Source organism: Pristiophorus japonicus, chromosome 13 (genome assembly GCF_044704955.1).
Source record: "Pristiophorus japonicus isolate sPriJap1 chromosome 13, sPriJap1.hap1, whole genome shotgun sequence".
Classification (NCBI taxonomy): Eukaryota; Metazoa; Chordata; class Chondrichthyes; family Pristiophoridae; genus Pristiophorus; species Pristiophorus japonicus.
Window position 1 is genome coordinate 86441462 of NC_091989.1, and position 576716 is coordinate 87018177.

At 52.6% G+C, this 576716-nt stretch overlaps 2 protein-coding genes and 1 non-coding gene across 3 annotated transcripts; 2 read left to right on the forward strand and 1 right to left on the reverse strand.

The window, feature by feature from the left end:
• The first annotated feature begins 2643 nt into the window (after positions 1 to 2643).
• LOC139278142 (putative sodium-coupled neutral amino acid transporter 8) lies at positions 2644 to 118645 on the forward strand. Its single transcript, XM_070896798.1, has 10 exons — positions 2644 to 2835; positions 25164 to 25362; positions 26026 to 26182; positions 34337 to 34438; positions 37354 to 37411; positions 39329 to 39443; positions 42547 to 42694; positions 105123 to 105322; positions 112356 to 112407; positions 118540 to 118645. Exons 1-10 carry the CDS (start codon positions 2644 to 2646, stop codon positions 118643 to 118645), a joined length of 1329 nt encoding a protein of 442 aa, XP_070752899.1.
• A 37927-nt stretch (positions 118646 to 156572) lies between these two features.
• necab2 (N-terminal EF-hand calcium binding protein 2) lies at positions 156573 to 415935 on the reverse strand. The gene is made up of 11 exons (XM_070896707.1): positions 415877 to 415935; positions 346586 to 346611; positions 341596 to 341693; positions 315166 to 315302; positions 310306 to 310424; positions 306978 to 307057; positions 292171 to 292227; positions 265845 to 265957; positions 160334 to 160411; positions 157904 to 157995; positions 156573 to 156800 (listed from the first exon to the last, which is right to left on the reverse strand). Exons 3-11 carry the CDS (start codon positions 341674 to 341676, stop codon positions 156772 to 156774), a joined length of 786 nt encoding a protein of 261 aa, XP_070752808.1. The 5' UTR covers positions 341677 to 341693; positions 346586 to 346611; positions 415877 to 415935; the 3' UTR covers positions 156573 to 156771.
• A 112007-nt stretch (positions 415936 to 527942) lies between these two features.
• On the forward strand, positions 527943 to 528124 carry LOC139279221 (U2 spliceosomal RNA). The gene has a single exon (XR_011596432.1). It is a non-coding gene; the product is annotated as a U2 spliceosomal RNA (small nuclear RNA).
• Positions 528125 to 576716: the final 48592 nt, after the last annotated feature.

Here is a 576716-nt window from a genome sequence, read left to right on the forward strand (position 1 = left end):
ATCTGATAACTTCACAATCACTTTGTCTGGTGCCAGCCCATCAATGAACAGATTTATTGAATTCCACTTCACAACGTGGCAGACTGCGATGATACGGTGCTGGGGTACAGGACTGTCGTGGTTACTGGGCTAGAAAACCAGGGTCCTGCATTAATAATCCACACAACCCACGTTCAAATCTCGCCATGGCACGTTGAGAATTTCAATTCAGTTTTAAAAAGTAATCTGGAAATCAAAATCTGGCCTCAGTAAAGGTGAGCATGAAGTTGTAAAAACCCGACTGCTTCACTGATGTCCTTCATGGAAGAGAACCTGCCGTCCTTACCCGACCTGGCCTATATGTGTCTTCAGTCCCACGTCAACGTGGTTGACATTAACTGCTCTGTGAGTGGTCTGGCAAGGCACTCATTTGTATCAAACTGCTAAAAATAAATGTATCGCCTTCTCTGGAACTCGCAAGTGACACCCACACCCCGAGAATGGTGTGACCCCCGCCCCCACAGTGGTAAAGTCCAAGCCCAGAGCAACTAAAACAGAATTGGTGCTGGTTTCCTGAGAATGGCCAGGGGTCCTCGCTGGTAGCCTGTACCCCAACATCATCCCCAGGGAATCAGACCCACCCAACTCTATCTCCAGCTCTCAGTGTTGTACAAGAAACTCATTGTGTCAAACCGGAGAAGGTCTAACATCACCTCATGGATGGACTCATGCTGGGCAATAAATGCTGGTCTTGGCAACAGCACTTACCTCCCAAGAACTAATTAAACAAAAGGGTTGCTATGGCTGAACAAATCAAAGGCTGGCAATTGCAGCATCGGAACTCCTCCACAAGCTGACTGTGGAGATTAACAAGTGCTTGCATTTATATAGTGCCTTTCACATGGTAAAACATTCCAAGCTGCTTCACAGGAGCGTAATCAGGCAAACTTTGACACCGGGCCAGATAAGGAGGTCCTAAAGACAGCTGGCTAAAAGCAAGCTCAAAGAGGCAGGTTTTAAAGAGCTTCATAAAGATGACGAGAGAGGTGGATCAGCGGAGCGGTTTAGGGAATTAGTCAGCTTCGGGTCCAAGCAGCTGAAGGCACGGCCGCAAATGATAGAGATTCAAATCTGGGAGCACAAGAGAGCAGAATTGGAGGAGTGCAAAGTTCTCAGAGGGTTGTAGGTCTGGAGGAGGTTACAGAGATAGCGAGGGGTGTAGGGCTGGAGGAGATTACAGAGATATGGAGAGGTGTAGGGCTGGAGGAGATTACAGAGATAGGGAGAGGTGTAGGGGCTGGAGGAGGTTAAAGAGATAGAGAGAGGTGTAGGGCTGGAGGAGGTTAAAGAGATAGAGAGAGGTGTAGGGGCTGGAGGAAGATACAGAGATAGGGAGGGGTGTAGGGCTGGAGGAAGATACAGAGATAGGGAGGGGTGTAGGGCAAGTGACATCATGGAGGTATTTGAAAAACCCGATGAGAATCTTAAAATAAATGCGTTGCTGGATCGGGAGCCAATGTATGTCAGCGAGCTGAGGGGTGAGCGGGACATGGAGAGAGATATGATACATGCAACAGAGTTTTGGATGAACTCAAGTCTGTATGGGGTGGAAGATGGGAGACCAGCCAGGAGAGCGTTGGAAATATTGAGTATAGAGCTCACAAAGGCATCAATGGGGGTTTCAGCAGCAGATGAGCTGAGGCAGTGGTGGAGACGGGCGATGTTATGCAGATGGGATTAAATCAATAAAGGTCCATTATAATCACACACTAATTTCAACGCAGTTTGAAACTTCCAGTGAACCAAATACACATTCTACTGAGCAAAAATTGGAGATTTATTGATTGTGATATTTCCATTCATTTCTTGGTTATCACGGCCCAACCTCATTCCCCTGTCTGTCCCCTCAAACGCTGATGGAACAATGGCTGAGTAATGCTTGCCAACAGGCTGTGAGAGCACTGGACATGGAAAGTGCTGAGATACCAGAGTGCCCCACGGAGATGTCCTGATGAAAGAGTGAGATTCCGATGCTCGCTCCTGGACCTATCAAATCCCATCAAAGCCCAGGTTCTCAATCCCTGGAATTTCACAGATCATTGCCCAATTCACTAAACCAGCTTCTCGCAGATACGTCTCGCCGCAGACTTAACTGGATGCCCAGCCCCTCAGGAAGGAGATTGGAAATCATTCTCATTCTTTAAAACTACGGCCCAAAACGTGAATTTAAAGTGACAGAATTGGGTGTCGGTAATACGAACTAATGATGTGATGTAAATCCTATTAAGTTTTCAGCCAATTTTAAGCTGAAGAAGTGAGTAACTTTCTCAAGGAAATGCACAGTGCTTTGGCGATTCCGGCTGGTAATACGACAGCTCCCATCTTGATCCTGCTTCAGTTGGGTCTCTGGTGATGTGAGACTTGACACAGTTAGCTACAAGACCATGGCAGCCTCCGCAACAAGCGCTGGCTGGTGAGAGAAAACGTCTGTTGGGCTAGAGGCCCAACAATCCCTGCATTCGTAGCCGAAGAGCTTTCTATTAGACAAGAGGCAGGTCAGATCCCAGCAAGAATTGGGCAGCAGGAAGAGGGACCATTGATGGCTGGACGTGTCCTCATGTGAGGAGGTTAGGGAGCTGCAGAATATTGCGGTGACTTGTGCCGATGGAGGAGCTTGCTCGAGAGAGTATTAATCTCCTGGCGAAGCCAAACTCCCTGGACATAGGGAGGTCCAGTCTGTCCTCCTCCGGAGCAGTATTCATCCTCTTAAAATCAGCCCTTGGTGCTGGCCTTCTCAACTTTCCCTGGGCTTTCAACAGAGCAGGAGGGATACACTCAGCCATCGCAGTGGAAATGGTAAGTTCCAGCTCCATTTACTGCCATTTTTCAATTAATGTCTCAACTGATTGCTTCTTCTGACCCTATTTGTATGAATTGCTGGTGCACATTGACAGAGCGATGTTGTTGCTAGGGAACGGAACCCTTCCAATTGCAATCACTCCAGCGTTAACATCAATCACTCCCAGGGCAGGTACAACACGGGTTAGATACAGAGTAAAGCTCCCTCTACACTGTCACATCAAACACTCCCAGGGCAGGTACAGCACGGGTTAGATACAGAGTAAAGTCAAGTTTGCTGATGATACAAAGATGGGTGGGAAAGCAAATTGTGAGGAGGACACACAAAATCTGCAAAAGGATATAGACAGGCTAAGTGAGTGGGCAAAAAATTGGCAGATGGAGTACAATATGGGAAAATGTGAGGTCATGCACTTTGGCAGAAATAATAGAAAAGCAAATTATAAAATAAGTGGAGAAAAGTGGCAAGGTGCTGCAGTACAGAGAGACCTGGGGGTCCTTGTGCATGAAACATAAATTGTGTATAATCACAGTTTGCACCAGGTTTCCAGGGGCACAGTGAGTCCTGCTGTGTTTATTCAACTTTGCTAATGGTTAGATGGCACAGAGACTGAGGGGCATTGTGGTACAGCGTAGGGCAGACTGTGCCTGGCAGTGGGTACCCAGACCGAGGGGCATTGTGGGACAATGCAGGGCAGACTGTGCCTGGCAGTGGGTACCCAGACCGAGGGGTATTGTGGGACAGCGCAGGGCAGACTGTGCCTGGCAGTGGGTACCCAGACTGAGGGGCACCTACCTGGCCATCAATGTGTGAAGCTGGTCACGCGGGCAGAGGGTCAGCGGGCAGCTGTGCCAGCTGCTGCATGGACACGTGCAGCTCACAGGCAGTGCGGGCCTGGCACTGCCAGCTGTGCCCTCAAGTCTTCTTCCTCTGCCTCCACCCAGCAATGCTGCAGCACCTCCATTTCCCCAGCCCGGGGTTGGAGTGCTGCCCCGCTCCACCTTGACCACAGACTGGATTTCCTGACTCCTCACCCAGTGTGGGAGCCATCGGGCTTTGCCTGACACCAGTGTTGGCCGAACAGCCTTGTAAAGGCTGCCGACGTTTTATCCCCATATGCGCCCGTTTACCTGCAATTGGTGCATCCCTTGAAATTTACCAATCATCCTTTAGAGGGATGCAGCTCACTGGCAGCATGGGACTGGCATGGCCAGCGATGGTAACCGCCAATGTGTGCCCTCAAGTCTCCCTCCACCTCCATCCAGGCTCACTGCAAAGATGCCTACTGGGGACACCCTCCAGTGGGGAGAGGACACCCTCCAGTGGGGACAACCTCCAGTGGGGAGAGGACACCCTCCAGTGGGGACACCCTCCAGTGGGCCCCCCTCCAGTGGGGGGAGGACAACCTCCAGTGGGGGGAGGACACCCTCCAGTGGGGAGAGGACACCCTCCAGTGGGGACACCATCCAGTGGGGGAGGACACCCTCCAGTGGGCCCCCCTCCAGTGGAGAGGACACCCTCCAGTGGGGACATGCTCCAGTGGGGAGCAATGCTATCGGCCTCACCACCACCTCAGTCTGCTCCAGCTCCACACTTCAGCTTCCAAACAGGAGTTGGAGTCTGGCTCCACTTCCTTTCCCCCTTCTGTATTTATTCTCAGCTCCGTTTCCTGCCGCAGTGCTTTATACCCAGACAACCTCGGCAGAGGCTGGAATATACATTTAATGTAACAGACAGCCTTTATAATGAGCCTGAAATTCCGACATCACCGGGCCCATACGAAGTTTCTACGGACCCGGGAAGGCATCGGAAAAGCCGGCTTTCAGCGCGCAATGCGCATGCGGTGAAAACCGGCTTTCCCGATGTGTCCAGTTGGAGCTTGACAGATCGTAGCCAGGTCGGGAGCGAGGACATTTGCTTGGGCAAGATTGCGATATTTACCCATATCTTGCCCAGCAAATGTCCTCAAAAATCTTGCGCCAGAAAAAGCAGGGGCACAACCTACTTTTACAGGCGCAAGTGTTTTAAAACACACAAAAACATATCACAATAAAGTTATGAAAACATATTTTATTGTTAAAAACCCTCCCCACTACGGTAACTTTATTTTAAAGCATAATTAACAAAACTTTTTTAAAAATCGGGAACATTTTTTTTTATAAGACATTAATAACTTTAATTTAAATGAATCTTAAATATGTAGTGTATATTTTCTATTTTTTATTAGTGTTTTGGGTGTTTGGGGGGGTTTCTCATTCATAGTAATCGGGGTTTGCGACTTACTAAACTCCTATTACTATGAATGAGAATATACTTTACCCGATTGGCTACCCAGAGCCATGTGACTCCAGCTCCAGGCCTGCGCACATCCCGACGTGCACGCGCTGCGATGTGCCGGGAGAGGAGGCCTGTGGATCGGGCGGGCACAGCAGCTTCAGGTAGGTGTGCATTTTTTCTCTAACATCTAGTCGAACGCCCGTGGGAAGGAGAAAACGGAATTTCTGGGCCATTAAATTACCAATATTGTTACCCCACCCGCCGCCCCCATGCGTGGCCACTTACCCTCTGAGCTGGCCACATCACTTCCGTGGCAAGCTCCCAACACCAGGCCCATTCTGAACCGTGAGCTCTGCCACTCTATCTCAGTCAAAGAGAAGTAAGATCCCGACTGATTGGGTAAAATCACACACTGCACCAACAGTGATCCCACCCAAAGTCCAGTCGTGCAGCAAAGCTCCCACAAGGGGCAAAGTTTCTCATCTTCGCCAGTATATGGGCAACACCATCAGGACTGTATTTATAGCCCGTCTCAAATGTCAATCACAGAGCGTAGGACAAGAGTGATCCGTCGCCCAGACGAAAGCAAGAACGTTCTTGCATTTATATCGCGTGAAGATGAGGAAAGACTTTTGTGGACCGGCTGGGATTTGACAGCGATCGGCGTGTTTGCCGATCAGCCAGGACCCTCCCTGCTGATGCCAGCCCAGTGACTCTTGCTGTGAAATGGTCCGGTATTGAGTGAGGACTGGCTCAGGCTCCTCTGTTTCTCTCTCCGCTGAGGCCGCCTGGCCCAACAAGGGTTCCCAGCATTCACGGTATTTTGCTTTAGTTCAGGCCCGTCTGTGACAGACTCCTTGACTGAACCGCCCTGTGGATTCAGTCTATAAACCTGGTCATCACAGCATCTATGTCCCATCCCGAGTTGCCTGACCGAGTGTCTTGCTGGCCAGACCGAGTTTGGACGACAGCTTTGTGTCTGTCAGGGACATCAGTGACCCAGATGGGTTTTAATGGCAATCTGACAGCTTCATGGTCACTTTTATTGAGACCAACTTTTTATTTCAACTGAATTGTAAACTAAATTGAAAGGGGAGTAAATTCGCTCGGGCCTGTGTTGCGGCGTTAATCCGGGCGGAGCGGCAATCTTCGCTCCTTGAAAATGTTGCAGCCTCCCACCCAGAAATTGGGCAGAAGAGCTGACAGGGGCGATCAATCAACCATTGCTAACACGAGCTGGGGACGGCAGGGGAGGGGGAGCGATAGCGGAAGTTTGGTCGGTACATTCGATGGATCGATTGCGCATGCGCGGAACTCGGAGTCAAATCCTGGGAAAAGCTGAGTCTTAAAGGCGCCCATCGCAGTTTTCAAACTCACTTGTTTCCCCCTGCACGGTTATATCTGTCTGCCGCTGCACACTCAGAGGCTCACGCACCGTGCTGTGTGTAAACCTTGCACTGACTGTGACTGAGACTCACGCACCGTGCTGTGTGTAAACCTTGCACTGACTGTGACTGAAACTCACGCACCGTGCTGTGTGTAAACCTTGTACTGAGTGTGACTGAGACTCACGCACCGTGCTGTGTGTAAACCTTGCACTGAGTGTGACTGAGACTCACGCACCGTGCTGTGTGTAAACCTTGCACTGACACCGACTGAGACTCACACACTGTGCTGTGTGTAAACCTTGCACTGAGTGTGACCTCCCGATCGAAGCGCTTCCTTATCCCTTTAAGCAGCCCCCAGTTACTGACTCTGCAAGCCTGGACCCACTGTTGTCCCAGACGGTGTTGTTGATCGGCGCTCAATGAGGCGAACGCACCGAATTTACCGACCCGGGGCGCAAGCATGGGTGTTTCACCAGGAATCCGTCAGGACCGGAGCGATCGTCAGCCGCCGGGCGCTAGCCATGTGCACACCTGGTGAACCTCCCGATCGGTAATCTCTTACGCTCCCATTCACACCCCCTCTGGCTCACTGAGGCATTCGACAACCAAAAATCCAGCCCATATTCTAGTACCGCCATCGTGGGGTTTGCGCTCAAGGTCTCTGGGTTATTCACACAGCAACATAACTCTACCCAAGGCCTGAAGGTAAGTGTTGATTCAACTCACACATGGAACATGGTCAGTGTGTCAGGGACTGGCGTGCGGCCCAAACACAACCCTGGCAAGGATTGGGATCGGGAAGGCCAAACGCAGGCACCAAAACCCTGTGTCTATCCACAGGGCCCAGCGAGAGCAGCTCACAGGCAGCTTTCCTCCCAGTCCCTGAATTTACCATCACCCCCTCTCCATCACCCCGCCCAAATAAACCCCCCGTAAACACACCCGCCCATCAGCCCCCTCCATAACGCCCCCCACAATAACCCCCCTGTAAACACACCACCCCATCAGCCCCCCTCCATCACCCCCCCAAATAACCACACCCTTCAAACACCCCCCCACACCCCCCCAAACACCCCCCCAAACACCCCCCCAAACACCCCCCCAAACACCCCCCCAAACACCCCCCCAAACACCCCCCAAACACCCCCCCAAACACACCACCACACACCACCACACACCACCACACACCACCACACACCACCACACACCACCACACACCACCACACACCACCACACACCCCCAAACATCCCCCAACACCCCCCCTCCAAACACATCCCCCAAACAACCCCCCCCTCCAAATATACCCCCCCAACACCCCCCCTCCAAACGCACACCAAACACCCCCCCAAACAACCCGTGCCAAACAACAACCCCTCCAAACAACCCTAACTCTAACCCTAATCCTCCATAACCCCCACCCAAACAAACCCCACCCACCCTCCCCAAATAACCCCCCCCTCCAAACACACGGCCACAACCCCCCCAAACATCCCCCCAACACCCTCCTCCAAACACCTCCCCAAACCCCCCCCCCACCCCCCCCCAAACAACCTCCCCTCCAACCACACATCCCCATCAACCCCCTCCATAACACGTCCCCAACCCCCCTCAAACAACCCCCCCATCACCACCCTCCATAACACACCCACGCCCAAACACCCCCCCCCAAACACCCCCCCTCCATAACACCCCCTCTCAAACAACACCCCCCCTCCAGAACACACCGCCCAACACCCCAACACCCACCCCCCAAACATCCACCCCCATCACCACCCCCCCACAACACCCTCCCCAAACAACACCCATAACACCCCCCCCAAACACCCCCCCATAACACCCCCCCCAAACACCCCCCCATAACACCTCCCCCAAACACCGCCCATAACACCCCCCCCAAACACCCCCCATAACACCCCCCCCAAACAACCCCCCATAACACACCCCAAACATCCCCCCCACACCCATCCCCCCCCCACACCCACACCCATAATCCCCCGCACTTTCCCCCCATACCCCTCCCCACACCCACGCTCCACACCCACACCCAACCTCCCCACCTTCCCCACCAACAACCACCCTCCTCACCCACCTCCCCCCCCATCCACCTCACCCACACCCACGCCCCTACTGGAAAGTGTGTGAGCGGGTATGTATCTGTCTGTGTGTGTGCCTGTGTAACTCTGTGTGTTTGTGTATGTCTCTGTGTGGGGTGTGGATATGTGTGGATATGTGTGTGTCTGTGTGTGGTGTGTGTGTCTGTGTGTATGTGTGCGTCTGTGTGTGACTGTAAGTGTGTGTGTGTGTGTCTGTGTGTGTGTGTGTTTCTGTGGGTCTGTATGTGTGTTCGTGTCTGTGTCTGTGTGCACGGACAAAGGACTCATCAAGGACAGAAAGGCAGTCAGTGCCCGCTGGAAGGAGCACTTCAAAGATCTCCTTAACCGTGACTCTGTGTTTGATGTGAGTGTCCTTGACTCCATTCCACAGCATGCTACCCGCCACCACCTCAGCACAACCCCAGCCCGACATGAGGTTGCAAAGGCCATCTGACAACTGAAGAACAACAAGGCCTCAGGAGCAGATGGAATCCCCACTGAAGCACGAAAGCATGGCAGGGAAGCACTATTGGTGTGAATCCATGAACTCATTCCTCTTATCTGGAAGGAGTAGAGCATGCCAGGGGATCTCAGAGATACCGTAATTGTGACCATCTTCAAGAAAGGCGACAAGTCCGACTGCGTTAATGTCAGAAGAATCTCCCTGCTGCCTGCCACAGGGAAAGTCATCGCAAGAATCCTCCTCAATCGCCTTCTCCCAGTGGCTAAAGAGCTCCTCCCAGAGTCGCAATGTGGATTCCGCCCACTAAGGGGCACAAAGGACATGGGGCTAGACTTTCCACGATGATTACTTTTGGGCGATATTTCCGGCTGCAGGATCGCTGGAATATCGCCCATTTTAAAAAATGCTAGTTTTGCCTTTTTAATTTGGGCGACAGCCTTAGCGATGTGAAATGGGCCTTAGCGATGTATTCAGTCGTGCAAGGCTGGTGTCCATAGCAACGGCCGTTCTGCGTATGCGCATTTATTTTCAGGCAAAGAACTTTCCCCTCGATTCAGGAGGTCAGGGGTCATTTGCGTATGCTCGAAAGCAAAGGGAGGGAGAGAGAGAAGGGAGGTTTGTGTGGAGTCATTTTTTGAAGGAATTGATGATGAGATAAGATGGAGATGGACCACGAGGAGTCGGGAGAGAGTGTGGGGGAGGGTGCAGGGAGAAGGAGAGCGGAGCCTTCTCCGACGAGGCGAACGAGGCCTTAGTCCACGAGGTGGAGACTCGGTGGGTCCAATTAACCTAAGGTGGATGTGGGAAACCTTCCCCCCGGGATATACTCGCGAATATGGCTGGATATCGCCGCTGTTGTCTCATCGGTGGCCCACGATAGACGTGTGGCAGACCAGTGCCACAAGCGCTGGAACAGTCTTGTTTCATCGGCAAGAGTAAGTATTAAATTATTCAATTTATAATTGTAATGATGCACTGCCTCATTAATTAGAATGTAAATGTGCCGGATTATAATTAAGCTGGGTAATCTTGGGTAGCTTCCCAGTTAAGATTTGGACTGGGGTCGGAACCTGTGCTCTTTAACTTAATTGACAGTATTCATTATTATTTAAAGGCTTTGATTGAAAATTGGGGTGAAAGGAATCACTGGAAACAGACAGACTGCAAACATTCGGCAATTCTACCACTTTAGTTTAGAAGGAGAATTAGTAAATTATATCGCTGCTTGTGTGCTGTGAGCAACTCTTTAACTTGGGCACTGTATCCTTTGGGTTACGTTGGTGGATGGGGGCACGACTGAGCGCCGAGGGCTCTGCTCAGCTTTACCCAGACTGTGTGAGACTCTCCGGCTGCTGTCACTCACACAGCTGCCCTGGCTCACTGTCTGCCCTGGGACACTTTGGGAGATTAGCTCCGGCCACACGGAGGTCTCCGAGCACAGCCCATGGACACGGTGCCACCTCCTATTACAGACCTGTCATTGCCGAGCTCATCAGTGGTCCTGATTCCCCCCCCCTCCCACCCCTGGGGGACCTACATCGATTCAAATAAACCGCCTACCTCCCCTCAGGTGCCGAATGGCACGGCCTGTGCATTGGGCCTTTCCTGGAGATTGTATGCTAGATGTTTGGTGTCAAGCATTAGTTCCTAAACACGATCTTATTAAATATTTTCTCTGAACGTAGATATTATAACCATGCATCCATTGGATACAAACCGCATTAGCATATAATGTTAATGTTAATGATGAATAGCATGTAGGGTGACTAATTGTGGATTATAATATCTGTAGTGTTTCCGTAATAGTACCTCGGCAATTAGCTTATGTCATGCTCCTGTCACGTTTGCAGAGGAAGATATCTAAGAATCAGACGGAGCGGAGGCAGACCAGAGGAGGGCCTGTTGAGCTGCACCCTCTCACTGATCTGTAGGAGCGAGCTGCAGCCTTAGTGGGCACCCGTAATCGCTCTGCCACGCGTGGTGGTGCCGATCCCGTTGTTGTGCCACGTGAGTAATTTGTCAACCAGTGGTAAATCCGTGGTAATTTAAAGTAATTTAATGCCATTTGATTATAATATATGAATGATGTAATATTATGCATGCAGCTTCTGTACTCTCAGGTTAATCAGACGTAACGTCTCTTGTTCACATTTACTGCGCTAGTGTTGCTCATTGTACATATACTTGCACAGCGCAAGCATTCTCATGTCTCCCCTTCTCTTCTGCCAACCTCAGTGATGTTTTCCAGCTCCCCAGGAGCAACAGGAGGCCCCTGGAACAACAGCCCACTCGCTGCGGGTCGTGCTGGCCACGGAGGAAGGACAAGAACAAGGTGAAAAAGAGGAGCAGGAGGATGGTGAGCCTGGAGGGACATCTGCGGCCACCTCATCCTCAACGGAGGAAGCAGCGGGGCCAAGCGGCTTGCAGCAGGCCACCCCGAGTCGTCCAGTGACCACGCCGACCCCGCGGAGGTTGGGTCGGCGAGGTAGGCACGTGCTGCGACGGGCAGGCGCTCGCTGACATCGGTCGAGAGCTTCTCCAGACGCTTGGTGGGTTGACGGGTAACATCGCCACACTGTCTGCCAGAATATCGGCGGGCATGGAGCAGATGGGGGCGGAACGACCGACTCTGTGCGGCAGGCGATGGTTTTGGGAGAGGGCACTGCACCCCAAGGTGCCGTACCAGCAACCAGCACGACAGGTGCGAGACAGGGGGGAGAACTTCCTTCCGACTTCATAAACGTCTTCTCCTCGGTCACTCAGCCAACGTCACCCCCCTCCCCGACCCCCACCAGCAGCAGCAGCCCTCGAGGTGCTCTGGTGCAAGACGTCTTGGTCCCATTACTCAGGGATAATGTGAGAAACTGGGAGTTACGAGGGGGGGGGGTGTCAAGTTAGAGGAGGGAAGCGTGGCCGCAGGTAGGGAGGGGGGCGCTCATATTATTGTTACATTATTACTTAAAAAAGAATTGTTGATTGTTGGGGATGGTGGGAGGATGCTCCCGTTATATTGTTGTTGAACATATTTTGTTGGGGGTTGGGGTGTTATAGTTTGTTAAAAAAATATTTAAATCAGTTGTTAAATTATTAAAATTTTTTTATTGAACTTTACAATTGTTGTGAAATGTCTTCTAATAATGTACGATAAAACATCCAATAAAGGGTTGCAAACCATGGCCAGGCCAGGCCAGGATGAACTGTAACTGTCACCAATGTAACTTCACGCAAAGCATTCATTTAGGAGCTGCTGATGCAAGAGTTTTGCAGCTGCGTAACTCCCACGGGGCTTTTCCAGTGGTGTGAGGGGCGTGTGAGCGTGGCTTCATCGCCCGGCTGATTGTCCTCCCCGACTTCCTCGCCCTGCTCTTCCGCCTCCCCTCTCTCCTGAGGTGGACCAGCCGTTCCATCTGGCAATTCTTGTCCTCTCCTGATGCAACATGCCGCACACCACAATAAACTCAGCGACCTGCTCAGGGTGGTATTGTAGGTTGTCTCCTGAATGGTCCAGGCATCTGCGGCGCTGCTTCAGCACTCCAATTGTCTTTTCGACGATATTGCGTGTAGCTATATGGCTTTCATTGTAACGCTTCTCAGCTTCCGTCTGGGGATTACGCAGGGGGGGAGTCATGAGCCAGTTGGCAAGGCCATATCCTTTATCCCCCAGCATCCAACCGTGACCTTGTGGCTGACTCTTAAACAGGTCAGGGACAGTGCTCTCACGCAAGATGGATGCTGCCTGGAGAATTTGTATTTACTGCCATGATTATTTGCTTATGGTCGACAATGAGCTGCACATTCAGGGAGTGGAATCCCTTTCGGTTCCGAAACAGCTCCGCATCCTGTAAAGGTGCTCGCATGGCGATGTGCGTACAGTCTATTGCTCCCTGCACCTTGGGGAAGTTTGCTATTCTTGAGAAACCCAAAGCCCTCCCGGTCTGTGCCTCCCTGGTCATAGAGAAGCTTATAAAGTCCATCCTGCGAGCTTCAGTCACTTGTCGAACGCAGCAATGTGTGGCGTGCTGAGTGATACCGCAAATGTCGCCAGCTGAGGCCTGAAAGGAGCCCGATGCATGGAAGGAAAGTGCCGCGGTTACCTTAACCTCAACGGGTAGTGCAGTACCTGATGGTGCTGGTAGGCTGCAGATCTCCCCTAATTAGCTGGCATATCTCAGTGATATGACCTCCTTTCGGAATCACAGCCTTCGAACGCACATGTTATTGGACATTGCTTATCCCTGTAAATGCATTGGGTGTAACATCTCCTCCACAGCAGTCTGTCACCTCTTTGATTAGGCACATAACGCTCTTCAATAAACCGTCTCCCATCTCTAGTCTGCAGCATCTGATTAGTGACCAACACCACCGGCCCCATCTCTATAAATCAATATAAATGCCCCAATCTGTCTCAAGAGTCAAAAATGCCCTTAAAGTCACTCACAAATTACTTCACCTCCCATCCACTTCAAGTAGACTTTTATTAAAGTTCCTCCAAGTTACAGAATGGTGTCCATAATGCCCAGTTAATGTCAGGTGATTGCAGCTTTGCTTCAGCGATCATTTGGGCAAATTATGGGCGAAATGCCGAAAGTAGCGCTCGGCGATAAACTGGGCGATAATCAGGCGCCAGTTTCCATTTATCACCAAATTTGGGTGATAGCCTGAATCTCAGCCCTTATGTGGCGATAAATGGCCGATAAATGGGCAACGAAAGTCGAGCCCGATCTTCACCACACGGCGAATCGAAGAGAAATTTAGGGAGCAGCATCAGCCCCTGTACATGGCTTTCTTTGACCTCACAAAGGCAGTCGACTCTGTCAACTGTGAGGGATTATGAAGTGTCCGCCTCAAATTCGGCTGCCCCCAAAAGTTTGTCACCATCCTCCACCTGCTCCACGATGACATGCAAGCCGTGATTCTGACCAAAGGATCCACCACAGACCCAATACACATCCGGACCAGGATCAAGCAGAGCTATGTCATCACACCAACGCTCTTCTCGATCTTCCTCGCTGCAATGCTCCATCTCATCCTCAACAAGCTCCCCGCTGGAGTGGAGCTAATCTACAGAACAAACAGGAAATTATTCAACCTCCGTCGCGTCCAGTCCAGATCCAAGGTCGTCCCATCCTCTGTTTTTTGAATTACTCAGGCCAACATCCCCAGCAACGAAGCACTGACCACACTCGATCAGCTCCGTTGGACGGGCCACATCGTCGACATGCCTGATACAAGACTCCCAAAGCAAGCGCTCGACTCGGAAGTTGCATTTCTTCAAGGAAGCTCTGAGGTGCCTGTGAAGCGTTTCCTCTGTGCACCTGGGGCTCGCTTGCAAGCTGGGCAGAGGAAAATCTTCACGGGCACCCTCAGAGCCTCCTTAAAGAAATGCAACATCCCCACCGACACCTGGGAATCCCCGGCCCAAGGCAGGCTCAAAGTGGAGGAGAAGCATCTGGGAAGGTGCCGAACACCTCGAGTCTCTTTGCCGGGAGCAAGCTGAAGCCAAGTACAAACAGCGGAAGGAGCGCACGGAAACCCAGGCACCCCACTCACCTGTCCCCCCAACCACCATCTGCCCCACCCGTGACAGGGACTGTAGGTCCCGCATTGGTCTCACCATTCACCTGAGAACTCATATTTAGTGTGGGAGCAAGTCATCCTCGACTCCGAGGGACTGCCGAAGAACAGAAGAGAAGAAGGTGCGTATGTCTGACTGTGTGTGTGTCCGTCTGTGTGTGTGTAGGGGTGTGTGTGCTTTGGTTGTGGTATGTGTGTGTGTGTATGTGTGTGTGTGTGGAGGGCAGGGTGGGGGTGTGGGTGTGGGTGAGGGACAGCGCGTGCTGCTGCAGGAGGGCGATGGCTGACTGCAGTGCGGGCAGGTACAGCAGGAGCGGAGAGGTCGGGGCGAAGGAGTGGGGAGAGATCGTGAAGTGACGAGATCGGGGCCAAGAGGAGGTGTGGGCCCAGGGGCAGCACGGGCCAGCCTACACTGCGATATGTGTCCGCGCTCGGTCCGTGCAGCAGAGCTGGTCTCCAGTCGTCCTGGTTAATCCTTGCCACTGGATCAAGACCTAGCTCTGTCAAGCCCGTGTGGCGGCTGGTGTGCAACGGTCACCCCACGTTAAAAATATCCACGCACAGGCATCTTCCACCCTTCAGGGTGTAGTTCGGGATCCAGAATATTAGGTCCTTCATTGAAACACCTGTGAACTCATCCCTTTCTGGCGTGGAAGCAAGTCATCCTCAATACGAGGGACCGCCTATGATGATGATGATGCTGATGATGTTTGTGCATGTGTGTGTGTGTGTGTGTGTGGTGTGTGTGGGTGTGTGGTGTGTGTGGGTGTGTGGTGTGTGTGGGTGTGGGGTGTGTGTGTGTGTGGTGTGTGTGTGTGGGTGTGTGTGTACGTGGGTGTGTGTATGTGTGTGTGTGGTGTGTGTGTCTGTGGGTGTGTGTGTGGGGTGTGTGGGTGTGTGTGGGGGGGTGTGTATGGGATGTGTGTGGTGGGTGTGTGTGTGTGGGGTGTGTGTGTCTGGCGTGTGTAAGTGGGGGATGTGTGTGAAGGGTGTGTGTGTGTGGGGTTGTCTGTGGGATGTGTGTGTGGGTGCGTGTGTGTGCGGGGGGGTGTGTGGGGGGTGTGGTGGGTGTGTGTGTATGTGTGTGTGGAGGTGTGTGTGTGGGGGGTGTGTATGGGTTGTATCTGTAGAGTGTGTGTGTGTAGGGTTTGTGTGTGTGGGGTGTGTGGGGTGTGAGTGGGGGGTGTGTGTGTGTGTGGTGTGTGTGCGTGGGGTGTGAGTATGGGGTGTGTGTGGGTGTATGTGATCTGTGTGTGGGTGTGTGTGTGTGGGATGTTAAATTGTGGTGTGTGTGTGTGCATTGTGTGTGTGGGGTGTGTGAGGTTTGTGTGTGTGGGGGTGTGTGTGTGTGTGTGTGGGGTGTGTGTGAGTGGGTGGGGGTGTGTGTGGGTTGTGTGTGGGGTTGTGTGTGAGGTTTGTGTGTGTGTGGGGTGTGTGTGTGGGATGAGTGTGTGGGTGTGTGTGTGCGTTGTGTGTGTGGGGTGTGTGTGGGTGTGTGTGAGGGGGGGGTTTGTGGGGGTGTGTGTGGTTGTATGTGAGGGATGTGTCTGGGCCTTTGTCCGTGGTGCTTGTGGGTTTGTGTGTGGGAGTGTGTGAGTTGGTGTGTGTGTGGGTGTGTGTGTGTGGGGTGTGTGTGTGGGGTGTGTGTGTGGGGTGTGTTTGTGGCGTGTGTGGGGTGTGTGTGTGTGTGGGGTGTGTGTGTGTGTGTGTGTGGTTGTGAGGTGTGTGTGTGTGGGGGAGTATGTGTGGGGTGTGTGTGTAGGGTGTGTGTGTGGGTGATGTGTGTGGGGTGTGTTTGTGGGTGTGTGTGTGTGTGGGAGTGTAAGGGGTGTGTGTGGGGGAGTGTCTGGCTGTGTGTGGCGGGGTGTGTGGGGTGTTTTTGTGTGTGTGTGTGTGTGGGGGATGTGTCTGGGTGTTTGTCCATGGTGTGTGTGGGTGTGTGTGTGAGGGAGGGGTGTGTGTGTGGTGTGTGTGGGGGTGTGTGTGTGGGATGTGTGTGTGAGAGGTGTGTGTGTGTGTGGGGTGTATGTGTGGAGTGTGTGTGTCTGTGGGGTGTATGTGTGTGGGGTGTGTGTGGGGTGGGTGTGGTGTGTGTGGGGTATGAGTGGGGGGAGTGTGTGGGGTGTGTTTGTGGGGTGTGTGTGGGTGTATGGGGAGTGTGTGTGGGTGTGTGTGTGGGGGTGAGTGAGTGGGGGTGTGTGTGTGGGGTGTGTGTGTGTGGGGTGTGGGTGGGGGGTGTGTTAGGGGTGTGTGTGAAGGTGTGTGAGGTTTGTGTGTGTGTGGGGTGTGTGTGAGTGTGTGTGTGGGGTGTGTGTGGGGGGTGTGTGGGGTCTGTGTCAGTGCGTGGGGTGTGTGTGTGGGGTGTGTGTGGGGTTGTGTGTGTGTGGGGTGTGTGTGTGATGTGTGTGGGGGGTGTGAGTGTGGGGTGTGTGTGGGGTGAGTGTGTTGGGTGTGTGTGTGTGCGTTGTGTGTGTGTGGGGTGTGTGGGGGGGGCATTTGTGGGGGTGTGTGGTTGTGTGTGGGGGATGTGTCTGAGCGTTTGTCTGTGGTGCTTGTGGGTTTGTGTGTGGGAGTGTGTGAGTTGGTGTGTGTGTGTACGGGTGTGTGTGTGGGTGTGTGTGTTTGGGGTGTGTGTGTGTGTGGGAGTGTGTGTGGGATGTGTGTGAGGGCTGTGAGTGTGTGGGGTGTGTTTGCGGGGTGCGTGTGTGTGGGGTGTGTGTTTGTGGGGTGCGTGTGTGTGGGGTGCGTGTGTGTGGGGTGCGTGTGTGTGGGGTGCGTGTGTGTGGGGTGCGTGTGTGTGGGGTGTGTGTGTGAGGGGTGTGTGGGGTGTGTGTGTGTGGGGTGTGTGTGTGTGGGGTGTGTGTGGGGGGGGGTGTGTGGGGTGTGTGTGTCTGTGGGGGCGGGGGGGGGAGTATGGGTTGAATGGGGACAACTGCAGCAATAATTTCAAAACAGGAAGGCTCCAGGAAGTGAAGGCCGACATGTGGCGGAGCTGGGTTGGAGATCGAGCCGACGGCCCGGTTCCGTCCCCTTTCAGTGACTGACATTTGCTGAGCTCCAGCGATAAGCCGAATGTTGCCGTAGACACTCGGCCCATTGATGGGCTGCGGCACTGCCCTGGACCAACACTGCCCCCTACTGCCCAACACGGCCCGGACACAGCCTCCCATTGGTCCTCGCTCACACCACAACATTCACCGCCATCAGCAACACTCCGCCATCATCACAATCGTTGAATGATACCCGGAGATGTGCCCCTTACACGGACACAATGTCCCCACCGTTACTGCCCAACCCCTCACCCCCGACCCCTCACCCCCGACCCCTCACTCCCGAGCCCTCATTCCCCAACCCCTCACCCCCGACCCCTCACCCCCAACCGCCCCCTCCCCCGACCCCTCACCCCCGACCGCTCACTCCCCAACCCCTCACCCCCGACCCCTCCCCTAACACCCCCAACTCATCCCCCTTGACCCCTCCTCCCAACTCCTCACCCCCGACCCCTCAACCCCCAACACGTCCCCAACCACTCACCCCAACCCATCACTCCCAACCCCTCATTCCCCAACCCCTCACCCCCAACCCCTCATTCCACCAACTCCTCACTCCCCAACCCCTCACTCACCACCTCCTCACTCCCCAACCCCTCACCCTCAACCCCTCATCCCCAACCCTTCCCACCAACTACTCACCTCCAATCCCTCCCCCCAAACCCTCACCTCGAACCGCTCCCCTCAACCCCTCACTCCCCCAACTCTTCCACCGCAACCCCTCCCCCAACCCCTCACTCCCCAACCGCTCCCCCTCAACCCTTCCCTCCCAATCCCTCACTCCCCAACCCCTCACGCCCAATCCCTCACCCCCAATCCCTCACTCCCCAACCCCTCACTGCCCAATCCCTCACTCCCCAGCCCCTCACTCCCCAATCCCTCACTCCCCAATCCCTCACTCCCCAATCCCTCACTCCCCAATCCCTTACTCCCCAATCCCTCACTCCCCAACCCCTCACTCCCCAACCCCTCACTCCCCAATCCCTCACTGCCCAACCCCTCACGCCCAACCCCTCACTCCTCACGCCCTCACTCCCCTACAAACACTCCCAGCACAGAAGGAGACTGTTTGGCCAGTTGATCCTGTGTCGGCTCCTTAAAGGAATGATCCCATTAGTCCCACTCCTTAGATTTTACCCATAACCTGCAGATTGGTCCCCTTCAGGAACATGTCTAGTGGCCTTTTGAAAGATGCAATTGATATGTTCCCCCCACCCTCAGGCAGTGTGTTTCACATCCCAACATCCCTCTGTGTGAAGACATTTCTCCCCATTTCCATCCAGTACATTTGTAGTCTGTGATCTCAAGTTGTCAGTCCAAATATTTTCTCCCTACTTATTCTATCAGACTCCCCATAGGTCCACCACTGGGGCTCCCCTTAACCTGTCATCTACAGAGAGCAATCACAGCTGCTCCAGCCTCTCCACATAAATTCACCCCCTCGTCCCTGGTATCATCGTGGTGACCCTGTGGTGACCTTGTGGTGCCCCTGTGGTGTCCCTGTGGTGACCCTCCTGTGATGACCCTGTGGTGACCCTGTGATAACCCTGTGGTGACCCTGTGATGACTCTGTGGTGACCCTCCTGTGGTGACCCTGTGATGACCCTGTGGTGACCCTCCTGTGGTGACCCTGTGGTGACCCTCCTGTGGTGACCCTGTAGTGACCCTCCTGTGGTGACCCTGTGGTGACCCTCATGTGGTGACCCTCCTGTGATGACGCTGTGGTGACCCTCCTGTGGTGACCCTGTGGTGACCCTGTGGTGACCCTCCTGTGGTGACCCTGTGGTGACCCTCCTGTGATGACTCTGTGGTGACCCTGTGGTGACCCTCCTGTGGTGACCCTCCTGTGGTGACCCTCCTGTGCACCCTCTCCAGGAACCTGACATCCTTCCTAAAGTGCAGTGCCCACCATTGTGCACCGTCTCCAGCTGAGGCCTTCTGTAAAGCTTTAGCATGACTCCTTGTTTTTTTATTGATAGAAAAATAGTATCATAATAACGTGCAGCACAGAAGGAGGCCATTTGGCCCATTGTGCCTGTGTTGGCTCTGTGACAGAGTTGTTGCATCTCCTGCACTTGCACGGGAAGGTGCCGTGGGAAGGGGAGAGGGTACTGGGGGTGACTGCGGAATGGACCAGGGTGTCGCAGAGGGAGCAGTCCCTTCGGAATGCTGAGAGGGGAGGGGAAGATGTGATTGGTGGTGGGATCATGCTGGAGGTGTCGGAAATGGCGGAGGATGATCTGTTGAATGTGGAGGCTGGTAGGGTGAAAGGTGAGGACAAGGGGAACCCTGTTGTGGTTCTGAGAGGTAGGGGAAGGGGTGAGAGCAGAGGTGCGGGAAGTAGAACAGACACGATTGAGGGCCATGTTAACCATGGCGGAGGGGAATCCTCGGTTGAGGAAAAAGGAAGACATGTCAGAGGTACGAATGTGAAAGGTGACGTCGTCAGAGCAGATGCAACAGAGGTGGAGAAACTGGGAGAATGGAATGGAGTCCTTACAGGATGTGGGGTGGGAGGAAGTGTAGTCCAGGTAGCTGTGGGAATCAGTGGGCTTGTAGTGGATACTGGTCGAAAGTCTATCCCCAGGGATGGAGACGGAGAAGTCGAGGAAGGGAAGGGCAGAGCTAGACTATGTGAAGGTTAGGGAGGGGTGGAAGCAAATGAAGGACATTTTCCAGTTCAGGGCGAGAGCAGGAAACAGTACCTCAGTTATGAGGAGCGTTTGGAAAAGTTAGGACTGTTCTCCTTGGAAAAGAAAGGTTTAGGGAGGGAGTTCCAGAGCTTGGGGCCCAGGCAACAGAAGGCACAGCCACCAATGGTTGAGCGATTATAATCAGGAATACTCAGGAGGGCAGAATTAGAGGAGCGCAGACATCTCGGGGGGTTGCGGCGCTGGAGGAGATTACAGAGATAGTGAGGGGCGATGCCATGGAGGGATCTGAAAACAAGGATGAGAATTTTGAAATTGAGGCGTTGCTTAACCGGAAGCCAATGTAGGTCAGCGAGCACAGGGGTTGGTGGGTGAGCGGGACTTGGTGTGAGTTAGGACACGGGGCAGCACAGGGGGTGAAGGGTGAGTGGGACTCGGTGTGAGTTAGGACACAGGGCAGCATAGGGGGTGAAGGGTGAGTGGGACACGATGTGAGTTAGGACACGGGGCAACCAAATTTTGGATCACCTCATGTTTACGTAGGGTAGAATGTGGGAGGCCGGCCAGGAGTGCGTTGGAGTAGTCAAGTCTAGAGGTAAGAAAGGTATGGATGAGGTATCATCTGCAAACTTCAAAATTGTACTCCCTCTCCTGAGATCCAGTTCATTTACATATAACAAGAAAAACAATGGTCCTAATACCAATCCCTGAAGGGCCCCACAGTGGACTTCTCCCCGTCAGAAAAACATCTGTTCACCACTACTCCCTGTCTTTTATCCCTTAAAGATTTGCATTAGCATTGTCATGGCGCCTTTCATGAGCTCAGGATGTCCCAAAGCGTTTTACAGCCAATGAAGTACTTTTGGAGTGTAGTCACTGTTGTAATGTGGGAATCGCGGCAGCCAATTTGCACACAGCAAGCTCCCACAAACAGCAATGTGATAATGACCAGATAATAGGTATTACACGAAGTGATAAATAACTCCCCTGCTCTTCTTCAACATAATGCCATGGGATCTTTTACATCCACCTGAGAGAGCAGACAGGGCCTCTGTTTAACGTCTTATCCAAAAGACGGCACCTCCGACAGTGCAGCACTCAAGTGGCAGTCTAGATTTTTATGCTTCAGTCCCTAGGGTGGATTTGAACCCCTAACCTTCTGACTCAGCGGCGAGAGTGCTGCCCACTGAGCCACAGCTTTCCTCAATGACTTAGTCACTTTTGTACACAAGTTACCACCATCCCTTTAATACTACGTGCTATTTTCTGAATAAGTCTGTTGTGAGACACTTTATCGAATGCCTTTTGAAAGTCTAAATATGCAACATCTGCCTTTATCAACCCTCTCTGCTACTCCAGCAAAGAATTCAATCAGGTTAGTCAGACATGATTTGCCTTTAAATCCCTGCTTACTGTCCTTTATTAATCTATGTTTCTCCAAGTGAGAATTAATTTTGTCCGTAAAGTTTCCCACCACGGACATTAGACTGACAGACCTGTAGTTGCTGGGATTACCCCTCTCCCCCTTTTTGAACAGGGGGGTAACATTTGCGATCCTCCAATCCTCTGCCACCACCCCCGTATCCAAGGAGGATTGAAAGATAGTGGTCAGAGCCTCTGCTATCTCCACCCTAGCTTCCCTCCACAACCCAGGATACACCCCTTCTGGACTGGTGACTTGTTGACTTTCAGTGATGCCAACATACTTAGCAACTCCCCCCTCTACTGTAACATAGACGTGGAATTCTGACATCCTGGCCCGTACGAAGTTTCTATGGACCCAGGGATGCAATGGAAAAGCCGGTTTTCAGCCCGCAATGGGCAGGCGCTGAAAACCGGCTTTTCCGATCTGTCAAGCTGGAGCTCAACAGATCTTCCGTATCTCAGGAGCGAGGACATTTGCACGGGCAAGTTTGCGGGATTTATGCTTATCGTGCCCGGCAAATGTCTTCAAAACTCTTGCGCCTGATAGAAGCAGGCGCATAGCCGACTGTTACAGGCGTTAGTGTTTTAAAACATATCAAAAACATGATTAAATTAAAATTTTAAAAACCATATTTATGTTAAAACCCCGCCCACTCAGGTAATGTTATTTTTAACCCTAACTTTTTTAAAAATCAGCAATTTTATTTTTTCTTTAAAAAACATTTCTAACTTTAATTTCTATTAGTGTATTATGTGAGGTGCTTTTGAAATGTTTCATATAGTGTTTGTGCGTTTTGGGGTTTTTCTCATTCATAGTAATAGGAGATTCGTAACTTACGAAACTCCTATTACTATGAATGAGAAAATACTTATCTGTGATTGGGTGTCCAGGACCACGTGACTCCTGCGGATGTCCCGACATGCACGCGCTGCGACACACAGTCACGAGAGGCCTCTGGACCGGGATGTCGAGCGGGCGCAGCAGCTTCAGGTAAGTGCGCATTTTATTTCTATTCTACAGTGCTTTGCCCGTGGGAAGTCCGCGAGAGGGATTTCTGAGCCATTAACTTCATCCTGTTCTTTTGTGCAGACAGATAAAGTCCTCATTCAATATCACGGTTATGCCCTCTGTCTCTGCCCCACCCTTCCTTCAACTATCTTTTTTACTTTTCATATATGTTTATAAAAGATTTTTGTGTTCTCTTTTACGTAATCATCTAACCTGCAGGTACAGCAGGCGGTGAAGAAGGCAAATGGTATATTGGCCTTCATAGCTAGGAGATTTGAGTATCGGAGCAGGGAGGTCTTACTGCAGTTGTACAGGGCCTTGGTGAGACCTCACCTGGAATATTGTGTTCCGTTTTGGTCTCCTAATCTGAGGAAGGACGTGCTTGTTATTGAGGGAGTGCAGCGAAGGTTCACCAGGCTGATTCCAGGGATGGCTGGACTGACATATGAAGAAAGACTGGATCGACTAGGCTATATTCACTGGAATTTAGACGAATGAGAGGGGATCTCATAGAAGCATATAAAATTCTGACGAGATTGGACAGGTTAGATGCAGGAAGAATGTTCCCAATGTTGGGGAAGTCCAGAACTAGGTTGTTGATGCCAGTTCATTCGATATATTCAAGAGGGAGTTAGATATGGCCCTTACGGTTAAGGGGATCAAGGAGTATGGAGAGAAAGCAGGAAAGGGGTCCTAAGGGAATGATCAGCCATGATCTTATTGAATGGTGGTGCAGGCTCGAAGGGCCGAATGGCCTACTCCTGCACCTCTTTTCTATGTTTCTATGTTTCTATGTTTCTATGTTTCTATGTTTCTATGTTTCTATCCTTTATTGTCCTTGAGAAGTGATGCTGGGATTTTCCCTGAACCGCTGCAGTCCGTGTGGTGAAGGTGCTCCCACAGTGTTTTTAGGGAGTGAGTTGCAGGATTTTGACCCAGCGACAATGAAAGAACGGCCGATATATTTCCAAGTCGGGTTGGTGTGAGATGCGGGTTTCGGAGATGCTGCCGAAGAAACCTTGGCAAGTTGCTGCAGTGCATCTTGTAGATGGTACACACTTTACCAAGATTTCAGAACTATAGAATCGTCACCTTCACTTGTTCCCAAAATCCACAGGATTTGAACTGAAAGTTTGGTGTGAGCTTGTCTTTATGCCTAATCTTTTGACCTTTGCCGGCGTACCACACTGAGCCCCTGGTGAGGGCCAAGGGATGGAGGTTGGACAGTCCCAATCCAATCACAATGGGCTTGGGACCACAGCCCCAAGCTGCCCCATAGGTCATAGCTCCCAGCTGGGGCTCAGTCACATTCTTCAGATTTGGGTCAGGAGGTTGTGGGTTCAAGTCCCAGTCCAGGGACTAGAACACATAATCTGGGCTACACTCCAGTGCTTTGCTGAGGGAGTGCTGCACTGTCGGAGGTGCCGTCTTTCAGATGAGATGCTATACCGAGGCCCCGTCTGCCCTCTCAGGTGGATGTAAAAGATCCCAGGGCACTGTTCAAAGAGCAGGGGAATTCTCCCAATATTTATCCCTCAACTAACATCTAAAACAGATGATCTGGTCATGTATCTCATTGCGGTTTGTGGGAGCTTTCCGTGCACTAATCACCTGACACGTTTCCTACATTACAACAGTGACTACACTTCATAAGTACTTCATTGGCTACAATGTGCCTTGGGGCATCCTGAGGTCATGAAAAGTGCTGAATAAATCTCGTTTCTTTCTGAATTTGGCTCTATTTGGCAACCTCAGTCATAGAGGATAAGGATGGTTCCTATTGGGAATGGGAAAACATGGAGTGATGAGAGAGGGAACTCTGGTCTGAGGTTGGGTCACTGGAGGATGCTTTGCCTTTACTGTGCTGTACCTGAGCAGGAACTGAAGCAGCATTGCTTTATTACCCAGCATTAACCACCGTACACAGCTCTACAACTATATTAAGTTGAACCTGTAAATCAAGTGCTCCTGATTAAAGGGGGCTCACTACAACTGACAAATTAAACTTTTGACGGTAACCTTAAATCAAATTAAAACATGGTTGCCGGGGATGATGCACTCCAGTCCCTCCGGTGCCCACCTCTCGTGGAAGGCCCCGTGCTCCACCTCCTGGGACACCCTGGCTCGGATGTAACCGCGGAAGAGAGGCAGGCAGTCGGGGTGAATGACCGCCCGCTGCCTGGACCGGCTGATGGCCGCCTTGGCCATGCCCAGGAGCAGTCCTACGCGGAGGCCTTCCGACCCGCCCGCTCCCCTCCGCAGAGGAGTGCGAGACTGAAGTGCAACCAGAATTTGAGGAGCAGCCCCTTCAAATATTGGAAGAGGGGCTGCAACCTCGCAGCTCCTCATAATACTGAGGCCTGGGCTAACAATGGCAGGCTTGTGTCTTTCAGGTTTCCCTCATCTTCCTCATCAGCGGGCTGGTGGTCCTGGGCTACTGTTCTTCAATCAGCAATCAGTCTACCTACCAGGGGGTGGTGAAGGAGCTGTGTGGCCCAGCTGTCGGGAGACTCTGCGAAATCTGCTTTGTCTTCAACGTCTTCATGATTTCGATCGCGTTTCTCGTTGTTGTGGAAGATCAGCTGAGCAAATGTGGGTGTGAGTCGGGCTTTGTTTGCGATTGCTCCCATTATTTAATCACCTCGAACTAATTGCTCAACTTATTCCTCAGCGGCAGCCGCCGTGCATGCGATAGTTTGGCCTCTCAGCCTTTCTCTTTCTGGCGGCACTTTGTAAAATGTCCATTTCATGCAGAGGACCAGGAGCAGGTCATTCAGCCCCTCGAGCTTGTTCCGCCAGTTAATGAGATCATGGCTGATCTGTACCTCAACGCCATTTTCCCAGCTTTGCTCCATATTCCTTAAAACACTCACCCAACAGAAACTTACCCATCGCAGTCTTGAAAGGTTCGATAGTCTCACGTCCACAGCCCTTTGGGAGCGAGTTGCAGATTACCAGCACCCTCTGTGTGAAACTGCCTCTTGATTCCCCTCCTGAATGGACTGGCTCTAAGATTGTGCCCCTTATTGTAGATTCCCCCACCAGAGAAAATTGTATTGCTGTCTCCACTCTATTAAATCCTGTAAACATTTTAAGCACCTCAATCGGATCAACCTTTGTTCTCCTTGGAGCAGAGAAGGTTGAGAGGAGATTTGATGGAGGGGCTGAACATGATGAGGGGTCTGGACAGACCGTGTGGCGTGGTAGCGACTGTCAGGGACGATCTCCCCACTGACACTCTGTGCTCTGTTCCAGTGTGTGACTCGATGGCGAACAACGGAACTACGTGGGAGGGTGTGGGAACGGCACGGTCCTGGTACACGGACCATCGGCTGGGCCTGTCTGCCATCTGCCTTCTGGTCATCCTGCCCCTATCGGTCCCCGAGGAGCTTGGCTTCCAGAAGTACATCAGGTACAGATACCCTATAGCGCGCCATCAATGTAATGCACTGTATTGGCTTGTACTTGGATTTACAATGGGGACTGGAAATTACGGCTATCAAAGGCGGTAAAAGCATCTCGGATGGGCAAGAGGAGATCGAGCACGGCCCCAAGGTCTGTGGGCGGATCTATATCTTAACTCCATCGACCCATCTTAGCTCCGTAACCCCTAACACCCTTGCCTAACAGAAACCTATCAAATCTCAGTTTTGAAATGTTCAAATGTCCCCCCGCCCCCCAGCCTCAACAGCTTTTTGGGGGAAGAGAGTTCCAGATTTCCACTGCCCTTTGTGGCACAACGGGTCTGATGATGTCAGCGATGATGCGTTTCCATATTTAAAGCAGCCTTGCATCAACTGATTTGAAGGTTGCTCGTGGAGGGTGCAAGGTGAATTGAGAGGACTCTGTGTTGTTCCAAACTTTATATAATGGATACTCAAAGGCTGCTCCCAGATTTAGTGATGCATCGCTGCATGGTCTGGTGGAGGCAGTGAGAGCAAGCAGCGAGGTCCAGTTCTCTGCAGATAGGCGCAAGAGACCTCCCAAAGACACCAAAAGGGCCTGGCTGGAGATATCAGAGGAGGTCAGTAGCAAGGATGTGGTCAGAAGGACCTGGATCCAGTGCAGGAAAAGATTCAATGATCTGATGACGTCAGGACAGGTGAGTGCAATGCCACACTCAGCTATATCCTGATGTGCCTGTTACCCCAATCCCATCACTCTGCCTCCCCAAGCCTAGGCCTGCACATCATACCTCACACCAACCTGTCTTCCAGGTCCATCCCTCACTCTCTATGTATATACTCACATCTCCATCTGACTAACCACTGACACGCACCTCATCCTAATGCAACCATAGCAAGTAACATCACAGGAGGAGGCCACTTGGCAATGCTACACCGCTCTCTCATAATCACCTTCTACAGATGCGGCCCATCCATTCTTGAGACGCATTCCATCACTCTCACTTGCAGGAGCAGAGAGCCCAGAACAATGTCAGAGGCAGAGAACCGGAGGTGGCCTTCCAATATTCACCCGACTGACACAGGCAGACGAGGGGGCCCTGAAGCTGCTGGTGATGGGAGACGGAGAGAGGGGACCTCCCAGCTACCTGGTGACAGAATTACATCTCAGACAGCCACATGGCATACAACAGTCACTCATATGGTGACTGATGTCAGCCAGTGAATGTTCATCATGTGCATCATGGTAACTTCACCCATTCTTATTATAACACTTGTAAATCATCTCTTTACTCTCCCACAGGCCTATGAGCTGCACCCACCCCCCCCCCCAGCCCTCGCCCACCCCCGCTGTCCAGCTGGAGGAGGACCACTCCTAGGGGAAGCTCCATTCTCTGAGGGAGCTCCGTCTGCAGACCCAAGCACCCAGCACTAGCGCAGATACACACAGCTCGGTGGGTGCTGTGCGGGAGAGGGGAGAGTTCTCACCTGGTGTCTCATGCTGTACAGGTGAGCAAGGGCGGAGGGTGGAGACGGGAACAGCAGTGGAGAGTGCTCACCACCGGAGGGCGCAGGACGCTCCCAGCTCTGCTCAGCTGCATGCAGACGCTGAGCATTGGGGGCCATCCAAAAAGAGGGCGATCCTGGCGGGGGGGGGAGCAGCAACAATTGCTGAGGCTCTGGCAATCTTTGCAGCCGCGATGTGTAAAAATGTGCAGAGAATGGAGGAGTCCATCTCCAACATGAGCAGCACCATGTCGCAGGCGATGGCGACGATGTGCTGGTCCATGGAACAATGCCCACCTGCACAGAGCAGCAAGCACCATCACACGAACACATGCTCGCTGCGGACACTCATAGCCCTCGTCTCCAGGAGGGATATAAATATAGACTTGGGCCCTCATGGCCCCACCGCTGTGCAGCAAGCTGCTCTCCAGCTCCTCGCTGGCAGGAGGTGTGGGTGGCCCAAGAGAGGGATGATGGAAGTGACGGCCCCCCACTCCTCCCCCTTGCCTCTCACCAGTCAGAGCCCCACATACTTCCTCGGATCTCGATGGCCGTGTTTGATCCTGTCGGGTATCACAGGCTCCAAAACCCAGAGGACATCCGCCAAAAGTGTCTAAGCAGGGAAGTGAGCATCCTGCCTCTATCGCTGCTCAAGCCACAGGGGTTGCACCTGGTAGAAACACGCAGAAAAGGGAAAAGGCACAAAAGTAGATGCACAAGGGTATGCACGTGGGTGTATGAACACATGTTTCAGTTATTTTTATGACATAGACGAATATATTTATTTGCACCATTTTCCGGTCTTGCCTGCTACCTGGGAAATGGCTTTGTCACTTAGAGTGAATGGTGAGACATTACGTAACCTCGAGCAATGGTGATTTGGGTGACGGGAATGGCTTAGTTAATTTAGGGATGCTTTACGTTGTTGCTGGGGTCGGGAGAGGGGCATAGTGCAGCATGTGGTTTAGTACAGCATGTGGCAGCCTTATGGATACATAGCAGCAATTTAAGTAAATCTGATCATGATGAGACCAACCCTGGCCTTGCGGACTGCAATGTACACTGCTGCTGGTGCATCTCCACCTCAGGTCCCTCCACCACCTCCTTCTCATCGTCCACCTTCTCTTCATCCTCTGCCTCCTTTGAAGATGCAGTGTGCTTTGCGCCTTGCTCCTCTTGCAGCTCCAATCCTCGCTGCTGTGCTATGTTGTGCAGTGCGCAGGAAACGATGATTCTGGAGACACTGGCTGGTGTTTACTGAAGGACTCCTCCAGACCTGTCAAGGCATCTGAAGCGTATCTTCGACATGCCGATTGTTTGTTCTATGATGGAGCTGGTGGACATATGCCTCTCATTATAATGCTCCTATGTCTCAGTACTTAGCCTCCTCAAGGGTGTCATGAGCTACGTCTTCAGTGGATAGCCCTTGTCTCCAAGCAGCCAGCCAGTACGTGTGTTTGAAGGTACAAAGGGCTGGTGGACACACGCAGCATGAAAGAGTCATGACAGCAGGCAGGGAATCTGGGGCACACACCATCATCATCGTAGGCAGTCCCTCGGAATTGAGGAAGACTTGCTTCCACTCTAAATATGAGTTCTTAGGTGGCGGAACGGTCCAATACGAGAGCCACAGTCCCTGTCACAGATGGGACATATAGTCGTTGAGGGTAAGGGTGGGCGGGACTGGTTTGCCACACGCTCCTTCCACTGTCTGCGCTTGGTTTCTGCATGCTCTCGGCGATGAGACTCGAGGTGCTCTTCCTCCACTTAGAGCGGTCTTTGGCCATGGACTCCCAGGTGTCGGTGGTGGTGTTGCACTTTATCATGGAGGCTTTAAGGGTGCCCTTGTAACGTTTCCTCTGCCCACCTTTGGCTCGTTTGCCGTGAAGGAGTTCCGAGTAGAGCACTTGCTTTGGGAGTCTCGTGTCTGGCATGCGGACAATGTGGCCTGCCCAGCAGAGCTGATCGAGTGTGGTCAGTGCTTCAATGCTGGGGATGTTGGCCTGGATGAGTACACTAACATTGGTGCGTCTGTCCTCCCAGGAGATTTGTAGGATCTTGCAGAAACATTGTTGGTGGTATTTCTCCAGCGATTTGAGGTGTCCATGTCTCTGAGCCATACAGGTGGGTGGGTATTACTACAGCCCTTTAGATCATGAGCTTGGTGGCAGTTTTGAGGGTCTGATCTTCAAACACTTTTTCCCTCAAGCAACCGAAGGCTGCACTGGTGCACTGGAGGTGGTGTTGAATCTCGTCATCAATGCCTGCTCTTGTTGATAAGGGGCTCCCGAGGTATGGGAAGTGGTCCACGTTGTCCAGGGCCGCGCTGTGGATCTTGATGACTGGGGGGCAGTACTGTGTGGTGAGGACAGGCTGGTGGAGGACCTTTGTCTTACTGATGTTTAGCGTAAGGTCCATGCTTTCGTACGCCTCAGTAAATACATCAACTATATCCTGGAGTTCAGCTTCTGTATGTGCACAGACGCAGGCGTCGTCCACGTACTGTAGCTCGACGACAGAGGTTGGGGTGGTCTTGGACCTGGCCTGGAGACGGCGCAGGTTAAACAGCTTCCCACTGGTTCTGTAGTTTAGTGCCACTCCAGCGGGGAGCTTGTTGACTGTGAGGTGGAGCATGGCAGAGAGGAAGATTGAGAAGAGGATTGGGGCGATGACACAGCCCTGTTTGACCCCGGTCCTCACGTGGATTGGGTCTGTAATGGATCCGTTGAATGTAATGGATGTAATGGCAGCAGCCAGGGAATGTGGGGCACACATGCATGATGCTGGTTTGATGGTTGCTGCTGAGCTGCACATTGAGGAAGCGGAAGCCCCTGCAGTTTACAAACACACCTGGGTGATGATGGGGTGTCTTCATGGCCACCTGTGTGCAGGTGATGATGCGTTGCGCGTGTGGGAAGCCAGCCAGAGCCACAAAGCTGAGCGCCCGCTCAGTAACACTGGCCTCATCAGTGGCAAAGTGGATATAATTGGCTGACTTTTCAAACATGGCGTTGGTCATCTGGGCGATGCGTCTGTGATTGGCCAACGGAGGTCCTGCAGTTGACTGCTGCACAACCCTGGAAGGAGCCGGAGGCGAAAAAGTTGAGTGCAGTTATGACTTTGACGGGCCCGGGTAAGGCCTATCCACCAGGTCCTTGGGGCAGCAGGTCTTGTTCCAGCAAGCTACATATGTTCACAATGACCTGGCATGATAGCATGAGCCTACTGAAGCACTGCTGCTCAGTCATCCTCTGCATGTATACCATGTGTTAGGGATATCGCCTCTGGCCTGGTGCAGTCCTGTGCTGACCCCCTCCTGTGCAGCATCGGGTCGTCGGTGTTGGGGCTCATCTTGGTCTGATTCTGAGGACCAAGGTGAGACAGTATAAGTGACACCCTTGATGACACCCAGGAGGATGCTCCTTGAATATCCCCATCCTCAATGATGGCAGAGCCCAGCACGTGAGTGCAAAAGACAAGGCTGAAGTGTTTACAACCAGCTTCAGCCTGAAATGCCGAGTGGATGATCCATATCGGCCTCCTCCTGAGGTCCCCACCATCACAGAAGCCAGTCTTCAGCCATTTCCACGTGATATCAAGAAACGGCTGAGCGCACTGAATACAGCAAAGGCTCTGGGCCCTGACAACATCCCTGCTGTTGTGCTGAAGACTTGTGCTCCAGAACTAGCTGCACCTCTAGCCAAGCTGTTCCAGTACAGCTACAACACTGGCATCTACCCGACAATGTGGAAAACTGCCCAGGTATGTCCTGTCCACAGAAAGCAGGACAAATCCTGTTATGTATTGAATAAAGCGATGTGACTGAGTACTGTAGACGTGAGTAAGTGTGACCTTAGTCTCTTTATTCCAACTCCAGAGTGCTGGTACAGCATGGGAGGCCTGCTTATATACAGTGCTCCCAAGGGATGCTGGGATCCCTTGAGACTCCAACTGATGCACCCTCTGGTGGCGGTAGAATGCTGGTTACATAGGGTTGCATACAAAACAAATCCAATCTGGCCAATTACCACCCCATTAGTCTACTCTCAATCATCAGCAAAGTGATGGAAGATGTCGTCAACAGTGCTATCAAGTGGCACTTACTCACCAATAACCTGCTCACCGATGCCCAGTTTGGGTTCTGCCAGGACCACTTGGCTCCAGACCTCATTACAGCCTTGGTCCAAACATGGACAAAAGATCTGAATTCCAGAGGTGAGGTGAGAGTGACTGCCCTTGACATCAAGGAAGCATTTGACCGACTGTGGCATCAATGAGCCCTAGTAAAACTGAAGTCAATGGGAATCAGGGGGGAAACTCTCCAATGGCTGGAGTCATACTCAGCACAAAAGAAGATGGTTGTGGTTGTTGGAGGTTAATCATCACAGTCCCAGGATATCGCTTCCTCAGGGCAGTGTCCTCGGCCCAACCATCTTCAGCTGCTTCATCAATGACCTTCCCTCCATCATAAGGTCAGAAGTGGGGAGGTTCGCTGATGACTGCACAGTGTTCAGTTCCATTCGCATCTCCTCAGATATTGAAGCAGTCCATGCCCGCATGCAGCAAGACCTGGACAACATTCAGGCTTGGACTGATAAGTGGCAAGTAACATTCTCACCACACAAGTGTCAGACAATGACTATCTCCAACAAGCGAGAGTTTAACCACTGCTCCTTGACATTCAACGGCATTACCATCAACATCCTGGGGGTCACCATTGACCATAAATTTAACTAAACCAGCCACATAAATACTGTGGCAACAAGAGCGGGTCAGAGGCTGGGTGATCTGCGGCGAGTGTCTCACCTCCTGACTCCCCATAACCTTTCCACCATCTACAAGGCACAAGTCAGGAGTGTGATGGAATACTCTCCACTTGCCTGGATGAGTGCAGCTCCAACAACACTCAAGTATCTCGACACCATCCAGAACAAAGCAGCCCGCTTGATTGGCACCCCATCCACCACCTTCAACATTCACTCCCTCCACCACCGGCGCACCGTGGCTGCAGTGTGTACCATCTACAAGATGCACTGCAGCAACTCGTCAAAGCTTCTTCGGCAGCACCTCCCAAACCCGTGACCTCTACCACCTAGAAGGACAAGGGCAGCAGGCGCATGGGAACACCACCACCTCCACGTTCCCCTCCCAGTCACACACCATCCTGACTTGGAAATATGTCGCCGTTCCTTCATCGCCGCTGGGTCTAGATCCTGGAATTCCCTCCCTAACAGCACTGTGGGAGCACTTTCACCACATGGACTGCAGCAGCTCACCACCACCTTCTCAAGGGGCAATTAGGAATGGGCAATAAATGCTGGGCCTTGCCAGTGACGCCCACATCCCGAGAACATAAAAAGAATGTAGTATATGGCAGGTAAAGTGGAGGGCAGAGAGCCAATCACTCAGTGTTGTGACAGTGAGCAGCAATTTGGTGAGAGAAGCTTTCGAGCTTTCAGACATGACCCGCAAACTGCTGACACCTAAATCTGTGGACAGGATGGAGTGAGCAGGAGCCTTCCCATTGGGAATGTAACGGAGTGTAATGTTGCAGTATTTATGAGCGTTTCCCAGCTCTCAGTGAATGGACTCTCCTCCACAGGCCAGCTTCCGGAGCTGCGTGTATCTCACGCTCCAGCAGTAAACCTCAAAACCTGCCATTGAACCCCTCCTCAGGGTCTCTCAACAAGCAGTGGATGATTTGATTGAGGCCGCTCGCTCCTGCCGATCACAGCCACCCGAGTTAAATGCGTGAGGCAGCGGCATGGCCACCGGTTCCTGATTCGCTGGGAATTCCAGGGGTTTTACTGCTGACCCGTCCCCAAACCCACCACTCGGCAATGGGGACATTCCGGCCTGTGTGTCTGTGTGTGTGTGTGTTGTCAGCGTGTCTGAGCAAGTGTCTGGGAGTCTGTGTGTGTCTCACAGTGTCTGAGCATGTGTCTGGGAGTCTGTGTGTGTGTCTCACTGTGTCTGAGCAAGTGTCTGGGAGTCTGTGTGTGTGTCTTACTGTGTCTGAGCATGTGTCTGGGAGCCTGTGTCTGTGTGTGTCTCACTGTGTCTGAACATGTGTCTGGGAGTCTGTGTGTGTGTCTGAGCAAGTGTCTGGGAGTCTGTGTGTGTGTCTTACTGTGTCTGAGCATGTGTCTGGGAGCCTGTGTCTGTGTGTGTCTCACTGTGTCTGAGCATGTGTCTGGGAGTCTGTGTGTGTGTCGCTGTATCTGACCATGGGCACTGTGTGAGGGTAGGATTGCGTCTGACTCTGGTTCCCAGATAATGTTGTCAGTCTCAGGAATGAATGTGGCCTCTCCTCAGCTTATCTCACTGTTCTCGGGGGCATAGTCTCAGAATAAGGGGCCGCCCATTTAAAGTGGAAATGGGGAGGAATTTGTTCTCCAAGAGGGTCATGAATTTTTGGAATTCTCTGCCCCAGAGAGCTGTGGAGGTTGGGTTATTGAATATATTTAAGGTGGAGATAGACAGATTTTTAAATGCTAAGAGAATCAAGGGTTATGAGGAGCAGGCGGGGAAGTGGAGCTGAGTCCATGATCAGATCAGCCATGATCTTATTGAATGGCAGAGCAGGCTCGAGGGGCCAAATGGTCGACTCCTGCTCCCATTTCTTATGTTTTTATATTCTCTTTTCCCTCCCTTAGTATCCTGGGGACTTTTGCAGCCACATATTTAACAATTATGGTCGTTGTGAAGTTCTACCTGATGAAGGATTCTGCATTGCTCCCAGAATATCACAGCTCCAGGTAAGACGCCAGGCTGTTCCGTCCAGTGAGATTAGTGGGGCAATCCACGAGACATGGGGATTATAACGGTCACATTTAGAGGGAATGTCCTGGTACCGGCGATGTCAGCTCATCACACCAGCTGCATGCCCAGAGAATCACATTGTAACGCAACAGAACATGCTCTAATCTTAATAGGCTCAAGTTTCCCCAGTGATTTGCGACGTTTTTTTGGAGCAGGTTGCTCTTTTTGGCCTAAGTTGAAAAACTACAGTTTCCCCGATCAATTTGCACCAGCGTAACTCAGTTAGTTATCATTTTTTTAGGTCAGTTTTTTTTCAGCCAAAATGGTCGTAACCAGCCACCTACGCCAATTCTGGCCATTTAGGGAAGTTTGGCCAGCTGAGAGCTACTCCAGTTGTGCTTAGGCCAGCCTATGTGACCGCTGCAGAAAAACCTTTTGGAGAGTTAAGGAAATCGGCGCAGCTGATGCCCGGACACACTAAAAGAATTGAAAAACACATAGCAGCAACTTACCTCCAACCACGCCCAACCATTCTCAGTCCCCGGTTCACACACAGACACAGAGAGCAAGTGTGAGAGAGCGAGAGAGAGAGAGAGAGAGAGAGAGTGGATCGGCAAGCTCTTCGGGTGGGGTTGGAGGTAAGTTGCTGCTATGTGTTTTTCAATTCCTTTAACATGTTGGGAGCTGGCTGTATGCTTCACTTTGCAGCCTCAGCTCGCATTGTGTCCCTGGTTACCATGGCAGCCTGATCTTTTTGGCGCAGATCAAGTCTCCACCCCCAAAACTAAAGGTCGGGTTATGCCAGGCCAAAATGAAGAAATCCAAGGGGGAAACTTCGAATAATTTTTTTCTGGTGTATTTAGGCCCCCAAAAAATCAGCCGTAACTCTTCAAGTACGCCAAAAAAATGCTTTGAGGAAAATTTGAGCCCATTATCTCTACACATTGTGAAGCTGTACAGATTCGTGTTGATGGCTGTTTTCAGTTCTGACACAGCATTAGAGCATGTGTTATCTTAATCATTATAGACTAATCCTGGGAGAGTCTGGTTTTATTTCCACTGATATTTGCCCCCACAAGGGATCTAAATGTAATGGCGTTGATCAAGTGGTCGATTGCCTCACAGAGTGGTGCAGTGCATAAGACATGAGCTGCCGAAAACCTGGGTTTAACATGACAACACAGGAACAGGAGCACACAATTCACCTCCTCGAGCCTGATCCTCCATTCAATTAGATCATGGCAGATCCAGATCTGAACTCTATCTACCCGCCTTGGTTTAATACCCTTGTCTGACAAAAATCTATCCAAAATCCACACCGACTGATGTTCTGTATCTGACACGCCACGTAGTACATTGGTCCATTCAGTACACACAATGCACCAGTCCCAGTCCAGCCTGGGGAACGATGGAGTGAAAGGAGAGAGTGGGTGGCAGGGAGAGGCCTGGGACTAGTTGCTTCTACATGTGATAATCGGGGCCAGTGGGGTCGATCCTGATTTTTAGCGTTTGCTGGTTTTCACGGTTGACCTGCATGGGGACAGCAGCAAAAGGAACGTCTGTATAACTAACAGGTCATAGGCCAAAGTGCAGGAGATGGGTCGAGACCAGGGTCACAGTCTGGATTGGGCTGGTGAAGATTGAATAGATTGCTGACCTGGAGTGGGGTCATTATAACCCAAGCTGACAGGACCAGGCAGACTGCCCAGTTTTACTCCCCAGTGAATTCCGGGGCTGTTCGCGTCTGTAATATATATAGCTTCACCCAGTGGGCTACTGTGTCATTGCAGCCATTGCTGCTTACAACAATAAAGAGGGAACAGGTCACCTGACTATCAGCCATCTTACAGCCTGTGTGTTTGTGAGGTCACACCGAAAACATAACAGCGTGTCATTGTGCAGCTTTGTGTCACCTGAATGCAGCTCTCAGTGAGTATAGGCACAGGATTGGCATTGCCTGGCATTGATCGGGAAAACTTCCGGCAGTGCTTTGGTGTGGGTTGTGGAAAATGTCAATGTGTTGCATTGTGGGATGGTCTTCGGAGGCAAGGCCTTGGGGGACCATGCTGGGACAGAGTAAGGGCATCCAACCATGCTGCATTTGGCCTATCAGTGCTTGAGGGGCCCAAAATGGAAAGAAAGACAGACTTGCAATTTATATAACTCCTTTCACAACCTTAGGATGCCCCAAAGCACGTTAGAGTCAATGAAGTACTTTTGAAGTATGGTCACTGTTCTAATGTGGGAAAGGCGGCAGGTAATTTGCACACAGCAAGCTCCCACAAACAGCAGTGTGATAATGACTAGATAATCTGTTTTAGTGACATTGATTGAGGGATAAATATTGGGCCCAGGACACCAGGGATAACTCCCCTGCTCTTTTTGGAAATAATACCATGGGATCTTTTACCTCCACCCAAGAGGCTAGACGAGACCTCAGTTTAACGTCGCATCTGAAAGACAGCACCTCCGACAGTGCAGGGCTCCTTCAGTACTGTACTGGGAGTGTCAGCTGAGATTTTGTGCTCAAGTCTTCTGGAGTGGGGCTTGAACCCACAACCTCTGGACTCAGATGGGAGAGTGCTGCCCACTGAGCCAAAGCTGACACCCAATGAAAAGGGCTCCATCTGCTGGCACCAATGTTCCTCAGCTTCGACAAGCCCAAAATCCTCACCAGAAGGTTTTCTGCAATAAATAGGAAAACTACCGAGTGAAGTGGATTCCCCGGTGAACCTAACTGTTGAGTGAGCCCATGAACAGTCGATGGGCCTCGGGGCCTCCTTGCTGGTGATAAACTGTAGCTTACACCCCATGAATTGTGCATCATGTAAAAAGGTAGGAGACGTATATCGCACTTCCCGTGTTCCTACCAGTCACTCACGTTAAGCACCATTTTGTTTCTGTCCATCAGTGTTTCTTCATGGGCGGCCATGTTCACAGTCGTTCCGACCATCTGCTTTGGATTCCAGGTAAGGGAGCAGCGGTTGATGGTGGCTGAGAGGTTCTGGTTCTGTTCCATCGATCGCCGATAACGTATGTTCCAGTGGGGTTTACTTCTGCCGATGATAGTTCTGAACTCCACATTCTCCATGCTTTCCACCATTAGCTCCTTGGGACGAGGGCCCAACTCATTTGCAGTGTGAGTGTCCCTCGCACCCAGAGCGGGCATGGTAAGGAACAGCTGTGTAGTGAATGGCATACCCTCTGCCCCCAGCCCCGAATTAGCCGCGAGCAATGTTTCCGTTAGGGTGCACAGGCCGTTCACCGCGTTGGGCATGGGAGAAGATTGGGAAAGGCCAGGCAGCCACTATAAGGGGGCCGCAAACCAACCCCCCTCCTCAAAAGCAAATCGGGAAAATTGTCCACTCGAGTTAAAGAATTCCATGTTGCAGTTACCCTCTCTGCAAAACAATACAAGAGAAGCAATCACCCTGTGATAATCCTCAGTCTGCACCAAACAACATGGGGCTGAATTTCCTCGGGCCGTGGGGACTTCCCAATCGGCAACTGTAACTGCGGCAACACCCCGGAGAAACGGCGGGAGACAGGGCTTCAATCGACTCCCCGCCAAAGATGGAGTGGCCAATCGGGAGAGCCCCGCCAGAAACCCGCCCGCGAAGTGTTTGTGAAACACTTCATGTAGTTGGATGTGTGTTGATACCCGCGTTGGCCAGTATTAAGCCCTGCCAATCCCGTTATCTCACCATTGCTGTGGTTACATGGAGCAGTGAGCATTCTCTGAGGAAGCAAATCATGGCCCCCTGCTCGGGATTGCAGCAGTCCCTGGGCTAGAAAGGACAGTGCTGGCTGCTGGGGATGTTGGAGCGGGACTGCAGTAATTCTAGAGATGGTTGCAACAGTCCATTGTAATTCAAAGCTTCAAATCCATCCATCCTAACATGATGCCCAGTGGTGTCTCCGTGGACAGTATGTGCTGGCTGGTGCAGGACCTGTGACCTGTGACCAGTCTATCAGCCATGGCTCAGTGGTATCACCCTCACCTCAGAGTCAGCACATCATGTGTTCAAGCCCAGCTCCAGAGACTTGAGCACATTATCTAAGCATTGTCTACTTCAGTGCTTTACTGAGCAAGTGCTGCACTGTCGGAGGTATCAATTGTCAGCTAACCATCTGCCATCTCCAATGGGCGCAACAGATCCCACAGCACTATTCCAGTCGGAAGTTCTCTGTGGTGTCCGGGCCAATAATTATCCCTCAACCAACATCACTAAAATCAAATTGGCTGGTCATTATCTCAATGCTGTTCGTGGGAGCTTGCTGTGTGCAAATTGGCGTTTCCTACATTGCAACAGTGACTATACTTCAAAAGTACCTCATTGGCATAAAAAGCGCTTCGGGGATGTCTTGAGGAAGTGAAAGGCGCTATATAAATGCAAGTTCTTTCTTTCTTACTCCTGGATATGAACCCCCCCGTAATGCAATGAGAGCCATTGGGTACCGAGGTACCCTGCGTTCCGCAGGAGGGTGGTTGGGAGACCTCACAGGGCATGTAACGGGATTGGCCGGTGGTTGGGAGACCTCACAGGGCGTGTAACGGGATTGGCCAGTGGTTGGGAAACCTCACAGGGCATGTAACGGGATTGGCCGGTGGTTGGGAGACCTCACAGGGCGTGTAACGGGATTGGCTGGTGGTTGGGAGACCTCACAGAGCGTGTAACATGATTGGCCGGTGGTTGGGAGACCTCACAAGGCATGTAACAGGATTGGCCGGTGGTTGGGAGACCTCACAGGGAGTGTAACAGGATTGGCCGGTGGTTGGGAGACCTCACAGGGCGTGTAACGGGATTGGCCGGTGGTTGGGAGACCTCACAGGCGTGTAACGGGATTGGCCGCCTGTTCTCAACGTGTCGATCTCTGTGTTGCAGTGTCACGAGGCCAGCGTTGCGATCTACAGCAGCATGCAGAACAGGAAGCTGTCGCACTGGATCCTCATCTCTGTCCTCTCCATGGTCACCTGTCTTCTCATTTACTCCATCACAGGTAAAGGGCTCAGCACAAAGGCACTTGAGCTCCATTCATTCCTGGCTCTGTGCACTGTCACTTGTTAACGTAAGCCCCAGGCTACCTCGATAGCTCAATGGGTAAATGCATCTGTCGAAGTGGTGGACAATCTCCCAGGGCAGAATGTGCGTCGCCCTATCCCTGGTCTTAACAGTGGGGCCTCGAATTACCTCACAGTCGCTTGGCCACAGAGGGGAAAGCACTCAGCCAGCAGCCCCGCCTGAGGTCGCGGTCTAGTGACTCCTGTTGGACAGCGGGCGTCAGGCAATGACAGGACCAGGCATGACAGTGAGGCTCTCCATGGCAGAGTAGGCAGCTGGCACACACTGTCGAGTCTCACACATGAGCAATGGTCACGATGCTGAGGTGTCAGAGAGCCTGTACCCATAGGTCACGTACCCAGAGTCCCCAGCCCAAACACCAATCTGTGTTCTGTGTATCAAAAGGTGCACGGCGACAATAAGGATAATGATGATTCATGTGGTAGCAGTGACAATGGGGGTTGGTGATAATCCTGGTGAAGGTCACAATGGTAATGGTGAGGGTGAGGGTGTGGGTGAGGGTGAGGGTGGGGGTGAGGATAGGGGTGGAGGTGAGGGTACATGTGAGGGTGAGGATGGGAGTGTGGGTGGGGGTGAGGGTGTGGATGGGGGTGAGGGTGAGGGTGAGGGTGGGGGTGGGGGTGTGGGTGGGGGGTGGGGGTAAGAGTGTGGGTGAGGATGGGAGTGGGGGTGAGGGTGGGGGTGGAGTGAGGGTTAGGATGAGTTTTGGGTGAGGTGGTGCCCGTGTACTATATTTCTTCATCTCCCTGGTTCTGCACAGCACACGAGCTGACTGGGAGGAGTGCTGGTTGACCCTGTGATGTGAATCTGCCCCCGCCCCTGGAGAGGGCCATCTCTCCCACTGTGGGGCTCCGTTCTCCAGTCCTGAACTGGGCCTCCCCCTCGCCAAGACTTTCACAACTTGACATGGGAGTCTGGCTTTTCCCTGTGGTGGGGCTTTGTCTCCTCCCACACTCGACCATCTCTCCCGTCCTGGCATAACAACCTGCCTCATGTTAACGTCTCCCTCCCTGTGGATATCCTCCTTCCCCAAGCTCATGCTGGTATTTGTATCCTCAGAAAGGACCTCATTCCTTCAGCTGTTTGGAATTGCTCTGTTGCCCGCGGCAGCCATCCTGTGATTTCTCTGAGCACTTTTGGCAACTTATTCTTCACCTCGAGGCAGCTTAGTGCTGTGGGCCCATCGCCACCAGCAGTTGGATTGTTATTGGGCCAACACACCACAGGTTGTGCTCCGACAGCCTGTAACAAGCATGGACTTTCACCCTTCAATGGGGACTCGCCTTAAAGTGCACTGTTATACTTTGGGGTTTACACTCCAGATATGCTCCGTGGCTCCAGTTATCACTGTCACTCCCTGAGGGGAACCTCCGGTCCTCTGTGAGCTGGAGTCCCTGACAAGGCCAGCTTTTATTGCTCATCCTTCGTTGCTCTTAAGCAGGTGATGATGGACTATCTTCTTCCTGAACCGCTGCAGTGGTGAAGGTTCTCCCACAGTGCTGTTAGGTAGGGAGTTCCAGGATTGTGACCCAGCGGCAATGAAGGAACAGCCGATATATTTCCAAGTCGGGATGGTGTGTGACTTGGAGGGGAGCTTGGAGGTGGTGGTTTTCCCATGCGCCTGCTGCCCTTGTCCTTCTGGGTGGTAGAGGTTGCGGGTTTGGGAGGTGCTGCCGAAGAAGCCTTGGTGAGTTGCTGCAGTGCATCTTGTAGATGGTACACACTGCAGCCACGGTGCGCCGGTGGTGGGAGAAATTTGAGTTCAATGGCGGGGCACCGATTAAACAAACGCAGCTCCAAGGCTGGTATGAGAAGGTTCCAGGAGTGCTCTTCCAAGCCCTACAAGGAATCCTTCAGCCTCCTCGGCCGCTGGCTTCCTTACTCATTCCCACAAGCACGATCAACGAACCTCTTCCCCATCACTAACCTTATACGGGTAACCGTTTCCATGGATCCCAGTGACGGCCACCTGCTGCTGCTCAATTTCCCGCTCCCACCCAGCAGCCTCCACTTTATTCCCGCTGAGTCTGGGCCTGGGCCTGGGCCCGTCAGTGAGGCCTGGGCCTGGGCCTGTCAGTGAGGCCTGGGGCTGCCTGAGGCCTGGGCCTGGGCCTGTCAGTGAGGCCTGGGGCTAGGCCTGTCAGTGAGGCCTGGGGCTGGGCCAGTCTGTGAGGCCTGGGGCTGGGCCAGTCTGTGAGGCCTGGGCCTGGGCCTGTCAGTGAGGCCTGGGCCTGTCAGTGAGGCCTGGGGCTGTCAGTGAGGCCTGAGGCTGTCTGAGGCCTGGGTCTGTCAGTGAGGCCTGGGGCTGTCAGTGAGGCCTGGGGCTGGGCCTGTCAGTGAGGCCTGGGCCTGGGCCTGTCAGTGAGGCCTGGGCCTGGGCCAGTCAGTGAGGCCTGGGCCTGGGCCAATCAGTGAGGCCAGGGTCTGGGCCAGTCAGTGAGGTTTGGGCCTGGGCCAGTCAGTGAGGTTTGGGCCTGGGCCAGTCAGTGAGGCCTGGGCCTGGGCCTATCAGTGAGGTCTGGGTCTGGGCCTGTCTGTGAGGCCTGGGAGTAACGATGCCTGGGCCTCAGGTCGATGAGTCAGAGGGAGCCTCCACCCCCGGACTGAATTCTCGCCCCCGGGGTTAAAATCTGGGTGTGTGCTTTGAGAACAGTAAGGAAGGCAGTAAGTAACCCACCACAGACACGATGCTTCAATACTATGGCAGGGCCTGGTGTGTGCACAGACTCCGAGTGACTCCGAGTGCCATACTGTGAACCCTCACGTAGCGTACCCTCACTATCCCGTCCACCTGTACATTAGGACATGTCAATGAGTGATAACAGCAGGAGGCTGAGCCCTCGGTTTCAGTGGCCACACTTTCTCGTTGTGCCTGGTGCTGTGGGTGAGTGGTCAGTCTCTGGCCTTTGACCTGTATGCCCCAGGTCACAGTCTGCAACATCCAGGACACAGCTTACAATCGTTTGTTACGAAAAGGCAAACCAGCCGGTAAACTGGATAAATCTTGTGCTATGTTTCAGGGATGTACGGATACCTAACGTTTGGCACGGATGTGGCAGCAGATATTCTCATGTCATATCCGGACAACGAGGTGCTCATTATCATCGGGAGGCTGCTCTTTGGGATCTCCATCATCACCATCTATCCCATAATACTCCATCTGGGCAGGTACGTTGAGTTTTTGAACCTCTGTCCGATCCCCTCTCTCACTGCGGGCAGCTGCGTGAGAATTGGCGAGCCCTCGGTCACGGGGCAGCGAGACCCTCGGTCACGGGGCAGCCCTCGGTCACGGGGCGGCGAGCCCTCAGTCACAGGGTGGTGAGCCCCTCGGTCACGGGGTGGCCCTCAGTCACGGGGCGGTGAGCCCCTCGGTCACGGGGCGGCCCTCAGTCACGGGGCGGTGAGCCCCTCGGTCACGGGGCGGCCCTCAGTCACAGGGCGGCGAGCCCCTCAGTCACGGGCCTACCCATTGGGTGTCGCACTCTCAGGGAACCCGCCTCACTCCAATCGGGCATTGAGGGAACATTGCCCTTGGCCTGGCGATTATCGGCCTCTGCCCATGGGCTCTGCGGCAACAGATCTCTGCTTTGGGGAAAGGGGGATGTTTAAAATCCGAAACTCAGGAATAGGAGGTCCTAAAGACAATTAAGAGCCTAGGCCCGATGACCGCAAACACCCACTCACCCTGCTCACTTCCCCTCGGGCGCACGGGATGGATTTTCACTTTCACACTCGGGCACAAAGCTGGTGCCGCAGATCAACCGCCCGATATAGACCCCACCCCCGGTGTAGAAACCCCTGGGGTGGGGTCTCTCCCGGTGAGTCTAAACCGGGGTTCTATACCGGGGGAGGGTCTATACCGGGGGGTCTATACCGGGGGGTCTATACCGGGGTGTCTATACCAGGGTCTATACCGGGGGAGGATCTATACCAGGGGGTCTATACCGGCGAGTCCAAACCGGGGTTCTATACCTGGGGTGGATTTATACCGGGTGATGGTCTATACCGGGGGGGTCTATACCGGGGTCTATACCGGGGGGGCGGTCTATACCGGGGTGTCTATACCAGGGTCTATACCGGGGGAGGGTCTATACCGGGGGGTCTATACCTGGGGGGTCTATATCAGGGGGTCCAGTGAAAAAGAAGGGCGGTAAGAGAAGGGATAACCAGTCGTGGATAACCAAGGAAATAAAGGAGAGTATCAACTTAAAAACCAATGCGTATAAGGTGGCCAAGGTTAGTGGGAAACTAGAAGATTGGGAAAATTTTAAACGACAGCAAAGAATGATTAAGAAAGCAATAAAGAAAGGAAAGATAGATTACGACGGTAAACTTGCGCAAAACATAAAAACGGATAGTAAAAACTTTTACAGATATATAAAATGGAAAAGAGTGACTAAAGTAAATGTTGGTCCCTTAGAAGATGAGAAGGGGGATTTAATAATGGGAAATGTGGAAATGGCTGAGACTTTAAACAATTATTTTGCTTCGGTCTTCACAGTGGAAGACACAAAAACCATGCCAAAAATTGATGGTCACAGGAATGTGGGAAGGGAGGACCTTGAGACAATCACTATCACTAGCGGGGTAGTGCTGGATAGGCTAATGGGACTCAAGGTAGACAAGTCCCCTGGTCCTGATGAAATGCATCCCAGGGTATTAAAAGAGATGGCGGAAGTTATAGCAGATGCATTTGTTATAATCTACCAAAATTCTCTGGCCTCTGGGGAGGTACCAGCGGATTAGAAAACAGCTAATGTAACGCCTCTGTTTAAAAAAGGGGGCAGACAAAAGGCAGGTAACTATAGGCTGGTTAGTTTAACATCTGTAGTGGGGAAAATGCTTGAAACTATCATTAAGGAAGAAATAGCGGGACATCTAGATAGGAATAGTGCAATCAAGCAGACGCAACATGGATTCATGAAGGGGAAATCATGTTTAACTAATTTACTGGAATTCTTTGAGGATATAACGAGCATGGTGGATAGAGGTGTACCGATGGATGTGGTGTATTTAGATTTCCAAAAGGCATTCGATAAGGTGCCACACAAAAGGTTACTGCAGAAGATAGAGGTACACGGAGTCAGAGGAAATGTATTAGCTTGGATAGAGAATTGGCTGGCGAACAGAAAGCAGAGAGTCGGGATAAATGGGTCCTTTTCGGGTTGGAAATCGGTGGTTAGCGGTGTGCCACAGGGATCGGTGCTGGGACCACTTCTGTTTACAATATACAGAGATGACCTGGAAGAGGGGACAGAGTGTAGTGTAACAAAATTTGCAGATGACACAAAGATTAGTGGGAAAGCGGGTTGTGTAGAGGACACAGAGAGGCTGCAAAGAGATTTAGATAGGTTAAGCGAATGGGCTAAGGTTTGGCAGATGGAATACAATGTCGGAAAGTGTGAGGTCATCCAGCTTGGGAAAAAAAACAGTAAAAGGGAATATTATTTGAATGGGGAGAAATTACAACATGCTGCGGTGCAGAGGGACCTGGGGGTCCTTGTGCATGAGTCCCCAAAAGTTAGTTTGCAGGTGCAGCAGGTAATCAGGAAGGCGAATGGAATGTTGGCCTTCATTGCGAGAGGGATGGAGTACAAAAGCAGGGAGGTTCTTCTGCAACTGTATAGGGTATTGGTGAGGCCACACCTGGAGTACTTAAGGAAGGATATACTAGCTTTGGAGGGGGTACAGAGACGATTCAAGAGGCTGATTCCAGAGATGAGGGGGTTACCTTATGATGATAGATTGAGTAGACTTGGTCTTTACTCGTTGGAGTTCAGAAGGAGGAGGGGTGAGCTTATAGAAACATTTAAAATAATGAAAGGGATAGACAAGATAGAGGCAGAGAGATTGTTTCCACTGGTCGGGGAGACTAGAACTAGGGGGCACAGCCTCAAAATACGGGGGAGCCAATTTAAAACTGAGTTGAGAAGGAATTTCTTCTCCCATAGGGTTGTGAATCTGTGGAATTCTCTGCCCAAGGAAGCAGTTGAGGCTAGCTCATTGAATGTATTCAAGTCACAGATAGATAGATTTTTCACCAATAATGGAATTAACGGTTACGGGGAGAGGGCAGGTAAGTGGCCAGATCAGCCATGATCTTGTTGAATGGCAGAGCAGGCTCGAGGGGCTAGATGGCCTACTCCTGTTCCTAATTCTTATGTTTCTTATGTTCTTATGTATGGAGGGTCTATACCGGGAGAGGGTCTATACCGGGAGGAGGGTCTATACCGGGCGATCTATACAGGGGGGGTCTATACCGGGGGGGGTCTATACCGAGGGGTCTATACCGGGGGGAGAGTCTATACCGGGGGGTCTATACCGGGGGGTCTATACCGGGAGCGTCTATAACAGGGGTCTATACCGGGGTAGGGTCTATACCGGGAGGATCTACACCGGGCGAGTCTATATCGGTGGTTTATACTGGGTGGGTCTAATCAGGGGGTCTATACCGTGGGAGGGTCTACAGGTGGTCTATACCGGGAGTCTATGCCAGCGGGTCTATACCAGAGGTCTATTCCGTGGAAAGGTCTACGGGAGGTCTATACCGGGGGGAGGGTCTGTACCGGGGGTCTATACCGGGGGAGGATCAATACCGGGGGTCTATACCGGGGGAGGGTCTGTACCGGGGGTCTATACCGGGAGATCTATACTGGGGGAGGGTCTATACCGGGGGTCTATACCGGGTAGTCTATACTGGGGGAGGGTCTATACCGGGTCTATATCGGGGGGTCTATACTGGGGGATGGTCTATACCGGGGGGTCTATACCGGGGGGTCTATACCGGGGTCTATACCGGGGGGGTCTATACCGGGGGAGGGTCTATACCGGGGGATCTATACCGGGGGAGGGTCTATACCGGGGGTCTATACTGGGGGAGGGTCTATACCGGGGGGAGGGTCTATACCGGGGGGTCTATACCGGGGGGTCTATACCGGGAGGGTCTATACCAGGGGTCTGTACTGGGGGGTCTATATCGGGGGAGGGTCTATACCGGGGGGTCGATTCCGGGGGAGGATCTATACCGGGGAGTCTATACCGGGGGGAGGGTCTATACCGGGGGGTCTATCCCGGGGGAGGGTCTATACCGGGAGGATTTATACCGGTGGGTCTATACTGGGGCACTATACCGGGGGGTCTATAACCGGGGAGGGTCTATACCGGGGCACTATACCGAGGGTCTATACCGGAAGCGTCTATACCGGGGGAGGGTCTATACCGGGAGTGTCTTTACCGGGGGCTCTATATTGGTGGTCTATACCGGGGGAAGGTCTATACCGGGAGTGTCTTTACCGGGGGCTCTATATTGGTGGCCTATACCGGGGGATCTATACCGGGAGAGTCTATACTGGGGGAGTCTATATCGGTGGTTTATACTGGGTGGGTCTAATCCGGGGGGTCTATACCAGGGGGTCTATACCGGGGGGGACTATACTGGGAGGGTCTACACAGGGGGGTCTATACCGGGAGGGTTGACACAGGGGGGTCTATACCGGGGGAGGATCTATACCGGGGGGTCTATACTGGGGGAGGGTCTATACCAGGGTCTATACCGGGGGGTCTATACCGAGGGGGTCTATACCGGGGGTCTATACCGGGAGGGTCTATACCAGGGGTCTGTACCGGGGGAGTCTATACCGTGGGAGGGTTTATACTGGGGAGAGTCTATACAGGGGGGAGGGTCTATACCGGGGAGGGCCTATACCGGGGAGTCTATACCGGTGGGAGGGTCTATACCGGGGGGTCTATACCGGGGTGTCTAGGTGGTCTATTCCGGGGGAGGGTCTATACTGGGGGTCTATACCGGGTAGTCTATACTGGGGGAGGGTCTATACCGGGTCTATACCGGGGGGTCTATACTGGGGGAGGGTCTATACCAGGGGGTCTATACCGGGGTCTGTACCGGGGGGTCTATACCATGGGGTCTATTCCGGGGTCTATACCGGGGGGGTCTATACCGGGGGAGGGTCTATACGGGGGGTCTATACCGGGGGATCTATCCCGGGGGAGGGTCTATACCAGGGGTCTATACCGGGGGTTCTATACTGGGGGAGGGTCTATACCGGGGGGTCTATACCGGCGTCTATACTGGGGGGGTCTATACCGGGGGTGTCTATACCAGGGGGTTCTATATCGGTGGTTTATACTGGGGGGTCTAATCCAGGGGGTCTATACCGGGGGAGGGTTTATACCGGGGTCCATACCGTGGTTTCTATACCGGGGGGGTCTATACCGTGCTGCTATACCGGTGTCTATACCGGGGGGCTATACCGGGGGGCTACACCGGGGGAGGGTCTATACCGGGGTCTATACCGGGGTCTATACCGGGGGGTCTATATCGGGGTGTCTAACAGGGAGGAGGGTCTATACCGGGGGGTCTGTACCGGGGCGTCTATACTGGGAGGGTCTATAACGGGGGGTCTGTACCGGAGGGTCTATACCGGGTGGTCTATATCGGGGGAGGGTCTATACCGGGGGGGTCTGTACCGGGGGGGGTTTATACCGGGAGGAGTGTCTATACCAGGAGGTCTATACCGGGGGGTCTATACCGGGAGAAGGGTCTATACCGGGAGGAGTGTCTATACCGGGGGGGTCTGTACCGGGGGGTCTATATTGGTGGTCTATACCGGGGGATCTATACCGGGGGAGTCTATACTGGGGGAGTCTATATCGGTGGTTTATACTGGGTGGGTCTAATCCCGGAGGTCTATACCGGGGGGTCTATACCGGGGGGGACTATACTGGGAGGGCCTACACAGGGGGTCTATACCGGGAGGGTTTACACAGGGGGGTCGATACCGGGGGAGGGTCTATGCCGGGGGGTCTATACTGGGGGAGGGTCTATACCGGGGTCTATACCAGGGTCTATAGCGGGAGGGTCTATACCAGGGGTCTGTACCAGGGGGGGTCTATACCGGGGGAGGGTTTATACTGGGGAGAGTCTATACAGGGGGGAGGGTCTATACTGGGGGAGGGCCTATACCGTGGAGTCTATACCGGGGGGAGGGTCTATACCGGGGGGTCTATACCGGTGGTCTATTCCGGAGGAGGGTCTATACCGGGGGTCTATATTGGGTAGTCTATACTGGGGGGGGGTCTATACTGGGGGAGGGTCTATACCGGGGGGTCTATACCGGGGTCTATACCGGGGTGTCTATACCGTGGGATCTATTCCGGGGTCTACACCGGGGGGATCTATACCGGGGGAGGGTCTATACCGGGGGTCTATACCGGGGGATCTATACCGGGGGAGGTCTATACCGGGGGTCTATACCGGGAGTTCTATACTGGGGGAGGGTCTATACCGGGGGGTCTATACCAGCGTCTATACCGGGGGGGTCTATACCGGGGGTGTCTATACCAGGGGGGCAATACCGGGGGAGGGTCTATACCGGGGGGTCTATATCAGGGGGGGACTATACTGAGGCGGGTCTATACCGGGGTCTGTAGCGGGTGTCTATACCGGGGGTGTCTATGCCGGGGGTCTAGATCGGTAGGATCTATACCGGCATCTATACCGGGGTCTATACCAGGGGAGGGTCTATACCGTGGGGTCTATACCGGGGGGTCTATACCATGGGGTCTATACCAGGGGCTCTATACAGGGGGGGTCTATACCGGCGTCTATACCGGGGTCTATACCGGGGTCTATACCGGGAGGAGGGTCTATACCGGGGGAGGGTCCATACCGGGGGTCTATACCGGGGGGTCTATACCGGGAGGAGTGTCTATACCGGGGGGTCTGTACCGGGGGGTCTATATTGGTGGTCTATACCGGGGGGATCTATACCGGGGGGTCTATACCGGGGTGGTCTATACCGGGTCTACACCGGGGGGTCTATACCGGGGGAGGGTCTACACCGGGGTGTCTATACTGGGGGAGGGTCTATACCAGGGTCTATACCAGGGTCTATACCGGGGTCTATACCGGGGTCTATACAGGGGGGTCTATACCGGGGGGTCTATACCGGGGGGTCTATACCGGGAGGGTCTATACCAGGAGTCTGTACCGGGGGGGTTTATACCGGGGGAGGGTTTATACCGGGGGAGAGTCTATACCGGGGCGAGGGTCTATACCGGGGAGGGCCTATACCGGGGAGTCTATACCGGGGGGAGGGTCTATACCGGGGGGTCTATACCGGGGTGTCTAGGTGGTCTATTGCGGGGGAGTGTCTATACTGGGGGTCTATACCGGGTAGTCTATACTGGGGGAGTCTATATCGGTGGTTTATACTGGGTGGGTCTAATCCGGGGGGTCTCTACCAGGGGGTCTATACCGGGGGGGACTATACTGGGAGGGTTTACACAGGGGGGTCTATACCGGGGGAGGATCTATACCGGGGGGTCTATACTGGGGGAGGGTCTATACCAGGGTCTATACCGGGTGGTCTATACCGAGGGGGTCTATACCGGGGGTCTATACTGGGAGGGTCTATACCAGGGGTCTGTACCGGGGGAGGTCTATACCGGGGGAGGGCTTATACCGGGGAGAGTCTATACAGGGGGGAGGGTCTATACCGGGGAGGGCCTATACTGGGGAGTCTATACCGGGGGGATGGTCTATACCGGGGGGTCTATACCGGGGTGCCTAGGTGGTCTATTCAGGGGGAGGGTCTATACCGGGTCTATACCGGGGGGTCTATACTGGGGGAGGGTCTATACCGGGGGGTCTATACCGGGGTCTATACCGGGGGGTCTATACCGTGGGGTCTATTCCGGGGTCTATACCGGGGGGGTCTATACCGGGGGAGGGTCTATACGGGGGTGTCTATACCGGGGGATCTATACCGGGGAGGGTCTATACCAGGGGTCTATACCGGGGGTTCTATACTGGGGGAGGGTCTATACCGGGGGGTCTATACCGGCGTCTATACCGGGGGGGGTCTATACCGGGGGTGTCTATACCAGGGGGTCTATACAGGGGTCTATACCGGGGGAGGGTCTATATCAGGGGGGGTCTATACTGAGGCGGGTCTATACCGGGGTCTATAGCGGGGGTCTATACTGGGGGTGTCTATGCCGGGGGTCTAGATCGGTAGGATCTATACCGGCATCTATACCGGGTTCTATACCTGGGGAGAGTCTATACCGTGGGGTCTATACCGGGGGGTCTATACCATGGGGTCTATACCAGGGGATCTATACAGGGGGGGTCTATACCGGGGTCTTTTCCGGGGTCTATACCGGGGTCTATAACTGGAGTCTATACCGGGAGGAGGATCTATACCGGGGGAGGGTTAATACCGGGGGTCTATACCGGGGGGTCTATACCGGGAGGAGTGTCTATACCGAGGGGTCTGTACCGGGGGGTCTATATTAGTGGTCTATACCGGGGGGATCTATACCGGGGGAGTCTATACCAGAGGAGTCTATATCGGTGGTTTATACTGGGTGGGTCTAATCCGAGGTGTCTATACCGGGGGGTCTATACCGGGGGGGTCTATACCGGGTCTACACCGGGGGGTCTATACCGGGGGAGGGTCTACACCGGGGGGTCTATACTGGGGGAGGGTCTATTCCGGGGGGTCTATACCGGGAGGATCTATACCAGGGATCTGTACTGGGGGAGTCTATATCGGGGGAGGGTTTATACCGAGGGAGAGTCTATACCGGGGGGAGGGTCTATACCGGGAGGATTTATACCAGTGGGTCTATACTGGGGCACTATACCGAGGGTCTATACCGGGGGGTCTATAACCGGGGAGGGTCTATACCGGGAGGATCTATTCCGGTGGGTCTATACCGGGGCACTATACCGAGGGTCTATACCGGAAGCATCTATAACAGGGGTCTATAACGGGGGAGGGTCTATACCGGGAGTGTCTATACCGGGGCTCTATATTGGTGGTCTATACCGGGGGGTCTATACCGGGGGGTCTATATTGGTAGTCTATACCGGGGGGTTCTATACCGGGGGGTTCTATATCGGTGGTTTATACTGGGGGGGTCTAATCCAGGGGTTCTATACCGGGGGAGGGTTTATACCGGGGTCCATACCGTGGTTTCTATACCGGGGTGTCTATACCGTGCTGCTATACCGGTGTCTATACCGGGGGGCTATACCGGGGGGGCTACACCGGGGGAGGGTCTATACCGGAGTCTATACCGGGGTCTATACCGGGGGGTCTATATCGGGGTGTCTAACAGGGAGGAGGGTCTATACCGGGGGGTCTGTACCGGGGCGTCTATACTGGGAGGGTCTATACTGGGGGGTCTGTACCGGGTGGTCTATATCGGGGGAGGGTCTATATCGGGGGGGTCTGTATCGGGGGGGGTTTATACCGGGAGAAGGGTCTATACCGGGAGGAGTGTCTATACCGGGGGGTCTGTACCGGGGGGTCTATATTGGTGGTCTATACCGGGGGATCTATACCGGGGGAGTCTATACTGGGGGAGTCTATATCGGTGGTTTATACTGGGTGGGTCTAATCCGGGAGGTCTATACCGGGGAGTCTATACCGGGGGGGAACTACACTGGGAGGGCCTACACAGGGGGTCTATAAAGGGAAGGTTTACACAGGGGGGTCTATACCGGGGGAGAGTCTATGCCGGGGGGTCTATACTGGGGGAGGGTCTATACCGGGGTCTATACCAGGGTCTATACCGGGGGGGTCTATACCGGGGGTCTATACCGGGAGGGTCTATACCAGGGGTCTGTACCAGGGGGGGTCTATACCGGGGGAGGGTTTATACTGGGGAGAGTCTATACAGGGGGGAGGGTCTATACTGGGGGAGGGCCTATACCGTGGAGTCTATACCGGGGGGAGGGTCTATACCGGGGGGTCTATACCGGTGGTCTATTCCGGAGGAGGGTCTATACCGGGGGTCTATATTGGGTAGTCTATACTGGGGGGGGTCTATACCGCGGTCTATACCGGGGTGTCTATACCGTGGGGTCTATTCCGGGGTCTACACCGGGGGGATCTATACCGGGCGGGGGTCTATACCGGGGGATCTATACCGGGGGAGGTCTATACCGGGGGTCTATACCGGGGGTTCTATACTGGGTGAGGGTCTATACCGGGGGGTCTATACCGGCGTCTATACCGGGGGGGTCTATACCGGGGGTGTCTATGCCGGGGGTCTAGATCGGTAGGATCTATACCGGCATCTATACCGGGGTCTATACCAGGGGAGGGTCTATACCGTGGGGTCTATACCGGGGGGTCTATACCATGGGGTCTATACCAGGGGTTCTATACAGGGTTGGTCTATACCGGCGTCTATACCGGGGTCTATACCGGGGTCTATACCGGGAGGTGGGTCTATACCGGGGGAGGGTCCATACCGGGGGTCTATACCGGGGGGTCTATACCGGGAGGAGTGTCTATACCGGGGGGTCTGTACCGGGGGGTCTATATTGGTGGTCTATACCGGGGGGATCTAAACAGGCGGAGTCAATACCGGGGGAGTCTATATCGGTGGTTTATACTGGGTGGGTCTAATCCGAGGTGTCTATACCGGGGGGTCTATACCGGGGGGGTCTATACCGGGTCTACACCGGGAGGTCTATACCGGGGGAGGGTCTACAACGGGGCGTCTATACTGGGGGAGGGTCTATACCAGGGTCTATACCGGGGTCTATACAGGGGGGTCTATACCGGGGGGGTCTATACCGGGGGGTCTATACCGGGAGGGTTTATACCAGGGGTCTGTACCGGGGGGGTTTATACCGGGGGAGGGTTTATACCGGGGGAGAGTCTATACCGGGGGGAGGGTCTATACCGGGGAGGGCCTATACCGGGGAGTCTATACCGGGGGGAGGGTCTATACCGGGGGGTCTATACCGGGGTGTCTAGGTGATCTATTCCGGGGGAGGGTCTATACTGGGGGTCTATACCGGGTAGTCTATATCGGTGGTTTATACTGGGTGGGTCTAATCCGGGGGGTCTCTACCAGGGGGTCTATACCGGGGGGGACTATACTGGGAGGGTCTACACAGGGGGGTCTATACCGGGAGGGTTTACACAGGGGAGTCTATACCGGGGGAGGATCTATACCGGGGGGTCTATACTGGGGGAGGGTCTATACCAGGGTCTATACCGGGGGGTCTATACCGAGGGGGTCTATACCGGGGGTCTATACCGGGAGGGTCTATACCAGGGGTCTGTTCCGGGGGGGTCTATACCGGGGGAGGGTTTATACCGGGGAGAGTCTATACAGGGGGGAGGGTCTATACCGGGGAGGGCCTATACCGGGGAGTCTATACCGGGGGGAGGGTCTATACCGGGGGGTCTATACCGGGGTGTCTAGGTGGTCTTTTCCGGGGGAGGGTCTATACTGGGGGTCTATACCGGGTAGTCTATACTGGGGGAGGGTCAATACCGGGTCTATACCGGGGGATCTATACTGGGGGAGGGTCTATACCAGGGGGTCTATACCGGGGGGTCTATACCGTGGGGTCTATTCCGGGGTCTATACCGGGGGGGTCTATACCGGGGGAGGGTCTATACGGTGGGTCTATACCGGGAGATCTATACCGGGGGAGGGTCTATACCAGGGGTTCTATACTGGGGGAGCGTCTATTCCGGGGGGTCTATACCGGGAGGGTTTACACAGGGGGGTCTATACCAGGGGAGGATCTATACCGGGGGGTCTATACTGGGGGAGGGTCTATACCAGGGTCTATACCGGGGGGTCTATACCGAGGGGGTCTATACCGGGGGTCTATACCGGGAGGGTCTATACCAGGGGTCTGTACCGGGGGGGGTCTATACCGGGGGAGGGTTTATACTGGGGAGAGTCTATACAGGGGGGAGGGTCTATACCGGGGAGGGCCTATACCGGGGAGTCTATACCGGGGGGAGGGTCTATACCGGGGGGTCTATACCGGGGTGTCTAGGTGGTCTATTCTGGGGGAGGGTCTATACTGGGGGTCTATACCGGGTAGTCTATACTGGGGGAGGGTCTATACCGGGGTCTATACCGGGGGGTCTATACTGGGGGAGGGTCTATACCAGGGGGTCTATACCGGGGTCTATACCGGGGGGTCTATACCGTGGGGTCTATTCCGGGGTCTATACCGGGGGGGTCTATACCGGGGGAGGGTCTATACGGGGGGTCTATACCGGGGGATCTATCCCGGGGGAGGGTCTATACCAGGGGTCTATACCGGGGGTTCTATACTGGGGGAGGGTCTATACCGGGGGGTCTATACCGGCGTCTATACTGGGGGGGTCTATACCGGGGGTGTCTATACCAGGGGGTCTATACCGGGGTCTATACCGGGGGAGGGTCTATATCAGGGGGGGTCTATACTGAGGCGGGTCTATCCCGGGGTCTATACCGGGGGTGTCTATGCCGGGGGTCTAGATCGGTAGGATCTATACCGGCATCTATACCGGGTTCTATACCAGGGGAGGGTCTATACCCTGGGGTCTATACCGGGGGGTCTATACCATGGGGTCTATACCAGGGGATCTATACAGGGGGGGTCTATACCGGGGTCTTTTCCGGGGTCTATACCGGGGTCTATAACTGGAGTCTCTACCGGGAGGAGGGTCTATACCGGGGGAGGGTTAATACCGGGGGTCTATACCGGGGGGTCTATACCGGGAGGAGTGTCTATACCGGGGGGTCTGTACCGGGGGGTCTATATTAGTGGTCTATTCCGGGGGGATCTATACCGGGGGAGTCTATACCAGAGGAGTCTATATCGGTGGTTTATACTGGGTGGGTCTAATCCGAGGTGTCTATACCGGGGGGTCTATATCGGGGGGGTCTATACCGGGTCTACACCGGGGGGTCTATACTGGGGGAGGGTCTATTCCGGGGGGTCTATACCGGGAGGGTCTATACCAGGGGTCTGTACTGGGGGGGTCTATATCGGGGGAGGGTTTATACCGAGGGAGAGTCTATACCGGGGGGAGGGTCTATACCGGGAGGATTTATACCAGTGGGTCTATACTGGGGCACTATACCGAGGGTTTATACCGGGGGGTCTATAACCGGGGAGGGTCTATACCAGGACGATCTATACCGGTGGGTCTATACCGGGGCACTATACCGAGGGTCTATACCGGAAGCATCTATAACAGGGGTCTATACCGGGAGTGTCTCTACCGGGGCTCTATTTGGTGGTCTTTACCGGGGGGCCTATACCGGGGGGTCTATATTGGTAGTCTATACCGGGGGGGTCTATACCGGGGGGTTCTATATCGGTGGTTTATACTGGGGGGGTCTAATCCAGGGGGTCTATACCGGGGGAGGGTTTATACCGGGGTCCATACCGTGGTTTCTATACCGGGGTGGTCTATACCGTGCTGCTATACCGGTGTCTATACCGGGGGGCTATACCGGGGGGCTACACCGGGGGAGGGTCTATACCGGGGGGTCTGTACCGGGGCGTCTATACTGGGAGGGTCTATACTGGGGGGTCTGTACCGGAGGGTCTATACCGGGTGGTCTATATCGGGGGAGGGTCAATACCGGGGGGGTCTGTACCGGGGGTGTTTATACCGGGAGGAGTGTCTATACCAGGAGGTCTATACCGGGGGGTCTATACCGGGAGAAGGGTCTATACCGGGAGGAGTGTCTATACCGGGGGGGTCTATACTGGGGGAGTCTATATCGGTGGTTTATACTGGGTGGGTCTAATCCGGGAGGTCTATACCGGGGGGTCTATACCGGGGGGGACTATACTTTGAGGGCCTACACAGGGGGTCTATACCGGGAGGGTTTACACAGGGGGGTCTATACCGGGGGAGGGTCTATGCCGGGGGGTCTATACTGGGGGAGGGTCTATACCGGGGTCTATACCAGGGTCTATACCGGGGGGGTCTATACCGGGGGTCTATACCGGGAGGGTCTATACCAGGGGTCTGTACCAGGGGGGGTCTATACCGGGGGAGGGTTTATACTGGGGAGAGTCTATACAGGGGGGAGGGTCTATACTGGGGGAGGGCCTATACCGTGGAGTCTATACCGGGGGGAGAGTCTATACCGAGGGGTCTATACCGGTGGTCTATTCCGGAGGAGGGTCTATACCGGGGGTCTATATTGGGTAGACTATACTGGGGGGGGTCTATACTGGGGGAGGGTCTATACCGGGGGATCTATACCGCGGGAGGGTCTATACCAGGGGTCTATACCGGGGGTTCTATACTGGGGGAGGGTCTATACCGGGGGGTCTATACCGGCGTCTATACCGGGGGGGTCTATACCGGGGGTGTCTATACCAGGGGGTCTATACCGGGGTCTATACCGGGGGAGGGTCTATATCAGGGGGGGTCTATACTGAGGCGGGTCTATACCGGGGTCTATAGCGGGGGTCTATACCGGGGGTGTGTATGCCGGGGGTCTAGATCGGTAGGATCTATACCGGCATCTATACCGGGTTCTATACCAGGGGAGGGTCTATACCGTGGGGTCTATACCGGGGGGTCTATACCATGGGGTCTATACCAGGGGATCTATACAGGGGGGGTCTATACCGGGGTCTTTTCCGGGGTCTATACCGGGGTCTATAACTGGAGTCTATACCGGGAGGAGGGTCTATACCGGGGGGTCTGTACCGGGGGGTCTATACCGGGAGGAGTGTCTATACCGGGGGGTCTGTGCCGGGGAGTCTATATTAGTGGTCTATACCGGGGGGATCTATACCGGGGGAGTCTATAGCAGAGGAGTCTATATCGGTTGTTTATACTGGGTGGGTCTAATCCGAGGTGTCTATACCGGGGGGTCTATACCGGGGGGGTCTATACCGGGTCTACACCGGGGGGTCTGCACCAGGGGGTCTATACTGGGGGAGGGTCTATTCCGGGGGGTCTATACCGGGAGGGTCTATACCAGGGGTCTGTACTGGGGGGGTCTATATCGGGGGAGGGTTTATACCGAGGGAGAGTCTATACCGGGGGGAGGGTCTCTACCGGGAGGATTTATACCGGTGGGTCTATACTGGGGCACTATACCGAGGGTCTATACCGGGGGGTCTATAACCGGGGAGGGTCTATACCGGGAGGATCTATACCGGTGGGTCTATACCGGGGCACTATACCGAGGGTCTATACCGGAAGCATCTATAACAGGGGTCTATACCGGGGGAGGGTCTATACCGGGAGTGTCTATACCGGGGCTCTATATTGGTGGTCTATACCGCGGGGTCTATACCGGGGGGTCTATATTGGTAGTCTATACCGCGGGGGGTCTATACCGGGGGGGTTCTATATCGGTGGTTTATACTGGGGGGGTCTAATCCAGGGGGTCTATACCGGGGGAGGGTTTATACCGGGGTCCATACCGTGGTTTCTATACCGGGGGGGTCTATACCGTGCTGCTATACCGGTGTCTATACCGGGGGGCTATACCGGGGGGGCTACACCGGGGGAGGGTCTATACCGGGGTCTATACCGGGGGGTCTATATCGGGGTGTCTAACAGGGAGGAGGGTCTATACCGGGGGGTCTGTACCGGGGCGTCTATACTGGGAGGGTCTATACTGGGGGGTCTGTACCGGTGGGTCTATACCGGGTGGTCTATATCGGGGGAGGGTCTATATCGGGGGGGTCTGTACCGGGGGGGGTTTATACCGGGAGAAGGGTCTATACCGGGAGGAGTGTCTATACCGGGGGGTCTGTACCGGGGGGTCTATATTGGTGGTCTATACCGGGGGATCTATACCGGGGGAGTCTATACTGGGGGAGTCTATATCGGTGGTTTATACTGGGTGGGTCTAATCCGGGAGGTCTATACCGGGGAGTCTATACCGGGGGGGAACTACACTGGGAGGGCCTACACAGGGGGTCTATAAAGGGAGGGTTTACACAGGGGGGTCTATACCGGGGGAGGGTCTATACCGGGGTCTATACCAGGGTCTATACCGGGGGGGTCTATACCGGGAGGGTCTATACCAGGGGTCTGTACCAGGGGGGGTCTATACCGGGGGAGGGTTTATACTGGGGAGAGTCTATACAGGGGGGAGGGTCTATACTGGGGGAGGGCCTATACCGTGGAGTCTATACCGGGGGGAGGGTCTATACCGGGGGGTCTATACCGGTGGTCTATTCCGGAGGAGGGTCTATACCGGGGGTCTATATTGGGTAGACTATACTGGGGGGGTCTATACTGGGGGAGGGTCTATACCGGGGGGTCTATACCGGGGTCTATACCGGGGTGTCTATACCGTGGGATCTATTCCGGGGTCTACACCGGGGGGATCTATACCGGGGGAGGGTCTATACCGGGGGTCTATTCCGGGGGATCTATACCGGGGGAGGTCTATACCGGGGGTCTATACCGGGGGTTCTATACTGGGGGAGGGTCTATACCGGGGGGTCTATACCGGCGTCTATACCGGGGGGGTCTATACCGGGGGTGTCTATACCAGGGGGTCTATACCGGGGGAGGGTCTATACCGGGGGGTCTATATCAGGGGGGGACTATACTGAGGCGGGTCTATACCGGGGTCTGTAGCGGGGGTCTATACCGGGGGTGTCTATGCCGGGGGTCTAGATCGGTAGGATCTATACCGGCATCTATACCGGGGTCTATACCGGGGTCTATACCGGGAGGAGGGTCTATACCGGGGGAGGGTCCATACCGGGGGTCTATACCGGGGGGTCTATACCGGGAGGAGTGTCTATACCGGGGGGGCTGTACCGGGGGGTCTATATTGGTGGTCTATACCGGGGGGATCTATACCGGCGGAGTCAATATCGGGGGAGTCTATATCGGTGGTTTATACTGGGTGGGTCTAATCCGAGGTGTCTATACCGGGGGGTCTATACCGGGGGGGTCTATACCGGGTCTACACTGGGGGGTCTATACCGGGGGAGGGTCTACTCCGGAGCGTCTATACTGGGGGAGGGTCTATACCAGGGTCTATACCAGGGTCTATACCAGGGTCTATACCGGGGTCTATACCGGGGGGGTCTATACCGGGGGGGTCTATACCGGGGGGTCTATACCGGGAGGGTCTATACCAGGGGTCTGTACCGGGGGGGTTTATACCGGGGGAGGGTTTATACCGGGGGAGAGTCTATACCGGGGGGAGGGTCTATACCGGGGAGGGCCTATACCGGGGAGTCTATACCGGGGGGAGGGTCTATACCGGGGGGTCTATACCGGGGTGTCTAGGTGGTCTATTCCGGGGGAGGGTCTATACTGGGGGTCTATACCGGGTAGTCTATACTGGGGGAGTCTATATCGGTGGTTTATACTGGGTGGGTCTAATCCGGGGCGTCTCTACCAGGGGGTCTATACCTGGGGGGACTATACTGGGAGGGTCTACACAGGGGGGTCTATACCGGGAGGGTTTACACAGGGGGGTCTATACCGGGGGAGGATCTATACCGGCGGGTCTATACCGGGAGGGTCTATACCAGGGGTCTGTACCGGGGGGGTTTATACCGGGGGAGGGTTTATACCGGGGAGAGTCTATACAGGGGTTAGGGTCTATACCGGGGAGGGCCTATACCGGGGAGTCTATACTGGGGGAGGGTCTATACCGGGAGGTCTATACCGGGGTCTATATCGGGGGGTCTATACCGTGGGGTCTATTCCGTGGTCTATACCGGGGGGGTCTATACCGGGGGAGGGTCTATACGGGTGGGTCTATACCGGGGGATCTATACCGGGGGAGGGTCTATACCAGGGGTCTATACCGGGGGTTCTATACTGGGGGAGGGTCTATACCGGGGGGTCTATACCGGCGTCTATACCGGGGCTTCTATACCGGGGGTGTCTATACCAGGGGGTCTATACCGGGGTCTATACCGGGGGAGGGTCTATATCAGGATGGGGTCTATACTGAGGCGGGTCTATACCGGGGTCTATAGCGGGAGTCTATACCGGGGGTGTATATGCCGGGGGTCTAGATCGGTAGGATCTATAACGGCATCTATACCGGGTTCTATACCAGGGGAGGGTCTATACCGTGGGGTCTATACCGGGGGGTCTATACCATGGGGTCTATACCAGGGGATCTATACAGGGGGGGTCTATACCGGGGTCTTTTCCGGGGTCTATACCGGGGTCTATAACTGGAGTCTATACCGGGAGGAGGGTCTATACCGGGGGAGGGTTAATACCGGGGGTCTATACCGGGGTGTCTATACCGGGAGGAGTGTCTATACCGGGGGGTCTGTACCGGGGGGTCTATATTAGTGGTCTATACCGGGGGGATCTATACCGGGGGAGTCTATACCAGAGGAGTCTATATCGGTGGTTTATACTGGGTGGGTCTAATCCGAGGTGTCTATACCGGGGGAGGATCTATACCGGGGGGGCTATACTGGAGGAGGGTCTATATCAGGGTCTATACCGGGGGGTCTATACCGAGGGGGTCTATACCGGGGGTCTATACCGGGAGGGTCTATACTAGGGGTCTGTACCGGGGGGGGTCTATACCGGGGGAGGGTTTATACCGGGGAGAGTCTATACAGGGGGGAGGGTCTATACCGGGGAGGGCCTATACCGGGGGGTCTATCCCGGGGGAGGGTCTATACCGGGAGGATTTATACCGGTGGGTCTATACTGGGGCACTATACCGAGGGTCTATACCGGGGGGTCTATAACCGGGGAGGGTCTATACCGGGGCACTATACCGAGGGTCTATACCAGAAGCGTCTATACCGGGGGAGGGTCTATACCGGGAGTGTCTTTACCGGGGGCTCTATATTGGTGGTCTATACCGGGGGAGGGTCTATACCGGGAGTGTCTTTACCGGGGGCTCCATATTGGTGGTCTATACCGGGGGATCTATACCGGGGGAGTCTATACTGGGGGAGTCTATATCGGTGGTTTATACTGGGTGGGTCTAATCCGGGGGGTCTATACCAGGGGGTCTATACCGGGGGGGACTATACTGGGAGGGTCTACACAGGGGGGTCTATACCGGGAGGGTTTACACAGGGGGGTCTATACTGGGTGAGGATCTATACCGGGGGGTCTATACTGGGGGAGGGTCTATACCAGGGTCTATACCGGGGGGTCTATACCGAGGGGGTCTATACCGGGGGTCTATACCGGGAGGGTCTATACCAGGGGTCTGTACCGGGGGGGGTCTATACCGGGGGAGGGTTTATAACGGGGAGAGTCTATACAGGGGGTAGGGTCTATACCGGGGAGGGCCTATACCGGGGTGTCTATACCGGGGGGAGGGTCTATACCAGGGGATCTATACCGGGGTGTCTAGGTGGTCTATTCCGGGGGAGGGTCTATACTGGGGGTCTATACCGGGTAGTCTATACTGGGGGAGGGTCTATACCGGGTCTATACCGGGGGGTCTATACTGGGGGAGGGTCTATACCAGGGGGTCTATACCGGGGTCTATACCGGGGGGTCTATACCGTGGGGTCTATTCCGGGGTCTATACCGGGGGGGTCTATACCGGGGGAGGGTCTATACGGGGGGGTCTATACCGGGGGATCTATACCGGGGGAGGGTCTATACCAGGGGTTCTATACTGGGGGAGGGTCTATACCGGGGGGTCTATACCGGCGTCTATACCGGGGGGGTCTATACCGGGGGTGTCTATACCAGGGGGTCTATACCGGGGTCTATACCGGGGGAGGGTCTATATCAGGGGGGGTCTATACTGAGGCGGGTGTATACCGGGGTCTTTTCCGGGGTCTATACCGGGGTCTATAACTGGAGTCTATACCGGGAGGAGGGTCTATACCGGGGGAGGGTTAATACCGGGGGTCTATACCGGGGGGTCTATACCGGGAGGAGTGTCTATACCGGGGGGTCTGTACCGGGGGGTCTATATTAGTGGTCTATACCGGGGGGATCTATACCGGGGGAGTCTATACCAGAGGAGTCTATATCGGTGGTTTATACTGGGTGGGTCTAATCCGAGGTGTCTATACCGGGGGGTCTATACCGGGGGGGTCTATACTGGGTCTACACCGGGGGGTCTATACCGGGGGTGGGTCTACACCGGGGGGTCTATACTGGTGGAGGGTCTATTCCGGGGGGTCTATACCGGGAGGGTCTATACCAGGGGTCTGTACTGGGGGGGTCTATATCGGGGGAGGGTTTATACCGAGGGAGAGTCTATACCGGGGGGAGGGTCTATACCGGGAGGATTTATACCAGTGGGTCTATACTGGGTCACTATACCGAGGGTCTATACCGGGGGGTCTATAACCGGGGAGGGTCTATACCGGGAGGATCTATACCGGTGGGTCTATACCGGGGCACTATACCGAGGGTCTATACCGGAAGCATCTATAACAGGGGTCTATACCGGGAGTGTCTCTACCAGGGCTCTATATTGGTGGTCTATACCGGGGGGTCTATACCGGCGGGTCTATATTGGTAGTCTATACCGGGGGGGTCTATACCGGGGGGTTCTATATCGGTGGTTTATACTGGGGGGTTCTAATCCAGGGGGTCTATACCGGGGGAGGGTTTATACCGGGGTCCATACCGTGGTTTCTATACCGAGGGGGTCTATACCGTGCTGCTATACCGGTGTCTATACCGGGGGGCTATACCGGGGGTGCTACACCGGGGGAGGGTCTATACCGGGGTCTATACCGGGGTCTATATCGGGGTGTCTAACAGGGAGGAGGGTCTATACCGGGGGGTCTGTACCGGGGCGTCTATACTGCGGGGGTCTATACCGGGGGGTCTGTACCGGAGGGTCTATACCGGGTGGTCTATATCGGGGGAGGGTCTATACCGGGGGGGTCTGTACCGGGGGGGGTTTATACCGGGAGGAGTGTCTATACCAGGAGGTCTATACCGGGGGGTCTATACCGGGAGAAGGGTATATAGGAGTGTCTATACCGGGGGGTCTGTACCGGGGGGTCTATATTGGTGGTCTATACCGGCGGATCTATACCAGGGGAGTCTATACTGGGGGAGTCTATATCGGTGGTTTATACTGGGTGGGTCTAATCCGGGAGGTCTATACCGGGGGGTCTATACCGGGGGGGACTATACTGGGAGGGCCTACACAAGGTGTCTATACCGGGAGGGTTTACACAGGGGGGTCTATACCGGGGGAGGGTCTATGCCGGGGGGTCTATACTGGGGGAGGGTCTATACCGGGGTCTATACCAGGGTCTATACCGGGGGGGTCTATACCGGGGGTCTATACCGGGAGGGTCTATACCAGGGGTCTGTATCAGGGGGGGTCTATACCGGGGGAGGGTTTATACTGGGGAGAGTCTATACAGGGGGAGGGTCTATACTGGGGGAGGGCCTATACCGTGGAGTCCATACCGGGGGGAGGGTCTATACCGGGGGGTCTATACCGGTGGTCTATTCCGGAGGAGGGTCTATACCGGGGGTCTATATTGGGTAGTCTGTACTGGGGGGGGTCTATACTGGGGGAGGGTCTATACCGGGGTCTATACCGGGGTGTCTATACCGTGGGGTCTATTCCGGGGTCTACACCGGGGGGATCTATACCGGGGGAGGGTCTATACCGGGGGTCTATACCGGGGGATCTATACCGGGGGAGGTCTATACCGGGGGTCTATACCAGGGGTTCTATACTGGGGGAGGGTCTATACCGGGGGTTCTATACCGGCGTCTATACCGGGGGGGTCTATACCGGGGGTGTCTATACCAGGGGGTCTATACCGGGGGAGGGTCTATACCGGGGGGTCTATATCAGGGGGGGACTATACTGAGGCGGGTCTATACCGGGGTCTGTAGCGGGGGTCTATACCGGGGGTGTCTATGCCGGGGGTCTAGATCGGTAGGATCTATACTGGCATCTATACCGGGGTCTATACCAGGGGAGGGTCTATACCGTGGGGTCTATACCGGGGGGTCTATACCATGGGGTCTATACCAGGGGTTCTATACAGGGGGGGTCTATACCGGCGTCTATACCTGGGTCTATACCGGGGTCTATACCGGGAGGAGGGTCTATACCGGGGGAGGGTCCATATCGGGGGTCTATACCGGGGGGTCTATACCGGGAGGAGTGTCTATACCGGGGGGTCTGTACCGGGGGGTCTATATTAGTGGTCTATACCGGGGGGATCTATACCGGGGGAGTCTATACCAGAGGAGTCTATATCGGTGGTATATACTGGGTGGGTCTAATCCGAGGTGTCTATACCGGGGGGTCTATACCGGGGGGGTCTATACCGGGTCTATACCGGGGGATCTATACCGGGGGAGGGTCTATACCAGGGGTCTATACCGGGGGTTCTATACTGGGGGAGGGTCTATACCGGTGGGTCTATACCGGCGTCTATACCGGGGCGGTCTATACCGGGGGTGTCTATACCAGGGGGTCTATTCCGGGGTCTATACCAGGGGAGGGTCTATATCAGGGGGGGTCTATACTGAGGCGGGTCTATACCGGGGTCTATAGCGGGGGTCTATACCGGGGGTGTCTATGCCGGGGGTCTAGATCGGTAGGATCTATACCGGCATCTATACCGGGTTCTATACCAGGGGAGGGTCTATACCGTGGGGTCTATACCGGGGGGTCTATACCATGGGGTCTATACCAGGGGATCTATACAGGGGGGGTCTATACCGGGGTCTTTTCCGGGGTCTATACCGGGGTCTATAACTGGAGTCTATACCGGGAGGAGGGTCTATACCGGGGGAGAGTTAATACCGGGGGTCTATACCGGGGGGTCTATACCGGGAGGAGTGTCTATACCGGGGGGTCTATACCGGGGGGATCTATACCGGGGGAGTCTATACCAGAGGAGTCTATATCGGTGGTTTATACTGGGTGGGTCTAATCCGAGGTGTCTATACCGGGGGGTCTATACCGGGGGGGCCTATACCGGGTCTACACCGGGGGGTCTATACCGGGGGAGGGTTTACACCGGGGCGTCTATACTGGGGGAGGGTCTATACCAGGGTCTATACCGGGGTCTATACCGGGGTCTATACAGGGGGGTCTATACCGGGGGGTCTAAACCGGGGGGTCTATACCGGGAGGGTCTATACCAGAGGTCTGTACCGGGGGGGTTTATACCGGGGGAGAGTCTATACCAGGGGGAGGGTCTATACCGGGGAGGGCCTATACCAGGGAGTCTATACCGGGGGGAGGGTCTATACCGGGGGGTCTATACCGGGGTGTCTAGGTGGTCTATTCCGGGGGAGTGTCTATACTGGGGGTCTATACCGGGTAGTCTATACTGGGGGAGTCTATATCGGTGGTTTATACTGGGTGGGTCTAATCCGGGGGGTCTCTACCAGGGGGTCTATACCGGGGGGGACTCTACTGGGAGGGTCTACACAGGGGCGTCTATACCGGGAGGGTTTACACAGGGGGGTCTATACCGGGGGAGGATCTATACCGGGGGGTCTATACTGGGGGAGGGTCTATACCAGGGTCTATACCGGGGGGTCTATACCGAGGGGGTCTATACCGGGGGTCTATACTGGGAGGGTCTCTACCAGGGGTCTGTACCGGGGGGGGTCTATACCGGGGGAGGGTCTACACCGGGGGGTCTATACTGGGGGAGGGTCTATTCCGGGGGGTCTATACCGGGAGGGTCTATACCAGGAGTCTGTACTGGGGGGGTCTATATCGGTGGAGGGTTTATACCGAGGGAGAGTCTATACCGGGGGGAGGGTCTATACCGGGAGGATTTATACCGGTGGGTCTATACTGGGGCACTATACCGAGGGTCTATACCGGGGGGTCTATAACCGGGGAGGGTCTATACCGGGAGGATCTATTCCGGTGGGTCTATACCGGGGCACTATACCGAGGGTCTATACCGGAAGCATCTATAACAGGGGTCTATACCGGGAGTGTCTCTACCGGGGCTCTATATTGGTGGTCTATACCGGGGGGTCTATACCGGGGGGTCTATATTGGTAGTCTATACCGGGGGGGTCTATACCGGGGGGTTCTATATCGGTGGTTTATACTGGGAGGGTCTAATCCAGGGGGTCTATACCGGGGGAGGGTTTATACCGGGGTCCATACCGTGGTTTCTATACCGGGGGGGTCTATACCGTGCTGCTATACCGGTGTCTATACCGGGGGGGCTATACCGGGGGGGCTACACCGGGGGAGGGTCTATACCGGGGTCTATACCGGGGTCTATACCGGGGGGTCTATATCGGGGTGTCTAACAGGGAGGAGGGTCTATACCGGGGGGTCTGTACCGGGGCGTCTATACTGGGAGGGTCTATACTGGGGGGTCTGTACCGGAGGGTCTATACCGGGTGGTCTATATCGGGGGAGGGTCTATACCTGGGGGGTCTGTACCGGGGGGGGGGTTTATACCGGGAGGAGTGTCTATACCAGGAGGTCTATACCGGGGGGTCTATACCGGGAGAAGGGTCTATACCGGGAGGAGTGTCTATACAGGGGGTGTCTGTACCGGGGGGTCTATATTGGTGGTCTTTACCGGGGGATCTATACCGAGGGAGTCTATACTGGGGGAGTCTATATCGGTGGTTTATACTGGGTGGGTCTAATCCGGGAGGTCTATACCGGGGGGTCTATACCGGGGGGGACTATACTGGGAGGGCCTACACAGGGGGTCTATACCGGGAGGGTTTACACAGGGGGGTCTATACCGGGGGAGGGTCTATGCCGGGGGGTCTATACTGGGGGAGGGTCTATACCGGGGTCTATACCAGGGTCTATACCGGGGGCGTCTATACCGGGGGTCTGTACCGGGAGGGTCTATACCAGGGGTCTGTACCAGGGGTGGTCTATACCGGGGGAGGGTTTATACTGGGGAGAGTCTATACAGGGGGGAGGGTCTATACTGGGGTAGGGCCTATACCGTGGAGTCTATACCGGGAGGAGTGTCTATACCGGGGGGTCTGTACCGTGGGGTCTATATTGGTGGTCTATACCGGGGGGATCTATACCGGCGGAGTCAATACCGGGGGAGTCTATATCGGTGGTTTATACTGGGTGGGTCTAATCCGAGGTGTCTATACCGGGGGGTCTATACCGGGGGGGTCTATACCGGGTCTACACCGGGGGGTCTATACCGGGGGAGGGTCTACACCGGGGCGTCTATACTGGGGGAGGGTCTATACCAGGGTCTATACCAGGGTCTATACCGGGGTCTATACCGGGGTCTATACCGGGGGGTCTATACCGGGGGGTCTATACCGGGAGGGTCTATACCAGGGGTCTGTACCGGGGGGGTTTATACCGGGGGAGAGTCTATACCGGGGAGAGGGTCTATACCGGGGAGGGCCTATACCGGGGAGTCTATACCGGGGGGAGGGTCTATACCGGGGGGTCTATACCGGGGTGTCTAGGTGGTCTATTCCGGGGGAGTGTCTATACTGGGGGTCTATACCGGGTAGTCTATACTGGGGGAGTCTATATCGGTGGTTTATACTGGGTGGGTCTAATCCGGGGGGTCTCTACCAGGGGGTCTATACCGGGGGGGACTCTACTGGGAGGGTCTACACAGGGGCGTCTATACCGGGAGGGTTTACACAGGGGGGTCTATACCGGGGGAGGATCTATACCGGGGGGTCTATACTGGGGGAGGGTCTATACCAGGGTCTATACCGGGGGGTCTATACCGAGGGGGTCTATACCGGGGGTCTATACTGGGAGGGTCTCTACCAGGGGTCTGTACCGGGGGGGGTCTATACCGGGGGAGGGTCTACACCGGGGGGTCTATACTGGGGGAGGGTCTATTCCGGGGTGTCTATACCGGGAGGGTCTATACCAGGAGTCTGTACTGGGGGGGTCTATATCGGGGGAGGGTTTATACCGAGGGAGAGTCTATACCGGGGGGAGGGTCTATACCGGGAGGATTTATACCGGTGGGTCTATACTGGGGCACTATACCGAGGGTCTATACCGGGGGGTCTATAACCGGGGAGGGTCTATACCGGGAGGATCTATTCCGGTGGGTCTATACCGGGGCACTATACCGAGGGTCTATACCGGAAGCATCTATAACAGGGGTCTATAACGGGGGAGGGTCTATACCGGGAGTGTCTATACCAGGGCTCTATATTGGTGGTCTATACCGGGGGGTCTATACCGGGGGGTCTATATTGGTAGTCTATACCGGGGGGGTCTAATCCAGGGGGTCTATACCGGGGGAGGGTTTATACCAGGGTCCATACCGTGGTTTCTATACCGGGGGGGTCTATACCGTGCTGCTATACCGGTGTCTATACCGGGGGGCTATACCGGGGGGGCTACACCGGGGGAGGGTCTATACCGGGGTCTATACCGGGGTCTATACCGGGGGGTCTATATCGGGGTGTCTAACAGGGAGGAGGGTCTATACCGGGGGGTCTGTACCGGGGCGTCCATACTGGGAGGGTCTATACTGGGGAGTCTGTACCGGAGGGTCTATACCGGGTGGTCTATATCGGGGGAGGGTCTTTACCGGGGAGGTCTGTACCAGGGGGGGTTTATACCGGGAGGAGTGTCTATACCAGGAGGTCTATACCGGGGGGTCTATACCGGGAGAAGGGTCTATACCGGGAGGAGTGTCTATACCGGGGGGTCTGTACCGGGGGGTCTATATTGGTGGTCTATACCGGGGGATCTATACCGGGGGATCTATACCGGGGGAGTCTATACTGGGGGAGTCTATATCGGTGGTTTATACTGGGTGGGTCTAATCCGGGAGGTCTATACCGGGGGGTCTATACCGGGGGGGACTACACTGGGAGGTCCTACACAGAGGGTCTATAAAGGGAGGGTTTACACAGGGGTTCTATACCGGGGGAGGGTCTATGCCGGGGGGGTCTATACTGGGGGAGGGTCTATACCGGGGTCTATACCAGGGTCTATACCGGGGGCGTCTATACCGGGGGTCTATACCGGGAGGGTCTATACCAGGGGTCTGTACCAGGGGGGGTCAATACCGGGGGAGGGTTTATGCTGGGGAGAGTCTATACAGGGGGGAGGGTCTATACTGGGGAGGGCCGATACTGTGGAGTCTATACCGGGGGGAGGGTCTATACCGGGGGGTCTATACCGGTGGTCTATTCCGGAGGAGGGTCTATACCGGGGGTCTATATTGGGTCGTCTATACTGGGGGGGTCTATCCTGGGGGAGGGTCTATACCGGGGGCTCTGTACAGGGGTCTATACCGGGGTGTCTATACCGTGGGGTCTATTCCGGGGTCTACACCGGGGGGATCTATACCGGGGGAGGGTCTATACCGGGGGTCTATACCGGGGGATCTATACCGGGGGAGGTCTATACCGGGGGTCTATACCAGGGGTTCTATACTGGGGGAGGGTCTATACCGGGGGGTCTATACCGGCGTCTATACCGGGGGGGTCTATACCGGGGGTGTCTATACCAGGGGTCTATACCGGGGGAGGGTCTATACCGGGGGGTCTATATCAGGGGGGGACTATACTGAGGCGGGTCTATACCGGGGTCTGTAGCGGGGGTCTATACCGGGGGTGTCTATGCCGGGAGTCTAGATCGGTAGGATCTATACCGGCATCTATACCGGGGTCTATACCAGGGGAGGGTCTATACCGTGTGGTCTATACCGGGGGGTCTATACCATGGGGTCTATACCAGGGGTTCTATACAGGGGGGGTCTATACCGGCGTCTATACCGGGGTCTATACCGGGGTCTATAACTGGAGTCTATACCGGGAGGAGGGTCTATACCGGGGGAGGGTCCATACCGGGGGTCCATACCGGGGGGTCTATACCGGGAGGAGTGTCTATACCGGGGGGTCTGTACTGGGGGGTCTATATTGGTGGTCTATACCGGGGGGATCTATACCGGCGGAGTCAATACCGGGGGAGTCTATATCGGTGGTTTATACTGGGTGGGTCTAATCCGATGTGTCTATACCGGGGGGTCTATACCGGGGGGGTCTATACCGGGTCTACACCGGGGGGTCTATACCGGGGGTGGGTCTACACCGGAGCGTCTATACTGGGGGAGGGTCTATACCAGGGTCTATACCAGGGTCTATACCGGGGTCTATACCGGGGTCTATACAGGGGGGTCTATACCGGGGGTCTATACCGGGGGGTCTATACCGGGAGGGTCTATACCAGGGGTCTGTACCGGGGGGGTTTATACCGGGGGAGGGTTTATACCGGGGGGGGAGTCTATACCGGGGGGAGGGTCTATACCGGGGGGTCTATACCGGGGGGTCTATACCGGGAGGAGTGTCTATACCGGGGGGTCTGTACCGGGCGGTCTATATTGGTGGTCTATACCGGGGGGATCTATACCGGGGGAGTCTATACCGGGGGAGTCTATACCGGTGGTTTATACTGGGTGGGTCTAATCCGAGGTGTCTATACCGGGGGGGGTCTATACCGGGGGGGTCTATACCGGGAGAGTCTACACCGGGGGGTCTATACCGGGGGAGGGTCTACACCGGGGGGTCTATACCGGGGGGTCTATACCGGGAGGGTCTATACCAGGGGTCTGTACCGGGCGGGTCTATACCGGGGGAGGGTTTATACCGGGGGAGAGTCTATTCCGGGGGGAGGGTCTATACCGGGGGGGTCTATACCGGGGGTCTATTCCGGGGGAGGATCTATACCGGGGGGTCTATACCGGGGGTCTATACTGGGGAGAGGGTCTATACCGGGGGGTCTATACCGGGGGGTCTATACCAGGGGTCTATTCCGGGGGAGGATCTATACCGGGGAGTCTATACCGGGTGGAGGGTCTATACTGGGGGGTCTATCCCGGGGGAGTGTCTATACCGGGAGGATTTATACCGGTGGGTCTATACCGGGGCACTATACCGAGGGTCTATACCGGGGGGTCTATAACCGGGGAGGGTCTATACTGGGAGGATCTATACCGGTGGGTCTATACCGGGGCACTATACCGAGGGTCTATACCGGAAGCGTCTATAACAGGGGTCTATACCGGGGGAGGGTCTATACCGGGAGTGTCTATACCGGGGGCTCTATATTGGTGGTCTATACCGGGGGGTCTATACCAGGGGTTCTATATTGGTGGTCTATATCGGGGGGGGTCTATACCGGGGGGGTCTATACCGGGGGGTTCTATATCGGTGGTTTATACTGGGGGGTCTAATCCAGGGGGTCTCTACCGGGGGAGGGTTTATACCGGGGTCCATACCGGGGTTTCTATACCGGGGTGGTCTATACCGTGCGGCTATACCGGGGGGCTATACCGGGGGGACTACACCGGGGGAGGGTCTATACCGGGGTCTATACCGGGGTCTATACCGGGGGGTCTATATCGGGGTGTCTATACAGGGAGGAGGGTCTGTACCGGAGGGTCTATACCGGGTGGTCTATATCGGGGGAGGGTCTATACCGGGGGGTCTGTACCGGGGGGGTTTATACCGGGAGGAGTGTCTATACCAGGAGGTCCATACCGGGGGGTCTATACCGGGAGAAGGGTCTATACCGGGAGGAGTGTCTATACCGGGGTGTCTGTACCGGGGGGTCTATATTGGTGGTCTATGCCGGGGGATCTATACTGGGGGAGTCTATACTGGGGGAATTTATATCGGTGGTTTATACTGGGTGGGTCTAATCCGGGGGGTCTATACTGGGGGGTCTATACCGGGGGGGACTATACTGGGAGGGCCTACACAGGGGGGTCTATACCGGGAGGGTTTACACAGGGGGGTCTATACCGGGGGAGGGTCTATGCCGGGGGGTCTATACTGTGGTAGAGTCTATACCGGGGGGTCTATACCGGGGGGGTCTATACCGGGGGTCTATACCGGGAGGGTCTATACCAGGGGTCTGTACCGGGGGGGTCTATACCGCGGGAGGGTTTATACCGGGGAGAGTCTATACAGGGGGGAGGGTCTATACCGGTGGAGGGCCTATATCGGGGAGTCTATACCCGGGGGAGGGTCCATACCGGGGGGTCTATACCGGGGGGTCTATACCGGTGGTCTATTCCAGGGGAGGGTCTATACCGGGGGTCTATACCGGGTAGTCTATACTGGGGATGGGTCTATACTGGGGGAGGGTCTATACCGGGGTCTATACCAGGGTCTATAACTGGAGTCTATACCGGGAGGAGGGTCTATACTGGGGGAGGGTCCATACCGGGGGTCTATACCGGGGGGTCTATACCGGGAGGAGTGTCTATACCGGGGGGTCTGTACCGGGGGGTCTATATTGGTGGTCTATACCGGGGGGATCTATACCGGCGGAGTCAATACCGGGGGAGTCTATATCGGTGGTTTATACTGGGTGGGTCTAATCCGAGGTGTCTATACCGGTGGCTCTATACCGGGGGAGTCTATACCGGGTCTACACCGGGGGGTCTATACCGGGGGAGGGTCTACACCGGGGCGTCTATACTGGGTGAGGGTCTATACCAGGGTCTATACCAGGGTCTATACCGGGGTCTATACCGGGGGGTCTATACCGTGGTCTATACCGGGGGTCTATACCGGGGGGTCTCTACCGGGAGGGTCTATACCAGGGGTCTGTACCGGGGGGGTTTATACCGGGGGAGGGTTTATACCGGGGGAGAGTCTATACCGGGGGAGGGTCTATACCGGGGGTTCTATACCGGGGGGTCTATACCGGGAGGAGTGTCTTTACCGGGGGGTCTGTACCGGGGGGGTCTATATTGGTGGTCTATACCGGGGGGATCTATACCGGGGGAGTCTATACCGGGGGAGTCTATACCGGTGGTTTATACTGGGTGGGTCTGATCCGAGGTGTCTATACCGGGGGGGGTCTATACCGGGGGGGTCTATACCGGGAGGGTCTACACCGGGGGGTCTATACCGGGGGAGGGTCTACACCGGGGGGTCTATACCGGGGGGTCTATACTGGGAGGGTCTATACCAGGGGTCTGTAGCGGGCGGGTCTATACCGGGGGAGGGTTTATACCGGGGGAGAGTCTATTCCGGGGGGAGGGTCTATACCGGGGGGGTCTATACCGGGGGTCTATTCCGGGGCAGGATCTATACCGGGGGGTCTATACCGGGGGTCTATACTGGGGAGAGGGTCTATACCGGGGGGTCTATACCGGGGGGTCTATACCAGGGGTCTATTCCGGGGGAGGATCTATACCGGGGAGTCTATACTGGGGGGAGTGTCTATACTGGGGGGTCTATCCCGGGGGAGTGTCTATACCGGGAGGATTTATACCGGTGGGTCTATACCGGGGCACTATACCGAGGGTTTATACCGGGGGGTCTATAACCGGGGAGGGTCTATACTGGGAGGATCTATACCGGTGGGTCTATACCGGGGCACTATACCGAGGGTCTATACCGGAAGCGTCTATAACAGGGGTCTATACCGGGGGAGGGTCTATACCGGGAGTGTCTATACCGGGGGCTCTATATTGGTGGTCTATACCGGGGGGTCTATACCGGGGGTTCTATATTGGTGGTCTATACCGGGGGGGTCTATACCGGGGGGGGTCTATACCGGGGGGTTCTATATCGGTGGTTGATACTGGGGGGTCTAATCCAGGGGGTCTCTACCGGGGGAGGGTTTATACCGGGGTCCATACCGGGGTTTCTATACCGGGGGGGTCTATACCGTGCGGCTATACCGGAGGGGCTATACCGGGGGGGCTACACCGGGGGAGGGTCTATACCGGGGTCTATACCGGGGTCTATACCGGGGGGTCTATATCGGGGTGTCTATACAGGGAGGAGGGTCTGTACCGGAGGGTCTATACCGGGTGGTCTATATCGGGGGAGGGTCTATACCGGGGGGGTCTGTACCGGGGGGGTTTATACCGGGAGGAGTGTCTATACCAGGAGGTCCATACCGGGGGGTCTATACCGGGAGAAGGGTCTATACCGGGAGGAGTGTCTATACCGGGGTGTCTGTACCGGGGGGTCTATATTGGTGGTCTATGCCGGGGGAGCTATACTGGGGGAGTCTATACTGGGGGAGTCTATATCGGTGGTTTATACTGGGTAGGTCTAATCCGGGGGGTCTATACTGGGGGGTCTATACCGGGGGGGGACTATACTGGGAGGGCCTACACAGGGGGGTCTATACCGGGAGGGTTTACACAGGGGGGTCTATACCGGGGGAGGGTCTATGCCGGGGGGTCTATACTGGGGTAGGGTCTATACCGGGGGTCTATACCGGGGGGGTCTATACCGGGGGTCTATACCGGGAGGGTCTATACCAGGGGTCTGTACCGGGGGGGGGTCTATACCGCGGGAGGGTTTATACCGGGGAGAGTCTATACAGGGGGGAGGGTCTATACCGGTGGAGGGCCTATACCGGGGAGTCTATACCCGGGGGAGGGTCCATACCGGGGGTCTATACCGGGGGGTCTATACCGGTGGTCTATTCCAGGGGAGGGTCTATACCGGGGGTCTATACCGGGTAGTCTATACTGGGGGTGGGTCTATACTGGGGGAGGGTCTATACCGGGGTCTATACCGGGGTCTATAACTGGAGTCTATACCGGGAGGAGGGTCTATACCGGGGTCTATAAAGGGGGGGTCTATACCGGAGGGGTCTATACCGGGGGAGGGTCTATACCGGGGGTTTATACCGGGGGATCTATACCGGGGGAGGGTCTATACCGGGGTTCTATACCGGGGGGTCTATACTGGGGGAGGGTCTATACCGGGGGGTCTATACCGGCGTCTATACCGGGGGGTCTATACCGGGGGTGTCTATACCAGGGGGTCTATACCGGGGTCTTTTCCGGGGTCTATACCGGGGTCTATAACTGGAGTCTATACCGGGAGGAGGGTCTATACCGGGGGAGGGTTAATACCGGGGGTCTATACCGGGGCGTCTATACCGGGAGGAGTGTCTATACCGGGGGGTCTATATTAGTGGTCTATACCGGGGGGATCTATACCGGGGGAGTCTATACCAGAGGAGTCTATATCGGTGGTTTATACTGGGTGGGTCTAATCCGAGGTGTCTATACCGGGGGGTCTATACCGGGGGGGTCTATACCGAATCTACACCGGGGGGTCTATACCGGGGGAGGGTCTACACCGGGGGGTCTATACTGGGGGAGGGTCTATTCCGGGGGGTCTATACCGGGAGGGTCTATACCAGGGGTCTGTATTGGGGGGGTCTATATCGGGGGAGGGTTTATACCGAGGGAGAGTCTATACCGGGGGGAAGGTCTATACCGGGAGGATTTATACCAGTGGGTCTATACTGGGGCACTATACCGAGGGTCTATACCGGGGGGTCTATAACCGGGGAGGGTCTATACCGGGAGGATCTATACCGGTGGGTCTATACCGGGGCACTATACCGAGGGTCTATACCGGAAGCATCTATAACAGGGGTCTATACCGGGAGTGTCTATACCGGGGCTCTATATTGGTGGTCTATACCGGGGGGTCTATACCGGGGGGTCTATATTGGTAGTCTATACCAGGGGGGTCTATACTGGTTGGTTCTATATCGGTGGTTTATACTGGGGGGGTCTAATCCAGGGGGTGTATACCGGGGGAGGGTTTATACCGGGGTCCATACCGTGGTTTCTATACTGGGGGGGTCTATACCGTGCTGCTATATCGGTGTCTATACCGGGGGGCTATACCGGGGGGGCTATACCGGGGGGGCTACACCGGGGGAGGGTCTATACCGGGGTCTATACCGGGGGGTCTATATCGGGGTGTCTAACAGGGAGGAAGGTCTATACCGGGGGGTCTGTACCGGGGCGTCTATACTGGGAGGGTCTATACTGGGGGTTCTGTACCGGAGGGTCTATACCGGGTGGTCTATACCGGGAGGAGTGTCTATACCGGGGGGGTCTGTACCGGGGGGTCTATATTGGTGGTCTATACCGGGGGATCTATACCGGGGGAGTCTATACTGGGGGAGTCGATATCGGTGGTTTATACTGGGTGGGTCTAATCCGGGAGGTCTATACCGGGGGGGTCTATACCGGGGGAGGGTCTATACAGGGGGGAGGGTCTATACCGAGGGAGGGCCTATACCGGGGGGTCCGTACCCGGGGGTCTATACCGGGGGAGCGTTTATAGCGGAGGTCTATACCGGGGGTCTATACCGGGGGAGGGTCTATACCGGGGGGTCTATACCGGGGGGTCTATACCGGGGACTATACCGGGGGGGTCTATTCCGGTGAGTCTGTACCGGGGGAAGGTCTATACCAAGGGGTCTATACCGGGAGGGTCTATAACGGTGGGGTCTATACCGGGGATCTATACCGGGGGGTCTATACCGGGGTCTATACCGGGAGTTCTATACCGGCGGGGTCTACACCGGGGGGGCTCTATACGCAGGGGTCTATTCCGGGGGAGGGTCTATACCGGGGGAAGAGTCTATACCGGCGGTGTCTATACCGGGGGGTCTATACCGGGGAATCTATACCGGGGGGGGAGGGTCTATACCGGGGGTCTATACCGGGTGGAGGGTCTATACTGGGAGGTTCTATACCGGTGGGTCTATTCCGGGGGGGTCTATACTGGGGGTTCTATACCGGTGGGTCTATTCTGGGGGGAGGGTCTATACCGGGCGAGGGTCTATACCGCGGGAGAGTCTATACCAGGGGTTCTATACAGGAGGAGGGTCTATACCGGGGGGTTTTTCCGGGGGGTCTCTACCAGGGTAGGGTCTATACCGGGGGGTCTATTCCGGTGAGTCTTTACTGGGGGAAGGTCTATACCAAGGGGTCTATACCGGAGGGTCTATACCGGTGGGGTCTATACCGGGGATCTATACCGGGGGGTCTATACCAGGGGAGGGTCTATACCGAGTGGTCTATACCAGGAGGGTCTATACCGGGGGGTCTATACCGGGGTCTATACAAGGGTCTATACCAGGAGTAGTGTCTAAACCGGGGGGGTCTATACCGGGGCACTATACCGGGAGGGTCTATACCGGGAGGGTCTATACCGGGGTGTCTTTATTGGTGGTCTATACCGGCGGGTTCTATACCGGGGGGTCTATACCGGGGGAGGGTTTATACCGGGGGAGAATCTATACAGGGGGGAGGGTCTATACCGGGGGAGGGCCTATACCGGGGGGTACGTACCCGGGGGTCTATACCGGGGGAGCGTTTATAGCGGAGGTCTATACCGGGGGGTCTATACCGGTGGGGTCTATACCGGGGGTCTATACCGGGGGGTCTATACCAGGGGAGGGTCTATACCGAGAGGTCTATACCAGGAGGGTCTATACCGGGGGGTCTATACCGGGGTCTATACCGGGAGTTCTATACCGGGGGGGGTCTACACCGGGGGGGCTCTATACGCAGGGGTCTATTCTGGGGGAGGGTCTATACCGGGGGGAGGGTCTATACCGGGGGGTCTATACCGGGGAAAGGGTCTATACTGGGGGTGTCTATACCGGGGGGTCTATACCAGGGATTCTATACCGGGGGGGGGAGTGTTTATACCGGGGATCTATTCTGGGGGGAGGGTCTATACCGGGGGAGGGTCTATACCGCAGGAGAGGCTATACCAGGAGGTCTATACAGGAGGAGGGTCTATACCGGGTGGTCTGTACCGGGGGGTCTATACCGGGGAATCTATACTGGGGGGGGTCTATACCGGGGGATCTATACCGAGGATCAGTACTGGATAGTCTTTCTTGGTGGTCTATACCGGTGGTGGGTCTATACCGGGAGTCTATATCGGGGCACTATACCGAGGGTCTATACCGGGAGTGTCTATACCAGGGGAGGGTCTATACCGACCGGGAGGGTCTATACCGGGGTGTCTTTATTGGTGGTCTATACCGGCGGGATCTATACCGGAGGTGTCTATACCGGGGGAGGGGTCTATACCGGTGGTTTATAATGTGGGGGTGTCTAATCCGGTGGTTCTATACCGTCGGAGGGTCTATGGGAGGTCTATACCGTGGGGAGGGTCTGTACCGGGGGTCTGTACCGGGGGGGGTCTATACCGGGGGGTCTATATCGGGGGTCTGTACCGGGTGTCTATACCGTCGGAATGGTCTATACTGGGGGGTCTATTCCGGGGGTCTATACCGGGTGGATCTATACCGGGGGAGGGTCTATACCGGGGGGTCTGTACCGGGAGGTCTATACCGGTGGAGGGTCTATACCGGGGGATGGTCTATACCGGGGGAAGGGTCATTACCAGGGGTCTATACCGGGTGGTCCTAACCGGGGGGGGGGGGGTCCATACCAGGGGTCTATACCGGGGGGTCTATACCGGGGGTTCTATACCGGTGGGTCTATACCGGGGGAAGGTTCTATACCAGGGGGTCTATACCGGGGGAATGGTCTATACCGGGGGAATGGTCTATACCGGGGGGTCTGTTCCGGGGGTCTATACCGGGTGGGTCTATACCGGGGGAATGGTCTATACCGGGGGTCTAAACCGGGTGGGTCTATACCGGGAGAGGGTCTATACCGGGGGTCTATACCGGGAGGAGGGTCTATACCGGGGGTCTATACCGGGAGGAGGGTCTATACCGGGGGTCTATACCGGGAGGAGTGCCTATACCGGGAGGAGTGGCTATACCGGGGGTCTATACCGGGGGTCTATACCGGGGGAGGGTTTATACCGGGGGAGAGTCTATACAGGGGGGAGGGTCTATACCGGGGGAGGGCCTATACCGGGGGGTCCGTACCCGGGGGTCTATACCGGGGGAGCGTTTATAGCGGAGGTCTATACCGGGGGTCTATACCGGGGGAGGGTCTATACCGGGGGGTCTATACCGGGGGGTCTATACCGGGGACTATACCGGGGATCTATACCGGGGGGTCTATTCCGGTGAGTCTGTACCGGGGTAAGGTCTATACCAAGGGGTCTATACTGGGAGGGTCTATAACGGTGGTGTCTATACCGGGGATCTATACCGGGGGGTCTATACCAGGGGAGGGTCTATACCGAGAGGTCTATACCAGTAGGGTCTATACCGGGGGATCTATACCGGGGTCTATACCAGGAGTTCTATACCGGGGGGGTCTACACCGGGGGGGCTCTATACGCAGGGGTCTATTCCGGGGGAGGGTCTATACCGGGGGGAGGGTCTATACCGGGGGGTCTATACCGGGGGAAGAGTCTATACCGGGGGTCTATACCGGGGGGTCTATTCCGGTGAGTCTTTACCGAGGGAAGGTCTATACCAAGGGGTCTATACCGGGAGGGTCTATAGCGGTGGGGTCTATACCGGGGATCTATACCGGGGGGGTCTATACCAGAGGAGGGTCTATACCGAGAGGTCTATACCAGGAGGGTCTATACCGGGGGGTCTATACCGGGCTCTATACCAGGGTCTATACCAGGAGTAGTGTCTAAACCGGAGGGGTCTATACCGGGGCACTATACCGGGAGGGTCTATACCGGGAGGGTCTATACCGGGGTGTATTTATTGGTGGTCTATACCGGCGGGATCTATACCGGGGGGTCTATACCGGGGGAGGGTTTATACCGGGGGAGAGTCTATACAGGGGGGAGGGTCTATACCGGGGGGAGGGCCTATACCGGGGGGTCCGTACCCGGGGGTCTATACCGGGGGAGCGTTTATAGCGGAGGTCTATACCGGAGGTCTATACCGGGGGAGGGTCTATACCGGGGGGTCTATACCGGGGGGTCTATACTGGGGACTATACCGGGGGTCTATACCGGGGGGTCTATTCCGGTGAGTCTTTACCGGGGGAAGGTCTATACCAAGGGGTCTATACCGGGAGGGTCTATACCGGTGGGGTCTAGACCGGGGATCTATACCGGGGGGTCTATACCAGAGGAGGGTCTATACCGAGAGGTCTATACCAGGAGGGTCTATACCGGGGGGTCTATACCGGGGTCTATACCAGGGTTTATACCAGGAGTAGTGTCTAAACCGGGGGAGGGTCTATACCGGGGCACTATACCGGGAGGGTCTATACCGGGAGGGTCTATACCGGGGTGTCTTTATTGGTGGTCTATACCGGGGTGTCTATACCGGGGAATCTATACCGGGGGGGGAGGGTCTATACCGGGGGTCTATACCGGGTGGAGGGTCTATACTGGGAGGTTCTATACCGGTGGGTCTATTCCGGGGGGGTCTATACTGGGGGTTCTATACCGGTGGGTCTATTCTGGGGGGAGGGTCTATACCGGGGGAGGGTCTATACCGCGGGAGAGTCTATACCAGGGGGTCTATACAGGAGGAGGGTCTATACCGGGGGGTCTATACCGGGGGGTCTCTACCAGGGGAGGGTCTATACCGGGGGGTCTATTCCGGTGAGTCTTTACCGGGGGAAGGTCTATACCAAGGGGTCTATACCGGGGGGTCTATACCGGTGGGGTCTATACCGGGGATCTATACCGGGGGGTCTATACCAGGGGAGGGTCTATACCGAGTGGTCTATACCAGGAGGGTCTATACCGGGGGGTCTATACCGGGGTCTATACCAGGGTCTATACCAGGAGTAGTGTCTAAACCGGGAGGGTCTATACCGGGGTGTCTTTATTGGTGGTCTATACCGGGAGAGGGTTTATACCGGGGGAGAGTCTATACAGGGGGGAGGGTCTATACCGGGGGAGGGCCTATACCGGGGGGTACGTACCCGGGGGTCTATACCGGGGGAGCGTTTATAGCGGAGGTCTATACCGGGGGAGGGTCTATACCGGGGGGTCTATACCGGGGGGTCTATACCGGTGGGGTCTATACCGGGGGTCTATATCGGGGGGTCTATACCAGGGGAGGGTCTATACCGAGAGGTCTATACCAGGAGGGTCTATACCGGGGGGTCTATACCGGGGTCTATATCGGGAGTTCTATACCGGGGGGGGTCTACACCGGGGGGGCTCTATACGCAGGGGTCTATTCCGGGGGAGGGTCTATACCGGGGGGAGGGTCTATACCGGGGGGTGTATACCGGGGGAAGGGGGTCTATACTGGGGGTGTCTATACCGGGGGGTCTATACCGGGGAATCTATACCGAGGGGGGGAGTGTCTATACCGGGGGTCTATACCGGGTGGAGGATCTATACTGGGAGGTTCTATACCGGTGGGTCTATTCCGGGGGGTCTATACTGGGGGTTCTATACCGGTGCGTCTATTCTGGGGGGTGGGGCTATACCGGGGGAGGGTCTATACCGCAGGAGAGTCTATACCAGGAGGTCTATACAGGAGGAAGGTCGATACCGGGGGGTCTATATCGGGGGGTCTCTACCAGGGGAGGGTCTATACCGGGGGTCTATACCGGGGGGTCTATTCCGGTGAGTCTTTACCGGGGGAAGGTCTATACCAAGGGGTCTATACCGGGAGGGTCTATACCGGTGGGGTATATACCGGGGATCTATACCGGGAGGTCTATACCATGGGAGGGTCTATACCGAGAGGTCTATACCAGGAGGGTCTATACCGGGGGGTCTATACCGGGGTCTATACCGGGAGTTCTATACCGGGGGGGGTCTACACTGGGGGGGGCTCTATACGCAGGGGTCTATTCCGGGGGAGGGTCTATACCGGGGGGAGGGTCTATACAGGGGTGTCTATACCGGGGGGTCTATACTAGGGGAGGGCCTATACCGGGGTCTATACCGTGGAGTCTACACCGGGGGGGGTATATACCGTGGGGTCTGTACTGGGCGGGTCTATACCGGGGGAGGGTCTATACCGGGGGGTCTATACCGGGGGGTCTATACTGGGGGGAGAGTCTATACCGGGGGGAGTCTATACCGGGGGGAGGGTCTATACCGGGGGGAGGGTCTATACCGGGTGTGTCTATACCGGGGGGTCTATACCGGGGGGAGAGTCTATACCGGGGGGGTCTATACCGGGGGGAGGGTCTATACCGGGGGGTCTATACCGTGGGGTGGGTCTATACCGGGGGGAGGGTCTATACCGGGGGGGTCTATACCAGGGGGAGGGACTATACCGGGGGTGTCTATACCGGGGGGGGTCTATACCGGGGGGAGGGTCTATACCGGGTGGGTCTATACCGGGGGGGTCTATACTGAGGGGTCTATATCGGGGGAATGGTCCATACCGGGGGAATGGACTATACCGGGGGGGTCTGTTCCGGGGGAATGGTCTATACCGGGGGGTCTAAACCGGGTGGGTCTATACCGAGAGAGGGTCTATACCGGCGGTCTATACCGGGAGGAGGGTCTATACCGGGAGGAGGGTCTATACCGAGGGTCTATACCGGGAGGAGTGCCTATCCCGGGAGTAGTGGCTATACCGGGTGGTCTGTACCGGGAGGAGGGTCTATACCAGGGGAGGGTCTATACCGGGAGGAGTGTCTATACCGGGGGGTCTATACCGGGGGGAGGGTCTATACCAGGTGTGTCTATACCGGGGGGGGTCTATACCGGGGGGAGGGTCTATACCGGGGGGAGGGTCTATACCGGGGGGTCTATACCGTGGGGAGGGTCTATACCGGGGGGAGGGTCTATACCGGGGGGGTCTATACCACGGGGAGGGACTATACCGGGGGTGTCTATACCGGGGGGGGTCTATACCGGGGGGAGGGTCTATACCGGGTGGGTCTATACCGGGGGGGTCTATACTGAGGGGTCTATATCGGGGGAATGGTCTATACCGGGGGAATGGACTATACCGGGGGGGTCTGTTCCGGGGGAATGGTCTATACCGGGGGGTCTAAACCGGGTGGGTCCAAACCGAGAGAGGGTCTATACCGGCGGTCTATACCGGGAGGAGGGTCTATACCGGGAGGAGGGTCTATACCGAGGGTCTATACCGGGAGGAGTGCCTATCCCGGGAGTAGTGGCTATACCGGGGGGTCTGTACCGGGAGGAGGGTCTATACCAGGGGAGGGTCTATACCGTGAGGAGTATCTATACCGGGGGGTCTATACCGGGGGGTCTGTACCGGGAGGTCTATACCGGTGGAGGGTCTATACCGGGGGAGGGTCTATACCGGGGGGAGGGTCTATACCAGGGGTCTATACCGGGGGTCTATACTGGGGGGGAGGGTCTATAGCGGGAGGGTTGATACCGGGAGGGTCTATACCGGGGGTGGGTCTATACTGGGGGGTCTATTCCCGGGTCTATACCGGGGTGTCTATACCGGGAGTGTCTATACCAGGGGCTCTATTCCCGGGTCTATACCGAGGGGGTTTATACCGGGAGGGTCTATACTGGGAGAGGGTCAATACCGGGGTCTATACCAGGGTCTATACCAGGAGGATTGTCTAAACCGGGGGGGTCTATACCGGGGCACTATACCGGGAGGGTCTATACCGGGAGGGTCTATACCGGGGTGTCTTTATTGGTGGTCTATACCGGTGGGATCTATACCGGGGGGTCTATACCGGGGGAGGTTTTATACCGGGGGAGAGTCTATACAGGGGGGGAGGGTCTATACCGGGGGAAGGCCTATACCGGGGGGTCCGTACCCGGTGGTCTATACCGGGGGAGCGTTTATAGCGGAGGTCTATACCGGCGGTCTATACCGGGGGGTCTATACCGGGGACTATACCGGGGTTCTATACCGGGGGGTCTATTCCGGTGAGTCTTTACCGGGGGAAGGTCTATACCAAGGGGTCTATACCGGGAGGGTCTATACCGGTGGGGTCTATACCGGGGATCTATACCGGGGGGTCTATACCAGGGGAGGATCTATACCGAGAGGTCTATACCAGGAGGGTCTATACCGGGGGGTCTATACCGATGTCTATACCGGGAGGTCTATACCGGGGGGGGTCTACACCGGGGGGCTCTATACGCAGGGGTCTATACCGGGGGAGGGTCTATACCGGGGGGTCTATACCGGGGAGGGTCTATACCGGGGTGTCTATACCAGGGGAGGGCCTATACCGGGGTCTATACCGTGGGGTCTACACCGGGTGGGGGTCTATACCGTGGGGTCTGTACTGGGGGGGTCTATACCGGGGGAGGGTCTATACCGGGGAGTCTATACCGGAGGAGGGTCTATACCGGGGGAGGGTCTATACCGGGGGAGGGTCTATCACGGACGGGTCTATACCAGGGGTTTCTATACCGGGGGGAGGGTCTATACTGGGTGTGTCTATACCGGGGGGTCTATACCGGGGGGAGGGTCTATACCGGGGGGGGTCTATACCGGGGGGAGGGTCTATACCGGGGGGAGGGTCTATACCTGGGGGTCGATATCGTGGGGAGGGTCTATACCGGGGGGAGGGTCTATACCGGGGGGGTCTATACCAGGGGGAGGGACTATACCGGGGGTGTCTATACCGGGGGCAGGGTCTATACCGGGTGGGTCCATACCGGGGGGGTCTATACTGGGGGGTCCATACCGGCGGGATCTATACCGGGGGGTCTATACCGGGGGAGGGTTTATACGGGGGGAGAGTCTATACAGGGGGGAGGGTCAATACCGGGGGAGGTCCTATACCGGGGTGTCCGTACCCGGGGGTCTATACCTGGGGAGCGTTTATAGCGGAGATCTATACCGGGGGAGGGTCTATACCGGGGGGTCTATACCGGGGGGTCTATACCGGGGACTATACCAGGGGTCTATACCGGGGGGTCTATTCCGGTGAGTCTTTACCGGGGGAAGGTCTATACCAAGGGGTCTATACCGGGAGGGTCTATAACGGTGGTGTCTATACCGGGGATCTATACCGGGGGGTCTATACCAGGGGAGGATCTATACCGAGAGGTCTATACCAGGAGGGTCTATACCGGGGGGTCTATACCGGGGTCTATACCGGGAGTTCTATACCGGGGGGGTCTACACCGGGGGGTCTCTATACGCAGGGGTCTATTCCGGGGGAGGGTCTATACCGAGGGGAGGGTCTATACCGGGGGGTCTATACCGGGGGAAGAGTCTATACCGGGGGGTGTCTATACCGGGGGGTCTATACCGGGGAATCTATACCGGAGGGGGGGAGGGTCTATACCGGGGGTCTATACCGGGTGGAGGGTCTATACTGGGAGGTTCTATACCGGTGGGTCTATTCCGGGGGGGTCTATACTGGGGGTTCTATACCGGTGGGTCTATTCTGGGGGGAGGGTCTATACCGGGGGAGGGTCTATACCGCGGGAGAGTCTATACCAGGGGGTCTATACAGGAGGAGGGTCTATACCGGGGGGTCTATACCGGGGGGTCTCTACCAGGGGAGGGTCTATACCGGGGGTCTATACCGGGGGGTCTATTCCGGTGAGTCTTTACCGGGGGAAGGTCTATACCAAGGGGTCTATACCGGGAGGGTCTATAGCGGTGGGGTCTATACCGGGGATCTATACCGGGGGGGTCTATACCAGGGGAGGGTCTATACCGAGAGGTCTATACCAGGAGGGTCTATACCGGGTGGTCTATACCGGGCTCTATACCAGAGTCGATAGCAGGAGTAGTGTCTAAACCGGAGGGGTCTATACCGGGGCACTATACCGGGAGGGTCTATACCGGGAGGGTCTATACCGGGGTGTATTTATTGGTGGTCTATACCGGCGGGATCTATACCGGGGGAGAGTCTATACAGGGGGGAGGGTCTATACCGGGGGAGGGCCTATACCGGGGGGTCCGTACCCGGGGGTCTATACCGGGGGAGCGTTTATAGCGGAGGTCTATACCGGAGGTCTATACCGGGGGAGGGTCTATACCGGGGGGTCTATACCGGGGGGTCTATACTGGGGACTATACCGGGGGTCTATACCGGGGGGTCTATTCCGGTGAGTCTTTACCGGGGGAAGGTCTATACCAAGGGGTCTATACCGGGAGGGTCTATACCGGTGGGGTCTATACCGGGGATCTATACCGGGGGGTCTATACCAGGGGAGGGTCTATACCGAGAGGTCTATACCAGGAGGGTCTATACCGGGGGGTCTATACCGGGGTCTATACCAGGGTCTATACCAGGAGTGGTGTCTAAACCGGGGGGGGGTCTATACCGGGGCACTATACCGGGAGGGTCTATACCGGGAGGGTCTATACCGGGGTGTCTTTATTGGTGGTCTATACCGGGGGGTCTATACCGGGGAATCTATACCGGGGGGGGAGGGTCTATACCGGGGGTCTATACCGGGTGGAGGGTCTATACTGGGAGGTTCTATACCGGTGGGTCTATTCCGGGGGGGTCTATACTGGGGGTTCTATACCGGTGGGTCTATTCTGGGCGGAGGGTCTATACCGGGGGAGGGTCTATACCGCGGGAGAGTCTATACCAGGGGGTCTATACAGGAGGAGGGTCTATACCGGGGGGTCTATACCGGGGGGTCTCTACCAGGGGAGGGTCTATACCGGGGGGTCTATTCCAGTGAGTCTTTACCGGGGGAAGGTCTATACCAAGGGGTCTATACCAGGAGGGTCTATACCGGGGGGTCTATACCGGGGTCTATACCAGGGTCTATACCAGGAGTAGTGTCTAAACCGGGAGGGTCTATACCGGGGTGTCTTTATTGGTGGTCTATACCGGGGGAGGGTTTATACCGGGGGAGAGTCTATACAGGGGGGAGGGTCTATACCGGGGAGGGCCTATACCGGGGGGTACGTACCCGGGGGTCTATACCGGGGGAGCGTTTATAGCGGAGGTCTATACCGGGGGAGGGTCTATACCGGGGGGTCTATACCGGGGGGTCTATACCGGTGGGGTCTATACCGGGGGTCTATACCTGGGGGTCTATACTAGGGGAGGGTCTATGCCGAGAGGTCTATACCAGGAGGGTCTATACCGGGGGGTCTATACCGGGGTCTATATCGGGAGTTCTATACCGGGGGGGGTCTACACCGGGGGGGTTCTATACGCAGGGGTCTATTCCGGGGGAGGGTCTATACCGGGGGGAGGGTCTATACCGGGGGGTCTATACCGGGGGAAGGGTCTATACTGGTGGTGTCTATACCGGGGGGTCTATACCGGGGAATCTATACCGGGGGGGGAGTGTCTATACCGGGGGTCTATACCGGGTGGAGGGTCTATACTGGGAGGTTCTATACCGGTGGGTCTATTCCGGGGGGTCTATACTGGGGGTTCTATACCGGTGGGTCTATTCTGGGGGGTGGGGCTATACCGGGGGAGGGTCTATACCGCAGGAGAGTCTATACCAGGAGGTCTATACAGGAGGAGGGTCTATACCGGGGGTCTATACCGGGGGGTCTATTCCGGTGAGTCTTTACCGGGGGAAGGTCTATACCAAGGGGTCTATACCGGGAGGGTCTATACCGGTGGGGTATATACCGGGGATCTATACCGGGAGGTCTATACCAGGGGAGGGTCTATACCGAGAGGTCTATACCAGGAGGGTCTATACCGGGGGGTCTATACCGGGGTCTATACCGGTAGTTCTATACCGGTGGGGGTCTACACTGGGGGGGGGCTCTATACGCAGGGGTCTATTCCGGGGGAGGGTCTATACCGGGGGGAGGGTCTATACCGGGGTGTCTATACCTGGGGGTCTATACTAGTGAAGGGCCTATACCGGGGTCTATACCGTGGGGTCTACACCGGGGGGGGTCTATACCGTGGGGTCTGTACTGGGCGGGTCTATACCGGGGGAGGGTCTATACCGGGGGGTCTATACTGGGGGGTCTATATCGGGGGAATGGTCTATACCGGGGGAATGGTCTATACCAGGGGGACTATACCGGGGGGAGGGTCTATACCAGGTGTGTCTATACCGGTGGGTCTATACCGGGGGGAGAGTCTATACCGGGGGGAGTCTATACCGGGGGGAGGGTCTATACCGGGGGGAGGGTCTATACCGGGTGTGTCTATACCGGGGGGTCTATACCGGGGGGAGAGTCTATACGGGGGGTGGTCTATACCGAGGGGAGGGTCTATACCGGGGGGAGGGTCTATACCGGGGGGTCTATACCGTGGGGAGGGTCTATACCGGGGGGAGGGTCTATACCGGGGGGGTCTATACCAGGGGGAGGGACTATACCGGGGGTGTCTATACCGGGGGGGGTCTATACCGGGGGGAGGGTCTATACCGGGTGGGTCTATACCGGGGGGGTCTATACTGGGGGGTCTATATCGGGGGAATGGTCTATACCGGGGGAATGGACTATACCGGGGGGGTCTGTTCCGGGGGAATGGTCTATACCGGGGGGTCTAAACCGGGTGGGTCTATACCGGGAGAGGGTCTATACCGGCGGTCTATACCGGGAGGAGGGTCTATACCGGGCGTCTATACCGGGAGGAGGGTCTATACCGAGGGTCTATACCGGGAGGAGTGCCTATCCCGGGAGTAGTGGCTATACCGGGGGGTCTGTACCGGGAGGAGGGTCTATACCAGGGGAGGGTCTATACCAGGAGGAGTGTCTATACCGGGGGGTCTATACCGGGGGGTCTGTACCGGGAGGTCTATACCGGTGGAGGGTCTATACCGAGGGAGGGTCTATGGGGGGAGGATCTATACCAGGGGTCTATACCGGGATGTCTATACTGGGGGGAGGGTCTATACCGGGGGGGTTGATAACGGGAGCGTCTATACCGGGGGTGGGTCTATACTGGGGGGTCTATTCCCGGGTCTATACCGGGGGGGTCTATACCAGGGGTCTATACCGGGGGGTCTATACCGGGGGTTCTATACCGGTGGATCTTTACCGGGGGAAGGTTCTATACCAGGGGGTCTATACCGGGGGAATGGTCTATACCGGGGGAATGGTCTATACCGGGGGGTCTGTTCCGGGGGTCTATTCCGGGTGGGTCTATACCGGGGGAATGGTCTATACCGGGGGGTCAAAACCGGGTGGGTCTATACCGGGAGAGGGTCTTTACCGGGGATCTATGCCGGGAGGAGGGTCTATACCGGGGGTCTATACCGGGAGGAGGGTCTATACCGGGGGTCTATACCTGGGGGGGGTGCCTATACCGGGAGGAATGGCTATACCGGGGGGGTCTGTACCGGGAGGAGGGTCTATACCAGGGGAGGGTCTATACCGTGAGGAGTATCTATACCGGGGGGTCTATACCGGGGGGTCTGTACCGGGAGGTCTATACCGGTGGAGGGTCTATACCGGGGGAGGGTCTATACCGGGGGGAGGGTCTATACCAGGGGTCTATACCGGGGGTCTATACTAGGGGGGAGGGTCTATAGCGGGAGGGTTGATACCGGGAGGGTCTATACCGGGGGTGGGTCTATACTGGGGGGTCTATTCCCGGGTCTATACCGGGGGGTCTATACCGGGAGTGTCTATACCGGGGGCTCTATTCCCGGGTCTATACCGAGGGGGTTTATACCGGGAGGGTCTATACCGGGGGGTCTATACCGGGGAGGGTCTATACCAGGGTCTATACCAGGAGGATTGTCTAAACCGGGGTGTCTATACCAGGGGAGGGCCTATACCGGGGTCTATACCGTGGGGTCTACACCGGGTGGGGGTCTATACCGTGGGGTCTGTACTGGGGGGGTCTATACCGGGGGAGGGTCTATACCGGGGGGGTCTATACCGGAGGAGGGTCTATACCGGGGGAGGGTCTATACCGGGGGAGGGTCTATCACGGACGGGTCTATACCAGGGGTTTCTATACCGGGGGGAGGGTCTATACTGGGTGTGTCTATACCGGGGGGTCTATACCGGGGGGAGGGTCTATACCGGGGGGGTCTATACCGGGGGGAGGGTCTATACCGGGGGGAGGGTCTATACCGGGGGGTCTATATCGTGGGGAGGGTCTATACCGGGGGGAGGGTCTATACCGGGGGGGTCTATACCAGGGGGAGGGACTATACCGGGGGTGTCTATACCGGGGGCAGGGTCTATACTGGGTGGGTCTATACCGGGGGGGTCTATACTGGGGGGTCTATACCGGCGGGATCTATACCGGGGGGTCTATACCGGGGGAGGGTTTATACCGGGGGAGAGTCTATACAGGGGGGAGGGTCAATACCGGGGGAGGTCCTATACCGGGGGGTCCGTACCCGGGGGTCTATACCTGGGGAGCGTTTATAGCGGAGATCTATACCGGCGGTCTATACCGGGGGAGGGTCTATACCGGGGGGTCTATACCGGGGGGGGTCTATACCGGAGACTATACCGGGGGTCTATACCGGGGGGTCTATTCCGGTGAGTCTTTACCGGGGGAAGGTCTATACCAAGGGGTCTATACCGGGAGGGTCTATACCGGTGGGGTCTATACCGGGGATCTATACCGGGGGGTCTATACCAGGGGAGGATCTATACCGAGAGGTCTATACCAGGAGGGTCTATACCGGGGGGTCTATACCGGGGTCTATATCGGGAGGTCTATACCGGGGGGGGTCTACACCGGGGGGCTCTATACGCAGGGGTCTATACCGGGGGAGGGTCTATACCGGGGGGTCTATAACGGGGGAGGGTCTATACCGGGGGGTCTATACCAGGGGAGGGCCTATACCGGGGTCTATACCGTGGGGTCTACACCGGGGGGAGGTCTATACCGTGGGGTCTGTACTGGGGGGGTCTATACCGGGGGAGGGTCTATACCGGGGGGTCTATACCGGAGGAGGGTCTTTACCGTGGGAGGGTCTATACCGGGGGAGGGTTTATCACGGACGGGTCTATACCGGGGGTTTCTATACCGAGGGGGGGGGGTCTATACCAGGTGTGTCTATACCGGGCGGTCTATACCAGGGGGAGGGACTATACCGGGGGTGTCTATACCGGGGGGGTCTATACCGGGGGGAGGATCTATACCAGGGGGGTCTATTCTGGGGGGTCTATACCGGGGGGAGGGTCTGTACCGGGGGGGAGGGGCTATACCGAGGGGGTCTATACCGGGGGGAGGGTCTATACCGGGGGGGTCTATACCGGGGGGAGGGACTATACCGGGGGTGTCTATACCGGGGGGATCTATACCTGGGGGAGGGTCTATACCGGGGGGTCTATACCGGGGGAAGAGTCTATACCGTGGGTGTCTATACCGGGGGGTCTATACCGGGGAATCTATACCGGGGGGGAGGGTCTATACCGGGGGGAGGGTCTATACCGGGTGGAGGGTCTATACTGGGAGGTTCTATACCGGTGGGTCTATACCGGGGGGGTCTATACCGGGGGGGTCTATACCGGGGGAGGGTCTATATCGGGGGGTCTATACCGGGGGGAGGGTCTATACCGGGGGGGTCTATACCGGGGGAGGGACTATACCGGGGGTGTCTATACCGGGGGGTCTATTCCGGTGAGTCTTTACCGGGGGAAGGTCTATACCAAGGGGTCTATACCGGGAGGGTCTATACCGGTGGGGTCTATACCAGGGATCTATACCGGGGGGTCTATACCAGTGGAGGGTCTATACCGGGAGGTCTATACCAGGAGGGTCTATACCGGGCGGTCTATACCGGGGTCTATACCGGGAGGTCTATACCGGGGGGGGGTCTACACCGGGGGGCTCTATACGCAGGGGTCTATACCGGGGGAGGGTCTATACCGGGGGGTCTATACCGGGGGAGGGTCTATACCGGGGGGTCTATACCAGGGGAGGGCCTATACCGGGGTCTATACCGTGGGGTCTACACCGGGGGGGGTCTATACCGTGGGGTCTGTACTGGGGGGGTCTATACCGGGGGAGGGTCTATACCTGGGGGTCTATACCGGGGGAGGGTCTATACCGGGGGGGTCTATACCGGGGGAGGGTCTATCCCAGACGGGTCTATATCGGGGGTTTCTATACCGGGGGAAGGGTCTATACCGGGTGTGTCTATACCGGGGGGAGGGTCTATACCGGGGGGAGGGTCTATACCGGGGGGTCTATACCGGGGGGAGGGTCTATACCGGGGGGAGGGTCTATACCAGGGGGGTCTATACCAGGGGGAGGGACTATACCGGGGGTGTCTATGTCGGGGGGAGGGTCTATACTGGGGGGGGGGGGGTCTATACCGGGGGGGTCTATACTGGGGGGTCTATACCGGGGGGAGGGGCTATACCGGGGGAAGGGTCTATACCGGGGAATCTATACCGGGGGGGGGTCTATACCGGGGGATCTATACCGAGGATCAATACTGGATGGTCTTTCTTGGTGGTCTATACCGGTGGTGGGTCTATACCGGGGGTCTATACCGGGGCACTATACCGAGGTTCTATACGGGAGTGTCTATACCAGGGGAGGGTCTATACCGACCGGGAGGGTCTATACCGGGGTGTCTTTATTGGTGGTCTATACCAGCGGGATCTATTCCGGAGGTGTCTATACCGGGGGAGGGGTCTATACCGGTGGTTTATAATGTGGGGTTGTCTAATCCGGTGGTTCTATACCGGGGGGAGGGTCTGTACCAGGGGGGGTCTATACCGGGGGGGGTCTATACCGGGGGTCTATACCGGGTGTCTATACCGGAGGAATGGTCTATACCGGGGGGTCTATTCCGGGGGTCTATACCGGATGGGTCTATACCGGGGGAGGGTCTATACCGTGGGGTCTGTACCGGGAAGTCTATACCAGTGGAGGGTCTATACCGGGGGATGGTCTATACCGGGGGGAGGGTCATTACCAGGGGTCTATACCGGGGGGTCCTTACTGGGCGAGGGGTCTATACCAGGGGTCTATACCGGGGGGTCTATACCGGGGGGAGGGTCTGTACCAGGGGGGGTCTATACCGGGGGGGTCTATACCGGGGGTCTATACCGGGTGTCTATACCGGAGGAATGGTCTATACCGGGGGGTCTATTCCGGGGGTCTATACCGGATGGGTCTATACCGGGGGAGGGTCTATACCGTGGGGTCTGTACCGGGAAGTCTATACCAGTGGAGGGTCTATACCGGGGGATGGTCTATTCCGGGGGGAGGGTCATTACCAGGGGTCTATACCGGGGGGTCCTTACCGGGCGAGGGGTCTATACCAGTGGTCTATACCGGGGGGTCTATACCGGGGGTTCTATACCGGTGGGTCTATACCGGGGGAAGGGTCTATACCAGGGGGTCTATACCGGGGGAATGGTCTATACCGGGGGAATGGTCTATACTGCGGGGTCTGTTCCGGGGGTCTATACCGGGTGGGTCTATACCGGGGGAATGGTCTATACCGGGGGGTCTATTCCGGGGGTCTAAACCGGGTGGGTCTATACCGGGAGAGGGTCTATACCGGGGGTCTATACCGGGAGGAGGGTCTATACCGGGGGTCTATACAGGGAGGAGGGTCTCTACCGGGGGTCTATACCGGGAGGAGTGCCTATACCGGGAGGAGTGGCTATACTGGGGGGTCTGTACCGGGAGGAGGGTCTATACCAGGGGAGTGTCTATACCTGGAGGAGTGTCTATACCGGGGGGTCTATACCGGGGGGTCTGTACCGGGAGGTCTGTACCGGTGGAGGGTCTATACCGGGGGAGGGTCTATACCGGGGGGAGGGTCTATACCGGGGGGTCTATACTGGGGGGGAGGGTCTATACCGGGGGGGTTGATACCGGGAGGGTCTATACCGGGGGTGGGTCTATACTGGGGGGTCTATTCCCGGGTCTATACCGGGGGGTCTATACCGGGAGTGTCTATACCGGGGGCTCTATTCCCGGGTCTATACCGAGGGGGTTTATACCGGTGGGGTCTATACTGGGGGAGTGTCAATACCGGGGTCTATACCAGGGTCTATACCAGGAGGAGTGTCTAAACCGGGGGGGCACTATACCGGGGCACTATACCGGGAGGGTCTATACCGGGAGGGTCTATACCGGGGTGTCTTTATTGGTGGTCTATACCGGCGGGATCTATACCGGGGGTGTCTATACCGGGGGGGGGGGGGTCTATACTGGTGGTTTATATCGGGGGTCTATACCGGGTGTCTATACCGGGGGAGGGTCTACACCGGGGGGGTCTATACCGGGAGGTCTATACCAGGGGGAGGGACTATACCGGGGGTGTCTATACCGGGGGGGTCTATACCGGGGGGAGGATCTATACCAGGGGGGTCTATACTGGGGGGTCTATACCGGGGGGAGGGTCTTTACCGGGGGGGAGGGGCTATACCGAGGGGGTCTATACCGGGGGGAGGGTCTATACCGGGGGGGTCTATACCGGGGGGAGGGACTATACCGGGGGTGTCTATACCGGGGGGATCTATACCTGGGGGAGGGTCTATACCGGGGGGGCGGGGGTCTATACTGGTGGTTTATATCGGGGGTCTATACCGGGTGTCTATACCGGGGGAGGGTCTATACCGGGGGGAGGGTCTATACCGGGTGGTCTATACCAGGGGGAGGGACTATACCGGGGGTGTCTATACTGGGGGGGTCTATACCGGGGGGAGGATCTATACCAGGGGGGTCTATACTGGGGGGTCTATACCGGGGGGAGGGTCTGTACCGGGGGGGAGGGGCTATACCGAGGGGGTCTATACCGGGGGGAGGGTCTATACCGGGGGGGTCTATACCGGGGGGAGGGACTATACCGGGGGTGTCTATACCGGGGGGATCTATACCTGGGGGAGGGTCTATACCGGGGGGTCTATACCGGGGGAAGAGTCTATACTGGGGATGTCTATACCGGGGGTTCTATACCGGGGAATCTATACCGGTGGGGAGGGTCTATACCGGGGGGAGGGTCTATACCGGGTGGAGGGTCTATACTGGGAGGTTCTATACCGGTGGGTCTATACCGGGGGGGTCTATACCGGGGGGGTCTATACCGGGGGAGGGTCTATATCGGGGGGTCTATACCGGGGGGTCTCTACCAGGGGAGGGTCTATACCAGGGGTGGGTCTATACCGTGTGGTCTATACTGGGGGGAGGGGCTATACCGGGGGAGGTCTATACCGGGGGGAGGGTCTATACCGGGGGGGTCTATACCGGGGGAGGGACTATACCGGGGGTGTCTATACCGGGGGGTCTATTCCGGTGAGTCTTTACCGGGGGAAGGTCTATACCAAGGGGTCTATACCGGGAGGGTCTATACCGGTGGGGTCTATACCAGGGATCTATACCGGGGGGTCTATACCAGTGGAGGGTCTATACCGGGAGGTCTATACCAGGAGGGTCTATACCGGGCGGTCTATACCGGGGTCTATACCGGGAGGTCTATACCGGGGGGGGTCTACACCGGGGGGCTCTATACGCAGGGGTCTATACCGGGGGAGGGTCTATACCGGGGGGTCTATACCGGGGGAGGGTCTATACCGGGGGGTCTATACCAGGGGAGGGCCTATACCGGGGTCTATACCGTGGGGTCTACACCGGGGGGGGTCTATACCGTGGGGTCTGTACTGGGGGGGTCTATACCGGGGGAGGGTCTATACCTGGGGGTCTATACCGGGGGAGGGTCTATACCGGGGGGGTCTATACCGGGGGAGGGTCTATCCCAGACGGGTCTATATCGGGGGTTTCTATACCGGGGGAAGGGTCTATACCGGGTGTGTCTATACCGGGGGGAGGGTCTATATCGGGGGGAGGGTCTATACCGGGGGGTCTATACCGGGGGGAGGGTCTATACCGGGGGGAGGGTCTATACCGGGGGGGGTCTATACCAGGGGGAGGGACTATACCGGGGGTGTCTATGTCGGGGGGAGGGTCTATACTGGGGGGGGGGGTCTATACCGGGGGGGTCTATACTGGGGGGTCTATACCAGGGGGAGGGGCTATACCGGGGGAAGGGTCTATACCGGGGAATCTATACCGGGGGGGGGGTCTATACCGGGGGATCTATACCGAGGATCAATACTGGATGGTCTTTCTTGGTGGTCTATACCGGTGGTGGGTCTATACCGGGGGTCTATACCGGGGCACTATACCGAGGTTCTATACGGGAGTGTCTATACCAGGGGAGGGTCTATACCGACCGGGAGGGTCTATACCGGGGTGTCTTTATTGGTGGTCTATACCAGCGGGATCTATTCCGGAGGTGTCTATACCGGGGGAGGGGTCTATACCGGTGGTTTATAATGTGGGGGTGTCTAATCCGGTGGTTCTATACCGGGGGGAGGGTCTGTACCAGGGGGGGTCTATACCGGGGGGGGGGTCTATACCGGGTGTCTATACCGGAGGAATGGTCTATACCGGGGGGTCTATTCCGGGGGTCTATACCGGATGGGTCTATACCGGGGGAGGGTCTATACCGTGGGGTCTGTACCGGGAAGTCTATACCAGTGGAGGGTCTATACCGGGGGATGGTCTATACCGGGGGGAGGGTCATTACCAGGGGTCTATACCGGGGGGTCCTTACCGGGCGAGGGGTCTATACCAGGGGTCTATACCGGGGGGTCTATACCGGGGGTTCTATACCGGTGGGTCTATACCGGGGGAAGGGTCTATACCAGGAGGTCTATACCGGGGGAATGGTCTATACCGAGGGAATGGTCTATACCGGCGGTCTATACCGGGGGGGTCTATACCGGGGGAAGGTCTATACTGCGGGGTCTGTTCCGGGGGTCTATACCGGGTGGGTCTATACCGGGGGAATGGTCTATACCGGGGGGTCTATTCCGGGGTTCTAAACCGGGTGGGTCTATACCGGGAGAGGGTCTATACCGGGGGTCTATACCGGGAGGAGGGTCTATACCGGGGGTCTATACAGGGAGGAGGGTCTATACCGGGGGTCTATACCGGGAGGAGTGCCTATACCGGGAGGAGTGGCTATACTGGGGGGTCTGTACCGGGAGGAGGGTCTATACCAGGGGAGTGTCTATACCGGGAGGAGTGTCTATACCGGGGGGTCTATACCGGGGGGTCTGTACCGGGAGGTCTGTACCGGTGGAGGGTCTATACCGGGGGAGGGTCTATACCGGGGGGAGGGTCTATACCGGGGGGTCTATACTGGGGGGGAGGGTCTATACCGGGGGGGTTGATACCGGGAGGGTCTATACTGGGGGGTCTATTCCCGGGTCTATACCGGGGGGTCTATACCGGGAGTGTCTATACCGGGGGCTCTATTCCCGGGTCTATACCGAGGGGGTTTATACCGGTGGGGTCTATACTGGGGGAGTGTCAATACCGGGGTCTATACCAGGGTCTATACCAGGAGGAGTGTCTAAACCGGGGGGGCACTATACCGGGGCACTATACCGGGAGGGTCTATACCGGGAGGGTCTATACCGGGGTGTCTTTATTGGTGGTCTTTACCGGCGTCATCTATACCTGGGGTGTCTATACCGGGGGGGGGGGGGTCTATACTGGTGGTTTATATCGGGGGTCTATACCGGGTGTCTATACCGGGGGAGGGTCTACACCGGGGGGGTCTATACCGGGAGGTCTATACCGGGGGAGGGTCTATACCGGGGGTCTATACCAGGGGGTCTATACCGGGGGGTCTATATCGGGTGTCTATACCAGGTGGGTCTATACCGGGGGCGGGTCTATACAGGGGGTCTATACCAGGAGAGGGTCTCTACCGGGGTGTCTATACCGGGGGGTCAATACCGGGGGGTCTATACCGGGGGAGGGTCTATAACGGGGCGTCTGTACTGGGGCGTCTATACCGGGAGGAGTGTCTATACCGGGGGGGCCTGTACCGGGGGCTCTATACCGGGCAGAGGGTCTATACCGGGGGAGGGTCTATACCAGGAGGGTCTATACCGGGAGGTCTATACCGGCAGGGTCTATACCGGGGGGGTCTATAACGGGGGAGGGACTATATAGGGGTCTATACCGGAGGGTCTATACCAGGGGTCTATACCGGCGGTCTATACCGGGGGGGTCTATACCGGGGGGGGTCTATACTGTGGGTCTATACTGGGTGTCTGTACCGGGGGTCTGTACCGGGGTGTCTAACCATCTGTCCATCTCGGTCCTGAAAGCTCCAACTGTCCTCCAACATTCACAGCCATTGGGGGATGAGGTTTCACTAATCCTGGTGTGAAAAGCTGTTTCTGATTTCACTCCTGGATGGCCAAGCTCTAATGTGCTCTCTTGTTCTTAATTCCTCCACCAGAGGAAATAGTTTCCCCAGAACTGCCGTATATAGAGTGTTCAAAACAGATCTCAAAAAGGGAATAATGGGGCAAAGTGAAAGTGTGCAAACAGATTAGCAGCTAATATAAATGGTCTTTCATGAACACATAAATAACAAAAGATTAGTGAAAAGAGGCGTGAGACCATTCACTAACCAAAAATGAGTTCTTCTTGTGCAGTCAGAGAGCATGGCTGGTGTACTAAATCTGGGTATTCTGCGGTGAGTGTCTCACCTCCTGACTCCCCAAAGCCTTTCCACCATCTACAATGCACAAGTCAGGAGTGTGATGGAATACTCTCCACTTGCCTGGATGAGTGCAGCTCCAACAACACACGAGAAGCTCAACGCCATCCAGGACAAAGCAACCGCTTGATTGGCATCCCATCCACCACCTTCAACATTCACTCCCTCCACCACCGGCGCACCGTGGCTGGTGTGTGTACCGTCTACCAGATGCACTGCAGCAACTCGCCAAGGCTTCTTCAGTAGCACCTCCCAAACCCACAGCAAGGAGAGCAGCCACATGGGAGCAACATCACCTGCAAGTTACCTCTGTGGTGTATTCTCTACAACATCACAACATACTCAGGGTACAAGGTGGCTCCATGCCTTTTATTCTTGTTGTAAACAGCAATGGCTGCATTACCACAGTAGTCCACTAGATGGAACTATATTAATGAAGAAATACTTATAACAAACAATCATCATACATAATTTGCATGGTTATACATAACAAAGGATATGGACTTATTTTGCTATATTTACAAATCAAGCTTAACCATTTGTTTTCTGTTTCCAAGAGGATACTTTGCTCTCGAACAGAACCTTCCAAACATGGTGTCGAACTTAGACTCATTCTAGGCTGATCCTGAGGAAAGTTTTCTTCCAAGGGATGGCCTTGATCTACATTTGAATCTCTACAACTTCAGACTGTTTGTCTGCCTGACTCGGACTCAGACTTAAATTCTGACTTTCTCTTGGACTTGTTTCCAGTATATTTGATGTAGGATTTGCTACTGGTACTCTACTTGTATAAAAACTATCTGATTAGTCAGAAATTAGTCGGCAGTCAGTCGAGGAGGCGGGAGCTCGGAGCAGCGTGAGTCCGGGGTCGGCGAGAGGCCTATAAAGGCCAGCGGGAGTCGGGCAGTTCGAGCAGTCAGTCGAGGAGGCGGGAGCTCGGAGCAGCGCGAGTCCGGGGTCGGCGAGAGGCCTATAAAGGCCAGCGGGAGTCGGGCAGTTCGAGCAGTCAGTCGAGGAGGCGGGAGCTCGGAGCAGCGCGAGTCCGGGGTCGGCGAGAGGCGTACCGGTGCAGCTGCAGGGCGAAGGCAAAAAAACAAAGGTGACGTCACAGCCTAGGGGGTAAGTGATTGGCTGGTGATTGGTGAGTAGTTTTTCTTTTTCTTATATTGGTCAGTAACTTTTAACATTGTTATTACCAGTTTAAGTGTATCTAAGGTTAAGACATGGCAGGAGAGCTCAGTCGGGTGTTATGCTCCTCCTGTACCATGTGGGAACTCAGGGACACTTCCGGTGTCCCTGACGACTACGTGTGCGGGAAGTGTATCCGCCTCCAGCTCCTGACGGTCCGCGTTACGGAATTGGAGCTGAGGGTGGATTCACTCTGGAGCATCCACGATGCTGAGAATGACGTGAGTATCACGTGTAGTGAGTTGGTCTTACCGCAGGGAAAGGGTCCACAGCCAGATAGGGAATGGAAGACCAGCAGGAAGAGTAGAGCAAGGAAGGTAGTGCAGGGGTCCCCTGCGGTCATCCCCCTGCAAAACAGATACACCGCTTTGGGTACTGTTGAGGGGAATGACTCATCAGGGGAGGGCAGCAGCAGCCAAGTTCATGGCACCGTGGCTGGCTCTGCTGCACAGGAGGGCAAGAAAAAGAGTGGGAGAGCGATAGTGATAGGGGATTCAATTGTGAGGGGAATAGATAGGCGTTTCTGCGGCCGCAACCGAGACTCCAGGATGGTATGTTGCCTCCCTGGTGCAAGGGTCAAGGATGTCTCGGAGCGGGTGCAGGACATTCTGAAATGGGAGGGAGAACAGCCAGTTGTCGTGGTGCACATTGGTACCAACGACATAGGCAAAAAAAGGGATGAGGTCCTACGAAACGAATTTAAGGAGCTAGGAGCTAAATTAAAAAGTAGGACCTCAAAAGTAGTAATCTCGGGATTGCTACCAGTGCCACGTGATAGTCAGAGTAGGAATCGCAGGATAGCGCAGATGAATACGTGGCTTGAGCAGTGGTGCAGCAGGGAGGGATTCAAATTCCTGGGGCATTGGGACCGGTTCTGGGGGAGGTGGGACCAGTACAAACCGGACGGTCTGCACCTGGGCAGGACTGGAACCAATGTCCTAGGGGGAGTGTTTGCTAGTGCTGTTGGGGAGGATTTAAACTAATATGGCAGGGGGATGGGAACCAATGCAGGGAGACAGAGGGAAACAAAAAGGAGCCAAAAGCAAAAGACAGAAAGGAGATGAGGAAAAGTGGAGGGCAGAGAAACCCAAGGCAAAGAACAAAAAGGGCCACTGTACAGCAAAATTCTAAAAGGACAAAGGGTGTTAATAAAACAAGCCTGAAGGCTTTGTGTCTTAATGCAAGGAGTATCCGCAATAAGGTGGATGAATTAATTGTGCAAATAGATGTTAACAAATATGATGTGATTGGGATGACGGAGACGTGGCTCCAGGATGATCAGGGCTGGGAACTCAACATTCAGGGGTATTCAACATTCAGGAAGGATAGAATAAAAGGAAAAGGAGGTGGGGTAGCATTGCTGGTTAAAGAGGAGATTAATGCAATAGTTAGGAAAGACATTAGCTTGGATGATGTGGAATCTATATGGGTAGAGCTGCAGAACACCAAAGGGCAAAAAACGTTAGTAGGAGTTGTGTACAGACCTCCAAACAGTAATAGGGATGTTGGGGAGGGCATCAAACAGGAAATTAGGGGTGCATGCAATAAAGGTGCAGCAGTTATAATGGGTGACTTTAATATGCACATAGATTGGGCTAGCCAAACTGGAAGCAATACGGTGGAGGAGGATTTCCTGGAGTGCATAAGGGATGGTTTTCTAGACCAATATGTTGAGGAACCAACTAGGGGGGAGGCCATCTTAGACTGGGTGTTGTGTAATGAGAGAGGATTAATTAGCAATCTCATTGTGCGAGGCCCCTTGGGGAAGAGTGACCATAATATGGTGGAATTCTGCATTAGGATGGAGAATGAAACAGTAATTTCAGAGACCATGGTCCAGAACTTAAAGAAGGGTAACTTTGAAGGTATGAGGCGTGAATTGGCTAGGATAGATTGGCGAATGATACTTAGGGGGTTGACTGTGGATGGGCAATGGCAGACATTTAGAGAACGCATGGATGAAGTACAACAATTGTACATTCCTGTCTGGCGTAAAAATAAAAAGGGGAAGGTGGCTCAACCGTGGCTATCTAGGGAAATCAGGGATAGTATTAAAGCCAAGGAAGTGGCATACAAATTGGCCAGAAATAGCAGCGAACCTGGGGACTGGGAGAAATTTAGAACTCAGCAGAGGAGGACAAAGGGTTTGATTAGGACAGGGAAAATGGAGTACGAGAAGAAGCTTGCAGGGAACATTAAGGCGGATTGCAAAAGTTTCTATAGGTATGTAAAGAGAAAAAGGTTGGTGAAGACAAACGTAGGTCCCCTGCAGTCAGAATCAGGGGAAGTCATAACGGGGAACAAAGAAATGGCGGATCAATTGAACAAGTACTTTGGTTCGGTATTCACTAAGGAGGATACAAACAACCTTCCGGATATAAAAGGGGTCAGAGGGTCTAGTAAGGAAGAGGAACTGAGGGAAATCTTTATTAGTCGGGAAATTGTGTTGGGGAAATTGATGGGATTGAAGGCCGATAAATCCCCAGGGCCTGATGGACTGCATCCTAGAGTACTTAAGGAGGTGGCCTTGGAAATAGCGGATGCATTGACAGTCATTTTCCAACATTCCATTGACTCTGGATCAGTTCCTATGGAGTGGAGGGTAGCCAATGTAACCCCACTTTTTAAAAAAGGAGGGAGAGAGAAAACAGGGAATTATAGACCGGTCAGCCTGACCTCAGTGGTGGGTAAAGTGATGGAATCAATTATTAAGGATGTCATAGCAGTGCATCTGGAAAATGGTGACATGATAGGTCCAAGTCAGCATGGATTTGTGAAAGGGAAATCATGCTTGACAAATCTTCTGGAATTTTTTGAGGATGTTTCCAGTAAAGTGGACAAGGGAGAACCAGTTGATGTGGTATATTTGGACTTTCAGAAGGCTTTCGACAAGGTCCCACACAAGAGATTAATGTGCAAAGTTAAAGCACATGGGATTGGGGGTAGTGTGCTGACGTGGATTGAGAACTGGTTGTCAGACAGGAAGCAAAGAGTAGGAGTAAACGGGTACTTTTCAGAATGGCAGGCAGTGACTAGTGGAGTGCCGCAAGGTTCTGTGCTGGGGCCCCAGCTGTTTACATTGTACATTAATGATTTAGACGAGGGGATTAAATGCAGTATCTCCAAATTTGCGGATGATACTAAGTTGGGTGGCAGTGTGAGCTGCGAGGAGGATGCTATTAGGCTGCAGAGTGACTTGGATAGGTTAGGTGAGTGGGCAAATGCATGGCAGATGAAGTATAATGTGGATAAATGTGAGGTTATCCACTTTGGTGGTAAAAACAGAGAGACAGACTATTATCTGAATGGTGACAGATTAGGAAAAGGGAAGGTGCAACGAGACCTGGGTGTCATGGTACATCAGTCATTGAAGGTTGGCATGCAGGTACAGCAGGCGGTTAAGAAAGCAAATGGCATGTTGGCCTTCATAGCGAGGGGATTTGAATACAGGGGCAGGGAGGTGTTGCTACAGTTGTACAGGGCCTTGGTGAGGCCACACCTGGAGTATTGTGTACAGTTTTGGTCTCCTAACTTGAGGAAGGACATTCTTGCTATTGAGGGAGTGCAGCGAAGGTTCACCAGACTGATTCCCGGGATGGCGGGACTGACCTATCAAGAAAGATTGGATCAATTGGGATTGTATTCACTGGAGTTCAGAAGAATGAGAGGGGACCTCATAGAAACGTTTAAAATTCTGACGGGTTTAGACAGGTTAGATGCAGAAAGAATGTTCCCAATGTTGGGGAAGTCCAGAACCAGGGGTCACAGTCTGAGGATAAGGGGTAAGCCATTTAGGACCGAGATGAGGAGAAACTTCTTCACCCAGAGAGTGGTGAACCTGTGGAATTCTCTACCACAGAAAGTAGTTGAGGCCAATTCACTAAATATATTCAAAAGGGAGTTAGATGAAGTCCTTACTACTCGGGGGATCAAGGGTTATGGCGAGAAAGCAGGAAGGGGGTACTGAAGTTTCATGTTCAGCCATGAACTCATTGAATGGCGGTGCAGGCTAGAAGGGCTGAATGGCCTGCTCCTGCACCTATTTTCTATGTTTCTATGTTTCTATGATCTTTCGAACCTTCAAGTCCTTCCACATCTGTAGGTAAAATATGATCAATGTGAATAACCTAACCTGTCCATGATCAAACATCTTGACCAAATATGTGTGAGGACCACATATCTTCACCACTCTTCCTGGTAACCCACTTTAACCATTTATGGTGATGGTTCTTCACTTGCACCTTCTGATTTACTTTCACACTTCTCTATCTTACTCTATCTCTGTCATGATTCTCTTTCTGTCTTAATTGTGTCTCTTCTACTGACTGTGCCAAGTTTGGCTTTAACAACGAGAACCTAGTTTGTGGCTGTCGTTTGAGAAACAACTATGCTAGTGTTCTACCAGTAGTTGTATGAGGAGTATTACAATACGTAATTAGAAAATTAACCAGTTTGTGGTTCAATGACAATTGTCGTTTCTTTGGATTTGGATCCAACATCTGTTTGATGAGGGTACGTTTAACAATTTGTACTGTGCGCTCTGCTGCACCATTTAAAGCAGGGTGGTACAGTGGAACCTTGGTATGTTTCACACTATTTTTGCTTGTGAACTGTGAAAATTCTTCTGAACAAAATTGCAGCCCATTATCAGACACCATTTCTTCTGGGAGGCCATATGAAGAAAATAATCTGCACAAAATGTCTAATGTTTTACTTGTTGTTATTTTCCACATTGGAAACGCTTTTACCCACTTCGAATGGCTGTCAATCACAATGGACAATTGCTGTCCTTCTAGCAATCGACATGTAACCTTTGCCACACCCTGGGAGGCCATTTCCATGGCTATAATGGTACTGATGGTGGTTGCTTGCTTACCGATTGACATGTTGTACACTGACTAACGATGTACTCTATATCTTTATCTAGACCTGACTACCATAAGTAACTGCGTGCAAAACTCTTGGTCAAGCATATTTCCAGGTGCTGGTCATGAAGATCTCCTAATAATGTGGACCTGAATTTATTAGGAATAAATACTCTTGCACCCCACATGATACAATCTTTATCCACTGATAATTCATTCCGATGAACAAAGTATAGATGAATATCTTTCTCTGATACCTGATAATCCCTAACAGCACTGTGGGAGTACCTTCACTACACGGACTGCACCGGTTCAAGAAAGCGGCTCACCATCACCTTCTCAAGGGGCAATTAGGGATGGGCAATAAATGCCGGCCTTGCCAGCGATGCCCACATTCCGTGAACAATGAAATAATGGAAGAACCTGCTATCTTTTTTTTATTCGTTCCAGGATGTGGGCGTCGCGGGCGTGACCGGCAGGTATCGCCCATCCATAACTGCCCTTGAGAAGGTGGTGGTGAGCCGCCTTCTTGAACCGCTGCAGTCCGTGTGGTGAAGGTGCTCCCACAGTGCTGTTAGGGAGGGAGTTCCAGGATTGTGACCCAGCGACAATGAAGGAACGGCCGATATATTTCCAGGTCAGGATGGTGTGTAAATGTTTAAGGGGGTGGGTGTGGTGCCAATCAAGCTGTCACACCAGTCCAACCCATTCTCGTGGATGCTTCGCCCCACACAGAAGGTTGTGCGAGGGGATCTCGGAGCAGGTTAGTGAGGAGGGAGAATCAGTTTGAATCCACTTCAATGCATGTCTCTCTCTCTTCCACAGGTCTGTGATTCAGGAGCTGTGTGTGAAGTGTCGGCCTCAGCACCTGGCGATCACAGCGGCTTACGAGCGGAGGCTGAGGGTGCTGCTGACCAGCTGTTGGGTCCTGGTCACCATGGGGGTGGCATTGTTCGTCCCCGACATCAGTGAGGTCATAAGCCTCATCGGGGGCATCAGTGCCTTCTTCATTTTCATTTTCCCAGGTATGGACAGTTCTTCAGTGTTCCTTGGGAGGGAGGATTATGACTCAGGACTTAGAACCATCCTTGTGTGAGAGGGATTCCATTCCCCGCCCTCGCTCACAACCCTGAGGGATAACAATGGCAAAATGCTGTGGTACAGAGGGACCTGGGGTCCTTGAGCATGAAATACAAAAAGTTACTATGCAGGTACAGCAAGTAATCAGGAAGGCAAATGGAATGTTTGCCTTTATTGCAAGGGAGATAGAGTATAAAAGCAGAGAAGTCCTGCTACAACTGTACATGGTATTGGTGAGGCCACACCTGGAGTACTGCATACAGTTTTGGTCTCCGTATTTAAGGAAGGATATCCTTGCATTGGAGGCTGTTCAGAGAAAGTTCACTAGGTTGATTCTGGGGATGAGGGGGTTGACGTATGAAGATAGGTTGAGCAGGTTGGGCCTGTACACATTGGAGTTCAGAAGAATGAGAGGTGATCTTATTGAAACTCATAAGATAATGAGGGGGCTCGAGAAGGTGGATGAAGAGAAGATATTTCCACTCATCGGGGAAACTAAAACTAGGGGACATAGTCTCACAATAAGGAGCCGCCCATTTAAAACTGAGATGAGGAGGAATTTCTTCTCTCAGAGGGTTGTAAATCTGTGGAATTCTCTGTCCCAGAGAACTGTGGAGGCTGGGTCATTGAATATATTTAAGGCGGAGATAGACAGATTTTTGAGCGATAAGGAAGTAAAGGGTTATGGGGAGCGGGCAGGGAAGTGGAGCTGAGCCTATGATCAGATCAGCCGTGATCTCATTTAATGGTGGAGCAGGCTCGAGGGGCCATGTGACCTACTCCTGCTCCTATTTCTTCTGTTCTTATGTAATTCCATGAACAGGATGTTTCCCGCCGCCCCCTGGCTCCGTGGTTCTCTTGAACATGCCGACTCTTGCTGGGGTACATGGGTGTCAGAAAATCCCCTCCCGCTACCTCAACCAATGGCCCCTTGTATTGGGAATGGTTAGTGCAGCTGCCTGTTCATGATCAAAGGTATTGCGGCGAAATCTTGGTCCTGGACTCACACAATATTCATTCACTGTCCAGCAGGTTTCCTTTGCTGCACCCCTGCGTCAGCAACATAGCCAAACAGCTCAGATACAGGGTCGACCTGTCGCAGCAACATAAGAACATAAGAAATAGGAGCAGGAGTCGGCCATACGGCCCCTCGAGCCTGCTCCACCATTTAATAAGTTCATGGCTGATCTGATCATGGACTCAGCTCCACTTCCCTGCCCGCTCCCCATAACCCTTCACTCCCTTATCGCTCAAAAATCTGTCTATCTCCACCTTAAATATATTCACTGACCCAGCCTCCACAGCTCTCTGGGGCAGAGAATTCCACAGATTTACATCCCTCTGAGAGAAGAAATTCCTCCTCATCTCAGTTTTAAATGGGCGGCCCCTTATTCTGAAACTACGTCCCCTAGTTTTAGTTTCCCCTATGAGTGGAAATATCCTCTCTGCATCCACCTTGTCAAGCTCCCTCATTATCTTATATGTCTCAATATGATCACCTCTCATTCTTCTGAACTCCAATGAGTAGCGGCCCAACCTACTCAACCTATCTTCATAAGTCAACCCCCTCATCTCTGGAATCAACCTAGTGAACCTTCTCTGAACAGCCTCCAATGCAAATATATCCTCCTTAAATATGGAGACCAAAACTGTATGCAGTACTTCCAATGTGGCCTCACCAACACCCTGTACAGTTGTAGCAGGACTTCTCTGCTTTTATACTCTATCCCCCTTGCAATAAAGGCCAACATTCCATTTGCCTTCCTGATCACCTGCTGTACCTGCACACTAACTTTTTGAGTTTCATACACAAGAACCCCCAGGTCCCTCTGTACTGCAGCGCTTTGCAATTTTTCTCCATTTAATAATAATTTTCTTTTTTATTTTTTCTGCCAAAGTGGATAACCTCACATTTTCCCACATTATACTCCATCTGACAAATTTTTGTCCCTCACTTAGCCTGTCTATATCCCTCTGCAGATTTTTTATGTCCTCCTCACAATTTGCTTTCCCACCCATCTTTGTATCATCAGCAAACTTGTCTACATTACACTCGGTCCCTTCATCCAAGTCATTAATATAGATTGTAAATCGTTGAGGACCCAGCACCAATCCCTGCGGCACCCCACTAGTTACTATTTGCCAACCGGAAAATGACTAATTTATCCCAACTCTCTATTTTCTATTAGTTAACCAATCCTCTATCCACGCTAATTTATTAACCCCAACCCCGTGAATTTTCATCATGTGCAGAAACCTTTTATGTGGCACCTTATCGAATGCCTTCTGGAAATCCAAATACATCACATCCACTGGTTCCCCCTTATCCACCATACTCTGTCCTACAATGTGGCTACTGGAGACCACTCCCACCAGTGACTTCCTCCCCTTATTATTTCTTGTCTCCACCCAAACTGATTCTACATCTTGATCTTCTGAGCCAATATCATTTCTCACTACTGCACTGATCTCATCCTTTATTAACAGAGCTACCCCACCTCCTTTTCCTTTCTGTCTATCCTTCCGAATTGTCAAATACCCCTAAATGTTCAGTTCCCAGACTTGGTCACCTTGCAACCATGTCCCTGTAATGGCTATCAGATCATACCCATTTATAGCTATTTGTGCCGTCAACTCATGTATTTTGTTATGAATGCTGCGTGCATTCAGATAAAGAGCTTTTAAATTTTCTTTTTTTACCATTTTTTCCTGCTTTGGCCCCACTTTCTGATACACTCATGTTTATACGTTCTGTCCCTTCCTGTCACGCTCTGGTTTTCATTTCCCCCAGTGCTACCCGGCTCTATTGCCCTCTCCTTATTCTCTGACTTTTTAAATTTCTGCTCACCTGAACCCACCCCCCACCCCCCCTCCGCTATTTAGTTTAAAACCCTCTCTACAGCCCTAGTTATTTGATTGGCCAGGACCCTAGTCCCAGCACGGTCTAAGTGGAGCCTGTCCCAATGGAACAGCTCCCTCTTATCCCAGAACTGGTGCCAGTGTCCCAGGAACCGAAACCCATTTCTCCCACACCAGTCTTTGAGCCACGTGTTTAACTCTCTGACCTTATTTACCCGATGTACATTTGCTCGTGGTTCAGGTAGGAATGCAGAGATTACAGGTGCAGTGTCGAGAATCCAGAGTTCCAGAATCCGTAAAATGTTCCGGAATCCGGACCCACCGACTGCGGGGCCTCCTCGCCAGCCCAACCGACAGCAGTCTCGGCGGGGCCGGACCACCGTACAGCTCTTGGGCGGGAATCCCCCGCCCCCCCCCCCACCCTTTCTGACATTGGGAAATCCGGAAATATCTGGGCTCAGGTGTAGCCGGATTTGTGACGTCAGAAAACAAATTGAAAGTCCGGAAAAGCCCGGAATATGGAATGGCCTCAGTCCCGAGGGTTCTGGATTTTAGGCGCTCTTCCTTTATTTCCTTTGTGGTTCTGCTTTTTAATTTGGCCCCTAGCTGCTCATACTCCCTCAGCAGCAACACATCCTTTGTCCTACCTATGTCGTTGGTTACCTACGTGGACCACGACAACTGGATCTTTCCCCTCCCACTCCACGTTCCTCACCAGCCCAGAGGAGATGTCCTTAACCCTGGCACCAGGCAGGTAGCACAGCCTTCGGGACTCATGCTCTCGGCTGCAGAGAACACTATCTATTGCCCTAACTCTGCTGTCCCCTACCAGAACAACGTTTCATTTTACTCCCCCCACTTGAATGGCCCCCTGTACCACGGTGCTGTGGTCAGTTTGCTTACCCTCCCTGCAGTCCCTGCCCTCGTCCACACAGGGAGCAAGAACCTCGACCCTGTTGGACAATAGCAAGGGCCGAGGCTCCTCCATCACTCCATCCTGGGTCCCCATACCTTCTTCACTCGTAGTCACACCCTCCTGTCTCTGACCATGGACCAAATTTGAATTATTTAACCTGAGGGGGTGTGACTGCCTCCTGGAACACAGCGACCAGATAACTCTCCCCCTCCCTGATGTGTCGCAGTGTCTGCAGCTCGGACTCCAGCTCATCAACTCAGAGCCGAAGCTCCTCGAGCTGCAGACACTTGCTGCAGATGTGGTCACCGTGGACCTCAATGGGGTCCACCAGCTCCCACATGTTGCAGCAGTAACAGATTCCCTTCCCCGCCATCTCTAATGTATTGAATTAATTAGATTCAGTTTTTAATCCCAGCCCTTAATTTATAGCAATGCCCAATCACTGCTTTCCTGTGAAGTCGAATATAGTCGCCTTGTTCGCCGTTGTCAATCTCTCTGAGCTGCTCGCGCTGCTCCGTGCTGGGGCTCTGTGCTGGGGCTGGCTCCGTGGCGCCGTGGCGCTGTGCAGGGGCTCCGTGCTGGGGCTGGTTCCCTGCTGGGGCTGCTGTTGCCTTTATTCCCCGCTATTCCTCTGGTGTTCCCCCCTAGGTCGGGGTGTCGGCGCTGAAATCGTACAAAACCCCAGAGTATCAGCAGGGTCTGACAGTGAGGAGGTTTATCGGAGTATTGAGGGGTCACTGCCTGGGAATTTCCAACTGTTGCAATTGACTTGTATTTTGATTTGATATGGGATAGGAACACAGAGACAGGAGGAGGCCAGTCCCACAAACCTCTCCCGCTGGCTGACCTGCACCTCGATTCCGTTTAGCCACCTTTGCTCCGTATCCCTTGATAACAAAAGTGGATGGAGCTCTGTCTTGCGAGCTCCAATTGTCCCAGCATCCGCAGCCTTTGGGGGGAGAGTTCCAGATTTCCTCGACCCTCCGTGTGAAGAAGTGTTGGCTGATATCACTCTGGAACAGCCTGGCTCTCAGGTTAAGGTTATGCCCCCTGTTGATTCCCCCACCAGAGGAGTCAGAGTCCCTGTGTCTACTCCATCAAACCCTGTATCATTTCACACCTCAATCAAATCACCTCTCAACCCTCTCGACTCCAGGGAATCCAAGCCAAGTCTATGTGTCCTGTCCTCATAATGTCAGCCGTTAAGCCCGGGGACCATTCGGTGGGATGTGGATGACTGGGCACGGCTGCATATGGTGGACCTGCTCCATGAGGCACTGCAGTCCTTGTGCCGATGGTGCAGGGACGGGACTCGAGGACATGGCTGAAGGAACGGTGAAGGATGGTGTGTGGCCTGCAGGGGAGCTTGGAGCTAGTCTGCAACAAGTCCGTGTCCATCTTTTCCTCTTCTCTCTGTAGCTTTGACAATTTCTGTCATTTGCCCAAATCAAAGTCACCAATTACATCTCTCGTGACGGTGACCGTGATTAACTCCCCCCCCCTCATCCTGCTCGACCTGTCTGCAGTCTTTGACACAGGCACCCACACTGCCCTCCTCCAACGCCTCTCCCTCGTTGTTCAGCTCAGTGGGACTGCCCGCATTCTCCAGTCACAGCCAGACAATCTCCTGCAATGGCTTCCCTTACCACCCCCGCATCGTGTAAGGGGTGGTTTTCAGGGGGTCAGCTTTCTCTTCTGACCTTATATGAGCGGTTCCGAATCGCTCCCACACCCTTGGTTCTCGACACTGGAATTATGAAGGGACTGTGACAGACTTGGACAGACAATCGGTTTCAAGGCAGGAAGCAGGCATGGCTTTATTGTGTTTAAAAAAATGAAGTAAAGGGCATACTTTTAATAACACACACAGAATAGTAATACCAATACACACTGAGGGGTACAACACATTGAATAAAATGTCAAAATACAGCCCGTGGGGAAAAGAATGCAGCTTAAACTCTAAATGGGGTAAAGAGGAGGGTGCAGATACAACACAAGTTATCCCAGCCTCCCCCACCTCGCAATTCCCTTAACTAACTAAGTTATAGCTCTGGGGTTTCAGGGGCCATGCTAACCAATCCCCTTTTGACAGTTCCAACTCTGGGGTTCGCCTTAGTTGACCACGTTCTGTAGTCTGTACCCTTTGGTAGCGTAGGACCAGCTTGTAGGGTGGAAAAAAATCTTCGGTTTTTCTTCGGTTTTGTCGCGTTGGTTCCGGTTGACTGTTTGGTTGGTCGCGATGGCCCGCAACTTTCCGATAGTCGCTTTTACAGCCTGTTTGCTGTCGTGGTGCTGTCCTTCTGGGTTTTAGAGATTCCTTTCGCCGATGTTTCGGGGTCCCACTTTTCGAGGCTGGTGTAGAACTTATGCAACGAGACTGCTAACTTAATAGTGTCTCTAGAAGCACACCTAACTGCCAGAACAGGCCTTCAATTATACTAAAACAGGCGTCCTTATCTTTGCGCCAAATCAGTTCTTGGACTTTGTTTAAACTGTTCTGTCCATTGATTTTCAAATGTCTCCTTTGTCAGTATTTTTGGTGGGCTAGTCAGCAGCAACTCGATTAGGGTGTGATAATGTGCTATCACTGGTTTTGCATTGTTTTAGGATTGTCCAGTTTCCTGACCATCTAGTTGGGCCCATGATTTCCATTGTGCTTTATTGGGTAATTTGATTATCTCTTAGGGAGTGAATTGATTATGCATAGTTCCCCCAGACAGTCTGGGATCCTTAATACACGAATTTGCTTCACAGAGGTTAGCCCCACCTCCTATATTCGATAACTCGTTTTTGCAGCCAAAATGTTGCAGAATCTTAAAATTGATATGCTCCTTCCCATAGATGTTTAGGGGATCTCAGGCTTCTGTATTTTAGGTCCATTTTGAATTCTCTTTTCAAAAAGTCCAAACACTGGGGGGGGGGGGGGGGGCGTCTCCATGAATGCATCCCCTTTTATCCCCTGCAGGCTTCATTGCCCCCTTTAAAACTCATTTTAAAAGTCCAGAAAGGGATTCTTCACCTCTGCAGGGGAAAGGTACCAGGAATCTTTGTGAAATATTGGTAAATTCTACAATCGTTACCTCTGCAGTCCACAAAGGATCTAGCATCGCCCGCTCTATGAAGGGCCTGGGGAGGTTTATTAAAGGCACTGTATAGACGCCATTGTTGTTGATATCCCACCCTCTCCCTTCTGTCCTCCGCAGGGCTGTGTCTAGTGTGTGCGATGAAAACTGAAGCAGTGTCTCCCAGAGCAAGGTAATCTCCGGCCTGTGACAATCAGCATCAATGTACATAAGAACATAAGAAATAGGAGCAGGAGTAGGCCATACGGCCCCTCGAGCCTGCTCCGCCATTAAATAAGACCATGGCTGATCTGATCGTGGACTCAGCTCCACTTCCCCGCCCGCTCCCCATAACCCTTCACTCCCTTATTGCTCAAAAATCTGTCTATCTTCACCTTAAATATATTCAATGACCCAGCCTCTTCAGCTCTCCGGGGCAGATTTACAACCCTCTGACAGAAGACATTTCTCCTCATCTCAGTTTTAAATGGGCGGTCCCTTATTCTGAAACTATGTCACCAGTTCTAGAGTCCCCCACGAGGGGAAATATCCTCTCTGCATCCACCTTGTCGAGCCCGCTCATTATCTTATACGTTTCAATAAGATCACCTCTCATTCTTCTGAACTACAATGAGTATAGGCCCAATATACTCAACCTATCCTCATAAGTCAACCCCCTCATCTCGAGAATCAACCTAGTGAACCTTCTCTGAACAGCCTCCAATGCAAGTATATCCTTCCTTAAATACGGAGACCAAAACTACACAGTACTCCAGGTGTGGCCTCACCAATACCCTGTACAGTTGTAGCAGGACTTCTCTGCTTTTATACCCTATCCCCCTTGCAATAAAGGCCAACATTCCATTTGCCTTTCTCATTACTTGCCGTACCTGTATACTAACTTTTTGTGTTTCATGTACAAGGATCCCCAGGTCCCTCTGTACTGCAGCACTTTGTAGTCTTTCTCCATTTAAATAATAATATTCCTTTTTATTTTTCCTACCAAAGTGGATGTACTGCTTACAAAATGGGAGCCAAGCAAACAGGAACTGAAAAGTGTGTGTGTACTGGTGGGATGGGCAGCAGTGAGCCCAATATCAGGATGGAAAACTCCCGGCCAAGGTCACTGCCACTCCCCACTTGGTTTGGGCCTTGAGATAAGCTTCCTGCCTGAGACAGAGGCGAGCCTCATTGCTACGTGTGAATTGAGGGGGTCCGACAATGTAACCTCGGACACCGGGCACTGCTCTGATAGCAAACGCTCGGCACCCGCACTGCACCAGGCCCACTCACTGCCCCCCCCCCGCTCACTGCCCCCCCCGCTCACTGCCCCCCGCTCACTGCCCCCCCTCGCTCACTGCCCCCCCCACTCACTGCCCCTTCCCCGCTCACTGCCCCCCCCCGCTCACTGCCCCCCCACTCACTGCCCCCACCCCCCCGCTCACTGCCCCCCCTCACTCACTGCCCCCTGCTCACTGCCCCCCCGCTCACTGCCCCCCCTGCTCACTGCCCCCCCGCTCACTGCCCCCCCGCTCACTGCCCCCCCTGCTCACTGCCCCCCCCCGCTCACTGCCCCCCGCTCACTGCCCCTTCCCCGCTCACTGCCCCTTCCCCACTCACTGCCCCCCCCCCGCTCACTGCCCCCCCTGCTCACTGCCCCCCCCCCGCTCACTGCCCCTTCCCCGCTCACTGCGCCCCCCGCTCACTGCCCCCCCACTCACTGGCCCACACCCCCCCGCTAACTGCCCCCCCCTCGCTCACTGCCCTCTGCTCACTGCCCCCCCGCTCACTGCTCCCTCTGCTCACTGCCCCCCGCTCACTGCCCCCCGCTCACTGCCCCCCCTGCTCACTGCCCCCCCTGCTCACTGCCCCCCCCCGCTCACTGCCCCCTCGCTCACTGCCCCCCCATTCACTGCCCCTTCCCCGCTCACTGATCCCCCCCCACTCACTGCCCCCCCGCTCACTGCCCCCCCCGCTCACTGCTCCCCCCGTTCACTGCCCCTTCCCCGCTCACTGACCCCCCCGTTCACTGAAACCCCCGTTCACTGTCCCCCCCGTTCACTGCCCCTTCCCCGTTCACTGCCCCTTCCCCGCTCACTGACCCCCCCGTTCACTGCTCCTTCCCCGCTCACTGCCCCCTCCCCCGCTCGCTTCCCCGCTCCCTGCCCCACTCCCTGCCCCCTCCCCCGCTCCCTGCACCCTCCCCCGCTCACTCCCCCGCTCCCTGCACCCTCCCCCGCTCCCTCCCCAGCTCCCTCCCCTGCTCACTGCCCCACCGCTCACTGCCGCCCCCCCCGCTCACTTCCCCCCTCGCTCACTGCCCCCCCCGACACTGCCCCACCTCCCGACACCCTCTGCCAGTGCAAACACTTTCTGTCGATCTACTTTCTCACAAACCTTTGTTAATTTGAACATCACTATTAAATCTCCCAATAACCTTTCCTGCTCTAAGGAGAACAATCCCAGCTTCTCCAGAATCTCCACATAACTGACGTCCCACACCCCTGGTCCCACACTGGCCAATCTCCTCCACACCCTCTCCAACACCGTGACATCCTTCTTAATGTGCAGGGCCCAGAAATGGCCAGAATACTGCAGCTGGGGCCCAACGAGTGATTTATAACAGTTTACATAACGTCCTTGCTTTTGTACTCTACACCCAGGTTCTTTTGGCATCGCTGTTGTGATAGCATGGATATCAGCAGGGAGAGAGGGGGGAACAGGGAGAGTGGGGCAGGGAGAGAGAGGGGGGCAGGGAGAGGGGGGCAGTGAGAGAGAGGGGGCGCAGGGAGAGAGGGGGGCAGGGAGAGAGGGGGGTAGGGAGAGAGGGGGGACAAGGACAGAGGGGGCAGGGAGAGAGGGGGGCAGGGAGAGAGGGGGGACAGGGAGAGAGGGGGCGCAGGGAGAGAGGGGGCAGAGAGAGAGGGGGAGGGAGAGAGGGAGAGCGGGGGAAGGGAGAGAGTGGGGGCAGGGAGAGGGGGGGGCAGGGAGAGAGGGGGGGCAGGGAGAGAGGGGGCAGGGAGAGAGGGGGCATAAAGAGAGGGGGCAGGGAGGGGGGGGCAGGGAGAGAGGGGGGACAGGGAGAGAGGGGGGACAGGGAGAGAGGGGGGCAGGGAGAGAGAGGGGCAGGGAGAGTGGGGGGACAGGGAGAGAGGGGAGGCAGGGAGAGAGAGGGGGCAGGGAGAGAGGGGGAGGGGGAGAGGGGGGCAGGGAGAGAGGGGGCAGGGAGAGAGGGGGAGGGAGAGAGGGGGGCAGAGAGAGAGGGGGCAGGGAGAGAGGCAGGGAGAGAGAGGGGCAGGGAGAGAGTGGGGCGGGGAAGAGAGAGGGGGCAGGGAGAGAGGGGCAGGGAGAGAGGGGGGCAGGGAGAGAGGCAGGGAGAGAGAGGGGCAGGGAGAGAGGGGCGCAGGGAGAAGGGGGGCAGGGATAGAGGGGGCAGGGAGAGAGGGGGCAGGGAGAGAGGGGGCAGGGAGAGAGGGGGTGGCAGGGAGAGAGGGGGAGCAGGAGGAGAGGGGTGGCAGGGAGAGAGGGGGCAGGGAGAGTGGGGGGCAGGGAGAGAGGGGGGACAGGGAGAGAGGGGGGACAGGGAGAGAGGGGGGCAGGGAGAGAGAGGGGCAGGGAGAGTGGGGGGACAGGGAGAGTGGGGGGACAGGGAGAGAGGGGAGGCAGGGAGAGAGAGGGGGCAGGGAGAGAGTGGGGCATAAAGAGAGGGGGCAGGGAGAGAGGCAGGGAGAGAGAGGGGCAGGGAGAGAGTGGGGCATAAAGAGAGGGGGCAGGGAGGGGGGGGCAGGGAGAGAGGGGGGACAGGGAGAGAGGGGGGACAGGGAGAGTGGGGGGACAGGGAGAGAGGGGAGGCAGGGAGAGAGAGGGGGCAGGGAGAGAGGGGGAGGGGGAGAGGGGGGCAGGGAGAGAGGGGGCAGGGAGAGAGGGGGAGGGAGAGAGGGGGGCAGAGAGAGAGGGGGCAGGGAGAGAGGCAGGGAGAGAGAGGGGCAGGGAGAGAGTGGGGCGGGGAAGAGAGAGGGGGCAGGGAGAGAGGGGCAGGGAGAGAGGCAGGGAGAGAGAGGGGCAGGGAGAGAGGGGCGCAGGGAGAAGGGGGGCAGGGAGAGAGGGGGCAGGGAGAGAGGGGGCAGGGAGAGAGGGGGCAGGGAGAGAGGGGGGTGGCAGGGAGAGAGGGGGAGCAGGAGGAGAGGGGTGGCAGGGAGAGAGGGGGCAGGGAGAGTGGGGGGCAGGGAGGGGGGGCAGGGAGAGAGGGTGGGCAGTGACAGAGGCAGGGAGAGAGAGGGGCAGGGAGAGAGGGGGGTGCAGGGAGAGAGGTGGGAGGGGGCAGTGAGAGAGGGGACAGGGAGAGAGGGGGCCAGGGAGAGAGGGGGCCAGGGAGAGAGGGGGGCAGGGAGAGAGGGGGAAGGGAGAGAGGGGGGCACGGAGAGATGGGGAGGGGAAGAGAGGGGCAGTGAGAGAGGGGGCAGGGAGAGAGGGGGGCAGGGAGAGAGAGGAGCAGCGAGAGAGGGGGCAGGGAAGAGTGGGCAGGGAGAGAGAGGGCAGAGAGAGAGTGGGGAAGGGAGAGAGGGGGCATGGAGAGAGGGGGGAGGGGGATGGGGCGGCAGGAAGAGAGGGGAGCAGCGAGAGAGGGGGCAGGGAGAGAGTGGGCAGAGAGAGGGGGAAGGGAGAGAGGGGGCAGGGAGAGAGGGGGGCAGGGAGAGAGGGGCAGGGAGAGAGGGTGGGCAGGGAGAGAGAGGGAAGGAGAGAAGGGGGCAGGGAGAGAGGGGGGCAGGGAGATAGGGGGAGGGAAAGAGGGGGGCAGGGAGAGAGGGGGAAGGGAGAGAGAGGGGGCAGGGAGAGAGGGGTAGGGAGAGAGGGTGGGCAGGGAGAGAGGCAGGGAGAGAGAGGGGGCAGGGACAGAGGGGAGGGAGAGAGGGGGAGGGAGAGAGGGGGGCAGGGAGAGAGGGGGGCAGGGAGAGAGAGGGGGCAGGGAGAGAGGGGGAGGGAGAGCGGGTGTGCAGGGAGAGAGGCAGGAAGAGAGAGGGGCAGGGAGAGAGGGGGGGGCAGGGAGAGAGGGGGGCAGGGAGAGAGGCGGAAGAGAGAGAGGGGGGCAGGGAGAGAGGGGGAAGGGAGAGAGGGGGAGGGGGAGAGAGGGGGCAGTGAGAGAGGGGGCAGGCAGGGAGAGAGGGGGGCAGGGTGAGAGGGGGAAGGGAGAGAGAGGGAGGGGGAGAAAGGGGGCAGTGAGAGAGGGGGCAGGGAGAGAGGGGAGCAGCGAGAGAGGGGGCAGGGAGAGAGTGGGCAGGGAGAGAGGGGGAGGGGGGCCAGGGAGAGAGCGGAGCAGCGAGAGAGGGGGCAGGGAGAGAGTGGGCAGGGAGAGAGAGGGCAGAGAGAGAGGGGGGAAGGTAGAGAGGGGGCAGGGAGGGGGGAGGGGGGAGGGAGAGAGGGGGGAAGGGAAAGAGGGGGGCAGGGAGAGAGGGGGGCAGGGAGATAGGGGGCAGGGAGAGAGGGGGGGGAAGTGAGTGAGGGGGGCATTGAGAGAGGGGGCAGGGAGAGAGGGGGAGGCAGGGAGAGAGCGGGAAGGGAGAGAGGGGGCAGGGAGAGAGGGGGCAGGGAGAGAGGGGACAGGGAGCGGGAGGGGAGTTGGAGCAAGCCAGCCCATTCAAGGACACCTGTTGCTATGAACGCAGGAGATCTTTATTGACCATGGCTCACTCTCGCCTCTGTCAGAAGATTGTAAGTTCAAGCCCCATCTCCAGAGATTTAAATACAGAACCTAGGCTGACACTGCAGTGCAGTGCTGAGGAAGTGCTGCAGTGTCAGAGGTGCCGTCTTCTGGATGAAACATTAAACTGGCCCCATCTCAGGTGGATGTAAAAGATCCCACGGCACTATTTGTAGAGGAGCAGGGGGGTTCTCCCCGGTGCTATGGACAATATTTATCCCTCAACCAGCATCACTGAAGCAGATTATCTGGTCGTTATCTCATTGCTGTTTGTGGGACCTTGTACACAAATGAGCTGCCACATTTCCTGTGTTACAACAGTGACTAGACTTCAAATGTACCTCATTGGCTGTTGATGCCATTGTTAACCCTTGCCACTGGACCAAGGCCTAACTCTGTCAAGCCCATGTGGTGGCTGGTGTGCAACAGTCCTCACACGTTAAAAAAATCCACGCACAGGCATCTTCCACCCTTCAACATGAAGTATTAGGTCCTTCATTGAAACACCTGTGAACTCATCCCTTTTTGGTGTGGAAGCAAGTCATCCTCGATACGAGGGACTGTCTAATACTATACTACGAATAGTATGATTGCAGCTATTTCATTGAGCGTGTTTTGTGCCCTCAGATGGTGTTTGCTGGTCTGGGGAACGGTCACGATCCTGTGTGGAGTGTTCATCTTTGGACAGAGTACAGCCAGTGCGGCCATTGAGCTGATTGAGAGACTGATCTAAACCCTGGGAGCATGCCATCCTGCAAGGCTCAGTGTGTGTACAGTACCGTCGAATACAGGGACTTAACTCTCATCGGTTTATTTGGTAAATGTGTTGGTCTGTGAGTGTGAGTGTTTCTGTGTGTGTTGGCACGTCTGACACCCCCTCAATCTCCCAAACTCAAGGCAATGCAGGCCAGGTCTACGCAACCTCTTCTCATATTGTGTTATACTCAAACTAAATGGTCAGATCGAGTACTGTGTGCAATGAGCAACTGTGAGCTTAGCTCCTTTATTGTAGTTCCAGAGTGCAGGTACCGTGTGGGTGGCCTGCTTATAGACTGTGCTCCCAAGGGATGCTGGGATCCCTTGGGACTCCAACAGGTAGGCCCCCTGGTGGTCAGGTGTGATGCAGGTTACAAGGGTTCAAGGGGTTAAATACATAACATCACTGCCCCCGTGAAGTCAACAATACACTTATTTACAAGGTGAGACGATCTGGGGCTCTGTGCTCCCTTGTCGATCATCCCGGTACAAATGTGGGTGGTGGGTGGGTTGGTCAGTTCTTCATTGGGCTGTTGGGCAGCCTGCCTTGCTGGGCTGCTGGGATGGTGAGTTCGGTTTTGTGGTCAACCATGATGTCAGTTGCCACTTGCGTGTGTGTTTGAGGGTGAAAGTTGGTGGTGTCCTCTTCGGGTTGTTCGTAGCTGTTGGTGAACCGCAGTTTAATTTGGTCCAAGTGTTTTCCGTACGTTTGTCCATTGGTCAGTTTGACCTGAAACACCCTACTCCCCTCTTTGGCTGTGACCGTGCCAGCAAGCCATTTGGGACCATGTCCATAACTGAGCACAAACACAGGATCATTGATCTCAATATCGCGTGACAAGTTTGCGCGGTCATGGTACGCACTCTGTTGATGCCACTTGTCCTCCACGTGATCATGTACATCAGGGTGGACCAGAGAGAGCCTTGTTTTAAGCGCGGGGAATCCCTGTGAGTGAGTGGGGTCTGGTGCAGTAGCTGAGCAGTACTTGGGACAACCGGGTCTGCAGGGAGCCTTCCGATACAGGTTTCAAGCTTTGCTTGATGGTCTGGACTGCCCGTTCTGCCTGGCAGTTGGATGCGGGCTTGAACGGCGCAGATGTGATATGTTTGATCCCGTTGCGGGTCAGGAATTCTTTGAATTCGGCACTGGTGAAACCCGGCCCATTGTCGCTGACTAGGACGTCGGGCAGGCCGTGCGTGGCAAACATAGCTCTTAGACATTCAATCCATTTTGAGTAAGCATCCACGACAACCAAAAACATTTTGCCTAGGAATGGCCCTGCATAGTCTACATGGAACCTTAACCACAGTTTGGATGGCCAGGACCATAAGCTTAGCGGTGCCTCTCTGGATGTATTGCTCAACTGAGAGCAAGTGTTGCACTGGCGTACACATGAATTTAAATCTGAGTCGATGCCTGGCCACCACACGTGGGATCTGGCTATAGCTTTCATCATCACGATGTCTGGGTGAGTGCTGTGTATTTCCCCAATCAATGTGTCTCTGCTTTTCTTGGGCAAGATAAACGATTGCCCCACAAGAGACAGTCCGTCTGCAAGGATAGCTCATCTTTGCATCTGTGGAATGGCTTAATCGCTTCCTGCATCTCCACTGGGACACTGGACCAGCTCCCATGGAGAACACAGTTTTTTTACCAGGGCCAGTAAAGGATCCTGGCTGGTCCAGGTCCTGATCTGGCGGGCCGTAACAGGGGACTCTTCATTCTCAAATGCCTCCATGACCATAAGCAAGTCCGCTGGCTGTGCCAATTCCACCCCGGTGGTGGGCAATGGCAGCTGACTGAGAGCATCAGCACAGTTCTCTGTGCCCGGTCTGTGGCGGATGACATAGTTGTATGCCGACAGCGTGAGTGACCATCTTTGGATGCGGGCAGAGGCATTGGTATTAATCCCTTTTTCTCTCCGAGAATAGCGTTATGAGTGGCTTGTGGTCTGTTTCAAGTTCGAACTTGAGGCCAAACAAGTACTGGTGCATTTTTTTAACCCCGTAAACACACTCCAGAGCCTCTTTATCAACCATGCTGTAGGCCCTTTCAGCCTTGGACAAACTCCTGGATGCATATGCAACCTGTTGCAAAATCCCCGAATCATTAGCCTGTTGTAATACACACCCGACCCCGTATGACAACGCATCGCAAGCTAACACTGATCATTTACATGGATTATACAGGACAAGCAGATTGTTAAAACACAATAAATTTCTGGCTTTCTTAAAGGCAGCCTCTTGTGAATTCCCCCATACCCAGTCGTCTCCCTTGCGCAGTAGCACATGTAGGGGCTCTAGTAGGATGCTTAACCCAGCAGGGAATTACCGAAGTAGTTAAGGAGTCTCAGAAACGACTGCAGCTCCATCATGTTCCATGTTCGCAGTGCGTTCTTATGGCCTCCGTCTTGGCGTCGGTGGGTCTGATGCCGTCTGCCGCGATTCTTCTCCCTAAGAACTCGACGTTCTGTGCCAGGAAAACATACTTCGAGCGTTTCAACCGAAACCCCACGCGATCCAACCGACTAAGAACCTCCTCCAGATTCTTCAAGAGCTCCATGGTGTCCCGACCTGTAACCAATATGTCATCCTGGAAGACCACTGTGCAAGGAACCGACTTTAGCAGGCTCTCCATGTTCCGCTGGAAGATCTCCGCGGCCGACCGTATCCCGAACGGGCACCGGTTGTAGATAAACAGACCTTTGTGCGTGTTGATGCAGGTGAGGCCTTTCGAAGACTCCTCCAGCTCCTGCATCATGTAGGCCAAAGTCAGGTCCAGCTTGGTGAACGTCTTCTCTCGAGCCAGGGTCGCAAATAGGTCGTCTGCCTTGGGTAGCGGGTACCTGCAGCGAAAAACGGTTAATTGTTACTTTATAGCCACCGCAAATTCTAACCGTACGATCCTCCTTGAGTACCGGGACAATCGGACTGGTCCAGTCGTTGAACTCCACTGGCGCGATGATGACTTCACGTTGCAGCCTGTCCAGCTCAATTTCCACTTTTTCAGGCATCATGTACGGTACCGCCCGAGCCTTGTGGTGGATGGGTCGCGTACCGGGAACCAAATGGATCTGCACTTTCGCCCCCGAAAAGCTTCCAATGCCTGGCTCAAATAACAAAGGGAATTTGCTTAGAACCTGGGTACATGTGGTGTCGTCAATGGATGAAAGCGCTCAGATGTCGTCCCAGTTCCAGCGGATTTTTCCCAGCCAGCTTCTGCCAAACAATGTGGAGCCATCTCCTGGTACAATCCACGGCGGGAGTTTGTGTACTGCTCCATCATAGGAGACTTTGACTTCTGCACTGCCAATTACAGGGATTAGTTCCTTGGTGTAAGTTCTTAGTTTGGTGTGAATGGGGCTGAGCTTGGGCCTGTGTGCCTTCTTCCCCCTCAGCCTGTCGAAGGCCTTTTTACTCATTATGGGCTGACTTGCCCCGGTGTCCAGCTCCATAGACACTGGAATACCGTTCAGTTCAACTTTCAACATTATTGGTGGGCATTTTGTCGTAAACGTGTGTACTCTGCCTCCTCCGTACGAGTTTCCAATTCAGCCTGATCCACTGTGGACCAATCTTCCTCTGCAACGTGGTGGTTGGCAGGGTTTGCAGGGTTTGCAGCTCGCCTGCACATTCGTTGGAGGTGTCCCATCGTTCTGCAGCCATTGGACGCACAGTGCTTAAAACGGCATTGATCAGGCCGATGATCACCTCCACAACGCCAACAGGGTGTTAACTGCCTCGCATTAACAGATAATGGTGGAATCTGGGTCAATTGAGGTTGGGCCACAGCAGCCGGCGTGTAAATTCTGCCCTGTACATTTCTGCTCAAAACCGACATTACTTTGTGCACAGTACTGGCTGAAACTTCTTTGTTCTGCGAAATCTGCTTGGTGTTGTCGCTGGTGGACATAAATGCCTGGGCTATCGTTATGGCATTACTCAGATTCAGGGTTTCTGCAGTCAACAGTTTGCAAAGGATCGTCTCATGTCCGATTCCTAGTACAAAAAAGTCTCTGAGCATTTGATCTAGGAATCCCTCAAACTCACAATGTCCCACAAGGTGCCTTAGTTCGGCGAGGTAGCTTGCCACTTCCTGGCCCTCCAGTCGTTGACACACGTAGAACCGATATCTCGCCATCAGAACGCTTTCCTAAGGATTTAGGTGCTCCCAGACCAGCGTACACAGTTCTTCGTAGGACTTTTCTGTTGGTTTAGTCGGAGCCAGGAGATTCTTCATGAGGCCATAGGTTGTTGCCCCACAGACAGTTAGGAGGATCGCCCTTCGTTTGGTGGCGTTCTCGTCCCCTTCCAGCTCGTTGGCTACAAAGTATTGATCGAGTCTCTCCACGCAGGCCTCCCAATCGTCCCCTTCTGAGAACTTCTCCAGATAGCAACTGTTCTTTGCATTTTCGCGCGGTTCGTTACCTCGTCGCCAATTGTTATACTCATAATAAATGGTCAGTCCGAGTACTGTGTGTAATGAGCAAGTGTGACCTTAGCTCCTTTATTGTAGTTCCAGAGTGCAGGTACCTCGTGGGTGGTCTGCTTATATACCGTGCTCCCAAGGGATGCTGGGATCCCTTGGAACTCCAACAGGTAGGCCCTCTGGTGGACAGGTGTGATGCAGGTTACAAGGGGTTAAATACACAACATATTGTAACCCTCGAAGATCAGGAATCGTTCTTGTCAATCTGTCCCCGACCGCCTCCCCCCCCCGCGAGGTCAATATAGCCATCCTGAGGTGTGGGGCCCAGATACAGCTCTCCAGGTGTGGTCTGACCAGAGCTTTATATAACTGAACAACTTCCTCCCCTTTATATTCCAGCCCCCTTGAGATAAGGCCAACAGCCCATTAACCTTCCTGATTACATCTTGTACCTGCCCACTCGCTTTCAATGCTTTCTGTACTTTGATTCCAAAACTCTTTGCTCCTCCGCAGCTCCCTCGATTTCCTCCGATTTATCTCATTCGGGTCTGAAGTGGAAGACCTACACTTGCCCACATACAACTCTGTCTGCCACAGTCTGGTATACTCACTTCATCAATCAATGTTGCTTTGCAATCTCCTGCTCCCGACTGCACTATTTACTGTCTCTCCGAACTTAGTGTCCTCTGCAAACTCGGGTATACAACTCCCTATTCCTTCAGCCAATCATGGATAGCAATGGGGAAAAGGTGAGGCCCCAGGACAGATACCTGGGGAACAGTACTGGTCCCATCCCCCAATAAGGGTCCCTACCCTTTATCCCACTACCTGTATCTTACCACCAAACAATTCCCAATCCAGCTCAAAACTCTACCTCCAATTCTGTGGGCTCTGATCTTCGCTAATAATGTTTCTGGTGAAACTTTATCGAATGCCTTCTGCATGTCCATATAAAAAGCTATGGACACTCATTTATCCACCTTGTTACTGACCTCCTCAAAAATTTCAAATACATTTGTCAGGTATGACTTAGCCTTATCTGGGACATCCCACTCGCTCCATCCCGCAGCCCCGAACCCCAGGACCCTCAGTACATCCCCCGATTCCCGGGACAACCGGTACATCCCCCGATCCCTGGGAGACTCCGTACATCCCCCGATCCACGGGACTCTCCATACATTCCCCAATCCCCGGGACACTCGGAACATCCCCCGATCCCCGGGACACTCCGTACATCCCCCGATCCCCGGGACACTCCGTACATCCCCCGATCCCCGGGTGATAGAGAATTAAAACAGGCTGCATTCAGACAGACTGTGAAAATTCACAGACCCCAAGTCAAAGCTGCTATGTGCAACTCAGCATGTTGCATTAAGTCATCAATCAACTTGACATTTTAGGACCTTGGGTAGTGAGCCAATTAAAAGGTTAACAGACTATCAATTTGAGCCAATAAGGCGAAAGAAGGCGAGTTCTTTTCTGTAAATTGAACCAGGTATAAGTACAACCATTTTGACCATGTGGTCTCAGAAGGACAAAGGCCTGGCTTAAAGCCAGAAGCTTGTTGGTGCTGCCAGAATAAAGTTATTCAAACTACAATCGGAGTTCGTATTTCATTGGAAATTAAGAGATCTAACAATTTTGGCATCATGAACACGATCGCTGAGGAAAGAAACTGAATTTTGGACATCGGACCTACATACTGAGGTAAGGACTCCTCTTTATAAAAGTCCTCGGTCAAAAGTCTAAATTCGCCTCTCCATCTACGCGATTCCGAAAGCCTCCGGTTTGCGAACCCTCCGGTTGGTAGTCGGCTCGAGGTCCCATAGACGTCTAACTTCGGCGGTGCGTTAGTTAATTAATCACCGACCTACTGATCGGCTGGAAAGCCTACGACTCGAGACCCCAGTAAAGAAATCAGTATTATGGCAGCAGGAGATAAGAGCAAAGAATTGCCTACAACTGTTAAAGGCGGGCAGGCACCACCTGAGGTTTCGATAGATGAAATCCTTCAACAGTTGAAAGAATACAAAGAGCAACAATTCAACTTATCTAAAATCTGTATTAAGATCGAATAAAAATACAGAACCTCCAAAGGACAATGGTCCTTGGACGAGATTAAAAGGGTCTGGGGAAAAACGACCCGTATGAAAAATAAAGAGCGAACTAGATGGTCCCTAGCCATTATGGGACAGATCCGAAAGCGGAATGAAATTATAATGCATTCCCAACTTTATCGAGAACTGACTAGTACAAAGGACCAATTGTAAGCTGTTTGTGCACAGCTGCGACAGAAAAGACTTGAACTTGAAAAATCGGAAGCGGAAGTTAAAGATCTTAAAGGTGAAATTAAAGAATGGAAAAAATCATTAGGTCAAGAGACAGTGATAGGAAAAGGAAAATATATCGGTCAATTCCCAGGGAACCCATGTTTGGATAAATTAAAAGCGCAAACCCGAAAACACGACCAAGGAATAGATACGGATTCTGAATCCTCTGACGATACAGGGTCGGAGGATGAAGAATTAGGGGTGCGCTTTGCCCCATTTAAAAAAAGACGAGTTGTAGTCAAATCAGAAGAGACTGCGGATAAGGGTGGAACCAAAAAAACGAGGAAAAGGGTGTTTGCAGAATATTTAGTTCATGATCCGGCAGACCCAGAGAAAATTGATAAATGGTCCAAGGAATTGCCGAATCCAAAGAAAGGGGGAGTAAAAACGTGGGACCAATTGGACCGCTTAAGAAATATATATCAACTTCATCCCTGGGACGGAGTGCAAATTTTGACCATAATGGTGCCAAAAACACAGGGAAGAAAATTGCACGACAAGGTAGAAAAAGCTTTGGGGCAGGATGAGCAAGAATTAGACGCAGGATGGGAGGCGATTAAACACTGGCTGCAAGCCTTCAGTCCAGCTAAGACAGACTGGGGAAAAATTGCAGCCAGCCAACAGAAAGGAACAGAGGAGGTCCTGGAGTATGACGAGCAGTTTAGATGCACGTGGCTAGAACATTAGGGTATGAATAATACGGATGAGGAAATGGATGAACAAGTGTTTGGACCCCTGAAAGCAGCTTTCGTGGCAGGTCTAAAGCCAGAACTGTCCAAAATGCTTCAGGTAGTGTTACCGGACTGGGAAGGTAGAGGAACTACCTTTGCAGCATTGGTGGATCGATGTAACCAATTAGATCGGGATATGGGAGCTAAAGTCTGAGCCCTGCAGGCTGTGGGATGGAAATCCCAGGATTCCAATAAACAGTTATTGGGAAAATTACCCGGAAAATGTCATTATTGTGGGAAAGAAGGTCACTGGGCCAAGACGTGCAGGGCAAAACAGCAAGGTCATGGCCAGGGAAGAGGACGCAGCCAGGGATACAATTCAGCCAACAAACCAGGCTTGTCACAAGATAACGACCTCATAGAAGCGACTGACAATACAACAACAGAAGGAGTTACTTGGGATAGCAAAAAACGATTAGAGCCCACCCTGGCCCCCCTCCTCGCACTAATACAACAAAGGGGAGATGGGCTATATATAACTGTGAGGGTGGGCGATAAGGATGTGGACTGTCTTTTAGACACAGGGGCGGAATTAACATGCTTACCCCTACAATATGGAGAGTTTTTGTCATTGAATGGTAGGGCACGTACAGCCTATGGAGTTGGGGGCCATAAAATAGAAATTAAAAGGACAACACCGGTACTTATAGGGCTGGGTCCACATGAACTAACCACGCCGGTCTGGATAGGCCCACTAGATCAACCCCTTTTGGGAACGGACGTTCTAATCCAAGTAGATTCATCGCTGCATTTCGAGGATCGTCGGGTGACATGGTCAATTAGAACTTTGAAGAAAGAAGAATTGAAGGAACACCCGATATGGGCTAAAGATAAGAACGATTGTGGCCTACTCCAGATGGAGCCTGCGTCATTTACCGGGACCAAGCCTCCATGCACTAAATAGTATCCCATCAGTTCAACTGCCATCGCGGGAATCTTACCGGTTATTCAGCAATTGGAGAAACAAGGGGTGCTTATTAAAACACATAGCTCCTCCAATAGCCCCGTGTGGCCGGTATAGAAATCTAATGAGACTTGGCGCTTGACTGTCGATTATAGGAAAGCTAACCAGTGTATTGATCAAAAAGCTCCTTTGGTCGCAGATCCCTCCACCATTTTTAATGCCCTCAAACCGGAACATAAATATTTCTCGGTTATAGATATGGCCAACGGATTTTGGTCGGTGCCTCTGGCACCGGAGGTTCGACAGTGGTTTGCTTTCACGGTCCAAGGACAACAGTATACTTGGACCCGGTTACCGCAGGGTTTCCACAACAGCCCTACGGTATTCCACATAGCTTTACAAAGCCATTTGCGAGAATTACCTCCCCTGTCATCCACAGTCATCCAATATGTAGACGATATCCTGCAAGCGTCAAACACGGAAAAACAGCATGAACAAGATTTACGAGCTTTGCTGGACCACCTTTGGCTGAAAGGACATAAAGCCAGCATCGACAAAGTACAAATATCCCAAGAAGAGGTTGTATACCTGGGACAAAAGATTTCACAAGGAAAGAGAGAACTTACCCAGGATAGAACTGCAGCCATTCGGGCTGCTAAAAAAACCACCATTATTCAGGGACTAAGGTCTTTTTTGGGATTGTGTAACTTTAACAGAAATTGGATTGACTCCTTCACACAGCTTGCTCAGCCATTGAATGATATTTTAAAGGGGAAACGTGCCTCTAAAGAAGCCATCACCCTCACTAAGGAACAGCAAGAGACCTTCCTGAGTTTGAAAAAGGCTTTGTGTTCGGCACCGGCTCTGGGAATCCCCGACAGTGGTAAGCCATTTACCCTGTTTGTCCATGAGAAAGAAGGATATATGACAGCTGTACTGACACAAGAACATGGGATCGGCAAAGACCTATTGGCTATTATTCGGCATAACTGGATGCGGTAGCCCTCGGATGGGGAAGTTGCCTAAGGGCCATGGAAGCTACATATCGAGCGGTAATGATCACTGCGGGTCTAGTCCTCGACTAAAAGCTGATTGTCAAGTGTCCCCACACCGTACATGCTTTGCTGTCTATGAAAAGAATGTCTCAGGTGACGGCAGCTAGATGGACCCGCTGGACAGCAGTTTTGGAAGCTCCTAATCTCTATATCGTCCGGGCCAGCCTGGTTAATCCCGCAACAATGCTCCCGATATCAGAATCAAGGGAGCAAGAGAGGGGAGAATGTGAAGAGCATGACTGCGTGGAGATTTTAAAAGAAACAGAAGAAGCAGCCTTAGCAGCAGAGGAGCCTCTGCACAACCCAGACCTCATCCTGTTTACAGATGGTTCCTCCTTTGTTGACAGTGGTACCAGAAAAGCAGGATGGGCAGTTACAACCTTATATGAGGTAGTGGCAAAAGGATGTTTACCCTCAGGAACGTCAGCACAACAGGCCGAGTTACGGGCCCTGTCAGAAGCATGTCGACTAGCAGAAGGACAGACAGCTAATGTCGAAACAGATTCACGTTATGCTTTTGGAGTCGCTCACGACTTTGGTCTGTTATGGCGGAAAAGGGGATTCCTCACTGCTGCTGATACACCTATCCGAAATGGAAACGAAGTCCGAGACTTACTGGAGGCCATACAATTACCTCAGGAAGTGTCCATCCTGAAGTGTAAGGCACATACCAAGGAAAATACCACAGAAGCACAGGGAAATGCCCTAGCCGACCAGGCAGCTAAAGATGCCGCCTCACAGGGTGTTCCCCCAGAAGAACCAACACAGACGTGCAGATTGAAAGCACTCAGGACTCTGACATGAGACCTTCAAACAATGCAAGGCGAGTGCTCACGAGAGGAAAAATGGACATGGATTGAGGCAGGAATTAAGCTATGTGAAGATGGTGTCTGGAGAGAAAGAGTTACCGACAAGCCAGTCGCGCCACAAGCGCTTATGCCTTTTTTAGCCCAACAGATCCACTCGTGGGGACACTTGGCCTCACAACAGATGACGGCACGGTTCCAGAAAAGCTGGTGGGGTCGGGGATTTAAAAAACATGCCCAGCTGGTGTGGTCTGCCAGAAAAATAATTCTGGACCCATCACGGTAATGCCCCAACTGAGGCCCCCTGCCCCTGTCGGACCATTCCAGCATCTGCAGGTTGATTATATATCTCTTCCTTCATGCCAAGGATACACTAACATTCTTGTCATCGTTGACAGATTCTCTAGATGGGTAGAAGCTGTCCCAACTAAAAGAGCCACAGCCAATCACACTGCAAAGGTCTTGTGTATGAGCCACAGCCAATCACACTGAAAAGGTCTTGTGTAAGGATTACATGCCCCGATGGGGAGTCCCGAGTAACATTGACTCAGATCAGGGAACACACTTCACAGGTGCTGTCTGCCAAGAAGTTTGTAGGTTACTGAACATTACGTGGGATTTACACTGTCCTTATCATCCACAATCATCAGGACAAGTAGAGCGAATGAATCGAACTCTGAAACAACAGCTTGCCAAATATCACCAAGAAGGAACACCATGGCCCCAGGCACTACAAATAGTGCTATGTAGCATTAGGGCAACCCCGAACAGAACTACAGGTCTAAGCCCATTTGAAATTATAACAGGAAGACCCATGTCGCTGCCAGGAACTATTGATTTAAGGAAAGCTGATGTTCACTTAATGAGTGACACTTTGTTATCATACTGTCAGAACCTAACCAATGCTATTAGTTCTGTTTCCCGACAGATATCGGTAGCTTGGGGTAATCCACCCGAAGGAGGACACGACATCATCCCGGGAGTCTGGGTATATGTGAAAAAGTTGCATAAAGAACCTTTGGGTGCTAAGTGGGAGGGACCTTATCAAGTGTTATTGACCACCCAGGCAGCTGTTAAAGTCCAAGGAAAGAAAGCCTGGATCCACTCTTCACACGTTAAACGAGCACCCGTAACTGAAGCTGAGATCTAATAAGGACAATTACTTTTTGCCAAAATGTATAAATTTACTGTATTACTGATTGTAAGTATTCTAGGCATAGGCCTACTTCTTACTAGCCGACCCTCTGCACCAAAGGGAAATAGTGGAGTACCCAGGAATTACATGTAAATACCTTTTTATATATGTCATATATTTATGCCAAACAAGGTAACATTTCTAGTTGTTGGGTATGTGCACATATTCCTATTCACTCAAAGGGAGGGATTCCCTTGAGGCCAGTTCCCTTGAATATCTCGGAAATGGCTGAGTGGATAATTAATCAAAACAAAACAGGCAATGCGTTTCAGGATACGGAAAACTGGGCACGTAAATGGAAGTCAGCAGGTTACAATCTGACTACCTTTGAAGGGGGATACCAACCATGCGACAATAATTCCAAACGGCCCCCATTTTTTGTTATCACTAATACAACGGGAATAGGAAGACCGGGGGAATCAGTCTGTCTGATTAGAAACAACAAAGGAGGCCAAAATATGGGGTATAGTAGCTGCTCCCAGAATTATAATATAATCAAGCCACAGAACCAACCAAACTGGGCCATGTGTGGGAATTTTTAACGTAACGGGGATTCTGAATAAAACAGATGGAAAAGCCTGGGCAGGCCCCGGAGTGTTGCTGACAAAGAAACAGCTAACCTTCATTGCATATAATGGCACCTATTGGGTGTGTGGCCACAAGGTCTACCCTTGGCTGCCCCAGAATTGGATGGGATCCTGCTATTTAGCCTACATTGTGCCTTATATGTATCATATAAAGTCACTGGCGGAACATTTACACCGTCCGAAGAGAGTTATCACAGAAATAGAGAGGTTCTTTGCCATTCTGATCCCCAGGTATGGGACCGACAGACTGGCAAGGGAATCCATTAACATGGCATCCATTGTGGAATGAGTAGCCAATGATACCTCAGAGGCCCTAGTTAAAATCAATGCAGAAATGGTAGCAATCCGCACAGTAGCCCTACAGAATAGACTTGCCCTTGATTACATCCTGGCTGAAAAGGGAGGTACTTGCGCCCTACTTGGAACTGAGTGTTGCACATATATCCCAGATAGCTCCGAAGAAATTACCTACTTAGCGGAGCATATCCAAAAGGAGGTAGAAAAACTTAAGCAACCCACATCATTCACTTTGTGGAGCAGGGCCACTGAATGGCTAGGTTCAATAGGAATTTCATTGGTGGAAGGTTTAATTCTATTTGTTGTAATTGTTTTACTTTTATATTGTTTGTTTATGTTGATTAAATGTTGTTGCAACCAGGCGGCTGTAGCTGTTGTCCCGCATGTGAGACACCTTGCAGGTCCCAGCAGACCGTCTGTACATGGCACAGGGGTATGTTATGTTTAAGGGAAGGTTGGTTACTGGTTGAATTAAGATATTGATTTGGATTAAATTGGAATAAGGTTAATTAACCTACTAAAACCAGACTTCCATTGTGGCCACGATGGAACTCGGGTTGGTGTAAATTTGTGTGGAAGCTGCTAGTCCGGACATGTGGCGAAACACATCAACAAATTTTGGAAGGAAACTCTATTAACATGTGTGAAATTATTTTGTAGCATGTTTAACCAGTGATACCTGATGTTTTATGATTCAGTTTGTGAAAGAATCAAAGGGGGGATTGATAGAGAATTCAAACAGGCTGCATTCAGAAAGGCTGTGAAAATTCACAGACCCCAAGTCAAAGCTGCTATGTGCAACTCAGCAAGTTGCATTAAGTCATCAATCAACTTTACATTTTAGGATCTTGGGTAGCGAGCCAATTAAAATGTTAACAGACTATCAATTGAGCCAATAAGGTCAAAGAAGGCGAGTTCTTTTCTGTAAATTGAACCAGGTATAAGTACAGCCATTTTGGCCATGTGATCTCAGAAGGACAAAGGCCTGGCTTAAAGCCAGAAGCTTGTTGCTGCTGCCCGAATAAAGTTACATTCAAACTACAATCGGAGTTCGTATTTCATTGGAAATTAAGAGATCTAACACCGGGACACTCGGTACATCCCAGATCCCCGGGACACTCTGTACATCTCCCAACACCCGGGAAACTCAGTACATCCCCCGATCCCCGGGACACTCGGTACATCCCCCGATCCCCGGGAGACTCGGTACATCCCCGATCCCCGGGACACTCCGTACATCCCCCGATTCCCGGGACACTCCAAACATCCCCCGATCCCCGGGACCCTCCGTACATCTCCCGATCCCCGGGACACTCCGTACATCCCCCGATCCCCGGGACAATCCGTACATCCCCCGATCCCCGGGACATTCCGTACATCCCCCGATCCGCGGGACACTCCGTACATCCCCCGATCCCCGGGACACTCCCTACATCCCCCAATCCCCGGGACACCCCGTACATCCCCCGATCCCCGGGACAATCCGCGCATCCCCTGATCCCCGGGACACTCCGTACATCCCCCGATCCACGGGACACTCCGTACATCCCCCGATCCCTGGGACACTCCCTACATCCCCTGATCCTCGGGACACTCCGTACATCCCCCGATCCCCGGGACACTCTGTACATCCCCCGATCCCCGGGACGCCCCGTACATCTCCCGATCCCCGGGACACTCCATACATCCCCCGATTCCCGGGACACTCCAAACATCCCCCGATCCCCGGGACCCTCCGTACATCTCCCGATCCCCGGGACACTCCGTACATCCCCCGATCCCCGGGACACTCCGTACATCCCCCGATCCACGGGACAATCCGCGCTTCCCCTGATCCCCGGGACACTCCGTACATCCCCAGATCCCCGGGACACTCAGTACATCCCCCGATCTCCGGGACACTCCATCCATCCACCGATCCCCAGGACACACTGAAAATCCCCCGATCCTCGGGACACTCCTTACATCCCCCAATACCCTGCACACCCCGTACATCCCCCCAACCCCGGGAGGCTCCGTACAACCCCCGATCCCTGGGACACCCCGTACATCCCCCCATCCCCGGGACGCTCCGTACATCCCCCGATCCCCGGGACACTCCATACATCCCCCAATTCCCGGGACGCTCCGTACAACCCCCGATCCCCGGGACCCTCCGGACATCCCCCGATCCCCGGGACACTCCGTACATCCCCCGATCCCCGGGACACTCCGTACATCCCCCGATCACCGGGACACTCCGTACATCCCCCGATCCCCGGGACACTCCGTACATCCCCCGATCCCCGGGACGCTCCGTACATCCCCCGATCCCCGGGACGTACCGTACGTCCTCCGATTCCCGGGAGACTCTGTACGTCCCCCGATCCCCGGAACACTCCGTACATCCCCCGATCACCGGGACACTCCGTACATCCGCCGATCCCCGGGACACTCCGTACATCCCCCGATCCCCGGGACACTCCGTACATTCCCCGTTCCCTGGGACACTCCGTACATCCCCCGATCCCCGGGACACTCCGTACATCCCCCGATCCCCGGGACACTCCATACAACCCCCGATCCCCGGGACGCTCCGTACATCCCCCGATCCCCGGGATCCCTCGAGCCCCGGGACACTCGGAATATCCACCAATCCCCGGGACACTCCGTACATCCCCCGATCCCCGGGACACTCCATACATCCCCCGATCCCGGGGACACTCCATACATCCCCCGATCCCCGGGACATTCCGTATATCCCCCGATCCCCGGGACAATCCGTGCATCCCCCGATCCCCGGGACACTCCGTACATCCCCCGATCCGTGGGACACTTCGTACATCCCCCGATCCCGGGGACACTCCGTACATCCCCCGATCCCCGGGACAATGCGTGCATCCCCCGATCCCCGGGACACTCCGTACATCCCCCGATCCCCGGGAAACTCCATACATCCCACGATCTCTGGGACACTCCGTCCATCCACCGATCCCCAGGACACTCTGAAAATCCCCAGATCCTTGGGACACTCCTTACATCCCCCAATCCCTGGGACACCCTGTACATCCCCCCATCCCCGGGACGCTCCGTACATCCCCCGATCCCCAGGACACTCCATACATCTCCCGATTCCCGGGACACTCCCTACATCCCCCGATCCCCGGGACACTCCGTACATCCCCTGATCCCTCGGACACTCCGTACATCCCCCGTTCCCCGGGACACTCCGTACATCCCCCGATCCCCGGGACACTCCGTACATCCCCCGATCCCCGGGACATTCCGTACATCCCCCGATCCCCGGGACACTCGGTACATCCCCCGATTCCCGGGACACTCCTTACATCCCCCAATCTCCGGGACACCCCGTACATCCCCCCATCCCCGGGATGCTCCGTACATCCCCCGATCCCCAGGACACTTCTTACATCCCCCGATTCCCGGGACACGCCGTACATCCCCCGATCCCCGGGACCCTCCGTACATCCCCCAATACCCGGGACACTCCCTACATCCCCCGATCCCCAGGACACTCCATACATCCCCCGATCCCCGGGACAATCCGCGCATCCCCCGATCCCCGGGATACTCCGTACATCCCCAGATCCCCGGGACAGTCAGTACATCCCCCGATCTCCGGGACACTCCATCCATCCACCGATCCCCAGGACACTCTGAAAATCCCCCGATCCTCGGGACACTCCTTCCATCCCCCAATACCCTGCACACCCCGTACATCCCCCCATCCCCGGGACGCTCCGTACAACCCCCGATCCCCGGGACACCCCGTACAACACCCCATCCCCGGGACGCTCCATACATCCCCAGATCTCCGGGACACTCCGTACATCCCCCGATCCCCGGGACACTCCGTACATCCCCCGATCCCCGGGACACTCCGTACATCCCCCGATCCCCGGGACACTCCGTACATCCCCCGATCACCGGGACACTCCGTACATCCCCCGATCCCCGGGACGCTCCGTACATCCCCCGATCCCCGGGACGTACCGTACGTCCTCCGATTCCCGGGAGACTCCGTACGTCCCCCGATCCCCGGAACACTCCGTACATCCCCCGATCACCGGGACACTCCGTACATCCGCCGATCCCCGGGACACTCCGTACATCCCCCGATCCCCGGGACACTCCGTACATCCCCCGTTCCCTGGGACACTCCGTACATCCCCCGATCCCCGGGACACTCCGTACATCCCCCGATCCCCGGGACACTCCATACAACCCCCGATCCCCGGGACGCTCCGTACATCCCCCGATCCCCGGGATCCCTCGAGCCCCGGGACACTCGGAATATCCACCAATCCCCGGGACACTCCATACATCCCCCGATCCCCGGGACATTCCGTATATCCCCCGATCCCCGGGACAATCCGTGCATCCCCCGATCCCCGGGACACTCCGTACATCCCCCGATCCGTGGGACACTCCGTACATCCCCCGATCCCGGGGACACTCCGTACATCCCCCGATCCCCGGGACAATGCGTGCATCCCCCGATCCCCGGGACACTCCGTACATCCCCCGATCCCCGGGAAACTCCATACATCCCACGATCTCTGGGACACTCCGTCCATCCACCGATCCCCAGGACACTCTGAAAATGCCCCGATCCTTGGGACACTCCTTACATCCCCCAATCCCCGGGACACCCCGTACATCCCCCCATCCCCGGGACGCTCCGTACATCCCCCGATCCCCAGGACACTCCATACATCTCCCGATTCCCGGGACACTCCGTACATCCGCCGATCCCCGGGACCCTCCGTACATCCCCCGATCTCTGAGACGTTCCATACATCACCCGATCCCCGGGACGCTCCGTACATCCCCCGATCCCCGGGACGTTCTGTACGTCCCCCGATCCCCGGGACACTCCGTACGTCCCCCGATCCCCGGGACACTCCGTACTTCCCCCGATCACCGGGACACTCCCTACATCCCCCGATCCCCGGGACACTCCGTACATCCCCTGATCCCTGGGACACTCCGTACATCCCCCGTTCCCCGGGACACTCCGTACATCCCCCGATCCCCGGGACACTCCGTACATCCCCCGATCCCCGGGACACTCCGTACATCCCCCGATCCCCGGGACACTCGGTACATCCCCCGATTCCCGGGACACTCCGTACATCCCCCAATCTCCGGGACACCCCGTACATCCCCCCATCCCCGGGACGCTCCGTACATCCCCCGATCCCCAGGACACTTCTTACATCCCCAAATTCCCGGGACACGCCGTACATCCCCCGATCCCCGGGACCCTCCGTACATCCCCCAATCCCCGGGACACTCCTTACATCCCCCGATCCCCGGGACGCTCCATACATCCCCCGATTCCCGGGACGTTCTATACGTCCCCTGATCCCCAGGACACTCCGTACGTCCCCCGATTCCCGGGACACTCCGTACATCCCCCGTTCCCCGGGACACTCCGTACATCCCCCGATCCCCGGGACACTCCGTACATCCCCCGATCCCCGGGACACTCCGTACAACCCCCGATTCCCGGGACACTCCGTACAACCCCGATCCCCGGGACAATGCGTGCATCCCCCGATCCCCGGGACACTCCGTACATCCCCCGATCCCCGGGAAACTCCATACATCCCACGATCTCTGGGACACTCCGTCCATCCACCGATCCCCAGGACACTCTGAAAATCTCCGATCCTTGGGACACTCCTTACATCCCCCAATCCCCGGGACACCCCGTACATCCCCCCATCCCCGGGACGCTCCTTACATCCCCCGATCCCCAGGACACTCCATACATCTCCCGATTCCCGGGACACTCCGTACATCCGCCGATCCCCGGGACCCTCCGTACATCCCCCGATCTCTGAGACGTTCCATACATCACCCGATCCCCGGGACGCTCCGTACATCCCCCGATCCCCGGGACGTTCTGTACGTCCCCCGATCCCCGGGACACTCCGTACGTCCCCCGATCCCCGGGACACTCCGTACTTCCCCCGATCACCGGGACACTCCCTACATCCCCCGATCCCCGGGACACTCCGCACATCCCCTGATCCCTGGGACACTCCGTACATCCCCCGTTCCCCGGGACACTCCGTACATCCCCCGATCCCCGGGACACTCCGTACATCCCCCGATCCCCTTGACACTCCGTACATCCCCCGATCCCCGGGACACTCGGTACATCCCCCAATCTCCGGGACACCCGATACATCCCCCCATCCCCGGGACGCTCCGTACATCCCCCGATCCCCAGGACACTTCTTACATCCCCCGATTCCCGGGACACGCCGTACATCCCCCGATCCCCGGGACCCTCCGTACATCCCCCGATCCCCGGGACACTCCGTACATCCCTGATCCCCGGGACACTCCGTACATCTCCCGATGCCCCGAAGCCTCCGTACATCCCCCGTTCCCCGGGACACTCCATACATCCCCCGATCCCGGGGACACTCCATACATCCCCCGATCCCCGGGACATTCCGTATATCCCCCGATCCCCGGGACAATCCGTGCATCCCCCGATCCCCGGGACACTCCGTACATCCCCCGATCCGTGGGACACTTCGTACGTCCCCCGATCCCCGGAACACTCCGTACATCCCCCGATCACCGGGACACTCCGTACATCCGCCGATCCCCGGGACACTCCGTACATCCCCCGATCCCCGGGACACTCCGTACATTCCCCGTTCCCTGGGACACTCCGTACATCCCCCGATCCCCGGGACACTCCGTACATCCCCCGATCCCCGGGACACTCCATACAACCCCCGATCCCCGGGACGCTCCGTACATCCCCCGATCCCCGGGATCCCTCGAGCCCCGGGACACTCGGAATATCCACCAATCCCCGGGACACTCCGTACATCCCCCGATCCCCGGGACACTCCATACATCCCCCGATCCCGGGGACACTCCATACATCCCCCGATCCCCGGGACATTCCGTATATCCCCCGATCCCCGGGACAATCCGTGCATCCCCCGATCCCCGGGACACTCCGTACATCCCCCGATCCGTGGGACACTTCGTACATCCCCCGATCCCGGGGACACTCCGTACATCCCCCGATCCCCGGGACAATGCGTGCATCCCCCGATCCCCGGGACACTCCGTACATCCCCCGATCCCCGGGAAACTCCATACATCCCACGATCTCTGGGACACTCCGTCCATCCACCGATCCCCAGGACACTCTGAAAATCCCCAGATCCTTGGGACACTCCTTACATCCCCCAATCCCTGGGACACCCTGTACATCCCCCCATCCCCGGGACGCTCCGTACATCCCCCGATCCCCAGGACACTCCATACATCTCCCGATTCCCGGGACACTCCCTACATCCCCCGATCCCCGGGACACTCCGTACATCCCCTGATCCCTCGGACACTCCGTACATCCCCCGTTCCCCGGGACACTCCGTACATCCCCCGATCCCCGGGACACTCCGTACATCCCCCGATCCCCGGGACATTCCGTACATCCCCCGATCCCCGGGACACTCGGTACATCCCCCGATTCCCGGGACACTCCTTACATCCCCCAATCTCCGGGACACCCCGTACATCCCCCCATCCCCGGGATGCTCCGTACATCCCCCGATCCCCAGGACACTTCTTACATCCCCCGATTCCCGGGACACGCCGTACATCCCCCGATCCCCGGGACCCTCCGTACATCCCCCAATACCCGGGACACTCCCTACATCCCCCGATCCCCAGGACACTCCATACATCCCCCGATCCCCGGGACAATCCGCGCATCCCCCGATCCCCGGGATACTCCGTACATCCCCAGATCCCCGGGACAGTCAGTACATCCCCCGATCTCCGGGACACTCCATCCATCCACCGATCCCCAGGACACTCTGAAAATCCCCCGATCCTCGGGACACTCCTTCCATCCCCCAATACCCTGCACACCCCGTACATCCCCCCATCCCCGGGACGCTCCGTACAACCCCCGATCCCCGGGACACCCCGTACAACACCCCATCCCCGGGACGCTCCATACATCCCCAGATCTCCGGGACACTCCGTACATCCCCCGATCCCCGGGACACTCCGTACATCCCCCGATCCCCGGGACACTCCGTACATCCCCCGATCCCCGGGACACTCCGTACATCCCCCGATCACCGGGACACTCCGTACATCCCCCGATCCCCGGGACGCTCCGTACATCCCCCGATCCCCGGGACGTACCGTACGTCCTCCGATTCCCGGGAGACTCCGTACGTCCCCCGATCCCCGGAACACTCCGTACATCCCCCGATCACCGGGACACTCCGTACATCCGCCGATCCCCGGGACACTCCGTACATCCCCCGATCCCCGGGACACTCCGTACATCCCCCGTTCCCTGGGACACTCCGTACATCCCCCGATCCCCGGGACACTCCGTACATCCCCCGATCCCCGGGACACTCCATACAACCCCCGATCCCCGGGACGCTCCGTACATCCCCCGATCCCCGGGATCCCTCGAGCCCCGGGACACTCGGAATATCCACCAATCCCCGGGACACTCCATACATCCCCCGATCCCCGGGACATTCCGTATATCCCCCGATCCCCGGGACAATCCGTGCATCCCCCGATCCCCGGGACACTCCGTACATCCCCCGATCCGTGGGACACTCCGTACATCCCCCGATCCCGGGGACACTCCGTACATCCCCCGATCCCCGGGACAATGCGTGCATCCCCCGATCCCCGGGACACTCCGTACATCCCCCGATCCCCGGGAAACTCCATACATCCCACGATCTCTGGGACACTCCGTCCATCCACCGATCCCCAGGACACTCTGAAAATGCCCCGATCCTTGGGACACTCCTTACATCCCCCAATCCCCGGGACACCCCGTACATCCCCCCATCCCCGGGACGCTCCGTACATCCCCCGATCCCCAGGACACTCCATACATCTCCCGATTCCCGGGACACTCCGTACATCCGCCGATCCCCGGGACCCTCCGTACATCCCCCGATCTCTGAGACGTTCCATACATCACCCGATCCCCGGGACGCTCCGTACATCCCCCGATCCCCGGGACGTTCTGTACGTCCCCCGATCCCCGGGACACTCCGTACGTCCCCCGATCCCCGGGACACTCCGTACTTCCCCCGATCACCGGGACACTCCCTACATCCCCCGATCCCCGGGACACTCCGTACATCCCCTGATCCCTGGGACACTCCGTACATCCCCCGTTCCCCGGGACACTCCGTACATCCCCCGATCCCCGGGACACTCCGTACATCCCCCGATCCCCGGGACACTCCGTACATCCCCCGATCCCCGGGACACTCGGTACATCCCCCGATTCCCGGGACACTCCGTACATCCCCCAATCTCCGGGACACCCCGTACATCCCCCCATCCCCGGGACGCTCCGTACATCCCCCGATCCCCAGGACACTTCTTACATCCCCAAATTCCCGGGACACGCCGTACATCCCCCGATCCCCGGGACCCTCCGTACATCCCCCAATCCCCGGGACACTCCTTACATCCCCCGATCCCCGGGACGCTCCATACATCCCCCGATTCCCGGGACGTTCTATACGTCCCCTGATCCCCAGGACACTCCGTACGTCCCCCGATTCCCGGGACACTCCGTACATCCCCCGTTCCCCGGGACACTCCGTACATCCCCCGATCCCCGGGACACTCCGTACATCCCCCGATCCCCGGGACACTCCGTACAACCCCCGATTCCCGGGACACTCCGTACAACCCCGATCCCCGGGACAATGCGTGCATCCCCCGATCCCCGGGACACTCCGTACATCCCCCGATCCCCGGGAAACTCCATACATCCCACGATCTCTGGGACACTCCGTCCATCCACCGATCCCCAGGACACTCTGAAAATCTCCGATCCTTGGGACACTCCTTACATCCCCCAATCCCCGGGACACCCCGTACATCCCCCCATCCCCGGGACGCTCCTTACATCCCCCGATCCCCAGGACACTCCATACATCTCCCGATTCCCGGGACACTCCGTACATCCGCCGATCCCCGGGACCCTCCGTACATCCCCCGATCTCTGAGACGTTCCATACATCACCCGATCCCCGGGACGCTCCGTACATCCCCCGATCCCCGGGACGTTCTGTACGTCCCCCGATCCCCGGGACACTCCGTACGTCCCCCGATCCCCGGGACACTCCGTACTTCCCCCGATCACCGGGACACTCCCTACATCCCCCGATCCCCGGGACACTCCGCACATCCCCTGATCCCTGGGACACTCCGTACATCCCCCGTTCCCCGGGACACTCCGTACATCCCCCGATCCCCGGGACACTCCGTACATCCCCCGATCCCCTTGACACTCCGTACATCCCCCGATCCCCGGGACACTCGGTACATCCCCCAATCTCCGGGACACCCGATACATCCCCCCATCCCCGGGACGCTCCGTACATCCCCCGATCCCCAGGACACTTCTTACATCCCCCGATTCCCGGGACACGCCGTACATCCCCCGATCCCCGGGACCCTCCGTACATCCCCCGATCCCCGGGACACTCCGTACATCCCTGATCCCCGGGACACTCCGTACATCTCCCGATGCCCCGAAGCCTCCGTACATCCCCCGTTCCCCGGGACACTCTGTACATTCCCCGATCCCCGGGGCACTCCGTACATCCCCCGATCCCCGGGACACTCCGTACATCCCCGATCCCCGGGACACTCCGTACATCCCCCGATCCCCGGGACGCTCCATACATCCCCCGATCCCCGGGATGCTCCGTACATCCCCCGATCTCCGGGACGCTCCCTACATCCCCCTATCCCCGGGACACTCGGAACATTCCCCGATCCCCGGAACACTCCGTACATCACCCGATCCCCGGGACACTCCGTACATCCCCCGTTCCCCGGGACACTCCGTACATCCCCCGATCCCCGGGACACTCCGTACATCCCCCGATCCCCGGGACACTCCCTACATCCCCCGATCCCCAGGACACTCCGTACATCCCCCGATCCCCGGGACAATCCGTGCATCCCCCGATCCCCGGGACACTCTGAAAATCCCCCGATCCTTGGGACACTCCTTACATCCCCCAATCCCCGGGACACCCCGTACATCTCCCGATGCCCCGAAGCCTCCGTACATCCCCTGTTCCCTGGGACACTCCGTACATTTCCCGTTCCCCGGGACACTCCGTACATCCCCCGATCCCCAGGACACTCCGTACATCCCCCGATCCCCGGGACACTCCCTACATCCCCCGATCCCCGGGACACTCGGAACATCCCCCGATCCCCAGGACACTCCATACATCCCACGATCCCCGGGACACTCCGTACATCCCCCGATCCCCGGGACACTCGGAACATCCCCCGATCCCCGGGACACTCCGTACATCCCCCGATCCCCGGGACACTCCATACATCACCCGATGCCCCGAAGCTTCCGTACATCCCCCGTTCCCCGGGACACTCCGTACATTCCCCAATCCCCGGGACACTCCGTACATCCCCCGATCCCCGGGACACTCCGTACATCCCCCGATCCCCGGGACACTCGGAATATCCCCCGATCCCCGGAACACTCCGTACATCCCCCGATTCCCGGGACACTCCGTACATCTCCCGATCCCCGGGACATTCGGTACGTCCCCCGATCCCCGGGACACTCCGTACATCCCCCGATCCCCGGCACACTCCGTACATCCGCCGATCCACGGGATACTCCGTACATCGCAACCGAGACTCCAGGATGATATGTTGCCTCCCTGGTGGAAGGGTCAAGGATGTCTCGGAGCGGCTGCAGAGCATTCTGGAGAGGGAGGGTGAACAGCCAGTTGTCGTGGTACATGTAGGTACCAACGATATAGGTAAGAAGCGGGAAGAGGTCCTACAAGCTGAATTTCGGGAGCTAGGAGTTAAATTAAAAACTAGGACCTCAAAGGTCGTAATCTCTGGATTGCTACCAGTGCCACGTGCTAATCAGAGTAGAGGGAGCAGGATAGTTAGAATAAATACGTGGCTTGAGCAGTGGTGCAAGAGGGAGGGATTCAAATTCCTGGGACATTGGAACCAGTTCTGGGGGAAGTGGGACCTGTACAAAAGGGACGGTCTGCACTTGGGCAGGACTGGAACTGATGTCCTCGGAGTAACATTTGCTAATGCAGTTCGGGAGTGTTTAAACTAATATGGCAGGGGGATGGGAACCTATGCAGCGAGATAGGGCGAAGTAATATGGAGTCAGAAACAGACGGTAGAAAGGTAAAAAGCAATAGTGGAAGGCCGAGTAAACAAAGGCAAGAAACAAAAAGGGCCATACTACATCATAATTCTAAAAGGACAAAGGGTGCTAAAAAAACAAGCCTGAAGGCTTTGTGTCTTAATGCAAGGAGTATCCGCAATAAGGTGGATGAATTAACTGTGCAAATAGATGTTAACAAATATGATGTGATTGGGATTACGGAGACGTGGCTCCAGGATGATCAGGGCTGGGAACTCAACATCCAGGGGTATTCAACATTCAGGAAGGATAGAATAAAAGGAAAAGGAGGTGGGGTAGCATTGCTGGTTAAAGAGGAGATTAATGCAATAGTTAGGAAGGACATTAGCTTGGATGATGTGGAATCTATATGGGTAGAGCTGCAGAACACCAAAGGGCAAAAAACGTTAGTGGGAATTGTGTACACACCTCCAAACAGTAGTAGTGATGTTGGGGAGGGCATCAAACAGGAAATTAGGGGTGCATGCAATAAGGTGCATCAGTTATCATGGGTGACTTTAATATGCATATAGATTGGGCTAACCAAACTGGAAGCAACACAGTGGAGGAGGATTTCCTGGAGTGCATAAGGGATGGTTTTCTAGACCAATATGTCGAGGAACCAACTAGGGGTGAGGCCATCTTAGACTGGGTGTTGTGCATGAGAGAGGATTAATTAGCAACCTCGTTGTGCGAGGCCCCTTGGGGAAGAGTCACCATAATATGGTGGAATTCTACATTAGGATGGAGAATGAAACAGTTAATTCAGAGACCATGGTCCAGAACTTAAAGAAGGGTAACTTTGAAGGTATGAGGCGTCAATTGGCAAGGATAGATTGGCGAATGATACTTAAGGGGTTGACAGTGGATGGGCAATGACAGACAATTAGAGACCGCATGGATGAATTACAACAATTGTACATCCCTGCCTGGCGTAAAAATAAAAAAGGGAAGGTGGCTCAACCGTGGCTATCAAGGGAAATCAGGAATAGTATTAAAGCCAAGGAAGTGGCATACAAATTGGCCAGAAATTGCAGGGAACCTGGGGACTGGGAGAAATTTAGAACTCAGCAGAGGAGGACAAAGGGTTTGATTAGGGCAGGGAAAATAAAGTACGAGAGCTAGCTTAAAGGGAACATTAAGACGGACTGCAAAAGTTTCTATAGATATGTAAAGAGAAAAAGGTTAGTAAAGACAAACGTAGGTCCCCTGCAGTCAGAATCAGGGGAAGTCATAATGGGGAACAAAGAAATGGCAGATCAATTGAACAAGTACTTTGGTTCAATATTCACTAAGGGGGACACAAACAACCTTCCGGATATAAAAGGGGTCAGAGGGTCTAGATAGAAGGAGGAACTGAGGGAAATCCTTATTAGTCGGGAAATTGTGTTGGGGAAATTGATGGGATTGAAGGCCGATAAATCCCCAGGGCCTGATGGACTGCATCCCAGCGTACTTAAGGAGGTGGCCTTGGAAATAGCGGATGCATTGACAGTCATTTTCCAACATTCCATAGACTCTGGATCAGTTCCTATGGAGTGGAGGGTAGCCAATGTAACCCCACTTTTTAAAAAAGGAGGGAGAGAAAAAAGGGAATTATAGACCAGTCAGCCTGACATCAGTAGTGGGTAAAATGATGGAATCAATTATTAAGGATGTCATAGCAGCGCATTTGGAAAGAGGTGACATGATAGGTCCAAGTCAGCATGGATTTGTGAAAGGGAAATCATGCTTGACAAATCTTCTGGAATTTTTTGAGGATGTTTCCAGTAGAGTGGACAAGGGAGAACCAGTTGATGTGGTATATTTGGACTTTCAGAAGGCTTTCGACAAGGTCCCACACAAGTGCAGCGTTAAAGCACATGGGATTGGGGGTAGTGTGCTGACATGGATTGAGAACTGGTTGTCAGACAGGAAGCAAAGAGTAGGAGTAAATGGGTACTTTTCAGAATGGTAGGCAGTGACTAGTGGGGTACCGCAAGGTTCTGTGCTGGGGCCCCAGCTGTTTACATTGTACATTAATGATTTGGACGAGGGGATTAAATGTAGTATCTCCAAATTTGCAGATGACACTAAGTTGGGTGGCAGTGTGAGCTGCGAGGAGGATGCTATGAGGCTGCAGAGTGACTTGGATAGGTTAGGTGAGTGGGAAAATGCATGGCAGATGAAGTATAATGTGGATAAATGTGAGGTTATCCACTTTTGTGGTAAAAACAGAGACAGACTATTATCTGAATGGTGACAGATTAGGAAAAGGGGAGGTGCAACGAAACCTGGGTGTCATGGTACATCAGTCATTGGAGGTTGGCATGCAGGTACAGCAGGCGGTTAAGAAAGCAAATGGCATGTTGGCCTTCATAGCGAGGGGATTTGAGTATAGGGGCAGGGAGGTATTGCTGCAGTTGTACAGGGCCTTGGTGAGGCCACACCTGGAGTATTGTGTACAGTTTTGGTCTCCTAACTTGAGGAAGGACATTCTTGCTATTGAGGGAGTGCAGCGAAGGTTGACCAGACTGATTCCCGGGATGGCGGGACTGACATATCAAGAAAGATTGGATCAACTGGGCTTGTATTCACTGGAGTTCAGAAGAATGAGAGGGGACCTCATAGAAACGTTTAAAATTCTGACGGGTTTAGACAGGTTAGATGCAGGAAGAATGTTCCCAATGTTGGGGAAGTCCAGAACCAGGGGGTCACAGTCTAAGGATAAGGTGTAAGCCATTTCGGACTGAGATGAGGAGAAACTTCTTCACCCAGAGAGTGGTGAACCTGTGGAATTCTCTGCCACAGAAAGTTGTTGAGGCCAATTCACTAAATATATTCAAAAAGGAGTTAGATATAATCCTTACTCAAGGGGGATCAAGGGGTATGGCGAGAAAGCAGGAATGGGGTACTGAGGTTGCATGTTCAGCCATGAACTGATTGAATGGCGGTGCAGGCTCGAAGGGCTGAATGGCCCATTCCTGAACCTATTTTCTATGTTTCTATGTTTTTCTATCCCCCGATCCCCGGGACACTCCGTACATCCCCTGATCTCTGGGACACTCGGAACATCCCCTGATCTCCGGGATGCTCCGTACATCTCCCGATACCCGGGACACTTCGTACATTCTCCGATCCCCGGGACACTCCGTAGATTCCCTGATCCCCGGGACACTCTGTACATCTCCCGATCCCCGGGACACTCAGTACATCCCCCGATCCCCGGGACACTCCGTACATCCCCCGATCCCCGGGACACTCCGTACATCCCCTGATCGCCGGGACACTCACTCCATCCCCCGATACCCGGGACGCTCCGTACATCCCCCGATCCCCGGGAAGCTCCGAACATCCCCCGATTCCCGGGACACTCCGAACATTCCCCGATACTCGAGACACTCCGTCCGAACATCCCCCGATCCCCGGGACACTCCGTACATCCCCCGATCCCCGGGACACTCCGAACATTCCCCGATACTCAAGACACTCTGTCCGAACATCCCCCGATCCCCGGGACACTCCGTACATCCCCCGATCCATGGGACATTCCGTACATCCCCCGATCCCCGGGACACTCCGTACACCCCCGATCCCCGGGACACTCCGTACATCCCCCGATCCCCGGGACACTCCGTACACCCCCGATCCCCGGGACACTCCGTATGTCATGTATCTTATATTATTATATCTAATTGTATCCTAACATGATTTACATGACTGTAATAAGATATGACCTGTAACCACCAGCATACCATACCACCAGGGGTGCACTTGCAAGAGACAGGTATATAAGGACAGGTCTCAGGCAAGTGCAGCTTTCCAGAGCTGTGAAATAAATGTGCAGGTCCAGAGTGACCTGGACTTCACTACATGCCTCATGTGAATCTGTCCTGACGAGACAGGACTTTACAGTTGCAACGAGTTACGGGATTACAGAATCCACAGAATGGTGAACAACGGATCAGATGAAAAGTACAATGCAGGAGACAATTGGGAGGACTTTATAGAAAGGCTCCAGCAAAGCTTTTTAACCAAAGACTGGTTAGGCGACGATAAGGCAGACAAGAGAAGAGCCCATCTCTTCACCAGCTGTGGCTCGAAAACATACGCTTTAATGAAGGACCTTTTGGCACCCGAGAAACCAGCAAGCAAGTCGTTTGAAGAATTGAGCACACTGGTAAGAGACCACCTGAAGCCAGCGAGCAGCCTACACATGGCCAGACACAGGTTCTACAACTACAGACGCTGTGTGGGCCAGAGCATACCCGACTTCGTGGTGGAACTTCGGAGGTTGGCTAGTTTATGTGAGTTCTCCGATGAACTGAGGAGAGAAATGCTGAGACTTTTTCATTGAAGGAATAGGCCACGCAGGCATATTCCGAAAGCTCATAGAGACCAAGAACCTGACCTTAGAGGCAGCAGCACTGGTTGCACAGACTTTCTTGGCAGGGGAAGAAGAAACGAGATTGATTTACAATGCAGGTAGGACAACTAACGAAATATCGGAACAAGAGGTTCACAGCACTAAACAAGCTGCTCGACAGGCAAGGAGAACAGGCTCTCGACAGCAGGCAGAAGCCATCAAGGGCCACAGGAATGGCCGTTCACACCTCATCAACTCACAATGCGAGCAATCAAATACAAACTGAGAGAAGCTCAAGAGAGTTCAGCCAGACGCAGCTCATTCTTTGGGAACACTTTGAACAATGGAACAGGTCTGTGCTGGAGATGTGGGGGTGGGCATTCGTCAAGGGGATGTCGATTTCAGCAGCTGTTTGCAGAAATTGTGAAAATACAGGGCATTTGGCCCGCATGTGCAAATAAACGGCAGCTCGGCTGGTATACGAATTGGATGGGTCGGAAAGCGGACCAGAAGATGGTGGGTCAGTACCCGGGACACCGAGGTACAGCGGGTCAACAGGATCAATGGCCGCTGCTCCTACAACAGGACGCCTCCTATAATGATGAGGGTCCGACTCAACGGGATATCTGTCAACATGGAGCTGGATACGGGAGCGAGTCAATCTCTCATGGGCGCTCAACAATTTGAACAACTGTGGCCGCATAAAAGAGACAGAACGAAACTCACAAGGGTCGACCAAACTAAGGACCTATACCAAAGAAATCGTACCAGTCCTCGGCAGCGCCATGCTCTCTGTCACACACAAAGGGACAGTGAACCGACTTCCCCTGTGGATTGTCCCCGGAGATCCCCCAGGACTGCTGGGGAGAAGCTGGCTGGCTGAACTAAATTGGAAATGGGATGATGTCCATGCCATGTCATCAGAGAAATGGACTTCCTGCTCAACAGTTATAAAGCAATTTGAACATCTCTTTCAGCCAGGTGTGGGCACTTTCAAAGGGGCCAAAGTCAAAATCTACATCACACAGGATGCTAGACCGGTCCATCACAAGGCCAGAGCTGCACCCTATGTGATGAGGGAAAAGATTGAACACGAACTAGACAGGCTTCTGCAGGAAGGCATTATATCACCTGTGGAATTTAGCGACTGGGCAAGTCCCATCGTCCCAGTCATAAAGCCTGATGGATCCGTACAAATCTGTGGGGACTACAAATCTACCATAAACAGAGTCTCCCTACAGGACCAGTACCCACTGCCCAGAGCGGAGGACTTATTTGCCACATTGGCTGGAGGTAAACTTTTCTCAAAATTAGACCTCACATCTGCGTATATGATGCAAGAATTGACCGAGGAATCCAAGCTACTCACCACCATCAACACACATCGAGGCCTTTTCATGTACAATTGATGCCCATTCGGCATCAGGTCGGCAGCTGCCATATTCCAGCGCAACATGGAGAGTCTGCTCAAGTCCATCCCGGAGACGGTTGTATTTCAAGACGACATACTTATCACGGGCAGGGACACCGACTCCCATCTCCGTAATTTGGAGGAAGTACTAAAGCTGTTGGATCGGGTAGCCTTACGAGTCAAGAAATCCAAGTGCCTGTTTCTCGCACCCGAGGTTGAATTTTTGGGCAGAAGGATTGCCGCTGATGGAATCCGCCCAACAGAGTCCAAAACAGAAGCAATTCGCCTGGCACCCAGGCCCCGGAATGTCTCAGAACTGCGCGCCTTTCTCAGGCTACTCAATTACTTTGGGAACTTTATGCAGAACTTAAGCACGCTGCTGGAGCCTCTCCACGTGCTACTCAGGAAGGGGTGCGATTGGTTTTGAGGGGACGCCCAGGAACGCGCCTTCAATAAGGCACGCAACCTTCTGTGTTCCAACAATGTTTTGACTTTCTTTGACCCAGGTAAAAAGCTAGTTCTCACATACGATGCGTCAGCGTATGGGGTCGGGTGCATTTTGCAACATGTCAATAGTGCAGGCAAATTACAACCCATGGCTTATGCCTCTAGGTCACTTCCACGGGCGGAGCACGGGTACGGAATGGTAGAGAAGGAGGCACTCGCGTGTGTGTATGGTGTCAAAAAGATGCACCAATACCTTTTCGGGGCCAAGATCGCGTTAGAAACCGACCACAAGCCCCTCACGTCCCTCCTATCCAAGAGCAAGGCAATAAACGCCAATGCCTCGGCGCGAATTCAATGGTGGGCACTCATGCTGGTGTCCTACGACTATACCATAAGGCACAGACAACTGTTCCGACGCGCTCAGCAGGCTACCCCTGGCGACCATGGAAGGATATGACGAACAGGACTGTGAGATAGTCATGGCAATCAATGCCTTTGAGTCCACAGGTTCGCCCATGACGGTTCGCCAAATCAGAGCCTGGACGGCCAGCGACCCCACGTTATCCTTTGTAAAAAGATGTGTCCTAACCGGTGACTGGGCAGAGGCTCGCGATGCCTGCCCCAAGGAATTAAAACCCTTTCACAGGTGCATGCATGAGCTGTTACTACAAGCAGACTGCCTGATGTGGGGCAGCCAAGTAGTCATGCCTCTGCGAGGCAGAGAGGCATTTGTCCGGGAGCGCCACTGCGAGCACCCGGGGATCGTTCTTATGAAGGCCACAGCTAGATCCCACGTCTGGTGGCCTGGTATTGATGCGGACTTGGAGCTCTGCGTCCGAAGTGCACCATTTGTGCCCAACTCAGCAATGCCCCCAGGGAGGCTCCACTGAGCCACTGGCCCTGGCCTACCAAACCGTGGTCGCGGGTGCACGTAGACTATGCGGGCGCATTCATGAGCAAAATGTGCTTCGTAGTTGTTGATGCATTTTCAAAGTGGATCGAATGCACCATTTTAAACTCGAGCACAACCTCCACCACTGTGGCGAGCCTCGCAACCATGTTTGCAACGCATGGAACCCCTGACATATTGGTCAGTGACAATGGTCCGTGCTTCACCAGCGCAGAATTCCAAGACTTTATAATTGACCACAGCATAAATCACATCAAGACAGCACCGTTCAAGCCGGCCTCCAACGGCCAGGCGGAGAGAGCAGTGCAAATCATTAAACAAGGCATGCTTAAAATCCCACGCTGCAGGGTCGCCTGTCGCGACTGCTGCTGGCATACAGATCTCGTCCGCACTCACTGACTGGGATCCCCCCGCGCAACTGTTGATGAAAAGGACTTTAAAAACAAGGCTCTCGTTAATCCTCCCAGACATGCACGAAATCGGTGAGGCAAAGCGCCGTAAGCTGACTGAGTACCATGACAGAAATTCGAGGGGGAGATGGAATGAGATAGGGGACAAAGTGTTTGTACTAAACTATGGCAAGGGTCCCAAATGGCTTGCAGGGACAGTAACGGGCAAGGAAGGAAACAGGCTACTGGTAGTACAAATGGACAATGGCAAAACCTGCTGGAGGCATGTAGATCAAGTCAAAAGCAAATTTACCAGCAACACTGCGGAACCAGAGGCAGACTATAATGTGGAACTCGCACCACACCTGGTGGACAGACAGAGGTAACAACCTGAGGAAAGGGCAAACCCAACAGACGGCCCAGGCGAGTCAACAACAATCACACCAATCTAAACAGACAGCCCAGGCGAGATACCAGCAACCACACCCAAAGAAAAACAGACACCAAGGCAAACAACTGAACCACAACTCAGACGCTCCACGCGAGAGCGTAGACCACCTGAGAGACTGAACTTATAAAGACAATAAGACCTTGGGGGAGGGTGATGTCATGTATCTTACATTATTATATATAACTGCATCCTAACATGCTATACATGACTGTAATAAGATATGACCTGTAACCACAGCATACCATACCACCACTTGCAAGAGACAGGTATATAAGGACAGGTCTCAGGCAAGTGCAGCATTCCAGAGCTGTGAAATAAAAATGCAGGTCCAGAGTGACTTTGACTTCACTACATGTCTCGTGTGAATCTGTACTGAGGGTACAGGACTTTACAGTGTACATCCCTCGATCCCCGGGAGACTCCGTACATCCCCCGATCCCCGGGACACTCCGTACATCTCCCGATCACCGGGACACTCCGTACATCCCCTGATCCTCGGGACACTCGGTACCTCCCCCGATCAACGGGACACTCCGTACATCCCCCTATCCCCGGGACACTCTGTACATCCCTCGATCCCCGGGACACTCCGTACATCCCCCGATCCCCGGGACACTCCGTACATCCCCCGATCCCCGGGACACTCCGTACATCCCCCGATCCCCGGGACACTCCGTACATCCCCCGATCCCCGGGACACTCGGTACATCCCCCGATTCCAGGGACACTCGGTACATCCCCCGATCGGTACATCCCCCGATCCCCATGCAGCACTCCCTCATTACTGCCCCTCCGACCGTGCAGCGTTCCCTCAGTACTGCCGCTCCGACAGCGCAGCGCTCGCTCAGTACTGCCCCTCCGACAGTGCGGTGCTCCCTCAGTATTGTCCCTCCGACAATGCAGCGCTCCCTCAGTACTGCACCTCTGACAGTACAGCGCTCCCTCAGTACTGCCCCTCCGATAGTGCAGTGCTCCCTCAGTACTGCCCCTCCCACAGTGTGTCAGTCCCTCAGTACTGCCCCTCCAACAGTGCAGCGCCCCCTCAGTACTGCCCCTCCGACGCTGCGGTGCTCCCTCAGTACTGCCCCTCCGACCATGCAGCGCTCGCTCCCTCAGTACTGCCCCTCCGACAGTGCAGCGCTTCCTCAGTACTGCCCCACCGACAGTGCGGCGCTCCCTCAGTACTGCCCCTCCAACAGTGCAGCGCTTCCTCAGTACTGCCCCACCGACAGTGCGGCGCTCCCTCAGTACTGCCCCTCCAACAGTGCAGCGCTTCCTCAGTACTGCCCCACCGACAGTGCGGCGCTCTCTCAGTACTGCCCCTCCGACATAGCAGCGCTCCCTCAGTACTGACCCTCCAACAGTGCGATGCTCCCTCAGTACTGCCCCTCCGACAGTGTGGCGCTCGCTCAGTACTGCCCCTCCGACAGTTTGTCACTCGCTCAGTACTGCCCCTCCGACAGTGCAGCACTCCCTCAGCACTGCACTGGAGTATCAGCCTGGATTTTGTGCACATTTCCTCAAATGGGACTTGAACCCACAATCTTCTGACTCAGCGGTCAGAGAGCTACACAAAGCTTTGGTGCGAATGAATGGGTCAGGACTATTAACTGGGTTTAATGTGCATTTTATTTGGGTAATTTCATGTACATAATGAGGTGTAATAATTCATTCCATACATTCTGAATGCAGCCCAGGTTTCCTTATCCCTACTGTGCTAAAAGTGAAAATCCATTCATTATCGAAATCTCTATCTTAAAAGCTGTGAGCTGCTATTCTACTCTCCTAACAAAAGTGTAAGGTTATCAGATTAATGTTGTAGAGATTGGAGCTACCAAACTACATGATGCACAAAGTGAGCTAAATTAACACTCACAGTGCAGGAGCAAGGTGCCTGACAGACCCTAACCGTTACCCCTTAAACCAGCCAAAGCAACGCCCCCTCCTCCCACTGTCCCACACACCCCTCCCCCCACACAATCAACCCCTCCTCCGCCCACCCCGTCCCCTACCATCCCCCACATCCCTTCCCTGGGACCCCTCCCCCTCCCCGGGAAGCCCCCCAGGACCCTGCCCCCTTGGACTCACCTCCCTCCCCGAGACCCCCCCCCCGCCAGGGCACCCCACCGCTTCCCCACCGGGACCCCCCCCCCAGGACTCCGCGCCCCCCACGGGACTTCCCCCCCCCTCCCCGGGACCCTCCCTCCCCTCGCTGAGACACCTCCCGCCCTCAGGAGCCCCCTCCATCCCCTCCCAGCACCCCTTCCCCACTCCCGGGACCCCCCCTCCCCCCCAGACCCTGTGCAGCCCGCGCAGGGACACAGGCCGAGGGGAGCTGCTGCCTTTCCAACTGGAGACAAGAGAGCCCGTGTGTGATGACCTTTGAACTAAAGGGCATAGGGGTCGACGCTGGCCAAATCCGATGGTGAAGGATGCGTGTAGCCACCATGGGTTAAATAGCGAATCTACTGCCTTGCACCAACACACAGTCATAGCTAAACATGGCTAAACTGCGGCGTGCTCAGCAGGAATTACCGTGTCCTCTCCTCTTTCATCCTTTTTCTCTCTCACTCTCTTTTTCGCTAATTCTTTTCTTCTCTTCACAACCCATGTGCTTGCCACCACTTTCCCTAGCTGGAGACCTGTGCATACGTGAGCACCAGTGATGGAGGCCCAGGTATCCCAGTGTTCCTAGCAGTAGTGAATGCCCTTTATTAAAACTAGCACTGTCTGAGGAGGGCTCCAACTAACTGTGTGAGTGTGGAGACAGCCAGAGAGCGCAAGAGGAACCCCTGCAACTACCAGTGGAGTCTGTAAACATTTGCAGGATCACGATCCTGAGGGGGGAGAGAGAATACAGGAGGAGATACAGGAGGGTGATACAGGAGGGTGATACAGGAGGGGATACAGGAGGATGATACAGGAAGGTGATACAGGAGGAGATACAGGAGGGGATATGGAGGAGATACAGGAGGGTGATACAGGAGGGTGATACAGGAGGGAGATAGAGGAGGAGATACAGGAGGGTGATACAGGAGAGTGATACAGGAGAGTGATACAGGAGAGTGATACAGGAGGGGATACGGAGGAGATACAGGAGAGTGATACAGGAGGAGATACAGGAGGGTGATACAGGAGGGTGATACAGGAGAGTGATACAGGAGGGTGATACAGGAGGGTGATACAGGAGGGGATACGGAGGAGATACAGGAGGGTGATACAGGAAGGTGATACAGGAGGGGATACGGAGGAGATACAGGAGGGTGATACAGGAAGGTGATACAGGAGGGTGATACAGGAGAGTGATACAGGAGGGTGATACAGGAGGGTGACACAGGAGGGTGATACAGGAGGGGATATGGAGGAGATACAGGAGGAGATACAGAAGATACAGGAGGGTGAAACAGGAGAGTGATACAGGAGGGTGATACAGGAGGGTGATAGAGGAGGAGATACAGGAGGGAGATACAGGAGGGTGATACAGGAGGGGATATGGAGGAGATACAGGAGGGGATACAGGAGGAGATACAGAAGATACAGGAGGGTGATACAGGAGAGTGATACAGGAGGGTGATACAGGAGGGGATATGGAGGAGATACAGGAGGGAGATACAGAAAGGTGATACAGGAGGGGATATGGAGGAGATACAGGAGGAGATACAGGAGGAGATACAGAAGATACAGGAGCGTGATACAGGAGAGTGATACAGGAGGGTAATACAGGAGGGTGATAGAGGAGGAGATACAGGAGGAGATACAGGAGGGAGATACAGTAGGGTGATACAGGAGGGGATATGGAGGAGATACAGGAGGAGATACAGAAGATACAGGAGGGTGATACAGGAGAGTGATACAGGAGGGTGATACAGGAGGGGATATGGAGGAGATACAGGAGGAGATACAGAAGATACAGGAGGGTGATATAGGAGGGAGATACAGGAGGGTGATACAGGAGGGGATATGGAGGAGATACAGGAGGAGATACAGAAGATACAGGAGGGTGATACAGGAGAGTGATACAGGAGGGTGATACAGCAGGAGATACAGGAGGAGATACAGAAGATACAGGAGGGTGATACAGGAGAGTGATACAGGAGGGTGATACAGGAGGGGATATGGAGGAGATAAAGGAGGGAGATACAGAAAGGTGATACAGGAGGGGATATGGAGGAGATACAGGAGGAGATACAGGAGGAGATACAGAAGATACAGGAGGGTGATACAGGAGAGTGATACATGAGGGTGATACAGGAGGGGATATGGAGGAGATACAGGAGGAGATACAGGAGGAGATACAGAAGATACAGGAGGGTGATATAGGAGGGAGATACAGGAGGGTGATACAGGAGGGGATATGGAGGAGATACAGGAGGAGATACAGAAGATACAGGAGGGTGATACAGGAGAGCGATACAGGAGGGTGATACAGGAGGAGATACAGAAGATACAGGAGAGTGATACAGGAGAGTGATACAGAAGGGTGATACAGGAGGAGATACAGGAGATACAGGAGGAGATACATGAGCGAATATAGATGAGAGCTGCAGGGAGGGTGCTGAGGGAGATGTGCGGTTATTATTACAAATATCAAATACTATAGGTTGTGCTTCCCTTATCCAGAACTCCCTTATCCGGAACCGGCCCTCATCCACCATTCCCAGCCACCGGGTGGCGCATGCGCAGAACTCCGACATGAACAAATTGAAGTCCCTCCTCGCTGCCGACTCCCGCAATCGCTGGCCTGATCCCGCAATTCACCCCCACCCCGGCCCTCCCCCCCCACCCCCCCACGATCTCTCTGACGCACTCCCAGCCCCAAGCCAGCCAGCCCTGATATCCCCTTGTTCAGTACCTGTACCATCCAATTTAACGTGATCACCCCTCCGGAAAAATCTCTTATCCAGAACAGGCCAGGTCCCGAGGGTTCCGGATAAGGGAGGGTCAACCTGTGCCATCATTTGGCTGCCTCTGTTCGAGGTTGTGAGGACATTCTGAGCCCTTCAGTCTGGACAGTGACCTAATGGATTCCACCAGCCAATCTCTGCCACCGCCCTGTCTGAAAGATCTCTGAATATCCATCCAGCAACAGGGGCCTTCTTTACCAACATCCTTTCCAAAATAATCCCAAACAATAGCATGGTGGATTGAGCAGTGTTGAGTGTAGCCACACTCCAGCACCCCTCACGCCAGGCCAGGCTGGATCTGGACTCTCCTGCAACCTCACACCTTCAGAGTCAAGCTGCTTGGGGTGAACAGCACTCTCCATGCAGGGCCAGCTTTGGGCCCAAGGGCTGACTATCTCCCGGGCTCTCTGTAAAATTAAACAGAGCCAAAGTGTGACCTTTCAGCCCACTTTCTCCCATTAGGGCCTGCCAAACACTTGCAGCTCAAATACTCCAATTCTCGCTAATAATTAACGTGCTTAAAATTGTTGACAAATATTCCTGGAAGTAACATTACAAAATACGCAGAGGGTTCACCACTTGTAGGAGCTGGTGTTCTGTGAGGGAGAGGAGCCGTTTGCCCAGCCAAAGTCCACAGCTCCTCATGTCCATCTCTCCCGCGAGGCTCCGAGTTATTTTCCATCCAAAGTACACCAGGCAGCTTCAAGGAAAGAAAGAAGCAGAGAGGTTCAGTCAGGGAGGCTGTACACAGCTGAGAGCACGGCACCTGACTTGCCCGAATGGTTCCGTTAGTAGCATCACTGGATAGGCCGCACGTCTGCTCGACCGACCACAAAGGTTGTTGGGTCTATCCCCGCCCGGCCTATGTGGAGTTAGCCAGTCCCTGCAACAGTGCTAAAGGTGCTCTAACTCATTTCAGTCCCTCGCTGATATAAGGGGGGAGCTATCAGCCAGGGTTCCCGCTCTGTATCAGTGTCTGTGATTCCTTCCTGCAAGGTCAGTATGTGCTCCCAGTCCCATGGTGGGCCGTGAGGATCTGCACAGTACAATGAAATGCTGCACTCACTGGGCTGGATATTCCACTTGAGATCGCTGGGCTATCATTCATTTATCGTCCATTTCGCTTTAACAGTGGAAAGTTGTGCCGGAACATCACCAAAAAATTGCCGGCCAAACTTTTGCCACAACGCCGGGCTGATCAATCGCCGAGAAAATCGCTGGACATTGCTGGAGAAAAGCTGATCTTACCTGGCGCTCCTCACAGAATCTGGCACTACGGACACCATTGTGAACGTCGGAGGAAGTGAGAAGCTGCTTAAAGAAGGCGCTTATAAATTGTGAGTTATTTAAGGGCCTTAGTTACTGATTGATCCACTCACAGTTATATTTATATTTATTTTAGTACAAAGATCATTTATAGCAATAGTGATAGTGATGGGGTCTGTAACTTCTCTCGATTGGTTGTATCTTTGCCCACTAGGTCTGGCCTGGTGTGTTTCTCCAAATGAGCCACTCACTCCAATCTCACTCTCTTTCTCTCATTCGCCGTACCCTTTAATATCCCATCCACTCTAATCTCACTCTCCCTCACTCATTCCCCATAAATATCCCACCCAGTCTAATCTCCCTCTTCCTCACTCATTCCCCGCACTCTTTAATATCCCGCCAAGATAACGCCACGCCCTTGCACATGCCAGGAATGGAAAACTTGCCTGTTATATTTAATATTCCAGGCAGTTTGGAGAGAGTGTGGGGGGGTGGGGGGTTGTCAGTGGAGAGACAGTCCCTGGCCCTGGGCCTTACCTGGTATGAACAATGTGGACACAGTCTCGGGCGAGGTCAGTGTGTCTACTTTGACGTGTTGAAAAGCTTTAGATCGCACACTTTGAAGATGACTGGAGTAGAAACAAATGGAAAACAGAGTCTGAGTCAGAAAACATCTCGATAGCAGCAGCTGGAATTAAAGGGCTGATTGGATTGAAGGCTGTGTCCAATCAAACAACCAACACAGAAACTACAAAAGCAAAATAGACTGTGAATGTGGTCACCAACACAGGTCACAGGTCCTGCACCAGCCAGCACATACTGTCCACAGAGACACCACTGGGCATCATGTTAGGATGGATGGATTTGAAGCTTTGAATTACAATGGACTGTTGCAACCATCTCTAGAATTACCGCAGACCCGCTCCAACATCCCCAGCAGCCAGCACTGTCCTTTCTAGCCCAGGGACTGCTGCAATCCCGAGCAGGGGGCCATGATTTGCTTCCTCAGAGAATGCTCACTGCTCCATGTAACCACAGCAATGGTGAGCTAACGGGATTGGCAGGGCTTAATACTGGCCAACGCGGGTATCAACATACATCCAACTACATAAAGTGTTTCACAAACACTTCGCGGGTGGGTTTCTGGCGGGGCTCTCCCGATTGGCCACTCCATCTTTGGCGGGGAGTCGATTGAAGCCCTGTCTCCCGCCGTTTCTCCGGGGTGTTGCCGCAGTTACAGTTGCCGATTGGGAAGCCCCACGGCCCGAGGCAATTCAGCCCCAGTAACGTTAGGGGCTCAGACTGAGGATTATCACTGGGTGAAGGAAAAATGGTCAGTATGGGGAACGGTCGGTATTGGGAACGGTCGGGTCGGTATTGGGAACGGTCGGTATTGGAGAACAGTCGGTATTGGGAATGGTCGGTATTGGGGACGGTCGGTATTGGGGACGGTCGGTATTGGGGACGGTCGGTATGGGGAACGGTCGGTATTGGGAACGATCGGTATTGGGAACGGTCGGTATTGGGGACGGTCGGTATTGGGAACGGTCGGTATTGGGAACGGTCGGTATTGTGGACGGTCGGTATTGGGGAACGGTCGGTATGGGGAACGGTCAGTATTGGGATGGTCGGTATTGGGGAACGGTCGGTATTGGGATCGGTCGGTATTGGGAACGGTCGGTATTGGGAACGGTCGGTATTGGGAACGGTCGGTATGGGGAATGGTTGGTATTGGGAACGGTCGGTATTGGGGAACGGTCGGTATTGGGAACGGTCGGGTCGGTATTGGGAACGGTCGGTATTGGAGAACAGTCGGTATTGGGAATGGTCGGTATTGGGAACGGTCGGTATTGGGGACGGTCGGTATTGGGGACGGTCGGTATTGGGGACGGTCGGTATGGGGAACGGTCGGTATTGGGAACGATCGGTATTGGGAACGGTCGGTATTGGGGACGGTCGGTATTGGGAACGGTCGGTATTGGGAACGGTCGGTATTGGGGAACGGTCGGTATTGGGGAACGGTCGGGATTGTGGACGGTCGGTATTGGGGAACGGTCGGTATGGGGAACGGTCGGTATGGGGAACGGTCAGTATTGGGATGGTCGGTATTGGGGAACGGTCGGTATTGGGGATGGTCGGTATTGGGGAACGGTCAGTGCTTGTAAAGTTTAGTTTGTTTCTTGTACTGTCTGCTCTAACAGTGGGGTTGTTTTGATGGCTCAGTCTCTGTTATTGTTTGCTGTGTGTTTGTTGTTACACAGTAAGACTAGTATGAGGCGCTGACATGCAGTGAATGGCGGGGTGAAGTGGGACACGGTTCCTGAGTGAGAACTGTCCCAGTGACCAGCACACAGTGTGGGTAGTGAATGGTGAGGGTAACTGTCCCAGTGTGAGGTACACAGTGTGGGGAGTGAATGGTGAGGGTAACTGTCCCAGTGTGAGGTACAGTGTGGGGAGTGAATGGTGAGGGTAACTGTCCCAGGTTGGTCCTGACAGCGGGTATTTCATTCTTTGGAGCCAGCAAAGTCGGAGATGGATGGGGCACAGACTGAGTGCAGTTGAGTTGGGAAAAGCAAAGTCTGAAAACGTTGCATCTTTCAAACAATATAAAACAGGAATTAAGGTGCAGAACTTCAAGGTGCTCAAATATAAACAAAGAGCAGGAGAGTTCTTCCTGTCAATGGTGTCCTGGTCAATATTGATTCCCTCAATCAACATCACTGCAACAGATGATTTGGTCATTATTACATCGCGGTTCGTGGGAGCTTGCTGTGCGCAAATTCGCTACTGCCCTTCCTACTTCAAAACAGAAAATAAACTTCAAAAAGTATTGCACTGGCTGTAAAGCGCTTTGGGACGTCCCGAGATCATGAAAGGTGCTATATAAATGCAAGTCTTTGTATTTATATGTCAGGGGTTGGCAGACCCGGAGGGGAATGCCCAAAGAGCACACGCCATTTCTCTTACTTCTTCCACTGCTCCTCGCTCTCCCAAAACTCATAGACAACGAAGGTCACTTCATCTGGTAACCTCACGGCAGTGACACTGAGGAGGAGGAGAGAGATTAGTGAAGGATTAGCTTGAATCTATCCACATAACACCAGCAAAAGCTCTCTCAACAAACACGGTTCATACGGGAAACGCTCGGTATTGGGGACAGTCGGTATTGGGGACGGTCGGTATTGGGAACGGTCGGTCTAGGGAACGGTCGGTACGGGGACAGTCGGTATTGGGAATGGTCAGTATTGGGGACGGTCTGTATTGGGGAACGGTTGGTATTGGGGACGGTCGGTATTGGGGACGGTCGGTATTGGGGAACGGTCGGAATTGGGAACGGTCGGTATTGGGAACGGTCAGTATTGGGGACGGTCGGTATTGGGGAACGGTCGGTATTGGGGACGGTAGGTATTGGGGACAGTCGGTATTGGGGAACGGTCGGTATTGGGGACGGTCAGTATTGGGGACAGTCAGTATTGGGGACGGTCGGTATTGGGGAATGGTCGGTATTGGGAACGGTCAGTATTGGGGACGATCGGTATTGGGGACGGTCGGTATTGGGAACGGTCGGTCTGGGGAATGGTCGGTCTGGGGAACGGTCGGAATTGGGGACGGTCACTATTGGGAACAGTCGGTATTGGGAACGGTCGGGATTGGGGAACGGTCGGTATTGGGGAACGGTCAGACTTGGAGAACAGTCGGCATTGGGAACGGTCGGTATTGGGAACGGTCGGTATTGGGGAACGGTCGGTATTGGGGAACAGTCGGTATTGGGAACGGTACGTATTGGGGAACGGTCGGTATTGGGGACGGTCGGTATTGGGAACGGTCAGTATTGGGGAACGGTCGGTATTGGGAACGGTCGGTATTGGGGACGGTCGGTATTGGGAACGGTCGGTATTGGGAACGGTCGGTATTGGGAACGGTCGGTATTGGGGAAAGGTCGGTATTGGGGAACAGCCGGTATTGGGGAATGGTCGGTATTGGGGAACGGTCAGTATTGAGAACGGTCGGCATTGGGAACGGTCGGTATTGGGAACGGTCGGTATTGGGGAATGGTCGTTATTGGGAACGGTCGGTATTAGGGAACGGTCGGTATTGGGGAAGGTCGGTATTGGGGACGGACGGTATAGGGGAACGGTCGGTATTGGGGAACGGTCGGTATTGGGGAAGGTCGGTATTGGGGACGGTCGGTATTGGGGAACGGTCGGTATTGGGGAACGGTCGGTATTGGGGAAGGTCGGTATTGGGGACAGTCGGTATTGGGGACAGTCGGTATAGGGGAACGGTTGGTATAGGGGAACGGTCAGTATTGGGAACAGTCGGTATGGGGAACGGTCGGTATTGAGAAAAGTCGGTATGGGGAACGGTCGGTATTGGGAACAGTCGGTATGGGGAACGGTCGGTATTGGGACGGTCGGTATTGGGGACGGTCGGTATTGGGAACGGTCGGTATTGGGGACGGTCGGTATTGGGGACGGTCGTTATTGGGGAACGGTCGGTATTGGGTACGGTCGGTATAGGGGAATGGTCGATATTGGGAACAGTCGGTATTGGGAAAGGTCGGTATGGGGAACGGTCGGTATTGGGAACGGTCGGTATTCGGAACGGTCGGTATTGGGAAAGGTCGGTAAGGGGAACGGTCGGTATTGGGAAAGGTCGGTCTGGGGAACGGTCGGTATTGGAAACGGTCGGTATTGGGGAACGGCCAGTATTGGGAACGGTCGGTATTGGGGAACGGTCGGTATTGGGAAAGGTCGGTATGGGTAACGGTCGGTATTGGGAACGGTCGGTATTGGGAACGGTCGGTATTGGGAAAGGTCGGTATTGGGGAACGGTCGGTATTGGGAAAGGTCGGTATTGGGGACGGTCGGTATTGGCAACGGTCGGTATTGGGAAAGGTCGGTATGGGTAACGGTCGGTATTGGGAAAGGTCGGTATGGGGAACGGTCGGTATTGGGAAAGGTCGGTATTGGGGACGGTCGGTATTGGCAACGGTCGGTATTGGGAAAGGTCGGTATGGGTAACGGTCGGTATTGGGAAAGGTCGGTATGGGGAACGGTCGGTATTGGGAAAGGTCGGTATTGGGAACGGTCGGTATTGGGGAACGGTCGGTATTGGGAAAGGTCGGTATGGGGAACGGTCGGTATTGGGGAACGGTCGGTATTGGGGAATGGTCGGTATTGGGGAACGGTCGGTATTTGGAATGGTCGGTATTGAGGAACAGTCGGTATTGGGGAACGGTTGGTATTGGGAACAGTCGGTATTGGGGAACGGTCAGCATTGGGGAATGGTCGGTATTGGGAATGGTCGGTATTGGGGAATGGTCGGTATTGGGAATGGTCGGTATTGGGGAACGGTCGGTATTGGGAACGGTCGGTATTGGGGAACGGTCGGTTTGGGGATTGGTTAGTATTGGGGAACGCTCGGTATTGGGGACGGTCGGTATTGGGAACGGTCAGTATTGGGAGCGGTCAGTATTGGGAACAGTCGGTATTGGCAACGGTCGGTATTGGGGAACGGTCGGTATTGGGAACGGTCGTTTTGGGAACGGTCGGTATTGGGGACGGTCGGTATTGGGAACGGTCGGTATTGGGGACGGTCGGTATTGGGGACGGTCGGTATTGGGGACGGTCGGTATAGGGGAACGGTCGGTATTGGGAACGGTCGGTATTGGGGAACGGTCGGTATTAGGAAAGGTCGGTCTGGGAAAGGTCGGTATTGGGAACGGTCGGTATTGGGAACGGTCGGTATTGGGAAAGGTCGGTATGGGTAACAGTCGGTATTGGGAAAGGTCGGTATGGGGAACGGTCGGTATTGGGAACGGCCGGTATTGGGGAACGGTCGGTATTGGGAATGGTCGGTATTGGGGAACGGTCGGTATTGGGAAAGGTCGGTATGGGGAACGGTCGGTATTAGGAACAGTCGGTACTGGGGAACGGTCGGGATTGGTGAATGGCCATTATTGGGAACGGTTGGTATTGGGGAACGGTCGGTATTGGGGAACGGTCGGTATTGGGAACGGTCGGTATTGGGAAATGGTCGGTATTGGGGACGGTCGGTATTGGGGACGGTCGGTATAGGGGAACGGTCGGTATTGGGGACGGTCGGTATTGGGGAACGGTCGGTATTGGGGAACGGACGGTATTGGGGAATGGTCGGTATTGGAAACGGTCGGTATTGGGGAACAGTCGGTATTGGGAACGGTCGGTATTGGGAACGGTCGGTATTGGGAACGGTCGGTATTGGGGACGGTCGGTATTGGGGAACGGTCGGTATTGGGAAAGGTCGGTATTGGGAATGGTCGGTATTGGGAAAGGTCGGTATGGGTAACGGTCGGTATTGGGAAAGGTCGGTATGGGGAACGGTCGGTATTGGGAAAGGTCGGTATTGGGGACGGTCGGTATTGGCAACGGTCGGTATTGGGAAAGGTCGGTATGGGTAACGGTCGGTATTGGGAAAGGTCGGTATGGGGAACGGTCGGTATTGGGAAAGGTCGGTATTGGGAACGGTCGGTATTGGGGAACGGTCGGTATTGGGAAAGGTCGGTATTGGGGACGGTCGGTATTGGGAACGGTCGGTATTGGGAAAGGTCGGTATGGGGAACGGTCGGTATTGGGAACGGTCGGTATTGGGAACGGTCGGTATTGGGAAAGGTCGGTATGGGGAACGGTCGGTATTGGGGAACGGTCGGTATTGGGGAATGGTCGGTATTGGGGAACGGTCGGTATTTGGAATGGTCGGTATTGAGGAACAGTCGGTATTGGGGAACGGTCGGTATTGGGAACAGTCGGTATTGGGGAACGGTCAGTATTGGGGAATGGTCGGTATTGGGAATGGTCGGTATTGGGGAATGGTCGGTATTGGGAATGGTCGGTATTGGGGAACGGTCGGTATTGGGAACGGTCGGTATTGGGGAACGGTCGGTTTGGGGATTGGTTAGTATTGGGGAACGCTCGGTATTGGGGACGGTCGGTATTGGGAACGGTCAGTATTGGGAGCGGTCAGTATTGGGAACGGTCGGTATTGGCAACGGTCGGTATTGGGGAACGGTCGGTATTGGGAACGGTCGGTATTGGGAAAGGTCGGTATGGGGAACGGTCGGTATGAGGAACAGTCGGTACTGGGGAACGGTCGGGATTGGTGAATGGCCATTATTGGGAACGGTTGGTATTGGGGAACGGTCGGTATTGGGGAACGGTCGGTATTGGGAACGGTCGGTATTGGGAAATGGTCGGTATTGGGGACGGTCGGTATTGGGGACGGTCGGTATAGGGGAACGGTCGGTATTGGGGACGGTCGGTATTGGGGAACGGTCGGTATTGGGGAACGGACGGTATTGGGGAATGGTCGGTATTGGAAACGGTCGGTATTGGGGAACAGTCGGTATTGGGAACGGTCGGTATTGGGAACGGTCGGTATTGGGAACGGTCGGTATTGGGGACGGTCGGTATTGGGGAACGGTCGGTATTGGGAAAGGTCGGTATTGGGAATGGTCGGTATTGGGAAAGGTCGGTATGGGTAACGGTCGGTATTGGGAAAGGTCGGTATGGGGAACGGTCGGTATTGGGAAAGGTCGGTATTGGGGACGGTCGGTATTGGCAACGGTCGGTATTGGGAAAGGTCGGTATGGGTAACGGTCGGTATTGGGAAAGGTCGGTATGGGGAACGGTCGGTATTGGGAAAGGTCGGTATTGGGAACGGTCGGTATTGGGGAACGGTCGGTATTGGGAAAGGTCGGTATTGGGGACGGTCGGTATTGGGAACGGTCGGTATTGGGAAAGGTCGGTATGGGGAACGGTCGGTATTGGGAACGGTCGGTATTGGGAACGGTCGGTATTGGGAAAGGTCGGTATGGGGAACGGTCGGTATTGGGGAACGGTCGGTATTGGGGAATGGTCGGTATTGGGAACGGTCGGTATTGGGAAAGGTCGGTATGGGTAACGGTCGGTATTGGGAAAGGTCGGTATGGGGAACGGTCGGTATTGGGAAAGGTCGGATTGGGAACGGTCGGTATTGGGGAACGGTCGGTATTGGGAAAGGTCGGTATTGGGGACGGTCGGTATTGAGAACGGTCGGTATTGGGAAAGGTCGGTATGGGGAACGGTCGGTATTGGGAACGGTCGGTATTGGGAACGGTCGGTATTGGGAAAGGTCGGTATGGGGAACGGTCGGTATTGGGGAACGGTCGGTATTGGGGAATGGTCGGTATTGGGGAACGGTCGGTATTTGGAATGGTCGGTATTGAGGAACAGTCGGTATTGGGGAACGGTTGGTATTGGGAACAGTCGGTATTGGGGAACGGTCAGCATTGGGGAATGGTCGGTATTGGGAATGGTCGGTATTGGGGAATGGTCGGTATTGGGAATGGTCGGTATTGGGGAACGGTCGGTATTGGGAACGGTCGGTATTGGGGAACGGTCGGTTTGGGGATTGGTTAGTATTGGGGAACGCTCGGTATTGGGGACGGTCGGTATTGGGAACGGTCAGTATTGGGAGCGGTCAGTATTGGGAACAGTCGGTATTGGCAACGGTCGGTATTGGGGAACGGTCGGTATTGGGAACGGTCGTTTTGGGAACGGTCGGTATTGGGGACGGTCGGTATTGGGAACGGTCGGTATTGGGGACGGTCGGTATTGGGGACGGTCGGTATTGGGGACGGTCGGTATAGGGGAACGGTCGGTATTGGGAACGGTCGGTATTGGGGAACGGTCGGTATTAGGAAAGGTCGGTCTGGGAAAGGTCGGTATTGGGAACGGTCGGTATTGGGAACGGTCGGTATTGGGAAAGGTCGGTATGGGTAACAGTCGGTATTGGGAAAGGTCGGTATGGGGAACGGTCGGTATTGGGAACGGCCGGTATTGGGGAACGGTCGGTATTGGGAATGGTCGGTATTGGGGAACGGTCGGTATTGGGAAAGGTCGGTATGGGGAACGGTCGGTATTAGGAACAGTCGGTACTGGGGAACGGTCGGGATTGGTGAATGGCCATTATTGGGAATGGTTGGTATTGGGGAACGGTCGGTATTGGGGAACGGTCGGTATTGGGAACGGTCGGTATTGGGAAATGGTCGGTATTGGGGACGGTCGGTATTGGGGACGGTCGGTATAGGGGAACGGTCGGTATTGGGGACGGTCGGTATTGGGGAACGGTCGGTATTGGGGAACGGACGGTATTGGGGAATGGTCGGTATTGGAAACGGTCGGTATTGGGGAACAGTCGGTATTGGGAACGGTCGGTATTGGGAACGGTCGGTATTGGGAACGGTCGGTATTGGGGACGGTCGGTATTGGGGAACGGTCGGTATTGGGAAAGGTCGGTATTGGGAATGGTCGGTATTGGGAAAGGTCGGTATGGGTAACGGTCGGTATTGGGAAAGGTCGGTATGGGGAACGGTCGGTATTGGGAAAGGTCGGTATTGGGGACGGTCGGTATTGGCAACGGTCGGTATTGGGAAAGGTCGGTATGGGTAACGGTCGGTATTGGGAAAGGTCGGTATGGGGAACGGTCGGTATTGGGAAAGGTCGGTATTGGGAACGGTCGGTATTGGGGAACGGTCGGTATTGGGAAAGGTCGGTATTGGGGACGGTCGGTATTGGGAACGGTCGGTATTGGGAAAGGTCGGTATGGGGAACGGTCGGTATTGGGAACGGTCGGTATTGGGAACGGTCGGTATTGGGAAAGGTCGGTATGGGGAACGGTCGGTATTGGGGAACGGTCGGTATTGGGGAATGGTCGGTATTGGGGAACGGTCGGTATTTGGAATGGTCGGTATTGAGGAACAGTCGGTATTGGGGAACGGTCGGTATTGGGAACAGTCGGTATTGGGGAACGGTCAGTATTGGGGAATGGTCGGTATTGGGAATGGTCGGTATTGGGGAATGGTCGGTATTGGGAATGGTCGGTATTGGGGAACGGTCGGTATTGGGAACGGTCGGTATTGGGGAACGGTCGGTTTGGGGATTGGTTAGTATTGGGGAACGCTCGGTATTGGGGACGGTCGGTATTGGGAACGGTCAGTATTGGGAGCGGTCAGTATTGGGAACGGTCGGTATTGGCAACGGTCGGTATTGGGGAACGGTCGGTATTGGGAACGGTCGGTATTGGGAAAGGTCGGTATGGGGAACGGTCGGTATGAGGAACAGTCGGTACTGGGGAACGGTCGGGATTGGTGAATGGCCATTATTGGGAACGGTTGGTATTGGGGAACGGTCGGTATTGGGGAACGGTCGGTATTGGGAACGGTCGGTATTGGGAAATGGTCGGTATTGGGGACGGTCGGTATTGGGGACGGTCGGTATAGGGGAACGGTCGGTATTGGGGACGGTCGGTATTGGGGAACGGTCGGTATTGGGGAACGGTCGGTATTGGGGAATGGTCGGTATTGGAAACGGTCGGTATTGGGGAACAGTCGGTATTGGGAACGGTCGGTATTGGGAACGGTCGGTATTGGGAACGGTCGGTATTGGGGACGGTCGGTATTGGGGAACGGTCGGTATTGGGAAAGGTCGGTATTGGGAATGGTCGGTATTGGGAAAGGTCGGTATGGGTAACGGTCGGTATTGGGAAAGGTCGGTATGGGGAACGGTCGGTATTGGGAAAGGTCGGTATTGGGGACGGTCGGTATTGGCAACGGTCGGTATTGGGAAAGGTCGGTATGGGTAACGGTCGGTATTGGGAAAGGTCGGTATGGGGAACGGTCGGTATTGGGAAAGGTCGGTATTGGGAACGGTCGGTATTGGGGAACGGTCGGTATTGGGAAAGGTCGGTATTGGGGACGGTCGGTATTGGGAACGGTCGGTATTGGGAAAGGTCGGTATGGGGAACGGTCGGTATTGGGAACGGTCGGTATTGGGAACGGTCGGTATTGGGAAAGGTCGGTATGGGGAACGGTCGGTATTGGGGAACGGTCGGTATTGGGGAATGGTCGGTATTGGGGAACGGTCGGTATTTGGAATGGTCGGTATTGAGGAACAGTCGGTATTGGGGAACGGTCGGTATTGGGAACAGTCGGTATTGGGGAACGGTCAGTATTGGGGAATGGTCGGTATTGGGAATGGTCGGTATTGGGGAATGGTCGGTATTGGGAATGGTCGGTATTGGGGAACGGTCGGTATTGGGAACGGTCGGTATTGGGGAACGGTCGGTTTGGGGATTGGTTAGTATTGGGGAACGCTCGGTATTGGGGACGGTCGGTATTGGGAACGGTCAGTATTGGGAGCGGTCAGTATTGGGAACGGTCGGTATTGGCAACGGTCGGTATTGGGGAACGGTCGGTATTGGGAACGGTCGGTATTGGGAACGGTCGGTATTGGGGACGGTCGGTATTGGGAACGGTCGGTATTGGGGACGGTCGGTATTGGGGACGGTCGGTATTGGGGACGGTCGGTATAGGGGAACGGTCGGTATTGGGAACGGTCGGTATTGGGGAACGGTCGGTATTGGGAAAGGTCGGTCTGGGGAACGGTCGGTATTGGGAACGGTCGGTATTGGGAACGGTCGGTATTGGGAAAGGTCGGTATGGGTAACAGTCGGTATTGGGAAAGGTCGGTATGGGGAACGGTCGGTATTGGGAACGGCCGGTATTGGGGAACGGTCGGTATTGGGAATGGTCGGTATTGGGGAACGGTCGGTATTGGGAAAGGTCGGTATGGGGAACGGTCGGTATTAGGAACAGTCGGTACTGGGGAACGGTCGGGATTGGTGAATGGCCATTATTGGGAACGGTTGGTATTGGGGAACGGTCGGTATTGGGGAATGGTCGGTATTGGGAACGGTCGGTATTGGGAAATGGTCGGTATTGGGCACGGTCGGTATTGGGGACGGTCGGTATTGGGGACGGTCGGTATAGGGGAACGGTCGGTATTGGGGACGGTCGGTATTGGGGAACGGTCGGTATTGGGGAACGGACGGTATTGGGGAATGGTCGGTATTGGAAACGGTCGGTATTGGGGAACAGTCGGTATTGGGAACGGTCGGTATTGGGAACGGTCGGTATTGGGGACGGTCGGTATTGGGGAACGGTCGGTATTGGGAACGGTCGGTATTGGGGAACGGTCGGTATTGGGGAACGGTCAGTATTGGGGAACGGTCGGTATTGGGGACGGTCGGTATTTGGAGCGGTCAGTATTGGGAACGGTCGGTATTGGGGAACGGTCAGTATTGGGAAACGGTCGGTATTGGGAAACGGTCGGTATTGGGGAACGGTCGGTATTGGGAACGGTCGGTATTGGGGACGGTCGGTATTGGGAACGGTCGGTATTGGGGACAGTCGGTATTGGGGACGGTCGGTCTAGGGGAACGGTCGGTATTGGGAACGGTCGGTATTGGGGAACGGTCGGTATTGGGAAAGGTCGGTATGGGGAACGGTCGGTATTGGGAACGGTCGGTATTGGGAACGGTCGGTATTGGGAAAGGTCGGTATGGGTAACGGTCGGTATTGGGAAAGGTCGGTATGGGGAACGGTCGGTATCGGGAATGGCCGGTATTGGGGAACGGTCGGTATTGGGAATGGTCGGTATTGGGGAATGGTCGGTATTGGGGAATGGTCCGTATTGGGGAACGGTCGGTATTGGGAACGGTCGGTATTGGAGAACGGTCGGTACTGGGGAACGGTCGGGATTGGTGAATGGCCATTATTGGGAACGGTTGGTATTGGGAACGGTCGGTATTGGAGAACGGTCGGTATTGGGGAACGGTCGGGATTGGTGAATGGCCATTATTGGGAACGGTTGGTATTGGGAACGGTCGGTATTGGAGAACGGTCGGTATTGGGGAACGGTCGGTATTGGGAACGGTCGATATTGGGGAACAGTCGGTATTGGGAACGGTCGGTATTGGGGAACGGTCGGTATTGGGGAATGGTCGTTATTGGGAACGGTCGGTATTAGGGAACGGTCGGTATTAGGGAACGGTCGGTATTGGGGAAGGTCGGTATTGGGGACGGACGGTATAGGGGAACGGTCGGTATTGGGGAACGGTCGGTATTGGGGAAGGTCGGTATTGGGGACGGTCGGTATTGGGGAACGGTCGGTATTGGGGAACGGTCGGTATTGGAGAAGGTCGGTATTGGGGACAGTCGGTATTGGGGACAGTCGGTATAGGGGAACGGTTGGTATAGGGGAACGGTCAGTATTGGGAACAGTCGGTATGGGGAACGGTCGGTATTGAGAACAGCCGGTATGGGGAACGGTCGGTATTGGGAACAGTCGGTATGGAGAACGGTCGGTATTGGGACGGTCGGTATTGGGGACGGTCGGTATTGGGAACGGTCGGTATTGGGGACGGTCGGTATTGGGGACGGTCGTTATTGGGGAACGGTCGGTATTGGGTACGGTCGGTATAGGGGAATGGTCGATATTGGGAAAGGTCGTTATGGGGAACGGTCGGTATTGGGAACGGTTGGTATTCGGAACGGTCGGTATTGGGAAAGGTCGGTAAGGGGAATGGTCGGTATTGGGAAAGGTCGGTCTGGGGAACGGTCGGTATTGGAAACGGTCGGTATTGGGGAACGGCAAGTATTGGGAACGGTCGGTATTGGGGAACGGTCGGTATTGGGAAAGGTCGGTATGGGTAACGGTCGGTATTAGGAAAGGTCGGTATTGGGAACGGTCGGTATTGCGGAACGGTCGGTATTGGGAAAGGTCGGTATTGGGGACGGTCGGTATTGGGAAAGGTCGGTATGGGGAACGGTCGGTTTTGGGAAAGGTCGGTATGGGGAACGGTCGGTATTGGGAAAGGTCGGTATTGGGAACGGTCGGTATTGGGGAACGGTCGGTATTGGGAAAGGTCGGTATTGGGGACGGTCGGTATTGGGAACGGTCGGTATGGGTAACGGTCGGTATTGGGAAAGGTCGGTATGGGGAACGGTCGGTATTGGGAACGGTCGGTATGGGTAACGGTCAGTATGGGGAACGGTCGGTATTGGGAAAGGTCGGTATTGGGGACGGTCGGTATTGGCAACGGTCGGTATTGGGAAAGGTCGGTATGGGTAACGGTCGGTATTGGGAAAGGTCGGTATGGGGAACGGTCGGTATTGGGAAAGGTCGGTATTGGGAACGGTCGGTATTGGGGAACGGTCGGTATTGGGAAAGGTCGGTATTGGGGACGGTCGGTATTGGCAACGGTCGGTATTGGGAAAGGTCGGTATGGGGAACGGTCGGTATTGGGAACGGTCGGTATTGGGAACGGTCGGTATTGGGAAAGGTCGGTATGGGTAACGGTCGGTATTGGGAAAGGTCGGTATGGGGAACGGTCGGTATTGGGGAACGGTCGGTATTGGGGAATGGTCGGTATTGGGGAACGGTCGGTATTTGGAATGGTCGGTATTGGGGAACAGTCGGTATTGGGGAACGGTCGGTATTGGGAACAGTCGGTATTGGGGAACGGTCAGTATTGGGGAATGGTCGGTATTGGGAATGGTCGGTATTGGGGAATGGTCGGTATTGGGAATGGTCGGTATTGGGGAACGGTCGGTATTGGGAACGGTCGGTATTGGGGAACGGTCGGTTTGGGGATTGGTTAGTATTGGGGAACGCTCGGTATTGGGGACGGTCGGTATTGGGAACGGTCAGTATTGGGAGCGGTCAGTATTGGGAACGGTCGGTATTGGCAACGGTCGGTATTGGGGAACGGTCGGTATTGGGAACGGTCGGTATTGGGAACGGTCGGTATTGGGGACGGTCGGTATTGGGAACGGTCGGTATTGGGGACGGTCGGTATTGGGGATGGTCGGTATTGGGGACGGTCGGTATAGGGGAACGGTCGGTATTGGGAACGGTCGGTATTGGGGAACGGTCGGTATTGGGAAAGGTCGGTCTGGGGAACGGTCGGTATTGGGAACGGTCGGTATTGGGAAAGGTCGGTATGGGTAACAGTCGGTATTGGGAAAGGTCGGTATGGGGAACGGTCGGTATTGGGAACGGCCGGTATTGGGGAACGGTCGGTATTGGGAATGGTCGGTATTGGGGAACGGTCGGTATTGGGAAAGGTCGGTATGGGGAACGGTCGGTATTAGGAACAGTCGGTACTGGGGAACGGTCGGGATTGGTGAATGGCCATTATTGGGAACGGTTGGTATTGGGGAACGGTCGGTATTGGGGAACGGTCGGTATTGGGAACGGTCGGTATTGGGGACGGTCGGTATTGGGAACGGTCGGTATTGGGGACAGTTGCTTTTGGGGATGGTCGGTCTAGGGGAACGGTCGGTATTGGGAACGGTCGGTATTGGGGAACGGTCATAATTGGGAAAGGTCGGTATGGGGAACGGTCGGTATTGGGAACGATCGGTATTGGGAACGGTCGGTATTGGGAAAGGTCGGTATGGGTAACGGTCGGTATTGGGAAAGGTCGGTATGGGGAACGGTCGGTATTGGGAATGGCCGGTATTGGGGAACGGTCGGTATTGGGAATGGTCGGTATTGGGGAATGGTCGGTATTGGGTTATGGTCCGTATTGGGGAACGGTCGGTATTGGGAACGGTCGGTATTGGGGAACGGTCGGTACTGGGGAACGGTCGGGATTGGTGAATGGCCATTATTGGGAACGGTTGGTATTGGGAACGGTCGGTATTGGAGAACGGTCGGTATTGGGGAACGGTCGGTATTGGGAACGGTCGATATTGGGGAACAGTCGGTATTGGGAACGGTCGGTATTGGGGAACGGTCGGTATTGGGGAATGGTCCGTATTGGGGAACGGTCGGTATTGGGAACAGTCGGTATTGGGGAACGGTCGGTATTGGGAACGGTCGGTATTGGGGAACGGTCGGTTTGGGGATTGGTTAGTATTGGGGAACGCTCGGTATTGGGGACGGTCGGTATTGGGGACGGTCGGTATTGGGGATGGTCGGTATTGGGGACGGTCGGTATAGGGGAACGGTCGGTATTGGGAACGGTCGGTATTGGGGAACGGTCGGTATTGGGAAAGGTCGGTCTGGGGATCGGTCGGTATTGGGAACGGTCGGTATTGGGAAAGGTCGGTATGGGTAACAGTCGGTATTGGGAAAGGTCGGTATGGGGAACGGTCGGTATTGGGAACGGCCGGTATTGGGGAACGGTCGGTATTGGGAATGGTCGGTATTGGGGAACGGTCGGTATTGGGAAAGGTCGGTATGGGGAACGGTCGGTATTAGGAACAGTCGGTACTGGGGAACGGTCGGGATTGGTGAATGGCCATTATTGGGAACGGTTGGTATTGGGGAACGGTCGGTATTGGGGAACGGTCGGTATTGGGAACGGTCGGTATTGGGAAATGGTCGGTATTGGGGACGGTCAGTATTGGGGACGGTCGGTATTGGGGACGGTCGGTATAGGGGAACGGTCGGTATTGGGGACGGTCGGTATTGGGGAACGGTCGGTATTGGGGAATGGACGGTATTGGGGAATGGTCGGTATTGGAAACGGTCGGTATTGGGGAACAGTCGGTATTGGGAACGGTCGGTATTGGGAACGGTCGGTATTGGGGACGGTCGGTATTGGGGAACGGTCGGTATTGGGAACGGTCGGTATTGGGGAACGGTCGGTATTGGGGAACGGTCAGTATTGGGGAACGGTCGGTATTGGGGACGGTCGGTATTTGGAGCGGTCAGTATTGGGAACGGTCGGTATTGGGGAACGGTCAGTATTGGGAAACGGTCGGTATTGGGGAACGGTCGGTATTGGGAACGGTCGGTATTGGGGACGGTCGGTATTGGGAACGGTCGGTATTGGGGACAGTTGGTATTGGGGACGGTCGGTCTAGGGGAACGGTCGGTATTGGGAACGGTCGGTATTGGGGAACGGTCATAATTGGGAAAGGTCGGTATTGGGGAACGGTCGGTATTGGGAAAGGTCGGTCTGGGGATCGGTCGGTATTGGGAACGGTCGGTATTGGGAAAGGTCGGTATGGGTAACAGTCGGTATTGGGAAAGGTCGGTATGGGGAACGGTCGGTATTGGGAATGGCCGGTATTGGGGAATGGTCGGTATTGGGTTATGGTCCGTATTGGGGAACGGTCGGTATTGGGAACGGTCGGTATTGGGGAACGGTCGGTACTGGGGAACGGTCGGGATTGGTGAATGGCCATTATTGGAAACGGTTGGTATTGGGAACGGTCGGTATTGGAGAACGGTCGGTATTGGGGAACGGTCGGTATTGGGAACGGTCGGTATTGGGGAACGGTCGGTATTGGGAAAGGTCGGTCTGGGGATCGGTCGGTATTGGGAACGGTCGGTATTGGGAAAGGTCGGTATGGGTAACAGTCGGTATTGGGAAAGGTCGGTATGGGGAACGGTCGGTATTGGGAATGGCCGGTATTGGGGAATGGTCGGTATTGGGTTATGGTCCGTATTGGGGAACGGTCGGTATTGGGAACGGTCGGTATTGGGGAACGGTCGGTACTGGGGAACGGTCGGGATTGGTGAATGGCCATTATTGGAAACGGTTGGTATTGGGAACGGTCGGTATTGGAGAACGGTCGGTATTGGGGAACGGTCGGTATTGGGAACGGTCGATATTGGGGAACAGTCGGTATTGGGAACGGTCGGTATTGGGGAACGGTCGGTATTGGGGAATGGTCCGTATTGGGGAACGGTCGGTATTGGGAACAGTCGGTATTGGGGAACGGTCGGTATTGGGGAGCGGTCAGTATTGGGAACGATCGGTATTGGGAACGGTCGGTATTGGGGACGGTCGGTATTGGGAACGGTCAGTATTGGGAGCGGTCAGCATTGGGGACAGTCGGTATTGGGGAACGGTCGGTATTGGGGACGGTCGGTATTGGGGACGGTCGGTATTGGAGAACCGTCGGTATTGGGAACGGTCGGTATTGGGAAATGGTCGGTATTGGGGACGGTCGGTATTGGGGACGGTCGGTATTGGGGAACGGTCGGTATTGGGGACGGTCGGTATTGGGGAACGGTCGGTATTGGGGAATGGTCGGTATTGGAAACGGTCAGTATTGGGGAACAGTCGGTATTGGGAACGGTCGGTATTGGGAACGGTCGGTATTGGAGACGGTCGGTATTGGGGAACGGTCGGTATTGGGAACGGTTGGTATTGGGGAACGGTCGGTATTGGGGAATGGTCAGTATTGGGGAACGGTCGGTATTGGGGACGGTCGGTATTTGGAGCGGTCAGTATTGGGAACGGTCGGTATTGGGGAACGGTCGGTATTGGGGAATGGTCAGTATTGGGGAACGGTCGGTATTGGGGAACGGTCGGTATTGGGGAACGGTCGGTATTGGGAACGGTCGGTATTGGGGAACGGTCAGTATTGGGAAACGGTCAGTATTGGGGAACGGTCGGTATTGGGAACGGTCGGTATTGAGGACGGTCGGTATTGGGAACGGTCGGTATTGGGGACGGTCGGTATTGGGGATGGTCGGTAAAGGGGAACGGTCGGTATTGGGAACGGTCGGTATTGGGGAACGGTCGGTACTGGGGAACGGTTGGGATTGGTGAATGGCCATTATTGGGAACGGTTGGTATTGGGAACGGTCGGTATTGGAGAACGGTCGGTATTGGGGAACGGTCGGTATTGGGAACGGTCGATATTGGGGAACAGTCGGTATTGGGAACGGTCGGTATTGGGGAACGGTCGGTATTGGGGAATGGTCCGTATTGGGGAACGGTCGGTATTGGGAACAGTCGGTATTGGGGAACGGTCGGTATTGGGGAGCGGTCAGTATTGGGAACGATCGGTATTGGGAACGGTCGATATTGGGAAAGGTCGTTATGGGGAACGGTCGGTATTGGGAACGGTTGGTATTCGGAACGGTCGGTATTGGGAAAGGTCGGGAAGGGGAATGGTCGGTATTGGGAAAGGTCGGTCTGGGGAACGGTCGGTATTGGAAACGGTCGGTATTGGGGAACGGCAAGTATTGGGAACGGTCGGTATTGGGGAACGGTCGGTATTGGGAAAAGTCGGTATGGGTAACGGTCCGTATTAGGAAAGGTCGGTATTGGGAACGGTCGGTATTGCGGAACGGTCGGTATTGGGAAAGGTCGGTATTGGGGACGGTCGGTATTGGGAAAGGTCGGTATGGGGAACGGTCGGTATTGGGAAAGGTCGGTATGGGGAACGGTCGGTATTGGGAAAGGTCGGTATTGGGAACGGTCGGTATTGGGGAACGGTCGGTATTGGGAAAGGTCGGTATTGGGGACGGTCGGTATTGGGAACGGTCGGTATGGGTAACGGTCGGTATTGGGAAAGGTCGGTATGGGGAACGGTCGGTATTGGGAACGGTCGGTATGGGTAACGGTCAGTATTGGGAACGGTCGGTATGGGTAACGGTCGGTATTGGGAAAGGTCGGTATTGAGGACGGTCGGTATTGGGAACGGTCGGTATGGGTAACGGTCAGTATGGGGAACGGTCGGTATTGGGAAAGGTCGGTATTGGGGACGGTCGGTATTGGCAACGGTCGGTATTGGGAAAGGTCGGTATGGGTAACGGTCGGTATTGGGAAAGGTCGGTATGGGGAACGGTCGGTATTGGGAAAGGTCGGTATTGGGAACGGTCGGTATTGGGGAACGGTCGGTATTGGGAAAGGTCGGTATTGGGGACGGTCGGTATTGGCAACGGTCGGTATTGGGAAAGGTCGGTATGGGGAACGGTCGGTATTGGGAACGGTCGGTATTGGGAACGGTCGGTATTGGGAAAGGTCGGTATGGGTAACGGTCGGTATTGGGAAAGGTCGGTATGGGGAACGGTCGGTATTGGGGAACGGTCGGTATTGGGGAATGGTCGGTATTGGGGAACGGTCGGTATTTGGAATGGTCGGTATTGGGGAACAGTCGGTATTGGGGAACGGTCGGTATTGGGAACAGTCGGTATTGGGGAACGGTCAGTATTGGGGAATGGTCGGTATTGGGAATGGTCGGTATTGGGGAATGGTCGGTATTGGGAATGGTCGGTATTGGGGAACGGTCGGTATTGGGAACGGTCGGTATTGGGGAACGGTCGGTTTGGGGATTGGTTAGTATTGGGGAACGCTCGGTATTGGGGACGGTCGGTATTGGGAACGGTCAGTATTGGGAGCGGTCAGTATTGGGAACGGTCGGTATTGGCAACGGTCGGTATTGGGGAACGGTCGGTATTGGGAACGGTCGGTATTGGGAACGGTCGGTATTGGGGACGGTCGGTATTGGGAACGGTCGGTATTGGGGACGGTCGGTATTGGGGATGGTCGGTATTGGGGACGGTCGGTATAGGGGAACGGTCGGTATTGGGAACGGTCGGTATTGGGGAACGGTCGGTATTGGGAAAGGTCGGTCTGGGGAACGGTCGGTATTGGGAACGGTCGGTATTGGGAAAGGTCGGTATGGGTAACAGTCGGTATTGGGAAAGGTCGGTATGGGGAACGGTCGGTATTGGGAACGGCCGGTATTGGGGAACGGTCGGTATTGGGAATGGTCGGTATTGGGGAACGGTCGGTATTGGGAAAGGTCGGTATGGGGAACGGTCGGTATTAGGAACAGTCGGTACTGGGGAACGGTCGGGATTGGTGAATGGCCATTATTGGGAACGGTTGGTATTGGGGAACGGTCGGTATTGGGGAACGGTCGGTATTGGGAACGGTCGGTATTGGGGACGGTCGGTATTGGGAACGGTCGGTATTGGGGACAGTTGCTTTTGGGGATGGTCGGTCTAGGGGAACGGTCGGTATTGGGAACGGTCGGTATTGGGGAACGGTCATAATTGGGAAAGGTCGGTATGGGGAACGGTCGGTATTGGGAACGATCGGTATTGGGAACGGTCGGTATTGGGAAAGGTCGGTATGGGTAACGGTCGGTATTGGGAAAGGTCGGTATGGGGAACGGTCGGTATTGGGAATGGCCGGTATTGGGGAACGGTCGGTATTGGGAATGGTCGGTATTGGGGAATGGTCGGTATTGGGTTATGGTCCGTATTGGGGAACGGTCGGTATTGGGAACGGTCGGTATTGGGGAACGGTCGGTACTGGGGAACGGTCGGGATTGGTGAATGGCCATTATTGGGAACGGTTGGTATTGGGAACGGTCGGTATTGGAGAACGGTCGGTATTGGGGAACGGTCGGTATTGGGAACGGTCGATATTGGGGAACAGTCGGTATTGGGAACGGTCGGTATTGGGGAACGGTCGGTATTGGGGAATGGTCCGTATTGGGGAACGGTCGGTATTGGGAACAGTCGGTATTGGGGAACGGTCGGTATTGGGAACGGTCGGTATTGGGGAACGGTCGGTTTGGGGATTGGTTAGTATTGGGGAACGCTCGGTATTGGGGACGGTCGGTATTGGGAACGGTCAGTATTGGGAGCGGTCAGTATTGGGAACGGTCGGTATTGGCAACGGTCGGTATTGGGGAACGGTCGGTATTGGGAACGGTCGGTATTGGGAACGGTCGGTATTGGGGACGGTCGGTATTGGGAACGGTCGGTATTGGGGACGGTCGGTATTGGGGATGGTCGGTATTGGGGACGGTCGGTATAGGGGAACGGTCGGTATTGGGAACGGTCGGTATTGGGGAACGGTCGGTATTGGGAAAGGTCGGTCTGGGGATCGGTCGGTATTGGGAACGGTCGGTATTGGGAAAGGTCGGTATGGGTAACAGTCGGTATTGGGAAAGGTCGGTATGGGGAACGGTCGGTATTGGGAACGGCCGGTATTGGGGAACGGTCGGTATTGGGAATGGTCGGTATTGGGGAACGGTCAGTATTGGGGAACGGTCGGTATTGGGAACGGTCGGTATTGGGGAACGGTCGGTATTGGGAAAGGTCGGTCTGGGGATCGGTCGGTATTGGGAACGGTCGGTATTGGGAAAGGTCGGTATGGGTAACAGTCGGTATTGGGAAAGGTCGGTATGGGGAACGGTCGGTATTGGGAACGGCCGGTATTGGGGAACGGTCGGTATTGGGAATGGTCGGTATTGGGGAACGGTCGGTATTGGGAAAGGTCGGTATGGGGAACGGTCGGTATTAGGAACAGTCGGTACTGGGGAACGGTCGGGATTGGTGAATGGCCATTATTGGGAACGGTTGGTATTGGGGAACGGTCGGTATTGGGGAACGGTCGGTATTGGGAACGGTCGGTATTGGGAAATGGTCGGTATTGGGGACGGTCAGTATTGGGGACGGTCGGTATTGGGGACGGTCGGTATAGGGGAACGGTCGGTATTGGGGACGGTCGGTATTGGGGAACGGTCGGTATTGGGGAATGGACGGTATTGGGGAATGGTCGGTATTGGAAACGGTCGGTATTGGGGAACAGTCGGTATTGGGAACGGTCGGTATTGGGAACGGTCGGTATTGGGGACGGTCGGTATTGGGGAACGGTCGGTATTGGGAACGGTCGGTATTGGGGAACGGTCGGTATTGGGGAACGGTCAGTATTGGGGAACGGTCGGTATTGGGGACGGTCGGTATTTGGAGCGGTCAGTATTGGGAACGGTCGGTATTGGGGAACGGTCAGTATTGGGAAACGGTCGGTATTGGGGAACGGTCGGTATTGGGAACGGTCGGTATTGGGGACGGTCGGTATTGGGAACGGTCGGTATTGGGGACAGTTGGTATTGGGGACGGTCGGTCTAGGGGAACGGTCGGTATTGGGAACGGTCGGTATTGGGGAACGGTCATAATTGGGAAAGGTCGGTATGGGGAACGGTCGGTATTGGGAACGATCGGTATTGGGAACGGTCGGTATTGGGAAAGGTCGGTATGGGTAACGGTCGGTATTGGGAAAGATCGGTATGGGGAACGGTCGTTATTGGGAATGGCCGGTATTGGGGAATGGTCGGTATTGGGTTATGGTCCGTATTGGGGAACGGTCGGTATTGGGAACGGTCGGTATTGGGGAACGGTCGGTACTGGGGAACGGTCGGGATTGGTGAATGGCCATTATTGGAAACGGTTGGTATTGGGAACGGTCGGTATTGGAGAACGGTCGGTATTGGGGAACGGTCGGTATTGGGAACGGTCGATATTGGGGAACAGTCGGTATTGGGAACGGTCGGTATTGGGGAACGGTCGGTATTGGGGAATGGTCCGTATTGGGGAACGGTCGGTATTGGGAACAGTCGGTATTGGGGAACGGTCGGTATTGGGGAGCGGTCAGTATTGGGAACGATCGGTATTGGGAACGGTCGGTATTGGGGACGGTCGGTATTGGGAACGGTCAGTATTGGGAGCGGTCAGCATTGGGGACGGTCGGTATTGGGGAACGGTCGGTATTGGGGACGGTCGGTATTGGGGACGGTCGGTATTGGAGAACCGTCGGTATTGGGAACGGTCGGTATTGGGAAATGGTCGGTATTGGGGACGGTCGGTATTGGGGACGGTCGGTATTGGGGACGGTCGGTATTGGGGAACGGTCGGTATTGGGGACGGTCGGTATTGGGGAACGGTCGGTATTGGGGAATGGTCGGTATTGGAAACGGTCAGTATTGGGGAACAGTCGGTATTGGGAACGGTCGGTATTGGGAACGGTCGGTATTGGAGACGGTCGGTATTGGGGAACGGTCGGTATTGGGAACGGTCGGTATTGGGGAACGGTCGGTATTGGGGAATGGTCAGTATTGGGGAACGGTCGGTATTGGGGACGGTCGGTATTTGGAGCGGTCAGTATTGGGAACGGTCGGTATTGGGGAACGGTCGGTATTGGGGAACGGTCGGTATTGGGGAACGGTCGGTATTGGGGAACGGTCGGTATTGGGAACGGTCGGTATTGGGGAACGGTCAGTATTGGGAAACGGTCGGTATTGGGGAACGGTCGGTATTGGGAACGGTCGGTATTGAGGACGGTCGGTATTGGGAACGGTCGGTATTGGGGACGGTCGGTATTGGGGATGGTCGGTAAAGGGGAACGGTCGGTATTGGGAACGGTCGGTATTGGGGAACGGTCGGTACTGGGGAACGGTTGGGATTGGTGAATGGCCATTATTGGGAACGGTTGGTATTGGGAACGGTCGGTATTGGAGAACGGTCGGTATTGGGGAACGGTCGGTATTGGGAACGGTCGATATTGGGGAACAGTCGGTATTGGGAACGGTCGGTATTGGGGAACGGTCGGTATGGGGAATGGTCCGTATTGGGGAACGGTCGGTATTGGGAACAGTCGGTATTGGGGAACGGTCGGTATTGGGGAGCGGTCAGTATTGGGAACGATCGGTATTGGGAACGGTCGGTATTGGGGACGGTCGGTATTGGGAACGGTCAGTATTGGGAGCGGTCAGTATTGGGGACGGTCGGTATTGGGGAACGGTCGGTATTGGGGACGGTCGGTATTGGGGACGGTCGGTATTGGAGAACGGTCGGTATTGGGAACGGTCGGTATTGGGAAATGGTCGGTATTGGGGACGGTCGGTATTGGGGACGGTCGGTATTGGGAACAGTCGGTATTGGGGAATGGTCGTTATTGGGAACGGTCGGTATTAGGGAACGGTCGGTATTGGGGAAGGTCGGTATTGGGGACGGACGGTATAGGGGAACGGTCGGTATTGGGGAACGGTCGGTATTGGGGAAGGTCGGTATTGGGCAACGGTCGGTATTGGGGAACGGTCGGTATTGGGGAACGGTCGGTATTGGGGAAGGTCGGTATTGGGGACGGTCGGTATTGGGGACAGTCGGTATAGGGGAACGGTTGGTATAGGGGAACGGTCAGTATTGGGAACAGTCGGTATGGGGAACGGTCGGTATTGAGAACAGTCGGTATGGGGAACGGTCGGTATTGGGAACACTCGGTATGGGGAACGGTCGGTATTGGGACGGTCGGTATTGGGGACGGTCGGTATTGGGAACGGTCGGTATTGGGGACGGTCGGTATTGGGGACGGTCGTTATTGGGGAACGGTCGGTATTGGGTACGGTCGGTATAGGGGAATGGTCGATATTGGGAACAGTCGGTATTGGGAAAGGTCGGTATGGGGAACGGTCGGTATTGGGAACGGTCGGTATTCGGAACGGTCGGTATTGGGAATGGTCGGTATTGGGGAATGGTCGGTATTGGGTTATGGTCCGTATTGGGGAACGGTCGGTATTAGGAACGGTCGGTACTGGGGAACGGTCGGGATTGGTGAATGGCCATTATTGGGAACGGTTGGTATTGGGAACGGTCGGTATTGGAGAACGGTCGGTATTGGGGAACGGTCGGTATTGGGAACGGTCGATATTGGGGAACAGTCGGTATTTGGAATGGTCGGTATTGGGGAACGGTCGGTATTGGGGAATGGTCCGTATTGGGGAACGGTCGGTATTGGGAACGGTCGGTATTGGGGAACGGTCGGTATTGGGGAGCGGTCAGTATTGGGAACGATTGGTATTGGGAACGGTCGGTATTGGGGACGGTCGGTATTGGGAACGGTCAGTATTGGGAGCGGTCAGTATTGGGGACGGTCGGTATTGGGGAACGGTCGGTATTGGGGAACGGTCGGTATTGGGGAACGGTCGGTATTGGGAACTGTCGGTATTGGGGCACGGTCGGTATTGGGGACGGTCAATATTGGGAACGGTCAGTATTGGGAGCGGTCAGTATTGGGAACGGTCGGTATTGGCAACGGTCGGTATTGGGGAACGGTCGGTATTGGGAACGGTCGGAATTGGGGAACGGTCGGTATTGGGAAAGGTCGGTATTGGGAACGGTCGGTATTGGGAACGGTCGGTATTGGGATAGGTCGGTCTGGGTAACGGTCGGTATTGGGAAAGGTCGGTATGGGGAACGATCGGTATTGGGAACGGCCGGTATTGGGGAACGGTCGGTATTGGGAATGGTCGGTATTGGGGAATGGTCGGTATTGGGAAAGGTCGGTATGGGGAACGGTCGGTATTAGGAACAGTCGGTACTGGGGAACGGTCGGGATTGGTGAATGGCCAGTATTGGGAACGGTCGGTATTGGGGAACGGTCGGTATTGGGAACGGTCGGTATTGGGGAACGGTCAGTATTGGGAACGGTCGGTATTGGAGAACGGTTGGTATTGGGAACGGTCGGTATTGGGGAACGGTCAGTATTGGGAAACGGTCGGTATTGGGGAACGGTCGCTATTGGGGACGGTCGGTATTGGGGACGGTCGTTATTGGGGAACGGTCGGTATTGGGTACGGTCGGTATAGGGGAATGGTCGATATTGGGAAAGGTCGTTATGGGGAACGGTCGGTATTGGGAACGGTTGGCATTCGGAACGGTCGGTATTGGGAAAGGTCGGTAAGGGGAATGGTCGGTATTGGGAAAGGTCGGTCTGGGGAACGGTCGGTATTGGAAACGGTCGGTATTGGGGAACGGCAAGTATTGGGAACGGTCGGTATTGGGGAACGGTCGGTATTGGGAAAGGTCGGTATGGGTAACGGTCGGTATTAGGAAAGGTCGGTATTGGGAACGGTCGGTATTGGGGAACGGTCGGTATTGGGAAAGGTCGGTATTGGGGACGGTCGGTATTGGGAAAGGTCGGTATGGGGAACGGTCGGTATTGGGAAAGGTCGGTATGGGGAACGGTCGGTATTGGGAAAGGTCGGTATTGGGAACGGTCGGTATTGGGGACGGTCGGTATTGGGGAACGGTCGGTATTGGGAAAGGTCGGTATTGGGGACGGTCGGTATTGGGAACGGTCGGTATGGGTAACGGTCGGTATTGGGAAAGGTCGGTATGGGGAACGGTCGGTATTGGGAACGGTCGGTATGGGTAACGGTCAGTATGGGGAACGGTCGGTATTGGGAACGGTCGGTATGGGTAACGGTCGGTATTGGGAAAGGTCGGTATTGGGGACGGTCGGTATTGGGAACGGTCGGTATGGGTAACGGTCAGTATGGGGAACGGTCGGTATTGGGAAAGGTCGGTATTGGGGACGGTCGGTATTGGCAACGGTCGGTATTGGGAAAGGTCGGTATGGGTAACGGTCGGTATTGGGAAAGGTCGGTATGGGGAACGGTCGGTATTGGGAAAGGTCGGTATTGGGAACGGTCGGTATTGGGGAACGGTCGGTATTGGGAAAGGTCGGTATTGGGGACGGTCGGTATTGGGAACGGTCGGTATTGGGAAAGGTCGGTATGGGGAACGGTCGGTATTGGGAACGGTCGGTATTGGGAACGGTCGGTATTGGGAAAGGTCGGTATGGGTAACGGTCGGTATTGGGAAAGGTCGGTATGGGGAACGGTCGGTATTGGGGAACGGTCGGTATTGGGGAATGGTCGGTATTGGGGAACGGTCGGTATTTGGAATGGTCGGTATTGGGGAACAGTCGGTATTGGGGAATGGTCGGTATTGGGAACAGTCGGTATTGGGGAACGGTCAGTATTGGGGAATGGTCGGTATTGGGAATGGTCGGTATTGGGGAATGGTCGGTATTGGGAATGGTCGGTATTGGGCAACGGTCGGTATTGGGAACGGTCGGTATTGGGGAACGGTCGGTTTGGGGATTGGTTAGTATTGGGGAACGCTCGGTATTGGGGACGGTCGGTATTGGGAACGGTCAGTATTGGGAGCGGTCAGTATTGGGAACGGTCGGTATTGGCAACGGTCGGTATTGGGGAACGGTCGGTATTGGGAACGGTCGGTATTGGGAACGGTCGGTATTGGGGACGGTCGGTATTGGGAACGGTCGGTATTGGGGACGGTCGGTATTGGGGATGGTCGGTATTGGGGACGGTCGGTATAGGGGAACGGTCGGTATTGGGAACGGTCGGTATTGGGGAACGGTCGGTATTGGGAAAGGTCGGTCTGGGGAACGGTCGGTATTGGGAACGGTCGGTATTGGGAAAGGTCGGTATGGGTAACAGTCGGTATTGGGAAAGGTCGGTATGGGGAACGGTCGGTATTGGGAACGGCCGGTATTGGGGAACGGTCGGTATTGGGAATGGTCGGTATTGGGGAACGGTCGGTATTGGGAAAGGTCGGTATGGGGAACGGTCGGTATTAGGAACAGTCGGTACTGGGGAACGGTCGGGATTGGTGAATGGCCATTATTGGGAACGGTTGGTATTGGGGAACGGTCGGTATTGGGGAACGGTCGGTATTGGGAACGGTCGATATTGGGGACGGTCGGTATTGGGAACGGTCGGTATTGGGGACAGTTGCTTTTGGGGACGGTCGGTCTAGGGGAACGGTCGGTATTGGGAACGGTCGGTATTGGGGAACGGTCATAATTGGGAAAGGTCGGTATGGGGAACGGTCGGTATTGGGAACGATCGGTATTGGGAACGGTCGGTATTGGGAAAGGTCGGTATGGGTAACGGTCGGTATTGGGAAAGGTCGGTATGGGGAACGGTCGGTATTGGGAATGGCCGGTATTGGGGAACGGTCGGTATTGGGAATGGTCGGTATTGGGGAATGGTCGGTATTGGGTTATGGTCCGTATTGGGGAACGGTCGGTATTGGGAACGGTCGGTATTGGGGAACGGTCGGTACTGGGGAACGGTCGGGATTGGTGAATGGCCATTATTGGGAACGGTTGGTATTGGGAACGGTCGGTATTGGAGAACGGTCGGTATTGGGGAACGGTCGGTATTGGGAACGGTCGATATTGGGGAACAGTCGGTATTGGGAACGGTCAGTATTGGGGAACGGTCGGTATTGGGGAATGGTCCGTATTGGGGAACGGTCGGTATTGGGAACAGTCGGTATTGGGGAACGGTCGGTATTGGGAACGGTCGGTATTGGGGAACGGTCGGTTTGGGGATTGGTTAGTATTGGGGAACGCTCGGTATTGGGGACGGTCGGTATTGGGAACGGTCAGTATTGGGAGCGGTCAGTATTGGGAACGGTCGGTATTGGCAACGGTCGGTATTGGGGAACGGTCGGTATTGGGAACGGTCGGTATTGGTAACGGTCGGTATTGGGGACAGTCGGTATTGGGAACGGTCGGTATTGGGGACGGTCGGTATTGGGGATGGTCGGTATTGGGGACGGTCGGTATTGGGGATGGTCGGTATTGGGGAACGGTCGGTATTGGGAACGGTCGGTATTGGGGAACGGTCGGTATTGGGAAAGATCGGTCTGGGGATCGGTCGGTATTGGGAAAGGTCGGTATGGGTAACAGTCGGTATTGGGAAAGGTCGGTATGGGGAACGGTCGGTATTGGGAACGGCCGGTATTGGGGAACGGTCGGTATTGGGAATGGTCGGTATTGGGGAACGGTCGGTATTGGGAAAGGTCGGTATGGGGAACGGTCGGTATTAGGAACAGTCGGTACTGGGGAACGGTCGGGATTGGTGAATGGCCATTATTGGGAACGGTTGGTATTGGGGAACGGTCGGTATTGGGGAACGGTCGGTATTGGGAACGGTCGATATTGGGGACGGTCGGTATTGGGAACGGTCGGTATTGGGGACAGTTGCTTTTGGGGACGGTCGGTCTAGGGGAACGGTCGGTATTGGGAACGGTCGGTATTGGGGAACGGTCATAATTGGGAAAGGTCGGTATGGGGAACGGTCGGTATTGGGAACGATCGGTATTGGGAACGGTCGGTATTGGGAAAGGTCGGTATGGGTAACGGTCGGTATTGGGAAAGGTCGGTATGGGGAACGGTCGGTATTGGGAATGGCCGGTATTGGGGAACGGTCGGTATTGGGAATGGTCGGTATTGGGGAATGGTCGGTATTGGGTTATGGTCCGTATTGGGGAACGGTCGGTATTGGGAACGGTCGGTATTGGGGAACGGTCGGTACTGGGGAACGGTCGGGATTGGTGAATGGCCATTATTGGGAACGGTTGGTATTGGGAACGGTCGGTATTGGAGAACGGTCGGTATTGGGGAACGGTCGGTATTGGGAACGGTCGATATTGGGGAACAGTCGGTATTGGGAACGGTCAGTATTGGGGAACGGTCGGTATTGGGGAATGGTCCGTATTGGGGAACGGTCGGTATTGGGAACAGTCGGTATTGGGGAACGGTCGGTATTGGGAACGGTCGGTATTGGGGAACGGTCGGTTTGGGGATTGGTTAGTATTGGGGAACGCTCGGTATTGGGGACGGTCGGTATTGGGAACGGTCAGTATTGGGAGCGGTCAGTATTGGGAACGGTCGGTATTGGCAACGGTCGGTATTGGGGAACGGTCGGTATTGGGAACGGTCGGTATTGGGAACGGTCGGTATTGGGGACAGTCGGTATTGGGAACGGTCGGTATTGGGGACGGTCGGTATTGGGGATGGTCGGTATTGGGGACGGTCGGTATTGGGGATGGTCGGTATTGGGGAACGGTCGGTATTGGGAACGGTCGGTATTGGGGAACGGTCGGTATTGGGAAAGGTCGGTCTGGGGATCGGTCGGTATTGGGAACGGTCGGTATTGGGAAAGGTCGGTATGGGTAACAGTCGGTATTGGGAAAGGTCGGTATGGGGAACGGTCGGTATTGGGAACGGCCGGTATTGGGGAACGGTCGGTATTGGGAATGGTCGGTATTGGGGAACGGTCGGTATTGGGAAAGGTCGGTATGGGGAACGGTCGGTATTAGGAACAGTCGGTACTGGGGAACGGTCGGGATTGGTGAATGGCCATTATTGGGAACGGTTGGTATTGGGGAACGGTCGGTATTGGGGAACGGTCGGTATTGGGAACGGTCGGTATTGGGAAATGGTCGGTATTGGGGACGGTCAGTATTGGGGACGGTCGGTATTGGGGACGGTCGGTATAGGGGAACGGTCGGTATTGGGGACGGTCGGTATTGGGGAACGGTCGGTATTGGGGAATGGACGGTATTGGGGAATGGTCGGTATTGGAAACGGTCGGTATTGGGGAACAGTCGGTATTGGGAACGGTCGGTATTGGGAACGGTCGGTATTGGGGACGGTCGGTATTGGGGAACGGTCGGTATTGGGAACGGTCGGTATTGGGGAACGGTCGGTATTGGGGAACGGTCAGTATTGGGGAACGGTCGATATTGGGGACGGTCGGTATTTGGAGCGGTCAGTATTGGGAACGGTCGGTATTGGGGAACGGTCAGTATTGGGAAACGGTCGGTATTGGGGAACGGTTGGTATTGGGGACGGTCGGTATTGGGAACGGTCGGTATTGGGGACAGTTGGTATTGGGGACGGTCGGTCTAGGGGAACGGTCGGTATTGGGAACGGTCGGTATTGGGGAACGGTCATAATTGGGAAAGGTCGGTATGGGGAACGGTCGGTATTGGGAACGATCGGTATTGGGAACGGTCGGTATTGGGAAAGGTCGGTATGGGTAACGGTCGGTATTGGGAAAGATCGGTATGGGGAACGGTCGGTATTGGGAATGGCCGGTATTGGGGAATGGTCGGTATTGGGTTATGGTCCGTATTGGGGAACGGTCGGTATTGGGAACGGTCGGTATTGGGGAACGGTCGGTACTGGGGAACGGTCGGGATTGGTGAATGGCCATTATTGGAAACGGTTGGTATTGGGAACGGTCGGTATTGGAGAACGGTCGGTATTGGGGAACGGTCGGTATTGGGAACGGTCGATATTGGGGAACAGTCGGTATTGGGAACGGTCGGTATTGGGGAACGGTCGGTATTGGGGAATGGTCCGTATTGGGGAACGGTCGGTATTGGGAACAGTCGGTATTGGGGAACGGTCGGTATTGGGGAGCGGTCAGTATTGGGAACGATCGGTATTGGGAACGGTCGGTATTGGGGACGGTCGGTATTGGGAACGGTCAGTATTGGGAGCGGTCAGCATTGGGGACGGTCGGTATTGGGGAACGGTCGGTATTGGGGACGGTCGGTATTGGGGACGGTCGGTATTGGAGAACGGTCGGTATTGGGAAATGGTCGGTATTGGGGACGGTCGGTATTGGGGACGGTCGGTATTGGGGACGGTCGGTATTGGGGAACGGTCGGTATTGGGGACGGTCGGTATTGGGGAACGGTCGGTATTGGGGAATGGTCGGTATTGGAAACGGTCAGTATTGGGGAACAGTCGGTATTGGGAACGGTCGGTATTGGGAACGGTCGGTATTGGAGACGGTCGGTATTGGGGAACGGTCGGTATTGGGAACGGTCGGTATTGGGGAACGGTCGGTATTGGGGAATGGTCAGTATTGGGGAACGGTCGGTATTGGGGACGGTCGGTATTTGGAGCGGTCAGTATTGGGAACGGTCGGTATTGGGGAACGGTCGGTATTGGGGAATGGTCAGTATTGGGGAACGGTCGGTATTGGGGAACGGTCGGTATTGGGGAACGGTCGGTATTGGGAACGGTCGGTATTGGGGAACGGTCAGTATTGGGAAACGGTCGGTATTGGGGAACGGTCGGTATTAGGAACGGTCGGTACTGGGGAACGGTCGGGATTGGTGAATGGCCATTATTGGGAACGGTTGGTATTGGGAACGGTCGGTATTGGAGAACGGTCGGTATTGGGGAACGGTCGGTATTGGGAACGGTCGATATTGGGGAACAGTCGGTATTTGGAATGGTCGGTATTGGGGAACGGTCGGTATTGGGGAATGGTCCGTATTGGGGAACGGTCGGTATTGGGAACGGTCGGTATTGGGGAACGGTCGGTATTGGGGAGCGGTCAGTATTGGGAACGATTGGTATTGGGAACGGTCGGTATTGGGGACGGTCGGTATTGGGAACGGTCAGTATTGGGAGCGGTCAGTATTGGGGACGGTCGGTATTGGGGAACGGTCGGTATTGGGGAACGGTCGGTATTGGGGAACGGTCGGTATTGGGAACTGTCGGTATTGGGGAACGGTCGGTATTGGGGACGGTCAATATTGGGAACGGTCAGTATTGGGAGCGGTCAGTATTGGGAACGGTCGGTATTGGCAACGGTCGGTATTGGGGAACGGTCGGTATTGGGAACGGTCGGAATTGGGGAACGGTCGGTATTGGGAAAGGTCGGTATTGGGAACGGTCGGTATTGGGAACGGTCGGTATTGGGATAGGTCGGTCTGGGTAACGGTCGGTATTGGGAAAGGTCGGTATGGGGAACGATCGGTATTGGGAACGGCCGGTATTGGGGAACGGTCGGTATTGGGAATGGTCGGTATTGGGGAATGGTCGGTATTGGGAAAGGTCGGTATGGGGAACGGTCGGTATTAGGAACAGTCGGTACTGGGGAACGGTCGGGATTGGTGAATGGCCAGTATTGGGAACGGTCGGTATTGGGGAACGGTCGGTATTGGGAACGGTCGGTATTGGGGAACGGTCAGTATTGGGAACGGTCGGTATTGGAGAACGGTTGGTATTGGGAACGGTCGGTATTGGGGAACGGTCAGTATTGGGAAACGGTCGGTATTGGGGAACGGTCGCTATTGGGGACGGTCTGTATTGGGAACGGTCAGTATTGGGAGCGGTCAGTATTGGGAACGGTCGGTATTGGGAACGGTCGGTATTGGGGAAGGTCGGCATTGGGGACGGACGGTATAGGGGAACGGTCGGTATTGGGGAACGGTCGGTATTTGGAATGGTCGGTATTGGGGAACAGTCGGTATTGGGGAACGGTCGGTATTGGGAACAGTCGGTATTGGGGAACGGTCAGTATTGGGGAATGGTCGGTATTGGGAATGGTCGGTATTGGGGAATGGTCGGTATTGGGAATGGTCGGTATTGGGGAACAGTCGGTATTGGGGAACGGTCGGTATTGGGAACGGTCGGTATTGGGGAACGGTCGGTATTGGGAACTGTCGGTATTGGGGAACGGTCGGTATTGGGGAATGGTTAGTATTGGGGAACGGTCGGTATTGGGGACGGTCAATATTGGGAACGGTCAGTATTGGGAGCGGTCAGTATTGGGAACGGTCGGTATTGGCAACGGTCGGAATTGGGGAACGGTCGGTATTGGGAAAGGTCGGTATTGGGAACGGTCGGTATTGGGAACGGTCGGTATTGGGATAGGTCGGTCTGGGTAACGGTCGGTATTGGGAAAGGTCGGTATGGGGAACGATCGGTATTGGGAACGGCCGGTATTGGGGAACGGTCGGTATTGGGAATGGTCGGTATTGGGGAATGGTCGGTATTGGGAAAGGTCGGTATAGGGAACGGTCGGTATTAGTAACAGTCGGTACTGGGGAACGGTCGGGATTGGTGAATGGCCAGTATTGGGAACGGTCGGTATTGGGGAACGGTCGGTATTGGGGAACGGTCGGTATTGGGAACGGTCGGTATTGGGAAATGGTCGGTATTGGGGACGGTCGGTATTGGGGACGGTCGGTATTGGGGAACGGTCGGTATTGGGAAAGGTCGGTATGGGGAACGGTCGGTATTAGGAACAGTCGGTACTGGAGAACGATCATTTTTGGGAACGGCTGGTATTGGGGAACGGTCGGTATTGGGAATGGTCGGTATTGGGGAACGGTCGGTATTGGGAACGGTCGGTATGGGGAACGGTCGGTATTAGGAACAGTCGGTACTGGAGAACGGTCGGGATTGGTGAATGGCCATTATTGGGAACGGTTGGTATTGGGAACGGTCGGTATTGGAGAACGGTCGGTATTGGGGAAAGGTCGGTATTGGGAACGGTCGATATTGGGGAACAGTCGGTATTTGGAATGGTCGGTATTGGGGAACGGTCGGTATTGGGGAATGGTCGGTATTGGGGACGGTCGGTATTGGGGACGGTCGGTATTGGGGAACGGTCGGTATTGGGAAAGGTCGGTATGGGTAACGGTCGGTATTGGCAAAGGTCGGTATGGGGAACGGTCGGTATTGGGAACGGCCGGTATTGGGGAACGGTCGGTATTGGGAATGGTCGGTATTGGGGAACGGTCGGTATTGGGAAAGGTCGGTATGGGGAACGGTCGGTATTAGGAACAGTCGGTACTGGAGAACGGTCGGGATTGGTGAATGGCCATTATTGGGAACGGTTGGTATTGGGAACGGTCGGTATTGGAGAACGGTCGGTATTGGGGAACGGTCGGTATTGGGAACGGGCGATATTGGGGAACAGTCGGTATTTGGAATGGTCGGTATTGGGGCACGGTCGGTATTGGGGAATGGTCCGTATTGGGGAACGGTCGGTATTGGGAACGGTCGGTATTGGGGAACGGTCGGTATTGGGGAGCGGTCAGTATTGGGAACGATTGGTATTGGGAACGGTCGGTATTGGGGACGGTCGGTATTGGGAACGGTCAGTATTGGGAGCGGTCAGTATTGGGGACGGTCGGTATTGGGGAACGGTCGGTATTGGGGAACGGTCGGTACTGGGGAACGGTCGGTATTGGGAACTGTCGGTATTGGGGAACGGTCGGTATTGGGGAATGGTTAGTATTGGGGAACGGTCGGTATTGGGGACGGTCAATATTGGGAACGGTCAGTATTGGGAGCGGTCAGTATTGGGAACGGTCGGTATTGGCAACGGTCGGTATTGGGGAACGGTCGGTATTGGGAACGGTCGGAATTGGGGAACGGTCGGTATTGGGAAAGGTCGGTATTGGGAACGGTCGGTATTGGGAACGGTCGGTATTGGGATAGGTCGGTCTGGGTAACGGTCGGTATTGGGAAAGGTCGGTATGGGGAACGATCGGTATTGGGAACGGCCGGTATTGGGGAACGGTCGGTATTGGGAATGGTCGGTTTTGGGGAATGGTCGGTATTGGGAAAGGTCAGTATAGGGAACGGTCGGTATTAGTAACAGTCGGTACTGGGGAACGGTCGGGATTGGTGAATGGCCAGTATTGGGAACGGTCGGTATTGGGGAACGGTCGGTATTGGGGAACGGTCGGTATTGGGAACGGTCGGTATTGGGAAATGGTCGGTATTGGGGACGGTCGGTATTGGGGACGGTCGGTATTGGGGAACGGTCGGTATTGGGAAAGGTCGGTATGGGGAACGGTCGGTATTAGGAACAGTCGGTACTGGAGAACGATCATTATTGGGAACGGCTGGTATTGGGGAACGGTCGGTATTGGGAATGGTCGGTATTGGGGAACGGTCGGTATTGGGAACGGTCGGTATGGGGAACGGTCGGTATTAGGAACAGTCGGTACTGGAGAACGGTTGGGATTGGTGAATGGCCATTATTGGGAACGGTTGGTATTGGGAACGGTCGGTATTGGAGAACGGTCGGTATTGGGGAAAGGTCGGTATTGGGAACGGTCGATATTGGGGAACAGTCGGTATTTGGAATGGTCGTTATTGGGGAACGGTCGGTATTGGGGAATGGTCGGTATTGGGGACGGTCGGTATTGGGGACGGTCGGTATTGGGGAACGGTCGGTATTGGGAAAGGTCGGTATGGGTAACGGTCGGTATTGGCAAAGGTCGGTATGGGGAACGGTCGGTATTGGGAACGGCCGGTATTGGGGAACGGTCGGTATTGGGAATGGTCGGTATTGGGGAACGGTCGGTATTGGGAAAGGTCGGTATGGGGAACGGTCGGTATTAGGAACAGTCGGTACTGGAGAACGGTCGGGATTGGTGAATGGCCATTATTGGGAACGGTTGGTATTGGGAACGGTCGGTATTGGAGAACGGTCGGTATTGGGGAACGGTCGGTATTGGGAACGGGCGATATTGGGGAACAGTCGGTATTTGGAATGGTCGGTATTGGGGCACGGTCGGTATTGGGGAATGGTCCGTATTGGGGAACGGTCGGTATTGGGAACGGTCGGTATTGGGGAACGGTCGGTATTGGGGAGCGGTCAGTATTGGGAACGATTGGTATTGGGAACGGTCGGTATTGGGGACGGTCGGTATTGGGAACGGTCAGTATTGGGAGCGGTCAGTATTGGGGACGGTCGGTATTGGGGAACGGTCGGTATTGGGGAACGGTCGGTACTGGGGAACGGTCGGTATTGGGAACTGTCGGTATTGGGGAACGGTCGGTATTGGGGAATGGTTAGTATTGGGGAACGGTCGGTATTGGGGACGGTCAATATTGGGAACGGTCAGTATTGGGAGCGGTCAGTATTGGGAACGGTCGGTATTGGCAACGGTCGGTATTGGGGAACGGTCGGTATTGGGAACGGTCGGAATTGGGGAACGGTCGGTATTGGGAAAGGTCGGTATTGGGAACGGTCGGTATTGGGAACGGTCGGTATTGGGATAGGTCGGTCTGGGTAACGGTCGGTATTGGGAAAGGTCGGTATGGGGAACGATCGGTATTGGGAACGGCCGGTATTGGGGAACGGTCGGTATTGGGAATGGTCGGTATTGGGGAATGGTCGGTATTGGGAAAGGTCGGTATGGGGAACGGTCGGTATTAGCAACAGTCGGTACCGGGGAAAAGGTCGGGATTGGTGAATGGCCAGTATTGGGAACGGTCGGTATTGGGGAACGGTCGGTATTGGGAACGGTCAGTATTGGGAGCGGTCAGTATTGGGAACGGTCGGTATTGGGAACGGTCGGTATTGGGGAAGGTCGGCATTGGGGACGGACGGTATTGGGAGCGGTCAGTATTGGGAACGGTCGGAATTGGGGAACGGTCGGTATTGGGGAACGGTCGGTATTGGGGAACGGTCGGTATTGGGAACGGTCAGTATTGGGAGCGGTCAGTATTGGGAACGGTCGGTATTGGGGAACGGTCGTTATTGGGGAACGGTCGGTATTGGGGAACGGTCGGTATTTGGAATGGTCGGTATTGGGGAACAGTCGGTATTGGGGAACGGTCGGTATTGGGAACAGTCGGTATTGGGGAATGGTCGGTATTGGGAATGGTCGGTATTGGGGTTGGGAATGGTCGGTATTGGGGAACAGTCGGTATTGGGGAACGGTCGGTATTGGGAACGGTCGGTATTGGGGAACGGTCGGTATTGGGGAATGGTTAGTATTGGGGAACGGTCGGTATTGGGGACGGTCAATATTGGGAACGGTCAGTATTGGGAGCGGTCAGTATTGGGAACGGTCGGTATTGGCAACGGTCGGTATTGGGGAACGGTCGGTATTGGGAACGGTCGGAATTGGGGAACGGTCGGTATTGGGAAAGGTCGGTATTGGGAACGGTCGGTATTGGGAACGGTCGGTATTGGGATAGGTCGGTCTGGGTAACGGTCGGTATTGGGAAAGGTCGGTATGGGGAACGATCGGTATTGGGAACGGCCGGTATTGGGGAACGGTCGGTATTGGGAATGGTCAGTATTGGGGAATGGTCGGTATTGGGAAAGGTCGGTATGGGGAACGGTCGGTATTAGGAACAGTCGGTACTGGGGAACGGTCGGGATTGGTGAATGGCCAGTATTGGGAACGGTCGGTATTGGGGAACGGTCGGTATTGGGGAACGGTCGGTATTGGGAACGGTCGGTATTGGGAAATGGTCGGTATTGGGGACGGTCGGTATTGGGGACGGTCGGTATTGGGGACAGTCGGTATTGGGGACGTTCGGTATAGGGGAACGGTCGGTATTGGGGACGGTCGGTATTGGGGAACGGTCGGAATTGGGGAACGGACGGTATTGGGGAAGGTCGGCATTGAGGACGGACGGTATAGGGGAACGGTCGGTATTGGGGAACGGTCGGTATTTGGAATGGTCGGTATTGGGGAACAGTCGGTATTGGGGAACGGTCGGTATTGGGGACGGTCGGTATTGGGGAACGGTCGGTATTGGGAAAGGTCGGTATGGGTAACGGTCGGTATTGGGAAAGGTCGGTATGGGGAACGGTCGGTATTGGGAACGGCCGGTATTGGGGAATGGTCGGTATTGGGAATGGTCGGTATTGGGGAACGGTCGGTATTGGGAAAGGTCGGTATGGGGAATGGTCGGTATTAGGAACAGTCGGTACTGGAGAACGGTCGGGATTGGTGAATGGCCATTATTGGGAACGGTTGGTATTGGGAACGGTTGGTATTGGAGAACGGTCGGTATTGGGGAACGGTCGGTATTGGGAACGGTCGATATTGGGGAACAGTCGGTATTTAGAATGGTCGGTATTGGGGAACGGTCGGTATTGGGGAATGGTCCGTATTGGGGAACGGTCGGTATTGGGAACGGTCGGTATTGGGGAACGGTCGGTATTGGGGAGCGGTCAGTATTGGGAACGATTGGTATTGGGAACGGTCGGTATTGGGGACGGTCGGTATTGGGAACGGTCAGTATTGGGAGCGGTCAGTATTGGGGACGGTCGGTATTGGGGAACGGTCGGTATTGGGGAACGGTCGGTATTGGGGAACGGTCGGTATTGGGAACTGTCGGTATTGGGGAACGGTCGGTATTGGGGAATGGTTAGTATTGGGGAACGGTCGGTATTGGGGACGGTCAATATTGGGAACGGTCAATATTGGGAGCGGTCAGTATTGGGAACGGTCGGTATTGGCAACGGTCGGTATTGGGGAACAGTCGGTATTGGGAACGGTCGGAATTGGGGAACGGTCGGTATTGGGAAAGGTCGGTATTGGGAACGGTCGGTATTGGGAACGGTCGGTATTGGGATAGGTCGGTCTGGGTAACGGTCGGTATTGGGAAAGGTCGGTATGGGGAACGATCGGTATTGGGAACGGCCGGTATTGGGGAACGGTCGGTATTGGGAATGGTCGGTATTGGGGAATGGTCGGTATTGGGAAAGGTCGGTATGGGGAACGGTCGGTATTAGGAACAGTCGGTACTGGGGAACGGTCGGGATTGGTGAATGGCCAGTATTGGGAACGGTCGGTATTGGGGAACGGTCGGTATTGGGAATGGTCGGTATTGGGGAACGGTCAGTATTGGGAACGGTCGGTATTGGAGAACGGTCGGTATTGGGAACGGTCGGTATTGGGGAACGGTCAGTATTGGGAATCGGTCGGTATTGGGGAACGGTCGCTATTGGGGACGGTCTGTATTGGGAACGGTCAGTATTGGGAGCGGTCAGTATTGGGAACGGTCGGTATTGGGAACGGTCGGTATTGGGGAAGGTCGGCATTGGGGACGGACGGTATAGGGGAACGGTCGGTATTGGGGAACGGTCGGTATTTGGAATGGTCGGTATTGGGGAACAGTCGGTATTGGGGAACGGTCGGTATTGGGAACAGTCGGTATTGGGGAACGGTCAGTATTGGGGAATGGTCGGTATTGGGAATGGTCGGTATTGGGGAATGGTCGGTATTGGGAATGGTCGGTATTGGGGAACAGTCGGTATTGGGGAACGGTCGGTATTGGGAACGGTCGGTATTGGGGAACGGTCGGTATTGGGAACTGTCGGTATTGGGGAACGGTCCGTATTGGGGAATGGTTAGTATTGGGGAACGGTCGGTATTGGGGATGGTCAATATTGGGAACGGTCAGTATTGGGAGCGGTCAGTATTGGGAACGGTCGGTATTGGCAACGGTCGGTATTGGGGAACGGTCGGTATTGGGAACGGTCGGAATTGGGGAACGGTCGGTATTGGGAAAGGTCGGTATTGGGAACGGTCGGTATTGGGAACGGTCGGTATTGGGATAGGTCGGTCTGGGTAACGGTCGGTATTGGGAAAGGTCGGTATGGGGAACGATCGGTATTGGGAACGGCCGGTATTGGGGAACGGTCGGTATTGGGAATGGTCGGTATTGGGGAATGGTCGGTATTGGGAAAGGTCGGTATGGGGAACGGTCGGTATTAGGAACAGTCGGTACTGGGGAACGGTCGGGATTGGTGAATGGCCAGTATTGGGAACGGTCGTTATTGGGGAACGGTCGGTATTGGGGAACGGTCGGTATTGGGAACGGTCGGTATTGGGGAATGGTCGGTATTGGGGACGGTCGGTATTGGGGGACGGTCGGTATTGGGAAAGGTCGGTATGGGGAACGGTCGGTATTAGGAACAGTCGGTACTGGAGAACGGTCGGTATTGGGAACGGCCGGTATTGGGGAACGGTCGGTATTGGGAATGGTCGGTATTTGGAATGGTCGGTATTCGGGAACGGTCGGTATGGGGAATGGTCCGTATTGGGGAACGGTCGGTATTGGGAACGGTCGGTATTGGGGAACGGTCGGTATTGGGGAGCGGTCAGTATTGGGAACGATTGGTATTGGGAACGGTCGGTATTGGGGACGGTCGGTATTGGGAACGGTCAGTATTGGGAGCGGTCAGTATTGGGGACGATCGGTATTGGGGAACGGTCGGTATTGGGGAACGGTCGGTATTGGGGAAAGGTCGGTATTGGGAACTGTCGGTATTGGGGAACGGTCGGTATTCGGGAATGGTTAGTATTGGGGAACGGTCGGTATTGGGAACGGTCGGTATTGGGAATGGTCGGTATTGGGAAATGGTCGGTATTGGGAACGGTCGGTATTGGGGACGGTCGGTATTGGGATAGGTCGGTCTGGGTAACGGTCGGTATTGGGAAAGGTCGGTATGGGGAACGATCGGTATTGGGAACGGCCGGTATTGGGGAACGGTCGGTATTGGGAATGGTCGGTATTGGGGAATGGTCGGTATTGGGAAAGGTTCTTTATGGGGAACGGTCGGTATTAGGAACAGTCGGTACTGGGGAACGGTCGGGATTGGTGAATGGCCAGTATTGGGAACGGTCGGTATTGGGGAACGGTCGGTATTGGGAACGGTCGGTATTGGGGAACGGTCAGTATTGGGAACGGTCGGTATTGGAGAACGGTCGGTATTGGGAACGGTCGGTACTGGGGAACGGTCAGTATTGGGAAACGGTCGGTATTGGGGAACGGTCGCTATTGGGGACGGTCTGTATTGGGAACGGTCAGTATTGGGAGCGGTCAGTATTGGGAACAGTCGGTATTGGGAACGGTCGGTATTGGGGAAGGTCGGCATTGGGGACGGTCGGAATTGGGGAACGGTCGGTATTGGGAAAGGTCGGTATTGGGAACGGTCGGTATTGGGAACGGTCGGTATTGGGATAGGTCGGTCTGGGTAACGGTCGGTATTGGGAAAGGTCGGTATGGGGAACGATCGGTATTGGGAACGGCCGGTATTGGGGAACGGTCGGTATTGGGAATGGTCAGTATTGGGGAATGGTCGGTATTGGGAAAGGTCGGAATTGGGGAACGGTCGGAATTGGGGAACGGTCGGTATTGGGAACGGTCGGTATTGGGAACGGTCGGTATTGGGATAGGTCGGTCTGGGTAACGGTCGGTATTGGGAAAGGTCGGTATGGGGAACGATCGGTATTGGGAACGGCCGGTATTGGGGAACGGTCGGTATTGGGAATGGTCAGTATTGGGGAATGGTCGGTATTGGGAAAGGTCGGTATGGGGAACGGTCGGTATTAGGAACAGTCGGTACTGGGGAACGGTCGGGATTGGTGAATGGCCAGTATTGGGAACGGTCGGTATTGGGGAACGGTCGGTATTGGGGAACGGTCGGTATTGGGAACGGTCGGTATTGGGAAATGGTCGGTATTGGGGACGGTCGGTATTGGGGACGGTCGGTATTGGGGACAGTCGGTATTGGGGACGTTCGGTATAGGGGAACGGTCGGTATTGGGGACGGTCGGTATTGGGGAACGGTCGGAATTGGGGAACGGACGGTATTGGGGAAGGTCGGCATTGGGGACAGACGGTATAGGGGAACGGTCGGTATTGGGGAACGGTCGGTATTTGGAATGGTCGGTATTGGGGAACAGTCGGTATTGGGGAACGGTCGGTATTGGGGACGGTCGGTATTGGGGAACGGTCGGTATTGGGAAAGGTCGGTATGGGTAACGGTCGGTATTGGGAAAGGTCGGTATGGGGAACGGTCGGTATTGGGAACGGCCGGTATTGGGGAATGGTCGGTATTGGGAATGGTCGGTATTGGGGAACGGTCGGTATTGGGAAAGGTCGGTATGGGGAATGGTCGGTATTAGGAACAGTCGGTACTGGAGAACGGTCGGGATTGGTGAATGGCCATTATTGGGAACGGTTGGTATTGGGAACGGTTGGTATTGGAGAACGGTCGGTATTGGGGAACGGTCGGTATTGGGAACGGTCGATATTGGGGAACAGTCGGTATTTAGAATGGTCGGTATTGGGGAACGGTCGGTATTGGGGAATGGTCCGTATTGGGGAACGGTCGGTATTGGGAACGGTCGGTATTGGGGAACGGTCGGTATTGGGGAGCGGTCAGTATTGGGAACGATTGGTATTGGGAACGGTCGGTATTGGGGACGGTCGGTATTGGGAACGGTCAGTATTGGGAGCGGTCAGTATTGGGGACGGTCGGTATTGGGGAACGGTCGGTATTGGGGAACGGTCGGTATTGGGGAACGGTCGGTATTGGGAACTGTCGGTATTGGGGAACGGTCGGTATTGGGGAATGGTTAGTATTGGGGAACGGTCGGTATTGGGGACGGTCAATATTGGGAACGGTCAGTATTGGGAGCGGTCAGTATTGGGAACGGTCGGTATTGGCAACGGTCGGTATTGGGGAACAGTCGGTATTGGGAACGGTCGGAATTGGGGAACGGTCGGTATTGGGAAAGGTCAGTATTGGGAATGGTCGGTATTGGGAACGGTCGGTATTGGGATAGGTCGGTCTGGGTAACGGTCGGTATTGGGAAAGGTCGGTATGGGGAACGATCGGTATTGGGAACGGCCGGTATTGGGGAACGGTCGGTATTGGGAATGGTCGGTATTGGGGAATGGTCGGTATTGGGAAAGGTCGGTATGGGGAACGGTCGGTATTAGGAACAGTCGGTACTGGGGAACGGTCGGGATTGGTGAATGGCCAGTATTGGGAACGGTCGGTATTGGGGAACGGTCGGTATTGGGAATGGTCGGTATTGGGGAACGGTCAGTATTGGGAACGGTCGGTATTGGAGAACGGTCGGTATTGGGAACGGTCGGTATTGGGGAACGGTCAGTATTGGGAATCGGTCGGTATTGGGGAACGGTCGCTATTGGGGACGGTCTGTATTGGGAACGGTCAGTATTGGGAGCGGTCAGTATTGGGAACGGTCGGTATTGGGAACGGTCGGTATTGGGGAAGGTCGGCATTGGGGACGGACGGTATAGGGGAACGGTCGGTATTGGGGAACGGTCGGTATTTGGAATGGTCGGTATTGGGGAACAGTCGGTATTGGGGAACGGTCGGTATTGGGAACAGTCGGTATTGGGGAACGGTCAGTATTGGGGAATGGTCGGTATTGGGAATGGTCGGTATTGGGGAATGGTCGGTATTGGGAATGGTCGGTATTGGGGAACAGTCGGTATTGGGGAACGGTCGGTATTGGGAACGGTCGGTATTGGGGAACGGTCGGTATTGGGAACTGTCGGTATTGGGGAACGGTCCGTATTGGGGAATGGTTAGTATTGGGGAACGGTCGGTATTGGGGATGGTCAATATTGGGAACGGTCAGTATTGGGAGCGGTCAGTATTGGGAACGGTCGGTATTGGCAACGGTCGGTATTGGGGAACGGTCGGTATTGGGAACGGTCGGAATTGGGGAACGGTCGGTATTGGGAAAGGTCGGTATTGGGAACGGTCGGTATTGGGAACGGTCGGTATTGGGATAGGTCGGTCTGGGTAACGGTCGGTATTGGGAAAGGTCGGTATGGGGAACGATCGGTATTGGGAACGGCCGGTATTGGGGAACGGTCGGTATTGGGAATGGTCGGTATTGGGGAATGGTCGGTATTGGGAAAGGTCGGTATGGGGAACGGTCGGTATTAGGAACAGTCGGTACTGGGGAACGGTCGGGATTGGTGAATGGCCAGTATTGGGAACGGTCGTTATTGGGGAACGGTCGGTATTGGGGAACGGTCGGTATTGGGAACGGTCGGTATTGGGGAATGGTCGGTATTGGGGACGGTCGGTATTGGGGGACGGTCGGTATTGGGAAAGGTCGGTATGGGGAACGGTCGGTATTAGGAACAGTCGGTACTGGAGAACGGTCGGTATTGGGAACGGCCGGTATTGGGGAACGGTCGGTATTGGGAATGGTCGGTATTTGGAATGGTCGGTATTCGGGAACGGTCGGTATGGGGAATGGTCCGTATTGGGGAACGGTCGGTATTGGGAACGGTCGGTATTGGGGAACGGTCGGTATTGGGGAGCGGTCAGTATTGGGAACGATTGGTATTGGGAACGGTCGGTATTGGGGACGGTCGGTATTGGGAACGGTCAGTATTGGGAGCGGTCAGTATTGGGGACGATCGGTATTGGGGAACGGTCGGTATTGGGGAACGGTCGGTATTGGGGAAAGGTCGGTATTGGGAACTGTCGGTATTGGGGAACGGTCGGTATTCGGGAATGGTTAGTATTGGGGAACGGTCGGTATTGGGAACGGTCGGTATTGGGAATGGTCGGTATTGGGAAATGGTCGGTATTGGGAACGGTCGGTATTGGGGACGGTCGGTATTGGGATAGGTCGGTCTGGGTAACGGTCGGTATTGGGAAAGGTCGGTATGGGGAACGATCGGTATTGGGAACGGCCGGTATTGGGGAACGGTCGGTATTGGGAATGGTCGGTATTGGGGAATGGTCGGTATTGGGAAAGGTTCTTTATGGGGAACGGTCGGTATTAGGAACAGTCGGTACTGGGGAACGGTCGGGATTGGTGAATGGCCAGTATTGGGAACGGTCGGTATTGGGGAACGGTCGGTATTGGGAACGGTCGGTATTGGGGAACGGTCAGTATTGGGAACGGTCGGTATTGGAGAACGGTCGGTATTGGGAACGGTCGGTACTGGGGAACGGTCAGTATTGGGAAACGGTCGGTATTGGGGAACGGTCGCTATTGGGGACGGTCTGTATTGGGAACGGTCGGTATTGGGAGCGGTCAGTATTGGGAACAGTCGGTATTGGGAACGGTCGGTATTGGGGAAGGTCGGCATTGGGGACGGACGGTATAGGGGAACGGTCGGTATTGGGGAACGGTCGGTATTTGGAATGGTCGGTATTGGGGAACAGTCGGTATTGGGGAACGGTCGGTATTGGGAACAGTCGGTATTGGGGAACGGTCAGTATTGGGGAATGGTCGGTATTGGGAATGGTCGGTATTGGGGAATGGTCGGTATTGGGAATGGTCGGTATTGGGGAACAGTCGGTATTGGGGAACGGTCGGTATTGGGAACGGTCGGTATTGGGGAACGGTCGGTATTGGGAACTGTCGGTATTGAGGAACGGTCGGTATTGGGGAATGGTTAGTATTGGGGAACGGTCGGTATTGGGGACGGTCAATATTGGGAACGGTCAGTATTGGGAGCGGTCAGTATTGGGAACGGTCGGTATTGGCAACGGTCGGTATTGGGGAACGGTCGGTATTGGGAACGGTCGGAATTGGGGAACGGTCGGTATTGGGAAAGGTCGGTATTGGGAACGGTCGGTATTGGGAACGGTCGGTATTGGGATAGGTCGGTCTGGGTAACGGTCGGTATTGGGAAAGGTCGGTATGGGGAACGATCGGTATTGGGAACGGCCGGTATTGGGGAACGGTCGGTATTGGGAATGGTCGGTATTGGGGAATGGTCAGTATTGGGAAAGGTCGGTATGGGGAACGGTCGGTATTAGGAACAGTCGGTACTGGGGAACGGTCGGGATTGGTGAATGGCCAGTATTGGGAACGGTCGGTATTGGGGAACGGTCGGTATTGGGGAACGGTCGGTATTGGGAAATGGTCAGTATTGGGGACGGTCGGTATTGGGGACGGTCGGTATTGGGGAACGGTCGGTATTGGGAAAGGTCGGTATGGGGAACGGTCGGTATTAGGAACAGTCGGTACTGGAGAACGGTCGGTATTGGGAACGGCCGGTATTGGGGAACGGTCGGTATTGGGAATGGTCGGTATTGGGGAACGGTCGGCATTGGGAAAGGTCGGTATGGGGAACGGTTGGTATTAGGAGCAGTCGGTACGGGAGAAAGGTCGGGATTGGTGAATGGCCATTATTGGGAACGGTTGGTATTGGGAACGGTCGGTATTGGAGAACGGTCGGTATTGGGGAACGGTCGGTATTGGGAACGGTCGATATTGGGGAACAGTCGGTATTTGGAATGGTCGGTATTGGGGAACGGTCGGTATTGGGGAATGGTCCGTATTGGGGAACGGTCGGTATTGGGAACAGCCGGTATTGGGGAACGGTCGGTATTGGGAATGGTCGGTATTGGGGAACGGTCGGTATTGGGAAAGGTCGGTATGGGGAACGGTCGGTATTAGGAACAGTCGGTACTGGAGAACGGTCGGGATTGGTGAATGGCCATTATTGGGAACGGTTGGTATTGGGAACGGTCGGTATTGGAGAACGGTCGGTATTGGGGAACGGTCGGTATTGGGAACGGTCGATATTGGGGAACAGTCGGTATTTGGAATGGTCGGTATTGGGGAACGGTCGGTATTGGGGAATGGTCCGTATTGGGGAACGGTCGGTATTGGGAACGGTCGGTATTGGGGAACAGTCGGTATTGGGGAGCGGTCAGTATTGGGAACGATTGGTATTGGGAACGGTCGGTATTGGGGACGGTCGGTATTGGGAACGGTCAGTATTGGGAGCGGTCAGTATTGGGGACGGTCGGTATTGGGGAACGGTCGGTATTGGGGAACGGTCGGTATTGGGGAACGGTCGGTATTGGGGAACGGTCGGTATTGGGGACGGTCAATATTGGGAACGGTCAGTATTGGGAGCGGTCAGTATTGGGAACGGTCGGTATTGGCAACGGTCGGTATTGGGGAACGGTCGGTATTGGGAACGGTCGGTATTAGGAACAGTCGGTGCTGGAGAACGGTCGGTATTGGGAACGGCCGGTATTGGGGAACGGTCGGTATTGGGAATGGTCGGTATTGGGGAACGGTCGGCATTGGGAAAGGTCGGTATGGGGAACGGTTGGTATTAGGAGCAGTCGGTACGGGAGAAAGGTCGGGATTGGTGAATGGCCATTATTGGGAACGGTTGGTATTGGGAACGGTCGGTATTGGAGAACGGTCGGTATTGGGGAACGGTCGGTATTGGGAACGGTCGATATTGGGGAACAGTCGGTATTTGGAATGGTCGGTATTGGGGAACGGTCGGTATTGGGGAATGGTCCGTATTGGGGAACGGTCGGTATTGGGAACAGCCGGTATTGGGGAACGGTCGGTATTGGGAATGGTCGGTATTGGGGAACGGTCGGTATTGGGAAAGGTCGGTATGGGGAACGGTCGGTATTAGGAACAGTCGGTACTGGAGAACGGTCGGGATTGGTGAATGGCCATTATTGGGAACGGTTGGTATTGGGAACGGTCGGTATTGGAGAACGGTCGGTATTGGGGAACGGTCGGTATTGGGAACGGTCGATATTGGGGAACAGTCGGTATTTGGAATGGTCGGTATTGGGGAACGGTCGGTATTGGGGAATGGTCCGTATTGGGGAACGGTCGGTATTGGGAACGGTCGGTATTGGGGAACAGTCGGTATTGGGGAGCGGTCAGTATTGGGAACGATTGGTATTGGGAACGGTCGGTATTGGGGACGGTCGGTATTGGGAACGGTCAGTATTGGGAGCGGTCAGTATTGGGGACGGTCGGTATTGGGGAACGGTCGGTATTGGGGAACGGTCGGTATTGGGGAACGGTCGGTATTGGGGAACGGTCGGTATTGGGGACGGTCAATATTGGGAACGGTCAGTATTGGGAGCGGTCAGTATTGGGAACGGTCGGTATTGGCAACGGTCGGTATTGGGGAACGGTCGGTATTGGGAACGGTCGGAATTGGGGAACGGTCGGTATTGGGAAAGGTCGGTATTGGGAACGGTCGGTATTGGGAACGGTCGGTATTGGGATAGGTCGGTCTGGGTAACGGTCGGTATTGGGAAAGGTCGGTATGGGGAACGATCGGTATTGGGAACGGCCGGTATTGGGGGACGGTCGGTATTGGGAATGCTCGGTACTGGGGAATGGTCGGTATTGGGAAAGGTCGGTATGGGGAACGGTCGGTATGAGGAACAGTCGGTACTGGGGAACGGTCGGGATTGGTGAATGACCAGTATTGGGAACGGTCGGTATTGGGGAACGGTCGGTATTGGGAACGGTCGCTATTGGGGAACGGTCAGTATTGGGAAACGGTCGGTATTGGGGAACGGTCGCTATTAGGGACGGTCTGTATTGGGAACGGTCAGTATTGGGAGCGGTCAGTATTGGGAACGGTCGGTATTGGGAATGGTCGGTATTGGGGAAGGTCGGCATTGGGGACGGACGGTATAGGGGAACGGTCGGTATTGGGGAACGGTCGGTATTTGGAATGGTCGGTATTGGGGAACAGTCGGTATTGGGGAATGGTCGGTATTGGGAACAGTCGGTATTGGGGAACGGTCAGTATTGGGGAATGGTCGGTATTGGGAATGGTCGGTATTGGGGAATGGTCGGTATTGGGAATGGTCGGTATTGGGGAACAGTCGGTATTGGGGAACGGTCAGTATTGGGAACGGTCGGTATTGGGGAATGGTCGGTATTGGGGACGGTCGGTATTGGGGACGGTCGGTATTGGGGAACGGTCGGTATTGGGAAAGGTCGGTATGGGTAACGGTCGGTATTGGGAAAGGTCGGTATGGGGAACGGTCGGTATTGGGAACGGCCGGTATTGGGGAACGGTCGGTATTGGGAATGGTCGGTATTGGGGAACGGTCGGTATTGGGAAAGGTCAGTATGGGGAACGGTCGGTATTAGGAACAGTCGGTACTGGAGAACGGTCGGGATTGGTGAATGGCCATTATTGGGAACGGTTGGTATTGGGAACGGTCGGTATTGGAGAACGGTCGGTATTGGGGAACGGTCGGTATTGGGAACGGTCGATATTGGGGAACAGTCGGTATTTGGAATGGTCGGTATTGGGGAACGGTCGGTATTGGGGAATGGTCCGTATTGGGGAACGGTCGGTATTGGGAACGGTCGGTATTGGGGAACGGTCGGTATTGGGGAGCGGTCAGTATTGGGAACGATTGGTATTGGGAACGGTCGGTATTGGGGACGGTCGGTATTGGGAACGGTCAGTATTGGGAGCGGTCAGTATTGGGGACGGTCGGTATTGGGGAACGGTGGGTATTGGGGAACGGTCGGTATTGGGGAACGGTCGGTATTGGGAACTGTCGGTATTGGGGAACGGTCGGTATTGGGGAATGGTTAGTATTGGGGAACGGTCGGTATTGGGGACGGTCAATATTGGGAACGGTCAGTATTGGGAGCGGTCAGTATTGGGAACGGTCGGTATTGGCAACGGTCGGTATTGGGGAACGGTCGGTATTGGGAACGGTCGGAATTGGGGAACGGTCGGTATTGGGAAAGGTCGGTATTGGGAACGGTCGGTATTGGGAACGGTCGGTATTGGGATAGGTCGGTCTAGGTAACGGTCGGTATTGGGAAAGGTCGGTATGGGGAACGATCGGTATTGGGAACGGCCGGTATTGGGGAACGGTCGGTATTGGGAATGGTCGGTATTGGGGAATGGTCGGTATTGGGAAAGGTCGGTATGGGGAACGGTCGGTATTAGGAACAGTCGGTACTGGGGAACGGTCGGGATTGGTGAATGGCCAGTATTGGGAACGGTCGGTATTGGGGAACGGTCGGTATTGGGAACGGTCGGTATTGGGGAACGGTCAGTATTGGGAACAGTCGGTATTGGAGAACGGTCGGTATTGGGAACGGTCGGTATTGGGGAACGGTCAGTATTGGGAAACGGTCGGTATTGGGGAACGGTCGCTATTGGGGACGGTCTGTATTGGGAACGGTCAGTATTGGGAGCGGTCAGTATTGGGAACGGTCGGTATTGGGAACGGTCGGTATTGGGGAAGGTCGGCATTGGGGACGGACGGTATAGGGGAACGGTCGGTATTGGGGAACGGTCGGTATTTGGAATGGTCGGTATTGGGGAACAGTCGGTATTGGGGAACGGTCGGTATTGGGAACAGTCGGTATTGGGGAACGGTCAGTATTGGGGAATGGTCGGTATTGGGAATGGTCGGTATTGGGGAATGGTCGGTATTGGGAATGGTCGGTATTGGGGAACAGTCGGTATTGGGGAACGGTCGGTATTGGGAACGGTCAGTATTGGGAACGGTCGGTATTGGAGAACGGTCGGTATTGGGAACGGTCGCTATTGGGGATCGGTCAGTATTTGGAAACGGTCGGTATTGGGGAACGGTCGCTATTGGGGACGGTCTGTATTGGGAACGGTCAGTATTGGGAGCGGTCAGTATTGGGAACGGTCGGTATTGGGAACGGTCGGTATTGGGGAAGGTCGGCATTGGGGACGGACGGTATAGGGGAACGGTCGGTATTGGGGAACGGTCGGTATTTGGAATGGTCGGTATTGGGGAACAGTCGGTATTGGGGAACGGTCGGTATTGGGAACAGTCGGTATTGGGGAACGGTCAGTATTGGGGAATGGTCGGTATTGGGAATGGTCGGTATTGGGGAATGGTCGGTATTGGGAATGGTCGGTATTGGGGAACAGTCGGTATTGGGGAACGGTCAGTATTGGGAACGGTCGGTATTGGGGAATGGTCGGTATTGGGGACGGTCGGTATTGGGGACGGTCGGTATTGGGGAACGGTCGGTATTGGGAAAGGTCGGTATGGGTAACGGTCGGTATTGGGAAAGGTCGGTATGGGGAACGGTCGGTATTGGGAACGGCCGGTATTGGGGAACGGTCGGTATTGGGAATGGTCGGTATTGGGGAACGGTCGGTATTGGGAAAGGTCGGTATGGGGAACGGTCGGTATTAGGAACAGTCGGTACTGGAGAACGGTCGGGATTGGTGAATGGCCATTATTGGGAACGGTTGGTATTGGGAACGGTCGGTATTGGCAACGGTCGGTATTGGGGAACGGTCGGTATTGGGAACGGTCGGAATTGGGGAACGGTCGGTATTGGGAAAGGTCGGTATTGGGAACGGTCGGTATTGGGGAATGGTCCGTATTGGGGAACGGTCGGTATTGGGAACGGTCGGTATTGGGGAACGGTCGGTATTGGGGAGCGGTCAGTATTGGGAACGATTGGTATTGGGAACGGTCGGTATTGGGGACGGTCGGTATTGGGAACGGTCAGTATTGGGAGCGGTCAGTATTGGTGAATGGCCAGTATTGGGAACGGTCGGTATTGGGGAACGGTCGGTATTGGGAACGGTCGGTATTGGGGAACGGTCAGTATTGGGAACGGTCGGTATTGGAGAACGGTCGGTATTGGGAACGGTCGGTATTGGGGAACGGTCAGTATTGGGAAACGGTCGGTATTGGGGAACGGTCGCTATTGGGGACGGTCTGTATTGGGAACGGTCAGTATTGGGAGCGGTCAGTATTGGGAACGGTCGGTATTGGGAACGGTCGGTATTGGGGAAGGTCGGCATTGGGGACGGACGGTATAGGGGAACGGTCGGTATTGGGGAACGGTCGGTATTTGGAATGGTCGGTATTGGGGAACAGTCGGTATTGGGGAACGGTCGGTATTGGGAACAGTCGGTATTGGGGAACGGTCAGTATTGGGGAATGGTCGGTATTGGGAATGGTCGGTATTGGGGAATGGTCGGTATTGGGAATGGTCGGTATTGGGGAACAGTCGGTATTGGGGAACGGTCGGTATTGGGAACGGTCGGTATTGGGGAACGGTCGGTATTGGGAACTGTCGGTATTGGGGAACGGTCGGTATTGGGGAAAGGTTCGTATTGGGGAACGGTCGGTATTGGGGACGGTCAATATTGGGAACGGTCAGTATTGGGAGCGGTCAGTATTGGGAACGGTCGGTATTGGCAACGGTCGGTATTGGGGAACGGTCGGTATTGGGAACGGTCGGAATTGGGGAACGGTCGGTATTGGGAAAGGTCGGTATTGGGAACGGTCGGTATTGGGAACGGTCGGTATTGGGATAGGTCGGTCTGGGTAACGGTCGGTATTGGGAAAGGTCGGTATGGGGAACGATCGGTATTGGGAACGGCCGGTATTGGGGAACGGTCGGTATTGGGAATGGTCGGTATTGGGGAATGTTCGGTATTGGGAAAGGTCGGTATGGGGAACGGTCGGTATTAGGAACAGTCGGTACTGGGGAACGGTCGGGATTGGTGAATGGCCAGTATTGGGAACGGTCGGTATTGGGGAACGGTCGGTATTGGGGAACGGTCGGTATTGGGAACGGTCGGTATTGGGAAATGGTCGGTATTGGGGACGGTCGGTATTGGGGACGGTCGGTATTGGGGACAGTCGGTATTGGGGACGTTCGGTATAGGGGAACGGTCGGTATTGGGGACGGTCGGTATTGGGGAACGTTCGGAATTGGGGAACGGACGGTATTGGGGAAGGTCGGCATTGGGGACGGACGGTATAGGGGAACGGTCGGTATTGGGGAACGGTCGGTATTTGGAATGGTCGGTATTGGGGAACAGTCGGTATTGGGGAACGGTCGGTATTGGGAACAGTCGGTATTGGGGAACGGTCAGTATTGGGGAATGGTCGGTATTGGGAATGGTCGGTATTGGGGAATGGTCGGTATTGGGAATGGTCGGTATTGGGGAACAGTCGGTATTGGGGAACGGTCGGTATTGGGAACGGTCGGTATTGGGGAACGGTCGGTATTGGGAACTGTCGGTATTGGGGAACGGTCGGTATTGGGGAATGGTTAGTATTGGGGAACGGTCGGTATTGGGGACGGTCAATATTGGGAACGGTCAGTATTGGGAGCGGTCAGTATTGGGAACGGTCGGTATTGGCAACGGTCGGTATTGGGGAACGGTCGGTATTGGGAACGGTCGGTATTGGGGAACGGTCGGTATTGGGAAAGGTCGGTATTGGGAACGGTCGGTATTGGCAACGGTCGGTATTGGGATAGGTCGGTCTGGGTAACGGTCGGTATTGGGAAAGGTCGGTATGGGGAACGATCGGTATTGGGAAATGGTCGGTATTGGGGACGGTCGGTATTGGGAACGGTCGGTATTGGGGACAGTCGGTATTGGGGACGTTCGGTATAGGGGAACGGTCGGTATTGGGGACGGTCGGTATTGGGGAACGGTCGGAATTGGGGAACGGACGGTATTGGGGAAGGTCGGCATTGGGGACGGACGGTATAGGGGAACGGTCGGTATTGGGGAACGGTCGGTATTTGGAATGGTCGGTATTGGGGAACAGTCGGTATTGGGGAACGGTCGGTATTGGGAACAGTCGGTATTGGGGAACGGTCAGTATTGGGGAATGGTCGGTATTGGGAATGGTCGGTATTGGGGAATGGTCGGTATTGGGAATGGTCGGTATTGGGGAACAGTCGGTATTGGGGAACGGTCGGTATTGGGAACGGTCGGTATTGGGGAACGGTCGGTATTGGGAACTGTCGGTATTGGGGAACGGTCGGTATTGGGGAATGGTTAGTATTGGGGAACGGTCGGTATTGGGGACGGTCAATATTGGGAACGGTCAGTATTGGGAGCGGTCAGTATTGGGAACGGTCGGTATTGGCAACGGTCGGTATTGGGGAACGGTCGGTATTGGGAACGGTCGGAATTGGGGAACGGTCGGTATTGGGAAAGGTCGGTATTGGGAACGGTCGGTATTGGGAACGGTCGGTATTGGGATAGGTCGGTCTGGGTAACGGTCGGTATTGGGAAAGGTCGGTATGGGGAACGATCGGTATTGGGAACGGCCGGTATTGGGGAACGGTCGGTATTGGGAATGGTCGGTATTGGGGAATGGTCGGTATTGGGAAAGGTCGGTATGGGGAACGGTCGGTATTAGGAACAGTCGGTACTGGGGAACGGTCGGGATTGGTGAATGGCCAGTATTGGGAACGGTCGGTATTGGGGAACGGTCGGTATTGGGGAACGGTCGGTATTGGGAACGGTCGGTATTGGGAAATGGTCGGTATTGGGGACGGTCGGTATTGGGGACGGTCGGTATTGGGGACGTTCGGTATTGGGGACGTTCGGTATAGGGGAACGGTCGGTATTGGGGACGGTCGGTATTGGGGAACGTTCGGAATTGGGGAACGGACGGTATTGGGGAAGGTCGGCATTGGGGACGGACGGTATAGGGGAACGGTCGGTATTGGGGAACGGTCGGTATTTGGAATGGTCGGTATTGGGGAACAGTCAGTATTGGGGAACGGTCGGTATTGGGAACAGTCGGTATTGGGGAACGGTCAGTATTGGGGAATGGTCGGTATTGGGAATGGTCGGTATTGGGGAATGGTCGGTATTGGGAATGGTCGGTATTGGGGAACAGTCGGTATTGGGGAACGGTCGGTATTGGGAACGGTCGGTATTGGGGAACGGTCGGTATTGGGAACTGTCGGTATTGGGGAACGGTCGGTATTGGGGAATGGTTAGTATTGGGGAACGGTCGGTATTGGGGACGGTCAATATTGGGAACGGTCAGTATTGGGAGCGGTCAGTATTGGGAACGGTCGGTATTGGCAACGGTCGGTATTGGGGAACGGTCGGTATTGGGAACGGTCGGTATTGGGGAACGGTCGGTATTGGGAAAGGTCGGTATTGGGAACGGTCGGTATTGGCAACGGTCGGTATTGGGATAGGTCGGTCTGGGTAACGGTCGGTATTGGGAAAGGTCGGTATGGGGAACGATCGGTATTGGGAACGGCCGGTATTGGGGAACGGTCGGTATTGGGAATGGTCGGTATTGGGGAATGGTCGGTATTGGGAAAGGTCGGTATGGGGAACGGTCGGTATTGGGAAAGGTCGGTATGGGGAACGGTCGGTATTGGGAACGGCCGGTATTGGGGAACGGTCGGTATTGGGAACGGCCGGTATTGGGGAACGGTCGGTATTGGGAATGGTCGGTATTGGGGAACGGTCGGTATTGGGAAAGGTCGGTATGGGGAACGGTCGGTATTAGGAACAGTCGGTACTGGAGAACGGTCGGGATTGGTGAATGGCCATTATTGGGAACGGTTGGTATTGGGAACGGTCGGTATTGGGGAACGGTCGGTATTGGAGAACGGTTGGTATTGGGAACGGTCGGTATTGGAGAACGGTCGGTATTGGGGAACGGTCGGTATTGGGAACGGTCGATATTGGGGAACAGTCGGTATTTGGAATGGTCGGTATTGGGGAACGGTCGGTATTGGGGAATGGTCCGTATTGGGGAACGGTCGGTATTGGGAACGGTCGGTATTGGGGAACGGTCGGAATTGGGGAGCGGTCAGTATTGGGAACGATTGGTATTGGGAACGGTCGGTATTGGGGACGGTCGGTATTGGGAACGGTCAGTATTGGGAGCGGTCAGTATTGGGGACGGTCGGTATTGGGGAACGGTCGGTATTGGGGAACGGTCGGTATTGGGGAACGGTCGGTATTGGGAACTGTCGGTATTGGGGAACGGTCGGTATTGGGGAATGGTTAGTATTGGGGAACGGTCGGTATTGGGGACGGTCAATATTGGGAACGGTCAGTATTGGGAGCGGTCAGTATTGGGAACGGTCGGTATTGGCAACAGTCGGTATTGGGGAACGGTCGGTGTTGGGAACGGTCGGAATTGGGGAACGGTCGGTATTGGGAAAGGTCGGTATTGGGAACGTTCGGTATTGGGAACGGTCGGTATTGGGATAGGTCGGTCTGGGTAACGGTCGGTATTGGGAAAGGTCGGTATGGGGAACGATCGGTATTGGGAACGGCCGGTATTGGGGAACGGTCGGTATTGGGAAAGGTCGCTATGGGGAACGGTCGGTATTAGGAACAGTCGGTACTGGGGAACGGTCGGGATTGGTGAATGGCCAGTATTGGGAATGGTCGGTATTGGGGAACGGTCGGTATTGGGGAACGGTCAGTATTGGGAACGGTCGGTATTGGAGAACGGTCGGTATTGGGAACGGTCGGTATTGGGGAACGGTCAGTATTGGGAAACGGTCGGTATTGGGGAACGGTCGCTATTGGGGACGGTCTGTATTGGGAACGGTCAGTATTGGGAGCGGTCAGTATTGGGAACGGTCGGTATTGGGAACGGTCTGTATTGGGGAAGGTCGGCATTGGGGACGGACGGTATAGGGGAACGGTCGGTATTGGGGAACGGTCGGTATTTGGAATGGTCGGTATTGGGGAACAGTCGGTATTGGGGAACGGTCGGTATTGGGGAACGGTCAGTATTGGGAACAGTCGGTATTGGGGAACGGTCAGTATTGGGGAATGGTCGGTATTGGGAATGGTCGGTATTGGGGAATGGTCGGTATTGGGGAACGGTCGGTATTGGGGAACGGTCGGTATTGGGAACGGTCGGTATTGGGAAATGGTCGGTATTGGGGACGGTCGGTATTGGGGACGGTCGGTATTGGGGACAGTCGGTATTGGGGACGTTCGGTATAGGGGAACGGTCGGTATTGGGGACGGTCGGTATTGGGGAACGGTCGGAATTGGGGAACGGACGGTATTGGGGAAGGTCGGCATTGGGGACGGACGGTATAGGGGAACGGTCGGTATTGGGGAACGGTCGGTATTTGGAATGGTCGGTATTGGGGAACAGTCGGTATTGGGGAACGGTTGGTATTGGGAACAGTCGGTATTGGGGAACGGTCAGTATTGGGGAATGGTCGGTATTGGGAATGGTCGGTATTGGGGAATGGTCGGTATTGGGAATGGTCGGTATTGGGGAACAGTCGGTATTGGGGAACGGTCGGTATTGGGAACGGTCGGTATTGGGGAACGGTCGGTATTGGGAACTGTCGGTATTGGGGAACGGTCGGTATTGGGAAAGGTCGGTATTGGGAACGGTCGGTATTGGCAACGGTCGGTATTGGGATAGGTCGGTCTGGGTAACGGTCGGTATTGGGAAAGGTCGGTATGGGGAACGATCGGTATTGGGAACGGCCGGTATTGGGGAACGGTCGGTATTGGGAATGGTCGGTATTAGGGAATGGTCGGTATTGGGAAAGGTCGGTATGGGGAACGGTCGGTATTGGGAACAGTCGGTACTGGGGAACGGTCGGGATTGGTGAATGTCCAGTATTGGGAACGGTCGGTATTGGGGAACGGTCGGTATTGGGGAACGGTCGGTATTGGGAACGGTCGGTATTGGGAAATGGTCGGTATTGGGGACGGTCGGTATTGGGGACGGTCGGTATTGGGGACAGTCGGTATTGGGGACGTTCGGTATAGGGGAACTGTCGGTATTGGGGACGGTCGGTATTGGGGAACGGTCGGTATTGGGGAACGGACGGTATTGGGGAATGGTCGGTATTGGAAACGGTCGGTATTGGGGAACGGTCGGTATTAGGAACAGTCGGTACTGGGGAACGGTCGGGATTGGTGAATGGCCAGTATTGGGAACGGTCGGTATTGGGAACGGTCGGTATTGGGGACGGTCGGTATTGGGGAACGGTCGGTATTGGGAACGGTCGGTATTGGGGAACGGTCGGTATTGGGGACGGTCGGTATTGGGGAACGGTCGGTATTGGGAACGGTCGGTATTGGGGAACGGTCGGTATTGGGGACGGTCGGTATTGGGGAACGGTCGGTATTGGGAACGGTCGGTATTGGGAACGGTCGGTATTGGGGAACGGTCAGTATTGGGAAACGGTCGGTATTGGGGAACGGTCGCTATTGGGGACGGTCTGTATTGGGAACGGTCAGTATTGGGAGCGGTCAGTATTGGGAACGGTCGGTATTGGGAACGGTCGGTATTGGGGAAGGTCGGCATTGGGGACGGACGGTATAGGGGAACGGTCGGTATTGGGGAACGGTCGGTATTTGGAATGGTCGGTATTGGGGAACAGTCGGTATTGGGGAACGGTCGGTATTGGGAACAGTCGGTATTGGGGAACGGTCAGTATTGGGGAATGGTCGGTATTGGGAATGGTCGGTATTGGGGAATGGTCGGTATTGGGAATGGTCGGTATTGGGGAACAGTCGGTATTGGGGAACGGTCGGTATTGGGAACGGTCGGTATTGGGGAACGGTCGGTATTGGGAACTGTCGGTATTGGGGAACGGTCGGTATTGGGGAAAGGTTCGTATTGGGGAACGGTCGGTATTGGGGACGGTCAATATTGGGAACGGTCAGTATTGGGAGCGGTCAGTATTGGGAACGGTCGGTATTGGCAACGGTCGGTATTGGGGAACGGTCGGTATTGGGAACGGTCGGAATTGGGGAACGGTCGGTATTGGGAAAGGTCGGTATTGGGAACGGTCGGTATTGGGAACGGTCGGTATTGGGATAGGTCGGTCTGGGTAACGGTCGGTATTGGGAAAGGTCGGTATGGGGAACGATCGGTATTGGGAACGGCCGGTATTGGGGAACGGTCGGTATTGGGAATGGTCGGTATTGGGGAATGTTCGGTATTGGGAAAGGTCGGTATGGGGAACGGTCGGTATTAGGAACAGTCGGTACTGGGGAACGGTCGGGATTGGTGAATGGCCAGTATTGGGAACGGTCGGTATTGGGGAACGGTCGGTATTGGGGAACGGTCGGTATTGGGAACGGTCGGTATTGGGAAATGGTCGGTATTGGGGACGGTCGGTATTGGGGACGGTCGGTATTGGGGACAGTCGGTATTGGGGACGTTCGGTATAGGGGAACGGTCGGTATTGGGGACGGTCGGTATTGGGGAACGTTCGGAATTGGGGAACGGACGGTATTGGGGAAGGTCGGCATTGGGGACGGACGGTATAGGGGAACGGTCGGTATTGGGGAACGGTCGGTATTTGGAATGGTCGGTATTGGGGAACAGTCGGTATTGGGGAACGGTCGGTATTGGGAACAGTCGGTATTGGGGAACGGTCAGTATTGGGGAATGGTCGGTATTGGGAATGGTCGGTATTGGGGAATGGTCGGTATTGGGAATGGTCGGTATTGGGGAACAGTCGGTATTGGGGAACGGTCGGTATTGGGAACGGTCGGTATTGGGGAACGGTCGGTATTGGGAACTGTCGGTATTGGGGAACGGTCGGTATTGGGGAATGGTTAGTATTGGGGAACGGTCGGTATTGGGGACGGTCAATATTGGGAACGGTCAGTATTGGGAGCGGTCAGTATTGGGAACGGTCGGTATTGGCAACGGTCGGTATTGGGGAACGGTCGGTATTGGGAACGGTCGGTATTGGGGAACGGTCGGTATTGGGAAAGGTCGGTATTGGGAACGGTCGGTATTGGCAACGGTCGGTATTGGGATAGGTCGGTCTGGGTAACGGTCGGTATTGGGAAAGGTCGGTATGGGGAACGATCGGTATTGGGAAATGGTCGGTATTGGGGACGGTCGGTATTGGGAACGGTCGGTATTGGGGACAGTCGGTATTGGGGACGTTCGGTATAGGGGAACGGTCGGTATTGGGGACGGTCGGTATTGGGGAACGGTCGGAATTGGGGAACGGACGGTATTGGGGAAGGTCGGCATTGGGGACGGACGGTATAGGGGAACGGTCGGTATTGGGGAACGGTCGGTATTTGGAATGGTCGGTATTGGGGAACAGTCGGTATTGGGGAACGGTCGGTATTGGGAACAGTCGGTATTGGGGAACGGTCAGTATTGGGGAATGGTCGGTATTGGGAATGGTCGGTATTGGGGAATGGTCGGTATTGGGAATGGTCGGTATTGGGGAACAGTCGGTATTGGGGAACGGTCGGTATTGGGAACGGTCGGTATTGGGGAACGGTCGGTATTGGGAACTGTCGGTATTGGGGAACGGTCGGTATTGGGGAATGGTTAGTATTGGGGAACGGTCGGTATTGGGGACGGTCAATATTGGGAACGGTCAGTATTGGGAGCGGTCAGTATTGGGAACGGTCGGTATTGGCAACGGTCGGTATTGGGGAACGGTCGGTATTGGGAACGGTCGGAATTGGGGAACGGTCGGTATTGGGAAAGGTCGGTATTGGGAACGGTCGGTATTGGGAACGGTCGGTATTGGGATAGGTCGGTCTGGGTAACGGTCGGTATTGGGAAAGGTCGGTATGGGGAACGATCGGTATTGGGAACGGCCGGTATTGGGGAACGGTCGGTATTGGGAATGGTCGGTATTGGGGAATGGTCGGTATTGGGAAAGGTCGGTATGGGGAACGGTCGGTATTAGGAACAGTCGGTACTGGGGAACGGTCGGGATTGGTGAATGGCCAGTATTGGGAACGGTCGGTATTGGGGAACGGTCGGTATTGGGGAACGGTCGGTATTGGGAACGGTCGGTATTGGGAAATGGTCGGTATTGGGGACGGTCGGTATTGGGGACGGTCGGTATTGGGGACAGTCGGTATTGGGGACGTTCGGTATAGGGGAACGGTCGGTATTGGGGACGGTCGGTATTGGGGAACGTTCGGAATTGGGGAACGGACGGTATTGGGGAAGGTCGGCATTGGGGACGGACGGTATAGGGGAACGGTCGGTATTGGGGAACGGTCGGTATTTGGAATGGTCGGTATTGGGGAACAGTCAGTATTGGGGAACGGTCGGTATTGGGAACAGTCGGTATTGGGGAACGGTCAGTATTGGGGAATGGTCGGTATTGGGAATGGTCGGTATTGGGGAATGGTCGGTATTGGGAATGGTCGGTATTGGGGAACAGTCGGTATTGGGGAACGGTCGGTATTGGGAACGGTCGGTATTGGGGAACGGTCGGTATTGGGAACTGTCGGTATTGGGGAACGGTCGGTATTGGGGAATGGTTAGTATTGGGGAACGGTCGGTATTGGGGACGGTCAATATTGGGAACGGTCAGTATTGGGAGCGGTCAGTATTGGGAACGGTCGGTATTGGCAACGGTCGGTATTGGGGAACGGTCGGTATTGGGAACGGTCGGTATTGGGGAACGGTCGGTATTGGGAAAGGTCGGTATTGGGAACGGTCGGTATTGGCAACGGTCGGTATTGGGATAGGTCGGTCTGGGTAACGGTCGGTATTGGGAAAGGTCGGTATGGGGAACGATCGGTATTGGGAACGGCCGGTATTGGGGAACGGTCGGTATTGGGAATGGTCGGTATTGGGGAATGGTCGGTATTGGGAAAGGTCGGTATGGGGAACGGTCGGTATTGGGAAAGGTCGGTATGGGGAACGGTCGGTATTGGGAACGGCCGGTATTGGGGAACGGTCGGTATTGGGAACGGCCGGTATTGGGGAACGGTCGGTATTGGGAATGGTCGGTATTGGGGAACGGTCGGTATTGGGAAAGGTCGGTATGGGGAACGGTCGGTATTAGGAACAGTCGGTACTGGAGAACGGTCGGGATTGGTGAATGGCCATTATTGGGAACGGTTGGTATTGGGAACGGTCGGTATTGGGGAACGGTCGGTATTGGAGAACGGTTGGTATTGGGAACGGTCGGTATTGGAGAACGGTCGGTATTGGGGAACGGTCGGTATTGGGAACGGTCGATATTGGGGAACAGTCGGTATTTGGAATGGTCGGTATTGGGGAACGGTCGGTATTGGGGAATGGTCCGTATTGGGGAACGGTCGGTATTGGGAACGGTCGGTATTGGGGAACGGTCGGAATTGGGGAGCGGTCAGTATTGGGAACGATTGGTATTGGGAACGGTCGGTATTGGGGACGGTCGGTATTGGGAACGGTCAGTATTGGGAGCGGTCAGTATTGGGGACGGTCGGTATTGGGGAACGGTCGGTATTGGGGAACGGTCGGTATTGGGGAACGGTCGGTATTGGGAACTGTCGGTATTGGGGAACGGTCGGTATTGGGGAATGGTTAGTATTGGGGAACGGTCGGTATTGGGGACGGTCAATATTGGGAACGGTCAGTATTGGGAGCGGTCAGTATTGGGAACGGTCGGTATTGGCAACAGTCGGTATTGGGGAACGGTCGGTGTTGGGAACGGTCGGAATTGGGGAACGGTCGGTATTGGGAAAGGTCGGTATTGGGAACGTTCGGTATTGGGAACGGTCGGTATTGGGATAGGTCGGTCTGGGTAACGGTCGGTATTGGGAAAGGTCGGTATGGGGAACGATCGGTATTGGGAACGGCCGGTATTGGGGAACGGTCGGTATTGGGAAAGGTCGCTATGGGGAACGGTCGGTATTAGGAACAGTCGGTACTGGGGAACGGTCGGGATTGGTGAATGGCCAGTATTGGGAATGGTCGGTATTGGGGAACGGTCGGTATTGGGAACGGTCGGTATTGGGGAACGGTCAGTATTGGGAACGGTCGGTATTGGAGAACGGTCGGTATTGGGAACGGTCGGTATTGGGGAACGGTCAGTATTGGGAAACGGTCGGTATTGGGGAACGGTCGCTATTGGGGACGGTCTGTATTGGGAACGGTCAGTATTGGGAGCGGTCAGTATTGGGAACGGTCGGTATTGGGAACGGTCTGTATTGGGGAAGGTCGGCATTGGGGACGGACGGTATAGGGGAACGGTCGGTATTGGGGAACGGTCGGTATTTGGAATGGTCGGTATTGGGGAACAGTCGGTATTGGGGAACGGTCAGTATTGGGAACAGTCGGTATTGGGGAACGGTCAGTATTGGGGAATGGTCGGTATTGGGAATGGTCGGTATTGGGGAATGGTCGGTATTGGGGAACGGTCGGTATTGGGGAACGGTCGGTATTGGGAACGGTCGGTATTGGGAAATGGTCGGTATTGGGGACGGTCGGTATTGGGGACGGTCGGTATTGGGGACAGTCGGTATTGGGGACGTTCGGTATAGGGGAACGGTCGGTATTGGGGACGGTCGGTATTGGGGAACGGTCGGAATTGGGGAACGGACGGTATTGGGGAAGGTCGGCATTGGGGACGGACGGTATAGGGGAACGGTCGGTATTGGGGAACGGTCGGTATTTGGAATGGTCGGTATTGGGGAACAGTCGGTATTGGGGAACGGTTGGTATTGGGAACAGTCGGTATTGGGGAACGGTCAGTATTGGGGAATGGTCGGTATTGGGAATGGTCGGTATTGGGGAATGGTCGGTATTGGGAATGGTCGGTATTGGGGAACAGTCGGTATTGGGGAACGGTCGGTATTGGGAACGGTCGGTATTGGGGAACGGTCGGTATTGGGAACTGTCGGTATTGGGGAACGGTCGGTATTGGGAAAGGTCGGTATTGGGAACGGTCGGTATTGGCAACGGTCGGTATTGGGATAGGTCGGTCTGGGTAACGGTCGGTATTGGGAAAGGTCGGTATGGGGAACGATCGGTATTGGGAACGGCCGGTATTGGGGAACGGTCGGTATTGGGAATGGTCGGTATTAGGGAATGGTCGGTATTGGGAAAGGTCGGTATGGGGAACGGTCGGTATTGGGAACAGTCGGTACTGGGGAACGGTCGGGATTGGTGAATGTCCAGTATTGGGAACGGTCGGTATTGGGGAACGGTCGGTATTGGGGAACGGTCGGTATTGGGAACGGTCGGTATTGGGAAATGGTCGGCATTGGGGACGGTCGGTATTGGGGACGGTCGGTATTGGGGACAGTCGGTATTGGGGACGTTCGGTATAGGGGAACTGTCGGTATTGGGGACGGTCGGTATTGGGGAACGGTCGGTATTGGGGAACGGACGGTATTGGGGAATGGTCGGTATTGGAAACGGTCGGTATTGGGGAACGGTCGGTATTAGGAACAGTCGGTACTGGGGAACGGTCGGGATTGGTGAATGGCCAGTATTGGGAACGGTCGGTATTGGGAACGGTCGGTATTGGGGACGGTCGGTATTGGGGAACGGTCGGTATTGGGAACGGTCGGTATTGGGGAACGGTCGGTATTGGGGACGGTCGGTATTGGGGAACGGTCGGTATTGGGAACGGTCGGTATTGGGGGAACGGTCGGTATTGGGAACGGTCGGTATTGGGGAACGGTCGGTATTGGGGAACGGTCGGTATTGGGGACGGTCGGTATTGGGAACGGTCACTATTGGGAGCGGTCAGTATTGGGAACGGTCGGTATTGGGGAACGGTCGGTATTGGGGAACGGTCGGTATTGGGGAACGGTCGGTATTGGGAAACGGTCGGTATTGGGGAACGGTCGGTATTGGGAACGGTTGGTATTGGCAACGGTCGGTATTGGGGAGCGGTCGGTATTGGGAACGGTCGGTATTGGGAAAGTTCGGTATTGGGGACGGTCGGTATTGGAAACGGTCGGTATTGGGGACGGTCGGTATTGGGGATGGTCGGTATAGGGGAACGGTCGGTATTGGGAACGGTCGGTATTGGGGAACGGTCGGTATTGGGAAAGGTCGGTATGGGGAACGGTCGGTATTGGGAACGGTCGGTATTGGGAACGGTCGGTATTGGGAAAGGTCGGTATGGGTAACAGTCGGTATTGGGAAAGGTCGGTATGGGGAACGGTCGGTATTGGGAACGGCTGGTATTGGGGAACGGTCGGTATTGGGAATGGTCGGTATTGGGGAACGGTCGGTATTGGGAAAGGTCGGTATGGGGAACGGTCGGTATTAGGAACAGTCGGTACTGGGGAACGGTCGGGATTGGTGAATGGCCATTATTGGGAACGGTTGGTATTGGGAACGGTCGGTATTGGGAACGGTCGATATTGGGGAACAGTCGGTATTGGGAATGGTCGGTATTGGGGAACGGTCGGTATTGGGGAATGGTCCGTATTGTGGAACGGTCGGTATTGGGAACGGTCGATATTGGGGAACGGTCGGTATTGGGGAGCGGTCAGTATTGGGGATCGGTCAGTATTGGGAACGATTGGTATTGGGAACGGTCGGTATTGGGGACGGTCGGTATTGGGAACGGTCAGTATTGGGAGCGGTCAGTATTGGGGACGGTCGGTATTGGGGAACGGTCGGTATTGGGGAACGGTCGGTATTGGGGACGGTTGGTATTGTGGACGGTCGTTATTGGGGACGGTCGGTATTGGGGACGGTCGGTATCGGGGAACGGTCGGTATTGCGAACAGTCGGTGTGGGGAACGGTCGGTATGGAGAACGGTCGGTATTGGGAACGTTCGTTTTTGGGGACGGTCGGTATTGGGGACGGTCGGTATTGGGAACGGTCGGTTTTGGGGACGGTCGGTATTGGGGAAGGTCGGTATTGGGAACGGTCGGTTATGGGGAACGGTCGGTATTGGGGACGGTCGATATTGGGGACGGTCGGTATTGGGGATGGTCGGTATTGGGGACGGTAGGTATAGGGGAACGGTCGGTATTGGGGAACGGTCAGTATTGGGGAATGGTCGGTATTGGGAATGGTCGGTATTGGGGAATGGTCGGTATTGGGAATGGTCGGTATTGGGGAACAGTCGGTATTGGGGAACGGTCGGTATTGGGAACGGTCGGTATTGGGGAACGGTCGGTATTGGGAACTGTCGGTATTGGGGAACGGTCGGTATTGGGGAATGGTTAGTATTGGGGAACGGTCGGTATTGGGGACGGTCAATATTGGGAACGGTCAGTATTGGGAGCGGTCAGTATTGGGAACGGTCGGTATTGGCAACGGTCGGTATTGGGGAACGGTTGGTATTGGGAACGGTCGGTATTGGGGAACGGTCGGTATTGGGAAAGGTCGGTATTGGGAACGGTCGGTATTGGCAACGGTCGGTATTGGGATAGGTCGGTCTGGGTAACGGTCGGTATTGGGAAAGGTCGGTATGGGGAACGATCGGTATTGGGAACGGCCGGTATTGGGGAACGGTCGGTATTGGGAATGGTCGGTATTGGGGAATGGTCGGTATTGGGAAAGGTCGGTATGGGGAACGGTCGGTATTAGGAACAGTCGGTACTGGGGAACGGTCGGGATTGGTGAATGGCCAGTATTGGGAACGGTCGGTATTGGGGAACGGTCGGTATTGGGGAACGGTCGGTATTGGGAACGGTCGGTATTGGGAAATGGTCGGTATTGGGGACGGTCGGTATTGGGGACGGTCGGTATTGGGGACAGTCGGTATTGGGGACGTTCGGTATAGGGGAACTGTCGGTATTGGGGACGGTCGGTATTGGGGAACGGTCGGTATTGGGGAACGGACGGTATTGGGGAATGGTCGGTATTGGAAACGGTCGGTATTGGGGAACGGTCGGTATTAGGAACAGTCGGTACTGGGGAACGGTCGGGATTGGTGAATGGCCAGTATTGGGAACGGTCGGTATTGGGAACGGTCGGTATTGGGGACGGTCGGTATTGGGGAACGGTCGGTATTGGGAACGGTCGGTATTGGGGAACGGTCGGTATTGGGGACGGTCGGTATTGGGGAACGGTCGGTATTGGGAACGGTCGGTATTGGGAACGGTCGGTATTGGGGAACGGTCGGTATTGGGGAACGGTCGGTATTGGGGACGGTCGGTATTGGGAACGGTCACTATTGGGAGCGGTCAGTATTGGGAACGGTCGGTATTGGGGAACGGTCGGTATTGGGGAACGGTCGGTATTGGAGAATGGTCGGTATTGGGAAACGGTCGGTATTGGGGAACGGTCGGTATTGGGAACGGTTGGTATTGGCAACGGTCGGTATTGGGGAGCGGTCGGTATTGGGAACGGTCGGTATTGGGAAAGTTCGGTATTGGGGACGGTCGGTATTGGAAACGGTCGGTATTGGGGACGGTCGGTATTGGGAAAGGTCGGTATGGGGAACGGTCGGTATTGGGAACGGTCGGTATTGGGAACGGTCGGTATTGGGAAAGGTCGGTATGGGTAACAGTCGGTATTGGGAAAGGTCGGTATGGGGAACGGTCGGTATTGGGAACGGCTGGTATTGGGGAACGGTCGGTATTGGGAATGGTCGGTATTGGGGAACGGTCGGTATTGGGAAAGGTCGGTATGGGGAACGGTCGGTATTAGGAACAGTCGGTACTGGGGAACGGTCGGGATTGGTGAATGGCCATTATTGGGAACGGTTGGTATTGGGAACGGTCGGTATTGGAGAACGGTCGGTATTGGGGAACGGTCGGTATTGGGAACGGTCGATATTGGGGAACAGTCGGTATTGGGAATGGTCGGTATTGGGGAACGGTCGGTATTGGGGAATGGTCCGTATTGGGGAACAGTCCGTATTGGGAACGGTCGATATTGGGGAACGGTCGGTATTGGGGAGCGGTCAGTATTGGGAACGATTGGTATTGGGAACGGTCGGTATTGGGGACGGTCGGTATTGGGAACGGTCAGTATTGGGAGCGGTCAGTATTGGGGACGGTCGGTATTGGGGAACGGTCGGTATTGGGGAACGGTCGGTATTGGGGACGGTCGGTATAGGGGAACGGTCGGTATTGCGAACAGTCGGTGTGGGGAACGGTCGGTATGGAGAACGGTCGGTATTGGGAACGTTCGTTTTTGGGGACGGTCGGTATTGGGGACGGTCGGTATTGGGAACGGTCGGTTTTGGGGACGGTCGGTATTGGGGAAGGTCGGTATTGGGAACGGTCGGTTATGGGGAACGGTCGGTATTGGGGACGGTCGATATTGGGGACGGTCGGTATTGGGGATGGTCGGTATTGGGGACGGTAGGTATAGGGGAACGGTCGGTATTGGGGACGGTCGGTATTGGGGAACGGTCGGTATTGTGGAACGGTCGGTATTGGGGAACGGTCGGTATTGGAAACGGTCGGTATTGGGGAACGGTCGGTATTGGGAATGGTCGGTATTGGGAACGGTCGGTATTGGGAACGGTCGGTATTGTGGAACGGTCGGTATTGGGGAACGGTCGCTATTGGGGACGGTCTGTATTGGGAACGGTCAGTATTGGGAGCGGTCAGTATTGGGAACGGTCGGTATTGGGAACGGTCGGTATTGGGGAAGGTCGGCATTGGGGACGGACGGTATAGCGGAACGGTCGGTATAGGGGAACGGTCGGTATTGGGGACGGTCGGTATTGGGGAACGGTCGGTATTGGGGAACGGTCGGTATTGGGGAAGGTCAGTATTGGGGACAGTCGGTATTGGGGACAGTCGGTATAGGGGAATGGTCGGTATCGGGGAACGGTCAGTATTGGGAACAGTCGGTATTGGGGACAGTCGGTATAGGGGAATGGTCGGTATGGGGAACGGTCGGTATTGGGAACAGTCGGTATGGGGAACGGTCGGTATTGGGAACAGTCGGTATGGGGAACGGTCGGTATTGGGGAAGGTCGGTATTGGGGACAGTAGGTATTGGGGACAGTCGGTATAGGGGAATGGTCGGTATGGGGAACGGTCGGTATTGGGAACAGTCGGTATGGGGAACGGTCGGTATTGGGAACAGTCGGTATGGGGAACGGTCGGTATTGGGGAACGGTCGGTATTGGGGAACGGTCGGTATTGGGAACGGTCGGTATTGGGAACAGTCGGTATGGGGAACGGTCGGTATTGGGGAACGGTCGGTATTGGGGACGGTCGGTATTGGGGACGGTCGGTATTGGGGAACGGTCGGTATTGGGTACGGTCGGTATAGGGGAATGGTCGGTATTGGGAACAGTCGGTATTGGGAAAGGTCGGTATGGGGAACGGTCGGTATTGGGAACGGTCGTTATTCGGAATGGTCGATATTGGGAAAGGTCGGTCTGGGGAACGGTCGGCATTGGAAACGGTCGGTATTGGGAACGGTCGGTATTGGGGAACGGTCGGTATTGGGGAATGGTCAGTATTGGGGAACGGTCGGTATTGGGGACGGTCGGTATTTGGAGCGGTCAGTATTGGGAACGGTCGGTATTGGGGTATGGTCGGTATTGGGGAACGGTCGGTATTGGGGAACGGTCGGTATTGGGAACGGTCGGTATTGGGGAATGGTCGGTATTGGGGAATGGTCGGTATTGGGGACGGTCGGTATTGGGGAATGGTCGGTATTGGGAATGGTCGGTATTGAGGAATGGTCGGTTATGGGGAACGGTCGGTATTGGGAATGGTCGGTATTGGGGAACGGTCGGTATTGGGAACGGTCGGTATTGCGGGAACGGTCGGTATTGGGGAACGGTCGGTATTGGGGAATGGTTAGTATTGGGGAACGGTCGGTATTGGGGACGGTCGGTATTGGGAACGGTCACTATTGTGAGCGGTCAGTATTGGGAACGGTCGGTATTGGGGAACGGTCGGTATTGGGGAACGGTCGGTATTGGGGAACGGTCGGTATTGGGGAACGGTCGGTATTGGGAACGGTTGGTATTGGCAACGGTCGGTATTGGGAACGGTCGGTATTGGGAACGTTCGGTATTGGGAACGTTCGGTATTGGGGACGGTCGGTATTGGGGACGGTCGGTATTGGGGATGGTCGGTATAGGGGAACGGTCGGTATTGGGAACGGTCGGTATTGGGGAACGGTCGGTATTGGGAAAGGTCGGTATGGGGAAAGGTCGGTATTGGGAACGGTCGGTATTGGGAACGGTCGGTATTGGGAAAGGTCGGTATGGGTAACGGTCGGTATTGGGAAAGGTCGGTATGGGGAACGGTCGGTATTGGGAACGGCCGGTATTGGGGAACGGTCGGTATTGGGAATGGTCGGTATTGGGGAACGGTCGGTATTGGGAAAGGTCGGTATGGGGAACGGTCGGTATTAGGAACAGTCGGTACTGGAGAACGGTCGGGATTGGTGAATGGCCATTATTGGGAACGGTTGGTATTGGGAACGGTCGGTATTGGAGAACGGTCGGTATTGGGGAACGGTCGGTATTGGGAACGGTCGATATTGGGGAACAGTCGGTATTTGGAATGGTCGGTATTGGGGAACGGTCGGTATTGGGGAATGGTCCGTATTGGGGAACGGTCGGTATTGGGGAACGGTCGGTATTGGGGAACAGTCGGTATTTGGAATGGTCGGTATTGGGGAACGGTCGGTATTGGGGAATGGTCCGTATTGGGGAACGGTCGGTATTGGGAACGGTCGATATTGGGGAACAGTCGGTATTTGGAATGGTCGGTATTGGGGAACGGTCGGTATTGGGGAACGGTCGGTATTGGGGAGCGGTCAGTATTGGGAACGATTGGTATTGGGAACGGTCGGTATTGGGGACGGTCGGTATTGGGAACGGTCAGTATTGGGAGCGGTCAGTATTGGGGACGGTCGGTATTGGGGAACGGTCGGTATTGGGGAACGGTCGGTATTGGGGACGGTTGGTATTGTGGACGGTCGTTATTGGGGACGGTCGGTATTGGAGACGGTCGGTATAGGGGAACGGTCGGTATTGCGAACAGTCGGTATGGGGAACGGTCGGTATGGAGAACGGTCGGTATTGGGAACGTTCGTTTTTGGGGACGGTCGGTATTGGGCACGGTCGGTATTGGGAATGGTCGGTTTTGGGGACGGTCGGTATTGGGGAAGGTCGGTATTGGGAACGGTCGGTTATGGGGAACGGTCGGTATTGGGGACGGTCGATATTGGGGACGGTCGGTATTGGGGACGGTCGGTATTGGGGACGGTAGGTATAGGGGAACGGTCGGTATTGGGGACGGTCGGTATTGGGGAACGGTCGGTATTGGGGAACGGTCGGTATTGGAAACGGTCGGTATTGGGGAACGGTCGGTATTGGGGAACACTCGGTATGGGGAACGGTCGGTATTGGGGAACGGTCGGTATTGGGAATGGTCGGTATTGGGAACGGTCGGTATTGGGGAACGGTCGGTATTGGGGAACACTCGGTATGGGGAACGGTCGGTATTGGGGAACGGTCGGTATTGGGAATGGTCGGTATTGGGAACGGTCGGTATTGGGAACGGTCAGTATTGTGGAACGGTCGGTATTGGGGAACGGTCGGTATTGGGGACGGTCTGTATTGGGAACGGTCAGTATTGGGAGCGGTCAGTATTGGGAACGGTCGGTATAGGGAACGGTCGGTATTGGGGAAGGTCGGCATTGGGGACGGACGGTATAGCGGAACGGTCGGTATTGGGGAACGGTCGGTATTGGGGAAGGTCGGTATTGGGGACGGTCGGTATTGGGGAACGGTCGGTATTGGGGAACGGTCGGTGTAGGGGAAGGTCGGTATTGGGGACAGTCGGTATTGGGGACAGTCGGTATAGGGGAATGGTCGGTATAGGGGAACGGTCAGTATTGGGAACAGTCGGTATGGGGAACGGTCGGTATTGGGAACAGTCGGTATGGGGAACGGTCGGTATTGGGAACAGTCGGTATGGGGAACGGTCGGTATTGGGAACGGTCGATATTGGGACGGTCGGTATTAGGGACGGTTGGTATTGGGGACGGTCGGTATTGGGGACGGTCGGTATTGGGGAACGGTCGGTATTGGGTACGGTCGGTATAGGGGAACGGTCGGTATTGGGAACGGTCGGTATTGGGGAACGGTCGGTATTGGGAAAGGTCGGTATGGGGAACGGTCGGTATTGGGAACGGTCGGTATGGGTAACGGTCGGTATTGGGAAAGGTCGGTATGGGGAACGGTCGGTATTGGGAACGGCCGGTATTGGGGAACGGTCGGTATTGGGAACGTCGGTATTGGGGAACGGTCGGTATTGGGAAAGGTCGGTATGGGGAACGGTCGGTATTGGGAACGGTCGGTACTGGGGAACGGTCGGTATTGGGGAACGGTCGGTATTGGGGACGGTCTGTATTGGGAACGGTCAGTATTGGGAGCGGTCAGTATTGGGAACGGTCGGTATTGGGAACGGTCGGTATTGGGGAAGGTCGGCATTGGGGACGGACGGTATAGCGGAACGGTCGGTATAGCGGAACGGTCGGTATTGGGAACGGTCGATATTGGGGAACAGTCGGTATTGGGAACGGTCGGTATTGGGGAACGGTCGGTATTGGGGAATGGTCAGTATTGGGGAACGGTCGGTATTGGGGACGGTCGGTATTTGGAGCGGTCAGTATTGGGAACGGTCGGTATTGGGGTATGGTCGGTATTGGGGAACGGTCGGTATTGGGGAACGGTCGGTATTGGGAACGGTCGGTATTGGGGAATGGTCGGTATTGGGGAATGGTCGGTATTGGGGACGGTCGGTATTGGGGAATGGTCGGTATTGGGAATGGTCGGTATTGAGGAATGGTCGGTTATGGGGAACGGTCGGTATTGGGAATGGTCGGTATTGGGGAACGGTCGGTATTGGGAACGGTCGGTATTGCGGGAACGGTCGGTATTGGGGAACGGTCGGTATTGGGGAATGGTTAGTATTGGGGAACGGTCGGTATTGGGGACGGTCGGTATTGGGAACGGTCACTATTGTGAGCGGTCAGTATTGGGAACGGTCGGTATTGGGGAACGGTCGGTATTGGGGAACGGTCGGTATTGGGGAACGGTCGGTATTGGGGAACGGTCGGTATTGGGAACGGTTGGTATTGGCAACGGTCGGTATTGGGAACGGTCGGTATTGGGAACGTTCGGTATTGGGAACGTTCAGTATTGGGGACGGTCGGTATTGGGGACGGTCGGTATTGGGGATGGTCGGTATAGGGGAACGGTCGGTATTGGGAACGGTCGGTATTGGGGAATGGTCGGTATTGGGAAAGGTCGGTATGGGGAAAGGTCGGTATTGGGAACGGTCGGTATTGGGAACGGTCGGTATTGGGAAAGGTCGGTATGGGTAACGGTCGGTATTGGGAAAGGTCGGTATGGGGAACGGTCGGTATTGGGAACGGCCGGTATTGGGGAACGGTCGGTATTGGGAATGGTCGGTATTGGGGAACGGTCGGTATTGGGAAAGGTCGGTATGGGGAACGGTCGGTATTAGGAACAGTCGGTACTGGAGAACGGTCGGGATTGGTGAATGGCCATTATTGGGAACGGTTGGTATTGGGAACGGTCGGTATTGGAGAACGGTCGGTATTGGGGAACGGTCGGTATTGGGAACGGTCGATATTGGGGAACAGTCGGTATTTGGAATGGTCGGTATTGGGGAACGGTCGGTATTGGGGAATGGTCCGTATTGGGGAACGGTCGGTATTGGGGAACGGTCGGTATTGGGGAACAGTCGGTATTTGGAATGGTCGGTATTGGGGAACGGTCGGTATTGGGGAATGGTCCGTATTGGGGAACGGTCGGTATTGGGAACGGTCGATATTGGGGAACAGTCGGTATTTGGAATGGTCGGTATTGGGGAACGGTCGGTATTGGGGAACGGTCGGTATTGGGGAGCGGTCAGTATTGGGAACGATTGGTATTGGGAACGGTCGGTATTGGGGACGGTCGGTATTGGGAACGGTCAGTATTGGGAGCGGTCAGTATTGGGGACGGTCGGTATTGGGGAACGGTCGGTATTGGGGAACGGTCGGTATTGGGGACGGTTGGTATTGTGGACGGTCGTTATTGGGGACGGTCGGTATTGGGGACGGTCGGTATAGGGGAACGGTCGGTATTGCGAACAGTCGGTATGGGGAACGGTCGGTATGGAGAACGGTCGGTATTGGGAACGTTCGTTTTTGGGGACGGTCGGTATTGGGCACGGTCGGTATTGGGAATGGTCGGTTTTGGGGACGGTCGGTATTGGGGAAGGTCGGTATTGGGAACGGTCGGTTATGGGGAACGGTCGGTATTGGGGACGGTCGATATTGGGGACGGTCGGTATTGGGGACGGTCGGTATTGGGGACGGTAGGTATAGGGGAACGGTCGGTATTGGGGACGGTCGGTATTGGGGAACGGTCGGTATTGGGGAACGGTCGGTATTGGAAACGGTCGGTATTGGGGAACGGTCGGTATTGGGGAACACTCGGTATGGGGAACGGTCGGTATTGGGAATGGTCGGTATTGGGAACGGTCGGTATTGGGGAACGGTCGGTATTGGGGAACACTCGGTATGGGGAACGGTCGGTATTGGGGAACGGTCGGTATTGGGAATGGTCGGTATTGGGAACGGTCGGTATTGGGAACGGTCAGTATTGTGGAACGGTCGGTATTGGGGAACGGTCGGTATTGGGGACGGTCTGTATTGGGAACGGTCAGTATTGGGAGCGGTCAGTATTGGGAACGGTCGGTATTGGGAACGGTCGGTATTGGGGAAGGTCGGCATTGGGGACGGACGGTATAGCGGAACGGTCGGTATTGGGGAACGGTCGGTATTGGGGAAGGTCGGTATTGGGGACGGTCGGTATTGGGGAACGGTCGGTATTGGGGAACGGTCGGTGTAGGGGAAGGTCGGTATTGGGGACAGTCGGTATTGGGGACAGTCGGTATAGGGGAATGGTCGGTATAGGGGAACGGTCAGTATTGGGAACAGTCGGTATGGGGAACGGTCGGTATTGGGAACAGTCGGTATGGGGAACGGTCGGTATTGGGAACAGTCGGTATGGGGAACGGTCGGTATTGGGAACGGTCGATATTGGGACGGTCGGTATTAGGGACGGTTGGTATTGGGGACGGTCGGTATTGGGGACGGTCGGTATTGGGGAACGGTCGGTATTGGGTACGGTCGGTATAGGGGAACGGTCGGTATTGGGAACGGTCGGTATTGGGGAACGGTCGGTATTGGGAAAGGTCGGTATGAGGAACGGTCGGTATTGGGAACGGTCGGTATGGGTAACGGTCGGTATTGGGAAAGGTCGGTATGGGGAACGGTCGGTATTGGGAACGGCCGGTATTGGGGAACGGTCGGTATTGGGAACGTCGGTATTGGGGAACGGTCGGTATTGGGAAAGGTCGGTATGGGGAACGGTCGGTATTGGGAACGGTCGGTATTGGGGAACGGTCGGTATTGGGGACGGTCTGTATTGGGAACGGTCAGTATTGGGAGCGGTCAGTATTGGGAACGGTCGGTATTGGGAACGGTCGGTATTGGGGAAGGTCGACATTGGGGACGGACGGTATAGCGGAACGGTCGGTATTGGGGAACGGTCGGTATTGGGGAAGGTCGGTATTGGGGACGGTCGGTATTGGGGAACGGTCGGTATTGGGGAACGGTCGGTGTAGGGGAAGGTCGGTATTGGGGACAGTCGGTATTGGGGACAGTCGGTATAGGGGAATGGTCGGTATAGGGGAACGGTCAGTATTGGGAACAGTCGGTATGGGGAAAGGTCGGTATTGGGAACAGTCGGTATGGGGAACGGTCGGTATTGGGAACAGTCGGTATGGGGAACGGTCGGTATTGGGAACGGTCGATATTGGGACGGTCGGTATTAGGGACGGTTGGTATTGGGGACGGTCGGTATTGGGGACGGTCGGAAATGGGGAACGGTCGGTATTGGGTACGGTCGGTATAGGGGAACGGTCGGTATTGGGAACGGTCGGTATTGGGGAACGGTCGGTATTGGGAAAGGTCGGTATGGGGAACGGTCGGTATTGGGAACGGTCGGTATGGGTAACGGTCGGTATTGGGAAAGGTCGGTATGGGGAACGGTCGGTATTGGGAACGGCCGGTATTGGGGAACGGTCGGTATTGGGAACGTCGGTATTGGGGAACGGTCGGTATTGGGAAAGGTCGGTATGGGGAACGGTCGGTATTGGGAACGGTCGGTACTGGGGAACGGTCGGTATTGGGAACGGTCGGTATTGGGGAACGGTCGGTATTGGTGAATGGTCAGTATTGGGGAACGGTTGGTATTGCAAATGGTCGGTATTGGGGAACGGTCGGTACTGGGAACGGTCGGTATTGGGGACCGGTCGGTATTGGTAACGGTCGGTATTGGGAACGGTCTGTATTGGGGAACGGTCGGTCTTGGGGAACGGTCAGTATTGGGGAATGGTCGGTATTGGGGAACGGTCGGTATTTGGAACAGTCGGTATTGGGGAACGGTCAGTATTAGGGAATGGTCGGTATTGAGAATGGTCGGTATTGGGGAATGGTCGGTATTGGAAATGGTCGGTATTGGGGAACAGTCGGTATTGGGGAACAGTCGGTATTGGGGACGGTCGGTATTGGGAACGGTCGGTATTGGGGAGCGGTCAGTATTGGGAACGATTGGTATTGGGAACGGTCGGTATTGGGGACGGTCGGTATTGGGAACGGTCAGTATTGGGAGCGGTCAGTATTGGGGACGGTCGGTATTGGGGAACGGTCGGTATTGGGGAACGGTCGGTATTGGGGACGGTCGGTATTGGGGACGGTCGGTATAGGGGAACGGTCGGTATTGCGAACAGTCGGTATGGGGAACGGTCGGTATGGAGAACGGTCGGTATTGGGAACGTTCGTTTTTGGGGACGGTCGGTATTGGGGACGGTCGGTATTGGGAACGGTCGGTTTTGGGGACGGTCGATATTGGGGAAGGTCGGTATTGGGAACGGTCGGTTATGGGGAACGGTCGGTATTGGGGACGGTAGGTATAGGGGAACGGTCGGTATTGGGGACGGTCGGTATTGGGGAACGGTCGGTATTGGGGAACGGTCGGTATTGGGGAACGGTCGGTATTGGAAACGGTCGGTATTGGGGAATGGTCGGTATTGGGAACGGTCGGTATTGGGAACGGTCGGTATTGTGGAACGGTCGGTATTGGGGAACGGTCGCTATTGGGGACGGTCTGTATTGGGAACGGTCAGTATTGGGAGCGGTCAGTATTGGGAACGGTCGGTATTGGGAACGGTCGGTATTGGGGAAGGTCGGCATTGGGGACGGACGGTATAGCGGAACGGTCGGTATTGGGGAACGGTCGGTATTGGGGAAGGTCGGTATTGGGGACGGTCGGTATTGGGGAACGGTCGGTATTGGGGAACGGTCGGTGTAGGGGAAGGTCGGTATTGGGGACAGTCGGTATTGGGGACAGTCGGTATAGGGGAATGGTCGGTATAGGGGAACGGTCAGTATTGGGAACAGTCGGTATGGGGAACGGTCGGTATTGGGAACAGTCGGTATGGGGAACGGTCGGTATTGGGAACGGTCGGTATGGGGAACGGTCGGTATTGGGAACAGTCGGTATGGGGAACGGTCGGTATTGGGGACAGTCGGTATTGGGGACAGTCGGTATAGGGGAATGGTCGGTATAGGGGAACGGTCAGTATTGGGAACAGTCGGTATGGGGAACGGTCGGTATTGGGAACAGTCGGTATGGGGAACGGTCGGTATTGGGAACAGTCGGTATGGGGAACGGTCGGTATTGGGAACGGTCGATATTGGGACGGTCGGTATTAGGGACGGTTGGTATTGGGGACGGTCGGTATTGGGGGCGGTCGGTATTGGGGAACGGTCGGTATTGGGTACGGTCGGTATAGGGGAACGGTCGGTATTGGGAACGGTCGGTATTGGGAAAGGTCGGTATGGGGAACGGTCGGTATTGGGAACGGTCGGTATGGGTAACGGTCGGTATTGGGAACGGTCGGTATTGGGGAACGGTCGGTATTGGGAAAGGTCGGTATGGGGAACGGTCGGTATTGGGAACGGCCGGTATTGGGGAACGGTCGGTATTGGGAACGTCGGTATTGGGGAACGGTCGGTATTGGGAAAGGTCGGTATGGGGAACGGTCGGTATTGGGAACGGTCGGTACTGGGGAACGGTCGGTATTGGGAACGGTCGGTATTGGGGAACGGTCGGTATTGGTGAATGGTCAGTATTGGGGAACGGTTGGTATTGCAAATGGTCGGTATTGGGGAACGGTCGGTACTGGGAACGGTCGGTATTGGGGACCGGTCGGTATTGGTAACGGTCGGTATTGGGAACGGTCTGTATTGGGGAACGGTCGGTCTTGGGGAACGGTCGGTATTGTGGAATGGTCGGTATTGGGGAACGGTCGGTATTTGGAACAGTCGGTATTGGGGAACGGTCAGTATTAGGGAATGGTCGGTATTGGGAATGGTCGGTATTGGGGAATGGTCGGTATTGGAAATGGTCGGTATTGGGGAACAGTCTGTATTGGGGAACAGTCGGTATTGGGGACGGTCGGTATTGGGGACGGTCGGTATTGGGAACGGTCGGTATTGGGAACGATTGGTATTGGGAACGGTCGGTATTGGGGACGGTCGGTATTGGGAACGGTCAGTATTGGGAGCGGTCAGTATTGGGGACGGTCGGTATTGGGGAACGGTCGGTATTGGGGAACGGTCGGTATTGGGGACGGTTGGTATTGGGGACGGTCGTTATTGGGGACGGTCGGTATAGGGGAACGGTCGGTATTGCGAACAGTCGGTATGGGGAACGGTCGGTATGGAGAACGGTCGGTATTGGGAACGTTCGTTTTTGGGGACGGTCGGTATTGGGGACGGTCGGTATTGGGAACGGTCGGTTTTGGGGACGGTCGGTATTGGGGAAGGTCGGTATTGGGAACGGTCGGTTATGGGGAACGGTCGGTATTGGGGACGGTCGGTATTGGGGAACGGTCGGTATTGGGGAACGGTCGGTATTGGAAACGGTCGGTATTGGGGAACGGTCGGTATTGGGAACGGTCGGTATTGGGAACGGTCGGTATTGGGAACGGTCGGTATTGTGGAACGGTCGGTATTGGGGAACGGTCGCTATTGGGGACGGTCTGTATTGGGAACGGTCAGTATTGGGAGCGGTCAGTATTGGGAACGGTCGATATTGGGAACGGTCGGTATTGGGGAAGGTCGGCATTGGGGACGGACGGTATAGGGGAACGGTCGGTATTGGGGAACGGTCGGTATTGGGGAAGGTCGGTATTGGGGGCGGTCGGTATTGGGGAACGGTCGGTATTGGTGAACGGTCGGTATTGGGGAAGGTCAGTATTGGGGACAGTCGGTATTGGGGACAGTCGGTATAGGGGAATGGTCGGTATCGGGGAACGGTCAGTATTGCGAACAGTCGGTATGGGGAACGGTCGGTATTGGGAACAGTCGGTATGGGGAACGGTCGGTATTGGGAACAGTCGGTATGGGGAACGGTCTGTATTGGGAACGATCAGTATTGGGAGCGGTCAGTATTGGGAACGGTCGGTATTGGGAACGGTCGGTATTGGGGAAGGTCGGCATTGGGGACGGACGGTATAGCGGAACGGTCGGTATTGGGGAACGGTCGGTATTGGGGAAGGTCGGTATTGGGGACGGTCGGTATTGGGGAACGGTCGGTATTGGGGAACGGTCGGTGTAGGGGAAGGTCGGTATTGGGGACAGTCGGTATTGGGGACAGTCGGTATAGGGGAATGGTCGGTATAGGGGAACGGTCGGTATTGGGGAAGGTCGGCATTGGGGACGGACGGTATAGCGGAACGGTCGGTATAGGGGAACGGTCGGTATTGGGGAAGGTCGGTATTGGGGACGGTCGGTATTGGGGAACGGTCGGTATTGGGGAACGGTCGGTATTGGGGAAGGTCAGTATTGGGGACAGTCGGTATTGGGGACAGTCGGTATAGGGGAATGGTCGGTATCGGGGAACGGTCAGTATTGGGAACAGTCGGTATTGGGGACAGTCGGTATAGGGGAATGGTCAGTATGGGGAACGGTCGGTATTGGGAACAGTCGGTATGGGGAACGGTCGGTATTGGGAACAGTCGGTATGGGGAACGGTCGGTATTGGGGAAGGTCAGTATTGGGGACAGTCGGTATTGGGGACAGTCGGTATAGGGGAATGGTCGGTATGGGGAACGGTCGGTATTGGGAACAGTCGGTATGGGGAACGGTCGGTATTGGGAACAGTCGGTATGGGGAACGGTCGTTATTGGGGAACGGTCGGTATTGGGGAACGGTCGGTATTGGGAACGGTCGGTATTGGGAACAGTCGGTATGGGGAACGGTCGGTATTGGGGACGGTCGGTATTGGGGACGGTCGGTATTGGGGAACGGTCGGTATTGGGTACGGTCGGTATAGGGGAATGGTCGGTATTGGGAACAGTCGGTATTGGGAAAGGTCGGTATGGGGAACGGTCGGTATTGGGAACGGTCGTTATTCGGAATGGTCGATATTGGGAAAGGTCGGTCTGGGGAACGGTCGGCATTGGAAACGGTCGGTATTGGGAACGGTCGGTATTGGGGAACCGTCGGTATTGGGGAATGGTCAGTATTGGGGAACGGTCGGTATTGGGGACGGTCGGTATTTGGAGCGGTCAGTATTGGGAACGGTCGGTATTGGGGAATGGTCGGTATTGGGGAACGGTCGGTATTGGGGAACGGTCGGTATTGGGAACGGTCGGTATTGGGGAATGGTCGGTATTGGGGAATGGTCGGTATTGGGGACGGTCGGTATTGGGGAATGGTCGGTATTGGGGAATGGTCGGTATTGGGAATGGTCGGTATTGAGGAATGATCGGTTATGGGGAACGGTCGGTATTGGGAATGGTCGGTATTGGGGAACGGTCGTTATTGGGAACGGTCGGTATTGCGGGAACGGTCGGTATTGGGAACGGTCGGTATTGGGGAACGGTCGGTATTGGGGAATGGTTAGTATTGGGGAACGGTCGGTATTGGGGACGGTCGGTATTGGGAACGGTCACTATTGTGAGCGGTCAGTATTGGGGAACGGTCGGTATTGGGGAACGGTCGGTATTGGGGAACGGTCGGTATTGGGAAACGGTCGGTATTGGGAACGGTTGGTATTGGCAACGGTCGGTATTGGGAACGGTCGGTATTGGGAACGTTCGGTATTGGGAACGTTCGGTATTGGGGACGGTCGGTATTGGGGACGGTCGGTATTGGGGATGGTCGGTATAGGGGAACGGTCGGTATTGGGAACGATCGGTATTGGGGAACGGTCGGTATTGGGAAAGGTCGGTATGGGGAAAGGTCGGTATTGGGAACGGTCGGTATTGGGAACGGTCGGTATTGGGAAAGGTCGGTATGGGTAACGGTCGGTATTGGGAAAGGTCGGTATTGGGGAATGGTCGGTATTGGGGAATGGTCGGTATTGGGGACGGTCGGTATTGGGGAATGGTCGGTATTGGGGAATGGTCGGTATTGGGAATGGTCGGTATTGAGGAATGGTCGGTTATGGGGAACGGTCGGTATTGGGAATGGTCGGTATTGGGGAACGGTCGTTATTGGGAACGGTCGGTATTGCGGGAACGGTCGGTATTGGGAACGGTCGGTATTGGGGAACGGTCGGTATTGGGGAATGGTTAGTATTGGGGAACGGTCGGTATTGGGGACGGTCGGTATTGGGAACGGTCACTATTGTGAGCGGTCAGTATTGGGAACGGTCGGTATTGGGGAACGGTCGGTATTGGGGAACGGTCGGTATTGGGGAACGGTCGGTATTGGGAACGGTTGGTATTGGCAACGGTCGGTATTGGGAACGGTCGGTATTGGGAACGTTCGGTATTGGGAACGTTCGGTATTGGGGACGGTCGGTATTGGGGACGGTCGGTATTGGGGATGGTCGGTATAGGGGAACGGTCGGTATTGGGAACGGTCGGTATTGGGGAACGGTCGGTATTGGGAAAGGTCGGTATGGGTAACGGTCGGTATTGGGAAAGGTCGGTATGGGGAACGGTCGGTATTGGGAACGGCCGGTATTGGGGAACGGTCGGTATTGGGAATGGTCGGTATTGGGGAACGGTCGGTATTGGGAAAGGTCGGTATGGGGAACGGTCGGTATTAGGAACAGTCGGTACTGGAGAACGGTCGGGATTGGTGAATGGCCATTATTGGGAACGGTTGGTATTGGGAACGGTCGGTATTGGAGAACGGTCGGTATTGGGGAACGGTCGGTATTGGGAACGGTCGATATTGGGGAACAGTCGGTATTTGGAATGGTCGGTATTGGGGAACGGTCGGTATTGGGGAATGGTCCGTATTGGGGAACGGTCGGTATTGGGGAACGGTCGGTATTGGGGAACAGTCGGTATTTGGAATGGTCGGTATTGGGGAACGGTCGGTATTGGGGAATGGTCCGTATTGGGGAACGGTCGGTATTGGGAACGGTCGATATTGGGGAACAGTCGGTATTTGGAATGGTCGGTATTGGGGAACGGTCGGTATTGGGGAACGGTCGGTATTGGGGAGCGGTCAGTATTGGGAACGATTGGTATTGGGAACGGTCGGTATTGGGGACGGTCGGTATTGGGAACGGTCAGTATTGGGAGCGGTCAGTATTGGGGACGGTCGGTATTGGGGAACGGTCGGTATTGGGGAACGGTCGGTATTGGGGACGGTTGGTATTGTGGACGGTCGTTATTGGGGACGGTCGGTATTGGGGACGGTCGGTATAGGGGAACGGTCGGTATTGCGAACAGTCGGTATGGGGAACGGTCGGTATGGAGAACGGTCGGTATTGGGAACGTTCGTTTTTGGGGACGGTCGGTATTGGGGACGGTCGGTATTGGGAATGGTCGGTTTTGGGGACGGTCGGTATTGGGGAAGGTCGGTATTGGGAACGGTCGGTTATGGGGAACGGTCGGTATTGGGGACGGTCGATATTGGGGACGGTCGGTATTGGGGACGGTCGGTATTGGGGACGGTAGGTATAGGGGAACGGTCGGTATTGGGAACGGTCGGTATTGGGGAACGGTCGGTATTGGGGAGCGGTCAGTATTGGGAACGATTGGTATTGGGAACGGTCGGTATTGGGAACGTTCGGTATTGGGAACGTTCGGTATTGGGGACGGTCGGTATTGGGGACGGTCGGTATTGGGGATGGTCGGTATAGGGGAACGGTCGGTATTGGGAACGGTCGGTATTGGGGAACGGTCGGTATTGGGAAAGGTCGGTATGGGTAACGGTCGGTATTGGGAAAGGTCGGTATGGGGAACGGTCGGTATTGGGAACGGCCGGTATTGGGGAACGGTCGGTATTGGGAATGGTCGGTATTGGGGAACGGTCGGTATTGGGAAAGGTCGGTATGGGGAACGGTCGGTATTAGGAACAGTCGGTACTGGAGAACGGTCGGGATTGGTGAATGGCCATTATTGGGAACGGTTGGTATTGGGAACGGTCGGTATTGGAGAACGGTCGGTATTGGGGAACGGTCGGTATTGGGAACGGTCGATATTGGGGAACAGTCGGTATTTGGAATGGTCGGTATTGGGGAACGGTCGGTATTGGGGAATGGTCCGTATTGGGGAACGGTCGGTATTGGGGAACGGTCGGTATTGGGGAACAGTCGGTATTTGGAATGGTCGGTATTGGGGAACGGTCGGTATTGGGGAATGGTCCGTATTGGGGAACGGTCGGTATTGGGAACGGTCGATATTGGGGAACAGTCGGTATTTGGAATGGTCGGTATTGGGGAACGGTCGGTATTGGGGAACGGTCGGTATTGGGGAGCGGTCAGTATTGGGAACGATTGGTATTGGGAACGGTCGGTATTGGGGACGGTCGGTATTGGGAACGGTCAGTATTGGGAGCGGTCAGTATTGGGGACGGTCGGTATTGGGGAACGGTCGGTATTGGGGAACGGTCGGTATTGGGGACGGTTGGTATTGTGGACGGTCGTTATTGGGGACGGTCGGTATTGGGGACGGTCGGTATAGGGGAACGGTCGGTATTGCGAACAGTCGGTATGGGGAACGGTCGGTATGGAGAACGGTCGGTATTGGGAACGTTCGTTTTTGGGGACGGTCGGTATTGGGGACGGTCGGTATTGGGAATGGTCGGTTTTGGGGACGGTCGGTATTGGGGAAGGTCGGTATTGGGAACGGTCGGTTATGGGGAACGGTCGGTATTGGGGACGGTCGATATTGGGGACGGTCGGTATTGGGGACGGTCGGTATTGGGGACGGTAGGTATAGGGGAACGGTCGGTATTGGGAACGGTCGGTATTGGGGAACGGTCGGTATTGGGGAGCGGTCAGTATTGGGAACGATTGGTATTGGGAACGGTCGGTATTGGGGACGGTCGGTATTGGGAACGGTCAGTATTGGGAGCGGTCAGTATTGGGGACGGTCGGTATTGGGGAACGGTCGGTTATGGGGAACGGTCGGTATTGGGGACGGTCGATATTGGGGACGGTCGGTATTGGGGACGGTCGGTATTGGGGACGGTAGGTATAGGGGAACGGTCGGTATTGGGGACGGTCGGTATTGGGGAACGGTCGGTATTGGGGAACGGTCGGTATTGGGAATGGTCGGTATTGGGAACGGTCGGTATTGGGAACGGTCAGTATTGTGGAACGGTCGGTATTGGGGAACGGTCGGTATTGGGGACGGTCTGTATTGGGAACGGTCAGTATTGGGAGCAGTCAGTATTGGGAACGGTCGGTATTGGGAACGGTCGGTATTGGGGAAGGTCGGCATTGGGGACGGACGGTATAGCGGAACGGTCGGTATTGGGGAACGGTCGGTATTGGGGAAGGTCGGTATTGGGGACGGTCGGTATTGGGGAACGGTCGGTATTGGGGAACGGTCGGTGTAGGGGAAGGTCGGTATTGGGGACAGTCGGTATTGGGGACAGTCGGTATAGGGGAATGGTCGGTATAGGGGAACGGTCAGTATTGGGAACAGTCGGTATGGGGAACGGTCGGTATTGGGAACAGTCGGTATGGGGAACGGTCGGTATTGGGAACAGTCGGTATGGGGAACGGTCGGTATTGGGAACGGTCGATATTGGGACGGTCGGTATTAGGGACGGTTGGTATTGGGGACGGTCGGTATTGGGGACGGTCGGTATTGGGGAACGGTCGGTATTGGGTACGGTCGGTATAGGGGAACGGTCGGTATTGGGAACGGTCGGTATTGGGGAACGGTCGGTATTGGGAAAGGTCGGTATGGGGAACGGTCGGTATTGGGAACGGTCGGTATGGGTAACGGTCGGTATTGGGAAAGGTCGGTATGGGGAACGGTCGGTATTGGGAACGGCCGGTATTGGGGAACGGTCGGTATTGGGAACGTCGGTATTGGGGAACGGTCGGTATTGGGAAAGGTCGGTATGGGGAACGGTCGGTATTGGGAACGGTCGGTACTGGGGAACGGTCGGTATTGGGAACGGTCGGTATTGGGGAACGGTCGGTATTGGTGAATGGTCAGTATTGGGGAACGGTTGGTATTGCAAATGGTCGGTATTGGGGAACGGTCGGTACTGGGAACGGTCGGTATTGGGGACCGGTCGGTATTGGTAACGGTCGGTATTGGGAACGGTCTGCATTGGGGAACGGTCGGTCTTGGGGAACGGTCGGTATTGGGGAATGGTCGGTATTGGGGAACGGTCGGTATTTGGAACAGTCGGTATTGGGGAACGGTCAGTATTAGGGAATGGTCGGTATTGAGAATGGTCGGTATTGGGGAATGGTCGGTATTGGAAATGGTCGGTATTGGGGAACAGTCGGTATTGGGGAACAGTCGGTATTGGGGACGGTCGGTATTGGGGACGGTCGGTATTGGGAACGGTCGGTATTGGGGAGCGGTCAGTATTGGGAACGATTGGTATTGGGAACGGTCGGTATTGGGGACGGTCGGTATTGGGAACGGTCAGTATTGGGAGCGGTCAGTATTGGGGACGGTCGGTATTGGGGAACGGTCGGTATTGGGGAACGGTCGGTATTGGGGACGGTCGGTATTGGGGACGGTCGGTATAGGGGAACGGTCGGTATTGCGAACAGTCGGTATGGGGAACGGTCGGTATGGAGAACGGTCGGTATTGGGAACGTTCGTTTTTGGGGACGGTCGGTATTGGGGACGGTCGGTATTGGGAACGGTCGGTTTTGGGGACGGTCGATATTGGGGAAGGTCGGTATTGGGAACGGTCGGTTATGGGGAACGGTCGGTATTGGGGACGGTAGGTATAGGGGAACGGTCGGTATTGGGGACGGTCGGTATTGGGGAACGGTCGGTATTGGGGAACGGTCGGTATTGGGGAACGGTCGGTATTGGAAACGGTCGGTATTGGGGAATGGTCGGTATTGGGAACGGTCGGTATTGTGGAACGGTCGGTATTGGGGAACGGTCGCTATTGGAGACGGTCTGTATTGGGAACGGTCAGTATTGGGAGCGGTGAGTATTGGGAACGGTCGGTATTGGGAACGGTCGGTATTGGGGAAGGTCGGCATTGGGGACGGACGGTATAGCGGAACGGTCGGTATTGGGGAACGGTCGGTATTGGGGAAGGTCGGTATTGGGGACGGTCGGTATTGGGGAACGGTCGGTATTGGGGAACGGTCGGTGTAGGGGAAGGTCGGTATTGGGGACAGTCGGTATTGGGGACAGTCGGTATAGGGGAATGGTCGGTATAGGGGAACGGTCAGTATTGGGAACAGTCGGTATGGGGAACGGTCGGTATTGGGAACAGTCGGTATGGGGAACGGTCGGTATTGGGAACAGTCGGTATGGGGAACGGTCGGTATTGGGAACGGTCGATATTGGGACGGTCGGTATTAGGGACGGTTGGTATTGGGGACGGTCGGTATTGGGGACGGTCGGTATTGGGGAACGGTCGGTATTGGGTACGGTCGGTATAGGGGAACGGTCGGTATTGGGAACGGTCGGTATTGGGAAAGGTCGGTATGGGGAACGGTCGGTATTGGGAACGGTCGGTATGGGTAACGGTCGGTATTGGGAACGGTCGGTATTGGGGAACGGTTGGTATTGGGAAAGGTCGGTATGGGGAACGGTCGGTATTGGGAACGGCCGGTACTGGGGAACGGTCGGTATTGGGAACGTCGGTATTGGGGAACGGTCGGTATTGGGAAAGGTCGGTATGGGGAACGGTCGGTATTGGGAACGGTCGGTATTGGGGAACGGTCGGTATTGGTGAATGGTCAGTATTGGGGAACGGTTGGTATTGCAAATGGTCGGTATTGGGGAACGGTCGGTACTGGGAACGGTCGGTATTGGGGACCGGTCGGTATTGGTAACGGTCGGTATTGGGAACGGTCTGTATTGGGGAACGGTCGGTCTTGGGGAACGGTCGGTATTGGGGAATGGTCGGTATTGGGGAACGGTCGGTATTTGGAACAGTCGGTATTGGGGAACGGTCAGTATTAGGGAATGGTCGGTATTGGGAATGGTCGGTATTGGGGAATGGTCGGTATTGGAAATGGTCGGTATTGGGGAACAGTCGGTATTGGGGAACAGTCGGTATTGGGGACGGTCGGTATTGGGGACGGTCGGTATTGGGAACGGTCGGTATTGGGGAGCGGTCAGTATTGGGAACGATTGGTATTGCGAACAGTCGGTATGGGGAACGGTCGGTATTGGGGACGGTCGGTATTGGGAACGGTCAGTATTGGGAGCGGTCAGTATTGGGGACGGTCGGTATTGGGGAACGGTCGGTATTGGGGAACGGTCGGTATTGGGGACGGTTGGTATTGTGGACGGTCGTTATTGGGGACGGTCGGTATTGGGGACGGTCGGTATAGGGGAACGGTCGGTATTGCGAACAGTCGGTATGGGGAACGGTCGGTATGGAGAACGGTCGGTATTGGGAACGTTCGTTTTTGGGGACGGTCGGTATTGGGGACGGTCGGTATTGGGAACGGTCGGTTTTGGGGACGGTCGGTATTGGGGAAGGTCGGTATTGGGAACGGTCGGTTATGGGGAACGGTCGGTATTGGGGACGGTCGATATTGGGGACGGTCGGTATTGGGGACGGTCGGTATTGGGGACGGTAGGTATAGGGGAACGGTCGATATTGGGGACGGTCGGTATTGGGGAACGGTCGGTATTGGGGAACGGTCGGTATTCGAAACGGTCGGTATGGGGAACGGTCGGTATTGGGAACAGTCGGTATGGAGAACGGTCGGTATTGGGAACGATCGTTTTTGGGGATGGTCGGTATTGGGGACGGTCGGTATTGGGGACGGTCGGTATTGGGAACGGTCGGTATTGGGGACGTTCGGTATGGGGGATGGTTAGTATTGGGGAACGGTCGGTATTGGGAACGGTCAGCATGGGGAACGGTCGGTATTGGGGAACGGTCGGTATTGGGGACGGTCGGTTTTGGGGACGGTCGGTATTGGGGACGGTCGGTATTGGGGACGGTCGGTATTGGGGACGGTAGGTATAGGGGAACGGTCGGTATTGGGGACGGTCGGTATTGGGGAACGGTCGGTATTGGGGAACGGTCGGTATTGGGGAACGGTCGGTATTGGAAACGGTCGGTATTGGGGAATGGTCGGTATTGGGAACGGTCGGTATTGGGAACGGTCGGTATTGTGGAACGGTCGGTATTGGGGAACGGTCGCTATTGGGGACGGTCTGTATTGGGAACGGTCAGTATTGGGAGCGGTCAGTATTGGGAACGGTCGGTATTGGGAACGGTCGGTATTGGGGAAGGTCGGCATTGGGGACGGACGGTATAGCGGAACGGTCGGTATTGGGGAACGGTCGGTATTGGGGAAGGTCGGTATTGGGGACGGTCGGTATTGGGGAACGGTCGGTATTGGGGAACGGTCGGTGTAGGGGAAGGTCGGTATTGGGGACAGTCGGTATTGGGGACAGTCGGTATAGGGGAATGGTCGGTATAGGGGAACGGTCAGTATTGGGAACAGTCGGTATGGGGAACGGTCGGTATTGAGAACAGTCGGTATGGGGAACGGTCGGTATTGGGAACAGTCGGTATGGGGAACGGTCGGTATTGGGAACGGTCGATATTGGGACGGTCGGTATTAGGGACGGTTGGTATTGGGGACGGTCGGTATTGGGGACGGTCGGTATTGGGGAACGGTCGATATTGGGTACGGTCGGTATAGGGGAACGGTCGGTATTGGGAACGGTCGGTCTTGGGGAACGGTCGGTATTGGGAAAGGTCGGTATGGGGATCGGTCGGTATTGGGAACGGTCGGTATGGGTAACGGTCGGTATTGGGAAAGGTCGGTATGGGGAACGGTCGGTATTGGGAACGGCCGGTATTGGGGAACGGTCGGTATTGGGAACGTCGGTATTGGGGAACGGTCGGTATTGGGAAAGGTCGGTATGGGGAACGGTCGGTATTGGGAACGGTCGGTACTGGGGAACGGTCGGTATTGGGAACGGTCGGTATTGGGGAACGGTCGGTATTGGTGAATGGTCAGTATTGGGGAACGGTTGGTATTGCAAATGGTCGGTATTGGGGAACGGTCGGTACTGGGAACGGTCGGTATTGGGGACCGGTCGGTATTGGTAACGGTCGGTATTGGGAACGGTCTGTATTGGGGAACGGTCGGTATTGTGGAATGGTCGGTATTGGGGAACGGTCGGTATTTGGAACAGTCGGTATTGGGGAACGGTCAGTATTAGGGAATGGTCGGTATTGGGAATGGTCGGTATTGGGGAATGGTCGGTATTGGAAATGGTCGGTATTGGGGAACAGTCTGTATTGGGGAACAGTCGGTATTGGGGACGGTCGGTATTGGGGACGGTCGGTATTGGGAACGGTCGGTATTGGGAACGATTGGTATTGGGAACGGTCGGTATTGGGGACGGTCGGTATTGGGAACGGTCAGTATTGGGAGCGGTCAGTATTGGGGACGGTCGGTATTGGGGAACGGTCGGTATTGGGGAACGGTCGGTATTGGGGACGGTTGGTATTGTGGACGGTCGTTATTGGGGACGGTCGGTATTGGGGACGGTCGGTATAGGGGAACGGTCGGTATTGCGAACAGTCGGTATGGGGAACGGTCGGTATGGAGAACGGTCGGTATTGGGAACGTTCGTTTTTGGGGACGGTCGGTATTGGGGACGGTCGGTATTGGGAACGGTCGGTTTTGGGGACGGTCGGTATTGGGGAAGGTCGGTATTGGGAACGGTCGGTTATGGGGAACGGTCGGTATTGGGGACGGTCGGTATTGGGGAACGGTCGGTATTGGGGAACGGTCGGTATTGGAAACGGTCGGTATTGGGGAACGGTCGGTATTGGGAACGGTCGGTGTTGGGAACGGTCGGTATTGGGAACGGTCGGTATTGTGGAACGGTCGGTATTGGGGAACGGTCGCTATTGGGGACGGTCTGTATTGGGAACGGTCAGTATTGGGAGCGGTCAGTATTGGGAACGGTCGGTATTGGGGAAGGTCGGCATTGGGGACGGACGGTATAGGGGAACGGTCGGTATTGGGGAACGGTCGGTATTGGGGAAGGTCGGTATTGGGGGCGGTCGGTATTGGGGAACGGTCGGTATTGGTGAACGGTCGGTATTGGGGAAGGTCAGTATTGGGGACAGTCGGTATTGGGGACAGTCGGTATAGGGGAATGGTCGGTATCGGGGAACGGTCAGTATTGGGAACAGTCGGTATGGGGAACGGTCGGTATTGGGAACAGTCGGTATGGGGAACGGTCGGTATTGGCAACAGTCGGTATGGGGAACGGTCGGTATTGGGACGGTCGGTATTGGGGACGGTCGGTATTGGGGACGGTCGGTATTGGGGAACGGTCGGTATTGGGTACGGTCGGTATACGGGAATGGTCGGTATTGGGAACGGTCGGTATTGGGGAACGGTCAGTATTGGGAAAGGTCGGTATTGGGAACGGTCGGTATTGGGGAACGGTCGGTATTGGTGACGGTTGGTATTGTGGACGGTCGTTATTGGGGACGGTCGGTATTGGGGACGGTCGGTATAGGTGAACGGTCGGTATTGCGAACAGTCGGTATGGGGAACGGTCGGTATTGGGAACAGTCGGTATGGAGAACGGTCGGTATTGGGAACGATCGTTTTTGGGGATGGTCGGTATTGGGGACGGTCGGTATTGGGGACGGTCGGTATTGGGAACGGTCGGTATTGGGGACGTTCGGTATGGGGGATGGTTAGTATTGGGGACGGTCGGTATTGGGGACGGTAGGTATAGGGGAACGGTCGGTATTGGGGACGGTCGGTATTGGGGAATGGTCGGTATTGGGGAACGGTCGGTATTGGGGAACGGTCGGTATTGGAAACGGTCGGTATTGGGGAATGGTCGGTATTGGGAACGGTCGGTATTGGGAACGGTCGGTATTGTGGAACGGTCGGTATTGGGGAACGGTCGCTATTGGGGACGGTCTGTATTGGGAACGATCAGTATTGGGAGCGGTCAGTATTGGGAACGGTCGGTATTGGGAACGGTCGGTATTGGGGAAGGTCGGCATTGGGGACGGACGGTATAGCGGAACGGTCGGTATTGGGGAACGGTCGGTATTGGGGAAGGTCGGTATTGGGGACGGTCGGTATTGGGGAACGGTCGGTATTGGGGAACGGTCGGTGTAGGGGAAGGTCGGTATTGGGGACAGTCGGTATTGGGGACAGTCGGTATAGGGGAATGGTCGGTATAGGGGAACGGTCAGTATTGGGAACAGTCGGTATGGGGAACGGTCGGTATTGGGAACAGTCGGTATGGGGAACGGTCGGTATTGGGAACAGTCGGTATGGGGAACGGTCGGTATTGGGAACGGTCGATATTGGGACGGTCGGTATTGGGGACGGTCGGTATTGGGGACGGTCGGCATTGGGGAACGGTCGGTATTGGGTACGGTCGGTATAGGGGAACGGTCGGTATTGGGAAAGGTCGGTATTGGGGAACGGTCGGTATTGGGAACGGTCGGTATGGGTAACGGTCGGTATTGGGAAAGGTCGGTATGGGGAACGGTCGGTATTGGGAACGGTCGGTATGGGTAACGGTCGGTATTGGGAAAGGTCGGTATGGGGAACGGTCGGTATTGGGGAACGGTCGGTATTGGGGACGGTCGGTATTGGGGAACGGTCGGTATTGGGAAAGGTCGGTATGGGGAACGGTCGGTATTGGGTACGGTCGGTATTGGGGACGGTCGGTATTGGGGACGGTCGGTATTGGGGAACGGTCGGTATTGGGAAAGGTCGGTATGGGGAACGGTCGGTATTGGGAACGGTCGGTATGGGTAACGGTCGGTATTGGGAAAGGTCGGTATGGGGAACGGTCGGTATTGGGAACGGCCGGTATTGGGGAACGGTCGGTATTGGGAACGTCGGTATTGGGGAACGGTCGGTATTGGGAAAGGTCGGTATGGGGAACGGTCGGTATTGGGAACGGTCGGTACTGGGGAACGGTCGGTATTGGGAACGGTCGGTATTGGGGAACGGTCGGTATTGGTGAATGGTCAGTATTGGGGAACGGTTGGTATTGCAAATGGTCGGTATTGGGGAACGGTCGGTACTGGGAACGGTCGGTATTGGGGACCGGTCGGTATTGGTAACGGTCGGTATTGGGAACGGTCTGTATTGGGGAACGGTCGGTCTTGGGGAACGGTCGGTATTGGGGAATGGTCGGTATTGGGGAACGGTCGGTATTTGGAACAGTCGGAATTGGGGAACGGTCAGTATTAGGGAATGGTCGGTATTGGGAATGGTCGGTATTGGGGAATGGTCGGTATTGGAAATGGTCGTTATTGGGGAACAGTCGGTATTGGGGACGGTCGGTATTGGGGACGGTCGGTATTGGGAACGGTCAGTATTGGGAGCGGTCAGTATTGGGAACGGTCGGTATTGGCAACGGTCGGTATTGGGGAACGGTCGGTATTGGGAACGGTCGGATTGTGAACGGTCGGTATTGGGAACGGTCGGTATTGGGGACGGTCGTTATTGGGAACAGTCGGTATTGGGGACGGTCGGTATAGGGGAACGGTCGGTATTGGGAACGGTCGATATTGGGGAACGGTCGGTATTGGGAAAGGTCGGTATGGGGAACGGTCGGTATTGGGAACGGTCGGTATTGGGAACGGTCGGTATTGGGAAAGGTCGGTATGGGTAACGGTCGGTACTGGGGAACGGTCGGGATTGGTGAATGGCCATTATTGGGAACGGTTGGTATTGGGGAACGGTCGGTATTGGGGAACGTTCGGTATTGGGAACGGTCGGTATTGGGAAATGGTCGGTATTGGGGACGGTCGGTATTGGGGACGGTCGGTATTGGGGACGGTCGGTATTGGGGAACGGTCGGTATTGGGGAACGGACGGTATTGGGGAATGGTCGGTATTGGAAACGGTCGGTATTGGGGAACAGTCGGTATTGGGGAACGGTCGGTATTGGGGAACGGTCGGTATTGGGAACGGTCGGTATTGGGAACGGTCGATATTGGGGAACGGTGGTCGGTTTTGGGGGACGGTCGGTATTGGGGACGGTAGGTATAGGGGAACGGTCGGTATTGGGGACGGTCGGTATTGGGGAACGGTCGGTATTGGGGAACGGTCGGTATTGGAAACGGTCGGTATTGGGGAACGGTCGGTATTGGGAACGGTCGGTATTGGGAACGGTCGGTATTGTGGAACGGTCAGTATTGGGGAACGGTCGCTATTGGGGACGGTCTGTATTGGGAACGGTCAGTATTGGGAGCGGTCAGTATTGGGAACGGTCGGTATTGGGAACGGTCGGTATTGGGGAAGGTCGGCATTGGGGACGGACGGTATAGGGGAACGGTCGGTATTGGGGAACGGTCGGTATTGGGGACGGTCGGTATTGGGGAACGGTCGGTATTTGGAACAGTCGGTATTGGGGAACGGTCAGTATTAGGGAATGGTCGGTATTGGGAATGGTCGGTATTGGGGAATGGTCGGTATTGGAAATGGTCGGTATTGGGGAACAGTCTGTATTGGGGAACAGTCGGTATTGGGGACGGTCGGTATTGGGGACGGTCGGTATTGGGAACGGTCGGTATTGGGAACGATTGGTATTGGGAACGGTCGGTATTGGGGACGGTCGGTATTGGGAACGGTCAGTATTGGGAGCGGTCAGTATTGGGGACGGTCGGTATTGGGGAACGGTCGGTATTGGGGAACGGTCGGTATTGGGGACGGTCGTTATTGGGGACGGTCGGTATTGGGGATGGTCGGTATAGGGGAACAGTCGGTATTGCGAACAGTCGGTATGGGGAACGGTCGGTATGGAGAACGGTCGGTATTGGGAACGTTCGTTTTTGGGGACGGTCGGTATTGGGGACGGTCGGTATTGGGAACGGTCGGTTTTGGGGACGGTCGGTATTGGGGAAGGTCAGTATTGGGAACGGTCGGTTATGGGGAACGGTCGGTATTGGGGACGGTCGGTATTGGGGAACGGTCGGTATTGGGGAATGGTCGGTATTGGAAACGGTCGGTATTGGGGAACGGTCGGTATTGGGAACGGTCGGTATTGGGAACGGTCGGTATTGGGAACGGTCGGTATTGTGGAACGGTCGGTATTGGGGAACGGTCGCTATTGGGGACGGTCTGTATTGGGAACGGTCGTATTGGGAGCGGTCAGTATTGGGAACGGTCGATATTGGGAACGGTCGGTATTGGGGAAGGTCGGCATTGGGGACGGACGGTATAGGGGAACGGTCGGTATTGGGGAACGGTCGGTATTGGGAACGTTCGTTTTTGGGGACGGTCGGTATTGGGGACGGTCGGTATTGGGAACGGTCGGTTTTGGGGACGGTCGGTATTGGGGAAGGTCAGTATTGGGAACGGTCGGTTATGGGGAACGGTCGGTATTGGGGACGGTCGGTATTGGGGAACGGTCGGTATTGGGGAACGGTCGGTATTGGAAACGGTCGGTATTGGGGAACGGTCGGTATTGGGAACGGTCGGTATTGGGAACGGTCGGTATTGGGAACGGTCGGTATTGTGGAACGGTCGGTATTGGGGAACGGTCGCTATTGGGGACGGTCTGTATTGGGAACGGTCAGTATTGGGAGCGGTCAGTATTGGGAACGGTCGATATTGGGAACGGTCGGTATTGGGGAAGGTCGGCATTGGGGACGGACGGTATAGGGGAACGGTCGGTATTGGGGAACGGTCGGTATTGGGGAAGGTCGGTATTGGGGGCGGTCGGTATTGGGGAACGGTCGGTATTGGGGAACGGTCGGTATTGGGGAAGGTCAGTATTGGGGACAGTCGGTATTGGGGACAGTCGGTATAGGGGAATGGTCGGTGTCGGGGAACGGTCAGTATTGGGAACAGTCGGTATGGGGAACGGTCGGTATTGGGAACAGTCGGTATGGGGAACTGTCGGTATTGGGAACAGTCGGTATGGGGAACGGTCGGTATTGGGAACGGTCGATATTGGGACGGTCGGTATTGGGAACGGTCGGTATTGGGGACGGTCGGTATTGGGGACGGTCGGTATTGGGGAACGGTCGGTATTGGGTACGGTCGGTATACGGGAATGGTCGGTATTGGGAACGGTCGGTATTGGGGAACGGTCAGTATTGGGAAAGGTCGGTATTGGGAACGGTCGGTATTGGGGAACGGTCGGTATTGGTGACGGTTGGTATTGTGGACGGTCGTTATTGGGGACGGTCGGTATTGGGGACGGTCGGTATAGGGGAACGGTCGGTATTGCGAACAGTCGGTATGGGGAACGGTCGGTATTGGGAACAGTCGGTATGGAGAACGGTCGGTATTGGGAACGATCGTTTTTGGGGATGGTCGGTATTGGGGACGGTCGGTATTGGGGACGGTCGGTATTGGGGACGTTCGGTATGGGGGATGGTTAGTATTGGGGAACGGTCGGTATTGGGAACGGTCAGCATGGGGAACGGTCGGTATTGGGGAACGGTCGGTATTGGGGACGGTCGGTTTTGGGGACGGTCGGTATTGGGGACGGTCGGTATTGGGGACGGTAGGTATAGGGGAACGGTCGGTATTGGGGACGGTCGGTATTGGGGAACGGTCGGTATTGGGGAACGGTCGGTATTGGGGAACGGTCGGTATTGGAAACGGTCGGTATTGGGGAATGGTCGGTATTGGGAACGGTCGGTATTGGGAACGGTCGGTATTGTGGAACGGTCGCTATTGGGGACGGTCTGTATTGGGAACGGTCAGTATTGGGAGCGGTCAGTATTGGGAACGGTCGGTATTGGGAACGGTCGGTATTGGGGAAGGTCGGCATTGGGGACGGACGGTATAGCGGAACGGTCGGTATTGGGGAACGGTCGGTATTGGGGAAGGTCGGTATTGGGGACGGTCGGTATTGGGGAACGGTCGGTATTGGGGAACGGTCGGTATTGGGGAACGGTCGGTATTGGAAACGGTCGGTATTGGGGAATGGTCGGTATTGGGAACGGTCGGTATTGGGAACGGTCGGTATTGTGGAACGGTCGGTATTGGGGAACGGTCGCTATTGGGGACGGTCTGTATTGGGAACGGTCAGTATTGGGAGCGGTCAGTATTGGGAACGGTCGGTATTGGGAACGGTCGGTATTGGGGAAGGTCGGCATTGGGGACGGACGGTATAGCGGAACGGTCGGTATTGGGGAACGGTCGGTATTGGGGAAGGTCGGTATTGGGGACGGTCGGTATTGGGGAACGGTCGGTATTGGGGAACGGTCGGTGTAGGGGAAGGTCGGTATTGGGGACAGTCGGTATTGGGGACAGTCGGTATAGGGGAATGGTCGGTATAGGGGAACGGTCAGTATTGGGAACAGTCGGTATGGGGAACGGTCGGTATTGGGAACAGTCGGTATGGGGAACGGTCGGTATTGGGAACAGTCGGTATGGGGAACGGTCGGTATTGGGAACGGTCGATATTGGGACGGTCGGTATTAGGGACGGTTGGTATTGGGGACGGTCGGTATTGGGGACGGTCGGTATTGGGGAACGGTCGGTATTGGGTACGGTCGGTATAGGGGAACGGTCGGTATTGGGAACGGTCGGTATTGGGGAACGGTCGGTATTGGGAAAGGTCGGTATGGGGAACGGTCGGTATTGGGAACGGTCGGTATGGGTAACGGTCGGTATTGGGAAAGGTCGGTATGGGGAACGGTCGGTATTGGGAACGGCCGGTATTGGGGAACGGTCGTATTGGGAACGTCGGTATTGGGGAACGGTCGGTATTGGGAAAGGTCGGTATGGGGAACGGTCGGTATTGGGAACGGTCGGTACTGGGGAACGGTCGGTATTGGGAACGGTCGGTATTGGGGAACGGTCGGTATTGGTGAATGGTCAGTATTGGGGAACGGTTGGTATTGCAAATGGTCGGTATTGGGGAACGGTTGGTACTGGGAACGGTCGGTATTGGGGACCGGTCGGTATTGGTAACGGTCGGTATTGGGAACGGTCTGTATTGGGGAACGGTCGGTCTTGGGGAACGGTCGGTATTGGGGAATGGTCGGTATTGGGGAACGGTCGGTATTGGGGACGGTCGGTATTGGGTATGGTCGGTATTGGGGAACGGTCGGTATTTGGAACAGTCGGTATTGGGGAACGGTCAGTATTAGGGAATGGTCGGTATTGGGAATGGTCGGTATTGGGGAATGGGCGGTATTGGGGAATGGTCGGTATTGGTAACGGTCGGTATTGGGGAACGGTCAGTATTGGGAACGGTCGGTATTGGGGACGGTCGGTATTGGGGAATGGTCGGTATTGGGGAACGGTCGGTATTTGGAACAGTCGGTATTGGGGAACGGTCAGTATTAGGGAATGGTCGGTATTGGGAATGGTCGGTATTGGGGAATGGTCGGTATTGGAAATGGTCGGTATTGGGGAACAGTCGGTATTGGGGACGGTCGGTATTGGGGACGGTCGGTATTGGGGACGGTCGGTATTGGGAACAGTCGGTATTGGGGACGGTCGGTATAGGGGAACGGTCGGTATTGGGAACGGTCGATATTGGGTAACGGTCGGTATTGGGAAAGGTCGGTATGGGGAACGGTCGGTATTGGGAACGGTCGGTATTGGGGAACGGTCGGTATTGGGAATGGTCGGTATTGGGGAACGGTCGGTATTGGGAAAGGTCGGTATGGGGAACGGTCGGTATTAGGAACAGTCGGTACTGGGGAACGGTCGGGATTGGTGAATGGCCATTATTGGGAACGGTTGGTATTGGGGAACGGTCGGTATTGGGGAACGTTCGGTATTGGGAACGGTCGGTATTGGGAAATGGTCGGTATTGGGGACGGTCGGTATTGGGGACGGTCGGTATTGGGGACGGTCGGTATTGGGGAACGGTCGGTATTGGGGAACGGACGGTATTGGGGAATGGTCGGTATTGGAAACGGTCGGTATTGGGGAACAGTCGGTATTGGGGAACGGTCGGTATTGGGGAACGGTCGGTATTGGGAACGGTCGGTATTGGGAACGGTCGATATTGGGGAACGGTGGTCGGTTCTGGGGACGGTCGGTATTGGGGACGGTAGGTATAGGGGAACGGTCGGTATTGGGGACGGTCGGTATTGGGGAACGGTCGGTATTGGGGAACGGTCGGTATTGGAAACGGTCGGTATTGGGGAACGGTCGGTATTGGGAACGGTCGGTATTGGGAACGGTCGGTATTGTGGAACGGTCAGTATTGGGGAACGGTCGCTATTGGGGACGGTCTGTATTGGGAACGGTCAGTATTGGGAGCGGTCAGTATTGGGAACGGTCGGTATTGGGAACGGTCGGTATTGGGGAAGGTCGGCATTGGGGACGGACGGTATAGGGGAACGGTCGGTATTGGGGAACGGTCGGTATTGGGGACGGTCGGTATTGGGGAATGGTCGGTATTGGGGAACGGTCGGTATTTGGAACAGTCGGTATTGGGGAACGGTCAGTATTAGGGAATGGTCGGTATTGGAAATGGTCGGTATTGGGGAACAGTCGGTATTGGGAACGGTCAGTATTGGGAGCGGTCAGTATTGGGAACGGTCGGTATTGGCAACGGTCGGTATTGGGGAACGGTCGGTATTGGGAACGGTCGGTATTGTGAACGGTCGGTATTGGGAACGGTTGGTATTGGGGACGGTCGGTATTGGGAACAGTCGGTATGGGGAACGGTCGGTATTAGGAACAGTCGGTACTGGGGAACGGTCGGGATTGGTGAATGGCCATTATTGGGAACGGTTGGTATTGGGGAACGGTCGGTATTGGGGAACGTTCGGTATTGGGAACGGTCGGTATTGGGAAATGGTCGGTATTGGGGACGGTCGGTATTTAGAACAGTCGGTATTGGGGAACGGTCAGTATTAGGGAATGGTCGGTATTGGAAATGGTCGGTATTGGGGAATGGTCGGTATTGGAAATGGTCGGTATTGGGGAACAGTCTGTATTGGGGAACAGTCGGTATTGGGGACGGTCGGTATTGGGGACGGTCGGTATTGGGGAACGGACGGTATTGGGGAATGGTCGGTATTGGAAACGGTCGGTATTCGGGAACAGTCAGTATTGGGGAACGGTCGGTATTGGGGAACGGTCGGTATTGGGAACGGTCGGTATTGGGAACGGTCGATATTGGGGAACGGTGGTCGGTTTTGGGGACGGTCGGTATTGGGGACGGTAGGTATAGGGGAACGGTCGGTATTGGGGACGGTCGGTATTGGGGAACGGTCGGTATTGGGAACGGTCGGTATTGGGAACGGTCGGTATTGTGGAACGGTCAGTATTGGGGAACGGTCGCTATTGGGGACGGTCTGTATTGGGAACGGTCAGTATTGGGAGCGGTCAGTATTGGGAACGGTCGGTATTGGGAACGGTCGGTATTGGGGAAGGTCGGCATTGGGGACGGACGGTATTGGGGAACGGTCGGTATTGGGGAACGGTCGGTATTGGGGACGGTCGGTATTGGGGAATGGTCGGTATTGGGGAACGGTCGGTATTTAGAACAGTCGGTATTGGGGAACGGTCAGTATTAGGGAATGGTCGGTATTGGAAATGGTCGGTATTGGGGAACAGTCGGTATTGGGGACGGTCGGTATTGGGGACGGTCGGTATTGGGAACGGTCAGTATTGGGAGCGGTCAGTATTGGGAACGGTCGGTATTGGCAACGGTCGGTATTGGGGAACGGTCGGTATTGGGAACGGTCGGTATTGTGAACGGTCGGTATTGGGAACGGTTGGTATTGGGGACGGTCGGTATTGGGAACAGTCGGTATTGGGGACGGTCGGTATAGGGGAACGGTCGGTATTGGGAACGGTCGATATTGGGGAACGGTCGGTATTGGGAAAGGTCGGTATGGGGAACGGTCGGTATTGGGAACGGTCGGTATTGGGAATGGTCGGTATTGGGAAAGGTCGGTATGGGTAACGGTCGGTATTGGGAAAGGTCGGTATGGGGAACGGTCGGTATTGGGAACGGCCGGTATTGGGGAATGGTCGGTATTGGGAATGGTCGGTACTGGGGAACGGTCGGTATTGGGAAAGGTTGGTATGGGGAACGGTCGGTATTGGGGAACGTTCGGTATTGGGAACGGTCGGTATTGGGAAATGGTCGGTATTGGGGACGGTCGGTATTGGGGACGGTCGGTATTGGGGAACGGTCAGTATTAGGGAATGGTCGGTATTGGGAATGGTCGGTATTGGGGAATGGTCGGTATTGGAAATGGTCGGTATTGGGGAACAGTCTGTATTGGGGAACAGTCGGTATTGGGGACGGTCGGTATTGGGGACGGTCGGTATTGGGGAACGGACGGTATTGGGGAATGGTCGGTATTGGAAACGGTCGGTATTGGGGAACAGTCGGTATTGGGGAACGGTCGGTATTGGGGAACGGTCGGTATTGGGAACGGTCGGTATTGGGAACGGTCGATATTGGGGAACGGTGGTCGGTTTTGGGGACGGTCGGTATTGGGGACGGTAGGTATAGGGGAACGTTCGGTATTGGGGACGGTCGGTATTGGGGAACGGTCGGTATTGGGGAACGGTCGGTATTGGGAACGGTCAGTATTGGGAGCGGTCAGTATTGGGAACGGTCGGTATTGGGAACGGTCGGTATTGGGGAAGGTCGGCATTGGGGACGGACGGTATAGGGGAACGGTCGGTATTGGGGAACGGTCGGTATTGGGGACGGTCGGTATTGGGGAACGGTCGGTATTTGGAACAGTCGGTATTGGGGAACGGTCAGTATTAGGGAATGGTCGGTATTGGGAATGGTCGGTATTGGGGAATGGTCGGTATTGGAAATGGTCGGTATTGGGGAACAGTCTGTATTGGGGAACAGTCGGTATTGGGGACGGTCGGTATTGGGGACGGTCGGTATTGGGAACGGTCGGTATTGGGAACGATTGGTATTGGGGAACGGTCGGTATTGGGGACGGTTGGTATTGTGGACGGTCGTTATTGGGGACGGTCGGTATTGGGGACGGTCGGTATAGGGGAACGGTCGGTATTGCGAACAGTCGGTATGGGGAACGGTCGGTATGGAGAACGGTCGGTATTGGGAACGTTCGTTTTTGGGGACGGTCGGTATTGGGGACGGTCGGTATTGGGAACGGTCGGTTTTGGGGACGGTCGGTATTGGGGAAGGTCGGTATTGGGAACGGTCGGTTATGGGGAACGGTCGGTATTGGGGACGGTCGGTATTGGGGAACGGTCGGTATTGGGGAACGGTCGGTATTGGAAACGGTCGGTATTGGGGAACGGTCGGTATTGGGAACGGTCGGTATTGTGGAACGGTCGGTATTGGGGAACGGTCGCTATTGGGGACGGTCTGTATTGGGAACGGTCAGTATTGGGAGCGGTCAGTATTGGGAACGGTCGATATTGGGAACGGTCGGTTTTGGGGAAGGTCGGCATTGGGGACGGACGGTATAGGGGAACGGTCGGTATTGGGGAACGGTCGGTATTGGGGAAGGTCGGTATTGGGGGCGGTCGGTATTGGGGAACGGTCGGTATTGGGGAACGGTCGGTATTGGGGAAGGTCAGTATTGGGGACAGTCGGTATTGGGGACAGTCGGTATAGGGGAATGGTCGGTATCGGGGAAAGGTCAGTATTGGGAACAGTCGGTATGGGGAACGGTCGGTATTGGGAACAGTCGGTATGGGGAACGGTCGGTATTGGGAACAGTCGGTATGGGGAACGGTCGGTATTGGGAACGGTCGATATTGGGATGGTCGGTATTGGGAACGGTCGGTATTGGGGACGGTCGGTATTGGGGACGGTCGGTATTGGGGAACGGTCGGTATTGGGTACGGTCGGTATACGGGAATGGTCGGTATTGGGAACGGTCGGTATTGGGGAACGGTCAGTATTGGGAAAGGTCGGTATTGGGAACGGTCGGTATTGGGGAACGGTCGGTATTGGTGACGGTTGGTATTGTGGACGGTCGTTATTGGGGACGGTCGGTATTGGGGACGGTCGGTATAGGGGAACGGTCGGTATTGCGAACAGTCGGTATGGGGAACGGTCGGTATTGGGAACAGTCGGTATGGAGAACGGTCGGTATTGGGAACGATCGTTTTTGGGGATGGTCGGTATTGGGGAACGGTCGGTATTGGGAACGGTCGGTATTGCGAACAGTCGGTATGGGGAACGGTCGGTATTGGGAACAGTCGGTATGGAGAACGGTCGGTATTGGGAACGATCGTTTTTGGGGATGGTCGGTATTGGGGAACGGTCGGTATTGGGGACGGTCGGTATTGGGAACGGTCGGTATTGGGGACGTTCGGTATGGGGGATGGTTAGTATTGGGGAACGGTCGGTATTGGGAACGGTCAGCATGGGGAACGGTCGGTATTGGGGAACGGTCGGTATTGGGGACGGTCAGTTTTGGGGACGGTCGGTATTGGGGACGGTCGGTATTGGGGACGGTAGGTATAGGGGAACGGTCGGTATTGGGGACGGTCGGTATTGGGGAACGGTCGGTATTGGGGAACGGTCGGTATTGGGGAACGGTCGGTATTGGAAACGGTCGGTATTGGGGAATGGTCGGTATTGGGAACGGTCAGTATTGTGGAACGGTCGGTATTGGGAACGGTCGGTATTGGGGAACGGTCGCTATTGGGGACGGTCTGTATTGGGAACGGTCAGTATTGGGAGCGGTCAGTATTGGGAACGGTCGGTATTGGGAACGGTCGGTATTGGGGAAGGTCGGCATTGGGGACGGACGGTATAGCGGAACGGTCGGTATTGGGGAACGGTCGGTATTGGGGAAGGTTGGTATTGGGGACGGTCGGTATTGGGGAACGGTCGGTATTGGGGAACGGTCGGTGTAGGGGAAGGTCGGTATTGGGGACAGTCGGTATTGGGGACAGTCGGTATAGGGGAATGGTCGGTATAGGGGAACGGTCAGTATTGGGAACAGTCGGTATGGGGAACGGTCGGTATTGGGAACAGTCGGTATGGGGAACGGTCGGTATTGGGAACAGTCGGTATGGGGAACGGTCGGTATTGGGAACGGTCGATATTGGGACGGTCGGTATTAGGGACGGTTGGTATTGGGGACGGTCGGTATTGGGGACGGTCGGTATTGGGGAACGGTCGGTATTGGGTACGGTCGGTATAGGGGAACGGTCGGTATTGGGAACGGTCGGTATTGGGGAACGGTCGGTATTGGGAAAGGTCGGTATGGGGAACGGTCGGTATTGGGAACGGTCGGTATGGGTAACGGTCGGTATTGGGAAAGGTCGATATGGGGAACGGTCGGTATTGGGAACGGCCGGTATTGGGGAACGGTCGGTATTGGGAACGTCGGTATTGGGGAACGGTCGGTATTGGGAAAGGTCGGTATGGGGAACGGTCGGTATTGGGAACGGTCGGTACTGGGGAACGGTCGGTATTGGGAACGGTCGGTATTGGGGAACGGTCGGTATTGGTGAATGGTCAGTATTGGGGAACGGTTGGTATTGCAAATGGTCGGTATTGGGGAACGGTCGGTACTGGGAACGGTCGGTATTGGGGACCGGTCGGTATTGGTAACGGTCGGTATTGGGAACGGTCTGTATTGGGGAACGGTCGGTCTTGGGGAACGGTCGGTATTGGGGAATGGTCGGTATTGGGGAACGGTCGGTATTTGGAACAGTCGGTATTGGGGAACGGTCAGTATTAGGGAATGGTCGGTATTGGGAATGGTCGGTATTGGGGAATGGTCGGTATTGGAAATGGTCGGTATTGGGGAACAGTCGGTATTGGGGACGGTCGGTATTGGGGACGGTCGGTATTGGGAACGGTCAGTATTGGGAGCGGTCAGTATTGGGAACGGTCGGTATTGGCAACGGTCGGTATTGGGGAACGGTCGGAATTGGGAACGGTCGGTATTGTGAACGGTCGGTATTGGGAACGGTCGGTATTGGGGACGGTCGGTATTGGGAACAGTCGGTATTGGGGACGGTCGGTATAGGGGAACGGTCGGTATTGGGAACGGTCGATATTGGGGAACGGTCGGTATTGGGAAAGGTCGGTATGGGGAACGGTCGGTATTGGGAACGGTCGGTATTGGGAACGGTCGGTATTGGGAAAGGTCGGTATGGGTAACGGTCGGTATTGGGAAAGGTCGGTATGGGGAACGGTCGGTATTGGGAACGGCCGGTATTGGGGAACGGTCGGTATTGGGAATGGTCGGTATTGGGGAACGGTCGGTATTGGGAAAGGTCGGTATGGGGAACGGTCGGTATTAGGAACAGTCGGTACTGGGGAACGGTCGGGATTGGTGAATGGCCATTATTGGGAACGGTTGGTATTGGGGAACGGTCGGTATTGGGGAACGTTCGGTATTGGGAACGGTCGGTATTGGGAAATGGTCGGTATTGGGGACGGTCGGTATTGGGGACGGTCGGTATTGGGGACGGTCGGTATTGGGGAACGGTCGGTATTGGGGAATGGTCGGTATTGGAAACGGTCGGTATTGGGGAACAGTCGGTATTGGGGAACGGTCAGTATTGGGGAACGGTCGGTATTGGGAACGGTCGGTATTGGGAACGGTCGATATTGGGGAACGGTGGTCGGTTTTGGGGACGGTCGGTATTGGGGACGGTAGGTATAGGGGAACGGTCGGTATTGGGGACGGTCGGTATTGGGGAACGGTCGGTATTGGGGAACGGTCGGTATTGGAAACGGTCGGTATTGGGGAACGGTCGGTATTGGGAACGGTCGGTATTGGGAACGGTCGGTATTGTGGAACGGTCAGTATTGGGGAACGGTCGCTATTGGGGACGGTCTGTATTGGGAACGGTCAGTATTGGGAGCGGTCAGTATTGGGAACGGTCGGTATTGGGAACGGTCGGTATTGGGGAAGGTCGGCATTGGGGACGGACGGTATAGGGGAACGGTCGGTATTGGGGAACGGTCGGTATTGGGGACGGTCGGTATTGGGGACGGTCGGTATGGGGACGGTCGGTATGGGGGACGGTCGGTATTGGGGTCGGTATTGGGGAACGGTCGGTATTGGGGAACGGTCGGTATTGGGGAAGGTCAGTATTGGGGACAGTTGGTATTGGGGACAGTCGGTATAGGGGAATGGTCGGTATAGGGGAACGGTCAGTATTGGGAACAGTCGGTATGGGGAACGGTCGGTATTGGGAACTGTCGGTATGGGGAACGTTCGGTATTGGGAACGGTCGGTATGGGGTCTGTCGGTATGGGGAACGGTCGGTATTGGGGACGGTCGGTATGGGGAACGGTCGGTATGGGGTCTGTCGGTTTGGGGAACGGTCGGTATTGGGGATGGTCGGTATGGGGAACGGTCGGTATTGGGGACGGTCGGTCTTGCGGAACGATCGGTATGGGGACGGTCGGTATTGGGGATGGTCGGTATGGGGAACGGTCGGTATTGGGGACGGTCGGTATTGCGGAACGATCGGTATGGGGACGGTCGGTATTGGGAAAGGTCGGTATGGGGACGGTCGGTATGGGGGACGGTCGGTATGGGGAACGGTGGGTATTGGGGAACGGTCGGTATTGGGAACGGTCGGTATTGGGGAACGGTCGGTATTGGGGAACGGTCGGTATTGGGGAACGGTCGCTATGGGGACGGTCGGTATGGGGACGGTCGGTATTGGGGACGGTCGGTTTTGCGGACGGTCGGTATTGGGGAACGGTCGGTATTGGGGAACGGTCGGTATTGGGGAACGGTCGCTATGGGGACGGTCGGTATTGGGACGGTCGGTATTGGGGACGGTCGGTATGAGGGACCGGTCGGTATTGGGGATGGTCGGTATTGTGGAACGGTCAGTATTGGGGACGGTCGGTATGGGGACTGGTCGGTATGCGGGACGGTCGGTATTGGGGACGGTCGGTATTGGGGAACAGTCAGTATTGGGGAACAGTTGGTATGGGGAACGGTCAGTATGAGGAACGGTCGGTATTGGGGAACGGTTGGTATTGGGGAAGGTCGGTATTGGAGAACGGTCGTTATTGGGGATGGTCGGTATGGGAAACGGTCGTTATGGGGAATGGTCGGTATGGGGAACGGTCGTTATTGGGGATGGTCGGTATGGGGGATGGTCGGTATGGGGGACGGTCGGTATGGGGGACGGTCGGTATTGGGGATGGTCGGTATTACGGAACGGTCGGTATGGGAACGGTCGGTATGGGGGACGGTCGGTATTGGGGGACGGTCGGTATGGGGGACGGTCGGTATTGGGGAACGGTCGGTATTGGGGACGGTCGGTATTACGGAACGGTCGGTATGGGAACGGTCGGTATGGGGGACGGTCGGTATTGGGGACGGTCAGTATGGGGACGGTCGGTATGGGGGACGGTCGGTATTGGGGAACGGTCGGTATGGGGACGGTCGGTATGGGGGACGGTCGGTATTGGGGAACGGTCGGTATGGGGACGGTCGGTATGGGGGAACGGTCGGTATGGGGAATGGTCGGTATTGGGGATGGTCGGTATTGGGGATGGTCGGTATGGGGAATGGTCGGTATTGGGGATGGTCGGTATTGGGGATGGTCGGTATGGGAAACGGTCATTATGGGGAATGGTCGGTATGGGGGACGGTCGGTATTGGGGAACGGTCGTTATGGGGAATGGTCGGTATGGGGGACGGTCGGTATTGGGGAACGGTCGTTATGGGGAATGGTCGGTATGGGGAATGGTCGGTATGGGGGACGGTCGGTATGGGGGACGGTCGGTATGGGGACGGTCGGTATGGGGGACAGTCGGTATGGGGGACGGTCGATATTGGGGAACGGTCGTTATTGGGAGACGGTCGGTATTGGGGAATGGTCGGTATTGGGGAACGGTCGGTATTGGGGAACGGTCGGTATTGGGGACGGTCGGTATTGGGGAACAGTCAGTATTGGGGAACGGTCGGTATGGGGAATGGTCGGTATTGCGAACGGTCGGTATTGGGGACGGTCGGTATTGGGGAACAGTCAGTATTGGGGAACGGTCGGTATTGGGGACGGTCGGTATTGGGGAACAGTCAGTATTGGGGAGCAGTCAGTATTGGGGAACGGCCGGTATTGAGGAACGGTCGGTATTGGTGACGGTCGCTATTTGGGAACGGTCAGTATTGGGGAACGGTCGGTATTGGGGACGGTCGGTATTGGGGAACGGTTGGTATTGGGGACGGTCGGTATTGGGGAACGGTCAGTATTGGGGAACGGTCGGTATTGGGGAACGGTCGGTATTGGGGACGGTCGTTATTGGGAACAGTCGGTATTGGGAACAGTCGGTATTGGGAACAGTCGGTATGGGGACGGTCGGTATGGGGACGGTCGGTATGGGGAACGGTCGTTATGGGAACGGTCGGTATTGGGAACAGTCGGTATTGGGAACGGTCGGTATGGGGACGGTCGGTATGGGGACGGTCGGTATTGGGAACGGTCGGTATGGGAAACGGTCGGTATTGGGGACGATCGGTATGGGGAACGGTCGGTATGGGAACGGTCAATATTGGGAACAGTCGGTATTGGGGAACGGTCGATATTGGGAACAGTCGGTATTGGGGAACGGTCGGTATTGGGAACAGTCGGTATTGGGAACGGTCGGTATTGGGGACGGTCGTTATTGATTCCATTTTAACTCCAGGGTTTTTGTCGCGTTGAGGGGGCGATTGAAAATGTCGGGGCCCGCTGACTTTATTTGGACCCCGACGCTTTTGCAAGCGGGGTTGGCTGCCCCAAACTTCCCGTGGGCCGACAGGATCGCGGGTCACAGGAGGCCCGAGTCAGTCCATGTGTTTCCGGTCTCCCTTTGGGCCTAGCTGGACAGCACGAGCCTCTCCCGACCTGACAGGGAGACTGTGGGCCTCCCCAGCCTGGGTTTCACACCCTCTCCCGACACCTTACCCTGGTGCCCGGGACCCTTCCCACAACCTCCTGATGCCCGACATCCAGCTCCCAGCCAACAGCTGCTGGCGGGAGTCCGCTTGGCAAGGTTAACCTGAGGCTTGGTTGCTGCAATGGCCTAGGCCTCAGGCTGGCTCCCCTGGGCCACTTGCCTTCCTGCCCCAGCCCCCAAACTAGGCCCTGGCTCATTCTTTAATAGAAACAGTCGAGCATGTTCCTCCATTCACTTAAATCAAGGCTGATCCGTACCTCAGCTCCATTTACCTGCCTCTGCTTCAGAGCCCTTGATACCCTTCCCCTCCCCGCCGCCCCCCCCGCCCGCCGACCCCCAAACTCAAACCCCTCAAACTCCTCGCCTCCCTCAGCATCCCTTGTCCTTGCAATCTACAATTAAAAACCTGAGCTGGCTGTCGTCTCGTCGTTACATGCTGGTTGACCCGACCGGCCCCTGGCGACTGACCTTCGTGCCTGCAATGGTGGGCCATGGACTGGGGGGAAAGCGCAGCGCGTCAAACAAGGCCAATCTCTGGCTGGTTGCACTCACTGGAAGCAGTCTCGCTGTACTGCCACATCCTTCAGGTATTGTTTCAGGGAGCAGCCGAATTCTCCCAGCTGCTTCTGGCCGACCGCCATGTGCTGGCGCACGAGGAAGAGATGCTGGGGAGAGAGAGCAGAAAATAGAGCAAGGGTAGGCCGCAGGCTTCGGTGTCGACACAAGGGGGGCAGAGAGAAGGAGCGAGGGAAGGGGAGGGGAGGGAGGTTAGGGGTCAGCGGGGAGGAGTGAGGGAAGAGGAGGGAGGTTAGGGGTCAGTGGGGAGGAGCGAGGGGAGGTGTTATGTATGTAATAACTCGATAGACTGAATACTGTAAACTAACCCAGGTACAAACCTGCCTCTGCTTTATTAGGGCCCAAAGTGATTACATTACAAAATGGCTTGCCTTTTATACCTGGGCCACGCACACGTGCGTACAGCCTAATGACCTCCGACAGTGGCGCCCTCTGGTGGCTAGTAACCCTAAGCATACATACATGACAATATCACCCTTTAAGATATTAGTAACAACTTTTTACAAATTGAGATGGTCCGGGGCTTTCCGCTCCCGAGTTGATCGTCTCAGTTCAACTCCAGCCTTGGGCGAGCGTTCTGAGTCTGTTATGACTGGGGGCTGGGTAGCCGATCTGATGGGAGTGGCAATGACCATGTCAGGGATTGAAAGTCCAGTTTCATTGACCATGTCAGTGATTGAAAGTCCAGATTTATTGATGACAGAGGAGTCCTCTGATGACTGAGGATAGGTTGGTTGGTCACTGATTGTGTCTTCCTCAGACTGTTCCGGTTTATTCGTGTGTCGCAGCTTTATCTGATCAACATGTTTCCTGCATGTTTGCCCATTCTTGAGCTTGACGATAAACACTCTGTTACCCTCCTTGGCTGTAACAGAGCCACTTGGGACCTTGAGCATAATTTAGTGCATACACAGGATCGTTAACAGAAATGTCACATGATACAGCAGCGCGATCATGATACCACTGCTGACTTTGACGTCTGTATTCAACAAGATAGTTCAAGTCAGGGTGGACAAGAGAGAGCTTGGTCTTAAGACCTCTCCATCAATAGTTCAGCAGGGGGGACCCCAGATAGCATGTGGGGTCTTGTCCTGTAACTAAGCAATATGCATGATACGCGAGTCTGCAGTGAACCTTGAGTTACACGTTTCATACTCTGCTTGATGGTTTGGACCGCACGCTCTGCTTGACCATTGGATGCGGGTTTGAATAGTGCTGACCTCACATGTTTTATACCATTGACTTTCATGAACTCTTGAAACTCCAGACTAGTGAAGCAATGTCCATTGTTGTTTACAATGATGTCGGGCAGACCATGAGTGGCAAACATGACACGAAGGCTCTCAATGGTAGCTGTGGATGTACTGGATGACATGATTATACACTCTATCCACTTGGAATATGCATCCACCACAACTAAAAACATCTTTCCCAGGAGGGACCTGCAAAGTCGATGTGGATCCTGGACTACGGTTTAGATGGCCACGACCACAGACTCAGCGACGATTCCGCTGGTGCTTTACTTAGCTGCTTGCAAGTGTTGCACTGATGCACACACGATTCCAGGTCAGAGTCAATTCCAGGCCACCATACATGAGACCTGGCAATGGCTTTCATCATGACAATACCAGGATGCGTGCTATGTAGATCATGTACAAATTTTTCTCTGCCTTCATTAGGCATAACAACACGATTACCCCACAGTAAACAATCTGACTGAATGGATAGTTCGTCTTTGCAACGGCTATAAGGCTTGGTCTCATCACCCATTTGCTTGGGTATGGCAGACCAATCACCACTAAGGACACAACGTTTCATAACCGATAATATCGGGTCCTGGCTGGTCCAGGTCTTAACTTGTTGAGCCGTGACAGGGGTTCCTTCACTCTCAAAAACATCCATAACTAACAGTAGGTCTGCAGGTTGTGACGTCTCCACCTCCAGTCTGGCCAACGGCAGACGGCTCAGTGCATTGGCACAATTCTCAGTGCCAGGTCTATGGCGAATGACATCATCATAGGCAGATAATGTCAGCGCCCACCTCTGGATGCAGGATGATGCATTGGTATTGATACCTTTGTTTTCTGAAAACAATGAAATGAGTGGCTTGTGATCTGTTTCCAGTTCAAACTGAAGACCAAACAGGTACTGATGCATCTTTCTAACCCCATAGACACAGGCTAATGCTTGTTTTTCTACCATGCTGTAGGCTCTTTCCGCCTTTGACAAACTTTTAGAAGCATACGCAACAGGTTGTAGTTTACCCGACTCATTAGCTTGTTGGCATACGCAACCAACTCTATATGATGAAGCATCACAGGCCAATACTAGACACTTACACGGATCATAATGTACCAGCAGCTTGTTAGAGCAAAGCAGATTAGTAGCTTTCTCTATCTTGAGACGCACCCCAAACCCAGTTGTCACCTTTTCTTAGCAGCATGTGCAGTGGCTCTAATGAAATGCTCGATCTAGGTAGGAAACTAACGAAGTAGTTAAGTAGACCAAGGAACGAACGCAGCTCCGTCACATTCTGAGGCTTGGGTGCATTTTTGATGGCCTTGGTTTTCGAGTCCGTAGGCCTGATGCCATCAGCAGCAATTTTCCTCCCCAGGAATTCGACTTCCGGTGCCATGAAGACGCACTTTGAACGTTTCAGTCTGAGTCCCACTTTGTCCAGACGATGTAAAACCTCTTCCAGGTTGTTCACATGTTCGGCGGTGTCACAACCTGTGACCTGGATGTCATCTTTGAACATGACGATTCTAGGGACAGACTTCAATAGACTCTCCATGTTCCTCTCGAGCAAATTCCGAAAGGACACCTGTTGTAGATAAACAGTCCTTTATGAGTGTTGATACATGTAAGTTTCTTCGACGTCTCGACCAGCACCTGTGTCATGTGGGCCGATGTCAGATCCAGTTTTGTGAATGACTTTCCCCCGGCTAGCGTTGCAAACAGGTCATCTGCTTTCAGTAATGGGTATTGATCCTGTTTCGAAACTCGGTTGATCATAACCTTGTAGTCTCCACAAATCCTGACGTGCCATCATTCTTCAACACAGAAACAATGGGGCTGGCCCATTCATTAAATTCGACCGGTGGTATGATCCCTTCACGCTGGAGTCTGTCCAGTTCGATTTCGACCTTCTCCCTCATCATGTACGGAAGCGCCTGAGCTTTATGATGGACAGGTCTTGTATCCGAGTCCACCTTGGCTCCCGTGAAATTGCCTGGTTCAAACAGCGAGGGGAACTTGCTCAGCACTTGAGCACAAGGAGTATCATCCTCCGACGACAACGCTTTGATATTGTTCCAATTCCATTTGATTTTCACGAGCCAATTCTTGTCGAACAGCGTTGGACCATTGCCTGGAACAATCCATAATGGTAAATCATGAACCGCACCATCATACGACATCTTGACTACTGCACTGACAATCACCGTTGTGAGTTCCTTAGTCTACGTACGCAACTTGGCATTGACTGGACTCAGCTTAGGTCTCACAGCCTTAGTGTCCCACAGCTTGTCGAATGTCCTCTGGCTCCTTATTGATTGACTCGCACCCATGTCTAATTCCATCGGTACCGGCATACCATTAAGTTTCACATTAATCATTATCGGTTGGCTCTTTGTTAGGAACGAATACAGTCCATATACTTCCTCCTCTGGTATCTCGGATTGCATATCCGGATCCGTGCTATACTGGTCATCATCCTCCACATGGTGTGTCGCAGCATGCTTGCTCAGTTGCAGACACATGCGCTGGAAATGCCCCAGTCTCGAACAGCCTTTACAAATGTACTGTTTAAGCTGACACTGATGAGGCCGATGATTGCCCTCACAACGCCAACACGGTGAAATTCCCGCTGGCGGTCTTTGGGCAGCTACAGGTTTTGCATACATAGTCGAGTAGGCCCTGCCATATGCAGCTCTGCCAAATGACGATACAATCTTGCTTACTGTACTTGCCAAGTTCCGATTTTTCGGTGATACCCGCTTTAAGTTTTTGTCAATCGTCATCATGATGGCCTTGCTCAAATCCAGCGTCTCCGCCACCAGTAGCTTACGCAGGATCACCACAAGGTGATGCCGATTACAAATAAGTCCCGCAGCATGTCTCCCTCCGCATTTTCTAACTTACACGGTCCAGTTAGACGCCTTAGGTCGGCAATGAATTCCAACACATCCTGGCCCTTAGAACGAACCTGCGTGTAGAATCGATATCATGCCTTCTTCTGGTTTGAGATGGTCACGTACCGAGCACACAATTCCTCATAGTCCTTGTCCGTTGGATTTGCAGGTGAGAGGAGATTCTTTGAGTCCATAGATTTTCGGACCGCAAACCGTGAGGACAACCGCCCTGCACCTAACTGCATCAGTGGGTTCTTCCAATTTGTTGGCCACGAAGTACTGGTCCAGGCGAGCTACAAAATCTGCCCAGTCCTCTCCCTCCACGAATCTCTCCAGAATTTCAATTGTGCTCATTTTTGCATGCAAAGGTTTTTAAGTTACCTCGTCGCCAAATGTTATGTATGTAATAACTCGATAGACTGAATACTGTAAACTAACACAGGTACAAACCTGGCTCTACTTTATTCGGGCCCAAAGTGGTTATGTTACATGATGTCTGGCCTTTTATACCTGGGCCGCACACACGTGCGTACAGCCCAATGACCTCCGATAGTCGCGCCACCTGGTGGCTAGTAACCCCAAGCATACTTACATGACAGGAGGGAGGTTAGGGGTCAGCGGGGAGAAGAGCAAAATGACTCTCAATGCGCTATTAAGGGTTCGATACACGGACAGACTTACAGCACAGGAAAGGGTGTTTCTCCCATTCCTGGCACCCTGTTGTCTCCACATTTTGAGTGTGAGGAATTCTCGGTAACCAAAGAAATGTCACTACTGATCTAACTTGTGTCGCCTCCGTTTTATTCAGTTCTGACCCCGTTGAGGACCTCCTGCCTCTCACCCTCCCTTGTTTCTGTGTTTGATGGGCCGGTGTCGAAGGAGCTTTATTCCAGGTCACTTAGAACAGAACTTTCACCTTCCCTGCTCCCCAGCCTTTGGCCCGCATCCACCACAGCATTTCTACAGCTCCCGATCTGCTCAATCGCACCCTGATAAAGCCCTTGCTCTCTCTCACCCTGGCCATTCCCCCTGGTACGGCCCTCATCCCCACTCCCTTAATCCAAGGATGCAGATTTCAACGTTTGTGGCGGACAACTGGTTTCGCCATTCACCAGCAGTTCTGGCTGGACTACATAAAGCACTATTGGGTCGTGCTCTCCTCTGCCCAAACTGCTCACTGTTCCAGGATCATCCTGAATGCGGTAACCCCCGGCTTCTCTTCTCCACTCGAACTATCTTCTTAAACCCCTCTCCCCACTTCCTCCACCCTCATCTCCAACAATAAGTGTGAGGAGCTCATGGACTTCTGTGTCTCTTAGATTGAGACCATCCGTTCAGTTGTCTCTGTCAGTTCCCTTCCTTCCCCTAGCCTACCGGGCCAAACTTCATCTGAGGCTCATCCCTACCCCAACCCTGATCTCACATCTTGTGTTTGTTTCTCTCCTCTCTCCCCTCATGCCCTTTCCGAGCTCATTGTATCCACGAGACCCACCTCGTGCTCTCTCGATCCTATTCTGACCACCCAGCTTCCGTTCCGAGATCCCATGCTCGCTGATAGAGTAAACGGTTCCCTCTTGTCAGGTACTGCCCCCCCCCCCCCACCCCCACCGCCCCCCCACCCACCCTTTCATGACAGATCTGGAAGTGGTTAGAAAAAGTGAGGGTGCCATCGATCTGGAAGATAAGTCAGATCGCAAAACAGAGAAAAAAGATAACGTGATGATTGGGGTGTACATAACCGAGCGGGAGAGAGAGAGAGAGAGAGAATAAGAGAGAGCGAGAGAGACGGAGAAAGAGCGCGAGAGAGAGAGAGAGTGAAAGTTGATATGTATTTAACCCCTTGTAACCTGTATTACACCACCACCACCAGAGGGCCTACCTGTTGGAGTCCCAAGGGACCCAGCATCCCTTGGGAGCACGATATAGAAGCAGGCCACCCACGAGGTACCTGCACTCTGGAGTCTTATTAAAGGAGCTAAGGTCACACTTGCTCATTGTACACAGTACTCAGTGCCACCCTTTATTATGAGCATAACAACTGGCAACGAAGTTACGAACAACCGCGCAGAAATGCAAAGAACAGTCGGTATCCTGGAGAAGTTCTCAAAAGGGGACGATTGGGGGGCCTTCGTGGAGTGACTCGAGCAATACTTTGTGGTCAATGAGCTGGAAGGGGACGAGAACGCTGCCAAACGAAGGGCGATCCTCCTTACCGTCTGTGGGGCAACAACTTATGGCCTCATGAAGAATCTCCTGGCCCCGGCAAAACCAACAGAGAAATCCTATGAAGAATTGTGTACGCTAGCCTGAGAGCACCTAAATCCTAAGGAAAGCATTTTGATGGTGAGATATTGGTTCTATTCGTGTCAACGGTTGGAGGGCCAGGAAGTGGCGAGCTATGTCGCCGAACTAAGGCGCCTCGCAGGACATTGTGAATTTGAGGGATTCCTAGAACAAATGCTCAGAGACTTTTTTGTACTAGGCATTGGACATGAGACAATCCTTTGCAAACTGTTGACTGTAGAAACTTCAAATCTAAGTAAAGCCATAACGATAACCCAGGCATTTATGTCCAACAGCAACAACACCAAGCAGATTTTGCAGAACAAAGAAGTTTCGGCCAGTACTGTGCATAAAGTAACGTCGGTTTCGAGCACAAATATACTTGGCAGAACGTACACGCCGGCTGCTGCTGCACGAACTCAGATGACCCAGAGTCCGTCATCAATTGTTAATGCGAGGCAGTTAACACCTTGTTGGCGCTGTGGAGGTGATCATCGGCCCCATCAATGCCGCTTCAAGCACTATGCGTGCAAAGGCTGCAGAACAATGGGACACCTCCAGCGAATTTGCAGGCAAGCTGCAAACCCTGCAAACCACAACATTGCAGAGGAAAATCGATTCACTGTGGATCAGGCTGAATTGGAGACTCGTACCGAGGAAGCAGAAGTGTACGGGGTAGACACATTCACTATGAAATGTCCACCAATAATGTTGAAGGTTGAACCGAACAGAATTCCAGTATCGATGGAACTGGACACGGGTGAGAGTCAGTCCATAATGAGCAAAAAGGCCTTCGACAGGTTGTGGGGCAAAAAGGCACACAGGCCCAAGCTCAGTCCCATTCACACCAAATTAAGGACTTACACCAAGGAACTAATCCCTGTAATTGGCAGTGCAGAAGTCAAAGTCTCCTATGACGGAGCAGCACGCGAACTCCCGCTGTGGATTGTGCTAGGGGATGGCCCCACACTGTTTGGCAGAAGCTGGCTGGGAAAAATCCGCTGGAACCAGGACGATATCCGAGCACTTTCGTCCGTCGACGACACCACATGTACCCAGGTTCTGAGCAAGTTCCCATCGTTGTTTGAGCCAGGCATTGGAAGCTTCTCGGGGGCGAAAGTGCAGATCCATTTGGTTCCTGGTAAGCGACCCATCCACCACAAGGCATGGGCGGTACCATACATGATGCGTGAAAAAGTGGAAATTGAACTGGACAGCTGCAGCAAGAAGGCATCATCGTGCCGGTGGAATTCAAGGACTGTGCTCGTCCGATTGTCCCGGTACTTAAAGAGGACGGCACGGTTAGAATTTGTGGGGATTCTAAAGTAACGATTAACCGTTTTTCGCTACAGGACCAGTACCCGCTACCCAGGGCAGATGACCTATTTACGACCCTGGCTGGAGGGAAGACATTCACCAAGCTGTGCCTGACCTCGGCCTGCATGACACAGGAGCTGAAGGAGTCTTTGAAAGGCCTCACCTGCATCAACATGCACAAAGGTCTGTTCATCTATAACAGGTGCCCGTTCGGGATTCGGTCGGCCTCGGCAATCTTCCAACGGAATATGGAGACCCTGCTAAAGTCGGTTCCTCGCACCGTGGTTTTCCAGGACGACATACTGGTTACAGGTCAGGACACCATTGTGCATTTAAGGAACCGGGAAAAGGTTCTTAGTCGGTTGGATCGCGTGGGCTCAGGTTGAAATGCTCGAAGTGTGTTTTCCTGGAGCAGGAGTTTGAGTTCTTGGGAAGAAGAATCGCAGCAGACGGCATCAGACCCACCGATGCCAAGGCGGAGACCATCGAGAACGCACTGAGACCACAGCACGTGACGGAGCTACGGTCATTCCTGGGACTCCTTAACTATTTCGGTAATTTACTACCTGGGTTAAGCACCCTGCTAGAACCCCTACATGCGCTACTGCGCAAGGGAGACGACTGGGTATGGGGGAATTCACAAGTGGCTGCCTTTCAGAAAGCCAGAAATCTGTTGTGTTCAAACAAACTGCTTGTCCTGTATAACCCTTGTAAACGATCAATGTTAGCATGCGATGCGAGGTCATACGGGGTCAGGTGTCTGTTACTACAGGCTAACGAATCGGGGATTTTGCAACTGGTCGTGTATGCGTCCAGGAGTTTGTCCAAAGCCAAAAGGGCCTACAGCATGGTTGAAAAAGAGGCTCTGGTGTGCATCTACGGGGTAAAAAAAATGCACCTGTACTTATTTGGCCTCAAGTTTGAGCTTTGAAACTGACCACAAGCCGCTCATATCGCTATTCTCTGAGAGCAAAGGGATTAAAACCAATGCCTCTGCCCGCATCCAAAGATGGGCGCTCACGCTGTCTGCATACAACTATGTAACCCGTCACAGACCGGGCACAGAGAGCTGCGCTGATGCTCTCAGTCGGCTACCATTGCCCGCCACCGGGGTGGAAATGGCACAGCCAGCAGACTTGCTCATGGTCATGGAGGCATTCGAGAATGAAAAGTCCCCCGTTACGGTCCACCAGATCAGGACCTGGACCAGCCAGGATCCTTTACTGTCCTTGGTAAAAAACTGTGTCCTCCATGGGAGCTGGTCCAGTGTCCAAGCAGAGATGCAGTTGCTGATTAAGCCACTCCACAGGTGCAAAGACGAAATGTCCCTGCAGGCGGACTGTCTGTTGTGGGGCAATCGCGTGGCCTTGCCCAAGAAAGGCAGAGATACGTTCATTTGTGAACTGCACAGCACCCACCCAGGCATTGTAATGATGAAAGCCATAGCCAGATTCCATGTGTGGTGGCCCAGCATCGACTCAGATTTAAAGTCATGTGTGTGCCAGTGCAACACTTGCTCTCAGCTGAGCAATGCACCCAGGGAGGCACCACTAAGTTTGTGGTTGTGGCCCTCCAAACCGTGGTCAAGGATCCACGTGGATTATGCGGGCCCATTCCTAGGCAAAATGTTCTTAGTTGTCGTGGACGCTTACTCAAAATGGATTGAATGTGCGATAATGTCTGTAAGCACGTCGATGGCCACTATTGAAAGCCTACGAGCCATGTTTGCCACACACAGCCTGCCTGATGTCCTAGTCAGCGACAATGGGCCGTGTTTCACCAGTGCTGACTTCAAGGAATTCATTGACGCGCAATGGGATGAAACACATCACATCTGTCCCGTTCAAGCCCGCATCCAACGGCCAGGCAGAACGGGCAATCCAGACCATCAAGCAAAGCTTGAAACGAGTGTCGGAAGGCTTCCTGCAGACCCGCCTGTCCCGAGTCCTGCTCAGCTACCGCACCAGACCCCACTCGCTCACCGGGGTTCCCCCAGCCGAGCTGCTCATGAAAGGGGTGCTAAAAACAAGAATCTCTCTTGTCCACCCTGATCTCCATGATCACGTGGAGGGCAAGCGGCATCAACAAAATGTGTACCATGACTGCGCAAATTTGTCACGCGATATTGAGATCAATGATCCTGTGTTTGTGCTCAATTATGGACATGGTCCCAAATGGCTCGTTGGCACAGTCACAGCCAGAGGGGAGTAGGGTGTTTCAGGTCAAATTGGCCAATGGACAAACGTACAGAAAACATTTGAACCAAATCAAATTGCGGTTCACCAACAGCTACGAACAAACTGAAGAAGACACCACCAACTTTGACCCTCCAACACACATACATGTGACAACCGACATCATGGTTGACCACAAAGCCGAACTCACCATCCCCAGCAGCCCGGCAAGGCCGGCTGCCCAGCAGCCCAGTGAAGAACTGACCAACCCACCCACACCCGCATTTGTACCGAGACGATCGACAAGGAAGCGAAAAGCCCCAGATCGTCTCACCTTGTAAATAAGTGTACTGTTAACTTCACGGGGGAGTGATGTTATGTATTTAACCCCTTGTAACTTGTATTACACCACCACCAGAGGGTCCACCTGCTGGAATCTCAAGGGATCCCAGCATCCCTTGGGAGCACAGTATATAAGCAGGCCACCCACGAGGTACCTGCACTCTGGAGTCTCATTAAAGGAGCTAAGGTCACACTTGCTCATTACACAGCACTCAGCTTCATCCTTTATTATGAGCGTACCAAAAGTGAGCAAGAGAGAGAGAGAATAAGAGAGAACGAGATTAAATAAGTGAGAGACAGCAAGAGAGGGCGAGCGACAGAGCGAGTGATAGAGAGAGAGAGAGAGAGAGAGTGTGAGAGCAAGAGTGACAGAGAGGGAGAGAGAATGGGAGGCAGGAAGCAAGCAAGAAAAAAGCAAAACAAAACAGAGGAAGAGAGACAGTTTCTTAACCGATAAGGGAATAAAGGGTTATGGGGAACGGGCAGGGAAGTGGAGCTGAGTCCATGATCATATTAAATGGCGGAGCAGGCTCGAGGGGCCGTATGGCCTACCCCTGTTCCTATTTCTTATGTTCTTATGTATAATTGAAAACAAAAGCGATTGTTTTTTTGTGTGGAAGCCACATTCAACTGGGAGGCAGAGGTGTGTGGGCAGTGCTGTGAGCAGTCAGTTGATCCTCACATATCACTATCTGGTGTTTATGGTTTGATGAAGCAGAGAACAGGAGAGTGACTGAGAGTGGGAGCCTAACGCTAACAGCCCAGCAATTCCAGGTGAAATCGCACCGCTCCTCCACTTACTAATTGCTAATTAGATCAACGGAACACCAACAATCTGTCAAGCACAAAGCTGCCCATTAAATTAACAAGCTGTTGCGGAGACTCAGTGTGAGCCAGCACCATCAGTAATACTGCAATACAAGCAGAGCATGTCCCCGCAGGCCCAGACTGTGGGGTGCGCTCACTGAAGTATTTAAAGCAATGAAGGGGCCCTGACAGTGTGGGTGAGGACCGTCTACCTGAACACGATAGGGCTGAGGGAGCGAGGGGCCATGCCTGTCAGATATCTAACTAGGTCCATGCAGCAGAGCAGGTCTCCAGGCGTTCTGGTTAACCCTTGCCACTGGATAGAGGCCGAGCTCTGTCGAGCCCGTGTGGTGGCTGATGTGCAACGGTCACCACAGGTTAAAAAAATCCACGCACAGGCATCTTCCACCCCCTCAATTGGAGTTCAGGACTGGAACATCGGGTCCGTCATTGAAACATCTGTGAACCCATGTGGAAGCAAGTCATCCTGGTTCGAGGGAGGACCTATGATGGTGATGACCATCTAGCATGGACTGTGCTTCAATGTGGGAGTTTTTCCCACACACAGTGCTATTGGTACCCGCTTTCGGCTCGAGTGGTGAGTGCGGATTTGCTGCGACAGTTCACACAGGAGCAGGACAAACTCCCCATTCAGACTGATATCACTGCGTACATACAATCACACAGCGCACAAGGAGGCCATTCGGCCTTTCTTTTTGCCGGCTCTTTGGAAGAGCGATCCAATTTGTCCCACTCCCCTGCTGTTACAACAGCCTGCATTTATATAGCGCCTTTAAAATAGTGAAACGTTCCAAGGCGCTTCACAGCAGCGTTATAAACCAAAACGTTGCCCATGGACCTGCAAATTGATCCCCTTCAAGTATTTATCCAAGTACTTTTGAAAGTTATTAGTGAATCTGCTTCCAGCTCCCTTTCAGGCAGCTCGTTCCTGATCACAAAACTCGCGGCGTAAAATAAATTCTCCCCCCTGACCGTTTTGTCAATGATTCAGTCTGTGTCCCCGGGTTACTGACGCCCCTGCCAGTGGAAAGGTTCTCCCTGTTCACTCGATAAGAAAGCCCACAATTCTATACACTTAGTAAATCAGACAGTAGGTGGGACATTGAGTCTGTACATCACACTCACTCTGATCTCCTGGACCTGTTGCATCACCAGAGGAGAGCCTGAGCAGAATCCTCACCCTTTATCCCCCGGAATTGGCCGAGGGCTCTAAAACCGGGCGCGTTGCAGGGGCCTGCCGATTACTGGGCCGCTGGGGGAGAGAATGCTGGGACGGCCCACGATGGTCAGGGATCATCCTGTCCATCTCTCCTCCCATACTGAGCATTGAGGCAGTGAAAGCTACAGTTAAAAGCCCCACACAGGTGCCCCCTGTTGGTGAGCATGGGCTCATCCAACAACAGAAACCACTTGCATTTATATAGCGCCTGTAACACAGTAAAGCGTCCCATGGCGCTTCACAGGAGCGTAATTTAACACCGAGCCACGCAGGGAGACATTAGGACAGATTGCCAAAAGCTTGGGCAAAGAGGTAGGTTTCAAAGAGGGCCTGAAAGAAGGTGAGAGGAGTGGAGAGGTTCAGGGAGGGAGTTCCACAGCGCTGAAGGCACGGCCACCAATGGTGGGGCGGAGAGTGCGGGAGATACACTGGACCCCTGGGACTGGGCTTGCTGAGTGGTGAGGTGTGTTGAGCTACAGTGTATAATGTGCATTGTATCTCGCACCGTCACACAGGGCCTGTCCTCCCACAGTGCACCCTGCCACATATTGCACCCATGGCCTTTCCTGTGGTGCACTGTGGCTAATGGCCCCTCCATTATTGGCCAATCTTGGTCCTCAGAGAGGAGGCTGTGCAATGACAATCCCATGGCTGAGGCCAGGCCGAGTCACAGTAAGGTGACTTAGTCTCGGGTTTGTTCTGGAGAAAGTGTTTGTATGAAGGCCCAGCAAAGCTGAGGTGGGGAACAAGGATGGAGAGAATACCGGATAAATGAGGAAGAAAAGAACTTGCATTTATAGTTGCCCCTTTCATGACCTCAGGACGTCCCAATTCATTTTCCAGCTAATGGAGTAGTTTTGAAGTGTAGTCCCTGTTGTAATGTAGGACACATGCTTGTGTAGGGCCATTAGAGGGAGCAGCGTGCGGAGGCATGCCACTGCAGGGAGCAGTGCGTGCTGCTGCAGGAGGGCGACGGCTGACTGTAGTGTGGGCAGGTACAGCAGGAGCAGAGAGGTCGGGGCGAAGGAGCGGCGAGAGATTGCAGAGGGACGTGATCGGGGCCCAGGAGAGGCGTGAGTTCGGGGCCCAGGAGAGTCGAGAGCCCAGGGGCAGCACGGGCCAGCCCACACTGCGATATGTGTGCGCACTAGGTCCGTGCAGCAGAGCAGGTCTCCAGTCGTCCTGGTTAACCCTTGCCACTGGACTAAGACCTAGCTCTGTCGAGCCCGTGTGGTGGCTGGTGTGCAACGGCCACCACACGTTAAAAAAATCCACGCACAGGCATCTTCCACCCTTCAGGGTGTAGTTCGAGATCTGGAATATTAGGTCCTTCATTGAAACACCTGTGAACTCATCCTTTTTTCGGCGTGGAAGCAAGTCATCCTCGATAGGAGGGAGTGCCTATGATGATGATGATGTAGGACACGTGGCAACCATTTATGCACAGCAAGCTCCCACAAACAACACTTGTTTTAGTGATGTTGGTTGAGGGATAAATATTGGCTGGGACATCAGGGAGAACGCCCCTGCTGTTCTTCAAAATGGTGCCGTGGGATCTTTTATGTCCCCTTGAGAGGGCAGACTTTAACATCTCACCCAAAAGATGGGACCTCTGACAACGCCTTGCTCCCTCAGCACTGCACTGGGAGTGTCGGCCGAGATTATTGTGCTCAGGTCCCATCTTCTCTCGACCTCTCTCTCTCTCTCGACTTCTCTCTCTGTCTCTCTCTCTCTCTCGACTTCTCTCTCTCTATGCTTAGGGGAAAATAAAACTTGGGGACATAGTCTCAGAATAAGGGGCCGCCCATTTAAAACTGAGATGAGGAGGAATTTCTTCTCTCAGAGGGTTGTAAATCTGTGGAACTCTCTGCCCCAGAGAGCTGTGGAGGCTGGGTCATTGAATATATTTAAGGTGGAGATAGACAGATTTTTGAACGATAAGGGAGTGAAGGGTTATGGGGAGTGGACAGGGAAGTGGAGCTGTGTAAGAGGTGTACCCCCGGCGTGACCAAATCGGCAGATACTCTGTACACGAATTGCAAGTGAACAGGCTGTCCGAGCAAATCGTGTATGGGGTAGGGAATTCCTCGGGGTGTGTGACCACATACATCACCGCCGAGAGTTCCGTCTGCTGGGCGCTCAGGGTGCATGGGAGTTTAAGAGCCAAGGCAATTCCTGCCTTGGGATCCCAAACTCCGCAGCCCGTGAGTCTTGTACCCGTGGACACTGAACTGGAGCCATCAACGTAGATCTCGCGGCCTGTGGGGTGTATCCCTGCCCGAAATCCAAAGTTTATGTCCCATACCCCCTCCACAGAGCATCTATGCGGCTGCCCTGGATAGATTAAATTTGCTGCGAGCCTGGGCTCGCAGAGGCCCTTGACCTTTAAAGTCATTTGGGAGAGGAGGAGGGTCCAGCGAGTGATCCTAGCACTGCTCACTGTCCCGTCCTTAATCCTCCCGTCCAACAGCATCTGTGTCAGGGTATGATGGGTGAGGAGTGTAATGGGGGATACTCCGGTAAAGATCTGAGCTCTCTTTAATGCCCAGTGAGTGGCAAGCAAGTGCCTCTCACAATTGGAGTATCCCTTTTCTACCTCCGTGATGACCCTGGAGGAGTACACCACTGGTCTCAGCTGACCGTTTCGCTCCTGGAGCAACACTGCACTTAAGCTGTCGCCACTGGCTGCCAACTCCAGGAAGAATTCCTCCCCCCCATCAATTTCCCCTAGGGCTGGTGCTACCTGCAGGTCTCTCAAATGCTGCCTCACAGCCCTCGTCCCATTCCCACTCAACCCCCTTATGTAGGAGTCTGAGCAGAGGGGTGGCAGTGGCTGCACAGTCCTCGATGAAGTCCCTACAGTAGCCAGTGATTCCCAGGAAAGACCTTACCTCCGACACATCCCTAGGGACAGGGAGTTCCTGCATTGCTTTTCTTCTAGCCTCATCAGTGGCCCTTTCTCCTGCCCTTATCGTCAGGCTCAGGAATTTTACCTCTCCTAGACCTATCTGGGCTTTCTTGGGGTTAACTTTAAAACCCCCTTCCTTCAGTAAGACCAGCAGTTCAGCCAGCAGTGGACCGTGTTCCTCACTGCTGTTTGTGAACAACAACAGGTCGTCCACATACTGGACCAGCTGGTGTGGTTGGCTGAAGCCTTTTAAGCAGTTCGCCATGCATTGGTGAAAGATGCTGGGACTATTATGAAAGCCCTGTGGGAGGCAGCTTCATGTATACTGTTGTTCCCGGAAGGTGAAGGCAAACTTGGACTGGTCTTCCCTCCGTACAGTGATAGACCAGAACCCGTTGGATATGTCCAACACTGTGAACGTGGTTGCGGATGCAGGGATTTCCCCTATCAGATCCGCAACCGCCGCTACTGTGGGGCACAAGCTGGGATGTTTTTATTGAGCACCCTATAATCCACCGTAGCCCTCCAAGAATTGTCCTGTTTCCTAACCGGCCAAAGTGGGGAGTTGACATGGGTGGCTATGGGTCTCAAAACACCCTGCTCGACAAGCGAGCTTAAAGCTGTCTCCAAATCTGCTTCTGTCTCTCGGGGAAAGCCATACTGCTTTTGCGGGCGGGACATGGGATCCCCATCTTTTCTAACCTCCACTCCTGTGACTCTCCCACAATCGTGTTTATGGGTGGCAAATGCTGCAAGATTTGCTTGCACATAGGCCCGGTACTCGGCCGGGGTGTTACCGACCAGAACCTCCAGGTCGTAACCCCCTTTTAGCTTCATTGCACACAGAGTTCCTTTTCCCTGTTTCTTATCAATAACCATGACTTCTCCCTCTGCTCCCGTGCCCACTGTGCCCCATAGACAGTGATTCCTCAAGTCTACTAGGATCTGGCGAGCGATGATGAAATCAGCTCCCAAGATCCCTTTTCCCACCTGCTCCCAGTTCATCAGGACGCACTTCCATTGTGTTTGGAGTGCTCCTAAACGAACTGCGAGCGGGACTGAGAAAAACCTAGCCTTTTCATTTCCTGTGAACCCAACTAGTTGATACAGCACCCGTTTAATAGAGGTGAGGTTGCGGGGCCCTCCGAATGGACTATCGTGCTGGAAGCACCAGTGTCCAAAAGGTAAGTACCCAATACACCCTCAACTTCCATCTTAACCCAGGGTCGTCCCCAGGGGTCATATTCTAGTGGGAACAGGTATGCAGGCTGTGTCTGGGCTAGTCATGGCCTCTGTACTGGCAGGGTTGCTGGTGCTTCCCTGCCTGTTGCCGTGGCTACCTTCCCAGTCCCCTCCAGCGCTGTCCTCACTGCAGCTACTATCTGGTCAAGGGATGGTGAGGAGCTCGCTCCACTTCCCCCACTCTGGGCGGCTCCTGAAAGACTTCTCTCCCCATATCTCTTTACTGGGCTCCTGCAATTCCTTTTAAAATGCCCAGCTTTCCCGCACCCGTAGCACACTCCCTCCTTATCAGACGAGCAGCTACTCTCCTGGTGCCATTCCCTTTTGGGAATCGAGTTGGGTTTTACTTCATTTACCCGACCTTTGGAGGTTTTCTCCTCCTCCCCTCCTCCATTCCGTTGGACCAGTGCCAGTTGCCTGACCACTGCTTCCTCAGTGAGGTTGGGGTCCCGGGAATCGAACCACAGTTCTGCCCTGGCCTTGAGCCGGGGCAAGCAGTTTTCCACCAGCAACCTCAGCCAGCGGCCAGTCTGTACCGCGGAAAGATTCGCCCGGTCGAGGAGCTCCCCACAGGTTGCGTGGTATACCGCCCACAGCCTGTCCGCAAACGCCTGCGGGGTTTCCCCTGCAAGCTGCCTTGTCCTTTCGACCCGTTCGAAAGGACTGCCGTCATCGAAGCCCATAGCCTCAAGGACGGCCCTCTGGACCTCAGTAAATGTACGCTGTCCCCTCCGGCATTCTGCCGGTAGGGCCTGGTACAATTTGCTGTCCAGAGAGAAGAGCAGCAGCTTGGCTGTCTCTTCCTTGTCGCACCCATTAATTTCCCCTGCCTGCATCACCCCCATGAAGTGGATAGACGGGTCCCCGCTGCGAGTGAGTTTGGCCAAATGGGCCACCATGGCCCTGAGTGATTGAACTCCATGGGGAATAATAAAGTCGCTCTCCAGTGCTCTCTGACCTTGGCCACCTGCCTGTGGAGGACCGTACTTGCGCTGCCTGACCGGGCACATCCGCCCTTGTTCAGGATCTTTCCGCGCTGGTCCCTCTACCTCCGGCTGTCCCACCATACCCGCTGCAGCAGACAGTGCCTGGACACCTGATCCCGCCCTTAACTGACCCTCGGCGGGAGCCTCACATCCCTGCTGCCGAGCGGGACACATTGGTCCTGCCCCCAGCCCTGGGTATACTACTACCTGCGCCCCGCTCCTCCTGGTACCCCACCGGACAAACCACCGGTGCCTCAGGAGGTGGTCGGGCGTGTCTTGCCTTTGGATTCTCCTCTACCCCCCAATACTCTCCTTTGTCCCCTGTGGACCCTCCAGGTCCTATCAGGGCGACCATCCCCTTTGCCTGGGATAGAGCGTAGGTGAGCGTTTTAATCCTCTCCTGGCAGGGACCGTGATCTGCAAACTCACTGCTACTGGCCACTTTATCGGCTGCCTATACATCTTTTAATTTATTCTCTAGTTCCCATATTTTCTGGGTGTACCGAGAGTTCTGTTCCCGGAGGGACCCCTCACTACCCTTGGCCTCAGTGACCTGACACTGAAGATAGTCCCGGCTATTTCGGAAGGTCTCCTCCAACTGCCGGTTCCTTTGCTGCTCCTCAGCTAATTCGTCCTGCGGGTTGTCCCCAACCGCAGCCCGGATAGCAGAGAGCTCCTCTGATTTCTGAAGACTCTGTTCCAAGTCCTTCACACGCTGGTCAAGCTTTCGGACTTGGCGGGTGAAGCAGATAAGCCAGATGGCTTTTTCCACCCTGCGGTTGTGGTCCTTTCCTGCTGTCCACTGGGCAGCAGCATCCACTGGGCGCTTTGCCCGTGTGAGGGCTTGCACCCAATGTTTGGTGAGATTCACCTTGCCAAAAATGTATGAGGAAATTCTCTCCTCCATTTTAGTTTCCTCTCTTATCACCTCATCTGTTATATTAACATCTCCTGTTTGCTTATGTCCTGCCGTGGTCACCATGTTCTGTAAGGGGTTCTCAGGGAGTGTTGTGCCTTGGGTGTCTTTCTCTGGGCTTCTGCCCTCACAGCTTATGCCTGGCCTGTGAGGTACCCTGAATGCTGCAAGAGCACACCTGGAGAGACTGTGTCCACAGCTTATGAAGGGGGTTCTGAGACTCGTGCGTCCCCACAGCTTATGCCTAGCCTGTGAGGCACCTATGAGTGTCAAACACTCCTAACCCCTTCTTCCCTAGCCTGTGACACACAGTTGAGCATTTTCGAGGCGCTCCTAGCTTCCCTTACACTGTTCTGACATAAGACTCACAATCAGGAGATGTAATACAATAGAACTGAGACAAGGTGATTCCAAGAGGAACTTAGGCTTCCAATTTATTTGACAAGGTGTATCTCAACAAACAGCAATACACCAACAAAACAAGCCCCCTAAATCCCACTAAACGGACACAATGAAAATCTTTACACAGGTTTAGCAGTACAATGCCCAACCTCCCACCTTTCCTGGCCTAACTGAGTTGGAAGTTCCGGGGACCAGAGGTTATACTCACTACTGTGCCTTCTGGTGGTTTGTTTCTTCTATTTTCGGTGTCTTCGGACACTGGTTTTCCTTCAGTGTCGAGAGGCTTGCTGGTTGTTGGATCATGAGGGCAGAGAACCACCCACACTACGTCAGAAACCCCTTTTTATAGCCAGATTATCCAGTCCGCGTCTCCTGCTGAAATCGATCCTTCCCATTGGGGTGGGCTTTGTGATTTTGAAAAGTGCAGCAGTATTAGATTATTGCGGAGTTTTTCCACTGATGTTAACCTACTGAAGGTTTGAGTAGGTGTTGATTGCGTTGGCCTCCTGTAGCCATTGTGTAGGCCTTTGGGTTCCCTGGTTTCTGAAGGTCTGCATAATTTTCCTCCAATTCAGTTTTTTCTAACCTACTCAAGGTTTGAGTAAGGGTTGATTGGCCTCCTTTAGCCATTGTGTAGGCCCTTGGTTTGTTTTGGGTTCCCTAGTTTTCTGAAGGTCTGCATAATTTCCCTCCATAGTGTAAACATGGGGAAGACAATAGCCCGATAATGGCGATGAGTCAGTCCCACAGTTTTTGAGCAAGTGCTCTCCCATTGGCTTGAAAGCCCCATGCTTCGGGCTGACTCTGTCCCACCATTGGCCCTCCGGTGTCCTCCCCCGTCCAATCACTGCTCTGCCAAGGTCAAACCGTCTCGGTTTCAATTCACAGCACAGACCGATCCCACAGACCTTTTCCTTCTGGGTAAAATGAGGGGGTTTTCATCCTCCCCTTCAGCTGAGCCCATGATCAGATCAGCCATGATCTTATTGAATGGTGGAGCAGGCTCCAAGGGACCAAATGGCCTACTCCTGCTCCTATTTCTTATGTTCTTATGTTCTTAATATTAAAGACCTCTGTCAGGTCACCCCTCGGTCTTCTCTGTTTTGGCGAAAAGAGCCCCTGCCTGTTCAATCTTTCCCGATAGGTATAATCTCTCAGTTCTGGCATCATTTCTGTAAATCATTTCTGCCCATTCTCCAGTGCCTCTATATTCTCTCTATAATATGGAGCCCAGAATTGTGCAGAGTACTCAGAGTGTGGTCGAACCAATGTTTTATACAAGTTTAACATTACCTCTCTGCTTTTTAACTCTCTCTCTGGGCCGACAGATGGAGCCAAGCTTTTTTTGTTCCCTGCGGGAAGCAGCTGGTTCCCTGCGAGGCACCGGATGTCCCCTGATCTCCAAGCCCCGAGCCAGATGCTGCTGTTTCTGCAGCACACCTGTGTCAAGCACTGAGCACAGGCGGGCTGCAGTGAGACCGATGTCCCAGAGAGGCTGCGTCCTGTGTATAATGACACGCAGCTCACAGCCTCCCTCAGCCAGCAGCACGGGGCTGTAAACGCAAGAGCTTCAACCCTTTGATAAACCGAGTGTCAGGCATTGCTCAGTTGGTGGTGCGAGAAAGTCATGGGGCTCAGACCCCACTCCGGAGACTGCAGCACAGAATCCAGGCTGACACTCCAGTGCAATACTGAGCGAGCGCCGCACTGTCGGAGGGGCAGTACTGAGGGAGCGCCGCACTGTCAGAGGGGCAGTGCTGAGGGAGCGCCGCACTGTCGGAGGGGCAGTACTGAGGGAGCGCCGCACTGTTGGAGGGGCAGTACTGAGGGAGCGCCGCACTGTCGGAGGGGCAGTGCTGAGGGAGCGCCGCACTATCGGAGGGGCAGTACTGAGGGAACGGCGCACTGTTGGAGGGGCAGTACTGAGGGAGCACCGCACTGTCGGAGGGGCAGTACTGAGGGAGCGCCGCACTGTCGGAGGGGCAGTGCTGAGGGAGTGCTGTACTGTCGGAGGGGCAGTGCTGAGGGAACGGTGCACTGTTGGAGGGACAGTACTGAGGGAGCGCCGCACTGTCGGAGGGGCAGTACTGAGGGAGCGCCGCACTATCGGAGGGGCAGTACTGAGGGAACGGCGCACTGTTGGAGGGGCAGTACTGAGGGAGCACCGCACTGTCGGAGGGGCAGTACTGAGGGAGCGCCGCACTATCGGAGGGGCAGTACTGAGGGAACGGCGCACTGTTGGAGGGGCAGTACTGAGGGAGCACCGCACTGTCGGAGGGGCAGTACTGAGGGAGCGCCGCACTGTCGGAGGGGCAGTGCTGAGGGAGTGCTGTACTGTCGGAGGGGCAGTGCTGAGGGAACGGTGCACTGTTGGAGGGACAGTACTGAGGGAGCACCGCACTGTCGGAGGGACAGTACTGAGGGAGCCCCGCACTGTCGGAGGGGCCATATTTCGGAGGAGACGGTAAACCAAATCCCTGTCTGCCCTCTCAGGTGGATGTAAAAGATCCCATGGCACTATTTTGAAGAAGAGCAGGGGAGTGACTCCCACTGGCCCGGCCAATACTAATCAGTCAATCAACATCGACAACGTGTATTTATATAGCGCCTTTAACATAGTGAAACGTCCCAAGGCACTTCACAGGGGTTTTAGGAGATAAAAATATTTGACACCGAGCTGCATAAGAAGAAATTAAGGCAGGTGACCAAAAGCTTGGTCAAAGAGTTAGGTTTTAAGGAGCGCCTTATAGGAGGAAAGAGAGGTAGAGAGGCGGAGAGGTTTAGGGAGGGAGTTCCAGAGCTTGAGGCCTAAGCAACAGAAGGCATGGCCGCCAATGGTGGAGCGATTATCAGGGATGCTCAGGAGGGCAGAAATAGAGGAGCGCAGACATCTCAGGGGGTTGTGGGGCCGGAGGAGGTTCCAGAGATCGGGAGGGGAGAGGCTATGGAGGGATTTGTAAACAAGGATGAAAATTATGAAATCGAGGCGTTGCTTAAGCGGGAGCCAATGTAGGTGGGCGAGTATAGGGGGGGTGGGTGAGCGGGACTTGGTGCGAGTTAGGACATGGGAGCCGAGTTTACGTAGGGTAGAATGTGGGAAGCCGGCCAGGAGTGCGTTGCAATAACCAAGTCTAGAGGTAACAAAGGCATGGATGAGGGCTTCAGCAGCAGATGAGCTGAGGCAAGGGCGGAGACAGGCGATGTTACGGAGGTGGAAATAGGCAGTCTTAGTTATGCTGCGGATATGTGGTTGAAAGCTTATTTCAGCATCAAATATGACACCAAGCTTGCGAACAGTCTGTCACTAAAACTGATTATCTGGTCATTGTCACATTGCTGTGTGTGGAGCTTGCTGTGCACACGTCGGCTGCCGCGTTACCCACGTTACAACAGTGACTACACTCCAAAAGTATTTTGTTGTCTGTGAAGTGCTTTGGGCCGTCCTGAGGTCTGAGAGGCGCATATAGATACATGGGAGTCCTTTCTACCATTCCCTGGTGAGAGGGAGGTGGAATGCAGAATGCCTGGGCCGATTGAAACTCCCAGCAGGTGGGTGATCACGGGGAACCCGACCAGCAGCTTGCGGGAGTCCTGCGGGAGTCCCAGCCACTGCCTGACCCAGTGCCGTGAACACAGGGGACTTGTCGGGAATGCATTGGGTCGTGGAGCTGGCCCGTTTTAACAGCTCCCCCTGCTCATCTTCCCAATTCCCTGGAAGGGCTTGTCGGTGTTGGGGTTTGGGAGGGGGGGATCTGTGGAGAATGGCAGCCCTCCAGCGCCTCAGCCCAGGGGTCCCGGCCCAGCCGACCCGACCCGACCCTTAGCTGGGACTCAGGGACTGTGATGGGGAACGGGAGCCCTGTGTGGATTTGTGCTCGCACTCGCTCCAGTGATCCCCAGGGTGGGGGGGAAGGAGTCCGTGGGTGCCAATGTCAAAGGGAGCTCAGGATCGGCAGTGGCGCTGAAGGCACTCGTGGTTGAATAGCCTGCTGAGGCCCACCATTAGGCTTGCAGCTGGGTGGGCTGCCAGTGACTGTGGAGGTGTAGCTCAGCATGAGTCCGTGGCTTTAGTGATGGGGGCAGGGTAGCCAGGGGGATGGTGGGATGGGGGTGGGGGGCGGGAAGGTGAGGGGTGAGGGGGGACAGGGCGGGGGGGGGGGGGTAGGTTAAATCATTTATATTCAATCTCTCTTCACAGGAGTTCTTGATACAATCCCAGGTCCAAACCAATTCCTTGCCCCCCATTCCTGCCTCGCTGGTGATCTCATTCAATAAACACTCTAATGCTGGCCCAAGGTGACAGCAACAATTCACTGAGGAAATGATTCCACCTCCACTCCTTTCAGAAATTTACTTTTCCATTTTTCTGGATTTTCGAGCCATTAACTGTTACTCCTGGGGAATGGAGCACTTCACTATTCAGGCATCCAATGTCAATGTTAAACACTCCCAAGCAACATAGACTTCAAAATGGAAAGTCTTTTTTGGCCAACTTCATTGAATTATTTGAAGAGGTAACAGAGGGAGTAGACAATGGTAATGCAGTCGATGTAATTTATTTAGATTTTCAAAAGGCTTTCGATAAGGTACCACATAATAGACTGATGAACAAGGTCAGAGAATGTGGAGTCAGGGGACAAGTAACAGAATGGATCGCTAGCTGGCTTCAAAACAGATAGCAGAGAGTAGGGGTAAAGGGTAGCTATTCACAGTGGCAGAAAGTGGGTAGTGGTGTTCCACAGGGATCAGTGCTGGGACCACTGTTGTTCGCAATTTATATTAATGATTTATATTTTGCAATGAAAAACACAATTTCTAAATTTGCGGATGATACTAAATTGGGGAGAGATAGTTAATACTGAGGAGGACTGTAACAAATGACAGGAGGACATTAACTTGCAGAATGGGCATATAATTGGCAAATGAAACACAGATAAATGTGAGGCATTACATTTTGGTCGGAAGAATAGGGAGGTCACTTATTACTTGGAGGGTGCGAGTCTGGGTGGGGTAGAGGAACAAAGGGATCTCGGATACAAATACACACATCACTAAACGTTTTGACACAGGTTCGCAAGATCATAAAAAACAAACCCAGCACTAGGGTTTATTTCTAGAGGGATAGAACTGAAAAGTAGGGAAGTTATGCTAAACCTGTATCGAACCTTGGTTAGACCACACTTGGAGTACTGCAGACAGTTCTGGTCACCACTTTATAGAAAGTATATAGAGGCACTGGGGAGGGTGCAGAGAAGACTTACAAGGATGAAACCAGAAATGTGAGGGTAAACATATCAGGAAAGGATGAACAGGCTGGGTCTCTCTTAGCTTGAAAAAAGGCTGAGGTGACCTAATAGAGGTCTTTAAAATTATGAAAGATTTTGATAGAGTGGATACAGAGAGAATGTTTCCACGTGGGGAAGAGCATAACTAGAGGCCATAAGTATAAGGTAGTCACCAAGAAATCCAATAAGGAATTCAGAAGAAACTTCTTTACCCAGAGAGTGGTGAGAATGTGGGACTCGCTGACACAGGGAGTGGTTGAAGCGAATAATACGGATGCAATTTAAGGGGAGGCCAGACAAGCATGGAAGGAGAAGGGAACAGAGGGTTATGCTGATAGAGTTAGATGAGGAAAGACAGGAGGAGGCTCGAGTGGAGCATAAACACAGCATGGACTGATTAGGCTGAATGGCCTGTTTCTGTGCCGTATATCCGATGTGTAATCCTAGGTACAGCACGGGGTTAGATACAGAATAAAGCTCCCTCTACACTGTCCCATCAAACACTCCCAGGGCAAGGACAGCACGGGTTAGATACAGAGTAAAGCTCCCTCTACACTGTCCCATCAAACACTCCCAGGGCAGGTACAGCACGGGGTTAGATATAGAGTAAAGCTCCCTCTACACTGTCCCATCAAACACTCCCAGGGCAGGTACAGCATGGGGTTAGGCATGTATTGCACGACTAACTAACCAATGCACCACCCGCAAAATCCCTCATGCAGCACCAATGCACTGAGCAATACCCGATCCAATGCAGCACCCACTGCACAATGTACTGTCCAAAACACTGCTCTCATTATCCAATGCATTGCCCACGGCCCCGCCCCCTGTCTGTTCAGGGTATGTCTGAAACCGCAATGCAACAGATTCCCACTTGGATTCGATTGGCCGGCACAGACCGGTGATCTGTTGTTAATCCATGCAAACTGAACATACTGAGCACACATAGGCTTAGAGTGGCCACATAACCAACCCCGAGCTGTTACCTCCTCAGCAATGTTTATAGAATGAAATATCCCTCGCCTCCCAAACCCAGCACACGCCCCCTCCCCTCACACCCAGCCCTCCCCTCCCCCTTCCCTCACACCCAGCCCTCCCCTCCCCTCACACCCAGCCCTCCCCCACCCCTCACACCCAGCCCTCCCCTCCCCCTTCCCTCACACCCAGCCCTCCCCTCCCTCACACCCAGCCCTCCCCTCCTATCACACCCAGCCCTCCCCTCCCATCACACCCAGCCCTCCCCCACCCCTCACACCCAGCCCTCCCCTCCCCTCACACCCAGCCCTCCCCTCCCCTCACACCCAGCCCTCCCCTCCCCTCACACCCAGCCCTCCCCTCCCCTCACACCCAGCCCTCCCCTCCCCTCACACCCAGCCCTCCCCTCCCTACACACCCAGCCCTCCCCCACCCCTCACACCCAGCCCTCTCCTCCCCTCACACCCAGCCCTCCCCCACCCCTCACACCCAGCCCTCCCCCACCCCTCACACCCAGCCCTCCCCTCCCCCTTCCCTCACACCCAGCCCTCCCCTCCCCTCCCCTCACACCCAGCCCTCTCCTCCCCCTACCCTCACACCCAGCCCTCCCCCACCCCTCACACCCAGCCCTCCCCTCCCCCTCCCCTCACACCCAGCCCTCCCCCACCCCTCACACCCAGCCCTCCCCTCCCCTCACACCCAGCCCTCCCCTCCCCCTCCCCTCACACCCAGCCCTCCCCCTCCCCTCACATCCAGCCCTCCCCCTCCCCTCACACCCTGCCCTCCCCTCCCCTCACACCCAGCCCTCCCATCCCCTCACACCCAGACCTCCCCTCCCCTCACACCCAGCCCTCCCCTCCCCTCACACCCAGCCCTCCCCTCCCCTCACACCCAGCCCTCCCCTCCCCTCACACCCAGCCCTCCCCTCCTCCTCCCCTCACACCCAGCCCTCCCCTCCCCTCACACCCAGCTCTCCCCTCCCCCTTCCCTCACACCCAGCCCTCCCCTCACACCCTGCCCTCCCCTCCCCCTCTCCTCACACCCAGCCCTCCCCTCTCCTCACACCCAACCCTCCCACTCCCCTCCTCTCCCCCCAAACACAGCCCTCCCCCCTCACCCCCATCCTCCTCCCACACCCAGCACTCCCCTCCCCAAACCCAGCCCTCCCCTCCCCCTCACCTCACACACAGCCCTCTCATCACCCCCCCCACACCCCCAGCCCTCCCCCACACAGGAGGGTCCCAGCTGCCGAAGGAAGGACGGGGAATGAGAGGAAGGGGACGTATACTCACCGAGCAGGTCAGGTTCTCGTTGTCCATCACCTTCTGCTGCAGGTCCAACCACACCGTCTGCAACCAGAGACAAACCACAGGAGTGAGAGGGAGCAGTGTGACAGAGCTGGCCATGCACTCCCTCCCCCAGACTCCCAGCCGCCCTGCCCCTTCCCCACTCACTCCCCCATGCCCCTCCCCCCACCCTGGACCCACACCCACCCTACCCCCACTCCTCCCTACCATCCCCCCCGCCCCTCCCCCCACCCCTGGCCCTTGCACCGCCCCCCACCACCACCGCCCTAGAAGATGCAATTTACAGCAGGGACAGCGAGATATGGGGGTGTACGTACACAAGTCCTCGAATAATTGAGAAGTCGATTAATAAAGCTTGGTTTTATAAACTAAGGTATTGAGTATAAAAGCCCGGAAGTTATGCTAAACTGTTATAAAACAGGGGTGTGGCCCCACCTGAAGCACTGTTCCAGTTCTGGGCACTGCACTTTCGGCAGGATGTGAAGGCCTGGGACAGGGTGCAGGGGACAGGGGACAATTACTGGAGTGGTCCCGGGGGTGAGGGGCGTCAGTGACGTGGAGAGACTGGAGAAGCTGGGGGGGAGGGGTGTTCTCCTTAGAGCAGGGAAGGTTAAGGGGAGATGTAATAGAGATGTTCAATATTATGAAGTAAATAAAGAGAAACTTTACTGGCAGGGGAGTCAGTGACCAGACAACACAAATTTAAGGTAATTGCCAAACAAAGCCGGGTGCGGGGAGGGGGCGATGAGGAGAATGGTTTCACGCAGCGAGCTGTTCGGATCTGGAGTACACTGCCTGACAGGAGGCAGGAGGCAGACTCTATATATTTCAAAAGGCAGTTGGATAAATATGTGAAAAGGAGATGTTTTCGGAGCTGTGGAGAAAGAGCGGGGGAGTGGGACTAATTGGGTAGCTCTGTCAGAGCCGGCACAGACACACAAGGCCGAATAGCCTCCTTCTGTGCTCTATGATTTTATGATTCTATGATTACTGTTTCACACCGTTGAAGAAAGTATGCTGTACAATGAAGGACAATGGAAAAGATACTTGGGGTGGATTTTCCGCTCCTTTAGACTCCGTTTTTCATCCTAGAGCGGCGGCAATGGCAGGGGTGAGGTGTTCTGGGCGGGCGGTCAGCCTCCAGCGCCCCGAGGGGGGGTTTCTGGGGCCGGGGGGGATGTGGAGCAGCACGGCCCGGAACAGCTGCGCCGGTGTGCAATGCCCCTGGTTGTGACACCGGCGCGGTTTTTGAGTCCCGCTCAACCTGTCCGCCCCGCAGTGTGCCCCCAGCACCTCCCGCAGTGTGCCCCCAGCACCTCCCGCAGTGTGCCCCAGCACCTCCCGCAGTGTGCCCCCAGCACGTCCCACAGTGTGCCCCCAGCACCTCCCGCAGTGTGCCCCCAGCACCTCCCGCAGTGTGCCCCCAGCACGTCCCACAGTGTGCCCCCAACACGTCCCGCAGTGTCCCAGTGTGCCCCAGCACCTCCTGCAGTGTGCCCCCAGCACCTCCCGCAGTGTGCCCCCAGCACGTCCCGCAGTGTGCCCCCAGCACCTCCCGCAGTGTGCCCCCAGCACCTCCCGCAGTGTGCCCCCAGCACCTCCCGCAGTGTGCCCCCAACACGTCCCGCAGTGTCCCAGTGTGCCCCAGCACCTCCCGCAGTGTGCCCCCAACACGTCCCGCAGTGTCCCAGTGTGCCCCAGCACCTCCCGCAGTGTGCCCCCAGCACGTCCCGCAGTGTGCCCCCAGCACCTCCCGCAGTGTGCCCCAGCACCTCCCGCAGTGTGCCCCAGCACCTCCCGCAGTGTGCCCCAGCACCTCCCGCAGTGTGCCCCCAACACGTCCCGCAGTGTGCCCCAGCACGTCCCACAGTGTGCCCCCAGCACGTCCCGCAGTGTGCCCCCAGCACCTCCCGCAGTGTGCCCCCAGCATGTCCCACAGTGTGCCCCCAACACGTCCCGCAGTGTGCCAGTGTGCCCCAGCACCTCCCGCAGTGTGCCCCCAGCACCTCCCGCAGTGTGCCCCCAGCACCTCCCGCAGTGTGCCAGTGTGCCCCAGCACCTCCCGCAGTGTGCCCCCAGCACCTCCCGCAGTGTGCCCCAGCACCTCCCGCAGTGTGCCCCAGCACCTCCCGCAGTGTGCCCCCAGCACCTCCCGCAGTGTGCCCCAGCACCTCCCGCAGTGTGCCCCAGCACCTCCCGCAGTGTGCCCCAGCACCTCCCGCAGTGTGCCCCCAGCACCTCCCGCAGTGTGCCCCAGCACCTCCCGCAGTGTGCCCCAGCACAATTTGTGTTGTGATGGCATGGGCTATGTATTGGGAATGATTTTTTCAGGTCCCCCCCCCCCCCGAGGCATCTCTGGGCACGCTCCCGGCCTGGCTCTGTAGCTCGGGACCTTCCCCCCATGCTAACGCCCCAGGGTGGTGTACAACGCCTCCCTTAGCCCTGCGCCCCCTGTCTCAGGGCCCAGCCCAATGCTACTGACTGAGGTGCAAACTGTTCCCGCCCCAAAACATCAAAGCCGAAAATGCAGCCGTTGCGGGAATCCACAACAAAGGCAGCTGGCAGTAAGCTACGAGGGCAATAAACAGCAGCTAGCAGGTGATGCAGCGAGGAGGGGTAGAAACACAGCTCATTTACTCATTCTGAGGGGACAGGACTCAAACAGTTCAAAGCAGATGTCACTGAACAATGAAGCTCTCCGTCTCACGAAGCAGATGTATTGATCATTCAGAGTTGTATTCCCAGCTGAGATTGCAAGCGTCTCTTTCTGTAAAACTGGGTGTCTTACTGTCAATAAAAACAATTATTTATAAACCGTTTTCAGCCTTTGTCGATACTTACCTCTCATACCAAGAGCAGAGAGTTAAAAAAACGACATTTGAGTGCCCCACCACCCTCCATGTTCAAACACCGCAATATCTTGCAAGGTTCATCACCATGACAACCCAGATCCTGGACAGACTCCCCCGAAGTCCCAGTGGTTGAATACCCCACCCGGGCAGTAGTGAACATCCCAACCCTCCCTTCAATCCCCAGCCTGAGCCACTGAGCTCCATGGGCCACAGCCCCCAGGCTGGGGAGAGGGAACTCAGCCCCTTGCCCCGAGTGACCAAATTGTGCCACAATGGGGATGTTGCCTCGGTTGCCGGAGTTGAGTTTTTTTAACTCGAACATTACTGGAATGCCAGATTCAATACAGAAAGGGCGAGAAATATGCTCGCACCTCAGTTGGGGCAGTAACCCAGGCCGAGCGCTAATCTTAGCGCTTCGAAAAAGTTTGCTCCTTCCGCCCAGAAGTTGGTCAGAATGGGTCGAAGAGCTGGGGGGGGGGGGGATATATCAGCCATTGTACCCCAGAGCTGGGGTGGGGGAGGGATATATCAGCCGTTGTACCCCAGAGCTGGGGTGGGGGAGGGATATATCAGCCGTTGTACCCCAGAGCTGAGAGGGAGAGGGGGGGGGATATATCAGCCGTTGTACCCCAGAGCTGGAAGGGGGGGGAATATATCAACCGTTGTACCCCAGAGCTGGGGTAGGGGATATATCAACCGTTGTACCCCAGAGCTGGGAGGGGGGGTGAATATATCAGCCGTTGTACCCCAGAGCTGGGGTAGGGGATATATCAACCGTTGTACCCCAGAGCTGGGAGGGGGGGGGAATATATCAGCCGTTGTACCCCAGAGCTGGGGGGGGGGGCGGGATATATCAGCCGTTGTACCCCAGAGCTGGGGGGGGGCGGGATATATCAGCCATTGTACCCCAGAGCTGGGAGGGGGGGGGAATATATCAGCCGTTGTACCCCAGAGCTGGTGGGGGGGGGGGGATATATCAGCCGTTGTACCCCAGAGCTGGCGGGGTGGGGGGATATATCAGCCGTTGTACCCCAGAGCTGGGGGGGGCGGGATATATCAGCCGTTGTACCCCAGAGCTGGTGGGGGGGGGGGGATATATCAGCCGTTGTACCCCAGAGCTGGGGGGGGGGGGATATATCAGCCGTTGTACCCCAGAGCTGGGGGAGGGGTGGCGATAACGAAAATGCCAGCGCTAAATTTAACCGAGTCATTGCACCTGCACGGAACTCCAAGTCAGATCCCGGGAAAAACCGCGTCTTAAAGGCACAGCACAATAACACACCCAGTAAAGTTTTAAAAATCACTTATTCGCAAGCTGAACTCTAATGTCTGTCTGCCGCTGCAAACTGGGAGACTCACACACCGTGCTGTGTAAACCTTGCACTGAGTGTGACTGAGACTCACGCACCGTGCTGTGTAAACCTTGTACTGAGTGTGACTGAGACTCACACACCGTGCTGTGTAAACCTTGTGTTGAGTGTGACTGAGACTCACACACCGTGCTGTGTGTAAACCTTGCACTGAGTGTGACTGAGACTCACACACCGTGCTGTGTGTAAACCTTGCACTGAGTGTGACTGAGACTCACACACCGTGCTGTGTGTAAACCTTGCACTGAGTGTGACTGAGACTCACGCACCGTGCTGTGTGTAAACCTTGCACTGAGTGTGACTGAGACTCACACACCGTGCTGTGTGTAAACCTTGCACTGAGTGTGACTGAGACTCACGCACCGTGCTGTGTGTAAACCTTGCACTGAGTGTGACTGAGACTCACACACCGTGCTGTGTGTAAACCTTGCACTGAGTGTGACCTCCCGATCGAAGCGTTTCCTTATCCCTTTAAGCAGCGCCCAGTTACTGACTCTGCAAGCCTGGACCCACTGTTGTCCCAGACGGTGTTGTTGGTGGGTGCTCAATTAGGCGCACACACCGAATTTATCGACCGGGGCACAAGCGTGGGCATTTCACCAGGAATCCGTCAGGATCAGAGCGATCGTCAGCAGCCGGGCGCTAGCCGTGAGCCGCTAATGAATTTCCGGTCAGGGCGCTAAATGCTGAGCTCCCGGCAGGACCCTCTTACGCTCCCATTAACCCCCCTCTGGCCGCTAACTGAGGCATTAGACAACCGTAAATCCAGCCCAAGGAGTTAGCTCCTTAAAGCTGCATGCAGCATTGCATTTCTCGACAGTCAGCTAGCGGCCCAGGTCCAATCGTGATTTGCCTGTGAGAGGGAGCGCTGCTTTGCACAATCACAAATACCGGGACTTTCTGTTGGGGTTCTCCCGATCTCCCAGTCGGAAACCCCGGAGGACAGGCCCGTTTCTGCATTTCTCCAGCTGTTGCAATTCAGGCAGGAGATCGGACGCCCGCTGGAGATTCCGGCCGCTCTTGTGCTGTTAAGAAGAGGACCACCAACAGTCTATTCGAACCACGCTCGGGGCTGTCAGCACATCGCAGCCAACTTCCACATTAATGAACACGCTATTTGCCGATTAGCGTCAACAACACTTCAATCACAGACATTGGTCAGAGTAATGCCAGGATTCAAACATAAAGGGAGCTGCAACGTTTTGAACAACTTTGTTTTTAAACCCCACCTAATGCTGCTGCCGTGTTTTCTAATTAAAAGAGCATTATTTCAGTTTACACGACAATTAAACGCTCTGCCCTCTGCCCTTGTGGCACTGCTTCACAGCGATCCAGCCACTCATGCGGGAACAGGAAGAACAGGGTCATGGTGCCATACACTCAGGGTGCACCAGCTCTTGCCCCTTGAGGTTGGGTGGCTCGGGGGGTGTTGATAAGACAGAAGGAAGCCAGGTTAGGTACGGGTGAGGCAGAGAGCACGGATGGGGCAGAGCGCCATCCTTAAGAACAGGGACGAGAGCAAAAATGAAAGGCAGTCAGAAGAAAATAAGGTCAAGTTAAACTGAAGCGTCACAGAGTGAGGCATTGCACGTGAAGGGCTTGTGAATGTGCAGTCTATTTATTGTGAAACCTGTCTGATGGTTAATTGGATAGAAAGTCGATTAATTGTAATTACTGTCAAACTGAGTTTGACTATTACAGAAGTATTCTTTGCAGTTTAATTGATATTCTTCTACATAATTCAGTGTGATAATAATGGCATCAGTGATACAACAAACTTGAAAGAGATTGATGCAGTAACTGTATCAATTAAATATCCAATTAAAACCAAGATAAAGTGAGATTAAAATTTTTAATGTAGAGTTTAATGCCACTTATTTTTGAAAGGTTTGACAGCTCAAATCCACACGAGCTGTTATTGAGGAGGGGATGTCCCACAGTGGGGACGCGTTCTCAGCCTGGCTTAACCCCTCCTCAATAACAGCTCGGTGGGCCATTCACAGACCGCCATCTCACGGGCAGGGGGATGATCCTCCAGTCAGCCCCGACTCAAACCTGAATCCGGCCGGGTTCACGCCAAATCTACTGACTTCAATGGAGCGTGACACTGGGCGAGGAGCATAAACGCTCTCCGGCCCGAACCAGTCCCATTCCTGCCGGGCGTCTTGGGTTAAAATCGGGGTGCGTGGTATCTGTGGTTTTGCCGAGCTGCAGGAAGAAGTGTGGTCTGTATTTTAAAGCCTGAACCAGCTTCGTTTCGAAGGCCTGAGAAGCTAATCTTCTCTCTCAGAGCCCTTAGGTACCGAGTAACGGATACCGGTAACGAACAAACCTACATTTCTACAGCCCCTTTCATGACCTCAGACCGTTCCGAATCACTTCACAGCCAATGAAGTATTTTTGGAGTGCAGTCACTGTTGGAATGTGGGAAACGCGGCAGCCAATTTACGCACAGCAAGCTCCCACAAACAGCAATGTAATAATGACCCGGATAATCTGCTTTTGTGATATTGGTTGAGGGATAAATATTTCTCAGGACATCGGGGAGAACTGCCCTGCTCTTCTTTGAAATAATTCTGCGGGACCTTTTCCGCCCACCTGAGAGGGCAGACGGGCCTCCCTCAATTTAACGTCTCATCCGAAAGTTGCATCTTTATAGTTTTTCACACGTAGGATACAGGGAACGTGATTACTCCCACGGTGAAAACTGCCTGCCGTGTTTATTCCTGTATTTTATGTAAGCAAGTCAGCTGCTGGTCTGAATACTGTGCCTTGCCTCCACAAAGTGTATTTCAGCCCAGATTATATAAACAGAGGGAAGTTCGACATGCACCATGTGCAATATTTCAGCAGCCGGTGCAAGGCTACAATCCTTGCTCCGTCTTATCATCTAACTGAATGTTGTGCCAAAAAAGGGCGCACTCCCAATCATGGGGTGCATGAGGACCACTTATAGGAGTTATCGGCCACACTCAATCTGGGTGAATATCCAGGGTAAAAACTCAAGGATTGTAAGGAATGCTGGGAGTTGTGCGCACATGTGAGGTCAGAGCCAGGCACGGCGGTGTGATGCTCCATTTGGTTGAATAGCCTGCCGGAGCTCACCATCCACGTTCACAGGGGATGCTTGAGCATGTGGGCTGCAGCACCAGAGGAGATAAATTGATGGGGTGTTTATGTATCTGGACTTGTATATACTCTGTACAGCCACCAGAGGACTCATTCCCCGGAGTCTCAAGCGAATCCCATAATCCCTTGGGAGCACAGGCATTTAAGAGTGCTTCACAGGTTGGAGAGACACTCTAGAGACCTGCAATAAAAGACTAAGGTCACACTTCACTTTGAGCTCACAGTGTTCAGTCTGACTCTTTCTCCATACGCTACAACTGGCGACGAGATACAGATAGCGAACCCAAAGATGCAGAGAACAGTGGGCATCCTGGAGAAATTCTCGGAGGGGGATGATTGGGAAACTTTTGTGGAGCGACTCAACCAATACTTTGTAACCAATGAGCTAGATAGGGAAGAGAGCGTTGCCAAATGTAGAGCGATCCTCCTCACCGTCTGTGGGGCACCACCATATGGCCTCATGAAGAATCTGCTCACTCCAGCGAAACCCACAGAGAAATCATACGACGATTTGTGCACACTGGTCCGAGAGCATTTGAACCCGAAGGAAAGCGTTCTGATGACGAGGTACTGGTTCTACATCTACAAAAGGTCTGAAGGCCAGGAAGTGGTGAGTTATGTCGCCAAGCTAAGATGCCTTGCAGGACATTGCGAATTTGAAGGACATTTGGAGCACATGCTCAGAGACTTTTTCGTACATGGCATTGGCCACGAAACCATACTTCTCAAACTTTTGACTGTAGAGACCCCAACCTTGAGTAAGGCCATAGCGATAGCCCAGGCGTTCATTGCCACCAGTGACAATATTAAGCAAATCTCTCAGCACACAAGTGCTGCTACAAGTACTGTGAGCAAAGTGATGTTGTTTTCGAATCGTAACGGACAGGGCAGGTCACACATACCTGCAGCTACACGTTCGCAGATGTCTCAGAGTCCACCATCAAGGGTGATGAATGCAAGGCCATGAACACCTTGTTGGCGCTGCGGGGGTGATCATCGTTTCCATTCATGCCGATTCAAAGGATATGTTTGCAAATGCTGTGGAACAATGGGACACCTCCAACGAGTGTGCAGGCGAGCTGCTAGGCCTGTTAAACCTGCAAACCACCATGTTGCAGAGGAGGACAGATCCACAGAGGATCACGACGAAACAGAACCTCTGATCGAGGAGGCAGAGGTACATGGGGTGCACACATTCACCACGAATTGTCCCCGATAATGCTAAAGGTTGAACTAAATGGACTCCCAGTGTCAATGGAGCTGGATACGGGCGCGAGCCAGTCCATCATGGGTAAAAAGACTTTCGAAAGGTTGTGGTGCAACAAGGCCTCAAGGCCAGTCTTAACTCCAATTCGCACAAAACTAAGAACTTACACAAAAGAACTGATTCCTGTAACCGGCAGTGCTAACGTAAAGGTCTCCTACGATGGAGCGGTGCACAAGCTACCACTATGGGTGGTACCGGGCGATGGTCCCACGCTACTCCGCAGCAGCTGGCTGGGAAAGATACGCTGGAATTGGGACGATGTCCGAGCGCTATCGCCCGCTGACGACACTTCGTGTGCCCAGGTCTTCAACAAATTTCCTTTGCTGTTCGAACCAGGCATTGGGAAATTCCAAGGAGCAAAAGTGCAGATCCACCTAATTCCGGGGATGCGACCCATCCATCACAAGGCGAGAGCAGTGCCGTACATGATGAGAGAAAGGGTAGAGATCGAGCTAGACCGGCTACAAAGGGAGGGCATCATTTCACCGATCGAGTTCAGCGAGTGGGCCAGTCCTATTGTCCCAGTCCTCAAGGGAGACGGCACCGTCAGAATCTGTGGCGATTACAAAGTAACTATCAATCGTTTCTCCCTGCAGGACCAATACCCACTTCGAAAAGCCGACGACCTTTTTGCAACGCTGGCGGGAGGAAAGACGTTCAAGAAGCTGGATCTGACCTCGGCCTACATGACGCAGGAACTGGAGGAATCTTCGAAGGCCCTCACCTGCATCAACAGATGCCTGTTTGGAATCCGATTGGCGGCGGCGATATTCCAGAGAAACATGGAAAGTTTACTGAAGTCGGTCCCGCACACCGTGGTCTTCCAGGACGACATCTTGGTCACAGGCCGGAACACAGTTGAGCATCTGTAGAACCTGGAGGAGGTTCTTAGTCGACTCAATCGCATGGGGCTCAGGATAAAACGCTTGAAGTACGTTTTCCTGGCACCTGAAATGGAGTTCTTGGGAAGGAGGATTGCGGCGGATGGCATCAGGCCCACCAACGCGAAGACGGTGGCAATCGAGAACACACTGAGGCCACAGAATGTGACAGAGCTACGGTCATTCCTGGGACTCTTGAACTACTTTGGTAACTTCTTACCGGGTCTCAGCACCCTGCTAGAACCACTACATGTCTTACTACGAAAAGGGGGTGAATGGGTTTGGGGCAAAAGCCAAGAAAATGCCTTTGTAAAAGCGAGAAAACTGTTATGCTCAAACAAATTGCTTGTGTTGTATGATCCATGTAAGCGTTTGGTACTAGCATGTGATGCGTCGTCTTGCAACAAGCTAATGATTTCGGGAAACTGCAACCGGTTGCTTATGCATCCAGGAGTCTGTCTAAGACCGAGAGAGCCTACAGCATGATTGAAAAAGATGCATTAGTGTGTGTCTATGGGGTAAAGAAAATGCATCAATATCTGTTTGGGCTAAAATTCGAATTGGGAACTGACCATAAGCCACTTATATCCCTGTTCTCCGAGAGTAATCCAGAGATGGGCGCTCACACTGTCCGCATACAATTATGCCATCCGCCACAGGCCAGGCACAGAAAACTGCGCCGATGCTCTCAGTAGGCTGCCATTGCCCATCACGGGGATGGAAATGGCACAGCCCACAGCTCTAGCCATGGTTATGGAAGCATTTGAGAGTGAGCAATCACCCGTCACTGCCCGCCAGATCAAAACCTGGACAAGCAGGACACCTTATTATCTCTAGTCAAAAGCTGTGCGCTTCACAGGAGCTGGTCCAGTGTCCCAGTGGAAATGCAGGAAGAGATAAAGCCATTCCAGCGGCGCAAAGATGAAATGTCTCTACAGGCAGACTGCCTTCTATGGGGCAATCGAGTAGTGGTCCCCAAGGAGGGCAGAGACACCTTCATCAATGACCTCGACAGTACCCATCCAGGCATTGTAATGATGAACGCGATAGCCAGATCCCACGTGTGGTGGCCCGGCATCGATGTGGACAGAGTCCTGCGTTCACAGATGTAATACATGCTCGCAGTTAAGCGATGTACCCAGGGAGGCGCTGCTAAGTTTATGGTCTTGGCCCTCCAAACAATGGTCTAGGGTACACGTCGACTATGCAGGCCCGTTCTTGGATAAAATGTTCCTTGTGGTTGTAGACGCATACTCCAAGTGTATTGAATGTGAGATAATGTCGGCTAGCACGTCCGCTGCTACTACTGAAAGCCTGCGGGCCATGTTTGCCACACACGGCCTACCCGATGTCCTGGTGAGCGACAGCGGGCCATGTTTTACCAGTGCTGAGTTCAAAGAATTCATGACCCGTAACGGGATCAAACATGTCACATCTGCCCCGTTTAAACCAGCGTCCAATGGTCAGGCAGAGAGAGCAGTGCAAACCATCAAGCAAGGCTTGAAGAGGGTAACTGAAGGCTCACTGCAGACTTGCCTATCCAGAGTCCTGCTTAGCTACCACACGAGACCCCACTCACTCACTGGGATCCCGCCTGCTGAACTGCTCATGAAAAGAGTACTTAAGACAAGGCTCTCGTTAGTTCACCCTGATCTACATGAACAGGTAGAGAGCAGGCGGCTTCAACAAAGTGTAGACCATGATAGCGCAAATGTGTCATACGAGATTGAAATCAATGATCCTGTATTTGTATTAAATTATGGACAAGGTCCCAAGTGGCTTCCCGGCACTGTCGTGGCCAAAGAGGGGAGCAGGGTGTTTCGGGTCAAACTTTCAAATGGACTCATTCACCGGAAACACTTGGACCAAATCAAACTCAGATTCACGGACTATCCTGAGCAACCCACCTTGGACCCTACTTTTTTTGATCCCCCAACATACACACCAGTGGCAACCGGCACCACGGTTGACCACGAAGCAGAACCCATCATCCACAGCAGCCCAGCAGGGCCCAGCACACCAGGCAGCCCAGCAAGGCCAGCTGCACGGCAGCCCAGCGAGGGCCCAACAAATGATTCAACAACACCAGCTTTCACACCGAGACAATCAACCAGGGCAAGATGGGCCCCAGATCGACTCACATTGTAAATAGTTACACTCTTGACTTTAGGGGGGAATGTTGTTATATATGTGGACTTATATTTACTCTGTACAGCCACCAGAGGGCTCATTCCCCGGAGTCCCAAGGGACTCATAATCCCTTGGGAGCACAGGTATTTAAGGAGGCTTCACAGGTTGGAGAGGCACTCTGGAGACCTGCAATAAAAGACTAAGATCACACTTTACTTTGAGCTCACAGTGTTCAGTCTGACTCTTTCTCCATACACAACAGGGGGGGGCAATGGATACCAGATCTGCAAGGAGTTAATATTTCTGGCTCTCTACGAATGCTGTGTTCTGCCGCAGGGGCAGTTTAGAAAGCTGCTTCATATCTAGAATATGAAAAGTATTTTTCAAATGGCGGTGATTCAGATTCCGTCAGATAAAAAGGAACATTTTTGCTTTCACATCATTAAATATAATGAGACACTTTAGAAAAGGTTTTGCATCATTCTTTCTATGAATTTCACTGTTCGAGCTTCACGAAAGTCCTGAGTGGTTAAAGGCACTCGATAAAGGCAAGTTCTTTCGATTCAATTCCTTAACCATCTCAATATTCCTTTTAATGCCACGTGTCTCAAGTTTTATTATAAGCCTCTTCTGTGGCACCTTCTGAAAGTCAATGCATACAAATTCTGTCAAATTGGCTCAATGCCTGCACTCCAAGATTTCCTTAAACACGTCAGTCAAATTAGTCAAACGTGACCTTGCCTTTACATGCTGACCGTTCCAGATTAATCCTTGCCTTTCGAAAGTTTCACTCACAGTATCCAGCATTTTGGGCTCGAGCCGTTTAACCTCAACCGAGGCCCAAATGTTTCCCCCACGCCTTTTCTCCCATTCCCAAAGCTCCGATATAACCATCCCACGCCCATCTCTAACCAGTGATATAACCATCCCACACTCCCATTCCCAAACAGTGATATAACCATCCTACTCTCCCATTCCCAAACAGTGATATAACCATCCTACTCTCCCATTCCCAAACAGTGATATAACCATCCTACTCTCCCATTCCCAAACAGTGATATAACCATCCCACATGCCCATCTGTCAGATTATTTCGCAAAAACACTTGGACAAATCAGATGATTGCCCCCCTTCCCCCGACAGGATTTTGGGCAGTATTACTCCTGCGTCTGGAGATTTTTCCTCATTTTGAATATTTCACATGAACACAGGCCCTTACTGTGATTGGCAGTTCCCTATGTGCAATGGGTTTGGTCGTCTCCACTGAGTTCACAGTGGGTGTGTCCCTGCCCTGGGAGTGTTTGATGGGGAAGTGTAGAGGGAGCTTTACCCTGTGTCTAACCCATGCTGTACCTGCCCTGGGAGTGTTTGATGGGGATGTGTAGAGAGAGCTTTACTCTGTATCTAACCCCCTGTACCAGCCCTGGGAGTGTTTGATGGGACAGTGTAGAGGGAGCTTTACTCTGTATCGAACCCCATGCTGTACCTGCCCTGGGAGTGTTTGATGGGGAAGTGTAGAGGGAGCTTTACTCTGTATCTAACCCGTGCTGTACCTGCCCTGGGAGTGTTTGACGCGACAGTGTAGAGGGAGCTTTACTCTGTATCTAACCCTGCGCTGTACCTCCCCTGGGAGTGTTTGATGGGACAGTGTAGATGCAGTGCTGAAAGAACCTGCATTTATATAGTATCCTTTGGCCTTTCTAAAATGCTTCACAACCACTAATTTTGAGTATAATCATCATTGTTGCCTGGCAACAACAGGAAACGGATGTAAAGGAAAACTAAAATCTGGGAGGAAGTACTGTGGGAAACTAAAACGGATCTAAAAACATTATTTTATATATTTCTGTACATGTCATCTTTCTCCCTGACCATCGTGGTCTCCTTGCCTTCAGGCCCTTCCAGTCAGTGGCAGGGTGCTGTACTGTAGGGGCTCTGTCTATTTTGATGGAGCAGTTCTGGAGGCTACCTCCCTGCACTGCAGGTTCAGTATATTATCTGCCCTTGGATCCCGGAGACAAGCCCCAATCTGGCCTACAGTGCCTGAGAAAAGCCTAAATCTGGGCCTACAGTGACTGTGAAAAGCCTAAATCTGGGCCTACAGTGACTGTGAAAAGCCTAAATCTGGGCCTATAGTCTGAGAAAAGCCTAAATCGGGCCTATAGACTGAAAAAAGCCTAAATCTGGGCCTACAGTGACTGAAAAAAAGCCTAAAGCTAGGCCTACAGTGACTGAGAAAAAGCTGTGTCCGATATTTGACCTATTTTACACCTGACTAAAAATAGTGGATGAAGGAATGGTTCACAAGCGTCTCAGCTGATATCATTTGGAATTCACAACCTCAGGATGGCCCAAAGCGCTTTACAGCCAATGAAATACTTTTTGAAGCGTAGCCACTGTTGTAATGTAGCAAACGCAGCAGCCAAGTTGCATACAGCAAGCTCCCACACACAGCAATGAGATAAATGACCAGATAATCTGCATTTTTTTTAATGATGTTAGTTGAGGGATAAATCTTGGCCAGGACACTGGGCAGAAATCCCCTGCTCTTCCTGGAAATAGTGCCAGGGGATCTGTACCCTCCACCTGAGGGGGGCAGATGGGGCTTTGGTTTAACGTCTCACCCGAGGGCAGGGAGACAGGGAGGTGAGCCTGGCTTTCCTCCCCGATATAAGAGCTACGATCTCCTGATCCGTCATTGAGAGGAAGAGGGGGTTCAACAGATGAAGCCACCGGATCTGAGAAAAGCCTGCTCCTGGGGAGGGAATGGGGGCTCAGTGCTGGGGCAGGCGGATTCGCTGCATATCCAGCTGGTATTGGGGTATCCTGGTGGTCAGAGGGGTGAGTGAGCTGCCCTCAGTGTAGTGTGATACGTCCACCTCCAATGTGTTCGATGGAGCCCCCAACCCCACCAGTGATATTACAGGACGGCCTTGCACTGGTGAGGGGGACCCATTTCTCAGGGCGCATCTTTACCCGAGTACAAATTGGGACACTGTCCCGTCAAACACTCCCCTCGTCCCTCGGACTTTCCAAACCCCTGCCACTGCTGGCGTGCCACTGCTGCGGTGGCCCAGGTTAGCACTGGGCCGGGATCAGCTGGGGTAAGTGGTCGGAGATGAGTTCTGACCCCAGTCTGTCACAGCCCAACTCTGTTCCTCACCTTGTTCTCCAGGCGACCAATCAGCTCAGCCAACCTGTTGATCTGCAATTCAAGGCCTTCTTCTCTGTTGGGCGGGAGGGCTGCAGGAGAACACAAACACGCTTCGTGGTTACAATCTCACCTGCCACAAACCGCGCACATATTATCTCCACCCACTGCTCAGTGGGTACATGCACCGCCCGCTGGGATACTAATCCACAGACACCACATGCTCCCAGGGTCCAGCCCTGGTCTCACGGCCGGCCTCAGTGTCTCATAGCTGAGGCAAAGTGGACAAATCACCAGCTTTCCCTCTCCTGATCATTATCTGGAAACGCTTGCAGGTTCCATATCTAACCCATGCTGTACCCACCCTGAGGGGGTTTGATTGATCAATGTAGATACAGAGTAAAGCTCCCTCTACACTGTCCCATCAAACACTCCCAGGGCAGGTACAGCACTGGGTTAGATACAGAGTAAAGCTCCCTCTACACTGTCCCATCAAACACTCCCAGGACAGGTACAGCACGGGGTTAGATACAGAGTAAAGCTCCCTCTACACTGTCCCATCAAACACTCCCAGGACAGGTACAGCACTGGGTTAGATACAGAGTAAAGCTCTCTCTATACTGTCCCATCAAACACTTCCAGGTCGGTGCGAGCCTAGATTAAGACTTGCATTACAATGTCTCCTAATTGGTCAGTTGGTAAATTTGTTTGACTGAGCGACACAGAACAGAAACTCCTCGGTTAAAATTCTCATCCACCTTTTCAAATCCCTCCATGGCCTCGCCCCTGCCGATCTCTGTAACCTCCTCCGGGCCTACAGCCCTCAGAGATCTCAGCGTTCCTCCAATTCTGGCTACTTACACATTCCCCAACCCCACCACCCCGCAACTGGTGGCCCTTCCTTCTGTTATCTAAGTCTTCAGCTTTGGAATTCCCTCCCGAAACCTCTCTGCCTTGCTATCTCTCCTCCGTTAAGATCCTCCTTAAAAGGGTTTGTTCACCTGCCCGAGTGTCCTTCTTTGGCTGAGGGCAGTGTCAGTGTTGGAGTTGGATTCGGCTCCTGTGGAGCACCTTCAGATATTGTCTGTAAAATAAATGCCCCTTAATAGATGATGCGAATTCAAAATACAGGCGCTGTATAAATGCAAGTTGATATAATGGAACACTTTCGTCAGGAGGAATTATCCGGGAGACATCTTGGCCGGCACGGACACTATAGGCCGAAATGGCCTCCTTCCGTGATGTAAATTTTCATAATTCAAGAGACAGCATTACAACATCTGATAAAGGGTTATTGTAGTCAGGGGAAAGTGTATGTGACACGGTTTGAATTGTCTGTTGAAGGGGCATTGTCTTCGAGACAAGGTGGGAGGCGAGAACAGTGAACCACCATACAGCTGAAAGGACACTCCACTGATGCTGCGAAGGGTGTTTATCAAAGATAAATTGAAGCACTGACCACACTTGATCAGCTCCGCTGGGAAGGCCACATTGTCCGCACGCCTGATACGAGACTCCGAAAGCAAGCGCTTTACTCAGAACTCCTTCACGGCAAGGGAGCCAAAGGTGGGCAGAGGAAACATTTCGGACATGCTCAAAGCCTCCCTGATAAAGTGAACATCCCCACTGACACCTGGGAGTCCCTGGCCAAAGACCACCCTAAGTGGAGGAAGTGCATCCGGGTCGGCGCTGAGCACCTCGAGTCTCATCGCCGAGAGCATGCAGAAATCAAGCGCAGGCAGCGGAAGGAGCGTGCGGCAAACCAGTCCCACCCACCCTTTCCCTCAACAACTGTCTGTCCCACCTGTGACAGGGACTGTAATTCCTGTATTAGACTGTTCAGCCACCTAAGGACTCATTTTTAGAGTGGAAGCAAGTCTTCCTCGACTCTGAGGGACTGCCTATGATGATGATGATGATGATTTCCCCACAGTACTTCCTCCCAGATTTTAGTTTTCCTTTACACCCGTTTACTGTTGTTGCCAGGCAACAATGACAATTACACTCAAAATGAGCAGTTGTGAAGCATTACTTGATTCCGAGGGACTGCCGATGATGGTGATGATGACGATGATGATGAAGAATAAACAAATAAAGACACAGCCTCTAACTGCAGCCTGCCGTGAATGCCCTTGCCCACATACACAGTCTAACACACAGAACGGTGACAACCGATTTAAAATCTCAGTCACAGAGATTGTGCGGTATAAAATATTATTTAGTGCAACAGAGCATGTTCCACTGATTTAATGATGTGAAGATTATAAGTGTCATCACGAAACAATTATACTTCCCAATCTGATGACACTTTCTATCCCCCTGCTCTTTCGTCACAGACAGACTCTCAGTCTGCAGACAGAAAACCAATCCATCCGACCCACTGAACACTGAGTGGTACAATCACACGTATTACAGGCAATCGCTCCAACTCGCTCTAATTTAAACACCAGGTACATTCTTTCAACCCCAAATTGTAAATAAATTCAGTTTGCCAACTGCTACATTTTGCAATTGATTAAATGCAGTGCACAGGGTTGCTGTATTTCCGCCCACCTCCTGATGGTGATGCCCCTCCTGGTGTACAGTGAGTGTCACAAGCTGTCACACTGAGACCGCTCCACTCCTCCCCAACACAGCTTGCACACACGTGACACTCAGGATCACTGGAACCATGAGGAGAGGAACCTCTGGGAGAGCAAACCTCCTATCTCACGGATCCCAGCTCCACAATTCAATCTCGTTCACAGCAGCAAGTGTTTCCCCCAGTCACTAACACACACTTACCCCGGTCACTGGAACACACACTTACCCAGGACACTAACACACACTTACACCGGTCACTGGAACACACACTTACCCAGGACACTAACACACACTTACACCGGTCACTAACACACACTTACACCGGTCACTAACACACACTTAGCCTGGTCACTAACACACACTTAGCCTGGTCACTAACACACACTTACCCCGGTCACTAACACACACTTACCCCGGTCACTGGAACACACACTTACCCAGGACACTAACACACACTTACCCCGGTCACTGGAACACACTTACCCCGGTCACTGGAACACACACTTACCCCGGTCACTGGAACACACACTTACCCCATTCACTAACACACACTTACCCCATTCACTAACACACACTTACCCCTGTCACTAACACACACTTACCCCTGTCACTAACACACACTTACCCCTGTCACTAACACACACTTACCCCAGTCACTAACACACACTTACCCCAGTCACTAGGACTCACTTACCCATCACTAGGACTCACTTATCCATCACTAGGACTCACTCTAGCCCGGGTGACAGACACGTACCTAAGTCAGTTTTCAGTTTCTTGTCTTTGGCGGACATCCTGTTGAGTGCCGTGTTGCCTGACCCCTCCTTGCTGTACCAGCTCTCCACCACTCCATGGCTTGGCTTGCTGTCATAGTACCTGTAAAGGTGGACATCAATTTATTCCAGTTACCAAAGCCTTTCGACATTCACATTCCTCTCCCATTCTGCCTTTTCTCTTACTGGGTAGATTTTCCCACAACCCGACATGAACCCACAGATACCTGTACATGGGAAGACTGTGATTGCCCCTCTCGGTCCGTTATGCTTAACTCTCCTGCCACCCTACTGTAAAGTGTTGTGTCACAGAATATGTAAGCACTTCATTCCCATGTGAGACTTTATCTGTTAGCCGAGGAAGAGGAGCTGTGTGAGTTCCTGTTGTGTGTGACGGGACTGTACGGTGTGTGTATAGAATTGGAGGGCGGAAAGCTCAACGGCGAAGGAGCTCAGAAAGGGACATCGGCTCAGGTGAGGAGTCATTTTCTCTGCTTTATTTGTCTGCTGTCTTGTTCCTGTTTGTAAAACAATTAAGAGTTTGATTTTCAGACCGGTCTGAGGGGCAATCGCAAGATTGGAGGAATGCATCATGTTGTGCACCCAATTCCTTCTGCCCCCGATTTACAACCTGGCTGCACAACAAGGCAGGTCTTCCTGGTCGGTGCTCAGGTCTGAGGATTGATGATATTCTGCTCGCCAAGCTCTCATACCCTGGCACCAGACAGCACGATCCACTCCAATATGGCAGAGCCAGAGGGCTGCGGAGGCCCAACCTCCGAGTATATTCAAGACTGAGATCGATAGATTTTTGGAGTCCAGTGAAATCAAGGGATATGGGGACAGGGTGGGAACGTGGAGTTGAGGTAGACCAGCCGTGATCTCATTGAATGGCGGAGCAGGCTCGAGGGGCTGAATGGCCTCCTCCCGCTCCTATTTCTTACGTTAACCTCATTAAGGCCCCAGAAATTCCCGAAGAGGTAAAAAGAAAGAAATAAAGACAGAAAGTGCTGCAAATCTCAGTGGGGTCAGGCAGCATCTGTGGAGAGGGAAACAGAGTTAACGTTTCAGGTCGATGACCCTTCGTCAGAAAGTTCCGATGAACGGTCCCAGACCCGAAACATTAACTCTGTTTCTCTCTCCACAGATGCTGCCCGACCCGCTGAGATTTCCAGCAGTTTGTGTTTTGATTCCAGATTCCAGCATCCGCAGTATTTTGCTTTTGAAAAAGAAAGACTTGCAATTATATAGCACCTTCAGCGACCGTCAGACGTCTCAAAGTGCTTGGCAGCCAATGAAGTACTTTGGCGTGTAGTCAGGGTTGTAATGGGGCAGGGCGAGGCGAGAACCAGTGCTGTGCAATCTCTGGTTACAATTGGATAGTGAGGGCCGTCCCACTCAGCTGGCCAATGGGGGAGAGGCATTGGAGGAGGGCACAGCAAGAGGCTGGATATGGGAATCGAGAGCACCCAACACAGAATCCAGTCTCAGACAAAGCAGCAGGGACATTGCAAGTCCCGGAGATGGGAAGTCAAACTTGAGCAGAGTCGGAAATTTGCCCTGACCAGAGTTACGCTGTCGGGAGATCGAGCTCGGAATCAGAGTCATTCAACTAAATATCAAAGCAGATCTTTCCGGAAACGTCACGATTTGGAGCTTCCGGGAACGTTCCCATCTCTCCCGCTCAGATCAAAGCCCAAAGGCCCAGCACCGATCACCTTTTAGCTCAGCATCACTCCATCCCAAGTCGGACAAAAGCATGCGGCCAGGTCACTGTGGACATATGTTGGATGTGAATGAGCTGTGTCCTTTCTCACCTGTCGGTCCGACACATCCTACACCAGAGCGTTATAAGGAACAAGGAAGATGTCCTCGGGCTCACTGAGTCCAACAGGGCAGATGTGAGCGGTTCTATTGCGGACGGTGTTGAGTGAGGCAGGAGCTGGCAGAGCTGCTGTGGGGAGAGGAGAGGACCCAGTCATGGTCCTCCCTGTTCCTGAGGATAATGGACTGAAGCTGGGGGATACCAGAGCTACCCGACAGCCTACAATGGTCATCCCTGGCTGACTGAAGTGCCCGACAGATACTGGGTCTCTCTGTGAGTCAGGGCAGGCTATGGCCATGACGGAAGGCATGCAGACCAGGCACTACTCGCATCCCAAAATGGTGGGCCTGACCAGATTGATACCCCACTGCTAACTGCGTCTGTAAGAATAAAGGTGTTTAGTAATGATAAAATTGATTCTGTATGTATATAAATGTTAAACATGTAGATTATATGGAAAGGCTGTAGTGTTAAATCATCATTATAAGCAGTCCCTCAAATTGAGGATGACTTGCTCCCACGCCAAAAAGTGATGAGTTCACAAGTGTTCCAATGAAGGACCTAATATTCTGGATCCCGAACTACATCCTGAAGGGTGAAAGATACCGGCACGGGAATTTTTTTCAATGTGTGGTGGCCGTTGCACACCAGAAACAAAATGGATGATGTCCCCAAGTTCATGTCAGCATGGCTTTGAAACTCAGCAAACTAGAAAAGATGTTAATTGGAAAGCCATGAACCCAATCAAGGAATGGCATTGGCCCTCCAGTCAGATACATGCTTGAGGAGAAGCCAATCAGGAAGGGCCCTGGAAATAATACCCAATCCTGAAGCTTTGTAAGAAACAATAGGCGTAAGGGGTATAATAATCCAAGCAAAGATTGCTGGGTCTCTTGTCTCCTTAGCACACGGCAAAAGCAGGACCTCCCTTTACAGACAAAGAAACAGGCCGTGTGCTTTGCCAGAGGGAAGTGATGTCTAACTTTTTATAACTTTTGTTATTGTAACATCATTGTATCTGTTGTAATTAAGTCGATCCGTAGGATAGCTGAGGTCTGCTGTTGAGTCCGATAGCTATTTGCATGTGTGTGTGTGTGTTTAATAAACTTATTTCAAATTGTTTTAAAAGAATCGTTCTTGCTGTCAATTCAATGCCAGAGGTTTAGAAATCTTATAGTTCTTTGCCAAAGGCGCTGAGTTTTACAGGCAGCAGCTCGAAGGTGACCTCCAGTATCTCAATCAATCCTGACCTGTTAGCCCAGGCAGTGAGTCTTATGGCTAGCCAACCGTGGGGAGCATCGCACCTGAGCCTGATCCTGCCTCCACCCTTTTACGCATTTTCCAGCTCGGGGCAGCGTTCTAGCAGACACCGCTTGTGAATCCCACACCCAGCACAGATCCACCTCCTTCTGGTCGGAAACACTCACTCCCACACCCCGGATGCCATCTGGGAAACCCAACAAACTTCTGCTTTGAAGCAACAAAGCTCCGTGGAACTGCAAGCTATGCAGCTTCTTAATTGCTGGTGATTGCTTTTCGGAAGCTTTCCCGGGCTGACAGAGCAAAGGGAGAGTTGTAAATTCCCAGCGAACACGACTGGGGCACGGAGAAGCGATGGGCAATTTATCTTCATCAACAAATCTCCCAGTAAAGCAGTTACCTGATAATGCCAGGGAGAAAACTGGCCCTCAACCACCTGGCTGTTGCTAAGCAACAAACATCCACCCTACCCCCCTCCTCAGCCACAATTCTAAGAATAATGATGACGAGTGCTTGCACAGTATTATTGATTCCTCAGCCCGTCCCTGCTCAAATATTCTCCCATCATCATCAGGCAACAATTGACATCATCGTCGGACTCCAGGAAAGCTCAAAATACCTCGGAGAAACCCAATTTCAAGCACAGCAACATTGGGAACAGGAGGAGGCCATTCAACCCCTCGGGCCTGTTCGGCCATTGAATCAGATCATGGCTGATCTGCACCTCAATCCCATTGGCCCACCTTCACTCCACATCCCTTGATCCCCTTACCCGACAAGTAGCTGCGAGCCTTCAGGCCCATAGTGCTGCCTATTATCAGCAAGATTGCATGCCTGACACAAGACTCCCAAAGCAATCGCTCTACTCGGAACTCCTACACGGCAAGCGAGCCAAAGATGGGCAGCGGAAACGTTACAAGGACACCCTCAAAGCCTCCCTGATAAAGGGCAACATCCCCACTGACACCTGAGAGTCCCTGGCCAAAGACCGCCCTAAGTGGAGGAAGTGCATCCAGGAGGGTGCTGAGCACCTCGAGTCTTATCACCAAGAGCATGCAGAAATCAAGCGCAGGCAGCGGAAGGAGTGTGTGGCAAACCAGTCCCACCCATCCCTTCCCTCAACCTCACCTGTGACAGGGACTGTGGCTCTCATATTGGACTGTTCAGTCACCTAAGGACTCATTCTAAGAGTGGAAGTGAGTCTTCCTCGATTCCGAGGGACTGCCTATGATGATGAATGCTGCACAGTGGCTCGGTTGCAAGGAGTGGGACAGAGGTTGAGGGAACTGAGAAGCAATGATCAACGTTTGGGTCTGTAGATTGCAAGACAGAAGGGAAGTCCAGAGCTAGGTTTTCACTTTGACCATGCAGGTGGAGGCCAAAAGGGAAAATGATCATGGGACGGGCGAGATTTCAACCTTACCCGGCTGATGCAGACCAGGTCGGGGGGGCAGCATCAAAATACCCGAGTTACTTACCCACCCCACAAGCATCAAATCCCACCATTCGTCATTTTGTCCGGTGCCTCCGAGCAGGCAGCACGAGTAACCACCCAAAGCCAGCGGGGTCCTCCTTTACATAAGCATGTCTGGTCCCCCGACGGCAATTTTAACTCAGGCCAAGGTCAGCCAGGACAGGAGAGATTCAGCCCAACAAGAGCCAAAACAGGCGAGCGTTGTTCTTGCATAAAAGGGACCATGGGAGAGATGGAGTGATGCCCTGGCCAAGGGTTATAATTCAGGAGAAGTGGTCTACGTACCCTGTCTGACTGGTCTGATCATCTATGGCATCAACTGCACTCTCCACAGAGGTCAGTAGAGACTGAATCTGGCTGGCTGTCTCCTTCAACAGGAACCGGGTCACAAACTGTTCCAACTTGCTCCCACTCTCGTAAACCTGAAGAGCAAAGGTCAAACCCTTTAAAAATCACACCAAAATAATTCACAGGAAATTCAGCATCTTTTTCATTTTTTCTTCTATTTCGCAATATTTATTAATTAATTCCCTGTTATATTTATGATTCTTAATCTTCCTTATAAGCCTCACATGTGGAACTTTATCAAATGCCTTCTGAAAATTCAGGTAATTCTTTCAATGCATTTGTTTATTTAACTTCCTCCAAAATGCTCCAGTGGATTAGTGAGCCGCGACTCATAGCTCGTAATTCCGTACGGGTACTCATTGTGCAACCTGTGCTTTTCAGAGCATCTGAATATTAATTGCAACCCATAAAATCATTGATTCGTTCCCTTGCTGTGAGTTTAGCTTGGCTTGTCTGTAATTCCAGAGTTCGTGTCTCTCTCCTCTTTGAACATCATTTCCTACAGCTTTTATTCTGCTCCGAAAACAGGTGTTTGCAGATAAAAGCTGTCACTAGATCCCTTTTATCATATTTACCCTGATATTTTTTCTCCATACATTAGTTTTAATACATCGCTAAAGGCAACGCAATGGGAAGGGCTTAGTCCATTGGGATTCTATATAATGAGAGTGATTGGGAAGGGAGTTTGGGCCATTGGGATTCTATACAATGGGAGTGTATGTGAAAGGGTTATGGTCATTTGGGATTCTATACAATGGGGGTGATTGGGAAGGGAGTTTGGGCCATTGGGATTCTATACAATGGGGGTGTTTGGGAAGAGGTTATGGTCCAATTGGGATGCTGTACAATGGGAATGATTGGGAAGGGGATTAGTCCATTAGGATGCTGTACAATTGGTTCAGTTTTGGTCTCCTAATCTGAGGAAGGACATTCTTGCTATTGAGTGAGTGCAGCGAAGGTTCACCAGACTGATTCCAGGGATGGCTAGACTGACATATGAGGAGAGACTAGATCAACTGAGCCTTTATACACTGGAGTTTAGAAGGATGAGAGGGGATGTCATAGAAACATATAAGATTCTGACGGGACTGGACAGGTTAGATGCGGGAAGAATGTTCCCGATGTTGGGGAAATCCAGAACCAGGGGACACAGTCTTAGGATAAGGGGTAAGCCATTTAGGACTGAGATGAGGAGAAACTTCTCACTCAGAGAGTTGTGAACCTGTGGAATTCCCTGCCGCAGAGAGTTGTTGATGCTAGTTCATTGGATATATTCAAGAGGGAGTTAGATATGGCCCTTACGGCTAAAGGGATCAGGGGGTATGGAGAGAAAGCAGGAAAGGGGTACTGAGGTGAATGATCAGCCATGATCTTATTGAATAATGGTGCAGGCTCGAAGGGCCGAATGGCCTACTCCTGCACCTATTTTCTATGTTTCTATGGTGTGAAACTGTCTCCTGAAATTCTTCTCCTTCTCCACCCTCAACTCCAAAGAATGTGAGGATCTCATCGACTTCTTTGTCACTAAGATTGAAACCAACAGTTCAGCAGTCTCTGCCGCTTCCCTCCTTCCTCTAACCAAGAGCCAAACCTACCCTGAGGTTCCCAGCTCCCCCAACCCCAGCTTAGCCCTGCATCTTTCTCTTGTTTCTCTCCAATGTCCATTCATGTCCTCTCCAGGCACATCTTGTCCATGAGACATACCTCGTGTTCCCTCGTAGCTATTGCCATTAAACTGCTGACCACCCAACTTCCCGTCCTGGTCCCCAAGATAGCCGAGATTGTTAAAGGTTCCAACTCCTCAAGTACTATTCCCCTCCCCCTCACATCTGCCATTATCCTCAAATAACACACTCTTGACCCCTGTATCCTTGCAAACTATCCCCCAATCTCCAACACCCCTTTCCTCGCCAAAGTCCTTGAATGTGTTTTCTGTCTCCCAAATCCGTGTCCATCTTTCCTGCAACTCCATGTTTGAATCCCTCCAATCAGGTTTCCACCCTTGCCACAGCACTGAAATGGCCCTTAACAAAGTCACAAATGACATCCTGTGTGACTATAACCATGGTAAACTATCCCTCCTCGTCCCTCTTGGCCATCTGCAGCCTTTGACATGGTTGACCACTCCATCCTCCTCCAACGCCTCTCCACCATCGTCCAGCTGGGTGGGACTGCACTCGCCTGGTTCCATTCTTATCTAGCCCCAATCGTAGGTAAAGAATCACCTATATTCCGGAATTCCATCCCTAAACCTCGGTCTCTCCAGCCCTCTCTCCTCCTTTAAGACGCACCTTAAAACCTACCTCTTTGACCAAGCTGTCCTCGACCCTAATATCTCCTTATGTGGTTCACTGGCAAATTTTGTTTGAAAACACTCCTGGAAGTTTTACAATGACAAATGCGCTCTAGAAATGCAAAGTGGCTATGGAATGGTGATGGGTTTGGTTCCTTCGGATAATATATAATGGGACTGAATGGGAAGTGTTTTGTACCATTAGAATTCTAGACAATGGGAGCAAATAGAAACTATGACACCATCATTTAGGAATACAAAGGATAGAGTTGGGTCAATTGTAATGGGGGAGAGTTGAGCCTTGAGGATTGTATGCAAGGGTTAACTTGTCATCGAGATGAAGTCTGTGTTCATGTGGTGTCACCAATATATAAACTGCTATATATGTCTAAGAAGATCTCAGTGTGGGGCAGACTCCCAGAGATGAACTTTCCTGATTCTGACAACAATTTGTTCTGCATTCCAAATGGATGTCAAACTTCGCTCAGCTCAGCGATGTCTAATGTCTCAATTCACGTAAAACCTCTACTAGACACCGAGTAAACTAAGCCGGCTTGATAGCTTCATTATAACATTGTTAATTACCACATTAGACGCAAGCGTGCAGAGAGATTTCACACACTTATCACTTTCAGCAAGTGGAATTACACTGGGGATTCAGGGAATTCATCACGGGAAGTCAATAGCTGGATGGGAATGTGAGGGAGTGAAGGGAAATACAGTAGGGAGTTAGTTTGTTGTAGGGGAAAGAAAGAAAGAAAGAAAGAAATAATAAGAGAGAGAGAGAGAGCGAGAGAAAGAGCGAGAGAAAGAGAGAGAGCGAGAGAAAGAGAGAGAGCGAGAGAAAGAGAGAGAGCGAGAGAAAGAGAGAGCGAGAGAAAGAGAGAGAGAGAGAGGAGAGAGAAAAAGAGAGAGAGAGAGCACGAGAGCGAGAAAGAGAGAAAGAAAGATAGATAAGAAAATAAGAATATACTGACTTGCCTTTATATAGAGCCTTTCAAAACCTCAGGATGTCCCAAAGCACTTCACAGCCAATGAAGTACTTTTGAAGTGTAGTGACTGTTGTAATGTCGGAAACGCGGCAGCCAATTTGCACACAGCAATATGAGTAACTATGATACAATCAGTTATTTAGTGATGTTGGCTAAGGCACAAGGATTGGTCAGGCACCGGGGATAACTCCCCTGCACCTCTTTGAAAATGCCTTGCCATCTTTTACGTCCACCTGAGAAGGCAGACTGGGCCTCAGCTTGACATCTCATCTGAAAGACGGCACCTCCGACAGTGCAACACTCCCTCAGTACTGCATTGGAGTGTCAGCCTGGATTATGTGCTCAAGTCTCGAGTGGGACTTGAACCCATGACCTCTGGGTCAGAGGCAAGGATGCTACCACTAAACAAAGGCCAACATAAGCCAAAGGGAAGGACAAGAGACGGGAAATGTAACATGCACACATGGCTAACACAGGGCCTCACACCACAATTATTTCATCGAAGTTGTATATGCTTTGTATCAGTGCTGTGATCATAAGTGACATAACAAAGTCCACTCACATCCATCATCACCAAAACACGGACTCACCAGTCTTATTGGCAATTCACTCAATCTTTGTTAATCAAGAGCTTTAAACCCTTCAACTTCTCCTCAAATTCCCATCTCCCCCAACAACAGGGCTCTCCATTATCTGGCTGGCTGTCTAGCAATGACGTTACCGAGTTTGTTTCCACTGTGTGGTCAGCCCTCCTCCATCACCATTCATCAATGGCAGTGCAGAGACTGGCTGAATCATTACTGTGTGCCCGACAGACATTGACCTTGGCCACTCTCAGAGGAGAGGTAGCTCTGTGGGCCGAGTGCAGCTTTCCTGCTCCGCAGGAGGCAGGAGCATGTGAGCTGTAAAGGGCCCAATCGGTGAACCAAGTACACACAGGCTCATCTCAATGTCACTTGGTGTGCACTTGCTCCATGGAAACAACCCTCAGACACCAGGTCACACAGGCTCAGAGTGAGATCACCGGGACTTCGAATAGGGCCCAGAAACCAAATGGGGGTTTGCCTCGCTGCCATCCCGTTCATCAACCCGTTACTGCAACTGTTCCTTCTTCATTCCTCGCTATCTGCAAAATGCTTTGGGAATGTTAGAAAATCAGGCATTCCAATAAAGAGTCAGAATTATCTCAGCTGCTATATAGCGAGTGAGCGGACCCCATTAAACGGACCCCATTAAACGGACCCTGTTAAATAGACCCTATTAAATGGACCCTGTTAAATGGACCCTGTTAAATGGCCATGTCATTGGATTGGCTCGAGCTCAGCAACAGTGCAGGGCCTTCACTGATCACGCTCGACCAGCTCCGCTGGGCAGGCCACATTGTTCGCATGCGCGACACGAAACTCCCAAAGGAAGCGCTCTACTCGGAACTCTACATGGCAAAAGAGCCAAAGGTGGGCAGAGGAAACGTTTGAAGGACACCCTCAAAGCCTCCCTGATAAAGTGCAACATCCCCACCGACATCTGGGAGTCCCTGGCCAAAGACCGCCCTAAGTGGAGGAAGTGCATCCGGGAGGGCGCTGAGCACCTCGAGTCTCGTCGCCGAGAGCATGCAGGAACCAAGCGCAGGCAGCGGAAGAAGCGTGCGGCAAAACTGTCCCACCCTCCCCTTCCCTCAACGACTGTCTGTCCCACCTGTGACAGAGTCTGTAATTCCCGTATTGGACTGTTCAGTCACCTGAGAACTCACTTTTCGAGTGGAAGCAAGTCTTCCTTGATTCCGAGGGACTGCCTATGATGATGATGATAACTGGGTGTTTTTGTGACTGGAAGGATGTTTCCAGTGGGGTTCCGCAGGGCTCAGTGCTGGGTCTCTTGCGTATCGTGGTATAGATCAATGATTTAGACTTGAATGTAAGGGGTATGATTAAGAAGTTTGCAGATGATATTAAAATCGGGCGTGTGGTTGATAATGAAGAAGAAAGCTGTAGACTGCAGGAAGATATTAATGACCTGGTCAGGTGGGCAGAACAGTGGCAAATGGAATTCCATCCAGATAAGCGTGAGGTAATGCATTTTGGGAGGGCTAACAAGGCACGGGAATACACAATAAATGGTACGAAACTGAAAAGTGTAGAGGAACAAAGGGACCTTGGAGTGCAGGTCCACAGATCCCTGAAGGTAGCAGGCCAGGTAGATAAGGTGGTTTAGAAGGCATACGGAATGCTTGCCTTTATTAGTCGAGGCATAGAATACAAGAGCAGGGAGGTTATGCTTGAACTGCATAAAATACTATTTAGGCCATAGCTGGAGTACTGTGTGCAGTTCTGGTCACCGCATTACAGGAAAGATGTGATTGCACTGGAAAGGTTGCAGAGGAGATTTACACGAATGTTGCCTGGACTGGAGAAGTTTGTCTATGAGGAAAGATTGGAGATGCTGGGTCTGTTTTCTTTGGAACAGAGGAGGCTGAGGTGAGACCTGATTGAGATGTATAAAATTATGAGGGTCCCGGATAGAGTGGACAGGAAGGACCTGTTTCCCTTGGCAGAGGGGTCAACAACCAGAGGGCATAGATTTAAAGTAATTGGGGGGAGGTTTAAAGGAGATATGAGGGTAAATTTCTTCACCCAGAGGGTGGTGGGGTCTGGAACTCACTGCCTGAAAGGGTGATAGAGGCAGAAAACCTCACCACATTTAAATAGTACTTGGATGTGCACATGAAGTGCCATAACCTACAGGGCTACGGACGAAGAGTGGGATTCGGCTGGATAGCTCTTGGTCAGTCGGCGTGGACACGATGGGACGAAATCTGTGCTGTAAATTTCCATGATTCTAACACAGACCCCGGCCGCATCATTCCCTAGTGTAATGTGCAAACCCACCAAACACTCCCAGGGCAGGTACAGCACGGGTTAGATACAGAGTAAAGTTCCCTCTACACTGTCCCATCACAGACCCCCAGGGCAGGAACAGCACGGAGTTCGATACAGAGAAAAACTCCGAAATCTCTCTGCTTCAACTTGAGCTATTTTTATGTTATTCAAAGTTTACTTGTGGCCTATTTTTTCCGATTAATGTACAACACCTTGCACTTATATGTATTGAACCTCATCTCTCAGTGAATTTCCCAATGGCAGATTTTCACTCACTCCTTTAATTGTAACTGGCTTACATCCTAGGTCTTAAAAGTGGCTGTAGAGATAATGGATGTAGTGGAGTAGGGTGGATAATGGGGAACCAGTGGATGTGGTGTATTTGGATTTCCAGAAGGCATTTGATAAGAAGTTACTGCACAAGATAAAAGCTCACGGGGTTGGGGGCAATATATTAACATGGATAGAGGATTGGCTAACTAACAGAAAAAAAAAGAGTCGGGATAAATGGGTCATTTTTCGATTGGCAAACAGTAACTAGTGGGGTGTTGCAGGGATCAGTGCTGGATCCTCATCTATTTACAATCTATATTAATGACTTGGATGAAGGGACCGAGTGTACTGTAGCCAAGTTTGCTGATGATACAAAGATGGGTGGGAAACCAAATTATGAGGACACAAAAATCTGCAAAGGGATATAGACAGGCTAAGTGAGTGGGCAAATATTTGGCAGATGGAGTATAATGTGGGGTAAAATGTGAGGTTATCCTCCTTGGCAGAAATAATAGAAAAGCAAATTATAATTTAAATGGAAAAAAATTGCTAAGTGCTGCAGTACAGAGAGATCCAGGGGTCCTTGTGCATGAAACACAAGTCAGGAAGGCAAATGGAATGTTAGCCTTTATTGCAAGGGGGATAGAGTATAAAAGCAGGGAAGTCCTGCTACAACTGTACAGGGTATTGGTGAGGCCACACCTGGAGTACTGCGTACAGTTTTGGTTTCCTTGAGGGGGTTGAGTTATGAAGATAGGGTTGAGTAGGTTGGGCCTATACACATTGGAGTTCAGAAGAATGAGAGGTGATCGTATTGAAACATATAAGATAATGAGGGGGGTCGACAAGGTGGATGCAGAGAGGATGTTTCCACTCATAGAGGAAACTAAAACTAGGGGACATAGTCTCAGAATAAGGGGCCGCCCATTTAAAACTGAGACGAGGAGGAATTTCTTCTCTGAGAGCTGTAAATCTATGGAATTCTCTGCCCAAGAGAGCTGTAGAGGCTGGGTCATTGAATATATTTAAGCAGAGATAGACAGATTTTTGAGCGAAAAGGAAGTAAAGGGTTATGGGGAGCGTGCAGGGAAGTGGAGCTGAGTCCATGATCAGATCAGCCATGATCTTATTGAATGGCAGAGCATGCTCTAGGGGCCAAATGGCCGACTCCTGCTCCTATTTCTGATATTCTTATGTTTCAGGCATCTCACCAGTCCCCTGGTTTACAAAGATCTCCAGCCTTGCCCAGTATATATTGGATTTCATTAATATATTCATCACAACTCAGAGCAGTAGGAACGCCAGCTCCAAGCCCTGTGGCCCTGCACTTAGTTCTCCACTCCCCCACTGCTTATCACTTCATTAACTCCCCACTGCTTCCTTTTCTTCAGCCAATTCTGATACACCTGCAGGTTTTGCCTTGAATTGCTGCTGTTTTCACTGTTAGACGCCTCCTCTCACGGAAAACTTTATCAAAGAGTTTTTGCGAACCTAAGTGCACCTTTTGATATCCCACTGCCCACTCAGGCATGTCACTTCTTCAAACAAGCCAGAAGGTCATCAACAAGCATCCTCCCCTTCTAAATCCATCTTGTCTTCGGGTATCAGCTGTGGCTCAGTGGTAACACTGTCCCACAATTGGGCAGGCCACATTGTCTGTACGCCCGACACAAGACTCCCAAAGCAAGCGCTCGACACGGAACTCCTACACGGCAAGCGAGCCCCAGGTGGGGCTCGTTACAAGGACACCCTCAAAGCCTCCCTGATAAAGTGCAACATCCCCACTGGCATCTGGGAGTCCCTGGCCCAAGACCGCCCTAAGTGGAGGAAGTGCATCTGGGAGGGCGCTGAGCACCTCGAGTCTCGTCACCAAGAGCGTGCAGAAATCAAGCGCAGGCAGCAGAAGGAGCGTGCAGCAAATCAGACACCCACCCACCCTTTCCTTCAACCACTGTCTGTCCCACCTGTGACAGAGACTGTAATTACCGTATTGGACTGTTCAGTCACCTGAGAATACACTTTTAGAGTGGAAGCAAGTCTTCCTCGACCCCGAGGGACTGCCTATGATGATGATGATGCGACGATAGCACTGTCACCAGGCTGAATATAGAAAGTTCAGAGGGGAAGTGGAAAAGGAAATAAGAAGTGTAAAGAGAGAATATGAGACTAGATTGGCAGCTAACATAAAAGGGAATCCAAAAGCTTTCTATAGGCATAGAAATATTAAACGGGTAGTGAGAGGAGGGTTGGGGCCGATTAGGGACCAAAATGGAGACCTACGCATGGAGGCTGAGGGATTGGTTGAAGTACTAAATGAGTACTTTGCATCTGTCTTTACCAAGGAAGAAGATGCTGCCATAGACATAGTAAAGGAGGAGGTAGAGGAGATACTGGATGGGAGAAGAATTGGTAAAGAGGAGGTACTAGAAAGGCTGGCTGTACTGAAAGTAGATAAGTCACCAGGACCAAATGGGATGCATCCTAGGATGCTGAGGGAAGTGAAGGAGGAAATTGTTGAGGTACTGGCCATAATCTTCCAATCCTCCTTAGATATTGGGGTGGGCCAGAGGCCTGGAGAATTGCAAATGTTCCACCCTTGTTCAAAAAAGGGTACAAGGATAAACCCAGCAACTACAGGCCGGTCAGTTTAACCTCGGTAGTGGGGAAAATTTTAGAAATGATAATCCGGGATAAAATTAACAGTCACTTGGATAAGTATGGATTAATTAAGGAAAGCCAATATGGATTTGTTAAAGGCAAATTGTGATTAAATCGTGAGTTTTTGGATTCTGTAATGGAGAGGGTTGATGAGGGCAAAGCTGTTGATGTGGTGTACATGGACTTCCAAAAGGAGTTTAAATAAGGTACCACATAATAGGCTTGCAGCAAAGTTAAAGTCCATGAAATAAAAGGAACAGTGGCAGCATGGATACGGAATTGGCTCAGTGACAGGAAACAGAGTAGTTGTGAATGATTGTTTTTGGAACTGGAGGAAGGTATACAGTGGTGTTCCCCAGGGGTCGGAACTGGGACCACTGCTTTTCTTGATGATATATATATATAAAAATGACTTGGACTTCGGTGTACAGGGCACAGTTTCAAAATTTACAGATGACACAAAACTTGAAAGTATAGTGAACAGTGAGGAGGATAGTGATAAACTCAGGAGGACATAGACAGGCTGGTGAAATGGGCGGACAGGTGGCAGATGAAATTTAACGCAGAAAAGTACAAAGTGATACATTTGAATAGGAAAAACGAGGAGAGGCAATATAAACGAAAAGGCACTTCTGAAGGGAGTCCACAAACAGAGAGACCTGGGGGTATATGTGCACAAATCATTGAAGGTGGCAGGGCAGGTTGAGAAAGCGGTTAAAAAAGCATACGGGATCCTGGGATTTATAAATAGAGGCATAGAGCACAAAAGCAAGGAAGTTATGATGAACATTTATATAAAACACTGGTTCAGCCTCAACTGGAGTATTGTGTCCAATTCTGGGCACCGCACTTTAGGAAGGATGTGACGGCCTTAGAGGGGGTGCAGGAAAGATTTACAAGAATGGTATCAGGGATGAGGGACTTCAGTTACGTGGATAGACTGGAGAAGCTGGGGTTGTTCTCCTTGGAGCAGAGAAGGTTGAGAGGAGATTTGATCGAGGTGTTCAAAATCATGAGGGGTCTGGACAGAGTAGATCGAGAGAAACTGTACCCATTGGTGGAAGGATCGAGAACCAGAGGACACAGATTTAAGGCGATTGGCAGAAGAACCAAAGGCGACATAAGGGAAATCTTATTTACGCAGCGAGTGGTCAGGATCTGGAATGCACGGCCTGAGAGGGTGGTAGAGGCAGACTCAATCGTGGCTTTCAAAAGGGAGTTGGATAAATACCTGAAGGATAATAATTTTTAGGGCTACGGGATAAAGGCCGCGGGAGTGGGACTGGATGAGGGGCTCTTACAGAGAGCCAGCACGGGATCGACGGAACGAATGGCCGCCTTCTGTGCTGTAACCGTTCTCTGATTCTATGAGGTTGTGAAAGGCGCTATATTAACGCAAGACTTTCTTTTTTGACTTCTATTTATTCGATTATTCTCAGAGGTAATCAGTGAATTTTGCTCCAAATGATCTGTCGCTTTATTATAACAGGTGTGGAGGCGGGGCCTGACCTCGTGTCACAGCTTCTGACAGGTGGCCATTTACTGCAGTCGTTCTGCACCAGGCCACAGTGTAAGTGGAGGAGGGGGTGAGGATATGTTGCGATAATCCTGGCGCTGCGACTTCCTTTCTTGGGCTCTTGGGGAGGAGACTTTAATTGAGCTGGTGATAGCTGAGTGCTAAACTATGCAGGACTTCATTCCAGCTTTCGTTTGTTAAATCAAGACGCCCCGGTGACAGGTCAAAGCTCAGGGTGCGGGAGCAGATGTTGGGCTGCGTTGGGTACATTCGGAAACGCCAATTAAACACTAGTTCGTCCTGCGCTCGCTCATTTTAACGGGAAAAAAAGTAGATGTGAATGTGCAGTAATGTTCCACCTTTCCAGCTCATGTCTAATGATTTGATAAACAGCAGATGGTGCAAGGAGCCTTGGTGTGGCCCCAGGGAGAAAGAAAGAGAGTGCAGGATGGTGCATGCCACAGTCGAATAGCAGGCTCGCTGTCGCGGCTCAAACACAGAGAATGGTATTGAAGGGCAGCTGGCACCATGGGATCCCCAACCAAAGACCCACCCCAGGGACTCTGACCATGGGATCCCCACCCCACCCCCCACACACACCCCACCCCATACACCCCCACCCCACAGAGCCCCCCACTATGGGATCCCCAGCCCAGCGAGTCGGTGCCACCGGGAGGGAGGAGGCAGGAGGCAGGCTGTATCATCCCGTTGTCGGGCTGCACTGCAGCACTCTATCAGCCCAGGGCTCCTGCAGACCTTCAGCACAGGATGCTCCCAGTCGGATACCGTTATCACGGAGTCTCCTGACATTCCATGTACTGCACACGAAGCAGTCAGTAATCAGGATATTGTGTGGAATATGGAACCGAGAGCAGGCTCCCGCTCATCCCCATTGCAATCACCCGTTCCCACCACCCTCCCCGACGACCTCTGCTCCCCTGTCTAACGAAAAATTGTTCAACCATTTAAAAATAATTGTGCATCTCCTGCTCTCATCTGCCTCCAGGCCCCAGGCATTTGCCCGAGGTTATGTGCAGCAGGGTAAGGGTTACTCACTGAGCGACTGTGCACATTTGATGTTATGGTCAGTGAGCTGTATGTTAAATGATTGTGTTTGCTGCTCCCTCCAGTGGGACCTCTCCTCCCCGTTCTCCCTCCTCCGCTGCATGCTCCAGCTAAACTCCAGCTGCTCCTGTGCAATCGCTCCAGCTCGGGAAGGGTCGAGTGATTTTTCAGCGTTTATTTTCCCGCACAGAACATCTGTGGGTAATGACTGCAGCGCGCCTGCTTGAAGCCAGGGCCACACGGAAGCCAAGTACAAAAGGAGTGAGTGAAGGCTGCTCACTCTGGGCTGGCGAGCAAAGCTGCCTGCGCTGGTTAATGCCGACAGGGCCGCAGCCCGTCGAATCCACACCGACAGCATCAAGCGACCGACACCAGGAACACAGAGGACATTTCATGTGGAGAGTCTGACCTCAATCACAAGCCGAGCTGCAGCGTGTGGAATCACTCCGCCTGCCTCATTAATGTCTCAGTCACACAGAACAAAGAACCTTTCTCCTGTTACTTCCAGCCTTCCTCCGCCCCCCCGCCCGAAGATACTGCCTCGTGCTGGGGTACTGTCCCACAGGCACCGGGGCGTCCTCTGCAACCGTCCCCAACGGCCCATACTTCATGTTAGTGAGGAGGTAGCAGGCGATTGAACCATATAGAAACATAGAAACATAGAAAATAGGTGCAGGAGCAGGCCATTCAGCCCTTCTAGCCTGCACCGCCATTCAATGAGTTCATGGCTGAACATGAAACTTCAGTACCCCCTTCCTGCTTTCTCGCCATAACCCTTGATCCCCCGCGTAGTAAGGACTTCATCTAACTCCCTTTTGAATATATTTAGTGAATTGGCCTCAACTACTTTCTGTGGTAGAGAATTCCACAGGTTCACCACTCTCTGGGTGAAGAAGTTTCTCCTCATCTCGGTCCTAAATGGCTTACCCCTTATCCTCAGACTGTGACCCCTGGTTCTGGACTTCCCCAACATTGGGAACATTCTTTCTGCATCTAACCTGTCTAAACCCGTCAGAATTTTAAACGTTTCTATGAGGTCCCCTCTCATTCTTCTGAACTCCAGTGAATACAAGCCCAGTTGATCTAATCTTTCTTGATAGGTCAGTCCCGCCATCCCGGGAATCAGTCTGGTGAACCTTCGCTGCACTCCCTCAATAGCAAGAATGTCCTTCCTCAAGTTAGGAGACCAAAACTGTACACAATACTCCAGGTGTGGCCTCACCAAGGCCCTGTACAACTGTAGCAACACCTCCCTGCTCCTGTATTCAAATCCCCTCGCTATGAAGGCCAACATGCCATTTGCTTTCTTAACCGCCTGCTGTACCTGCATGCTAACCTTCAATGACTGATGTACCATGACACCCAGGTCTCGTTGCACCTTCCCTTTTCCTACCCTGTCACCATTCAGATAATAGTCTGTCTCTCTGTTTTTACCACCAAAGTGGATAACCTCACATTTATCCACATTATACTTCATCTGCCATGCATTTGCCCACTCACCTAACCTATCCAAGTCACTCTGCAGCCTAATAGCATCCTCCTCGCAGCTCACACTGCCACGCAACTTAGTATCATCCGCAAATTTGGAGATACTGCATTTAATCCCCTCGTCTAAATCATTAATGTACAATGTAAACAGCTGGGGCCCCAGCACAGAACCTTGCGGCACTCCACTAGTCACTGCCTGCCATTCTGAAAAGTACCCGTTTACTCCTACTCTTTGCTTCCTGTCTGACAACCAGTTCTCAATCCACGTCAGCACACTACCCCCAATCCCATGTGCTTTAACTTTGCACATTAATCTCTTGTGTGGGACCTTGTCGAAAGCCTTCTGAAAGTCCAAATATACCACATCAACTGGTTCTCCTTTGTCCACTTTACTGGAAACATCCTCAAAAAATTCCAGAAGGTTTGTCAAGCATGATTTCCCTTTCACAAATCCATGCTGACTTGGACCTATCATGTCACCATTTTCAAGATGCACTGCTATGACATCCTTAATAATTGATTCCATCATTTTACCCACTACTGAGGTCAGGCTGACCGGTCTATAATTCCCTGTTTTCTCTCTCCCTCCTTTTTTAAAAAGTGGGGTTACATTGGCTACCCTCCACTCCATAGGAACTGATCCAGAGTCAATGGAATGTTGGAAAATGACTGTCAATGCATCCGCTATTTCCAAGGCCACCTCCTTAAGTACTCTAGGATGCAGTCCATCAGGCCCTGGGGATTTATCGGCCTTCAATCCCATCAATTTCCCCAACACAATTTCCCAACTAATAAAGATTTCCCTCAGTTCCCCCTCCTTACTAGACCCTCTGACCCCTTTTATATCCGGAAGGTTGTTTGTATCCTCCTTAGTGAATACCGAACCAAAGTACTTGTTCAATTGGTCCGCCATTTCTTTGTTCCCCGTTATGACTTCCCCTGATTCTGACTGCAGGGGACCTACGTTTGTCTTCACCAACCTTTTTCTCTTTACATACCTATAGAAACTTTTGCAATCCGCCTTAATGTTCCCTGCAAGCTTCTTCTCGTACTCCATTTTCCCTGCCCTAATCAAACCCTTTGTCCTCCTCTGCTGAGTTCGAAATTTCTCCCAGTCCCCAGGTTCGCTGCTATTTCTGGCCAATTTGTATGCCACTTCCTTGGCTTTAATACTATCCCTGATTTCCCTAGATAGCCACGGTTGAGCCACCTTCCCTTTTTTATTTTTACGCCAGACAGGAATGTACAATTGTTGTAATTCATCCATGCGGTCTCTAAATGTCTGCCATTGCCCATCCACAGTCAACCCCCTAAGTATCATTCGCCAATCTATCCTAGCCAATTCACGCCTCATACCTTCAAAGTTACCCTTCTTTAAGTTCTGGACCATGGTCTCTGAAATTACTGTTTCATTCTCCATCCTAATGCAGAATTCCACCATATTATGGTCACTCTTCCCCAAGGGCCCTCGCACAATGAGATTGCTAATTAATCCTCTCTCATTACACAACACCCAGTCTAAGATGGCCTCCCCCCGAGTTGGTTCCTCAACATATTGGTCTAGAAAACCATCCCTTATGCACTCCAGGAAATCCTCCTCCACCGTATTGCTTCCAGTTTGGCTAGCCCAATCTATGTGCATATTAAAGTCACCCATTATAACTGCTACACCTTTATTGCATGCACCCCTAATTTCCTGTTTGATGCCCTCCCCAACATCCCTATTACTGTTTGGAGGTCTGTACACAACTCCTACTAACGTTTTTTGCCCTTTGGTGTTCTGCAGCTCTACCCATATAGATTCCACATCATCCAAGCTACTGTCTTTCCTAACTATTGCATTAATCTCCTCTTTAACCAGCAATGCTACCCCACCTCCTTTTCCTTTTATTCTATCCTTCCTGAATGTTGAATACCCCTGAATGTTGAGTTCCCAGCCCTGATCATCCTGGAGCCACGTCTCCGTAATCCCAATCACATCATATTTGTTAACATCTATTTGCACAATTAATTCATCCACCTTATTGCGGATACTCCTTGCATTAAGACACAAAGCCTTCAGGCTTGTTTTATTAACACCCTTTGTCCTTTTAGAATTTTGCTGTACAGTGGCCCTTTTTGTTCTTTGCCTTGGGTTTCTCTGCCCTCCACTTTTCCTCATCTCCTTTCTGTCTTTTGCTTTTGTCTCCTTTTTGTTTCCCTCTGTCTCCCTGCATTGGTTCCCATCCCCCTGCCATATTAGTTTAAATCCTCCCCAACAGCACTAGCAAACACTCCCCCGAGGACATTGGTTCCGGTCCTGCCCAGGTGCAGACCGTCCGGTTTGTACTGGTCCCACCTCCCCCAGAACCGGTCCCAATGCCCCAGGAATTTGAATCCCTCCCTGCTGCACCACTGCTCAAGCCACGTATTCATCTGCGCTATCCTGCGATTCCTACTCTGACTATCACGTGGCACTGGTAGCAATCCCGAGATTACTACTTTTGAGGTCCTACTTTTTAATTTAGCTCCTAGCTCCTTAAATTCGTTTCGTAGGACCTCATCCCTTTTTTTACCTATGTCGTTGGTACCAATGTGCACCACGACAACTGGCTGTTCTCCCTCCCATTTCAGAATGTCCTGCACCCGCTCCGAGACATCCTTGACCCTTGCACCAGGGAGGCAACATACCATCCTGGAGTCTCGGTTGCGGCCGCAGAAACGCCTATCTATTCCCCTCACAATTGAATCCCCTATCACTATCGCTCTCCCATTCTTTTTCTTGCCCTCCTGTGCAGCAGAGCCAGCCACGGTGCCATGAACTTGGCTGCTGCTGCCCTCCCCTGATGAGTCATTCCCCTCAACAGTACCCAAAGCGGTGTATCTGTTTTGCAGGGGGATGACCACAGGGGACCCCTGCACTACCTTCCTTGCACTACTCTTCCTGCTGGTCTTCCATTCCCTATCTGGCTGTGGACCCAGAGTAAATCCACCCTCAGCTCCAATTTCGCAACGCGGTCCGTCAGGAGCCGGAGGTGGACACACTTCCCGCACACGTAGTCGTCAGGGACACTGGAAGTGTCCCTGAGTTCCCACATGGTACAGGAGGAGCATAACACCCGACCGAGCTCTCCTGCCATGTCTTAACCCTTAGATACACTTAAACTGGTAATAACAATGTTAAAAGTTACTGACCAATACAATAAGAAAAAGAAAAACTACTCACCAATCACCAGCCAATCACTTACCCCCTCGGCTGTGACGTCACCTTTGTATCTTTGCCTTCTCCCTGTAGCTGCACCGGCACGCCTCTCGCCGACCCCGGACTCGCGCTGCTCCGAGCTCCCGCCTCCTCGACTGACTGCTCGAACTGCTCGACTCCCGCTGGCCTTTATAGGCCTCTCGCCGACCCCGGACTCGCGCTGCTCCGAGCTCCCGCCTCCTCGACTGACTGCTCAAACTGCCCGACTCCCGCTGGCCTTTATAGGCCTCTCGCCGACCCCGGACTCGCGCTGCTCCGAGCTCCCGCCTCCTCGACTGACTGCATCACAGCAGAATCCCATCCTGTCCCCCCCACGGACCACACAGAGAAACATAGAAATTTACAGAGCAGAAGGAGGCCATTCGGCCCATTGTGTCCACGCCAGCCGACAAAGCCACACGGCCCTTGGTCAGCAGCCCTAAAGGTTACATATAAACCTATGAACTATGAACAATGAACAATGACGGAAAGGTAAAGAGCACCCCGCCTCAAACAACTGCGACACCCCTTACACTGAAACATTCTACATTCCACCCCAACCGGAGCCATGTGATCTCCTGGGAGAGGCAAAAACCAGATAAAAACGCAGGCCAATTTACATGGAAACATAGAAATTTACAGCGCAGAGGGAGATCATTTCGGCCCATCGTGTCCACGCCGGCCGATAAAGAGCTGCACGGTCCTCGGTCAGCAGTCCTAAAAGTTAAAAAGGGAGAAAAGATCTGGGAAAGTTCCTCATCCAGGCGATCGACACTAGTCCAGGAGACCACCCTGGCCGTATTCGATTCCCTGCAGTACTTACCATTATATCTGCGCCGTCCAACCAAAGGTCATCCAGTCTAATCCCAATTCCCAGCTCTAGGTCCGTAACCCTGCAGGTTATGTGTGGATTTCCAGCACAGAGTCACTGGATAGCAATCAGGAGCGGGAACCCAGCCCGATTTCCCCCTGGTTCCCAGTCAAGGGGCGCAGAAGCCCAAACGCTGCCCTGGTTAAGGTCGCTTTGCTCACTGCCGACTGATGCTTGGAGGTGGGACCTTCCCATCAGCACAAGGTCCGCTGCGAACTCTGCCACCAAGAGGGCAGCGATGTGGTGGGAACACCATCGCCTCCAGGTTACGCACCATCCCCAATTATATCACCATTCCCTCACTGTCAATGGGTTCAAGTCCTGGAAGGCCCTACCCAACAGCATTGTGGAAAAGGTTACAAGGGCACCCTCAAAGCCTCCCTGATAAAGTGCAACATCCCCACCGGCACCTGGGAGGCCCTGGCCAAAGACCACCCTAAGTGGAGGAAGTGCATCCGGGAGGGTGCTGAGCTCCTCGAGTCTCGTCGCCGAGAGCATGCAGAAATCAAGTGTAGGCAGCGGAAGGAGCGTGCGGCAAACCAGTCCCACCCTTCCCTTCCCTCAACCACTGTCTGTCCCACCTGTGACATGGACTGTGGCTCTCGAATTGGACTGTTCAGCCACCATTTTCCTCGATTCGAGGGACTGCCTATGATGATGATGGGAGCAGCTTCACCAGACAGACTGCGACGGTTCAGGGAGAAGGCTTACCATCACCTGCTGAAGGCAACCAATAATGGGCAATAATCAGCAGCCCTGCCCATGGCACTCACATCCCAACAGCAAATAAATAAACACACTGGTGAGCAGCTCACAATCCAGGGCGGCAGTGAAGCACCCTGGGACCTAGACATCTCCATGACAACTGCCAATGCCCTGTGCGCTATCAGTGTTTACATTCCTACCTCTCCACACATAGATCCCCCAAATGGGAAGATTTTTCATTCATTCTCCATATTTAAGCAATGCCGCTCGGCCATTTGCCTCCCACACCCCGCCCCCCCCCCCCCGCAAAACAGCATAGAGCATCGATTGGCAGAGAGAGAGAAGCCAGGCCATTGGGTGACAGAGAGAGAGGAATCGGGTCATTGGGTAACAGAGAGAGAAGCCGGGCCATTGGGTAACAGAGAGAGGAGCCGGGTCATTGGGTAACAGAGAGAAAGAGGAGCCGGGTCATTGGGTAACAGAGAGAGAGGAGCCAGGTCATTGGGTAACAGAGAGAACGAGGAGCCGGGATCATTGGGCAACAGAGAGAGAGAGGAGCCAGATCATTGGGTAACAGAGAGAGAGGAGCCAGGTCATTGGGTAACAGAGACAGAGAGGAGCCAGGTCATTGGGTAACAGAGAGAGAGGAGCCAGGTCATTGGGTAAGAGAGAGAGAGGAGCCAGGTCATTGGGTAACAGAGAGAGAGGAGCCAGGTCATTGGGTAACAGAGAGAGAGAGGAGCCGGGTCATTGGGTAACAGAGAGAGAGAGGATCCGGGCCATTGGGTGACAGAGAGAGAAGCTGGGTCATTGGGTGAGAGAGAGAGGAGCCAGGTCATTGGGTAACAGAGAGAGAGGAGCCAGGTCATTGGGTAACAGAGAGAGAGAGAAGCTGGGTCATTGGGTGACAGAGAGAGGAGCCAGGTCATTGGGTAACAGAGAGAGAGGAGCCAGGTCATTGGGTAACAGAGAGAGAGAGGAGCCGGGTCATTGGGTGACAGAGAGAGAAGCCGGGTCATTGGGTGGTGCAGTGGGGTCGACACTGCATTCACCGACCGGCCCCAAACACATCGTGACCGAAGGATCAGAACTCTCCTGTGTGCTGACTGTAAGGGACAATGTGAAATGGGTGGGGCCGTCTCATCACCTTCCTAGTAGGGCTCGACTGTAGCCAAAGAACTGCACTTAACGTGTTGCCAAATGTGACACAATGGTATTAAAATACCACCTCTTCAAATCAGTGCACATAAAACATGTCACCCTTCTAACCCTACATTGACAACTGTCCCCTCCAATCAGGGAGCACATCTCTCGTAATAATCTGTCCCCATCCAATCAGGGAGCACGTCTCGAGCAATAATCTGCCCCCATCCAATCAGGGAGCACATCTCGAGTAATAATCTGCCCCCATCCAATCAGGGAGCACATCTCTCGTAATAATCAGTCCCCATCCAATCAGGGAGCACATCTCTCGTAATAATCTGTCCCCATCCAATCAGGGAGCACATCTCAAGTAATAATCTGTCCCCATTCAATGAGGAATACATGTATTGTGATGATGTTTTTCCAACCAATGAGGGAACGCAATTTAAAAAAAAATTTGTCCCGGGTTGTGGGTGTCGCTGGCAAGGTGATGGCGGTATTGGTGTTAGCCGTGATGGTGGTGTTGGTGTTGGTGTTAGCCGTGATGGTGGTGATGGTGGTGTTGGTGTTAGCCGTGATGGTGATGGTGTTAGCTGTGCTAATGCTGAGCTACTTAATGCTGGTAGATGTGGTGTATTTGGATTTCCAGAAGGCATTCGATAAGGTGCCACATAAAAGGTTACTGCACAAGATAAAAGCTCACTGGGTTGGGGGTAATATATTAGCATGGATAGAGGATTGGCTAACGAACAGAAAACAGAGAGTCGGGATAAATGGGTCATTTTCTGGTTGACTAGTGGGGTGCCGCAGGGATCGGTGCTGGGACCCCAACTATTTACAATCTATATTAATGACTTGGATGAAGGGACCGAGTGTAATGTAGCCAAGTTTGCTGATGATAGAAAGATGGATGGGAAAGCAAATTGTGAGGAGGACAAAAAAAATCTACAACGGGATATAGACAGGTTAAGTGAGTGGGTGAAAATTTGGCAGGTGGAGTATAATGTGGGAAAATGTTAGGTTATCCACTTTGGTAGGAAAAATAAAAAAGCAAATTATTATTTAAATGGAGAGAGATTACAAAATGCTGCAGTACAGAGGGACCTGGGGGTCCTTGTACATGAAACACAAAAGGTTAGTATGCAGGTACAGCAAGTAATCAGGAAGGCAAATGGAATGTTGGCCTTTATGGATAGAGTATAAAAGCAGAGAAGTCCTGCTACAACTGTACAGGGTATTGGTGAGGCCACACCTGGAGTACTGTGTACAGTTTTGGTCTCCGTATTTAAGGAAGGATATACTTGCATTGGAGGCTGTTCAGAGAAGGTTCACAAGTTGATTCCTGAGATGAGGGGGTTGACATATGAAGAGAGGTTGAGCAGGTTGGGCCCATACTCATTGGAGTTTAGAAGAATGAGAGGTGATCTTATTGAAACGTATAAGATTATGAGGGAGCTTGACAGGGTGGATGCAGAGAGGGTGTTTCCCCTCGTGGAGGAATCTAGAACTAGGGGCATAGTTTCAGAATAAGGGGTCGCCCATTTAAGGGAGAAATGAGGAGGAATTTCTTCTCTCAGAGGGTTGTAAATCTGTGGAATTCTCTGCCCCAGAGAGCTATGGAGGCTGGGTCATTGAATATATTTAAGGCAGAGATAGACAGATTTTTGAGCGATAAGGGAGTAAAAGGTTATGGGGAGCGGGCAGGGAAGTGGAGCTGAGTCCATGATCAGATCAGCCATGATCTTATTAAATGGTGGAGCAGGTTCGATGGGCCAAATGGCCTACTCCTGCTCCTATTTCTTATGTTTTTATGTTCTTATGTTGCATAATCTCTACAATTGCATGCAAACTCTGGGTGATAATTTGGGATTTCAAACTGGGAGCAATGTGCCATTGTAGAATCCTAGGTACGGCACTTCGAGGGGAGATCCAGCTGGGTGGAGTGTCTGGTACATGATATTATTGAATGGTGGAGCAGGCTCAAGGCGATGTTTGGCCTACTCCTGCCCCTGGGCCTTCAGTTCTTCGACTCTTATAAGAAGATGCCAACCAGCACAGCTGCTCCAGGAATAATGCTGTCGCTCCCACTGAACATCATCTGTAACATTCCCAAACATTCCACTCAAACGGGGTGATCCAATTCACACTTGACTCCTTGCACACCCCAGCTGCACTGATAGGGCCTAGATCAGCCAATCACATGGCTCCATTACCCTGGAGTCACAGTGATACTGTTTATACTCTGTGTTTCTCCATTGTGAAGAAAGACGGAAGGAGGACTTGCATTAATGTCCCGCCGTTCACCATCTCATTCCATGCCAAACGCTTCACGGCCAATTAAATACTGAAGTGCAGACACTGCATGGGGGCCACTTAGCGCACAGCAAGCTGCCACAAACAGTAATGTGATAATGACCAGATCATCTGCTACAGCAATGTTGATTGAGGGATAAATATTGGCCATGATACCGAGGATAACTCCCCTGCTCTTCCTCAAAATAGTGCCCTGGGATCTTTTACATCCACCTGAGAGGGCAGACGCAGCCTCGGTTTAACGTCTCCTCCCAAAGACGGATAATATAGTCACTCTAATACTCCTAAACAGAGGCAACTTTCTGAATAACTTTACGGGATGGTGTCTCTGTAAGACAGGGCAGTGCCCAGACATATGTAGGTCAACTCAGTGTTAGCTGGGGGCAGGGTAATTAACTTACTCTGTGCTGTCATTTACAGATTGAGAGGAATGAACTTGTTCCAATGCATTCATTTCCTCTCCCAGATTTTATTAGCACATTAATCAGAGCCTGAGTATGACCGAGGGAAGTATGATTGAACTAATGTCATTCCAGGCTTTTATTGCCCAAGAAATAGTGAAATATTAATAATGTTACCAATTTGAAAATGACCCAATTAGCTGAACTCTCCGTGCGAATGGATGGGGGCTAGCACATCGCCAGTCACTCTATACCCTCCTCTTTCCTGACACACCCTCCCCCTCACTCCCCTCCCCCTCACTCTACACCCCTCTCAAGCCACTCCCCTCCCCCTCACTCCACACCCCGCTCACTCCACACCCTTCCCCCCGCCTCACCCCATACCCCCCTCACTCCACCCCCCCTCACTCCCCTCCCCCTCACTCCACACCAACCCTCACTCCACATCCCTCCCCCTCACTCCAACCCCCTCACCCCACACCCCCCTCATTCCCCTCCCACTCACTCCCCTCCCCCTCACTCTATACCCTCCCCATCCCCCTCACTCCCCTCCCCCTCACTCCACTCCCCTCCCCCTCACTCCACTCCCACACCCCTCACTCCACTCCGCTTCACCTCCCTCCCCTCCCCCTCACTCCACATACCCCCTCATTCACCAGTACCAAGGGCCTGTGTCTATTCCAGTTATTAGGAGCAATGGGTCAGAGGTTGAGGAGCTTGGCCATCGATTGGGTTGCTCCCACTCTCAGCCTTGCTGTAATTGTCGAGCCACTCCGACATAAACCAGCCGAGGAGCCCTGCACCTTTCTCTGCATTTGAAGCCGTCAGCCAGTGCCGAGGGATTTTACTTGTGTTGTTTTTGCAGCGGTGTTAAAGTGACGGTTCCCAGACTAGGAGTGCGAACGCTCGCTGACTTCACACAGGAACAAGACAGCCTTGTATTTATCATCATTATAGGCGCTCCCTCCTATCGAGGATGACTTGCTTCCACGCGAAAAGGGATGAGTTCACAGGTGTATCAATGAAGGACCTAATATTCCAGATCCCGAACCATGTTGAAGGGTGGAAGATGCCTGTGTGTGGATTTTTTTAACGTGTGGTGGTCGTTGCACACCAGCCACCACACGGGCTCGACAGAGCTAGGTCTTGGTCCAGTGGCAAGGGTTAACCAGGACAACTGGAGACCAGTTCTGCTGCACGGACCTAGTGCGCGCACATATCGCAGTGTGGGCTGGCCCGTGCAGCCCCTGGGCCCTCGCCTCTTCTCGGCCCCTAACTCTCACCTCCCCCTGGGACCCGATCACGTCCCTCTACAATCTCTCGCCGCCCCTTCTCCCCGACCTCGCCGCTCCTGCTGTACCTGCCCGCGCTCCAATCACCGACCTGGACCTTGATGATGTCCAATCCAGTCACCCTCTTCACTGCCGTCGCCCTCCTGCACCACCTTGCAGTGGTGCGCCATCACGCTGCTCCCGGACTGCTCGCCGCTTCCCCCATGGCCCCGACCTGCCGCTGATGATCTTGTATTTATTCGCGCCTTTCGTGGCCACCAGACGTCTCGAAGGAGGAGTCTGAGCAACTGCCCCCCTCCCCCCAGCAGATGAATGGGGTCAGTAGGCGTGCAATTGACATGGTTAATTACACCGGATTTCTGTACGGGCAAAGCACTCAGGGTCACTGGGCTCCAGCGTTGCCATGGCACCAATGCACCATTTCAATAGGAATGGCTACATTTGAGTTGGTGTAAATTCCCGAGCAATATATGCCCTCAAATATCAGAGTGTTCTAGAAGGCCAGAATCTGAGCAGCTGGTAGCAGACTAACTCCTTGGTTAGTCTGAGAATTGTACTCACTAATCACAGCTCCGCTGGGCAGGCCACATTGTCCGCATGCCCGACACGAGACTCCCAAAGCAAGTTCTCTACCCGGAACTCCTGCACGGCAAACAAGCCAAAGATGGGCAGAGGAAACGTTACAAGGACACCCTCAAAGCCTCCCTGATAAAATGCAACATCCCCACCGACACCTGGGAGACCCTGGCCCAAGACCGCCCTAAGTGGAGGAAGTGAATCTGAAAGGGCACTGAGCACCTCGAGTCTCATCGCCGAGAGCATGCAGAAACCAAGCGCAGACAGCGGAAAGAGCGTGCGGCAAACCTGTCCCACCCACCCCTTCCCTCAACGACTATCTGTCCCACCTGTGACAGAGACTATAATCCCCATATTGGACAGTTCAGTCACCTGAGAACTCACTTTAAGAGTGGAAGCAAGTCTTCCTCGATTCCGAGGGACTGCCTATGATGATGATCTAGCTTGCCCTAAGCCGGCCTGTTGGATGCCAGGTTTGCAGAGTCACTGATACAGGGAGACCGGCGATTGGCCCTCTCAACGGCAGTGATCACACGACTGAGGGAGGGCATCACATTAAAGTGGCTCATTTGCGATCCCACACAGAAGAAAGAAAGACTTGCATTTATATAGCGCCTTGACGACCATCGGACGTCCCAAAGCACTTTACAGTCAATGAAGTACTTTTTTGGTGTTTAGTAATGTGGGAAACGCGGCAGACAATTTGCGCACAGCAAGCTCCCGCAAACAGCAATGTGATAATGACCAGATAATCTGTTTTTGTTATGTTGATTGAGGGATAAATATTGGCCCAGGACACCGGGGATAACTCCCCTGCTCTTCTTCAAAATAGTGCCGTGGGATCTTTTACATCCACCTGAGAGAGCAGACGTGGCTTTGGTTTAACGTCTCATCTGAAAGAAGGCACCTCCGACAGTGCAGCACTCCCTCAGCACTGCACTGGAGTGTCAGTCTAGATTTTCTTGTGCTCAAGTCCCTGGAGTGGGACTTGAACCCACAACCTTCTGACTCAGAAGGCCATATTGTGTTCCAGGTATCCAGGGAGACTGTGTACCCACCATCACTTTCTGCACCCAGGGGGAATGGAACAGGTTGGCTTTTCTCAAATGAGCAAGCCACCGCTCAGAAAAGTAATGGCATTGTTTCCTTTCTGCGAGAAATAGAGAGAAACAGATACCGAGAGAGAGCGAGAGAGAGGGAGACCAAGAGAGAGACAAATACAGATAGGCAGAGAGAGCGAGAGAGAGACAGAGAGAGAGAAAGAGAAACTAAGAGAGAGATAGACAGAGACAGAGAGAAAGAGAGAGACAGAGAGAGAGAGAGATACAGATAGGCAGAGAGAAATACTGAGAAAACGTGAGAAACAGATACAGATAGGCAGAGAGACAGAAAGAAACAGAGACCGAGAGAAAGATAGAAAGAGAGAGAGAGACCGAGAGAGATAGATAGAGAGTGAGAGGGAAAGACAGAGTGAGAGAGCGACAGTGAGAAAAAGAGAGACAGAGTGACAGAGAGAGACAGAAAGAGAGAGATACAGAGAGAGACAGACAGACAGATAGAGAGACAGAGAGGGACAGAGACCGAGCGACAGAGCGAGAGAGAGAGTCAGAGAGAGGCGGTGAGAGAGAGACAGAGGAACAGAGAGAGACCGAGAGACAGAGACAGAGAGAGATCGTGAGAAAGAGACAGATAGAGACCGAGAGATGCAGAAAGAGGGAGAGAGAAAGAGAGAGACAGAAAGCGGGAGAGAAAAAGAGACAGAGAGGGAGAGAGACAGAGAGAGAGAGAGAGATGCAGAAAGAGGGAGAGAGAGACAGAGAAAGACAGAAAGCGGGAGAGAAAGAGAGACAGTGAGAGAGGGAGAGACAGAGAGAGAGAGAGAGACAGAAGAGATAGAAAGAGAGACAGAGAGAGAGACAGAGAGACAGAAAGAGAGACAGAGACTGAGAGAGAGAGAGAGAGAGTGAGGGACAGAAAGAGGGAGAGGGAAAGACAGGAGGAGATAGGAAGATACAGACACAGCGTGAGAGAGAGGCTGAGAGATAAACAGATAGAGAGAGACAAAGAAACAGAAGGGGGTAGTGTAATCACCCCCACCCCGCTCCCTCCCCACCAAGGCCCCACCCACGACACAGCCACTTTAACCCGAGGTGAAAGGTTCATGTCAGTGTCCACACCCCTAAACCCCCAGTCTCCTGCCTCACTCTCTGGGGCTTAACACACATGCCCCGCTGAAAGGTCACAACCCAGTGATGTCACAACTCTGCTCAGTGTGCTGCACCAATCGTATCACCTGCAGCCCATCAAACACAATAGGCCATTGTCCGTGCCGACCAGGTGTGGGACCACCCCACCCCCCACCCCCACCCAGGGCCCCCTGTGACCAGGAGTGACCAGGTGAGACCAGGAGTGACCAGGTGAGACCAGGTGTGGGACCCCCCAGGGCCAGGGCCCCCTGTGACCAGGAGTGAACAGGAGTGACCAGGTGTGACCATGTATGACCAGGAGTGACCATGTATGACCAGGAGTGACCAGGTATGACCAGGTGTGACCAGGAGTGACTAGGAGTGACCAGGAGTGACCAGGTGTGACCAGGAATGACTAGAAGTGACCAGGTGAGACTAGGAGTGATCAGGTGTGGGATCCCCAGGACCAGCCCCCCCCCCCACCCCCCGTGGTACTCACCTTCTTGGTATAGTCCATAGCTTTCAGAATCGAAAGGTTTAGGGTCTCCAAGCAGGCAAGAACATCCTCGTAGTCGCCCATGTGGGAGGCGAAGTAATCTAGAGCGAGGGAGAGCAGAACATGGGTTAGTGCTGGTCTGAGCTCTGTAGCGGGTGGTGGGTTTGTCAGCCTTTTCTGACCTTGACACTTGGAATCGTCCCACTCCCTGGTTCTAGGGCTTGGAATTATTTAGGGGATATGATAGATGTAGACAGACAACTGTTTGGTGCAAGAACAAATATTTTATTTAGAAAATAGCACACCATACTAATTAACAATATATAACAAAGCATATAACAAAACGTACAGAGAAAGGGGGAAAACGTATACGCAATGGGTACAGAGGTTATGCAGTGAAAAAAAAACACCTCCCACCACCACACGAACTAAGCTAGGCTCTGAAATTGCAGGGACCATGCTCACCAAAGGATTTCTCCACAGTTTAGACCAGTTGCACACTGCTTTCTCTCTCCTCAGTCTTGTGGATTCTTTGGCTGGTTGCGGTGCCTTCGGTATTAGCACTGGTCAACGTTTTGATGGTAAATAACTTTTTCCCTTGAGTCAGCTCTGGATTGTTGGTTTTTCAGTGACTCCGAGGCTTCTTGTTCGGTTCTTCTTGTTGCCTTGCTGTAACCTCGTGTGGCAAGTTAGATGTTTCAAAGCCAGAGTCAAAGAGCCCAGAGTCCAAGTGCTTCTCCAGAGTGTTCTCGGGTACGTTTCTTCAAAAGTGTTACCTCAGCCCAAAGGTTACCCCCCCAAGCTCCCAGCAAGGCCCCCCAGTTGTACCTGAGAGGCTGATTAAAATTTCGCGCCAAAACTTGGGTGCACAATTGATTTCTGATGACTGCTTTTTGTGCGATTTTGGCGGCTGATCAACTCTAATGTGATCCCTTTGCGAGAATTTTGGTGGGCTGATTGAACATTGGCATGATACAAGATTCCCAAAGGTGTCGATGGGGTTTTCGAATGGTGCTGTTAGAATGTAATCAGGCCCTGATACTGTCCGTTGCGTGTTTTGCTGATGCCAGGGTTTTTCTGTATAGCCATTTTAAGAACTATTAAAATATGTATGTAACTGGGTCCCTGGGAAGAGGCCTTTTGTTAGACTGCTAATGTCTCCCTGGGGCCTGCCTCCCAGGTGGGTTAGCAGCCCTATGCAGACCCAGCATACAATTTAAAATGTCCAAACTCAATCTAAAAAGCCCTAGTTTAGTCCAAAGGCGCCTAATAGTGAGATATTTCTGTCCACATTTCTCCTCCAGAAGTCTAACACAGTTCCCTTTTAAATTCCAGACACATGTCCATTGAGTAGGGGGTCCCAGAATTATGTGAATCTTACATTGTCACTCCAGTAACAACAAGTGTCTATGACCCCAACTCCCGGACCAATCCTCACAGCTTCACACGTGCAATTCCGATATTCTTCATGGCTCCGGAGGGCACTGTCTCTCCTTGGAGCATAGCTCCAGCGATGATCTCACCCATAGAAACACACCTGGTGCGTCGGTCAGAAACTGGGGCTGCAGCAAGCTGTTTGACAGTGTGGGGCTTCACTGCTGAGGGCATCCTGTCCCCCACCGACCCCACATGGTTTGTCCCAGGGGTCACAGCAGAGGGGTCAGGGGTGAAAGCCCCGGCTGATTGCCCCTTAGATAAACCACAGTCGCTCAGGTCAACGTAACTCCCTACCACGGCCCTGACTTGGATCCGCTAACTGAGCCCACAAGTAAGAGTGAACCTTCCACAATCCTCCTTTACACCACTGATATACGGGGCAGTGACCAGCAGGCTACTGGGGGGAACTGAAATTCATATCGCACTCGACTGTAGCAAACTTTGTCACTCTCTCTCTCTCCGTACCACACTCTGTCACTCTCTCTCTCCGTACCACACCTTGTCACTCTCTCTCTCCGTACCACACTCTGTCACTCTCTCTCTCCGTACCACACCTTGTCACTCTCTCCATACCACACCTTGTCACTCTCTCTCTCCATACCACACTCTGTCACTCTCTCTCTCCGTACCACACTCTGTCACTCTCTCTCTCCGTACCGCACTCTGTCACTCTCTCTCTCCATACCACATCTTGTCACTCTCTCTCTCCGTACCACACTCTGTCACTCTCTCTCTCCGTACCACACCTTGTCACTCTCTCTCTCCGTACCACACTCTGTCACTCTCTCTCTCCGTACCACATTTTGTCATTCTCTTTTTCCGTACCACACTCTGTCACTCTCTCTCTCCGTACCAAACTCTGTCACTCTCTCTCTCAGTTCCATACTCTGTCACTCTCTCTCTCTCAGTTCCACACTGTCACTCTCTCTCTCCCCACTTTTACACTCTCTCTCACTCTCTCCGTACCGCACTTTGTCACTCTCTCTCTCTCCATACCGCACTCTGTCACTCTCTCTCTCTCCATACCGCACTCTGTCACTCTCTCTCTGTACCACACTCTGTCACTCTCTCTCTCTCCGTACCACACTCCCTCGCTCACTGATGTTATTGTAATTGGAGACATGGGCTGTTGGGAATAAGTGAGTTTGAGGCTCTGAGAGAGAAACAACACAAGAATCGCACAGATTGCTGACAGCTTAGTTGCTGGCACCGTCTCAATGCGATTGCTGTAAGGCCCGCAGTGTTATATTCACTTTAGCGCAGTACCATCTCCCAGGATAGATTGAGAGCTCCACTGTGCGTGTGTCTGGCTAACTATTCCAGAGGGATAAAATTGAAAAGCAGGGAAGTTATGTTAAACATTTATAGAACCTTGATTCGAGCTTACTTGGAGTACTGCGTGCCGTTTTGGTCGTCATATTATAGAAAGGACAATGAGGCACTGGGGAGAGTGCAAAAAAGATTGATAAGAATGAAACCACAATGGAGAAGTGATACCTGTCAGGAAACGATGAACTGGCTGGGTCCCTTTGTTCGAGAAAAGAGAAGGTTGAGGGGAAATCTAATCGAGGTCTTCAAAATAAAGACGGATTTCATAGGATTGACGAGGAAGGGTGTTTCCACTTATGGGGAGACCAAAATTAGGGTCAATAAATATAAGGCAGTCACCAATAAATCCAATGGGGAATTCAGGAGAAACTTCTTCACCCAGAGCGGGGTGAGAATGTGGAACTTGCTGCCACAGGGAGGGGTTGAGGCGAATCGCACAAATGCGTTTAAGGGGAAGCTGGATAAACACATGAGGGAGAAAGGAATAGAAGGATTTGGGGAAAGGCTGAGGTAAGGTGGGAGGAGGCCAGTGTGCACCATAAACCCCGGCACGTAGCGGCTGGGCCGACTGGCCTGTTTCTGTGCCGTACATTCTGTGCAATACAGTCCCAGGATAGACCAACAGCAGGACTTGGCGTGGAACCCCCACAGTCCCGGGCACAGACTGCTAGTTACCCTGAGGCAGCATCTGCAGCAAGGACCATTGCTCATTATCGTGCTGAGCAGGAAGTGCGAGAGACAATTTCTCAAACCATTTCACAAAATGAATGTTAAAACAGGCCTGCAGAATTTAAATAATGAAACCTCTAAAGCTCACTCCTGGGCAGATTCCAGCTCTCCAATTAAGCTGCTCCACTTCAGTGCTTCAGAGTTGCAGGAAGAGAAATGAATAGTGGATGAGGGGGAGGTGACACGGGGGAACTTCCCGGGCCCAGCTCCCAACGCCAAGCCCTGCTCTGTCCCAAATACTGACTGTCTTGTACGATGACCAGCTGTGGCGATTGGCTAATTCAGTGTGGGCTGGGTATTGTGCCTGGCATCTCATGTGTGACTCCATGTTGAGCTGGGAGCTGAGCTGCGTATCAATCGATTACAATTCCCCACGGCAGTAAACGCAGCTCAAAGACCAAGCAGGAGTGGCATTTCTGACCAGCAGGATCGGTGCGTGATGTAACCCTAATCTCACAGTCGGTGCCCGGGCCTGACACCAGCTCTCGGCCTCGGGCAGCAGCTCGCGTGCCACCACGCACCACTCGCATCTCCTCGCCCGCCATTTCACCCGGCTCCACCACCCCCCCCGCCCACCCCTTCCCGGCAGGCAAGCGGGTTAAAGCGAGAGGCTTTCGATAGCCGCGCGGCTATCCCAGCGGGCACAGCTCCTCGCAGCTATCCCAGCAGGCTGAGCTCTGGGCTATCCCAGCAGGCTCAGCTCTGGGCTATCCCAGCAGGCTCAGCTCTGGGCTATCCCAGCAGGCTCAGCTCTGGGCTATCCCAGCGGGCACAGCTCTGGGCTATCCCAGCGGGCACAGCTCTGGGCTATCCCAGCAGGCTAGCTCTGGGCTATCCCAGCAGGCTCAGCTCTGGGCTATCCCAGCAGGCCCAGCTCTGGGCTATCCCAGCAGGCCCAGCTCCTCGCAGCTATCCCAGCAGGCCCAGCTCTGGGCTATCCCAGCAGGCTCAGCTCTGGGCTATCCCAGCAGGCCCAGCTCTGGGCTATCCCAGCAGGCCCAGCTCTGGGCTATCCCAGCAGGCTCAGCTCTGGGCTATCCCAGCAGGCACAGCTCTGGGCTATCCCAGCAGGTTCAGCTCTGCACGGCTATCCCAGCAGATTCAGCTCTGCACGGCTATCCCAGCAGATTCAGCTCTGCACGGCTATCCCAGCAGGCTCAGCTCTGGGCTATCCCAGCAGGCTCTGCTCTGGTGAAGCCCCCACTATCAGGATTATGTCACCAATGGAGGGAGGGAAAAACAGGGGAAAACTCTCGGCTACAAGGAGGAAGGAGGGTGGGGGACAGACTTGGCTGTTCCCTGTGGCCAGGTGAGAGGCCCAGCGTTACAGTGACGACTTTGGTCCCAGACTGCCATTCTCCGCCGTAAACACACACCAGGAACGACAATGAACAAAGTGATGAGAAGCAGAGTGTTCACCCCGCCAGGGCGAGGCCCAGCGGGCCTGGGGAGCTCGCTCGCGGAGCACTGGAAGGGAAGGCAAGATTCACCAACTTACCGCACAGCTCCTTGGTGTCCACATGGCTGCAGCAAGCAGAAGGGGAGAGAAAGACAGAGACACTCATTACTTCAAGGCACAGTCACACCCATAAGCAAACACTCAGCTCCAGGTTACAGAACATCACAATCTGATTTTAAACGGCCCAAATGCCTAAAGAGTAAGATCGCCCTCAATCACTGCGGAGCAGGCTCGAGGGCCCGTACGGCCTACTCCTAATCCTACTCCTACTTCTACTTCTTATGTTCTTATTCTTTACTTATCGATACTTCCATTTGAAATCTGTAGGCCAAAGGCCAAAGTTCAACCATCTTATGACATCAGGCCAAGCTGGCAACTACTCGCCAGCCACTCGCCTCGCTGTATAAATATCCAGAGTGTATTTCAGGTTGTTACCATGGCAACCGTGCTATTTTAAGTTATAGGTTGCTGCACTGGAAGCAAACATGATTTTCTCCAGAAAAATCACCCTGGGTTTTAAAGGAGATCTCCAGGGGCCTTTTGATGTGACAGCCAGTGAGCTTTATTTGCCAGTACTAAGAGGATGTGGAGCTGCATTATTCTCATTAAACGATGAGGCCTAGGAATTGGATGGAGCCTGAAAGGAGTGCAGTGCATGGCAGTGTATGGCAGGACCACCGGCCTCGGTTACTTACGGCCGGCGAGCTGCGGGCGCACATCGCGGCCTCAGCGTCAGCACCAGATCAGTCCCAGGTCAGTCTGTGGTGGGGGCCACGAATGGCAAGTAACAGGGGCCTGCGGATTTAATGTGGAGTCGTGGGAGAACTCCTGCCCCTCCCGGCTCCGACAGAAGGTAAGTAACAAAGTCAAAACTTAGCTTTCGGAAGGTGGCCACCATTTGGGCTGCCAAGCATTCTCGCCTCGGAGTCGCCAGGCCGTGTGCTCAAGTTCCACGACAGAGACATCAGCACAAAATCCAGGCTGACTCTCCATGCAGTACCGAAGGAGCGCTGCACTGTCGGAGGGGCAGTACCGAGAGAGTGCCGCACTGTCGGAGGGGCAGTACTGAGGGAGCGCCGCACTGTCGGAGGGGCAGTACCGAAGGAGCGCTGCACTGTCGGAGGGGCAGTACCGAAGGAGCGCTGCACTGTCGGAGGGGCAGTACCGAGAGAGTGCCGCACTGTCGGAGGGGCAGTACTGAGGGAGCGCCGCACTGTCGGAGGGGCAGTACTGAGGGAGCGCCGCACTGTCGGAGGGGCAGTACTGAGGGAGTGCCGCACTGTCGGAGGGGCAGTACTGAAGGAGTGCCGCACTGTCGGAGGGGCAGTACTGATGGAGCGCCGCACTGTCGGAGGGGCAGTAAACTGAGGGAGTGCCGCACTGTCGGAGGGGCAGTACTCAGGGAGCGGCGCACTGTCGGAGGGACAGTACTGAGGGAGCGCCGCAGTGTCGCAGGGACGGTACTGAGGGAGCGGCGCACTGTCGGAGGGGCGGTACTGAGGGAGCGCCGCACTCTCGGAGGGGCGGTACTGAGGGAGCGCCGCGCTGTCGGAGTGGCAGTACTGAGGGAGCGCCGCACTGTCGGAGGGGCAGTACTCAGGGAGCGCCACACTGTCGAAGGGCCAGTGCTGAGGGAGTGCTGCACTGTCGGAGGGGCAGTACTGAGGGAGTGCTGCACTGTCGGAGGGGCACTACCAAAGGAGCACCGCACTGTCGGAGGGGCAGTACTGAGGGAGCGCCGCACTGTCGGAGGGGCAGTACTGAGGGAGTGACGCACTGTCGGAGGGGCAGTACCGAAGGAGTGCCGCACTGACGGAGGGGCAGTACTGAGGGAGTGCCGCACTGTCGGAGGGGCAGTGCTCAGGGAGCGCTGCACTGTCTGAGGGACAGTACTGAGGGAGCGCCGCACTGTCGGAGGGGCAGTACTCAGGGAGCGCCACACTGTCGAAGGGCCAGTGCTGAGGGAGTGCTGCACTGTCGGAGGGGCAGTACTGAGGGAGTGCTGCACTGTCGGAGGGGCACTACCAAAGGAGCACCGCACTGTCGGAGGGGCAGTACTGAGGGAGCGCCGCACTGTCGGAGGGGCAGTACTGAGGGAGTGACGCACTGTCGGAGGGGCAGTACTGAAGGAGTGCCGCACTGTCGGTGGGGCAGTACTGAGGGAGTGCCGCACTGTCGGAGGGGCAGTACTCAGGGAGCGCCGCACTGTCGGAGGGACAGTACTGAGGGAACGCCGCACTGTCGGAGGGACAGTACTGAGGGAGCGGCGCACTGTCGGAGGGGCGGTACTGAGGGAGCGCCGCACTGTCGGAGGGGCGGTACTGAGGGAGCGCTGCACTGTCGGAGTGGCAGTACTGAGGGAGCGCCGCACTGTCGGAGGGGCAGTACTCAGGGAGCGCCACACTGGCGAAGGGGCAGTGCTGAGGGAGTGCTGCACTGTCGGAGGGGCAGTACTGAGCGAGTGCTGCACTGTCGGAGGGGCAGTACTGAGAGAGCTCCGCACTGTCGGAGGGGCAGTACTGAGGGAGTGCTGCACTGTCGGAGGGGTACTACCAAAGGAGCACCGCACTGTCGGAGGGGCAGTACTGAGGGAGCGCCGCACTGTCGGAGGGGCAGTACTGAGGGAGTGCTGCACTGTCGGAGGGGCAGTACTGAGGGAGTGCCGCACTGTCGGAGGGGCAGTACTGAAGGAGTGCCGCACTGTCGGAGGGGCAGTACTGATGGAGCGCCGCACTGTCGGAGGGGCAGTACTGAGGGAGCGCCGCACTGTCGGAGGGGCAGTACCGAAGGAGCGCTGCACTGTCGGAGGGGCAGTACCGAGAGAGTGCCGCACTGTCGGAGGGGCAGTACTGAGGGAGCGCCGCACTGTCGGAGGGGCAGTACTGAAGGAGTGCCGCACTGTCGGAGGGGCAGTACTGATGGAGCGCCGCACTGTCGGAGGGGCAGTACTGAGGGAGTGCCGCACTGTCGGAGGGGCAGTACTCAGGGAGCGGCGCACTGTCGGAGGGACAGTACTGAGGGAGCGCCGCAGTGTCGCAGGGACGGTACTGAGGGAGCGGCGCACTGTCGGAGGGGCGGTACTGAGGGAGCGCCGCACTCTCGGAGGGGCGGTACTGAGGGAGCGCCGCGCTGTCGGAGTGGCAGTACTGAGGGAGCGCCGCACTGTCGGAGGGGCAGTACTCAGGGAGCGCCACACTGTCGAAGGGGCAGTGCTGAGGGAGTGCTGCACTGTCGGAGGGGCAGTACTGAGGGAGTGCTGCACTGTCGGAGGGGCACTACCAAAGGAGCACCGCACTGTCGGAGGGGCAGTACTGAGGGAGCGCCGCACTGTCGGAGGGGCAGTACTGAGGGAGTGACGCACTGTCGGAGGGGCAGTACCGAAGGAGTGCCGCACTGACGGAGGGGCAGTACTGAGGGAGTGCCGCACTGTCGGAGGGGCAGTGCTCAGGGAGCGCTGCACTGTCTGAGGGACAGTACCGAGGGAGCGCCACACTGTCGTAGGGGCAGTACCGAAGGAGTGCCGCACTGTCGGAGGAGCAGTACCGAAGGAGTGCCACACTGTCGGAGGTGCGGTACTGAGGGAGCGCCGCACTGTCGGAGTGGCAGTACTGAGAGAGCGCCGCACTGTCGGAGGGGCAGTACTGAGGGAGCGCCGCACTGTCGGAGGGGCAGTACTCAGGGAGCACCGCACTGTCGGAGGGGCAGTACTGAGGGAGCGCCGTACTGTCGGAGGGGCAGTACTGAGGGAGCGCCGCACTGTCGGAGGGGCAGTACTGAGGGAGTGCCGCACTGTCGGAGGGGCAGTACTGAAGGAGTGCCGCACTGTCGGTGGGGCAGTACTGAGGGAGTGCCGCACTGTCGGAGGGGCAGTACTCAGGGAGCGCCGCACTGTCGGAGGGACAGTACTGAGGGAACGCCGCACTGTCAGAGGGATGGTACTGAGGGAGCGGCGCACTGTCGGAGGGGCGGTACTGAGGGAGCGCCGCACTGTCGGAGGGGTGGTACTGAGGGAGCGCCGCACTGTCGGAGTGGCAGTACTGAGGGAGCGCCGCACTGTCGGAGGGGCAGTACTCAGGGAGCGCCACACTGGCGAAGGGGCAGTGCTGAGGGAGTGCTGCACTGTCGGAGGGGCAGTACTGAGCAAGTGCTGCACTGTCGGAGGGGCAGTACTGAGGGAGCTCCGCACTGTCGGAGGGGCAGTACTGAGGGAGTGCTGCACTGTCGGAGGGGTACTACCAAAGGAGCACCGCACTGTCGGAGGGGCAGTACTGAGAGAGCGCCGCACTGTCGGAGGGGCAGTACTGAGGGAGTGCCGTACTGTCGGAGGAGCAGTACTGAGGGAGCGCCGCACTGTCTGAGGGACAGTACCGAGGGAGTGCCGCATTGTCGGAGGGAGCGCCGCACTGTCGGAGGGGCAGTACTAAGGGAGCGCCGCACTGTCGGAGGAGCAGTACTGAGGGAGCGCCGCACTGTCTGAGGGAAAGTACCGAGGGAGCGCCGCACTGTCGGAGGGGCAGTACCGAAGGAGCGCCACACTGTCGGAGGGGCGGTACTGAGGGAGCGCCGCACTGTCGGAGGGGCGGTACTGAGGGAGCGCCGCACTGTCGGAGTGGCGGTACTGAGAGAGCGCCGCACTGTCGGAGGGGCAGTACTGAGGGAGCGCCGCACTGTCGGAGGGGCAGTACTCAGGGAGCGCCGCACTGTCGGAGGGGCAGTACTGAGGGAGCGCCGTACTGTCGGAGGGGCAGTACTGAGGGAGCGCCGCACTGTTGGAGGGGCAGTACTGAGGGAGCACCACACAGTTGGAGGGGCAGTACTCAGGGAGCGCCGCACTGTCGGAGGGGCAGTACTCAGGGGGCGCCACACTGTCGAAGGGACAGTACTGAGGGAGCGGCGCACTGTCGGAGGGGCGGTACTGAGGGAGCGCAGCACTGTCGGAGGGGCAGGACTGAGGGAGTGACGCATTGTCGGAGGGGCAGGACTGAGGGAGTGACGCATTGTCGGAGGGGCAGTACTCAGGGAGCGCCGCACTGTCGGAGGGGCAGTACTGAGGGAGCACCGCACTGTCGGAGGGGCAGTACTGAGGGAGTGCCACACTTTCAGAGGGGCAGTACTTAGGGAGCGTTGCACTGTTGGAGGGGCAGTACTGAGGGAGTGCCGCACTGTCAGAGGGGCGGTACTGAGGGAACGCTGCACTGCTGGAGGGGCAGTACTGAGGGAGTGCTGCACTGTCGGAGGGGCAGTACTGAGGGAGTGCTGTACTGTCGGAGGGGTAGTACTGAGGTAGTGCCGCACTGTCGGAGGGGCGGTACTGAGGGAGCGCCGCACTGTCGGAGTGGCGGTACTGAGAGAGCGCCGCACTGTCGGAGGGGCAGTACTGAGGGAGCGCCGCACTGTCGGAGGGGCAGTACTGAGGGAGCGCCGCACTGTCGGAGGGGCAGTACTCAGGGAGCGCCGCACTGTCGGAGGGGCAGTACTGAGGGAGCGCCGTACTGTCGGAGGGGCAGTACTGAGGGAGCGCCGCACTGTTGGAGGGGCGGTACTGAGGGAGCGCAGCACTGTTGGAGGGGCAGCACTGAGGGAGTGCCGCACTGTCGGAGGGGCAGGACTGAGGGAGTGACGCATTGTCGGAGGGGCAGTACTCAGGGAGCGCCGCACTGTCGGAGGGGCAGTACTGAGGGAGCACCGCACTGTCGGAGGGGCAGTACTGAGGGAGTGCCGCACTGTCGGAGGGGCAGTACTGAGGGAGCGCCGCACTGTCGGAGTGGCGGTACTGAGAGAGCGCCGCACTGTTGGAGGGGCAGTACTGAGGGAGCGCCGCACTGTCGGAGGGGCAGTACTGAGGGAGCGCCGCACTGTCGGAGGGGCAGTACTCAGGGAGCGCCGCACTTTCGGAGGGGCAGTACTGAGGGAGCGCCGTACTGTCGGAGGGGCAGTACTGAGGGAGCGCCGCACTGTTGGAGGGGCAGTACTGAGGGAGCACCACACAGTTGGAGGGGCAGTACTCAGGGGGCGCCACACTGTCGAAGGGACAGTACTGAGGGAGCGGCGCACTGTCGGAGGGGCGGTACTGAGGGAGCGCAGCACTGTTGGAGGGGCAGCACTGAGGGAGCGCCGCACTGTCGGAGGGGCAGTACTGAGGGAGCACCGCACTGTCGGAGGGGCAGTACTGAGGGAGTGCCGCACTGTTGGAGGGGCAGTACTGAGGGAGTGCCGCACTGTCAGAGGGGCGGTACTGAGGGAACGCTGCACTGCTGGAGGGGCAGTACTGAGGGAGTGCTGCACTGTCGGAGGGGCAGTACTGAGGGATTGCTGTACTGTCGGAGGGGTAGTACTGAGGGAGTGCCGCACTGTAGGAGAGGCAGCACTGAGGGAGTGCTGCACTGTCGGAGGGGCGGTACTGAGGGAGCGCTGCACTGTCAAATGTGCTGTCTTTTCAGATGAGACTTTAAACCGAGGCTCCGTCTGCTCTGTCGGCTGAGTGTAAAAGATCCCATGGCACCATTCCAAAGCGCAGGGGAGTTCTCTCCAGTATTCTGGCCAATATTTACCTCAACTAACACCTAAAACAGATGAACAAGTCATTATCACATGGCTGTTTGTGGGAGCTTGCTGTGTGCGAATTGCCTGCTGCAATTCCGATATTACAACAGTGATTACACTTCATCAGTACTTCATTGGCTGTAAAGCGCTTTGAGATCGTTTTCGAAGGTACTGAAGATCTTGAACCCGAACTTGGTCGAAGCCAAGGCCTGCCCAAGTGCCGCCCAAACAACGCCGATGCCGCCGAGAGACCGGGCGGTACTTTGCCAGGAAATTCCCTCTAAAAGAGGCGGCTGTACCGTCCGGCGGTAAAATAACGGCTTACGCCGTCAATCTGGGTGGCAGCGGGCGGGAGCTCTCAATCTCAGCGACAATTGCACTTGTCGCCCAAGTGCCGCCGAGGATGGAGTCGGGCCCAGGGAGGGTGGAGGAGCTGAAAATAAAAACCATTACCGACAAAATAAATATAAACACCGGAACATCTTCAGGGGACCCCATTCAGGTAAGACGCTGTAAAAAAAATTTTTTTAAAGATGTTCACGAACCTTTTCTTGCAGGTCTTCGTACTTACCGTTAGGGTTAGACCTGCCTCCACGCAGCGGTCCTTCCCCCTGCTGCCGCCAACTCTCGCCAATTCCCGCACGCACCAATCTGGCAGCTCGGCGGGTGGGAGGGCACTTACGCTACTTGGCCGCCAGCAGCCATCAGTGAGCGGTTCCCAGCGTACTCCCCTCTCGCCTGCGGGAGGCCGAGTGGAAATTGGCACCGAGGGGAAACCAGCGGCAAAACCTGGTGGCAGTCGGCGGGGACTGGGTGGGCAGTGGGTGGGCAGTGGGTGGGCAGTGGGTGTGCAGTGGGGGGGGCAGTGGGGGGGCAGTGGGTGGCAGTGGATGGGCAGTGGATGGGCAGTGGATGGGCAGTGAGTGGCAGTGGGGGGCAGTGGGTGGTAGTGGATGGGCAGTGGGTGACAGTGGGTGGCAGTGGGTGAGCAGTGGGTGGGTAGTGGGTGAGCAGTGGGTGGGTAGTGGGTGGGCAGTGGGTGGTAAAGCCACCAATATCGGGGCCATGCAAACTACAATGGGGTGTCAGTGGATTCGAGCCTTGGGTTTCTCGGGTCAGACAGATTGGGTTCCAATTCTCCCGATTGCCATACTGACAACCTGTCAGCTAGTGCTGCATACATATGTAGCAGAAAACCAACTCACAAATAAAACAGAGGATTTCATGTCTAATCTGGGAATATTAGAGCCTATTGTAACTCACTGAGAGACAGTTTATAGCTGAAGTAGAGGGATTAAATTATAGACTCTTCATAGGACAGAGGCATCAAACTTTTGCCTAAATTTGGAGCAGTTTCTGATCATTTTAACAGTGAAAAATTAAGCAGCAGGAAATACAGTCAGAGAGAGAGAGACAGAATACAGTCAGAGAGAGAGAGAGACAGACAGGGTCAGGAGATACAGTCAGAGAGAGAGAGACAGGGTCAGGAAAGAGAGAGAGAGAGAGACGGGGTACAGTCAGAGAGAGAGAGACAGGATACAGTCAGAGGGAGAGAGAGAGAGAGAGAGAGAGGCAGGAGATAGTCAGAGAGAGAGGGAGAGAGAGAGAGAGGGACAGGAGATACATAGAAAATAGGTGCAGGAGTAGGCCATTCAGCCCTTCGAGCCGACACCACCATTCAATAACATCATGGCTGATCATTCCCTCAGTATCCCTTTCCTGCTTTCTCTCCATACCCTTTGATCCCTTTAACCGCAAGGGCCACATTTAACTCCCTCTTGAATATATCCAATGAACTGGCATCAACAACTCTCTGTGGTAGGGAATTCCACAGGTTAACAACTCTCTGAGTGAAGAAGTTTCTCCTCATCTCAGTCCTAAATGGCCTACCCCTTATCCTAAGACTGTGTCCCCTGGTTCTGGACTTCCCCAACATCGGGAACATTCTTCCTGCATCTAACCTGTCCAGTTCCGTCAGAATCTTGTAAGTTTTTATGAGACCCCTCTCATCCTTCTAAACTCCAGTGTATAAAGGCCCAGTTGATGCAGTCTCTCCTCATATGTCAGTTCCGCCATCCCGGGAATCAGTCTGGTGAACCTTCGCTGCACTCCCTCAATAGCAAGAACGTCCTTCCTCAGATTAGGAGACCAAAGCTGACACAATATTCCAGGTGAGGCCTCACCAAGGCCCTGGAGAACTGCAGTAAGACTTCCCTGCTCCTATACTCAAATCCCCTTGCTATGAAGGCCAATAAACCATTTGCCTTCATCACCGCCTGCTGTACCTGCATGCCAACTTTCAATGACTGATGAACCATGACACCCAGATCTCGTTGCACCTCCCCTTTTCCTAATCTGCCGCCATTCAGATAATATTCTGCCTTCGTGTTTTTGCCCCCAAAGTGGATAACCTCACATTTATCCACATTATACTGCATCTGCCATGCATTTGCCCACTCACCTAACCTGTCCAAGTCACCCTGCAGCCTTTTAGCGTCCTCCTCACAGCTCACACCGCCAACCAGCTTAGTGTCGTCCGCAAACTTGGGGATATTACATTCAATTCCTTCATCTAAATCATTAATGTATATTGTAAAGAGCTGGGGTCCCAGCACTGAGCCCTGTGGTACTCCACTAGTCACTGCCTGCCATTCTGAAAAGGACCCGTTTATCCCGACTCTCTGCTTCCTGTCTGCCAACCAGTTCTCTATCCACGTCAATACATTACCTCCAATGCCATGCGCTTTGATTTTGCACACCAATCTCTTGTGTGGGACTTTGTCAAAAGCCTTTTGAAAGTCCAAATACACCACATCCACTGGTTCTCCCTTGTCCACTCTACTAGTTACATCCTCAAAAAATTCCAGAAGATTTGTCAAGCATGATTTCCCTTTCATAAATCCATGCTGACTTTGACCGATCCTGTCACTGCTTTCCAAATACCCTGCTATTTCATCTTTAATAATTGATTCCAACATTTTCCCCACTACTGATGTTAGGCTAACCAGTCTATAATTACCCGTTTTCTCTCTCCCTCCTTTTTTAAACAGTGGTGTTACATTAGCTACACTCCAGTCCATAGGAACTGATCCAGAGTCGATAGACTGTTGGAAAATGATCACCAATGCATCCAATATTTCTAGGGCCACTTCCTTAAGTACTCTGGGATGCAGACTATCAGGCCCCAGGGATTTATCGGCTTTCAATCCCATCAATTTCCCTAACACAATTTCCCGCTTTATAAGGATATCCTTCAGTTCATCCTTCTCACTAGACCCTCAGTCCCCTAGTATTTCCGGAAGGTTATTTGTGTCTTCCTTCGTGAAAACAGAAGCAAAGTATTTGTTTAAGTGGTCCACCATTTCTTTATTCCCCATTATAAATTCACCTGAATCTGACTGCAAGGGACCTATATTTGTTTTCACTAATCTTTTTCTCTTCACATATCTATAGAAGCTTTTGCAATCAGTTTTTATGTTCCCAGCAAGTTTCCTCTCATACTCTATTTTCCCCCTCCTAATTAAACTCTTTGTCCTCCTCTGCTGTATTACAAAATTCTCCCAGTCCTCAGGTTTGCTGCTTTTTCTGGCCAATTTATATGCCTCTTCCTTGGATTTAACACTATCCTTAATGTCCCTTGTTAGCCACGGTTGAGCCACCTTCCCCATTTTATTTTTACTCCAGACAGGGATGTACAATTGTTGAAGTTCATCCATGTGATCTTTAAATGTTTGCCATTGCCTATCCACCGTCAAACCCTTTAAGTATCACTCGCCAGTCTATTCTAGCCAAGTCACGTCTCATAACATCGAAATTACCTTTCCCCCAAGTTCAGAACCCTAGTCTCTGAATTAACTGTGTCACTCTCCATCTTAATAAAGAATTCTACCATATTATGGTCACTCTTCCCCAAGGGGCCTCGCACAACAAGATTGCTAATTAGTCCTTTCTTATTACACATCACCCAGTCGAGGATGGCCAGCCCTCTAGTTGGTTCCTCGACATATTGGTGGTCTAGAAAACCATCCTAATACACTCCAGGAAATCCTTCTCCACCGCATTGCTACCAGTTTGGTTAGCCGAGTCAATATGTAGATTAAAGTCGCCCATTGCTGTAACTTTATTGCATGCATCCCTAATTTCTTGTTTAATGCTGTCCCCATCCTCATTACTACTGTTTGGTGGTCTGTACACAACTCCTACTAGTGTTTTCTGCCCTTTCGTATTCCGTAGCTCCACCCATACAGATTCCACATAATCCAAGTTAATGTCCTTCCTTACTATTGCATTAATTTTGTCTTTAACCAGTAACGCCACCCCACCTCCTTTTCTTTTCTGTCTATCCTTCCTAAATGTTGAATACTCCTGGATGTTGAGTTCCCAGCCTTGGTCACCCTGGAGCCATGTCTCCGTGATGCCAATTATATCATATCCATTAACTGCTATCTGCGCAGTTAATTCGCCCACCTTATTCCGAATACTCCTCGCATTGAGGTACAGAGCCTTCAGGTTTGTCTTTTTAACTCACTTTTCCCCTTTAGGATTTTGCTGTAATGTGGCCCTTTTTGCTTTTTGCCTTGGGTTTCTCTGCCCTCCACTTTTACTTTTCTTCTTTCTATCTTTTGCTTCTGCCCCCATTCTACTTCCCTCTGTCTCCCTGCATAGGTTCCCATCCCCCTGCCATATTAGTTTAACCCTCCCCAACAGCACTAGCAAACACTCCCCCTAGGACATTGGTTCTGGTACTGCCCAGGTGCAGACCGTCCGGTTTGTAGTGGTCCCATCTCCCCCAGAACCGGTTGCAATGTCCCAGGAATTTGAATCCCTCCCTTCTGCACCACTCCTCAAGCCATGTATTCATCTGAGCTATCCTGCGATTCCTACTCTGACTGGCACGTGGCACTGGTAGCAATCCTGAGATTACTACTTCTGAGCTCCTACTTTATAATTTAGCTCCTAGCTCCCTAAATTTGTCTTGTAGGACCTCATCCCGTTTTTACCTATATCATTGGTACCTATATGCACCACAACAACTGGCTGTTTACCCTCCCCCTTCAAAATGTCCTGCACCCGCTCCGAGACATCCTTGACCCTTGCACCAGGGAGGCTACATACCATCCTGGAGTCTCGGTTGCGGCCGCAGAAACGCCTATCTATTCCCCTTATAATTGAATCCCCTATCACTATCGCTCTCCCGCTCTTTTTCCTGCCCTCCTGTGCAGCAGAGCCACTACGGTGCCATGAACCTGGCTGCTGTTGCCCTCCCCTGATGAGTCATCCCCCTCAACAGTACCCAAAGCGGTGTATCTGTTTTGCAGGGGGATGACTGCAGGGGACCCCTGCACTACCTTCCTTCCACTGCTCTTCCTGTTGGTCACCCATCCCCATCTGGCTGTGTAACTTTTACCTGCGGTAAGACCAACTCGCTAAACGTCAGAGAGCAGGAGATACAGTCAGAGAGAGAGAGAGAGAGAGAGGGGCAGGAGATACAGTCAGAGAGCGAGAGAGAGAGAGAGGGGCAGGAGATACAGTCAGAGAGAGAGAGAGAGAGATAGAGGGTGAGGATTAGGAGATACAGTCAGAGAGAGAGAAAGAGAGAGAGGGACAGGAGATACAGTCAGAGAGCGAGAGAGAGACAGGGTCAGGATTAGGAGATACAGTCAGAGAGAGAGAGAGAGGGGCAGGAGATACAGTCAGAGAGAGAGGGTCAGGGTCAAGAGATACAGTCAGAGAGAGAGAGAGCGAGAGAGAGACAGGATCAGGAGATACAGTTAGATAGAGAGAGACGGGGTCGGGAGATACAGTCAGAGAGAGAGAGAGAGAGAGAGACAGGATCAGGAGATACAGTCAGAGAGAAAGAGAGAGGGGCAGGGGATACAGTCAGAGAGTGGGGGGGCAGGAGATACAGTCAGAGAGAGAGGGGGGGCAGGGGATACAGTCAGAGAGAGAGAGAGAGAGGGGCAGGAGATACAGTCAGAGAGAGAGGGGGGGCAGGAGAGACAGTCAGAGAGAGAGAGAGAGACAGGGTCAGGATTAGGAGATACAGTCAGAGAGAGAGAGACAGGGTCAGGATTAGGAGATACAGTCAGAGAGAGAGAGAGAGGGACAGGGTCAGGAGATACAGTCAGAGAGAGAGAGAGAGGGGCAGGAGATACAGTCTGAGAGAGAAAGAGAGGGGCAGGAGATACAGTCTGAGAGAGAGAGAGAGAGAGAGAGAGAGAGGGGCAGGAGATACAGTCAGAGAGAGAGAGAGAGAGAGAGGGGCAGGAGATACAGTCAGAGAGAGAGAGAGAGAGAGAGAGACAGGGTCAGGATTAGGAGATACAGTCAGAGAGAGAGAGAGAGAGGCAGGGTCAGGAGATACAGTCAGGGACTGGGATCAGGCAGATCTTAAGGACATCGTTTCAGGACACTTGGAAAATCACAATATGATTAAGCAAAGTCAACATGGTTTTATGAAAGAGAAATCGTGTTTGACAAATATATTAGAGTTTTTTTGAGGGTTTAACTAACAGGGTAGATGAGGGGAACCAGTAGATATAGTATATTTGGATTTTCAGAAGGCATTCTATAAGGTGCCACATAATAGCTTGTTACACGAGATAAGGGCTCATGGGATTGAGGTTAATATATTGGCATGGATTGAGGATTGGTCAACAGATAGAAAACAAGGAATAGGGATAAATGGGTCATTTTCAGGTTGGCAGGCTGTAACTAGTGGGGTGCCACAGGGATCAGTGCTGGGGCCTCAGCTATTTGCAATCTATATCAATGAATCAGATGAAGGGACCGAGTGTAATGTATCCAAGTTTGCTGACGACACAAAGCTAGGTGGGACAGTGAGCTGTGAGGCGAACATAAAGAGGCTCCAAAGGGAAATAGACAGATTACGTGAGAGGGAAAGAAGGTGGTAGATGGAGTATAATGTGGGGAAGTGTGAAGTTATACACTTCGGTAGGAAAAATAGAAAAGCAGAGTATTTTTTAAACGGTGAGAGATTGGGAAATGTTGGGATTGAGAAAGACCTGGGTGTCCTTGTACACGAATCACTGAGAGATAACATGCAGGTACAGCCAGCAATTAGGAAGGCCAATGGTATGTTGGTCTTTATTGCAAGGGGGTGGCGGTATCAGAGTCAGGAAATTTGCTGCAATTTAATAGGGCTTACTACAATTGTACAGGGCCCTGGGGAGACCGCACCTGGAGTGCTGTATACAGTTTTGTCTCCATACCGAAGGAAATATTTGCCTTAGAGGAGGTGCAACAAAGGTTAATTCAATTGATTCCTGGGATGGAGAGACTGTCCTATGAGGAGAGCTTGAGCAGACTAGACCTATATTCTCTGGAGTTTAGCAAAATGAGAGGTGATCTCATTGAAACGCATAAAATTCTTACTGGGCTTGACAGGGTAGATGCAGGGAGGATATTTCCCCGGGCTGGGGAGTCTAGAACCAGGGGTCACAGTCTCAGAATAAGAGGTCGGCCATTTAGGACTGAGATGAGGAGAAACCTCTTTACTCAGAGGGCGGTGAAGGGATCGCAAAGTTTCTATTTAAAGAATGGACTCAGTCGAATATTTTGTGGATTTTATGGGGTCACCCTGCGCAGATATGTGAAAAAGCTGGTTTTGTTAAAACTCTAGAGACCGCGCGGCAGTTAGCTGTGACAAAAGAACTGTCAGTCATCCAGAACGGGTTTGGGTTTGCCCATCAGTCACAGCTAAAGGAAGGGGGCCACGAATATTGACAAAAGAGCTGTCGGCCAGGAAGGGGGGCCACTGACAAAGCCACTCTAATATGCAAAAGCACTTCTCACCTCCATCTCAGAAGGAAAAGCAGAACAATGAACCCACTAGCCTGGCCAGCCAAGGAGGAGCCAGATGTTTCCCAACACAAAGACTCAGAGAAATGCCCAGGTTAAGGGCCATCATCCAATACACATGGGTTGGATGGCCCATCACTGACTAAATACCCTTGCTTAGAAACAAAGGAATTTTAAAGATTGGTGGGAAAGATAGGGGTAGCAAGAGTCCCATAAAGACAGGGTCTTTTCCACTTTATTCTTAGCTTGGAGCTTGCAGCTTGTATCTAGAGCTCTCTCTCTCTCTCTCTATCTCTCTCTCGCTCCACCAAGATCGATGTACCAGAGGAAGAGGCCGCAGTACAGCAGAAGAAGCCACCGAGACTGAAGACCAGGCGGTGACTTCCCACAGCTGAGCTGAGAAAGGAAACCGGCTGCGTGTGGTGGTGAGCATGGTCGCGAGTGTCCCAAACCAGTAACCAGATATCTCAGGCAAGCTAGGTAAGGGCTCAGGGTTTTCTCAGAAGTGAAGCTTTTCAGGGCTATTCTGGGGAGGGTAATTCGTTGGTAAGGGTAGAGTTAGAATCCGCCAGGGAATGACTGCATGTTACTAGGTCTCATTTCTGTACTGTATTGTTGTTTGTAACCTGGATTTTATTTTCCACAGAGACAATGATTTCATTTAGTAGTGCATGTTTTAGCCAGTGTATGTTAGACCAAATAAATAGAAGTACGATTTTTCACCGAAGTATTCCTGTCCGTGACTCATTTCATTTAACTCTGAATAATAATTCCCGGGTCTAAAACTTTCGTAAGGCAGGGGCGATTCGAACCGTCCGTCTAGCAATTGGGCTAGGATCAAAACTGCTTCCACAGTGAATCTCTGGAATTCTCTGCCCCAGGGGGCTGTGGATGTCAATGAGTATATTCAAGGCTACGATCGACAGATGTTTGCACACTAAGTGAATCAATGTAGATGGGGATTGGGCAGGTAAGTACAGTGGATGTAGAAATTCAGCCATTATCGTATTAAATGGTGGACCAGGCTCGAGGTGTCGTATGGCCTACTCTTGATCCTATTTCGGATGTCTCTATGTTCTTATGACCAGGAAGTGCAGCCATCGAGAGAGAGACAGGGAACGGATGAGTTAAGCTGGGCAAAATGTGATTGTTCCATCAAACAGTCCCAGGGCAGGTACAGCATAGGTTAGATACAGAGTAAAGCTCCCTCTACACTGTCCCATCAAGCACTCCCAGGGCAGGTACAGAATGAGTTAGATACAGAGTAAAGCTCCCTCTACACTGTCCCCTCAAACACTCCCAGGGCAGGTACAGCACAGGGTTAGATACAGAGTAAAGCTCCCTCTACACTGTCCCATCAAACACTACCAGGGCAGGTACAGCATGGGTTAGATACAGAGTAAAGCTCCCTCTACACTGTCCCATCAAACAGTTCCAGGGTAGGTACAGGGGGTTAGATACAGAGTAAAGTCCCTCTACACTGTCCCATCAAACACTTCCAGGGCGGGTACAGCATGGGTTAGATACAGAGTAATGCTCCCTCGAAATTGTCCTGTCAAACACTGCCAGGGCAGGTACAGCATGATTTAGATGCAGAGTAAAAATCCCTCTACACTGTCCCATCAAACACTCCCAGGGCAGGTACAGCACTGGTAAGATACAGAGTAAAGCTCCCCGTACATTGCCCCATCAAACACTCACAGGGCTGATACAGCACAGGTTAGATATAGAGTAAAGCTCCCTCTATACTCTCCCATCAAACACTCCCAGAGCATGTACAGCATGGGTGAGATACAGCGTAATGCTCCCGCTACATAATCCAATCACACTCTCCGAGGGCAGTTACAACACGAGTTAGATAGAGAATAAAGCACTCTCTACACTGTTCCATCAAACACTCACATGGCAGTTACAGCACGGGTTAGATACAGAGTAAAGCTCCTTCTGTACTGTACCAACAACCATCCCAGGACAGGTAGGACACGAGATAGTTATAGGGAAAGCTCCCTCTACAATGTCCCATCAAACACTCACAAGGCAGTTACTGCATGAGTTAGATATAGAGTAAAGCTACCTCTACACTGTTCTATCAAACTCTCTCAGGGCAGATACAGCATGTGTTAGATACAGAGTAAAGCTCCCTCTGCACTGTCCCATCAAACACTCCCAGGGCAGGTACAGCACAGGTTAGATACAGAGTAAAGCTCCCTCTACACTGTCCCATCAAACACTCCCAGGCCAGGTACAGCATTGGTTTAGATACAGAGTAAAGCTCCCTCTACACTGTCCCATCAAACAGTTCCAGGGCAGGTATAGCACGGGTTAGTTACAAAGTAAATCTCCCCCAACACTGTCTCATTAATCACTACCAGGGCAGGGACAGCACAGGTTAGATAGAGAGTAAAGCTCCCTCTGCACTGTCCCATCAAATACTACCAGGGCAGGTAGGACACGAGTTAGTTACAGATTAAAGCTCCCTCTACACTATCACATCGAAGACTCTCAGGGCAGACACAGCACGGGTTAGATACGGAGTAATGCTCCCTCTAAATTGTCCCGTCAAACGCTGCCAGGGCAGTTACAACATGGGTTAGATGCAGAGTAAAGATCCCTCTGCACTGTTCCATCAAATACTCCCAGGGCTGGGACAACACACGTTTGATACAGAGTAAAGTTCCTTCTACATTGTCCTGTCAAACACTCCCAGGGCAGGTACAGCACGGGTTAGATACAGAGTAAAGATCCCTCTACACTGTCCCATCAAACACTTCCAGGGCGGGTACAGCATGGGTTAGATACAGAGTAATGCTCCCTCGAAATTGTCCTGTCAAACACTGCCAGGGCAGGTACAGCATGATTTAGATGCAGAGTAAAAATCCCTCTACACTGTCCCATCAAATACTCCCAGGGCTGGTATAGCACAGGTTAGATACAGAGTAAAGCTACCGCTACACTGTTGCATCAAACACTTCCAGGCCAGGTAGAGCACGTTTTAGAGACAGAGTGAAGATCCCTCTCCACTTCTCATCAAACACTCCCAGGGCAGGTACAGCATGGGGTTAGATACAGAGTAAAGCTCCCTCTACACCGTCCCGTCAAACAATCCCAGGGCAGGTACAGCACAGGTTAGTTACAGAGTAAAGCTCCCTCTACACTGTCCCATCAAATACTACCAGGGCAGGTAGGACACGAGTTAGTTACAGATTAAAGCTCCCCCTACACTATCCCATCAAAGACTCTCAAGGCAGGTACAGCATGGGTTAGATACAGAGTAAAGCTCCCTCTACACTGTCCCATCAAACACTCACAGGGCAGGTACAGCACGGGGTTAGATACAGAGTAAAGCTCTCTCTACACTGTCCCATCAAAGACTCTCAAGGCAGGTACAGCACGGGGTTAGATACAGAGTAAAGGTCCCACCACACTGTCCATTTAAACACTCCCAGGGCAGTTACAGCATGGGTTAGATACAGAGTAAAGCTCCCTCTACACTGTCCCATCAAAGACTCTCAAGGCAGGTACAGCACGGGGTTAGATACAGAGTAAAGGTCCCACCACACTGTCCATTTAAACACTCCCAGGGCAGTTACAGCATGGGTTAGATACAGAGTAAAGCTCCCTCCACACTGTCACATCAAACACTCCCAGGGCAGCTACACCACAGGTTAGATACAGAGTAAAGCTCCCTCTCCACTGTTGCATCAAACTCTTCCAGGGCAGGGACAGCATGGGTTAGATACAGAGTAGAGCTTCCTCTACACTTCCTATCAAACACTTCCATGGCAGGTATACCACAGGTTAGTTACAAAGTAAATCTCCCCCAACACTGTCTCATTAATCGCTACCAGGGCAGGTACAGCACAGGTTAGTTACAGATTAAAGCTCCTTTACACTATCCCATCAATCATTCCCGGGGCAGGTACAGCACGGGTTAGATACAGAGTAAAGCTCCCTCTACACTGTCCCATCAAACACTCCCAGGGCAGGTACAGCACGGGGTTAGATACAGAGTAAAGCTCCCTCTAAATTGTCCTGTCAAACACTGCCAATGCAGGTGCACCATGGGTTAGATACAGAGTAAAGCTCCCTCTACACTGTCTTATCAAACACTCCCAGGGCAGGTACAGCACGGGGTTAGATACAGAGTAAAGGTCCGATTGTGTTCCTAACACAGATGAGACTACACACAGGGAGGTTAAAGTAACAGTGACCTCAGTCTTTATTAAGACACTCCAGAGTGAGGAACAGGCCTTAGGGACCGGCTTATATACAGTGCTCCCAAGGGATGCTGAGATCCCTTGGGACTTCAGGGGATGAGCTCCCTGGTGGCGGAACATGGGAGTGCATGCTTTACAGATACACATCACTCCCCCCCAAAAGTCAAAGTGAAAACTATTTACAAGGCGAGGCGGTCGGGAGCCTTTCTTTCCTAGGTTGACCGCCTCGGTACAAATGTCTGTTCTGGTGTGTTGGCTGTGCCCTCGCTGGGCTGGCGTATTGTTGGCCCTGCAAGGCTGCTGGGTGAGCCAGGCCTTGCTGGGCTGTTGGGCGTGATGGCTTCGATTTCCTGGTCCGGGGTGGTGTCATTGATACTTTGGGTGTGTGTTCTGGGCTCAAAAAAGGTGGTGTCTGCTGTGGGTTGTTCAGGGCAGTCTGTGAACCGCAGCCTCATTTGGTCCAGGTGCTTTCTGCAAATTTGTCCTTTGTCTACAAACACCCTACTCCCTTCTTTAGATATCACCATGCCCGCGATCCACTTATGACCATGTCCATAGTTTAGCACATACACAGGGTCATTCAGATCAATTTTCCGTGACACAGTGGCGCGACCATCATTTGCATTTTATTGCTGCCGCCTGCTCTCTAGCTGATCATGCAAGTTGGGGTGAACCAGCGAGAGTCTGGTTTTAAGTGTCCTTTACATGACTAGCTCAGCTGGGGGCACCCCTGTGAGCGAGAGGGGTCTCGTGCGGTAGCTAAGCAGTACTCGGGACAGGCGGGTTTGGAGTGAGCCTTCTGTGACTCGTTTAAGGCTCTGTTTGATTGCTTGTACTGCCCGCTCTGTTTGCCCATTGGAGGCTGGTTTAAACGGGGCCGAGGTGACATGTTTGATCCCATTGCGGGTCATGAATTCTTTAAAGTCGGCACTGGTGAAACATGGCCCATTGTCACTGACCAGTATGTCAGGCAGGCCGTGGGTGGCAAACATGGCCCTCAGGCTTTCAATGGTGGCGGTGGCGGTGCTTCCCGATTTTATATCACATTCAATCCATTTTGAAAAAGCATCCACCACCACCAGGAACATTTTACCGAGAAACGGGCCCGCATAGTCGACATGGATCCTCCACCATGGTCTGGAGAACCAGCACCACAAACTTAGTGGTGCTCTCTGGGCGCGTTGCTCAACTGAGCACACACGCTGCATTGCAGTACACAGGACTCTAAGTCAGAGTCGATACCGGGTCATCACACATGGGATCTGGCTATCGCTTTCATCATTACTATAGCCAGGTGTGTGCTGTGGAGATCCGAGATGAACGTCTTCCTGCCCTTTTTTGGTAGCACTATGCGGTTACCCCACAACAGGCAGTCTGCCTGAATGGACAGCTCGTCTTTTCGCCACTGGAACAGCTTGATTAGTTCTTGCATTTCAACGGGGATGCTGGCCCAGCTCCCATGCAGTACACAGTTTTTTTACTCGGGACAGCAGAGGATCTTGGTTGGTCCAAGTCCTAATCTGGCGGGCCATGACAGGTGATTAAAATTTTCAAACGCTTCCATGATCATCAACATCTGCGGGCTGCGCCACCATCAACAAGTTTGCAGGCTGCGCCATTTCCACCCCCGTGGTGGGCAATGGTAGCCGACTGAGAGCATCCGCACAGTTCTCAGTGCCTGGCCTGTGGCGGATGGTATAGTTATACGCTGATAGCGCGAGTGCCCACCTTTGTATGCGGGCTGAGGCATTAGTATTTGTCCCCTTGTTTTCAGTGAACAGGGATATGAGGGGCTTGTGATCGGTTTCCAGTTCAAATTTGAGATCAAACAGGTACTGATGCATTTTCTTTACCCCGAACACACACGCTAATGCCTCTTTCTCAATCATGCTGTCGGCCCTCTTGGCCTTAGACAAGCTCCTGGAGGCATAGGCAACAGGTTGCAACTTCCCCGCAACATTACCTTGTTGTAATACACACCCGACTCCGTACGATGACGCATCACATACTCGCACAAGTCTTTTACATGGGTTATATAATACAAGCAGCTTGTTGGAGTATAAAATGTTTCTGGCTTTCTCAAAAGCAATTACTTGTTTTTTTTCAGTTCTCACCTTTACGCAATAACACATGTAGGGGCTCTAAGAGGGTGCTTAACCCCGGTAGGAAGTTACCAAAATAGTTGAGGATTCCCAGGAAACACCGCAGCACCGTGACATTCTGTGGCCTGGACACGTTCCTGATAGCCTCTGTCTTGGCATCTGTGGGCCAAATGCCGTCCGCCGCGATCTTTCTCCCCAAAAACTCCACTTCTGTTGCCATGAAGACGCATTTTGACCTCTTCAGCCGCAGCCCTACGCGATCCAGTCGCTGGAGGACCTCCAGGTTTTGTAGGTGCTCGATGGTGTCCCGACCCGTGACCAATATGTCGTCCTGAAAAACCACCGTGCGTGGTACCGACTTGAGTAGGCTCTCCATGTTTCTCTGGAAGATCGCTGCAGCCGACCGAATTCCATACGGCCATCTGTTGTAGATGAACAGTCCCTTATGCGTGTTGATGCAGGTGAGGCCCTTCGAAGACTCCTCCAGATCCTGCGTCATGTCGGGCGAAGGCAGGTCGAGCTTGGTGAACGTCTTGCCTCCTGCCAGCGTCGCAAATAGGTCGTCTGCCTTAGGTAGCAGGTATTGGTCCTGTAGCGAGAAACAATTAATCGTTACTTTATAATCGCCGCAAATCCTGACCGTGCCAAGATTTTTGAGTACTGGAACAATCGGGCTGGCCCACACCCTGAATCCCACTGGGGAGATCATGCCCTCGCGTTGCAGCCTGTCCAGCTCAATTTCCACTCTCTCCCTCATCATGTGAGGTGCCACTCGTGCTTTGTGGTGAATGGGTCGTGCCTCTGGGACCAAGTGGATCCGCACCTTCGCCCCGGAAAGGTTTCCAATGCCTGGCTCAAAAAGGAAGGAAATTTGTTAAGTACCTGGGTACATGAGGCCTCATTGACATGTGATAGCCCTCGGATATAATCCAAGTTCCAGCGGATTTTGCCCAGCCAGCTCCTTCCAAGCAGTGTGGGGCCATCGCCCGGGACAATCCAGAGTGGCAGTTCATGCACCATGCCCTCGTAGGTGACCTTGACCATGGCGCTTCCCAGGACAGTGATGAGCTCTTTGTTGTACGTTCTCAGTTTCGTGTGGATGGGGCTCAGGGCTGGTCTGAGTGCCTTGTTGCACCACAGTCTCTCAAACATCTTTTTACTCATGATGGAGCGGCAGTGTCCAGTTCCATGGCTACGGGTAAGCCATTCAATTTTACATTTAGCATTATAGGTGGACATTTCATCGAAAATGTGTGCACCCCGTGTACTTCAGCATCTGCCTCCTCTCTCTGAGGCTCAAAATTGCTTTGATCCACCATGGACCGATTTTCCTCTGCCACTTGGTGGTTAGCAGGTTTTGCAGAGCTTACAGCTCGTCTGCAAGCTCGTTGGTGGTGCCCCATTGTTCCACAGCTCTTGCAATCATACCCTTTGAAACGGCATGAATAGGCTGAATGGAAGCCTCCACAATGCCAACAAGGTGTGAATTGCCTTGCATTCATCCTTTGTTGGGGACTCTGAGTCATCTGAGTCACCTGAGGCCTGCTGGCAGTTGCAGACTCGTGGGTTCTGCCCTGTGCATTTCTGCTCGCAAACACAGTCCCAGTTAATTTATGAACATTGCTAGCACTTGTGTGCTGAGAGATTTGTTTGGTGTTATCACTGGTGGACATAAACGCCTGTGCTATTGCAATGGCCTTACTGACGGTCGGTGTCTCTACAGTCAAAAGTTTTCGTAGGATGGTCTCATGGCCAATGCCCGGTACAAAAAAGTCTCTGAGCATCTGCTCCAGTTAGCCATCAAACTCACATTGTCCTGCAAGTCGCGTTAGCAAGGCGACGTAGCTCGCCACTTCCTGACCTTCAGATCGCTGGCACGTGTAGAACCGATACCTCGCCATCAGCACGCTTTCCCTCGGGTTAAGATGCTCATGAACCAGTGTACACAGCTCCTCATACAACGTATCTGTGGGTTTCACCGGAGCCAGAAGATTCTTCATGAGGCTGTAGGTCGGTGCCCCGCATACCATGACGAGGACCGCTTTCCTTTTTCGTCCAGCTCATTGGCTACAAAGTACTGGTCTAGCCGTTCGACATGGGCTTCCCAGTCCTCACTCTCCGACAACTTCTCCAGGATGCCCACAGTTTGCTGCATCTTTGCGTTGGATTCGCATACTTGTCGCCAGTTATTGTGTTCCTAACACAGATGAGACTGCACATAGGGAGGTTAAAGTAACAGTGATCTCAGTCTTTATTAAGACACTCCAGAGTGAGGAACGGGCCGGCTTATATACAGTGCTCCCAAGGGATGCTGGGATCTCTTGGGACTTCAGCGGATGCGCTCCCTGGTGGCATAGCATAGGAGTGCATGCTTTACAAATACACAACAGGTCCCTCTATACTGTCCCATCAAAAAATTCCAGGGCAGGTAAAATACAGGTTAGATACAGAGTAAAGCTCCCTCTACACTGTCCCATCAAACACTTCCAGGGCGGGTATAGCACGGGTTAATTACAGAGTAAATCTCCCCCGGCATGTCTCATTAATCGCTACCAGGGCAGGGACAGCAGGGGTTAGATACAGAGTAAAGCTCCCTCTGCACTGTCCCATCAAACACTGCCAGGGCAGGTACAGCAGGGGTTAGATACAGAGTAAAGCTCCCTCCACACTGTCCCATCAAACACTGCCAGGGCAGGTACAGCATGTTTTAGATTTAGTGTAAAGCTCCCTCTGCACTGTCCCATCAAACACTCCCAGGGCAGGTACAGCATGGGTTAGATACAGAGTAAAGCTCCTTCTACACTGTCCCATCAAACAGTCGCAGGGCAGCGACAGCACGGGGTTAGATACAGAGTAAAGCTCTCACTACACAGTCCCATGAAACACTCCCAGGGCAGGTACAGCATGGGTTAGATACAGAGTAAAGCTCCTTCGACACTGTCCTATCAAACACTCCGAGGGCAGGTACAGCTCAGATTAGATACAGAGTAAAGCTCCTTCAACATTGTCCTGTCAAACACTCCCAGGGCAGCTACAGTACAGGTTAGATGCAGAGTAAAGCTCCCTCTACACTGTCCAATCAAACACTTCCAGGGCAGGTACAACACATTTTAAATACAGAGAGAAGGTCCCTCTACACGTCCCATCAAACACTCGCCAGCATGTGCAGCACGAGTTACATACAGAGTAAACCTCCCTCTACACTGTCCCATCAAACACTCCCAGGGCATGTTCAGCACGGGTTAGATACAGAGTAAAGCTCCCTCTACACTGTCCCATCAAACACTCCCAGGGCTGGTACAGCACAGGTAAGATACAGAATAAAGCTCCCTCAACATGGTCCCGTCAAACACTCCCAGGGTAGGTACAGCATGGGTTAGTTACAGAGTAAAGCTCCGTCAACACTGTCCCATCAAACACTCCCAAGGCAGGTACAACACGGGTTAGGTAGAAATTAAAGCTCCCACTACAATGTCCCATCAAACATTCCTAGGGCTGGTACAGCACGTGGTTCAATGCAGAGTAAAGCTCCCACTACACTGTCCCATCAAATGCTTCCAGGGCAGGCACAACATGGGTTAGGTATAGATTAAAGCTCCCACTACAATGTCCCATCAAACACTCCCAGGGCAGGTACAGCATGGGTTGGATACAGAGTAAAGTTCCCTCAACACTGTCCCATCAAATACATTGTAAGGGGTGGTTTGCAGGGGTTCAGCTTTCCCTTCTGACCTTATATGAGCGGTTCCGAATCGCTCCCACACCCTTGGTTCTAGACACTGGAATTATGAAGGGACTGTGACAGACTTGGACAGACAATCGGTTTCAAGGTAGGAAGCAGGTATGGCTTTGTTGTGTTTAAAAAGAAGTAAAAGGCACACCTTTAATAACACACACAGACCAATACATACTAAGGGGTACAACACATTGAATAAATTGTCAAATTACAGCCTGTGGGGAAAAGAATACAGCTTAAACTCTAAATGGGGTAAAGCATAGAATGCAGATATATTTACACAAGTTATCCCAGCCTCTCCCCTCCCAATTCCCCACACTAAGTTATAGCTCTGGGGGTTCAGGGGCTATGCTCTTTAGACAGTTGCCGGTGAATCACGGTTTCGGGGTTCGCTGCACTTGGCCTTCTAGGCGAGCCGCACCCCGGACAGAGGAGAGGACTTCGGACTGCGTAGTCTTCAGTTGGGGTGCGTCCGTTGATGCGCTAAGTTGCGTTTTGGATCTATGGGGTAAGCACCCACTTTCTTTGGTTAGGAATAGTTTTAGTTAGTCCCTTTAGGTAATTTCTCCCCCATTGGGTCGTTCAGAAGTAGATTGTAGAGTGGTTGTCAATTTGGTTGCTGACAACCTTCCGTATCGTGGGCCTCGTGCTCGGTCAGTTCCTGATGAGTTCTGGTAGTTTCCTTCACTATTCCATCTCTTCACTGTAGAGGAAGCAGGCTGCTTGTGTCTGTGTCTGTGTTCCAGTCTGTGTCCTTGTTCGAGTCTGTGTGAGTTCCAGTCTGTGTCTGTGTTCCAGTCTGTGCGAGTTCCAGTCTGTGTCCTTGTTCGAGTCTGTGCGAGTTCCAGTCTGTGTTCTGCTCGAGTCTGTGCGAGTTCCGGTCTGTGTCTGTGTTCCAGTCTGTGCGAGTTCCAGTCTGTGTTCTGCTAGTCTTTCCTTGTAAAACTGGGGGATAGATATATCCCAAAAAAAGGCTCCGTTATCTCCCATCAAATCTCTTGGGCTCTGTTTAAATTGTTCTGTCCATTGATTTTCAAATTTCTCCTTTGTCAGCAGTAACTCGATTAGGGTGTGAGAATGTGCTATCACTGGTTTTGCATTGTTTTAGGATTGTCCAGTTTTTCTGACCATGATTTCCATTGTGCTTGATTGGGTAATTCGATTATCTCTTAGGGGGTGAATAGCCTGGGATCCTTAATACACGGATTTGCTTCAGAGGTTGGCCCCACCTCCTGTATTTGGTAACTCTTTTTCGCAGTCAAAATGTTGTAGAATCTTAAAATTGATATGCTCCTTCCCCTAGATGTTTAGGGGATCTCAAGCTTCTGTAATTTAGGTCCATTTTGAATTCCCTTTCCTATGAGTCCAAACACTGGGGGGGGGGGGGGTCTCCATGAATGCATCCCCTTTTATCCCCCGCAGGCTTCGTCTGCCCCTTTAAACTCATTTTAAAAGCCCAGAAAGGGATTTTTCTCCTCTGTAGGGGAAAAGTACCTGGAATCTTTGCGAGATATTGGTAAATTCTACATTCCCCCCTGTGATACCATATCACTTATGGTATCATTCTTCAGGGTGAGCAAAGTTCCTGACTCCCAAGAGATAACCTTCCCTGTAAATTAGCTAAACTAATACCCAAAATGCTTAACACTTATGCAACATCACCATACATGCGCACCTTTCACTTTACAGGTACAAACCTTTTACATTTATACCCTCCCAACTTGGAGGGGGTTCAATCACTACAATTGCATTTCAGCACAGTTACATTTCATTTCAGTTAGATTATATTCACCAGCATATAGGCAACGTACAACCACATTACTGAAGGAAAAAAACAGATTAAAATTAAACAACATCAATTGGTCTCCTGAGGTTTGTCCATCACCCGGTAATGTCTGGATCCTGCCCTTGAGAACTGCTCTCAGGCTGGCTGACACACAAGACAAACTCAAAATAATCACCTAAACATTACTGCAACATTACCCTCAATTCTAAACTAAACCTTAAAATGTAAAATGGTGCAGTCAGCTGCCTTAAACTAAAATTAGAGCTATGTACAACCGCCACCCGTCTCCGGGTGGCCTGGTTAGTCCCTGTCAGGCCCATGCCTTGTGCGGCCTGATAGCCGCCTGGATGCGAGGGTTTCTCCACAGCTGGTGAACTGGAGAACCTTGTCTCTGGGACAGCTCGTTGCTACTGCTCCTGTGAGACCCTCACCGCTGGAGGCGGCTGGCTGGTGATCCCTACTCTGAGCGGCCTCTGTACTTCTGACCTTCGGCCTTTCCTGTCGGGCTGCCCTTCTCCTAGAGTAGAATCGCTGAGGCTCAGATGCCGGTGACCACGGTATCTTTGGCCGTGGTGTACGGAGGGTCCTTCTCAGGGCTTGGGCTACTGGGGGTGCATCCGAATCCCAAACGATGGGTGGGATAGCCCCTCCAGTACTGCAATTCACCGTCCCTATAGGTACGGTTTCTCAGCCTGCCACATTCCCTGTGGGCTTTTCACCGTCGGGGGCGGCCAACGGAGGGTCCCTGTCCTGAGGACAGTTCACCCCTCCCGGCTGCCCTCTGTGCTTGGCTGACCCTGGATTGTACAGCTTGCACTGGTTGATGTGGAACCACTTAGTACGGTGGGGCAGCTTTATGGCATAGACCATCGGGCTTGCCTTGTCCACAATGCTGTATGGCCCCATATATAATGCTTCAAAAACCCCGACCCAAGCACAGTTCCTCACCGTGACCTGGTCCCCTATCTCCCATTCGTGGTGTTTGCTGGGTTCTAGCAGCAATCGGTTCCCCTGATGCTGTCTGCCCATGTTACTAGCAGCCTGCCAGTGAATCTGTTTGAGGTGTTCAAACAGGTTCCTGACAAACCGGTCCCGGTTCACCTCTCTGAGCTGACCTTCTGTGAGCACCGGGCCTAGGACATGGATGGGGGTCCGCATGATCCGGCCAGTCATGAGCTCGTATGGGGCATACCCGGTGCTCTTTGACTGGCTGGCTCTGATCCCTATTAGGACCAACGGTAAGACCTCCACCCACTTTTGGGATGAGTCTCCCATTTCCTTCCGCAGCCTTTCTTTAATGGTGCGGTTTAAACGCTCCACAATACCAGATGACTGTGGATTGTGGGCAACGTGCCATTTCCCCTCAATGCCGAGCACCTTAAGGGTTGCCTGCATTACCTGCCCGGTGAAATGGCTCCCCTGGTCCGACTCCACATACTGTGGGAGTCCCCACTGGGAGAACACTTCCCTCACTAGAATCTTAGCTGTCCCTAGTGCGGTGGCTGTTCTGCAGGGGAAGGCTTCAACCCATTTTGAGAACACGTCCACCAGGACTAGGCAGTATTTGTAGCCTCCCTGGGCGGTGGGTAGGTGCCCGATGTAGTCAATTTGGATTGACTGCCATGGTCCCTCTACCCTCCTGACGTGTCCTCGGGACACCTTCCTTTTCTGGGGTTCAGGGTTGTTCGCAGCACACACCAAGCAGTTCGCACAGAACTCGCGGACGTCCTCCCTGAGTCCCGGCCACCATCCTGCCTGTTCCACCCGTTGCCAGGTGGTCTCAGGCCCGGGGTGTCCCGCTCCTGGACCCTCATGGGCCAGTTTTAGGAATTCCCTCTGGTGCTGCTGTGGCACGACCCATTGTCCCTCTTTAAACAGCATGCCTTCCTTAACGGTAATGGCTGCTGTGCCGTACGGACCTTCTACTCTCTCTCCTCTAGCTAGCGCATTCAGGACAGCTTTCAGGACCGGGTCCTGTACCTGAACTGTTTTTATGTCCGGGGCCAAAGCTATCCCTGTACTCTCTGCTGCCCTGTTCTTATTCTTGACCGCTGCTATGCGGCCGGTGTCATAGGGGTCCCAGAACTTTCCTGTGCGGGCACCTTCTTTGGCCAGTTTGTCAGCCTGTTGGTTTCCCTCTGCACGGGGTTCGGTTTTTGAATGAGCCTTCACCTTACGTATATAGACCTTTCCCTCTTCCCCCACCGCTGTCATGATTTTCTCCAGCAGGGGCTTGATTGCCAGGGATCTCCCGTCAGCGGACGTGTATCCGCGACGGGACCAGATAGCCAGGTATTCCGTACATGAATTGCAGGTGAACATACTGTCCAAGCAAATCGTGTACGGGATAGGGAATTCCTCGGGGTGGGTCACCACGTACATTACGGCGGACAGTTCAGCATGCTGGGCGCTCATGGTGCTGGGGAGCTTAATTGCCAGGGCAATACCTGCCCTTGGGACATAGACTCTGTACCCAGTGAGTCGCTCGCCAGCAGATACCGTGCTGGATCCGTCCACGTAGATGTCCCGGCCTGTAGGCCAATGTTCACCTCCCATACCCCTTCTATGGAGCACCTATGGGCTTTCCCTGGGTAGATTAGGTTGGCTGCGAGCCTTGGCTCGTGGGGGCCTTCTACTCTGAGGTCCATCTGGGAGAGGAGCAGGGTCCAGCGAGCAATGCAGGCACTGCTCACCGTCCCGTCCTTAATCCTCCCATCTAGGAGCATCTGAGTAGGTGTGTGGTGGGTTAGGAGTGTTAGAGGAGACCCTCCCGTGAAGATCAAGGATCTTTTCACTGCCCAATGTGTGACTAGGAGATGTCTCTCACAATTGGAGTACCCCTTCTCCACATCTGTGAGGATCCTGGAGGAGTAAACCACCGGTCTCAACTGGCCGTGCCGCTCTTGAAGCAGCACTGAGCTCAAACTGTCCCTGCTGGCTTCCACCTCCAGGAAAAACTCCTTTCCTACATCTATCGCTCCCAAGGCTGGTGTGGTCTGCAAGTCCTTCTTGAGCTGATTAAATGCTGCCTTGCAACCCTCATCCCAGTCCCACTCTACACTCTTGTGTAGGAGCCTGAGCAGAGGGGCTGCGGTGGCTGCATAATCCTCAATGAAGTCTCTGCAGTATCCGGTGAGCCCTAGAAAGGATCTTACCCCTGTCACTGTGTTGGGGGCTGGTAACTCCTGTACTGCCTCTCTTCTAGCCTTGTCTATGGCCCTTTCCCCAGCACGCACAGTCAGCCCCAGGAATTTGACTTCCTTCTGGCCGATCTGTGCCTTCTTGGGGTTTACTTTAAACCCTTCTTCTTTTAGCAGCTCCAGCAACTCAGCCAGCAGTGGGCCATGCTCCTCCCCCTGATTGGTGAACAGAAGCAGGTCATCCACATACTGCACCAGCTGCTGGGGTCTGCTAAAGCCCTTTAAACAGTTTGCCATACATTGGTGAAAAATGCTGGGACTATTGTGGAAGCCTCGGGGAAGACAGTTCCACATGTATTGTCGGCCCTTAAAGGTAAAGGCGAACTTGTACTGGTCCTCCCGTTTTAAAGGAATGGACCAGAACCCATTTGAAATGTCCAGCACCGTGAAAGTGGTCGCGGATGCTGGAATACTCCCTATGAGATCCGCTACGGCTGCTACAGTGGGTGCACAGGCAGGGATATTCTGATTTAGTACTCGATAGTCCACGGTGGCCCTCCATGAGTTGTCCGGTTTCTTAACCGGCCACAGTGGAGAGTTCACATGGGTTGCTATCGGTCTCAACACCCCTTGCTCTGCCAGTGATCCCAGTGCCGTTGTCAGGTCTGCCTCTGCCTCCCTGGGTAAGTTGCTTTTGTGGTCGGGTCATGGGGTCCCCTTCTATACTAACTTCCACCCCTGTTATCCTGCCACAGTCATGTTTGTGGGTGGCGAATGCTGCAAGGTGTGCCCGTACATGTGCCTGGTACTCCACTGGGGTGTTACTGACCAGTAATTCCAAGTCGTAACCCTCCTTTGGCTTCACGGTACACAATGTTCCCTTGGCTCCTTTTTCTGGGATCACCGCCACCTCACCTTCCCTGTCAGTCACTATAGCTCCCCATAGACAGTGGTTCCTGAGATCCACTAGGATCTGGTGGCCAATGATAAAATCAGCCCCCAGAATCCCTTTTCCATTCTGCTCCCATTTCATCAGGACACACTTCCATTTGGTTTTGAGTGTCCCTAACTGAATGGTGAGCGGGATGGAAAACGAACCAGTTTGCTCATTGCCTGTGAACCCCACTAGACTGTACGGGACCCCGTTCGATAGAGGTGAAGTAGCTGGGTTATCTGCATATACAAGGGTGCTGGAAGCACCAGTATCGAGCAGGTAGGTACCTTTCACTTTCTCCACCTCCATCGTAACGCATGGTCTCTTCCAGGCATCGTACTCTAGGGAACACAGGTACAGAGGCTGCGCTGGCTCTAGTCATGCATCTGGGTGGGTTGGAGCAGAGGGTTTTACCGTACCGGCTACTGCACCGGTTGCGATAGCTACTGCTCCCTATCCATTTATGAGTGTCTGTAGGGCGGCTACGAGTGTCTCATATTAGTCGGGTGTTCCTGCCCCGGCCTTACGGGCTGGGGCTGAAGTGGCCTTTCCCTTAGTCTCTTTCCACGGGTTCCTGCAGTCCTTCCTCCAGTGCCCACTTTTCCCACACCCAAAACACTCGCCCCCTTTGTGGGGAGGGTTCCCACCTTCCTGATGCCACTCTCTCTTGCTTTGGCTGAGTTTGATCTCATGGACCCTCCCTTTCGAGGAGGGCTCCTCTGTCCCTCTACCGTTCCGGTAAGCCAGTGTCAACTGTCTGACCACTGTCTCCTCGGTGGTTCTGGGATCTCTTGGATCGAACCAGACCTCGGCTTTTGCCTTTACTCCAGGTAAGCTGTTTGCTACCAGGCTGCGGAGCCAATGAGCCAGCTCGTTAGGGTTCAGGTGGGCCCGGTCAAGAACCCCACTACAGGCCCTTTTGAAGACCGGACACAACCTGTCGGCGAAAGCCTGTGGAGTCTCCCCATAGAGCTGCACTGTTTTCTCCACTCGGGAGAAAGGACTCCCGTCGTTCATACCCATGGCCTCTGGAACCTCCTCCTTAACCGTAGCGTACGTGTTTCGCCCCTTTCTGCTGTCTGCAGAGAGGGAATGGCACAGCTTGGTGTCGAGCAAGAAGAGCAACAGCTTAGCCTGCTCCGAATCATCACACCCGTTAATATCCCCTGTGTGTTCCACTTCCATGAAGTGTACCGAGGGATCCCCCTGTTGGGTGAGCTTATTTAGGTGGCCTATCATAGCCCTCAGTCTTTGGGTGTCATGGGGAACTACGAAGTTGCTTTCTAGGAGTCCTGCTGCCCCATTGGCATCAGGCGGGCCAAACTTCTGGTGCCGGACCGGGTGCATTGGCCCTGGTTCCGGCCCTTCTTTTATTGTGGAAGCCTCTTGCCCCTGCTGCCAAGCCGAGTTAAAACTCGGGGCTGCCGGTGTTGGTAGTTCACAATCCTTGCCTGCCCTACACTCTGGCTGACACCCCTGCTGCCCCGGGCCATTCCTGGGAGCTGCAGGCGGTGACTGAGGGGTTTCTCCTTGCCCAACCAGGTGTTCCTGGGCTAAACCTGGGTTTATCAGATACACCATGCCTTTAGCCCGGGATAGAGCAAGGTTCAAGCTTTGGATCAGCTGCTGGCAGGGGCCGTGGTCTCCTGCCTCAAATTCCGTGGTACTGGCTACCTTATAGGCTACCTGAATGTCTCTCACCCTCTCCCCATACTCTTTAACTTGCTTGGCGAGGCGGGAATTCTCTTCCCGCAATGCCCGTTCAGTATTCTTGGCTTCAATAATCTGACACTGTAAAAGGTCCAATTGGGTTTTGTACCTTTCTTTAGTGAGCTCTCTACTTTCCTTTAACTGTCCCACCTCTGTCCACAGACTTTCCCTGACTGTGGCCCTTGTGCTGGACCTCTCTTCTGCCTGTCTCAATACTCCCTTTAATTTCTCATTCACCTCATCTCGAAGCCGGATCTGTTGCTGAAGACAAATTAGCCAAATGGCCTTCTCTATCAACTTTTTATGGTCCTTGCTCTCGGTCCATTGAGCTGCAGCATCTTCTGGACGCTCAGCATACAATAGATCGAGTACCCACTCCTTAGCCACATTTACCCTCTTAAACACATACGAGGAAATCCCCTCTTCCATTTTGCTTCATTTCCTGAAACCAGTCTCTCTCTTATCACGTCCCTTGTACCAGTGTCCCATCTGGGTCGCCATGTGTAAGGGTTGGTTTGCAGGGGGTCAGCTTTCCCGTCTGACCTTATATGAGCCGTTCTGAATCGCTCCCACACCCTTGGTTCTAGACACTGGAATTATGAAGGGACTGTGACAGACTTGGACAGACAATCGGTTTCAAGGTAGGAAGCAGGTATGGCTTTATTGTGTTTAAAAAGAAGTAAAAGGCACACCTTTAATAACCAATACACACTGAGGGGTACAACTCATTGAATAAAATGTCAAATTACAGCCTGTGGGGAAAAGAATACAGCTTAAACTCTAAAGGGGGTAAAGAGGAGAATGCAGATACATTTACACAAGTTATCCCAGCCTCCCCCCTCCCAATTCCCCTAACTAAGCTCTGAGGGTTCAGGGGCTATGCTCACCAATCCCTTTAGACAGTTGCTGGTGAATCACGGTTTCGGGGTTCGCTGCACTTGGCCTTCTAGGCGAGCCGCACCTCAGACAGAGGAGAGGACTTCGGACTGCGTAGTCTTCGGTTGGGGTGCGTCCGTTGATGCGCTAAGTTGCGTTTTGGATCTATGGGGTAAGCACCCACTTTCTTTGGTTAGGAATAGTTTTAGTTAGTCCCTTTAGGTAATTTCTCTCCCGTTGGGTCGTTCAGAAGTAGATTGTAGAGCGGTTGTCAATTTGGTTGCTGACAACCTTCCGTTTCGTGGGCCTCGTGCTCGGTCAGTTCCTGATGAGTTCTGGTAGTTTCCTTCACTATTCCATTTCTTCACTGTTGAGGAAGCAGGCTGCTTGTGTCTGTGTCTGTGTTCCAGTCTATGTACTGCTCGAGTCTGTGCGAGTTCCAGTCTGTGTTCTGTTCGAGTCTGTGCGAGTTCCAGTCTGTGTTCTGCTCGTGTCTGTGCGAGTTCCAGTCTGTGTTCTGCTCGTGTCTGTGCGAGTTCCAGTCTGTGTTCTGCTCGTGTCTGTGCGAGTTCCAGTCTGTGTTCTGCTCGAGTCTGTGCGAGTTCCAGTCTGTGTTCTGCTCGTCTTTCCTTGTAAAACTAGGGGATAGATATATCCCAAAAAAAGGCTCCGTTATCTCCTATCAAATCTCTTGGGCTCTGTTTAAACTGTTCTGTCCATTGATTTTCAAATGTCTCCTTTGTCAGCAGTAACTCGATTAGTGTGTGAGAATGTGCTATCACTGGTTTTGCATTGTTTTAGGATTGTCCAGTTTTTCTGACCATGATTTCCATTGTGCTTGATTGGGTAATTCGATTATCTCTTAGCGGGTGAATAGCCTGGGATCCTTAATACATGAATTTGCTTCAGAGGTTGCCCCCACCTCCTGTATTTGGTAACTCTTTTTTGCAGCCAAAATGTTGTAGAATCTTAAAAATTGATATGCTCCTTCCCATAGATGTTTAGGGGATCTCAAGCATCTGTAATTAAGGTCAATTTTGAATTCCCTTTCCTATGAGTCCAAACACTGGGCGGGGCGGGGGGGCGGTCTCCATGAATGCATCTCCTTTTATCCCCCGCAGACTTCGTCTGCCCCTTTAAACTCATTTTAAAAGCCCAGAAAAGGATTCTTCTCCTCTGCAGGGGAAAGGTACCTGGAATCTTTGTGAGATATTGGTAAATTCTACAACATCCAGGGCAGTTATAGCACAGGTTAGATACAGAGAAAACTCCCTCTACACTGTCCCATCAAACACTACCTGGGCAGGTACAGGAAGGGTTGCATACAAAGTAAAGCTCCGTCTATATTGTCCCATCAAACATTCCCAGGCCAGGTACAGTACAGGTTAGATACAGAGTAAAGATCCCTTGACACTGTCCCCATCAAACACTCCCAGGGCAGGTACAGCATGGGGTTAGATACAGAGATACATCCTTCTACACTCGCGCAACAAACCATCCCAGGGCGAGAACAGAACAGGTTAGATGCAGAATGAAGCTCCCTCAACATGGTCCCGTCAAACACTCCCAGGGCAGGTACAACATGGGTTAGATATAGAGTAACTCTCCCACTACAATGTCCCGTCACACACTCCCAGGGCAGATACAACATGGGTTAGATCCAGAGTAAAGCTCCCTCTACACAGTCCCATCAAACACTGCCAGGGCAGGTACAGCACAGGTTAGATACAGAGCAAAGATCCCTCTACACTGTCCCATCAAACAGTCCCGGGGCATGTACAGCATGGGTTAGATAGAGAGTAAAACTCTCACAATATCCCATCAAACACTCTGAGGGCAGGCACAGCATGGGTTAGATACAGAGTAAACCTCCTGCTACACTGTCCCATCAAATATTCCCAGGCAGGGACATCACGGATTAGATACAGATTAAAGCTCCCTCTACTCTGTCCCATCAAACACTCCCAGGGCAGGTACAGCACGGGTTAGATACAGAGTAAAGCTCCCTTGACACTGTCCCCATCAAGCACTCACAGGGCAGGTATAGCAAGGGTTCGATGCAGAGTAAAGCTCCCTCTGCACAGCCCCATCACACACTCCCAGGGCAGGTACAGCATGGGTTAGGTACAGAATAAAGCTCCCTCAACATGGTCCCGTCAAACACTGCCAGGGCAGGTACAGAACGGGGTTAGATTCAGATTAAAGCTCCACGACAATGTCCCATCAAACACTCCCAGGGCAGGTACAGCACGGGGTTAGACACAGAGTAAAGCTCTCCCTACACTGTCACATCAAATACTCCCAGGGATGGTACATCAAAGGTTAGATACAGAGTAAAGCTCCCTCTACACTGTCCCATCAAACACTCCCAGGGCAGGTACAGCACGGAGTTAGATACAGAGTAAAGCTCCATCTATATTGTCCCGTCAAACACTGCCAGGGCAGGTACAGCACCGATTAGATACAGATTATACATTCATCTACACTGTCGCAACAAACAATCCGAGGGCAGGAACAGCACAGGTTAGATACAAAATAATGCTCCTTCAACATAGTCTCGTCAAACACTCCCAGGGCAGGTACAACATGGGTTAGCTATGGAATAAAGCTCCCACTGCATTGTCCTGTCAAAAATTGTCAGGCCACGGACAGCACGGGTTAGGTACCGATTAAAGCTCCCGCAACACTGTCACATCAAATACTCCCAGGGCAGGTACAGCAAGGGTTAGATACAGAGTAAAGCTCCCAGTACACTGTCCCATCAAACACTCCCAGGGCAGGTACAGCACGGGGTTAGATACAGAGTAAAGCTCCCAGTACACTGTGCCATCAAACACTTCCAGGGCAGGTATAGCAAGGCTTAGATACAGAGTAAAGTTTCCACAATATCCCATCAAACAATTCCAGGGCATGTACAGCACAGGTTAGATACAGAGTAAAGCTCCCTCTACATGGTCCCCTCAAACACTGCCAGGGCAGGTACATCACGGGTTAGATATAGAGTAAAGCTCCCTCTCCCTTCTCCTGTCAAAAACTCCCAGGGCAGGTATAGCATGGGTTAGATACAGAGTAAATCTCACTCTACACTGTCCTATCAAATACTCCCAGGGCAGCTATAGCACTAGTCAGATACAGAGAAAAGCATCCTCTACACTGTCCCATCAAACACTCCCAGCGCAGGTACAGTATGGGCTATAAACAGAGAAATGTTCCCTCTAGACTGCCCATCAAACACGCCCAGGGCAGGTACAGCAAGGGTGAGATACAGAGTAAAGCTCCCTCTACACTGTCCAATCAAACACTCTCAGGGCATTTACAGCATGGGTTAGATATAGTGCAAAGCTCCCTCTGCACTGTCCCATCAAACATTCCCAGGGCAGGTACAGTGCATGTTAAATACAGAGTAAAGATCCCTCTACAATGTCCCATCAAAAAACCCAGGGCAGCTACAGCACAGGTTAGATACAGAGTAAAGCTCCCTCTACGCTGTCCCATCAAACATTCCCAGGGCAGTTACAGCACGGAGTAAGATACAGAGTAAAGCTCCCTCTACAATGTCACATCAAACACTCCCAGGGCAGGTACAGCACAGGGTTAGATACAGAGTAAAGCTCCCCCTACAGTGTCCCCTTCAAACACTCCCAACGCAGGTATAGCATGGGTTAGATACAGAATAAAGCTTCCTCTACACTGCTCATCAAACACTCCCACAGCAGGTACAACATTTGTTAGATACAGAGTAAAGCTGCCACTATATTGTCTGTCAAACACTACCAGGGCAGGTACAGCACAGGTCAGATACAGACTAAAGCTCCCTCTACACTGTCACATCAGATACTCGCAGGGCTGGTGTATCACGGGTTAGATACAGAGTAAAGTTCCCTCTGCACTGTCCCATCAAACACACCCAGGGCAGGTACAACATGTGTTAGATATATCGTAAAGCTCCCACAACACTGTCCCATCAAACACTTCCAGGGCAATTATAGCACAGGTTAGATACAGAGAAACCTTCCTCTAACCTGTTCCATCAAACACTATCTGGGCAGGTACAGGAAGGGTGAGATACAAAGTAAAGCTCCGTCTATATTGTCCCATCAAACACTCTCAGGGCAGGTACAGTACAGGTTAGATACAGAGTAAAGCTCCCTTGACACTGTCCCATCAAACACTCCCAGGGCAGGTACAGCATGGGGTTAGATACAGAGTATACATTCTTCTACACTCTCGCAACAAACAATCCCAGGGCAGGAACAGCACAGGTTAGATGCAGAATGAAGCTCCCTCAACATGGTCCCGTAAAACACTCCCAGGGCAGGTACAACATGGGTTAGCGATAGAATAAAGCAACCACTACATTGTCCTGTCAAAAATTTTCAGGGCACAGACAGCACGGGTTAGGTCCAGATTAAAGCTCCCGCTACATTGTCACATCAAATACTCCCAGGGCAGGTACAGCACGGGTTAGATACAGAGTAAAGCTCCCTCGACATGATCCCGTCAAACATTCGCAGGGCAGGTACAACACGGGTTAGATATAGAGTAACTCTTCCACTACAATGTCCCGTCACACACTCCCAGGGCAGATACAACACGGGTTAGATCCAGAGTAAAGCTCCCTCTACACTATCCCATTAAACACTCCCAGGGCAGCTGCAGCACCGGTTAGATACAGATTAAAGCTCCCTCTACTCTGTCCCATCAAACACTTCCGGGGCAGGTACAGCATGGGTTAGAGAGAGGATAAAGCTCCGGCTACACTGTCCCATCAAATATTCCCAGGCAGGGACAGCACGGATTAGATACAGATTAAAGCTCCCTCTACTCTGTCCCATCAAACACTCCCAGGGCAGGTACAGCACGGGTTAGATACAGAGTACAGTTCCCTCTAGACTGTCCCATCAAGCACTCACAGAGCAGGTACAGCACGGGTTTGATACACAGTAAAGCTTCCTCTACACAGCCCCATCACACACTCCCAGGGCAGGTACAGCACGGGTTAGATACAGAATAAAGCTCCCTCAACATGGTCCCGTCAAACACTCCCAGGGCAGGTACAGCACGGGGTTAGGTACAGATTAAAGCTCCCAATACAATGTCACATCAAATACTCCCAGGGATGGTACATCAAAGGTTAGATACAGAGTAAAACTCCCACAATATCCCATCAAACATTCCCAGGGCAGGTACAGGAAGGGTTAGATACAGAGTAAAGCTCCCTCTACACTGTCCCATAAACACTCCCGGGGCAGGTGCAGCACACCTTATATACAGAGTAAAGGTCCTTCTACACTCCCCCATCACACACTCCCAGCACAGGTACAGCACCGATTAGATACAGAGTATACATCCTTCTACAATGTCAAATGAAACACACCCAGACAGCACAGGTTAGATACGGAATAAATCTCCCTCAACATGGTCCCGTCACACACTCGCAGGGCAGACACAACACGGGTTAGATACAGAGTAAAGCTCCCTCTTCACTGTCCCATCAAACACTCCCAGGGTAGATACAGCACGGGGTTAAATACAGAGTAAAGTTCCCTCTACACTGTCCCATCAAACACTCCCGGGGCATGTACAGCATAGGTTAGATACAGGGTAAAGCTCCCTCTACACTGTCCCATCAAACATTCCCAGGGCAGGGACAGCACGGATCAGATACAGAGTAAAGCTCCCTCCACACTGTCCCATCAAGCACTCATAGCGCAGGTACAGCACGGGTTAGATACAGAGTAAAGCTCCCACTACATTGTCACGTCAAACACGACCAGGGCAGGTACAGCACGGGGTTAGATACAGAGTAAAGCTCCCTCTACACTGTCCCGTGAAGCAATGACAGGGTAGGTACAGCACGGGGTTAGATACAGAGTAAAGCTCCCTCTACATTGTCACATGAAATACTCCCAGGGCAGGTACAGCATGGGGTTAGATACAGAGTAAAGCTCCCTCTACATTGTCACATCAAATACTCCCAGCGCAGGTACAGCATGGGTTAGATACAGAGTAAAGCTCCTTCGACACTATTCTATCGAACACTCCCAGCGCAGGTACAGCATGCGTTAGATACAGAATAAATCTCTCACTAAAATATCCCATCAAATAATCCCAGGGCATGTACAGCACAGGTTAAATACAGAGTAAAGCTCCCTTAACATTGTCCCATCAAATACTCTCTGGGCAGGTACAGCACGGGTTAGATGCAGAGTAAAGCTCCCAGTACACTATCCCATCAAACACTACCAGGGCATGTACAGCACGGGTTAGATATAGAGTAAAGCTCCGACTACATTGTCCCGTCAAACACTCCCAGGGCAGGTACAGCACGGGTTAGGTATAGAGTAAAGCTCCCTTGACACTGTCCCATCAAACATTCACAGGGCAGGTACATGACGGGTTCGATTCACAGTAAAGCTCCCTCTACACAGTCCCATCACACACTCCCAGAGCAGGTACAGCACGTGTTAGAGACAGAATAAAGCTCCCTCAACATGGTCCCGTCAAACACTCCCAGGGCAGGTACAGCACGGGGTTAGGTACAGATTAAAGCTCCCAATACAATGTCCCATCAAACACTCCCAGGGCAGGTACAGCACGGGGTTAGATACAGAGTAAAGCTCCCTCTACACTGTCACATCAAATACTCCCTGGGATGGTACATCAAAGGTTAGATACAGAGTAAAACTCCCACAATATCCCATCAAACACTCCCAGGGCAGGTACAGTACAAGTTAGATACAGAGTAAAGCTCTCTCCACACTGTCCGCTCAAACACTTCCAGGGCAGGTACAGCAGGGGTTCGATACAGAATAAAGCTCCCTCAACATGGTCCCGTCAAACACTCCCAGGGCAGGTACAGCACGGGGTTAGGTACAGATTAAAGCTCCCAATACAATGTCCTATCAAACACTCCCAGGGCAGGTACAGCATGGGGTTAGATACAGAGTAAAGCTCCCTCTACACTGTCACATCAAATATTCCCAGGGATGGTACATCAAAGGTTAGATACAGAGTAAAACTCCCACAATATCCCATCAAACACTCCCAGGGCAGGTACAGTACGAGTTAGATACAGAGTAAAGCTCTCTCCACACTGTCCGCTCAAACACTTCCAGGGCATGTACAGCACGGGTTAGATACAGAGTAAAGCTCCCTCTAACTCTCCCATCAAACACGACCTGGGCAGGTACAGGAATGGTTAGATACAAAGTAAAGCTCCGTCTATATTGTTCCATCAAACACTCCCGGGGCAGGTCCAGTACCGGTTAGATACAGAGTATACATCCTTCTACACTCTCACAACAAACAATCCGAGGGCAGGAACAGTACAGGTTAGATGCAGAATGAAGCTCCCTCAACATGGTCCCGTCAAACACTCCCAGGGCAGGTACAACATGCGTTTGCTATAGAATAAAGCTCCCACTATATTGTCCTGTCAAAAACTTTCAGGGCACGGACAGCACGGGTTAGGTACAGATTAAAGCTCCCGCTACACTGTCACATCAAACATTCGCAGGGCAGGTACAAAACGGGTTAGATGTAGAGTAACTCGCCCACTACAATGTCCCGTCACACACTCGCAGGGCTGATACAACACGGGTTAGATACAGAGTAAAGCTCCCTCTACACTGTCCCATCAAACACTCCCAGGGCATGTACAGCAAGGGTTAGATACAGAGTAAAACTCCCTCTACACTGTTGTATCAAATACTCCCAGGGTAGATACAGCACGGGGTTAAATACAGAGTAAAGTTCCCTCTTCACTATCCCATTAAACACTCCCAGGGCAGGTGCAGCACGCGTTAGATAGAGAATAAAACTCCCTCGACACTGTCCTATCAAACACTGCTAGTGCAGGTACAGCACGGGTTAGATACAGGGTAAAGCTCCTTCTACACTGTCCCATCAAACATTCCCAGGGCAGGGACAGCACGGGTCAGATACAGAGTAAAGCTCCCTCCACACTATCCCATCACACACTCCCAGAGCATACAGCACGGGGTTAGATACAGAGTAAACCTCCCACTACATTGTCCCGTGAAGCAATGACAGGGTAGGTACAGCACGGGGTTAGATACAGAGTAAATCTCCCTCTACATTGTCACATCAAATACTCCCAGGGCAGGTACAGCATGGGTTAGATACAGAGTAAAGCTCCCTCTACACTGCCCCCATCAAACACTCCCAGTGCAGGTACAGCACGTGTTAGATACAGAGTAAAGCTCCTTCGACACTATCCTATCTAACACTCCCAGCGCAGGTACAGCATGCGTTAGATACAGAATAAAGCTCCCACTAAAATATCCCATCAAATAATCCCAGGGCATGTACAGCACAGGTTAGATACAGAGTAAAGCTCCCTCTACGTTATCACATCAAATACTACCATGGCAAGTACAGCATGGGTTAGATACAGAGTAAAGCTTCCAGTACACTATCCCATCAAACACTACCAGGGCATGTACAGAACGGGTTAGATACAGAGTAAAGCTCCTACTACATTGTCCCATCAAACACTCTCTGGGCAGGTACAGCACAGGTTAGATACAGAATAAAGCTCACTCTAAACTGTCCCATCAAATATTTCCAGGGCAGGTATATCACGAGCTAGATACAGAGTAAAGCTACCTCTACACTATCCCATCGAACACTCCCAGGGCATTTATAGCATGAATTAGATACAGAGTAAAGCTCCCACTGCACTGTCCCATCAAACACTCCCAGGGCAGGGACAGCACGGGTCAGAAACAGATTAAAGCTCCCTCTAAACTGTCCAATCAAATACTCCCAGGGCAGGTACAACACAGGTTAGATATAGCGTCGAGGAGGTGCATGGAGAGGCGTGAGTTCCGGGGTCGGCGGAGGCCTATAAAGGCCCAATGCAGCGGCAGTCGGGAGCAGCGTGAGGAGTTACGTGGAGAGGCGTGAGTTCCAGAATCGGCGAGAGGCGAGCCAGTGCAGCTATAGGGAGAAGGCAAAATATGAAGTAGAAAGAAACAGAAAGGTGACGTCACAGCCAAGGGGGTAAGTGATTGGCTGGTGATTGGTGAGTAGTTTTTCTTTTTTCTCTTTTATAACAGTGAGTAAACTTTAGCATTGTTGTTGCTTATTAAAGGGTTATGTCATGGCAGGAGAGCTCGGTCACGTGTTATGCTCCTCCTGTACCATGTGGGAACTCAGGGACGACACCAGTGTTCCTGACGGCTATGTGTGCGGGAAGTGTATCCGCCTCCAGCTCCTGACGGACCGCGTTGCGGAATTGGAGCTGAGGGTGGATTCACTCTGGAGCATCCACGATGCTGAGAATGACGTGAGTAGCACGTGTAGCGAGTTGGTCGTACCGCAGGTAAAGGGTCCACAGCCAGATAGGGAATGGAAGACCAGCAGGAAGAGCAGTGCAAGGAAGGTAGTGCAGGTGTCCCCTGTGGTCATCCCCCTGCAAAACAGATACACTGCTTTGGGTACTGTTGGGGGGGATGACTCATCAGGGGAGGGCAGCAGCAGCCAAGTTCATGGCACCGTGGCTGGCTCTGTTGCACAGGAGGGCAGGAAAAAGAGTGGGAGAGTGATAGTGATAGGGGATTCAATTGTAAGGGGAATAGATAGACGTTTCTGCGGCCGCAACCGAGACTCCAGGATGGTATGTTGCCTCCCTGGTGCAAGGGTCAAGGATGTCTCGGAGCGGGTGCAGGACATTCTAAAAAGGGAGGGAGAACAGCCAGTTGTCGTGGTGCACATTGGTACCAATGACATAGGTAAAAAAAAGGGATGAGGTCCTACGAAACGAATTTAAGGAACTACGAGCTAAATTAAAAAGTAGGACCTCAAAAGTAGTAATCTCGGGATTGCTACCAGTGCCACGTGCTAGTCAGAGTAGGAATCGCAGGATAGCGCAGATGAATACGTGGCTTGAGCAGTGGTGCAGCAGGGAGGGATTCAAATTCCTAGGGCATTGGAACCGGTTCTGGGGGAGGTGGGACCAGTACAAACCGGACGGTCTGCACCTGGGCATGACCGGAACCAATGTCCTAGGGGGAGTGTTTGCGAGTGCTGTTGGGGAGGAGTTAAACTAATGTGGCAGGGGAATGGGAACCAATGCAGGGAGACAGAGGGAAACAAAAAGGAGACAAAAGCAAAAGACAGAAAGGAGATGAGGAAAAGTGGAGGGCATAGAAACCCAAGACAAAGAACAAAAAGGGCCACTGTACAGCAAAATTCTAAAAGGACAAAGGGTGTTAAAAAAACAAGCCTGAAGGCTTTGTGTCTTAATGCAAGGAGTATCCGCAATAAGGTGGATGAATTAACTGTGCAAATAGATGTTAACAAATATGATGTGATTGGGATTACAGAGATGTGGCTCCAGGATGATCAGGGCTGGGAACTCAACATCCAGGGGTATTCAACATTCAGGAAGGATAGAATAAAAGGAAAAGGAGGTGGGGTAGCATTGCTGGTTAAGGAGGAGATTAATGCAATAGTTAGGAAGGACATTAGCTTGGATGATGTGGAATCTATATGGGTCGAGCTGCAGAACACCAAAGGGCAAAAAACTTTAGTGGGAATTGTGTACAGACCTCCAAACAGTAGTAGTGATGTTGGGGAGGGCATCAAACAGGAAATTAGGGGTGCATGCAATAAAGGTGCAGCAGTTATAATGGGTGACTTTAATATGCACATAGATTGGGCTAACCAAACTGGAAGCAATACGGTGGAGGAGGATTTCCTGGAGTGCATAAGGGATGGTTTCTAGACCAATATATCGAGGAACCAACTAGGGGGGAGGCCATCTTAGACTGGGTGTTGTGTAATGAGAGAGGATTAATTAGCAATCTCGTTGTGCGAGGCCCCTTGGGGAAGAGTGACCATAATATGGTGGAATTCTGCATTAGGATGGAGAATGAAACAGTTAATTCAGAGACCATGGTCCAGAACTTAAAGAAGGCTAACTTTCAAGGTATGAGGCGTGAATTGGCGAGGATAGATTGGCGAATTATACTTAAGGGGTTGACTGTGGATGGGCAATGGCAGACATTTAGAGACCGCATGGATGAACAACAACAATTGTATATTCCTGTCTGGCGTAAAAATGAAAAAGGGAAGGTGGCTCAACCGTGGCTATCAAGGGAAATCAGGGATAGTATTTAAGCCAAGGAAGTGGCATACAAATTGGCCAGAAATAACAGCGAACCCGGGGACTGGGAGAAATTTAGAACTCAGCAGAGGAGGACAAAGGGTTTGATTAGGGCAGGGAAAATGGAGTACGAGAAGAAGCTTGCAGGGAACGTTAAGACAGATTGCAAAAGTTTCTATAGATATGTAAAGAGAAAAAGGTTAGTAAAGACAAACGTAGGTCCCCTGCAGTCAGAATCAGGGGAAGTGATAACGGGGAACAAAGAAATGGCGGACCAATTGAACAAGTACTTTGGTTCGGTATTCACTAAGGAGGACACAAACAACCTTCCGGATATAAAAGGGGTCAGCGGGTCTAGTAAGGAGGAGGAACTGAGGGAAATCCTTATTAGTCGGGAAATTGTGTTGGGGAAATTGATGGGATTGAAGGCCGATAAATCCCCAGGCCTGATGGACTGCATCCCAGAGTACTTAAGGAAGTGGCCTTGGAAATAGCGGATGCATTGACAGTCATTTTCCAACATTCCATTGACTCTGGATTAGTTCCTATCGAGTGGAGGATAGCCAATGTAACCCCACTTTTTAAAAAAGGAGGGAGAGAGAAAACTGGAAATTATAGACTGGTCAGCCTGACATCGGTAGTGGGTAAAATGATGGAATCAATTATTAAGGATGTCATAGCAGCGCATTTGGAAAGAGGTGACATGATAGGTCCAAGTCAGCATGGATTTGTGAAAGGGAAATCATGCTTGACAAATCTTCTGGAATTTTTTGAGGATGTTTCCAGTAGAGTGGACAAGGGCGAACCAATTGATGTGGTATATTTGGACTTTCAGAAGGCTTTCGACAAGGTCCCACACAAGAGATTAATGTGCAAAGTTAAAGCACATGGGATTGGGGGTAGTGTGCTGACATGGATTGAGAACTGGTTGTCAGACAGGAAGCAATGAGTAGGAGTAAATGGGGACTTTTCAGAATGGCAGGCAGTGACTAGTGGGGTACCTGTTCTGTGCTGGGGCCCCAGCTGTTTACACTGTACATTAATGATTTAGACGAGGGGATTAAATGTAGTATCTCCAAATTTGCGGATGACACTAAGTTGGGTGGCAGTGTGAGCTGCGAGGAGGATGCTATGAGGCTGCAGAGCGACTTGGATAGGTTAGGCGAGTGGGCAAATGCGTGGCAGATGAAGTATAATGTGGATAAATGTGAGGTTATCCACTTTGGTGGTAAAAACAGAGAGACAGACTATTATCTGAATGGTGACAGATTAGGAAAAGGGGAGGTGCAACGAGACCTGGGTGTCATGGTACATCAGTCATTGAAGGTTGGCATGCAGGTACAGCAGGCGGTTAAGAAAGCAAATGGCACGTTGGCCTTCATAGCGAGAGGATTTGAGTACAGGGGCAGGGAGGTGTTGCTACAATTGTACAGGGCCTTGGTGAGGCCACACTTGTAGTATTGTGTTCAGTTTTGGTCTCCTAACCTGAGGAAGGACATTCTTGCTATTGAGGGAGTGCATTGAAGGTTCACCAGACTGATTCCCGGGATGGCGGGACTGACCTATCAAGAAAGACTGGATCAACTGGGCTTGTATTCACTGGAGTTCAGAAGAATGAGAGGGGACTTCATAGAAACGTTTAAAATTCTGATGGGTTTCGACAGGTTAGATGCAGGAAGAATGTTTCCAATGTTGGGGAAGTCCAGAACCAGGGGTCACAGTCTAAGGATAAGGGGTAAGCCATTTAGGACCGAGATGAGGAGAAACTTCTTCACCCAGAGAGTGGTGAACCTGTGGAATTCCCTACCACAGAAAGTTGTTGAGGCCAATTCACTAAATATATTCAAAAAGGAGTTAGATGAAGTCCTTACTACTAGGGGGATCAAGGGGTATGGTGAGAAAGCAGGAATGGGGTACTGAAGTTGCATGTTCAGCCATGAACTCATTGAAAGGCGGTGCAGGCTAGAAGGGCCGAATGGCCTACTCCTGCACCTATTTTCTGTTTCTATGTTTCTCTGTTTCTATAGACTAAAGCTCCCTCTACTTTCTCCCGTCAAACACTCCCAGGGCAGCTATAGCACTGATTAGATACAGAGAAAAGCAGCCTCTACACTGTCCCATCAAACACTCCCAGCGCAGGTACAGCAAGGGTTAGATACAGAGTAAAGCTCCTTCTATGCTGTCCCATCAAACACTCCCAGGGCAGTTACAGCACTGTTTAGATACAATGTAAAGCTCCCTCTACACTGTCCCATCAAACACTCCCAGCGCAGGTACAGCAAGGGTTAGATACAGAGTAAAGCTCCCTCTGCACTGTCCCATCAAACACTCCCAGGGCAGGTACTGCACGGGTTAGATACAGAGTGAATCTACCTCTACACTGTCACATCGAACACTCTCAGGACAGGTACAGCACAAGTTAGATACAGAGTTAAGCTCTCTACATAGTCCTATCACACACTTCCAGGGCAGGGACAGCACGCATCAACTACAAAGTAAAGATCCCTCTCCACTGTCCCATCAGAAACTCACAGAGCAAGTACAGCATGGGTTAGATACAGTGTAAAGTTCCCTCTACACTTCCCATCAAACACTCCCAGGGCAGGTACAGTACGGGTTAGATACAGAGTAAAGCTCCCTCTATACTGTCTCATCAACACTCCCAGGGCAGGTACAGCACGGGTTACATGCACAGTAAAGCTCCCTGTGCACTGCATCGTCAAACACTGCCAGGGCTGGTACAGCACGGGTTAGATACAGAGTGAATCTCCCTCTACACTGTCACATCAAACTCCCCCAGGGCAGGTACAGCACACGTTAGTTAGAGAGTAATGTTCCCTCTGCATAGTCCAATCACACACGCCCAGGGAAGGTACAGCATGGGTTAGATACAGAGTAAAGGTCCCTCTACACAGTCCCATCAAACGCTCCCTCTACACTATCCCATCAAACACTCCCAGGGCAAGTACATGACGGGTTACATACATATTAAATCTCCCACTACAATGTCCCATCAAATACTCCCAGCGCACGTACAGCACTGGTTAGATATAGAGTAAAGCACCCTGTACACTGTCCCATCAAACACTCCCAGCGCAGGTACAGCATGGGTTATGGACAGAGTAAAGCTCCCTCTATACTGCCCATCAAACAATCCCAGGGCAGGTACAGCACATGTTAGAGACAGAGTAAAGCTCCCTCTATACTGCCCATCAAACAATCCCAGGGCATGTACAGCAAGGGTTAGATACAGAGTAAAGCTCCCTCTACACTGTCGCATCAAATACTCCCAGGGTAGATACAGCAAGGGGTTAAATACAGAGTAAAGTTCCCTCTACACTATCCCATTAAACACTCCAAGGGCAGGTGCAGCACGCGTTAGATAGAGAGTAAAACTCCCTCTACACTGTCCCATCAAACACTGCTAGTGCAGGTACAGCACGGGTTAGATACAGGGTAAAGCTCCCTCTGCACTGTCCCATCAAACATTCCCAGGGCAGGGACAGCACGGGTCAGATACAGAGTAAAGCTCCCTCCACACTATCCCATCACACACTCCCAGGGCATACAGCATGGGGTTAAATACAGAGTAAAGCTCCCTCCACACTGTCCCATCAAACACTTCCAGGACAAGTACAGCACGGGTTATATACAGAAGAAAGCTCCCTCTACACTGTCCCATCAAACACTCCGAGGGCAGATACAGCACGTGTTAGATGCATTGAAAAGCTATCTCTGCACTGTCCCATCAAACACTCCCAGGGCAGTTATAGCATGGGTTAGATACAGAGTAAAGCTCCCTCTGCACTGTCCCATCAAACATTCCCTGGGCAGGTACATGACGGGTTAGATACAGAATAAATATCCCTTGGTCCTGTCCCATCAGACACACCCAGGGCAGGGACAGCATGGGTTAGATACAGAATAAAGCTCCCTCTACATTGCCCATCAAACAATCCCAGGGCAGGTGCAATACACGGTTTAGATATAGAGTAAAGCTCGCATTACACTTTCCCGTCAAACACTACCAGGGCTGGAACAGCATGGGTTAGATACAGAATAAAGATCCCTCTAAACTGTCACATCAAATACTCCCAGGGCAGATACACACAGGGTTAAATACAGAATAAAGTTCCCTCTACAATGTCCCACCAAACACTCCCAGCGCAGGTACAGCACAGTGTTAGCTACAGAGTAAAGCTCCCTCTGCACCGTCCCATCAAACATTTCCAGGGCAGGTACAGCACAGCTTAGATACAGAGTGAGGCTCCCTCTGCACTGTCCCATCAAACATTCTAAGGGCAGGTGCAGTACGGGCTAGATACAGAGTGAAGCTCCCAGTACACTGTCCCATCAAACACTCCCAGGGCAGGTACAGCCCGGGGTAAGATACAGAGTAAAGCTCTCTCTACACTGTCCCATCAAACACTCCCAGGGCAGGTACAGCACAGGTTAGATACAGAGTGAGGCTCCCTCTGCACTGTCCCATCAAACATTCCCAGGGCAGGTACAGTACGGGTTAGAGACAGAGTAAAGCTCCCTCTGCACTGTCCCATCAAACATTCCCAGGGCAGGTACAGCACAGGTTAGATACAGAGTGAGGCTCCCTCTGCACTGTCTCATCAAACATTTCCAGGGCAGGTACAGCACAGCTTAGATACAGAGTAAAACTCCCTCTACACTGTCCAATCAAACACTCCCAGGGCTTTTACAGCATGGGTTAGATATAGGGAAAAGTTCCCTCTGCACTGTCCAATCAAACATTCCCAGGGCTGTTACAGAACAGGTTAGATAGAGAGTAAAGCTCCCACTACAATGTCCCATCAAACAATCCCAGGGCAGGTACAGCATGGGTTAGATACAATGTAAAGCTCCCTCTACACTGTCCCATCAAACCCTCCCAGGGCAGGTACAACACACGTTAGATACAGAGTTAAGCTCTCAACATAGTCCTATCACACACTTCCAGGGCGGGTACAGCACGTGTCAGGTACAGAGTAAAGCTCCCTCTACACTGTCCCATCAACACCCCCAGGGCAGGTACAGCACGGGGGTTGATACAGAGTAAAGCTCTCTCTGCACTGTCCGATCAAACACTCGCAGGGGAAGTACATCATGAGTTAGATACAGAGTAAAGCTCCCTCTACATTGTCCCATCAAACATTCCCAGGGCCGTACAGCATGGGGTTAGATACAGAGTAAAACTCCCTCTACACTGTCCCATCCAGTACTTCCCGGGCAGGTACAGCACGGGGTTAGATACAGAGTAAAGTTCCCTCTACACTGTCCCATCAAATACTCCTACCGGGCAAGTACAGCACGGGTTAGATACAGAGTAAAGCTCCCTCTACACTGTCCCATCAAACACTCCCAGGGGAGGTACAGCATGTGGTTAGATACAGAGTAAAACTCCCTCTACACTGTCCCATCAAACACTCCTGGGGCAGTTAGAGCACAAGATATGTTGTGTCCTTAGATGCTCTAGCAATGACTCCACGAGGCAATGTGCTGTACTTGAACTGTAGTGACCTTCGTCCTTTATTAGTTAACTCCAGAGTGAGCATCACACCAGGTGGCCTGCCTTTTATACTCGGCCGGGCACACCTGTACAGGTAACGTACAAGTCTCCCACTGCTGTGCCCTCTAGTGGCACACCTTGAGATAATACCAACAGTTGTCATGTAGGATACATGACATCACTCCCCCGCTGAACCTTTAGTGCAAATCGCCTCTGCTTTGACTGTGCTCTGGGCTTAGCTCTATGTGGGCTCTGTCTGGTTGACCCTTGGCAGGTCGTTTCGATTTTGGGTGAGTGGTTGGTGCAGTCACGGCCGTTGGTTGCTGCTTGTGTGTGTGTGTGTCCTTGACCACTCCATTCTCCACCACGTCGATTATGGCGGAGGCTCCTTGCATTCATGGACATTCAAGTTCAGGAAAACAGGTTCACATTGCATTTGTGGTTCCGTGGTGCGACAAGTACATTAGATGCCTTATCGATGCAGTGACTGGTGCATGAGGACAAGCTAGTTCCGGAGCTGCTGGGTTGTGTTCCTGCCGTCTGGTGGCGGCTCAGTGCCTGGTGCTGGCAGTGGGAGCCCGGTTGGCTCGCATAGCCTGCTCTCGGGGCTGTTACCTGGTCTCTAACGTTGGGCCGGTTCACAGATGCCTGTGACCTCCCTGTCCTTTCTTTGCGCCCTGGGTCGCTGCTGCGCCCTGAGGAGCTGTCGTCTAGCAGTGCACAGGGAACTGCTGACTCGCTGGCCTGGGCGTCGTTTGGTTTGTGATCCTGGCTGGTGCCTGTTTCCTTTGGGGGAACTGTGGTGGGGTGACCCTTTGTTTCCGGGTATGGCCTTGGTGGCGATGGTGTCTGGGGACTGTGCCTTGGTACAGTCTGCTCCTTCAGGCTCGTGGCAGTTGATGCCATTGGGTGCCTGAGAGGTGGAGCCGGTCAGGGGCATGGTATCGATACCGGTGCCGTTGCCCTGCTGAGGACGCTTGTTCTGTAGCTCGTGTGTGTTGGCTGCTTGTGCCCACACTCCATGGTGCATGACTCTGGTCCCCAGGACACAGGCTACAGCATTGGGTCGCTCGCTGGACCTGTGTGCTCCTGATGGGTGTCTGCCCGCTGCATTGGCTGCGTGCAGTTGAAATCCTGCATCGCACAACTTTTCATTACTTATACTGGACACACTGTGGGTCTGATCGCGATCGCATGACTTTTCCTCGCTGGTTGCATGTACACAATTCAGATTATCAGTTACACATTTTACACGATCAATTACACATTTTGTCTCTAACTTACAATTACTGTTACATTGCTTAAGTGTGTGGAACTGTCCCTTTAATTGTAGTGGATTGCAGGCCTCCTTTAAGAGAGCCTTGCTTTCTTTATCCCAATCCATTTCTCCGTTTGGTGCCACGTGTTGCTCCATCAGCGCTCGCCTTGTGGTCTGGCCGCGGCCATCTTTTACTTCAGCGCATCACCTCGTGGTTTGGACGCTATCTTTCCTCCATCCACGATGTTGACTGCGGTGATCCTCTTCTCCCTGGGTTCTGCCTCCAAGGCTGGGAAGTCGCCTCTGGATCCAATTTTCTTCCTCCGGAGTCCTGTCACTGGAGCCTGGAAGGTGCGCTCGGGTCGTCTCAGCTGGATCACCTCCACGCAGTCGTGCTGGCGGTCTGTGCCTCAGGTGCTGTGCTGGTCTGCTCTCTGGTGCTGGATCCAACCTCAAGTGTGGGCTTGCTTTGCCTCTGAGCGCAGGGGACGTCGATCGCTGGAGGGTGAAGTCTTCCCAACTCCAATGGATCTTCTCCATCCACCTTCTTCCGAGTACCATTGGTCCATCACCTGCAACAATCCACAGAGGTAACTTGTGCACCACACCATCATGGAGTACCTTTACATTCACACTACCAACGACTGGGATGAATTCATTGGTGTAGGTGCGCAGCTTTGCCTGATCCGGGACCAACTTGGGTCGTTCAGCCGGATTGTCCCATAGCCTCTCAAAGGCTCCTTGATTCATCACTGACTGGCTCACCCCCGTCTCCACTTCCATGAAGACTGGACTTCCCTCTATCTCGACTTCCACCTTCAGTGGGGAACACTCGGGGGTGCAGGTGAACATGCTATATACCTCGTCGTGGGGCTGAGCTGCCTCTCTGCCTATCGTTTCATAATCCGCGATGGATTCATGGCCATCTGCAGACTCTTCATCGACACAGTGAGTCATATTTCTCTTACACATTCGCTGGAGGTGGCCCTTTGTGCTGCAGCCTTTGCAAACATAGTCTTTAAAACGGCACTGGTGAGCCCTGTGATTCCCTCCGCAATGCCAGCCTGGTGCTACTCGATTAGCCCCCCCTCGGCGGACTCTGAGTTAAGGGACTCGGGGGCCTGTTCTCTCTTCCCTGAGAGGGTTCGCATTCTACAATCCAGCCTCTAAACAGCACCACTCTGTGCACAGTACCTGCCGGGTTTGAGCCCTGAGGGTGAGTCATCTGCCTAGAGTGGCAGGTCAAGGTCATGAATGACTGGCTCACAGAGGCAGCCTTCTGCAGTGTGACTGTGGTATCCGCCGACAGCAGCTTGTGAAGAAGGCCCTCATGGCCAATTCCAATGAAAAAATGTCCCGCAGCGCTTCGTTGAGGTGGGTGCCGAACTCGCACGGTGCTGCCAGCCTCCTGAGGTCTGCGGCATACTTCGTGATTTCCTGGCCTTCGGGCCGTCGGTGGGTATAGAACCGATATCTGGCTGTGAGGATGCTCTCCTTGGGCTTGAGTTGCTCCTGGATCAGGGTTACGAGCTCCTTGTACGTTTTGGTCGTTGTCTTCGCTGGTGCCATCAAGTCCCTGACGAGGCCGTAGACAGTGGGCCCACAACTGGTTAGAAAGATAGCTCTGCACTTATCAGCCATTGCGGCCGGGTCGTCTCCTGCCAGGTCATTTGCTGTGAAGAAATGGTCAAGCCTCTCCACAAAGGCATCCCAATCATCACCATCGGTGAACGGCTGCAACGTACCAAGGGTAGCCATTTCCGCGTAAAACTTCGTAATTTCGTCGCCAATTGTTGTGTCCTTAGATGCTCTAGTAATGACTCCACGAGGTGATGTGTTGGACTTGAACTGTAGTGACCTTAGTCCTTTATTAGTTAACTCCAGAGTGAGGATCACACCTGGTGGCCTGCCTTTTACACTAGGCCAGGCACACCTGTACAGGTAACGTCCAAGTCTCCCACTGCTGTGCCCTCTGGTGGCACACATTGTGATAGTACCAACAGTAGCCATGTAGGATACATGACCAGTTTGATACAGAGTAAAGCTCTCTCTACACTGTCCCATCAAACACTCCCAGGTCAGGGACAGCACGGGGTTAGATACAGAGTAAACCTCCCTCTAAACTGACCCATTAAACACTCCCACGGCAGGTACAGCACGGGTTAGATACAGAGTAAACCTCCCTCTAAACTGACTCATCAAACAATCCCAGGGCAGGTATAGCACGCGTTAGATACAGAGTACAGTTCCCTCTACACTATCCCGCAAACACTTCCATGGCAGTTATAGCATGAGTTAGAGACAAATTGAAGCTTCCTCAACACTGACCCATCAAACTCACCAAGGGCAGGTACAGCACGGGTTAGATACAGAGTAAAGCTCCCTCAACACTGTCCCGTCAAACACTCTGAGGGCAGGTACAGCACAGGTTAGCTGCAGAGAAAAGCTCCCTCTACACTGTCGCATCAAACACTCCCAGGGCAGGTACAGCACGGGGTTAGATACAGAGTAAAGCTCACTCTACGCTGTCCCATCAAACACTCCCAGGGCAGGTACAGCACGTGTTAGATACAGAGTAAAGAATCACTCCCAGGGCAGGTACAGCACGGGGTTAGATACAGAGTAAAGCTCCCTCTACACTGTCGCATCAAACACTCCCAGGGCAGGTACAGTACGGGGTTAGATACAGAGTAAAGCTCACTCTACGCTGTCCCATCAAACACTCCCAGGGCAGGTACAGCACGTGTTAGATACAGAGTAAAGAATCACTCCCAGGGCAGGTACAGCACGGGGTTAGATATAGAGTAAAGCTCCCTCTATACTGTCGCATCAAACACTCCCAGGGCAGGTACAGCATGGGGTTAGATACAGAGTAAAGCTCCCTCTGCATTGTCCCATCAAATACTCCCAGGGCAGGTCCAGCACGGTTTAGATACAGAGGAAAGCTCCCTCTGCACTTTCCCATCAAACACTCCCAGGGCAGGTACAGCACGGGTTGGATATAGAGTAAAGCTCCCTCTACACTGTCCCATTAAACACTCCCAGGGCAGGTACAGCACGGGGTTCAATACATAGAAAAAACCCCACAGAAAATAGGTGCAGGAGTAGGCCCTTCAGAACTTCGAGCCTGCACCAACATTCAATATGATCATGGCTGATCATACAACTTCAGTACCCCATTCCTGCTTTCTCTCCATACCCCTTGATCCCTTTAGCCGTATGGGCCACATCTAACTCCATTTTGAATATATCTAACAAACTGGCTTCAACAACCCACTGTGGTAGAGAATTCCAAGGTTCACAGCTCTCTGAGTGAAGAAGTTTCTCCTCATCTCGGTCCTAACTGGCTTACCCTTTATCCTTAGACTGTGACCCCTGGTTCTGGACTTCCCCAACATCGGGAACATTCTTCCTGCATCTAACCTGTCCAATCCCGTTCAGAATTTTACATGTTTCTATGAGATCCCCTCTCATTCTTCTAAATTCCAGTGAATATAAGCCTAGTCGATCCAGTCTTTCTTCATATATTAGTCCTGCCATCCCGGGAATCAGTCTGGTGAACCTTCGCTGCACTCCCTCAATAGCAAGAATGTCCTTCCTCAGATTAGGTGACCAAAACTGTACACAATATTGAAGGTGTGGCCTCACCAAGGCCCTGGACAACTGCAGTAAGACCTCCCTGCCCCTATACGCAAATCCTCTCGCTATGAAGGCCAACATACCATTTGCCTTCTTCACAGCCTGCTGGACCTGCATGCCAACTTTCAATGACTGATGTCCCATAACACCCAGGTCTCATTGCACCTCCCCTTTTCCTAATCTGTCACCATTCAGATAATATTCTGCTTGCTGTTTTTGCCACCAAAGTGGATAACCTCACATTTATCTACATTATACTGTATCTGCCATGCATTTGCCCATTCACCTAACCAGACAAAGTCACCCTGCTGCTTCTTAGCTTCCTCCTCACAGCTCACACTGCCACCCAGTTTAGTATCATCTGCAAACTTAGAGATATTACATTCAATTCCTTTGTCCAAATCATTAATGTTTATTGTAAATAGCTGGGGGCCCAGCAATGAACCCTGCGGTACCCCACTAGTCACTGCCTGCCATTCTGAAAAGGACCCGTTCATTCCTACACTTTGCTTCCTGTCTGCCAACCAGTTCTCTATCCACGTCAATACATTACCCACAATACCAAGTGCATTAAATTTGCACACTAATTTCTTATGTGGGACTTTGTCAAAAGCTTTTTGAAAATCCAAATACACCACATCCACTGGTTCTCCCTTGACAACTCTACCAGTTACATCCTCAACAATTTCTAGAAGATTTGTCTACACTGTCCCATCACACACTCGCAGGGCAGGTACAGCACAGGTTAGATACAGAGTAAAGCTCCCTCTACACTGTCCCATCAAACACTTCCAGGGCAGGTATAGCACAGGGTTAGATACAGAGTAAAGCTCCCTCTAAACTGTCCCATCAAACACTTGCAGAGCAGGTACAGCAGGTTAGATACAGAGTAAAGCACATTCTACATTGTCCCATTAAGCACTCCCAGAACAGTTATAGCACGGATTAGATACAGAGGAAAGCTCCCTCTGCACTGTCCCATTCAACACTCTCAGGGCAGGTACAGCAATGGTTAGATACAGAGTAAAGGTCCCTCTACACTGTCCCATCAAACACTCCCAGGGCAGGTACAGCATAGGTTAGATACAGAGTAAAGCTCCCTCTACACTGTCCCATCAAACACTCCCAGGGCACGTACAGTACAGGTTAGATACAGAGTAAAGCTCCCTCTACACTGCCCCATCAAACACTCCCAGGGCAGGTACAGCACAGGGTTAGATACAGGGTAAAGCTTCCTCTACACTGTCCCATCAACATTCCCAGGGCAGGTACAGCACGGGTTAGATACACAAAAAACCCCATGGAAAATAGGTGCAGGAGCAGGCCATTTGGCCTTTCGAGCCTGCACCATCATTCAATAAGATCATGGCTGATCATGCAACTTCATTACCCCATTCCTGCTTTCTCTCCATACCTCTTGATCCCTTTAGCCGTAAGGGCCACATCTAACTCCATTTTGAATAATCTAACAAACTGGCCTCAACAACTTTCTGTGGTAGAGAATTCCACAGGTTCACAGCTCTCTAAGTGAAGAAGCATCTCCTCATCTCAGTCCTAACTGGCTTACCCCTTATCCTTAGACTGTGTCCCCTGGTTCTGGACTTCCCCCAACATCGGGAACATTCTTCCTGCATCTAACCTGTCCAATCCCGTCAGAATTTTATATGTTTCTATGAGATCCCCTCTTATTCTTCTAAATTCCAGTGAATATAAGCCTAGTCGATCCAGTCTTTCTTCATTTGTCAGTCCTGGCATCCCGGGAATCAGTCTGGTGAACCTTAGCTACACTTCCTCAATAGCAAGAACATCCTTCCTCAGATTAGGAGACCAAAACTGAACACAATCTTCCAGGTGAGGCCTCACCAAGGCCCTGTACAACTGCAGTAGGACCTCCCTGCTCCTATACTCAAATCCCCTAACCATGAAGGCCAACGTGCCATTTGCCTTCATCACCGCCTGCTGTACCTGCATGCCAACTTTCAATGACTGATGTCCCATGACACCCAGGTCTCATTGCACCTCTCCTTTTCCTAATCTGCCGCCATTCAGATAATATTCTGCCTTGCTTTTTTTGGTACCAAAGTGGATAACTTCACATTTATCCACATTATACTGCATCTGCCATGCATTTACCCACTCACCTAACCTGTCCAAGTCACCCTGCAGCCTCTTAGCATCCTCCTCACAGTTCACACTGCCACCCAGCTTAGTGTCATCTGCAAACTTGGAGATATTACACTCAATTCCTTCATTCAAATCATTAATGTATATTGTAAATAGCTGCGGTACCCCACTAGTCACTGCCTGCCATTCTGAAAAGGACCCGTTTATTCCTGCTCTTTGCTTCCTGTCTGCCAACCAGTTCTCTATCCACATCAATACATTGCCCCCAATACCAGTGCTTTAATTTTACACAGTAATCTCTTGTTGGGACTTTGTCAAAAGCCTTTTGAAAGTCCAAATACACCATATCCACTGGTTATCCCTTGTCCACTCGACTAGTTACATCCTCAAAAAATTGTAGAAGATTTGTCTACACTGTCCCATCACACACTCCCAGGGCAGGTACAGCACGGGGTTAGATACAGAGTAAAGGCCCATCACACTGTCCCATCACACACTCCCAGGGCAGGTACAGCACGGAGTTAGATACAGAGTAAAGGCCCATCACACTGTCCCATCACACACTCCCAGGGCAGGTATAGGGGGTTAGATACAGAGTAAAGCTCCCTCTACGTCCCATCACACACTCCCAGGGCAGGTACAGGGGGTTAGATGCAGAGTAAAGCTCCCTCTACACTGTCCCATCACACACTCACAGGGCAGGTACAGCACGGGGTTAGATACTGAATAAAGGCCCATCACACTGTCCCATCAAACACTCCCAGGGCAGGTACAGCACGGGGTTAGATACAGAGTAAAGGCCCATCACACTGCGCCTCAGCTACAAATTTAAGAGTTTCTCCTGCTGCAAATAGTGGGACATTTGTAAAATCCTTTTGCAACCAAAAGTATGAGTACTAGATGTGTGTCAGTTCTTCCAAATATTGGCAGTTTCACTCTGTGAGCTCATGCCAGGTAGGAGCCATGCTAAACAGCTCAAAATCATTCTCTGCAGAAAAGCCTTTGCAACCTGAGTCCGAGCTAGATTGGGGTCCCAGGGTTGAGTGGTCAGTGGGTTAACCCCGAGCAAGACACTGCCAATGAGCTTGAAAGTTCCTTTCATGGGTGCAGGCTGTGCAACGGGCACTGAACCAAAGTCACATGTAAAGCAGGAGAACAGGACATGGGGGGCACGAGTTGCTGAATCCATCACACACTGTGGCATTGGGGGAAGTGGAGCAACTCATTGACACACTGTTTAGCCAGTCACGTACTCCGATGACCTTATCTCGGTGTGTCAGAGAAGCTGAGGTTCAGAGCTCTGAAGTACCTTATTCTGACTCAGTAGCAGTGAGGAGGTCTTTGTCCCAACTCTCTGACCCCAGACTGGGCCGCAGATTGAAAGGCTGCAACACACACACAATGTTGAATCAGCGGCCCATCCTCAATGGATGCCAGGTAGTCACTGCCTGACACAGAGATTGGGGCTAGTTTCTGTGAGCTCAAACGCTGGCTTTTCCACTCATTGTTCCCAGTCCCACATCATCTGCGAACGCCAAACCTCAGCAAACAAGCCTGTCACAAGACTTGCCTTCCCACAGTGATGTTCACCACCTCAACACGTCCCAAAGCGCTTCACAGCCAATGAAGTATTTTTGAGGTGTAGTCCCTGTTGTAATGTAGCAGACGCAGCAATTGTGCACAGCAAGGTTCTACAAACAACAATGAGATAATTATTGCTTTCCTAACACAGATGAGGCTGCACACAGGGAGGTTAAAGTAACAGTGACCTCAGACTTTGTTAAGACACTCCACAGTGAGGAACAGGCCTTAAGGGCCGGCTTATATACAGTGCTCCCAAGGGATGCTGGGATCCCTTGGGACTTCAGGGGATGAGCTCCCTGGTAGCGGAACATGGGAGTGCATGCTTTACAGATACACAACATCACTCCCCCCGAAAGTCAGAATGAAAACTATTTACAAGGTGAGGCGGTCGGGAGCCTTTCTTTCGCTGGTGGGTCGCCTCAGTACAAATGTCTGTTCTGGTGTGTTGGCTGTGCCCTCGTTGGGCTGGCGTGTTGTTGGTCCTGCAAGGCTGCTGGGTGAGCCTGGCCTTGCTGGGCTGTTGGGCATAATGGGTTCGATTTCCTGGTCCGGGGTGGTGTCGTTGATCCTTTGGGTGTGTGTTATGGGCTCGAAAAAGGTGGTGCCTGCTGTGGGTTGTTCAGGGAAGTCTGTGAAACGCAGCCTCGTTTGGTCCAGGTGCTTTCTGCAAATTTGTCCATTGTCTGGTTTGACGACAAACACCCTATTCCCTTCTTCAGCTATCACCGTGCCCGCAATCCACTTGGGACCATGTACATAGTTTAGCACAAACACAGCGTCATTCAGATCAATTTCCCGTGACACAGTGACGCGACCATCGTTTATATTTTGTTGCTGCAGCCTGCTCTCTACCTGATCCTGCAGGTTGGGGTGAACCAGCGAGAGTCTGGTTTTAAGTGTCCTTTACATGAGTAGCTCAGCCAGGGGCACCCCTGTGAGCAAGTGGGGTCTCGTGCGGTAGCTGAGCAGTACTCGGGACAGGCGGATTTGGAGTGAGCCTTCTGTGACTCGTTTAAGGCTCTGTTTGATGGTTTGTACTGCCCGCTCTGCCTGCCCATTGGAGGCTGGTTTAAACGGGGCCGAGGTGACATGTTGGACCCCATTGCGGGTCATGAATTCTTTAAATTCGGCACTGGTGAAACATGGCCCGTTGTCACTGACCAGTATGTCAGGCAGGCCGTGGGTGGCAAACATGGCCCTCAGGCTTTCAATGGTGGCGGTGGCGGTGCTTCCCGACATTATTTCACATTCAATCCATTTTGAAAAAGCATCCATCACTGCCAGGAACATTTTACCGAGAAACGGGCCTGCATGGTCGACATGTATCCTCGACCAAGGTCTGGAGGGCCAGGACCACAAACTTAGTGGTGCCTCTCTGGGCGCGTTGCTCAGCTGAGCACACACGCTGCATTGCCATACACAGGACTTGATAAGTCAGAGTCGATACCGGGCTACCATACGTGGGATCTGGCTATCGCTTTCATCATTACTATAGCTGGATGTGTGCTGTGGAGATCAGAGATGAACATCTCCCTGCCCTTTGTGGGTAGCACTACGCGGTTACCCCACAACAGGCAGTCTGCCTGAATGGACAGCTCGTCCTTTCACTGCTGGAACGGCTTGATTAGCTCTTGCATTTCAACAGGGATGCTGGCCCAGCTCCCATGCAGTACATAGTTTTTTACTCGGGACAGCAGAGGATCTTGGCTGATCCATGTCCTAATCTGGCGGGCCGTGACAGGTGACTTATCATTTTCAAACGCTTCCATGACCATCAACAAGTCTGCAGGCTGCGCCACCATCAACAAGTTTGCAGGCTGCGCCATTTCCACCCCCGTGGTGGGCAATGGTAGCCGACTGAGAGCATCCACACAGTTCTCGGTGCCTGGCCTGTGGTGGATGGTATAGTTATACGCTGGTAGCGTGAGTGCCCAGCTTTGTATGCGGGCTGAGGCATTAGTATTTATCCCCTTGTTTTCAGCGAACAGGGATATGAGGGGCTTGTGATCGGTTTCCAGCTCAAATTTGAGGCCAAACAGGTACTGATGCATTTTCTTTACTCCTAACACACACGCTAATGCCTCTTTCTCAATCATGCTGTAGGCCCTCTCGGTCTTAGACAAGCTCCTGGAGGCATAGGTGACAGATTGCAACTTCCCCGCAACGTTAGCTTGTTGTAATACACACCCGACTCCTTAAGATGACGCATCACATGCTAGCACAACTCTTTTACACGGGTTATACAATACAAGCAGCTTGTTGGAGCATAAAATGTTTCTGGCTTTCTCAAAAGCAATTACTTGGTTTTTTCCCCATACCCAGTTCTCACCTTTATGCAATAACACATGTAGGGGCTCTAAGAGGGTGCTTAACCCCGGTAGGAAGTTACCAAAATAGTTGAGGAGTCCCAGGAACGACCACAGCTCCGTGACGTTCTGTGGCCTGGGCGCGTTCCTGATAGCCTCTGTCTTGGCATCTGTGGGCCGAATGCCGTCCGCCGCGATCTTTCTCCCCAAAAACTCCACTTCTGTTGCTATGACCTTTTCAGCCGCAGCCCTACGTGATCCAGTCGCTGGAGGACTTCCTCCAGGTTTTGTAGGTGCTCGACGGTGTCCCGACTCGTGACCAATATGTCGTCCTGAAAAACCACCATGTGTGGTACCGACTTGAGTAGGCTCTCCATGTTTCTCTGAAAGATCGCTGCAGTCGACCGAATTCCAAATGGGCATCTGCTGTACCTGAACAATCCCTTGTGTGTGTTGATGCAGGTGAAGCCCTTCGAAGACTCCTCCAGCTCCTGCGTCATGTAGGCCGAAGTCAGGTCGAGCTTGATGAACGTCTTGCCTCCTGCCAGCATCGCAAATAGGTCGTCTGCCTTAGGTAGCGGGTATTGGTCTTGTAGCGAGAAACGATTAATAGTTACTTTATAATCGCCGCAAATCCTGACCGTACCATCACTTTTGAGTACTGGAACAATCAGGCTGGCCCACTCCCTGAATTCCACTGGGGAGATGATGTCCTCATGTTGTAGCCCGTCCAGCTCGATTTCCACTCTCTCCCTCATCATGTGAGGTACCGCATGAATGGGTCATGCCTCTGGGACCAAGTGGATCCACACCTTCGCCCCAGAAAAATTTCCAATGCCTGATTCAAAAAGTGAAGGAAATTTGTTAAGAACCTGGGTACATGAGGCCTCATCGACATGTGATAGTGCTCGGATGTCATCCCAGTTCCAGCAGATTTTGCCCAGCCAGTTCCTTCCAAGCAGTGTGGGGCCATCGCCCGGGACAATCCAGAGTGGCAGTTCATGCACCGTGCCCTCGCAGGTGACCTTGACCATGGCGCTGCCAAGGACAGTGATAAGCTCTTTGGTGTACGTTCTCAGTTTCGTGTGGATGGGGCTGGTCTAAGTGTCTTGTTGCACCACAGTCTCTCAAACATCTTTTTACTCATGATGGATTGGCTAGCGCCAGTGTCCAGTTCCATGGCTACGGGTAAGCCATTCAGTTTTACATTTAGCATTATAGGTGGACATTTCGTTGAAAATGTGTGCACCCCGTGTACTTCAGCATCTGGGTGGTTAGCAGGTTTTGCAGAGCTTGCAGCTCGTTGGAGGCGCCCCATTGTTCCACAGCTCTTGCAAACATACCCTTTGAAGCGGCATGAATAGGCTGAATGGAAGCCTCCACAACGTCAACAAGTTGTGAATTGCCTTGCATTCATCCTTTGTTGCGGACTCTGAGCCATCTGGGTCACCTGAAGCCTGCTGGCAGTTGCAGACTCGTGGTTTCTGCCCTGTACATTTCTGCTCGCAAACACAGTTCCAGTTAATTTATGAACATTTCTAGCACTTGTGTGCTGAGAGATTTGTTTGGTGTTGTCACTGGTGGACATAAATGCCTGTGCTATCGCAATGGCCTTACTGAGGGTCGGTGTCTCTACAGTCAAAAGTTTTCGTAGGATGGTCTCGTGGCCAATGCCCAGTACAAAAAAGTCTCTGAGCATCTGCTCCAGGTAGCCATCAAACTCACATTGTCCTGCAAGTCGCCTTAGCTTGGCGACGTAGCTCGCCACGTCCTGACCTTCAGATCGCTGGCACGTGTAGAACCGATACCTCGCCATCAGCACGCTCTCCCTCGGGTTAAGATGCTCCCGAGCCAGTGTACACAGATTCTCATACGACTTATCTGTGGGTTTCACCGGAGCCAGAAGATTCTTCATGAGGCTGTAGGTCAGTGCCCCGCAGACCGTGAGGAGGATCTCTCTCCTTTTTGCAGCGCTTCCTTCTCCGTCCAGCTCGTTGGCTACAAAGTACTGGTCTAGCCGTTCGACGTAGGCTTCCAAGTCCTCCCCCTCCGAGAACTTCTCCAGGATGCCCACAGTTTGCTGCATCTTTGTGTTGGGTTTGTATACTTGTCGCCAGTTATTGTGTTCCTAACACAGATGAGACTGCACACAGGGAGGTTAAAGCAACAGTGACCTCAGTCTTTAATAAGACACTCCAGAGTGAGGAACAGGCATTAGGGGCTTATATACAGTGCTCCCAAGGGATACTGGGATCCCTTGGGACTTCAGGGGATGAGCTCCCTGGTGGCGGAACATCGGAGTGCATGCTTTACAGATACACAACAATAATAACCTGATAATCTGTCTTAGTGATATTGATTGAGGGATAAATATTGGTCGGGACACCGGGGAGAACTCCTCTGCTCGTCTTTGAAACAGTGCCAGCAGATCTTTTATGTCCGCCTGAGAGGGTGGATGGGCCTGGTTTAACGTTTCGCCCGAAAGGCGGCTCCTTCGACAGTGCAGCTCTCCTTCAGTACTACACTGGGAGTGTCAGTTTAGATTATGTGCTCAAGTCTCTAGAGTCGGACTTAAACTCACAGTTTTCTGACTCAGAGGCAAGAGGGTAGCCACTCATCATGATAGGCAGTCCCTCGAAATCGAGGAAGACTTGCTTCCACTCTAAAAGTGAGTTCCCAGGTGACTGAACAGCCCAATACGGGAATTACAGTCTCTGCCACAGGTGGGACAGACAGTGGTTGAGGGAAAGGGTGGGTGGGACTGGTTTGCCGCACGCTCCTTCCGCTGCCTGCGCTTGTTTTCTGCATGCTCTCGGCGACGAGATTCGAGGTGCTCAGCGCCCTCCCGGATGCACTTCCTCCACTTAGGGCGGTCTTTGGCCAGGGACTCCCAGGTGTTGGTGGGGATGTTGCACTTTATCAATGAGGCTTTGAGGGTGTCCTTCAAACGTTTCCTCTGCCCACCTGAGTCCCGCTTGCCGTGTAAGAGTTCCGAGTGCTTGTGTCGAGCATGCAAATAATATGGCCAGCCCAACAGAGCTGGTCGAGTGTGGTCAGTGCTTCGATGCGCGACACTGGTCGAGGAAGCTAACGTTGGTACATCTGTCCTCCCAGGGGATTTGCAGGATCTTGCGAAGACATCATTGGTGGTATTTCTCCAGCGACTTGAGGTGTCGACTGTACATGGTCCATGTCTCTGAGCCATACAGGAGGGCGGGTATTACTACAGCCCTGTAGACCATGAGCCACAGCTGACCCCTAAATAAGATCTACACAAAGGTGTGTTATCCCTTTAAGCGTATTACATGAGGCTCACGATGTGGCTAAAGGCAGCGTGAGGTTGAGCTACACAGATTCGGAAGCTAGTAAGTATAGCTCGGCACAGATGCTGCCTTACCTGTATTTATTTCGGATTTCCAGCGTCTGCAGTATTCTGCTTTCACATCAGGAAGCTCGAGGTTCATCTCTCGTTGGTGCTGAGTTAACTCATCTCACAACAATTCTACAGCTGGCTTCAGCAGCCTGGGCTAGAGAGGGGGAGGGGATCGGCGGCGGGGGAGCAAATCAGCTGAAGCCCCTACCCTTGCTCACCAACCAATGACTCAGAGGTGAGAATGCTGCGGACTGAGCCCCTGAGGGCTGTGGGGTAAAGCAGTGGTCCAGGACAGAGCTCGCCTTCACCGAGCCACAGGGCACTGTACGGCAACCTGGCGGTTATGGTCCTGGATGGCAACCCAGAGCTCCTGAGGTCAAACCCATCACAAGACGTTGTGAGATTGAGCTCAATAAACCTGCTCAATCGTTCACTGACCCTGAATGCTGGCAGATTGTTGTAGAATCCCACTAATGTCCTTCACCTCTATCCGCTGCAGCATACATGTGACCCAGGGTCGACACCACACGACTGACTCTTAAAGCTCCCTAGGCCACTCAGCATGGACCGTAAACGCGGCCATTTCAAGAAGTGTCTTAAAGACGGAGAGAGAGGAGGAGAGGTTCAGGGAGGGAATTCCAGAGCTTGGAGCCCAGGCAGCTGAAGGCATGTCCGCTGATGGTGGAGCGATGGAAATTGGGGGATGCGCAAAAGACCAAAACTGGAGGAGCGCAGAGATCTGTGAGAGTTGTTGGGTTGTAGAAGGTCTCAGAGATTGGCACGGGGCAAGTCCGGGGAGGGAAGTGAACATGAGGAGGAGAGTTTTTAAATTGAGCTGTTGCCTTCTTAAAAGGTTTCAACAACTGCCCGATCCTGAGAGCAGAGTGGTCACCTGCCCCTCTCCCATCCCTGTTAGAAGCTGCTGTTTGAGATTGTTAACCTTGTTACTTCTCACCCAAACCAAACGCACCTGTTCTCCGTGATTAACATGAACCTCATAGAGCACAAAGCAAGGGAATGGTGCTGAACCTTTACACATCACTGATTGAACCTCAGCTGGAGTATTGCGGCCAATTCTAAACATAGAAACATAAAAAATAGGTGCAGGAGTAGGCCATTCGGCCCCTCGAGCCTGACCACCATTCAATAAGATCATGGCTGATCATTCACCTCAGTACCCCTTTCCTGCTTTCTCTCCATATCCCTTGATCCCCTTAGCCGTAAGGGCCATATCTAACTCCCTCTTTAATATATCCAATGAACTGGCATCAACAACTCTCTGCGGCAGGGAATTCCATAATTTAACAACTCTCTGAGTGAAGAAGTTTCTCCTCATCTCAGTTTAAATGGCTTACTCCTTATCCTTAGGCTGTGACCCCTGGTTCTGGACTTCCCCAACACCGGGATCATGAAGAAAGCAGGTCTTCGAGAGGGTGCAGAGGAGAGTTGCTCGAATGGGTCCCGGGGATGAGGGAGTTCAGTTACGTGGATAGACTGGAGAAGCTGGGGTTGTTCTCCTTAGAGCAGAGATGGTTAAGGAGAGATTTGATCGAGGGTGATTGAGATTTGATCGAAGAGCTTTGATAGAGTAAATAAGGAGAAAGTTTCCAGTGACAGAAGGGTCGGTAAGCAGAGGGAACAGATTTCAGGTAATTGACAAGTCTCCAGGAATACAAAGTCAATCTCCTGGACACTGCTGTGAGCAACCGGGTGGTAATTCATCGGGGCAGACAAAGAATCATGAGTATTTTTCAAATGCTTTGAACACTTTTGTTTATCAGTTAGCAAAAAAAAAGAAGAAAAAGACTTGCATTTATATAGCGCCTTTCACGACCACCGGACGTCTCAAAGCGCTTTACAGCCAATGAAGTACTTTTTGGAGTGTAGTTACTGTTGTAATTGGGAAACATGTTGAAATTGAAAGGAAAGACTTTTGACGGAGCGGGGCAGGTGAAGGTGGGAGCTCTTGTGCTGAAACCCTCCAGGAACAGGTCGGCCAGAGTTTCCAAACCTAACAGCACTACAATTGGCTCCACACTCCTGTGGGCTTGGGAAGGGCGATATCAGCCAGGGTCGCCATTCCTGATCACTGTCAGGAGACCCCATTGGAAGGTGTGTGCGTCTAGACATTGGGGGAGGGCAGCACTGGCCTGGGCTGAGCGGCAGGCTCGATGAGGATCCACCATTATACAGAACAAGCTCCTGCTCATACTTGGACAATGGCTTGTTCCAACACGACCACTCACAATACAATGGAGTCACTGTAAGTGACACTGGGCACACACTGCAAATCCTGCAACTACCTGAAGTGCAGGAACAAGAAGCAAGGCCAAGCCATTCAATCAAACATGCCCACATTCTACAGCTGTCAATCGCACACGGCGCTACACCTGAACTGTCAATCACGCGCACGTTACACTTGAACTGTCAATCACACACAGCCCTACCCCTGAACTGTCAATCATATACAGCGTTACACCTGAACGGTCAATCACACACTGTGCTACACCTGAACTGTCAATCACACACACGTTACACCTGAACTGTCAATCACACACGGCACTACACCTGAACTGCCAATCACACACAGTGTTACACCTGAACTGTCAATCAATCAATGCTGTACCTGAACTGTCAATCACACACCGTGCTACACCTGAAATGTCAATCACACAGCGTTACACCTGAACTGTCAATCACACACAGCGTTACACCTGAACTGGCAATCACACACAGCCCTACACCTGAACTGTCAATCACACACGGCACCACACCTGAATGGTCAATCACACACCGTGCTACACCTGAACTGTCAATCACACACAGCGTTACACCTGGACTGTCAACCACACACAGCCCTACACCTGAACTGTCAATCACACACGGCACTACACCTGAACGGTCAATCACACACCGTGCTACACCTGAACTGTCAATCACACACAGTGTTACACCTGAACTGTCAATCACACACAGCCCTACCCCTGAACGGTCAATCACACATCGTGCTACACCTGAACTGTCAATCACACACAGCGTTACACCTGAACTGTCAATCACACACCGTGCTACACATGAACTGTCAATCACACACAACCCTGTACCTGAACTGTCAATCACACACAGACTAGATGGACACCCCAGCTGCGTTGTCTAATACTGAATAACTCCCCTACAGGACAGGGCCAGTGCTGTCAATTCTGCTCCGTAGACACAGCCTCATCTGCAGCACCAGGAATGCGACAATCACTTGGTGGTTACCTGCTGACCACCCTGAGACCACGCAGCATGTCGACATTCTTTTTCAGGCAAGGACAGGGCTCGGAGCAACGGATAATATGACTGAAATAATGGTTTTATCTGGCCCCAATCTGCTGCAGTACCTGGGAGAAACACTAGCTGTAGAGTGCAACGTGGAGAGCACAATACAGTCTGGGAACCGGCTTAATTACACCGAGCGAGCCAATATCGCCATGCTAACCTCGCTGTCACAGCCTTTCATCCACATTTTATATATAAGGACAGAGCGACAGGCAGGGGAGTTAAACATCATTTGGAGCTCGTAACAAAATTATGAATGTTAAAAGCTTTAGGGCTAGACTTTCCATTAGTTTTGCATCGATACCATCCACTTAACGTCCATTTTAATGTTGAGATGAGGTATAACGCCCAGGTATCGCCCATTTAGCAACAAAATGGAAACTAGGGGTTTTGAAAATGGGCGATAATTGGGCGAACTCAAAACCCATAATAAACGCCAACGCTGGAAATAACGCCCATTTCTGGGCGATCTGCACAATAATGGAAAGTCTAGCCAGCAACTCCTCAGAGAATCACTCGGCCCATTATAACCGTGCCGGCTCTTTGAAAGCTGCTAATTAGTCCCACTTCCTGCTCTTTCCCCACAGCCCTGCAATTCTTTATAGAAGTTTATATCCAATTCCCTTTTGAAAGTTATTATTGAATCTGCTTCATCCCACGGCCTTTCAGCACCACGGTAATGGACACCACCACATTGGCACAGACATCAGATCGAACGGCCACCCTTTCATCGCCCATTTAAGAACCCCCTGCACCAGGTTGGTGAGCGACTCTCCAGCGATCGCTGCGTCCGAAGCCCCCAGAATGTCGTGCTCCTCGGCCCGTCACCAGCCCCCCTCCCATTGTCCTTCCCCCAAACCCCAGCGAGGCTCACTGTCCACAGGGGAGACCACCCACTGATAGAGGGAAGGCAGTGGGGGAACAGCCTCGACAGCCTGACTGGCACCGACCCCTCGGCTGGAGCCCACAGCACAATCTCAGGAGGGCCTCGGGCCTCACGGTTGGTGTCGGATACTCCGTACCCCCCACCCCATACCCCCAACTCTGTACACCCCACTCCATACCTCCCACACCCCACTCCATGCCCCCACACCCCACTCCAAACCCCCCAACTCCATACCCCCCACTCCAAACCCCCCAACTCCATACCCCCACACCCCACTCCATAACCCCCACACCCCACTCCAAACCCTCAACTCCGTACCCCCACACCCCACTCCATACCCCCCCACTCTGTACCCCCCACTCCATACCCCCACACCCCACTCCAAACCCCCCAACTCCATACCCCCCACTCCAAACCCCCAACTCCGTACCCCCACACCCCACTCCATACCCCCCCACTCTGTACCCCCCACTCCATACCCCCACACCCCACTCCATACCCCCCACACCCCACTCCAAAACCCCCAACTCCGTACCCCCAAACCCCACTCCATATCCCCACTCTGTACCCACCCACTCCACACACCCTCACTTAGCACCCCCCCACTCCATACTCCCCTCACTCCGTACCCCCCACACTGTACCCCCCACTCCGTACCGCCCACTCCATGCCCCCACACTCTGTGCCCCCACCACTCCATACCCCCCCACTCCATACCCCCCCACTCCGTGCGGTCCCACTCCATACCCACCACTCTATGCACCTCATACTGCAACCCCCACTCCGTACCCCTCTACTCTGTACTCCCCCACTCCATGCCCCCGACTCCATACCCCCCACACCGTGACCCCCACTCCATACCCTCCACACCATGCCCCCTCCACTCCATACACCACACTCTATACTCCCCACACGGTAACCCGCACTCCGTACCCCTCCACTCCCTATCTCCCCACTCCATGCCCCCCCACTCCATAACCCCCACTCCAGAACCCCCACTCCATAACCCCCACTCCATAACCCCCCACACCGTACACCCCCCACTCCATACCCCCCACTCCATACCCCCCACACCGCAACCCCTACTCCGTACCCCCACACTCCGTGCCCTCCCACTCCATAATCCCACTCTGTGCCCCCCACCCACACAAAAAACGAATCTGTACCACTACATCGCGCGTTTGCACCCTTTATGAATTTCCCCAAAAGTCTACAAGCAGAGCAGGGGACAGGCATAAATCCCGTGTGACTTTTCACCAAAAGTCCAATGCGCAAGCAGCCTGACAGAATCAGACAATTGTTGCACGAATGGATTGTCTTACTTGGTGTTGTCAGAGTCTATTGTATGAAAGAGATTTTCCAGTTCTTCTTCATTGAGTGTCCCGTCAGAAAAAAAGGCTCGGAATTCATCCAAGGATAATTTGCCATCGTCTGGAACACAAGAAACAAAGGGGTCAGACAGCCAGCAACTGTGGTCATTGGCAAATTAATCAATCCAGGCACAATGAGAATCACAAAAACAGCAACAACACGATAACAGCACTCTCGTCCCTCACACTACCCTGTATATAACACTGTCCTGTATATAACACACTGCCCTGTATATGACACACTGTCCCGTATAGAACACACTGCCCAGTATATAACACACTGTCCTGTATACAACACAGTGTATATAACACAGTGCCCTGTATATAACACACTGCCCTGTATATAACACACTGTCCTGTAGATAACACACTGGATATAGCACACTGTCCTGTATATAACACACTGCCCTGTATATAACACAGTGCCCTGTATATAACACACTGTCCTGCATATAACACACTGTATATAACACACTGCCCTGTATATAACACACTGTATATTACACACTGCCCTGTATATAACACACTGCCCTGTATATAACACACTGTATAGAACACACTGCCCGGTATACAACACTTTCCTGCATATAACACACTGTATATAACACACTGCCCTGTATATAACACACTGTCCTGCATATAACACACTGCTCTGTATATAACACACTGTATATAACATACTGCTCTGTATATATCACACTGCCCTGTATATAACACACTGTATATAACACACTGCTCTGTATATAACACACTATATATAACACAATGCCTGTATATAACACACTTCCCTGTATATAACACACTGTATATAACACACTGCCTGTATATAACACACTGTATATAACACTCTCTCCTGTATATAATGCACTGTATGTAACACACTGCCCTTGTATATAACACACTGCCCTGTATATAACACACTGCCCTGTATATAACACATTGTCCTGTATATAACACACTGTACTACATATAACACACTGCCCTGAAGATAACACACTGTATATAACACACTGCCCTGTATATAACACACTGCCCTGTGTTTACCGCACTGCCCTGCATATAACACACTGTATATAACACACAGACCAGTATATAGCACACTGCCCTATATATAACATACTTTATATAATATACTGTCCTGTATATGACACACTGTCCGATATATAACACTCTGCCCTGTATATAACAGACTGCCCCGTATATAACACACTGCCCTGTATATAACACACTGCCCTGTAAATAACACACTGTATAAAACACACTATCCTGTATATAACACAGTGCCCTGCATATAACACCCTGTCCTCGATATAATACCCTGTATATAACACACTGCGCTGTATATAACACCCTGTCCTGTATATAACATGCTGCCCTATATATAACACACTGCCCTGTATATAACACACTGTATTTAACACACTGTCCTGTATATAACACACTGCCATATATATAATGCACTGTATATAACACACTGTATATAACACACTGCCCTGTATATAACACACTGTATAAAACACACTGCCCTGTATTTAACACACTGCCCTGGATATAACACACTGTATATAACACACTGCCCTGTATATAACACACTGTACATAACACACTGTCCTGTATATAACGCACTGCACTGTATATAACTCACTGCCCTGTATATAACACACTGTATATAACACACTGTATATAACAGACTGCCCTGTATATAACACACTGTATATAACACACTGCCCTGTATATAACACACTGTATAGAAAACATTGCCCTGTATTTAACACACTGTCCTGGATATAACACACTGTCCTGGATATAACACACTGTATATAACACACTGCCCTGTACATAACACACTGTATAGAACACACTGCCCTGTATTTAACACACTGTATATAACACACTACCCTGTATATAACACACTGCCCTGTATATAACACACTGCCCTGTATATGACAAACTGTCCCGTACAGAATACACTGCCCTGTATATAACACACTGCCCTGTATATAATACACTGCCGTGTATATAACACTCTGTATATAACACACTGCCCTCTATATAACACATCGCCCTGTATATAACACACTGCCCTGTATATAACAAACTGTCCTGAATATAACACACTGCTCTGTATATAACACACTGTCCTGTATATAATACACTGCCGTGTATATAACACTCTGTATATAACACACTGCCCTCTATATAACACATCGCCCTGTATATAACACACTGCCCTGTATATAACACACTGTATATAACAAACTGCCCCGTATATAAAACACTACCCCGTATATATCACACTGCTCTGCATATAACACACTGTTTCTAACACACTGTCCTGTATATAACACACTGCCCTGTAAATAACACTCTGTATATAACACACTGCCCTGTATATAACACACTGTCCTGTGTATAACAAACTGCCCTGTCTATAAAACACTGTATATAACACACTGTATATAACACACTGTATATAACACACTGCCCTGTATATAACACAGTGCCCTGTATATAACACTCTGTATATAACACAGTGCCCTGTATATAATACACTGCCCTGTATATAACACACTGGCCTGTACATAACACACTGCCCTGTATATAACACACTGCCCTGTATATAACACACTGTATATAACACACAGTCCTGTGGATAACAAACTGCCCTGTATATAACACACTGTATATAACACCCTGTATATAACACACTGCCCTGTATATAACACACTGCCCTGTATATAACACACTGTCCTGTATATATCACACTGTATATAACACACTGTCCTGCATATAACACACTGCCCTGTGTATAACCAACTGCTCTGTACATAACACACTGTATATAACACCCTGCAATGTATATACCACACTGCCCTGTATATAACACACTGTGCTGTATATAACACACTGTACTGCATGTAACACACTGCATATAACACACTGCCCTGTATATAACACATTGCCCTGTATATAACACACTGTCCTGTATATAACACACTGTCCTGTATATAACACACTGCCCCGTATATAAAAAACTACCCCGTATATATCACACTGCTCTGCATATAACACACTGTTTCTAACACACTGTCCTGTATATAACACACTGCTCTGTAAATAACACTCTGTATATAACACACTGCCCTGTATATAACACACTGCCCTGTATATAACACATTGGCCTCCACATAACACACTTCCCTGTATATAATACACTGCCCTGTATATAACACACTGTATATAACACACTGTCCTGTGTATAACAAACTGCCCTGTCTATAACACACTGTATATAACACACTGTATATAACACACTGCCCTGTATATAACACACTGCCCTGTATATAACACTCTGTATATAACACACTGCCCTGTATATAATACACTGCCCTGTATATAACACACTGGCCTGTATATAACACACTGCCCTGTATATAACACACTGCCCTGCATATAACACGCTGTATATAACACACAGTCCTGTGTATAACAAACTGCCCTATATATAACACACTGTATATAACACACTGTATATAACAGACTGCACTGTACATAACACACTGCCCTGTATATAACACACTGTGTATAACACGCTGTCTTGTATATAACACACTGTCCTGTATATAACTCACTGTCCTATTTATAACACATTGCCCTGTATATAACATACTGTCCTGTATATAACACACTGTATTTAACAGACTATCCTGCATATAACACTCTGCCCTGTATATAACAGACTGCCCCGTATATAACACACTGCCCTGTATATAACACACTGCCCTGTAAATAACACACTGTATAAAACACACTATCCTGTATATAACACAGTGCCCTGCATATAACACCCTGTCCTCGATATAATACCCTGTATATAACACACTGCGCTGTATATAACACCCTGTCCTGTATATAACATGCTGCCCTATATATAACACACTGCCCTGTATATAACACACTGTATTTAACACACTGTCCTGTATATAACACACTGCCATATATATAATGCACTGTATATAACACACTGTCCTGTATATAACGCACTGCCCTGTATATAACTGACTGCCCTGTATATAACACACTGTATATAACACACTGCCCTGTATATAACACACTGTATAAAACACACTGCCCTGTATTTAACACACTGCCCTGGATATAACACACTGTATATAACACACTGCCCTGTATATAACACACTGTACATAACACACTGTCCTGTATATAACGCACTGCACTGTATATAACTCACTGCCCTGTATATAACACACTGTATATAACACACTGTATATAACAGACTGCCCTGTATATAACACACTGTATATAACACACTGCCCTGTATATAACACACTGTATAGAAAACATTGCCCTGTATTTAACACACTGTCCTGGATATAACACACTGTCCTGGATATAACACACTGTATATAACACACTGCCCTGTACATAACACACTGTATAGAACACACTGCCCTGTATTTAACACACTGTATATAACACACTACCCTGTATATAACACACTGCCCTGTATATAACACACTGCCCTGTATATGACAAACTGTCCCGTACAGAATACACTGCCCTGTATATAACACACTGCCCTGTATATAATACACTGCCGTGTATATAACACTCTGTATATAACACACTGCCCTCTATATAACACATCGCCCTGTATATAACACACTGCCCTGTATATAACAAACTGTCCTGAATATAACACACTGCTCTGTATATAACACACTGTCCTGTATATAATACACTGCCGTGTATATAACACTCTGTATATAACACACTGCCCTCTATATAACACATCGCCCTGTATATAACACACTGCCCTGTATATAACACACTGTATATAACAAACTGCCCCGTATATAAAACACTACCCCGTATATATCACACTGCTCTGCATATAACACACTGTTTCTAACACACTGTCCTGTATATAACACACTGCCCTGTAAATAACACTCTGTATATAACACACTGCCCTGTATATAACACACTGTCCTGTGTATAACAAACTGCCCTGTCTATAAAACACTGCATATAACACACTGTATATAACACACTGTATATAACACACTGCCCTGTATATAACACAGTGCCCTGTATATAACACTCTGTATATAACACAGTGCCCTGTATATAATACACTGCCCTGTATATAACACACTGGCCTGTACATAACACACTGCCCTGTATATAACACACTGCCCTGTATATAACACACTGTATATAACACACAGTCCTGTGGATAACAAACTGCCCTGTATATAACACACTGTATATAACACCCTGTATATAACACACTGCCCTGTATATAACACACTGCCCTGTATATAACACACTGTCCTGTATATATCACACTGTATATAACACACTGTCCTGCATATAACACACTGCCCTGTGTATAACCAACTGCTCTGTACATAACACATTGTATATAACACCCTGCAATGTATATACCACACTGCCCTGTATATAACACACTGTGCTGTATATAACACACTGTACTGCATGTAACACACTGCATATAACACACTGCCCTGTATATAACACATTGCCCTGTATATAACACACTGTCCTGTATATAACACACTGTCCTGTATATAACACACTGCCCCGTATATAAAAAACTACCCCGTATATATCACACTGCTCTGCATATAACACACTGTTTCTAACACACTGTCCTGTATATAACACACTGCTCTGTAAATAACACTCTGTATATAACACACTGCCCTGTATATAACACACTGCCCTGTATATAACACATTGGCCTCCACATAACACACTTCCCTGTATATAATACACTGCCCTGTATATAACACACTGTATATAACACACTGTCCTGTGTATAACAAACTGCCCTGTCTATAACACACTGTATATAACACACTGTATATAACACACTGCCCTGTATATAACACACTGCCCTGTATATAACACTCTGTATATAACACACTGCCCTGTATATAATACACTGCCCTGTATATAACACACTGGCCTGTATATAACACACTGCCCTGTATATAACACACTGCCCTGCATATAACACGCTGTATATAACACACAGTCCTGTGTATAACAAACTGCCCTATATATAACACACTGTATATAACACACTGTATATAACAGACTGCACTGTACATAACACACTGCCCTGTATATAACACACTGTGTATAACACGCTGTCTTGTATATAACACACTGTCCTGTATATAACTCACTGTCCTATTTATAACACATTGCCCTGTATATAACATACTGTCCTGTATATAACACACTGTATTTAACACACTATCCTGCATATAACACACTGCCCTGTATATAACACACTGTGTATAACACGCTGTCCTGTATATAACACACTGTCCTGTATATAACTCACTGTCCTGTATATAACACACTGCCCTGTATATAACACACTGTCCTGTATATAACACACTGTATTTAACACACTATCCTGCATATAACACACTGCCCTGTATATAACATACTGTGGTGTATATAACACACTGTCCTGTATATAACACACTGTCCTGTATATAAAACACAGCCCTGTATTTCACACACTGTCCTGTACATAACACACTGTCCTATATATAACACAATGTATATAACACACTGGCATGAATATCACACACTGTATATAACACACTGCCATGAATATCACACACTGTAAATAACACACTGCCCTGTATATAACACACTGTCCTGAATATCACACACTGCCCTGTATATAACACCTTGTATATAACACACTGTCCTGTGTATAACACACTGCCCTGTATTTAACACACTGCCCTGTATATAACACACTGTGTATAACACGCTGTCCTGTATATAAACACACTGTCCTGTATATAACTCACTGTCCTGTATATAACACACTGCCCTGTATATAACACACTGTCCTGTATATAACACACTGCCCTGCATATAACACGCTGCCCTGCATATAACACGCTGTATATAACACACAGTCCTGTGTATAACAAACTGCCCTATATATAACACACTGTATATAACACACTGTATATAACAGACTGCACTGTACATAACACATTGCCCTGTATATAACACACTGTGTATAACACGCTGTCCTGTATATAACACACTGTCCTGTATATAACTCACTGTCCTATTTATAACACACTGCCCTGTATATAACACACTGTCCTGTATATAACACACTGTATTTAACACACTATCCTGCATATAACACACTGCCCTGTATATAACACACTGTGGTGTATATAACACATTGTCCTGTATATAACACACTGCCCTGTGTATCACCAACTGCTCTGTACATAACACACTGTATATAACACCCTGCAATGTATATACCACACTGCCCTGTATATAACACACTGTGCTGTATATAACACACTGTACTGCATATAACACACTGCCCTGTATATAACACATTGCCCTGTATATAACACACTGTCCTGTATATAACACACTGTATATAACACACTGTCCTGTATATAACACACTGCCCCGTATATAAAACACTACCCCGTATATATCACACTGCTCTGCATATAACACACTGTTTCTAACACACTGTCCTGTATATAACACACTGCTATGTAAATAACACTCTGTATATAACACACTGCCCTGTATATAATGCACTGCCCTGTATATAACACACTGGCCTGTACATAACACACTGCCCTGTATATAACACACTGCCCTGTATATATCATACTGCCCTGTATATAACACGCTGTATATAACACACAGTCCTGTGGATAACAAACTGCCCTGTATATAACACACTGTATATAACACCCTGTATATAACACACTGCCCTGTATTTAACACACTGCCCTGTATATAACACACTGTGTATAACACGCTGTCCTGTATATAAACACACTGTCCTGTATATAACTCACTGTCCTGTATATAACACACTGCCCTGTATATAACACACTGTCCTGTATATAACACACTGTATTTAATACACTATCCTGCATATAACACACTGCCCTGTATATAACATACTGTGGTGTATATAACACACTGTCCTGCATATAACACACTGTCCTGTATATAAAACACAGCCCTGTATTTCACACACTGTCCTGTACATAACACACTGTCCTATATATAACACAATGTATATAACACACTGCCATGAATATCACACACTGTATACAACACACTGCCATGAATATCACACACTGTAAATAACACACTGCCCTGTATATAACACACTGTCCTGAATATCGCACACTGCCCTGTATATAACACCTTGTATATAACACACAGTCCTGTGTATAACATACTGCCCTGTATATAACACACTGTATATAACACACTGTATATAACAAACGGCCCTGTATATAACACACTGCCCTGTATTTAACACACTGTCCTGTATATAACACACTGTCCTGTATATAACACACTGTCCTGTATATAACACTCTGCAAAAAACACATTGCCCTGTATATAACACACTGCTCTGTATAATAACACACTGCCCTGTATATAACACACTGTATATAACATACTGTGTACAACAGACTGCCCTGCATATAACACACTGCCCTGTATATAACACACTGTGTATAACACGCTGTCCTGTATATAACACACTGTCCTGTATATAACTCACTGTCCTATTTATAACACACTGCCCTGTATATAACACACTGTCCTGTATATAACACACTGTATTTAACACACTATCCTGCATATAACACACTGTCCTGTATATAACACACTGTGGTGTATATAACACATTGTCCTGTATATAACACAATGTCCTGTATATAACACACTGTACATAACACACTGTCCTGTATATAAAACACAGCCCTGTATTTCACACACTGTCCTGTACATAACACACTGTCCTATATATAACACAATGTATATAACACACTGCCATGAATATCACACACTGTATATAACACACTGCCATGATTATCACACACTGTATATAACTCACTGCCCTGTATGTAACACACAACCCTGTATATAAAACACTGTCCTGTATATAACACACTGTCCTGTCTATAACACACTGTCCTGTATATAACACTCTGTATAAAACACACTGGCCTGTATATAACACACTGTATATAACACACTGTCCTGTATATAACACACAGTATATAACAGACTGCCCTGTATATAACACACTTCCCTGTATATAACATACTGTATATAACACACTGTGTATAACACACTGCCCTGTGTATAACACACTGCCCTTTATATAACACACTGTATATAATACACTGTCCTGTATATAACACACTGCCCTGCATATAACACGCTGCCCTGCATATAACACGCTGTATATAACACACAGTCCTGTGTATAACAAACTGCCCTATATATAACACACTGTATATAACACACTGTATATAACAGACTGCACTGTACATAACACATTGCCCTGTATATAACACACTGTGTATAACACGCTGTCCTGTATATAACACACTGTCCTGTATATAACTCACTGTCCTATTTATAACACACTGCCCTGTATATAACACACTGTCCTGTATATAACACACTGTATTTAACACACTATCCTGCATATAACACACTGCCCTGTATATAACACACTGTGGTGTATATAACACATTGTCCTGTATATAACACACTGCCCTGTGTATCACCAACTGCTCTGTACATAACACACTGTATATAACACCCTGCAATGTATATACCACACTGCCCTGTATATAACACACTGTGCTGTATATAACACACTGTACTGCATGTAACACACTGCATATAACACACTGCCCTGTATATAACACATTGCCCTGTATATAACACACTGTCCTGTATATAACACACTGTATATAACACACTGTCCTGTATATAACACACTGCCCCGTATATAAAACACTACCCCGTATATATCACACTGCTCTGCATATAACACACTGTTTCTAACACACTGTCCTGTATATAACACACTGCTATGTAAATAACACTCTGTATATAACACACTGCCCTGTATATAATGCACTGCCCTGTATATAACACACTGGCCTGTACATAACACACTGCCCTGTATATAACACACTGCCCTGTATATATCATACTGCCCTGTATATAACACGCTGTATATAACACACAGTCCTGTGGATAACAAACTGCCCTGTATATAACACACTGTATATAACACCCTGTATATAACACACTGCCCTGTATTTAACACACTGCCCTGTATATAACACACTGTGTATAACACGCTGTCCTGTATATAAACACACTGTCCTGTATATAACTCACTGTCCTGTATATAACACACTGCCCTGTATATAACACACTGTCCTGTATATAACACACTGTATTTAATACACTATCCTGCATATAACACACTGCCCTGTATATAACATACTGTGGTGTATATAACACACTGTCCTGCATATAACACACTGTCCTGTATATAAAACACAGCCCTGTATTTCACACACTGTCCTGTACATAACACACTGTCCTATATATAACACAATGTATATAACACACTGCCATGAATATCACACACTGTATACAACACACTGCCATGAATATCACACACTGTAAATAACACACTGCCCTGTATATAACACACTGTCCTGAATATCGCACACTGCCCTGTATGTAACACCTTGTATATAACACACAGTCCTGTGTATAACATACTGCCCTGTATATAACACACTGTATATAACACACTGTATATAACAAACGGCCCTGTATATAACACACTGCCCTGTATTTAACACACTGTCCTGTATATAACACACTGTCCTGTATATAACACACTGTCCTGTATATAACACTCTGCAAAAAACACATTGCCCTGTATATAACACACTGCTCTGTATAATAACACACTGCCCTGTATATAACACACTGTATATAACATACTGTGTACAACAGACTGCCCTGCATATAACACACTGCCCTGTATATAACACACTGTGTATAACACGCTGTCCTGTATATAACACACTGTCCTGTATATAACTCACTGTCCTATTTATAACACACTGCCCTGTATATAACACACTGTCCTGTATATAACACACTGTATTTAACACACTATCCTGCATATAACACACTGTCCTGTATATAACACACTGTGGTGTATATAACACATTGTCCTGTATATAACACAATGTCCTGTATATAACACACTGTACATAACACACTGTCCTGTATATAAAACACAGCCCTGTATTTCACACACTGTCCTGTACATAACACACTGTCCTATATATAACACAATGTATATAACACACTGCCATGAATATCACACACTGTATATAACACACTGCCATGATTATCACACACTGTATATAACTCACTGCCCTGTATGTAACACACAACCCTGTATATAAAACACTGTCCTGTATATAACACACTGTCCTGTCTATAACACACTGTCCTGTATATAACACTCTGTATAAAACACACTGGCCTGTATATAACACACTGTATATAACACACTGTCCTGTATATAACACACAGTATATAACAGACTGCCCTGTATATAACACACTTCCCTGTATATAACATACTGTATATAACACACTGTGTATAACACACTGCCCTGTGTATAACACACTGCCCTTTATATAACACACTGTATATAATACACTGTCCTGTATATAACATACTGTATATAACACACTCTGCTGTATATAACACACTGTATATAACAGACTGTCCTGTATATAACACACTTCCCTGTATATAACACACTGTCCTGTATATAACACACTGTCCTGTGTATAACACACTGTATATAATATACGGTCCTGTATATAACACACTGTATATAACACACTCTCCTGTATATAACACACTGTATATAACACACTGTGGTGTATATAACACATTGTCCTATATATAACACAATGTCCTGTATATAACACACTGCCCTGTATATAACACACTGTCCTGAATATAACACACTGTCCTGTATTTAACACACTGTACATAACACACTATCCTGTATATAAAACACAGCCCTGTATTTCACACACTGCCCTGTATATAACACACTGTCCTATATATAACACAATGTATATAACACACTGCCATGAATATCACACACTGTAAATAACACATTGCCCTGTATGTAACACACAGCCCTGTATATAAAACACTGTCCTGTATATAACACACTGTCCTGTATATAACACACTGTCCTGTATATAACACTCTGTATAAAACACACTGGCCTGTACATAACACACTGCTCTGTATATAACACACTGCCCTGTATATAACACATTGTATATAACACACTGTCCTGTGTATAACAAACTGCACTGTATATAACACACTGTATATAACACACTGTATATAACAAACTGCCCTGTATATAACACACTGCCCTGTATTTAACACACTGTCCTGTATATAACACACTGCCCTGTATATAACACACGGCCCTGTATATAACACACTGTCCTGTATATAACGCACTGCCCTGTATATAACACACTGCCCTGTATATAAGACACTGTATATAATACACTGTCCTGTGTATAACAAACTGCCATGTATATTACACACTGTATATAACACACTGTATACAACAGACTGCCCTGTATATAACACACTGCCCTGTATATAACACACTGCCCTGTATTTAACACACTGTCCTGTATATAACACACTGCCCTGTATATAACACACTGCCCTGTATATAACACACTGCCCTGTATATAACACACTGTCCTGTATATAACACACTGTAAATAACACACTGTATATAACACACTGCTCTGTATATAACACACTGTCCTATATATAACACCCGGTCCTGTATAAAACACACTGCCCTGTATTCAACACACTGTCCTGTATATAACACACTGCCCTGTATATAACACACTGTATATAACACACTGGCCTGTATATAACAAACTGTCCTGATTATAACACACTGCCCTGTATATAACACACTGTCCTGTATATAACAAACTGTCCTGAATATAACAAACTGCCCTGTATATAACACACTGTCCTGTATATAACACACTGTCCTGTATATAACACACTGTCCTGTAGATAACACACTGCCCTGTATATAACACACTGGCCTGTACATAACACACTGCCTTATATATAACACACTGTCCTGTGTATAACACACTATCCTGTATATAACATGCTGCCCTGTATATAACACACTGCCCTGTGTATAACACACTGCCCTGTATATAACACACTCTCCTGTATATAACACACTGTATATAACAGACTGCCCTGTCTATAACACAATGTCCTGTATATAACACACTGTATATAACAGACAGTCCTGTATATAATACACTGTATATAACACACTCTCCTGTATATAACACACTGTATATAACACACTGCCCTGTATATAACACACTGTCCTGTATATAACACACAGCCCTGTAAATAACACACTGTATATTACACACTGCCCTATATATACCACACTGCCCTTTATATAACACACCGTATATAACACACTATCCTGTATATAAGACACTGTCCTGTATATAACACACTGCCCTGTTTATAACAGACGGCCCTGTATATAACACACTGTCCTGTATAGAACACACTGTCCTGTATATAACACACTGCATCTCACATACTGCCTTGTATATAACACACTGCCCTGTATATAACACACTGTATATAACACATTGCCCTGTATTTCACACACTGCCCTGTATATAACACAATGTATATAACACACTGCTCTGTATATAACACATTGCCCTGTATCTAACATACAGCGCTGTATATAACACACTGCCCTGTATATAACACACTGTATATAACAGACTGCCCTGTATATAACACGCTGCCCTGTATATAACACACTGTCCTGTACATAACACACTGTCCTGTACATAACACACTGTCCTGTACATAACGCACTGTCCTGTACATAACACACTGTCCTGTACATAACACACTGTCCTGTACATAACACACTGCCCTGTATATAACACACTGCCCTGTATATAACACACTGTATATAACACACTGCCCTTTATATAACACACTGTATATAACACACTGTCATGTATATAACACACTATCCTGTATATAACACACAGTATATAACACACTGCCCTGTATATAACACAATGTCTTGTATATAACACACAGCCCTGTATATAACACATTGCCCTGTATATAACACACTGCCCTGTATATAACACACTTCCCTGTATATAACACACTGCCCTATATATGACACTGTATATAACACACTGCCCTGTATATAACACACTGTATATAACACCTCCTTGTATATACACACTGCCCTGTATATAACACACTGTATATAACAGACTGCCCTGTATATAACACGCAGCCCTGTATATAACACACTGTCCTGTACATAACACACTGTCCTGTACATAACACACTGTCCTGTACATAACACACTGTCCTGTACATAACACACTGTTCTGTACATAACACACTGCCCTGTATATAACACACTGCCCTGTATATAACACACTGTATATAACACACTGCCCTTTATATAACACACTGTATATAACACACTGTCATGTATATAACACACTGTCCTGTATATAACACACAGTATATAACACACTGCCCTGTATATAACACAATGTCTTGTATATAACACACTGCCCTGTATATAAAACACTGCCTTGTATATAACACACTGCCCTGTATATAACACACTGTCCTGTATATATCACACTGTATATAACACTCTGTATATAACACACTGTCCTGTATATAACACACTGCCCTGTATATAACACACTGTGCTGTATATAACACACTGTATATAACACACTGTCCTGTATATAACAAACTGTATACAACACACTGTATACAACACACTGCCCTGTATATAACGCACAGCCCTGTATATAACACTCTGTATATAATACACTCACCTGTATATAACACACTGTATTTAACACACTGTCCTGTGTATAACACACTCTCTTGTAAATAACACACTGTCCTGTGAATAACACATTGTATATAACACACTGCCCCGTGTATAACACACTTGTGTAGATAACACACTGTTCTGTGTATAACACACTATCCTGTATATAACATGCTGCCCTGTATATAACACACTGCCCTGTGTATAACACACTGCCCTGTATATAACACACTGTATATAACACACTGTCCTGTATATAACAAACTGTATACAACACACTGTATATAACACACTGCCCTGTATATAACACACAGCCCTGTATATAACACTCTGTATATAACACACTCTCCTGTATATAACACACTCTCCTGTATATAACACACTGTATATAACACACTGTCCTGTGTATAACACACTCTCTTGTAAATAACACACTGTCCTGTGAATAACACACTGTATATAGCACACTGCCCCGTGTATAACACACTCCTGTAGATAACACACTGTCCTGTGTATAACACACTATCCTGTATATAACATGCTGCCCTGTATATAACACACTGCCCTGTGTATAACACACTGCCCTGTATATAACACACTCTCCTGTATATAACACACTGTATATAACACACTGCCCTGTATATAACACACTGTCCTGTATATAACACACTGTCCTGTATATAACACACAGCCCTGTAAATAACACACTGTATATTACACACTGCCCTATATATACCACACTGCCCTTTATATAACACACCGTATATAACACACTGTACTGTATATAAGACACTGTTCTGTATATAACACACTGCCCTGTTTATAACAGACGGCCCTGTATATAACACACTGAACTGTATAGAACACACTGTCCTGTATATAACACACTGCATCTCACATACTGCCTTGTATATAACACACAGCCCTGTAAAGAACACACTGTATATTACACACTGCCCAATATATACCACTCTGCCCTGTATATAACACACTGTATATAACACATTGCCCTGTATTTCACACACTGCCCTGTATATAACACAATGTATATAACACACTGCTCTGTATATAACACATTGCCCTGTATATAACACACTGTATATAACAGACTGCCCTGTATATAACACGCTGCCCTGTATATAACACACTGTCCTGTATATAACACACTGTCCTGTATATAACACACTGTCCTGTACATAACACACTGCCCTGTATATAACACACTGTATATAACACACTGTCCTGTATATAACAAACTGTATACAACACACTGTATATAACACACTGTACTGTATATAACACTCTGTATATAACACACTCTCCTGTATATAAAACAATGTATATAACACACTGTCCTGTGCATAACACACTCTCTTGTAAATAACACACTGTCCTGTGAATAACACACTGTATATAACACACTGCCCCGTGTATAACACACTCCTGTTGATAACACACTGTGTATAACACACTGTCCTGTATATAACACACTGTCCTGTATAGAACACACTGTCCTGTGTATAACACACTGCCCTGTATATAACACACTGTGTATAACACACTGTCCTGTATATAACACACTGTCCTGTATAGAACACACTGTCTTGTGTATAACACACTGTATATAATACACGGTCCTGTATATAACACACTGTATATAACACACTCTCGTGTATATAACACACTGTATATAACACACTGTCCTGTATATAACACACAGTATATAACAGACTGCCCTGTATATAACACACTTCCCTGTATATAACATACTGTATATAACACACTGTATATAACACACTGTCCTGCATATAACACACTGTATATAACACACTGCCCTGTGTATAACACACTGCCCTTTATATAACACACTGTATATAATACTGTCCTGTATATAACATACTGTATATAACACACTCTGCTGTATATAACACACTGTATATAACAGACTGTCCTGTATATAACACACTTCCCTGTATATAACACACTGTATATAAAAAAACACTGTCCTGTATATAACACACTGTCCTGTGTATAACACACTGTATATAATACACGGTCCTGTATATAACACACTGTATGTAACAAACTCTCCTGTATATAACACACTGTATATAACACACTGTGGTGTATATAACACATTGTCCTGTATATAACACAATGTCCTGTATATAACACACTGCCCTGTATATAACACACTGTCCTGAATATAACACACTGTCCTGTATATAACACACTGTACATAACACACTGTCCTGTATATAAAACACAGCCCTGTATTTCACACACTGTCCTGTACATAACACACTGTCCTATATAACACAATGTCTTGTATATAACAGACAGTCCTGTATATAATACACTGTATATAACACACTCTCCTGTATATAACACACTGTATATAACACACTGCCCTGTATATAACACGCTGTCCTGTATATAACACACTGAACTGTATAGAGCACACTGTCCTGTATATAACACACAGCCCTGTAAATAACATACTGTATATTACACACTGCCCTATATATATACCACACTGCCCTGTATATAACACACTGTGTATAACACACTGTCCTGTATATAACACACTGTCCTGTATACAACACACTGCCCTGTATATAAACCACTGTCCTGTACATAACACACTGCCCTGTTTATAACACACTGTATATAACACACTGCCCTGTATATAACACACTGTCCGGTATATAACACACTGTCCGGTATATAACACACTGTCCGGTATATAACACAGTGACTTGTATATAACACACTGCCCTTTATATAACACACTGTATAGAACACACTGTCATGTATATAACACACTGTCCTGTATATAACACACAGTATATAACACACTGCCCTGTATATAACACACTGCCCTCTATATAACACAATGTCTTGTATATAACACAATGTCTCGTATATAACACATTGCCCTGTATATAACACACTGTCCGATATATAACACACTGCCCTGTATATAACACACTGCCCTATATATGACACTGTATATAACACACTGCCCTGTATATAACACACTGTATATAACACACTGCCCTGTATATACACACTGCCCTGTATATAACACACTGTATATAACACACTGCCCTCTATATAACACACTGTATATAACACACTGTATATAACACACTGCCCTGTATATAAAACACTGTATATTACACACTGCCCTATATATACCACACTGCCCTGTATATGACACACTGTATATAACACATTGCCCTGTATATAACATACTGCCCTGTATGTAACACGATGTATATAACACACTGCTCTGTATATAACACACTGCCCTGTATATAACACACTGCCCTGTATATAACACACTGCCCTGTATATAACAGACTGTATATAACAGACTGCCCTGTATATAACACGCTGCCCTGTATATAACACACTGTGTATAACACACTGTCCTGTATATAACACACTGCCCTGTATATAACCTACTGTTTCTAACACACTGTCCTGTATATAACACACTGTCCTGTATACAACTCAATCGCGACCTTTGCGTAGGAGCACGTGTAGCGGCTCTAACAGCGTGCTCAATTTGGGAAGAAAGTTACCAAAATAGTTCAGGAGCCCCAGGAACGAACGCAGCTCCGTCATGTTACAGGGTCTGGGTGCTCTCTGGATCACTTCCGTTTTGCACGCAGTAGGTCTGATCCCGTCTGCTGCTACCCTCTTCCCCAGGAATTCTACCTCTGGAGCTAAGAAGACGCACTTTGCCTTTTTCAGTTGTAGCCCTATCCGATCCAGTCTGCGTAGCACCTCCTGCAGGTTGTGGAGGTGTTCGTCAGTATCACGACCTGTGATGAGGATGTCGTCTTGAAAAACCACTGTCCTTGGAATCGACTTGAGGAGGCTTTCCATATTTCGCTGAAAGATCGCGGCGGCCGAACGAATCCCGAACGGACATCTGTTATACTCAAACAACCCCCTGTGTGTCGTGATGGTGGTCAGCTTCTTCGACTCACTCGCCAGCTCCTGGGTCATGTAAGCTGAGGTCAGGTCCAATTTTGAAAAAAGTTTGCCACCGGATAGCGTCGCAAAGAGGTCCTCCACTCTCAATAGCGGGTACTGGTCTTGGAGTGACACCCGATTGATGGTGGCCTCGTAATCGCCACATATCCTGACCGACCCATCCGCCTTGAGCACTGGCACGATCGGGCTCGCCCAGTCACTGAATTCGACTGGCGAGATGATACCTTCCCTCAGCAGGCGGTCCAATTCGCCTTCTATCTTTTCCCGCATCACGTACAGCACCGCTCTGGCCTTGTGGTGTACTGGCCTGGCGTCTGGGTTTATGTGAATCACTATCTTGGCCCCCATGAAAGTGCCGATGCCGGGTTGAAATAATGAGTCAAATTTGTCCAGGACCTGTGAGCATGATACTCGCTCCACAGAGGAAATTGTATTGACATCGCCCCATTTCCAGTTCATGACAGTAAGCCAACTCCGCCCCAGTAGTGCGGGACTGTCCCCCGGGACAATCCAGACTTGCAACCTGTTCTCCGAATCTTTGTGGGTCACAACTACCGTGGCGCTGCCTAGCACCGGAATTATCTCCTTTGTATATGTCCATAGCTGTGCGTCAATCGGCAATAATTTTGGCCTCCTGGCCTTGGACACCCACAACCTATTGAACTGTTTGATACTCATCAGAGACTGGCTGGCCCCCATGTCTAGCTCCATTAATACTGGGATGCCATTGAGGAGCACTTTCATCATTATTGGTGGCGTCCTGGTATATGAATTGTATATGTGCTCCATATGAACTCGCTGAACTTCAGCTTCCAGCGATTTCCCCCAGTATTCATTTGGCTTCGTCGGGCTTACATCGGGCCCGTCCTCCTTGTACATCAATCTGGCTGCAGGCTTCCTGCACATACGCACCAAGTGACCACTGACGTTGCAGTTTCTGCAGGTATATTGTTGATACCTGCAAGCTCTGGCTGGGTGTTTGCCTCCACACATCCAGCATGAGCTGGAGGCCCCGTTGTTGGAAAAAAAAGGTCCATTACCAGTTGATCGTCTCTGACTGTCTCTGTAATTGTCCAATAATAGGTGTTGATGGCCCCATTACTGGCCGCATTGTCCATCGCGATGGCATGAATCGCCGTTCAGCTAGCCATTGTCTCTGTTGAATTCCCCCTTTGGGTTTGACTACATGCTGGGGCATGTCCAATTGCTCTTGTCTGCCTAGAGAACTGTGTGCCACGTTAACAATGTTGACTTCCTGGTCGGTTGCTGCATTTGAGCCAAGATTTTTGTCATACATCATTCTGGTCTCTTCCTCCCCTGAGATAAATGTCTGGGCTATCAGAGCCGCCGCTTCCAAGGTCAAGTCTTTGGTCTCAATCAGTTTCCTGAAAACCCCAGTGTGCCCGATGCCCTCAATAAAAAATGTCTCACAGCATCTCCGCTCTGCATGCATCTGGGAACTTACATAGGCTCGCCAGTCGCCGGAGATCTGCCACGAAGTCTGGAACACTTTGCCCTTCTCGCTGCCGGTGTGTGTGCATGCTGCTCACCGGTTTGAGGTGTTCCCCGATCAACTTACTGAGCTCTTCGAACGTCTTGTCCGCCGGCTTCTCCGGCGCTAGAAGGTCCTTCATCAGGGAGTACATTCTGGATCCACAAACCGTCAGATGAGCCCTGCGTTTGTCAGCCGAATCTTGTGCCAACCATTCCTTAGTGACAAAACTTTGCTGTAGTCTCTCAATAAAGTTGTCCCAATCATCACCAACACAATACCTCTCTTCTGTGCTGCTAGTGGCTATGGTCGCATGGTTTAAATCCCAGTTTCTCGTCGCCAATTATATGTCCTTACTGTACAGTATAAATGCACACGAGGCCCATACTTGAGAGAAGGTCACTCTGTGACCAGTTACCTTTATTATCAAGACCTCAAGTGATGAAGGTGGGTGGAGCTTCCCCTTTTATACCTGAAAATCCAGGTTAGGAGTGTCTCCCACAAGTTCACCCCTTGTGGTCAATGTTCTCAAGGTGTACAACTTAGGTCAGTTTATACATGGGTTACAATGATCATTGAATACATGACAGTTGCTTTTTCTGGCCAACTTATATGCCTCTTCCTTGGATTTAACACTATCCTTAATTTCCCTTGTTAGCCACGGTTGAGCCACCTTCCCTGTTTTATTTTTACACCAGACAGGAATGTACAATTGCTGAAGTTCATCCACGTGATCTTTAAATGTTTGCCATTGCCTATCCACTGTCAACCCTTTAAGTATCATTTGCCAGTCTATTCCAGCCAATTCACGCCTCAAACCATCGAAGTTACCTTTCCTTAAGTTCAGGACCCTAGTTTCTGAATTAGCTATGTCACTCTCCATTTTAATAAAGAATTCTACCATGTTATGGTCACTCTTCCCCAAGGGGCCTCGCACAACAAGGTTGCTAATTAGTCCTTTCTCAGTCTAGGATGGCCAGCTCTCTAGTTGGTTCCTCGACATATTGGTCTTGAAAACCATCCCTAATACACTCCAGGAAATCCTCCTCCACCGCACTGCTACCAGTTTGGTTAGCCCAATCTATATGTAGATTAAAGTCACCCATGATAACTGCTGTACCTTTATTGCATGCATCCCTAATTTCTTGTTTGATGCTGTCCCCAATCTTACTACTACTGTTTGGTGGTCTGTACACAACTCCCACTAGCGTATTCTGCCCCTTGGTATTCCGTAGCTCCAGCCATACAGATTCTACATCATCCAAGCCAATGTCCTTTCTTACCATTGCATTAATTTCCTCTTTAACCAGTAACGCCACCCCACTTCCTTTTCCTTTCTGTCTATCTTTCCTAAATGTTGAATACCCCTGGATGTTGAGTTCCCAGCCTTGGTCACCCTGGAGCCATGTCTCGGTGATGCCAATTGCTTTATTCATCTATTCAATCTCACGGTTTGGGCGTTGCGAGCAAGACCAGCATTTATTGCTCAGGACAAGGTGGGAGCAGCTTGATATAACTGAGGCTCTCGATAGGCCACATCCATGGGAAGTTAACAGTCACGCCTATTGGTTTAGGACTGGAATCACTATTGGCCAAATCGGGTAAATACAGCAGCTTACCTTCTCTGAAGAGAGATTGCTGAATCCCTGAGGTATTAGTACAATCTGACAGCTTCATGGTTACTTTTAGTAATACGACCGCTTTATTTCCAGATATGTTTATTTTAATTGAATTCAAATTTTCAAAATGTCACAGAGTGATTTGAACTCATGTTCCTGCAACAACAACAACTTGTATTTATATAGCGCCTTTAACGTAGTGAAACATCCCAAAGCGTTTCACAGGAGAGTTTGAAGACTAAACAAATAAATTTGACATCGAGCCGCATACCAAGTGATTAGCTGATGGATTGGTGAATATTTTATCTTTTTCTTTTTCTTTTCTTATCAGTAAGAAACCTTTGGCATTGTTGCCAAAGTAAGTTAATTTAAGGGTTAAGTCATGGCAGGAGAGCCCAGACCCATGTCATGCTCCTCCTGTGCTATGTGGGAAATCAGGGACACTTCCCTGACAACTACATGTGCAGGAAGTGTATCCAGCTACAGCTCCTGTCAGACCGCATTACGGCACTGGAGCTGCGCATGGATTCACTCTGGAGCATCTGCAATGCTGAGGATGTCGTGAATAGCACATTTAGTGAGTTGGTCACACCGCAGGTAAAGGTTACAAAGGCAGATAAGGAATGGCTGACCATCAGGCAGAGCAGTGGAAGGCAGGTAGTGCAGGGGTCCCCTGCGGTCATCTCCTTCCAAAACAGATATACCACTTTGGATACTGTTGAGGGAGATGGCTCATCAGGGGAAGGCAGCAGCAGCCAAGTTCATGGCATAGGAGGGCAGGAAAAAGAGTGGAAGAGCTATAGTGATAAGGGATTCTATTGTAAGGGGAATAGATAGATGTTTCTGTGGCCGCAATCTAGACTCCAGGATGGTATGTTGCCTCCCTGGTGCAAGGGTCAAGGATGTTTTAAAACGGCTGCAGGGCATTCTGGAGGGGGAAGGTGAACAGCCAGTTGTTGTGGTGCATATAGATACCAACGATATAGGTAAAAAAACGGGATGAGGTCCTACAAGCTGAATTTAGGGAGCTAGGAGTTAAATTAAAAAGTAGGACCTCAAAGGAAGTAATCTCAGGATTGCTACCAGTGCCACATGCTAGCCAGAGTAGGAATTTCAGGATAGCTAAGACGAATACGTGGCTTGAGGAGTGGTGCAGGAGGGAGGGATTCAAATTCCTGGGACATTGGAACCGGTTCTGGGGGAGGTGGGACCAGTACAAACCAGACGGTCTGCACCTGGGCAGGACTGGAACCAATGTCCTAGGGGGAGTGTTTGCTAGTGCTGTTGTGGAGGGTTTAAACTAATATGGCAGGGGGATGGGAATCTATGCAGGGAGACAGAGGGAAATAAAATGGGGGCAGAAGCAAAAGGTAGAAAGGAGAAATGTAAAACTGGAGGGCAGAGAAATCAAAGGCAAAAATCAAAAAGGGCCACATTACAACATAATTCTAAAAGGACAAAGAGTGTTAAAAAAACAAGCCTGAAGGCTCTGTGTCTCAACGCGAGGAGCATTTGTAATAAGGTGGCCGAATTAACTGCGCAGATAGCTGTTAACGGATATGATGTAATTGGGATTACGGGGACATGTTTCCAGGGAGATCAAGGCTGGCAACTCAACATCCAGGGTTATTCAATATTCAGGAAGGATAGTCAGAAAGGAAAAGGAGGTGGGGTAGTGTTGCTAGTTAAAGAGATTTATGCAATTGTAATGAAGGACATTAGCTTGGATGATGTGGAATCTGTATGGGTAGAGCTGCGGAAAACCAAAGGGCAGAAAACGCTAGTGGGAGTTGAGTACAGACCACCAAACAGTAGTAGTGAGGTTGGGGATGGCATCAAACAGGAAATTAGGGATGCATGCAGTAAAGGTACAGCAGTTATCATGGGTGAATTTAATCTACATATAGATTGGGCTAACCAAACTGGAAGCAATACGGTGGAGGAGGATTTTCTGGAGTGTATAAGGGATGGTTTTCTAGACCAATATGTTGAGGAACCAACTAGAGGGATGGCCGTCCTAGACTGGGTGATGTGTAATGAGAGATGATTAATTAGCAATCTAGTTGTGCGAGGCCCCTTGGGGAAGAGTGACCATAATATGGTAGAATTCTTCATTAAGATGGAGAGTGACACAGTTAATTCAGAGACTAGGGTCCTGAACTTAAAGAAAGATAACTTTGATGGTATGAGACATGAATTGGCCAGGATAGACTGGCGAATGATACTTAAAGGGTTGACGGTGGATAGGCAATGGCAGACATTTAAAGGTCACATGGATGAACTTCAACAATTGTACATCCCTGTCTGGCGTAAAAATAAAACGGGGAAGGTGGCTCAACTGTGGTTAACAAGGGAAATTAGGGATAGTGTTAAATCCAAGGAAGAGGCATATAAATTGGCCAGAAAAAGCAGCAAACCTGAGGATTGGGAGAAATTTAGAATTCAGCAGAGGAGGACAAAGGGTTTAATTAGGAGGGGGAAAATAGAGTACGAGAAGAAGCTTGCAGGGAACACAAACACTGACTGCAAAAGCTTCTATAGATATGTGAAGAGAAAAAGATTAGTGAAGACAAATGCAGGTCCCTTGCAGTCAGAATCAGGTGAATTTATAATGGGGAACAAAGAAATGGCAGACCAAGTGAACAAATACTTTGGTTCTGTCTTCACTAAGGAAGACACAAATAACCTGGAAATACCAGGGGACCGAGGGTCTAGTGAGAAGGAGGTACTGAAGGAAATCCTTATTGTAAGGAAATTGTGTTAGGGAAATTGATGAGATTGAGGGCCAATAAATCCCCAGGGCGTGATAGTCTACATTCCCGAGTACATAAGAAAGTGGCCCCAGAAATTGTGGATGCATTGGTGGTCATTTTCCAACATTCTATCGACTCTGCATCAGTTCCTATGGATTGGAGGGTAGCTAATGTAACCCCACTTTTTAAAAAGGGAGAGAGAAAACAGGGAATTATAGACCAGTTAGCCTGACATCGGTAGTGGGGAAAACTTTGGAATCAATTATTAAAGATGAAATAGCAGCGCATTTGGAAAGTAGTGACAGGATCGGTCCAAGTCAGCATGGATTTATGAAAGGAAAATCATGCTTGACAAATCTTCTAGAATTTTTTGAGGATGTAACTAGTTGAGTGGACAAGGGAGAACCAGTGGATGTGGTGTATTTGGACTTTCACAAGGCTTTTGACAAGGTCCCACACAAGAAGTTAGTGTGCAAAATTAAAGTACATGGTATTGGGGGTAATGTACTGACGTGGATAGAGAACTGGTTGGCAGACAGGAAGCAAAGAGTGGGAATAAACGGCTCCTTTTCAGAATGGCAGGCAGTGACTAGTAGGGTACCGCAAGGTTCATTGCTGGGACCCCAGCTATTTATAATATATATTAATGATTTAGACAAAGGAATTGAATGCAATATCTCTAAGTTTGCAGACGACACTAAGCTGGGTGGCAGAGTGAGCTGTGAGGAGGATGCTAAGAGGTTGCAGGGTGACTTGGACAGGTTAGGTGATTGGGCAAATGCATGGCAGATGCAGTATATTGTAGATAAATGTGACGTTATCCACTTTGGTGGCAAAAACAGGAAGGCAGAATATTATCTGAATGGTGACAGATTAGGAAAAGGGGAGGTGCAACGAGACCTGGGTGTCATGGTACATCAGTCATTGAAAGTTGGCATGCAGGTACTGCAGGTGGTGAAGGCGGCAAATGGTATGTTGGCCTTCATAGCTAGGGGATTTGAGTATAGGAGCAGGGAGCTCTTACTGCAGTTGTACAGGGCCTTGGTGAGACCACACCTGGAATATTGCGTTCAGTTTTGGTCTCCTAATCTAAGGAATGACATTCTTGCTATTGAGGGAGTGCAACGAAGGTTCACCAGACTGATTCCCGGCATGGCAGGATTGACATATGAAGAAAGACTGGATCGACTAGGCTTCTATTCACTGGAATTTTTAGAAGAATGAGAGGGGATCTCATAGAAACATATAAAATTCTGACAGTATTGGACAGGTTTGATGCAGGAAGAATGTTCCCGATGTTGGGGCAGTCCAGAACCAGGGGTCACAGTCTAAGGATAAGGGGTAAGCCATTTAGGACTGAGATGAGGAGAAACTTCTTCACTCAGAGAATTGTGAACCTGTGGAATTCTCTACCACAAAAAGTTGTTGAGGCCAATTCATTGGATATATTCAAAATGGAGTTAGATGTGGCCCTTCCGGCTAAAGAGATCAGAGGGTATGGAGAGAAGGCAGGAGTGGGATGCTGAAGTTGCATGATCAGCCATGATCATATTGAATGGTGGTGCAGGCTCGAAGGGCCGATTGGCTTATTCCTGCACCTATTTTCTATGTTTCTATGTTTCTATAAGAAAAATTACGGCAGGTGACCAAAAGCTTGGTCACAGAGGTACGTTTTAAGGAGCGTCTTGAAGGAGGAAAGAGAGGTAGAGAGGCAGAGAGATTTAGGCAGGGAGTTCCAGAACTTAGGGCTGAGGCAACAGAAGGCATGGCCATCAATGGTTGAACAATTATAATCAGGGATTCTCAGGAGGTCAGAATTAGAGGAACGCAGACATCTCGGGGGGTTGTGGGGCCGGAGGAGATTACAGAAATAGGAAGGGGCGAGGCCATGGAGGGAATTGTAAACAAGGATGAGAATTTTGAAATCGATGCGTTGCTTCACCGGGAGCTAATATAGGTTGGCGAGCACAGCGGGGTGATGGGTGAGTGGAACTTGGTGCGAGTTAGGACATGGGCAGCTGAGTTTTGGATCACCTCTGGTTTATGTCGGGTAGAATGTGGGAGGCCAGCCAGGAGTGCAAATGAATAGTCAAGTCTAGACATAACAAAGGAATGGATGAGGGTTTCAGCAGCGGATGAGCTGAGGTAAGGCTGGAGATGGGCGATGTTACGGAGGTGGAAATAGGCGGTTTTAGTTACGCTGCGGATATATGGTCGAAAGCTCATTTCAGGGTCAAATATAACACCAAGATTGCGAACAGTCTGGTTCAGCCTCAGACAGAAGTTGGGGAGAGGGATGGAGGCAGTGGCTGGGGAACGGAGTTTATGGCGGGAACCAAGGACAATGACTTTGGTCTTCCCAATATTCAAATGGAGAAAATTTCTGCTCAACCTGAACTGGATGTCGGACAAACAGTCTGACAATTTAAAGACCGTGGAGGGGTGAGAGAAGTGGTAGTGAGGTAGAGCTGGGTGTCATCAGCGTACATGTGGAAACTGAATAAAAGCCCAGGCCTCTGGATTACTGGCCCAGTAACATAACCATTACACTACTATTCTCGTATAATGGGTAATGGAGCTCGACTCTGTAACCCACGGAGACATGCACTGTATCCATGGAGACACACACGGTATCGACGGAGACACACACTGTATCCACGGAGACACGCACTGTACCCACGGAGACACGCACTGTATCCACGGAGACACGCACTGTACCCACGGAGACATGCACTGTATCCACGGAAACACGCACTGTATCCATGGAGACACGCACTGTATTCACGGGGACACGCACTGTATCCTCGGGGACACAAACTGTATCCACGGAGACACGCACTGTATCCACGGAGACACGCACTGTATCCACAGAGACACTCAGTGTATCAACGGAGATACGCACCGTATCCACGGAGACACGCACTGTATCCATGGAGACACTCACTGAATCCACGGAGACACGCACTGTGTCCATGGAGACACTCACTTTTTCCACGGAGACACGCACTGTGTCCATGTAGACACTCACTGTATCCACGAACATACACTGTACCCACGGAGACACACACTGTATCCACGGAGACATACTGTATCCACGAAGATAGGTGTTTTACCCAAGGAGACATCTCGGGATTGCTACCAGTGCCACGTGCTAGTCAGAGTAGGAATCGCAGGATAGCGCAGATGAATACGTGGCTTGAGCAGTGGTACAGCAGGGAGGGAATCAAATTCCTGGGGCATTGGAACCGGTTCTGGGGGAGGTGGGACCAGTACAAACCAGACGGTCTGGGCAGGACCGGAACCAATGTCCTAGGGGGAGTGTTCGTTAGTGCTGTTGGGGAGGAGTTAAACTAATATGGCAGGGGGATGGGAACCAATGCAGGGAGACAGAGGAAGACAAAAGGGAGGCAAAAGCAAAAGACAGAAAGGAGATGAGGAAAAGTGGAGGGCAGAGAAACCCAAGGCAAAGAACAAAAAGGGCCACTGTACAGCAAAATTCTAAAAGGACAAAGGGTGTTAAAAAAACAAGCCTGAAGGCTTTGTGTCTTAATGTAAGGAGTATCCGCAATAAGGTGGATGAATTAACTGTGCAAATAGATGTTAACAAATATGATGTGATTGGGATTACGGAGACGTGGCTCCAGGATGATCAGGGCTGGGAACTCAACATCCAGGGGTATTCAACATTCAGGAAGGATAGAATAAAAGGAAAAGGAGGTGGGGTAGCATTGCTGGTTAAAGAGGAGATTAATGCAATAGTTAGGAAAGACATTAGCTTGGATGATGTGGAATCTATATGAGTAGAGCTGCAGAACACCAAAGGGCAAAAAACGTTAGTGGGAGTTGTGTACAGACCTCCAAACAGTAGAAGTGATGTTGGGGAGGGCATCAAACAGGAAATTAGGGGTGCATGCAATAAAGGTGCACCAGTTATAATGGGTGACTTTAATATGCACATAGATTGGGCTAGCCAAACTGGAAGCAATACGGTGGAGGAGGATTTCATGGAGTGCATAACGGATGGTTTTCTAGACCAATATGTTGAGGAACCAACTAGGGGGGAGGCCATCTTAGACTGGGTGTTGTGTAATGAGAGAGGATTAATTAGCAATCTCGTTGTGCGAGGCCCCTTGGGGAAGAGTGACCATAATATGGTGGAATTCTGCATTAGGATGGAGAATGAAACAGTTAATTCAGAGACCATGGTCCAGAACTTAAAGAAGGGTAACTTTGAAGGTATGAGGCGTGAATTGGCTAGGATAGATTGGCGAATGATACTTAAGGGGTTGACTGTGGATGGGCAATGGCAGACATTTAGAGACCGCATGGATGAACTACAACAATTGTACATTCCTGTCTGGCGTAAAAATAAAAAAGGGAAGGTGGCTCAACCGTGGCTATCAAGGGAAATCAGGGATAGTATTAAAGCCAAGGAAGTGGCATACAAATTGGCCAGAACTAGCAGCGAACCCGGGGACTGGGGGAAATTTAGAACTCAGCAGAGGAGGACAAAGGGTTTGATTAGGGCAGGGAAAATGGAGTACGAGAAGAAGCTTGCAGGGAACATTAAGGCGGATTGCAAAAGTTTCTATAGGTATGTAAAGAGAAAAAGGTTAGTAAAGACAAACGTAGGTCCCCTGCAGTGAGATTCAGGGGAAGTCATAACGAAGAACAAAGAAATGGCAGACCAATTGAACAAGTACTTTGGTTCGGTATTCACTAAGGAGGACACAAACAACCTTCCGGATATAAAAGGGGTCAGAGGGTCTAGTATGGAGGAGGAATTGAGGGAAATCTTTATTAGTCGGGTTGGGGAAACTGATGGGATTGAAGGCCGATAAATCCCCAGAGCCTGATGGACTGCATCCCAGAGTACTTAAGGAAGTGGCCTTGGAAATAGCGGATGCATTGACAGTCATTTTCCAACATTCCATTGACTCTGGATCAATTCCAATCGAGTGGAGAGTAGCCAATGTAACCCCACTTTTTAAAAAAAGGAGGGAGAAAGAAAACAGGGAATTATAGACCGGTCAGCCTGACCTCAGTAGTGGGTAAAATGATGGAATCAATTATTAAGAATGTCATAGCAGCACATTTGGAAAATGGTGACATGATAGGTCCAAGTCAGCATGGATTTGTGAAAGGGAAATCATGCTTGACAAATCTTCTGGAATTTTTTGAGGATGTTTCCAGTAAAGTGGACAAAGGAGAACCAGTTGATGTGGTATATTTGGTCTTTCAGAAGGCTTTCGACAAGGTCCCACACAAGAGATTAATGTGCAAAGTTAAAGCACATGGGATTGGGGGTAGTGTGCTGACGTGGATTGAGAACTGGTTGTCAGACAGGAAGCAAAGAGTAGGAGTAAATGGGTACTTTTCAGAATGGCAGGCAGTGACTAGTGGGGTACCGCAAGGTTCTGTGCTGGGGCCCCAGCTGTTTACATTGTACATTAATGATTTAGACGAGGGGATTAAATGTAGTATCTCCAAATTTGCGGATGACACTAAGTTGGGTGGCAGTGTGAGCTGCGAGGAGGATGCTCTGAGGCTGCAGAGTGACTTGGATAGGTTCGGTGAGTGGGCAAATGCATGGCAGATGAAGTATAATGTGGATAAATGTGAGGTTGTCCACTTTGGTGGTAAAAACAGAGAGACAGACTATTATCTGAATGGTGACAGATTAGGAAAAGGGGAGGTACAACGAGACCTGGGTGTCATGGTACATCAGTCATTGAAGGTTGGCATGCAGGTACAGCAGGCGGTTAAGAAAGCAAATGGCATGTTGGCCTTCATAGCGAGGGGATTTGAGTACAGGGGCAGGGAGGTGTTGCTACAGTTGTACAGGGCCTTGGTGAGGCCACACCTGGAGTATTGTGTACAGTTTTGGTCTCCTAACTTGAGGAAGGACATTCTTGCTATTGAGGGAGTGCAGCGAAGATTCACCAGACTGATTCCCGGGATGGTGGGACTGACCTATCAAAAAAGACTGGATCAACTGGGCTTGTATCCACTGGAGTTCAGAAGAATGAGAGGGGACCTCATAGAAACGTTTAAAATTCTGACGGGTTTAGACAGGTTAGATGCAGGAAGAATGTTCCCAATGTTGGGGAAGTCCAGAACCAGGGGTCACAGTCTAAGGATAAGGGGTAAGCCATTTAGGACCGAGATGAGGAGAAACTTCTTCACTCAGAGAGTGGTGAACCTGTGGAATTCTCTACCACAGAAAGTAGTTGAGGCCAATTCACTAAGTATATTCAAAAGGGAGTTAGATGAAGTCCTTACTACTAGGGGGATCAAGGGGTATGGCGAGAAAGCAGGAAGGGGGTACTGAAGTTGCATGTTCAGCCATGAACTCATTGAATGGCGGTGCAGGCTAGAAGGGCTGAATGGCCTACTCCTGCACCTATTTTCTATGTTTCTATGTCTATCCTCTGTACACATGACGACAGGTATTCTACCCATGGAGAACTGTATCTTACTTCGATGAGATATCCAGCAAGTCTCGTGCCCCCGGCCTCTGCCAATCACAGATTGAGTTAGCTGATGGGCAGATTGTGGGACATTTATTCTTTTCTCATCCTGTGACACAGCATCATTCTTGCTGCCTTCAGGGTCTGCTGGATGAGATCAGGAGTGTGCGTTGGGAATGGTTGGTGAAGGCCCAGGGACTGTGTACACCCGGCTCGAGGGAAGTGGGAAAGCCTGTAGACTGTACAAGGAAGGAGTTCCAGGGAAGGGGAGAGGGTCCACAAATTTCAGGAAAGATAAGTCAGGGTAGAAAGCAGTGCGATCTCTCTTCATATCAAGACAGTGAGGATGGGGAGTGTGTGGGATTGTATCACTGCTGTGGAGCTGACAGCACTGACCGACGATTGAAAGCTGGACGGGACTCGCTACCTATGCTCAGTCTGCAGCACATCAGCGCTGCGTTCATCAATACTTGAATATCCCATCAGGGAACTGCACACAGAGACCAAGGTGCGTCCTTTCTGCAAGCTTTACTCTGTATCTAACCCATGCTGTACCTGCCCTAGGAGTGTTTGATGGGACAGTGTAGAGGGAGCTTTACTCTGTATCTAACCCATGCTGTACCTGCCCTAGGAGTGTTTGATGGGACAGTGTAGAGGGAGCTTTACTCTGTATCTAATCCCCTGTACCTGCCCTGGGAGTATTTGATGGGACAGTGTAGAGGGAGCTTTACTCTGTATCTAACCCCATGCTGTACCTGCCCTGGGAGTGTTTGATGGGACAGTGTAGAGGGAGCTTTCCTCTGTGTCTAACCCATGCTGTACCTGCCCTGGGAGTGTTTGATGCTGACAATGAATGCCTGAAATTTCCTTAATTAGCATAAGCACCGTAACTAAAAATTGAAGAAAACAGGCTCAGAGTAGACAAGCCCAATGAGGAAGGGTTAGCTTTGTTTGAACTTTGACCGGTGTGCTGACCAAGGTTACGCAGAGCTCAACCCAAGACAGCAGCGCTAGGCCAATTGAGGGCGTATTTGCAGGACCTGTTGAATGCTTTGACAGTGGCCTTTTGGGACGGCGATGCGGTTGAGCCCATTATCTGACCAAGCGACTGGGCGATGAGGCAACAGTCTAATTCCAAACAGGTCAGAGCTTTGCAAGCAAGCCGATTGGCTGTTGAGCAGCACGGCACCAAGTTCGCTCCATTGCTTCCTGTCATCATGGTTACACTCCGCTGGTCTTAGCACCGGCCCCTGAACCCGGTCACTGAACCCTGTCACTGAACCCTGTCACAGAACCCCGTCACTAAAGCCCGTCACTGGGCACAGTGAGCACATTCGCTGAGCACAGTCACAGAGCACAGTCGCTGAGCACAGTCACAGGGCACAGTCACAGGGCACAGTCACAGGGCACAGTCACAGGGCACAGTCACAGGGCACAGTCACAGGGCACAATCACAGGGCACAATCACAGGGCACAATCACAGGGCACAGTCATTGAGCACAATCACAGGGCACAGTCATTGAGCACAGTCGCTGGGCACAATCACTGGGCACAGTCACAGAGCACAGTCGCTGGGCACAATCGCTGGGCACAATCGCTGGGCACAGTCACAGAGCACAGTCATTGAGCACAGTTGCTGGGGGCACTGTCACTGGGCACAGTCGTTGAGCACAGTCATTGAGCACAGTCACAGGGCACAGTCACAGGGCACAGTCACAGGGCACAGTCACAGGGCACAGTCACAGGGCACAATCACAGGGCACAGTCACAGAGCACAGTCACAGAGCACAGTCACAGGGCACAGTCATTGAGCACAGTCGCTGGGCACAATCACTGGGCACAGTCACAGAGCACAGTCATTGAGCACAGTCGCTGGGCACAATTGCTGGGCACAGTCACAGAGCACAGTCATTGAGCACAGTCACTGAGCACAGTTGCTGGGGGCACTGTCACTGGGCACAGTCGTTGAGCACAGTCGCTGGGCACAGTCAGTGGGCACAGTCGTTGAGCATAGTCGCTGGGCACTGTGATTGAGCATAATCACTGGACACAGTCGCTGAGCACAGTCACTGAGCACAGCCGCTGAACAGAGTCACTGGGAACAGTCGCTGGGCACAGTCGCTGGGCACAGTCGTTGAGCACAGTCGCTGGGCACAGTCGCTGGGCACTGTGATTGAGCATAGTCACTGGGCACAGTCGCTGAGCACAGTCGCTGAGCACAGTCGCTGAGCACAATCGCTGAGCACAATCGCTGGGCACAGTCATTGAGCACAGTCACAGGGCACAGTCACAGAGCACAGGCACTGGGCACAGTCACTGGGGGCACAGTCGCTGGGCACAGTCTGAGCACAGTTACTGGGCACAGTCGCTGGGCACAGTCGCTGGGCACTGTGATTGAGCATAGTCACTGGGCACAGTCATTGAGCACAATCACAGGGCACAGTCATTGAGCACAGTCGCTGGGCACAATCACTGGGCACAGTCACAGAGCACAGTCGCTGGGCACAATCGCTGGGCACAATCGCTGGGCACAGTCACAGAGCACAGTCATTGAGCACAGTTGCTGGGGGCACTGTCACTGAGCACAATCGCTGGGCACAGTCATTGAGCACAGTCACAGGGCACAGTCACAGAGCACAGGCACTGGGCACAGTCACTGGGGGCACAGTTGCTGGGCACAGTCTGAGCACAGTTACTGGGCACAGTCGCTGGGCACAGTCGCTGGGCACTGTGATTGAGCATAGTCACTGGGCACAGTCATTGAGCACAATCACAGGGCACAGTCATTGAGCACAGTCGCTGGGCACAATCACTGGGCACAGTCACAGAGCACAGTCGCTGGGCACAATCGCTGGGCACAATCGCTGGGCACAGTCACAGAGCACAGTCATTGAGCACAGTTGCTGGGGGCACTGTCACTGGGCACAGTCGTTGAGCACAGTCATTGAGCACAGTCACAGGGCACAGTCACAGGGCACAGTCACAGGGCACAGTCACAGAGCACAGTCACAGAGCACAGTCACAGGGCACAGTCATTGAGCACAGTCGCTGGGCACAATCACTGGGCACAGTCACAGAGCACAGTCATTGAGCACAGTCGCTGGGCACAATTGCTGGGCACAGTCACAGAGCACAGTCATTGAGCACAGTCACTGAGCACAGTTGCTGGGGGCACTGTCACTGGGCACAGTCATTGAGCACAGTCGCTGGGCACAGTCGCTGGGCACAGTCAGTGGGCACAGTCGTTGAGCATAGTCGCTGGGCACTGTGATTGAGCATAATCACTGGACACAGTCGCTGAGCACAGTCACTGAGCACAGCCGCTGAACAGAGTCGCTGGGCACAGTCGCTGGGCACAGTCGTTGAGCACAGTCGCTGGGCACAGTCGCTGGGCACTGTGATTGAGCATAGTCACTGGGCACAGTCGCTGAGCACAGTCACTGAGCACAGTCGCTGAGCACAATCGCTGAGCACAATCGCTGGGCACAGTCATTGAGCACAGTCACAGGGCACAGTCACAGAGCACAGGCACTGGGCACAGTCACTGGGGGCACAGTCGCTGGGCACAGTCTGAGCACAGTTACTGGGCACAGTTGCTGGGCACAGTCGCTGGGCACTGTGATTGAGCATAGTCACTGGGCACAGTCGCTGGGCACAGTCGCTGGGCACTGTGATTGAGCACAGTCGCTGAGCACAGTCACTGGGCACAGTCGCTGGGGACAATCGCTGGGGACAGTCGCTGGGAACAGTCGCTGGGGACAGTCGCTGGGCACAATCTGAGCACAGCCACTGAGCACAGTCGTTTTGCACAGTTGCTGAGCACAGTCGCTGGACACATTCTAAGAGTCGCTGGGCACAGTCGCTGGGAACAGTTACGTCACTTTACTGTAACACAGACATTCTCTGCAGACCAACAATGTGAAACCTCTCGAATGAACACCTCCTCAACGCTCGCACACCTGCTCCCGCTCTCAGGTTGTAACTTCACCGGGAATGTGACGTCAGAGAGGGGGAAAATTCCGGAGCATTCCCGGCCCGGGTTAGCAGATAACGAGCGAGGAAGGGAAACTGTGGGGCCAGGATGTACGCACACAGTGACCTCACGGAGCACACTCCCACCTAACGGGGAACAGTCACAAGGCCGGGTGTCAGAATGTCGAAACAGGTTCCGGATTAATCATAGGATTGAACAGGATAACTGGCTTCAAGAGAAAAGCAGAGGCATTTCTGGAGGAAAAAAGGGATTCAGGCAATGGAGAGATGGTGGGAGTGGGGAGAAGGTGGTAGTGGTGGGGATGATTTATCAAAAAGCGACAAGTTTATTGGACTGATAAGAATTTCCTGTTCCAAAACATTGAGAAGAAAAGAGTGCCCAAATCCTGTGTGTGGGGAAAATGAGGAGGGGAGTATATTATGACAGCATGAAAAAGAGGGAAATAGGTCACATGGGTACAAGCGAGGGTTGTGCGGCCAGTGATGCCAGGGTGGATTTTAACATTAATTCCTGGTTTCCCCCACACATCGCCAATTTCCTCCATTGACGATTTCCCCTATACATCGCAGGTCAGTTATGAAATCGCCAGATTCGAATCCCCGCCAAAATGTTGAAGTGGTTTAACCAGCATTGTAGAAATCTTCAGTAGATTTATAAGGGCCTATTTTGGGAGGCCCCAAGCCGCTGGCCACATCAGTCACGACCGTGGACATGTGACAGCAGTCCCGTGGTCAGCCGTGGCTCAGTGGGCAGCTCTCTCGCCTCTGAGTCAGAAGGTCGTGGGTTCAAGTCCCACTCCAGTTGAACACATAAATCTAGGCTGACACTCCAGTGCAGTACTGAGGGAGCGCTGCACTGTCGGAGGAGCAGTACTGAGGGCGAACTGCACTATCGGAGGAGCAGAGGGAGAGCTGCACTGTTGGAGGGGCAGTACTGAGGGAGTGCTGCACTGTCGGAGGGGCAGTACTGAGGGAGTGCTGCACTGTCGGAGGGGCAGTACTGAGGGAGTGCTGCACTGTCGGAGGAGCAGAGGGAGAGCTGCACTGTCAGAGGGGCAGTACTGAGGGAGTGCTGCACTGTCGGAGGAGCAGAGGGAGAGCTGCACTGTCGGAGGGGCAGTACTTAGGGAGTGCTGCACTGTTGAAGAGGCAGTACTGAGGGAGTGATGCACTGTCGGAGGAGCAGTACTGAGGGAGCGCTGCATTGTCAGAGGGGCAGTACTGAGAGAGCGCCGCACTGTCGGAGGGGCAGTACTGAGGGAGCACCGCACTGTCGGAGGTGCCGTCTTCTGGATGAGACGTTAAACTGAGGTGCTGTCTGCCCTCTCAGGTGGACATAAAAGATCCCACGGCACTATTTCGAAGAAGAGCAGCGGAGTTATTCCCATTGTCATGGACAATATTTATCCCTCAATCAACAAAACAAAAAAAACAATTTATCTGCTCATTATCACATTGTTGTTTTTGGGAGCTTGCTGTGCACAAATTGGCTGCTGTGTTTTGTAGATTACAACAGTGACTACACTCCTAAAGTACTTCATTGTCTGTAAAGCGCTTTGGAACGTCCGGTGGTTGTGGAAGGCTCTATATAAATGCAAATCTTTCATTTTCTTTCTGTTTAATGGGCCCCCCAATGACTGGCAGGAACCAAAGCTCACTCGTGGCCAGACTCGGGTGATCTGGGACACTGGGATGATTCGTTATCGCATTGCAGTTTGTGGGATCTTGCTGTGCGCAAATTGGCTGCCGTGTTTCCCACATTACAACAGTGACTACACTTCAAAAAGTATATCATTGGCTGTATCGCGCTTTGAGACTTTATTTTGTTTCGCCATTGTCAGTCTAAATCCTGTGCTAATTCTATCACCTTCCATCTATGCCCAGATTATTATTTTTCTCATCCAAATATTACACCCTCAGGCAGTTTCCTGTCAATTTCCTGGACAGAAGTCCTCATTAAAACTCACTTTTGAATGGAAATCTGCCACAAGTGCTTTAAATAGAAAGTGCTGAATGACAGTCGAGGCTGATCTATAACCCATGTACCGTTCACAGTAACCTACTCTCAAGATATTGCTCATGAGCTACCCATCCACTAAAGCCTGTGGTGATCATTGACTATATCACTGAGCTGGCTGGGTCAACCCACCAATCCCATCGTCGACTCTCATCTCCTTCTCTGACCGATTCCACTTCTTTGCTACTTCTGCGTATTCGCAACAAAAAACATAGAGAAGCCAATTTTTTTTCGCTCTGCCCTACAATTATAGGCAAGAACGTAGCCAAGTTTGCTGATGATACAAAGGTGGGTGGGAAAGCAATGTGTGAGGAGGACACAAAAAATCTGCAAAAGGACATAGATAGGCTAAATGAGTGGGCAAAAATTTGGCAGATGGAGTATAATGTTGGAGGGAGTGAGGCCATGCACTTCGGCAGAAAAAAAATCAAAGAGCAAGTTATTATTTAAATGGAGAAAGATTGCAAAGTGCTGCAGTACAGCGGTACCTGGGGGTACTTGTGCATGAAACACAAAAGGATAGTATGCAGGTACAGCAAGTGACCAGGAAGGCCAATGGAATCTTGGCCTTTATTGCAAAGGGGATGGAGTATAAAAGCAGGGAAGTCTTGCTACAGTTATACAGGGTATTGGTGAGGCCACACCTGGAATACTGTGTGCAGTTTTGGTTTCCATATTTACAAAAGGATATACTTGCTTTGGAGGCAATTCAGAGAAGGTTCACTAGGTTGATTCCGGGGATGAGGGAGTTGACTTATGAGGAAAGGCTGAGTAGGTTGGGCCTCTACTCATTGGAATTCAAAAGAATGAGAGGTGATCTTATCGAAAAATATAAGATTATGAGGGGGCTCGACAAGGTGGATGCAGAGAGGATGTTTCCACAAATGGGGGAGACTAGAACTAGGGGGCATGGTCTTAGAATAAGGGGCCGTCCATTTAAAACTGAGGTGAGGAGAAATTTCTTCTCTCAGAGGGTTATAAATCTGTGGAATTCGCTGCCTCAGAGAGCTGTGGAAGCTGGGTCATTGAATAAATTTAAGACTGAAATCGACAGTTTCTTAAACAATTAGTGGATAAGGGGTTATAGGTAGCGGGCAGGGAAGTGGAGCTGAGTCCATGATCAGATCAGCCATGATCATATTAAATGGCGGAGCAGGTTCGAGGGGCCGTATGGCCTACTCCTGCTCCTATTTCTTATGTTCTTATACAGGATGAACGTATTCTATTCCAGTTAGTGGGGCAGAAATTCAGCCCCGCCCGAAACGGGTCACAGCTACCACTTCTGACGTGTTTTCACCGGCGTGGTGGATGAGGTGGCCTCCTGCGCATAATTCAGCTCTTTGATATTTTTGGGGGGAGCGGACCAGAAGTTGCTCATAATGGGGGCGGTGAGCTCACTTTAGGGGCAGGAGTGAGCGGTGAGCGCACTATAGGGGCAGGAGTGGGGCAGGAGTGGGGCAGGCATGGGGCGGTGAGCGCATTATAGGGGCAGGAGTGGGGCAGGAGTGGGGCGAGAGTGGGGCAAGAGTGGGGCAGTGAGTGGGGGCAGTGAGTGGGGGCAGTGAGTGGGGGCAGTGAGTGAGGGCAGTGAGTGGGGGCAGTGAGTGGGGGCGAGAGTGGGGCGAGAGTGGGGCAGTGAGTGGGGGCAGTGAGTGGGGGCAGTGAGTGGGGGCAGTGAGTGAGGGCAGTGAGTGGGGGCAGTGAGTGGGGGCGAGAGTGGGGCGAGAGTGGGGCGAGAAGGGGGCGAGAAGGGGGCGAGAAGGGGGCGAGAGGGGGGCGAGAGGGGGGTGAGAGGGGGGCAAGAGTGGGGCGAGAGTGGGGCGAGAGTGGGGCGAGAGTGGGGCAGTGAGTGGGGGTAGTGAGTGAGGGCAGTGAGTGAGGGCAGTGAGTGGGGCGAGAGTGGGGCGAGAGTGGGGCGAGAGTGGGGCGAGAGTGGGGCAGGGAGTGGGGCGAGAGTGGGGCGAGAGTGGGGCGAGAGTGGGGCAGTGAGTGGGGCGAGAGTGGGGCGAGAGTGGGGCGAGAGTGGGGCAGTGAGTGGGGCAGTGAGTGGAGCGAGAGTGGAGCGAGAGTGGAGCGAGAGTGGGGTGAGAGTGGGGCAGGGAGTGGGGCGAGAATGGGGCGAGAGTGGGGCGAGAGTGGGGCGAGAGTGGGGCGAGAGTGGGGCGAGAGTGGGGCAGGGAGTGGGGCGAGAGTGGGGCGAGAGTGGGGCGAGAGTGGGGCAGTGAGTGGGGCGAGAGTGGGGCGAGAGTGGGGCGAGAGTGGGGCAGTGAGTGGGGCAGTGAGTGGAGCGAGAGTGGAGCGAGAGTGGAGCGAGAGTGGGGTGAGAGTGGGGCAGGGAGTGGGGCGAGAATGGGGCGAGAGTGGGGCGAGAGTGGGGCGAGAGTGGGGCAGTGAGTGGGGCAGTGAGTGGGGGCAGTGAGTGGGGCGAGAGTGGGGCGAGAGTGAGGCAGTGAGTGGGGCGAGAGTGGGGCGAGAGTGGGGCGAGAGTGGGGCAGGGAGTGGGGCGAGAGTGGGGCGAGAGTGGGGCGAGAGTGGGGCAGTGAGTGGGGCAGTGAGTGGAGCGAGAGTGGGGCGAGAGTGGGGCGAGAGTGGGGCGAGAGTGGGGCGAGAGTGGGGCAGGGAGTGGGGCGAGAGTGGGGCGAGAGTGGGGCGAGAGTGGGGCAGTGAGTGGGGCGAGAGTGGGGCGAGAGTGGGGCAGTGAGTGGGGCAGTGAGTGGAGCGAGAGTGGAGCGAGAGTGGGGTGAGAGTGGGGCAGGGAGTGGGGCGAGAATGGGGCGAGAGTGGGGCGAGAGTGGGGCGAGAGTGGGACAGTGAGTGGGGCGAGAGTGGGGCGAGAGTGGGGCAGTGAGTGGGGCAGTGAGTGGAGCGAGAGTGGAGCGAGAGTGGAGCGAGAGTGGGGTGAGAGTGGGGCAGGGAGTGGGGCGAGAGTGGGGCGAGAGTGGGGCGAGAGTGGGACAGTGACTGGGGCGAGAGTGCGGCGAGAGTGCGGCGAGAGTGGGGCGAGAGTGGGGCGAGAGTGGGTCAGTGAGTGGGTCAGGGAGTGGGGCGGGAGTGGGGCGGGAGTGGGGCGAGAGTGGGGCGAGAGTGGGGCGAGAGTGGGGCGAGAGTGGGGCAGTGAGTGGGGCGAGAGTGGGGCGAGAGTGGGGCGAGAGTGGGGCAGTGAGTGGGGCGAGAGTGGGGCGAGAGTGGGGCAGTGAGTGGGGCGAGAGTGGGGCGAGAGTGGGGCGAGAGTGGGGCAGTGAGTGGGGGCAGTGAGTGGGGCGAGAGTGGGGCGAGAGTGGGGCGAGAGTGGGGCGAGAGTGGGGCGAGAGTGGGGCAGTGAGTTGGGGCAGTGAGTGGGGCGAGAGTGGAGCGAGAGTGGAGCGAGAGTGGGGTGAGAGTGGAGCAGGGAGTGGGGCGAGAGTGGGGCGAGAGTGGGGCGAGAGTGGGGCAGTGAGTGGGTCAGTGAGTGGGGCGGGAGTGGGGCGGGAGTGGGGCGGGAGTGGGGCGGGAGTGGGGCGGGAGTGGGCGGGAGTGGGGCAGTGAGTGGGGCGAGAGTGCGGCGAGAGTGGAGCGAGAGTGGGGCGAGAGTGGGGCGAGAGTGGGGCAGTGAGTGGGGCGAGAGTGGGGCGAGAGTGGGGCGAGAGTGGGGCGAGAGTGGGTCAGTGAGTGGTGTGAGTGTGGGGCGAGAGTGGGGCAGTGAGTGGGGCGAGAGTGGGGCGAGAGTGGGGCAGTGAGTGGGGCAGTGAGTGGGGCAGTGAGTGGGTCAGTGAGTGGTGCGAGAGTGGGGCGAGAGTGGGGCGAGAGTGGGGCGAGAGTGGGGCGAGAGTGGGGCAGTGAGTGGGGCGGGAGTGGGGCAGGAGTGGGGGCAGTGAGTGGGGCGAGAGTGGGGCAGTGAGTGGGGCGGGAGTGGGACGAGAGTGGGGCGAGAGTGGGGCGAGAGTGGGGCGAGAGTGGGGCAGTGAATGGGGGCAGTGAGTGGGGCGAGAGTGGGGCGAGAGTGGGGCGAGAGTGGGGCGGGAGTGGGGCGGGAGTGGGGCGGGAGTGGGGCAGGAGTGGGGCATTGAGTGGGACAGTGAGTGGGGAAGTGGGTGCGGTAGGAGGGGCGGGAGTGGGGTGAAAGTGGGGCGAGAGTGGGGCGAGAGTGGGGCAAGAGTGGGGGCAGTGAGTGGGGCGATTGTGGGGCGAGAGTGGGGCGAGAGTGGGGCGAGAGTGGGGCAGTGAGTGGGGCAGTGAGTGGGGCGAGAGTGGGCAAGAGTGGGGCGAGAGTGGGGCGAGAGTGGGGGCAGTGAGTGGGGGCAGTGAGTGGGGCGGGAGTGGGGCGGGAGTCGGGCGGGAGTGGGGCGGGAGTGGGGCGGGAGTGGGGTGGGAGTGGGGCGGGAGTGGGGCGGGAGTGGGGGCAGGAGTGGGGGCAGGAGTGGGGCGGGAGTGGGGTGGGACTGGGGGCAGGAGTGGGGCGGGACGGAGTGTAGCCACTGTCAGTCATCAGCCCGGCGCGATGATGTCATCACGCTATCGCGTCATCACATCTCTCCCCTTCACTTAAAGGATCAGGGCACTGAGAACTCTGCCATTATTTTAGTTCGGCCCATGGGTCACCAGGGAGGGTTTGGGCCGGGCTCGCGGCCTGGTACACAAGAGGAGGTGCCAGGCTGCCCGTTGGCGGCCCGGCCGAAGTAATTGGCGGCCCAACCTGGCAGTCGGCCGACAAAAAAAGTAAAATGGCGGCCGCGGCAGTGCGCTCTTCCCTTGAATAACCGCCGCGCCGCCATGTCACACACACAGCAAACACAGGGCGCCGACAGAAAACGCTGTCGGGGGCGCCGTGCGACAGCCCAAAGATTTTTGTTGCTGAATTCAGATGGAGATGCGGGCGATCGGCGGTGCGCGCTTTGATGACGCACTTAGGACGGGTCGGCAGTAGTGGGGCGGGAGTGGGTACCGACGGAAAAACCAACTCGGTGAATTTCGCTGGCGGTGGCCATTCGATCCCAAATCGGCGGCGACTGGACTCGCCCACGTAACCGCCCACTTTCCAACGGTATGAGGCCTTTTCGGGAGGCTGAATTTTAGCCCCAGTATCTCTATAGAGTTCCCCCGCCCCATTCACTCTCTATTTTACCTTAATCTCTATGAGCCCCTCTATAACCTGTATAGAGTCCTCATCACTCCCATTCACCTCCTGCCAATAGAGGCGCGTCCCAGTGTTTCTCAGACACTCGCTGACACAAGCCATGTATTTGGCTGTTTGTCTGCTGGTGTGAGCAGACCTATGGGCAGTATCGCTGGGCAGACTGACCCGAGCTATGGGCAGTGTCGCTGGGCAGACTGACCCGAGCTATGGGCAGTGTCGCTGGGCAGACTGACCCGAGCTATGGGCAGTGTCGCTGGGCAGACTGACCCGAGCTATGGGCAGTGTCGCTGGGCAGACTGACCCGAGCTATGGGCAGTGTCACTTAGCACACTGACACGAGCTATGGGCAGTGTCGCTGGGCAGACTGTCCCGAGCTATGGGCAGTGTCACTTAGCACACTGACACGAGCTATGGGCAGTGTCGCTGGGCAGACTGTCCCGAGCTATGGGCAGTGTCACTGGGCACACTTACCCGAGCTATGGGCAGTGTCGCTGGGCACACTGTCCAGAGCTATGGACAGTGTCACTGGGCACACTGACCCGAGCTATGGGCAGTGTCGCTGGGCAGTCTGACCCGAGCTATGGGCAGTATCGCTGGGCAGATTGACCCGAGCTGTGGGCAGTATCGCTGGGCAGACTGACCCGAGCTGTGGGCAGTGTCACTGGGCAGACTGACCCGAGCTATGGGCAGTGTCGCTGGGCAGACTGACCCGAGCTATGGGCAGTGTCACTGGGCACACTGTCCCGAGGTATGGGCAATGTCACTGGGCAGACTGACCCGAGCTATGGGCAGTGTCGCTGGGCAGACTGACCCGAGCTATGGGCAGTGTCACTGGGCAGACTGACCCGAGCTATGGGCAGTGTCGCTGGGCAGACTGACCCGAGCTATGGGCAGTGTCACTGGGCAGACTGACCCGAGCTGTGGGCAGTGTCACTGGGCAGACTGACCCGAGCTGTGAGCAGTGTTGCTGGGCAGACTGACCTGAGCTATGGGCAGTGTTGCTGGGCAGACTGACCCGAGCTATGGGCAGTGTCGTTGGGCAGACTGACCCGAGCTATGGGCAGTGTCACTGGGCAGACTGACCCGAGCTATGGGCAGTGTCACTGGGCAGACTGACCCGAGCTATGGGCAGTGTCGCTGGGCACACTGTCCAGAGCTATGGGCAGTGTCACTGGGCACACTGACCCGAGCTATGGGCAGTGTCGCTGGGCAGTCTGACCTGAGCTATGGGCAGTGTTGCTGGGCAGACTGACCCGAGCACTGCACAACGTCACCGTGACAGTCTCAGATACAGACAGATCTGCTGTTATTGCGTGCGTTGTAATGGATTACCTGATCACTGCACTTAGGCAAAGACCGGTTTGGGGAGGATCATTCCGGGTAATGGAGTCTGCATAATACTCTGTGCACTTAAATTAACGATTTCAGTCGGGCTCTATGAGAGTCATGCAGTCCTGCCCACTGATTCCACACGATGTAACCGTCTCGCCAGCCCAACATACCCCGGGGTTTAACAGCAAAATGTGTCCCATACACTGCTCATCTGACAGGTTAGTTTCAGTCCCTTGAAACGAGGATGACTTGCTTCCACGCCGAAAAGGGATGTGTTCACAGGTGTTTCACTGAAGGACCTAATATTCCGGATCCTGAACTACACCCTGAAGGGTGGAAGATGCCTGTGCGTGGATTTTTTTAACGTGTGGTGACCGTTGCACACCAGCCACCACACGGGCTTGACAGAGCTAGGTCTTGGTCCAGTGGTAAGGACGACTGGAGACCAGCTCTGCTGCACGGACCTAGTGCGCACACATATCGCAGTGTGGGCTGGGCCTGTGCTGCCCCTGGACCCACACCTCTCCTGGGCCCCAAACTCTCGCCGCTCCTTCGCCCTGACCTTGCCGCTCCTGCTGTACCTGCCCGCGCTCCAATCAGCGACCTGGATTTGGGTGACGTCGCCCTCCTTCACCAGCTCCGCTGCTCCCTGGGCCGCCGTACGCTGCTCCCTTTAGTGGTTAGTTTAGCACAGTGGTTACTCTACAGTCATTGCAATCTCTGGAGTTCTCTGCCCCAGAGAGCTGTGGAGGCTGGCTCATTGAACATATTTAAGGTGGAGGTAAACAGATTTTTGAGCGATAAGAGGGTAAACGGTTATGGGGAGCGGGAAGGGAAGTAGAGCTGAGTCCATAATCAGATCAGCCATGATCGTATTAAATGGCGGAGCAGGCTCGAGGGGCCGTATGGCCGACTCCTGCTCCTATTTCTTCTGTTCTTATGTTTGAACAAAGGGGACCCTCAGCTCTGGTTGCCACGGTGCCCGCACTCATCAGCCTGACCTCCCTTTAAGCGAGCAGAGCAGTCTGTAAATGTGAAGAGCTGCCAGTCACTACAATCTTCAGCACCACACGAATCCCCACCTGCCCGAACTCCGTGCGCAGATAGCCTTTAGAATGCACCATCCATAAATCCCCTGACGTCAGCCGTTACCATGGCGCCCGAAGTTTAAAGAGAGGAGGCAAGGCCTTTGGTGGCCTCCCCCGGCGAATTGCCGTGTTTTCTGGAGAATAAGCCTCGCTACAATCCCCGCTCACCTGGGGATGTGTAGATGTGGACTCACATTAAACAGCGACATTCATGGAGAGAAAAGGATGCTCGCACTGGAACAGCCCTGGGTGCCAAGCTCCAATAACAGTACTCGCGTGAGTGTAAAAATAATAACACCTGCATTCAACAAACAATTCAATCATTTACCAAGCGAAGACAACTGAATTCCGTGGGGTATGGTGCTCCTCGGCTCAATGCAATCCCAGCGAGAACAGTCTCTGTCTCCATACCGAAACCTCCATCCACCACCTGGCCAGCACACGCTTTGTCCTCGTCGTTTGCCGACCACGAATGACCTCCGATAACTTGGGGACCTCTGGCTGGTGTTCCCCAGTCTCCCTGCGGCTTTCAGTCTTCTCTCTGTACCATCAGCCCTTCCTCCCTCTGTAACCTCCTCCCAGCCCCACCTCCCTCACACAACTCTGCATTCTGGCCTCTTGTCCATGCCCCACGCCATTCGCCCCCATCGGTTATGGGGAGCGGGCGGGGAAGTGGAGCTGAGTCCATGATCGGATCAGCCATGATCGTATTAAATGGCGGAACAGGCTCCTATTTCTTATGTTCTTATTGGTGGCCATGCCTTCAGCCCCCTAGGCCCTAGGCTCTGGAACTCCCTCCCTAAACCTCTCTGCCTCTCTACCTTACCGTTAAGATGCTCCTTAAAACCTACCTCTTTGACCAAGCTTTTCGACACCTGTCCGAATGTCTCCTTCTTTGATACGGGATCTGCTGATCATTCCTATGGGGTGCCTTGGAACCTTTCATGTTAAAGGCACTATATAAATGCACAATATTGTTGTTAATGTTCACTGGCATCCACAGTTGATGGGGAGACAAGAGGAAGCAAGCACTCAGTGGTTTCTCCTCACTACTTGCTGTTTGCTAGAAAACAATGCCCGGCCAAAGCTTGCTCCTCTCGCACCCTAACCACTGCAAGTGTCCACAAATAGCTTATCTTGGCTTTCAATCCATGGTTACCACGGCTGCGAAGAGTGACGTCATCAAGGTGCAGGTTGGTGATTGGAGCGTGGGCAGGCACAGCAGGTCGGGGCGAAGGAGCGGCTAGAGACTGTTGAGCGATGTGATCAGGGCCCAGGGGGAGGTGAGAGTTAGGGGCCCAGGGGCAGCAAGGGCCCTGGGGCAGCACGGGCCAGCCCACACTGTGATATGTGTGCGTGCCCGGTCTGTGCAGCAGAGCAGGTCTCCAGTCGTACTGCGTAACCTTTGCCACTGGACCAAGACCTAGCTCTGTCAAGCCCGTGTGGTGGCTGGTGTGCAACGATCACCCAACGTTAAAAAAATCCATCCACAGGCATCTTCCACCCTTCAGGATGTAGTTGGAACCTTCATTGAAACACCTGTGAACTCATCCCTTTTTTGGCGTGGAAGCAAGTCATCCTCGATACGAGGCTGATACGAGGACAACGGCTGAAATGCAATTTTGCTCGTCCTGTAGTCCTGGTCACCGCTGGTCAATTCTGCTCATCGGTCCCAAAGGCAAAGGGCTGTGTTTTGGTTTGGATTGTGTGTCTGTTAGCTCCCCGGTGGGTAACGGGTCCGGCAATGTTTACCGCCCGGGCGACCAGCTTCCAGTGCCCCGCCGTGAAGTTTGGTGCTGGTGTTGGGGCGGCACCGTGCCGGTGTGCAGCGCCCCCGGTATCTTCCCGATCTGTTTGCCGCTGACCTCGTAGCGCCCCGTAGACGTCCCGCCCGAGAACGCTGGTGGTCCGAGCTGTCCCGGCGGGGGTGAGGGAAGGAGTGACTGCGTGAGGTCAGTAGTGCGGTCGGGTTTTTAATTTATTTTTGCGATGTATCTTTACTTGCGGTGAGTAATATATTGGGAATGTTTTTGTGTTTGTGGTGGCGATGTTTTTTTTGCAGGGAGGCCTCTCTCGGGGCGCTCCGAGACCAGCTCTCTCGCTGGGGATTTTCAGTCGCACAGCCGGCCTAGCGCCCTGAGAGAGATGTGGAATGCCTCCCTTATTGCCCCACTCCACTCTCAGGGCCCCGCTGCCCAATTCGTTGGCTGCCGTCTGTGGAAAATTACTTTAGAAGTTACATTTTCTGTTAAATGTATCCTTTTGTAATAAAACAAAATGGAATCCCAGATCTCCCAGAAGCCCCTGCAGCAGACAGTTTGCTTCTGCATAAACACATTAACCTTGACTGATAGCCAACTCATTTAGAAAAGCAGGGCCCATCTGTGTGAGCGAGGGAACCTTGAATTTACCCTCCCTGTCCTGTTAAGAGTTATACTCCCTGCTAATAACTGTCGCTGTGCTAAACCTTAGAAGTATTAGATAAAGGCCATATAGATAAGTAGAGAATTAAAAGGATGTGGTGTTAATTAAGTGACTGAAGAACTCCTTATCTGTATTTGCTGACCGTAAGGGCAGAACTGATACACGTGATAGAACCATAATTTATTTGTTTGTTCTTCTGTGTAAAGATAATGTGATTTTGTTCCATTGTAGAAGTCTTCGCAGAGCCTTTGACTCAGTGGGACTTTTCCTTGCAGCAAGTAAATCTATTAAAGGAACATCTACCAAGCTGTTTATGTCAGAGTTTCATTTTTTTTAGTTAAATTGAGAGTCGAGATTTTGACACTTCACAAACCATTTCCCGCCGCAAAATTTACCGCCCCACGCCCTCGGAATCCTCCAACCGAAAATCCAGGCCTGCGATTCTAGCGAGGAAAGGTTAAAAACGTAAGAAATAGGAGCAGGAGTAGGCCATTTGGCCCCTCGAGCCTGCTCCACCATTCAATAAGATCATGGCTGATCTGATCATGGACTCAGCTCCACTTCCTCGCCTGCTCCCCATAACCCTTTACTCCCTTATTGCTCAAAAATCTGTCTATCTCCACAGAGGCGGGGGGGGGGGGGGGGAGGGGGGAATCTCCCCCTCCCCTCGGGGCAGAGGCGGGGCTGGGGGGGAGGTGAGGGGGAATGGCTCTCCCCCGGGACAGAGGTGGGGAGGGGAAGGGGGAGGGGGAGGGGTGAATCTCCCCCTCCCCTCAGGGCAGAAGCGGGGGTGGGGTGGGGAGGTGAATTGCTCCCTCCCATCGGGGAAGAGAGGGGTTGGGGGAGGGGTGAATTTCCCCCTCCCCTCGGGGAAGAGGCAGGGTTGGGGGAGTGGTGAATCGCCGCCTCCCCTCGGGGCAGAGGCAAGGTTGGGGGAGGGTTGAATCGCCCCCTCCCCTCGGGGCAGAGGCGGGTGTGAGGTGGGAGGGGTGAATTGCCCCTTCCCTCAGGGCAGAGGCGGGGTTGGGGGAGGGGTGAATTTCCCCCTTCCCTTGGGGAAGAGGCAGTGTTGGGGGAGGGGTGAATCGCCGCCTCCCCTCGGGGCAGAGGCAAGGTTGGGGGAGGGGTGAATCGCCCCCTCCCCTCGGGGCAGAGGCGGGGTTGGGGGAGGGGTGAATCGCCCCCTCCCCTCGGGGCAGAGGCGGGGTTGGGGGAGGGGTGAATCGCCCCCTCCCCTCGGGGCAGAGGCGGGGTTGGGGGAGGGGTGAATCGCCCCCTCCCCTCGGGGCAGAGGCGGGTGTGGGGTGGGAGGGTTGAATCTCCCCCTTCCCTCGGGGCAGAGGTGTGATTGGGGTTTGGGGTGAATCGCCCCCTCCCCTGGGGGAAGAGACAGGGTTGGGGGAGGGGTGAATCGCCCCCTCCCCTGGGGGAAGAGACAGGGTTGGGGGAGGGGTGAATCGCCCCCTCCCCTGGGGGAAGAGACAGGGGTGGTGGAGGGGTGAATCGCGCCCCTCCCCGCCATCTCCCTGAAGAAGTGGAAGAGGCACAAACTCCATTGATGAACCTCCGGCCCCTCAGGGCTTTCACTCGACCTGCCCTCGACAGCCAGGCAGCACGGGGCAGCTGCCAGGATATAAGCCCAGGAGCCTGAGAAGGATGTGAAGGACATGCTGTTGTATGGAAACCTCTTTCAAACCCTTTGCACGTAAAGTTCTCCACTTTTCGAGACATTCCCCGGGGGGTTGTGTCGGCCTGAGTTGCGGGTTCTATTTATGCTCTGAATGCACTCCAGGCTTGTCCTGACACAGCACAGCATCTCACTTACCGCCTCTTTGTGGCGAGGTGCTCAGTGAACGTGCCACAGACAGCTCGGTTAGAAACCAACACAGGCTGGGAGCTGCCAATCACACTCTGCGTCTTAACCCTTCACACATCTCGGAGACAACCTGCTAAAGGCATCAGCACTCCCACTCACTCTGGTTCTGCTGGGTGATACAGCCGACTTGATACATGCTTTATCTCAAGGGGCGAGGTGACTAAGGGAAGTCTGACCCACCACTCACCGCCGTTTGGGGGAGCCAGTTACACATTTTGACTACCCTTTGTGTGAAAAAGTGCTTGATTGCACTCCTAAACTTCAACCAAATCTCTGCTGCCTGTACCCTAACTCGCACCAAGTCCCGCTCACCCATCACCCACTGTGCTCACTGCCCCGTGTCCTAACTCACACCGAGTCCCGCTCACCCATCATCCACTGTGCTCACTGCCCCGTGTCCTAACTCACACCGAGTCCCGCTCACCCATCACCCACTGTGCTCACTGCCCCGTGTCCTAACTCACACCGAGTCCCGCTCACCCATCATCCACTGTGCTCACTGTCCCGTGTCCTAACTCACACCGAGTCCCGCTCACCCATCATCCACTGTGCTCACTGCCCCGTGTCCTAACTCACACCAAGTCCCACTTACCTATCACCCTGTGCTCACTGCCCCGTGTCCTAACTCACACCGAGTCCCGCTCACCCATCACCCACTGTGCTCACCGACCCGTGTCCTAACTCACACCAAGTCCCACTTACCTATCACCCTGTGCTCACTGACCTACATTGGCTCCCGGTCCAGCAACACTTCAATTTATAAAATCTCATCCTTCTTTTCAAATCCCTCCATGGCTTCGCCCCTCCCTAGCTCTGAAACCTCCTCCAGCCACACAACCCTCCAAGATCTCTGCGCTCCTCCAATTCTGGTCTCTTGTGCATTCCCCGATTTCCTTCGCTCCACCATCAGTGGCCGTGTCTTCAGCTGCCTGGACCCCAAGCTCTGGAATTCCCTCCCTAAACCTCTCTGCCTCTCGACCTTTCTCTCCTCCTTAGATTCTCCCTAAAACCTATCTCCTTGACCTGTCCTAATATCTCCTTATGTAGCTCTGTGTCAGACTTAGTCTGAGTTATGCTCCTGTGAAGCACCCTGGGAAGTTGTAACTATGTTAAAGTTATACAGGGCCTTGGTGAGACCGCACCTAGAGTATTGTGTGCAGTTTTGGTCTCCTTACCGAAGAAAGGATATACTTGCCATAGAGGGAGTGCAGCGAAGGTTCACCAGACTGATTCCTGGGATGGCAGGGCTGTTGTATGAGGAGAGATTGGGTCGACTGGGCCTGTATTCACTAGAGTTCAGAAGAATGAGGGGGATCTCATTGTAACGTATAAAATTCTGACTGGGTTGGATAGACTGGATGCAGAGAGGATGTTTCCCCTGACTGGGAAGTCTAGAACAAGGAGTCACAGTCTCAGGATACGGGGTAGGAAATTTAGGACCAGGATGAGGAGAAATGTTTTCACTCAGAGGGTGGTGAACCTGTGGAATTGTCTACCACAGAAGGCTGTGGAGGCTAAGTCACTGAATATATTTAAGAGGGCGATAGATTTCTAGAAACAAAAGGCATCATGGAGTATGGAGAAAAAACGGGAATATGGTGTTGGGATAGAGGATCAGCCATTACCATATTGAATGGCAGTGCAGAATCGAAGGGCCAAATGGCCTACTACTGCTGCTATTTTCTATGTTTCTATGTTTCTATATAAATGCAAGTTGTTGTTATTGTGGTTGGCCTAAGTTACAGCAGCCAATCAGGAGCACCCTGCAACATTCGTCCAACCAGGTAGAATAGCTAGCATTATGTAGAGACTAGCTTGTAGTAGCAGCAAGGGTTAATCAGAATCAAACCTGTCTCCGGACACACAGAGACACAGAGACCAGCGCTAGAGGGGCAGGGGGTTGTATTTGCTGCTCTAGAGCCAACATCTCTGAGAAACTAAAAGGGTGCGTGAAGAGAGAATGGGGCTCTGTGTAAAAAATATCAAAGAGCGATAAGGAGGTGAGGGCCAGGACACATACAGTCACTCAGGGATGGAATACGTCCGCACAACAATAAACAGATAGTCGGATTAGTGAGTGTGCCCCTGCAGGGGGAAGGGGTCTATGCGCCTGTTGACGCAATGACGTAGCAACCTTACGTACTGATGTACTAACCGCACGTGGTGCTAACGTGCTTACATACTCACCTTATGCTAGCCTTGCATGCTTAACCATGTAACGGTACTATACAAGTCTTCCTCCTACAGAACCAGTGGGAACCTGTTCAACCTGCGCTGTCTCCAGGCCAGGTCCAAGACCACCCCAACCTCTATCGTCGAGCTACAGTACGCGGACGACCCCTGCGTCTGCGCACATTCAGAGGCTGAACTCCAGGACATAGTCGACGTATTTACTGAGGTGTACGAAAGCATGGGCCTTACGCTAAACATCCGTAAGACAAGGGTCCTCCACCAGCCTGTCATCGCTGCACAGCACTGCTCCCAGTCATCAAGATCCACGGCACGGCCCTGGACACCATGGACCGCTTCCCATATCTCGGGAGCCTCCTATCAACAAGAGCAGACATAGATGACGAGATCCAACACCACCTCCAGTGCGCCAGTGCATCCTTTGGCTGCCTGAGGAAAAGAGTGTTTGAAGAACAGGCCCTCAAACCTATCACCAAGCTCATGGTCTACAGGGCTGTAGTTGTAAAGTCCTGTCCCCTCAGTACAGATTCACACGAGGCATGTAGTGAAGTCAAGGTCACTCTGGACCTGCACCTTTATTTCACAGCTCTGGAATGCTGCACTTGCCTGAGACCTATCCTTATATACCTGTCTCTTGCAAGTGCACCCCTGGTGGTAAGGTATGCTGGTGGTTACAGGTCATATCTTATTACAGTCATGTATAGCATATTAGGATACAGTTACATATTATAATGTAATATACATGACATCAGTAATACCCGCCCTCCTGTATGGCTCAGAGACATGGACCATGTACATAGACACCTCAAGTTGCTGGAGAAATACCACCAACGATGTCTCCGCAAGATCCTACAAATCCCCTGGGAGGACAGACGCATCAACGTTAGCATCCTCGACCTCCCCAGCGTTGAAGCACTGGCCACACTTGATCAACTCCGCTGGGCGGGCCACATTGTCTGCATTCCAGACACAAGACTCCCAAAGCAAGCGCTCTACTTGGAACTCCTTCACGGCAAACGAGCCAAAGGTGGGCAGCGGAATCGTTACAAGGGCACCCTCAAAGCCTCCCTGATAAAGTGCGACATCACCACTGACACCTGGGAGTCCCTGGCCCAAGACCACCCTAAGTGGAGGAAGTGCATCCGGGAGGGCGCTGAGCACCTCGAGTCTCATCTCCGAGAGCATGCAGAAACCAAGCACAGGCAGCGGAAAGAGCGTGCGGCAAACCAGTCCCACCCACCCCTTCCCTGAACCACTATCTGTCCCACCTGTGACAGGGACTGTGGTTCTCGTATTGGACTGTACAGCCACCTAAGGACTCATGTTTAGAGTGGAAGCAAGTCTTCCTCGATTCCGAGGGACTGCCTATGATGATGATGACTACACACTTTAAAAAAGAAAGACTTGCATTTATATAGCGCCTTTCACAACCACCGGATATCTCAGCACTTTACAGCCAACGAAGTAATTCTGGAGTGCGGTCACTGTTGTAATGTGGGAAACACGGAAGCCAATGAATGCACAGCAAGCTCCCACAAACAGCAACATGATAATTACCAGATAAGCTGTTTTATTGATGTTAAATATTGGCCCCAGGACACCTCCCCTGCTCTTCTTCGAAATAGTGCTGTGAGGTCTTTTATATCCACCTGAGAGAGCAGACGGGACCTCGGTTTAATGTCTCATCTGAAAGACCGCCCATCTAACAGTGCAGCACTTCCTCGACATGTCAGCCTAGATTTTTGTGCTCAAGTCGCTGGAATGGGACTTGAACCCACAACCGTCTGACTCAAAGGTGAGAGTGCTGCCCACTGAGCCACAGCTAACACTCCCCCTGGTCTGATATAGGGCTAGCATGAGCGATTTAGAGCACACAGCTTCCGAATCCCAGTGAAGTTTCTATTGTTGAGTATCACTGGTATCGGCCTCATAAACACTGTATGTAATGTGTAGTATTGGAGTGTTTATGAATAACGAGTCATAATCATATGTCCCCTGAGTCCATGTGCCTACTTTATGAGTAGGATAGCGAACATCCTATACCAAACAAACCCCACCAGGCAATTCCTGGCGGAACTTTAAGGTTAGTCACTGAGCTCATTCACAAGATAAAGACCCAGCCTTTCCAAAGCAGCCAATTGTCACGTTTTAAGCCTTGTTCCAAAAGATATATAAATATACATTAAAAAATAAACCAGGGCACATTGCTCGTGTGTGATTCATGCATCAGGAAGAGTGTGAGCAGGATAAAAGCAGCCCGATCCCAGGTGTAGCGGGGATGGAGTGAGGCAAAAGATCACAGAGCCGGAAAGCGTGCAGTCTGGAGAGAAAGGAACTAATGAGGGACTGACTGGTTTATAAATTATTTACTAAGACCAGCTCGCTGTGAAGTAAGGCATGTGAATGAATAGTGCATCTACAGTAGCTGTATCGGGAAACATTGAAGGAGGGGAACATCTCAGAAATCATTCGACCAGCTGCACGTTAAAATCCTCAGGCCTTGCACGAGATGCAGCCGGAGGCAGTGAATAAACTCGGGCTCTGAGAGGGACAAGTGTCAATCGGCACAGATTGCCCTCTCCTCTCTGCCCCCCACCCCCCAGCACTCCCACACCCCCTCCCCCCACTCCCCCGTACACCCCTCCCCCACACCCCACACCCCCGCACACCCCTCCTCCACGCCCCCACTCCCCCGCACACCCCTCCCCCACCGCCCCCACTCCCCCGCACACCCCTCCCCCACCCCACACCCACCGACACCCCCCCGCCCCCCGCACACCCCTCCCCCACACCCCTGCTCCCCCCCCCACAGCCCCCCATACCCCCCCCCACACACACACATCCTCGCCCCCGCCCCCCCCAGGTCCCCCCACTGTCCCTTTGTGTTCATGTGCTGCAGAGAAACAAAGCAATTCCCATCGGTACAGTGCAGCACTTCAAAGGCATGTTGTCAGTGTGAGCAATCTACAGACACTGACTGCTCCACTCTCCCTGATACGGGTGGTTGGGGGTGTGTGGGCTGAGGGAGGGTGTGCGGGGGCTGTTGGGGGGTGGGGGAGCAGGGCGTGGGGGGTTCGGGGAGGGCGGGGAGCGGCGGGAGGGCGGGGAGTGGGGGTGGGCGCGGGAGCGGGGGGGAGGTGGGGAGCGGGGGGGGCGGGGAGCGGGGGGATGGCCGGGGAGCAGGGGGATGGGGAGCGGGGGGGCGGGGAGCGGGGGGTGGGGAGCGGGAGTGTGGTGGTTCGGGGAGGGCGGGGAGCGGGGGGTAGGTGGGGAGCGGGGGAGTGGGGAGCAGGGGGGGTGGGGAGCGGGGGGCGGGGGGTGGGGAGCGGGAGTGTGGTGGTTCGGGGAGGGCGGGGAGCGGGGGGTAGGTGGGGAGCGGGAAAGTGGGGGGCTGGGGGGTGGGGAGCGGGGGGACGGGAAGCGGGGGGTGGGGAGCGGGGGGGGCAGGGAGCGGGGGGTGGGGAGCGGGGGGGCGGGGAGCGGGGTGGGTGGGGAGCGGGGGGTGGGAAGCAGGGGGACGGGGAGCAGGGGGACGGGGAGCGGGGGCTGGGGAGCGGGGGGGCGTGGAGCAGGGGGTGGGGAGCGGGGAGCGTGGGGTGGGGAGCGGGGAGCAGGGGGGAGGTGGGGAGAGGGGGGGTGGAGAGCGGGGGGACGGGGAGCGGGAGGTGGGGAGTGGGGGGTGGGGAGTGGGAGTGTGGGGGTTCGGGGAGGGCGGGGAGTGGGGGGAGGGGGGCGGGGAGCGGGGGGGTGCGGGGAGTGTGGGAAGCAGGGGGTTGGGGAGCGGGGAGGGTGGGGAGTGGAGGGGTGGGGAGCGGGGGGAGGGTGGGGAGCGTGGGGAGCGGGGGGGGTGGGGAGCGGGGAGAGTGGGGAATGGAGGGGTGGGGAGCGGGGGGAGGGTGGAGAGCGTGGGGGTGGGGAGCGGCAGGCGGGTGGGGTGATGAGCGGGTGGGTGGGGAGCGGGGGGAGTGTGGAGCGGGGAAGTGGGGAGCAGTGGGGTGGGGAGCGGAGGGGTGGGGAGCGGGGGTGTGGGGAGCGGGGGTGTGGGGAGCGGGGGTGTGGGGAGCGGAGGGAGGGTGGGGAGCGGGGAGGTGGGGAGCAGGGGGGTGGGGAGTGAAGGGGTGGGGAGAGAAGGGGTGGGGAGCGAAGGGGTGGGGAGCGAAGGGGTGAGGAGCAGGGAGGTGGGGAGCAGGTAGGGGGCGGGGAGCGGAGGGGGCGGGGGGATAGGGAGCGGGGGTTCGGGGAGGGTGAGGCCCCGTCTGCTCTCTCAGGTGGATGTAAAAGATCCCATAGCACTACTTTGAAGAAGAGCAGGGGAGTTATCCCCCGTGCCCTGGCCAATATTTATCCCTCTAATCAATATAACAAAAAACAGATTATCTTGTTATTATCATATTGCTGTGTGTGGGAGCTTGCTGTGCGCAAATTGGCTGCCTTGTTTCCCACATTAGAACAGTGACTACACTCCAAAAGTACTTCATTGGCTATAAAGCACTTTGGGACGTTTGGTGGTCGTGAAAGGCGCTATATAAATGCAAGTCTTTCTTTCTTTTGCGATGTGTGAAAATAGGATTTTGTTTCAATGATAAGTTAGATAAGGACATGAGGGAGAAAGGAATAGAAGGATATGCTCACAGGGTGCGATGAAGGAGGGTGTGTGGTAGCTCGTGTAGAGCATAAACATCAGCACAGGCCTAAATCTGTGCTGTAAATCCCATGTCATTCTCTCTATAATTCTCGTTCTCCTCTACTCAGGGTGCTGATACTGCCAGCTCCCTGGGATTCCCTGAGTGGGACTCAGTTCCACAGACACTGACAGCTCCCTGGGATTCCCCGATGGGGTGACTCATTGTGCGATGTGAATACACTTGCTCATTTCTCACGCCTGACGTCCCAAACTGTGCCAGCACCACAATCATTACGAAACAAAAGCTGCCTTATAAATGCTCGGGATCAATACGAGGATTTGCGATAAAGGACATGCTTTTAAACCAAAAGCAGCTAACCTCTTTATAATCACTGTTATTGTCCCTCCGATATTGACTGCCCCATTAGACCCCTCCCTGTGAGCCTCCGTGGGCACTGGGTCCCTGGGCACTGGATCTCTAGGTCTGTGAGCACTGGGTCTCCGGGTCTGTGAGCACTGGGTCCCTGGGCACTGGGTCACTGGGCACTGGGTCTCTGGGTCTGTGGGCACTGGGTCGCTGGGTCTGTGAGCACTGGGTCTCCAGGTCTGTGGGCACTGGGTCTGTGGGCACTGGTTCTCTGGGCACTGTGTCACTGGGTCTCCGGGCACTGGGTCTCCGGGCACTGGGTCTCCGGGCACTGGGTCTCTGGGTCTGTGGGCACTGGGTCGCTGGGTCACTGGGTCTGTGCGCACTGGGTCTCTGGGCACTGGATCTCCGGGCACTGGGTCTCTGGGCATTGGGTCTCTGGGTCTGTGGGCACTGGGTCGCTGGGCACTGGGTCACTGGGTCTGTGGGCACTGGGTCTCCGGGCACTGGGTCTCCGGGCACTGCGTCTCTGGGTCTGTGGGCACTGGGCACTGGGTCTCTGGGTCTGTGAGCACTGGGTCTGTGAGCACTGGGTCTCCAGGTCTGTGGGCCCTGGGTCTGTGGGCACTGGGTCACTGGGTCTGTGGGCACTGGGTCTGTGGGCACTGGGTCGCTGGCTCTTTGCGCACTGGGTCTCTGAGCACTGGGTCACTGGGCACAGGGTCTCCGGGCACTGGGTCTCTGGGTCGCTGGGCACTGGGTCACTGGATCTGTCAGCACTGGGTCGCTGGGCCTCCGGGCACTGGGTCTCTGGGCACTGGGTCTCCGGGACTGCGGGCACTGGGTCTCAGGGCACTGGGTCTCCGGGACTGCGGGCACTGGGTCTCAGGGCACTGGGTCTCCGGGCACTGGGTCTCCAGGCACTGGGTCTCTGGGTCTCTGGGTCTGTGGGCTCTGGCTCTGTGAGCACTGGGTCTCTGGGCACTGGGTCTCCGGGTCTGTGGGCACTGGGTCTCCAGGCACCGGGTCTCTGGGCACTCGGTCCCTGGGTCCCAAGGCACTGGGTCCCTGGGCACAGGGTCCCTGGGCACTGGGTCTCTGGGCACTGGGTCCCTGGGCACTGGGTCCCTGGGCACTGGGTCTGGGGGCCCTGGGTCTGTGGGCACTGGGTCTGTGGGCACTGGGTCTGTGGGCACTGGGTCGCTGGCTCTTTGCGCACTGGGTCTCTGAGCACTGGGTCACTGGGCACAGGGTCTCCGGGCACTGGGTCTCTGGGTCGCTGGGCACTGGGTCGCTGCGTCTGTCAGCACTGGGTCTCCGGGCACTGGGTCTCTGGGTCTGTGAGCACTGGGTCGCTGGGCACTGGGTCGCTGGGCACTGCTAACCCACTGGGTCTCCGGGACTGTGGGCACTGGGTCTCAGGGCACTGGGTCTCCAGGCACTGGGTCTCTAGGCACTGGGTCTCTGGGGCTCTGGCTCTGTGGGCTCTGGCTCTGTGAGCACTGGATCTCTGGGCACTGGGCCTGTGGGCACTGGGTCTCCGGGTCTGTGGGCACTGGGTCTCCAGGCACCGGGTCTCTGGGCATTGGGTCCCTGGGTCCCAGGGCACTGGGTCCCTGGGCACAGGGTCCCTGGGCACTGGGTCTCTGGGCACTGGGTTTCTGGGCACTGGGTCTCTGGGCACTGGGTCCCTGGGCACTGGGTCCCTGGGCACTGGGTCTCTGGGCACTGGGTCCCTGGGCACTGGGTCCCTGGGCACTGCTAACCCTCCGGTCACCTCACCATGCCGCCATCCTTCAGGAGTACCCTTGGGGCCCCGAGAGCCCATATATGTTTGCTGTTCGGTATTGCAGCCAAGCTCCACCCCTGCCCACCCCAGACATGAACACTGTATATTATGCACCCGTGAGTATGCTCACACGTTTGTCGAGCTGTTAAATCCGTACCTCCACGACCGCGGTTTCAGGTGGCAGGCGGACAAGAGGGCTGTGTTTGACAAGGTGACCATGGTCAGGGACCTGCTCGATGGCGGAGGAGCGGGCTGGATGGCGCCAGACGTGCTGGCACGGCACCTATCCTGGGCCGACATCTGGCTCGTGGCCAATGCCATTGAGTTGCTAAAAACAGCGCTGGGCCCTGACTCCGTTAGGTGTGTCGAGGAGGCTCAAGCACATGGGGAGATCCCGTCCGAACTGACCCCCGTCCGGACGGAATTCCTCATTGGCGCCAAGCCCCGGAACCTCCCTTGGGAGTCGGCACCTCACAACTTGAGCCTCCTCCGGGAAATCTCCTCCGTGCCTTTCAGTTCTGCGCGGAGGGGTTTCCTGTACGGGCTGCTCCTGCACACTCTCAACCTTGCCATCCTCGTCTGGCACACCACCTTGCCTTCCAGAGGAGGCGGGGATCCCCGATGGAGTGCACTCTATGCGGGAGTGCTCCCTTTATTTATTGGGGACTTGGCCTGGAGGGTGGTGCACGGAGCAGTCCCGTGCAATAAGTTTTTAATTCATTTCACGGACTCCCGGGCCGCCTGCAAATTCTGCAGTCTGGAGGAGTCCGTGTTCCACATAAAAATACAATGTATGAGGTTGCAGTCCCTATTCCATTATTTAAAGGGGCTACTCCTCAAATTCTGGTTGCACTTCAGTCCCACACTCCTGATCTTTGGGCACCCTGTGCGGAGGGGAGCGGGTAGGTCCGAGGGCCTCATCGTAGGACTGCCGGTCCAGGCAGCGGGCGGTCGAGGGGGTCGTTCAGCCCAACTGCCTGCCTCTCTTCCGCGGTTACATCCGAGCCAGGGTGTCCCAGGAGATGGAGCACACCGTGTCCACCGGTACGCTCGCGGCCTTCCGCGAGAGGGACAGGAGTGCATCATCACCCCCTGGCAACCAAATTTTAATTTGATTTAAGTTTACTGTCCAAAGTTTAATTTAATTTGTTTAATGTGTCGAGTAAGTGCCCCCCTTTAATCAGGGGGCACTAGATTTACAGATCTACAACAAAATATTTGTAGAGCTGGTGAGCTGTGAGTGGCTTAGCCAGTCACGTGATGTTCACAAGACTCAATAAAACCCCAGCCAGTTGGATTCGGGGGATCCACGATGGGGCAGGTGGTTGTGAGCCTGGTGGATGAACCAGTAATGTGTAGTGTGATTGTTAAACCTTTTGCTAATAAACCAACTAGCTGTGAATTCTTAAGCAAAGAACCCATGAAGCAAATACATTGCAAACACACTTGCACTTCCTGGGGGAGGGAGCGAGTCAGCGGAGAAGCCGAGAGGAGCAGCGATCATGGCTGACACTTCCTCTTCCACACTAGGGGTGCTTAGGCCTATTGAAGTGCCTTCACAAACAGCAGCTCACCTGAACGTGGCAAGTCCCGAATGTGTCCACCGCAGAGCCGCACTTACCAAGTGCAGCAGCAGGGGGAGTCCGTGGGCCCATCACACAAACAGACCATTATTACCATTCCCCTCTGTGCAACTATTACAACGTGAATAAAACCTGCTTCAATCTCATTTTTTTAAACCTAGGAGTAGTAAGTATTTTCTTGGAAAAATGAGCAACCTGATTGTCTTAGCATTTGAGTCCAGCAGGGGAGTTATCCCCGGTGACCTGCCCAATATTCATCCCTCAATCAACAGAACAAATAAAACAGGTGATCGGCTCATTATCACATCGCTGTCTGTGGGAGCTTGCTGTGCGCAAGTTGGCTGCCACGTTTATGACATTACAACAGTGACTACACTCCTAAAGTACTTCATTGGCTGTAAAGCACTTTGAGACGTCCGGTGGCTGTGAAAGGTGCTATACAAATGCAAGTCTTTCTTTCTTTCTAAGTGGTGCTAGGTTTGAGTACTTGGTCCTCACAGACCCACGCTGGGGCTTGCTTCAGTCTCCATTGGGCTGGGAACAGGGACAAATGCACCTTCTGGGCAAGCATGTGGAAATCTCCAACACTCCCGCCGAAAGGCTGTGCAACCAACGGACAATTTCAGCTTTCAATACAGAGATTGGTAGAGTTTTGTGAGTTAAAGGTATCAAGGAGTACATACCAGGGGCAGGTAAAGGTATAAATTAGCCATGATCGAATTGAATGGCAGAACAGTCTTGAGGAGGCTGAATGGCCGACTGCTGCTCTGTTTTAACAGGATCCAGGAGTGAGCCTTTGCCTGTGGCGCTGGAAGGTCAACGGTGTCCAGGAACCTGTACCCCAGTGAGAGTCAGTGTGTGTGGGACGATAACCCAGTGAGAGTCAGTGTGTGTGGGACTGTACCCCAGTGAGAGTCAGTGTGTGTGGGACTGTACCCCAGTGAGAATCAGTGTGTGTGGGACTGTACCCCAGTGAGAGTCAATGTGTGTGGGACTTTACCCCAGTGAGAGTCACTGTGTGGGACCCGTACACCAGTGAGAGTCAGTGTGTGGGACCTGTACACCAGTGAGAGTCAGTGTGTGTGGGACTATACCCCAGTGAGAGTCAGTGTGTGAGACCCGTACTCCAGTGAGAGTCAGTGTGGATGGTACCCATACCACAGTGAGAGCCAGTGTGTGTGGGACCCGTACCCCAGTGAGAGTCAGTGTGTGTGAGACCTGTCTACCAGTGAGAGTCAGTGTGTGTGGGACCTATACCCCAGTGAGAGTCAATGTGTGTGGGACCCATACCCCAGTGAGAGTCAGTGTGTGTGGGATCCATACCCCAGTGAGAGTCAGTGTGTGTGGAACTGTACCCCAATGAGAGTCAGTGTGTGTGGGACCCGTACCCCAGTGAGAGTCAGTGTGTGTGGGACCCGTACCCCAGTGAGAGTCAGTGTGTGTGCGACCCGTACCCCAGTGAGAGTCAGTGTGTGTGGGACCAGTACCCCAGTGAAAGTCAGTGTGTGTGGAACCCGTACCCCAGTGAGAGTCAGTATGTGTGGGTCCCTTACCCCAGTGAGAGTCAGTATGTGTGGGATCTATACCCCAGTGAAAGTCAGTGTGTGTGGGACACGTACCTCAGTATGAGTCAGTGTGTGTGAGACCTGTACCCCAGTGAGAGTCAGTGTGTGAGGGACTGTACCCCAGTAAGAGTCAGTGTGTGTGAGACCTGTACCCCAGTGAGAGTCAGTGTGTGAGGGACTATACATCAGTGAGAGTCAGTGTGTGGGACTGAACCCCAGTGAGAGTCAGTGTGTGAAGGACTGTACCCCAGTAAGAGTCAGTGTGTGTGAGACCTGTACCCCAGTGAGAGTCAGTGTGTGTGGGACCTGTACCCCAGTGAAAGTCAGTGTGTGTGGGACCCGTACCCCAGTGAGAGTCAGTGTGTGTGGGACCCGTTCCCCAGTGAGAGTCAGTGTGTGTGAGACCTGTACCCCAGTGAGAGTCAGTGTGTGTGAGACCTGTACACCAGTGAGAGTCAGTGTGTGTGGAACTGTACCCCAAGGAGAGTCCGTGTTTGTGGGACCCATACCCCAGTGAGAGTCAGTGTGTGTGGGACCCATACCCCAGTGAGATTCAGTGCATGTGGGACAAGTGCCCCAGTCAGAGTCAGTGCCTATGCAGCTGTGCCCCAGTGAGAGTCAGTGTGTGGAAATCGTACCCCAGTGAGAGTCAGTGTACGTGGGACCCGTTCCCCAGTGAGAGTCAGTGTGTGTGGCATCCGTATCCCACTGAGAGTCAGTGTGTGTGGGACCCGTTCCCCAGTGAGTGTCAGTGTGTGTGCAACTGTACCCCATTGAGAGTCAGTGTATGTGGGACCCGTAACCCAGAGTCAGTGTATGTGGGACCCGTACCCCAGTGAGAGTCAGTGTGTGTGGGTTGCTTTCCCCAGTGAGAATCCATGTGGATGGTACCCGTGCCCCAGTGAGAGTTAGTGGGTGTGTGGAACCCATACTCCTTTGAGAGTCACTGTGTGTGGGACCCAGACACGAGTGAGAGTCAGTGCCTGTGGAAATGTACTCCAGAGAAAGTCAGTGTGCGTGGGTCCCTTACCCCAGTGAGAGTCAGTGTGTGTGGGACTGTACCCCAGTGAGAGTCAGTGTGTGTGAGACCCATACCACAGTGAGAGTCATTGTGTGTGTAACAGTATCACAGTTAGTCTGTGTGTGTGGGACCTGTACCCCAGTGAGAATCAGTGTGTGTGGGACCCGTACCCCAGTGAGAGTCAGTGTCTGTGGGACCCGTACCCCAGTAAGAGTCATTGTGTGTGGGACCCGTATCCTAGAGAGTCAGTGTGTGAGGGACTATACACCAGTGAGAGTCAGTGTGTGGGACTGAACCCCAGTGAGAGTCAATGTGTGAAGGACTGTACCCCAGTAAGAGTCAGTGTGTGTGAGACCTGTACCCCAGTGAGAGTCAGTATGTGTGGGACCTGTACCCCAGTGAAAGTCAGTGTGTGTGGGACCCATACCCCAGTGAGAGTCAGTGTGTGTGGGACCCGTTCCCCAGTGAGAGTTAGTGTGTGTGAGACCTGTACCCCAAGGAGAGTCCGTGTTTGTGGGACCCATACCCCAGTGAGAGTCAGTGTGTGTGGGACCCATACCCCAGTGAGATTCAGTGCATATGGGACAAGTGCCCCAGTCAGAGTCAGTGCCTATGCAGCTGTGCCCCAGTGAGAGTCAGTGTGTGGAAATCGTACCCCAGTGAGATTCAGTGTATGTGGGACCCGTACCCCAGTGAGAGTCAGTGTGTGTGGCATCCGTATCCCACTGAGAGTCAGTGTGTGTGGGACCCGTTCCCCAGTGAGTGTCAGTGTCTGTGCAACTGTACCCCATTGAGAGTCAGTGTATGTGGGACCCGTACCCCAGAGTCAGTGTATGTGGGACCCGTACCCCAGTGAGAGTCAGTGTGTGTGGGTTGCTTTCCCCAGTGAGAATCCATGTGGATGGTACCCGTGCCCCAGTGAGAGTTAGTGGGTGTGTGGAACCCATACTCCTTTGAGAGTCACTGTGTGTGGGACCCAGACACGAGTGAGAGTCAGTATCTGCGGAAATGTACTCCAGAGAAAGTCAGTGTGTGTGGGTCCCTTACCCCAGTGAGAGTCAGTAGGTGTGGGACCCGTACCCCAGTGAGAGTCAGTGTGGATGGTACCCGTAGCACAGTGAGAGTCAGTGCCTGTGGAGCTGTACCCCAGTGAGAGTCAGTGTGTGTGAGTCACATAACCCAGTGAGAGTCAGTCTGTGTGGGACTGTACCCTAGTGAGAGTCAGTGCGTGTGGGACCTGTACCCCAGTGAGAGTCAGTGTGTGTGGGACCCGTACCCCAGTGAGAGTCAGTGCGTGTGGGACCTGTACGCCAGTGAGAGTCAGTGCATGTGGCACCTGTACCCCAGTGAGAGTCAGTGTGTGTGGGACCCGTACCCCAGTGAGAGTCAGTGCGATTGGGACCCGTACCCCAGTGAGAGTCAGTGTGTGTGGGACCTGTACCCCAGTGAGAGTCAGTGTGTGTGGGACCCATTCCCAGTGAGAGTCTGTGCGTGTGGGACCCGTACCCCAGTGAGAGTCAGTGCGCTTGGGACCTGTACCTCAGTGAGAGTCAGTGTGTGTGGGACCCGTACCCCAGTGAGAGTCAGTGTGTGTGGGACCCGTACCCCAGTGAGAGTCAGTGTGGATGGTACCCGTAGCACAGTGAGAGTCAGTGCCTGTGGAGCTGTACCCTAGTGAGAGTCAGTGTGTGTGAGTCACATAACCCAGTGAGAGTCAGTCTGTGTGGGACTGTACCCTAGTGAGAGTCAGTGCGTGTGGGACCCATTCCCAGTGAGAGTCTGTGCGTGTGGGACCCGTACCCCAGTGAGAGTCAGTGCGCTTGGGACCTGTACCTCAGTGAGAGTCAGTGTGTGTGGGACCCGTACCCCAGTGAGAGTCAGTGTGTGTGGGACCCGTACCCCAGTGAGAGTCAGTGTGGATGGTACCCGTAGCACAGTGAGAGTCAGTGCCTGTGGAGCTGTACCCTAGTGAGAGTCAGTGTGTGTGAGTCACATAACCCAGTGAGAGTCAGTCTGTGTGGGACTGTACCCTAGTGAGAGTCAGTGCGTGTGGGACCCGTACCCAAGTGAGAGTCAGTGCGTGTGGGACCCATACCCCAGTGAGAGTCACTGTGTGTGGGACCTGTACCCCAGTGAGAATCAGTGCGTGTGGGACCTGTACACCAGTGAGAGTCAGTGTGTGTGGGAACCGTACCCTGTGAGAGTCAGTGTGTGTGGAATCCGTACCCCAGTGAGAGTCAGTGCGTGTGGGACCTGTACCCCATTGAGAGTCAGTGCGTGTGGGACCTGTACCTCAGAAGAGTCAGTGTGTGTGGGACCCGTATCCCAGTGAGAGTCAGTGTGTGTGGGACCCATTCCCAGTGAGAGTCTGTGCGTGTGGGACCCGTACCCCAGTGAGAGTCAGTGTGTGTGGCACCCATACCCCAGTGAGAGTCAGTGCGTGTGGGACGTGTACCCCAGTGAGAGTCAGTGCGTGTGGGACCTGTACCTCGGTGAGAGTCAGTGTGTGTGGGATCCGTACCCCAGTGAGAGTCAGTGTGTGTGGTTCCCGTACCCCAGTGAGAGTCAGTGTGTGTGGAACCCGTACCCCAGTGAGAGTCAGTGTGTGTGGGACCCGTACCCCAGTGAGAGTCAGTGTGTGTGGGACCCGTACCCCAGTGAGAGTCAGTGTTTGTGGGATCCGTACCCCAGTGATAGTAATTATCTGTGGGACCCGTACCCGAGTGAGTCAGTGTCTGTGGGACCCGTACACCAGAGAGTCAGTGTCTGTGGGACCCGTACACCAGTCGGAGTCAGTGTATGTGGGACCCATACCCCAGTGAGAGTCAGTGTGTGTGGAACTGTACCACAATGAGAGTCAGCGCGTATGGCACCTGTACCTCAATGAAAGTCAGTGTGTTTGGGACCCGTGCCTAGTGAGAATCAGTGCCTGTTGGACCTGTACCCCAGTGAGAGTCAGTGTGTGTGGGACCCGTACCCCAGTGAGAGTCAGTGTGTGTGGGACCCGTACCCAAGTGAGAGTCAGTGTCTGTGTGACCTTTACCCCAGTGAGAGTCAGTGTGTGTGGGACCCATGCCCCAATGAGAGTCAGTGCGTGTGGGACCCGTACCCCAGTGAGAGTCAGTGCGTGTGAGACCTGTACCCCAGTGAGAGTCAGTGTGTGTGGAATCCGTACCCCAGTGAGAGTCAGTGTGTGTGGGACCCGTACCCAAGTGAGAGTCAGTGTCTGTGTGACCTTTACCCCAGTGAGAGTCAGTGTGTGTGGGACCCATGCCCCAATGAGAGTCAGTGCGTGTGGGACCCGTACCCCAGTGAGAGTCAGTGCGTGTGAGACCTGTACCCCAGTGAGAGTCAGTGCGTGTGGGACCTGTACCCCAGTGAGAGTCAGTGCGTGTGGGACCTGTACCCCAGTGAGAGTCAGTGTGTGTGGGACCCAAACCCCAGTGAGAGTCAGTGTTTGTCGGACCGATACCCCAGTGAGAGTCAGTGTGTGTCGGACCCATACCCCAGTGAGAGTCAGTGTGTGTCGGACCCATACCCCAGTGAGAGTCAGTGTGTGTGGGACCCGTACCCCAGTGAGAGTCAGTGTGTGTGGGACCCGTACCCCAGTGAGAGTCAGTGCGTGTGGGACCTGTACCCCAGTGAGAGTCAGTGTGTGTGGAACCCGTACCCCAGTGAGAGTCAGTGTGTGTGGGACCCGTACCCCAGTGAGAGTCAGTGCGTGTGGGACCTGTACCCCAGTGAGAGTCAGTGTGTGTGGGACCCGTACCCCAGTGAGAGTCAGTGTGTGTGGGACCCGTACCCCAGTGAGAGTCAGTGCGTGTGGGACCCGTACCCCAGTGAGAGTCAGTGTGTGTGGAATCCGTACCCCAGTGAGAGTCAGTGCGTGTGGGACCTGTACCCCAGTGAGAGTCAGTGTGTGTGGGACCCGTACCCCAGTGAGAGTCAGTGCATGTGGGACCTGTACCCCAGTGAGAGTCAGTCTGTGTGGGACTGTACCCTAGTGAGAGTCAGTGCGTGTGGGACCCGTACCCAAGTGAGAGTCAGTGCGTGTGGGACCTGTACGCCAGTGAGAGTCAGTGCATGTGGGACATGTACCCCAGTGAGAGTCAGTGTGTGTGGGACCCGTACCCCAGTGAGAGTCAGTGCGTGTGGGACCCGTACCCCAGTGAGAGTCAGTGTGTGTGGGACCCGTACCCCAGTGAGAATCAGTGCGTGTGCGACCTGTACCCCAGTGAGAGTCAGTGCGTGTGGGACCTGTACCCCAGTGAGAGTCAGTGTGTGTGGGACCCGTACCCCAGTGAGAGTCAGTGTGTGTGGGACCCGTACCCCAGTGAGAGTCAGTGCGTGTGGGACCTGTACCTCAGCGAGAGTCAGTGTGTGTGGAATCCGTACCCCAGTGAGAGTCAGTGCGTGTGGGACCTGTACCCCAGTGAGAGTCAGTGTGTGTGGGACCCGTACCCAAGTGAGAGTCAGTGTCTGTGTGACCTTTACCCCAGTGAGAGTCAGTGTGTGTGGCACCCGTACCCCAGTCAGAGTCAGTGTGTGTGGAATCCGTACCCCAGTGAGAGTCATTGCATGTGGGACCTGTACCCCAGTGAGAGTCAGTGCGTGTGGGACCTGTACCTCGGTGAGAGTCAGTGTGTGTGGGACCCGTATCCCAGTGAGAGTCAGTGTGTGTGGGACCCGTACCCCAGTGAGAGTCAGTGTGTGTGGGACCCGTATCCCAGTGAGAGTCAGTGTGTGTGGGACCCGTACCCCAGTGAGAGTCACTGTGTGTGGAATCCGTACCCCAGTGAGAGTCAGTGTGTGTGGGACCCGTACCCCAGTGAGAGTCTGTGTGTGTGGGACCCATACCTCAGTGAGAGTCAGTGTGTGTGGAATCCGTACCCCAGTGAGAGTCAGTGCATGTGGGATCTGTACCCCAATGAGAGTCAGTGCGTGTGGGACCTGTACGCCAGTGAGAGTCAGTGCATGTGGGACATGTACCCCAGTGAGAGTCAGTGTGTGAGGGACTATACACCAGTGAGAGTCAGTGTGTGGGACTGAACCCCAGTGAGAGTCAATGTGTGAAGGACTGTACCCCAGTAAGAGTCAGTGTGTGTGAGACCTGTACCCCAGTGAGAGTCAGTGTGTGTGGGACCTGTACCCCAGTGAAAGTCAGTGTGTGTGGGACCCATACCCCAGTGAGAGTCAGTGTGTGTGGGACCCGTTCCCCAGTGAGAGTTAGTGTGTGTGAGACCTGTACCCCAAGGAGAGTCCGTGTTTGTGGGACCCATACCCCAGTGAGAGTCAGTGTGTGTGGGACCCATACCCCAGTGAGATTCAGTGCATATGGGACAAGTGCCCCAGTCAGAGTCAGTGCCTATGCAGCTGTGCCCCAGTGAGAGTCAGTGTGTGGAAATCGTACCCCAGTGAGATTCAGTGTATGTGGGACCCGTACCCCAGTGAGAGTCAGTGTGTGTGGCATCCGTATCCCACTGAGAGTCAGTGTGTGTGGGACCCGTTCCCCAGTGAGTGTCAGTGTCTGTGCAACTGTACCCCATTGAGAGTCAGTGTATGTGGGACCCGTACCCCAGAGTCAGTGTATGTGGGACCCGTACCCCAGTGAGAGTCAGTGTGTGTGGGTTGCTTTCCCCAGTGAGAATCCATGTGGATGGTACCCGTGCCCCAGTGAGAGTTAGTGGGTGTGTGGAACCCATACTCCTTTGAGAGTCACTGTGTGTGGGACCCAGACACGAGTGAGAGTCAGTATCTGCGGAAATGTACTCCAGAGAAAGTCAGTGTGTGTGGGTCCCTTACCCCAGTGAGAGTCAGTAGGTGTGGGACCCGTACCCCAGTGAGAGTCAGTGTGGATGGTACCCGTAGCACAGTGAGAGTCAGTGCCTGTGGAGCTGTACCCCAGTGAGAGTCAGTGTGTGTGAGTCACATAACCCAGTGAGAGTCAGTCTGTGTGGGACTGTACCCTAGTGAGAGTCAGTGCGTGTGGGACCTGTACCCCAGTGAGAGTCAGTGTGTGTGGGACCCGTACCCCAGTGAGAGTCAGTGCGTGTGGGACCTGTACGCCAGTGAGAGTCAGTGCATGTGGCACCTGTACCCCAGTGAGAGTCAGTGTGTGTGGGACCCGTACCCCAGTGAGAGTCAGTGCGATTGGGACCCGTACCCCAGTGAGAGTCAGTGTGTGTGGGACCTGTACCCCAGTGAGAGTCAGTGTGTGTGGGACCCATTCCCAGTGAGAGTCTGTGCGTGTGGGACCCGTACCCCAGTGAGAGTCAGTGCGCTTGGGACCTGTACCTCAGTGAGAGTCAGTGTGTGTGGGACCCGTACCCCAGTGAGAGTCAGTGTGTGTGGGACCCGTACCCCAGTGAGAGTCAGTATGGATGGTACCCGTAGCACAGTGAGAGTCAGTGCCTGTGGAGCTGTACCCTAGTGAGAGTCAGTGTGTGTGAGTCACATAACCCAGTGAGAGTCAGTCTGTGTGGGACTGTACCCTAGTGAGAGTCAGTGCGTGTGGGACCCGTACCCAAGTGAGAGTCAGTGCGTGTGGGACCCATACCCCAGTGAGAGTCACTGTGTGTGGGACCTGTACCCCAGTGAGAATCAGTGCGTGTGGGACCTGTACCCCATTGAGAGTCAGTGCGTGTGGGACCTGTACCTCAGAAGAGTCAGTGTGTGTGGGACCCGTATCCCAGTGAGAGTCAGTGTGTGTGGGACCCATTCCCAGTGAGAGTCTGTGCGTGTGGGACCCGTACCCCAGTGAGAGTCAGTGTGTGTGGCACCCATACCCCAGTGAGAGTCAGTGCGTGTGGGACGTGTACCCCAGTGAGAGTCAGTGCGTGTGGGACCTGTACCTCGATGAGAGTCAGTGTGTGTGGGATCCGTACCCCAGTGAGAGTCAGTGCATGTGGGATCTGTACCCCAATGAGAGTCAGTCTGTGTGGGACTGTACCCTAGTGAGAGTCAGTGCGTGTGGGACCCGTACCCAAGTGAGAGTCAGTGCGTGTGGGACCTGTACGCCAGTGAGAGTCAGTGCATGTGGGACATGTACCCCAGTGAGAGTCAGTGTGTGAGGGACTATACACCAGTGAGAGTCAGTGTGTGGGACTGAACCCCAGTGAGAGTCAATGTGTGAAGGACTGTACCCCAGTAAGAGTCAGTGTGTGTGAGACCTGTACCCCAGTGAGAGTCAGTGTGTGTGGGACCTGTACCCCAGTGAAAGTCAGTGTGTGTGGGACCCATACCCCAGTGAGAGTCAGTGTGTGTGGGACCCGTTCCCCAGTGAGAGTTAGTGTGTGTGAGACCTGTACCCCAAGGAGAGTCCGTGTTTGTGGGACCCATACCCCAGTGAGAGTCAGTGTGTGTGGGACCCATACCCCAGTGAGATTCAGTGCATATGGGACAAGTGCCCCAGTCAGAGTCAGTGCCTATGCAGCTGTGCCCCAGTGAGAGTCAGTGTGTGGAAATCGTACCCCAGTGAGATTCAGTGTATGTGGGACACGTACCCCTGTGAGAGTCAGTGTGTGTGGCATCCGTATCCCACTGAGAGTCAGTGTGTGTGGGACCCGTTCCCCAGTGAGTGTCAGTGTCTGTGCAACTGTACCCCATTGAGAGTCAGTGTATGTGGGACCCGTACCCCAGAGTCAGTGTATGTGGGACCCGTACCCCAGTGAGAGTCAGTGTGTGTGGGTTGCTTTCCCCAGTGAGAATCCATGTGGATGGTACCCGTGCCCCAGTGAGAGTTAGTGGGTGTGTGGAACCCATACTCCTTTGAGAGTCACTGTGTGTGGGACCCAGACACGAGTGAGAGTCAGTATCTGCGGAAATGTACTCCAGAGAAAGTCAGTGTGTGTGGGTCCCTTACCCCAGTGAGAGTCAGTAGGTGTGGGACCCGTACCCCAGTGAGAGTCAGTGTGGATGGTACCCGTAGCACAGTGAGAGTCAGTGCCTGTGGAGCTGTACCCCAGTGAGAGTCAGTGTGTGTGAGTCACATAACCCAGTGAGAGTCAGTCTGTGTGGGACTGTACCCTAGTGAGAGTCAGTGCGTGTGGGACCTGTACCCCAGTGAGAGTCAGTGTGTGTGGGACCCGTACCCCAGTGAGAGTCAGTGCGTGTGGGACCTGTACGCCAGTGAGAGTCAGTGCATGTGGCACCTGTACCCCAGTGAGAGTCAGTGTGTGTGGGACCCGTACCCCAGTGAGAGTCAGTGCGATTGGGACCCGTACCCCAGTGAGAGTCAGTGTGTGTGGGACCTGTACCCCAGTGAGAGTCAGTGTGTGTGGGACCCATTCCCAGTGAGAGTCTGTGCGTGTGGGACCCGTACCCCAGTGAGAGTCAGTGCGCTTGGGACCTGTACCTCAGTGAGAGTCAGTGTGTGTGGGACCCGTACCCCAGTGAGAGTCAGTGTGTGTGGGACCCGTACCCCAGTGAGAGTCAGTATGGATGGTACCCGTAGCACAGTGAGAGTCAGTGCCTGTGGAGCTGTACCCTAGTGAGAGTCAGTGTGTGTGAGTCACATAACCCAGTGAGAGTCAGTCTGTGTGGGACTGTACCCTAGTGAGAGTCAGTGCGTGTGGGACCCGTACCCAAGTGAGAGTCAGTGCGTGTGGGACCCATACCCCAGTGAGAGTCACTGTGTGTGGGACCTGTACCCCAGTGAGAATCAGTGCGTGTGGGACCTGTACCCCATTGAGAGTCAGTGCGTGTGGGACCTGTACCTCAGAAGAGTCAGTGTGTGTGGGACCCGTATCCCAGTGAGAGTCAGTGTGTGTGGGACCCATTCCCAGTGAGAGTCTGTGCGTGTGGGACCCGTACCCCAGTGAGAGTCAGTGTGTGTGGCACCCATACCCCAGTGAGAGTCAGTGCGTGTGGGACGTGTACCCCAGTGAGAGTCAGTGCGTGTGGGACCTGTACCTCGATGAGAGTCAGTGTGTGTGGGATCCGTACCCCAGTGAGAGTCAGTGCATGTGGGATCTGTACCCCAATGAGAGTCAGTCTGTGTGGGACTGTACCCTAGTGAGAGTCAGTGCGTGTGGGACCCGTACCCAAGTGAGAGTCAGTGCGTGTGGGACCTGTACGCCAGTGAGAGTCAGTGCATGTGGGACATGTACCCCAGTGAGAGTCAGTGTGTGAGGGACTATACACCAGTGAGAGTCAGTGTGTGGGACTGAACCCCAGTGAGAGTCAATGTGTGAAGGACTGTACCCCAGTAAGAGTCAGTGTGTGTGAGACCTGTACCCCAGTGAGAGTCAGTGTGTGTGGGACCTGTACCCCAGTGAAAGTCAGTGTGTGTGGGACCCATACCCCAGTGAGAGTCAGTGTGTGTGGGACCCGTTCCCCAGTGAGAGTTAGTGTGTGTGAGACCTGTACCCCAAGGAGAGTCCGTGTTTGTGGGACCCATACCCCAGTGAGAGTCAGTGTGTGTGGGACCCATACCCCAGTGAGATTCAGTGCATATGGGACAAGTGCCCCAGTCAGAGTCAGTGCCTATGCAGCTGTGCCCCAGTGAGAGTCAGTGTGTGGAAATCGTACCCCAGTGAGATTCAGTGTATGTGGGACACGTACCCCTGTGAGAGTCAGTGTGTGTGGCATCCGTATCCCACTGAGAGTCAGTGTGTGTGGGACCCGTTCCCCAGTGAGTGTCAGTGTCTGTGCAACTGTACCCCATTGAGAGTCAGTGTATGTGGGACCCGTACCCCAGAGTCAGTGTATGTGGGACCCGTACCCCAGTGAGAGTCAGTGTGTGTGGGTTGCTTTCCCCAGTGAGAATCCATGTGGATGGTACCCGTGCCCCAGTGAGAGTTAGTGGGTGTGTGGAACCCATACTCCTTTGAGAGTCACTGTGTGTGGGACCCAGACACGAGTGAGAGTCAGTATCTGCGGAAATGTACTCCAGAGAAAGTCAGTGTGTGTGGGTCCCTTACCCCAGTGAGAGTCAGTAGGTGTGGGACCCGTACCCCAGTGAGAGTCAGTGTGGATGGTACCCGTAGCACAGTGAGAGTCAGTGCCTGTGGAGCTGTACCCCAGTGAGAGTCAGTGTGTGTGAGTCACATAACCCAGTGAGAGTCAGTCTGTGTGGGACTGTACCCTAGTGAGAGTCAGTGCGTGTGGGACCTGTACCCCAGTGAGAGTCAGTGTGTGTGGGACCCGTACCCCAGTGAGAGTCAGTGCGTGTGGGACCTGTACGCCAGTGAGAGTCAGTGCATGTGGCACCTGTACCCCAGTGAGAGTCAGTGTGTGTGGGACCCGTACCCCAGTGAGAGTCAGTGCGATTGGGACCCGTACCCCAGTGAGAGTCAGTGTGTGTGGGACCTGTACCCCAGTGAGAGTCAGTGTGTGTGGGACCCATTCCCAGTGAGAGTCTGTGCGTGTGGGACCCGTACCCCAGTGAGAGTCAGTGCGCTTGGGACCTGTACCTCAGTGAGAGTCAGTGTGTGTGGGACCCGTACCCCAGTGAGAGTCAGTGTGTGTGGGACCCGTACCCCAGTGAGAGTCAGTGTGGATGGTACCCGTAGCACAGTGAGAGTCAGTGCCTGTGGAGCTGTACCCTAGTGAGAGTCAGTGTGTGTGAGTCACATAACCCAGTGAGAGTCAGTCTGTGTGGGACTGTACCCTAGTGAGAGTCAGTGCGTGTGGGACCCGTACCCAAGTGAGAGTCAGTGCGTGTGGGACCCATACCCCAGTGAGAGTCACTGTGTGTGGGACCTGTACCCCAGTGAGAATCAGTGCGTGTGGGACCTGTACCCCAGTGAGAGTCAGTGTGTGTGGGAACCGTACCCTGTGAGAGTCAGTGTGTGTGGAATCCGTACCCCAGTGAGAGTCAGTGCGTGTGGGACCTGTACCCCATTGAGAGTCAGTGCGTGTGGGACCTGTACCTCAGAAGAGTCAGTGTGTGTGGGACCCGTATCCCAGTGAGAGTCAGTGTGTGTGGGACCCATTCCCAGTGAGAGTCTGTGCGTGTGGGACCCGTACCCCAGTGAGAGTCAGTGTGTGTGGCACCCATACCCCAGTGAGAGTCAGTGCGTGTTGGACGTGTACCCCAGTGAGAGTCAGTGCGTGTGGGACCTGTACCTCGATGAGAGTCAGTGTGTGTGGGATCCGTACCCCAGTGAGAGTCAGTGTGTGTGGTTCCCGTACCCCAGTGAGAGTCAGTGTGTGTGGAACCCGTACCCCAGTGAGAGTCAGTGTGTGTGGGACCCGTACCCCAGTGAGAGTCAGTGTGTGTGGGACCCGTACCCCAGTGAGAGTCAGTGTTTGTGGGATCCGTACCCCAGTGATAGTAATTATCTGTGGGACCCGTACCCGAGTGAGTCAGTGTCTGTGGGACCCGTACACCAGAGAGTCAGTGTCTGTGGGACCCGTACACCAGTAGGAGTCAGTGTATGTGGGACCCATACCCCAGTGAGAGTCAGTGTGTGTGGAACTGTACCACAATGAGAGTCAGCGCGTATGGCACCTGTACCTCAATGAAAGTCAGTGTGTTTGGGACCCGTGCCCAGTGAGAATCAGTGCCTGTTGGACCTGTACCCCAGTGAGAGTCAGTGTGTGTGGGACCCGTACCCCAGTGAGAGTCAGTGTGTGTGGGACCCGTACCCAAGTGAGAGTCAGTGTCTGTGTGACCTTTACACCAGTGAGAGTCAGTGTGTGTGGGACCCATGCCCCAATGAGAGTCAGTGCGTGTGGGACCCGTACCCCAGTGAGAGTCAGTGCGTGTGAGACCTGTACCCCAGTGAGAGTCAGTGTGTGTGGAATCCGTACCCCAGTGAGAGTCAGTGTGTGTGGGACCCGTACCCAAGTGAGAGTCAGTGTCTGTGTGACCTTTACCCCAGTGAGAGTCAGTGTGTGTGGGACCCATGCCCCAATGAGAGTCAGTGCGTGTGGGACCCGTACCCCAGTGAGAGTCAGTGCGTGTGAGACCTGTACCCCAGTGAGAGTCAGTGCGTGTGGGACCTGTACCCCAGTGAGAGTCAGTGCGTGTGGGACCTGTACCCCAGTGAGAGTCAGTGTGTGTGGGACCCAAACCCCAGTGAGAGTCAGTGTTTGTCGGACCGATACCCCAGTGAGAGTCAGTGTGTGTCGGACCCATACCCCAGTGAGAGTCAGTGTGTGTCGGACCCATACCCCAGTGAGAGTCAGTGTGTGTGGGACCCGTACCCCAGTGAGAGTCAGTGTGTGTGGGACCCGTACCCCAGTGAGAGTCAGTGCGTGTGGGACCTGTACCCCAGTGAGAGTCAGTGTGTGTGGAACCCGTACCCCAGTGAGAGTCAGTGTGTGTGGGACCCGTAACCCAGTGAGAGTCAGTGCGTGTGGGACCTGTACCCCAGTGAGAGTCAGTGTGTGTGGGACCCGTACCCCAGTGAGAGTCAGTGTGTGTGGGACCCGTACCCCAGTGAGAGTCAGTGCGTGTGGGACCCGTACCCCAGTGAGAGTCAGTGTGTGTGGAATCCGTACCCCAGTGAGAGTCAGTGCGTGTGGGACCTGTACCCCAGTGAGAGTCAGTGTGTGTGGGACCCGTACCCCAGTGAGAGTCAGTGCATGTGGGACCTGTACCCCAGTGAGAGTCAGTCTGTGTGGGACTGTACCCTAGTGAGAGTCAGTGCGTGTGGGACCCGTACCCAAGTGAGAGTCAGTGCGTGTGGGACCTGTACGCCAGTGAGAGTCAGTGCATGTGGGACATGTACCCCAGTGAGAGTCAGTGTGTGTGGGACCCGTACCCTAGTGAGAGTCAGTGCGTGTGGGACCCGTACCCCAGTGAGAGTCAGTGTGTGTGGGACCCGTACCCCAGTGAGAATCAGTGCGTGTGCGACCTGTACCCCAGTGAGAGTCAGTGCGTGTGGGACCTGTACCCCAGTGAGAGTCAGTGTGTGTGGGACCCGTACCCCAGTGAGAGTCAGTGTGTGTGGGACCCGTACCCCAGTGAGAGTCAGTGCGTGTGGGACCTGTACCTCAGCGAGAGTCAGTGTGTGTGGAATCCGTACCCCAGTGAGAGTCAGTGCGTGTGGGACCTGTACCCCAGTGAGAGTCAGTGTGTGTGGGACCCGTACCCAAGTGAGAGTCAGTGTCTGTGTGGCCTTTACCCCAGTGAGAGTCAGTGTGTGTGGCACCCGTACCCCAGTCAGAGTCAGTGTGTGTGGAATCCGTACCCCAGTGAGAGTCATTGCATGTGGGACCTGTACCCCAGTGAGAGTCAGTGCGTGTGGGACCTGTACCTCGGTGAGAGTCAGTGTGTGTGGGACCCGTATCCCAGTGAGAGTCAGTGTGTGTGGGACCCGTACCCCAGTGAGAGTCAGTGTGTGTGGGACCCGTATCCCAGTGAGAGTCAGTGTGTGTGGGACCCGTACCCCAGTGAGAGTCAGTGCGTGTGGGACCTGTACCCCAGTGAGAGTCAGTGTGTGTGGGACCCGTACCCCAGTGAGAGTCTGTGTGTGTGGGACCCATACCTCAGTGAGAGTCAGTGTGTGTGGCACCCGTACCCCAGTCAGAGTCAGTGTGTGTGGAATCCGTACCCCAGTGAGAGTCAGTGCATGTGGGACCTGTACCCCAGTGAGAGTCAGTGTGTGTGGGACCCGTACCCTAGTGAGAGTCAGTGCGTGTGGGACCCGTACCCCAGTGAGAGTCACTGTGTGTGGGACCTGTACCCCAGTGAGAATCAGTGCGTGTGGGACCTGTACCCCAGTGAGAGTCAGTGTGTGTGGGAACCGTACCCTGTGAGAGTCAGTGTGTGTGGGACCTGTACGCCAGTGAGAGTCAGTGCATGTGGGACATGTACCCCAGTGAGAGTCAGTGTGTGTGGGACCCGTACCCTAGTGAGAGTCAGTGCGTGTGGGACCCGTACCCCAGTGAGAGTCACTGTGTGTGGGACCTGTACCCCAGTGAGAATCAGTGCGTGTGGGACCTGTACCCCAGTGAGAGTCAGTGTGTGTGGGAACCGTACCCTGTGAGAGTCAGTGTGTGTGGAATCCGTACCCCAGTGAGAGTCAGTGCGTGTGGGACCTGTACCCCATTGAGAGTCAGTGCGTGTGGGACCCGTACCCCAGTGAGAGTCTGTGTGTGTGGGACCTGTACCCCATTGAGAGTCAGTGCGTGTGGGACCCGTACCCCAGTGAGAGTCAGTGTGTGTGGAATCCGTACCCCAGTGAGAGTCAGTGCGTGTGGGACCTGTACCCCATTGAGAGTCAGTGCGTGTGGGACCCGTACCCCAGTGAGAGTCAGTGTGTGTGGAATCCGTACCCCAGTGAGAGTCAGTGTGTGTGGGTCCCGTACCCCAGTGAGAGTCTGTGTGTGTGGGACCCATACCCCAGTGAGAGTCAGTGCATGTGGGACATGTACCCCAGTGAGAGTCAGTGTGTGTGGGACCCGTACCCTAGTGAGAGTCAGTGCGTGTGGGACCCGTACCCCAGTGAGAGTCAGTGCATGTGGGACCCGTACCCCAGTGAGAGTCAGTGCGCTTGGGACCCGTACCCTAGTGAGAGTCAGTGCGTGTGGGACCCGTACCCCAGTGAGAGTCACTGTGTGTGGGACCTGTACCCCAGTGAGAATCATTGCATGTGGGACCTGTACCCCAGTGAGAGTCAGTGTGTGTGGGAAACGTACCCTGTGAGAGTCAGTGTGTGTGGAATCCGTAACCCAGTGAGAGTCAGTGCGTGTGGGACCTGTACCCCATTGAGAGTCAGTGCGTGTGGGACCCGTACCCCAGTGAGAGTCAGTGTGTGTGGAATCCGTACCCCAGTGAGAGTCAGTGCGTGTGGGACCTGTACCCCAGTGAGAGTCAGTGTGTGTGGGACCCGTACCCCAGTGAGAGTCTGTGTGTGTGGGACCCATACCTCAGTGAGAGTCAGTGTGTGTGGCACCCGTACCCCAGTCAGAGTCAGTGTGTGTGGAATCCGTACCCCAGTGAGAGTCAGTGCATGTGGGACCTGTACCCCAGTGAGAGTCAGTGCGTGTGGGACCCGTACCCAAGTGAGAGTCAGTGCGTGTGGGACCTGTACGCCAGTGAGAGTCAGTGCATGTGGGACATGTACCCCAGTGAGAGTCAGTGTGTGTGGGACCCGTACCCCAGTGAGAGTCAGTGCGTGTGGGACCCGTACCCCAGTGAGAGTCAGTATGTGTGGAATCCGTACCCCAGTGAGAGTCAGTGCGTGTGGGACCTGTACTCCAGTGAGAGTCAGTGTGTGTGGGACCCGTACCCAAGTGAGAGTCAGTGTCTGTGTGACCTTTACCCCAGTGAGAGTCAGTGTGTGTGGCACCCATACCCCAGTCAGAGTCAGTGTGTGTGGAATCCGTACCCCAGTGAGAGTCAGTGTCTGTGTGACCTTTACCCCAGTGAGAGTCAGTGTGTGTGGGACCCGTACCCCAGTGAGAGTCAGTGTGTGTGGGACCCGTACCCAAGTGAGAGTCAGTGTCTGTGTGACCTTTACCCCAGTGAGAGTCAGTGTGTGTGGCACCCGTACCCCAGTCAGAGTCAGTGTGTGTGGAATCCGTACCCCAGTGAGAGTCAGTGCGTGTGGGACCTGTACCTCGGTGAGAGTCAGTGTGTGTGGGACCCGTACCCCAGTGAGAGTCAGTGCATGTGGGACCTGTACCCCAGTGAGAGTCAGTGCGTGTGGGACCTGTACCTCGGTGAGAGTCAGTGTGTGTGGGACCCGTACCCCAGTGAGAGTCAGTGTGTGTGGGACCCGTACCCCAGTGAGAGTCAGTGTGTGTGGGACCCGTACCCCAGTGAGAGTCAGTGCGTGTGGGACCCGTACCCCAGTGAGAGTCAGTGTGTGTGGAATCCGTACCCCAGTGAGAGTCAGTGCGTGTGGGACCTGTACCCCAGTGAGAGTCAGTGTGTGTGGGACCCGTACCCCAGTGAGAGTCTGTGTGTGTGGGACCCATACCTCAGTGAGAGTCAGTGTGTGTGGCACCTGTACCCCAGTCAGAGTCAGTGTGTGTGGAATCCGTACCCCAGTGAGAGTCAGTGCATGTGGGACCTGTACCCCAGTGAGAGTCAGTCTGTGTGGGACTGTACCCTCGTGAGAGTCAGTGCGTGTGGGACCCGTACCCAAGTGAGAGTCAGTGCGTGTGGGACCTGTACGCCAGTGAGAGTCAGTGCATGTGGGACATGTACCCCAGTGAGAGTCAGTGTGTGTGGGACCCGTACCCTAGTGAGAGTCAGTGCGTGTGGGACCCGTACCCCAGTGAGAGTCACTGTGTGTGGGACCTGTACCCCAGTGAGAATCAGTGCGTGTGGGACCTGTACCCCAGTGAGAGTCAGTGTGTGTGGGAACCGTACCCCAGTGAGAGTCAGTGCGTGTGGGACCTGTACCCCATTGAGAGTCAGTGCGTGTGGGACCTGTACCTCAGAAGAGTCAGTGTGTGTGGGACCCGTACCGCAGTGAGAGTCAGTGTGTGTGGGACCCAAACCCCAGTGAGAGTCAGTGTGTGTGGGACCCATTCCCAGTGAGAGTCTGTGCGTGTGGGACCCGTACCCCAGTGAGAGTCAGTGCGCTTGGGACCTGTACCTCAGTGAGAGTCAGTGTGTGTGGGACCCGTACCCCAGTGAGAGTCAGTGTGTGTGGGACCTGTACCCCAGTGAGAGTCAGTGTGTGTGGGACCCGTACCCCAGTGAGAGTCAGTGCGTGTGGGACCCGTACCCCAGTGAGAGTCAGTGTGTGTGGAATCCGTACCCCAGTGAGAGTCAGTGCGTGTGGGACCTGTACTCCAGTGAGAGTCAGTGTGTGTGGGACCCGTACCCAAGTGAGAGTCAGTGTCTGTGTGACCTTTACCCCAGTGAGAGTCAGTGTGTGTGGCACCCGTACCCCAGTCAGAGTCAGTGTGTGTGGAATCCGTACCCCAGTGAGAGTCAGTGCATGTGGGACCTGTACCCCAGTGAGAGTCAGTGCGTGTGGGACCTGTACCTCGGTGAGAGTCAGTGTGTGTGGGACCCGTACCCCAGTGAGAGTCAGTGTGTGTGGGACCCGTACTCCAGTGAGAGTCAGTGTGTGTGGGACCCGTACCCCAGTGAGAGTCAGTGTGTGTGGAATCCGTACCCCAGTGAGAGTCAGTGCGTGTGGGACCTGTACCCCAGTGAGAGTCAGTGTGTGTGGGACCCGTACCCCAGTGAGAGTCTGTGTGTGTGGGACCCATACCTCAGTGAGAGTCAGTGTGTGTGGCACCTGTACCCCAGTCAGAGTCAGTGTGTGTGGAATCCGTACCCCAGTGAGAGTCAGTGCATGTGGGACCTGTACCCCAGTGAGAGTCAGTCTGTGTGGGACTGTACCCTCGTGAGAGTCAGTGCGTGTGGGACCCGTACCCCAGTGAGAGTCAGTGCGCTTGGGACCTGTACCTCAGTGAGAGTCAGTGTGTGTGGGACCCGTACCCCAGTGAGAGTCAGTGTGTGTGGGACCCGTACCCCAGTGAGAGTCAGTGTGTGTGGGACCCGTACCCCAGTGAGAGTCAGTGAGTGTAGGACCTGTACCCAAGTGAGAGTCAGTACATGTGGCACCCTTACCGCAATGAGAGTCAGTGTGTGTGGCTCCTTTACCCCAGTGAGAATCAGTGCCTGTTGGACCCGTACCCCACTGAGAGTCAGTATGTGTGGCACTGCACCCCAGTGAAAGTCAGTGTATGTGGGACCTGTACCCCAGTAAGAGTCAATGTGTGTTGGACCCAAGCCCAGTGAGAGTCAGTGTGTGTGGGACCCGTTCCCAGTGAGAGTCTGTGCGTGTGGAACTGAAATCCAGGGAGAGTCACTATGTGTGGGACCCGTACCCCAGTGAGAGTCAGTGTATGTGTAACATGTACCGCAGTGAGAGTCAGTGTGTGTGCGACCCATACCCCAGTGAGAGTCAGTATGTGTGGCTCCTGTACCTCAGTGAGTGTCAGTGTGTGTGGGTCTGTACCCCTGTGAGAGTTAGTCCGTGGGTAACACCTATCACAGTGAGAGTCAGTGTGTGTGGGATCTGTACCCCAGTGAGAGTCTATGTGTGTGCGACCTCTAGCCCAGTGAGAGTCACTATGTGTGGGACCTGTACCCCACTGAGTGTCAGTGTGTGTGTGGGACTGTACCCCAGTGAGAGTCAGTCTGTGTCTAACACATCCGCAGTGAGAGTCAGTGTGTGTGGGACCCGTACCCCAGTGAGAGTCAGTGCGTGTGGGACCCGTACTCCAGTGAGAGTCAGTGCCTCTGGGACCCGTACCCCACTGAGAGTCCGTGTGTGTTGGAACTGTACCACAGTGAGATTCAGTGTGTGTTGGATTGCACGCCAGTGAGAGTCAGTGTGGGCGGGATTCATGAACCAGTGAGAGTCTGATTGTGTGGGACCTGTACCCCAGTGAGAGTCAGTGTGTGTGAGACGCATGCCCCAGTGAGAGTCAGCGTGTGTGGGACCCGTTCCCCAATGAGAGTCAGTGTGTGTGGGACTGTACCCCAGTGGGTTTCAGTGTGTGGGTAACACGTACCGTAGTGAGAGGCAATGTGTGTGGGACCTGTACCTCAGTGAGATTCAGTGCGTGTGGAACTGTACCCCAGTGACAGTCAGTGTGTGTGGAACCCGTACCTCAGTGAGAGTCAGTGTGTGTGGGACCCATGCCTCAGTGAGAGTCAGTGCATGTGGGACCTGTACCCCAGTGAGAGTCAGTGCGTGTGGGACCTGTACCTCGGTGAGAGTCAGTGTGTGTGGGACCCGTACCCCAGTGAGAGTAAGGTGTGTGTGGGACCCATACCCCAGTGAGAGTCAGTGCGTGTGGGACGTGTACCCCAGTAACAGTCAGTGTGTATGGGACCCGTACCCCAGTGAGAGTCTGTGTGTGTGGGACCCATACCTCAGTGAGAGTCAGTGTGTGTGGCACCCGTACCCCAGTCAGAGTCAGTGTGTGTGGAATCCGTACCCCAGTGAGAGTCAGTGCATGTGGGACCTGTACCCCAGTGAGAGTCAGTGCGTGTGGGACCTGTACCTCGGTGAGAGTCAGTGTGTGTGGGACCCGTACCCCAGTGAGAGTCAGTGTGTGTGGTTCCCGTACCCCAGTGAGAGTCAGTGTGTGTGGAACCCGTACCCCAGTGAGAGTCAGTGTGTGTGGGACCCGTACCCCAGTGAGAGTCAGTGTGTGTGGGACCCGTACCCCAGTGAGAGTCAGTGTTTGTGGGATCCGTACCCCAGTGATAGTAATTATCTGTGGGACCCGTACCCGAGTGAGTCAGTGTGTGTGGGACCCGTACACCAGAGAGTCAGTGTCTGTGGGACCCTTACACCAGAGAGTCAGTGTCTGTGGGACCCGTACACCAGTAGGAGTCAGTGTATGTGGGACCCATACCCCAGTGAGAGTCAGTGTGTGTGGAACTGTACCACAATGAGAGTCAGCGCGTATGGCACCCGTACCCCAATGAAAGTCAGTGTGTTTGGGACCCGTGCCCAGTGAGAATCAGTGCCTGTTGGACCTGTACCCCAGTGAGAGTCAGTGTGTGTGGGACCCGTACCCCAGTGAGAGTCAGTGTGTGTGGGACCCGTACCCCAGTGAGGGTCAGTGCGTGTGGGACCCGTACCCCAGTGAGAGTCAGTGTGTGTGGAATCCGTACCCCAGTGAGAGTCAGTGCGTGTGGGACCTGTACCCCAGTGAGAGTCATTGCGTGTGGGACTCGTACCCCAAGGAGAGTCAGTGTCTGGGAACCTATACCCCAGTGAGAGTCAGTGCCTCTGGGACCCGTACCCCACTGAGAGTCAGTGTGTGTGGGACCCGTTCCCCAATGAGAGTCAGTGTGTGTGAGACGCATATCCCAGTGAGAGTCAGTGTGTGTGGGACGCGTTCCCAGTGAGAGTCACTATGTGTGGGACCTATACCCCAGTGAGAGTCAGTGTGTGTGGGACCCGTACCCCAGTGAGAGCCAGTGTCTGTGGGACCCGTACCCCAGTGAGAGTCAGTGCGTGTGGGACCTGTACTAAAGTGAGAGTCAGTGTGTGTGGGACCTGTACCCAAGTGAGAGTCAGTACATGTGGCACCCTTACCGCAATGAGAGTCAGTGTGTTTGGGTCCCTTACCCCAGTGAGAGTCAGTGTGTGTGGGACCCCTACCTGAGTGAGAGTCAGTCTATGTGGGATACGTACTCAGTGAGAATCAGTGCCTGTAGGACCTGTACCCTACTGAGAGTCAGTGTGTGTGGGACCCGTACCTTCGTGAGAGTTAGGGTGTGTGGGACCCCTATCCCAATGAGAGTCAGTGTGTGTGGATGCGTACCCCAGTGAAAGTCAATTTGAGTGTGTAAAGTCCTGACCCTGCAGTACAGACTTACACGAGGCACATGCTGAAGTCATGGTCACTCAGGACATGCATCTTTATTTCACAACTCTGAAATGCCACACTTGCCTGAGACTTGTCCTTATATACCTGTCTGGGACAGGTATCCAGTATCTCCTTCAAGTGCACCCCTGGTTGTAAGGTATGCTTGTGGTTACAGGTCATATCTCGTTACAGTCATGTATAGCATGGTAAGGTACAGTTATGTACAATGGTGTGAGATACATGACATCACCCTCCCCCAAGGTCTTATTGTCTTTATAGATTCAGTCTCTCAGGTGGTCTACGCTCTCGTGTGGAGCATCTTAGTTGTGGTTCAGTTGTTTGCCTCAGTGCCTGTTTTTCTTTCGGTGTGATTGCTGGTATCTCGCCTGGGCTGTCTGTTTCATTCAGTATGATTGCTGGTCTCTCGCCTGGGCTTTCTGTTGAGACTGCCCTTTCCTCAGGTTGTTCCCTCTGTCTGTCCACCAGATGTGATGCGAGTTCCACATTGTAGTCTGCCTCTGGTTCTGCAGTGTTGTTGGTGAATCTACTTTTTAATTGGTCTACATGCCTCCGGCAGATTTGGCCATTGTCCATTTGTACAACAAGTAGCCTGTTTCCTTCCTTGCCTGTTACTGTCCCTGCAAGCCATTTGGGACCCCTGACATAGTTTAGCACAAACACTTTGTCCCCTATCTCATTCCACCTCCCCCTCGAATTTCGGTCATGGTACTCAGTTAGCTTCCGGCGCTTTGCCTCAACAATTTCATACATGTCTGGGAGGATTAACGAGAGCCTAGTCTTCATCAATAGTTGTGCGGGGGGAACCCCAGTCAATGAATGCAGACGAGATCTGTATGCCAGCAGCAGTCGTGACAGGCGGCTCTGCAGCGTGGGACCTTGGATTTTAAGCATGCCTTGTTTAATGATTTGCACTGTTCGCTCCGCCTGGCTATTGGAGGCCGGCTTGAACGGTGCCATCTTAATGTGATTTATGCCATGGTCAACTATAAAATCTTGGAATTCCGCGCTGGTGACGCAAGGACCATTATCACTGACCAATATGTCAGGAATTCCGTGCGTTGCAAACATGGTTCTAAGGCTCTCCACAGTGGTTTAAAATGATGCATTCGATCCACTTTGAAAATGCATCGACGACTATGAGGAACATTTTTCCCATGAATGGGCCCGCATAGTCTATGTGCACCCACGACCACGGTTTGGTGGGCCATGCGCTCAGGGGGGCCTCCCTAGGGGCATTGCTGAGTTGGGCACAAATGGTGCACTGTCAGACGCAGAGCTCCAAGTCTGCGTCAATGCCAGGCCACCAGACGTGGGATCTGGCTATGGCCTTCATGAGAATGATCCCCGGGTGCTTGTGGTGGAGCTCCCGGACAAACGCCTCTCTGCCTCGCAAAGGCATGACTACTCGGCTGCCCCACATCAGGCAATCTGCCTGTAGTGATAGTTCATGCATGCGCCTATGGAACGGTTTGATCTCCTCGGGGCAGGCATCGCGAGCCTCTGCCCAGTCACCAGTTAAAACATATCTTTTGACTAAGGATAACGTGGGGTCGTTGGCCGTCCAGGCTTTGATTTGGCGAGCTGTCATGGGCGAACCTGTGGACTCAAAGGCATTGATTGCCATGACCATCTCACAGTCCTGTTCGTTGGACCCTTCCGTGGTCGCCAGGGATAGCCTGCTGAGCGCGTCGGCACAGTTGTCTGTGCCTGGTCTGTGCCTTATTGTGCAGTCGTAAGAGGCCAGCATGAGTGCCCACCGTTGAATGTGCGCCGAGGCGTTGGCGTTTATTGCCTTGCTCTTGGATAGCAGGGACGTGAGGAGTTTGTGGTTGGTTTCTAACGCGAACTTGGCCCCGAAAAGGTATTGATGCATCTTTTCGACACCGTACACGGACACAAGCGCCTCCTTCTCCACCATACCGTACCTGCACTCCGCCCGCGAAAGTGACCTGGAGACATAAGCAATGGGTTGTAATTTCCCGGAGCATTGACATGCTGTAAAACGCACCTGACCACGTACGCTGACGCATCACATGTAAGAACTAGCTTTTTACCTGGGTCAAAAAAAGTCAAAACACAGTTGGAACATAGAAGGTTGCATGCCTTATTGAAGGCTCGTTCCTGGGTGTCCAAAACCAATCGCACCCCTTTCTGAGCAGCACGTGGAGAGGCTCCAGCAGCGTGCTCAAGTTATGCATAAAGTTCCCGAAGTAATTGAGTAGCCCAAGAAAGGCATGTAGTTCCGAGACATTCCGGGGCCTGGGTGCCAGACGAATTGCTTCAGTTTTGGATTCTGTTGGGCAGATTCCAACAGCAGCAATCCTTCTGCCCAAAAATCAACCTCGGGCACGAGAAACAGACACTTGGATTTCTTAACTCTTAGGCCTACCCGATCCAATCGCTTTAGTACTTCCTCCAAATTATGGAGATGGGAGTCGGTGTCCCTGCCCGTGATGAGTATGTCGTCTTGAAACTCAACTGTCCCCGGGATGGACTTGAGCAGACTCTCCATATTGCGATGGAATATAGCAGCTGCCGACCTGATGCCGAATGGGCATCGATTGTACATGAAAAGGCCTCGATGTGTGTTGATGAGTAGCTTAGACTCTTCGGTCAGTTCTTGCATCAGATACGCAGATGTGAGATCTAGTTTCGAGAAAAGTTTTCCTCCAGCCAATGTGGCAAATAGGTCCTCCACTCTGGGCAACGGCTATTGTTCCTGTAGGGAGACTCTGTTTATGGTAGATTTGTAATCCCCACAGATTCGTACGAATCCATCAGTTTTCATGACGGGGACAATGGGACTTGCCCAGTCGCTAAATTCCACGGGTGAGATAATGCCTTCCTGCAGAAACCGGTCCAGTTCATGTTCAATCTTTTCCCTCATCACATAAGGCACAGCTCGAGCCTTGTGATGGACCGGTCTAGCATCCTATGTGATGTAGATTTTAACTTTAGCCCCTTTGAAGGTGCCCACACCTGGCTGAAAGAGATGTTTAAATCGACTTAGAACTGTTGAGCAGGAGGTCTGTTCCTCTGATGACCTGACATGAACATCATCCCATTTCCAATTTAGCTTTGCCTCCAGCTTTTCCCCAACAGTGCTGGGAGACCTCCGGGGACAATCCACAGGGGAAGTCAGTTCACTGTCCCTTTGTGTGTGACTGAGAGCATGGCGCTGCCAAGGACTGGGACGATTTCTTTGGTATAGGTCCTTAGTGTGGTGTCGACCCTTGTGAGTTTTGATCTGTTGCTTTTGTGCGGGCACAGTTGTTCAAATTGTTGGACGCTCATGAGCGATTGACTCGCTCCCGTGTCCAGTTCCATGTTGACGGGTATCCCGTTGAGTAGGACCCTCATCATTATTGGAGGAGTCTTGTTGTAAGAACAGTGGACATTGATCGTGTTGACCCGCTGTACCTCAGTGTCCCGGGCACTGTCCCCACCATCTTCTGGTCCGCTTTCCGACCCTTCCGATTCGTATACCACCCGAGCTGCTGTTTTTCTGCACCTGCGGGCCAGATGCCCTGTATAATTGCAGTTTCTGCAAATGGCATGCTGAAATCGACACCCCCTTGATGAGTGCCTTCCTCCACATCTCCAGCACAGACCGCTTCCATTGATTCTGAAGGATGAGCTATGTCTGGCTGATCTCTCTTGAGCTTCTCTCAGTCTGTAGTCGATTGCTCGCATTGTGGGTTGATGAGGTGTGAATGGCCGTTCCTGTGGCCCTTGATGGCTTCTGGTGCCACTGCCTGCTGTTGAGAGCCTGCTCTCCTGCCTTTGTCTGTGTGTGGGGGTAGCGGCTTGTTTCAGCTGTGAACCCCTTGTTCCAATGTTTTGTTAGTTGTCGTACCCGCAGTATAGATCCACCTTGTTTCTTCTTCTCCTGCAAAGAATGTCTGTGCGACCAGTGCTTTTGCCTCTAGGGTCAAGTTCTTGGTCTTTATGAGCTTTCGGAATATGCCTGCGTGGCCTATTCCTTCAATAAAAAAGTCTCTCAGTACTTCTCTCCTTAGTTCATCTGAGAACTCACATAAACTAGCCAGCCTCCGAAGTTCCGCCACAAAGTCGGGTATGCTCTGACCCACACAGCGTCTGTAGTTGTAGAACCTATGTCTGGCCATGTGTAGGTTGCTCGCTGGCTTCAAGTGGTCTCTCACCAGTGTGCTCAACTCATCAAACGACTTGCTTGCTGGTTTCTCAGGTGCCAGCAGGTCCTTCATTAAGGCGTATGTTTTCGAGCCACAGCTGGTCAAGAGATGGGCTCTTCTCTTGTCTGCCTTATCGTCGCCCAACCAGTCTTTGGTTACAAAGCTTTGCTGGAGCCTTTCTATAAAGCCCTCCAAATTATCTCCAGCATTGTATTTTTCACCTGAGCCATTGGTAGCCATTCTGTGGATTCTGTGATCTCGTAACTCATCGCCACTGTAAAGTCCTGACCCCGCAGTACAGACTTACATGAGGCACGTGCTGAAGTTAAGGTCACATCGGACCTACACCTTTATTTCACAGCTCTCGAGTGCCACACTTGCCTCAGACCTGCCTTTATATACCTGTGTGGGACATATATTCAGTGTCTCCTGCAAGTGCACCCCTGGTGGTAAGGTGTGCTTATGGTTACAGGTCATATCTAGTTACAGTCATGTATAGCATGGTAAGATACAGTTATCTACAGTGGTGTGAGATACAAGACAGTGTGGGACCCGTACCTTAGTGAGAGTCAGTTTCTATAGGACCTGTACCCCAGTGAGTGTCAGTGTCTGTGGGACACTTATCCCAGTGAAAATCAGTGCATATGGGACCCGTACCCCACTGAGAGGCAGTGTGTGTGGGACCCCGAGCCCAGTGAGAGTCAGTGTGTGTACGATCCATACTCCAGTGAGAGTCAGTGTGTGTAGGACCTGTACCCCAGTGAGTGTCAGTGTGTGTGCGTCTGTACCCTAGTGAGATTCAGTGTGTATGAGACTGTACCCCAGTGAGAGTCAGTGTGTGCGGGACTGTACCCCAGTGAGAGTCAGTGTGTGTGGGACCCGTATCTTCGTGAGAGCCAGTGTGTGTGCAGCATGTACCGCAGTGAGAGTCAGTGTGTGTGGGACCCATACACCAGTGAGAGTCACGATGTGTGGGACCTGTACCCCACTGAGTGTCAGTGAGTGTGGGACTGCACGCCAGTGAGAGTCAGTGTGCGTGGGACCCATACACCAGTGAGAGTCAGTTTGTGTGGACGCATACCCCAGTGAGAGTCAGTTTGTGTGGGACCCGTATCTTCGTGAGACCAGTGTGTGTGGCACCCCTATCCCAGTGAAAGTCAATGTGTGTGGGACCCGTACCCCAGTGAGAGTCAGTGTGTGTGAGACTGTACCCCAGTGAGAGTCAGTGTGTGTGCAGCATGTACCGCAGTGAGAGTCAGTGTGTGTGGGACCTGTACCCAGTGACAGTAAGTGTGCGTGGGACACGTACCCCAGTAAGAGTGAGTGTGTGTGGCACTCGTACCGCAGTGAGAGTCAGTGTGTGTGGGACACTTACCCCAGTGAGTGTCAGTGTGTGTGGGACCCGTATCCCAGTGAGAGTCAGTGTGTGTGGGCGCCGTACACTAGTGAGAGTCAGTGTGTGTGGGACCCGTACCCGAGTGAGAGTCATTGCGTGTGGAACTCGTACCCCAGTGAGAGTCAGTGTCTTTGAACCCATACCCCAGTGAGAGTCAGTGTATGTGGGACCCATATCCCAGTGAGAGTCAGTGTGTGTGGGACCTGTACCCCAGTGAGAGTCAGTGTGTGTGGGACTGCACCCCAGTGAGAGTCAGTGTGTATGGGAACCATACACCAGTGAGAGTCTGTTTGTGTGGGACCTGTACCCCAGTGAGAGAAAGTGTGTGTGGGACCTGTACCTTAGTGAGGGTCAGTGTGGATGGTACCCGTACCCCAGTTTATGTCAGTGTGTGTGGGACTTGCACCCCAGTGAGAGTCAGTATCTGTGGGACCTGTACCCCAGTGAGAGTAAGTGTGTGTGGGACCCGTACCTTAGTGAGGGTCAGTGTGGATGGTACCCGTACCCCAGTTTGTGTCAGTGTGTGTGGGACCCGCAACCCAGTGAGAGTCAGTATCTGTGGGACCTGTACCCCAGTGAATGTCAGTGAGTGTGGGACCCGTACCCCAGTGAGAGTCAGTGTGTGTGGGACCCGTACCCCAGTGAGAGTCAGTGTGTGTGGGACCCGTACCCCAATGAGAGTCAGTGTGTGTGGGACCCGTACCTCAGTGAGAGTCAGTGTGTGAGGGACTGTACCCCAGTGAGAGTCAGTGAGTGTGGGACCATACTCCAGTGAGAGTCAGTGTGTATGGGACCCGTTCCCAGTGAGACTCAGTGTGAGTGGAACTGTAGCCCAGTGAGAGTCAGTATCTGTGAGACCCTTACCGCAGTGAGAGTCAGTGTATGTGGGACCCGTACCCTAGTGAGTCAGTGCCTGTGGGACCCGTACCCCACTGACAGTCAGTGTCTGTGGGACTGCACGCCAGTGAGAGTCAGTGTGCGTGGGACCCATACACCAGTGAGAGTCAGTGTGTGTGGACGCACACCCCAGTGAGAGTCAGTTTGTGTGGGACCCGTACCCCAGTGAGAATCAGTGCCTGTGGGACCCTAACCCCATTAAGAGTCAGTGTGTGTGGGACCTGTACCCCAGTGAGTGTCAGTGTGTGTGGGACCCGTACCCCAGTGAGAGTCAGTGTCTGTGGGACCCATACCCCAGTGAGAGTCAGTGTGTGTGGGACTTGTACCCCAGTGAGAGTCAGTGTGTGTGGGACTGCACCCCAGTGAGAGTCAGTGTGTATGGGAACCATACACCAGTGAGAGTCTGTTTGTGTGGGACCTGTACCCCAGTGAGATTAAGTGTGTGTGGGACCCGTACCTTAGTAAGTGTCAGTGTGGATGGTACCCGTACCCCAGTTTGTGTCAGTGTGTGTGGGACCCGCACCCCAGTGAGCGTCAGTATCTGTGGGACCTGTACCCCAGTGAATGTCAGTGTGTGTGGGACTGTACCCCAGTGAGAGTCAGTGTGTGTGGAACCCGTACCCAAGGGAGAGTAAGTGTGTGTGGGACCCGTAGCCCAGTGCGAGTCAGTGTATGTGCGATCTCTTGCCGACTGAGAGTCAGTGTGTGTGGGACCCATACCCAAGTGAGAGTCACGATGTGTGGGACCTGTACACCACTGAGTGTCAGTGAGTGTGGGACTGTAACCCAGTGAGAGTCAGTGTGTGTGGGACCCGTACCCCAATGAGAATCAGTGTGTATGGGACCCGTTCCCAGTGAGAGTCAGTGTGTGTGGGACCAGTACCCCAGTGAGTCAGTGCCTGTGGGACGCGTACCCCACTGAGAGTCAGTGTCTGTGGGACTGCACGCCAGCGAGAGTCAGTGTGCGTGGGACCCATACACCAGTGAGTGTCAGTGTGTGTGGACGCATACCCCAGTGAGAGTCAGTTTGTGTGGGACCCGTATCTTCGTGAGAGCCAGTGTGTGTGGCACCCCTATCCCAGTGAAAGTCAATGTGTGTGGGACCCGTACCCCAGTGAGAGTCAGTGTGTGTGTTGGACCCATTCCCCAGTTTATGTCAGTGTGTGTGGGACTCGCACCCCAGTGTGAGTCAGTGTGTGTGAAACCCGTTCCCCAGTGAGAGTCAGTGTGTGTGGAACTGTACCCCAGTGAGAGTCAGTTTGTGTGGGAGCCGTACCCCAGTTTGTGTCAGTGTGTGTGGGACCCTTTCCCCAGTAAGAGTCATTCTGTGTGAGACCCGTACCCCGGTGAGAGTCAGTGTCTGGGAATGGTACACGTATCCCAGTTTGTGTCAGTGTATGTGGGACCCGCACCCCAGTGAGAGTCAGTATCTGTGGGACCTGTACCCCAGTGAGTGTCAGTGTGTGTGGGACCCGTAGCCCAGCGCGAGTCAGTGTGTGTGCGACCTCTAGGCCAGTGAGAGTCAGGGTGTGTGGGACCCATACCCCAGTGAGAGTCAGTGTTAGTGAAACCCGTACCCCAATGAGAGTCACTGTGGGCCTGTACTCCAGTGAGAGTCAGTATGTGTGGGACTTTACCCCAGTGAGAGTCAGTGTGTGTGGGACGAGTACCCCAGTGAGAGTCAGTGTGTTTGGGACACATACCCCTGTGAGAGTCCATGTGTGTGGGACCCGTAGCCCAGTGAGAGTCAGTGTATGTGGAACTGTACCCCAGTGAGAGTCAGTGTGTGTGGGACTGTACCCCAGTGAGAGTCAGTGTGTGTGGGACTGTACCCCAGTGAGAGTCTGTGTGTGTGGAACTGTACCCCAGTGAGAGTCAGTGTGTGTGGGACTGTACCCCAGTGAGAGTCAGTGTGTGTGGAACTGTACCCCAGTGAGAGTCAGTGTGTGTGGGACTGTACCCCAGTGAGAGTCAGTGTGTGTGGGACTGTACCCCAGTGAGAGTCTGTGTGTGTGGGACTGTACCCCAGTGAGAGTCAGTGTGTGTGGGACTGTACCCCAGTGAGAGTCAGTGTGCGTGGGACCCATACACCAGTGAGTGTCAGTGTGTGTGGACGCATACCCCAGTGAGAGTCTGTGTGTGTGGGACCCGTAGCCCAGTGTATCAGCTTCCTCAGGAGAGTTGAAGAGGAAATCGGAACAATTCTGCATTTCCTGAGCCAGAGTCTGCGCTTGGCCCAGGTTTAAATCAGATACAAAGATGAAACTTACTCCACATTTCGATGTAAACTAGTCCGTCAGGGCAAAACAAAACCTTATATTTCATCATAGGCACAGGAGGAAACCATTCAGCCACTCGAGCTTCAGTTCGATCCTGTCTGATCTGTATCTGAACCCATTTCCCCATGGTGGTCCGTATACCCGATAATAATCTACCCGTCTCCGCCTTGGAAGCAAACCTTGACCCCAGCATCCACACCTTTTGGGGAAGAGAATGTAAGATTTCCACCACACATTGTGTGAAAAGCCCTTGCTGACTTCCATGAACGGCCTGCCTCCCATTTTAAGATGAAGCCCCTTCGTTCTTGACTCTCCCAGCAGAGGAAATCGTCTCTCTCTATCCACCCCACAAATCCGTTTAACGTTTTGAAACACCTCTCAATCTTCTGTACTCTGCGCAACCTGTCTTCACAATTTAACCCTCGAAGCCCCGGGATCATTCTGTTGAATCTGCCCTGCCCGCTCCCAGCCCGGTATATCCCTCCTGAGGAAGCGATGCGCAGAGCTGGAGTCGGACAGCTTATACACAACTTCCTCCCCTTTCTAGTCCAGCCCGCCTGAGATAAAGGCCAATGGTCCAGAGGAGATCGTTGCTTCGTATTGACTGTATTGGATCATTTTCATATTTTAAACACCTCAATTAGATCACCCATTAATCTTCTAAACCCAAGGCAGTACAGGCCAGGTTCTTGCAACCAGCCCTCGTATATCTACCCTTTCATCCCCACATCCTTAAATTGATATCACTAATAGCGCCTTTGAAACCAGAAACAATCATAAATTAAACATTCACCAATATGAATCAGCACTTACCATTTTTATCAGCTCTTCTGAAAATCTAGAGAGATTGAGAAAATAGATTTTAAGAGGATTCATTTCTTGCAGACAATGCACAGAAATTCAAACACAAATCATTCACACAGAATTTCCCCAAACTTGAGGAAACAAGCCAGTGCAGTGAGGGAGCGGATCAATATACACAGCACACTCTCCCTCATCACTCTGACATTCCTCGACTTTGGTCCGATTTTCGGCAGTTTTCACACTGATCTCAGTAGCACTGACTCCCTCTCTCTCTGTGCTCACCTCTCTCCCCTTCTCCCTCCCTCTCTCTGCCTCCCCTTATCCCTCCCTCCCTCTGTCTACCCTTATCCCTCCCTCCCTCCCTCTGTCTCCCCTTCTCCCTCTCTCTCACTCTCTCTCCCACTCTCTCTCCCTCCCTCTCACTCTCTCTCCCTCCCTCTCACTATCTCTCTCCCTCCCTCTCACTCTCCCACTCACTCTCTCTCCCTCCCTCTCTCGGTCTCCCCTTCTCCCTCCCACTCACTCTCTCTCTCTCTCTCTCTCCCTTCCTCTCACTCTCTCTCTCCCTCCCGCTCTTAGTCTCCCCTTCTCCCTCCCTCTCACTCTCTCTCTCTCTCTCTCTCTCCCTCGCTCTCATTCTCTCTCCCTCCCTCTCACTCTATCTATCTATCTATCTCTCCCTCCCTCTCACTCTCTCTCTCTCACTCTATCTATCTATCTCTCCCTCCCTCTCACTCTCTCGGTCTCCACTTCTCTCTCTCTCCCTTCCTCTCACTCTCTCTCTAAGTCGGCCAGTCGCTTTATATTCGATTTAGTAATTTCCTATTTATTTGCCGAGCGGCAGTGAGGGTGAGCTAGAGCAGTGAGGGCCCGCAGTAACCGGACTGACTGACCCAGTGTCTAACCGGACTGACTGACCCAGTGTATAACCGGACTGACCCAGTGTCTAACCGGACTGACTGACCCAGTGTATAACCGGACTGACCCAGTGTCTAACCGGACTGACTGACCCAGTGTATAACCGGACTGACTGACCCAGTGTATAACCGGACTGACCCAGTGTCTAACCGGACTGACTGACCCAGTGTCTAACCGGACTGACTGACCCAGTGTATAACCGGACTGACCCAGTGTCTAACCGAACTGACTGACCCAGTGTATAACCGGACTGACGCAGAGCCGGGAAGATATCCGGGGCCTGTGGTTGTGACCAGAGTCCCGCAGCGGGGCAGGAGCTGGGGGCCCGGGCGAACAGGTCGCGATTTGCCCGGAAAGTAAGGAGTGAAGTTACTGGTTGCCGGAGCCGGGCCAGGCTGGGGCAGGGGGCAGAAGCCGGGGGCAGGGGCTGGTAGCCGGGGGCAGGGGGGCAGGGGCTGGGGTCGGGGTAAGGGGCTGGGGACAGGGAGAAGGGGGCAGGGGCAGGGGGGCAGGGGGCACAGCCGATACCTACATCTAGGATGACCGAGATGCCTTTCTTGCTGTCCGGACTGAGCTGGTCCCGGGAGGCCGCCTGTGCCTTCAGGGATTCCCTCTCCCCGAACTTCTTATCGCTCATCTTGGTGAAGACCCAGCGGAGCACCCCGTCCAGCCCCCTGATACTGCGCTGCCGCGGCGGCTTGTCGAGCACCGTGCCGAGATGCTGGACGCTGTCCCTGCAGTAGCGAGCTGCCTGCTCACACATCTTCACATCGTGCGGACCCCCTCCCCGGCACCACTCCCTCCCGCCCTGTCACCGTCACGCACTTACACACAGAGAGAGGGAGGGAGGGAGGGAGATACAGAGAGAGAGAGACAGAGAGAGGGAGGGAGATACAGAGAGAGAGAGGGAGGGAGAGATAGAGACAGAGAGAGAGAGGGAGGGAGATACAGAGAGATAGAGACAGAGAGGGAGGGAGATACAGAGAGATAGAGACAGAGAGAGGGAGGGAGATACAGAGAGATAGAATGGGGAGACTGGCTGACAGAGGGAAATACAGAGAGGGGGAGAAGGAGAGATAGAGACAATAGACAGAGAGAAAGAGGGAGGGAGACGGACTGAGAAAAATAGAAAGAGGGAGAGAGGGGGAGAGGAGAGAGATAAGGGCAAGACACGGAGAAAGGGAGACAGAGAGAGAGAGTGATACAGGGAGTGAGAGAGAGTTAGATCGAGGGAAAGGGGGAGATACAGAGCGACAGAAAGACGCACGCAGAGGGGGAGAGCGAGTGAGTGAGGGGAGAGAGTGAGTGCGTCAGTGAGGGGGAGAGCGAGTGAGTGGGTGGGGGGGGGGAGAGTGAGTGAGGGGGAGAGTGAGGGTCAGAGTAAGTGAGGGGGAAGAGAATGAGAGGGAGGCAGGGAGAGAGTGAGATCAGACTGGCTGCATTCCCACACTCCCCACACTGCTTCCCCTCGAGCCACATGGCTGCTGGTGACTCCTGCCCCATCAATGCAAATAACCACATGGGCCCTTCTCACAGGTTGTCTGCAGATTCAGAGCCGCACTTTGAAGATTGAATGTGTGTTGTCAGTGAGTATGTCAATTGTGTGCGTACATTTATATATAAAATATATCTCTCTGTGTATGCCTGTAATTTTGTAATGTGTCTGTATGTGTGTGTCTGTGTGTCTGTCTGTGTCTCTGTGTGCGTGTGCGTCTGTCTGTGTGTGTGTCTGTGTCTGTCTATGTGTCTGTCTGTCTGTGTGTGTTTGTGCGTGTGTCTGTGTGTTGGAGGTGCAATTTTTTGGATAAGATATTAATGTCTGCCCCCTCAGGTGAATGTAAAAGATCCCAGGGCACTATCTCAACGAAGAGCAAAGGAGTTCTCCCCGGTGTCCTGGCCAATATTTTGCCATCAATCAATGTCATTAAAATAAATTATCTGGTCATTATCGCATTGATGTTTGTGGGAGTTTGTTGTGCATAAATTGGCTGCTGCATTTCCGGCATTACGTCAATACTTCATTAGCTGTAAGGTGCTTTCGGATGCCCTAAAGTTGTGTAATGTGCTATAGAAATGCAAGTCTTCCTTCTTTTTGTAGGAGTGTCTGTGTGTCTGTATTTCTCTGCATGTGTGTACTATGTTTATGTGTGTGTGTGCGTGTGTGGGAGGTGTATTTTTGTGCATATGTCGCTGCATGTGTGTAATGAGTGCGTTTTTGTGAGTGTGGTGTGTGTAGTGGATGTGTGTGGGGTGTGTGTGTGTGTTGTGTGTGGTGTGTATCCCACACTGCGATATGTGTGTACATGCTCGGTCTGTGCAGCAGAGCTGGTCTCCAGTCGTCGTGGTTAGTCCTTGCCACTGGACCATGGCCTAGCTCTGTCAAGCCCGTGTGATGGCTGGTGTGCAACGGCCACTCCACGTTAAAAAAATTCACACACAGGCATCTTCCACCCTTCAACATTTAGTTCAGGATCTGGAATATTAGGTGCTTCATTGAAACACTTGTGAACTCATCCCTTTTGGGCGTGGAAGCAAATCATCCTTGCTTCGAGGGAGCGCCTATAATGATGTGGTGTGTGTTTGTGTGTGTATGTGTGAGTGTGTGTGTGTGTGTGTGTATGTTGTATGTGTGTGTGTGTATCATAGAATCATAGAAATTTACAGCACAGAAGGATATCATTCAGCCCATCACGTCTCTGCTGGCCGACAAAGAGCTATTCAGCCTAATCCCACTTTCCAGCTCTTGGTCCATAGCCTTGTAGGTTATGGATCATCCCCTCAGCCACCTCTGTTCCAAAGAAAACTAACCCAGCCTATCCAAACTTTCCTCATAGCTAAAATTCTCCAGTCCAGGCAACATCCTCGTACATCTCCTCTGCTCCCTTTCCAGTACAATCATATCTTTCCAGTAATGTGGTGAAGAGCTGCATGCAGTACTCCAGCTGCACCTAACTAGTGCTTTATACAGTTCAAGCATAACCTCCCTGCTCTTTTATTCTATGCCTCAGCTAATAAAGGCAAGTATTCTGTATGACTTCTTAACCACCTTATCCACCTGGCCCCCTACCTTCAGGGAACTATGAACATGCACTCCAAGGTCCTTTTTATTCCTCTACACTTTTCAGTGTCCTACTATTTAATGTGTATTCCCTTGCCTTGTTAGCCCTCCCCATATGCATTACCTCACACTTCTCCGGGTTGAATTCCATTTGCCACTGTTCTGCCCACCTGACCAATCCATTGATATCCTCCTGCAGTCTGCAGCTTTCTTCTTCATTATCAACCACACAGCCCATTTTTGTGTCATCTGCAAACTCCTTAATCACACATCCTAATACTACAAAAAGCAATGCACCCAGTACTGAGCCCTGTGGAACCCCACTGGAAATAGCCTTCCAGTTACATAAACACCCATCAACCATTACCCTTTGCTTCCTGCCTCTGAGCCAATTTTAGATCCAACTTGACACTTTGCCCTGGATCCCATGGGTTTTTACTCTCGTGACCAGTCTGTGATGTGGGACCTTATCAAAAGCCTTACTAAAATCCATATGCACTACATTATAAGCACTGTCCTCATCGACCCTCCTGGTTACCTCCTCAAAAAATTCAATCAAGTTGGTCAGACACGACCTACCCTTAACAAATCCATGCTGACCGTCCTTGATTAATCCGTGTCTTTTTTAAATGAAGCTTTATCCTCTCTCTCAGAATTTTCCAAAAAGTTTCACACCACCAAGATTAGGCTGACTGGCCTATAATTACTCGGTCTATCCCTTTCTCCCTGTACAACATTAGCAGTCCTCCGGTCCTCTGGCACTGCACCTGTAGCCAGAGAGGACTGGAAAATGATAGTCAGAGCCTTTGCTATTTCCTCTTTTGCTTCTCTTAACAGCCTGGGATACATTTCATCCAGCCCTGGGGATTTATTCACTTTCAAAGATGCTAAACCCCTGAATACTTCCTCTTTCACTATGTTTATTTCATCTACTATGTCCACTCCTCCTCCCTGAATGCAAAGTCTGCATCGCCCCTCTCCTTTGTGAAAACAGACGCAAAGTATTCATTAAGAACCATACCCACGTCTTCCGTCTCCACACAAATTACATTAACATAGAAACATAGAAAATAGGTGCAGGAGTAGGCCATTCGGCCCTTCGAGCCTGCACTGCCATTCAATGAGTTCATGGCTGAATATGCAACTTCAGTACCCCATTCTTGCTTTCTCGCCATACCCCTTGATCCTCCTAGTAGTAAGGACTACATCGAATTCCTTTTTGAATATATTTAGTGAATTGGCCTCAACAACTTTCTGTGGTAGAGAATTCCACAGGTTCACCACTCTCTGGGTGAAGAAGTTTCTCCTCATCTCAGTCCTAAATGGCTTACCCCTTATCCTTAGATTGTGACCTCTGGTTCTGGACTTCCCCAACATTGGGAACATTCTTCCTGCATCTAACCTGTCTAAACCCATCAGAATTTTAAACGTTTCTATGAGATCCCCTCTTATTCTTCTGAACTCCAGTGAATACAAGCCCAGTTGATCCAGTCTTTCTTGATATGTCAGTCCCGCCATCCCGGGAATCAGTCTGGTCAACCTTCGCTGCAATCCCTCAATAGCAAGAATGTCCTTCCTCAAGTTAGGAGACCAAAACTGTACACAATACTCCAGGTGTGGCCTCACCAAGGCCCTATACAACTGTAGTAACACCTCCCTGCCCCTGTACTCAAATCCCCTCGCTATGAAGGCCAACATGCCATTTGCTTTCTTAACCGCCTGCTGTACCTGCATGCCAACCTTCAATGACTGATGTACCATGACACCCAGGTCTCGTTGCACCTCCCCTTTTCCTAATCTGTCACCATTCAGATAATAGTCTGTCTCTCTGTTTTTACCACCAAATGGCCTGTAATAGGCCCCACTATTTCCCTAGTTATCCCCTTGCTCCTAATGTATTTATAAAACATTATTGGGTTTTCCCTGATTCTACTGACCAGTAGTTTTTGTTGCACTCTTTTTACTTTCCTAACGTCCTTCTTAATTTCACCCTATCCACTCTCTACACGCCTCCAGGCTTTCTGCAGTATTGAGCGCTCGGTAGCAGATATAGGGTTCTCTTTTTTGCCTTATCTTACCCTGTATGCACCTCGGCTTCCAGCTCTAGATTTGGCAGTGGTACCCTATTTGTTTGTTGGAACATGTGTACTTCCCGTTTGAGTGCCTCCCACTGCTCTGGCAGTGATTTACCTTCAAGTAATTGTTTCCAGTCCAATTTTGCCAAATTACTTCTCAGCCCAGTAAAATTGGCCTCCCCCCAATTTTTAATCCTCACTCCTGTTAATTCTTTGCCCAATCCATAATTATACTAAAACTGACTGAATTATGATCACCACCACAAAAATGCTCTCCGACTGATACTCCTTCCACCTGCCCAGCTTCATTCTCTAACACTGTCTACATCTGTCACTCCTGGACTTCTTTGGGTCTGGGCCCTGTCACCGCGTTCTCTATTCCAGCTCCACTCTCGCTGTGCTCCCATTCAGGTGGTGTGTGTGTGGTGTGTGTGTGGTGTGTGTGTGTGTGGGGGGTGGGGGGGTGTGGGGTATGTGTGTGTGGGGGGGGGGGGGGGAAGAATGTGGGGGGGTGTGTGTGTGGGGGGTGTGTGTGTGTGGGGGTGTGTGTGGGGTGGGTGTGTGGGGTGTTTGTGTGTGGGGGGGACGTGGTGGGGGTGTGTGTGCGGGGGGAACGTGGGGGGGTGTGTGGTGGGGGTGTGTGTGGGGGGAGTGTGTGCGGGGGGAACGTGGGGGGGGTGTGTGTGTGTGGGGTGTGTGTGGGGGGTGTGTGTGTGGGGGTGTGTGTGTGGGGGGGGACGTGGGGGGTGTGTGTGGGGGGACGTGTGGGGGGGGGTGTATGTGTGTGGGGGTGTGTGTGGGGGGTGTGTGTGTGAGGTATGTGTGTGTGGGCGGGGGGGGTGTGGTGGGGGTGTGTGTGTGGGGGTGTGTGTGTGGGGACGTGGGGGGGGTGTGGTGTGGGAGGTGTGGTGGGGGTGTGTGTGTGGGGGGATGTGTGGTGAGGGGGTGTGTGTGGGGGGAGTGTGTGTGTGGCGACGTGGGGGGGGCGTGGTGGGAGGCGGGTGTGTGTGTGGGGTGTGTGTGTGGGTTGTGTGTGGGGGGTGTGTGTGATGGGGGACGTGGGGTGGTGTGTGGTGGGGGGGTGTGTGTGGGGGGGTGTGTGTGGGGGGGACGTGGGGGGGTGTCTGTGTGGGGAGTGTGTGGGGGGGGTGTGTGTGGAGGTGTATGTGTGGGTGTGTGTGTGTGGGGGGTGTGTGTGGGGGGGGGGACGTTGGGGTGTGTGTGTGGGGGGGGGTGTGTGGGGGTGTGTGTGTGGGGGGGGTGTGTGTGGGGGGGTGTGTGTGTGGGGGGGTGTGTGTGGTAGGGGTGTGTGGGGGGTACGTGGGGGGTGTGTGTGTGTGGGGTGTGTGTGTGTGGGGGGGGGACGTGGTGGGGGTGTGTGTGTGGGGGTGTGTGTGGTGGTGGTGTGTGTGTGAGGGGGTGTGTGTGGGGGTTGTGTGTGTGGGGGGGGTGTGTGGGGGGAGTGTGTGTTTGGGGGCGTGGTGGGGGGGGTGTGTGTGGGGGGTGTGTGTGGGGGGTGTGTGTGTGGGGACGTAGGGGGGGTGTGGTGGGGGGGTGTGTGTGTGGGGACGTGCGGGGGGTGTGGTGGGGGGTTGTGTTTGTGGGGACGTGGGGGGGGTGTATGTGTGTGGGGGGTGTGTGTGTGGGGTGTGTGTGTGTGGGGGAGGTGTGTGGGGGGGGTGTGTGTGTGGGCGGTGTGCGTGGGGGAGTGTGTGTGGGGGGGGGGTGTGTGGGTTGTGTGTCTGGGGTGTGTGTGGGCGGGAGTGTGGGGGGGACGTGGTGGTGTGTGTGGGGGGGGCGACTTGGGGGTGTGTGTGTGGGGGGGTGTGTGGGGGGGGGTGTGTGTGGGGGGGAACGTGGGGGTGTGTGTGTGGGGGGATGTGTGTGGGGTGGGTGTGTGTGTGGGTGGGGTGTGTGTGGGGGGGTGTGTGTGGGAGGGGTGTGTGGGGTGTACGTGAGGGTGAGTGTGTGGGGTGTGTGTGTGGGGTGGGTGTGGGGGGGGACGTGGGGCGGGGTGTGTGAGGGGGGACGTGAGGGAGGGTGTGGGGGGGAGGATGTGGGGGTTTGTGTGTGGGGGGGGACGTGGGGGTGTGTGTGTTGGGGGGGGTGTGTGGGGGGGGTGTGGCGGGGGTGTGTGGGGTGTGTGTGTGTGGGGGGTTGTGTGCGGTGTGTGTGGGGGGGGGTGTGTGGGGTGTGTGTAGGGGGATGTGTGGGGGGTGTGTGGGGTGTGTGTGTGTGGGGTGGGTGTGTGGGGTGTGTGTGTGTGGGGGGGTGTGTGATGGGGGGGACGTGGGTGTGTGTGTGTGGGGGGGGTGTGGGGGGGGGTGTGTGGAGTGTGTGTGTGGGGGGGGATGTGTGGGGTGTGTGTGGGGGTGTGTGGGGGGGGTTGTGTGTGGGGTGTGTGTGTGATGGGGGGGGTGTGTGGGGGGTGTGTGTGGGGGGTGTTTGTGTGTGGGTGAGGTGTGTGTGTGGGGTGTGTGTATGGGGGGGGTGTGGGGGGACGACGTGGGGGGATGTGTGGGGGGGGGTATGTGGGGGGGGATGTGTGTGTGGGAGGGTGTGTGGGGGGTACGTGGGGGGTGTGTGTGTGGGGTGTGTGTGTGGGTGGGGGTGTTGGGGGGGGACGTGGGGGGGGGGTGTGGTGGGGGTGTGTGTGTGGGGGGGTGTGTGGTGGGGGTGTGTGTGTGGTGTGGGGGCTGTGTGTGTGGGGTGAGTGTGTGTGGGGGGAGTGTGTGGGGGGGGCGCGTTGGGGGGGCGTGGTGGGGGGGTGTGTGTGTGGGGGGTGTGTGTGTGGGGACGTGGGGGGGGGTGTGGTGGGGGGTTGTGTGTGTGGGGACGTGGGGGGGTGTGTGTGTGGGGTGTGTGTGTGTGGGGACGTGGGGGGGGGGTGTGGTGGGGGGTTGTGTGTGTGGGGACGTGGGGGGGGTGTGTGTGTGGGGTGTGTGTGTGTGGGGGGGGTGTGTGAGGGGGGTTGTGTGTGGGGGGGGGTTGTGTGTGGGGTGTGTGTGTGTGGGGGGTGTGTGGGGGGGCAGGGTGTGTGTATGGCGGCTGTGTGTGTGGGGTGTGTGTGTGGGTTGTGTGTGGGGGGTGTGTGTGGGGGGGGGACGTGGGGTGGTGTGTGGTGGGGGGTGTGTGTGGGGGGGTGTGTGTGGGGGGGGACGTGGGGGGGTGTGTGTGGGGGGGGACGTGGGGGGGGACGTGGGGGGGTGTGTGGTGGGGGTGTGTGTGGGGTGTGTGTGTGGGGGGGGTGTGTGTGGGGACGTGTGGGGGGTTGTGTGGGGGGAGTGTATGTGTGGGGACGTGGGGGGGGCGTGGTGGGGGATGGTGTGTGTGGGGAGTGTGTGTGTGGGGACGTGGGGGGTGTGTGGTGTGAGGGGTGTGTGTGTTGGGATGTGGGGGGGGTGTGGTGGGGGGTTGTGTGTGTGGGGACGTGGGGGGGATGTCTGGGGGGGGGTGTATGTGTGTGTGTGGGGGGTGTGTGTGTGGGGGGGGAGGGTGTGTGTATGGGGGGTGTGTGTGGGTTGTGTGTGTGGGGTGTGTGTGGGGGGGGAGGTGTGGGGAGTGTGTGGGGGGGGTGTGTGCGTGGGGGGGGAATGTGGGGGTGGTGTGTGTGAGGGGGGGACGTGGGGGTGTGTGTGGGGGGGGGGGGTGTGTGTGAGGGGGGGTGTGTGGCGGGGGTGTGTGGGGTGTGTGTGTGAGGGGGGGTGTGTGGGGTGTGTGTGTGGTGGGTTGTGTGATGGGGGGGCCGTGGGTGTGTGTGGGGGTGTGTGTGGGGGGTTGTGTGGAGTGTGTGTGTGGGGGGGGGTGTGTGGTGTGTATTGGGGGGTGTGTGGGGCGGGTGTGTGTGGGGGGGGTGTGTCTGGGGGGGGGTGTGTGTGGTGTGTGTGTGTGGGGGGGGAGTGTGGGGTGTGTGGTGGGGTGGGTGTGTGGGGGTGTGTGTGAGGGGGGAACGTGGGGAGATGTGTGAGGGGTGTGTGTGGTGGGGGAATGCGTATCTGTGTGCAATGTACACCACAGTCTATACGGTCCCGGCCTGCATGACCATCAGCATTAGAGGGAGCAGCATGCAGTGGGTGTGCCACTGCAGGGAGCAGTGCGTGCTGCTGCAGGAGGGCGATGGCTGACTGTAGTGTAGGCAGGTACAGCAGGAGCGGCGAGGTCAGGTCGAAGAAGTGGCAAGAATTCGTAGAGGAATGTGATCAGGGCCCAGGAGAGGTGTGAGTTCGGGGCCCAGAAGAGGCAAGGGCCCAGGGGCAGCACGGACCAGCCCACACTGCGATATGTGTGCGCATTAGGTCCGTGCAGCAGGTCTCCAGTCGCCTTGGTTAACCCTTGCCACTGGACCAAGACCTCGCTCTGTCAAGCCCGTGTGGTGGCTGGTGTGCAACGGTCACCCCACGTTAAAAATAAACACGCACAGGCATCTTCCACCCTTCAGGGTGTAGTTTGGGATCTGGAATATTGGATCACCTGTGAACTCATCCCTTTTCGGAATGGATGTGGGTCATCCTTGCTTTGAGGGACTGCCTATGATGATAATGAGTTGACACTGCAGTCACGAGGGCCACCGACGCCCAGGTGCGATGCCGGTGAGCAGACCGGGGTCGGTGCACGGACCTGTCTGGTACAAGAGGCTGGATGCAGCAATGGTCCATCAGCCCTGCGGGGCTTCAGTGACACGGCAATAAACTTAGATAGAGCATGAACCGCACCTTCGGGGTAAGGGAGCACCTGTGACTGTATTGCAAGAGAATCTTTACACAATTGAAATCACCGCAATAATCACCCCAATGTCCCCTCGTTCCCCTCCCCAGTAAACAAACTGAACAAGCAGCCCCCTCCCCCCACAGTTACGCTGACTGACGAGGAAAGCTCTCCCTTTACTGTATGATTTATATTTACAGTGTGACGGGAAATATGGATCGATAAACATTGCAGCCTTGCTTCAAAGGGCCTGGTGTTTCATTTAATGCTGCGTGAAATGCTTAGGAGATCTTTTGATTTCTGTAAAGCAAGCAGCCAGCTGGAGATCAAAAAGAAAGAAAGAAATGCATTTATATAGCGCCTTTCACCACCGCAGGACACCCCACAGCGCTTCACAGCCATGGAAGTACTTTCTGAAGTGTGGGCACTATTGTAATGTGGGAAACGCAGCAGCCGATTTGTGCCCAGCAAGCTCCCACAAACAGCAAACTGATAATGTCCAGATCATCTGTTTCTGTTACATTGATTGAGGGTTAAATATTGGCCCCAGGACATCGGGGATAACTCCCCTGCTCTTCTTCGAAATAGTGCCATGGGATCTTTCACGTCCACCTGAGAGGGCAGATGGGGCCTCGGTTTAACGTCTCATCAAAAAGATGGCACCTCTGACAGTGCAGCACTCCCTCAGTACTGCCCCTCCGACAGTGCGGCACTCCCTCAGTACTGCCCCTGCCACAGTGCAGCGCTCCCTCAGTACTGACCCTCCGACAATGCGGCACTCTCTCAGTACTGCCCCTCTGACAGTGCAGCACTCCCTCAGTACTGCCCCTCCGACAGTGCGGCATTCCCTCAGTACTGCCCCTTCCACAATGCAGCGCTCCCTCAGTACTGCCCCTCTGACAGGGCGGCGCTCCCTCAGTACTGACCCTCTGACTATGCAGCGCTCCCTCAGTACTGACCCTCCGACAGTGCAGCTCTCCTTCAGTTCTGCCCCTCCAACAGTGCAGCACTCCCTCAGTACAAGACATAGGAAGGTAAAGCCTGCGGCCTAGTGCATAGGTCTGTGCGTCAGATCCGCACAAAATCAACTTGCGGACTCCAGTGGCCTGTAGCTGAGTCCATACCTCACCCCCACCCTCGCGTCTGTCACCATTTCCCTCACCCCTTCGGCCAGCCAGCAGCTCGACCTGTTGCCATTCACATCGTGCCAAAGGAAGTATGTCCAGAACGCAGACCAGGGCTGTTAGGGAGGGGGGCATGGCATCTCACGTGGAGGTGGAGCTCCGTGGAGATGGCCAGCAAATGGTGGGAGCGTGTGGGAGAGGCAGGAGGTCATGTGTTGACACCTCCAGGAATATATTCAACCAGTTGGCAAGCGCACCCTCCCCACAACAACACAACGGTCACATCGCCTCGGTGCGAGGGGGGTTGTGGGGGCCGGGTGGGTGGGCGGCGGGGGCGGGGGGGGAAGGGGGGCAGTCCCTCAGTGCAATGGGGAAATCAGCGACCAGAGATGTGAAATTGCAGTCCTACCTGGTTCGGCCCCAGCTGGAGTCTGGTGTCTGATTTTGGGCACAGCACTTTTAGAAAGGACGTCAAGGCCTTGGAGAGGGTGCAGAAGTCATTGACCAGAATGGTGCCTGGGATGAGCAACTCCAGCTTTCAGGGAGTGTAAAAACCAATTCGTAGAGAGCACCATGTTAGTTCACTATGACATATCTAAGGAGATGTGACACCTCTCCGTATGGAGTTGGGGCAGTGATCTCTCATGTACTGCATAGTGGGGAGGAGAGACCAATTGCTTTTGCTTCACGCACTCTCAGTGCCAGTGAGCATAAAGAGAATCATGAAAGAGGTAGAATAAGAGAGAGAAGTCTGAAATTAAATCAGGTAAGAGTGAAGAACCATCGCCATAAATGGCTAAAGTGGTGAAATTATGTGGTCCTCGCACACATTTGGTCAAGATGTTTGATCATGGACAGGTTAGGTTTGTTCTCATTGATCAATTTTTACCTACAGATGTGGAAGGTGTTGAAAGTTGGAATGGTTCGATTATTGCTGACTCATCAGATAGTCTTATTACAAGTAGAGTAACAGGAGTATATCCTACATCAATGTACTCGAAACAAGTCCAAGAGAAAGTCAGAATTTAAGTCTGAGTCCGAGTCAGGCAGACTAACAGTCTGAAGTCGAAGAGAATTCAAATATAGATCAAGGGCATCTCTTGGAAACAAACTTTCCTCAGGCTCAGCCTAGAATGAGTCTAAGTTTGACACCAAGTTTGGAAGGTTCTGTTCGAAAGCAAAGATATCCTCTTCAAAACAGAAAACAAGTGGTTAAATTTGATTTGTAAACATGGCAAAATAAGTTCATATCTTTTGTTATGTATAACCATGCAAGTTATGGAAGATCATTGTTATAATTATTTCTTCATTAAGGAGGGAGAAGTGTAATATATATAGCTCCACCTAGTAGACTACTATTCCACCTAGTGGATTACTGTGGTAATGCAGTCATTGCTGTTAACAAGAATAAAAACATCAGGTGACAAGTTCCAGAGTTGAAGCCATCTTGTGAAGTCATAAAGAATATTCTACAGATAGCTCTTTCAAAAAGATGGGCTGCATGGCCTCCTTCTATCTGTGCTGTGTGACTCTATGGACCATTGAGCAGTTGCTGTGTTCTGGTGCAATGCCGTGAATCTGCCCACAGCCCAGAGCAGCCAATGAAAAAGGAGGACCACTCCCCTCAATAGTGATCCAAAATATATACCAGGGCTGATGAGATGCTGAAATGATTTCACAGTGAAGATCAAGGGGTCACTGGAGTCACTGTTGGATGGAGTATAAATCAAGAAATAATAGAGACTTGTAAGAAAGGTATGGCAATAATCATGGATGATTTTAATCTTCATATTGATTTGGACAAATCAAATTGGCAAAGGTAGCCACGAGGACGAGTTCATAGAGTGTATTCGGGATGGTTTCTTGGAACAATATGTGTGGAACCAACCAGCGAGCAGACTATTTTAGATCCGGTAGTGTGTAACGTCTCTGGATTAATTAATGATCTCGTAGTGAAGGATCCTCTTTGCAGAGTGATCATAGCATGGTAGAATTTCACATTCAGTTTGAGGGTGAGAAAGCTAGTTCTCAAACTAGTGTGCTGAATTTAAATAAAGATACAAATGTATGAAGGTAGAGCTGGTTACAGAGGACTGGGAAAATATATTAAAGGGTAGGACTGTAGAAAAGCAGTGGCAAACATTTAAGGAGATATTTCATAACTCTCAGCAAAGATATAGTCCAGTGAGAAAGAAAGACTCTAAAGAAGGGAGAACCATCCCTGGCTAACTAAGGCAGTAAAGGATGGTATCAAATTGAAAACGAAGGCATACAATGTTGCGAAGAACAGAGGAAGGGCAGAGGATTGGGAAATGTTTAGAAACCAGCAAAGGACGACTAAAAAAATGATAAAGAGAGAGAAGATAGCTTATGAGAGTAAACTAGCAAGAAATATAAAAATAGACAGTAAGAGCTCCTATCGGTATAGAAAAAGGAAGCAAGTAGCTAAAGTAAACATAGGTTCCCTGGAGGATGAGACTGGTGAATTAATAATGGGGAACAGGGAAATGGCGGAGACTGTGAACAAATATTTTGTATCGGTCTTCATGGTAGAAGACACTAAAAGCATCTCAATAATTGATAATCCAGGGGCTATAGGGAGGGGGGGACTTAAAACAATCACTATCACTAGAGATAAAGTACTAGGCAAACTAATGGGACTAAAGGTGGACAAGTCCCCTGGACTTGATGGCCTGCATCCTAGGGTCTTAAAAGACGTGGCTGCAGGGATAATGGATGCCGTGGTTGTAATCTACCAAAATTCCCTGGATTCTTGAGAGGTCCCAGTGGATTGGAAAACCGCAAATGTACCGCCCCTATTTAAGAAACGAGAGAGACAGAAAGCAGGAAATTATATACCAGTTAGCCTAACATCTGTCGTTGGGAAAATGCTGGAGTCCGTCAATAAGAAAGCAATAGCAGGACATTTAGAAAATCATAATACAGTCAGGCAGAGTCAGCATGGTTTTATGAAAGGGAAATCATGTTTGACAAATTTTCTGGAGTTCTTTGAGGATGTAACGAACAGGGTGGATAAAGGGGAATTGGTAGATATGGTGTTTTTCGATTTCCAGAAAGCAATTGATAAGGTGCCACATAAAATGTTACTGCACAAGAAAAGAGCTCACGAGGTTGGGGGTAATATATTCGCATGGATAGAGGATTGGTTAACTAACAGAAAACAGAGAGTCGAGAAAAATTGGTCATTTTCAGGTTGGCAAACGGTAACTAGTGGGGTGCTGCAGGGATCGGTGCTGGGTCCTCAACTATTTACAATCTATATTAATGACTTGGATGAAGGGACTGAGTGTAATGTAGACACGTTTGCTGATGATACAAAGATGGTTGGATGCAAAGAATCTACACAGGGATATAGATAGGCTGAGTGAATGGGCAAAAATTTGGCAGATGGATTATAATGTGGGAAAATGTGAGGTTATCCACCTTGGTAGGAAAATTTTTTTTAAATTATTATTTAAATGGGGAGAGATGAAAATGTGCTGCAGTACAGAGGGATCTGGGAGTCCTTGTACATGAAATACAAAAGGTTAGTATGCAGGTACAGCAAGTGATCAGGAAGACAAATGGAATGTTGACATTTATTGCAAGGGGGATAGAGTATAAAAGTAGAGAAGTCCTGCTACAACTGTACAAGGTATCGGTGAGGCCACATCTGGAGTACTGCGTACAGTTTTAGTCTCCTAATTTAAGGAGTGATATACTTGCACTGGAGGCAGTTCAGAGAAGGTTCACTAGGTTGATTCCTCAGATGAAGGGGTTGTCATATGAAGAAAGGTTGAGCAGGTTGGGCCTCTACTCATTGGAGGTTAGAAGACTTAGAGGTGATCTTATTGAAACGTATAAGATTCTGAGGAGGCTCGACAAGGTGGATGCAGGGAGGATGTTTCCCCTAGTGGGGGAATCTTAAACTAAGGAGCATACTAGGGGCCGCCCATTTAAAACTGAAATGAGGGGAAATTTCTTCTCTCAGAGGGTTGTAAATCTGTGGAATTCTCTGCCCCAGAGAGCTGTGGAGGCTGGGTCATTGAATATATTTAAGGTGGAGATAGACAGATTTTTGAGCGATAAGGGAGTGAAGGATTATGGGGAGCGGGCGGGGAAGTGAAGCTGAGTCCATGATCAGATCAGCCATGGTCTTATTGAACGGCAGAGCAGGCTCGAGGGGCCAAATCCTGCTCCTATTTCTTATGTACTTATGTGAACTTTGGAATATTATAAACAAAGGTTGCCGAAATGAGTTCCTACATGGAGAGAAACACGCACAAGTTTAATAAGGGTTAATTGAACAGACAAACAGATTACAGAAAATGAGGCCACAGAAGAAGGCACGTTGCAGCCAGTGGAGTTCAACCTTCCAGATCACTTCCGACCTCACGTGAAAATTCTCACCATTTTTGACCTTTCTGACTATATTATTGCTCCTGAGCTTACACCAATTCTCACCCTTCTTATCAAGAAGATCCTGGCTCTGAGCATTTACCTCCAGCTGACGTTGTTGGTCCCGAGACTAACAGGCTGGTGTTGAGGGACAGCAAAACATAGGGAGGGCCAAACTTGGACATGGGCGGGAAGGCAAACCCAATGGGATCACATAATCCCGCCACTGTCCCTCACGCCCGTCATCCAGCTCTGCTCAACTCAATGAAACTGAACATCAGGCGTGTGTTATAACAGGCGGCCAACGTGATTCTGCTTGGTTTGTGTCCCCACCCGAGAACAACTTCACCCCCACAATGGATAATCACCGTTAGTTACAGACAACTAAAGCTCTAAATGTAAGTAATGTGTGGTGTGGCCCAGAGGCAGTCAGCTCATGTTTAGAAAATATATTCAGAAAAGATAGAGAGGGAAAAAGGGGAGGTGGAGTAGCTGTACTTATTAGGGATAGCATAATGGCAGTAGAAAAAGTGACGCAGCCTTCAGCAAGACAAAAATAGAATCCATGTAGACAGAGATAAAAGATAATAAAGGATTAATCACACTAATAGGTGTAGTCTACAGATCACCTAATAGTGGAGGAAGAAATATGCAGACAAATGAGGAAAATGAGTAAAAAACATAGAATAATCATCATGGGGGATTTCAACTACCCTGATATTAATTGGACAGAAGAGGTAGGTAAAGGGGATAAGGGAATGGAGTTCCTACAATGTGTACAGGACTCCTTTCTAACCCAATATGTAAAAAGCCCAACAAGGGAGGATTTGCTGTTGGATCTAGTAATGGGGATTGAACCAGAGTAGATAATGAAGAAAAAGTAGGGGAACATCTAGGCAATAGTGACCATAATATAACACGCTTTAAGATGATAATTGAGAAGGACATAAGTATGATGAAAACCAGGGTAATAGATTGGAGACAAGCTGATTTTGAGGGGCTGAGAAAAGAACTTGGGAAAATAAAATGGACCACAATATTGGAAAACAATGATATTGAACAGCAATGGGAAACATTTAAAAGGTGTTCAACAGAGTCCAGGAAAAAAATATATTCTGCTAAAAAACAAAATCAAGCTAAACACTAATGAGACTCCATGTATGAATAAAGTCATAAGGGAACAATTGAGGGTAAGGAAAGAGGCATACATTAAGTACATGGGCAGCAGGGGAGCACATGATAAGGGAGACTATGAAGAGATTAGGAGAGAAGTAAAAAAAAACGATTAGGAAGGCAAAGAGGAACTGTGCAATTAAATTATCAAAGAACATAAAACAAAATTGTAAAGTATTTTACAGGCATATCAATAAAAAAAGGAAGGTTGGGATGGGAATGGGGCCATTAAGGGACAGACAGAATATACCATGGGTAATTAGAGAGAGAGGGCAGAAATATTAAATAATTATTTTGCTTCAGTATTTACCAGGGAAATAGAACAAGTGGACGTGATATTGGATGATGAGATTAGTAATGAGATAAGTGCATTTAACATATAAAGAGGGGATATATTAAATAAACTAATCAAACTCAAAGAGGAAAAACCCTTGGTCCAGATGGATTACATCCATGCATTTTAAAAGAATCTAGGAAAGAGATAGCAGAGGCATTACTGCACATATTTAATAATTAATTAGAAAAAGGTGTAGTGCCAAAGGATTGGTGGATAGCTAACGTAACACCTATATTTAAGCAGGGGGATAGAACATGTCCAGGGAATTATAGACCAGTCAGTTTAACATCGGTGATAGAAAAAAATAATGGAATCCCCACTAAAGGAGAAAATAGAAGAACATCTGGAAACCAAAACTATAATAACGAATGGTCAGCATGGGTTTCAAAAGGGAAAGTCTTGCATGGCCAACCTCATTGAATTATTTGAAGAGGTAACAGAGGGAGTAGACAATGGTAATGCAGTCGATGTAATTTATCTAGATTTTCAAAAGGCTTTCGATAAGGTACCACATAATAGACTGATGAACAAGGTCAGAGAATGTGGAGTCAGGGGACAAGTAACAGAATAGATAGCTTGCTGGCAACAAGACAGATAGCAGAGAGTAGGGGTAAAGAGTAGCTATTCACAGTGGCAGAAGGTGGGTAGTGGTGTTCCACAGGGATCAGTGCTGGGACCACTGATGTTCACAATTTATATTAATGATTTAGATTTTGCAATGAAAAACACAATTTCTAAATTTGCGGATGACACCAAATTGGAGGATAGTCAATACTGAGGAGGACTGTAACAAATGACAGGAGGACATTAACTTGCAGAATGGGCATATAATTGGCAAATGAAACACAGATAAATGTGAGGCATTACATTTTGGTCGGAAGAATAGGGAGGTCGCTTATTACTTGGAGGGTGCGAGTCTGGGTGGGGTAGAGGAACAAAGGGATCTCGGATACAAATACACAAATCACTAAAGGTGCGACACAGGTTAACAAGGCCATAAAAAACAAACCCAGCACTCGGGTTTATTTCTAGAGGGATAGAATTGAAAAGTAGGGAAGTTATGCTAAACCTGTATCGAACCTTGGTTAGACCACACTTGGAGTACTGCATACAGTTCTGGTCACCACTTTATAGAAAGTATATCGAGGCACTGGGGAGGGTGCAGAGAAGACTTACAAGGATGAAACCAGAAATATGAGGGTAAACATATCAGGAAAGGATGAACAGGCTGGGTCTCTCTACGCTTGAAAAAAGACAGCTAACGGGTGACCTAATAGAGGTCTTTAAAATTATGAAAGATTTTGATAGAGTGGATACAGAGAGAATGTTTCCACGTGGGGAAGAGCAAAACTAGAGGCCATTAATATAAGATAGTCACCAAGAAATCCAATAGGGAATTCAAAAGAAACTTCTTTACCCAGAGAGTGGTGAGAATGTGGAACTCGCTGCCACAGGGGGTGGCTGAAGCGAATAGTATCGATGGATTTAAGGGGAGGCTAGACAAGCATGGAGGGAGAAGGGAATAGAGGGTTATGCTGATAGAGTTAGATGATGAAAGACAGGAGGAGGCTTGATTGGAGCATAAACACCGGCATGGATTGGTTGGGCCGAATGGCCTGTTTCTGTGCCATATATCCGATGTGTAAGTTCATTGGCTCTGCACAAAAACGGAATTGTTCACCATTTGTAGAATTACAGCTTTTCAACTGCAGATATTAATATCCAAATGGAGCTGAAAGAAGTTGCTGTTGTGGGGCGTACATTATCGCTCAGACTGCACCCTGCAGCCCGGTAAGTTGCTGGAGGTGGAGCTAATTACAATGCAGCGCGGGCAAGGGGGCATCTGGGACCTCAGTGGGCAACGGGACCCACAGCGTATCCCCTTAACCAACGAGATTTAAGGATTGAGAAATAAACAGAGAAATGATGGAGAAGGGAACAAGATAAGTTCGCGTCAAATCAGCTACGGAAAAATAAATATAGAGAGGGACAGAAAGATTGGATTCAGAGAGAGAAAAAAGGCAGAAAGGAAAAGTAAGAAATCATTTTTTTTACATTTAAAATGTACCATTTCTAAGTAAAATGTAGTACCTGTGAGAATGAGTCTCCACAGATTCAGTGTTTCCCTTAATGGGACAGAGGCGTTGAGTGTCACTGCGCGAAAAAAAAATGGTACTTACATGGCTTCTGGGCCTTTTGGCTAAGATCAAGTGTAGTATCTGTTCTTATCAGTTTAATATCCCCTATCTGGGGACCAAATATTAAATTGTTTTTTGGAACAGGGAGATGGAACAGGGGCTTGCTCCGTCCACTCCACGCACCGACCTGGTATTGCAGTGTTTCCAGGAACGGTGCAGCTTCCCCTCTCGGCCTTTTGGCTAAGATCAAATGTAATAGCGCAAAGTGATCTTTGGCGCTGGAGTTGATCTGACAAGAATGAACAAAAAAAAATGGTACTTACGCTGTTAAGTTCCAGTACGACAAGTTTAATGGGCAATTAACGCACCAATGCAGCAAAATCATGACACTTACCGGGAGGTCGAGGGCGAGCTGCTGTTTCCGCGAGGCTAACAGCAGAGCGCCGCAAATCATCGAACTACTTATGGTGATTCACTACTCCCGGATCTCTTCCTCGCCACAAGCTGGCGGCCGATTTACAGAGTAATAAATTGGGTTTTTGGTCGAAGATGGATTTCTTTTCTAACTCTTGATCCAAATCTCTAACAACACTTATCCAAACTATAGAAGGCAACTTTCAGGAATGATGTCAGGAAATTCTTCTTCACATGAATTGTCCGGAACCAACTCCCAGATAGGATGGTGGAGGCGAAAAGCTAGCAATCGTTTAAGAAAGAGTTGGAGGCAACAGTGAGGGTAAACGGGATGTTCGGATCTCTCGGGGTCAGTGATTCAGACGGGCCGAATGGCCTCCCTCATCCATTACTGCCTTGTGAGCAAGATTTCTTTGTGACAGAGATCCACAGGGCACAGATACAGCAAGCAGAAGATGAATAGACATTTGATTTGAAAGTAGCAGTGGGCATATTGCCGGCCTTTGGTTTGGTACAGTGACTCAATGCTAACCAGCAGATAATCAATCATCGATCTGGGGTTATGTTACCACAAATTCCCTCGGTTCCGGTCTCGATGGGCAGTTGATGCGTATCCTGGGCAGGATCTAGAACGGAGTGAAAGGTTTCAGCGCAAGGGAAGTGGACAATTTCAAAGGGTAAAAGGAAAAGTTATTCACGTCTCTGAATATTGGGAAAAACAACGCCATTGGCCTAAAACGTCGACTTGGGGTCGATGTGAAGGACGAGTGTGGGATCGATCGGACGATTATACGCAACGCCTGATACCCGGGTCCATTGACTGGAACGCAAGTGACTGTAGGAGCCAGCGGTCCCAGTGAGGAAAGGTCGATATCGAACCCCCTATAACGCCCAATGGGATAGTTACAGCTTCCAGCACATCGCTTTTATCGTTATACAAACAAGACACAAGCCAAAGTGTTTCACATCAGGCTAATTACTTTCTGAAACGTAGTCACAGTGACCATGTAGGCAAACATGACCACTCCTCTACGTACAGCAAGGTCCCCGGCAGAGCAATGGGATGAATCTGGTTGGTGCTGTTGTTTGAAGGAGGTCAGCAGGGAACTCCCTCCTCCAACTCAACTAATATCAGGAACAGATGAGCATGGACTCGGTTAAACATGCCATCCTAAAGACAGTGCAGCACTCCCTCAGTACTGCCCCTCCGACAGTGCGGCACTCCCTCAGACAGTGCGGCACTCCCTCAGTACTGCCCCTCCGATAGTGCAGCACTCACTCAGTATTGCCCCTCCGACAGTGCGGCACTCCCTCAATACTGCCCCTCCAACAGTGCAGCGCTCCTTCAGTACTGCCCCTCCAACAGTGCGGCACTCCCTCAGTACTGCCCCTCCAACAGTGCAGCACTCCCTCAGTACTGCCCCTCCGACAATGCAGCACTCCCTCAGTACTGCCCCTCCGACAGTGCGGCACTCCCTCAGGACTGCCCCTCCAACAGTGCAGCGCTCCCTCAGTACTGCCCTTCCAACAGTGCGGCACTCCCTCAGTACTGCCCCTCCAACAGTGCGGCACTCCCTCAGTACTGCCCCTCCAACAGTGCAACACTCCCTCCGTGCTACCTCTCCAACAGTGCAGCGCTCCCTCAGTACTGACCACCGACAGTGCAGTGCTAACTCAGTACTGCCCCTCCAACTGTACAGTACTCCCTCAGTACCACCCCTCGGACAGTGCAACACTCCCTCCATGCTACCTCTCCAACAGTGCAACACTCCCTCAGTACTGCCCCTCCGACAGTGCGGCACTTCCTCAGTACCGCCCCTCCGACAGTGCAGCGCTCCTTCAGTACTGCCCCTCCAACTATGCAGCACTCCCTCTGTACTGCCCCTCTGACAGTGCAGCACTTCCGCAGTACAGCCCCTCTGACAGTGCAGCGCTCCCTCAGTACTGATCCCCCGACTGTCAGGCACTCCCCCAGTTATGGCAGCAATGGGAGTTGGGAATAATGTAGGTTATCTCCAGCACCTTTAACGTTTGTGGCAAAGTAAATATTTGGGTCACAGACCTTGATTAAAATGGATTTTATCCCTCACATCGCAGAGTTGTCGATCGACACACTAACCTTCACTAGTGTTTGAGATTATATTGTTGTCGGGGAGGGAAGCATGCTGCTCAGTGCCAGCCGTGTCTCAGTTGGTAACATTCTCACCTCTGAGTCAAAGTTCAGGGTTTCTGTTATAGAGCTCCACCTAGTGGACTACTGATGTAATGCAACTACTGATTTAATCACAATGGCAAGGTCACATGACGTCAGTTTTCTGTTAAGGAGCCATCTTGTAGAGCCTGTGCTATTAGTGGTCTCTGTAAAGATATCACAGATGGTGATGAGGATAGGATATTAGGATCTTCAAGCTGAAAGTTTTGTTGGTGGATAATCCTGCTAACCGACGGAGAGACTTTGAGAGGTGCTTCGTTTTGCAGAAGAGCTAAAATCCAAGGCAAATTTTCAAGCACACTTAGCTGTACTGTCGACGTTGCCATAGCCCAAATGGCCATGCCTATGGGAATAATAGAGTGCTTGGATGAGTTCCATCTTACCAAGAGATTTTTGCAGTGGTTGTTTGTCAGCTAGAAATGTTTATCACTGCAAGTAGTATCCTCAAAGTCCCTGATAATGAAAACAGTAAATGGGTTGTTTTGGAAAAGAAATGACCAATTTTCTTGCCTGAAGCAGGCCCCGAGGTGTATGAAACCCTGAAAAATGTGCTTGTTCCCATCAAGCCAAAGGACATGTCACTGAAGGTGATTCTAGCAGCACCACAGTCCTGAGCCCCTGGAAATTGCTGAAAGTTATCATTTTGTAAATCAAAATCAATTAATTGACGAGGGAATCAGTGAGTACATTCTGGCTTTAAAAAAGCTGTCCATTCACTGTCATTTCAGAAACTTTCAGGACCGAGCATTGCGTGAATGCTTTGTTTGTGGGATGAGAAATGAAGTAATCAGAAGAAAGTTGTTGACAACCCCTAACTTGACTTTTGCTTTAGCTTGTCAGACAGGTATGTCGATGTGGCCGACCAATATTCCTGAGAATTTCACGCCATTTCCAGTCATCAGACAACCGAGGTGACTCGCCTGCGGGCTAAATAAATGTCAGTTGGGCCCCAAGGCCTCAGCAACTGGCCACGGTAACAGCGCATTGAAGTTATGCTATCAGTGTCTGGGACAACACATCGCTCAAAGTTGTCCATATTTGAAGGCAGAGTGTTTCTTTTGCAAGAAAACAGGGCATCTTACAAAGGCATGCTGACTGAAGAGTAAATCGATTTTCAATGCTAGAAGTAGAAATCGCCAGACACTACATAGCATTGAAAGGAAGCAACAGGATGAGGAGGTTCTGGAGATAGACGTCATCAGGAGCATGAGGGTATCTAACAACGATTTGTGAAGTATTCTCATCCAAGTAGATGTTGCAGGAACCAGGATACCCATAGAAATCGAAACTGGTGCATCCATGAGCGTAGTACCGGAATCCCTATACCTCGACACGTTGAGTGATTATTGACTGAAGAAATCGAAGATAGAGCTGCGAGGCTACTGAGGAGAGCAAATCCCTGTTGCAGGAAGTATCACCAAACCAGTGAAATACAAAGATCAGTTGCAGAGCGTGCCTCTCATAGAGTGGCAGGAGAGAAGCCTGCCTTGATAGGTAGAAATTGGTTGGGATCACTGAAGCTGAGATTTTTCGTGTGGAAACAAAATTTGCATCAAAGCATGATGTCATCAAGCAGTATCCAATGGTGTTCCGCAAAACAGGCAGTCCGATCCAAGGCTTCAAGGTGAGTGTCAGAATGCAGAAGGAAGCTAGACTAGTTTACTGCAAGTCATACCATACGCATTCAAGGAGAAAGTTGTGCAAGAACTCAAAAGACTAGAAACTGAGAACATTATCTCTAAGGTAGATTAAGTAATGCTGATCACAGTAATCATTGCAAAATAATAATCATACATAACTTACATGGTACACAACCAAAGATATAAACTTATTTTGCCATATTTACAAATAAGGATAGCTATGTTCTTGAACAGAACTTTCCGATCTTGTTATAGTACTTAGACTCATTCGAGGCTGATCCTGAGGAGAGGTTTTCTCCAAGGGATGCCCTTGATCTACATTTGAACTGTCTACAACTTCAGACTGTTTGTCTGCCTGACTCGGACTCAGATTTAAATTGTGACTTTCTCTTGGACTTGTTTCCAGTATATTTGATAGAGGATTTGCTATGTCCAGATTGCCATTCCCATCATAAGTTACACCAATAGGGAAGAAGTTTTCTATTTTTCATACACGGATGAGCCAGTCACTGTTAAATAGGTAGAGCAACCAAATGTGACCCAGTTATGTCAAATGTGTGCGACTACATCGCAAATGGCTGGTCAAACCAGGTATCAGAGGAAGATAGTCATCCATTCTTCATTCATAGGAATGATTGTCAGTGGATAAAGATTGTATCATGTGGGGTGCAAGAGTCCCAAATAAATTCAGGTCCAAATTGTTAGGAGATCTTCATGACCAGTACCTGGGAATGTGCTTGACCAAGAGTTTTGTACGCAGTTACTTATGGTGGCCAGGTTTAGATAAAGAGATACAGTACATTGACAGTCAGTGTACAACATGTCAATCGGTAAGCAAGAAACCATCAGTACCATTGCAGTCATGGAAATGTCCTCCCAGGGTGTGGCAAAGGTTACATCTAGATTTTGCTGAGCTAGAAGGACAACAATTGTTCATTGTGACTGATAGTCATTCGAAGTGGGTAGCGGTGTTTCTGATCCGGGAAATAACAAGGAAAACATTAGAAAATTTGCAAAGATCGTTTTCTTCATATGGACTCCCAGAAGAAATTGTGTCTGATAATTAGCCACAATTGTGTTTAGAAGTATTTGCACAGTTAGTAAACAGAAATGGTGTGAAACATACCGAGGTTCCAATGTACCACCCTGCTTCAAATGGTGCAGCAGAGTGCACAGTACAAATTGTAAATCGTGTCCTCATCAAGCAAATGTTGGATCCAAATCCAAAGAAACAGCAGTTGTCGTTGGACCACAAACTGACAAAATTTCTAATTACTTATTGTAATACTCCTCATATAACTACTGGTAGAACACCAGCAGAGTTGTTTCCCAAATGACAGCTTTGAACCAGCTTCTCGTTGTTGAAGCCAAACTTGCCACAGTCTGTAGAAGAGACACAATCAAGACAGAAAGAGAGTCATGATAGAGGTAGAGTAAGAGAGAGAAGTGTGAAATTAAATCAGGTGGTGAGAGTGAAGAACCATCACCATAAATGGTTAAAGTGGTTACCAGGAAGAGTAGTGAAAATAAGTGGCCCTCACACATATTTGGACAAAATGTTTGATCATGGACAGGTTAGGTTTGTTCACATTGATCATATTTTACCTACAGATGTGGAAGGAGTTGAAAGTTGGAATGGTTCGATTATTGCTGACTCATCAGATAGTCTTATTACAAGTAGAGTAACAGTAGCAAATCCTACATCAAATGTACTAGAAACAAGTCCAAGAGAAAGTCACAATTTAAATCTGAGTCCGAGTCAGGCAGACAAACAGTCTGAAATTGTAGAGAGTTCAAATGTAGATCAAGGGCATCCCTTGAAGAAAACCTCTCCTCAGGTTCAGCCTAGAATGAGTCTAAGTACTATAACAAGATCGGAAAGTTCTGTTCAAGAACAAAGGTATCTTATTTGTAAATATGGCAAAATAAGTTTATATCTTTTGTTGTGTATACCATGCAAGTTATGTATAATTATTATTTTGCAATGATTACTTCTTCAATAAGGAGGGAGAAGTGTTATAGAGCACCACCTAATCATAGGCAGTCCCTCGGAATCGAGGAAGACTTGCTTCCACTCTTAGCATGAGTTCTTAGGTGGCTGAATACAGGAACCACAGTCTCTGTCACAGGTGGAACAGATAGTTACTGAAGGAAAGGGTGAGTGGGACTGGTTTGCTGCACGCTCCTTCCGCTGCCTTCGCTTGGTTTCTGCATGCTCTCGGCGATGAGACTCAAGGCACTCAGCACCCTCCCGGATGCACTTCCTCCACTTAGGGCGGTCTATGGCCAAGGACTCCCAGGTGTCAGTGGAGATGTTGCACTTTATCAGGGAGGCTTTGAGGATGTCCCACCTAATGGACTATTGATGTGATGCAACTACTGATGTAAATACAATAAAAGGTCATGTGGCAAGTTCACGTGATGACAGAATGTGTGCTGTTAGTGGTCTCTGTAAAGATATTACAGTTTCAAGTGCAGCTCCAGAGACTTTTGGCATGTCATTTATGCTGACATTCCAGTGCAGTACTGAAGGATTGCTGCACTGTCAGGGGTGCCGTCTTTCCAATGAAATGTTTAACCAAGGTCCCGCTTCCCTCTGAAAGATCCATGGCATTATTTTGAAGAAGAGCAGGAGAATTCTCCCTGGTGTCCTGGCCAATATTTAGCCTTCAACCAACATCATGAAAAAGAAATTATAGACTCATTATCATATTGCTGCTTGTGGGGGCTTGCTGTGCACAAATTGCCTGATGCATTTCCTACATCACGTCATTGACTACACAAATTCATTTGACCGTGAAGCGACTTGAAATGTTCCTGCGGTTGGGAAATGTGCTATAAATGTAACTTCTTACTTAACCTGGTTTTGCTCCATGAAGATTCCACTCCGACAGTGCGGTGCTCCCTCAGTACTGCCCCTCCGACAGCGCAGCGCTCCCTCAGCACTGCCCCTCCGACAGTGCGGTGCTCCCTCAGTACTGCCCCTCCGACAGCGCAGCGCTCCCTCAGCACTGCCCCTCCGACAGTGCGGCGCTCCCTCAGTACTGCCCCTCCGACAGTGCAGCGCTTCCTCAGTACTGCCCCTCCAAAAGTGCAGCTCTCCCTCCCTCACTACTGCCCCTCCGACAGTGCAGCGCTCCCTCAGTACTGTCCCTCCGTCAGTGCAGCACTCCCTCATACTGCCCCTCCGACAGTGCAGCGCTCCCTCAGTACTGTCCCTCCGACAGTGCAGCGCTCCCTCAGTACTGTCCCTCCAACAGTGCAGCGCTCCCTCAGTACTGTCCCTCCGACAGTGCAGCGCTCCCTCATACTGCCCCTCCGACAGTACAGCGCTCCCTCAGTACTGTACCTCCGACAGTGCAGCACTCCCTCAGTACTGCACTGAAGTGTCAGCTCAGATTTACATGCTTAAGTCTCTGGAGTGGGACTTGAACCCACAACTTTCTGACTCAGGGGCTAGTTGTGCTACCCACGGAGTCACAGCTGACACAGGTCTGTGTTGGTCTGTGCTGGTCTCAGCTTAGCAATGTAGCTTCTAGATTAGAGAAGGGAAAACTGGCCAGGGTTCCTGCCCCTGATTGCTGTCCCATCACCCCTGCTGAAAGGCGCGTACACCAAGACGGAACAGGATTGGGCTTGACTGTGATGCTTGCCATGGTGGAACAGCTCGTGGACACTCACCATCCAGGATTGCACGCGAGGAGTTGGCCACTAGGTCATGGTTGCCCGTGGATCTGCACCAACTCCCCCGCCCCCGCCACACCACCCCCCCCTGCTCTCCCTCCCCCCCGCCCCCCAGAGAAAGAGTGGAGAAGACTGAAAGGCAGAAAAAAAATCCCCTCCCTCCCTCGTGTGATTCAGACGGAAGGAGAAGCGGGGAACCAGTTCTCCTATTCAACATGGCACTCTTCCGGGGATTGTCTGGCATGTTTTCCTCATTACTGGAGCTGCAAAGCCTCAGTGTGATATTTCACTTTAAAGCAGCCACCTTCTGACTGTCTGCTGGTTAATTAGTCCGTCCCCACAGCGATTTAAAGGTTGAAGATGCAGATTAAAGTCGTTTCCCTGCTCACCGCCTGCCAGTCTCTGTGTCTCATCATTGCACACCAGCTCCATTAAAACATTCCCAATTAAAGCTGCATTTGCAATAAGCGGATAAACAAATGGGAAACAGTGCCAATTAGGCCTGCGATACTTTGATCGATGTAGGTTTAATGCTGTTCTTCAAAGTGAAGTTGTTTACCCAATTGGCCCAGGCAGCAGCTTGCAGAACCTGATGGAGATAAATACAGGGCGATTTGGACTGAATACGTACTCGGGGCAAGGCAGTGCCAGAACTTGCAATGCAAAGTTCAGAATTTAAAACTTAAAGCAACTCTGTGCTTCCTCTCCCTGTGCGGCCAGCCACAGATTAATCCCCATAAAGCTCACAGACAGAAAGAAAGAATCAGTTATTTCGCACTTTTCACAAGCTCAGTGGGTCTGGAAAGCAGTTCACAGCCAAATACTGTGTGTTTGAAGTGTGGTCACTGTTGCAATGTAGAAAACACACCAGCTAATTTGTGCACAGCAAGCTCCCACAAACAGCAAGGAGATGCTGGGGCCAGGACACCGGGAGAGAACTCCCCTGCTCTTCTTCGGAATAATGCCGTGGGACCTTTTCCCTGAGCGGGCCGACAAGGCCTTGGTCTAACTTTTCATCTGAGAGACGGCAGCACCAACAAACAGTGCAGCGGGTCCTCGCTCATCACTCGATTTGTGTGCTTAAGTCTCTGCATTGGGACTTCAGCCCACCTTCTGACTGAGAGACCAGTGTGCTACCACGGCTGACAACTAAACACCCAAGCTCACCGCTCCCTGAGCTGCCCGGTGCCCTCTCCGACTCTCAGCCAAACTCGGCAGTGTCCTGCTCGAAGGTCATGTGCCCCTCACCTCTGTTTCTCAATCGGCATTTCCCATTTTTCTTCTAAACATGAATTTTGGGCTACCCCGCCAAGCCATGAAATGCCTCAGGAGACATTGGGCCTCAGGTTGGCTGTGCACCTGGCGACTATTGTTCCCAGGGCCAACAGCGAAGCTGCAGTGTGAGGATGGCAAGTGCTGTGTGATGGAGAATACCTCGATCTTACAGCAGGCACATCCGACTACTGCAGATCGCCCCCTGAGAAGCAGCGGAGGTCAAGGGTCGACGTGCGGAGCCCACACTGTGCGGAGCCCACTGTCGGAGCCGTCACCCCAAGCTGGAGGCCCCCCTGACTGTTTGCAATCTGCAGTAAGTACTCTAACTCAACAATCAAGCAATCTCCCCTGTTGTCCTTGCTTCCCACCTCTGAAACACCAGACACCTCCTGGGGTGCTGGTACATTTTCAAGGTGGTGAGCTCACGTACAAGCCCAGACGGTGACTGGCATTCGGCCATTCCACTTTGGGGGCCTCACAGCAGAGCCTGAAGCCATGCACATGCGCCCACCTTCTAACAGGACCAGGCACTCTGGCCGGTTTCTTGTCTCCCTTGCCCGTACATGCTTGAGGCCAATTGTAGTTCCCCAGTTGTACCATAGGCTGAAATCACATCACTTGACACAGATTGAGAGGTTGAGTCTGGGACCCTTTGGGCTTGTCGGGATTCCTCGCCCTCCTTCAGAATTGTTTTTTTTATTCATTCATGCGATGTGGGCGTCGCTGGCAAGGCCGGCATTTATTGCCCATCCCTAATTGCCCCTTGAGAAGGTGGTGGTGAGCTGCCTTCTTGAACCGCTGCAGTCCGTGTGGTGAAGGTGCTCCCACAGTGCTGTTATAAGGAGGGAGTTCCAGGATTTTGACCCAGTGACGATGAAGGAATGGCGATATATTTTGCAATTCAGGATGGTATTCCATCACACTCCTGACTTGTGCCTTGTAGATGGTGGAAAGGCTTTGGGGAGTCAGGAGGTGAGACACTCACCGCAGAATACGCAGCCTCTGACCTGCTCTTGTTGCCACAGTATTTATGTGGCTGATCCTGTTAAGTTTCTGGTCAATGGTGACCCCCAGAATATTGATGGTGAGGGGTTCGGCGATGGTGATGTCATTGAATGTCAAGGGGCGGTGGTTAGACTCTCGCTTGTTGGAGATAGTCATTGCCTGGCAGTTGTGTGGCAGGAATGTTACTTGCCACTTATCAGCCCAAGCCTGAATGTTGTCCAGGTCTTGCTGCATGCAGGCATGGACTGCTTCATTATCTGAGGAGTTGCAAATGGAACTGAACACTGTGCAGTCATCAGCGAACATCCCCACTTCTGATCTTATGATGGAAGGAAGGTCATTGATGAAACAGCTGAAGATGGTTGGGCCTAGGACACTGCCCTGAGGAACTCCTGCAGCGATGTCCTGGGGCTGGGATGATTGACCTCCAACCACCACAACCATCTTCCTTTGTGCTCGGTATGACTCCAGCCAGTGGAGAGTTCTCCCCCTGATTCCCATTGATTTCAGTTTTACTCAGGCTCCTTGATGCCACACTCGGTCAAATGCTGCCTTGATGTCAAGAGCAGTCACTCTCACATAACCTCTGGAATTCAGCTCTTTTGTCCATGTTTGGACCAAGGCTGTAATGAGGTCTGGAGCCAAGTGGTCCTGGCAGAACTGTAAGGTTACTAATTTTCAGAAAAATACAAACCATGAACTAAAAATTGATTAAACCAAGCTTTTGGAATTAAGTTGGACAATTAAGGACATTCTGTGGTCAGGAACGAAAACTGACTTCATGCATAGCAACAGTGGAGTTGTTACATGAGGCCTGGAACTTGATTGACCAGGGTGGGGAAAACAGCCCACTGGAGACATCGAGTCTGTAAAAAGACCGGACAACAAAGGACCCCACAAAATGCAAATTTTTGGATAACAGCATTCAGCATAAGGAAATATCATTTGCATTGTCGACTCCGTGTGCAAATTAGTAGCCATTCAACTTATCACCACAGCCAGTTAAACAGATCACCATATCGATAATCGGATCTCAGAAGCAAGAAACTTATTCATACTATGGATATGAATATACAGACACAGTGACACACAAGCGGGAAACACAAGGAGGACAGGAAGACGGAAGGACGGAAGGACATGAAGACAGAAGGACGGAAGGACAGAAGGACAGGAAGATGGAAGGAGCAGCAGAAAAGGAACAGAAGCTGCAGAGAATGGCCGGAAGAAGAAACAGCAGGTTAGGGAATCGAGGACCAGGAATCTCTGGTGATTATATGTCTAAAGTCAAATTTCTTTCAGAAGTCTAGTCTGTAGTTTTAGTCATTTTTTGTTGCGTAATAAAACTGATACTGGGATAGCCAACATTTTGTGCCATGCGTTGTCCTTTCCCACTATAATTTCCGAGGTCTACGAATCAGAGTAGGGTGAACAACAAACACCCTACAGAACCCAAATTGAGCATCTGTGAGCGGATTACTGGGGAGTAAGTGCCGCTTGATAGCATTGTTAATGGCATCTTCCATCATTTTGCTGATGATTGAGATTATGGGCGGTAATTGGCCGGATTAGATTTGTCCTGCTTTTTGTGGACAGGACATACCTGGGCAGTTTTCCACATTGTCGGGTAGATGCCAGTGTTGTAGCTGTACTGGAACAGCTTGGCTAGAGGCGTGGCTAGTTCTGGAGCACAAGTCTTCAGCACGACAGCCGGGATGTTGTCAGGGCCCAAAGCCTTTGTTGTATCCAGTGCACTCAGCCGTTTCTTGATATCATGTGGGGTGAATCGAATTGGCTGAAGACTGGCTTCTGCGATGGTGGGGACCTCAGGAGGAGGCCGACATGGATCATCCACTCAGCACTTCTGGCTGAAGATGGTTGTAAATGCTTCAGCCTTGTTTTTTGCACTCGCGTGCTGGGCTCCGCCATCATTGAGGATGGGGATATTCATGGAGCCTCCTCCTTCCATTAGTTGTTTAATGATCCACCACCATTCATGACTGGATATGGCAGGATTCAGAGCTTTAATCTGATCTGTTGGTTGTAGGATCGCTTAGCCCTGTCTATAGTATGCAGCTTCCCCAAGTTGGTACCTCATTTTTAGGTATGCCTAGTGCTGCACCTGGCATGCTCTTCTGCACTCCTCATTGAACCAGGGTTGGTCCCCTGGCTTGATGGTGATGCGAGAGTGAGGGATATGCCAGGCTATGAGGTTGCAGATTGTTGTGGAATACAATTCTGCTGTTGCTGATGGCCTCCAGCGCCTCATAGATGCCCAGTTTTGAGCTGCTAGATCTATTCTGATTCCTATTTTGCACAGTAGTAGTGCCACACAACATGATGGAGGGTGTCCTCAGTGTGAAGATGGGACTTTGTCTCCACAATGGCTGTGTGGTGGTCACTGCTACCAATGCCATCATGGACAGATGCATCTGCAACAGGTAGATTGGTGAGGACGAGGTCAAGTAGGTTTTTCCCTCATGTTGATTTTCTCACCACCTGCCAGAGGCCCAGTCTGGCAGCTATGTCCTTCAGGATTCGGCCAGCTGTGGTACTACCGAACCACTCTTGAAGTTACCCAGAGTACATTCTGTGCCCTCAGTTCTTCCAAGTAGTGTTCAACATGGAGGTTTACTGATTCATCAGCAGGAGGTTTCCTTGCCCATGCTTGACCTGAAAGTTCATGGGGTCCAGAGTCAACTTTGAGGACTCCCAGGGCCACGCCCTCCCAGCTGTGTCACTATGGCTGGTGGGACAGGACATACCCAGGGATGGTGATGGAGGAGTGTGGGACAAATGTATGACGATATCAGGCTGTTGCTTGACTAGTCTGTGGGACAGCTCTCCAGATGTTCATGAGGGGGACTTTGCCGGGTCGACTGTGTTGTTGTCATTGTGTCGATGCCAGGTGGTCCGTCCGGTTTTATTCTTCTATATTATTTCTTGTAGCAGTTGGTTAGGCCATTTAAGTGTCAACCACTTTGCTGTGGGTTTGGAGTCACATATAGGCCAGACCGGGTAAGGGCTAACAGATTTCTATCCCTAAAGGGCATTAGTAAACCAGATGGATTTTTACAATAAACCAATAGTTTCATGCTTTTTATTCCAGATTTATTTAATTGATTGAATTTAAATTCCCCAGCTGCCGTGGTGGGATTTGAACTCGGGTATCCCGATCATTAGGCCTCAGGATTACAGGTCTAGTAACGTTACCACTGTGCTACCGTTCCCTCTAAGGTCCAACTCAATACAAAAGGCCCATGATCAAGAGAGACACGAATAATTTTCTAAGTCTGAGGAATTTTATTTGACACGGCAGTTTTTACCACAAATAAAGTCCCAGTTTATCACACGGCGATTGTGGTGATCACAGCACAGGATCGATGGGAAGGCCAGGCCCTTGGTCCTGAGGGTGAGGAAGGTTCCTCTCCTAAACTGTCTCATTCCAATGTCACATATCCCAGCAACCTGGGATATTTTTCTCTCTGTCTGCTAATGTCATATTTGGGCATGTTTTCCATTATCACAGTCCAGCGACGTGTCTATCTGATCTTCCAATCATGTCTCCTATCGCTGTTGCAACACCAACATCAACTGGGTGGTCCCGGCCCACGGAATCCGAGGTGGCGCTTACGTTCCTGGGATGTGTGAGCCCATACGCTGGGCTGCGCATCTAGGTCTCGGACCGCAAGTATACCTCCCTCCGGGACCACCAGGTATTTTCGGAAAAGATATTTCGGTTGGATGCGTCCGCCCGCAGGAAGCCTCCGACCGAAATTTTCGGGCCATTGCTTTGTATGTTGTTCATTTCTGGGTTGAAAGGACAGAATTGGTCACTGAAATCCGATCGATGTTCACTTTATTTAATCTTCTTGTTCAACTTCCCAAGTAATTAAAATGAAAACTTTCTATCTGTCTGTCCTTCTGTGCTTTTAAAGGATATTTTTTCCAAGAGTAATCAATTTAATTTTTGGAATGTAACTGAAAGTAAAACAGAGCGTGCTAAATAGTGTGTTCACAGGAAACTTCCAAAAATAACTTTAAAAATCTTTAACTACTCTTAGATTGCACGATTTGAATGTGATCTCCATTTAATGATATCAAGCGATAGTATGCTATAGGACAGATTGGATCGGCGGTTTGTTCTCATTGGAACAGAGGAGGTTGAGAGGAGACCTCATTAGGGAGACAACAAATTGAGGGGCCTGGACATAGTGCATAGTAAGGGTCTATTTCCATTGGTGGAGGGGGTCTATTATGAGGGGGCATAGTTGTAACGCGCTTGGTGGAAGGTTTAGAGGGGATTTGAGGGGGGGGCTTCTTTACGCAGAGGGTTGTGGGGATCTGGAACTCGCTGCCTGGAAGAGTGGGGGATGCAGAAACCCTCACCACTTTTAAGAGATGGTTGGATGAGCACTTAAAGTGCCGTAACCTGCAAAGTTACTGACCTAGAGCTGGTAATTGGGATTAGACTGGATGACCTTTTGTTGGACGGTGCAGATATAATGGTAGGTACTGCAGGGAATAGAATACGGCCAGGGTGATCTCCTGGACTAGTTTCGATCGCCTGGGTGGGTCGGAGAGGAATTTTCCCAGATTTTTTTCTCCCTAAGTTGGTCTGGTTTTTGCCTCAGGAGATCATATGGCTCCGGTTGGGGTGGAGTGTAGAATGTTTCAGTATAAGGGGTCACAGTTGTGTGACGCAGACTGGTTGGGCTGGGTGCTCTTTACCTTTCCGTCATTGTTCATGGGTTTATATGTAACCTTTAGGGCTGCTGACCGAGGGCCATGCAGCTCTTTGTCGGCCAGTGCAGACATGATGGGCCGGAATGGCCTCCCTCTGCGCTGTAAATTTCTATGTTTCTATATTTCTGTGTTTCTACGCGAAAGGTAACACGCCGTTGGAACAAAACTACACGTTATCTTTGATTTCTGCTTAAAAGTCTGTGCAAAGTCAAAGATGTGGGCACACACTGCACTGTGAGAGGTGTGTTTTGACCAGGAGATGTTTTTCTCCAGGCGATTTAAATATTTACTTGTGTGCTCGACGCCTCTCTCACATACAGAATAACAAGCACCAATTTATATTGCACATCAAGCTGTAAAAATTGAAACCTCTTTATTCTAGTTATTTTATTCTCATCCCTCCATGGCCTCGCCCCTCCCTATCTCTGTAATCCCCTCCAGCCCCACAAACACCTCCCGAGATGTCTGCGCTCCTCTAATTCTGCCCTCCTGAGCATCCCTGATTATAATCTCTCCACCATTGGTGGCCATGTCTTCTGTTGCCTAGGCCCCAAGCTCCAGAACTCCTTGCCTCTCTACCTCTCGTTCCTCCTTCAAGACGCTCCTTAAAACCTACCTCTTTGGCCAAGCTTCTGAATACTGCGCTAATTTCTACTTATGTGGGTCAGTGTAAAATTTTTAGCGCATAATACTCCTGTGAAGCGTCTTGGGACGTTTCACTACGTTAAGAGGCGCTATATAAATACAAGTTGTTGTTGTTGAGATGTTTCCTGGTTTTGAAGGCTGGGTGCCAGTACACACTATACCGGCCGGATTTTCCCTTGTTTTGTGACTGGATTTTTGCCGCGATTTGACGCTCCGCGGTGAAAACACGGTCGGCGGGATCTTCGGGTACCTGTTTGCGGCGGCGCTTCCATGTACCGCCGGGGAGATGTGCACCGACATGAAACGCCGTGGATTGCCTTTGGGTCGGACTTTCGGCACTCTCCCCGTGCCCAGAATACCGACGGGTCAAACCTGTCGATGCAGCCCTGCCAGCAGCAATGAGTCAGAAATCCTGCGAAATAGGTAAGTTAGAATTTTTAGTTTTTAATCTTCTTTCAGCGATTCGATAGATAATATTGTGTGAATGTTTTTTGAGTGCTTTTGGAAAGATTTTGGAATGTTTTTTTGAATTATTTTGTTGTTTCTCCCCCCCTCCCCTCAAGGCCTCTCTCACAGCGTTCCCGGGCCCGGACTACAGTTTCCCAAAGTCGCAGTTTGTGCCACGAATCCTCATGCAATCCCCGGCGCAGACATAAAGGCTGAAATTTCACGCGGTGAGAGTGGTAATTTTGACGTAAAATTACCGTTTTTGTCGAAACCCGAAAATCTAGCCCGATATCGGATATCATGATTTAAATTGCAAGGCACGGCCATTTGAATATTAATCGACCGACAAAAGAAGTTTCCCACACAAAGTACAAACATAGATCCTCTTTTAGAATGAGAAACAGGCTCCTGGGCCCACTGCCACTAACCGTAACCTTTTCAGCCGTAATTGTCGGGCAGTTGATGGGCAAATGGACCAACTCCGCCAGCAATTATGATTACCGGCCGCTCCATGACAGATCGCTAGCTTGTGATTTAGCCCAAGCGCTGGTGCACACAGAAATCCCCAAGCTGCTGTATATTTCAACGGCGGTATAAGCGCGTACTCTGTACGCACGTCATCGTACCCACCGTAGGAGCAGGCCCAGGAGCCTCTTTCTCACCTTAAAACAGGTGTGTAACTTGGTGCAGGAAACTTTTTTTGTCAATTAATGTTCAAATAGTCGTGCCTTTCAATTATAACAGTTGACCGAAAGCTTTAAGGACGTTTTAAGGAGCGTCTTAAAGGAGGAGAGAGAGGAAGAGAGGCAGAGCGGTTTCGGGAGGGAATTCCAGAGCTTAGGGTCAAAGTTGGAGGGTGCAAGGTGGGAGGCCAGTCAGGAGAATGCTGGAATAGTGAAGTCTAGAGGTAACAAAGCCATGGATGAGGGATTCAGCACCAGGTGAGCTGAGGCAGGGGCGGAGACGGGCGATGTTACAGAAGTATTTTACGGAAGTAGGTGTTCTTGGTGATGGAGAGATTGGTGCTGGGGCCCATCTATTTACAATCTATATTAATGACTTGGATGAAGGGACCGAGTGTAATGTATCCAAGTTTGCTGATGGTACAAAGATGGGTGAGAGAGAAATTGAGGAGGAGACAAAAAATCTGCAAAGGGACATAGACAGGCTAAGTGAGTGGGCAAAAATTTGGCAGATGGAGTATAATGTGGGAAAATGTGAGGTTATCCACTTTGGCAGAAATAATAGAAAAGCAAATGATATAATTTAAATGGAGAAAAATTGCAAAGTGCTGCAGTACAGAGAGACCTGGGGGTCCTTGAGCATGAAACACAAAAAATTAGTATGCAGGTACGGCAAGTAATCAGGAAGGCTAATGGAATGTTGGCCTTTATTGCAAGGGCGATAGAGTATAAAAGCAGAGAAGTCCTGCTACAACTGTGCAGGGTATAGGTGTGGCCACACCTGGAGTACTGCGTACAGTTTTGGTCTCCGTATTTAAGGAAAGATATACTTGCTTTGGAGGCAGTTCAGAGAAGGTTCACTAGGTTGATTCTGGAGATGAGGGGGTTGACTTATGAAGATAGGTTGAGTAGGTTGGGTCTATACAAATTGGAGTTCAGAAGAATGAGAGGTGATCTTATTGAAACTTATAAGATAATGAGGGGGCTCGACAAGGTGGCTGCAGAGAGGATGTTTCCACTCAAAGAGGAAACTAAAACTAGGGGACATAGTCTCAAAATAAGGGGCCGCCCATTTAAAACTGAGATGAGGAGGAATTTCTTCTCTCAGAGGGCTGTAAATCTGTGGAATTCTCTGCCCCAGAGAGCTGTGGAGGCTGGGTCATTGAATATATTTAAGGTGGAGATAGACAGATTTTTGAGCGATAAGGGAGTGAAGGGTTATGGGGAGTGGGCAGGGAAGTGGAGCTGAGTCCACAATCAGATCAGCCATGATCTTATTGAATGGCGGAGCAGGCTCGAGGGGCCAAATGGCCGACTCCTGCTCCTATTTCTTATGTTCTTATGTAAAGGTGGGCAAGTCCCCTGGACCTGATGGCCTGCATCCTAGAGTCTTAAAAAAAGTGGCTGCAGAGATAGTGGATGCATTGGTTGTAATTGGGACAGAGCAGTCAGCATGTTTATCATCAGAAAATGCTGGGAGTACTGAGCAGGTCAGGCAGCATCTGCGGAGAGAGAAACAGAGTTAACGTTTCAGCTCGATGAGCTTTCGTCAGAAAAGTCCGTAATGGAAAGTTCAAGATCCTTCAGACGGTATTGGTCAGTGCCACACGGGGCAGTGGAGAGACCATTGGCCCACAGAGTGTCAAAGGGCCCGAGTTTGGTGAAAGCTAAGTTCCATCCAAGTACCCTCCAAAGGACCGCTGAGATCCTGACAGTACTTTGGGTGGAAGTTTGGTGAAAAAATCTGGGAAAGACCGCTCGGCGGCAACAATGAGCCTCGTACGCCGATTCTGGGCGGCAAATGCAATCCTCGGCAAAGTACCGCCAAGGATAGAATCGGGCCCAGGGAGGGGGGAATTGATAAAATAAAACATTTTCAAAACATAAACAAAAACACCAGAAATCCTTCAGTGAACCCCGTCCACCGAAATCCCTGCAAAAGAAATGAAGAGAAGTGGACTAACCTTTTTTTGCAGGTCTTCATACTTACATTGAGGTTAGACCTGCCTCCACGCAGCGATCCTTCCCCCTGCTGGAGCGGAGGACCGCCCGGACCAACTGGCAACACAGTGGGAGGGAGGACTCTTGTTGGCGTTGCACGCCAGCGCACGCTAACGGACGGTACTCAGCGGTTTCTCCCCACCGGCGGGAGGCCCCTACCAAACTCGCTCAGAGGGGAGACCGCCCAGAGACCAGGGAGACGCAGCGGACGGTATGTCCGTCAATCCCGGGACTTTTGTCACCGCTCAGGCTTGTCATCAAAGCTGTGCTCAGTGCTAAAGCTTTGGGAATACAAGAATCATCATTGCCCCGAAGAGCAGTGCAGTGAGAATGCTTCCATCTATCTGGAGGTGATGAGGAAACGCCAAGGGAAGGTGGGATTGCTTTATTTGGAAAAGAGGAGAGTTCGAATTGACCCAGTCACAGTTTACAACATGCCTGGACATTTCTATCTGTTCTCCGCGGAGCTGGTCGAGCGTGGTCAGTGCTTCGATGCTGGGGATGTTAGCCTGATTGAGAACGTAAGAACATAAGAACATAAGAATTAGGAACAGGAGTAGGCGATCTAGCCCCTCGAGCCTGCTCCGCCATTCAATAAGATCATGGCTGATCTGGCAGTGCACTCAGCTCCACTTACCCGCCCACTCCCCGTAACCCTTAATTCCCTTGTTGGTTAAAAATCTATCTATCTGTGACTTGAATACATTCAATGAGCTAGCCTCAGCTGCTTCCTTGGGCAGAGAATTCCACAGATTCACAACCCTCTAGGAGAAGAAATTCCTTCTCAACTCGGTTTTAAATTGGCTCCCCCATATTTTGAGGCTGTGCCCCCTAGTTCTAGTCTCCCCGACCAGTGGAAACAACCTCTCCGCCTCTATCTTGTCTATCCCTTTCATGATTTTAAATGTTTCCATAAGATCACCCCTCATCCTTCTGAACTCCAACGAGTAAAGACCCAGTCTACTCAATCTATCATCATAAGGTAACCCCCTCATCTCCGGAATCAGCCTAGTGAATCGCCTTTGTACCCCCTCCAAAGCTAGTATATCCTTCCTTAAGTAAGGTGACCAAAACTGCACGCAGTACTCCAGGTGCAGCCTTACCAATATCCTATACAGTTGCAGCAGGACCTCCCTGCTTTTGTACTCCACCCCTCTCGCAATGAAGGCCAACATTCCATTCGCCTTCCTGATTACCTGTTGCACCTCCAAACTAACTTTTTGGGATTAATGCACAAGGACCCCCAGGTCCCTCTGCACCGCAGCATGTTGTAATTTCTCCCCATTCAAATAATATTCCCTTTTATTGTTTTTTTTCCAAGGTGGATGACCTCACATTTTCCGACATTGTATTCCATCTGCCAAACCTTAGCCCATTCGCTTAACGTATCCAAATCTCTTTGCAGCCTCTCTCTGTCCTCTACACAACCCGCTTTCCCACTAATCTTTGTGTCATCTGCAAATTTTTTGTTACACTACACTCTGTCCCCTCTTCCAGGTCATCTATGTATATTGTAAACAGTTGTGGTCCCAGCACCGATCCCTGTGGCACACCACTAACCACTGATTTCCAACCTGAAAAGGACCCATTTATCCCGACTCTCTGCTTTCTGTTCGCCAGCCAATTCTCTATCCATGCTAATACATTTCCTCTGACTCCGCGTACCTCTATCTTCTGCAGTAACCTTTTGTGTGGCACCTTATCGAATGCCTTTTGGAAATCTAAATACACCACATCCATCGGTACACCTCTATCCACCATGATCGTTATATCCTCAAAGAATTCCAGTAAATTAGTTAAACATGATTTCCCCTTCATGAATCCATGCTGCGTCTGCTTGATTGCACTATTCCTATCTAGATGTCCCGCTATTTCTTCCTTAATGATAGTTTCAAGCATTTTCCCCACTGCAGATGTTAAACTAATCGGCCTATAGTTACCTGCCTTTTGTCTACCCCCTTTTTTAAACAGAGGCATTACATTAGCTGCTTTCCAATCCGCAGGTACCTCCCCAGAGTCCAGAGAATTTTGGTAGATTATAGCCAATGCATCTGCTATAAATTCCACCATCTCTTTTAATACCCTGGGATGCATTTCATCAGGACCAGGGGACTTGTCTACCTTGAGTCCCATTAGCCTGTCCAACACTACCTCCCTAGTGATAGTGATTGTCTCAAGGTCCTCCCTTCCCACATTCCCATGACCAGCAATTTCTGGCATGGTTTTTGTGTCTTCCACTGCGAAGACCGAAGCAAAATAATTGTTTAAAGTCTCAGCCATTTCCACATTTCCCATTATTAAATCCCCCTTCTCATCTTCTAAGGGATCTTTAGTCACTCTTTTCCGTTTTATATATCTGTAAAAGCTTTTACTATCTGTTTTTATGTTTTGCGCAAGTTTACCTTTGTAATCTATCTTTCCTTTCTTTATTGCTTTTTTAGTCACTCTTTGCTGTTGTTTAAAATTTTCCCAATCTTCTAGTTTCCCACTAACCTTGGCCACCTTATACGCATTGGTCTTTGATTGGATACTCTCCTTTATTTCCTTGGTTATCCACAGCTGGTTATCCCTTCTCCTACCACCCTTCTTTTTCACTGGAATATATTTTTGTTGCGCACTATGAAAGAGCTCCTTAAAAGTCCTCCACTGTTCCTCAATTGTGCCACCGTTTAGTCTGTGTTTCCAGTCTACTTTAGCCAACTCTGCCCTCATCCCACTGTAGTCCCCTTTGTTTAAGCATAGTACGCTCGTATCTGACACAACTTCCTCACCCTCAATCTGTATTACAAATTCAACCATACTGTGATCACTCATTCCGAGAGGATCTTTTACTAGGAGATCGTTTATTTTTCCTGTCTCATTACACAGGACCAGATCTAAGATAGCTTGCTCCCTTGTAGGTTCTGTAACATACTGTTCTGAGAAACAATCCCGTATGCATTCTATGAATTCCTCCTCCAGGCTACCCCGTGCGATTTGTTTTGACCAATCGATATGTAGGTTAAAATCCACCATCACTACTGCCGTTCCTTTTTCACATGCCTCCATTATTCCCTTGATTATTGCCCGCCCCACCGTGAAGTTATTATTTGGGGGCCTATAAACTACGCCCACCAGTGACTTTTTCCCCTTTCTATCTCTAATCTCCACCCACAATGATTCAACATTTTGTTCATTAGAGCCAATATCGTCTCTCACAACTGCCCTGATATCATCCTTTATTAACAGAGCTACCCCACCTCCTTTCCCTTCTTGTCTATCTTTCCGAAACGTCAGATACCCCTGTATGTTTAATTCCCAGTTTTGGCCCCCCTGCAACCACGTTTCTGTAATACCCATTTGTAATAATGATTTGTGCCGTCAACTCATTTGCTCAACACTGACGTTGGTGCGTCTGTCCTCCCAGTGGATTTGCAGGATCTTGCGGAGGCAGCGTTGGTGGTATTTCTCCAGCGCTTTGAGGTGTCTGCTAGAAATAGTCCACGTCTCTGAGCCATATAAGAGGACAGGTATCACTACTACTCTGTAGACCATAAGCTTGGTGACAGATTTGAGGTCCTGGTCTTCAAACACTCTCTTCCTCAGGCGACCAAGGCTGCGCTGGCACACTGGAGGTGGTGTTGGACCTCGTCATTGATGTCTGCCCTTGCTGATAGTAGGCTCCCGAGGTATGGAAAATGGTCCATGTTGTCCAAGGCCGTGCCATGGATTTTGATGCTGTGAGGCAGGGTCAGGTTGGTGGAGGATCTTTGTCTTATGGATGTTTAGTGTAAGGCCCATGCTTTTGTACGCCTCAGTGAAGATGTTGACGATGGCTTGGAGTTTTGCCACTGAATGTGCGCAGATGCAAGCATTGTCCGCGCGCGTACTGTAGTTCGACGGCTGATGATGGGACAACCTTGGATCTGGCCTGGAGGCGGCGGAGATGTAAATGATTCCCATTTGTTACCGGGCAGAATGCTGAGCTGGAGCGATGTTTCCACTCTGAGCCCTTGGATTGAGATTTCCGTTTTCTCTCTGTGAATCTCTATTTCTCTCTCTCTCTCCAGCTTTTTTCCCCCTTTCTCTTTCTTCATTCCTATTTCTCTATTTCTCTCTCTCCCAATTAAATTTTCTCATTCTGTTTCTCATTCCCTTTCCTCACCACTATTTCTCCTTTCTCTTTTGCTCCCTTCCCTCTCTCTCTCTCTCTCTCTCACCCTCTCTCTTTCTCTTTCTCTTTCCCTCTCTTGCTCACTCTCTCCCTCACCCTCTCTCTCCCTCTCTTCTTCCCTCTCGCTCTTTCTCTCCATCCTTCACCCACTCCCTCTCTTAAATCGCCCCCTCCCTCTCCCATCCAGCCCTCCCTCACCCTCTCTCTCCCACCCTCTCGCTTTCCCTCTCTCATTCTCGCTCCCTCTCTCTCTCACCCTCTCTCATTCTCGCTCCCTCTCTCCCTCCCTTTCTCTCTCTCTCTCTCTCCCCTTGAGTGCGGATTCTGTGCTGAACAACCTGAGGTTTGGATCTTACCTTCTTGTCTCTCTCCGCTCCCACGACTCCGAAATCTCTGCCACTCTGCACCTATAAGCTGGCGAGGGCACAGTCAGCTGAAGGGCCGGCTTCTTCACGCGGAGCGGAGCGGTGAGCACCCTTTACCGCCGCAAGCCCCAGCGGTGGCCCACACCACTGCAAGACCTCCCGGACACAATCTACATCGGGGCGGCAAGGGAAGCCCAAAACAGCGGCCATTCCGCAAACAGGCAGTAACAGTCCTTCCCGCGATCGTGAATTTCGGGGCCTGTGTTTGCAGACAGAGAGAAGCATTCCAGGGATGTGATGAATTAACAAATATGATCTACCAAATAGGTTTTCCCTCTTCCTGCACAGAGATATTGAAATTTTGACAGATAACCACACTTCATTGCTAAAGTTTAGCAGCTCTCCTCAGCACTGACAGTCAGTACATGAGGACTTATCACTACTAGAGTCCTCATCATAGTGAGACTCAACACTGAAGTACTTAACTGTACTAAAGTTTAGAGAAAGAAACAAAGAAAGAAAGAGTTATGTCTTTAGTAGTCTTAAGAATGACTCCACAAGGTCTAGTATTGTACTTGAGCTGTTGTGACCTTAGTCCCATTTATTGTAACTCCAGAATGAGGCACAAGCATGGTGGATAGCCTATTATACTGGGCCCTGCACACCTATGCAGGTGACCCTCAGGTCTCCCACCGCAGTGCCGTCTGGTGGCACACCTTCTGTGAATATACAGTTAGTATACATGGTCTACACACATGACATCACTTCCCCCCAAGTCTTTAATGCAAATTGATTCGTACATTAACGGTGACCTGGGCTTTGCTCTTCCTGGTTGACCATTGGAGGGCCGCTTCCAGCTTGGGTTGGTTGGAAGTGAGATTTGTTGCGATTGGAGGTTCCCATGGTTTCTGGTTGTGAGTCTATGACTAGTCCAGTGAAAAAGAAGGGCGGTAAGAGAAGGGATAAACAGCCCTGGATTACCAAGGAAATAAAGGAGAGTATCAAATTAAAAACCAATGCATATAAGGTGGCCAAGGTTAGTGGGAAACTAGAAGATTGGGAAAATTTTAAACGACAGCAAAGTATGACTAAGAAAGCAATAAAGAAAGGAAAGATAGATTACGAAAGTAAACTTGCGAAAAACATAAAAACAGATAGTAAAAGCTTTTACCGAAAAGAGTGACTAAAGTAAATGATGGTCCCTTAGAAGATGAGAAGGGGGATTTAGTAATGGGAAATGTGGAAATGGCTGAGACCTTAAACAATTATTTTGCTTCGGTCTTCACAGTGGAAGACACAAAAACCATGCCAAAAATTGCTGGTCACGGGAATGTGGGAAGGGAGGACCTTGAGACAATCACTATCACTAGGGAGGTAGTGTTGGACAGGCTAATGGGACTCTAGGTAGACAAGTCCCCTGGTCCTGATGAAATGCATCCCAGGGTATTAAAAGAGATGGCGGAAGTTATAGCAGATGCATTGGTTATAATCTACCAAAATTCTCTGGACTCTGGGGAGGTACCAGTGGATTGGAAAGCAGCTAATGTAACACCTCTGTTTAAAATAGGGGACAGACAAAAGGCAGGTAACTATAGGCCGGTTAGTTTAACATCTGCAGTGGGGAAAATGCTTGAAGCTATCATTAAGGAAGAAATAGCGGGACATCGAGATAGGAATAGTGCAATCAAGCAGTTGCAACATGGATTCATGAAGGGGAAATCATGTTTAACTAATTTACTGGAATTCGTTGAAGATATAACGAGCATGGTGGATAGAGGTGTACCGATGAATGTGGTGTATTTAGATTTCCAAAAGGCATTCGATAAGGTGCCACACAAAAGGTTACTGCAGAAGATAAAGGTACGCGGAGGCAGCGGAAATGTATTAGCACGGATAGAGAATTGGCTGGCGAACAGAAAGCAGAGAGTCGGGATAAATGGGTCCTTTTCAGGTTGGAAATCGGTGGTTAGTGGTGTGCCACAGGGATCAGTGCTGGGACCACAACTGTTTACAATATACATAGATGACCTGGAGGAGGGGACAGAGTGTAGTGCATCAAAATTTGCAGATGACACAAAGATTAGTGGGGAAGTGGGTTGTGTAGAGGACACAGAGAGGCTGCAAAGAGATTTAGATAGGTTAAGCGAATGGGCTAATGTTTGGCAGATGGAATACAATGTCGGAAAATGTGAGGTCATCTACCTTGGAAAAAAAACAATAAAAGGGAATATTATTTGAATGGGGAGAAATTACAACATGCTGCGGTGGAGAGGGACCTGGGGGTCCTTGTGCATGAATCCCAAAAAGTTAGTTTGCAGGTACAGCAGGTAATCAGGAAGGCGAATGGAATGTTGGCCTTCATTGCGAGAGGGATGGAGTACAAAAGCAAGGAGGTCCTGCTGCAACTGTACAGGGTATTGGTGAGGCCGCACCTGGAATACTGCGTGCAGTTTTGGTCACCTTACTTAAGGAAGGATATACTGGCTTTGGAGGGGGTACAGGGGGAATCTCTGATTCCGGAGATGAGGGGGTTACCTTATGATGATAGATTGAGTAGACTGGGTCTTTACTCGTTGGAGTTCAGAAGGATGAGGGGTGATCTTATAGAAACATTTAAAATAATGAAAGCGATAGACAAGATAGAGGCAGAGAGGTTGTTTCCACTGGTCGGGGAGACTAGAACTAGGGGGCACAGCCTCAAAATATGGGGGAGCCAATTTAAAACCGAGTTGAGAAGGAATTTCTTCTCCCAGAGGGTTGTGAATCTGTGGAATTCTCTACCCAGGGAAGCAGTTGAGGTTAGCTCATTGAATGTATTCAAATCACAGATAGATAAATTTTTAACCAATAAGGGAATTAAGGGATATGGGGAGCGGGCGGGTAAGTGGAGCTGAGTCCACGGTCAGATCAGCCATGATCTTTTTGAATGGCGGAGCAGGCTCGAGGGGCTAGATGGCCTCCTCATGTTCCTAATTCTTATGTTCTTATGATATGTACTCCATTCTCCCCCCCCATACAGAGATTATTGTGTTCCTAACACAGATGAGGCTGCACATAGGGAGGTTGAAGTAACAGTGACCTCAGTCTTTAATAAGACACTCCAGAGTGAGGAACAGAGGGGCCGGCTTATATACAGTGCTCCCAAGGGATGCTGGGATCCATTGGGACTTAAGGGGATGAGCTCCCTGGTGGCGGAACATGGGAGTCCATGCTTTACAGATACACAACATCACTCCCCCTCCCCCCCCCCCCCCCGCCCAAGTCAAAGTGAAAACTGTTTACAAGGTGAGGCGGTCGGGAGTCTTTCTTTCCCTGGTGGACCACCTCGTTACAAATGTCTGTTCTGTTGTGTTGGCTGTGCCCTCGCTGGGCTGGCGTGTTGTTGGCCCTGCAGGGCTGCGAGGTGAGCTTGACCTTGCTGGGCTGTTGGGCATGATGGGTTCGATTTCCTGGTCCGGTGTGGTGTCATTGATCCTTTGGGTGTGTGTTGTGGGCTCGAAAAAGGTGGTGTCTGCTGTGGGTTGTTCAGGGCAGTCTGTGAACCGCAGCCACGTTTGGTCCAGGTGCTTTCTGCAAATTTGTCCATTGTCTAGTTTGACTACAAACACCCTATTCCCTTCTTTAGCTATCACCGTGCCCGCGATCCACTTGGGACCATGTACATAGTTTAGCACAAACACAGGGTCATTCAGATCAATTTCCCGTGACACAGTGGTGCGACCATCATTTATATTTTGTTGTTACCGCTTGCTCTCTACCTGATCATGCAGGTTGGGGTGAACCAGCGAGAGTCTGGTTTTAAGTGTCCTTTTCAGGAGTAGCTCAGCCAGGGGCACCCTTGTGAGTGAGTGGGGTCTCGTGCAGTAGCTGAGCAGTACTTGGGACAGGTGGGTTTGGAGTGAGCCTTCTGTGACTCGTTTAAGGCTCTGTTTGATGTTTTGTACTGCCCGCTCTGCCTTCCCATTGGAGGCTGGTTTAAACAGGGCCGAGGTGACATGTTTGATCCCATTGCGGGTCATGAGTTCTTTAAATTTGGCACTGGTGAAACATGGCACGTTGTCAGTGACCAGTATGTTAGGCAGGCCCTGGGTGGCAAACATGGCCCTCAGACTTTTAATGGTGGCGGTGGCGGTGCTTCCCGACATTATTTCACATTCAATCCATTTTGAAAAAGCATCCACCACCACCAGGAACATTTTGCCGAGAAACGGGCCCGCATAGTCGACATGGATCTTTGACCATGGTCTGGAGGGCCAGGACCACAAACTTAGTAGTACCTCTCTGGGCGCGTTGCTCAACTGAGCACATACGCTGCATTGCCATACACAGGACTCCAAGTCAGAGTTGATACAGGGCCACCACACGTGGGATCTGGCTATCGCTTCCATCATTACCCGGGTGTGTGCTGTGGAGATCCAAGATGAATGTCTCCCTGCCCTTTTTTGGTAGCACTATGCGGTTACCCCACAACAGGCAGTCTGCCTGAATGGACAGCTCGTCCTTTCGCCGCTGGAACGGCTTGATTGGCTCTTGCATTTCAACGGGGATGCTGGCCCAGCTCCCATGTTGTACACAGCTTTTTACTAGGGACAGCAGAGGATCTTGGCTGGTCCAAGTCCTAATCTGTCGGGCCGTGACAGGTGATTTATCATTTTCAAACGCTTCCATGACCATCAACAGGTCTGCGGGCTGCACCACCATCAACAAGTTTGCAGGCTGCGCCATTTCACCCCCCGTGGTGGGCAATGGTAGCCGACTGAGAGCATCCGCACAGTTCTCGGTGCCTGGCCTGTGGCGGGTGGTATAGTTATATGCTGATAGTGCGAGTGCCCACCTTTGTATGCGGGCTGAGGCATTTGTATTTATCCCCTTGTTTTCAGCGAACAGGGACGTGAGGGGCTTGTGATCGGTTTCCAGCTCAAATTTGAGGCCAAACAGGAACTGATGCATTTTCTTTAACCCGAACACACACGCTAATGCCTCTTTCTCAATCATGCTGTAGGCCCTCTCGGCATTAGACAAGCTCCTGGAAGCATAGGCGAAAGGTTGCAACTTCCCCACAATGTTAGCTTGTTGTAATACACACCCGATTCCGTACGTCACATGCTAGCACAAGTCTTTTAAATGGGTTATACATTACAAGCAGCTTGTTGGAGCATAAAATCTTTCTGGCTTTCTCAAAAGCAATTACTTGTTTTTTTCCCCATTCCCAGTTCTCACCTTTGTGCAATAACACATGTAGGGGCTCTAAAAGGGTGCTTAACCCCGGCAGGAAGTTACCAAAATAGTTGAGGAGTCCCAGGAACGACCGCAGCTCCGTGACGTTCTGTGGCCTGGGCGCGTTCCTGATAGCCTCTGTCTTGGCGTCTGTGGGCCAAATGCCGCCCGCCGCGATCTTTCTCCTCAAAAATTCCACTTTTGTTGCATTGAAGACGCATTTCGACCTTTTCAGCCGCAGCCCTACACAATTCAGTCGCTGGAGGACCTCCTCCAGGTTTTGTAGGTGCTCGGCGGTGCCCGACCTGTGACCAATATGTCGTCCTGAAAGACCACCGTGTGTGGTACAAACTTGAGTAGGCTCTCCATGTTTCTCTGGAAGATCGCTGCAGCCGACCGAATTCCAAACGGGCATCTGTTGTAGATGAACAGTCCCTTGTGCGTGTTGATGCAGGTGAGGCCCTCCGCCAACTCCTCCAGCTCCTGCGTCATGTAGGCTGAAGTCAGGTCGAGCTTGGTGAACGTCTTGCCTTCTGCCAGCGTCGCAAATAGGTCGTCTACCTTAGGTAGCAGGTATTGGTCCTGTAGCGAGAATCGATTAATAGTTACTTTATAATCGGCGCAAATCCTGACCGTGCCATCACTTTTGAGTACTGGAACAATTGGGCTGGCCCACTCGCTGAATTCCACTGGGTAGATAATGTAAGGGGTGGTTTTCAGGGGGTCAGCTTTCCCTTCTGACCTTATATGAGCAGTTCCGAATCGCTCCCACACCCTTGGTTCTAGACACTGAAATTATGAAGGGACTGTGACAGACTTGGACAGACAATCCGTTTCAAGGTAGGAATCAGGTATGGCTTTATTGTGTTTAAAAAAAGAAGTAAAAGGCACACCTTTAATAACACACACAGACCAATACACACTGAAGGGTACAACACATTGAATAAATTGTCCAATTACAGTCTGTGGGGAAAAGAATATAGCTTAAACTCTAAATGGGGTAAAGAGGCGAATGCAGATACATTTACACAAGTTATCCCAGCCTCCCCCTCCCAATTCCCCTAACTAACTAAGTTATAGCTCTAAGGGTTCAGGGGCTATGCTCACCAATTCCTTTCGACAGTTGCCGGTGAATCACAGTTTCGAGGTTCGCTGCACTTGGCCTTCTAGGCGAGCTGTACCCCGGACGGAGGAGAGGACTTCGGACTGCGTAGTCTTCGATTGGGGTGTGTCCATTGATGTGGTAAGTTGCGTTTTGGGGTAAATACCCACTTTCTTTGGTTAGGAATAGTTTTAGTTAGTCCTTTTTGGTAATTTCTCCACCGTTGGGTCGTTCAGAAGTAGATTGTAGAGTGGTTGTCAATTTGGTTCCTGACAACCTTCCGTTTCGTGGGCCTCGTGCTCGGTCGGTCCTTGACCATTTCTTGTAGTTTCCTTCACTACTCCATTTCTTCACTCCCCAGCTCCAGCTGCTTGTTTCTGTCTGTGTTCAAGTCTGTGCGAGTTACAGTCTGTGTTCTGCTAGTCTTTCCTTGTAAAACTGAGGGATAGATATATCCAAAAAAAAGGCTCCGTTATCTCCCATCAAATCTCTTGGGCTCTGTTTAAACTGTTCTGTCCATTGATTTTCAAATGTCTCCTTTGTCAGCAGTAACTCGATTAGGGTGTGAGAATGTGCTACCACTGGGTTTGCATTGTTTTAGGATTGTCCAGTTTCTTGACCATGATTTCCATTGTGCTTGATTGGGTAATTCGATTATCTCTTAGAGGGTGCATAGCCTGGGGTCCTTAATGCACGAATTTGGCCCCACCTCCAGTATTTGGTAACTCTTTTTTGCAGCCAAAATGTTGTAGAATCTTAAAATTGATATGCTCCTTCCCATAGATGTTTAGGGGATCTCAAGCTTCTGTCATTTAGGTCCATTTTGAATTCCCTTTCCTATGAGTCCAAACACTGGGGGGGGGGGGGTCTCCATGAATGCATCCCCTTTTATCCCCCGCAGGCTTCGTCTGCCCCTTTAAACTCATTTTAAAAGCCCAGAAAGGGATTCTTCTCCTCTGCAGGGGAAAGGTACCTGGAACCTTTGCGAGATATTGGTAAATTCTACATTCCCCCCTGTGATACCATATCACTTATGGTATTATTCTTCGAGGTGAGCAAAGTTCCTGACTCCCAAGAGATAACCTTCCCCATAAATTAGCTAAACTAATACCCAAAATGCATTACACTTATGCAACATATCCATAGATGCACACTTTTCCCTTTACAGGTACAAACTTTTTACATTTATACCCTCCCAGCTTGGAGGGGGTTCAATCACTACAATTGCATTTCAGCACAGTTACATTTCATTTCAGTTACATTATATTCACCAGCATATAGGCAACGTACAACCACATTACAGTGGGAAGAAAAAAACCTATTTAAAATTAAACAAGATCAATTGGTCTCCTGAGGTTTGTCCATCACCCGGTAATGTCTGGATCCTGCCCTTGAGAACTGCTCTCAGGCTGGCTGACACACAAGACAAACTCAAAATAATCACCTGAACATTACTGCAACATTACCCTCAATTCTAAACTAAACCTTAAAATGTAAAATGGTGCAGTCAGCTGCCTTAAAATAAAATTAGAGCTATGTACAACCGCCACCCGTCTCCGGGTGGCCTGGTTAGTCCCTGTCAGGCCCATGTCTTGTGCGGCCTGATAGCTGCCTGGAAGCTAGGGTTTCCCCGCAGCCAGTGAGCTGGAAACCCTTGTCTCTGGGACAGCTCGTTGCTACTGCTCCTGTGAGACCCTCACCGCTGGAGGCGGCTGGCTGGTGGTCCCTACTCTGAGCGGCCTCTGTACTTCTGACCTTCGGCCTTTCCTGTCGGGCTGCCCTTCTGCTAGGGTAGATTCGCTGAGGCTCAGATGCCGGTGACCACGGTATCTTTGGCCGTGGTGTACGGAGGGTCCTTCTCAGGGCTTGGGTTACTGGGGGTGCGTCCGAATCCCAAACGATGGGTAGGATAGCCCCTCCAGTACTGCAATTCACCGCCCCTATAGGCACGGTTTCTGAGCCTGCCACATTCCCTGTGGGCCCTCCACCGTCGGGGGCGGCCAACGGAGGGTCCCTGTCCTGAGGACGGTTCACCCCTCCCGGCTGCCCTCTGTGCTTGGCTGACCCTGGGCTGTACAGCTTGCACTGGTTGATGTGGAACCACTTAGTACGGCGGGGCAGCATTATGGCATAGACCATCGGGCTTGCTTTGTCCACAATGCTGTATGGCCCCATATATAATGCTTCAAAAACCCCGACCCAAGCATAGTTCCTCACCATGACCTGGTCCCCTATCTCCCATTCGTGGTGTTTGCTGTGTTCTAGCAGCAATCGGTTCCCCTGATGCTGTCTGCCCATGTTACTAGCAGCCTGCCAGTGAATCTGTTTGAGTTGTTCAAACAGGTTCCTGACAAACCGGTCCCGGTTCACCTCTCTGAGCTGACCTTCTGTGAGCACCGGGGCTAGGACGTGGGTGGGGGTCCGCATGATCCGGCCAGTCATGAGCTCGTATAGGGAATACCCGGTGCTCTTTGACTGGCTGGCTCGGATCCCCATTAGGACCAACGGTAAGACCTCCACCCACTTTTGGGGTGAGTCTCTCGTTTCCTTCCGCAGCCTTTCTTTAATGGTGCGGTTTAAATGCTCCATAATACCAGATGACTGTGGATTGTGGGCAACGTGCCATTTCCCCTCAATGCCGAGCACCTTAAGGGTTGCCTGCATTACCTGCCCGGTGAAATGGCTCCCCTGGTCTGTCTCCACACACTGTGGGAGTCCCCACTGGGAGAACACTTCCCTCACCAGAATCTTAGCTGTCCCTAGTGCGGTGGCTGTTCTGCAGGGGAAGGCTTCAACCCATTTTGAGAACACGTCCACCAGGACTAGGCAGTATTTGTACCCTCCCTGGGCAGTCGGTAGGGGCCCGATGTAGTCAATTTGGATTGACTGCCATGGTCCCTCTACCCTCCTGACGTGTCCTAGGGACACCTCCCTTTTCTGGGGGTCAGGGTTGTTCGCAGCACACACCAGGCAGTTCGCACAGAACTCGCAGACGTCCTCCCTGAGTCCCGGCCACCATCCTGCCTGTTCCACCCGTTGCCAGGTGGTCTCAGGCCCGGGGTGTCCCGCTCCTGGACCCTCATGGACCAGTTTTAGGAATTCCCTCTGGTGCTGCTGTGGCACGACCCATTGTCCCTCTTTAAACAGCATGCCTTCCTTAACGGTAATGGCTGCTGTACCGTACGGACCTTCTACTCTCTCTCCACTAGCTCGCGCGTTCAGGACAGCTTTCAGGACTGGGTCCTGTGCCTGAACTGTTTTTAAGTCCGGGGCCAAAGCTATCCCTGTACTCTCTGCTGCCCTGTTCTTATTCTTGACCACTGCTATGCGGCCGGTGTTATAGGGGTCCCAGAACTTTCCTGTGCGGGCACCTTCTTTGGCCAGTTTGTCAGCCTGTTGGTTTCCCTCTGCACGGGGTTCGGTTTCTGAATGAGCCTTCACCTTACGTATGTAGACCTTTCCCTCTTCCCCCACCGCTGTCATGATTTTCTCCAGCAGGGGCTTGATTGCCAGTGGTCTCCCGTCAGCGGACGTGTATCCACGACGGGACCAGATAGCCAGGTACTCCATACATGAATTGCAGGTGAACATACTGTCCGAGCAAATCGTGTATGGGGTAGGGAATTCCTTGGGGTGGGACACCACGTACATTACGGCGGACAATTCAGCATGCTGGGCGCTCATGGTGCTGGGGAGCTTGATTGCCAGGGCAATACCTGCCCTTGGGTCATAGACTGCACATCCAGTGAGTCGTTCGCCAGCAGATACCATGCTGGACCCGTCCACATAGATGTCCTGGCCTGTAGGGTGTAACCCAGCCCGAAGGCCAATGTTCACCTCCCATACCCCTTCTATGGAGCACCTATGGGCTTTCCCTGGATAGATTAGGTTGGTTGCGAGCCTTGGCTCGCGGGGACCTTCTACTCTGAGGTCTATCTGGGAGAGGAGCAGGGTCCAGCGAGCAGTGCGGGCACTGCTCACCGTCCCGTCCTTAATCCTCCCATCTAGGAGCATCTGAGTAGGTGTGTGGTGGGTTAGGAGTGTAAGAGGAGACCCTCCCGTGAAGATCAAGGATCTTTTCACTGCCTAATGTGTGGCTAGGAGGTGTCTCTCACAGTTGGAGTACCCCTTCTCCACATCTGTGAGGATCCTGGAAGAGTAAACCACCGGCCTCAACTGGCCGTGCCGCTCTTGAAGCAGCACTGAGCTCAAACTGTCCCCGCTGGTTGCCACCTCCAGGAAAAACTCCTTTCCTACATCTATCGTTCCCAAGGCTGGCGCGGTCTGCAAGTCCTTCTTGAGCTGATTAAATGCTGCCTTGCAGCACTTATCCCAGACCCACTCTACACCCTTGTGTAGGAGTCTGAGCAGAGGGGCTGCGGTGGCTGCATAATCCTCAATAAAGTCTCTGCAGTACCCGGTGAGCCCTAGAAAGGATCTTACCCCTGTCACTGTGTTGGGGGCTGGTAACTCCTGTACTGCCTCCCTTCTAGCCTTGTCTATGGCCCTTTCCCCAGCGCGCACAGTCAGCCCCAGGAATTTGACTTCCTTCTGGCCGATCTGTGCCTTCTTGGGGTTTACTTTAAACCCTTCTTCTTTTAGCAGCTCCAGCAGCTCAGCCAGCAGTGGGCTATGCTCCTCCCCCTGATCGGTGAACAGGAGCAGGTCATCCACATACTGCACCAACTGTTGGGGTCTGCTAAAGCCCTTTAAACAGTTCGCCATACATTGGTGAAAATTGCTGGGACTATTGTGGAAGCCTTGGGGAAGACAGTCCCACGTGTATTGTTGGCCCTTAAAAGTAAAGGCGAACTTGTACTGGTCCTCCCGTTTTAAAGGAATGGACCAGAACCCATTTGAAATATCCAGCACCGTGAAAGTGGTCGCAGATGCTGGAATACTCCCTATGAGATCCGCTACGGCTGCTACAGTGGGTGCACAGGCAGGGATATTCTTATTTAGTACTCGATAGTCCACGGTGGCCCTCCATGAGTTGTCCGGTTTTTTAACTGGCCACAGTGGAGAGTTCACATGGGTTGCTATTGGTCTTAATACCCCTTGCTCTACCAGTGGTCCCAGCGCCATTGTCAGGTCTGCCTCTGCCTCCCTGGGGAAGTTATATTGCTTTTGTGGTCGGGTCATGGGGTCCCCTTCTATCCTAACTTCCACCCCCGTTACCCTACCACAGTCATGTTTGTGGGTGGCAAATGCTGCAAGGTGTGCCCGTACATATGCCTGGTACTCCACTGGGGTGTTACTGACCAGTAATTCCAAGTCATAACCCTCCTTTGGCTTCACGGTACACAATGTTCCCTTGGCCCCTTTTTCTGGGATCACTGCCACCTCATCTTCCCTGTCAGTCACTATGGCTCCCCATAGACAGTGGTTCCTGAGATCCACTAGGATCTGGTGGCCAATGATAAAATCAGCCCCCAGGATCCCTTTTCCCTTCTGCTCCCATTTCATCAGGACACACTTCCATTTGGTTTTGAGTGTCCCTAACTGAATGGTGAGCGGGATGGAAAACGAACCAGTTGGCTCATTGCCTGTGAACCCCACAAGACTGTACTGGACCCTGTTTGATAGAGGTGAGGTAGCTGGGTTATCTGCATATACAAGGGTGCTGGAAGCACCATTATCTAGCAGGTAGGTACCTTTCACTTTCTCCACCTCCATCGTAACGCACGGTCTCTTCCAGGCATCGTACTCTAGGGAACACAGGTACAGAGGCTGCGCTGGCACTAGTCATGCATCTGGGTGGGTTGGAGCAAAGGGTTTTACCGTCCCGGCTACTGCACCGGTTGCGATAGCTACTGCTCCCTGTCCGTTTATGAGTGTCTGTAGGGCGGCTACGAGTGTCTCATATGAGTCGGGTGTTCCTACCCCGGCCTTACGGGCTGGGGATGAAATGGCCTTTCCCTTACTCTCTTTCCATGGGTTCCTACAGTCCTTCCTACAGTGCCCACTTTTTCCACACCCAAAACATTCGCCCCCTTTGTGGGGAGGGTTCCCAACTTCCTGATGCCACTCTCTCTTGCTTTGGCTGGGTTTAATCTCATGGACCCTCCCTTTAGAGGAGGGTTCCTCTGTCCCTCCACTGTTCCGGTAAGCCAGTGTCAACTGTCTGACCACTGTCTCCTCAGTGGTTCTGGGATCTCTTGGATCGAACCAGACCTCGGCTTTTGCCTTTACTCCAGGTAAGCTGTTTTCTATCAGATTGCAGAGCCAGTGAGCCAGCTCGTTAGGGTTCAGGTGGGCCCGGTCAAGAACCCCACTACAGGCCCTTTCATAAACCGGCCACAACCTGTCGGCGAAAGCCTGTGGAGTCTCCCCATAGAGCTGCACTGTTTTCTCCACTCAGGAGAAAGGACTCCCGTCGTTCATACCCATGACCTCTAGAACCTCCTTCTTAACCGTAGCGTACGTGTTTCGCCCCTTTCTGCTGTCTGCAGAGAGGGAATGGCACAGCTTGGTGTCTAGTGAGAAGAGCAACAGCTTAGCCTGCTCTGAATCGGCGCACCCGTTAATATCCCCTGTGTGTTCCACTTCCAGGAAGTGTACTGAGGGATTCCCCCTGTTGGGTGAGCTTACACCAATGATAGGTGGCCTATCATAGCCCTCAGTTTTTGGGTGTTGTGGGGGACTATGAAGTTGCTTTCTAGGGGTCCTGTTGCCCCATTGGCATCAGGCGGTCCAAACTTCTGGTGCCGGACCGGGTGCATTGGCCCTGGTTCCGGTCCTTCTTGTATTGGCTCGTCCTCTTCCCCCTGCTGCCAAGCCGAGTTAAAACTTGGGGTTGCCGGTGTTGGTAGTTTGCAATCCTTGCCTGCCCTACACTCTGGCTGACACCTCTGCTGCCCCGGGCCATTCCTGGGAGCTGCAGGCAGTGACTGAGGGGTTTCTCCTTGCCCAACCAGGTGTTCCTGGGCTAAACCCGGGCTTAACAGGCACACCATGCCTTTAGCCCGGGATAGAGCAAGGTTCAAGCTTTGGATCTGCTGCTGGCAGGTGCCGTGGTCTCCTGCCTCAAATTTCCTGGTCCTGGCTACCTTATAGGCTACCTGAATGTCTCTCACACTCTCCCCGTACTCTTTAACTTGCTTGGCGAGGCGGGAATTCTCTTCCCGCAATGCCCGTTCAGTATTCTTGGCTTCAATAATCTGACACTGTAAAAGGTCCAATTGGGTTTTGTGCCTTTCTTTAGTGAGCTCTCTACTTTCCTTTAACTGTCCCACCTCTGTCCACAGCCTTTCCCCGACTGTGGCCCTTGCGCTGGACCTCTCTTCTGCCTGTCTCAATACTCCCTTTAATTTCTCATTCTCCTCATCTAGAAGCCGGATCTGTTGCTGAAGGCAAATTAGCCAAATGGCCTTCTCTATCAACTTTTTATGGTCCTTGCTCTCGGTCCATTGAGCTGCAACATCTTCTGGATGCTCAGCATACAATAGATCGAGTACCCACTCCTTAGCCACATTTACCCTCTTAAACACATACGAGGAAATCCTCTCTTCCATTTTGCTTTGTTTCCTGAAACGAGTCTCTCTCTTATCACGTACCTTGTATCAATGTCCCATCTGGGTCGCCATTATGTAAGGGGTGGTTTTCAGGGGGTCAGCTTTCCCTTCTGACCTTATATGAGCAGTTCCGAATTGCTCCCACACCCTTGGTTCTAGATACTGGAATTATGAAGGGACTGTGACAGACTTGGACAGACAATCCGTTTCAAGGTAGGAAGCAGGTATGGCTTTATTGTGTTTAAAAAAAGAAGTAAAAGGCACAGCTTTAATAACACACACAGACCAATACACACTGAAGGGTACAACACATTGAATAAATTGTCCAATTACAGTCTGTGGGGAAAAGAATACAGCTTAAACTCTAAATGGGGTAAAGAGGAGAATGCAGATACATTTACACAAGTTATCCCAGCCTCCCCCCTCCCAATTCCCCTAACTAACTAAGTTATAGCTCTCAGGGTTCAGGGGCTATGCTCACCAATCCCTTTAGACAGTTGCCGGTGAATCACGGTTTCGGGGTTCGCTGCACTTGGCCTTCTAGGCGAGCCGTACCCCGGACGGAGGAGAGGACTTCGGACTGCGTAGTCTTCGGTTGGGGTGCGTCCGTTGATGTGGTAAGTTGCGTTTTGGATGTATGGGGTAAATACCCACTTTCTTTGGTTAGGAATAGTTTTAGTTAGTCCTTTTTGGTAATTTCTCCCCCATTGGGTCGTTCAGAAGTAGATTGCAGAGTGGTTGTCAATTTGGTTCCTGACAACCTTCCATTTCATGGACCTCGTGCTCGGTCGGTCCTTGACGATTTCTTGTTCTTTCCTTCACTACTCCATTTCTTCACTCCCCAGCTCCAGCTGCTTGTTTCTGTCTGTGTTCAAGTCTGTGCGAGTTACAGTCTGTGTTCTGCTAGTCTTTCCTTGTAAAACTGGGGGATAGATATATCCAAAAAAAAGGCTACGTCATCTCCCATCAAATCTCTTGGGCTCTGTTTACACTGTTCTGTCCATTAATTTTCAAATGTCTCTGTTGTCAGCAGTAACTCAATTCAGGTGTGAGAATGTGCTACCACTGGGTTTGCATTGTTTTAGGATTGTCCAGTTTCTTGACCATGATGTCCATTGTGCTTGATTGGGTAATTCGATTATCTCTTAGAGGGTGCATAGCCTGGGGTCCTTAATGCACGAATTTGGCCCCATCTCCAGTATTTGGTAACTCTGTTTTGCAGCCAAAATGTTGTAGAATCTTAAAATTGATATGCTCCTTCCCCTAGATGTTTAGGGGATCTCAAGCTTCTGTCATTTAGGTCCATTTTGAATTCCCTTTCCTACGAGTCCAAACACTGGGGGGGGTCTCCATGAATGCACCCCCTTTTATCCCCCGCAGGCTTCGTCTGCCCCTTTAAACTCATTTTAAAAGCCCAGAAAGGGATTCTTCTCCTCTGTAGGGGAAAGGTACCTGGAATCTTTGCAAGATATTGGTAAATTCCCTTGTGCGTATTGATGCAGGTGAGGCCCTCCGCCAACTCCTCCAGCTCCTGCATCATGTAGGCTGAAGTCAGGTCGAGCTTGGTGAATGTCTTGCCTCCTGCCAGCGTCGCAAATAGGTCATCTACCTTAGGTAGCAGGTATTGGTCCTCTAGCGAGAAACGATTAATAGTTACTTTATAATCGGCACAAATCCTGACCGTGCCATCACTTTTGAGTACTGGAACAATCAGGCTGGCCCACTCGCTGAATTCCACTGGGGAGATGATGCCCTTGCGTTGCAGCCTGCCCAGCTCAATTTCCACTCTCTCCCTCATCATGTGAGGTACCGCTCGCGCCTTGTGGTGAATGGGTCATGCCTCTGGGACCAAGTGGATCCGCACTTTTGACCCAGAAAAGTTTCCAATACCTGCCTCAAAAAGGGAAGGAAATTTGTTCAGAACCTGGGTACTTGAGGCCTCATCGACAAGGCATTCGGATGTCATCCCAGTTCCAGCGGATTTTGCCCAGCCAGCTCCTTCCAAGCAATGTGGGGCCATCACCCAGGACAATCCAGAGTGGCAGTTCGTGCACCGTGCCCTCGTAGGTGACCTTGACCATGGCGCTGCCCAGGACAGTGATAAGCTCTTTGGTGTACGTTCTCAGTTTCGTGTGGATGGGGTTCAAGGCTCATCTCAATGCCTTGTTGCACCACAGTCTCTCAAACATCTTTTTACCCATGATGGATTGGCTAGCGCCAGTATCCAGTTCCATGGCTACGGGTAAGCCATTCAATTTTACGTTTAGCATTATAGGTGGACATTTCGTCAAAAATGTCTGCACCCCATGTACTTCAGCATCTGCCTCCTCTCTCTCAGGCTCGAAATTGCTTTGATCCACCGTGGACTGATCTTCCTCTGCCACGTGGTGGTTAACAGGTTTTGCAGAGCTTGCAGCTCGTTTGCAAGCTCGTTGGAGGTGCCCCATTGTTCCACAGCTCTTGCAAACATACCCTTTGAAGCGGCATGAATAGGCTGAATGGATGCCTCCACAACGCCAACAAGGTGTGAATTGCCTTGCATTCATCCTTTGTTGGGGACTCTGAGTCTCCTGGGTCACCTGAGGCCTGCTGGAAGTTGCAGACTCGTGGTTTCTGCCCTGTACATTTCTGCTCCAAAACACAGTTCCAGTTAATTTATGAACATTACTAGCACTTGTGTGCTGAGAGATTTGTTTGGTGTTATCATTGGTGGACATAAACGCCTGTGCTATCGCAATGGCCTTACTGAGGGTCGGTGTCTCTACAGTCAAAAGTTTTCGTAGGATGGTCTCGTGGCCAATGCCCAGTACAAAAAAGTCTCTGAGCATTTGCTCCAGGTAGCCATCAAACTCACATTGTCCTGCAAGTCGCCTTAGCTCGGCGATGTGGCTCACCACTTCCTGACCTTCAGATTGCTAGCACGTGTCGAACCGATACCTTGCCATCATCACGCTCTCCCTCGGGTTAAGATGCTCCCGAACCAGTGTACACAGCTCCTCATACGACTTATCTGTGGGTTTCACTGGAGCCAGAAGATTCTTCATGAGGCTGTAGGTTCGTGCCCCGCAGACTGTGAGGAGGACCGCTCTCCTTTTTGCAGCGCTTCCTTCTCCATCCAGCTCGTTGGTTACAAAGTACTGGTCTAGCCGTTCGACATAGGCTTCCCAGTCCTCACCCTCCGAGAACTTCTCCAGGATGCCCACAGTTTGCTGCATCTTTGCGTTGGATTCGTATCCTCATCGCCAGTTGTTGTGTTCCGAACACAGATGAGGCTGCACACAGGGAGGTTAAAGTAACAGTGACCTCAGTCTTTAATAAGACTATCCAGCGTGAGTAACAGGCCTTAAGGGCCGGCTTATATACAGTGCTCCCAAGGGATGCTGGGATCCCTTGGGACTTCAGGGAATAAGCTCCCTGGTGGCGGAACATGGGAGTGCATGCTTTACAGATACACAGCAGAGATTATGCTAGTGGCCCGTTACATGCAAGTTGCATTCGAGTTCATCACATGTGTTTTACATTTACATCTTGGTACATTTGTTGGGTGGATTACAGTTGCGTTTCTTTTTGTGTGGTTCATTTACATGATCAGTACAGGTATATCAAGGACAGTCTAGTTCCAGCACGGCCAGATGAGATTCGGATCGTCTTGTGGCAGCGCAGTGCCCCATGCTAGTGGGCTTGTGGGCGAAGTGAGCTCATTTTGCTCAAGTTGCCGGAGCTCAGAGTTCTTGCCGTTACTTCTAGTGTCGGGCAGGCCCAAAGGCAGCTGATGTGTCTGTGACCTCCCTGTCCTTTTCGTTTGCACAGTGTCGCTGCTGCTCCCTGGGAAGCGGTCTGAGCGAGTGAGCATTTTGTCTGAGCGACGGTGGGGCTGCCTCGTCTTATCTAGTAGTTCGCAGGGGACTGCTGACTCACTTTCCTTGAGGGCACCATTGTGAGCACTCTCTAGTTTGGGATCCTGGCTGGTCCAGGCCCCGTTCGGAGGAGCCGTTGCGGGTGACCCTTCGCTCTTGGGGTTGCCGTGGTGGCGAGTGGGTTTGTGGGCTGCGCCTTTTCCACCCGGGTGATGGGCACCGGTAGCCGACTGCGAGCATAGGCGCAGTTTACTGTTTCTGGCCCGTGGCGGTTCATGCCATCGGGTGTCTGCAATGTTAAACTGATTTGAGGCAGGGTATCGCTGCCGGTGCCTCTGCTCTCCGAGGATCGTTTACCCTGCGGCTTGTCTACTTCTGTCAGCCGTGGGGACACTTTATGATACATCGTTCTGGTCCCGGGGATGCAGGCTACAGCATTGGGTAGTCTGCTGGACCTGTATACGACCGTTAGGTGTTCGCCCGCTACATTGGCTGGTTACAATTTGCACCCGACATCACTCAACAACATTTTGCTCATTACAGCTGGACTTTTACATTGGTTACCAATTTCAAGCAGTTCATTCAAAAATGGTGAGTTGCTGGCCTCCTTTAAAATGGCCTTACTACTTTTACCCCAATCGTCTTCCTTGCGTGGAACCACGTGTCGTTGCTCCATTAGCGCTGCACCTCGTGGTTTGGATGCCATCTTTTCCCTGTCCATGATGTCGACTGCCGCGATCTTCTTTCCCAGGAATTCTGCCACTGAAGCTGGGAAGGTGCCCTCTGATCCAATCTTCCTCCCCAGGAGTCCTGCCACTGAAACCGGGAAGGTGTGTTCGGGTCGTCTCGGCCGGATCATCGCCTCGCAGTCGTAATAAGAGGCCTGTGCCTCGGGGGCTGCGCGGATCTGCTCTCCGGTGCCTGGTCCAACCGAAGGTGGGGGCTTGCTCTGCCTCTGAGCATGGGGGACGTCGATCGCTGGAGGGATGAAGTCTTCCCAGTTCCAATGAATCTTCCCCATCCACCTTCTTCCAAGTAGCATTGATCCATCACCTGAAACAATCCACAATGGTAAATTGTGCACCGCGCCTTCATGGGATATACTTACATCCGCACTACCAACAACTGATAGCAGTCCCTTGGTGTAGGTGCGCAGCTTTGCCTGAGCCGGGACCAGCTTGGGTTTTTCAGCTTGATCTTTCCACAGCCTCTCAAAGGCTTCCTGGCTCATTACAGACTGACTCGCCCCCGTGTCCCCTTCCATGAAGACTGGAACGCCATTTATCTCGACTTCCATTTTCACTGGAGGACAATCTGTGGTGCAGGTATATACTCCATACACTTCGTCCTGGGACTGAGCTGCCTCTCTAGCCATCTCCTCGTAAACCGCGCTGGATTCACAGCCATCTGCTGACTCCTCTTCCACGTGGTGAGTCACAGCTCTTTTGCACATTCGCTGGAGGTGGCCCTTTGTGCTGCAGCTTTTGCACACATAGTCTCTGAACCGACACTGATGAGCCCTGTGACTGCCTCCGCAACAGCAGCATGGTGCTACTCGACTTACGTTTGCACCCCTCGGCGGACTCTGAGTTAAAGGACTCGGGGGCCTGTACGCTCTGCCCTGGGCAGATTCATGTTCAACAGTTCTGCCTGTGAAAGGCGCCATTCTATTTACAGTACTTGCCGGGTTTGAGTCCTGAGAGTGAGTCATTATCTGCTTGGAGCTGCAGCTTGAGGTCATGAATGCCTGGCTGATGCTGATGGCCTTCTGCAGAGTGACGGTGGTTTCGGCAGACAGTAGCCTGTGAAGAAGGGCCTCATGACCAATGCCAATTACGAAGACATCCCGCAACGCATCGACGAGGGATGCACCGAATTTACATGGCCCTGCCAGTCTCCTGAGGTCAGCAGTGTACTTCACGATTTCCTGGCACTCGGGGCGGCGGTGTGTATAAAATCGATGCCTGGCCGTGAGGATGCTCTCCTTCGGTTTGAGTTGGTCCTGAATTAGCACTTTCAGCTTCTCGTATGACTTGGTCGTTGTTTTCTCTGGTGCAGGCAAGTACCTGACAAGGCCGTAGACTGCGGGCCCACAACTGGCCAACAGGATAGCTCTGCGCTTATCTGCCAGCGTGGCCGGATCATCGCCTACCAGGTCGTTTGCTACGAAATATTGGTCGAGCCGCTCCATAAAGGCTTCCCAATCTTCACCCTCTGAGAACTTTTCTAATGCACCAACGGTAGTCATTTTTGCGTGAAAGTTCGTAATCTCGTCGCCAGTTGTTCGGTCTTTTATACTCATATGAATGACTCCACGAGGTCCAGTGTTGTACTTGAGCTGTTGTGACCTTGGTCCCATTTATTGTAACTCTGGCGTGAGGCACAAGCATGGTGGGCAGCCTTTTATACAGCCCCCTGCACACCTATGCAGGTGACCCTCAGGTCTCCCACCGCAGTGCCCTCTGGTGGCACACCTTATGTGACTATACAGTTAGTACACATGGTCGACATTCATGACAGAAAGAAAGATAGAGTTTTTGGGAGTTGTAATGCGGGAAACGCGGCAGCCAATTTGTGCACAGCAAGCTCCCACAAACAGCAATGTGATAATGATCATATAATCTGTTTTTGTTATGTTGATTGAGGGATAAATATTGGCCCCAGGACATCGGGGATAACTCCCCTGCTCTTCTTCAAAATAGTTCTGTGAGACCTTTTACGTCCACCTGAGAGTGCAGATGGGGCCTCGGTTTAATGTCTCGTCTGAAAGGGAGCTTGACTCCGCGTGTAATGCACACCTGTAGCTGATCTTGATGTTAACAGTGCAGGAAGTTATAAAAAATAGGAGCAGGAGTCGGCCATTTGGCCCCTCGAGCCTGCTCCGCCATTCAATAAGATCATGGCTGATCTGATCATGGATTCAGCTCCACTTCCCAGTCCGCTCCCCATAATCCTTCACTCCCTTATTGTTTAAAAATCTGTCTATCTCCACCGGGGTGCCTGGTGAGGCCTATAAAGGCCCAACGTCGGAGGAGGAGTGACAGTTCGAGCAGCGTGAGTCCGGGGTGCGTGGTGAGGCCTATAAAGGCCCAACGTCGGAGGAGGAGTGACAGTTCGAGCAGCGCGAGTCCAGGGTGCGTGGTGAGGCCGATAAAGGCCCAGCGTCGGAGGAGAATCGGCAGTTCGAGCAGCGCGAGTCCAGGGTGCGTGGTGAGGCCTATAAAGGCCCAACGTCGGAGGAGGAGTGACAGTTCGAGCAGTGAGAGTCCGGGGTGCGTGGTGAGGCCTATATAGGCCCAACGTCGGAGGAGGATCGGCAGTTCGAGCAGCGTGAGTCCGGGGTGCGTGGTGAGGCCTATAAAGGCCCAACGTCGGAGGAGGATCGGCAGTTCGAGCAGTGAGAGTCCGGGGTGCGTGGTGAGGCCTATAAAGGCCCAATGTCGGAGGAGGAGCGGCAGTTCGAGCAGCGCGAGTCCGGGGTGCGTGGTGAGGCCTATAAAGGCCCAACGTGTGCAGCTCCAGCCGGGAGAAAAAGCAAAAAAGAAGTAGAAAGAAATCAAAAGGTGATGTCACAGCCAATGGGGTAAGTGATTGGCTGGTGATTGGTGAGTAGCTTTTCTTTTTCTTTTTATATCAGTAAGTAACCTGTTAACATTGTTGTCGCCAAATTAAGTGTATCTAAGAGTTAAGTCATGGCAGGAGAGCTTGATCACGTGATATGCTCCTCCTGTACCATGTGGGAAGTCAGGGACACTTCCAGTGTCCCTGACGACTACGTGTGCGGGAAGTGTATCCGCCTCCAGCTCCTGACGGACCGGTTTGCGGAATTGGAGCTGAAGGTGGATTCACTCTGGAGCATCGACGATGCCGAGAATGACGTGAGTAGCACGTGTAGCGAGTTGGTCTTACCGCAGGTGAAGGGTCCACAGCCAGCTAGGGAATGGAAGACCAGCAGGAAGAGCAATGCAAGGAAGGTAGTGCAGGAGTCCCCTGCGGTCATCCCCCTGCAAAACAGATACACTGCTTTGAGTATTGTTGAGGAGGATGACTCATCAGGGAAGGGCAGCAGCATCCAAGTTCATGGCACCGTGGCTGGCTCTGCTGCACAGGAGGGCAGGAAATAGAGTGGGAGAGCGATAGTGATAGGGGATTCAATTGTAAGGGGAATTGATAGGCATTTCTGCGGCTGCAACCGAGACTCCAGGATGGTATGTTGCCTCCCTGGTGCAAGGATCAAGGATGTCTCCGAGCGGGTGCAGGACATTCTGAAAAGGGAGGGAGAACAGCCAGTTGTCATGGTGCACATTGGTACCAACGACATAGGTAAAAAAAGGGATGAGGTCCTACGAGATGAATTTAAGGAGCTAGGAGCTAAATTAAAAAGTAGGACCTCAAAAGTAGTAATCTCGGGATTGCTACCAGTGCCACGTGCTAGTCAGAGTAGGAATCGCAGGATAGCACAGATGAATACGTGGCTTGAGCAGTGGTGCAGCAGGGAGGGATTCAAATTCCTGGGGCATTGGAACCGGTTCTGGGGGAGGTGGGACCAGTACAAACCGGACGGTCTGCACCGAGGCAGGGCCGGAACCAATGTCCTAGGGGGAGTGTTTGCTAGTGCTGTTGGGGAGGAGTTAAACTAATATGGCAGGGGGATGGGAACCAATGCAGGGAGACAGAGGGAAACAAAATGGAGACAGAAGCAAAAGACAGAAAGGAGATGAGTAAAAGTGGAGAGCAGAGAAACCCAAGGCAAAAAACAAAAAGGGCCACTGTACAGCAAAATTCTAAAGCGTAAAAGTGTAATAAAAAGGTAAGCCTGAAAGCTCGGTGCCTCAATACGAGGAGTATTCGGAACCCAGGAGAGGGCTCTGAGCTAGTTAGAGTGGGTGAGAGCGCAGATGAACAGGACCCCAAGAAAGAATGCAAAAGGCAGGAGGCAACAGAGCAGAGTAGCACTGGGGTAAGTGTAAACCAAAGGGTGATAGGAAGGGACAATATGTATGAATATAAAGGGGCTGCAGGAGGGGTCAAAGCTAAAAATCATGGTTTAAAAACTAGTATTAAAACACTCTACCTAAACGCACGCAGCTTTCGAAATAAAGTAAATGAGTTGATGGCACAAATCATTACAAATGGGTATGATTTGGTGGCCATTACAGAAACGTGGTTGCAGGGTGGCCAAGACTGGGAATTAAACATACAGGGGTATCTGACAATTCGGAAAGATAGACAAGAAGGGAAAGGAGGTGGGCTAGCTCTGTTAATAAAGGATGATATCAGGGCAGTTGTGAGAGATGATATTGGCTCTAATGAACAAAATGTTGAATCATTGTGGGTGGAGATTAAAGATAGTAAGGGGAAAAAGTCACTGGTGGGCATAGTTTATAGGCCCCCAAATAATAACTTCACGGTGGAGTGGACTATAATCAAGGGAATAATGGAGGTATGTGAAAAAGGAACGGCAGTAATCATGGGGGATTTTAACCTACATATCGATTGGTCAAATCAAATCGCATGGGGTAGCCTGGAGGAGGAATTCATAGAATGCATATGGGATTGTTTCTTAGAACAGTATGTTACAGAACCTACAAGGGAGCAAGCTATCTTAGATCTGGTCCTGTTTAATGAGGCAGGAATAATAAACGATCTCCTAGTAAAAGATCCTCTCGGAATGAGTGATCACAGTATGGTTGAATTTGTAATACAGATTGAGGGTGAGGAAGTAGTGTCTCAAACGAGCGTACTATGCTTAAACAAAGGGGACTATAGTGGGATGAGGGCAGAGTTAGCTAAAGTAGACTGGGAACACAGACTAAACGGTGGCACAATTGAGGAACAGTGGAGGACTTTTAAGGAGCTCTTTCATAGTGCTCAACAAAAATATATTCCAGTGAAAAAGAAGGGCGGTAAGAGAAGGGATAACCAGCCGTGGATAACCAAGGAAATAAAGGAAAGTATCAAATTAAAAACCAATGCGTATAAGGTGGCCAAGGTTAGTGGGAAACTAGAAGATTGGGAACATTTTAAATGACAGCAAAGAATGACTAAGAAAGCAATAAAGAAAGGAAAGATAGATTACGAAAGTAAACTTGCGCAAAACATAAAAACAGATAATAAAAGCTTTTACCGATATTTAAAACGGAAAAGAGTGACTAAAGTAAATGTTAGTCCCTTAGAAGATGAGAAGGGGGATTTAATAATGGGAAATGTGGAAATGGCTGAGACCTTAAACAATTATTTTGCTTCGGTCTTCACAGTGGAAGACACAAAAACCATGCCAGAAATTGCTGGTCACGGGAATGTGGGAAGGGAGGACCTTGAGGCAATCACTATCACTAGGGGGGTAGTGCTGGACAGGCTAATGGGACTCGAGGTAGACAAGTCCCCTGGTCCTGATGAAATGCATCCCAGGGTATTAAAAGAGATGGCGGAAGTTATAGCAGATGCATTCGTTATAATCTACCAAAATTCTCTGGACTCTGGGGAGGTGCCATCGGATTGGAAAGCAGCTAATGTAACACCTCTGTTTAAAAAAGGGGGCAGACAAAAGGCAGGTAACTATAGGCCGTTTAGTTTAACATCTGTCGTGGGGAAAATGCTTGAAGCTATCATTAAGGAAGAAATAGTGGGATATCTGGATAGGAATAGTGCAATCAAGCAGACGCAACATGGATTTATGAAGGGGAAATCATAGTTAACTAATTTACTGGAATTCTTTGAGGATATAACGATCATGGTGGATAGAGGTGTACCGATGGATGTGGTGTATTTAGATTTCCAAAAGGCATTCGATAAGGTGCCACAAAAGGTTAATGCAGAAGATAAAAGTACGCGGAGTCAGAGGAAATGTATTAACATTGATCGAGAATTGGCCGGCGAACAGAAAGCAGAGAGTCGGGATAAATGGATCCTTTTCGGGTTGGAAATTGGTGGTTAGTGGTATGCCACAGGGATCGGTGCTGGGACCACAACTGTTTACAATATACATAGATGCCCTGGAAGAGGGGACAGAGTGTAGTGTAACAAAATTTGCAGATGACACAAAGATTAGTGGGAAAGCGGGTTGTGTAGAGGACACAGAGAGGCTGCAAAGAGATTTAGATAGGTTAAGCAAACGGGCTAAGGTTTGGCAGATGGAATACAATGTCGGAAAATGTGAGGTCATCCACCTTGGAAAAAAAAACAGTAAAAGGGAATATTATTTGAATGGGGAGAAATTACAACATGCTGCAGTGCAGAGGGACCTGGGGGTCCTTGTGCATGAATCCCAAAAAGTTAGTTTGCAGGTACAGCAGGTAATCAGGAAGGCGAATGGAATGTTGTCCGTCATTGCGAGAGGGATGGAGTACAAAAGCAGGGAGGTCCTGCTGCAACTGTACAGGGTATTGGTGAGGCTGCACCTGGAATACTGCATGCAATTTTGGTCACCTTACTTAAGGAAGGATATACTAACCTTGGAGGGGGTACAGAGACGATTCACTAGGCTGATTCCGGAGATGAGGGGGTTACCTTATGATGATAGATTGAGTAGACTGGGTCTTTACTCGTTGGAGTTCAGAAGGATGAGGGGTGATCTTATAGAAACATTTAAAATAATGAAAGGGATCGACAAGATAGAGGCAGAGAGGTTGTTTCCACTGGTCGGGGAGACTAGAACTAGGGGGCACAGCCTCAAAATACGGAGGAGCCAATTTAAAACTGAGTTGAGAAAGAATTTCTTCTCCCAGAGGGTTGTGAATCTGTGGAATTCTCTGCCCAAGGAAGCAGTTGAGGCTAGCTCATTGAATGTATTCAAATCACAGATAGATAGATTTTTAACCAATAAGGGAATTAAGGGTTACGGGGAGCGGGCGGGTAAG

Bases quoted from the DNA above. Each gene is read 5' to 3' on its own strand.
- LOC139278142 (XM_070896798.1), top strand. From the start codon at position 2,644: ATGGAGGAGCTTGCTCGAGAGAGTATTAATCTCCTGGCGAAGCCAAAC. The intron at 34,439-37,353 runs GTAAGACGCCAG...TCTGTCCATCAG, and splicing joins CCAGAATATCACAGCTCCAG to TGTTTCTTCATGGGCGGCCA. The intron at 37,412-39,328 runs GTAAGGGAGCAG...TCTGTGTTGCAG, and splicing joins CCATCTGCTTTGGATTCCAG to TGTCACGAGGCCAGCGTTGC.
- necab2 (XM_070896707.1), bottom strand. From the start codon at position 341,676: ATGGGCGACTACGAGGATGTTCTTGCCTGCTTGGAGACCCTAAACCTT. The intron at 307,058-310,305 runs GTACGTGTCTGT...GTTCTCCTGCAG, and splicing joins GAAACTGAAAACTGACTTAG to CCCTCCCGCCCAACAGAGAA. The intron at 160,412-265,844 runs GTGAGTGCAACC...CCTCCTCCTCAG, and splicing joins GTACAGCGAGACTGCTTCCA to TGTCACTGCCGTGAGGTTAC.